The 550470-nt window shown below is 43.7% G+C and overlaps 2 long non-coding RNA genes across 5 annotated transcripts; one reads left to right on the top strand and one right to left on the bottom strand.

The window, feature by feature from the left end:
- On the top strand, nt 63877-384522 carry LOC102165006. Of its 3 annotated transcripts, none has more exons than XR_002340477.1 (7): nt 63877-68073; nt 210038-210102; nt 255533-255664; nt 311391-311487; nt 317229-317331; nt 321122-321313; nt 384320-384522. It is a non-coding gene; the product is annotated as an uncharacterized LOC102165006 (long non-coding RNA). The 3 variants fall into 3 exon arrangements; XR_002340478.1 differs by lacking the exon at nt 63877-68073 and adding an exon at nt 207102-207408; XR_002340479.1 differs by lacking the exon at nt 210038-210102.
- Nucleotides 358148-537310, bottom strand: LOC102164754. Of its 2 annotated transcripts, none has more exons than XR_002340475.1 (4): nt 536528-537310; nt 523024-523162; nt 400264-400360; nt 358148-360203 (listed from the first exon to the last, which is right to left on the bottom strand). It is a non-coding gene; the product is annotated as an uncharacterized LOC102164754 (long non-coding RNA). The 2 variants fall into 2 exon arrangements; XR_002340476.1 differs by lacking the exon at nt 536528-537310 and adding an exon at nt 534778-535073.

Here is a 550470-nt window from a genome sequence, read left to right as displayed (position 1 = left end):
GTTGGAACCGGCCCCTAAGGGGAGCAAGGAGCTTTATGTTGAGGCTGCCTTTGGGTGAATAACGTTGTTTTGATTACTTAGATTGTGTTTGGGGTGGTCTGATAGGTACCTTTCTGCTTCTCTTTGCTGAGAGCAGAGGAACCTGCTTTATCTTTCTGCCTCCTATTCTCTGTGAAGTTGTGCTTTTGTCCAGATTTCTTAGTTTTTCATACAAATGTATTACATCCGTATTGTGTTCCAGGGACAGAGCCAAGGCCAGCAAAATCCACATCTCTTGATTTCCTGTTCTGTATCTGCTAGGCTTTCGATGTCACAGTGTTGCCCTTAAGGTGGTCATTCTTTAGTAACTTATTGAAACCGTATTGTCTGAATTCCTTAAATCAGAGTTCAGATCCTCTCCCTGCACGGAGGGTCTGCACTGGTTTTGTCCCTCATGGCTTGGCTGCTAAATAATAATACTGCAGACAGCTCTGGGAGCAAGAGGAGGGAAGAAGAAGGGAAGAAAAAGAAGGCCAAAGGAAGGAGACAAAGAAGAAAAGAGGGATGGAGGACAGAGTGGGGAGAAGCAGTAAAAAGCGGCTCGAGGTAGGATGGCGGTGAAGGGCACCGATTGCTCCCCGTACCTCCCGCTGACCTGGAAGGCGAGGAAGGCGTCCTGGGAAGTGAGAGCAGCCTCTCCCTTCCGCCACGTGGGGGCAGACTAGACTTACAGGAAAGAGCTACGAGGTGGGAGGGCTGCAGGGCAAACGCCATCCTCCTGGAGCAGAGGATTCAGTGTTGACCAGATCATTCACTCTCTGCGGCCCTTCATGTCCCTCAATAGCTAGAGCCCTGTCTCTGGGCACAGTGCCTGGGTGGATTAAAGAAAAAGAAAGTCGGCTTTGTTCAAACTCAGATTTTCACGTGATGTTAAACAGATACCACTTAAAACAAAATGCTTTGACATCTCACCTTATTATTTAAAATGTAGAATCACCCAAGGTTTTATGCAGAGCTCCCTTTTCTGTTGGTCTTTCTTTAGACTGAAGGATTATTGCCTAAGCATTATAGGTGCATTACTGTGCTAGGCATTTCAAAAGGTTGGAAAATGCTGCTTATTTCTTCCAGCTCCTTTGCAGTTTTTTGCTTTTCTTACATTTTTAGTGCAAGGAAATAGAGCACATGGAAATGTCAGTTTCAAAAAAATTTTCATAAATTCTGAGCCTTTGTGTTAAAGGAATATTTTTATTTGGAGAATGGTTGGAAGCAACCAAATTACTGCAGCTGGTTCCGTGGTGCTTAAAAAGCAATTGTCGCTTGCGTCTGATTGCTTCTGAACATACTACGACTAGCATAGTGATAACAAAAGGAAGTCTGAACTGAGATATTAAAGGACTACTTCCTCCCCCTCCTCAAGTTGTTAAGTATTATTATCCCAGATAACTGCCTTCTGATGTTCACGCTCGTTTCCTTCTGGTAGAATTTGCCCTTTTTGAACCACATAGATTGAGTTAACTCCAATGAGAATGTACGTTTTCCAAAATAGACTTCCTAAGTAGCCAATTAAAAACAGAAGCGCTTAAAAATAAAAATCTTCTCTTTGAAATGGTGATTGAGCCTTTGGGATAAAAAATCCCATTTGCGAGTTTAAAAGGAATAATAAGAACTTTCCACTATCAACTGGTTGAGTAAAGACTGAGGAAAATGCCACTTTGCTCTTCCAAAAAAATTAGAAAATAAAGGGATATCAAATTGATCGAATCATTGTGGAAGTTTGGCTCCATTAATCTCATGCTTTTCAGTATGACCCAGTTAGCAGTAAAACTCAATTTATGCGAGTATGCAAGGTAGCAGTTTTATTCAAATTGTCTCTTAGATTTGGTGACACAAGAAGAAATGAAGCAAAACTACTGTTTGTGTAGCAGGGTTTTGGGTCCCACCACCTCCTCATCCCTACGTATAATGATAAACGCATTACCTCCATTTAAGATTTACGTAACTTTTTATGAAACACTATCACACTGATTTAATTGACTGCCCCTTTAACATTATAATTCATTACAGAGACTGGGAAATGATTATTTCCAGGTGTGGTTTCCATTTTCTCCCTCTATTTTGTAAGTTGTACGTCAATGTTATGAAGCTAAATGTTATGAAGAAAAAAAAGAAAGCCCTGCTAAAATGAGTTCTTGTTCTTAAAAAACTGAACTGATGATAAAGAATGATTTACTATCAGTTTTTGTCTTTGCAGTGGTGGAAAGCTGGGAGAGGACCAGCCATCCTCTCCAGTTTGGCCACCGCATTCTTGGCTTAATAGTGTGTTAAAATGAAATCTCTGACATGGTCTTTGTCAGGGCTGTTAATTTGTACCTGGCAGAAACATGATTCAAACTTTTCTGGAATACAGACTGAGGAGAAGTTCCAGTCAGGAAGAACTATTGGGACATGTAGAATTTCCTCTGGAAGCCGATGAGATCTCTTATCTGAAAATCAAAGGCTTTGCCTCAGTCTTTGAGATGCCCTCTCTCAGTTAATGGGTGTTAGGGGAGACGTTCTCTTAGGTAGAGAAGGGTTGACAGAACTTGTGAGGTCTGTTTTTTTGCAGCTAAGTGTGAGTGCTAAGGCTTTGGCTTACTTGGCTCCGTCCCCTTATAGCCTCGTTTGTTGTTCCTACCTAATTTTATTGCCCATTCTTACTAACCTTCAAGTCCTAAAGCCCTTTGAGAAAAAATGTAAACCAAAAGTGATTATTTGGAGAACGCAAAGGCTGTATCCATGTACGAGATCAAACATTTCCTCCTCTCCCTTGCTCTTTACCTCTGAACAACTACCCTTCTTTCCGCTTGTTTTCCTTTGCCCTTGTTCTCTTGACAGGGAACGTCTTCACACTCACTGTTCAGGGCCATCATGGGACCCGCAGGGTCCGGGATGAAGCAGAGCTCCATCTCTGCTTTAGGTTTAGGGGGAGCTAAACCCAAGGGAGGTGAGGCCTATGCTGCCCTCTTAGGTGACGAGGAGTTCCGGTCTGGTGGTCTTCCCTGGGTGTCCAGAGCATGGCTTCCAGCATCTTGTGGCGAGGGGTCTTCACGTGGTTGGTCCAGTGCTGTTCCAGGACCAGCCCCAACCCCCCTTCGCCTCAGCCAGAAGGTTGAGTGTGGGTGTGAAAAGATACGAACCAAGAGGAGCAGAAAAGATAACAGCAGATAACTGGAAACATAGACTTATCTTCTGTTGTGGAAAAGAAAAAAGCTCAATGTAAAAATGCGGTGGCCACATAGAGAATTGTGCGGAATCCCCAGTAGACGTGGTGTCGGGCCCACGCTGCAAACCCAGCCCCAAGCATCTTCCACGTGCTTTCTGTGCTTGGGATGATGCACACTGGCCTCTAAGAGGGAGGACTCCTTCAGCTGCAGACGCAGACACCTGATTCAGACTTCCTTTAAAGGGAACTCTGGCGTGTCTCTTGCTTTAGGGATCAGGTGATATTGTTGCCCGTCTCTGCTTTTCACTCTTGTACGTGTTCATTCTTCAGCCAGGTGAGCAGCATGGCTCACAGATGCCCAAGACTTACCATCAACCATGTTGGGGACCCCCGCACACCAGGAGGGAAAGTGAAGTTCGGTCAGAGTCACGTGCCCACCCCAGAGCCAGGGATGGATGAGGTTAGCTCTGCCCGAACCACAGGGAATGGGCTTTCTGCAGGAAAGGGTAGCTTCCATTACAGAAAGCATATGGGAAGTGATTCTGGGCACCCAGCACCAAAAACTGTCTACCACGTGGTCTCTATATTACACATCAAGGATGCCACTGCTCTAGGGATCAGTACTGTCCTACCACCGCCTTAGAGTGTGGGTTTGTTTCTTAAGGAACTTGTGATGCTGCTTTCTCTTCTTTGTTTCCTTGGGTGTCGTTTAAACCTGTACCTTTGGCCTCTACCTCTGACCTCACGTGGGGCTTCTATCACAGAACACAATGCTCATCAATATTTCTTAACACTCGTGGAGTAAATGGCGGCTCGAAATCCCCTTTGGCTTTATCACTGTAGGATCTAACTTCCGTCTTCTAGAGTGGACATAGTTCTGGGTCCTGTTTCCAGTGGTGACCCCTTGCTTGTTTGAAGCACTGTTCTTCATGTCTGGTCAGATTGGCCCAGTCCCTCTCGGCCCCACCTGGCCTGCTCTGTCTCACTAGCTGGGCCGGACCAGGTCCCGACAGGGAGAAGACTCGTTACACTGTAAAGGACCTGGCAGCTTTGCCCACGGACTGATGCCTGGCCAACATACTCATGATTAGCCTTCAGACAGGACCTGGAGAACAGGACGGGCATGAGCTGCTCGACGACGGCATCGTGCGGTTTTCCCTTTCGTGAGTGGGGGAAGTAGTAGGAAGGGAAATATTCCGCTCAGGGCATATGCTACACCAGCAGTCATGTTTTCCTGAAAATTGATGTACCGTTATCACTTCCGAAAGGATCTGACGTAAAACACCTAACAGCCAGGGGTAAGGACTCTCTTGCCTGTCTTTCAGCACCACCATGGCTAGAAAATGCCTTTCCCCACTGACTGGTGTGTGTGGTGCCACGCTGTGATCTCACCACACTTCATTCGCTCATGCCCTCCTTCATCCACTCACAGACATTTGAGTATCAGCCCTTGGAAAGGATTTGTGGTGCCAAAGTGAGTAAGACCCTGTCCCTGCCCCGAAGGTGCTGTCAGCTTAGTCAAAGTCCTGATGAATACACTCAGAATTTGAATGTGATGGAACAGATGCTCTTAGCTGCATCTAGAACATCAAACAGGGGCTCCAAGGAGATAAAATTATGGGGTGTGCTGAGGTGCAGCCCTTGTGTTGATTCTTTTAGAATGAATGAGCAACGATTCATCAGGTAGAAGCGTGGAGGAAGTGTATTCCAGGAAAAGGAATGTTCCAGGAAGTATATTCCAGGAAGAATCGTGTTGGATTATATAGGGCTTCAACTAGCACGGCAGCTTTGAGGAAGAATAAAAAATTCAGTAGACCATAGGATACAGGGCAGGGAGGAGAGGGAGGCAACAGGATGTAGGGGTGGTAGGCAGAGGCTGAATCATGGAAGGTTTTACAGTTACATAAGCAATTGACATTTTATCCAGGGGTAGGGGGAAAAGTTAAAAGATTTTAATTAGTGTATCACGACTGGATTTACACTTTAGGAAGATGGCTGTGGCAGCAGTGGTAGTATTACCTAGAGAGAGGGATAGTGAGCTTGGAAGACCAGGGAAGTATGGCAGCAGTTCGGACCTGCGATGGTGAGAGCTTGAACTAGGGCAGTAAAGGTGGGCTTGGAGGGAAGGGGGCAGATTTAAATTATAACACATTAAAAGGAATCAGAAAGTGGCAGAGACGTAGGATAAGTGCCTAGTTTTAGTGTTGGGTGATGGAGTATATGCTTAAGCCACCGGAACGGTCTGTGGAATATAGACTTATTAATAGTTTTGCAGTTGAAACTCACTTTTGACTCACTTTTAGATCTATCCATTTGGAATTGAAAGAGGGACATCCAGGTACAGATGTGCAAGAGGTGGTTGATAGATGGACCTGGAACCTGAGAGAGGAGTCCGGGCTAAAGATAAAGACTCGAGAGTTGTTTGTCATAGAAAGAGTGGCTAACCTGTGTATGTAAAGGCATTTAGGGAGGACATGGAGAGTGGCAAGAGAAGAGGGCCTAGGACAAAGCCCTGGGGAACTCCACATCTCAGTGAGAAGCAGGAGGAACTGTCCGAGGACAGAGAGGGCAAGCATAAATGGGGAGCATGGACAGTCACGGAAGTCTGCGTAGAGCACATTTTTTTTTTTCCCAAGAAAGGAAGGGTGAGCCGTGCCATGGAGAAGAAAGGTGAGATGAAGACCAAGACATCATCATTGGACTTGCCAATGAAAATGTCTCCAGTGATGCAGACTGCAAATTATCAGCAGGACGGAGGGGTAGCATCTTGATTGCCGAAGGATGAAAAGTGAATGGAGGGTAGGAAAGTGGGGATGCTGAATACAGATTATTTATATTACTTGTTTAAGTCACAGTTCTTACTCCCAGAATGTACGCTCAGGGGAAGGAGAGGCACTGCTGGTCTTGGTCAACATCATTACCTTGTTCTGAGCACAGACCCCGTCAGTTGGAAGCATTTAATGAATATTTGGTGAATGATAAGAGAGAGACAGCAGTGCATAAGGGGCATAAAGTACATGGGAGGCTTTTTATTTTCTTTACTAAATTTGAGGAAAAATGTAGGAGAGCTTAAAAATACACACGAAGCTATGTTTCGAGAAAGTATAAAGAGATAGACTTCTGTGACTATTATAATATAAATTTGGCACTTCCTCTAGCTCTTGCTAGAAATCATCCCCCACCCCGCCAAAATGTGCACAAGAACCCCCCTCTCCTCAAACTCCCAAACAGCAGTTGTGATGAAACTAGGGAACTGTAATTCCCCCCAAGCAATGGTGATAGAAAAGAAGAGAACTGATGAGAGGGTAGGGATTTCAGGTCTCAAAGAGCCAGCAAAGGAAAAGTGGGAATTCCTTGAGGTGTAAAACCTCAAACCCTCATTGCATCAGTGTGCACATCCAAAGGGCAGAGGTATTCCTGGACTCCGTTTGCTTTTAAGAAGCAGAGGAAGCAGAATGAAATAAAATGTCACACAGGAAGGCTATATGTGGGGAAATAGACTGCCTGTGTCCATGGTATCACGGGAGAAGAGAAAGTTGCTTTTGTGAGTCATAGCAGCCTCTCATTACCACTCACAAAACCATGGGTAATGAGAAAATTCCAGCAGGTGAGAACATGGCACTCACCCCTTCCCAACATACTTGCAAATAGTTGGTTCAGAAAAACTCGTCTCTTTCAACAATGAGAAATCAGTATGTGAGAGTCCATATGAAAATGGACCATAGGGGAAAGGAAAAAGGAACAGGAAAAAATGTTAGACAGTATTCATGAGAAAAATGTTGCCTTGGAGCAGATGAATATTGCAACCAAATATATTTTGTACATTACAGAGAATCACTGTAGTAATTGCTTTTATGGAACAAGAGCCTCAAATCATCAGAGAAACAAGGCAAAATTGGAAGGAAAATAGTAAGAATAGATACCACTAAAATATAGTAAAGGACATAGAGAATTAGAAAAACAAGGAGTTCCCGTTGAGGCTCAGTGGTTAATGAATCTGACTAGTATCCATGAGGACGGGGGTTTGATCCCTGGCCTTGCTCAGTGGGTTAAGGATCTGGCATTGCTGTGAGCTGTGGTGTAGGTCGCAGACGTGGCTCAGATCTCAGGTTGCTGTGGCTTTGGTGTAGGCAGGCCGCTGCAGTCTGATTCGACTCCTAGCCTGGGAACCTCCCACATGCCATCAGTGTGGCCCTAAAAGACAAAAAGCCCCCCCCCCAAATAAAAAAAAAGAAATGGAAAATGTCAAAAGGAATGAGGGAAAATGACAGACGGAAAAACTAGGCAAAAATCCAACGTACAAAAATATTTAGAAGATGGTCAGCCTTCCTCACGGTAGGAGAGATGCAAATCAAAGGTACATTAAGATGAGGACTTCTGCTTCTAGCAGTGTCACTAAACACATGTAGATCCTATTCAGGGACAGCGTGCATACTGCTTAGTGGTTTAAAGAGAAGGAAGAGCTTTTTCCGTGAGACTGGTGGGAAGGAAATCGGATTGGTTCAGATGAAAGAACCTCAACTTCCCGCCTTCACAAATGTGATTTCTCTATGTAGAAGGAGTTAAACGCATGTGCTAAGAGGAAGGAGGGTGGGGTGGAACGGAAGGAAGACGCGTCAGAAGAGGACTGGAGAAGCGGAAGAACATCCGTGTGGAATGGAAGAGGGTGTCATCTGGAAGCTGCAAGAGAAATGGGGGCAGCACATCTCTGAGTTGCCCGAGTGAACCGTGTGATCTCCTACAGCAGGGTTCAGGCCTGTTTGGGGAGCAAGGAAGACAAGACCTGAGGGTTTGAGAGTAGATCTGGTAGAGAAAGAAGGCAAGAGTACTGGCAAAGGATGGTTGAAGTGAAAATGGAAGGGTCTCCTTTGACCCTGGGTAATTTACTGGGTTTTAAGATTTCAGAAGCTGAGAATTCCAAATCAGGGGCCTGTAGGAAAGGGGAGACTCCAGATGCCTAAGCTTCTTCCTTTACCTGAAATGACATGCTGATCTCCTTGGTCAGATCCAGGACATTGATCTGACCACATATACTCATGAAGTCACCTGGAGAGATGATGTCCATTCGTGGACATGACCTGCACTCTTCTCCCTTTCACCCAAGTGTCCAGCTGACCAGGGTTTTTTCTGAGGACCACTGTCCATCTTTTCTTCCTCTATTTTCCTTGTTCATCTTGTTCCTTGTACAGATTAAAAAGGAAAGCACTGTGGGCTCACACCCATGTCTTTTTCTTCCTTGTGGCCACCTGGGTTTTGGAGCGATCCGAGATGCAGCGAGGACCTCACATACTGCTTTAGTCTGAGACCAGATCATGGGGAAAGGGTGCTTCCTGTGATCCAGCCCAACCCACTGCGTTTATTTCCCCAGGTTAGGGAGTACTTTGGGGAAGGGTAGCTAAGACCAGAGACTCTTAGCAAATATCTTCTTTTCATCATAGACAACTCTCTTTAACACAGCAGCAAGAGGAAAGAGTTTAGGGTGTGACCAGGCATGAGAATCTGCAGTGAAGAGGGGCTGAAGGCCATTAAAGTAGGAGAAAAGATAAGTTCCATGTCTTATTTTGGGCTTTTTGAAATGTCAGAAGTACTTCTGATTCAAGCTTATAGTAAAATGTTTTAGCAGGGAGTTGACAGTTTTAATTAAAACAGCCATCTCAAAACCCAGAAATGTTGTGGTTTTTATAGTTTTGAAAAGGAAAGAAGCTTAGGACTAGGTAAGAAAATAATAATAATTAATTAATAAGTTCACTAATACCTTAAAGAAGTACTAAAAGCAATTTCTGAGCTATCACTATTTTTTTATTTATAATGATGTTTATTTTTTTCCATTATAGCTGGTTTACGGTGTTTTGTCAATTCTCTACGTACAGCAAGGTGACCTGGTTACACATACATGTATACATTCTTTTTCTCACATTATCATGCTCATAGTTGAATCTTGATACAGATGTTCACATAAATATAGAGGTTTGCAGTTCAGATGGGTAAAGGTAATTTCACATGTCATTAGGGAAGTTGTCATCAGGGAAGTCCAATGACTCTTTGTCATTGGACTGTTTACATCTCCCTCTCTTTACAGGGAGATGTAGCAGAGAAATCTTCCATGTGTGGTAGAACAGCGTGTTTGTTAAATTTAATCTTAATCTTTTAAAATCTTTGATGGGATTCCTATGTCATAAATACAGCTTCCTTATTTATATCACAGTGTCTGAGAAAGAAAAATATTTAATTTTATATCCAAATGACATTCTCCTTTCTGAAAAAGGGTCTGAAAGATGGGGTTATCTTATATCTTATACCCCCTAGACCCCCTAGACTGGGATTGACAGGATGCCAGTTTAGTGGATGGGTCTTAAAGGCTCCATGTTGGCAAGTGGGATGGAATGCTTGGATATAGAGTGGGAATAAAGGTAGGTAAAAGAGGTCAGAAAATTTCTACATGTACCTGTCAATTAACATAGAGTCAGTAGATGTTTTTGTATCCATTCAGCCAGTCTTAGTCTTTCGGTTAGAACATTTAGTCCATTTACATTTAAGATTATTATTGATATGTATCTTACTGAATAGATGCTTATTAAAATGATCACTTTCATATCTTTTTTTTTTTTTTTTTGTCTTTTTGCCATTTCTTGGGCTGCACCCACGGCATATGGAGGTTCCCAGGCTAGGGATCTAATCGGAGCTGTAGCTGCCAGCCTACATCAGAGCCACAGCAGCGCGGGATCCGAGCCGCGTCTGCGACCTACACCACAGCTCACGGCAACGCTGGATCCTTAACGCACTGAGCAAGGCCAGGGATCCAACCTACAACCTCAGGGTTCCTAGTTGGATTCATTAACCACTGTGCCATGATGGGAACTCCGATTACTTTCATATCTTTTTAAAAAATTTAAATAATAGAGCCAACTTTAGTGAAGGCACCAGGAGTTGAATTGTAGAAGTAGTTTTGAACAGGTTTTTTTTCATTGATTGGATGATTTGTGAAGGTAGAAGCAGAGAAAGGCACTGTTACTTAGGAGTGGCTTAGCCATTCTCATTAGACCAATTCTGAGAGCCAGCCAGCTTTGGAAGCCAGCCTCAGTGGCTTTGCCCTGGGTTGGTCTGTCTGTCTACCAGTGTCTCTATCAATTATTTATCTATCTATCCATCTACCTATTTAATTATCTATTATTTTTGTGCTAGCTGTATTGAGATATAATTCTCATACTCTGCAGTGCACCCATTTAAATTGTCTCTGATTTTGAGTATATCACTGACTTGTGCAGCTGTTACCACAATCAATTCTAAAATATTTTCACTCCAGAAAGAAGCTTGTACCTTCAGCAGTCACCTCTAGTTTCCCCCAGTCACCTCTTCCAGCCTTAGGGAACCACTAATAATACTTTGTCTCTTAGGGTTAGCGTATTCCTGGATATTTTATATAAAAATGGTAGCATACAATATGTGGCCTTTTGTGACTTGGTTTCTTTGGCTTAACATAATGTTTTGAAGATTTGTCCACGTTGTAGCTTGTGTCTGTATCCATTCCTTTTTTATAATATTCTGCTGCATGAGTGTATATTTAGTTTATTCATTTATCGCTCGGTAGACATTTGAGTTGCTTGTACTTTGGGGTATAATGAATAATGCTGTTATAAACAGTGTACACATTTTTGTGTGGACTTATGATTACATCTCTCTTGGCTTATTTGTAGAAGTGGAACGGCTGGATCATATGGTGATTCCATGTTTAACCTTTTGAGGAACTACCAGCCAATTTCCCAATTAGCTGCACCATTTTACATTCCAACTACCAATGTGTGAATGCTCCAGTTTCTGCACATCCTTGCCAAAATATTATTTTCCATTCTAGTGGGTGTGACGTGGTATCTCTCTGTGTTTTTAATTTGCATTTCCATGATGACTAATGATATTCAACATTTTTCATATACTATTTGTATACCTTCTTTGGAGAAGTGTCTAGTCAGATCCTGTGCTCGTTTAAAAATTGGTTTATTTAATAACAACAACAACAACAAAAAAGACAAAAGACAAAAAAAAATATTTTAAAAAAAATTGGTTTATTTGTCTATTTATTATTTAGTTATAAGTGTTCTATGTACATCTTAGAGACAACTTTGTAATTGGATATATAATTTGTAAGTATTTTATCCCTCTGGGTTTATATTAGTTAACAGTTTTAGCCACTGCAGAAAGCCTCTGAAAAGAGTGAAAGAAAATTGCTAGGATACTATTTGCATTTATGACCACTTTGCAGTTCTGTTCAGGGGCTTTTCATATATGACTTTAGGTTTAGGGAGAATATAAAATATACTTGCTGTATAGAAAGGCAGTCATGAATTTCATTCTGTTTCCCATTTGGTGGTAATACAAGAAAGGGACAAAATTTGTACCATATATATGCTCCTAATATTGTCCATTAGTCTTAGTATATTTCCCCAAGTTTAGGAGCTGATGTAGAATCATTTTAATGGAATAGTTAGTTAGACTTTGTGCTTTAGATTTGAAAGTCATTTGAAAGAATTCTAGTGCAGAATGTAAGCCCTTTCCCAAGTTCACCCTTAATTTACTTCCCTTTAAAGGAATTAAAAGTCTTGTTTAGTCTATTTTTTCAATCTATTCTTTTAGAGAAAAATTATTTATTTCCAATTATTTAAAATCAAGTTCCCCCAAACAGGTCTTTATATGTTGGTCTTTTTAACAGCATCAGAACGTAAGTTTTAGCAGTGCCAATTGAAATGACTTCCCATGATTCACCTCTAATCATATGCGACCTAGCATAAATAAATTTTAATATTTTATTTAAATGTCCATGGAGATTTACAGACTAAATCTCCTGCCTAATGCATGTATTGTTCAGCTGCTTTTGAGGCTAACTCTGTGGTACCAGGAACCATGGAATGTGGAAATTCAACCCTAAAGTTGGCATACTGCAACTCCTCTTATGAGTTACAGTAATACCCCAGTGCGTGCATGTTAATATATGTAAGCTTTTTTTCCTACTTTTCTGCATTTTCCAAATGTTCTAGCATTAACATGTATTATTTTATAATTCAATAAAGAATTATTTTAGGGAGTTCCCGTCATGGCGCAGTGGTTAACGAATCCGACTAGGAACCATGAGGTTGCGGGTTCGGTCCCTGCCCTTGCTCAGTGGGCTAAGATCCGGCGTTGCCGTGAGCTGTGGTGTAGGTTGCAGACGTGGCTCGGATCCCGCGTTGCTGTGGCTCTGGCGTAGGCCGGTGGCTATAGCTCCGATTAGAGCCCTAGCCTGGGAACCTCCATATGCCGCGGGAGCGGCCCAAGAAATAGCAACAACAACAACAACAACAAAATTATTTTAAAATTTGACCTTTTATTATTATACAAGTAGGACTTATAGAAAACATAGAAACTACATATAAGCAAAAAAGAGCAAAATAAATATCGTTCATAATTCTGTCACATAGAGATGGCCATTATTAGCTAGGTGTTTTTTTTTTCCAGAAAAATTAAGATAATAAGGTAATACTGTTTTTTTACCTTTTTCTGCTAACAGTATATTGTGACTGTCTTTCTATATAGCAAACACATGACATATATACAGAAAATAACCTTCAAATCCATGTCCACATTTGACAGGTTAACTTTATGAAATAATCAAGGAAAGTATTATTTACTCTGTTTATGAGTGAAGAGAACTTAATTAACTTGTTAAAATGCTCAAACTAAAATAATAGAAATGGGACTAATATTTTCGATTTGACTCAAAATCCAGTGTTCTTTTCACTCCTGTGCTGATAATAGGCTGGTGACACTATAGACACTGAATCATCAAGGCAGGAAATGATAACAGATCTTAATGAAGGACATCCTTGAGTCTGAGTAAACAAAAAATATTGGATTGAATTATTAACTGCTGGTGAAAGGAGTTTCATGGCTTTTTGTGCCTCATTAGCTGCTCATTAATTGCTACCATGTAAATACCTTAGTTAAGCAAATACCTTCTGAATAAAGGAGAAAATAATGTATAAACAAAGGAAAGGACAGATGTAACTCTGCACATTAGATAATTAAGTGATTATCCAAAAGTACTCACCAGGTTGGAGAGGTGAGCTGAATCTATGGAGATGATACGTGCCATAGAGGAAGGCAGCGTTCTCCACTTGGAGCCTCCAAATCTGCTGCGTATCCACCACCGGGGATATCAGCTCTCTCCGTGCTAAGCGCAGTTATGGCCATGCCTGGATGCTTGTGTGGTAGGCTGGTAGCTGCTGTATCTGTGCAGGAACTGGCAGTAGGACCCATTCTGCAGTGTCTGAGCGTGCTCCTCACTGCTGCCTGTGCCAAGAGTGAGGTTGGCTAAATTCTGTTCTTGCATCCTGTTCTTCTTCGCAGTCAGAAAGGCGCTTACATCCGTGCCATATTGTTTAAGATACGGCTCAGTGGCAGGTATGACAGAGGATATGCCAGTGTGGTTGGTAAAGCCACGGGAGAAGGCCAGTGGGAGTCTTTCTTTCGTAGGAGAATATCACCTGAAACAGAGGCCAGCAAATCATGACCTGTTGGTCAAACATGGTCTGCTCTGTGTTTTTGTAAGAGAAATATTTTACTGGCCATTCTTTGACCTACTGTTTATAGGTGCACTTGTGCCAGAATTGAGTAATTGCACAGAGACTATATGGCTAGTCGAGTTGAAGATATTTACTATTCGGCCCTTTATGGAAAATGTTTGCCCATCCATGTTCTAGAACAAGGATATGGGGTAGGGAGAAGAGTCCAGCTCCAGTCTCAACTCCAAGCATTCCAATTTCTTTCTTTCTTTTTTCTTAGGGCTGCACCCTCCACATATGGAGGTTCCAGGCTAGGGGTCAAACTGGAGCTGTAGCCTCTGGCCTACACCACAGCCACAGCAACGCCAGATCTGAGCTGCATCTGCAGCCTACACCACAGCTCATGGCAATGCTGGATCCTTAACCCCGCGAGCGAGGCCAGGGTTCGAACTTGTATCCTCTTGGTTACTAGTCAGATTTGTTTCCGCTGAGCCATGGCGGGAACTCAATAGGCATTACAATTTAAAAAGAGGTAAGGGTCGACCCCAAAACTTCTGGGAAACGAGCCAGCCCCTCCATCAGCCCCTGGGGCCCCTTGGCCTCTGGACACTGTCTTCCAGCCAGAGCCCCGCCCTTCTCCAGGGACTGTCTGTAGAGTCCTGCAGCCCCCCAGTTTCCAGACCCCCTTCCCAGCTCCTAGGCAGGGACAGAATAAATGTTTGTATGGATTAAAAAAAAAAAAAAAACAAGATTTTTCATTAAAAAGGCCCTCTCTTGAGGTTATACGTTTTAGTGTACTTGAAAAAGTGGAAGTGACCGCTTCAACATTTTTGCATGGTTTTGTTTTATTTTTTCTCTCTTCCTTTCCTCATTTTACCTCCCATTTTTCGTCTAGAAATAGTTGTATGAGCTGTACTTGAAGGGTGGTCAGCACAGCCGACTGACGGTGTTAATCCTTTCTCAGCCACTTCCTTCCCTCCTGTCTGCAGCCTTGCCAAACTGCGGTCTTCTCCAGGCACGCAAGGATCCTGGTTAACATCTTTGCCTTAATGATGGGGGGTTCCCAAGATGAGCAGAGCAGTCCCAGACGAGAACTGAGTTTGGGGTCATTTTCTTAACTAAAAATGCTGATCAGATTAAACCGGTTGTTTCAGTGGCTTTTGCTTTGCTTGTTGATGTGGCAGTGGCGCCTCCTGCTGGATAATGGCCCCTGATGTGTTCATGGGGGTCCCAGGGGAGGGGTGGCTCAAACGTGCCTTCCCAGACAAGTGGCGGCCTCAGAGTTTCCTCTTTCCTTCTACTCTGATGCCCTCCCTCCTTCGGGGATTCTGCTGGGTCCCCCAAGCATCCCACTGTGCCAGCCAGTTCAGCTGGTTTCTTTGGTTACAACCCTGAGCGTCACTGTTGATGAAGGGAAGTCTGTGAGATGTCAGAGCTGCATAAAGTTCGTGGCACAGTGGGGGGCACTGACTCCTCCTTGTGCCCTCTCTATTGGAGTGGCCCCAAAGCCACGTGTGCCCAGTACTCCTCAGTGATTTTGGTAAAGCTGTTTATATTAGTTTGCTCATGTCACAGGTCCCACAACCTAGGTGGCTTAAACAGCAGAAACTTACTGTCTCAGCATTCTAGAGGCTAGCAGTCTGCAATCAAGCTGCCGGCAGACCGTTTGTTCCAGGGCCTATGAAGGACAGTCTGTCCTGTGCCTCTCTCCTCGCCTCTGGTAGTGCGCTGGCAGTCTCGGGTGTTCCTTGTGTTACAGCAGTGTCCTCCTCATGCCTGTGTTCATGTTCACGTGGCGTCCTCCGTGTGTGTGTGTTTGTGTCTGTGTTTCCCTTTTTCATAAGAACACTAGTCATACTGGATGAGGGCGCACCCCAATCATCTTAACTAATTATATCTTCTGATTACTTGTTTCCAAGTTCCGAGATACTGAGGGTTAAGTTTGAACGTCTAACTTTTAGGAGGACACAGTTCAAACCATAACACTCATCCTTCAAGGTTTCTTGAGTTCTCTCCCAGTAAGAATTGAAAGAGAGCCTTTGGTCATAGGATTGGACCAAAGGAAGAGAAATAGGCAATGCAAATGAATTGCTGTGCAAGTGGGAAAGCACTAATTACCAAGGAGTAATGCTGCTGTGTTTGCCTGTAGGCTCCCATCAAAATCTGCGTGGAGAAACACTAAAGAAAACTCCTCAAACCCCTCTCCTCGCCTCACAGTTCCGAAGACAGAGACGGCCGTTGCGTTTTCCCCTCCGAAGGAAGTTGTTGGTGTTATAGGGAAGCGGGTAACGAAGTAAAAGACACTCACCTTCCTTCCACTCAGAGAATTTCTTACCACCTTACCCCAAAGAAAATAAACTGCAGCAGCCCTGGAATCCACCCTTTTTGAAATTCTCAGTATTTGATTTCAAGTCTGGTCTCAACCTCCTTGCAGAGTGGGAGCAAAGGGTCGCAATTTTCGGAAGGAGATTCAGAGAGCCTCTGTGGGGATGAGATCTGTTGCAGCACTTTTGATGTTGTAGTTGGCATTGTTCGCTGACGAGCCCATGGGACCCAGAGGCCTGAGAGCCTAGCTAGCATTAGAGAGCGTTTCCTGTGTTTTACTCCTTTTTCCCCCATAATTCTTCACAGTGCAGTGCTTTAGAGTCAGTTGGTCTTCTCTGAATGCTATTGGCCGGCTTACTTTGCTTTGCTCTGTGTTGGTATTAGTCCGGGTGTTGTTCCTTATGTTCCAGTGATTTATTTACTTGCCCATCTATTCTGCTGACCTAGAGAACCTTCTGAGGCTGAGGCATGGGTAGCACTCACATTCATATCTAGAACACTGGTTCTCGGACTTTAGCAGGCATCAGAGTCACCTGGAGGGCTTGCTAAATCACAGATTGCTGGCTCGCACCCAGGGTTTCTCGTTCAGGAGGTGTAGGTTAAGGCTGAAAATGTGCATTTCTCACAAGCTCTCAGGAATTGCTCATGCTGCTGGCCTGAGGATCACGTTTTGCGATCCAGAGCAGTTGCTGGCAGGCGGTAAGTGCACAATAAATGTTTTTGGATGCACGAATTCATGAATGAAGGTGAGGAAGAGTATCTTTTATATGACACTGGGAGACTATGGGCAGAGAAGGGGGATTGTTTATCTGCCCCTTCTGCTTCCCTAGAGGGATGAGAATAAAATGAGATTATTTACTGAAAGCACTTTTTAAAAAATTTTATGTTTTTAATTTTTATTTTATGGCTGCACCTACGGCATATGGACGTTCCCAGGCCAGGGACTGAATCTGAGCCACAGCTGCGACCTAAGCCACAGCTGGGGCTTTCTGAAGGCCATCCATTGTCTCTCCTAAAAGCTTCTACTAAGCCCGCAATTCTTCCACCAGAAACGAGGGCAGCAGAGGCTACTCTCTGACTCCTCCCCAAATGCCAGTTAGTATCTTCTCCCAACGGTTTCAGCAGAATTTGGGGGAGAAAGGGGGAGGAGAGAGAGAAAGCTTAAGTCCCAACTTTGTTTAGCATTTGTCTAATTTCACAGGCCCCCCTTCCCACATGCCATCAAGTTTTCTTTCCTCTGACACACGAAAGTAAACTCTTTATCCTTCCTCCCAACTCTGTCAAAAAGCAGGCATAATCTCTTAGTGGTTCTGCTTGATTTTTCTTTATTTTAGAATATTCTCTTGTAGCACATTCTTATCCTGAAGTTGCGAATGGTCTTGTTTTTTTTTGAAAGTATTATAAAGAGATTGGATCCTTTAACCGACTGCACTGGGGCAGGGATCAAACCTGCATCTCTGCAGTGTCCCATCCTGCTGCAGTCAGATTCTTAACCCACTGTACCACAGTGGGAACTCTTGCTGAAAGCACTTTGAAAGCTGCTGCCCCTTTGCTGGGCCTGTCAATGCCTACTCCTTCGTCCTGAGGCTTTGTGGGGAGCAGGTTCAGGGCTTCCTTAATGAGGGAGCAGAGGAGACAAACCTTGAGTTTCTCGATGTTTTGGGGCAAAGATAGTCAAAACTCTGTACTTTCTATTCCAGAGAGAGCTGCAAACCTGGTCTGCTGTTGTCTTTCACTGACACAAATCTTAAGTTTAGTCTAGTCCTTTTAAGAGGAGGATTGACCTCTCATGTATTTTTCAAGTCTGGCAAAATCAATCATAAATTTAAAAAACCACAAGCCAAGGAAAAGAAATTAGTATTTGGTTGAAAAAAATTTAACCTATTAAATTAAGTGCAAATTAAATTAAAAATTACATTCATGCAATCATGTGTTTTATAAAGGTTTCCATGAAAGCTTCTGATTAATTTCATGGAAAAATAGAAATATGGTCTGTTTAAAACAAGTTTGTTAAGTATATATTGATTAATGTAACTACAGTGCTGCTGTCTTAACAGGTCATCTGCAACACATGGTTCTTTAAGAACAGAATGTTTTCTTGAGTCTGTGTTGAACCACCAGATCTCTCATACCTATTTTTCAAATCACTTGAAAATTGGGGTGGTTGAAAATGGATTAGCTGCAAAGAAAGGAATATGGAGTCAGTGGAAAATCTAATTGAATTGCAGAGACAGAAGCCATAGAAGTCATTGGTTAGTTCTTGACAGTGAATAAATAGGTGGTGGGCTTTTGGTAGAAAAAGGGAAGAAATTAACGGAAAAAAGGGGTTCAGGGATTTAAGGGAAAGAGCAACATCTTGATTGAGCCAAGAAGGGTGAACTCAAAATCTCAAATGGAAGAGAGACTCTTGGAATGAAGGAGGAGCTCTTCTTCTTCTGAGCCAAGAGGAAGTGAAGGTTCGCAAGGAGGATGGTGCCGGTTTCACCTTGTGAAAGTCCAGAGGCCTCATCTTAACCTCAGTTTATGGCGGAGGAAACCAAATCCTCTCTCACCTGACCAAGGTCCCCTGATGCAAGTCAGCCCCGGGTTCCAGCTCGCCTTCTCTCCGCTCCACCCCATCCCCTCTCGTTTCCACTTCCGCACAACCGCACTTTTGTTTCCGTAGCACATTAAGCAGTTGTTTGCTAGGTATTGTTGATGGCTGTGGCAAAGAAAAATGGCAAGGAAAAAATAATAAAAGCAAATCCAGTTTAGATGAGAAACAATTTAAATGCTTAATTGGGTGAAAAAATATCAAGAACAGGTGGTGCTCTAGTCGGCCAGGAGTCTTCCAGTGAGAGTCTGGATGTTATTTCATGTTCAAAATGAAAAGTGTACAATTCTTTGAGTATAAAGATATATCACAGCATGCAAGGCATGGAGATTATATGCAGAAATCCAATCTGGGCTAGCGAGAACATCGACTTTCTGAGGAGTGGAGGCAGAGTCCAGCTGCACAGCTGCTATTTACACAGACTCCTATAGATTGGATCAGTGCTAGCGGTCAGGTTTCCATGTAGTCGCGAAACGGTGACCTGGAAGAAAATAGCCACAGAGCCACTTTTTAAACTGCCACACCATTAATTGTACCACATTCTCCCAAAGGCAGAACGTTCAGCAGTCCTGCTTTTCCAGCCTTCATTTCACCTCCATCCTGCTTCCTGTCAGTGCCCTCCAGTAAAATCCCACAGGAACACACCTGTATTTGAGTAAGTGTTTTAATACTCACCCCAGAGCGGGAGGGCGCACTCCATGGGGGAAGCGTGGGTGTCTCATAGGAGGGTGTTAGGAAGGACTTACTGTAGAACTTCGGTTGAGTAGTTTGGGGCGAGGTGCAAGGACACAGGAGTTCATTCTGGATTGGGTGCTGTCTGAAATCACCGACAGCTCTACGCTGGCGTAGCCCTGTAGATCCTACCTGTAGAGAGGGTGGCGAAGCTAAAGCTGTAATCGGGAAAGAAGGAGCACTCACTCATATTAGCGGGCCTGTCTGGTATTTGTGGTTTGGCAAATGTTCATGCTTTGCCTGTATTTAGGTATGTTTACTGGATAGCTGTGTTTTTGTCTTATTCTATCCTGGTCACAGATTTCCTGTGAAATTGTTTATTTTCGACAGGAAAATGTCAAGGCTCAGCTATAGTACTAAAGCAGCTTCTTGGATGTCAGGGGCTGCTTTTCTCTTTTTCATAATGAATTTAGAGAAAAAAGGCAAAGGTTTAAGACGTGATTTCCAAAACTGAGTGTGTGCCCATGTCCACTGATCTCCTCTGTAATACATGCAGATGAATAGTGTGTATTTTGGGTGGGTTTACTAAGAGCATTGGAGCCATTGTGCTAGCCACTGTCACTTTCTCTCATAGACTGCCTGCCTTTTTGTTTCAACTACAGGCCCTACTCTGTGACGTTTGTGTTAAAGCAGCTGTGGAATTAGAACGAGCAAATTAGCACCCAAAGACTGGACTTAGCTCATTAACATGTTGTTTGAATCAACTGTGTTAACCAGCCTCAGACTGCACTATACTTAGGATTCTCAGATTTTTCTGATTTTTGAAACAGTTCAGAAGGCTTGAATGTTGGGAAGGTAAATAAATAATTCTAAAGTACTATTTAATGGTTTCATATTGCTGCGGTGGTGCCTAAGGCTTCTATTTTATTACTTTGGAGTACTTTTCAAGACACTTGCTAATAATGATTTTAGGAGTGTAAAAAGCACTAGGTATCAAGAATAAAGTCATTTTTTCTTATTCCCTGCCTCATCGACTGTCTTCCACAGTCCTGGAGTCACAGCTAAAAATTTGGATGAGAAAAATGTTGATTTTTGGTCTCTTTGTAGAATCAGTTGGATGTGGAGTTACCTATTATCACTGCCGACAAGAAGTCTTTTAAGAAATAATCAAGTAGTTTATGTTAAGTAGCAAAATTTGTTTTTTCGCCTTTTTAGGGCCACACCTGAAGCATATGGAAGTTCGCAGGCTAGGGGTTGAATCGGAGCTACAGTAGCAGGCCTACAGTACAGCCACAGCAACACCAAATCTGAGCTGCGTCTGAGACAGCTCATGGCAATGCTGGATCCTTAACCCACTGAGCAAGGCCAGGGATTGAACCCACATCCTCATGAATACTAATCGGATTTGTTACCCTTGAGCCACAAGGGGAAGTCATTAAGTAGCAAAATTTGGATTTATTCAATTTGGGACCCAGAAAAGGGGTTCTTGGACTCTGTAGAATGTTGTATTTGGTCTCATCCAGCAGAAAATGATTCAGTAGAAGGAATATGGCATCTAATCAAGATGTCTGGGTGTCCGTCCTGGTTCTGCCTGTAACTAGGAGACTGCATGATTTTTCTAGGTTTTAGTTTCCTTGTCTAAATGGCCATATGAATACTTGCTTTTCCTACCTCAGAGTTACCAGGCCAAGTGAGATCTTTTTTTTTTTTAATAAAAAAAGACACTGTTTTAAATTTCACATACTAGGAGTTCCCGTTGTGGCTCAGCGGAAACGAATCTGACTGGCATCCATAATCCCTGGCCTCGATCAGTGGGTTAAGGATCTGGCGTTGCCATGAGCTATGGTGTAGGTCATAGACGCAGCTTGGATCTGACATGGCTGTGGCTGTGGCATAGGCCGTGGCTACAGCTCTGATTCAAGCACTAGCCTGGGAACCTCCATATGCCATGGGGGGTGGCCCTGAAAAAAGCATAAATAAATAAATAAATTTCACATGTTTACAAAGACGTGTGTCCCTTAAAGAAAAGACAGCAATCTGCTAATGATTGTTTTGTCAAGGAAAGCAGGCTGACGGGCTTTGGAAATACTAAAGTGAGCTTGGCACAGTATGGGAGTAGATGCAGAGAGCCAAATTGCTCTGCATAACTGGGTATAAACAGACAGTTGGACTGTTTAGGGGGAGAGGTGGTATAGAGACAGAACTGGGAAGGACAAGGAAGAATTAGCAAGAAGGCACAAGGTCCAGAGACATACCGAAGGGAGGGTGATTGATGGAATTTTCTAGGACAGTGCTGTGGGATATGTACTCTAAATTTGTTTTCAGTGCATCAGTATGTTTCTACACTTAATGACTGTCAGTAAAAGTTTTTTAAAACACAAGAGGTTTATATAAGTGGAAAAGGTCTGCATTGGGGACAATCTAGGAGAAAAAAAAGTTTAAAAAGTACAAAACAGAACAAGAATCTGGTATAATTTGAAATAGAAATGAGCATAGAACGTAAGTTTCCCAGGAATGCAAAGAGGTCTTGGGCAGGCATTCCGGAGAGTACAGGAGCTTGAGCCAGCATCATGGACCTTGAGGGACAGGGTGACCCACGATGATAGGCGGATAAGGCGCATCAAGGACTTGGTGGACGCAACAGCGCAGCAACAGCATGAGTTCTTAGCCTGACCTTAGGGCAAATATCTAGATAATTCACACCAAAACATTAGAAAAATCGAAACCCCTATGCTTCTAACATGTAGCTCCTTTTTTAGGGCCCCACTGGCGGTGGCACAGGGAAGTTCCCAGGCTAGGGGTCAAATCGGAGCCGTAGCTGCCCGCCTACACCACAGCCACAGCAACTTGGGATCCGAGCTCCATCCACGACCAGCACGACAGACAGCTCATGGCAAAGGGCAACGTCGGATCCCCAACCTGCTGATCGAGCCCAGGGGATCAAGCCCGCATCCTTATGGATACTAGTTGGGTTTGTAGCCGCAGAACCACGCTGCTTTAGAAAAAATTTAGTTTTTAACTTTCTATCTTAAACCCTCAGTCCAGAAACGAATTTGTAGGACCTATAAGGAAAACAAGCATGTACCCTCTTTTTTGGTTTAAAAAAAGACAGTGAATTTGAAGTGATTACCTGATATTCATGACTATGAGGATAGATTCAAAACTTTCAGTTTCCAGTGTCTTCTGGTTGTCAGTGTCTCTAAACAGGACTGATGTTTTAAATATGACGCGACAGTTGCAGCTTAATTTGCCTATCCAACTTGGAGGATTTTGAGGTTCCCAAGGGTATTCTTTTTTTTTTTTTTTTTTTTGCTCTGTGGCATGTGGAGTGGAAGTTCCAGACCAGGGATCGAAGCTGCACCACAGCAGCGACAATGCCAGTTTCCCTGCTAGGTCACCAGGGAACTCCCTCCTAAGGCTATACGTAAGGCTTGATTGTCGTATAGTCTCTAGTGCTTGAGTGACAGAGAGGAAAAGATAGAGAACGTGAGACTTTTGTCTTTATTCCTTTGCACACTGCTGGAAGCAGGTAAAGCTCTCTCCATAAATCTCTCTCCTGGTTCCTCAAAGTGTTATCTGAGGACCCGCAGCATCATGTTGCCTGGGGGCTTGTTAGAAATGCAGCATCTCAAGACCCCATCTGATTCCACTGAACTGGAATCTGCATTGTAATAAGACCCCCAGCTGAGATTCAGATGCTCATTCAAGCTTGAGAAGCGCTCATCTAGGAAGCATTACACACATCCTTTTCTTAGGTGACAGTAGAGCCAGCCTATGAAAAACTGAAGGGACATCACTGCTGCTACTAGACATTTCGTTAGGGATGTGGTTGTGAGCTTAGTGTGAATTATGCAGTTAAGGACTTGGCTACACCTGGGACCCTATAACAGCTTACTGAAAGGCCCGGTTGGTTTCTCCATGTGCTCCTGGCTGAAAGAGGAGCAGGCTCTACCAGGAAACCAAGTGCAGCCAGTGATTCCATAACGCTGATATTCCCATTCCTCAGGATTTTAAAGCTGACAGATTTTGAGAAATAATCTAGCCGTTATGATCCTAGTGAAGGACTGAGAAAAACAGCATTAGCTTCTAGGTTCAAAAAAATGTGTCCTCTGTTTTCTTTGTATCACCTTAAGACTCAACTGGGAGAGTGGGACTCTCGCAAAATGAGCACTCAATAAATGTCATTAACAGTGATTTGCACCAGAGTAGTGATATTTTTAATGCAATTTATTCCAACAAACGGTCTGCTTCCCATGTTACCCTTTATATACACAGCAACCAGCAGCCTACACTGCTGAGTGTACAGAATATCAGGTTCCAGCTAAGTGTGATTAGATATTGATTTCTGAGCCCCACAAACATTTAGCAATGCAGAAACTCTTGAGCACTGGATCATTATAAACTGAGGGCTGATGTTGGCAGAATTCCAACGATCACAATTTGTGGAAAAATTCTGCAGTGGCTGTAAAGCCCAGGCTGTGGACTTGACCCATGTGTGTGGCCCTGATCTGTGTCCTGGTCCACTTACCCTGTCTTTGCCCCTGTCTTTGCAGACGTAATGCTTCTGGTTACCAAGGGGACTAGGCAAAGAGATATTTGGTGCAAACTCAATCTTGACTGCTGGAAAAAAAAACAACTCAGACTTATAGGTGATTAACTTCAAATGAAGAATAGCACAATATTATTCTTTTATGTTTGTATTTTATATGTAGGATTGCTTTTTTTTTATTTGCTATGGGAGTTGCTGTTAAAGAACTGTGAAAAATATTCCTTTACAGCTCAAATATGTGGTGTTGAGAATAAGAGCTAATCTGTTTACAAGTTGTGGAATAATAAAGATGGCTTTTGTCTTGTCAAATCAGAGCTTTAGCTGCCAGCATACACCACAGCCACAGCAGCACCAGGTCTGAGCCGCATCTGCAACCTACACCGCAGCTCACCACAAGGCAGGATCCTTAAACCATTATGCAAGACCAGGGATCAAACTGAGTCCTCATGGATACTAGTCAGGTTCATTACCACTGAGCCACAATTGGAACTCTTCCATTCTCATTCAGATTCTTTTCCCACACAGATGATCACAGAATATTGGGCAGAGTTCTCTGTGCTATACAGCAGGTCCCTAGGGGCCAATCATTGCATATACCTCAGTGAGCATATGCCAATGCCAAACCCCAGTCCACTCCACCCCACCCTGCCAGGTCTGTCCCTTTTGGTAACCATAAAAGTGTCAAAGTCTGTGAGTCTGTTTCTGTTCTGCAAACAAGCTCATTTGTATTCTTTTTAAGGATTCCACATGTAAGTGATATCAGATGATGTTTGTCTTTCACTAACTTCACTTAGTATGATGATTTCTAGGTCCGTCCATGTTGCTGCAATAGGCATTATTTCATTCTTTTTGATGGCTGAGAAACATTCCATTGTATTTATGTTGTACCACATCTTCTTTATTCACTCCTCTGTCAACGTTTAGGTTTCTTCCATGTCTTGGCTATTGTGAGTCGTGCCGCAATGAACACTGGGGGTACACATATCTTTTTGAATTATGGTTTTCTCCAGATAGATGCCCAGGAGAGGAATTGCTGGATCACATGGTAGTTTTATTTTTAGTTTTTTGAGGAACCTCCATACTGTTTTCCATAGTGGTTGCACTAATTTTCATTCTCCCCAACAGCGTAAGAGGGTTCCTTCCCTTTTCTCCGTACCCTCACCAGCATTTATTATTTGTAGACTTTTTGATGATGGCCATTCTCGCTGGTGTAAGGTGATATCTCATAGTAGTTTTGATTGGCATCCAAATCTTACTGTTTCTTTAAGGCCCAATTCAAATACTATTTTGTGTGTGTGTGTGTGTGTGTGTGTGTGTGTGTGTGTCTTTTTGCCATTCTAGGGCCACTCCCATGGCACATGGAGGTTCCCAGCCTAGGGTTCTAATCGGAACTGTAGCCACCAGCCTATGCCAGAGCCATGGCAATGTGGGATCCGAGCTGCGTCTGCAACCTACACCACAGCTCACGGCAATGCCGGATCCTTAACCCGCTGAGCAAGGCCAGGGACCGAACCGCAACCTCATGGTTCCTAGTTGGATTCGTTAAGCACTGCGCCACGACGGGAACTCCTCAGATTCTGTTTTCTGTGTGAGGCTGCAAAGTCCCACAATTGGCATAGTTTCTTCTTTTGAATTAGTGTTATTTTATTTTGGCTTGTGTTTTCTACCTATCATATGCTTTATTATCCCTTTTCCTTCTGCTTAGACTCATGATATATCTCTGGCGTATATGTATACACAGTGGAAACTCAATAACTGTTTATTAAGTGAAGACATGCGTGATTGTTGGGAAAGCCATCCTGCTTTGTCATTGCCTTCCCTCGGACACCAAGTTGGCTTTTGTGTCGATGGAGGTGAAAGTACCTGTGTATGGCCTCAGTCTACACGCCTCAGTTACAGTTGCCTTATAGCCATCTCCCCTCAGTCTCCAAGAGAGCCAAGGTGCCATTGCTTTTTTTTTGGGGGGGGGGAGCTTGTATCTGAAGTGTATGGAAGTTCCCGGGCCAGGGATTGAATGTGAGCTGCAGCTGTGACCTACACCACAGCTGTGACCTACACTGCAGCTGGGGCAACACCAGATCCTTACTTAACTCACTGTGCCAGGCTGAGGATTGAACCTGCACCTTTGCAGCCACCCAAGCCACTACAATCAGATCCTTAACCCAGTGGGAGCTCTTTCCTTTTCGCTTAAATCTGTCTCTGGTTGCTCCCTCTCCCCTTCTTTCCTCTTATTACTCTTCAGTTAAATTTTTTCTTTCTTATTTAAGTGACTCTTCTTTACAAAGATCTAAATACTTAGTTTCCAGGCATGGATGGTCATCGGAGGGAAAATGGATGTTCTGCAGGGTGCTGTGGGGTGAAACCCTTTTGAAAGTACCAAGACCGATAAGGCTGTCGGCTTATCTTCCTGCTGGCAAAGGACGAGCTATTTACGGAGCTAAAATGATAAATATTCCAAGAGCAAGCTCTGAAGTCACCATGCCCCACAGTATTCTTTGCAGTCTCTCTGGTTTCGATAACTGATAAAGCCACTAGATGTAAATCTTAGCCAGTAAAAGAGCCAGTGGATAATTGTTTTGGGTTTGAGGGCCTCTGCTGAAATGATTTTCAAGTTGCTAATGATCTTAGAACCAACTTCAAAGAGATGGATTAATGCGGTCCTTTTTCACATTTGTATGTAACATTTTTTCCCACATCCAGCTATTTATTCATTTAAATTTTTTGTTCTGAAACACAAAAGTTATCTCATTTTTTGTTTGGAATTCGCATTTTAAGAGGTTACTAGAAAAGTCCTCTGATTCACCTGTAATTGAAGAGTTCTCCTTTGAAGTTCAAATCTTTCTTAGCTCTAATTTGAAAGGGAGTTATGTTTCTGTGATGGACTCATGACATTTCTTATTGGGGATATAAAAGGTCAGATTTTAATGCCTTCTTGTGATATATGCATCTGGCTCAAGATCAGGCAGTTTTGAATGATGGAATTTAATTGTAATTTAGTGAAGGGGTAAGAGATAAGAAATTATGGCTTTGCTGCAATGCCTGAACTATACACCATTTCCTTAGCCCTCTGCATGGGGGTTTGTGGGTTGGAAGCTGCAACTTAAAGGAGCCTTTCGGGGATGCCATGATGATGCTCTGAGTTAAGAGCAAAAGCTGGTCCTGGCTCAAGTTCTAGTGATTGTCTGACATCCTGCCTTTGAAACATAAAGACAAAGGTATAAGTCCTTGTCTTCTGAACATTCTGGAACTCCCAGATGGATATTTCCCTGTTAACCTCCCGTTTTATCCAGCTGCCTCAGACTTCTTACGTTGTCACTTCCTTTTCTCCTAGTAAAAATTCTTGAGTTTACAAAGATACCTACCCCCTTCCTTCCTTTGTTGTGTAGAACAAAGGACTGCTTAAGATCAAATCAACTGAATCAGTATTCTCTCTTCTCAATCTAAGAAAATTACTTCTCTTTCTGTTTTAAATGAATCAAAGAATTGATCTAACTAGCAGGTATGAGTTAGTCATACATTTATTAGGAACAGCGATAATGTGTTAGAAAAAGTACTGGGGCTGGATAAGCTCTCAATTCTTATTAGAACTTAGACTCGGGAGTTCTCTTGTGGCGCAGCAGGTTAAGAAGCTGGCATCACTGCAGCAGCTGCTGCTGAGGTGTGGGTTCAGTCCCTGGCCCAGGAACTTCCACATGCTGCAGGTGGGGCAAAAAAAAAAAAAAGAAAATAGTTGAGATGATAAATTTATAAAAAAAAAAAGAACTTAGACTCTCTGAACTTTAGTAACCTAGTCTGTAGATTACCTGTTAGCTTCAGTTTTCTTATCTGGTAAATTGCCTTAAGGTTTAAATAAAATGAGAGTCTCTTTGGAATAGTTCTATTACTTTTGTGTTCTGAGGCATGCTAAATCCACTGCTCATAGTACCTATAATGCCCTCTTGTAGTAAATTCTTTTCTTTCGTTGTTTTAATTTGTGCCCGTGGGCTTATTCTTAGCTGGGTTTATTATCATAATGCATGAGTCATATGTGCTCTGATTTGTGGGTGGATCTGCAGAAAGATTTTGTTTGCCATGGCCGGGTGTCTCAAGGATTTCACTTGTCTGGGAAGTAGCGATCCCACAGTAATTTCTCAGTTGGAGATTCCAGCATCATGTGCACAGTATTCCTTAGGACTCCATACATGGCACAAACTAGAGCTTGTGGGCCCACCAGACCTGACGCTTCTTTGCTTCTTAGCCAGCCCCTTTGGAAAGTTCTCCCATTCCCCTTACACAAAGGAGGGAGGGTTTATATAGGATTCTGAGCTCTAGCATCGCACTTCACATGCATCCAAACCCTCATCTCTGATTTTCAATGGGATTTTATGACTCTGGTCCCTTGCTGTTAGGGCCTGCAACCAAGTCTGCTGTCTTTTAGGGTTTTGCTGCACTGCTTATGTTGTTTGAGTTCCTTCATAGTTTTTTTTGGAAACCAGAAAATGCCTCTGTCTGTCTTTTGAGTTTGACTTTAAAAAATTATTGTTATTTATCCACCATCACTGTTTTGTAAAGAGAAAGAGGATCCAATTCAACATTGCTGAAACTAAAAATCAAAGATGTGTTTTTTACACGTATTTTCGCTGGGTTAACCATTTTATTTTATTTCGTAAAGACACCACTGTTCCCTGGCAGAGTCCCTCGCTGCTTCTCGGATGCTGATGTGCACCGAATCTTCTTGGGGGTCTTGTTGAAATGCAGATTCTGATTCCTGTAGGTCTGAGGTCAGGATGAGATCCTGCTTTTCTACCAAGGTTCCTGCTGATGCTGAATCTCCTTCCCACACTCTGAGTAGTGAGAGTTGAGAGAGACCTGTAATAACTTCTTCCATATTGCTAATTTATCAGTTGCTGGAATTCATCAATTCATCTGGTGTGGTTGCCTAATAAAATCTCCACTCATCTCTCTGCTCTTGCAAACGAAAGTTTGCATTGAAAGCAGTTTGAAAGATGTAAAGAGCTATAAAATATTTTTCCTTTTGGGAAAAATCCATAAATTCAAAAAGGAATTAAATATAATTGACCTTTAATGTCCTCGAAAATACCCAGAAGCCCTCATCTGCTTTTCTGAAATCTCCTTTCTACCTACTCATTTCCCTTTATTAAACCTATTTTTCCTCAAGCTGAAATTCTAGGCAAATTAATAAAAGAATTAACTTTCTAATTCAAGTTGTTTTTTTTTAATTGCTTATATTGTTAATATTAATATTGATTTCTTTTTTGTTGTAATTGTATTATTTTGTATGCTTTAGCCTGGGAACTTATTCGTTATAGTTAATAGTGATCCTAGAAAATGGAATATTTGAATTCTAAGCAGTTGATGTATCAGGCAGATCTTCAGAATATGAGATTATTTGTATAATCAAAGATTCGCATGAAGTTATAAGATTCTTCTGCCCTTATGTCGGATGGGAAACATTTTCCAAACTTTCTCCACGTACTCCAAAATGTAAAACAGCACATACATGGTTGATTAGCATCCTGGAAGGTCTGACTTTTGCTGCTTACATCTTAATTTTATGGACTAGAACTGGGGTGACCTTTAGGATTACTCAAGGGTATAGAGTCAGCTGTGACACAGGTTGGCTTCTCCTAGGTGAACTTGTAGAATGCTGGGCATGGCCTTATAGTTGTAGGGTGTGGCAGGAGGGTAACATGGTGGGAGGTGACAGGGAAGAGAGGCAGGGCTCTGGGCCGGGTGCCTGACTCTGGGGGCCCTGCCATCGTGTTCCCTGAGGTACCTGGACAAAGCATTCCTTCTCAGGTCTCTGTTACCTCATCAAGGACAGGAAGGGTTGAGCTAGGACATTTCTGTTTGTTCCATCTGAAGTCCTACCACACGCATCCCTTCACGTATGCCCCTGGGTCCTCTGCAAGCCAGTGAGCCCCATGACAGGAAGAGGACAAGTGCATGTCTGTGACGAGCCTGATCAGAAGGAATAGCGACTGAAGAAATTTGTGGAGAAAAGCTGACCTGTGTTCTACTTCAGACAGGGAGAATAAGTTTGAGGCTTCTGTGACCTGAATTGACTTTTTTATTTGGAAGGAGGGTGTGGTGGGTTGACTGTGGCCCACGGGAAAGGTATATCCACCTGGAAATTGTGAATCCAGACCTGCCCTTATTGGCTATGACCAAATTACGGTTTGCAGGTATAACTAAGGTGAGGCTCTCGAGATGAGATCGTGTCGGATTAGGCCCTAGATCCACTGACATCTGTGCTTAGAAGAAAAGAAAAGGGCAGGAGACAGAGGAGAGGGTCACATGAAGACTCGGCAGAGATTGGAGAAGATAGCAGCTCTAAGCCAAGGACACCAAGACGTGCCAGCAGTGATCAGAGCCTAGAAGAGAGGCACAGAGCGGATTTTCCCTCAGGGCCTCTGGAAGGGACCAACCCTGCTTACCTCCTGTTTTAGACTTCTGGCCTCCAACACTGAGAGAATAAATTTCTGTTGCTTTAAGCTACCTACCTAGTCTGTGGTAATGTGTCATAGCAGCCACAAAAACCTAATCCTGACGGTAGAGCAGCACCAGTATTTACCGAATAGTCCAGATAAATTTTACATTCATTATTTATATATATATTTATTCCTCATGATCCTTTTATAAAGTGATCATTATTGATATTCTGGAAGTTGGGAAACTCAGGCCCAGAGAGATTATAGCTAGTTAAGTAGTAAAAGTGGAATTCAAACCCAGAGCCCGTTTTTCTCTAAGGGCTGCGTCCTGTCAGTAGCGTGGTGGTCAGGGAGGCTGCTTGGTGGTGTTTTCCTCACTGGCCGGAGGCACCAGTACTTGGTTTTCTCTCACAGCCGACGGCATCTACTGTTTTAAGGCTCTGGCGACAGGGCCGCTTGAAAATCCCACTGAGTAGAACGTAGAGCTTGCTGCCTTGAAGTAAATCATTTTACCTGAAAGTAAATCATTTTACCTGAAGGCTGTACTCTCCCAAGCTCTAGAGGTGTGGGCCATGGGGAAGGCATTCCCCCCTTTGAGAGCACAGTGCAGTGCCCGGTACCCAGGCACAGCCTCGCCACTCGCCTTGGCACTGTTCCGGGGAGTTAGTACTGGGAGACGAAAGTGGAAAATGCGAAAGTGAAATTCAGTTCTTGAAGGTACAGGGCATCATTTTAAAAAATAAATACTGGGGAAACACTTAAAACCCTGACTAGCTGGAAGGACAACCATTAGAAGCGTGTCAAAACCAAATCTGCTCTTACGGGGTATTCAGTTCTGGAGCAAGCAGCCCAGAGAGAGGCCTGACGCCCCTTTTAGATGCCCTTTCTTGCTGGAGGGGCCCTGTGGGAGGGAGCAGGTTTCCAGGGGCCTCTTCAGCCTGGGAAAGTTTCCAGAGAGCAAGGCTTTCTAAAATGCTGGCCGCCCCTCTGGTTTCATGGAAACATCTAGGCAGGGGAGGGGAGGTGTCAAAACACGTGCAGATTATTTTAACCACGACCCTGCCTTATTGGGAGGGGAGGGAGAGGTCAACTCTCCAGGCTTCATGTTGGCATTCACTTAGCGTAGAAACTTCTGTTAAATTTTGTGAAAGATGGAAAAGGAAACGGTGCTTTTGATTGTAAAGCTTTCTCATTGTGCCCAGGATGGTGGTGGTGGTGGTGTTCTCTTTCTTTTTTGATAAAGATTTTCAGAAGCTTTAACTCCTATTATATAGTAAAATGCTTCCTTTTAATACCAAAAATTTTTTTTTTTGTGAAAGATGAAGCTGGTTCTTCGGAGCCTTGCTTTGTGTTTGAGGGTACAGGGTTCACTGCTGGGGTTATCTACACTAGATCAGGACTTGGCTGTGGCTTGGGGACTTTTTACTTGAATGTTCTTGGAAATAATGGAACCTCCGTAATAATAAGAATAAAAAGGAATATTTATAAGTAACTTCAGAGTTTAATAATTGCACTTGTTTCTGTTATCTAATTTTCACAATGACCCTATGGTACTACTTATCTCAGTATAACAGATCTGAACATCAAAACCTTGGAAACAGAAGATAGTCTGACCAATTTGCTTACACTGGAAATATGAAATGAGATTATACATGTAAAGCCCTAAGAATGTAGCCTGGCATATATCATAAGTACCCATTAAATGAAGCCAGCTGTCATTACTCTCATCCTGCTTATTATTGTTATTGTTTGTTAATTACTACCTGATAAGAGTTGGCACTGCAACCCAGATTGCTGACCCCACACTGCCAACATTTTCTGAAACCAGAGGATGCCATTTCCTATGTGACTGTGTTTCCTTAGGGTTTTTTCCTCTCCCCCCTACCTCCCTCCCTCCCTTCCCTCCCTCTCTCCCTCCCTTTTTTTTCTTTCTTTTCTGGAAAGCCAGCTAACAAGTGGAACCAGTGGATTATGAGAGCAATCTGGATGTGACATGTCATTTCCTGGACCACCAGGTTGACTGGGGTGATCTGGCTGGCAGTACTTGTGTGCAGGTCAGAAAGGATTGTCCTTTCAGAGAGAGGGCTGAGGTCAAGTGGAGTCAACAGTGGAAGTCTTTTGGTATGGCAGTAAGTCTACCAAATGAAGCATTTGACGAATTTTCAGATGAAAGATTTTCCTGGGTTGGAGTTCCTGTTGTGGCTCAGTGATTAACGAATCCAACTAGGAACCATGGGGTGGCAGGTTTGATCCCTGGCCTCGCTCAGCGGGTTGAGGATCCGGCATTGCCGTGAGCTGTGGTGTAGGTTGCAGATGTGGCTTGGATCCCACGTTGCTGTGGCTCTGGTGTAGGCGGGCGGCTGCTGCTCCGATTAGACCCCTAGCCTGGGAACCTCCATATACTGTGGGTGCGGCCCTGAAAAAGACAAAAAAAAAAAAAAGATTTTCCTGGGTGTTCAGAGGGCACACAGGTACCTACTGAGGGGTTTTGAATTAGATCACCTATCCAAGTCAGATGGAAGGAAGGAATATTCAGTTGACATAGCTGATCGACAAAGCATATAGACTGAAATCTCACGGTTAATAGCCTACCAATGGTGTAGGACCAACTAACTGACTAAATTTCTGATCTTAATTAAATTAGCTGGTATATTTTTGAGGGGCTATGAGTGGAAAATTGAACTCTACAAATTGGTTCTATGTTGTAGAGATCTAATTTCATGGGCAGAAGCCTTACAGTGTGTCGGAGGCAGCCTGTAGTGGTGGAGAGATCTGCAGCTGAAATCAGAGACAACTTGGCTAATGCCATTGGTTTTCTGAGTCTGTACTTCCCAAATAGAATTAGAGCACGATATTAAAGGTTCTCCAATGTTTTTGATTCCAAATCCCAATTCCATTCAACAAGCACTTTATTAAATTCTTCTGCAACACTTGAACCGTAGCTGTGTGATAAAAGAGTGAGGGTCACTGTGCCCCTGAGGTTGGTGATGACTCAGAGCCTCCTGATTTGGGGAATCAATAATGGTTTCTGCAGTGTACTACAATGAAATTCATTTGCCTCTTTATAACCACAAAATAAACAACTGGTTCTATCATATGGGCTCACTAGCTTTTTTTCCCACTGGAAAAATATGTAATTGAGTTCATACCATGTGCAACGTGTTATAGTCATTTGGTTCAAGCAGTTGGAGGTGAGCCATGGATAAGCCCTGTAGGGGCCAGTGGGCTTCAGGAAGACTAAGGTTTGGTTCAGCCTCCCATCCGCATCACCCACTCAGCAAGTGTATGCTGGGTCACCAAAGACACCTTGCAAATGTACAGCTGATTCAGCTTTTCAGAAGCAAGGAGGAGAGGAAGAATGAGGTTGAGCATCAGGAGACCAAGGTGGCTTGTCCACAAGTGTATGACCTTGAAGAGGTCATTTATACTCTTCACCGCTCAGATTACCTGGTTGTAAATAAATTTTGCCGAGAAGGTCTATGGGATTCTTTCAGCTCTAAACATTTTACAGTTGTAAATCCATCGCCATGACCAGGGAAAAAAGCTCAGAACACATGTTCCAGGGACAGTGGGTCACTAGCGTTGCCCTCATACGGGAAAAACAGCGTAAGTGTTTGTGCTTGGAGCTTCTTAGAGAAAACCCAAGGCCCAGAGTCATAAGTGTAGGAGGCAACTCTCACATCTCCTAACTTGGTAGTCTGTGCCTTTCAACTCTGAGATGTGTTACCCCAGGTTACCAGAAACAGAAATGCTCTTAAGAAATGAGAGATTTTCATCTCTGTTAGGTTACTGGTCGGCAATATACACCTGTGTGTTTCAGTAATAGCTGTCTCCTAGTAACAGCCAAGGTTTCATTCAGATCTACTGTGGAAAATAATGTTAATTCCTAGTTTTCTACACAACCAAGTGGAAAGAAAAATTGCCCATTGTTTATACCAATATGCATAGGAAAAGTCACATTTTCTTCGACAGGATATTTTAAGGTACAATGGTGGTAATGGTGGTAGGGTCAGTGGAAGGGGTGGCGTTTTTTCAAAGGAACGGGAGGATGCAGTTCTTTATGTTTTTGATACTTTTCACAGATGTGGCCTATTGGTTTCGACATCAGATGTTAATATGTCAGTTTGATTTATACAGTGGCTAATTCTAAGGATGGAGAAATCCGGGCGGAAATTTTGGAATCTCAATCACGATCTTCATCTGCTTCTTTGTCTGGTATGGCTATAATTTGTGGACTCTACATGTAAATTAGACATTTTCTTCTTTAACAAGGAAACTGGAAACATTAATGTATGTGTGTGTTGGTAAACACACACATTTGCTTCAAGGAGAAATGATAAGAGTTTTGACTTTATCTCTTATAAATGGGGGCAATTTTTGTCCTTAGCTGTTCGACTCAGCTCCTGACAACTTTTGTTGAGACTAGAGGTCTGTCTCAGTGTTTGAAAGAATAATCAAATCTAGTTGACAAAATTTAGACCTGGCTTTGATGTTTTGCATTCTTTGCCTTGTGTTTGGGAGTGAGAGGAGCTGCTGGCGCCGAAAGGAAAAGAGCAGCCATTGTGCAATGACGGGACAGTACGCAGCAGAGCCTGAGCCTGGAGCTCCCCTCCTACTGTGACCAGCAAATCAAGAAATGGCTTGGGTGTGACATGACCTAGGCAGCCAAGGCTCCACAAAGAGCTGCTGCTGGGTAGAAAGGGTTGAGAGCAGATCTTGTAACTTCTGGGCCTCTGGGGCAAATTTTCCCAAGCTTTCCCTTCTGTTTTTTTATTTTTTATTTTTATTTTTGTCTTTCTCTCTTTTTAGGGCCACACCTGCAGCATATGGAGGTTCCCAGGCTAGGGGTCTAATCGGAGCTACAGCTGCCAGCCTATGCCAGGGCCACAGCACCGTGGGATCCGAGCCGCCTCTGCGACCTACACCTCAGCTCACGGTAACGCCAGGTTCTTAACCCACTGAACAAGGACAGGGATCCTCTTGGATGCAGGTCAGGTTCGTTAGCCGCTGAGGCACGACAGGAACCCTGATTTCCCTTCTATTTTTATAAATTACCTGAAATTCACCATAATGAAGAAGATCACTTAAGATTTGGGTTTTTCTGATTTTCTTTTTCAGGGTCCTCAGTTGAACAAAAAAAAGTCTATGTTTGTCCAGTGCTGTTTAACATTTGTGGCTCGCTTTTCAAACTGTCACTCTGGGAATTTCCTGTCGTGGCACAGCAGAAACTAATCTGGCTAGTACCCATGAGGATGTGGGCTCAATCCTTGCCTTGCTGAGTGGGTTAAGGATCCGGCATTGCGGTGAGCCGTGGTGTAGGTTGAAGACTCGGCTCAGATCCCATGTTGCTGTGGCTGTGATGTAGGCCAGCAGCTGTAGCTCAGATTTGACTCCTAGCCTTGAAACTTCCATATGGCTCAGGTGTGGCCCTAAGAAGCAAAAAAAACCAAAAAATACCCTGTCACTCTGTAGGTCGCTTTCGAAGATCAGAAGACAGTCTGGTTGGGAGGAAAGAGGCCTCAAGGCTGATGTAGAAGAGTTGGTATTGAGCCTTTCCTTATCGGGTGGCTTGAAAATTCACTGAGTCTTAATGACCCCTCTACTTCATTTGTGAGATGAGGATAAAATAATAGTCTACTTTGAGGATATTGTGAGTTGGGAATGTGCCACGCAAACAACAGATGCTAGAAGCATCACATCATGGTTTCCGTTTATGTTGAAAATCTGTTTTTCATTCGTTCTCCCAGTGGAGCTAGAGAGTGGCGGGGGATGAGCTGAGAAATCCAGGTGCAAGCCTTTCTGGAGGTGGCTGTAATAGGGAAGATTCCTTTCTGGTTTTGCCTTTGATTTGAATTCATGTACCATGTTTATTCTTGCTGCCCTAGTCCAGGGCCTTTTCCCCGTGATAGCTGAGAGCACTTAATGGCCTATTAGCTGGTTGGAGAATTCAGTTTGTAGAAGGTCTTATTCTCCAGTGTGGTGGGTGGGTGTCCAGTAGCACACTCACAGTTAGATCAGAATGGGACCAATTCAGGATATGTAGCCACTAGGAGTGTTCCCTCTCTAGTTTTGTAAGTTTAAGAAATACAGCTCACCCTCCATGTTTTCTTATTATCCACAAGTTACATGCATTGAGCATCAGGTAGTAGTTAGGTTCTTAAGCTTTAATTCAAGATGCCTACTTTCAAATTTTTTCTCCTTTATTTTAAGCTGAATGACCTCTCTCTCTATATATATATATATGTGTATTTTTGTCTTTTGTCTTTTTAGGGCTACACCCTCAGCACATGGAGGTTCCCAGGCTAGGGGTCGAATCGGAGCTGTCGCCACCAGCCTACACCAGAGCCACAGCAATGCCAGATCCGAGCCGCGTCTGAGACCTACACCACAGCTCATGGCAATGCTGGATCCTCAACCCACTGAGCAAGGCCAGGGATCAAACCCGCAATCTCATGATTCCTAGTCAGATTTGTTTCTGCTGCGCCATGACGGGAACTCCCCACCTATAATTAATATTACCTCTCTGAGCTTGAGTTTCCTCATCTGCAAAATGAAGATAATAACAGTATATATTGAATAGGATGAAAGTGAAATAATGTGTGTAAAGTGCCCAGCATGTCACTTTGTATCTGGAAGATCTCATCATTATTATAACTACTTAATCTAGATGAAATTAGAAACTAAGGTTTGAGCTGTGGTCTTTGATAGATGATGTGAGTTCATTCACTAGGTCAAGGGTTGGCCCAATTCCTGGTTTTGTAAATAAAGTTTTATTGCTATGCAACTATGCCCACTCATTTCTGTGTGGTCTCTGTTGGCATTATAGTATCAGACTTGAGCAGTTGTAACAGAGACTGTGTGGCCTTCTAGCCTAAACCATTGACTATTTGGCCCTTTACAGAAAAAGTTTGCCGTTATCTGCCCTAGACTATTGACTCATTGGAGTTCTAATTCCCATTCTGTGGTTGAGTTGCCGGATCTTTGATGTTTGCTTTGTTTCTCCACTTTTAAGAGGAACAGTCCAAGAACTCTGGTTGGACATTTGGCACATGTGAGCTCCTGAGGTGAAATGATACATTGTTGCTATCATTGCTAATTGAGCAGGCAGGTCAACTGTCTCCTATACAGTAGTGCCTGTGGGAATGTGACCCTGGGTGGCTGAACATGTGATAACTTTCATGTGGATCAAAGTGGGCTTCATTACGAATTTCCTGCCTATTACGGCTTTAACCCACATCGCATCTTTACCTAATACATGTACTTTGTAATTATTTTTAAAAGGAGAAAAATTATAGAAAGGGTGAATTGAGTACAGCAGCCATATCAGATTAAAGCTTGTTTTTATGCTGATATTCACAAGATCTGTAGTAAAGACTCTAAGAATTGGAGACCTAGATATCTCCTATACTTGACATTTAAAGACTACAGCTGAACATAAAAATGTAAGAATGCAGATTATCCTAAAATGACATTTTTATGATAAAAGTAATCTATTAAAAAGTACATGAATGGCTATAGCCATTTGTCCTTGTTAAGACTATAATGACGTGTTAAAATGCTAGAGAAAGGATTATGCCATGTTTGATGTTTTTATAAGTTGGTGCTGTATAAAAATGTCAAATAAGAATAATCTTATACTTGACATTTTTCACTTGGTTTTCACTCTCAAAATAGCTCTGTGAGTTCTGGTTACGTTTTTGCTCACACGTTTGATTGTCTCTTCCCTAAATAATTTTCTATGCCCATCCACGTTACAACTGTATTTCCTCCTTATTGAACTTTTTCTTTTTCTTAAAGGAGTTTTTGGTATTCTTATATATTCCCTTAAAATCCTTTCCAGTTTCTTCTTAATATAAAAGAATGAATGCCTCAATTTTTTTTAAGGTAGAATTCTAAAGCAGTATCCCCAGTGAACCCTGCTTGCCTTGCTCACACAGTCTTCTCTTTTTACATAATCAGATAAAAAGGTGCACCAGTTCTTGCATTTTGGGAAATAAACTTGTTTCTCACCTCCTTTTTTCAATGTTGTCTTTTTAGATTCTTTTTCTCTGCTTCTACAATTAATTTTATCTAAAAAGATCATTCCTGGCCCTATGCTGATGTGTCCTGCTTCGGTAGACAGACACTTCTGCTTGTGCACTTACATGTGTTCTGGACGTGTGGTGGGTGCTCAGTTCCATCCTGTTTGTGATGGGCACTAGTTTCATAGAAAGAGCCTCTGCAGGGAAAAGGAGAAATTGGGAAAAAGTCATAAGTTGCTACTGTGAACAGTGTAATAAATGATGATATCTAGTTTTGGAATGGGCTTGCATTTTTGCTCTGTGTATACATGCATGCATATGTATGGGTGTATCTATGTGTATATATATGACAGCACATGCACATGTGTTTAAATAGTTTGGGGTCTTTTATAGTCTCTGGATCCCTCATAACGTACACACAGACCCTCTGTATGCTCACAAAGAAATGTTAACATGTTTTTAAAATGAGTTTATACATCTAAGAGTTTGCTTCTTGGTTTTTGGAAGTCATTGAAGGTCTTTGGACCTCAGTTCCACCAACTTCTTTCCTTATACTCCCCGCAGATTTTCTCTTTATCAATCCCATTCATTCTTTCTGCCTAAATAAGTGCTCCACCTGCTGCCTAAGCAAATCCCTCCACCCGTGTTCTTGAGTCCACTTCCTTGATATCCCACCTGAACTTTATCCTATTAGGAATAACTTTTGTCTCCTGCATCTTTGGTTTTGCCCCTTCACTGGCTTTAAACCTTTCTGGTTCTTTTCAGTCTGACGATTGATCCATCTGTTCTCAAGCCAACAAGTCCCTCCCCTTCTTTTCGTTAAATGATCTATGTCTGTTATTTCCACACCATCACCCATCTACTCACTCTTCATGTCCTTACGGGCTGGCTTCTGCTTCCCACCAGTTCCTGGAGCTAGTTTTCTGAAGGTCACAGGGAGCTTTTGACTTCCAGACACAGTCATCTGTTCTTGATCCTCATTCTTCCTGGGTTTTATTCCCTACCTGAGACCTTTTTCCTTGCAGCTCTCCTTCGCAGCCTATGTGCTGAGCTCAGGTTCTCGAACCTCAGTGGTCTTCCCCTTTGCCATCACCTCTTCGTCATGCTGTGCCCTGCTGTTCCTGACAGTTCTGTCCTTTGTCCTATTCTTCTTCACCTCTGCAACCTTATCTCCTCTCATCTCCAGAGGTATTTACTTATTTGCCTTCAGGATTCAAATTTGCCAGGCTAACACTGCTCTCCTTTTCTTAGTGGGATATATTGATCAGCTCTTGTACAACCCTAATGTGTACAGATAAAAGTCCATCAGCTAAATGCTTTATTTGGGAAATGCTATTTCCATGACCTTACATAAATCACATGCTGTTTTTTCTTTTTTTAATTTGCTGAGATTTTTTTCCGCCTTGCTGTTTTATAAACAGGATGTTTTGAGAATTCTCCTCTCAGCAGGTTTCAGACACAAACTTGCAATACTATTCTTGCAAAATAATAAACAGCTTTGGGCTATAAAACCTTTCAAATTGTTTTTTCACAGAGAAGGGATTTGCATGCTGACTCATTCCTACTATATTTATAACCTATCGCTAAACCACTGCAAAAACAGGATTTCTAATAAAGCTATGGAAATTACATGCATTGCAGTGGGGCTGAATACATTTACATTTGTAGTATTTTAACATTTCCAAATTTATTGCAGATTACCTTGTTTGTGCATGTCTGTGCCTTAATGGTTTTTTATAGCAGAAAATAGTTGTTTATGATTGTATTCCCAGTAGAAATTTATTATGAATCTACCATATGGAGTGTTATATAAAACTAAACTTGCAATACCTGTAGTTTTATTATTGCAAAGCAAGATCTACTGTACATTATTGAAAATTAGTGATAATAGAAATGTCAAAGAAGGGAAGGTGGTTTATGAGGGGAGTCTTCATTTTGTGCTTAAATTGTCACAAAGATTTTAGATGGTGTTTTAAGATGAAAGAGCTGTCCTTTGACAGGATGTCAGATAATAAAACTGTGTAATACCTCTTCCTTCTTCTGCTCCCAGGTGCCCTCATGCTGATATACACTAAAACAGGAGAAGGGCAAAGGGACAGCATGCATAGTCACCTCATGCATAAGTCTGTCTTCCTCGAGGAATCAGTGGCACCCTTTTCTAGCCACAAGCCATTAGAACTTGCCATGAGCAGTGGTCGCGGGACAGCTATTGCCCGAGCACGTGCAATCTTCCTGTTTTCTTTTATTATTGTTTATTTGTTAATTATTTTATTTTTTATTAAAGTATAGTTGATTTACAGTATTGTGCCAATTTCTCCTGCACAACAAAATGACTCAGTTATACATATACATATACATTCTTTTTTTTTTGATGTTATTTTCCATCATGGTCTATTCCAGGAGATTGTGCTGTACAGTAGGACCTCATTGCTTATCCATTCTAAATATAATAATTTGCATTTACTAACCCCAAACTCCCAGTCCATCCTGCTCCTTCCCCACTCCCCCTTGGCAACTGCAAGTCTGTTCTCTATGTCTGTGAGCTTATCATTTTTTTTCTTTCTCACCTACCATTTATTGGGCATCCTATTTGAAGAAAATATCTACTCATGCAGCTCAGGGAAAGTGCAAGAGTGAAGCCAAGGAAGTTTCATATTTATGTTAGCCAACATTTTTCATGGACGTCTCCCAGGGACTTCATTTTTGGCAAGTATTTAAATTTTAAACCCTTGCATGATGGGTGTAGTAAAAAAATGTATCTATAGGTATTTTTTTTTTAAGTGTGTGAAGTTAAAAAGAGTCCATAACTATTTTATAATGAGAGACTCTAATAAATAAAATCAATAAAATTAAAAAGTAAAAATACTATGTATGACACTTTACTATCCTTTGCGAGTGATTACATTAGGCAGGCTTTTAATTATTTTCACTTACCTCTGTATCCCCAAGGAAGAATTGTCAGCACAGGCACAACTACCTTGAAGAATCAGGAGGGAGCTGGAGGAGAGGTTTTCTAACACCTATGATTCTGCAGAGTGTACTGTTGTGTTCTGTGGTCAAGAAGGGCAGAACTGAGTCTAAGAAGTCATACATTTGAATCATGGCCCTGAGTATCTGTCCATGCAAAACGTTTACCATACAGCTGAGTTAATGTTCTAAATATGAAAAATTTGCAACAAGCTTTGCAAATAGAAACATTTTATAAACATCTTAAAGGTCAATTAGTGATTTGTCCCCAAACTAGATTTTATTTATTTATTTGTGGTTTTTTAGGGCCACACCTGTGGCACATGGAAGCTCCCGAGCTATGGTTTGAATTGGAGCTACAGCTGCTGGCTTACACCACAGCCACAGCAATGCTAGTTCCAAGCCCTGTCTTCTACCTACACCACAGCTCACCAACCCACTGAGGAAGGCCGGGGATCGAACCTACATCCCCATGGGTACTAGTCAGATTCGTTTCTGCTGTACCACAACGAGAACTCCCCAAGCTAGATTTTAGATACAGTCTTATTCCAGTGGAGAGACATTAGTGATAAGACTGAGCTCTGAGAATGTTTGTATTTATAACTCCAATCTGATGAATTTTTCTTATCTAAAATTCCAGCAAAATTTTAGCACCTTTGCTCCAAACAGCAAATGGTTCATTTAAAAATTCAGAGTATATGTGTGAGACACATTTTATATTCCGTGTGAACTACCATTGAATTTTTGAAAAACTCTTAATGTTTTCAAAATTCATGAGCATGCAGAGGTGGTTTTGACGGCTCGAAATGTCTTTGAAGTATGACATTCTGTACTTAATGATTGTCTTTGTTATCTATTTGACTCTCTGCTTTAGAACAGGAAACTACGACTTTCACCTCCTGCAAGGTTGACAATTTAGTTGACAGTTTTTAGCTAGGGGGCAATTGAGACTTGCCAGTAACTGAAAATTGTTTTGACAAACCTTGTTAAAATAATTTTTATAGCAATAGGTAAGACAGCATACTGAAAACTCAGCATAAATTAAGAGCTTAAAGAAGTGACTAGCTAGGAGTTCACCTTGGCTAGAAATGTATTTCTTCAACCAGCTGTTTTGATATTTTATAGATAGTATCGTTTTAATTCTTAATCTAGCGGCAAAGCTGTTATTAAAATGTTGGATAATTGCTTTTCATTAGGACACCAGGTTAATAAAAGCAGAATTCTCCTCAGTGCAGTAGTCTTGCAAAATGGTTCCATTTTTCTCCTTGTAGTCTTCACTCTAATATGCTAAAGAGAAAGCACAAACTCAAAAGAGAGTACACAAGAAGGTATGCCAAAGGAAGAGCGTGTGGGAAACTGAATGGATTGACTTTGTCTCAGTCTTAGCCATGGAACCATTTGGAGCAGACCATAGGTATTCTTTAGATAAGTGAATTTTTTTAAAAAAAGGAGTAAAATTGCTTTCCGAGTTACCTGCAGGGTTCTCTTGTGGTGCAGCAGGTTAATTAAGGATCCAGTGTTGTCACTGCTGTAGCATGGGTTGGATCCCTGGCCTAAGAACTTCCACATGTCAAGAGCACGGCCAAAAAAAAAAAAAAAAAACCCAAAAGACAACCCACACAGAAAACCAAAAAAACTGTTTTCCAGTAAGATTTACACACTACTACTATCTCTTGCCAGTCTTTCTAGTTCTTAGCACCATTTATTTCTCAGGCTCTATAGTATCTTATTACATTTCATTTTATTCATTACTACAAAAATCTAACAGCTCAAAGAGAACAGCAGCAATTCCCAAACCAGGCATGTAGGCACCCAAGAAGAAATTAAGGCATAAATGAGCAGACAGCCGTGACAATGAAGTGACAGCAAGGAGGGGGCATAATATAGCAAACCAAATGGTTTACTCACAGATTGTACATCAAGACTGAAAGAAAAGGTTTATGCATGGAAATCACTGGTGGACCCTAATATGTATGTATGTATGTATATATATATATATATATAGTTGATATAGAAGAAATGCAAAACTTTCCTCTTGCTTTTGGATTTAATATCCTCTTAAAACTGTCTCTGGTGTCCTAGGGACTGAACTTGGGTCAGGGTAGGAAAATTGCAGGGCAGATGCATGTGTAATGAGAAGCATGCTATAAATTATACTTTTAACTTTCTCATGTATTTCTTCAAATGACCACCTTTTGGTCAAACAGATGCTTTGCAGATGCCTTTGGTTAAAAACATGAAATTCTTGTTTTGAGCTTTTTCTGCTGAGAGTGACAGAGTGCTCAGTTGACTAAGTCAATTATCATCATTTCAAATGCTTGTCTACAGCCTTTCCTGGAATAAGAGTCTTTTGCAATAACAGCAAATACATTGATTCTTTGGAAAAATATGAACAATAATTGCAACATATGCCATCAATTTTTAGCAGTAGGTCTCAGTGGTAGGAAGAGAGAATGTATAAAAGAATCACCTGTGTGCATGCGTGGGTTCATGTGTGTTTCACTCCCAACCTATACACTTCTTTTCCAAGAGAAAACCACATAATATCTAGATAGGTACCCAGTATCTCTGATGGGTGGGGTTTTGTGTGTGTGTGTGTGTTTGTGTGTGTGTGTACTTTGAAAAAACCTTGCATGTGATGCTGATACTTAATCTCCTATGTTAAGGATGATCAATTTTTGTGCTTAAATTTACAAACTTACTGTGTTCAATATTTATGTTTGATAATCAAGTGGCTATTTCCTTCCTTGTGCTCTCTGTAATTTAGGTCAGCTGCCGAATTATCCAAACAGGCAGGCTTAGTCATTAAGAGTTAACTTAGTTAACTAACTAGCCTTCTCCATGGTTTCATAAAAAACAAAAAACAAATCACTTACTCTTTTTTTCTTTTTTGGCTGCCCTGTGGCATATGGAGTTCCCGGGCCGGGGATCAGATCTGAGTTGTCGTCGCCACCTAGACCACTGCTGCTGCAACACTGGACCCTTAACCCACTGATGTGGGCTGAGGATTAAACCCGTGTCCCAGTGCTGCCAAGATGCTGCTGATCCCCTTGTGTCACAGTGGGAATTCCAGAACATTGATTCTTAACATATTTTATGGTATTTATGCATATGTAAATACACAAAATAGAAAAACCTTTAAGAAATACAATTAAATTATTATTGTTATTATTGCTCTTTTTGTCTTTTTAGGGCTGCTGCACCCATGGCCTATGGAAGTTCCCAGGCTAGGGGTTGAATCGGAGCTGCATCTACTGGCCTACGCCACAGCTACAGCAGCAGGGGATTTGAGCCATGTCTTCGACCTACACCACAGCTCACGGCAACACTGGATCCTTAACCCACTGAGCGAGGCCAGGGATCGAACCCTCAAGCTCATGGTTCCGAGTCAGATTTGTTTTCCGCTGCACCACGACGGGAACTTCCCAAGTTATTATTAATAGGTTCAGTTGGGTACTTTATTCCCAATCCCTCCCTCCCTTCCTTCCTTTCCTTTCTTTCTTTCCTTCCCTTCCTTCCTTCTTTTTATGGCTGTACCTGTGGCATGTGGAAATTACTGGGCCAGGGATTGAATCAAAATTGCGGCTGTGACCTATGGCAGCTGCAGCAACGCCAAATCCTTTAACCTACTGCGCAGGGCCAGGGATGGAAAACCACCCCTCTGCAGGAACCCCAGCCACTGCAGTTGTATTCTTAACCCACTGTGCCACAGTGGGAATTCCCACTTTATTCCCAATCGTTATCCATTCTTGTAACTGCTGTAGGTACCTCTAACTTTTTTAGAAGTATCAGTAGACTTAATTTAGAATTCAAACATGCCAGAGTGTGGGGGGCTCTAAAGATTCTTTGGAGTCAAAAGCTTTTGCCAAGATGCCATTGAAGTTTCAGTTTTGGTCTTTGTCACAATCACAAGGGATTATGTTTTATTTAGACTCAATTCGTAAGGACAGACTTATTTATTCCTTCTAGAATTCCTGCTTTCTGGCTGAAAGCCTAGATTCTGCATTTTTTTGGTGTGGGCGAGTGGTTGCATCTTTTCTAGTCTCATCACAGAAATAAAGAAATTTATATAACAATGTGAATATATAGTTTTATAGACTCTCATGACTATAACTTTTATTTCAATTGCTTCTATGTTCTAATATCTTATTACTTGAAGGCGTTTTACTTAACTTGCATTGTAAATATAACACACAATGTATTTTTAATATCTGTTGTGTTTCTAATTACAAATTTAGTCTATGCAGGATTTAATTTTTATTTTATGTTTTAAATGGATTGTACTAGGGTTTTAAACAGAGAAACAGTAGTTTCCAGGTGAAACTATATTTGATCATTTATTCTAGCTCTTCTCCCATTTGCAAATTAAATAACCTCATATTGCTATGTAAAGTGTCACTGAAAAGAAGTCATATCTGTTGAGCTCCTAGTGTGTACGTAGTACTATAATAGATGCTTTTCATACATTCAGGACATTCATTATGTCCCTGATAACTCTATGAAATATTTTAAATATAGTATTTAAAAACCTTGGTTTTTGTTTTGTTTTGTTTTTTGTTTTTTTAATAATGATTTTTATTTTTTCCATTATAGCTGGTTTACAGTGTTCTGTCAGTTTTCTACTGTACAGCAAGGTGATCCACTTACACATACATGGATGCATTCATCCATCATAAGAGATGAGATACAGTTCCCAGTGCTATACAGCAGGATCTCATTGCTTATCCATTCCAGAGGCAATAGTTTGCATCTATTAACCCCAAGCTCCCAATCCACCCCACTTCCCCCGCTTCCCCCTTGGCAACCACAGGTCTATTCGCCAAGCCCATGATTTTCTTTTCTGTGGAAAGGTTCATTTGTGCCGTATATTAGATTCCAGTTATAAGTGATACCATATGGTATTTGTCTTTCTCTTTCTGACTTACTTCACTCAGTATGAGAGTCTCTAGTTCCATTTATGTTTGCTGCAAATGGCATTATTTTGTTCTTTTTTGTGGCTGAGTGGTATTCCATTATGTATATATACCACATCTTCCTAATCCAGTCATCTATTGATGGACATTTGGGTTGTTTCCATGTCTTGGCTATTGTGAATAGAGCTTCAATGAACATGCAGGTGCATGTGTCTTTTTTAAGGAGAGTTTTCTCTGGATATATGCCCAAGAATGGGATTGCTGGGTCATATGGTAGTTCTATGTATAGATTTCTAAGGTACCTCCATACTGTTCTCCATAGTGGTTGTACCAGCTTACATTCCCACCAACGGTGCAGGAGGGTTCCCTTTTCTTCACACCCCCGCCAGCATTTGTTATTTTAAAAACCCTTTTTTTAAATGAATGAACTGAGTCAAAGAGGTTAAGTCACTTGCTCAAGGTTCTGTAGCTTTTAAATAGCTGAGCTAATTTCATTATTATCATCATTAATGATGATGATAATTTTTATAGCCACCATTTATTGAGTACTTTCTAGATGTCAAACATTGGATTTTTGAATACAAACGTATTTCACTCAGACATCAAAGAAGTCAGTATCTATATTTTACCAGTGGAAGATCAGGGAGGCTAAGGAAATTTTCCTAGTTGACACAGCTAGTTAGTGGCGGGGTTTGAACTTTCCAGTATTGCATTAAACACCTTCGTGTGTACTTCACGAACTAGTCCTATGTTGTGACGGACAGCATTATTAGAATAAGTGACCGTTTTCCACAGCCATCTTGAATGACAGCAGTTTTCATTCACGTGATAAACTATATCATGTCTCCCATTTTATAGTCTCATTGCTCTGTAGTCGTTACTTTCCGCATGCTCCTATCATAACCTGTATCATTGGTGATTTGGCAGCAATGGGTCATTTCCATGGTGATAAAACATGAATATATGTTAGTACAAATTAAGCATTTGCTTTATTCATCTGCTTTCCTTCCAGTCTAAACACTGAGCTGAAATCGAGACATTGGACATGATAGTTTATTGAAGGCTGACATTTCTGTGCAGGATTTGTTTGGCCAACTCTCGAAAGCCTTACTGAGTTTAAACTGTTCCAGAGGCATCAGTCAAAACACATGAGAATCATGGGGAAGGATGGTGCTTTTCCTGCACAGCTGCTCTGCAGAAAGGGGACTTGCATGGGGAGCCGTCTCAGCTTGGTGGAATGTTGTTAGGAGCAAGGGCTTTTCCTTCCTCAGGAGAAAAGCCGCCTCCTCTCTCACAGTCCTAAAGGATTCAGGAATTTCACATTGCTTGCATTCTTTTGATTCTTTTCCTGACTTTGATTTTGCTTTGGCACTTGTTAAAAAACAGAGCTGTCAGCACCTTCGTTTTTTGTTTATCCTGTTTCCCAGCCAAGGATAAGTGGTAATAAGTTCAAATTCCCACGTGCCTGCACTTGGCTGTGAAATGGCAAGTGGGATCCTGAGCATTCAGCTCCAGAGGGTCCCACCTCCCATCGCTGTAGGCTCTAATGGAAATCTTCCTGAGCCCTTCCCTCCGAGTTTCCTGGCTCCTCCTGGTTTCTGGGTGATGACCAGAGCCCCACCCAGGCTGTTCTCTGAACTGGGGAGGTGACCACTCCTTTGTTACGGTCAGCTGTCAGCTATGTAGCATGTCTAAGCCCTTCCCCTCTTGCTTTTGTAAGGATTCATTTCTTGTTTTTATCACTGAGATGCTACTGAGACGGAGTGTAATATCAGATTGCCAAAGTCCCTGGGAGAGGAAAGAAACGTTCAGAGACCTATCGTATGTATTAGAGAAAAGAGTGGCCTGAGCAAAGTTGGTGAGTAATAAGCTCATGAAACAGAGTTTCTTCTTCATAGGTCTCTGATGAGAAATACTCATAGGATCTTTATGTTTCTTAGAATATGGAACCTACTAGTGACTTGGTAAAGAAAATCTCTTAGTTGCTGAAGATTTAAGTAATGTTTTAATAGCATTTCAATTAATAGACTCAAAAAATTTATCTGATATCCCCTTATCCCCTTCATTCAGCAAAAGTTTCTTAAGCACCTGTTAGGAAAACGGTATTTTGGTTTAAAAAACACAAACACTAGAATCAGACAACCTGGTTTCAAATCCTGATTCTTCCATTGGGAGCTCTGTGGGCAAGTTACTTAACCTCTCCTGCCTTAGTTTACTCAATTTAAAAATGGAAATAATATGTGCCTCATAGGATTGTTTTGAGAATTAGATATAATACATAGGAAACTTGTGCATGTAGAAATCCCTTAACAACTGTTGTCATTAATACTTAAGGCCTGTACATGTTCCCACTGTAGTTACAACTATCTAAGGAAAGATCCTCCCCTGGAAATTGTTGATAATGTTTCTAAAAAGTCAAAATACAGACATAGGGAAACATAAATAAAACACAGTTAAGTAACAGTATGAAATCTGTCACATGGTTAAGTACCAGTGACTTCACTTTAAGGTTTGGGTAATATAGGCTGGAAGTTTTCACAGAAAGAGGTGTTTTTGTGCCTGTGTAGTCGGGAAGGCTTCAGAGAAGAGGAGAAAGATAGGATTCTCTTGATCCCAACTCACTTGACCCCTTTTCCATCACATTCTGATTGCCTCTTCCTACCATCTACCTCCAACCATCAACTTCATCTAGTTGAGTTTCTTACTGATCCCTAGCCACTTGCGCAGTTCCCTGCCTTTGCACACACATGCATTTCTTCCTTCCCTCCATTTTATTTTTTTCCCCAGTTGCCACAGAATCTCAAGGTAGATCATTGAACAGTGGATCATTTGCCCTAAAATAAGCCAGAACGCATGACCGTTGCTTCCCTGCCCTAGCCTCCCCTAGCTCATCTTGATCCTTGCCTTTATGTCAGTTTCTTACCCAGAAACTGCCCACTTTCTTATTAATTCACTCCTAAATATGACAGAAGGCCTTGGTGGTATCCAGAATCTAAGAGCTTGCATTATGAAGTTCTTAGTCTATTAGAAGTGGATCTGGAAACCATCATGTATGTCTTTATATTTATACACGTATGCATCTACCCAATTAAGCTGGAAATAGGAGTTCCCGTTGTGGTTCAGTGGTTAACAAATCCGACGAGGAACCATGAGGTGGCGGGTTTGATCCCTGGCCTTGCTCAGTGGGTTAAGGATCAGGTGTTGCTGTGAGCTGTGGTATAGGTTGCAGATGCGGCTCAGATCCCGTGTTGCGGTGGCTCTGGCATAGACTGGTGGCTACAGCTCTGATTCGACTCCTAGCCTGGGAACCTCCATATGCTGTGGGAGCAGCCCAAGAAATGGCAAAAAAAAAAAAAAGACAAAAAAAGCTGGAAATAAGTAATGATTGAATCCTGATAAATGCTGAGCATATGTCAAAGTATGAATGGTTGTAATTCCTAGGGTAAATGCCATCTACTTTTAGGTTAAATGCACATTATCTGTCAGACTGAAAACTCTTAGTTTCAAAAGGTAGAATTAAAAAATAAGTTCTTTAGGGTCTTAGAAGAGAAGTCTAGTCAAGGAATAGAACTTTTGAATGTCAGAGCTGACAGTGTCTCTCAATTAAAATGATTAATTGCATGGGTGCTGTTTCTGATTGCACAAGCCTGAGTAAGAGGCACTTTTTAAAACTGCCTTGTAGGTAGAGGCGTGGGGAGCCCTAATATGTCTGCAGAGTACCCGTGACGCAAGCGGCTGCTGCACGGGCCACACAGTATAACTAGGAGAAAAAATGAGACGCAGGTTTTCCCACTGCATCTGGCAACCCCTCCATCCTCTGAAAAAAAATCAGAGGGTCTTGAGTCATGTCATTGGTATTTGCTTCAGCCTTTCTCCCACCCCAAGGCTGTGCTTAAGCTGACTGTGAATTTCTGAGAAGGCTAGACACTGAGCTTTTCTAGAAAAGCGCTCCCAATTTGTTATGCCTGAACAGTCCCACTTAACATCCCACAGCGTCTCATGTGGTGTGAGATGTGGGGAGTCCTCTAATTAACTGTGTGACCTTGGGAAAGTCACAGTCATCGGGCTGAGTAATAACCATGACTCCTCCCAACTCTGTGCTGCCTGGATTTCCATCCTGCTCCCCAAGACTCTCTCCTCATTGGCTCCTAGTGGGAAATTCTGCAGATTGTGCCTAACAGGCTGTTAAATTATCTTAATTAAAGTGTCAGGGGATAAAAATTGAAGCTTACTCAGAGCTGCCACCCCAACCCTTCCCCAGCAAGCTTGGGAAGGCTTTTGCCAAGAAGATGCAGATGTTCAGTACTTAGTAAGCACTCTGTGAGTTAACGCTGAGCCTTTAGACACAGGATGAAATGGCAGTATGTACTCTCTTTTTGACAGACTTGCCGTAGGCCAGAAAGTGATGCCTCCATCAAATTCAAGACTTTATTTCATGAAAAAGGCTCTAACAAAGACTTAAGGGGAAAAAGTAGGAGAAAAAAATTCAACACCTTTTTCTGATTCCTCCTCTGCTAGGCCAAGGCAGCTCTGTTCAAAAGAGCTGATGTTGGGACTTCAAAGAAACAGACACAGTTGCTCCTTCTACGATGCTTCTAAGTTTGAAGAAATACATCTTGGAAGCTTTAGGCTTGGACCGTAGTTTTAATAAGAAAAGCAAATCCTTCCAAGATAATTAGGTCAGGAATTTTGTCTGGATTAGTCAGATACTCAGGTCAGTAGCAGAAATAGCATATGTTTATTAAGACAAAGCTGATACTACATGTTTTCTAAGAGGGAACAATCCACCAAAGTGGGAAATACATGACCAGTCTGACCTGACATGTAGATAGAATGGCAATTCTCTACCAGATGTGGCGCGAATAGCTTTCCAAGAGCTCCTTCCCTAAATCTTCCCAGCCCAGAAATTCCATATCTGAAAGCCCACTTGTTCTGAGGTGTTTAGCGTAACGGTTAAGAGTATACAGTTTAAAGTCAGACTGCCTTGGGCAAGGTGATGAAGTGGTATAAACTGGTACTTATTTTGTGGTGCTGTTATGTGTGTTGAATGAGTTAATATGTGTAAAAGGCTTAGAACAGGAACTGGCATGTGCTAAGAGTGCTGTGAAGGTCTCTAAGTTAAGCATCCATGTAGTGAGAACATTTACACTCCAAATACAGCAAGGAAATGGAAGAATACAAAATTATTGTTGGTCATTTAGATCTTAGAAAGAGTTCATTTCCTTGTCTGTTCTGAGGGGCTCTGGGAATCATGGGGACCTTGGGAAGCTAGAAATAAGGGATCAGAAAAACTGCTGTAGGAAGAGAAGAAGCAAAGCAAATGCTTCCCTGACTCAAGGTTTTACTTTTGAGCCAGCTTTCCCATTACTCTGTACATTTTAGTTTCCTATAAGATTCTGGTTGTAGCTTGTGAGCATTATTCTGCCAACCCTGGCTTTTATGATGGTGGTTCTTAGAGCACCTTCTCCCTTGTCTAGACAGGAATTAAGAGTACTTTTAGCATCTCTTCTTATATCCCTTGTCTTAATTGTCAGACCGTCAGTGGGCATTGTTGGTTTATTAACCTTGCTCCTCTTCTATTAGAGGTAAATGCTGGCTTTTCTTAACATGTAAGTTAGTGATAAACGTCTTTGCTCTGTTTTTTCTCCTTAAATAAGATTCCCTCTAGTAGGGTTCTCAGACTTGAGTATGCGTCAGACTCACCCGAAGGCTTGTTAAAATGCAGATTATCTGGCCCCATACCATTTCTGATGGAGTGTTTAACAAAGGGAGGCTGAGAATTTGCATTTCTAACAATTTTTCCAGGTGGTGCTGATGCTGCTGGCTCAGGAACCACAGTTTGATAACTGCTGTCCTCTAGTAGAGTTCCTACCACCATTAACTGCCCGGGGCGGGGGGGGGGCACTTTAAAATCCCTTATTGCCTGGGTCCCACCCCAGAGATTATGACCTTATCGACTTTGGGTATGGCCTGGGCTTTGGAATGTGTAACACAATACTTGTAGGCATAGAGGATTATGACCGAAACTGTTGTGGTTTGGGGCTGGGGGTGGGGGGAGTAATTTGCTTGTGTGTACCCAAGCTTTTTTCATCTCAAGGGCAGATCATAGTAGGATATAGAAACAGGCCCTTTTTATTAGCTCCCTCTTCAAACAAACAGACTCCTCCAAAAGCTGTTTTCGGGCGAGGATGACTGCATTGACCTAATTAATAAGCCAAAGCATTTTCCCTGGGATTCGCAGGAAAAGAAATCACTCGTATAGTCATGTGAATGATTGTGTGGTCAGTCCTGAGGGCAGGGTAATGAATAAATACTGCTGTCGGCGCTGTGACCCCATGGCCTTTTCTCAGCCATTTGGGCTCCCCTACGCTGTAGCTGCAGAAGCAGAGGGGCTCACGCTCACCTGCTGACCATGGTAACCATCAGGCAAGAATTGGGTGTTTTGTCCACCCAGAGCAAGTGGCTCTGAATCTGCTAGATGGAAGCTAGGCTATAAAAGCTGCTAGTGTACTATGGAAAAGGCTGATAATTGTGGCTCTTGTCAGACTGTAGGATAGAGGCCATGTGAAACAAGAAATTTAACTGGCTGTGGCCTTTACTTTATTTGATAAAGTATAGTTTACTTTCCACTTGAGCTTTTTATTGACTGTAATAATTCTAATTGAAATAAACATTTTGATTACAGCTCTGTTCAGCAACTGCTTAATAGGGAACTAAAATAACTTTCAATAATCATTTTGTCCAAATGGGATTCATTTAGCCTGACAGTTATTCCAGGCATTTATTGGCGTGAGGCAGGCTGGGAGTGTTTCCGAGCATAATTATGGGAACATTTTACACTGGGGTTAACCTTACCAAAATGACAGACTGAAAAGTGGTGTAAAGGAGCAAATAAAACCCATAATCTGCCGTAGAAACTCATAAATGGATCCCCTTTCCCTACTGTTTCTGATGCCCAGGGCTCTCGTTAAAATTAAAAGGAGTTTTCTTTTGAAGCTGACAGTCTGGCTGCAGGAGCACACTTTAATGAGGGTTCACCGCAGACCTGGCGCTTCTGGGCCAAGGGGAATTTTATAGCCACTAGGAATTCTTTGGGTTCAGCTGGGGGGATTTGGGCTGTAAGGTGGCCGGAGAAGGGCTGGGAGATATTCGTTCTGTTCAGCAAAGTTCTCCAGGCCCCGTTCCTTGGCCGAAAGGAGGAATGGGGGTCCCTGTCTTCTCTCCTGGTTAGAGGTTCAAGGAGATGGAGAGGCCAGACTTCCTGGAGCATTGATCCTTCTCCTTAATGCCCTTCCAGAGCAGAGCTGCCTGTTACAGGTTCTGTTTTCTTTCCTGGAAGCCACCTTCACGCAGCCTCCAGTCTGAACCACACGAGACCTTTGAGGTGTGAAGCTGGTTTGAAACCAGCATCTTCATGGGGAGGGTAACAGGAGAAATCATCATGGCTTCTGGGGTGGGACGTTGACTCATCCTGTTGCAGCTGAGATGAATCTGGTTATCTTATTGTCATCGGCAGGGCTGCGCTCAGTCTGCTAGGCAGTTAAGATAGAGCACAGACAAGATCTCGGGCCTTCTGAAGGGCTCAAGTTTCTTCTAGATGAATGGGGACTAGGTGAAATCCTTTGAAATCCTTTGAGGGGTCCGAGGGCAACCTTAAGTCCAAAACACTTTATGCAGGTTCATTAATGCTTCTTTATTTCAAATGCTATCCTTAAAGTTTTTTAAAAACTGGAAACCTATATTGCTGGAAATAAGTGTTCTTGAATGATGGAGTGATTGATCAGGTGCTCTGTGAGGCAACGAGAACTTGCTGCAGTTGTTCTGTGTTGGTTCGTTGGAGCTGCTCCTTTAAGGAAATCCTCTGCCGTTCCAGCTGAAAAGAGGAGAGGGCCTTTGGCAAGTGTCTAGGCAGCAGTTTCTATTTCCAGACTGTCCCCATATACTCACACGCTCCAGGGTGATGCTTCTGTTCTAGGTGCACCTTAATTTCATAGAAATACACACCTGAAGGAAACTGCTCTACCTCTCTGGACTTTCCAGTTACCCAGGCTGAGGCACCTTCTTTGTTCTTTGAGTTTGGTTGGGTTTTGAGTTAGTTAAAACCAAAAGTGGACGTTCCCTTCATGGCTCAGCAGTAGTGAACCCGACTAGGATCCCTGAGGATGTGGGTCCAATCCCTGGCCTCGCTTAATGGGTTAAGGATCCGGTGTTGCCGTGAGTTGTGGTATAGGTCAAAGATGCAGCTCAGATCCCGCGTCGCTGTGGCTGTGGTGTAGGCCAGCAGCTGTAGCTCTAATTCAACCCTTAGCCTGGGAACCTCCTTATGCTGCAGGCATGGCTCTAAAAATGCAAAAAAAAAAAACCCAAAAAAACCCAAAAACAACGCCCCCCCCAAACCAAAAGTAACCCAGCTAATAAACAGAATTAGGTGTTAATACACTAAAATAGCTACGGTGATAAGGCAAATTTCTACACCCGGATGGGAAGGACATTGTGAATCTCCTTAAAGGCAAGGCCTGATACACTAGAACTCTGCATTGAAACATTTTCTTAGTTGCTTCAACCTCTGCGTAAATAAAAATAGGATCTATTGAGTGTTGACGGAAAATAATTAAGTGCCACGCCCATATAAAAAATACATGTCCACAGAGCAGACACTACATCCTTATAGGAGTCACCAGCTAGAGTTTGCTGTGAAGTAACATAAAATGTCACCATCACAATCCGCTCTAGAACTGGCTGTACGCATTCTTGCTTCTGTGAGCCTGCATGCAAATCATCTCTGGTTTACATAATGGCCTTTGTTGTATTAGAAACTGTCATGGATCGTATACTTAAAAAAACCAAACTTTACTCTTTTTACAAGCCTCCCATAACCCCTGTGCATCCTTCCTCCCACTCCTCCCCCAAAGCCAAACACACATCACAGCTGAGAAAATGCCAAGGGCACGTTCTCTCCAGGGGAATGACTGGCTAGGATGTGATTGGAAGACATTGTTTTTCACCTGGAAAACCAAGGCTGTGTTTTGTTTATGCTGTTCTCATTAGAAATTGTGTCTGTCTTGGATAATCTCCTTGTCTACCTCCCTTTGTGAACACGAATTTGACAGAACTGGGGCAGAGAGAAAACAGATTTGTTACAACCAACAGTTATTGGCACACAGCTCTTTGACAGGAAGGATCACGTCCACATGTTTATAGAGGACCAGAGGTGTGGGGAAATCAGTTTGGGGGAAGAGAGAGTCCTATTCTAAGCCACGTAGAACACCAAATGGATGAAAACTGCAAAATGAAATTTCAGTTCTAGAATTTTGGGCTGAAGTGGCTTTTGTGATGAAAAGAATTATAGTATAACAACTCTGTGCCATCTGGGGAAATCTGGAGCATCTCTGAGTGTAACTTTGAACTTCTGTAATTGCAACTGTAGTGGATAAGGACTGCTTTGGCTTGCATTCTTCTTTGCATTTGTTCTGAAGTCAGGCACCCCCAGTGATTCGATTCCTCTTCTGAGCAGGTAGTAGGTGAGGTGACGCAGTGCCATATTTGTGTGGTTCTTTGTTCCATGTATGCTTTTTGTCCCTGGAAAGGGGACTATGCATTGACCACTGATTTAACTTCTGGGTAGTTCTGGTTGCCCATCTCTTTCTCATGGTCCGTTAATTTTAAGAAAAGAAAGATAATGTCATTCCATTTTCAGTAGAAATGCAATTACAAAAAAACCAAAATGGCTACATTGTTTGAGAAGAACAAACGTTCACTGATGTCTCAGGACTAGCTAAGATTGCCAGGTCAAATTCATCTTCAAGCAAAGCTTCTTCCTGGACAAGTTCAAGTCTTTGATTCCACTGCTTATTGTTTTCATTATCTGTATCCTTCCCAGTTTCTCCCCCAGTTTGTTTCTGTTGTAAGTTGAATTATATCCCCTTCAGATTCACAATGTTGACGTCCTAGTCCCCGTTACCTCAAGGTGTGACTTTTTTTGGAGATGTTTTTGCAGATGTCATTAGTTAGGGTGAGGTCATACCGGAGTGGAATGGGCCGCTAATTCAGTACGGCTGGTGTCCTTATCCGAAGGGGATATTTGGGCACTGAGACACAGGGAGAGCACCATGTGAGAATTGGAGGGACGCTGCCATAAGCCAAGGAACTCCCAGAAACCGAGAGACCTGGAACAGCTACTTCCCTAGAGCTTTCAGAGGGAGTATGGCCCTGCCCATGCCTAGATCTCTGACGTCCAGCTTCCAAAACTATGAGACAATAAATTTTTGTTGTTTAAGCCACCCAGTGTGTGGTATGTGGTCATGAAGCAAACTAACGCAGTCTCTCATCATCACTACTCTCCAAACACGTACGCACACGCGCGCGCACACACACACACACACACGCGCGCGCGTGCATGCATGCATGTATACTCCAAACTTGAGCTCTCCTTTGTTCCATTTTAGCAGGATCTTAATAAGTGACCACTTAGTTAAACTGCACCTCTCTAGGGTCTGCCTGGACCTCCATAACTGCAAACCCCGTGCTGTGTTCCGTGCAAACCGCGACTAAAAGATGTCGAGCAGGTGCGCGCTTACTGGAGGCCCCTGACCCACCCCAGACAGTCCTGCCTGCAGAGATGCCAGCAGCTCTACAGGCAGACTTGGAAGAGCCTGATACTGCTTTTCCCAGAGCAGGCTTGCAGTTTAGCAGCTCTGTCATGTCTCAAACCGAAGACGTCTTCGTTCATAGGCCAGTGCGGAGAGACTCGGAGAGGGACGGCGCTTTCCACTGGGGTGAGAGTCAAGGGGCTGAGGTTGGGGACAAAGGAAGCCTTTCCTCGTCTCTCTATCCCACAAGTCCCCCCCGTGCAGTTGGCAGCTCGAGGCTGCCCCTCGGCTGAAACCCCACCGTGTCCCCGTCGTTGGTTGGCCTCAAATCCCAACCTGCCCGTGGAACATTCCACAGCTAGTACAGCTTTCCACAGCCTCCTTTCCTTCCACCCCAGAAGGGTCCTCAGAATCTCTGTCTTCACTGACTAGAAAAGAGTTTCAATTCATTATTGTCCTCCAATCTTTGTTCAAACCCAAGAGAGCTCACAAGACCCTCTGGACACCCTGCTGTTGGGGATAGAAGGGAACCAGGAGGGAACGTATTTTGCTCAGAGCAGCACTTTCAGGGCCTCGTGTTCAGAGAGTGACATTTGTCCCTGGGAGTAAACTCTAAATTACATCACAAACGAACAATTTAAATGAAAGCTGGCATTTCTGACCTGACTGCTGGCAGCCACGATCATGCTGAAAAGTGACATCATTTATGACATTGGCAGTTAAGAAGCGTAGGGTTTGAAACTGTAAAACAGTTTCCAGGCCTGATTTAATATTGATTTTGCTGTCAGGCTAACGTTAATATTTAAACAAATGTTTAATGTTTAAAGAGTTTGGTTTTTCCCTTTTCATTTTTCTGCAGCTTTAACCCAGGGTTGTCTATGTCGTAAGGGTTTCCCCTTGGGCAGCTTCCATATGATGCTGCCCTAACTTGAGCAGCGCTCTGATTTAGCACCCCCGAATACATCATGGCTCTAAACCTTTTTCTTTTCCTTTGAGATGGCAGGACTGCCCTGTTACTCTGTGTCTGCAATTCCCGTGGCATGCATTCTGTGATGTTGTATGGTTATGATTTTGGTATGTTGTTGGACCCCAGGGGCCAGAGTCCTTCCTGTAGGGAGAAGATAATTTCTCACCTGAAGATTTAGATGGTCCCGGCCACCAGCTTCGGAAGAGGCACACTAGGCTTAGATAAAGGTGTGCTCAAAGTGCAGTTCCTTATTATTTCATAAATTTGTGGTAAGGGGGGGGGCAGATTTTGTTTGGTTTTAGTTGGGCTAAAACCAGTAAGGATTTTTTTGTCCATATTTGGTTCATGTAATTATAGTGGAAGCTGCTTATATCTGGGACAAGATGGTGATAACAGCAGGAATCACAACGTTTGAATTTCAAGAGGAAAGTGAGATTCATGAATACACTGTGGGGAGCCACTTTCTAGTTGTCCTTCCATCCAGTGCTAAATTTAGACCACCTAATAAATCACCTGGCAAAGCCCAGCTAGAATGGAGTAAAACAGGTAAGTTATGATATGTGCAGGGCAAAGGGGGCAGTATTTTGTTTTAATAGGGAGTCCTTTCCCCCTTGCATTCTTAACTTAGACATCCTGCCTATTTCTTCTGGGATTTTCAGAATTTCCCCATTTCTCCTGCTACAGAGATAAAAAGGGCAGCCAATTTATGAACTGTGTACCATGGGGATTATAAATCTCTCATTTGTCTGCTCTCATTCCTATCTGATGTAGTTTTCAAAACAATAGCCTGAATTCTGGTTTTTAACATGTTATCCAGCCAGAGACTGAGCTTGACATTCCAAGGACCAAATGGGCTTTCTGTTGTCTAAGATATTCCTAATTAGCCTGTCTCACTTGGTTTTCAGCTCACATGCATTATAAATACATAAGGAAATTCCATATCTTTTGAATAACCCCTTTCTCCTTACCCCCAATTACAATTATTCCTCTTTCTGAGTGTTCTATTTAGAACTACCAAATCTCAAACCACCAAATCCAGGGAATGCTTCATTTGTTAGAAAAATAGAGGAAATTTAGGAAGCCAGACTCAATCTCCAGTTCAGTTTCTTATATGACAATCTCTGGGGATCCCCTGTGCCTCATCTTTGATGTTTGGGAGTAATTCCTGCCTCTTTGTGGAAGTAAAGGTAATGTTTTTAGCCTGTTATGTCAATCTTCCAAAAAGGTTGTTGATTTCATACGGCAGCAACAGAGAGACAACCTTGACCCTTGGAGTAAAGCTTGTGTGTGTGTGTCTGTGTGTATCTGTGAGAGGGAGGGGTGAAAGAGAGAGAAGAGGAGGAGCAGAAGGAGAAGGGAACGCAGAAGAGAAGAATGAGGAAGAGGAAGAAGGGATGAAGGGGATGGGAGGTGGGAGGCCATTTAGACTAGATTATACCTCACTATCTTGATTGGGAGAGGGGTTCCTATTAAAATGCAAGTCCTTAGACCCTCTACTCAGACCTAATGAGTCAGAATTCCTGGGTATGTGGCTACATAGCTCTTATAAAACTGAGGTTCAAGATCCACTGTTATCAGTCATATCCTATCTACTCAGGATAAGTTAAAAAAAAGCAATGACTCCTGACAAAGCAATAAATACAAGGAGATGTAGAGGAAAGGCATACAGGGCAGCTTAGGACCAATATCCTCCTCAAACACGATCAAAAAGATTGATGGGAAATGGACCGACACTGAGTGGTGTTCTCTTAACTGGGATGCATGGTCAACCCTGGCCACCAAACTGTGTTATCTCTCAGTTTCACTGTGACCGGGGACCTCCACATTATTTCTGAATCAGAGGAATCTGATCCCCCTTTAACAGACCCCAGGCTTTCCCATAGTTTTTCTTATTGCGCTTCCGTCATAGGAAATGTCAGCTGTCACCTCTTCTGCCTGGAGAGTTGCTCTTGGTAAATCCCTACATCGGGAGGGCAGCAGCAGGCAATGCCAGCGTCAAGGCCTGGTGTGTTGGCATCCCACAGGGAAATCAACCGGAAGAGGTCACTGGGCAGGCAGAATGAAAAGGAGCAGTTGCGCATGGGACGAAAAGGTGGGAGAAGACACAAAGCTGAAAGAAGGTTGCTGCTTTGAGACCTATTAGCTACTAATTTGCATGTCTCCTTTCTTTGAGGATTCATCTGCTAGGGAGAGAGACGGCCTATGGATGGCAAGTGATGTGTTTGGGGTGGGGGAGCCACTAGTGGAGGAATGCATTATCTGCCCATCTGATGGGAAAATGTAACCTTACCCTCACTTCATACCTCCCCTCAAAAATAAAAATAATACTTGAGGTCGCTGCTGTCTGTCACAGATGGTCCCAGAGTCAAGCACTGATTGATGACAGACTGGCATTTACCGGTGGTAATAAGGCTCTGGGAGATCAGCAAGCAAGTGAAAATAAAGGTGTAATGATTGGATTATATATTCTCTCTCTGTGATTGAAAACAATATCAGACAACTGACTCCAGCGCCAGACAGATTACATAAGCACAAGTTAAGTGGTGGAATAAAAATGAGTGATTTTCCTCCTTGACTTAAATACAGCACTAAGTAGTGTGCCCTTGAATTCAGCAGAAAGCAATTTCCTCCTCCCCAGTAACAGCTAGGGGGCATTGCAAATGCAAATTGAGTTAGCTTTGCATTTTTAATATTCCACATATCCATAATTCACTGCTGAGATTTTAGAGATGTTATTGCTACTACTTGGGCACATTTAAATTATTTTGCACCTCTGAACTTCTGCATTAACTTTAACATTGGTGCTTAAGATAAATGTTCTAATCTATAAGGAGGTCTGTGCTCGAAGAAACGAGTCCCTGTGACTGGGAGCTCACAGGAGTGTAGGACTGTTATCCAGCTTGATGTTCTCCTTCAAAGGAGTGCTTGTTGAAATGAATCTTAACTAATAGGAAAAGATAAAAACCTCAACCATTATATTACAATGTGTGGCCATCTCTAGAAAAAACGTAGGAGCCCAGGATGTTGCTCTGAGCAGTGGCATAAGAAACATCTTATAGACCCATTGTGTGCAATGAGAATTTCATCAGGCAGTCAATAGAAACCCATTTTTTTTTTTTTTAAACCTCTTCCATATTGTGTAACAGAATTAAGTTTACTTTACGGGGAGTGTGTGAGACTGGGGAATAGCAAGAAATGGGAACCAGCGTGCATCTTGCTGTGTTTTATGAAGGAAAATATCAGCCTCATATCCCAACCATTAGGGATCGTTCTTGACCTGAGGGTAGTTAAGTAGCTAGTGGAAGCTGAGTCTGAATCTTGCTAAATTATCATTTGAGAAGTACAGCTGGTATATATTCTTCCTATCCGATTCCACTGGGTGTGTTATTCCTTTATGAAACTTCTGCTTTCAGGTGTGGCAGAGGTGGCTTCAGGGGAAACTGACAAAAGGAGGATGATATTTCAGAAGAACAAAATAAGTGATATTCCCCAAGTCCCATTTTCTTCCTTCCTTCCTTCCTAATCTGGGAAATTTATTAGGACACTTTGGGAAATAGACTAGGGTTCTGGAGAAAAATAAGTTAGCATATGTCCTTGTGACCCAGCAGGAATCCTTTACACTCTGGGGTGAGGGAACCTAATTCCTTCATTTTTTTCCCAAAGTCACGCTTATATTTTAGATCAAAGTATCAAATTAAAGATCAAATGTCACTAAGTTGTCATGAGCATTCTGAACTATAGGTCATTAAAAAGCATCACTTCCCAGCTTACTCAAGAAGTCCATGAGTGTCCAGATAAAGACTTGGATGAATATCCAGTTCTGTTTACAGTGAATTATAAATAGAATGTCAGTCAGATTAAACCCAGTACCCTTCTCCCCACCTTTCCTCCTTTTACCGCGCGCACACACACACACACACACACACATTTTGTAAGTCATGTGGGATCCAGTTCATATTGAGAAGTTTGATCAACTGAAAGCCACGAATGCTGTGGCTCACTTAAAGAGCTGGCCAATTCTTCCTCCCTCCCATACTTCTCTCTTTTGGACTGAGGGTAACCTCCTCTGGAATGGGGATGGTGAAGAAATTTACTCATCCCCCAGCTATCTCATGGCTGAGCCCCTTTTGGTCCAATGCTCAAATTGCCCTGATTTCCAGGAATCCACGGGCCGCCCAGAAATCCTTAGATATTTTCAGCTCCACTCTCACTTCCTTGCTAACCAGCCTAAAAGAGACCCAAACCAACAAACAAAACATTAAAACCAACCTGTCTATTGTGTGGAAAAGCTTTCGTTCCGTGATGGAGAGGGGATCCCTGGTTCTCCCTCCCTCCTCATTCCTCTTTCACGTCCTTGTCCTGGTTCCTGCTTTTCATTTTCTCACCAGAAGAGTTCTTCAGTCTCCTCGGAAATCTCTCTTTCCAGAGAGATCTCTGACGTCCAGTCTGGTGTTGCAAACACCAAGCAGCTGTAGCATTCTTTCATTCAAAACAAGGTACCGGAGTTCCCGTCGTGGCGCAGTGGTTAACAAATCCGACTAGGAACCATGAGGTTGCGGGTTCGGTCCCTGCCCTTGCTCAGTGGGTTAACGATCTGGCGTTGCCATGAGCTGTGGTGTAGGTTGCAGATGCAGCTCGGATCCCGCGTTGCTGTGGCTCTGGCGTAGGCCGGTGGCCACAGCTCTGATTCGATCCCTAGCCTGGGAACCTCCATATGCCGCGGGAGCGGCCCAAGAAATAGCAACAACAACAATAACAAAAAAGACAAAAAGACAAAAACAAAAAACAAAAAACAAGGTACCGAGTGAGTGTCAGCATCCCAGGCACTGTTCTAAGTGTCGGGGTACAGTAGTAAATTCTACAAAAATCTCTGCCTCTGGAGCTTACATTCTACCAGAGAGAGAGAGGGGCAGTACATTCAGTAAGGAAGTATGTGGCGTTCCTGTGGTGGTGCAGTGGTAACGAATCTGACTAGTAAAAGTGAGGACTCGGGTTTGATCCCTGGCCTTGCTCAGGGGGTTAAGGATCTGGCATTGCCGTGAGCTACAGTGTAGGTTGCAGTTGCGGCTCAGATTGGCGTGGCTGTGGCTGTGGCTGTGACTGGGGCTGTGACTGGCAGCTACAGCTCTGATTTGACCCCTAGCCTGGGAACTTCCATGTGCCATGGGTGTGGTCCTAAAAAGACCAAAAAAAAAAAAAAAATAGGAAGTATGTTATCACTTTTGTTAAAAGGTGATAAACGCTGTGGGGAAAATAGAGCAGAGTAACTGTTCTCAAAGGAGGGCTGCGCATCCAGCGAGTGTGGTCAGAGTAGCCTGCCCGAGGAGGGACTGGCCAGCAGACTCGAGGGAGGGAGCCCCACAGCAGAGCTCTCTAGGTGGAGAGATTGGGGGGTCTCATCAAGGACCAGCGAGGCAGCCATCGTGGCGGGAGCTGATAGAACAAGGAAGAAAATTGTGGGGCATGTGGCGGCAGCCTGGGGAGGTTCTGGAGGCCATTGCAGAGACATGGGCTTTTACAATATTTCTTCTCTCTGTTTTTTCAAGGACAAATTATACCAAACTCTAGGTCCTTAGGGAGCCTGCTTATCTAATATATTCAAGTGATTTATAATTAGCATATAAATTGTATATAAAAGGCACTTCCAGAAGGCTCAAAAAGTTTGTTCTCTTTAGCAATATAAGTACCTTTTTTTGTAATATTCTTTTCACTCTTGGTTCCAAACAACTCTTAGTTGTTTTGCACCCTTGAGCCTGTTTTAACCCCATAATGGATATATTCATCCTAATGACTATCTAAATTCACAAATTCCATACTGGGTGCATTTTCTTCTGCATATAGTGTTACAGATAAGACAGAATTCGCTTCTTAGCATAAGGTTAATAAGACACAGGAACCTAGGAGTTCCCATCGTGGCGCAGTGGTTAACGAATCCGACTAGGAACCATGAGGTTGCGGGTTCGATCCCTGACCTCGCTCAGAGGGTTAAGGATCTGGCGTTGCCGTGAGCTGTGGTGTAGGTTGCAGATGAGGCTTGGATCTGGCGTTGCTGTGGCTCCAGTGTAGGCCGGTGGCTACAGCTCCAATTTGACCCCTAGCCTGGGAACCTCCATATGCCACGGGAGTGGCCCAAGAAATGGCAAAAAGACAAAAGAAAAAAAGACACAGGAACCTAAAAAATTGCCTACAGTGAATTAACGGGCATTCACCCAACTCAAGTTAGCATTTAAATGTTTATTTATGGTAAGAGGAGAAAGGAAAAAAATAAATATTTTGATAAATAACAATTTTGATAAATAAACATTAGTTTAGAAGGAGATATAATTTTATTTTGAAATTTTAATTGGTGATGATGATGATTGGTAAGGAAATCACAATTTAATTGGGAGACACCTGACTTTTTTTTTGCTTTCTCTGGTTGCTCTTGGGCATGGTGGTTTAATGCTAAGATGTTTTTTCTTTCCCGTTTTTAAAGTTTCATTGAAGTCGAGCTGATTTACAATGTCGTGATCATTTCCGCTGTACCACAACGTGATTCAGTTATACACGTACACCCATCCATTCTCTTGCAGATTCTTTGGCCACATAGCTGATCACAGAACATTGGGTCGAGTTCCCTGTGCAGGTCCCCTTGGCCAGTCATCCCATGTACCTCAGTGTGCACATGCCAGTCCCAAACCCGAGTCCATCCCTTCTCCCACCCAGCCTGTCCCCTTTGGTAGCCGTCAGTTTGTTTTCAGAGTCTGTGAGTCTTAAAATAACTAACATTTAAACTATATTTTCATGTGTGCTTTACAGTCTGCTTTACTCATGGTCTCGTTGGATGCTTGTAACTGAGTGGGCAAGTGTTGTCAACGCTGTTCTTCAAAGAGAAGCTACAGGGTTTATCCCAGGTCACACAGTGATGGGCAGAGGCAGGACTTCAACCTAGATCTTCTGACCTAAAGAGCAGTTCCGCATGAGGAACCGCCGCTACCCATAGGAATATGAGCTAAAATTAGGAGTTGAGAACCATGCTTTAAAATTCAAATATTAGATTTTGGGGCCCAGATGAAGCCACGGATGGCTGAGAGCTGCACCTTGAAGTGAGTAAGGAAGAGAGCAGGTGGAACAGAGGGGAAAAGCCAACCGAGCTCACCCTGCAACAAGGTGAAGGGGTCAAAGAAGAGTGGGCAGGGAATTGTCTGCGATGTGCGAATGAGAGTTGTCATCTCCTAGAGAAGTCGAAAGCCTGTGTTCTAAGACTGCAGTGCGTTTAAAGTGGAGGCGGGAAAAATAAGGGGACCAGATTCCTTGCAAAATAGAAGAGTTTTCACCTGGTCAAGGATGAGACAGCTGTTTATGTTTCAACTTTGTACACACGCTTACAGAGAGTAACTGCTTTCAGTACCCGGAATAGTGGTACAGCTGGGGTTGACTACCCCAAAAGCCATTCATGAACCAGGGAAATAGAGACTTATTTATTTATTTATTTACTTATTTTTTATTCATTTACTTATTTAAAGAACTCTAGGAGGGGTGCAAATTATGAAGCGTCCAAACTCCTGGTTTTAGTCCTTCTAACTTTCTTCTGTTTAGTTGGTTGACCACTAAGTGCCTGTTGCCCTTGCTCCCTGCTCCCCAGTAACAGCACAGAGTCTGTACCTCCTGCAGCCAGGAGTGCAGTGGTTTCAGGTTTTTAAGAGAAACTGTATGGAGAACAAAATAATGCTTCAAAAATTTTAAAAAATTGTGTTTTTTTGTTAAAAGCTCTCCCTTTCATGAATCATGTTCCACAACCTGGAGGTTCTCTCTCTCCTCAAAAATCTTTCCCCGTGTGTTCCTGTTCATTGATGACCGCTTCCATTTCTTCAACCCATGGGCCACGAAGCTGGATCCATTGGAATCTTTTCATCCTGTTCTATAACCTAAGCTTTCAAGTTTCACCTCCATCACAATCTTTAACGTGTATCTTGCTCAGAGACTCAGGCACTGAAAATGTAGTTTTACAAGTAGAGCTACCAGGAGAGCCCCTTCCCTCTCAATACCCTGCTGTTTTTTGTTGTCCACCTCTGGCTCTTAATCCCCATGATTCAGCAGGGGGCTGCTGTGAGCACCCTAGGCCTTTTGCACGTTTCACCAGGGTAATGGGTCGTGTGGCCCAGTGGATAAGGACAGGGTCTCAGCAAACCCGAGAAACAGAGATCAAGTTAGTGGTTGCTGGGTGGAAAGTGGAAGAGGTGGGGGGAGGAGAGATGGGAGTGGCTGCTTAAAGCATGCAGGGCTTCCTTTTTCATTGATGAAAATATTCTCAATCTAGATAGTGATAATGGTTGTCCAATGCTGTGAGTGTACTAAATGGCACTGAATTGTACACTTTAAAATGGTTAAAATGGTGAATTTTATGTTATGCGGATTTTACCACCATTAAAAAAAAAAAAATAGAACCTCTGCATTCTAAGATTTTCTTCAGACCCCAGTTTTCATGGTTGGAAGAAATCAGAGTCTCACACCTGGGGTTTTTCTGTCACCTGTAACCTCACTTGATGTGCTTTTGACTTTGAAGCAGAATCGAATCACTTAACTGTTTTAATTTTTTTGCAAGCAACCTTCATTTTTTTTGCAAGCAACCAACTATACAAAGAATGTTGTGATTTTTGTAGATTTCACTGATGAATGGAAGGTGTTTACAGGAGGGGTAACATTGCGGAAAAGGAAGGATGGGCCATAATGCTCCTTTATCTCTTTTCTAATGTTTCCCTTTTCCTTTTGAAGCCTCTCCTTCTCCCTCTTACAGTCCGTACTCTATTTGCCCCTTCTAATATCTGGAGTAACGCCCCTTCGTGTTTGTAGACTCCGCTTTTATCCCAAGAACTTCTCAAGACATTCTCCTGACCGGAACTGACCTCCTGGGGGCGCTGAGAGATGGTGTTCTCTACCACCTACCAGGATTTACAGCAGCGCAGCTCTTCAGCATGTTCCATTTACACTCGACTAGCACTGAGTCTTGGGTGAGGAATTAGTGATGCCTGGTATTTCCCAGCCTGTGGGCAGCCAGAAGGGCAGAATTAAGACAGCTTTTTCTAAGCTTGTTGTATACCTAATACTCCCTAAGTAGAAGATGTCAGTAGTCTGTGTGACACCCCGTGCCCCATTCCCCTGGCAGATGCAGCCAGTGCCAGGGCATGAGGGTTGTTCTCTGGATTGAAGGCTGTAGTTCTGTCTGTAGTGGCCCCCCCCGAGCAGGCAACCGTCTCTCCAACAGTTCTTGGCAACCCTGTAAATAGGTACATGTTGTCTTTAAGGGAAAGCTTGACCCATCAGCTCCTTACCCCATATTTGATCTTTTTTAATGATTAACTGAATTATTTGTTAAAAGAACCACTAAATTAAAACAATGATTGTGATGCAGATAGCATCTCCAGAAGCAAATCTGTTTAATCTACAAACTACTCAGATCATCTAAAAATGATAACATTTTTAAGGTCTTGCTATTATTCATTACATTAAAGGTTACTGTTCAAATGAATTGCTCAGGATAGGAAAAAACAAATTTTACCTTCTGTTCTAATTGGTGAGTGATATGTGAACTAATCAGAAACCTGTGCCGTGGCCTCCATTAAGGCACCAGATGTATTTGGCTGAGGAGAGATGTGTTGAACAGCTTCCGCCTGTAAGTGCAGAGGATAAATGGATGGTGACATCATTGTACCTTGACAAATAGAAATTGTATCATGCCCCCTTTTTGCTTTTCATTACCAAGGATGATTTATTTCAGTGGCTTTCAATTCATAAGCCTATGGATTGTCTGTAAAGTTAAAAACCTTTTAAATTTGTAATTGAAATAGAAATGGTTAATAGCATTCATGAGCCACACTATGTAATGTTATTGGAGCTGTTTTTTTCAGTAAAGATGCATCATAAACAGGTGTTGGGAATTTATAGCAGGCAAATTTGTGAGCCTGGCCTTGTTTCCCAGCCAACCATAATGCGACATTATCGTAAATGACATGACATGCGACCCTGTTGCGTTTCATCTTCATCAAATATGGAGTAATACGGGAAGGTCTTGGAATGAAAAGTTAAAAGAGTTAATAGAATTTTTTGTATCACGAAAAACAAGTGGAGGCTCTCCCATAACCTTTGTTCTCCCAGTAAATCCTTTGTTTGTTGATCTACTTGATTATTTTTAGTTTCTGCTCCCTGTGATGCCTGGGGATTTCCGTGCATTTTCTGTTATTACCCAAGATTACATGTCCTTTCTTTTCACCCAGGCCTGTGAATTTGAGAGCCTGAAAGGAGGCATGTGCCTGTGCTTGGGTAATCTAGTCCCTTGTCTAGATTACAAGGACAGGTAAGTCCTGGATGCTCAAGAGAGGAGATTTGAATGGATTGCAAAATACGCAAGATTGATTTTGTTTGTCTGGGATGCGAAGCAGGAACTAAATGGTTTTTTGAAGAGGGAAAGGTGTGTGTGTGTGTGTAAAATAGGTGGGGAGTGTTGGGGGGGAGGGTGGGGAGGAGAAGTATGAAGAAGAGAGACATCTTAAGTAAAGGGTATAGACTAGAGGATGACATTCTTACCATGAAGACTTCGTATTGAGGAGAGGAGGAAATTAGACTCACGACCTTGAGCTTGGGAAGTAGATGAGGGAGGAGATACATCAGGAGCCACGGAGACACTGAGTCGGAAGGAGGACACCTTGTTTATCCTCCTGACTGTAAAGGAGAAGGGTCTTCGTGAGTCTCGGGTGCACAACGAAAGGGGAGCCTGAGAAGTAGTGAACCTCCTAGAAAGCAGCACGTAGGAGGCCGTTCAGAACTTTTGTCAAGTTGAACATACTTTAAGCCTGTGACGGTGTCTCAAGGCCAAAGGAGTTTGCAGAGGGGCAGTGTCGATGCTGCTCCGTCCACTGCCACTCGTTTCTAAATGGCTTGTTAGAAGGCCCTCCGCAAGGCGGACACATCTCCCCGCGAGTCTAGCGGCCAAATCGCTGTCACAGAGTAAATGGGATTACGTTGTCGGGAGAGACCCGTGAGCTAACTTGTCATGCTGCTGACACCCTCCTGGTAGCTGCCCAAACCTTGCTGACACAAGGCCATTGCTAACAGAGAAATTGTCAGCCGCAGCGCTGCCTGTGCCTTTACATCACATTCGGATGTTGGGGGCCGGGGCGGGGGACTGTCCTGTCCAGTTATCGCACCAGTGCTCTTTGGCGTTTATGCCACACATTTTTTTTTAAAGCATTTACAATCCTATACTATGCTTATCCCACATCCAGTCACCCCTCCCTGCCCCTGCCCACACATGTCTTAGGTTCCAACAGTGTTTTTTCATTCTTTTCAGTATCTTTCACAGAGGTTCAGCACTGACTTGATTACAGCATCTAGTTTTTTACTCTGAAATTTTAAAAGAACTCAGACAAGGTCCAGGAAAGCACAAAGTATAACACAATCAGAAGGTTATACAATAGGCCCAGGGAGAAAAGTTTAAAGGAATTGAAATAATTTAGCTTCGAAAAGAGAATAATGATGGGTAACAGTAGTATTCAACAGAGTCTGTAAGTGCTACTTTTTGGGAGGTTATTAGGAAAAATTAAAACCGCCTCTATCATATTCACTTGATCCATGGTCTCTTGGTTTTTTCAACTGAAAGTGATTTTGAATACTTTTATTTCTTCATTTATTTTGGGGGTGGGAAGGCTGGGAAATGAAGAGGATGAGGTAAAGTGAAGGCGGTTCCATTCTGTGAACTGGAACCCTGGGGAACAGACCCTAAGTAGCAGGAGGAGGAAAAGAACATCAACATGGAGTTGGGATTAGGCTTATGGAATTTCTGGGCCCTCAACATAAATTCACTAAATTTTCTTATTGCTTCTCTAAAAATGTGGCAGCTTGTTTAAAAGCAGACTCCCCAGCTCACCCTTACCCTTGTGAGAACTGAGAATGATTAGGTCAGGAAGGACAGCCATGCTGGACTCTCTTTTCAGGAGCACCCAAGTAGGAAAATCACGGAATTTGTTCTCAAATCCCGAGTACGAGGCCTGACACAGAGAAATTTATCTGCAAAGGTTGGTTGAAGTGAATTAAACCCAAACCTTCTGGAGTTCCCATTGTGGCTCAGCGGAAATGAACCTGATTAGTATCCTTGAGGATGCAGGTTCCATCCCTGGCCTCGCTCAGTGGGTTAAGGATCTGGTGTTGCCACGAGCTGTGGTGTAGGTCACAGACTCGGCTCCGATCTGGCGTTACTATGGCTGTGGCATAGGCCAGCAGCTGTAGCTCCGATTCGACCCCTAGCCTTGAATTTCCATATGCTGCAGGTGTGACTCTAAGAAAAAAAAAAACCAAAAACCCAAACAATTTTTGAATTGGATTAAGGGAGGCACTAAACTTTAAAACAGGAGTAGGTTCCAAATTCAGAGTCTTGACTCTCTTAAGTGGGTTGGAAGGTGAGGAGGTAGAGAAAACTATTGAAGATATCTCATACTAAGTCCTAGATTGGAACAGTAGGTTTTGAACTTTATAAAGAAAAGGACTGTAGCTTGCAAACATAAAGAAAAGGACTGTAGCTTGCAAACATCTGGAAAATGGGAGGGGTTGTTTTTTCTATGTCAGTAATTCCCAAGGAACAATGATACCATCAAGTTTACTTTTACATAGCCTGGTCCATCATGACAAAGTAGGAAAGTGAAGGAATTCTTTGACCCGGGTTACCTGCTGTGTGGATTGAATTGCATCCCCTCAAAAGATGTTGAAATCCTAATCCCTGGTCCCGATACATGTGATTTTATTTGGAAATTGCATTTGATTAAGTTGAGGCCAGGAGCATGGCCCCAAATCCAATATGTCTGTGTCGTTATAAAAAAGAAAAAATCTGGACACAGAGACACAGGGACAGTGTAATGTGAAGCCTGGAGTTTTGCTGACACAAGCCAAGGAACACCAAGCTTTTGGGTGAACCACCAGAAACCAGGAGAGATGCGTGGAGCAGATTCTCCCTCACAGCTTTCGGAAAGAACCAACTCTGCAGCTTCCTTGGTTTGGGACTTCTCGCCTCCAGTCCTTCAAGACAACGCATTTCGGTTGTTTAAGCCCTCGAGTATATTGCGTTTGTTATGACAGTCCCGGGGAACTAATACCCCTGGATAAAGGAATCAAACTCTTCCTCGTTTAACAAATACAACCCTGGCCGTGGGTCTAAGTAATCTGCAAGGGGGCTCCTCCCTCTTTCTTAGAGTAGCTAAGGGTTTCACGCGCTCCACATTTCAGAGGTTTACAGCATGTACCAGAGAGAATTCCTTCCCTTTCCTCTCCTCACCCTTCGTCTCACGCTGAGTCACAGTTTCAGGGCTGGATATTTATTTGCTAAAAGCCTTAGATAGCAATAGATTTTGTTTTCCAAATGTTTTCTTAAACTTCTCGTTGCCAACACTTTATTTCAAAATAGCCGTCAACCTGAGCACTGGTGCACCGTGTCAGTTCAGTGTTTTAGCCTCCAAATGTTTTTTGGGGGATGGGTTTTTATCTGTTGGAGCTGAAATAGCTGTCATCACTGCTTCTCCTTGTGGAAAATTGCCTAGGGGCAAACAAGTCATTTCCCTTGTCTCCTGATGCATTTCACACTAAGTCATCCTTTTGTTCTAGCAACAGCAAAAAATAAGCATTTGTCAAAAATTGGCGTTAGGCAAAGGGCTGATGACAAGAGAAAGATGTAAGCTAAAAATGTAGACTGGCCAGAGACAAAATGTTGAAGCAAAGTTTATCTTCATTCTCTTAAGCCGGCCCTCACCTCTTGTTCACTGTTATCTCAAGACACTCCATTCGTGCCAGATGTTGTTACCCCACTTTTTTATGCTGCTACAACTTGAATTCACTACACAAGTTTAGGGCTTTGCTAGCTGGGAGCCCGAAAACTATCTGCAGCTACCCTTCCTGCTGTTAGATGCATTGTATACATCCTCCCAGGTCTTGTGCCGCCTGAGCCCAGCAAAAATGCTCATTTCCTTAAGAAAGCCTGTGAGGAAGTGCCCTGCAGAGGCCACCTCAGGCCAAGTGTACCTCAGAGAAGTCGGCCACTGCCCACGTTAGCTAAGTCTGTGGGACGGACGGCAGGCTGGCCCCCTCTCCCTCCAGTGTGACCACACCCTTTGCCCAGTGTAGTCTGTCTGCGTGAAAAAAATGCCGACTGGTGAAGGCTTAAGGGCTCAAGGGTTAGAGCCCTTTTCTTTCTGGACAAGCCCGGACACATTGTTTTTCCTGCTCAGTGCTTGCTCATTCCTGAGAGGAACTACAGGGGCAGCTATCACCTGACTTACTGCCTTTGCCTGCCCAGAGCCCCACATCTGTGCAATGACAGATGTTCACTGCCTGGCTTTTCCATTCTGTTTTGGTAAACCTGGCCTAAATTAAAGCACAACTCACACATGATGTTGAGGGGGCAAAGATAGCTACTTATTTAGCTCATTGTGTATTCTTTCCTCCTCCTTACCTGCAGCTCCCATTTTCGTTTGGGGCAGTAATAGGTCTGCTTGACAAAAGTCCTTTGGATCTAGGAGTGGTCAAATGGTATAATTCTGACCAATGAAACGAAAGCAAAATTCTGTGGGATTAGGCCTCTGTGGAAGCTGTGGTTTTTTTGTTAAAAGGGCATAGTCTCCGTTGACACTCAGTATTTTTCTCCCATTCCCCATCTTCCTGCCAAGTTTGCAGATGTGATGTTGAGAGCATTGCTGTGTAATAAAACGTCCTCGGATGATAGAAATATGCTATATTTGCACTGGCCAGTATCGTAGCCACTCCCTTCATGTGACTATTGAGCCCTTGAAATGTGGCTAGTGTAGCTGAGGAACTGAATCTTTGATTTAACTTAAGTGGACATTTAAATTAATTGGAGTTTAATTGGAATTAAATGGAAATTAGCAACGTGTGGCTAGTTGTTGCCTAGTTGGTGGCATAGGGAAGTACAGCATCCATCTTTCAAGCAAGAGGATGAAAGCAACACTCTTAAGGGCAGCAGCCTGGGGGGAAGCAAGAGGAGCCCCTGGACAGGTCCCCAAGTCAGTGCGGCAGCTTTGCGGCCTCAGACTGCTTGTTACGTGAGAAAAATAGGCCTTGATTCAGTTAAGCCACTGTTGTTGGGTTTTTGTTAGATACAGTTTTATGTGATTATACCAGGTGTTCTGACAAAATGTTTAGATACTCAAGTATAACCTCTGGCAGAGGGAATTTATATTTATATTTACTATACTCAGGTATAACCTCTGGCAAGCTGATAACACAATAATGACACTATGTAGGACTTCCTCTTGGTGGAGCATCTCGCATTTCAGTGAAGTCTTTCTCCCCAGTCTGCTTTTTAGATTTGCATTACTACATGTATATGGATATATATGAACCTTGCATTCAGTGCATGATGGGTAAGAACTTGGGTACTGGATGGACTCAGGTTCCTTGGTTTTGCATTCCAGCTCTACACTACACTTACTGTGCAGCCTTGGGAAGGCTATGTCACCTTTATATGCTTTGTTTCTCATCTGTAAAATGGAGATAATCATATGTTCCCTTTTTAGGGTTATTGTAAGGATGAAAATGAGGCAATGCCAGATAAAGTGCTCCAGCCAGTGCCTGCCACAACATAAGAATTGCTGTTGTGATTTTCTAGCCCATGGTCATAATTACTATTTATTTATGTATTTATTTATTTGTCCTTTTGCCATTTCTTGGGCCGCTCTCGCGGCATATGGAGGTTCCCAGGCTAAGGGTCTAATCAGAGCTATAGCCGCCGGCCTACACCACAGCCACAGCAATGCGGGATCCAAGCCACATCTGCTACCTACACCACAGCTCACGGCAACGCCGGATCCTTAACCCACTGAGCAAGGGCAGGGATCGAACATGCCACCTCATGGTTCCTCGTCGGATTTGTTAACCACTGCGCCACGACGGGAACTCCCTAATTACTGTTTATTTAAAGCATGGCATTTAAAACTGTATTTCCTTGAACATTAAGATAATCAGGACCAGAACCCTGGTCTCTTGCCTCCCAGAGCAAAGCTTTTCCCCTGTCACAGCATTTCCATTGGACACTTTGAGAACATGGCACCATAAAATCTATACTCTTTCAATCCTGTGACTGCTCATCACCTGAGAAGTCCACCTTTTGCAGTATTTTTTTTCTATTATTTGGGGGCTAGTGTTTCATTTTGTCTGTATCCCTGATCTTTAGCTTGTCTGTTGCCAAAAATAAGTCCATGGAAAGAGAACAAAGCCTTGGAAAGCAAATAGCTTGAATCCCAGCTCTACCAAGATTAGCTTTTGTGACCTTGTGCCAACTAGTCAGTTTCTTGGCACCTGCTTTTCCTCCTCTTTAATATAAGAATAATAGGATGGTCGTGAGGGTTCAGTTGAGTGAAATATCATGTGTAAGGCACCTAGAAGGGTTGGCAGTTCTAAATGTTCACCCTCTTTCCTTTTGTGAAGCACTCTTCTCTATAGCTTTTCCTGAGAAGGAAAACATCTCGATAGCAGTTATTTCTGGCTGGGATAAGGAGCTGGGTTCTAGCTGTCATAACCCAAAGAAAATTTCGGGGTTGTAGCTATTATCATTAGAATCATAGACTCAGAAAGGGCTTGAGAGATCTAGTTGAGACCTTCTGTATCAATGAGAAAACCTTGACCCAAATGCAGCAGATGGTTCTGTGTGCTGGTTTGCAGATTTGCCTCTCATTACTTTCTACATCTTCAGTTACCCTTCAAGCAAAGATGTGTGGATCAGATGGGATCATGCTGCCAGAGCACTTTGTAAATTGCAGATGGCTCTAGTGGAATAGGGGTCATTACATTTTCCAGCGGGTATAAATTAAATCTCTCCAGTGGGTTTAGAGCTTTCCACAATGCTCTGTCTAGATGAGAACAAGTAAGAACACTATAGAACACTTAAAAATTCCTTCATTCTGCATGTAGATTTGGCTGCACTTCCTTGAACTCTAGAAAATTGGCAGCATGAACCTAGATGTATCTCTTTTTCTAGAAGTACAGAGTCCAAGGCTCTTACAAAATTGTACATTTCTTTTGTATTTTGAGAGTGTTAAATCACCACAGATAACTCAGATTTTAAGGGAACTCTTGGCGAATTACAATCTTTTATGAACTTGCTGGCAGCAGGCTCTCCCATTAGAAGAGTTAGTGGTTGAAAATGACTCGAGTTTCTCTGCTCTGATCTGGGAATGCTTTCTGAAAAATAACCATCACATCTCTCGTCAGTCCTGGAAACTCTGGCTGCCATGTTTTGTCTGATCCCTCTGATGTATTGTGTCCCAAACATGACATAATGACATCACCAAGGACTTCTTTCTAATTAGCTGACTGAGGATAAACGGTTAAACTCAGCTGCTCTGTATTTTGATGGGTGTGTACTTTTAACTCCGCATGATTGTATGAGGGCAAATGAGTTCTAAATGCAGCAGATCGTTCTGTGTGCTGGTTTGCAGCTTTGCCTCTCATTACTTTCTACAACTTCAGTTACCCTTCAGAGCAGAGTAAATGCTAGTTTATATTCATACATACTCAGTATAGGTAGATATATATATATATATATATTCATAGTTTATTGCTGAAATGATGCTTCTAGTAGTGTAAAAATGTCCATGTATGACAAGAACTAAACATATAATTGAATTTTCTGCTACAGCATGATTAACTTTGATTGGTTTTAGGTGAGAAATTGGGCCAAAAACTGCTTTTAGAATTAAAACTTAGAAAATTTTCTCTCAGTCAGTGAGACTTAAAAATAAGTAATTAAAGCAGTGGCGAAACAAATGACTCATGTGGTACCATTTGGGAATAGGAGTAGGATTATATTCACAGGACTAAAATTTCCAGGTGGTTCTCTCGTTTTCTGAGCAAAGGAAGGATACTTTGGTAATTTTTTCAAACTTCTCACCTAGTATTTCAGAAAATTATTGACCTGCTCATTTTTTAAAATGATATCTTAACATCCTGGTATTAACTTATGTGTTTAGTGTTACACTGCTTTATTAGTGGCACACTTGCTAAAGACACAGGGTTTTTTTTTTGTTGTTGTTATTGTTCTACTTTATTTTTTATTAACTTTAACAGTCACAGCTGATATAGGACATCTTAAATTCCCTTGAAAATTTATTGTTTTCAAGAAAACTTTCCATTATCCTATTCAGCATCCTGAATAATTTATTTATCTCGAGTCTTTTCAAATGAAATAAAAACAAATTCACATTGTGAATCAATTGACGTCCTTTGTGTCCAAAAAATGATAACTGTCTATGAGGCTAGAAAGCCTTGTCCCCACCCTTTGTAATGTAATATGCGCTGGCTGTAAGCTCCTTCTTCCTATAGGGAGTGTGTTCATTGTAAAAGGCATTACGGGGCAAAGAAACAGAAAGCTTTCCCCAAATCTGCTGTTCTCATCCTACTTTGGTGTCCCACGTGTCCAGTAGAACAAGGAGTTCCGCTGGTGGTCCCAGATGAACCCTGACTCCTGGTGTTCACCCTTTATTTTCTCCTCTCCCCTGTAGACTCCGGGCTTGGCTCCTATACATTAATTTTACCAGTTCATGAGTCTAATGCAAATAGAAGCATAATAAGCACTTGCTCATTGGAATGCTTCCTTTTGGAACCATGAGACCACCATGCTGTGGGAAAGCCTGCACTAGCCTCATGCAGAGACTCGGTGAGGGAAAATCGAGGCATCAGACTTATATCTGTGAAGTCACTTGAGCCATCCCAGCTGAAGCCCCAGATGTCATGGAAGAGAGATGAGCTATCTCTTTTCGGCTTAAATTTCTCACACACAGAATGGGCAGCAAAACCTGTTTGTATCGTTTTAGGTTTGGGGTGGTTTTTATCCAGAAGTAGATAACAGACAGGCCTAAGGACAGTGCGATAGTTCAGGGCATGTGCTCTGGAGTCTCACTGCCTAAATCTGCACCCTGGTTCTATCATAAACTCACTCTGTGGCCTTGAGCAAGTTATTTAATTTCTCTGCACCTCGGTTTCCTTAGTTGCAAAATGGGGATAGTAATAGAATCTAATTACTTTATAGGTTGCCGTGAGCATCAAATGGATTCATACATGTCGAGGCACTGAGATCGACGCTTGGTCCCTAGCAAGCACTGTGCACCTATTAGCTGCCATGTTTCTAGAGCCAGGCTTCCAGTGAGATCACCTTAGTCAGAGAGCTGGGAGCTGCTGGTAGGGGCTGAGGCAAGTGAGAACAGGTAGATGTTCCTGATACCTGGCTCATTGCATGGAATCACTGGAATTGGTGTCTAGCAGTGCTGCAATGAAAGGCTGGGGTTCCTCTCAAGTCCCTTCTAGAAGATTGTTCTAAGGCTGTTCTAATCCAAGGGGAGACTCCTGCATGGTTTAGGTAACGCTGGAAGCCAAAAGGCATTGAGCTGGGTTTAGGACTTGCCCCGAAGGACTTGGAGTTGCCCTGAACTAACTCCTCTAATGAATAACTCAGGCGGTCCCTGTGGACTCTCGTGCCACATCTGTTGAAGGAGGTCAGCCTGGCTGGCCTCAGAGTTGCGTTACCCTCTTTTCTAATGAAATGATGGTAGGTCGGATGGCAGGCCCATAGGGAAGAATTTGGGGGCGAATGCTGTCCATACTCCTCAGCCAGTGCCCCAAACTGACTCTGGAAGCCATCCCCCCACCCAGCCCTGTTTGCCAGCAGCATGCAGCCCCACCCTCTCCCGTCCCACCACTGGCTGCTCCTGCCTTGGCCATCCCCACCTCAGCTCCTCCTCCACATGTTTTTCGAATCCCTAGAAGTCTGTTGAATACCTATCATGTCCAGGCGCTGCAGTAAGGACTGTAAACAGGACATGATCCCTGTTTTTACAGAGTTTACAAGATAGGTCATCTAACTGTCAGGACAGGTAGTTATTTTACAGAAGAGGAAATTGAGGCACAAATGAACACTAGTCCACTGTATCCTTCTTTATCATCAAAGTGGCAGTTTATCCAACAAGACAGTTTTTGTTTTGAATTATTCAGTGCATATATTTCAGCAGCCTGATCTATTTCTATGTGTCAGTCTTCCATTCCCTTGCTGCCATGGAGATCCAACATTCCAAGTCATTGAGGCGGGATGGGAGGTGAGTAACACGAGTGTGCAGTCAGAGTGATGCACTTAGTGTTCCCCATTCTGCCTTTTTGTTGCTCATGTGCCCTATGAATTTGCTATCCTGGGTGGTGGAGCTGTTAGGTTTTTGCTAAGATTTGTTCCGACATTGCTGAACATAAGATTTGAAAATTGTATAAAATGAGCATATGTGAAATTATGAAAAAAAATCCTGGAAATATTTTTCAATTGAATAAAATCCAGGATCTTTTTGTTTCTTTACATTTTGTTTGAGAAAATGCATGCCATGAAACTGAGACCAAAGGCGTAAATATTCTGGGTTGTTCCTTCATCTTCTATTTGGTTAGCTAGTCAATAACCTATTTTCCAAGCCTACTACGTAAAGAGCATTATGTGTGTTTTGGGAGTGGGGGATTTAGTTTAATTCCTTCCCTATATTTGTTAAAAATGTATTACATATAAAGCAGAGTGTTGTGTGCTGTGATGGATCCTTCCCCTTTCAGGGGAATCGACAATGATCTGAGGAATACTGGCAGCTCAAGCGTGTGAACAGAGCCTTGAGAGCAAGTTCGGTCTCAGCAGGTAGAGATGTTGTTTGGAGGGACATGCATTCTGAGGGCTCGGTGTGAACAAAACAAGGGGCAGAAAAAGTACGGTTGTGTTCTGTGACGAGTATAGCAGGCCTGGAGCTTTGAGGGTGTGGGGCCGAGGAGAAGGGAGGGGGTATAAACTGGTTGCTTGGCCAAGTGGACTGCATCCTGGATGACAAGTTTAGGAAGCTTGTTCTGTAACGCAGTAGGGAGAAATCAAAAGTTATAAACAGAAGATGAAATGATTCTGTTCTTTAGAAAAAAGAAGCAGATGCAGAATAAGTTGTAGTAACAGCAGAAAGAAGGAGGAGAATAAGAAAAGGAGTGGGGAGGAGGGCGGGGAAGAAGTACAGCCCACTCTGCAGTCTCCTTGGAGCGTTTGCAATATCACATGATAATCACTTTGAGGGAAAAAGACTTGGAAATAGAAAGCAACTCAGAGTTTACAGGTCTTTCCCTTTCTGGCTTTGTCTTTGGTCTTCTGGAGTGATTCAGATGGGGTATGCATGGCCAGAAAAACCAGGAAGGTGCGGTTTACTACGTGGTTGGGCTTCCGAAGGCTGAGTCCTTCCATGTTTACCACCGAGGTTGAGCAGAAGGGAGATCACCCTGGCCAGCTTGCGGCGCCCCAGACACTCCTCTTCTGTGGTCCCATCCTACAAGGGATTTTTTGTGTGTGTGTGTGTGTGTGTGTGTGTGTTTTTTTTTTGCTATTTCTTGGGCCGCTCCCACGGGGATATGGAGGTTCCGGGCTAGGGGTCGAATCGGAGGTGTAGCCACCGGCCTAAGCTAGAGCCACAGCAATGTGGGATCCGAGCCGCATCTGCGACCTACACCACAGCTCACGGCAACGCCGGATCGTTAACCCACTGAGCAAGTACAGGAACCGAACCCGCAACCTCATGGTTCCTAGTTGGAGTCGTTAACGACTGCGCCACGACGGGAACTCCCCATCCTACAATAGATTTTTAAGCCCTGGCCTGAAACTGACTTCAGCCTCTCAGAGATCTCCCCCACTAAGGGTCCCCAAGGCCTTACAGGACAATCCGAGTCAGCAGTTGTCCACTCTTTTCTGTGTCTTTTTAGTAGCAGAACTGTTCCTTTAAACACTTGCAAGATTCTTCTTGGTGAACGTCAGTTCTGTTAAACCGACCCGTGTGGAGCTGCTGTGGTTGAAAGCAGAGGTGAGGGACTGCATGAGCCCCGAATTCCAGGTGCTCCTCAGGTGTTCTCTGGGCCTGGAGTCCACCGTGGAGTTTAACACCCTGTTCTAGGAGCAGTCTTGGCAAACTCAGGTTTGTGATTGGCGATGAGCTGGCACCAAACAAATTCCTTAGTGGGTTTGGTGTTAGGAAAGGGAGCTAGTGTCTGTATGGGGTTGAGGTTGCTAAGAGGCAGAAGGCTGGTGGTGAGGGTTTAAGAGAAAAGACGGCTGAAGAACCATTTTTCATGTTCCTCATATTTTTGCTGGGTAATACTTGAGAATACAGCTAAATGTTATTATGGAACTTTGTATTATTTCACTGCTCTATTTCTCTCATTAAACCTGATGTGTTCATGTGGGAATTCCATCCCAACATTTTCCAAGAATTTATGTTTTTCTAAGTCTCCACGAAAACCTGTTAAAAAATTGGGAAAGAGGAAAAAAAAAAGTATAATTCTCCTGTGAAAACTAAAGCTTAATGATCAACATAGAGCCATTAATGATCAGAAGGAATTCACTGACACAAACTGAAAGCATGAGCAGGAAACATTAACATGTGGGTTCCGAGGTTAAGGCTGAATCTCCAGGAACTTGGTTAGGGGCACAGAGGGAAGAAGTGTCTTAATCTGTCAGCCAGCCTTGCTTGTAGCTGAGGCCATTGTAAGGATCTATTCATGGGCCTGTCTGCTGTTATTGGTGATTCATTCTTGCACATAAAATAAATACTAATAAATTTATACACACCATGTACTTTATACAAATCCTATGAGTGGTAGTCCAAGAAATAATGAGTTTTGGAAGCAAAATAGGTAAATTGGCAATTTAGACTTTGATTCCGTATAGTGCTGTTAACTTTGCTAGGAGAGCTGAATGTTATTTAAATACTACCAAATAAAACTTGCTGGTGTGTTTCTAATGTTTCAGTATTTTCCATATGTTACAGTTCTCTGTAAATACTGATAAAGTTAATATTTCTTATTAGTTAAAAATTTTAAAAAAGTTATCCCCGTTAATGAGTAAAGACTATAAAGAGTTATTAAAACTATTTTAAGAATAGTTTATGATTTGGGGAATTCCAGAGAATTTACAGATATTCCAATTCTGTATCTGAATTCTGCTTAATATCTGTCAGGAATTTGGAATCACTGTCTTGTCCAGCCTCTGGCTTTTTGGTTTAAGTGATCATTTAAGTGAGTTCAAATCATCAGGATCCTAATTTCGTTTATGATATGACAGTGACTTAATAAATGTTCCTCTTCAATACTGACATGAAGCCTCACAAGTACTCACAGCTGACTTTAGAAATTCACATCTTTTAACCATTAAAAATGGAGGGTTCAGAGTTTTCTCTGATGGATAGATTTTTTAATACATCTTTCTAAAGATTTCATTTAAAATGAGCTCCCAGAGAAACTAAGAAGTGTATATATTTAGCTGTGGGTGGCGTGTGTGTGTGTGTGTGTGTGTGTGTGTATTTGTGTGTATGTACACAGTGTAAATAAGGGTTCGTATTGCTTTCTTTCCAACTAAAGGAAGGTGATACTTCTATCGCTCTCTCTTTCCCACTTTCATTTTTATGGGTCGATTCTTCCTCAGCTCTGAGTCTCAATATGGATTTTCAACATATAAATGTTGAATGCAAGAAGAGTGGGTTGAATTATCCTTATGATTTGATTATAACATGCACGTATGAGATAGAACATTTGTCATATGTCATTGCTTTTGACTGGCTTTAAACCACAGCTCTATTAAAGGCTTTTTATTAAATAGGTTTTAGTTTGATCATAAAGCAGTTTGGCTTCCTGAAATCTCATTGTCTGGGCGGAGCATTGCATATTTATACTTAACATTTCGAGGTCAAACAATGGAAGGAAGGTGAATGCTTGAATTATAGCGCTATTTATAATCAATGGTTGTGATAAAGCATTATCGTTAAACTTGACTGTCACTGAATGTGGTCTTCAAAAATATATTGGTTTCCCTGTCTGTTTTATAGTTGGGAGGGAAACTGTGTTGACTTTGCTTCTGCCAGAAGAGGAAGGAAGAGATTTCTATGATCTAAATTGGAGTCTGGATTAGGCGGAGAAGATGAGCTTAAAAATAAATTAACTGGAACTCTGTATTTACATGACTTTTGGCACCCACAGCCTCATGCGCCGTCAGAAGTTCCAATACTATTGGTCTACCCCAAACCTGCTGTGTCAGTGGATACTATGGTATGAGCTTTAGGTTGTATTAGTTCCTTGTATTATGCGAAGGCCAATAATTGAAATTTTGGAGGATGATTGTTCTGATTAAAGTTGGCCAAAGATGTTGTCTCCAGGTAAGGAATGATTTTCACGCAGAGTTGAAGGAGGAAAAAGTTTTCCACAACCCTCTTCGCTACTACCAAGCAACAAAATAATGATATGCCTAAGTGCCATTTCTCTGAGGATATGCTAGGTCAATTCAACCTTTAAATTAATATGAACAGATGGTTAATAAGAAGTATGCTTTAAATTATTATGTATTTATTACCTATCGTGCCACAGCTTTTAAAATATTTCCGTATTGTCTAATCTTGAAAACATCGAAAGGGGGACTTTTGCCGGGGGCTGAACTAGGAGTAGCAGCAGGAGAAAATTGTGTTCTGTGAACAACTTCCAGTTCCTTTAGACAGTGATTGGGAAATTTCTGAACATCCATGAATCAGAGTAGAAAAACCAAGAAAGAGCTAAGAATTCCTTTCTCTGTGGTTTAGGAGGCTACTCACATATTTTTGGACTTGAATGGATCTAATGGACCAAACCTGCTCTCGTCTCTTTCACATGCTGGGAGGAGGGGAATGGGGGTTACATTCATTGTAACAATTTTTTATTGAATGACAAAGACACACTGGGTTTCAGATTTGCCCAATCACTGAATTAAAAACAGGACATTACCTGATTTGAATGGTTAGACAAGGACAAAAAGATGCATTCATGGTAAAGTAGTCAGCTCCCATGGGTTCTTTGGGGAACAATGGGGGTTATAAATAGGCTGAGAAAGAGAGAGATTCAGGTAAACAGAGCAGACTGGGAAAAAAGTACTTTGTTTTCCTGTTGGAGAGGAAAAAATTCCAACTAGAAATAATGGAATTATGAAATTTTTAATCCAGAAAGGCATGGGAGAATTGAGTAGGACAGTTGAATCCATTGTCCCTGGAGATGCCCAGTGGGACAGGGGCAGCAGGGTCTTGCTTTGCAGGATGGGGGAGGAGGGGGGAGTGGGGGAGATAAACATCCTTCCTCTGTGTGTGGGTTCCAGAGAGCGTCCCATGCGGTTATCAGGTGGGTGCTGGCAGAAACACTGATAGCAATGTTTCCAGGCTCTTGAGTCCTTGGAAAGAGGTGTCCCCAGGGAATACTCTGTGCCTTAGGAGGACTGAGACACCCAAACCTAGGGGCCCTCCTCTCCCAATTCAGCTGCATCTGGGTATGAATTCAGGTAAAATGTCAAGTTGGAAGCTCGAAGATGTGGCAGACGGGAAAGGGACTTAGAATTCCCTTTCTCCTATATTTGCCAGAAGGCTCATTACAAAGCTCCCTTAATGTAAAGGGGAGATTGGGAGAGCAGTTAAAAAGATGAACATGAAGATATTTTAGTAATGTCAAATATGATTTAAATGAATGTTCTGCTATCAAGATTTCAGAAGTATAAATATTTTTTCAATGAAATGCACAGCATAGTTCTCATGTTTATTTCTCTGCCTGATCATATAATTCTTTCACCAAGAATTATGAAAACAGGAGGAGATTTTAAAAAAATATTTGTTAGGTGATAGAGATCCATAAAATATGGGTCAGACATCTATGACTTACTTTTTTAACATGAACCAGACCCAGACTTTTGATCCCCAGACACAGAGTTGGTATTTCCCCCCACCTCTCGTCAGATACTGTGCAAACTAACTTAGAATTAAACATATCTTGGCCAATATGGCAAGCTGATGACCTTAGTTTTCTTTCCTAATGCCTCCAAAGAGCAAAAAAAAAAATAAAAAAAATAAAAAAAAATTTGCTCATTGTATAACTTATAGTAACGGTAGAATTACTGTAACCAAGAGTTACAAACTACAGCAGGTAACGTGGACCAAAGCTTTCATGATCTGGGCTGACGGGCAGTTATTCTCCATGCAGTCACTCAGAGACTTCAGAGCTTGCCTTATTTTTGTTCCATCATCACGTGGGGGCATTAACTTCATCTACTAGATCAGAGCTGGTGCGTAGACATGGTCATATTCCTGCTAAAGGAAAGGAGAAAAGACAGAAAAGAAGATCCAAGGCAAGAAATTGCTTTCTAAGCAAGTAAGGCGTAAGTTGCACACTGACTTCTTTTTACGTGCCGGTGGTGGGTCCTTCGTCACATTAGTCTGTAGACATTCCTGGCCAGAAGAGAGCCTGGGAAATACGGTCTCTGCCAGGGTGACTGTTTGCCTAGAAGAGAGAACAGCAGGTCACAGTCATGGAGACGTTACTGTCATTGTCTCATGGTGGCTTGGGGAAAAAAAAAGGTCGCTCTTCTCCTATCACTGGTACAATGTCAATTAAATTAGGTTTGATTGTCATGTAATAATTATTCTCTGAAGATCAGTGTGATGTTCTATTTTCTCAGCTTCTCTAGGATATCTGAACATAGCTACCACTGATTATATATACACTCACACACATACCGAAATAAACAAAACAAAAACCTCAGAAGAAGCGGATTTGAAGATATAAAGCCATGTGTGCTTTTGATCTTCCTTAGAAAGGAGTCTCATAGAAAGGGCCCTTTGTAAGCAAGCAAGGGTACAAACGTTTAGATCCAGCCCTGTTAATAATTCAATAAGTGACCCTCAGTAAGTCATTGAACTTAACCTGTTCCTCTTCTGTAAAATGAGTGGATTGGACTGCAATAATTTTGACTTTAAAGATTTTATTTAATCTTAAAAAGATGTCACACACTCCTAGATAATAATCTTGGAATTTCATAGTTTTTTTTGAGAGCTTCTACACACTTATGGCATGTAGAAGTTCTCAGGCCAAGGATCAAACCTGTGCCACAGCAATGACCTGAGCTGCTGCAGTAACAACGCTGGATACTTAACCTGCTGAGCCACACAGGAACTCTCAATTCTTGAACTTTTAGAATCTGTCGATTGAAAAGATACAGAATGAGAAAACACTAGAAATAATTTAGTAATATTTAAAAATAAATGATAAAAACCTCCGTTATTTATTCAGTCTTCATTTAGTTTTGAGGATGCTGTGGCCACAGTTGAGGAACAACCGGAGCAAATGTTTTTCAAGATGCCTCGATGCTTTAAAAGTCTTCAGTTTTGAGGTCCACTTCTCAGTAGGCTTAGGTGCGACACTAGGGAAAGTGTGTGAGAGGGTCCTGCAGTGAATAATGAGTGACGTGGACACGAATGATGTTCAGCTCTGCTTCCCGGGCCCTGGAGCTCCAAATGTAATCTCCTGCATAGGAGCCACTGTGCTGCACAGCCTTGCTGTGAGCCAGAGATGTGGAGTGTGGTTTAGTTGCCTCATTCTGTGTACAGTGTGAAGAGGAAGAGGAAGAGATGCCTTCAAGCCAGATACATGAAACCTCTTCAGAAGAAATCACTTCTCCCTTGTTTTACAAGGAGTTCACTGATAAGATCTATTTCCTTGATCAATTTCTTATAGCACAGTTAGATGGATCTCATTTTTTTTCCATTTCCATTTTGGTTTTTCCGAAATTATTTTCATTGAGCTCAACAAAAATTTGATTCATTATTTAGTGGGTTTCTCCCTACTTTGGCTGTATCAAATCTTATAGAAAATAATTTCTGCCTGTATTCATTTTCTTTTGTGGACATTATTTTTTCCAGTTCTACCTTGATGGGTCAAATTTTGCAGGCTCTAATTCTGAGGAGGATGGCTCTGAGAAGGATAAATTTAAATCCATGCTGTTCTTGCCTTGTACATTATAACCATTTGTTAATTTTGATTTTGTTATAAGTATTTCCGTAGACTCTTTTTGTCTTCAATTTATTAGGGTTTTGTGTGTGTGTGTGTGTGTTTAACAAGATGTGGCCCTTTATTGAATATTTTTAGTGTATTTTACTGTATGGATCTGGCCATTGTCAACTTCATAGCATTCATTACGAGCTGGGTGGTTTTAGTGCCCACCGCAAAGGTTGCTGGTAAGAGTAAGGCACAAGGCATGTTGCATGGTAGGATTAACGCACTGCAGACGAGTGGTAGGGTGCAAATACCAGAAGGGAAAGGTCTTCCTTTGTGCAGTCTCGCATGGTCAAAATTTCTATCTCGAACCAACAGGCAGTATCCTGCTAAGTGACCTCCAGAAGGGGGCATCCCCATTAAAATCAAGAAACAAGAAAATGACGCACACTAACCTATTATTTTTCCTTCTTCTAAAACAAAGAACAGGAAGTGTAGGATTGGTGTGGTAAGATCATAGATTTGCAATGTCTGTGACCTAATGAAGTGGGAGAAGTCAGGGAGTCTAGGATTTAATCCTAGAAATAGAAAAGGAGGCTGATTTAAACCTTGGGAATTTCAGAGAAAGAAACGGTGAGTGAAAACCTGAGAGTAGACGAGATCATTTAGGTAAAGAGTGTGGATACAGAGGAGAAAAAGGTGTAGGGTGGAAAGCTGATGGTTCTCCTCTGATGGTTAAACAGAGGAGGGGCCCAGAAAGACCTGTGAGACAGAGCCCGACAGGGAGGAGGGAACTGGGAAACCTTGGTGTCACAGAGCAAAGGAGAGAGGATTGCAGGAAAGGGCTGTCAGCGTGTCCAGAGTTGCCAAGAGGTCAAGAAAGATGAGGATTGAGAAGCCTTTGGTGAAGTTCCCGTCATGGAGCAGCAGAAACGAACCCGACTAGGAACCATGAGGATGTGGGTTCGATTCCTGGCCTCGCTTAGTGGGTTAAGAATCTGGTGTTGCTGTGAGCTGTGGTGTAGACGCAGCTCAGATCCTGCATTGCTGTGGCTGTGGTGTAGGCCAGAAGCTATAGCTCTGATTAGGCCCCTAGCCTGGGAATCTCCATATGCCGCAGGTATGGCCCTAAAAAGCGAGAAAAAAGAAAAGTGTTTGGTGGATTTAACAAAAGAGCTCTGAAATTATTCACAGCCCTTGGCCCAGGAATTCTGCTTTGGAAATATGTACTCCTAAGAGAAACTAAAGCTGGGGATTTATGCAAAAGTCCTTATTGCTTTGTGTGTAATCAAAAAAAAAAAAAAAGAAGAAAAAAGAAAAGAAAACCTAATGTTCAACCTTGGAAATATTTAAAAGTCATTGTATATACAACTAAAATCCTGTTTTTGAAGACTGTTCAGTGGCATGTGAAATAGATATAAGTACACTAAAATATTAATAGTCTTTCTGAGCATTGAGGTTATAAGTGATTTTACATTTTCTCCTTTATGCTTTTCTGTGTTTTCCAAAATTTTCTGTAATGAGCATATCTAATTTTATAGTTGAGGGAAACATTTAGGTCATCGTATTATTTTTTAAGCAGCTAAGGGATACATTTTTGCTGACCAGGCACAACGAGCTTTAATTAGATTCTTTTAGGCAGGATAGAAAAAGAAATTGAAGCTACAGAGAGAAGGACTGAGTCCAAGAAATGACGGAAAATACACAGTGTATCATCTCTCATGCTTAGCTGCGAGGGGAGGACAACTGGATTCTTTGACGGTATTCCTGTTCGACTTGCTCTTCTCTGATCCCTGTCTTTGCCTTCTGTCTATCTAAGAGTTTTTGCTAGTTGTCTGCATGGTGACAAGGGCCTGGCTTTCATAGTTTCGTGCCCACCACGTCTCACTTCTAACTGGAATCTCCACTTATTTACTACTGCTTCAAAACACAAATAAGAGAATTCTTTTGGTAGCTAAAATGCAGCAGTATGAGTGAGCATAGTCTACCGGTCAGAGTTGGTGTTAAAAAAGTACAACTCAGAGGCTTTCAGAGCGGGGGCAGGCACGTGGGAAATGAGAAATGTTCTCCTATATTGTTACAGCATGATGATGAATTGCTTTTGCTTTTCCAAAACCAGGCCCGAGCTCCTCTGTTCACCTCTATTATCTGCTGCTGGTCTCCAAAGGCGTATTACCATATTAATTCATTGTGTTATACAATTTGGTCAACTAAATGAGCGTACCTTATGCCCTCTTAATGGCATTGGCTTTTAATGTTGGTTTCGAGGGATACATTTAACAAAACAGATGCGTCAAGGAAATGTATTTAAACTCAATTTGGTTTTAAAATGACTGGTCTCTCTAATGAGCCAGGTAGCAAAAAAAAAAAAAAAAAAAAAAGAGAGAGAGAGAAAGAATTGCAGGCAACACCCTGTGATAAATGTGGAGTCTAAATGCTGAAGTATCCCCAATGCTCAGGTGATCAGATGTATTTGGGGAAAGAAAGTCCTGCACAACAAATGTGCCATTACAGGATCCGAAGCCTAATCCATTTTTTTTTTTTTTTTGGGTGGGGGGAGAAAGGGTATAACACTGGTTACTTAGGGGATTTGGCCTGCATGTGAGCGAAACTGAGATTTAATTCCGTGTCCTAAATGCTGCGATCGCACTGCCTTAGTGAGACAGCCTGAGGAAAGAGGGCTGTGATGGTGGCAGTGGCTGGTGAGTGACCCGTGGCATTAGTCTAACAGGATAGTAGACATACGGATTTAGAGCCACATATACTTAGGTTGACATTTGTATTTCCTTACTTTCTTAGCTGAGTGATCATGAGAGAATCAAATTCACCCATACAAGACTTCAGTTTTCTTGTCTGTAAAATGGGACAGTGATACTTAAACCTAGAGTTGGGAAGTCTAGCTGTAATACAGGGACAGTGCCTGGCAGGTAGTAGCCTTCAGTGAAGTATATCTCTACCTTTGTGTGTGTGTGTGTGAAACCACAGAAATGTCTCAGGGGGCTCGGAGGAGTTTCAGTTCTTGGCACAGAAAGAATTCAGTGGGGTGCAAAGTGATAGATAAGAAGTGATTTATTAGGACACTTGTGAGGTTTACAAGTGGGCAACAAGGGAGTGCCGCCCTGAGAACTTAGCGGGTTACAGTTTTATTACCAAAGGAGAAGTAGGGAAGGGGAGGAGACCACCTTCTTCCTCATTCTTGAGTAGATGTCAAACTTCCATCATCAGCTCCTCCTCCGTGTCAGGCAGGGGAGTTTTCTTGTCCCTGCATGGTCAAACGGGGACTGTCTTGGCAGAGTCGAAATGAGCCAAAAGGCAGTTAACCTGTACTAAAATATGGTAGATCATCTCAGGTTCCAGTATAATATCACCTTTCCCTATATTTTTGCTTTTAGTGTGCACAGAGAAGCATGCACTAGGAATCATTAACTTACCGACCTCACTGGGCAGGATATGGGTCTCTGTCCGCCACTGCTTTATTGTTTGGGGACATGTCGCACACTTCTGTTGCAGAGGAATTTGTTGCTGAGCAAGCCTGCTTTCTTGAGTGATCATTACCTTACAGGGTCTCCCAGAGTTTTTCTTTACTTACAATCCCCTGGTGGGATTAACTATTTAATCACCTACTTTGGCCCTTTGCTCTGTCCCTATCGTGTGTGTGTGTATAATCATGAATTTACCTACCTTGTGCTATTTACTTGATTTTCTTGGATATTTAAACCAAAAACTGAATTCATGAATTCCATTTTCTTTATAGGCCTCAGTTGGCCGCACACATTCAAAATGGGCTGGCCACAGGAAAACTCATCTGATCATTTCTCCCAGTGGGATGATCAGGATGGATTTCTGGCCAGGGAGGCAGCACCAGCGATTGGCCTGACCTTAAGGGCAGCCAAGACCATCAGTCTGGATTAAGACACCCTTATCCACTGGCTGGGTATTGACAAACTAATGACTAGCGCTTGGAAAAATAGTGCAAGTTAATGTTCTTCTATGATGGATATTTTCCCATGGAAGGCTCTAATATCCATGGTAGATTTCACCATACGTTCTCTGTTCATCCTGACTACAGTAATGACTGGAGCACAAATTATTTCTTGGTTGAGACAAAGAAGCAGTTGCATTTTTAACTTCTTCCCCATCGTGCATAACACTCTAGGCCATTTGACCTGCTCTCTTCTCCCTCAGACAAGCCTAGGTTTGGTTTCCGCCCTGTTGCTATTCCGTTCTCTCTGTCACCTCACACCCCAGGCAGGCCTTGTGCTAGTGGCTCAAGAGCATGAGGTTGAACTGTCCTCAGGATGCTTGCAGACTAGGAGGAGCCGTCGCTCCTTAGTCGAATTCCGTCCACCCTTTTATATGTCATCCCAGCTCTTACCCGTCTCTTAAGGTGCAGATAAATTCTCGTCTCTTCAGCATATTGCTGGGAAGTAAATTAGTGAATCTCTAGAAAGAGCACTTGAGAAATATCTAATAAACTTTAAATACAATACCATTTAGCCTAAGCCTAAGAGTTTCATTCCAAAGTATTTACCCTACAGGTATATTGCCCATGGTTAAAGTACCATATTTAGAGGGTAATTCATTGCTGGAGTGTTCATACCAGGAAAACAAATGTAAATTTCTACTGCTGATGGAATACATCATGGTGTTACAGACGACATGAAATGATGGAGCCTCTAGGAAGGAATAAAGAGGAGTCTCTGTACCTCCTGATGAGGAATGGCCTCAAAGACGTGTTGTTAAATGAAAAGAAAAACAAAGGGCGGAAGACTATATAGAGTGGACAAGCTAAGGAAAAATAAACCTATGTGTATGATTGTAAGTATGCAGAAAATATCTGGGAGAGTCCAGAAGAAACTGTTACCTCTGGCTGCCTCTGGGAAGGGGAGCTGGGCAATTATGGGGCAAGTGAGGAGAGAAGAATTTTCATTTTATATGCTTGTATATTCTTTGGAGTTTATACCCTGCATGCAATTCAAAATAATACATTTAATTTAAATGTAAAAAGTTCTAACTCAAAAAAAAAAAAACCAAAAAACAGCAAAGTAAACAATTCTTTTGACCTCTTTAGGGATCTCCTCTTCTCAGAGCAGGCAGAGTGGTATTCCATAGTGGAACCTCTAATTTCCTGCCTTGAGATACCTCCTGTACGGCTGAAGCATCTAACATCCTAAGTGTGTTAATGTGAAGGAGGTCCATACAGTGTCATCTGCATGGAGATCAGCATGGATGGTGTCACTTCTGCTGGGCACTAGTGTCAGGTGGGCAGTGGCTGGTGGAAGGAGAGGGTCCTTACCAGGAAGTGGTGGGAGGGTGGCACAGTTGGTGCCTGGGGCTCCCTCCAAAGGCCCTAAGTGGTTACAGGGTGACCTAGGCTTCCACATGGAAGGTAACACGATCCTCTTTGGGAAAAAATTTATTTTCATTCCTTTCCTGAACACACTGTTTTAATCAGGAAAATACCTTGAATAACCTGTGCCCAGAATGGAAGATGGTGCACTGAGGGCATGAAGTGGAAGGAGGTCACAAAGAAAGAGCTAAGCATCTCTGCATAGAAAATAAATAGGGGAGTTCCCATTGTGGCGCAGTGGTTAACGAATCTGACTAGGAACCATGAGGTTGCGGGTTCGGTCCCTGCCCTTGCTCAGTGGGTTAACGATCCGGCGTTGCCGTGAGCTGTGGTGTAGGTTGCAGACGCGGCTCTGATCCTGCGTTGCTGTGGCTCTGGTGTAGGCCGGTGGCTACAGTTCCGATTCAACCCCTAGCCTGGGAACCTCCATATAAAAGCGGCCCAAGAAATGGCAAAAAAAAGACAAAAAATAAATAAATAAATAAATAAATAAATAGGAATTTGGAAGGTGGAAAGAGTAGAGGAGAAGGAGGCACAGGACAGGGTGGCATCCTGAACCTGGGTGGCATTGCTGGAGACAGACAGTGAAAGAAAAAATTGGCGTATGAGCCGTTCCCGATGCTGGGGTGATTGGGGGACTCTTGAAAACAGGACTCTCTCTTACTATAAATTGTTTTCGTTTCTGTGAATTAAATGCCATTTTTTTCCTCAAATGTTCAGAAACACATGCTGCTGTACACGAAAGGCTTTACCTGAGCGGGCTTCGGGGAAGTCCAGGAGAAGGCCTGGGCTCCGTGGCTGGATCGGTGAGGATGGGAGGGCCACACAGCAGCAGGAGACTGAGAGAGGGTCCCGCTGAAGCAGGAGCTCATGGTCAAAGGGGACCATGAAGACAGCACCTGGGAAATCAGAGAGCGCTCTGGAGGGTGTTAGACTTTGCAAGAGAGATGTAAGACTTAGGACGGTGTCCTCCGGATCCCAAAGAACAGGATGATCTCACTTGTCCATTTTACAAAATGTAAACTTCCAGGTGGAAGAGAAAAGAAAAATTCAGTATCTGGAAACACACTGGGGACCTACAGGCATTTAGAAACAGGCAATTGACCACCCTTGCAGTTACCTAGACAACCTCAAGCATTGGAATCCTGTCACTGCCTCTGGCTAGATCTGTACTTTACCCAACAGAGAATTCCTTGATCTTCTCCATCTTTGACATATGCCAGTTGCAGAAACCATTGTGGGGAGTAAGAGTAAATTTGTTCTAAATTAGGTCTTGCTGTTGTCCCAGTGTTTCCGTGTTCCCTTCATAGACTCCAACATCATGCTAAGATTCTCAGATGGGCTTACATTACTCTTTGTAGAACTTTGCAAAGTAGGCATTGGCTTCTGCCCACGCATTTTGCCGAATTAAGTATTGGGACTATTAAATACATGTCAATAAAATTATGTTTTAAGTTCTTCCATTGCCTTCTCCATATTTCCCCAGACTCTGTTACTAGGCCTTGCTATAACTACAATCTGAAAATGCCAGCCCTACCCCCACTTTCAACAATGCCATTCATCCAAGAATCCCAAAGCGTTTTTAATAACGGACTCATCAATCCTCATAACACTCCCTCATTTGACACATGTAACTCTCACTACATGATATGTTGGTACTTACTCTGGATTTAATTTAACAGGTTTTTTTCCCCGTTGTGGATAGTCATTTACATTGACCTCATTTTACTTGAGTTATTGCTCAGATTTGAACAAGTTTGAATGGCCTCATCCCAAAATGACATCTTCTGGCAGATAGAAGAAAGCCATCTGAAGAAGCAATGATTGTTTTTTTAAAGGAGAGATTTCAGCAGCAAATGGCCCTATAAATAAACTACAAGATTTTAATCATGGGCTAAGAAAGTGAGACATTTTGCTATTTTGTAAAAATGCGAAGTTGAATGAATTTCAGAATTCATGGGAGGGAGAGAACAAAGGTTTAGCTGAGACTGGGAGGCCCTGGGTAGTAGGATTTAACCTCTTGTCTTATGAAAGAAGTTTGTTTTTTACTTTCTTTTTTTTTTTTTGCTATTTCTTGGGCCGCTCCCGCGGCATATGGAGGTTCCCAGGCTAGGGGTCGAATCGGAGCTGTAGCTACCGGCCTACACCACAGCCACAGCAACTCAGGATCCAAGCCACATCTACAATCTACACCACAGCTCACAGCAATGCTGGATCGTTAACCCACTGAGCAAGGGCAGGGACCAAACCCGCAACCTCATGGTTCCTAGTCGGATTCATTAACCACTGCGCCACGACGGGAACTCCTGTTTTTTACATTTTTTTTAAATGCTTTCTCTCTTTGACCTCTGTCCTTTCTGTGGTCAGATATCAGGATAGCTTTCTGGAGTTAAAGTCCAGCAGAAGTAGAGCTTTGTACCATGTTGGGCTGAGGTCAGGTATCCAAGAAAGTGTGGCTAGTAGAACAGGTTTTGGAGGTGAGCTGCAGTATCTACTGATTCAAGCAAGCTGATAAGACAAGTCCAAGAAGGAAAAGTATACGCACCAGAGTTGGTGGGCAGTGGGAGATTAGAGTGAGACAGACAAAGGGGAATCTTGGACAAACTTTGATGAGCAGTGTTCTTGTGTGTTGTCATCTATCCAATGATTACTCCTCCATCACTTTTAGAGGTATGGCACTCTGAACCAGACATCTCATAAGCTGGCTTTTGCCTGTGGTTTTAGCTATCACTTGTATGTAAATAAAGCTGAAATCTCACATCAGCCTCTGCCTCCAGGAGGAGTGATTCTCAACTGTATCAGACCCAATGCCCCTTTCATACCAAATATGTTGTAATGTCCTTTTTATTATTATGAAATTCATAAATAATATCAATAGCTTATATATATAATTTAAAAAGAAAATGCCTTAATCGTATTATAGAAAAGAAAGAAAGAAAAGTAACAATATGATGCGTATTTCAGTAAGTAAATCCTTTGGCACAGCTACACCAGAAGAAGCAAAGTGTCAGTTGTTAGCACCTTACCAAAAAAATCTCAGGGATAGTACAACTACAAAGCCAGGAAATGCAAGTGTGCTATATTGGCAACTCTAATATCATGCCTAGTGTTGCCAATGGTGGTGTAACTTTGTGAAATGGTCAACAGTTCTTGGTCAAGTTTTAAACCAAGAAACACACCTTTGACTTACATGGTAATTACATTTCAGGAAGTTGGTAAACATTGGGAAATACAAAATTTCTTTGCATTTGTATACAGAATAGATTCAGAGATTTTCTAGGCTTAGAAAATTGAAGTTTTCCTGTGTCAGTGGTTCTCAAACTTTTTGGTCTCAGAACTCCTTTATATTCTTAAAATTATTGAGGACCCCGAGAGCATCTGTTCATGTGGATTATATCTATTGATATTTACTGTATTAGAAATTAAAACTGAGAAATTTTAATATTTATTATCTAAAAATAACAATCTCATTACATGTTAACATAAATGTTTTATTTAAAATACATCTTCCAAAACAAAAGATAATTTGGTGAGAAGAGTGGCATTGTTTGACAAATTTGTAAATCTCTGTAATATCTGGCTTAATCAAAGACAGCTAGAGTCTCACATATTCTTCTATAATCAGTCTGCTGTGATAGGTTATGTTGCTTGAATTGTTTGAAGAAAATCCAGTCTTACACAGATATGTAGGCAGGGATGTTATAATAGACTTTGCAAATATTTTGTGGATATTGTTCTCTGATAAAATACAAAGCTCAGCAAGAGATAGTTTCTTAGAGGCTAGTTGCAGTGTGGAATCTGATATCATATAAATGAATATCGTGCACTCTGTTACATTGAAATCCATTGGCCTCTCTTGCTCTTTGAATGGATCTTTTACCGTATCTGATTTTGTGACATAATACGTTGGTTATTTGCAAAGTACTGGGCTCACTGAGCTATAAATATCTTCCAAATGTTGACATATTTCATCATATAAAATCTTTAAATCATATTCATTAATATTACCACTGATCTCTTTAGAAAAATTCTTTTAGTATTGGGAGACTGTTAAGCTCATGGTGATAGGTGCAAAATTTCCTTCTAATTCTTGCTTGAATGCTAAATTTTATCATTGGCAACATGTACATTTTAGTTGTTTTCTTGAAACTGAAAAAAATAATGTTCATTTTTGAGAAAATGGCCTGTAGGACACACATGTGAATAATCATAGTTTGTCTGCTTGTCATTTGTTCAAGTAAATATGATGTTCTTTGAAAAGTGCGGCTAATTAACCTTACAATGCAAACAAATCTGTATTTTAATATGTGGCGTTTTGTCAGGCAGAATATTTAAAAGGTCTATACTCAAGGGCTGAGATTTAATGAAATTAATAAATGTTATTGCTTCATCAACAGCATTCTTCAGTGAAAATGGAGGGTTTGGGGTTTTTGTTTGACTGTGAGTGCATGCTAATGAGGAACGCAGTGGCCACTAGCGTGGTACAGTTTGATGCCCCCGCCTTGATTCCTGCAAGGCACCAACATTTATACCCACCGCTTCTTTTTCTCTTATTACTGCAAATGTCAACTTGGTAAAATGGTCGTATAATATGATGGTATCACTGTGAAAATGGTTTTGACCTTGACTACCCTTGCAAGGGTCTCAGGGATCCCTGGACCACACTTTGAGAACCACTGCCCTATTTGGATTTCTGGGGGGACATGTTAAAGTCACACAGGCCAATTCATTGTTATGTTTGTACTGCGTACGCTGCCCATCCCGACATCTCTGGTTCCAGTCCTCTAATGTCTGGCGTGCCTTCCAATCATTTTGACAACTAAAGATGCCTACGAATTCCCACAATACCCTCTAGGGGCTGTTAGTGACCCTTTGACAGCTGCTTCTCTGGAGGTTTTACTCTGTGCTAGCAGCTTGACTGGGAAACTTCCCACGGGAATACCAGCCTGCACTCAACATGTACCAACCAAGCTCATCACTTCCTGAGAGATACAAAATGTGTCGAGCTAGAAGGGCTTGCATGGCTCACCTAGGTCCACCCTTTCCCGATGAAGAAACTGAGTCACAAGAAGGATAGGTGACTTCAAGGTGGTAACATACTAAAGTAACCATTATTGAATAATTGTCCATTCTTTTTTTTTTTTTTTTTGTCTTTCTCTCTTTTTAGGGCCGCACCCATGGCACATGGAGGTTCCCAGGCTCAAGATCCAATCAGAGCTGTAGCCGCCAGCCTACGCCAAGGCTACAGCAACATGGGATCCGAGGTGTATCTGCAGCCTACACACAGCTCACAGCAACGCCGGATCCTGAACCCACTGAGCAAGGCCAGGGATCAAACCTCTGTCCTCATGGTGCCAGTCAGGTTCGTTAACTGCTGAACCACGACAGGAACTCCGAATAATTGTCCATTCTGTCAGGTTTCAGACATTTAGTAATTTTCTCCTTTAATTTGCGAGTATTTCTGGCCTCGTTTTAGAAAGGACAGTGTGACTCAGAGGTAAAACGGCTTCCCAGAGTTTATAAAATGAGTTGCTGACAGAGTAGGAACCTTGAAACCTGGTCTGTTGGTTCCAAATGCTTTGCTCTTCCTTTCCCGCCGTGACCGATCCTCCCTTCTCCTGTTTGCTCGTGCACATTCACTCAGATCCTGCTTTCACCTGCTTTTCCCCATTCACCCTGCATTTTCAAGGGCGTCGTCTAGCGTGGCTCCCCATTTCTTCTCATTTTGACTTACTGTCTCCTAGCTAGACACCTGATGCTGCTCTGCTTTTCCTTCCATTCATCCGGAATTTGTTCCTCATGCTGTAGTCGTGGGTCAGGGCAGGACCCCCCAGAGGGGAGAGGAGGGAGCACAGGTACATGCTGAGGAACCAGGATGATGGGAGGATGGGAGGATGGGAGGATGGGAGGATGGGAGGATGGGAGGATGGGAGGATGGGAGGATGGGAGGATAGGATAGGATAGGATAGGATGATAGGGTGATAGGAGGATGGGATGATAGGATAGGATGATGGGAGGACAGGAGGATGGGATGATAGGATAGGATGATGGGAGGACAGGAGGATGGGAGGATGGGAAGATAGGAGGATGGGAGGATAGGATGGGATGATAGGAAGATAGGATGATGGGAGGATAGGATGGGATGATAGGAAGATAGGATGATGGGAGGATAGGATGATAGGGTGACAGAAGGAGGATAGGATAATGGGAGGATAGGATGATAGGAGGATAGGGTGATAGGGTGATAGGAGGATAGGGTGATAGGATAGGATGATAGGGTGATAGGAGGATAGGATGATGGGAGGATGGGAGGATGGGAGGATGGGAGGATAGGATGAATGGTGACAGGAGGATAGGATGACAGGAGGATAGGGTGATAGGATAGGATGATGGGAGGATAGGATGATGGGATGATAGGAGGATAGGATGATGGGATGATGGGAGGATGGGAGGATAGGAGGATATGAGGACTTGCGTCCTGTGATGAAGGGGGAAGGCTGTTCTAGGTGTTTGCATTTTTTTTACATCTTGTCAGCAGTTGATGAAGTCAGCACTGTTACCTCATCTTAAGAGAAGGAAATTGAGGGATAAGTAACAGGTAAGTAGCTTGTGCAAGGTCACATGGACCCGTCAGTGACAACAGGGAACCTGGACCCTGTCCTCGTGGCTGCAAAGCCCTCCTCCACCCTCCTCTCCCTCTCGGGAGGCATTAAGATTCCTCCCTGGCCTAGAAATGGGGCAAACGCAACTTGACTTCTGCCTGGGAGATGGAGTGTGTTTGTTTAGCACCCAGTTTCCACGCAGGAGAGGGTGAGGAGAAGATTCTGTGTCTGGTTCTCCAGGATCTGTGTCAGGAAGACCAAACCAAATGTAGGTGGCAGTGAGTTAAAGTCGGCCGAGGAGATCTGGACTGAAGGCTCTCTCATGCTGTTATGTTTATGGAAAATCGGTTTTGTTTTTCATTCATTTGCTAGAGAGACTCCTTTGGGAAAAATCAAATACTGCTTTCCCAGGACTGAGAGGAAACAGGAGTGTCCTCACACTTTGGCAGGCCAGAGCGGAATCTCTGGGAACCCCTGGAGGCCTACATGGCAGAGGCAACGGATGAGGGCAGGCGAGAGTTGGGAGGGCTGTGCCGTGGCTGCCAGCGGAGCCGGCCCCACTGTCCCACACACCCTACCTACTACTTGCTATGTGCCAACTGTTTTATTCCTCTTGTTTGCCCCAGTGATGCAAACTTCCTCCCACGTCTCTGTTCCTCTCCGATTTTTATTCTTTCTGGAATTTGGATCTACGGAATGAAAACAAAATGGGATGTTAAGCTTTTCAGTTCCCTCCTTTCTACGGTGTCAGAAAAATGGACAAAAAAAGCAAGAACTACACCAGTATATTTAGGCCAGTACATTCAGAAGAAAAGATGCGGATAAAAGTCAGTCCCGCAGCAGTTCAGCGACCCGAACTGCACTAGGGACCTCCTCGTCTCCTGACCGTTCTCGCACTGCAGGCTCCTCTGGGATCACACTGCCCACAGCAAGCCCACTGGTGAACAAATGCCCTTTCCAGCTGTAGGGAAAAAAGGCACTAGGACATAAAAAGGACCACGAGAAGGCCTTCTAGTTCCATTTTCCCCAACTGCTGGAAAAGAATGTTAACTGGCCAAAAATATTTTACAGGCTTTTCTCTTTTCCTCTTCTCTTCTGCATCCTCCCTTCTTTGGGCAGTGTTAGCAGACCTTGAATGTTCACCGCGTGGCAGTGTTCCTGGAGTTTGGGAAACTCAAATTATGGGAAACTGGTACTCAGAAAAATAGAAGGACTTAGTTAAGGTCACGAGGTCTTTTGGGTCCCAACCCAGTGCTCCTGGGGCATCACTGCCATCAGGATAGCAGAAGCCCCTCCTGCAAAGTTCTGGAGAGAAACACCCTCTTTAAAACAGCTCCCAGAAGGTGAGCAAACATGGCAACATGGGGAAGAGTCTATTTGAAAAACAGTGAAGAATAAATGGAAGAATATAAGAGTGTGGACAATGACTTTTTCTCAGGAGAAACAAATACAACAAATGATAGATACATTCAATGTAACGTCGCAGATGCAGGTTCATGCTTGTGCCTGGCCCCGTGGTTAAAAACATAGATTCCCGGGCTCCAAACAGAAAGGATCAATCAGCTGGTGACATCTGCTTCCCTTTTCAGCCCTTTCCCTTGAGAGTTCTGATTCAGTGTGTCTCAGTCGGGCTAGAGAATCCGGGTCTCGACATGGCAAGTGAGTCTGAACACCTGATACCGACGGCCCTGGAGCCCACTTTGCGGAACTGTGAATCAGCTTCATTGATTTACAGACTGTTTGGTTTCCTCTTTTCAGCTGCTTCCTTACCTCTGACTATCCAAACCCTTTCCCATATGTAGATATGGATTACCAGGATCTTCTAGAAAAATCCAAAGATTGCTGCATCCAGAGGGAGATGAGGAAATTCTGGTAGAGTGGGGTAAATGCAGTCCACTCTTCGCCTCACTTTCGAAGGCTTTAGAAAAGTCTTGAACTGTCCCTCAGGAAGAATTGTTTGGAGACCTGGAGGGAAGCAAGCGTTCTCACTCCAGTTCCACTCCAGCTGCATGAGAACCCATTCTGGCCCTTAGCTCTGGTTATGGGACAGTGTGGTTTTAGAAATGTGTGGGATTTATAGCCTTACAAACGCCAGAAGATCAAGAATTTAATCCCCCCCCCCCATTCATGCCTAGCTTGCCATAGGCTCTAGGGCTTTAGAAATGCTAAGTGTTTTGAGTGACCCTCTGAAGGGGGAGCTTATTCTGCCTTCAGCTGGTGGTTGTTAACAATGATTGCCCCTAAAACTTTAGTGACTCTCAGCTGTAACTTTATACTTGGTCCATTCCTGCTTTGTGAGGGTTATATGGTCCATAATTTAAAAAATTTTAATAGAAACATTCTTGGATTTTTCTAGCCGAGACTTTTAAGACTGGTTACCTGGTAGATGGAGGGTTAAGCGTCCTTTATCTCTGCTTACATATCTGAGCCACTGTTTGTTTTTTGTTTTTTTACTTCAGGGCATATGGAGATTCCCAGGCTAGGGGTCCAATCAGAGCTGTAGCTGCTGGCCTACGCCACAGCCACAGCAATGCGGGATCCAAGCTGCCTCTGAGACCTACACTACAGCTCACCACAAAGCTGGATCCTTATCCCCCTGAGCAAGGGCAGGGATGGAGCCCACGTCCTCATTACTAGTTGGGTTCCTTAGCATCGAGCCGCTACGGGAACTCTGTGAGCCACTTTCTTTTTGAATGCTGCAAGTATGCTATGAGTCTTTACTAAAGAATAATTAATGCTTTACCCAGAAAGAGACAAATACAAGCACACCCGTTTGTTGTCTGTGTTTGTGGTTGCTTACTGTGGATCCAGGAGCATTTGGTGCTGACAACTGGACCCTCCTCCCCCACACAGTTACTGTAAATGATTTAAATCAATCCCCTTTTGTTGCAGCATTGGCTACAGGAAGTACAATATGTAGTGGCTAAATGTGCCATTTAAATTCTTCTCAGGCAAAGGTTGGGGGCTGGTGGTAGAGGGAGCTGAGATTGGCAAGGTAGCCGTATTCAAATATTTTTGATAGGTTTCTAAGATACATGTCTCTTTTTCCAAAGCAAATGCATTCCTGCCCAAGAAGGAAAACAAACAGGGAAAATGGCTCTTGTGCTGGTGAGCTCATGAGAAATACCAAAAGAGCTGTTATGCCCGGCTGCAAATATCAGGGTGTCTTTATTGTTGAGCTTTGATGCCCGGAATCAGGCAGAATGTTTCCATGACAACTAATAGCCGTTACCTTCATTTACTGAGTGGCAGGGAATGACAGTGTCAGCCACTGACATTTCAGTTTCTTTCTCCTCTTTTTCTCCCCCGCACAGATTTGTTTTAGTCAATGAAAATGGCAACAGCACCTTCCATTTTATTTGTCAGAACTTCTATGGCAAAAATAAACAGCAGTTTGATTTGATTCAGTTATTCCGTGCAGTCTCCTCTACAGGTCCGTTGCTTTATGGGCTTTGGAGAGCGCTTACAGTGGGCAGTTGCTGGTGAGATGATTTGCAAAGTGAAAAGCAAATTTCAGGTTTTATACACTTGAAAATGATCTAATAACTGCATTTCACGCTGTCTAAATTTACATAGTTCTTGTTAACGTCCCCTAAATTTCACGTGACCTTGTTTATGCTCCTACTGATATATTCATAAAAAGGGTCTATTAAGACGCGTAACAACCTCAGCAGAGACGGGAGACGGCACTGCAGGGTGGGCGGGGATGGTTCCTCACTGATTATAAATAACAGTATATTCCACTCTGTTATCTATCTGCCTGTGGCTTGTCTGCCCTCTAAATTATCTGCGGTCAATTTTTAATGCTGAACTGGCTTTCTCCTACTCTCCAGCTGGTGTGTGCTCAAGGGATATAAACCAATGTTAGCATTTGCTTAAAAAAACACAATTAGCAAGGCAAGCTGCTGTTGGGAGGGGATCTGGGCTGCAGGAGGAGGGGCTGGTTGTCCATATGAAGTGCTGAAGTGGAGAACTGCCTCTTGCCTAGATCCTGTTTTGTATTATCTGTGCTGCTGCTCTGATTAATTTCAAGAACTGAAACTTGAGACACTTTCAGCCCTTAGGACGAGATCTCCAGGTACTTTGGGAAATAGTCAACCTGTGACTCTTTGGAGGTGCCCGAAAATATTATTGCCTGAAACCACTTTTCCCGTGATTTCCTATATCTCATGTAGAAATCAGCTTCTCTCATAGTAGATTGTAACTTCATCACATTCATTTGTTTCAGGCCTGTTTCTCACACTAGAATGTAAGCAGCTTAAAGGCAGGGATTGTGTCTTACTGATCCTTGTATCCACAGCACCTAGCATGGTTTCTGGCACATCAGGCATTCAGGACCCCTTTGTGGGATAAATGAGTGATGAAGGTGTCACAACCCAGCTCCTGAGTGGAGTCCGGCACGCCGTCCTCTGACCACACTGCCTTTGCAAGTATGATCCCTTCACTGTTGTCTCTTTCTAGTTGCGTGGAATTAATGCACACATTACTCTCCAGTCAAGGATGAGAGAGCCGCAAGGGGATGGTATTCTCTTTTGGGATGCGTGCGCGCAGGCTTGTGCACAAAGAGAATAATATGATAGGAGAGTGACAAAGGAGAGGAGGAGATTCTGATGCGATCCATATCTAGCCACAAGGACATTGCAGGAGACAAGGCACCGCGATCGGGAGCTCAGGTTTTCCGTCAGGAGATAGATAACGTCTCTGAGTCTCAGTGACTTCACCTCTAAGATGAGGGGTTTGGGCCAGATCAACCTCTCTCTCAAATTGTGTTCCAGTGAACCTCAGTGTCCACATGTGTTGACAGCTCTTCTGAAACCAACAAAACAGCCAACGTGAATACTCAAAATCTTGTGAGTTAAAGTACACAATGAGTCTGAGAAGTCTTAAAAATATGTGGCTTGGGAGTTCCTGTCATGGCTCAGCAGAAACGAATCTGACTAGTATCCATGAGGATGTGGGTTCAATCCCTGGCCTCCATCAGTGGATCAGAGATCCGGTGTTGCCTTGAGCTGTGGTGTAGATTGCAGATTTGGCTCAGATCCCACGTTGCTGTGGCTGTGGTGTAGGCTGGCAGCTGTAGCTCCAATTCAACCCCTAGCCTGGGAACCTCCATATGCTGCAAATGCAGCCCTAAAAAGAAAAAAAAAAAAAAAAAAGTATGTGGCTTCCATGATTGTTCAATCAGGAATCTTATCAGAGGAAGCCTATGGACAAAAATTACTTTTTCCAGCCCTGTTTGATAATTGAACTGTTTTGCTCAGAGACACCTCTAGACACTCAGGAGACGTTGGGGTCTTGGATTGGCTTTTTTTTTTTTTTTTTTTCCCAGAGGAAAACAAGTTTGAGGTGATGGGAATTCTGAGTCATGCTCTTATTGCTATTTCATCGAAGTGTTACTTGGTCACATTGAAAGAGATCCCATTGCTATATTTCACCCACATAATTGAAAAAGAGCAGAGACTTAGAAATTTGAGGTAGTCTTGTAGATAACCAAAAATAGAAAACCTGCATTCACTTGTGGTTTGTTTTTCTACGTTTGCATTTACTGATAATGGTCAGGCCAATTCCCTTTAAGTGTAGGCTGACTCAAATAGAAGGCTTGACGCTAAATAAGTGACTTCTGCAACATCTTCTACGGTAGTCCAGTCAGGACTCCTACCTGAGAAAGCTCCCGGAGTCTTCTATTATAAAGATGTCAAGAGAATGACAAAGATTGAGAGTAGTGTATTTATCTTCTGTTGCCATAAGCCTTCTTCATTTCTACTTCAGATACACTATTATCAGAATCATTATTAACAACAAAGATTTAACAACTGTCTATAGGATAAAAGGTGCCCTGGATATAAATACAGGGAATTTGCTAGGGAAACGGGGAAGGAGAAGAAGGTCGCTTGTATTTTTTTAGTAGCTACTACATGTGAAGCATTATGCTAATACCTCGTGGGAGGTGTTGGTATCATCATCTCTGTTTTACGCATGAGAAAACTGAAGTTCATGGTGACGTAAGGACCATCAGTAGAAATGGGCAGAGCCTACGTTCACATCCTGATATGCTGTGACATCAAAGTCTGCGAGCTTTCATTTTCTTCTGGTGAGAGGAGAGGATTGACATCTAGAGAGAGTTAACACTAGCAAACCCTTAATAACTAACTAAGTTACAGAGGCAGTAAGGTAAGAAGAGAAGGCATCATGATTTTGGTGGTCAAGGGACAGAATCAAATAAAATGTGGGGTTTGAGCTGATCTTTGAGGAAATAAAGGATCGAGAGGCACACTTAGAATCATTGTTAAACAAAAGAGTCACACCGCTCCTGGTGCTTTGCAGATCTGTGATCACATGGTGATCTCAGAAGTAAGAGGGCTTGAGGGGCTAATTGCAGGGTTATCCCAGGCCCCAAAGGTGCAGGGGGACATGTCACAGCTGGTAGAAGCTCAGGGTCCTCAGGATATGGCCACTATGGATTGAATGTTTGTGATCCCCCAAATTCCTATGTTGAACCGTAATCCTTAAGGTGCTAGTATTTGAAGCTAGGGTTTTTGGGACTTGTTTAGGTCATGAGGGTAGAGCCCTCGTGAATGGGATTAGTGCCCTTATGAAAGAGACCCCAGAAAACTCCCTTGTCACTTCTGCCATGTGAGGACACAGTGAAAACACGGCGATCTGGGAAGCAGGAAGTAGGCTCTTCTGGCGCTTTGATGTTGGACTTCCCAGCCTGCGTGACTGAGAAATAAATTTCTGTGTTTTTATAAGCCATCTAGCCCATGGTATTTTTGTTACAGCATCCCAAACAGACTAAGACAATAATAAAACTACAGACATGACTGGGCTCCCTGATGTTGCTGTCATGGGCTACTTCTGCTTTAGCCCTCTGTGGCAGATTTCATGATCTGGCCTTTGCACTGGGTCCAATAAGTAAGGTTATTGTATAATGAAAAGAAAGACCTGGCATCTCAGTTGGAAAATGGGCGAAAAGACCGAATTGTCCAAAAAAGCTCTAGTGATCATGTATTTCTATTCCCTCTGCTTTCTTGCATTTGCTATATTTTAAATTACTCCAAGTGGGCCCTAACCATGGCTGGTCTTCCACTTAATATAGCTGCAAAGGTCTGGTGAATGCTATAGAATTCCTTCTTCCCCTTGAAAATCATTTTGGTTTTATGACAATATCAGCAGGTTCTGGTTAAGTCTAATTGCTGTCCCCTAAGCAGCACCTGTTCATTTTTCTTTTACAATGCTTATGGGCATTCTTCTGTGGCATTATTCCAGCTACCAGAGTATCATTTGAATAATGACACAGCAAACCTCTGTAAGCCATGTAGCATTTGAAATCTGAGTTTTAGGTCACAAATAGAATGTTTCAAAATATTACAGCAGCCTGTTATAAAGTTACTCTTTTATATTGAATATGCCTACAAATGCAAATTAGTCTTAGGGCTTGCTGAATATATATTTTTAAAAGAGCATTTGATATTATCTCTGATAATCAAGGCTTAGAAAATGGTTATGTCATATGACTTTAGAAGTAGATAGGATATTTTACCAATGGTCTCATCTGGGAGTTTTAAAACTGTGCCCCATAGAGTCTGCAGGGGTATTGGGAGCTGCCACAGGAAATACTGGGCTGCAGGCTCCATCCTGCTCTAAATAAGTAGCTCCTTCATTATCTATGTCTGTTATTGGAACTCCTTGAAAGGTTTCATTTGAAGGAGGGCCCCAAAGCTGTGGGAAAGTCTGGAAACCACATATCATATAACCTCTTTATTCCAGATGAGAACAGAAAGGTATCTAGAGGACAGCGTGTGACGTTCCTGCAGGCAGGATGCTAGTAGCAAAGCGCTGGCTGGACCTCGCTGTGCTCACTCTCCATCGTGTAGTTTTCCTACTTGGCGATAATGTGTATCAGTCGTCAGGTTTATTTGAGATTCCTGGATCAGAGATACAAAATTTTAGATCCTGAAGGGATCTTTAATTTTTTCATGATATTGAATGATTTCTTTTGTGCTCACCTTCACTGTTGACATACGAAGAAGACACAGAGCAGGCTAACGTGGGGAAAAGATAATGGTTAAAATGGCCACAACTTTTAGTAATTTCTGTGAACTTCAGTGTGCAAAATACTATCTTTGATTTTCAATATCATTGCCGTACTTGTAAGCTGCTCTCTCTGAACTGCAGAGTGGTAAAACATGGACACTACGTTACCCAGACTCTAATGTAAGAAGAGTCTGTTAGATTCTTCTCTGGAGATTTGAGAGGCAGAAGGAAAGGAGAAGCTATTATCCTTGTATAAGCATGAGCAGACTGCTGATGTCGGGTTTTGCTGGGGCGTGCTTTAGAACATCTTCCGAAGAATAATCCACTTCTGTGCTAGAGGCAGCTGAGATAATTGCACTGACCTCCAGCTGCATTGCAGGTCTTTCTGAGAATCAGCTGTGTTTGTGTTACAGAAGCTGTGACTGGTGGCGGTAGTGGCGTCCCACCATGTATTTCTGGATTTCCTGAAAGTGGCTTTTCTGAGCTATGCTCTCATGACCTTCTGATAATTGCATGTCCTCCACTTCCCTGTAACACACTTCTTCCTATTTAGAATGTCAAGAGAAGTTTCTGAATTGAAGTCTGGTAGTTCCAAACACTGATTTTGTCAAAGGAAGTGGCACAGTAGGGATATAGGTGTGTGGTGAGGAAATTGATACTTGGAGCTGGAAGGAGACAGCTTCAAATGTTGTTTAATCCTTATGAGGCCATATTCAGACAAAGCCAAGGGGAACAACAAACCAAGAGGAGCCTCGAGGGGCAGAGCCAGAGGGCCTGAAGAACAATGGGCAGAGGAGTTCCTTCCAGAGAATAGAACCTGATGTAGAACTCCATGTTGGGGGTCCTTCAGGGCATTGCTCGGTGGGACTACAGAATTCTTACAGTTCATTGACTGACATGGGACTTCTTTTCTACGTCTTCCAAATGGGAGGGTTTATTGAGGCTGTCCTTGACGTATTTCCCATTGTTGGGTTATATGTGGTGGGGTAGTGGGGCAGGCAGCCTTTCTTTTTAGTTCATAGGTTGCCAGATCAAAAGGAGTCTCACCTGGACCTGATGGAGAAATGTGCACTTCTCCCAAAGATCTGAGACTTGAGCTTTGGACTCTGTGAGTAGATAGAACTTTGAATTGTCTCTCTTGGGAGAAGTGAGTTCTGTGTATTGGAGAAAGAATGAAATGATATTTGATGACTAGAACATAAAACTGAGTCAGGGACCTGCCATATGCTTACCAACCTTACTTACTTTTTTTCTTGAGCACAGAGAAGATTCCATTTCCCAGTTTCCTTTTCAGTTTGATTGGTGCATCTAATTGTTTTCTAAACAATGGAACGTGAGCTGAAATATGTTTATCATTTCCAGGTACTGCATAAAAGTCCCGGTATGGTCACTCACTCTTTCCCCCTTTTATGGCAGCCATAAAGCCACTGTTGAAAGAGTCAGTATCCTAAGAGAAAAGTAATTGGGCTTTGTGGTCATTGCTTTAGGAAATGCCACCCAAGAGAGCCTCTTGACCCATATCAGCATATACGATAAGTGAGGAAGTTACCAAGCTTGTTGTGATAGTGGTATTACCTGGGTATTTGGATTGTTTGTTACAGCACATAGTGTCTCTTATCCTGACTGAGTCATGAAGGAATTTAATGATATAAATAAGCACATTTCTTTTAGGGATTTTTAAAGTGGAATCAGGGTGAATCAAAATACCTGTCACAGGAGTTCCTGTTGTGGCTCAGTGGTAATGAACCCAACTAGTATCCATGAGAATGTGGGTTCGATCCCTGGCCTCGCTCCGTGGGTTAAGGATCTGGTGTTGCCGTGAGCTGTAGTGTAGGTCACAGATGTGGCTCGGATCTGGCATTGCTGTGGCTGTGGAGTAGGCTGGCAGCTATAGCTCTGATTCCACCCCTAGCCTGGGAACTTCCAAATGCCATGGACGCGGCCCTAAAAAAAAAAAAAAGAAGCCTCCTCGATTCTGACAGTCGCAAATGAGAAACAAGAGGACATGTCCACAGAGCTCCCAAGGATGGAGGTTCTTCTGTGCTGTGTTAGCTTTATGTATCCCATGCTGCAGTGGGGGGACTTGAAGACACTGCAGTCAAGTCCCGACTTGGAGGACTATGTCACCAGCCCTCCCGATGGACGTTTAGCCTTGCCGCAGGGATCATTCCACTCAGCCCTCATTGTGCCTTACTAAGAGGGTACCTGTAGGAGAAACCCCTGGACGTGCGTCTGCCGAGTTAAAATTTTGGTGGCTGTTGCCAAAAAGGTGGTGCTGACCTGTTCTCCTGGCTGATGGGAGAGTTCCACTTTCCCACGCCCTCTGCCGCCAAAGAGCTTTATTATGATGATGGCTTTTATTTCTCAAATGGATTAGCCTTATTTAGTGACTCTACCCTTGATCATCAAATCTCCTTTGTTTCCCATGAATAAATGAGAGGTTGGATAAAAAGACTGTGGCTGAGGGGAAGCAAGATGAAGGGGTACAGGAGGCCAGCTGGGGTTAATGAGGCAGATCTTAGGGATACATTTAAAGATGCTGCACTTGTCACCCAAAGTCCCACTCTTAATGGCGAGTGGTCAGATTCACAAGAGAACTTTGAGTCCAGACCTAGATTTATACCTTGGCTTTTAAAGAAATTAATATTTACATTTTTCTTAATAATACATTCAATATTTGCTAACGGTTGAACATTTAGGAATATAGGAAAGCATAAAGTGGAAAAATTATAATCCTCAACCTAGGAAATAATCACTATTATTTTGCTGTGTTTCTTTCTTTTTTTTTTTTTTTAAACAACAGAAATTTATTTTCTCATAGTTCTGGAAGCTGGAAAGTCCAAGATCAAGGTTCTGACAGGGTTGAGTTTCAGACGAGAGCTCTCTTCCTAGCTGGCAGATAGCCACCTTCTGGTTGTTTCAGTGAATAGTGGAGAGAAAGAGAGCCCTTGGTGTCTTTCCCTCTTTTATAAGGACACCAGTTCTATTGGATTAGGCCTCCACCCTGTGACCTCATTTATTTATTTATTTAATTTTATTTTTATTTTTTTGTCTTTTTGCTATTTCTTGGGCCGCTCCCGCGGCATGTGGAGGTTCCCAGGCTAGGGGTCGAATCGGAGCTGTAGCCACCAGCCTACACCAGAGCCACAGCAACGCGGGATCCGAGCCGCATCTGCGACCTACACCACAGCTCACGGCAACGCAGGATCGTTAACCCGCTGAGCAAGGGCAGGGACCGAACCCGCAACCTCATGGTTCCTAGTCGGATTTGTTAACCACTGTGCCATGACGGGAACTCCCTATTTTTTATTGTTTTAATTACTCAAATGAATTTATCACATCTGTAGTTGCATAATGATCATAACAATCTGATTTCACAGGATTTCCGTCCCACAGCCCAAGCACATCCCCTCACCCCCCAAACTGTCTCCTCCGGAGACCATAAGTTTTTTAGTATCTGTGAGTCAGCATCTGTTCTGCAAAGAAGTTCCGTCTGTCCTTTTTTCAGATTCCACATGTCAGTGAAAGCATTTGATGTTGGTGTCTCATTGTATGGCTGACTTCACTTAGCATGATAGTTTCTAGATCCATCCATGTTGCTAGAATGCCGGTATTTCGTTCTTTTTAGTGGCTGAGTAATCTTCCATTGTGTATATGGACCACATCTTCTTGATCCACCCTCTGTCGATGGACATTTAGGTTGGTTCCATGTCTTGGCTATTGCAAATAGTGCTGCAATGAACATCGGAGGACATGTGTCTTTGCGAGTCGTGGTTTTCTCTGAGTAGATGCCCAGCAGTAGGATTTTGCTGTGTTTCTTTTAGAACAAAGTTAGTGCTTATCCTTTAAGGGTACTTTGTACTAATAGGCCAGGTTATGCTGCTGGAACATAAGAGCCTCACAGTCAGTGGCTTATAATATTAAAAGTTTATTTGTCATTCACGCCGTATGTCTATTCAAGATCAGATCCATCTACACACCTCATCCTCTCCATTCCCGGGACCCGGATAGAGTGAGCAGCCCCAGTTTGGAACAGTCTCCTGGCAGAGAGAAAAGAGGCAGGCTTTACACTGGCCCTTAAGCTTTTGCACGGAAGTGACGCAGAACACACATCATTTCTAGTTTCCTTTCATTTTGGAAAGCACATCATATGCCCACGTTTAGTATCAGTGGGTAAGAAAATATAATCCTCTCCCGGGAAGGGGTGGCAGATGTCTGTGAACAGCAACGCTTGTGCCACTTAACTAGTTTAATGTTCCGCATTCCTTTGCAAATCCTCGAATTGTTATAAAATTGATGCGATGTTGCTTTCTCAGTGTGACAGTTTTTGCACATCTCCTGCCTTTGATTCTTCCTACCTTTGTTTTTATTGACACAGGAAGGGAATGGCAGGGAGTGGGTTGGAGACCCTACCACCCGTGGAAATGAATCTGTTCTCAAAACTAACAACAGTATCTACAGGGACATCCTAGACGCGTATAGAAGTAAATACAGAGCATCGAAATATTGCCAGCAGATATTTTAAATTACATTCTGAATTCAAGCATTAACTTATTCAACAGAAGTCTTCAACAAATGGTGGTCCTTGCCTGGCTCCTCCCTGCTGAGAGAGGGACAGTTTCCTGGCACCATGGTGCCCTTTCTAGCAGCTGGCTCAAGGTCCATATGTAATCAGAGTTAGTGTTTTGGGTTCGGATGCCCACGTCTACCTATCTCTGTCAGCCTCCCACCTTCTGTTCTCAGAGGCTCTGCCTAGGGGGTCACGATGCAGCTCCTTAAGTCTGAACTCACCTGCTCATTTTCTCAGTACCCAGCTGTTCACTGAATTGTTTAAGAACAGAAGGAAAATGTCCGTTCTCTAACTGCTATGTGCCTCTGGCCCTTGGCTGGGTGGGCATCACCTCCTGTGCTGAGGAGGGCCTGAAGCCCAGTCACCATCCATTATGTCCTCACCAGGGCCCGCAAGTGTCTGCCCAGAGAGAGAGGAACATTCATAAAGCTACATGGCACCTTCTGATGCTGCCCCTGCCCCTGGTTTTCTAACTGGCATGCTGAACGCCCTCTTCTACATTCAGTGTAGTAGGGATCCGATTGTTGGCAGACAATAGCAAATCGTGTTCATCTTTATCTTGCAAGTGTGCTTTGACTTCCAAGCACACCCGGGCGGGCTCTACTGAGCCCCCTTGCTCGGCTGTCTGGAGGTCACCTTGGTGCAGAGCCCCAGGTTTGAACAGCCAACAGCCACCTCTCACTTTGGGCCTAGTTTTGTCTTTGGCCTGTGTCCCGGGTTCCTTGTCTCTGTTCCCTCTTCCTAGTCAGATTCAGGGGTTGTTTACTTCCATTTAATTATTCGGAAAGACTGTGCATGTTCTGCATTTAATAGGCTACTGAACACACGAGGCTCCTCCCTGAGCTGGAGTGGAATATGGTATTTGCTAGACCGACCGAGCTCCTCCGAGGGCGGTAAGTAGCCTTCTTGTCTCTCACTGTCTCTGCTGGGCTTTCCCAGCGTGAGCACGACTCTGAAACACAGCAGTATCCTTTAGCATTTCCTTTTTAGTCCTGGGATGAATCCCAATGTCTTTCTAATTTTTTAGTGTATCAAAAAATAGAGGGGCTAAATCTCATGTCTAATTTTTTAGTGTACCAAAAGTGGAAGAAAGACTTCCCAAGCTGTATGATCTCTTGATTTGAACACAGACACCAGAAGTGAAGACTTCCTGTCCACAGCATACACACCCACAAAGTTCACTTTTTTTTTTCTTTTCACATGTCTTGCCTTCAGTGAATGTAGTGGAAGAAGAGAATTCTAATAGCGCCGTCTGCAAATATGGGCCCTTGTTAGGGAAAGGGTAAATTTGGTGCCAGTGGAGGGGAGATAGTTACAGATGGTGCGAATATGGGGTATGAGGATGCAGTGGGGTTAGCCTCAATGCATTTCGTGATACTTTTCAACCCTGAGGTTCTTTTTTTTTTTTTTAATTTTTAATTAATTTTTTTTTTTTTGGACCACATCTATAGCATATGGAAGTTCCTAGGCTAGGGCTTGAATTAGAGCTGCAGCCACTGTGTCGTCAGATCCAAGCCCTGTCTGCGACCTACACCACAGCTCAAGGCGGCTCTGGACCCTTAACCCACTAAGTGAGGCCAGGGATTGAACCCATGTCCTCATGGATACTAGCTGGGTTCATTACCACTAAGCAGCCACGGGAACTCCTCAACCCTGAGATTCTTTGCATCCGTGTGCACTGAGTTGCCTGTCAGAATGAGCTAAGAAGGCAAAAGCAAATAGGAAAGCAGTCTAGACGACTTGTTCCTTCAGGCAGTACTCTATTCGGATATTTAGAGTAGTCTTCTGAATGCCTGAAGCAAACACTGGGCCTGGATCAGAAAAGGAGGGCAGGGTAACAGCAAAAGGACTCCTTGCCAGGAGAGCAGAGGAGGAGACAGGGCAGAGCTGGCCCTGCAGGGTTCTGAGGCTGACAGCTGTGGAGCCCGTCTCCTTGGGAGGGAGGGTGTGTTCTGCCCCTGGCTTCCTGGTTCCCAGCCTCCCTGCACATTCTCTCCAGCTGAGTTCATTCTTGGCTGGTCCCCCCTTGAGCGCCAGAGAGCCAGGTGCTGGGATGGAGCCAGATTAGAGACTGGAAGTTCGTCCACCTTTGTGGTCGTGAGCTGAGGAGGAGGACGTGACGTGGAAAGCTTTAAGGAGTCCTGATTCCATTCGGAGGGTGATCTGGGAAGGGACTTGCCTTTAAGGGAGCAAAAGGTAGCTTAAAGAATGGTGTTTTGAAAGTCGTGGATTTCCTGCCTCTGTAAAAGCAACCCCCCGCCCCTGGCCCACGTCTTGGTGGATGTTTGTCATTAGCTCCTCTTTGGCTGCACGTAGAAGGAACAAATGGCTTTTGTTGTCTGCGAAAGATTTCCAAGCTCCTTGGCCACCTGGTTGCATAAAGACTGTATTCTAGGATTTGTGTGGAGTAACTGCGAAAGAACAGGTTTGTTCTCTTTAACCCCGTTGGTGTGGGGTAGGTGGGGAATAGAAAAAACCGATGTGGTAGGTAGTGTAGAATGTCAGAATCTAAGGAACTTTCCTGGTGTCACTGGAGAATTGAAGATAAAGGTCTGACCCATCTGGATATCTCTCTCTGCCTCAGACCTCCCAATGTGTGCTGATACAGGCTCTTCGCTGGCTCCAGGCAGTTCAGCTCTCGTTCAAGATCTAATTCTGACCTGCTACCCACTTCCAGCAGTTAACTCTTCCCAACATAAATGAATTTATGCTCTCCAGCTACTTCAGCTGGCATCTGCATCCCAACAGAATATGTCTAATCACCCAGTAATCCAGGATTATCCTTGAAAGACTGGATGGGAAGGAAATACATTATTTTTTTACAGTTATTTTTAGGGAAACAGAGGTATTGGTTTTGTAGTGCTAGCCCAGAAAGGTTAAATTACTAATGTAGGGTTAATATTAATTCTGCTAAAAAGCTCCAAGTGGAGGAAAAAAATCCTTTGATTGGATTTTAATATATCCAATAAACATAAATAAGGCGAAACAATAGAAGTAACAGAGCTATATTTTTAATTGGACACTATTTTTAATTGGCGATAACACCAGCCCCTCCCCTAGAGTGGTCAGTGTTCTGGGACCCAAGCCCTGAGGTTGCGGCTGTCTCAAGAGGCAGATAGTGGTGGACTCGACGTCACTGACAGTCACGGAATGACTGGGGAACTGAGGCCCAAATGTTGCTGATGGTCGCAGTCGACTACTGACTGATGCACCAGGCACACCTTGTTTAAACTGAGCTTTGGAGGAAGTCAACGCTTGCTGGCAGGTCAGTTTGTAGGCTGTCAGTCTTGAATAAGTTATCCTTTTCCTCTCAAAGACTTTACCTCACACACACCATTTCTGAGGCAATTGCTGGGTGTCATGCTCCACCACATTAAGGTAGTCACCCAAGGAAGAGGAAGACATGCAATCCAGCAAAAAAGGAATATACACAGAAGAGGTGAAGATAACTGCCAAGGTGACAGTGCAGGGAGATTCCCAGGAGGGCAGCTAGGAAGACTAGAAATGTCCGTATCCTACACAGAAGTTCACAGGGGCGAAAAGGAGAAGACGACCAGGGGTCTGGAGTTGTTGGGTTTTACTACCACTTGAAAAACAAATGCATTGCCCTGTCTGGAGTCACTAGCCATAATTTTTCCTCTCCCGGATCTTAAATCACTGATGTGGAACCAAGAGGGAAAAACTGAAGTTAAATACAAACCCAGACATGCATCAGGAGACTCCTTCCTTTGTCCCCAAAGTTCTTATTGCCTGTGTTGACTCCTGGCTCCCCTGGCAACTCCACTCCTTGAGAGAAGCCAAGTATCCTTTGCAATTATCTTTCCAAGGAGGGTTGGGGAGAATGACATCAGCAAAAGACTCAGATTAGATAATGTGAAACAGCTGCCTCTCTACCCCTTCATATCAGCTTCTCTTTAAAGTGAAGTTTTGTAACCTTCTGCATGCACAAAAATAATCTTGGGCAATCAAAAAATATATGTTTATTCATGCCTGACTTCACCTGAAGAAGGTCTGCTTCAGTGGGTCTGAGTTAAAACCCAGTTGTCTGCACTCTTAACATATAGGTGGTTGGATTGCAAACCCATCTGAAAGAAAACTTGTTAGAGATAGGCTCTCAGGATCCGGGAGGTCCCCGTATGAGGGATCCCATGAGCATGCTCCCTTGGCATTAACTCCAGCAGCATGGAATCTGCTCTCAGTGAATGAGTTGGGATTTCTTTAAAGATAACATGGAATGCTCCTAGTTTGGGAATGAGCTTGTAAGGGAGACAGTCATCTCACATGTGTCCTGAGGATTGAATGGAAGCTTCAATAATACGATGCCATTACTATACAGATCATTTAGTGAATAAAAGTGATTAGGCAGAATTAGAAGTCAGATTCCCCTGAGGAATAATCTTGCTTTCTGTCTAAGTCTCTGGATAATTCTTACTTGGTTTCAACAGAGGGCGCAATTCTCTTAGTGTCAGAATTGTAATCCTTCAAAGACAAATTTTTTTTGTGAAGCCACCACCACCGTCACCACTGCCACCACCCTCCCGCAGTTCCCTGGAACTTCACTCTCCCTTGGATATAGCTGGTTCAGTGAAAGCATTTATTTTCAGCTTTGTATCATAAGGACTTTGTATATGTGTTTGTCTCTCTAACCAGATTATAGACCCCAGAGGAGTGGAAAAATATCTTTTTAATCTTTATAGCAGCTATACAAAGTACTTGATGGGTGATGTCCTGCGGACTCAGTTAAATTATATTCTTTTCCCAGCCTTCAACTTTATAAAATGTAGTGACTTTAATATAATTCATAGTATTTAAAAATGTTTTTATAGTATTTAAAAATTAATGTTCTTTTCTAGTTAATAGTCATAAATTATGGAAAATGGAAGGTTTTTTTTTTTTTTTTTTTTTTACCAAGAATATACTTTCAAATTGAAAATGAATTTTGGAATAACTGCTTCCGGAAATTTAACTGGGCAATATCTACACTTTCGTTTTGAAAACAATGATAATAATGAATCACTTCTCAATTTCTATTATGCCCCTAGAACCCACTTTCTCTTTTTATAATATAGTAATTATAATGATATTGTATACTAATGACACTATATACCCACGGTAAAACCAGGAACTGAGGAAATTAGGTAATTCATGCGTCCAAAACTTTTCTTTAATTCCAAATATCTTAGGTAAAATGTGTCCTTTATTTTGCTTTCTTAAGACTCAATGATCAACTTTTCTGCCTTGACACACCCAAAAGATCATAGTTTGCCGTATAATAGTCAGTCCTTAATATTTATGTACATCAGACTGCCTTACACGTGACTGCAGAGCTCTCAGACTCACCTGCATGGGCTTCATTCAGGCACATCTCTATCAAGGAGCAGTCATGGAACTGCTCAGTGCCTATACTTATGCAGCCTGGAAGTGCAGGGTTGTCTGACCAGTGGGGCGGGGGTGGGAGTCAAAGCATAAACTCTTTTCCTGTGTTTTCCTTGAATGGATGGTCCTGAAATACCATCTGAACTTCAATGGCTGGTTATTTGGCCCTAGAATATTGAGTTACCAGTTGCTCCTGTGGTGTGAACTTGTGCTGGTACTCCCTTCTCCCTTCCTCTGCCCCTCCTTCCTTCTCTCCCCACTGTCCTTTGCTCCAGAGGACGTCAGTCTGGTGCTTGCACGTGAGCCTTCGTCCCAGGCTCTAGTTTCTGAGGAACCTAAACAGTGATATGAAAGTTGAGAGAAGTAAGGGGGAGATAACTCAGAACTGGGGGTTTCTAAAATTTTTTAGTCTTTGGGATGCAATAGGTGATATTTTTCTTGGGCTAACAAAAATATACTGTATTACTTGGCCATACTTGTTTGGTGAAAGAAAAAAAAAAAGCCATCTTGGATGAAAATTTTGTCCCAGATCTTCCACAAAGTAGATAATCCACATTCAAATAATTTATGAATGATCATATTCACACTAATACCAGTGGAAGTGATACCTAGAAAAACAAATATACAAGATGGTATTGTAGGACCATGAACAAGGCACATAATCAAATCCCTTATAAATATTTTAGTATGACTCTCTAATCCAGCAAGTAAGTGCTTAGAAAACACCATATGACCATTAGGGCACCTAACAGAATTAACAAAAATGAATAAACAATATGATGCTTGATTGTCTTAAAAAGGTTCCTTTATAGTATGGATCTAAACAGGGTCCATACCTTTAATGTGCTTTAGGTTTCTTTTAATATGTCAGCCCCTTTCCTCTTGTAAACGCCCCTATTTGTTCAAGAAACATAGTCATTTGTCCTGAAGAATGTCCACATTCTGAATGTGTATGCTACACTGTCCTTCAAAATAAAATGGAAGTACAAGAGAAAACTTCTCTAAAATATTGTCAAAGGGCATTTTTTCCCTTGATAAAGCATCTATACACCTTATTCCTCTGCGGACTAGTCCTACTCAATGCAAGAGTAGATCAGTAATAAAATATGTATTTTACCATTACTAGGAAATGATGGGATTATTTACTCAACCTTGACAGCTATATATTTATAAATTTTTAATAATTTTTCTGCTCATATTTTAAGAGGATAACCAATATTTTTGCACCAACAATGCACTTATTTTTGTTGTCACCAGAATCCGATAAGCCTAGACTTGTGACAGATCTTAGAGGTCATCATTCCAGCACTGAGGCTTTCCAGGTGAATAAAGGTGGGCTCAGAGATGCCAGCCGACCTCCGTGTCAACATCACCATCAGGTTAATTAAGGGCACCAAGCCCAGAATTCTAGACCACTGAGTACCCAGTCCTGTGCCCATTCCGGTAGCCATTCTCCTCACTGACTGGTTGCACCCTTCCTTAGCGTAGGCTGGCAACACTTCTGAAGTGAGGATGACTACGTCTTTATTTTGCCCAAGACCATTCTGCATATAGTAAGTTCATTTGTACTGTTTTTTTAGATTCCACAAATAAGTGAAACCATGTGACACTTGTCTTTGTCTGACTTACTTCACTTAGTGTGATAATCTCTAGGTCCATCAATGTTACTGCAAATGGCATTGTTTTATTCTTTTTTATGGCTGAGAAATATATCTATATCTGTCTGTCTGTCTATATCACATCTTTATCCATTCATCTAACAGTGAACACTTAAGTAGCTTCCATGTCTAGGCTATTATAAATAGTGCTACTATGAACATTGGGGTAAATATCTCTTCTAAATAGAGTTTTCATCTTTTCTGGGTACGTGCCCAGGAATAGGACTGCTGGATCATATGATAACTCTGGTTTTAGTGTTTTAAGGAACCATCATACTGTTCTCCACAGGGGCTGCACCAATTTACCTTCCCACCAACAATGCACCAATGTACATTCCCACCAGTTTCTCCGCATCCTCTGTGTCATTTATTATTTGTAGATTTTTTGATGAGGGCCATTCTTACTAATGTGAGGTGACACCTCATTGTGGTTTTGATTTCATCCTACATAGAATAAGACATTAAGGATGACTGTGAGTTCCTGGAAGAATGACTCTTGTTGAATTCCTAGAAGACTGACTCTTGCTGTGGGCAATACAATGCTGTTTTTATCATTATTTCAAAATATAGGCTGTGAACTCAGTTATGCTACCATGCTGGCTTTCATCATTGACAGTTAATACTTCTGAAGATTCACACAGTTGAGAGAGAAAGGTAGTGAATTACCATGAAACATATGTAAATAATAATAAAGATGATTTAATTAATAAAATAACCTGGACTCAGAGTCAGGTATTTTCCATTTTTGTAGGAATTGATTATAAATTAAAGCCTTTGCCAGTAAACACTAGACATCTTACTAATTACTTGAAGTAAATTAACAAGTCTTTGGAAGGCAGCTTCAGCTAAGCCCTCGTCTGAAGGCTGTATGGAGGCTGATCTTATCAGTAGTCCTCTGTCTTGGAAGGGCTGTGTTGGGGTTCAGCCTTCCTTGGGGAGTAAATCTAAGGAGAGTCTGAGTTTCTCAGAGCATTCCAGGTCAATATCTAGCTCTTCCACTTACTAATTGTATGATTTGGAACAAAGTTTTAAAACTCTTTCAAGCCCTAGTTTACTCATCCAGAAATGCTTTTTTGGGTGGTGAATTGAGTGAAATAATAATTGCAAAGCTCTTAGCACAATACCTGGCATGCAGGAAATACTCTGTTGCAATGAGCTCTTTTTACTATCATCCTCTGCAAGGAAAGAAACTTTTCTGTCTATTTAATTACAGTATCACAGTGACCCACTCAGGGGAAGACTAAACAGCCCTTCATTTTGGCAAGGTAAAATGAGATGAGGATGCATAAAAAATAAATACCAAGTGATGTAGGTTCATTTCTTTCCCGTAGGATCATAACACCAGAAAGGGTTCTGCTGATTCAGAGAAAATATTTAAAATGATCATGAAGGTGTCTTTTTATTTTATAGAGGAACAACTCAGTATCTACTATTTCAAAAAATTTTAGTAAAGCCTATATCCCTATAATCATCAAAATTAGTGAGGCTATTGATTTATGTAGTTTGATTTATCGGTTTGGATTAATTGGTTGGTGAGAGTGTGTTGCGAGGAAATTAATCTCTTAATAAGAACAGTGCTAATGTTAACAGATAAATGATTAGAGACACACTCTTGTCCATTAAAGGAAGCTGGAGAAACCTGGGAAGAAGTATATTATTTGAGGGTTGGGAAGAAGCAGCAGCACTTACTTGAAGCAACCCAGAGAATCTAATTATAGCAGAAAGAAGAGAAAGGGAAAAGGAAAAGGGAATGAACAATGGGGATGAGTGGGGTGTGGATGGGGGGCTGGTTGTGAGCCTGACCATTTATCACATGAAATATTGGACTGAACTAAGGTTGGGTGACTTTGGACCCTGCAAAGGCCCTATCCTTACTCCCTGAACCTTGGGGTAATCTTTAGACATTACCATTAATTATTTAGACTCAGAAGGCTGCAAAAAACATCTTGATTCATTGGCAAAGTGACAAGCATATGGTGTGTTTTGCAAAGCCCTAGCTTTCTGTTGAGAGGAAGCTAACATTAATTTCTTACAAACCCTGTAGGGACTTTCCAAGACAGCCGTTGTTAACATAGTTTGACATCGAAGTTGGAGAGCTGGGAGTTTTAAAAAATAAGTTAGATACAAATTAGTACTTTTATTCAGGCGGGTGACAAGGAAGCTTCAGACGCTCCATGGATTTCCTGCAAAGAGCAACTGAGCATCGGACAGCTTTGTAGCTTGATTGATAACAGAGGTGTCAGGTCTGTTTAGTAGGTCCTGCAAGATGGCGCTTGGAATCTGGTGTTTCCTGCAGTGCTTGGCACTCCAGCAACCTTGGCTCAGGCAAGAGTCCCAAATCAGATTCACCAAGCATGTGGCATGATCATGGTCAGAGCTGCCCTCTGGTTGAGGGAGGCAAGCAGCCCATCGATACACAAGCTGTTAGAGGGCATCCCCCAGGGACTTGAGAGACGTGGGAGAGAATGAAAGGGGGTGTCGTTACATGAAGTGAAAGATACACGAAGACACCTTCATGGTCTGCAGATACTTATCATTGTTAGGAATGCCTCCTCCAGGGCCTCAGACTCAAGCTGCACAGCTCCCCTTGTTCTAGGGACAGATTTGTTCCGTCTTCCATCCTGCAATTTGCCTTAGTGACTCCCGGGCAAATACTTCATTTCTCACACTGTGTCTCCTCTGTCGTCTTTGGACTTTCTCAAACCCCAGAAAGGTGTGGTAATGTCAGAATTTCATTCATTGTGTGAGTTTATAGAATGCAGTTTGCATCAGCATTCTGTCTCTTGTGGGAATAAGGGCTAGCAATGAAAGCATAAATAAAACAGAGCTTTCCTTAGGAACTACTGGGGAAAAAGGCCTTTGATAATACAAGCAAAGACAGCAAATGAAAATATGAACTATTCAGTCGATTTGGTCTGAAATAGAGCAGGAAGGTAAAAGGGAGCAGGATCCATCGGCAGTTCCGCTTTCCCTTCAGCCAACAAAGAGGTAAGGAACAGACTGTGCGCAGGTATCGAGTAACCATTTAGGTAAAGATATTTCTCAATAATCTGAGGTTGGGGGAGGGAGAGGGATGGACTGGGAGTTTGGGGTTAACAATGCAAACTGTTACATTAAGACTGGATAGGCAATGGGGTCCTACTGTACAGCACAGGAAATTATGTCCAGTCACTTCTGATGGAACATTATGAAAGATAACATGAGAAAAACAATGTATATAAGACTGAGTCACTTTGCTGTAGAGCAGAAATTGACAGAATAATGTAAATCAACTATAAAAAAATTAAAAAATAATCTGATGTGTCTACCATGGGCTGAAATGGCCAAGTCTGTATTATTCACGGACAGTTTGACCTCTTTAGCCCAGGAATAAGAACTTGGTCTATTCAACATACTTAAGCACATCCACTCATAAATTGTGTCAGAGAGGCAAGTATTGGCTATATTTTTAAAAGACCTCTTTGTCTAGAAAACTCTTTCTTATATCTAGCCCAAACCTTTTTGATTACAAGAGTACCATTTTCCTTCTGCCCCCAGAGAAAATAAATACAAGAATCAACTGGGTTTTGTTTCACGGTAAAGCATTTTATGTGTTGTGGCTGTGCAGCTACCGTTCCAGCTTCCCTAAGCTGTTCAGTCCTGGTTTTGTTAATGCTTCTCCCCAGGTGCTATTTTCCAAGTCTCTGATCACCTGTTAAGCAATCCCACTCGTAGATTCTCTCCATATTTCACTCCCGTTCATATCGAAGGTCTCATACCTAGAACCAGGGATTCTAGGAAAGTGCTAATACCTCCACGAGCAGGATGTGTGTCTAGTCCGTGCGTTCAGTCTCTCATTTTGGCTCATTTGTGCTTCATCTCTTCTGAAGAGCTGTCGTGGGATCATTGCCATATCTTCTTGATGCTCCCCAGGTCAAACCCACCTCCTTCTCCTGTGTGGACACCACCCTTGAGGTGTCTAAATCTCTTCCTCACAAACAGGGTCTCACAGTCATGGGAATGGTACTTGATGGTTCCTTGAGACTTCCATCCAGAAGGCCTGGGGCCCACTCCCTGTTCTCTGCCTTGTGGGTGCTGGTTCTTTGTCTTGGTGTTCCACCCACAGTCTCTTCTTCTCAATAGAAACTTCTCCTCTTCCTTGCGGACTCAGCTCCAATGTCATCTCATTACACGCCTGGGACGTATGACAGACATGCTGCTCTCCGCATTGTGCTCCCGCCGGCAGATGCCCTGAATGTCCCGGCCCAAGTGGCGGTCTAGGAGAGCAAGCGGGGGCTTTAGTAAGTTTTTTATATTCCCGGAAGTTAACAGAATACTTGGCACATAGTAGATGTTTACTGAATTGTCGTTGTTTACTGAATTAATTAACTCACCAATTAATTAAATATTGAAGTTTGGGAGAAGACAGAATTGAAAGTCACTAGCATAGAGCTGTTATGCCACGAGAGTGGCTCCTAGGAAGAGAGGAGAGAGAAGGAGCAAACAGCCTAGTGTCCAGCCACAGCAAACCCTCAATTGTGTGTGTGTGTGTGTGTGTGTGTGTGTGTGTGTGTGGTGTGTTTAGCAAGATGAGCTGTTTGGGGAAGCACTATAATAGGGTTATTTTATTCATAATCATGTCAGTTTATTCAGCTATGAATAGATGGAGTTTCAAGAGGGAACATTAAAAAAATAAAATCTCTCATAACAGGGCTCTGCCTATTTGAGCCGCCGGCCCCCACCTCTCTAGCTGAATGGCTTGCCCCTCTGCCTCACTTAGGGCTTTCATTCACGTCCAGAAGCATCAGTACTCTCTCCTGCCTCACAAACTTGCCGCTCCCCGTCCCTCTGCCCGCAGTGCCCTCTTTTGCCCGTCTCCCAGGGCTCTGCTGCGTCTCCCGGGCCGCCCCACCACTCCCCCCCCACCAGCTCCCATTTTCTCCTGCTCCTCCATCGTCTCCTGCTTATTTCCTTCACAGAACTGATCAGATTTTTAAATTATTGGATGCCTGTGAACGTGTATTTTATTTTTCATCTGTGCCTAGGATGACACTTGATGAAAGAAGATAGGAAATAAGAAAATAAGGCAGCCCTACCTGAGCTGTGCCCTTCCTGGCAAGGGGGTATTTTTCTGCTCTCTGCAACAGTCTCCTCACTGTTCCCCTCTGGGCTGGGAACCAGACACCCTCTTGTCCTTTATCACTGATTTTCATGGGCCACCCTCACCGCTTCTCTGCGCCAAATCCATTTTTAACAGAGATGTAATTTCTTTCTCCAAGTAGAACTTCTGACGTGCTTTTACTTCCTCTTCCTGCCTTTCCAATAAAGCCAAGCTGTAGGGCAAAGATTTCAAGGAAGGTTCTGGCCCTGGGAGGCCCCTGCAGGGTGGAGGCATGATGGGTTGCTTCGTTGCTATTCTGGGCTTTGGAAATGGCAGAGCAGAGCTGGTCACATTGCCTCCCCTCAGCTGCTCTGCGGGGCGCATGTAAAATCTCTGCAAAGAGTCCCAGTGCGCTTATAAAACCTCAGGTCACTGACAATTGCAGTGCTCATTTGCTGTGGCCAATTTAGCGCTAATAAGCTGAAACTGGGCTTCGGGGATTTGTTTCCATGGCATGTAAACTCCCTTTAGAAACACAGTCCCCGAAAAGAGATTGCAACCTATTAGGTTTCTTTTCTCCTGCATTTTTGTAAACTGACTTGTAGTCCATTTTGGAAGCATTGCCCATTAGCTGAATCACCACTTCCATCTTTGTCAGAGCCTTGCTCCACCAGGGGGCAGCCCACTTGCTGCCAGACCCCCAGGGGTAGTGGCCGAGAAGCCCCAGAGCCCCAGGTTTCTCACCATCTGGGGAGGAGTGGGGAGCGGCAGGGCTTTGCTGGGCAGAACCCATTGCTTTCACATCTGGGTAACAGACCCGGGCGCGTGCATGATGCTTGGACGTGAGGACAGGCCCCTTGCCAGGGTGCCAGGTGGGCCTCCGCACTCTTGCCTCTGAGGCCCTCTGTGGGGCTGTCCTTGGAGAAGCCCGGCGGCGGCAGAGGCATACTCACCAGCTCACAGCTGGCCGACGGCCTCCTCCCACCCCCCCTGATGGGAAGGAGCCCTCGTGGAAGCCGTGGGTCATTCCTGTGGCCTCAAGTCAGAAGAAGTCACTCCCTTTTGGACTTGATTCCCTGTGACTTGGAGGCAGGCACCAGACCCACAGAACAGGCGGCTCACTTCTCTCTCATGGGAGGAGAGCTGACCAACCACCAGGCCTCAGAACTTCTATACATTTGGAGCAAAAGGGAAGGGGGGCGGGGAGGCCCTTTTCCTTCTGGCACAAATATGCCTCGCTCCCAACAGACAATTCACATGGATTCAGCGGACCTGCTAGTCTTACTGTGGTTGTCAGCTGAAGCTCTTCAGTAAACACTGACAACTCAATTTGCCCCAAATAAGAAGTCCTGGTGTTCCTTCTAGCCTCCTTGAGGTCTGGGGACACAGAAGGAAAAGCATCCTACTTCCAACCAAAGCAACATCTACCAGAAATCTGGCGGACAGCCTGGCCTCCCCGTCCCCAGGGGCTGCTCATGGAGTGCAGTCACCTAATTGTTTGTGATCTGCCAAATCGCGTTCGGAGTTTGCTTGTAGCTTGGAAGTTCTGCCAAAAAGTTTTTTCTCGTTCTGGGCGAGACATTCAGAGGCACCTCTGGGGCCAACTTTCTTTCATTACATTCAGCTAAGATGCAGGCTGTCCTGAGAGAGCCATCATAACTAAGGGAGCGGGGAGGGTGTGTGTGTGTGGGTGGGTGTGGGTGTGGGTGTGTGTGGGTGTGTGTCGGGGGGATAAGTTTCAGCTGAGAGCCCAGTGTGGAAAGTCACCCCTTTGCAGCTTGCGCCCCACGACCCAGGAAGGGCGGCTGAAGGACCCAGCAGGGTTCAGGCCAGTCACTCAGATGCCAGGAGCTGTGAGGAGAGTGGCCAGTCACCCAGGCACCATATGGGCAGCAGACATCTGCCCTTCTTGGGTGGTGACGTTCCTCCAGGGTGGGAGACTTCCATGAGATTGATAACCGCTCTTTTCCTCTGAGAAGGAAACTTTCATTGTGTGCGGTGTGTGTGTGTGTGTGAGAGAGAGAGAGAGTTGGGGTGTGAGTCAGTGCAATTTTTTACCCAGCCACTGCCCGGCCTCTTAGGTTTGATGTGAAATACGCAGCCTGCACTGGAATCAAATCATTGGCAGTGTACTAACCCTGCCAGGTGTTTGGCCTCTGTCTGGCCCGTGTCTGAGGCCCTCTCTCATTGCTCACAGTTCTTATCCTCACCCATTGGGCAAAACCCCATGCTTTCCAAAGCACAAGCTGCCCCCTTCTTCCCTAATGAATGATAGCACGTACGCTGTTCATTTATGCCCATCAAGGGCATAGCTCACGTCCTGGCTGCTGCTGAAAGGAATTGGCAAATAAAACAGACACCTGGTGGCCAGATACCCCTTGCTGGGGTGCTCTCTCCCTGACCCCGCTGGGAGGCAGGCGCTAAATGTTTGCTGGGTGAGCCGAGAGATCCCTGCACCCAGGGGGCGAGGGCAAGGCTCCCTAGGGGTTCAGGGCACGTACAGCTTCTCTCCCTCTGACCTTCAGTTGCTCGACTCTCTTTACAGGCAGTGTGGTCTCATTTAAGGGAAAAAATCAGTCCTCTTGGGCAAGAAGTTGGGAGGACTGTGTGTTATTAATTCCTTGGCCATTGGCTAGCAGTGTCAGCCAGGTGCATTATCTCCCACCTTTTTTCTCCAATTTCTACTCTGTTCCATCTCCACTCACCCCTGAAAAATGGTGGCAGCAAACATTTCCTTATGAGAATGTGGTGAGAATGGATTATGTGGTTGATGCATTTGGAATTTTGTAAAGGAAATGGGCTACAAATTCAAATCTCATCACAGGGAGACCGGAGAGACAGGTGAATTCTGCTGAGAGGTGACATACTTGGCGATGGTTGTGGAATGCTCATGAGGTGCGGCTTGGCTTTATCAGAGCCTGTCTTTTTGGAAGTTCTCATTGGACACCTATTTAAAGAAGGCCACTGTGAAGAGACTAGAGCAGAGGGTGAAGGTCGGCAGCAGGGTCCATGGAAACACTAAAAACCTGGCGGTGTTTATTCCGAGGGAAACTGGAGGGACCAGTTTTTAAGCATTTGAAGGGCTGCCGCTTAGAAAGATCCGAGTTGCTCTGAATAATCCTGGCTGCGCAAAAGCTGAAAGGAACCCAAATTTGAAAAACCTAAAGGAAGATATTTCTAACCGTTAGATTTATCTGATTGTCTCATTCAGTTGGGATGAATGTGAACTGAACACTGATGAATAAAACCTCAATGCTCTCTGATTCATAATTCTGTGATTTTCCTGTGTTGTCTAAATCTCCCTTATAATTTCAGTTATATTTAAATTACCGCCTGCCCAACAAGTAACCTCCATCTTTACTCCTCAGAGAAACGTGCTGGGATGCCCCGCAGGCAGCTGAATCATCCTCAAGTCCTGTCCTTACGTATCACCCGCTCTTCGCAGGAATGCCTGCACTCCCTTTGAGGGTGATTTTCAGATTCTGCTTTAAAACCTTAAAATCTCTGCTCCTCCTTCATACCCGTTCAGTTTCGGGTTGTAGGTCCCTAGCTGCCATGCCACTGGTTTTTATTGCTTGGTTCTATTTATTCTGTTGAGTGCTACGGTGGGTACGAGGTCTCTGCCCACCTTATCCCCAGCCCCCTCCTAAACAGAGAGTCACATGAGATGTGGCCTGGGGTACATTCTGCAGAAATCCTGACACCTGCTGATTCAGAATCTTCAGCCTTCTAGCCATCAATACCATTGCAAGATTTTTAGTTTTCACAAGCTTCACAGGGGAAGGTAGCAACACTAAGACCCTGGGCTGGATTTCACCAATTTTGATGAATATCTAAAACTATAGCCTCTTTGGTAGATACTGTTGCAATTTAGGATGTGGGCCAAATTTATTATGCAAATAATAGGATTGTGTGTGAAGACGTAATTGATGTTCTGGTTTTACCTGTTTAGATCATTCATTCAACAAACATTTACTGAGCGTCTCTTATGTCCAGTGACCTGGGGCAGAGTCAAGGCACCATAAGACATGGCAGCTGCCCAGAAGAAGGTTTTGTGATCTTGCACACCCTGGGATCATTTTGAAGATGAGATAACATAATAGATGTGAAAGCATTTTTAAAACTGGGAAGTACTGTGTATTTATAATGAAAAAAAATCACGCAAGTGTGGCATTTGTACCATTTCTGTGTTTCATTTTAAGTAACCTTAAGTCTCTTCACACATATTTATTTTATCTACTGCAAGCAGGTCTGACTTTTTGAGGGTTGGAGAGCCCCTTTTTCCTTTCTTAGTATCTCCAGGCCACCCAGAGCATATAAACTCACACCCGAGTCTCTGAGACAATCACATCTCTCCCACTAGCTCCCCCCAGTGCTTATGTGGGTGCAGGCCCCGGTCCGTTTCCGCCTGCTCTGATCCTCATCTTAGACTCCTGCAGTGGCACTGAAACGCGATGGCATCCTCTGCTTCTCTGGCCAGAAGGTGTTAAGCTGGCTCTCTCCACACAGACTTGAAGTGAAGAAAACACTATAAGCAGAATGTTGATCAGATTGCTACAGGGTATCTCTTAAAGGACAATGTAGAATAATGTTAAAACAAAATGTTAACCATAAAATATTATGTTATTTTAACTAAAATGAGGCAGTCCTCAACTTAGAAGTCAGACTTGGGGTTAGTAAGAATTCAGTCTGTCCTTGAGTGGCCTCTACTGGTGATTCTAGAATGAAGTTGCATTTAAACCTTTGGATTACAAAAAGAAGAAGGCTTGGAAATTCTGAAACGGTGGCCAAAGATGCATGCAGGGGGAGGAATCCTCAAACGGCCCTGTTCTCTCCGGGCTCTCAGTGTGTGTGCCAAGGCACCATGCAAATCATTTACTCGTCACAAAATCCTGGGCGGAATTAGTATGAAATCAGACAGAGGAGGAAAGGGACTGTTGGAGAAGTTAACCAGCATACCCGGGTCACACAGCTAGTGGGTAGTGGAAGCAGGATTCCAACTCAGGGCCACCTGGTCTACAGCCTAGGCTCCCCTGTGCAGGTGTCTCTCCATTTGCCTCCAGGTGCCTCCTCTACCACCCCGGAGAAATGCCAGCATGTAAATAAGGATGCACAAACACGTCCTTACATGGGGGCTGCTTGGGGAGAAGAGGGTTCTCTGTAGAAATGAGATGTTAGTGTCGCCATGAGATAAGAGCAGATCCATTCTTCTCCTCCTTTTATTGTGGCCCAGGAGCTTGGCCCTTATGTTTGCTGATTTGTGAACAGTTCTAATTTAGGTCAGGGATTTTGGTTTCATTTCTAGGATCAATTTGGGTCAAATTTTTGACAGCTCATCTTAGTGATAAAGGTGTGGGTATGGAGATGTATTTTCTCTATTTTCATGCTCTGTGGTTAATATCATCCAGGCAAACCCTCAACCGAGTTTCTGGGCACAACAATGTTTAGCACCCTGTTCCTGCCCGGCAGGGGTGTAATGGCTGCACAAAGCCAAGTGGTAAACAAAGGGAAAGGAAGAGCCTCCAACAGTGACATTTTTCCAGGTGTGGAAGGGGTGGTAGGGAAGAGAGAGGGAGGTAAACTCTCAGAAAAGGTGGAAACTGAGCCTCCATGAAGGATGGGCCTTAGCAAACAAAGAGGATGAAATGAGATACCTGGAGACAGGAGGCAGGTGGCTTGCCGGTGGTTCTGGAAGGAAGGTTTAGTGGAAGGGGTTTGGGTAGAAGGTTTAGGAGGGAGGGAGAGTGGGGCCAGAGGGTAGGAGGTGGAGAACCCTGCGAGGGAACTCTCTCACTGAGTTTCTCACAACTTTGAAGTATGGACACTTTCTTTTCAGGACAGGGCGGACGGGACAACATCTTGGTGTCCTTGCCAAGCCCACGAAGGTTCATTCGGATGTTTGAAAAGACGTTAATACCCATGCGTTTTAATACTACCTCCCATTATTGATTGCCACTGTGTTCCAGACACTGCGAAGCACCTAATAGGCATTGTCTCATTTTACCCTCCAGTTATCCCATGAAGTAGAAATGATTTTTCCCCTCACCCTGTAGGTGAGGAAGTTTAACGTCCTGAAACACATGTACATTCACTAACCATAGGTATGTCTGGGTTTCAAGTTGAAAATGTTGGAGTTGACGTTCCCTTCGGGCTGCAGCCTCTGTCATTTATGATGGGCAATTCACTTGCAGCCGTCGAGAATCATCTCCAACATGGAAAGACTCTGTATGGACAACAGTACAGGAAAAGGGTTAAGTGTGACATGAAGTATTCTTAGTACACGAGTACACTTAGGTAAACTGAACCCGGTTTTTTTTTTTTTTTTTTTTTTTTTTTTGTCTTTTGCCTTTTCCAGGTTTGCTCCCACAGCATATGGAGGCTCCCAGGCTAGGGGTCTAATCAGAGCTGTAGACGCCGGCCTATGCCAGAGCCACAGCAATGCCAGATCCGAGCCACGGCTGTGACCTACACCACAGCTCCCAGCAACCCCAGATCCGTAACCCACTAAGCAAGGCCAGGGATCGAACCCGAAACCTCATGGTTCCTAGTCGGATTCGTTAACCACTGAGCCACAATGGGAACTCCTGAACCAGTTTTTTCCCCAAAGTGCTTGTGCAGTTGCAGAGTGTTGATCTTTGAAAGGAAAAAGAATTTATGCCTGTCACTCTAAAAATGTCCAGATGGTGGCGCTACTTCCCCATTGATTCCACACCCTTTCGTAGCAGTTTTAGATGGGTTTGGATGAAATGGAAGTTCGGGAAACCTTAATATGTATGTATTTTCTAATCTATGACTTTATCAGGACCCTTAATTTTTAGAGACTAAATTTCATTAAGTGATAGAAATCAGGATGACTTGGGAACTTATAAAACTTAAACTCTTGTCTTCAACAATATTTAGCTAATTGTTCAGAACTGCTCAGAATTAATTGTTACAAATTAAAAACCTATACAGTTTGGGGTGAATTTTCTTTTGTTGGAAATGGAGTGCTATGTAGAACAAAATTATAATATTCTACCATAGGTAATAATACCAACAAATATCTTATAAATTAAAGAAGCAAGGATGTTACCCCACTCAGCCATAGTATAAAATAAATTAAATTCTGATCATTTAAAATTAGGTGAAAACTTTTCTTGAAAAAAATGAAAGCTCTCTCTTCAGATACATAGGCATGGACATCACCAAGAGATTTTTCTCTTTGACTTGAACCTTATCTTTTACCTCCAAAGCCTTTGAAGTGGCTATTTTGTGTTTGTTTTATTAGAGAAATAGCCCGATTTTGGCCCTGGTACATGTTTCCAGGCCAAATGGTTACATGTTTGATGTTTTGTATCACCCCCTTCTGAGGGCTGTCTCTCCTTTGTTTTATTAGCAGTACGAAAGCCAGCATCCTCGTGGGCCTGGAGAAACAGAATTGCATTATTTATTCTCTTGGAAGTAGCATTAAAGCATTACTTTCCTCCCCAAACAATGTTTTCTAAACATTCTCTCTGATTACACAAAATTTTTAGTCTGTCCAGCTAAACCATATATTTTAAGAGGCATTTTCAAACAAGTATGTTCAGGAACTCAAGTGCTCAGGGACAAAATACAGCCCTCTGTGCAGCGTCTAGAAGTTAAGCTGCCTCCTAATAAATATATGGCGTGTGTAACTACAGGCTTGGGAGGTCTGTTCGTATTCATGGGAGTTAACAGCATAAATTCCAAGGGAATTCAGAGAACAGACACTTAAAATAATACCAGTCAAGTCGCACGAATTGCAGCATACTCAACACAGCCTGTTTAATGTGGTGTAATTTTTATTAGGTAACCGTGTGGCACTTTAAGCCAGAAAACAAAAACAACTAAATAGGCAAAATTTGGGATAATCCCTTTCTAAATGGTTAATGAGAAATAGAGCTGAGAAAACCATTCATCTGACCTGGATACCAAGACGTTTTGTGTAGGCTTTTCCCCAGCCCTGCTCAGCTATCAGCAGTCACGTTTCCAGAACTGCTCACCTGTGCCTTTTAGCTGACATGCTGTGTCTTCACAGTCATGACCATGGCAGCTAATGCTAGCGGGACACTGGCTCTCTTTGCCGAATCCCCCAGTGGCGCCCTGGGAGCGGTTTGTGTGTCTTGGTGAAGGTTATCTTTATTTACCCATGTCGTGGGTCAGCAGACGAAAACCCAAATGCATTAAAATGTCACAGGGCCGTTGCCCTCTGTGACATGCCAGTCTGGGGTGGATCTTGTTCAAATCAGAAGTTCAACAGCTGCAAGGTTTTTGATGGAAATAGGGGTGGCCTTGGTGGGTTATTTTGTACTAACTGTCTGTATTAGGAAAAAAATCAAACAAAGGGACATGGCTTTATCAACTAAGCAGAGAAATCCAAAATGGGTCCACAAAGAATGTGTACAAATATTTCTCCTTTTTTACATTCTGTCCCCATTCCACTCCCTTCATTAAAAGTGACTACGTATCCTGAAAAATTCCTTTTATTTATCAATGAGTATGTGAAACTTTTCCACCGTTAATTTTCTGCATCAGAACCATTTAGTCCAATGTCCTTTCTGGAATAAACCCTTGCAACCTACCTCCCACAAAGAATATAAACTTAGGACATGGAAATTTGAACAAAAAATATAGTTAACTCCGCTTCATTTATTTAAAGAGATCTCTAATAATGAAGGAGACTCTAAGAAAGAGATGTATCTTTGTAAATACAGTGATAGAAGTAAAATGCAGCATTTTGTATCCATAATTTTTTTTTCTTTTTTCTTTTTGGGAAAGTACTTTTGGGAAATGGACAGAAAGGCAGTATTACTTTTCCAGCATTCAGGTTCATGTGCGTTACCGTAAGTGGAGAGAAGAGATTAGTCATGATTACGTTGTGAATGGCGGGATGGGGTCACTTTTACTCTTGATTGTGTGGAATGGAGTTCATGGTTAGTGAGGTCATTGCTTTGCCCTTTTAGAAGTAATCACGATAACCTGGAATAACTGCTTCGTGTGACTTACCTGGAGATGCAGTAACGAATTAACTACTTATTGGCAAAGATATCCATTGTCCTAAAGCATAAAATTTAAAATTGGTGGTATCTCAAGCTCCCTCTCTTTTGCCCACCCTTAAAGTTTACCTCAGATCTCTTAACTGCTGCTGTTTTTTTTCTCTTACAGCTTTCACTAAAGAACTAGGGGTGGTCATCAGACAATAAATTCTCTTTGATATCCCTTCCAATTTCCTTCGAGACGGAATGTAGCTTGCCCCTGAGAAATTTAAAACGCTTTTGTTTGTTGTGGCTTAAATTGCCTCCTGAATTTTTTTTTTTTCCTGGATAACTATAGTTGACAATAGTAAGAAAAAATGAGATGGCTCCAGAGAATACACCATTTAAAAATATATTTTCACCACCCTAATTCCCTTTTGAAATAATGTTTCTGTTAGTGATTAAATAAGGAGTTTGAGTGCCCTGTCATAGTGTCTATAAATAAACTTGAGAACATGCATTATAAAGAGCCATATTTTTACGATCTCATCTCCACTAAACAAAACAATATTTTCTGGCACCTGTACACTCAGTGTTGCATGTAGTTCTTATTATGGAATTTCCTTTCTCCTTTTGAGATTGAAGATAATTACTGAATGTGATAGAAACTTTATAGCCATTAAAAATAGAACAGAAAAATGTTACCAGACGGTAAGTTGTTCAAAATAAATATGAAACAGGACTTGAGTTCTGTTTTGAATACTGGTTGGCTCTGCTAGGTTCCAAAAGGATGTAGGTTTCATTTCTTGCCTCTTGCTTCTTTAAAAAAAAATTTTTTTAAGAGCTTAGGAAAAATGCTTACTGAAACATTTAGTAGATTTGCTGGGGTTTTTTGTTTGTTTGTTTAAAATGGCTGAATTTAAAAATTTTCAAATAGCTTAACCTATACGTGTCCTTTTCCAATCAGCTTTGGCAGTGCTGTTTTGGAGATTTGGGTTGGTTTAAGCAGAGGGAATGGCATCCAGAAATGTAACGGTAAAAACAATCGTCCACGGGCCCCCCTGAACCTTCCCATATTCAACAAGACTTACTGGCGTCTTTATTATGGGGTGAGAAGAATGAGATTGGAAATGAAATCAGACACATGGAGTATCCGTGGGTGCTTGTTCCACTTAAGTTTGTTATGACTTTCAAAAATCTCGGTCTTTTATGTGTTTGTTATCTGGGTAGCGGTGATGGTAACGCAAGGCTATACAGATTTCCAATCACCCAATATTGTTTACGTTAATTATGCAGAGCTTTCTGAATACCAATTATACCTCAACAAACTGAGGAGAAAAAACTTCTGATTCTTTAAAGTTACCAAAAATATTCAGATCTTAACAAAATAAAAAGAGTGATAGCATATGGTAAATCTGCCGAAATCATTTGCAATTTAAATCTGAATTAGATCAGCTTTGTCTCCAAATTAATCCTTGTGTAGTTCAGAAATAAGGTGTTTCTTACAGACTTTATTATAATACTGCCTTTATTGTATCTCACTGTTGTATTTTACCAGCCTAAATATAGCATGATATTCACAAACCCCTTTGTGGGATTATAGTAGTCAGTTTCAGAATTACTATATGAAAATAGGGCCCAGCTCCTGGTCCAGTTTTAGAATGTAGACTGTGTCCCTTTTCCCCAGAGTTGAGGAGCCTCATCCCATTAAGTTTCACGTTCATTGACAACACGGGCCAAGCGCTCCTTCCCCAGTGTGGCAGTGCTTCGCTGCTTTTCTTAGCTCGCTATTTTTGAGCATTTGCTTTGTGTCAAAAGTTAGCCAGGCAATTTAAATGCAATATGTTGTGAAATCCTTAAAGTCTTTGAGTTAGGAATAGTATTCTTATTTTACAAATAAGGTTGCTGAGACTCTGAGAACTTAAGTGACATGTCCATATTGCACAGCTAACGAGGAGTCAGGATTTGAACTCAGATTAGAGATAATACTTGTGCCAAGCACTGTGCTTTACATGAGTTTATCTCTTTCTTTCTTTTTCTTTTTTTATTACTCAAATGAATTTATTACATTTATAGCTGTACAATGATCATCACAGTCCAATTTTATAGGATTTCCATCCCATAACCCTAGCACATCACCTCCCCCCCCACGCCAAACTGTCTCCTTTGGAAACCATAAGTTTTTCAGAGTCTGTGAGTCAGTATCTGTTCTGCAAAGAGTTCTGTCTGTCCTTTTTTCAGATTCCACATGTCAGTGAAAGCATTTGATGTTGGTGTCTCATTGTCTGACTGACTTCACTTAGCATGATAATTTCTAGGTCCATCCATGTTGCTAGGAATGCCGGTATTTCGTCCCTTTTAATGGCTGAGTAATATTCCATTGTGTATATGGACCACATCTTCTTGATCCACCCCTCTGTCGATGGACATTTAGGTTGGTTCCATGTCTTGGCTATTGAAAATAGTGCCGCAGTGAATGTTGGAGTACATGTGTCTTTTTGAGTCGTGGTTTTCTCTGGAGAGATGCCCAGGAGTGGGATTGCTGGATCAAATGGTATTCAACATAGTTTTGGAAGTCCTAGCCACAGCAATCAGAGAAGTAAAAGAGATAAAAGGAATCTAAATTGGAAAGGAGGAAGTAAAACTAACGCTATTTGCAGATGACATGCCACTATCCCTAGCAAATCCTAAAGACTCTGCCAGAAAACCGTTAGAGCTTATGCATGAATTTGGCAAAGTTGCAGGACACAAATTTAATACACAGAAATCGATGGCATTTCCATATACTAACAATGAAAGATCAGAAAGAGAAATTAGGGAAGCAATCCCATTTACCATCGCATCCAAAAGAAAAAAATACCTAGGAGTAAACCTACCTAAAGAGACAAAAGACCTGTACTCTGAAAACTATAAGACACTGATGCAAGAAATCAAAGATGACACAAATAGATGGAAAGACGCGTTTATCTCCTTTGAGCCTCAGACACAGATCCTGAGATCTGTGTGCTCTTTTATTCCCATTTCAAAGATAAGGAAACCCAACCGTAGAATAGTGTGACATTGCAACTCTGCAGCTCTAAGGCATTATTTACCAACATATATTCTGCAATACAAAGAATTTCATAGTTATATAAATGTGGGGGTACTGTATATTCTAATTGCTTATTCTAGCTCCTTGGTCAATATTTACTATTCTCACTAGTTGCTCTGAGAAGTCCTGTAATAACAATCCTGCTTAATTTAGTCTCACCCAGTGTTTCTCAAATTTATATAGTGGAACTCCTTTTATGTGTACTTGCTCTTTTTTTCCTGGTACTATAATACTCCATTTTATTTTTATACATTGTTTATTTGGAGTTATCTTCTTTTTTTTTTTTTTTTTTTAAATAGCTGCAGGTGGGCATATGGAAGCTCCCAGGCTAGGGGCTAAGTCAGAACTGCAGCTGCTGGCCTACAGCAACACCAGATCCAAGTGGCATCCCAGCTTACCGCCATGCGTATCCTTAACCCATTGAGCAGGGCCAGGGATTGACCTGCATCCTCAAGGATACTAGTCCGGTTTGTTTCTGCTGAGTCACAGTGGAATTCCTATGCTTGCTCTTAATAGTCTGAAGAAAAACTTGGGCAAGTACTTACAAGGCCAGAAAATTTCAAGATGGTGGACCGCTGGCAAGGACCCTGATGGTAGTTGGTATCGAGTATTGGCGACCATGTCCAACTGGTCAAGTTTATGTGATCTACTAAAAGTAAATATGAACAGTAGTGCTCTTTCAAATAGGGGTATTTGCCAGTGGATGACGTTGGTGGTCCAAACTGGTCCAGGACGTAGGAACTACTTGTGTTGGGCAAGGGGCATAGCCAGCAGGGAGCCAGGAGGCAGTCCTTCCCCTGTACTCAGCAGGCATGCTCAGAGTGGAGGCACATCTCCATTTGATTTCATGGCTCCTGTGCCACAGCCTTTTCCAGAAACATGGCACCCATCATGGAATAGGGTGATACGGGAACGTGGAAGCCTTTCGAGGACAACTCTGTGGCTTCTTGCTTCAGGTCTCTGCTTCCTAAACCTGGTTGTCGACGTATATATAGCCCCTCAGCTTGGGAACAGTTTGTAAAGTTTTAATCAATGTGCAAGTGTGTTCTTAACGCTGGACTTGATTTTGCCTGAGGCTAAAGCTTGAAGGCCCCCCCCCCCCACTGATGGTGGTAGTTGCGCCGCCCGCAAGGTTGAGAAACTGAAAATGGCCCTGGGAGTTTTGCCGAATAAGGACAGTCAGAGCAGATCCTTGGAAAAAGAAAGACCTGGGAGCGAGGGTGGGATGGCGGGTTGCTCTTTGAATAATTACAGTGGCTTTCAAGAGAACGTTAGCATTTATCTTACTGAGACGTTTGCCTCATTGAAGCTGAGCTGTTTTCCCCTCTTTTCAATGAGATATTGAGGGAACTCTGAACTCTGTGGCAAATGTTAACTTTTTAATGAAAACCCTCGCACACTGTGTCCCAGAGGCAGGGCCTGTGTGGGGCTATCGAGAGAAGCAAGCTAAACAAACCGCTGCTCAAAATTCCAGGAGGTTAATAGGCAGATCACCCTAGAAATGGAGAAACCAGCTGTAGCTCTTCTTGTTCCCTGCTTTTCTTACAATTCAGGGCATCTGGGCACCATCTTAGTGCACAAATATCCCGTTTTTCAACTTCTGGGGGGTTTTTTGGCTAAAGGAGCCATTTGCTTTTTATTATTATTAATGGCATCCTCTTTTTGACAGGCTCCAGACAGCCTTGCCAGTTCAGGTCACCGAGGTGGGCTGGAGGCTGGGAGGTGGGATCCCTTGCCCGACTGAAGTGGAAAGGTCACATCACCCCTTCCTCCGGCTTCCTCTCGCCAGGCCCTTTACGGGAATAGAATAGGTGGAAAGTCCTAGGAACGCACAGCTCAAGAGCTGACTGGTACCTTCAGGTGACCCAGCTCACAGGGCCTCAGCTGCACACCAGAATCCCCTGGGAGTTTTCAAAACACTGATAACAGGCCTGTCCCCAGAGAATCTGAATTAATTGGTTTGCAGGTGAAGCGTGGGCATTGGGGATTTTAAAGAGCTTCCCAGAGGATTTTAATGTGCCGCAAAGATTGAGAACCACTGGTCTAACCCAGAGTGAATTCTTCAGTTCCACGCCTTGGTAACGGATGTCTCCCTCGCCTGAAGAGCCGTTGCCCACCCCTCCCCCAACTCCAGCCCCTGCCATCTGTCACCAACTCCTTCTCCAAAATAAAACCAAAAAGATCCAGTGGTCATTGGGACAAACCAGGTTAGACATGATTTGGTTTCATTTTATGGTGAGAATTCTCAGAGCTTTGAATACAGTAATGCACATTTTTAATCCCCTCCAGGGTTCAGGGAGGGAAACACTTCCTGCATGTATTGGACCCCAAATTTCATAGTGGCGTTGGGAACTAGGGAGCTGGTGACTATAGACCCCCTTCTTTGGAAATGCTGCTTCTAATCTAAGAAAGAAGCTCTAAACAGATGGATTCACATCCTTGGCATGTACCTAACACGTTTGACTCCCCCAGTGGATCACTTTTAACACCTCGCTCTTCTATACAAAAAAATTATTTTTAATAATAAATATGTATGATCAGTAATCATTATTATTTTGTTGGGTTTTTCTTAGTTGTAAAACAATTAAAATTTTTTTTTTCCTTTTTGGGGCCGCATGTGCAGCATATGGAGTTCCCAGGCTAGGGGTTGAATTGGAACTACAGCTGCTGGCCTACACCACAGCCACAGCCATGCCAGATCCGAGCTGCATCTGCAACTTACGCCACAGCATATGGCAGCCCAGATCCTTAACCCACTGAGCAAGGCCAGGGATCGAGCCCAAGTCCTCATGGATACTAGTTGGAATTCGTTTCCTCTGTGCCACAGGTGGGAACTCCCACAATTAAAAATTTTTAAAAGATAAATTTTTATTAAACATGTGACTCCAATTCAGTTAAATATTTCATGAATGAATGGAAATTTGCACTCACCAAACAAAAACTTTACATCTCACAGTGTGCAGTTAGTTTCCCTCTTGTAGATGAAGCGAGTAAAGCCTCCAAGTCGTCACGTAGAAAGACCGAAGTAACTCAAGTTCTGTTTTCTTGTCTTTCGGGTCACTTACTCTTATTATTTATCCCAAATCTACTATTTAGGATCGATCATGTCCCAAAGCTAAAAACACAGGCTGAGCTCAGAGCAAGCCTGAGTGATTCTTAGTCTCTACAAACTGATTTTGGGAACAAATGCATGTAACATAGTTGAGCCCATGTGTGATGGAGCCCAGCTTTGTAACTGGGAGTTTTAAAAATTAATTTCCTTGTTTATTTAAAGGTCAGTAATAAAATGTGCTAAATGGAAGCATATATGTTTGGTTTTTTGATTGACTGATTAAAATCAATCACTTAGCCCTTAGACTAGGGAAAGATTCGAGGGGAGGAGGAACGTGTTATCACTGGCATTGTTGCGCATGGATGAAGCATGTTAGTAACAAGCAGATTGATTTCAGTCAGTTCTGCTCTTTAAAATTCTCCGCAGACAATACACCCCCTGTTCCGTACCCCACGGGCAAGCCACTCCCACTACTTCATCCCTGTATAACACTCTAGGTATCCAGGGTCGCCAGCAGTGGAGGCTGGAGCTAAACCCAGGTCTCCTGATTCCCATATCAGTACCTCTTGGTGCCTAACACGTTGTGAGTGATATATTTGTCTCAGAAAAGGTTTCCAAACACTCTATAATGAACAATAATAGCAGCACAACCTGAAATGTAAGAGTCAGCCAAAATGTCTATTAGTCCATTTGGTTCTGTGTGTGTATTGCGTTTCAAATCATTTCAGCTCAGAGGTCTGGGTGACATGTGTCCTTTTAGAAAATAGAGATTGCTTTAGCTTTAATAAGAAGAAAATTATTTCATTTTGTTAACAAGAAGCTTGTATCATACTGGAAAAATTCATTGTCTGTGTTCAGCCTGAACATTGTATTCATTATGTTTCCTAATCTGTGTGATTATTACCTGTGTAATTTGATGTCTGGCATCTGCTATTGGAATTCTTTCAGTCCATTATATTTCCCATCTTTTTTTTTTTTTTTTTTTTGTAATGGAGGATAAGATTGGGACATGGAAAATTACAGCAGACTGCCTAAGGCAAATTGCAACCAGCCGGCAACTGGATAGAGCATCAAAAGATGTGATGTTACATAAGGAATCAGGGAAAGGTGGCCTCTAGTCTGTGGTCTCTGGGGCATCCCTGAGTAGGAAGTGGAGTTGGCCAGCTTTCCAGTGTAGCGACTGGCCATTTCTCAATTATCTCCAATAATGAATGGATGATGGCGTTATCCATTCAGCAAAGTTATTAGAATAAAATATGTGGGTGTAAGTCGTGGTGCACTGCTAACGGATCGCCACATAGAGCACCAAAGCAAGAAGTGGGCACTGGAACCAGACCAACAAAATTAGTTTAAAATAGATACTAAGTGCACACATACAAATCACAGAACAGCAGCAACAAGATGATAAAACCATCCTTTCTTTTTCTTTCCGTTCTGACTCTAAGCAGCCATTCCATTTAACAGATGAGTCAGGTGGTATAGCATCAGGGCAAGAGAACAAACACCGAAATCAGAGATACCTTGATGTGAATCCTTAGTCTGATCCAAACCACAAGCAAATTAGAATTCTTGTTTCCTTTATTTAAAAGGGGAACTATAATCCCTATCTCAGAGCTGTTACTAAATTATATTAAAAGATAGGTGATGATGTAACATGCCTATTCAGACCATGAATCCTAAATGGCCTTCAGTAATTGGCTAGAATTATTTAGTTTTTATATTCTAGAGGCAAATCAGCGGTTAATCGCAGAGCATTCACTTGGCATTGCATTACCTCATCAACAGTTAGGCAGAAATGTCCAAAAACTTCCTGACCAGTGTGGCAGTCTGGTCAGAGTGCAGCCTCTTGAATCACCCAGACCTCGCTTTGCCTTTTCCCGTTTATGTGACCTGGGGAAAGTTCCTTAATCTCTTTGAGCTTTAGATCCCCCCCATCCCCCAAGTCCAATGGGAGGAAAAATGGATCTATCTTGTAGGGTTGTCGCAAGGACTAAAGAAGTTAACACATGGGAATTGCTTGGCACTGTACCTGGTGCTTATTTATCTATCATTTCAGTATTATTATGTGCCTATGGATTTTTGTTGTTGTTGTTCTTGTTTGTTGATGCCTGGTTTATCCCCTAGAGGTGGCCAGATAGAGTCTCCTCCATCCTCTGTTTAATTTGGTTGTTGAAATCCCAGGAGTCCCCGGCACTGCTGGCCTCAGTAGGAATGCGTGTGTCTTCTGTTCTCCATCTCCCATTCCTGTTCTCCCTGCCCGTGTCCTCCTTTATCATCCTGTTTGCCTTCTCTCCCTGCACAACCAGGATGTGGCTTTCCATGAGACCCAGAATTCATAACAAATGCTGGGAAAAACAAGGACCGCTCACTCCTTCTTCTCTCCATCAAGATCACAACCCCTTACCGGCCACCCCATGACGTGAACCCTTACAGAGCCAGGCCTGGGAGCACAGAGGTGACCAGTTCTTCGTCTTGGCCTCGCCCATACCGAGGGCTTCAAATGGGGGTAGAGCGCTTCTTCTGCCCGCCCTCAGTGGGAGACCCCTCCCCATTAGCGCGGCAGCAGCTCTGCTCTCCTCCCTCCTTCCCGCCTGATGCGGAGGCTGGGAGGGGACAGGTGCATGCTCTCTGCTAGGAGCGGACCTCCTTTTGGTGAGATTGTGAAGGGTCAGCCCTGTTGCCCTTTCACTTGTCTGCAGCCTTTTCCCCCCCCAGGGCCACAGCCAGCCTGAGGAATGAGCCACGTTGAAGGTTTGGGAGAAGTTAAAGAGGGTCTGGCACTCGCACTTCCTAGCTGTGTGACTCTGGAGCAGCCTCTCTAAACTCTCCAGGTCTCAGTTTCCTGCGCTGTAAAGTGGAGGTGACAATGCCACATAGTTGGTAGAGCGTTTAGAGAGTTCAGTGAATAACATACATTTCGTGACACAGAGCCTAGATACGCAAAAGGAACTTCATGAATATGAGCTTCCTTCTCTTCCATTCTGTTCTGTCTACATTCTCTTTTTCACCTGTTTGTATCTCTGAGGTTGGCTTGTCTTATTATCAATATCTTATGGTGAAATACAGTAAAAACTATCACTTATCGATGGTTTACTATCATTTATTGATGGTTACTTTCCATATATTATTTAAGTATCCCAATAACACCATGATGTAGGTATTATTCTATTTTGTTGATGAAGAATATGGGATTCAGAGTCATCGCATAGCTGGTAAAAGGCAGGGCTTCAGCCGACTCCAGATGCTCTTAACCTCACCCACATCAGCTTCGCCAAAATTTGTAAAGTGAGAGAGACGTGTCTCACCTCTTTCGTCTGTCTCTCCTAGCATTTTCCCCAAGCCCATCACCCAGGGCTGAGGAGCTCCTGTCAGAAACGCCTTATACTCCCGGGAAACGCACTGTTTCCTGATGTGCACTCAGCCCCTGACCTCACACCCTGGAGGGCATCAGTGGAGCCCTCGCAAATGGTCATTACTAACTAATCTGGACAAGACGGAAAAAATATAATAGTAAGGACAAATATTTATACAGCGCTCATTATGTGTCAGGCACTGTTGCAAGCCCTCGGCATAAAACTCATTCAGCATCACAGTGGCCCAAGGAGTTGGACACTACTAACAGCCCCCTTTTACGAATGAGGAAGCCGAGGCACAGAGAGGTTAAGTGACTTGTCCAAATCACACAGCCGGCACCTGGTGGAGCCAGGATTGGACTCCCACTGTCTGGTTTCAGAACCTACACTTTGAAACCGTTACCCAGACTGCCTCTCTGTCCCCTCTGAAAAGAGGAATCATGGACAAAGAACACCTTAACCGAATCCACTACGCTTCCAAAGATGTAGGTGTAGCCATGAGACAAATTGCAGGGGCTGGGGATGCTCTCTGGAGCCATCGTCTCGCACATTAAGTGGCTTTCTGTAGTGTGACTTCACGTGGCTGCCCTTTTCTTTGGGACATCCTGTGAGACTGGGATCCTCTGAAGGGCAAGGACTACATTCAGGTTGTCCTTTTCCATCTCCAGCACCTCACCCAGGGCCCCTCTTTCTTTTTTTTTTTTTTTGTCTTTTTGTTGTTGTTGTTGTTGCTATTTCTTGGGCCGCTCCCGCGGCATATGGAGGTTCCCAGGCTAGGGGTCGAATCGGAGCTGTAGCCACCGGCCTACACCAGAGCCACAGCAACGCAGGATCCGAGCCGCGTCTGCAACCTACACCACAGCTCACGGCAACGCCGGATCATTAACCCACTGAGCAAGGGCAGGGACCGAACCCGCAACCTCATGGTTCCTAGTCGGATTCGTTAACCACTGCGCCACGACGGGAACTCCAGGGCCCCTCTTTCTATCCACGCTCTAACCACAAGGTCCCACTGCTCTCCCCCGGACCACTGCAGCCGTCTCCTAATTATCTGTCTTCCTCTCAGATCGCATCAGCCCTTGCTTTATGTTTTCACAAAAGCTATTAAATTGTGAAGCTAGTCACATCACTCTTCTCACATTTCTCCTGGCCTGTACCGGTTTCTCCAGTCGTGTTCCTCAGGGTGCCAGAGCTCTGTGAAATACTAATAGGATCTCAGTGGAGAAAAAAAATGCCATGGAGAGTTTCTGTGTAGAAATTGACCAGTCAAAAAAAATGACACCATTAGGCACAGTAATATAGTTATATTTTTACCTTTAAGAAATGTGCATGCCCAAGAGAGGCACATGAAAAACCCCATTACAGTTACATTCCGGAGGTTTGCTTGGAGCCTGGATACCTGGGCGGTACTCGCCTCCTCAGAGCTGTAGTGGACGTGGTCTGTGTGAGACCTTAGCTCCAGGTGGTGCTTGAGTATTTGCAATGTGGCTAGTGAAACTGAATGTTGCATTTTACTTGATTTTAGTTAATTTACATTTAGGGAGCTCTAGGTGCCTCGTGCCTGCCGTACTGGACGGCACAGCTGGATGTGAACCCTGTGATCTTTTCTTGCAGCAGCTGATGGAGCCGGCGACCTTTGTTTGTCGTCTCCGTCAGTCAAGGCTGGTGTCCTCTTGGCAAACCCATTTCATCTCCTTTTAGTTTCTGCTCTGCTTTGGTCATATCCACGTCTTTCTTGTTCTTCATATATATTCTACTCTTTCTTTCTTTTACTTGCTCATTTCCCTTCCTGCCTTCTTCTTCCCCTATTCATGCTTGAGATTTCTCTCAAGTCTCTAAGTTGTCTGCTCCCATAGCACTTCTGTTTTTTTCTGCTGTGTGTATCCCTAACTCAGCAGAGCACCCTTTAGTCCCATTAATAATATCATAATCTATGTATGAAAAGCATTTCTTTTTTTTTTTTTGTCTTTTTAGGACCGCACCTGTGGCATATGGAAGTCCCCAGGCTAGGGTCAAATCAGAGCTATAGCTGCCAGCCTGCACCACAGCCACAGCAATGCCAGACCCCCCACCCATGAGCGAGGCGGGGATTGAACGTGCGTCCTCATGGATGCTACTCAGTTCGTTTCCTGTGGCACTGTTCACCGGGTCGGGTCTTGTTGAGCATCTCCCTAGATGAAGGGCAGTAAAGCATTAGAAATTATGGTAGTCCGCTTCCTCTGCCGCTTCTCCTCGGTGCCTCCGAGCGGAAGAACTCTGGCGTGGGACAAATTGCCCTAAACGCTGCAGGTTACAACCACAAGTCTATGACGTCAGCGTCTGTGGATCGGGAATTGGGGAGCAACTTAGCTGAGAGGTTCTAACCCACAGTTCTCAGGAGGTGGCCTGGGGCTGCCGTCGCCTGAAGGGTTAGCTGGGAAGGATTCACTTTAAAGCTCGTTTATGCGGTTGTTGGAGAAGGGCCTCCGCTTCTCACTGACTGTTGAGTAGAGAACTCAGTTCCTTGCCATGGGGGCCTTTCAAGAGGCTGCCTGACGGTCCTTACAATCTGCAGGCTAGCTTTCCTTCGAGCACGTGAGGAGGGGCTGGGAAAGGAGAGGAAGAGAGAGAAATGGCCAAGACGGAGGCCGCAGTGTTTATGTCTCCGAAGTGACGTGCCATCCCTTTTGCCCTATTCTGTTGACCACACAGACGAGCCCTGGTACAAGGTGAGAGGGCTGCACAAGGTTATGAATACCAAGAGGTGGGGATCTTGGGGGCTGGCTGGTACCCACTCTAACGGCACTGTTGCACTTACGGGTCTCTGGACGCCAGTACTATTCTGACTCAGTGAGTGGAATGCTGCCTAGTGTTTCTTAGGCGTCAGTCCCTCGGCAACCAGCTCTGTCACAGGAGCCTCTTGAGTGTGGACACAGGTGAGAGAACTCACAGGCAGGGGCAGAGCCTGGGTTGGAACCTCCGTGTTGTCTTCAGGCCCCCATCTTTGTCACCAGGTGACCCTACCCAGGCAACATAACTCTCTCTGACTTCCCCTCAGCCAAGTTAACCCTCTGGCTTCCTCATCTATAAAATGGGTGCTCTCGTACCTCCCCAGGTGGCCAAGAGAGGTGGCGTGGACCCACGGAGAGAACTTAGTGGAAGTGCCTTACAGCCCCCTCAGCATTTGCCATGTATGGTGACACCTCAAGGGGGCACTAGTTCTGAAGACCACCCCTCAGCCCTCCTCCTTGTCACACCTGCTTTCCCACCACAGTGCTCTCTACAAGGCCACACATCGCTTCTACTTTGACAAGGCCGAAGACCAGCTGTTTTCTTTTGGTATCTTTTTATTGCAGCTAAAATTCCAAGGGCTGCAGGGGGAAAGCTGCTGAAAACACAACAGGCCCTGGGCCTCACTTCAAAGCAGCTTTCATCATTCTTCACACGCTATTTTCAGGACCCTCGTCTGTTCTCTCCCGGGAACCAGATTCTCCTGGAGATTTTCCTCAATGATATCACTATTTACAGAACGCTGGCCCTGGACATCATGTTTATATCTGATTTGTACATGTCCACATGGCCCATAAAGTTTCTAAGGGGGTTAGAGAGCTTTTCCTTGTTCATAAATCTTTCCCTGCAGACTCCCTCTAGCAGTGGGGAAGAGGAGGCAGGAACAAGAGAGCAAGGAGGCGAGGGGTCAGAAGCATGAGGCTTCCTTCCTTGAGCTTCTCCCATCTCTTGCCTCCTTCCAGGGGACCCATGCGAGGGCCTGAAAGCTGACCGCCACCGGCAGGTAAAGTAAATCTCCCTTTCGCCATGTGTGAAATGGAGATAATAAAGTGCCTATTCGTGAGGCTGTTTTGAGGATTATACAAGGTGAGGAACGTAAAGCATTTAGCATGGGCCGTAGAGAATAGCAAAGAGACAATGCATTTTAACCGGGAAGGATGAAAAGGGCCTTCTGTGCTGTTTCTCCACTGCCCTTCCGCCAGGCATCCCAAGCTGACCACTGAGCTTGACTCCTGAGTTGTTCTCACTCTGAAAACCCGGCTGCTCAGAACTTCCTCTTGCAAGGGGCCATCTGATACCCCGGAACTCTCGATACGCCATTTCGTGAAATAGTTCATACATCCTCTCCTCCGGCTGCCACCCTGCTGGGAGGAGCATGTCTGCAGGCCAGTGGTGGAGGTGCTCTGGAAGAACAGTAGATCAATAGTCATTCACCACGGGTCGCACACGCTCCCTCGGCACTTTCAACCAGTTGGGGATCAGGAGAGTTATTGCAGTGTGTGTCTACCCAGGCAAGGCAAAGGAGAAAAGATTGTGAAATTATGTTTTGAACTGCCTCCAACTGTCAAAGTAGAGTAAGGAAATTTGACTCCTGAGTTATTTACAGTTGTCTCAGAGATGTTCTTTCTCTGAAATCCAAGTCTCTCCCCCCCCCAACCCCCAAATGACCGTTGTCCTCCAGGATGCAGCAGAAGGGATCTTTTAAAAATGTAAATCTGAGTAGCCTACCCTGTTTATAAACCCTCCATGACCTCTCTTTGCTCCTAAGCTAAAAACAGAACAGCTGAACGTGGCCTTCCTGACCTGGCCTGGCGGGGCCATGCCCCGTCCCAGGCCCCTGCACTGCTCCTCTGCTTACCTCCCCGCCTCCAAGCTTCGCATGCCCATTCCTCTGTCTGCAAGGCTCTGTCCTCCCTCCCTTTGTCTAGTTACCTCCCGCTCATCCTTCAAATCTTATCTCAAAGCCCACTTATTCCGAGAAGCCTCCCGTACACTCCTCCAGCCCACCTAGACTGCAGAGGGATCTTTCAGTCACAGGCTGCGTTCAGCATGGCGACCCTCACACCACAGTCCATTGTGTGTTTACTTGGACGATGTTTGTCTTTCCTGCCAGAATGTGCATTTGCTGGGAAGAGGGGCTTTGTCTTGTCCAGCCTCTTAGCTCCTTGAACAGCGTCCAGGGCCAACTAGATGCTTAATAAGCCCTCGTTCAATGAATGTCCGAATCTCAGGCCAGTGGATGTCCACTCATTTCTCCACCTTGCAAGACCTTGATAAATAGTTTGTGGCCTCCATCAGGAGACGAGCTGATGAATCTAGAAAGTCCCTAGATTGCCTAGAGTAATTGATTCAGAGCATCTAGCAATGGAAAAGCAGTTGAATTTTATTAGTCCAACCCTTCATTTTATAGAGGAGGAAACTAATGAGCAGCAAGGTTAAGGTCACGCAACTTTCTAACTACAGAGTGGAGACTGGGAGATAGTCCTCAGAAACCTTATCATGTACATTTCTCAGTAAGCTAGATCCCCAAAATGCCAAACGAATGCGTAGTTCTGATAGAACTGTAGTGGTCAATGATCCATGCGGCCCCTCCCCCATCACCAGGCTGGTTTCTGTCCCTCCCTGAGAAGACACAGGCCTTCGCTGTATTATCGCTCTCCCCTATTCTGATGCCATGGAGGGCCCTGCCTTTGAACTCTGCGTTGCCATGGCAACGGCTCCTTCATGAATATCAGCATCACTGCCCACGATTGCCTATGCTGAGGTGGATGGCTGCCAAGCAAATCATAGGCAATTTTTTTTTTTTTTTTTTTTTTTTTGATTCAAGAGGGCCGAAAGCCTCAGATCAAGTTCAGATTATTTGGAGGATGTGTGTGTCAAGGACACTTAGCATCAGTTCTGATGGGAAGGCAGATAAAAGCTTGATTTAGGACAAGGGTAGGGGAGGCTCAGGACAGCTCAGCCTCAGAGCTTGGAGAGCTCTTCCAGAAGCTCTTTGATGTGAAGATGTTGGACGTTGCATAATTCTTGCAGGCAGTCCAGACACAAAGGCTGCTCAAAAACTGCAGAGGGGCCAAATATGCCAAAAAGAGCTTATTTCGTCCTTTCTTTTCTCCTTCACTCCATCTCCCCTTCATCTTTCCCAACAACCCTAGATCCAACATGTAGGTTTTGTCCCAAGGAGAGAGGCATTAAAGCCTCAGGAGTCCATTTACAAGGCTCTTGGACTTGGATGTAATAGGAGCTGTGGGGGGCTTTGTGCCTTAATGGTGTACAACGTGGTTGTAGGACTAGTCTAGGGGTAGCCTAAGGCGAGTTCTGATTGCTTGGGACAGAGATCTCCCACCTCACAAGAGAGAAACAAATGCCTTGCAAATTGGTCACATCCCATTTAGCTCATATTAATTTACATCACCCACCCCCAGGGCTAACAGGCAGTATTTTTCTTCCTTTGTTTCTCCTCTTCATTCCCGAGTGACTTCCTCTTTTCTTTTCTCTTTCATCCAATAGTGTTGGCTGTTTCTAGTTTGCTCACATTTTATTCTCCTATTTAACTGTTGCACTTGCCAGCCCCCAGATCTTTTGAGTTGTAAAACCCGTGCTACACATGCCCCCTCACAGCCTGCTTTCTATCAGCTTTGCCTAAATCACGTTGCTGGATCAGTCCCGTGTGTTAGCAGGATAATAACTTTCCTTAGCAGGGCAAAATGGTGTGGAGAGTGTTGCCTTTTCTGCTTCAAAGGCTTGAGATACTCCTTTAACCACAAAAATGAGAATGGAACGTAATGGATATACAAGAGTCCCACGATGGCAATCTCGCTGCTGGAAATGTTCATGAATTACCTGTAATTTACCTCAAAACGTACCATATGTTGGACTGCAAGAGGCACTTTTCCTTTTTTACTTAAATAGACTGCTTTTCAGAACACTTTTTCCCCCTTGACATGGGAGTAGATTTGGGGAATGGGTTGGGGGGAAGTGCCCCACAGAAGTTTCACAAATTAGAGTAGGCACATGTTAGCATGCGAGTGCTTCGTACAAGGGAAAGAAAATGGATTTAGGTGCATTTCTCCCAGTAATACACTGTCAGCCCCATAGGGCCAGGATGAGAAGATTAAAGATACTTTTGGAGGGGAGAAGGAATGGAGCCATCAATTCACCAGTTCCCTTCATGTGCTTCATGCAAAGGCTCAGACATGACAGACCCTTCTATGGCTTGATTTATGTTGTCCAGGAGACTTGAAGGGTGGCTCTGCCAAGGTAGAGGGAGACCCCATCGCCCAGGATGTCCCTTGCTTTCTGCACTGTCCTCGACGATCTGCTGTGCAGTCTCCTTTCCATGCTTACAGTGATGGCGTATTATTGTATATTTCCACATGTCTGCAGATCTTTCGAACACCATCAGGATCTCAGTTTCTCAATCCCCCTGAAGCTGAACAGATGCCGAGGGGGAAGAGCCAGCAATGGCGAACCCTGTTTTCCACCCAGAGCCACAGCCTTGTCACTAGCCCTGCCACATCTGCGTTTTTGAAGGGAAATGTCATAATATGGCTAATCAATAGGAAGAGTGACAGGCCCATTTGTCAAGAACAAGCCAGCACTGCAGCTGTTGTCCTCCTCTGCGTCTTCCTCTTGGGCTTCGCATAGGGAAGCCCAGGGAAGGGCCTGCTCTTCCTCTGGCACTGCCTCTCTCCCCATGCGGGGGCGCAGTAGGGAGCCCCTGGGGGAAAATGGTGCGACGTCTTGCTGATGCTCTGCATGAGGTGGTCGAGCACAATGGCAAAGGCTGGGGAAGAAAGGCGAGTTCTGACGGTGCCGTGCAAAAGCAGCCAGACATCCTGCGAGGGGAGAGGATCTTCTGTATCAGGAAGTCTCTTGACCCTTGGTCCAGGGAGTGCAGCTGTTTATGTGTTTCTTTGGCGCTGCAGATGTTTTTTGCTGGTCTGCTGATCAGAGGAACAAGCAGGTCATCTCAGAGGAGAGAAGCGGGGGAGGTGGGGTTGGGACTCAGGCTTAACGATGATTTTCATCTTTGCTCTGGAAGTTGGCAAATGGTGGCAGGGCAGGCTGCAGTCTCTGCCCCCCACACCCCAGCTCCCCTGAGCTGATAGAAACGCGGATGGGCAGAGCTCACGACAACAATCAGATCACTCATGCGTGGGGTCTGGGTGTGCGCAGAGGTGACAGGACTCAAATGCCCTTTTTCACCCCACCAAAATAATTTTTAAATTAGGAAATTAATCTTAACCGACTCTTGTATCTCCAGCTTAGGTGACCCAGATAATTGTTAGGGCTTTTCATGCTTGGGTGGGAGGGGTCCCCATGACCCCTAATTTTCTTTGATGGGTGCAAGCGTGCAAATGCTGATATTAATAAGAAAGCCCTTAAAGAAGCGTTGGTAACTTTTCTAGTCAATTTGTTCTTCCTGTGCTTTTTGCCCTTAAGAAGAGGTGGGTGCTCTACAAAATGCCTTCCCCCCCCCCCCCAGAGCACCCCCAGCTTTTGGAATTAGGAAGCAGTTAATATCCAATTTAAACAACACAGGTGGTGGTGTTAGCGTATTGTCAGGTATATATCTTTCAGAAAGATGTGAGTGTATAACTCTATCAGGAAGTGACTTCTTACCAATTGTAGTCTAACCTTGAGGTCAGGGAATGAATACCCATATGTTTGCAGGATCCCAAATGCAAATGCCACTGGAAACTCTTGCTTGATTAAAGGAAGGCAATGAGTTTAACATACAATCAAATATTATTACAGACTAAGTTGCGTCTCCCCCAAATTCATAGGTTTAAGGCTTAAACCCTCCACCCAGAGATAGGGTCTTTAGAAGGTCATTAAGATTTAGAAGGTGATTTAAGAAGGCAGTAGGGATAGAGGGCCCTAACCTGATAGGCCTTTGGCCTTGTAAGGAGAAGATGACAGAGAGATCTTTCTCTCCACCCTGGGAGGGTAGATCCACAAGGCAGCTGTCTTCAGCGTAAGAAGAGAGCTCCCACCAAAAGCCGCATCAGCCAGCACCACAGTCTGGACTTTCAGCCTCTGGAACTGCAAGAAATGAACTCCTGTTGTTTAATCCACCCAATCTCTGATGCATTATGTCAGCCTGAACTGATTAATTAACACATTTTTTTTTTTCCAGAGTAAAGCAAAATGATAATAACATTCCAGGCATGGAAAGTTTGTAATCCCCCTGGAGGCACAAGTATAGGGTAATAAAATTGACTTTTTAAAAGCGTATTAAAATAGCCATGCAAATGAATACAGTTCTTTTGATGGTAGTTTCCTTGGGAGACCAGTGTAGCCCCAGTGATAATGCCTTTGCTGGGTATCCTTCTGGAGAGTCTCTTTTCTAACGCAGATAGGCGTTCCCATTGTGGCTCAGTGTCTGTGAAGATGTGGACCAGGTCTTGCTCAGTGGGTTGAGGATCTGGTGCTGCCTTAAGCTGCAGCATAGGTGGCAGATGCGGCACAGATCCCTGGTTGCTGTGGTTGTGGTGTAGGCCAGCAGCTGCAGCTCTAATACAACCCCTAGTCTGGGAACATCCATGTGAAAGAAAAAAAAAAGGAACTTAGAGTCGATAGCATATTTGTGAAGATTTTCAATAGAGACGTGTTTTTGTTTCTAAGGGTGGTTGAGTTTACAGTTTGCATTTATAGGTCATTCAGAGCAAGTCTGGGAATCAAGCTGATGATCAGAAGTTGGTTATCATTGTCTGGGTCAGCAGCAAGGTACGGATGTACAGTGATAAGGCACATATAGGACTTACAGCTGCCTCAGAAGGTGATTTTGAAAGTGTAGCCTGGGCCATGATTGGCCAGGGGAGCAGCGTAGTGCAGGAGGCTGGCCTTCTCGGGGAAGGGACTCATGCTTGTGACTGTCTTGTTCTGGTACCTCAGCTTTTGAGTTTACTTTATTTGATTTTGGAGGTATGTATTTTCATCCATGAAAAGGCAGCCCTCATTTTGTTGGATAAATTCTGGTAGGTTTGTTCAACCAAAACAAAGCAAAATCCTTGCTGATACTGATATAAGTGAAAATACACAGGTTCTGGAGCAGACACAAGTGAATGTGACTCTCAAATCCGCCAGATCTTGGGAGAGTCACTTACGCTCTCCGTACCTCAGTTTCCTCATCTGTAAAATGGGTTGTAATGAAGTACTAAGTTAAATTCAATCAGATACACATGAAACTCATGAAACCTGAGGTGCAGTGGGCGTTCTGTTTAGTTTAGTTCCCTTTTCTATTGCTTTCATATCTGGGTACACAAGCTGATGTCCAAAGGCAAGGATAAAATAGTAAATAATCACAGCATCAGCTTGACAGTGACCTGGAAGCAGAATGGAATTGTGAGGTATCAAGGGAAGGACTTGGCAGTGTGTAAAAATGTCTCTGAATGGTTCTTGCTCCTCTTATTTACAGCTGTTACTTGGCAGCTTTTCTTTTTACCTCCTCGCCTTTATCCCTCCTTCCCTTGCTTCCTGTTAGGATGACAGCCTCACCGTGGCCTTGCCTTGGACCCTAGAACTGGGGCAGAGTATTCAGGCCAGGGGTTACTTTCCTACTGTGTCAGAGGTGAGCACGTTGTTGTTGAAAGGAATGTGTCCAAGATCGCGAGGTGAAGAGTAGCAGGAAGTGGAGACTGTTGGTCAGGGCAGGTAGATACCAAGGGACAGTCCAGTTTTCCTTTTGGCGCTTGTTTCATTCTTTGGGTTTTGGTCTTCACACGAGGAAGACATCCTAAATTTTATTTTCTTCGGGATTATTGAAAATAGCTGATGAGTCTAACGGAATTGAGGACACCTTCCGGGTCGTCCTTTTGTGCGTCCGGGCTCCTCTGGTACACAGAGCTTCTAGTGTCAACTGCTGAGGACACGATGGCACAGGGAGGTCCTCATGTGAGAGCGGACACAACTGTACTTCCTCACGATTGGTCTTTCTGAGGCCTGAGGGGACAGTCCCGGTGGTGGCCTGTGCACTTCATCCTCTCACCTGGTGGGATTCTTACCCACAAGCAAACTCTACTAGTGTGTCAGTGCACTCGCGGAGGACAGATTTAATTTCCTGTGATGTGAAATCTTTCAGATTCATACATGAACTGATGTTACCAAATTTTTCATTCACAACAGCCTCACCAAATAGCTGGCACATATATTGGCAAGCACCAGGTCATCTGATGGAGACAAGATGTGACTTAGAGAAGGGAAGGAGGGTGATCTGATCTGTCTTTCTTTCCTTCTTTCTTTCTTCTTTCTTTCTTTCTTTCTTTCTTTCTTTCTTTCTCTCCTTCCTTCCTTCCTTCCTTCCTTTCTTTGTCTCTCTCTCTCTCTCTCTCTCTCTCTTTCTTTCTTTCTTTCTTTCTTTCTTTCTCTCCTTTCTTTCCTTCCTTCCTTTCTTCCTTCCTTCCTTTCTTTCTTTCCTTCCTTCCTTCCTTCCTTCCTTCTTTCTTTCTTTTTTTATGACCACACCCATGGCATATGGAAGTTCCCAGGGTAGGGGTTGAATTGGAGCTATAGCTGCTGGCCTACAGCAACACAGATCCAAGCCACATCTGCCACTTACACCACAGCTCGTGGCAATGCCAGATCCTTAACCCGCTGAGTGAGGCCAGGGATGGAACGCACATCCTCATGAATACTGGTCAGGCTCAGTACTGCTGAGCCTCGATGGGAACTCTCTCATGTTTCTTGTGCTCTCTAACTTAACGAGGAAGAAGTCCTAGGGCTCAAAGTTATATAGAAGGCAGGGCCATGATCACTAGGCAAAATGTATGTGCATGTAAACTTTGGAGTCAGGCCAACCCGGCTTTGAAACTCAGCATGACTTGGAAGACAAGTCATGAACCTCAGCCTCAGTTTCCTATATGTGAAGTAAGGGAAATAATGCCTATGGATAAATGAGGACCCAGGCTCTCTCTTTTTGGAAGCTGGGCTGTATGCACGACTGTGTTGTAATAATCATCTGTTTCCTCTTAGGATGACCAGTGAAATTGGGAAATTGATGAGGTTGTATTAAAACCGTGGATGCCAGTTTGTAGAGTGGAAAGAGAATCTGTGGTATTTATAGAGTTTCCTCTGACAAAATTCTTTAGAAGACTAAGTTAAAAGGGAGTAGGTTTAACCCTGCAGAACTAAGAGATTATTATAGGATTTTCCAAGGTGCTACTGCTATTTGGAAACATGCAGTTTGCTTAAGGGGCCACAGAAAGGCATCTGTGCTTGTTTTGTTTTTAAGTGGAAAAATTCCCCAAACTGTTTTCAGTAGCAGGCTTGTAAAGAATTGGGTTCAACTGGAGAAAATGGGCTGGGAAGTGAAAGACATGTGGGTTTAGCCACAGAGTACACTCTGGTTCTCCTCATTAGGGAGTCTGGTGTTGGCACCATTAAATTGATTGCCGGAGCGGCCTGTTACTACATCCACATTTGTTGCACCCCTAAGGAGAGGAAAACAGTGATGCTAAGGTCAACTAGAGGGTTAGGGAGCTTGTTAAAAAACATCTGTTTTCCTTCAGCCCCTGCTTGTTCTTGGGATGAGTGACCTCCCAAGCCGTCCAGATGACCCTGTCCCCTGCCACAGGCCGACGCCCACCGCCTTGACATCCGACAGCTCAGCTGGGTACCATGCTTCCCGCTGGCTATGGAAGTCAGGAATAGTTTGGTGAAGAGGTGAAAGATAAACGCTCAGATCTGATTTCACCTAAGCCTGCTTGTGTCCTTTTTCAGCTGTCAAAGGATTGTGCCAACAGTGTCCGATCTACACACTCTTGTATCACCTGGAGATCTTTTAAAAGTCCCAATACCAGGTCACACCTTGTACCAAGTCAGTCAGATATCTGGGGTGGGTTGGAGCCAGTCATTCATATTAAAAAAAAAAAAAATTGAGTGATTCAATGTGCAGCAAAGTTTGGGAGCCATTAGCCTGGGCTTTGTAAACAAAATATTACCTCAAGGCTCGTGAATGTATTTAAAACATCTGACACATGGTAGGTGCTCAATAAATGATAGTTCCCTTTTCAATTCGTACGAAAGTTTGCTGATAATGATAGTAATAATAGTAAGCCATTCTGTTACCGACCCTTTCAAGTTGGTCCCTGGCAAGTGTCCTCTTGCCTGGTGTCGTTCTATCCAGACTGAATTTGGTTCAGAAGCAAAGGAAAGCTTTATTCTTTGATTGAAGGCTGGAGAGATGCAAGCTTGGGCTCGAGAGCACATGATGCCTGCACCCTGACAGGCTGTGGGCCAGGCTGCACACAGCTGGCTACTTACTCAGGGTCAGATCGCAGTGCGGGCTCAGTGTCTCTGCGCGTGGCCACCACCATCGTCCAGTGCAGTGTTGTGCTGGGCGCTTCTGCACAGGGTCAGTCCCTGAGCTGAGGTGTCAGCAACTCTAGTCTGAAGTGCCGGGTGTGAGGCCTCTGCACATGGCTCCATGAGCAAGTGAAACTAGACTAAACACAAGGGAAAGAGAAGGTTGGACTTCATTACCCAGATTCTATTTTTATTCCCCAGGAATTGTTATTGGGTTTTACTGTGACCGTTATCCATTTAGGGCATTTTATAGTGTACACAAGAATCTATTGTTGTCCTAAGCCTCACATTCTCCCATAAGATGAACACGAGTCTGTGGGTACTAGCTTTTCCCTCTTGCAGATGAGGAAACTGAGACTTAGAAAGGGAAAGGGAACTTCCTGAGCAGAGCCTGGCCTGACGCTCGGTCATCTGATACCTGGTCTAGTGCTCCTGCCGCCAGGCAACACTGATTCCCCCAGATGGGGAAAGACACCTCATGCACATCGGTGACCTGAGAGTGCGCAGCAGGGAGCAAGCACTCGAGTTACCCATCAGCTGAGATCTTGCGTCGAAAGCCAAACGGGCATCCACACCCACTGTCACCGTCTTCATGCTGCAGCTGGTGGGAGCGGGTGGCAGGATCTGCGCGTCCTCCCTGAATCTGGCCAGTGGACCACACGTCCTGGACCTCCCCGTTAGGGCCCAGGACGTAAAGCTGAGCAGATCAGAGACTAACCAGGTCCCCAGGCGTGACCCTGCGCCATCCGTTTGCTGAACGTGAGAGGAATCCCAAGGTGAGTCTGCCGCGCCCCAGCGTGAGAGGCTGGAGAGGTCCAAAGAGGGCGCCCGCGGGGTTGGTAACAGCTAAGCTTCTCTCCTTCCTCTGTATCAGGCAGGTCTTTCTTCCTCTTCTGGAGAAGGGAAACTGTGAGAGTTGAGGGAAGTCCTAGAAGCATTGGTGTTCATGTTATTTGCTTCCTTGTGGGATGAATAGAATCAAGTGAACACGATGATGGGCAATACGATTCTTCCTCCAACAGGCAGAATGTGAATACGTGCAGTGTAAGTAATATTGGCAGGAGGAGCTGTGAAGAGAGAGAATCATGCAGGTGGGGTGGCTCCATGAAGGTTTAAGAATTGACTTGGGTCTCAAAGAAGAAGCAGGAACTGAACAAATGAAATCTTTCACAGAATACCTTCTGATTCTCTGATCCAGGGTATATGCATTAGTTTTTAGAAGTGTAGGAATTGGTTGAATAAATCTGATATGGCTGATGGATCACTGATTAATCAGGCCTGGCTGAAAACACCTCTTTGGGGGGTTGGAATGGTGGTCTAGGATCACAAAGATATGTGACAGGTACAGGGTCTTACTCAGCCAAGCTGGCCAAATAGTTCCTCTCAGGATATGCTGCTTTTTATTTGTTTCTGTAAGGTTCACAAGAATGAATGTTGCAACTTTGAGGAAAAGGATACATTATGTCACTATGTACTGGGATGTACTGGGACAGGGTTGGGTGGTGACAGCCAATCCTGGGCTTCTAGTCTAGCCCTGACATGTATGCAGGTGACCTCAGATATGTGGCATGTCATCTCTATGACACAATTTTCTCCAGTAACACAAGGATGATAGTAGCACCTGTTTCAGAGGGTTGTTGTTCTAAGGCTCAAATGAGATAACACATGAATATGAAAAGTCTAGGTCCTGATGTACGTTGCATGCTTAACAAATGCCATCTCACTGATTATTGTTTTTGTTATTATTACCGGACCCTAAAGTTCATCTTGTTGTGGAGATGATTCTCAGTGGTTTTTCAAGACAAGAACTGCCTAATTGCAGCCAAAAATCTTACCTTGCTTTGCTCTTTGTCATCTTTGGGTTCAGACCTTTTTTTTTTTTTTTTTTGACCCCCAGGATATTTGTCCCCTTGGACGAGAACTTGAAACAGGTCTTTCCAACTTTATTAACATTCTGTCCATCTTTCAAGTTCCATTTCAAATTCCATTTGGGGGAATTAGGAAATGCTTTATGGAGGAGCGGGTATTCATCTCTCCCTCTCCGCTCCCATGAGTCTTTATAATTTTATTATGGCATTTATCATAGTCTATCCAGTACTGTAGTTAGATACCATCTGTCTCTTTCACCACAGGGTAACTTTCCTGAGGGTGAGAAGAAGAGTATCCTTTGTCTCAGAATCCCCGACAGCACACAGTAGAGTACCTGGCATGCAGTAGATGCTCAACAAATATTTGTTAAATTGGAGTGATTCAAAAGTTTTGAAAAGATTCTTTATATCATTCACTTTTCTATTTGGCCATTGATCTTTCCAATTGGGAAGGATAATTTGAGGGATTATTATAAAGCCATCTCAAGCTTCATGAACCAAAGGTAGAATGATTATCATTCTTGAGTTTTTGATATCATTCCTTGAAGAGATGGAGGTAAAATACACAGCAACAAAACACTGGAGAAAATATTGTTACCTGGCAATCTGTGGGCTCCAACCCTGCTAATGTTCTTGATCAAGCTCTGAGCCTCTCTGAGCCTGTTTCTCCATTTGTAAAGTGAATATGTTCTCTCTCTTATTTATAAATGTATATAATTCCTGGCTTCTTTCATTAGATACAAAGGAAGTTTTGCCATTGTTCTTAAAACAGTAAGTTGAATAGGTCAGAGATTTTTTTTTTTAATCACTACTGTAAAACTATCACCTAGAACAGTGTCTGGCATATAGTAGCAGCTCAAAAATACTAATTGACTGAATGAATGAACAAATAAATACATCGATACACAATTTAGTGATGTTGTATTACAGTGCTTAGAGTAGTTATAGTCCTGGCCCTCCAAAACACCTAGGGCCAGAAGCACACCACGGAGGCAAATATCAAAAATAGGACCTGGGCTCTGCTTGACCTTTTTCTGCATTGTGGCATGAGCTGCCTACAAGGTTAAGTCTATTTACACTGGAGCAATGTTTTAAGGCCACACCTGTAGCATATGGAAGTTCCCAGGCTCAGGGTTGAATTGGAGCCACAACCACAGCCATACAAAATTTGAGCCATGTCTGTGACCTACACCACAACTCACAGCAATGCTGGATCCTTTACCCACTGAGCAGGGCCAGGGATCGAACCTGCATCCTCATGGATACTAGTTGGGTTCATTACCACTGAGCTACCATGGAAACTCAACAATTTATGTTTTAGGTGGGACAATTCTTTATTGTGTGCAAATGTCCCTTAGTATGTAAGACATTTATTGTTCAGTGTCAGCACAAATCCCAGTTTTGTGTCAGTCAAAAACTCACCCCCAATGCAAACATTTCTGGACTCCTCCTAGAAGCAGGGCATCCCCCTCATGGAGAACCACTGATCTGCTCTGACTGGTTTAGCTTAGGGATGGAGATTACTTCGTGTCCTCTCATCCTGACTGCAGGAATTTGCAATTTGATATGAATTAGCCTTAGTGTTACGCTGATCCTTCGTTGTTAGTACTGTTGGCCATGTGCAAATTGCAGTCTTATGGCAAGTTCTGTTTTTTCTTGACTGTTAGGGTAGAAGCTCTTCTAGGAACTGGTTTACCCTCCCACTCCAATCTCCCAGAGAGATGATGACCAAATTCAAAGTGTTGATCTCATGGGGAAGCTACAGAAGGGGCTGGTGTAGAATCGCCGTGAATATCCACTCGATTCCTACCTAGAAACCTGAATAATTCAAGTTAAAAAAAAAAAACCCTTGTTTTATGTAGCATTACTGGCCAATTTGAAGCGCAAATCTGCCTAGTGCTGAAGATTTGTTCACCTTATACTGGTTTTTAGTTCCAAGCTCAATGCACTTCAGATCGCATCTTTTGTTTTCCCAGTGGGACCTGAAATATTAGGAGTTAATGCTTTTTCCCCGTCCTAATAGGGAGGGAGCTTGGTAGTGTGAACATTCCTGGCAAGCTTGTAGGGGAGGTCTGCGTAGACTCGTCCTCATGAATGCTGGAAATTTATATTTAATTCTGGGTTATTGTGTTTAGTTCAGTGTTAGGAAGCTCACCTACCACAGGCATGGCCACATATTCTTCAGTATCTGAATTATCAGTATTTATAGTGATATTTTAATCTCTTTGTATTTTACCCTTTTATTTTTCACTTGGCTCATAATCTGAGAGGAGCAGTGTCCTTAAACTCCTTAAATCCCAGCGTTAGATATGAACCTTGGTTCTTTCTTTTTTTCTTTCTTTCTTTCTTCCTTTTTTTTGATTTTTAGGGCCACACCCATGGCATATGTGGAAGTTCCCAGGCTAGGGGTCAAATCAGAGCTACAGCTGCCACCTATGCCACAGCCACAGCAACGCAGGATCCCAGACGTGTCTGCGACCTGCACCGCAGCTCACAGCAACGCCAGATCCTTAACCCACTGAGCAAGGCCAAGGATCGAACCCGCAACTTCATGGTTACTAGTCGGGTTGGTTAACCACTGAGCCACAGGGGGAACTCCAGATTCTCAATTTTTAAAGGTTGTATTCCATTTACAGTTATTATAAAATATTGTTATAAATTGTTACAATTAACATAAATTGTATTCCCTGTGTTGTACTATATATCCTTGTAGTTTATTCATTTTATAAATAGTAGTTTGTATTAATCCCCTACCCCCATCTTGCCCCTCCCTCCTTCCCTCTCCCCCTTGGTAACCACTGGTTTGTTTTCTATATCTGTGAGTCTTTTCTGTTATATTCACTAGTTTTATTTTTTAGATTCTACATATAAGTGATACTACACAGTATTTGTCTTTCTCTGTCTGACTTATTTCACTTAGGATTATACCCTCTAACTCCATCTAAATAGAAATGGAACTTTTCATTATTTTTTATGGCTAAGTAGTATTCCATTGTATATATACCACATCTTCTTTATCTCTTGATGGATAGTTTGGTTGCATCTGTTATAGCAGGTGTGAAGGAGGAAGAAGCAGAGAAAAGGATAGCTTGCCTCTTTCCTTTAAGGGAGCAGTGTGGAAGTTGTCCACACCACTTCCACCCACATCCTGTGGAACTGAACTTATCATGTGACCATAGTCGTTGCAGAGGAAATCTGGGACGTGTAGCTTTTATTCTGGGAGATCGTGTGCTCAGGATAAAGTACATTACTATGGAAGGAAGAGACTGATATTGAGGGCTAGCTGATTGTCTCTGGGACAGAATCCTTGTCTTAAACTTCCATATCAAGCCTTGAATTTCCATCAATCTAGAGTCCTCTCTTCTTTCCAGAATTAAGGAAATATTGTTAACTTTCCAGAGGTACTCAAAAGACTTTGTTGGAACCTCCTTTGCCTATCTTTAAGTGACGGGGTTCCTCAGGGCTCTTAAATTACCTTCTCTTTTTTTGTATCTTTTTTCTTAATGGTCTCATCCACTTTCATGCTTTTAACTTCATTCTATAAACTGATGATCCACATTTGGCCTTTCTTTTTCGATACGTCTCTCTCACTTAGGTTCCTTTTAGCTTAGAATAAGGGTTTTCTCCACAGGATGTGGCCTAGTATAAGGTAAGTGAGGAATTTAGGGAGAAGAATTAAGGCGATGCTCACCCTCAGGCTCATGCCAGTGGCTGAGGGCATGCCCGTCGCCCTAATCCCCATCCTTATTAGCACTCCCTCCAACTACTGAAATAAGCTCCTGTTTCATTCTTGTTTTCTGATTTTTCCTAGTAAAATTTATTTCAAAGCTGCTGCCAGAGTACTCTTGCTAAAGCTCAGATTTGATCATCTCTCTCCCAAACTTAAAAAAAAAAAAAAATGTCCCCTCCCCCTGCTCAACCTTTTATGGCTCTTGATGGCTTATGTTGAATCAAATTCAGAGGCCTCAGCGCTCCCACGGTAAACAGTCATACTGCTCCTTCCCATCACCAGCACTCATGAGCTTCCAGGTCATTTGCCTAGGCTCTTCTTCTTCTTCTTTGCCAGGAAGACACTGCCCTCTATCTTTATCTGGAAGATTCTTATACATCCTTTAACAACCTTCTTTGAATGCCACTTCTGCTGTGATGCCCTCCTTGCTCTTTCCAGGCGGAATTGCTGTTCCCACCGGCCTTCATGCATATCCCTTTGTAACTTTTATAATATTGTGTCCTACTTGTTTGTTTAAGTATGTTTCCTCCAGGAGACTCTGAGCCCCCAGAAGACAGAAAGCATGTCTTATTCAACTCTGTGTCCTCTGTTTTTACAGTGCCATGTAAGGGCTTGCTGATTGAATGCATAGATAACTGAATAATTCACTGCTTAAGGAATCTATGGAATGAATTCTAGGAGGACTGGTTAAATATATTTTTTGTGTCTAAAAGTTTACTTATGCCCACATCGCAGGTGCCCTGACATAAATGTGAGCTAGTAAATTAAGTTAGTAGAGAACTTTGTTTTGAATTCAGGTCTTAGGGCTTCCTCTGCTCACTGGCTTCTGTGTCTTGCTTTTATTTATGCTGGAATGATGTTCTGTTAGTATTACACAGATGCCAAAATCTTTCCTGAAACTCCATTGGTTCTTACCAAATGGGGCAAGCCATTCCACAGAGCTTACCCTAAAGAAAAAACCCCAAAACTTTAAAACCAGTTTCCTGTACAGAAAAGCAGACAATCATGGCAAAGGTTTTAAAACATGAATTGTTGACCCGCCTACACAGAGGAATCCCATATCCGGAGGTAACAGGGGAGATGATTCATGGCATGACTTCAGTGTCCAGACCAACGGTGCCTGGAACTTCCGCTTGGCCACATGCACAGGCGGTAAGACACAGGTACCATTAATCTGTCTTCACACCTCTTTCTCACCCAGAATGAAAATTGTTTTGCCTAGCAGAAGAGGTGGGCTCAGCCAAGGGGAGACACACTGGATTAGGTTTCCTGGAAGATCTATGTCGTTATGGTGAAAAGACAGCAAGAACTTGCAAGGATTCCAGGCAAGATCATAAAGCCCTCCGAGCCCCTCCGTTCTGCTCCTCTTAGTCGCGGAAGCAGTGTGACGAAATACACTGTGGGGTGGAGGGGCTCGGGTTACGTGTATGTGGTAGTAGATTTTTTTCCTCTAACTTGGAAAATCTGCCGTTTTTACACTGTCACAGAAAAGTGGATCCGTGACTAATGTACAATTTACGTAGCTGATTTCACATAATTTTCACAGTTGGTTCACATTTATGACAGTTAAAAGGTTTTTCCCCTACTCCGAGATTTATGAGGTGGGTGGAATTTGCCTATCACCGTCCTCAATGCCGTGTTTATACTTTCAAAGACCATCCCTCCTTACCTCTTTTACAGATGAGGAAATTAAGACTGTCAGCAGTTCATTGACTTGTTCAAGACCACATAGCTGCCCCCTAGCAGTGCAAGAACCAAAGCCAGGTACTGCCAGTACTGGTCACAAGCACACTGATTTGGATGGTTAGAATTCTGCACGAGGGCGTTCCCGTCGTGGCTCAGTGGTTAACGAATCCGACTGGGAACCATGAGGTTGCGGGTTTGATCCCTGGCCTCGCTCAGTGGGGTAAGGATCCGGCGTTACCGTGAGCTGTGGTGTAGGCCACAGCTCCGATTAGACCCCCAGCCCAGGAGCCTCCATATGCCGTGGGTGTGGCCCTAGAAAAGACAAAAAGAAAAAGAAAAAGAGAGAGAAAAAAAAAAGGATTCTGCATGAAAAGTGATGCTTGAGTCTCCTGTTTTTCAAAAGAAATAGAAACTCTCTCTTCCTTCCGTGTCACCGTCGCACACACCTCATGTGGCACCACAGCCGCCCGCCGCGGGAGGGGAAAGTTGAGGAAGCTCTGACGTCTGTTTCCTCAAGTATCAGCCCGTCAGACTGTGCTCAGTACGCTGGACCTCATCCTAGGGCAGAAGCTTGCAGTTTGTCATCTGAAAAATGAAAACTTTTAAAAAACCTGCAAATTGTCTCGCATTCTGGCCAGTAAGAACAGGAATGCACAACCAAGCCCGTCTCTCATCAATCACAATGAGCTCTTCCCTCTTGATTTTATAGCAAGGACCCCTCAAAACGTAAAAGCCTAAAGTGTCTGGTCACATTCTCTAAAGTAAGACCTGGGATGCAGATTCTTGAGCAGCACTTTTAGCGAGAGACTTGCTTTCAGATGAAACCTGTGAGAGAGTGGGGGAAGCAGTCTAGGGCCGGAGAGAGAGGAGGCAAGGGGGTGGGTTTAATTGTAGTCTTGCCTCAGCCTGGTCCCACGGGAGGCTCTGGAGTGTGAATAGTTGTTCCCGCTTGAGGAGGGGGCGCTGGGCCTTTCTGTGACTGTGTCCATCAATCTTCGGTTGTCAGCCCTCCCAGGAGGGGTGGTGCAGAGCCGCCCAGACCTCGTGCTGTCCAGCTGGCCATGGCAAATCTCTGGAGCGGGGAAGGGTGCAGCTGTGACCTGTTAGCAGCCAGTCTTGCAGCAGCTGGGGGATGGGTGCACCAGGATGGGATTTGGGTGGGGCACCCAGAACATACACTAAACATTGCTGTAGGTCTGTGTCCCAGGAAAGAAAAGAGATTGTAGCTGCCCTAACAACACAAAACAAGACATCGGCTTTGTTCACTGTATAGCAGAATCCAGAGTTGTGTTTTTTCAAACTAGACAGTAATACCAAAGGAAAACTAGCAACACCGTCAGTGGTGGGATCTGTTAGAGTCATGTCTGATTGAGAAAATAGTAAGTGCCTCGTAGAGCCACGACGTCTGGGTAAAAGGGAAGTTTCACTGTGGAGAGCCCTCAGTTCCAGGGTCCCCTTGGCTTCCTAGTCCCTGTGATTCTTTTCTGCATTGAGCACAATGCCCCTACTTTTGACTGAAAACCTGGGCAAGGGCGGTATTGCCTGAGCAATGAAAGCAGTTGTTTTGGAACTACTGATTAATTAGGAGCCTGGCTTGCCTCAACAAAATTATATCCGAGGTGCCTCTGGCTCCTTCTCAAAATGGAAAATAAAGGGCAAACTTCTGCCACATTGTCCCCAAAGATGAAGAGAACCTATGATATGCCAAGAGCTGTACTAGTCACCCTATAGATGGGGACTCATCTAATCTTTACCTGTCTATTTAAAGCTGAAAATTAGAGAGATAAGGAATATTCATTGACGCCAGCAGGCCAACAGTGTCAATTCTTGCCATCGTTCAGATCAAGCAACAATTTAATTTTAATTTTATTTATTTATTTATTTTTGTCTTTTAGGGCTGCACCTGCAGCATGTGGAGGTTCCCCCAGGCTAGGGGTCAAATTGGAGCTGCAGCTGCCAGCCTACACCGCAGCCATAGCAGTGCCAGATCTGAGCCGGATCCGTGACCTACACCACAGCTCCTGGCAATTCCAGATCGCTAACCCACTGAGCGAGGCCAGGGATCAAACCCATGCCATCATGGATACTATTCAGATTTGTTTCCGCTGAGCCACTATGGAAACTCCAAACAATAATTTTATAGTGTTCTCACCTCCCTTCTTTGTTGACTATATGGTGAATTAAAAAAAAAATCTATAAGGTAAGGAATAATAATGTTTATTGCACAGTGTGTCATGATGATTATAATGGGTAATATTACTAATATGGTAAACTTTTGACTGGTACATTTATTTGCTACAACTTATATATGCCAAAAATTGAGTTTATTTTTTCTCTATTACTAAGAAAATCCCCTTTCTCATGAGTCCCCATTCCCACTAAGACGGGGAGGGAATAGGATGCGGAAGACATAACCCCACCAGTGAAAGGTTACTTGGTATCCTCCGGCTCAAGGCCATGTTTTCAGTTCAGTGTTTAGCCCGCAGGAGTACCAGCTGCCTGAGGGCCCTCTACCTGATATCCTCCCATTGTCTCCCTGTGACCCTCGGGCCTGGCTGTCAGTGACTGTTGAGAACAACACAAGGGCTTCCGCAATAATGAGGCATCCTCAAAATTCCAAATAAAGTTCACGTAGGCTTTTCTTGTCTATGTAGTTAATTAAAAAAAAAAAAAAAAAAAAAAGGTCCCTAAGAGAGTGGGAAAGTGAAGAGCCTCATAATTTAGTGAGTGTGGCTTTTCAGTTCTCTTACATGTTGGATGAATTTCTTTTGCAAATTGAATAATTTTCACAAGTCAATTACAGACATCTCCTCAGCCTGTTTGAGTGAAATGAAATAGCTTAATAGAATAAAACAATAACTCTCAAGATGATGGTGTTGGCTATTACTAAGTAACAATAGAAACTAATTATGATAACAGAGGGGATAATTGATGATTTGGAAAACGGATTCTAAAGCTCTTTTCTATTGTGACTTCAGAGACCTTTCAGGAGTTATGTGACCTTCTGAATGCTTTTGAACAGGATTATTAATAACGTGGCTTTTCCCCCCTTAATTCCTTACATTTGGTTAGTCCTTTGCAAACCACTGTCATGTACAGACGCTTGTTTTTCGTTTAGCCAGCACTTAGAGCTCGCCATGTGCCAGGCCCCACTGGGAGCACGTCACACATTAACTCACTCAGTCCCCACGGATGACTCTCTTCTGTGTGATTCCGGGTGCGCTTTTACAAATGAGACAACTAAGGCTTCCAGAGAATGGGGACTTGCTCTGGGTTCCCCTGCTGGGAAGTGGCAGATTGAGAATCTGCTTCCTGAGTCCCTGCTCTTAATCTATCTGGACACTCTTGCACCTGCCTCTCAGTCTTACCACCACCCTCAAAGTGGGCATGTTTGGATCCATTTTCCTGAGGATTAAACACACCAATGCACAGAAATTAGATTATTTTCCGAAAATGTAGAGCAAGTTAGTAAGTACCAGGGCTGGAATTCAGACCTTTGCCTGTTTTTCCTACATCAGTACACTGCCTGATGTGCCTTTATGAAGCAAATTTCTTTTACTCAGAGTAGTGTATAATATGTCCAAAACTTTGGTGCAGTGAGTGAGAAAATGGTATTATGCTTCCTTTTGGGAAAAAAAAAATTGGACAGAAATTTTGAGGGCTAATGAAAAATATGCAGTTCTTTTTAATTGGAAACATTGTTAATTTAGGTACATAGACTCATAGAATGCTCAAGCTACAAGAGGTCGTATTGTCTCGTAATAATTCTTATATTTACTATATAAAAAGTTCCTAAGAATTTGTGCTTAATGTAAGTTCTCAGGCTCCAATTCAGGAATTTTCATTCAGTAGATCTGAGGTCAGGCTCAGGAATCTGAATGTTAACAAACATGCCCAGGTGATTAGGCTCATTTTTGAAACAGAGGGATGCAGGCACAGAGGAGTGAATTGACCTGCTCAGATTTACCAAGATACTAGGAAAATTAAGACTTTAACGTCAACATGCACTAAGTATACTTTGGTTTATTCATAACATTTCATTTATGAAATTCCAAGATTAATTTATTCTCATAAGAATCACAAATTTACTAATGCAGTTTATTCTTTTTGTTGTTGTCGTTGAGTTCATGTTCTTTTTTTTATGACTCAAATGAATTGATCACATCTGTAGTTGCATAATGATCATAACAATCTGATTTCACAGGATTTCCATCCCACAGCCCAAGCACATCCCCTCACCCCCCAAACTGTCTCCTCCGGAGACCATAAGTTTTTCAATGTCTGTGAGTCAGCATCTGTTCTGCAAAGAAGTTCCGTCCGTCCTTTTTTCAGATTTCACATGTCAGTGAAAGCATTTGATGTTGGTGTCTCATTGTATGGCTGACTTCACTTAGCATGATAATTTCCAGGTCCATCCATGTTGCTAAGAATGCCGGTATTTCGTTCCTTTTAATGACTGAGTAATCTTCCATTGTGTATATGGACCACATCTTCTGGATCCACCCCTCTGTCGATGGACATTTAGGTTGTTTCCATGTCTTGGCTATTGAAAATAGTGCCGCAGTGAATGTTGGAGTACATGTGTCTTTTTGAGTCGTGGTTTTCTCTGGAGAGATGCCCAGGAGTGGGATTGCTGGATCAAATGGTAGTTCTGTTTTTAGTCTTCTGAGGCATCTCTGTACTGTTTTCCACAGTGGTTGCACCAATTTACAATCCCACCAACAGTGTACTAGTGCGGGGAGCCGAGAAGATACAAGAAGCCGAGGAAGGGAGCTTGCCTGAACGATGCAGTTCCGAGGACAGGCTCCTAATCAGGAAAAGGGGCCTGTCTGAACGGTACAATTCTGAGGGAAGCTTCCTAAACAAGGGGATACCTGCCTGCACAGCTCAATTCCGAGGACAGGCCCCGGAAGACAATAAGGCTCGCCTGCTGACATAGGTGGAAAACTAAATTTCCCAGGAAATAATTTCCATTTTGTGTTGCTGAGTGGGGATTGTTCCATGGATAACTTAGTCTTTTCTGTTATTCACTTGTTATTCAGTTTTCCTCAGTCTTTCCTGATTATTTACTTATTATTCCTATTTTCCATTCTTATTTTCCTGTGGTGATTTGTGATTTAACAAAATTGCAACAATAATATAATAAAAATTTCATCCTGAAGGGCCTTTCCCTATTCATATCCAACTTAATTAATACATAGTGTTTATCTACTAACTAGTTATAGTAAACTTTAGAGTTAGGATTTTAATGAGGTCTATAGAAGTTAGGCATATATTATTCTTGATCAAAAGAAACCCAGCTGCGAGTTTTGCCCTTGACTTTAGAAACTTTTAGCAGTAGCTAGCTAAGTTGATTTGTATTTTCTCACACTGTCTCCCTGCCAAGGACACTTTGAAGATAGACACTAGTCTGAAGACAAGATTTTTTGTGTTTGTACTTCTTCAACTTGTGGGAATTGGCTGGCCAAGAGATGGTTTGTGCTGGGTCTCCTCTTTCCCACATGATATGCTGTGCCTGTCTGTCCTTGAATTGTACTCACTAAACTTAGTTAAACTGAAGCTTTTAGAACATGACGTAGTGCTACTGTACCATGTGATCAAAAAACAAAGCCTACTAGTTAACCAATGTACTTTTAACACTATGATGTAATCTGTACTGAAAAACTGCCTATATAATCAACCACTTATGCCAGTAAAATTTGAGCAGTCCAGCGCCCTGAAAGAAGGGACAAAGAGGCTGTCTCCATTATTTCGCCGATGCCGTCCATCTCCTATTGGGATGTATGCTCCCTGGCCGCCGGAGCCGGCCTCCAGCATACTAGGGTTCCTTTTTCTCCACACCCTCTCCAGCACTTATTGTTTGTAGACTTTTTGATGATGGCCATTCTGGCTGGTGTCAGGTGGTACCTCAGAGTGGTTTTGATTTGCATTTCTCTAATAATGAGTGACGTTGAACATCTCTTCATGTGTTTCTCGGCCCTCTGTATGTCTTCTTTGGAGAACTGTCTGTTTAGATCTTCTGCCCATTTTTGGATGGGGTTGTTTGTTTTTGTGGTATGGAGCTGCAGAAGGTGTTCATCAGTTTTGGAGATTAATCCCTTGTCAGTCGATTCACTTGCAAAGATTTTCTCCCATTCTGTGGGTTGTCTTTTCGTTTTGTTTAGGGTTTCCTTTGCTGTGCAGAAACGTTTGAGTTTGATTAGGTCCCATTTGTTTGTTTTTATTGTCAATATTCTAAGAGGTGGATCTGAGAAGATGTTGCTGTCGTTTATGCCAGAGAGTGTTTGGCCTATGTTTTCCTCTAGGAGTTGGATAGTGTCTGGTCTTATATCTAGGTCTTTAATCCATTTGGAGTTTATTTTTGTGTATGGTGTTAGGGAGTGTTCTAATTTCATTCTCTTCCATGTGGCTGTCCAGTTTTCCCAGCACCACTTATTGAACAAGCTGTCCTTTCTCCATTGTATATTCTTGCCTCCTTTGTCATAGATTAGTTGGCTGTAGGTGTGTGGGTTTAATTCTGGGCTTTCTCTCCTGTTCCACTGATCTAGATTTCTGTCTTTGTGCCAGTACCATGCGGTTTTGATGATTGTTGCTTTGTAGTATAGTCTGAAGCCCGGGAGCCTGATTCCTCCAGCTCCATTTTTCTTTTTCAGGATGTCTTTGGCTATTCCGGGTCTTTTGTGCTTCCAAACAAACTTTAAAATATTTTGTTTAAGTTCCGTGAAAAATGTCCTTGGTGATTTGATAGGGATTGCATTGAATCTGTAGATTGCCTTAGGTAGTATAGTCATTTTGATAATATTGACTCTTCCAATCCACGAGCATGGTATTATCTTTCCATCTATTTATGTCATCTTTGATTTCTTTCATCATTGAATTATAGTTTTCAGAGTACAGGTCTTTTGTCTCTTTAGGTAGGTTTACTCCTACGTATTTTATTCTTTTGGATGTGATGGTAAACGGGATTGCCTCCCTAATTTCCTTTTCTGCTCTTTCATTGTTAGTGTATAGAAATGCCGTCGATTTCTGTGTATTGATTTTGTATCCTGTGACTTTGCCAAATTCGTGGATGAGCTCTAACAGTTTTCTGGTAGAGTCTTCAGGATTCTCTAGGTATAGTATCATGTCATCTGCAAATAGGGATAGTTTTACTCCTTCCTTTCCAATTTGGATTCCTTTTATTTCTTTTACTTCTCTGATTGCTGTGGCTAGGACTTCCAGAACTATGTTGAAGAGTAGTGGCGAGAACGGGCATCCTTGTCTTGTTCCTGGTCTCAGCAGGAATTCTTTCAGCTTTACACCATTGAGAATGATGTTCGCTGTGGGTTTGTCATATATGGCTTTTATTATGTTGAGGTAGGTTCCCGCTATGCCCACTTTCTGAAGGGTTTTTATCGGAAATGGGTGTTGGATTTTTTCCAAGGCTTTTTCCGTGTCTATTGAGAGGATCAATTGGTTTTTGTTCTTCAGTTTGTTAAACTATAAGTCAGTTCATCAGCTGCACTAATGGATTTGCAGATATTGAAGAATCCTTGCATCCCTGGGATAAATCCCAGTTGATCATGATGTACAATCCTTTTAATGTATTGTTGGATGTGGTTTGCTGGTATTTTGTTGAGGATTTTTGCGTTGATGTTCATCAGTGAAATTGGCCTGAAGTTTTCTTTCTTTCTTTTTTTTTTGTGGTATCTTTATCTGGTTTTGGTATCAGGGTGATGGTGGCCTCATAGAATGAGTTTGGGAGTATCCCTTCCTCTGCAATTTTTTGAAATAGTTTCAGAAGGAGAGGTGTTAGCTCTTCTCTAAATGTTTGGTAGAATTTGCCTATGAAGCCATCTGGTCCTAGACTTTTGTTTGTTGGAAGTTTTTTAATCACAGTTTCAATTTCAGTTCTTGTGATGGGTCCATTCATCTTTTCTATTTCATCTTGGTTTAGTCTTGGAAGATTGTACTTTTCTAAGAATTTGTCCATTTCTTCTAGGTTTCCCTTTTGATTGGCATATAGTTGCATATAGTAGTTTCTTATGATCCTTTGTATTTCTGTGGTGTCCGTTGTTACTTCTCCTTTTTCATTTCTAATTTTACTGATTTGAGTCCTCTCTCTTTTTTGGTTGCTAAGTCTGGCTAGGGGGTTATCAATTTTGTTGATCTTTTCAAAGAATTGGCTTTTCATTTTATTGATCTTTTCTATGGTTTTCCTTGTTTCTATTTCATTGATTTCTGCTCTGATCTTTATGATTTCTTTCCTTCTACTAACTTTAGGTGTTGTCTGTTCTCTCTCGAGCTGCTTTAGATGTAAAGTTAGCTTGTTTATTTGGACTTTTTCTTGTTTCCTGAGGTGTGCTTGTATTGCTATAAACTTTCCTCTTAGAATGGCTTTTGCTGCATCCCATAGGTTTTGGAGTGTCGTATCTTCATACCTTCATTGTCATTTGCTTCTAGGTATTTTTTAATTTCCTCTTTGATTTCTTCAGTGATCCATTGGTTGTTTAGTAGCATGTTGTTGAGTCTCCACGTGTTTGTGTTTTTTGCAGATTTTTTCTTGTTGTTGATTTCCAGTTGTATAGCATTGTGGTTGGAAAAGATGCTTGATATGATTATAATTTTCTTAAAATGACTGAGGTTGGATTTGTAGCCCAGGATGTGATCAGTCTTAGAGAATGTTCCATGTGCACTTGAGAAGAATGTGTGTTCTGTTGCTTTTGGATGGAATGTCCTATAAGTATCTATTAAGTCCATCTGGTTTAATGAATCATTCAGGGCCTGTGTTTCCTTATTGATTTTCTGTCTGGTTGATCTGTCCATTGCTGTAAGTGGGTTGTTAAAGTCCCCGACTATTATTGTGTTATTGTCAATTTCTCCTTTTAAGATTGTTAGCAGTTACCTTATATATTATGGTGAACCTGTGTTGGGTGCATAGATATTTAAAATTGTTATATCTTCTTCTTGGATTGATCCTTTGATCATTATGTAATGTCCTTCTTTGTCCCTTAAGATACTCTTCATTTTAAAGTCTATTTTGTCTGATATGAGTATTGCTACTCCACTTTCTTTTGATCCCCATTTGCATGAAATATTTTCTTCCATCCTCTCACTTTCAATTTGTATGTGTCCCTAGAGTTGAAGTGGGTCTCTTGAGGACAGCATATATATGGATCTTGTTTTTGTATCCATTCAGCCAGTCTGTGTCTTTTGGTTGGGGCGTTTAGTCCATTAACATTTAAGGTAATTATTGATATGTATGTTCTTCTTGCCATTTTATTAATTGCTTTGGATTTGTTTTTGCTGCTCCTTTTTCTTTCCTTCTTCTCTTGTTCTTTTCTGCCTATAGAAGTTCCTTTAGTATTTGTTGTAAGGCTGGTTTAGTGTTGCTGAATTCTCTCAGCTTTTGCTTATCTGTGAAGGCTTTGGTTTCTCCTTCAAATCTGAATGAGAGCCTTGCTGGGTAGTGTAATCTTGGTTGGAGGTTTTTTCCTTTCCTCACGTTAAGTATATCATGCCACTCCCTTTTGGCCTGCAGAGTTTCTCCTGAAAAATCTGCCAATAACCTTATTGGGGTTCCCTTGTATGTTACTTGTTTCTTTTACCTAGATGCTTTCAAGATTTTCTCTTTGTCTTTAATTTTGGTCAGTTTGATTAATATGTGTCTTGGGGTATTCCTCCTTGGGTTTATTTTGTATGGTACTCGTTGTGCTTCCTGGATTTGAGTGAGTGATTCCTTCCCCACGTTAGGGAAGTTTTCAGTATTATCTCTTGGAATATTTTTTCTGTCTCCTTCTCTCTCTCTTCTCCTTCTGGCACCCCTATAATACGGATATTGGTGCGTTTCACGTTGTCCCAGAGTTCTCTGAGACTCTCTTCATTTCTTTTCAGTCTTTTTTCTCTTTTCTGTTCCACATCTGTAATTTCCACTAATCTGTCCTCCACCTCGCTTATTCGTTCTTCTGCGTCCTGTATTCTGCTGTTGGTTGCTTCTAGTGAGTTTTTTTGTTTCAGTTATTGTATTTTGCATCTCTTCTTGTTTCAGTTTGATATCTTGTATCTCTTTGGTCAGTGTTTCCTGTAAGTTATCCATCTTTGCCTCCAGTTTATTTCCAATGTCTTGCATCATCTTCAGCATCAACAGTCTAAAAATCTTTTTCCTGGAGGCGGAGAATCTCCTCATGGCTTAGCTGTTTTTCTGGGGTTTTTCCTTTCTCCCTCATCTGAGTTATAGTTCTCTGTCTTTTCATTTTTATAGGTTTTTGGTGTGGTGACCTTTTTACAGATAGTAGAGTTGTAGCCTCTCTTACTTCTGATGTCTGCCCCCCTGTGGCTGAAGTCGGTATGGGGGCTTGCTGTGGGCTTCCTGATGGGAGGGCTGATGCCTGCCCCCTGGTAGGAGGAGCCGATTCTAATCCCTCTGGTGGGTGGGGCTTAGTCTCTGGATGGGATTAGAGGCAGCTGTGTGCCTGAGGGGTCTTTAGGTAGCCTGTTTACTGAGGGGCAGGTCTGTTATCCCACCTGGATTGTTGTTTGCCCTGGGGCTTCTCAGCAGCTGACTGATGGGTGTGGCCAGATATTCCCAAAATGGCCCCCTCCAGAGAAAGGCACTGCTGCTGAGTATTCCCGAGAGCTTTGCTTTCAATGTCCTTCCCTCACAACAAGCCACATTCACCCCTATTTTCCTGGGATATCTTCCAAGAACTGCAGTCAGATTTGACCCAGATTCCCATGGAGACTTTGCTTTGCCCATGGACCCAGTGCACGTGAAAGTCTGTGTGCGCCTTCCAAGAATGGGGTCTCAGTTCCCCCCAGTCCTGTGGAGCTCCTGTGCACAAGCCCCACTGGCCTTCAATACCAGATGCTCCAGGGCTCTTTCTCCCTGTGCCAGATCCCCACACGAGAGAGTTTGATGTGGGGCTCAGAACTCTCACTCCTGTAGGTGAGTCTCTGTGAACCAGTTAGTTTCCAGTCTGTGGAGCTTCCCACCCAGGAGGTATGGGGTTGTTTATATCACGAAATCGCCCCTTCTACCTCTTGATGTGTCCTCCTCTTTTTCTTCTGGAGTAGGGTATCTTTTTTAAGGTTTCCAGTCCATTTGGGTGAAGAGTGCTCAGTCTTTAGTTGTGAATTTTGTTGTTTTGGGGAGAGAAGTTGAGCTCCAGTCCTTCTATTCTGCCATCTTAATCCCATCTCCCTAACGCAATTTATTCTTGACTTAAAATTTTCTTATAAATGATGGTAAGAGATACTGAATTTTAGGTAACTATATGTTCCTGAGGTTTTGTAACTCAATGTATGTACGTGATAGAAGTTACTCTCCCACAGAACTTAGTTTGATTAATTACATCAACATTAATGCATGAAATTAAATACATGCAAAATGAAAGAGATGGGATAGTTACCTAGAAATCTAGAGAGAGATAGACTATGGCAAATCAATGGCATTAGCCCAGTCAAGAAAGAATATATCAGCAGAAAGATGAAGTCTGTGTGGAATATAAAAATGGGAGTTGGAGAGCTAGAAACGCTGCAACTATCCTGAAGTGTGTGGGGCGAATTGGAAATCCTGTTAGGGCTCCATTCAAAGGTGTGCTGTTGACTTTTTGGTGTGCCTCTGAGCCCCATTCTCTGAGACTTCCCTGCCCGCAGGGGTTGGTTCTGGAAGCCATATTTGTAGTATACCACCCTACCCCCCCCCAGGCCAAAGTTCATTGGAGGGGTCGGGCTCCTGACCCAGACCTGGGGCAATCAGTTCTCCATCACTGAAAATTGTAATTGAGATGCAAAGACTCTCATTGGTTTCTTCTAGTAGCTTCATGTATAAACTCAGGAGTTTTTTGGAGCCCAGGTGAAGAAGAGGCAGCTCAAAGAGAATGTCCAAAGGATATGAGATATATCCCCTGTGATCTAGGGGGCCTCAGATGCTGGCTTCTGCATTATCCCTGAGAAATCTACAGTGCATGAGCTTGGCTGAAGAGGTGTACAGCAGCAGAATTAAGGAATGTGGCTTGGAGAGTAATAGACCTCTAAGAATTGTCTGGGGTAAAGGATGCATGAGTGTTTCCCAGCCCAGATGCAGACCATGTACAAGCAAGAACCAGCATGGGGCTGTCTTATATACAGTCCAAAAGGGCTGCTTTGAGTTGTGAAAGTAAAGAAACTGGAAAGAGATTGCTGGGTGCTGTGAGAGTCTACTGGGCTTGCCCTAATTAAGCACCATAAACTGGAAAAGCACTTAAAACCACAGAAAGCTACTCTCTAACAGTTCTGGAAGCGGGGAGCCCAAAATCAAGGTGTTGGCAGGATTATTCTCCCTCTGATGCCTCTGGGGAAGGATATGTCTTTGCCTCTTCCAACTTCTGGTAGCTCCAGGCAGCGTATCTCTAATCTGTCTCCACAGTCACATGGTCATTCTCCCTGTGTCTCCGTGTCCACGTTTCCCTCTTTTCTCAGGGATCCCAGTTAGATGAGATTAAAGGTCCCCCGAACTGCAATATGGCCTCATCTTAACTGACTTAACTACATCTGCCATGACCCTGTTTCCAAATAAGATCAAATTCTGAGATTTAGGGACTTCGGTTTAGCTTCAGTTTAGGGGAACAGGTCAACCTATAACATGCTTGGCACTGAGGAAGGACTCTCAAGCAATAGGCAGAATAGAGACACGTGTGTGTACACACACACACATCTTCTATTAAGGGAATGGAGATAAAATGCCCTTTGTCTCCCCTTTTCCGCTGCTCATGATGGTGGGGTGCTGCTACCTCGCAGTAAAAACCACAAGCAGGAGCAGACAGTGCTGCAGCACCATTCCAGCATGAGCTTGTTTGTCTCCCTCATCTCTCTTCCCTCTCCCTGCTCTGACCTTGAAGGGTCATATCTGCAACTAAGAAAAGAGCAACTCAAGGAGAGGAAACTGAGAAAAATGGACCCAGTCTGCCTTTGACTTCAGGTGTCATGGCTGCGAGTAGATCAAGAGTGAGGGAGAGAAGTCACAGAGTCTCGGTTATCATGTGGCACTGGATGTCTTAATTACTGAATGGAGACTGCTTGACATATCAGCAAAAATATGTTTTCACTTTGTTTGGTTTGTTTATTTGTGGTCTGCAAAACTAAGGAGCAGTCCTGATACATCCGGACACATCTAAGGTAGCAAGATCAAAATGTAGGTGACCTATCTTGCCTTTTTATCTTGCTGTTTACATCTTTGAGTCTCAATATGCGGTAGTAAACATCTAATCACTCAATGATTCCTTAAGCATTTATTGAGCACCTACTTTTCAAGCTTCTGATCCATAATGGAGAGCAAAACAGGCCTTGTCCTTGCCCTCATGGATGGAATATTCTAGTGGAGAGAGAAACTAACAAATAAATAAATATAGCCAGATAGTTATGTCAGGCAGTAATATAGGAGCAAAGTATTATGATTTAGGACTCAGTATCCCTTATCAAGTGAAACAGATTAGGATACTGTATGTGAAAAGAAATTGAAAACACTCAAACAAATAAAAAATTGATAAACTTGGAATCAGATGTTCTCATTTTCCTATTATTATTATTGTTATTATGGCTGCACCCATGGCATATGGAAGTTCCTGGGCCAGGGATTGAATCTGAGCTGCAGCTGCAGTCTCCACCATAGCTGGGGCAATGCTGCATCCTTTAGCTGACTGTGCCAGGCTGAGGACTGAACCTGCACCTCTGCAGTGACCTGGGCTGCTTCAGTCGGATTCTTAATCCACTGTATCACTGCAGGAACTCCAGATATTCTCATTTTCTGAGCTATCATGTTTAGAAAGAAATGCTTGATTTTTAACATCTTCCTAGATTTCTGAAATCCAGCCATAGGTTAAGAGGATGTCAGACTCTTGAATATTGATTAGTATCTTATTCTTTCTCTGGTTTCTTATTCTTATTCTGGTTTCAAAAGTAATACATGTTAGAACTTGCAAACACAGAAAAGTAAAAGAGAAAATTAAAAATCATCTTTAACCCCACGTTATTCTACTTCTTGATTTGTTATATTTCTAAATTCTTACTCTCCTTCAGGGACAATAAAAGAAAATGAAAAGATATTTGAAACGAAATTAGCAGGGGTTGTGGTTATGCATAACTTCTACTGTTCTTTGGTGAGAGGGGCACCAGAACATTCTGGATTGTTTCTGGACTTTGGATGTTTTATGTGGTGCTGGGTGTGAAAATGCCTTACCTATTATGTTCTTTTGTATTGTGAGTTGTCATATCTGGTAGAACTGGAAGGATCCTTCTGTCCCCAAACAACAGTGCAATTCATTAAAGACATAAATGACCCCACATGAACTTCAAGAACCAAAAGTGTGAGGAGGAGGGTGTCAAGCCATAATTACTACTGTTTAGGATTGAGAGGACTTGAATAAGTTAAAATTAAGACCAACAATTTGGAAACACTGGTTTTACAGGTTAGGAACATGAGGCTGAAACCTGCAAGGCTGGCTCAGTTACAGGCCAGCTACACCGGGAAGTAGACCAATTGCTGTTTAAGCTTCCTTCGGCTAATGAGTGCTTTGTACTAGCTACTAACTTCTAACTCAAGCTCTTCTTTGTTAATTTTTTTTCCCTTAGAAAAGTAACTTTCTCCAGTTTATCTTATAAGACTTTGGGTGACCAAAGTCAAGTCTGATTCAGATGCAATGACTTACAGAAAGTTTTACATACATTTGTTATTGTATGGTTCTTAGAAATAATTGTGGGGGAGTGGAGCTAATTGTCAGTATGTGATGAACATTTATCCTGAACTTAAACAAGTGATTTCTTGTCCACATTTCTTTCCTCAGTACGTACACTCACATACCCACATGCACACACATGGACACATACATATTTCTTCGTTCTCCCTTTTGTTTCCTTTTTCCTAGAAAAAAATTTAAAAATCTCTTTGTGCTTTTGGATCAATTTTCCATTTGAAATAGCTCAGCAAACAGTCAGCTACACCCGATGGGCCCTTGGAACACTCTCTTTTATGAAATTCCATATTTAAAAAGAAGGGGGCTACTACAAAGAAAGTGGCAAGGGCCTAAGTGGATAGTAGGAGCCCAAAGACAGAATTGAGAATCTGATATTAAAATAGAAGAGGCAAGAAACAAAGCAGTCAAAATGTGTTAATAAGACTAGAGACAAGAATCCACTGTACAGGAATTAGACAAAAATGATCTTAAAAGGAATTTTAGGTATTTATACACACACACACATATGTATATGTAATATATAAAGAACTCTTGATAGTCCTTATCTTCCTCAGCAGTTTAATGAAAATTGCCAAGACTACACCCATAGGTTAAGTCAGCTTTTCTCTCTTCCCTGCTTCATTCGTTCTTGGCTAGTCCAGGGCATTATTAGGGTATTTTAAAGAAAGATGTTCTTTCTTTCCAGGCAATGCATTATATACCTATCAAATGATGTTTGGTAATCAATTCTCGATCTCTCCTGGAGGTCAGTCAATGACACCATCTAAATTGTCATCTCATTTCTTTCTTTAAAAAGAATCCATCTATTTCCTTTGAACACATAGAGATTTCAGACGCAGGTAAGATACTAAACCATTCATGAACAAGATGACATTTTTTCTCATCAAGACTGTCAGACTTTGCTTCTATAGGAAGATGAACTTAGTTATTAAAGGAGTCTCTTTCATTTAAAGTTCCAGGTAATATGCTATTAACTCATCTCACCTTTTCATTGCAAGATCTCTTCATCTCTTAGTTTCTTTTATTTGGGGGGTGGAGGGTGTGAATGGAGGAGAAGGATTCAGATATGGAGAAACAGAGACTTAACAGAATTCTGAGGTTCAAATTGGGGAAAATTGTAAATGGCTGTATAGTTAAGATGCACATGAGGAGATAGAAATATGTTGGGAACACACCCAGGCAGATTAATAAACTAGAGTAATATCCTTAAAGTTAATAGGGTAAAAGTAAGACAACAGTGGCGAAACCTTGAAATTGTGGCTCAGTGTTGGAGGGATCATTGAAAAGTTAAAGGCTTGAACTACTAACATACCTACCGTTTGTGCTCATGCTTAAAGAGTCTTTTCTCATGTGCAGCGTCCATTTGCTGAGAGCACAGTCGGTTATGTAAAGTTTTATTTCTCCTGTAGATTCTGAATCTTTCAGAGACAGACTTAAATGTTTTTTTCAGAAGGTTTAGCAAAAACTCCAACAGCCGTTGCATCTTTCTGAATGCTTGTGCTTTGAATTGGCTGGGGGCCATCTTTAGCTTTTCAAATTAATAATTTGAAAAAGATGCAATGCCTATACATAATGACTTCATCTTGTCTGGAGAAATGATTCAAAACAGCAGTTGCTACACACAAGTTGCTCTCATTAAGTGAGATTTTGATGCAAGAGCACAGGTACTGGTGTCAGTGCTGCTGTTGGGTAACTACTTAACTGTGGAAATAATGGCAGAGCAGAAGGTGTGAGAAAGCATTAACACTGATCGTTATTCTGCTGGGGGTTTAGTGTCTCCACTTCATTTTCCCTTTGTTTTCCATTTGCAGCAATGTGCTGCACTTTAGCAAAATTCCTTAGGGCTTGCAAGAAATGTAATTGCTTTTTTTTCTCTTTTTCTCTACAAGTCAGGAATTTGCTTTAAAGAACATTCTAAGATTTTTATCAAGATCTTTGTAGAGACCCTTATTTTATTTCCATTTCTTTGTTTAAAATATCCTGGTGAATAGTTTTGATGTGTAAATAACACAACAAAAAAGAAAACAAACTAACAAAACAATCACAATCCCATAAAATAAGCAAAATCTTGTAAGGTATCTGGAAAGAAATTCATTTCTTCGGTGAACATTTTATGACTTGCTAAATGTAGAACAATGGCCCTTAACCAGGTCACTGTATCCCAGTTCCATGCTAGCCAATAAATAGATGTTCTGAGAAAATGTACAAGGCAAGGTATACCCACAGGGCTTATAGGAAGAAGATCTAAAAGTCTAGCTAAAACTCACATCAAACCCAGGAAGCATTCCCAGCTCTCCATGCACATTTCAAAACAGCTATAAGCTCCAGATTTCCAGCCCTGAGTTATAACTAAATCCACAGGCATAACCCTTGTCCTTCTAAGGTGGACAGTCAATTGGAAAGCCATTCTTGTTTTCATTTGGACTCCGCATGGTGTATATCCTGCCACTCTGTGTCTTTGATCTGCTATTTGAAAGGAAAATTCAAAGGTGGCAACTACAACGTTGAGTGGGACAGAAAAGTCAATATGAAAAAAGAAGGGGCTCAGGAAGTATTTCCATGACAATGGAAAATGTCTCATGAAATGCTGACCGATGCTAGAAGTGGACGTGACTCTTTTTTTTTTTTTTTTTTTTAATTGTGATAAAATATATAGAACATAGGAGTTCCCGTCGTGGCGCAGTGGTTAACGAATCCGACTAGGAACCATGAGGTTGCGGGTTCGGTCCCTGCCCTTGCTCAGTGGGTTAACGATCCGGCGTTGCCGTGAGCTGTGGTGTAGGTTGCAGACGCGGCTCGGATCCCGCGTTGCTGTGGCTCTGGCGTAGGCCGGTGGCTACAGCTCCGATTCAACCCCTAGTCTGGGAACCTCCATATGCCGCGGGAGCGGCCCAAGAAATAGCAACAACAACAACAGCAGCAAAAGACAAAAGACAAAAAAAAAGACCAAAAAAAAAAAAAAAATATATATATATATATACAGAACATAAAAGTTACCTTTTTAAGCATTTTTTAAAACTAGTTTTAAATGCCTAGTTCAGTGGCATTAAGTATATTGACACTGTTGTGCAACTACCACCACCATCCATCTCCAGAACTCTTTCATCTTCCCCACCTGAAACTCTGTCCCATTAAACAGTTGCTCCCCGCTGCCCCCAGCCCGGCCCCTGGCAACCACCCTTCTACTTTCTGTCCCTGTGATACTTGACTCATCTTGATGGTGCTGCCAACTCTCTAAGTATTCCTTGACTTTAGGAACTCCTTGTTGTTTATTTTTAAAACCCATCAGAGAAAATGCACAGCAGCTGGGGAAGGCAAAAACCTCCCGGGATCCATTTGAAAGAATGATTATGCCAATAATAAAGCTCGGGGAAGGAGCGATCATCCCGGAATGAGGCAGGATTTTGCCCAGACCATGCCAGACTCAAGGCAGTGTTTCTGCTTTAAAATTAAAATGGCTGGTGATGGCACATTTATGCTGCAGATGGGAGAGGAATTCAATCACTGGGGCCCAGAGAGCCAGGGCATGGAAATGATGTCTCTGGGATCTGCCAGTTATCACTGAGACAGGAAATGCTTGCTCTGAAGTCATTGTGATTGAAGTAGCACGGAGCCAATTGGCTCATTTGTCTCAGTTTATCTAGTTACCAGACGAAGGTGAGGATTTGGAATGGCTTAAAACATGGAAATGAAGCCTCCTTGGGCCTTGAACTGGATGTGGTCCCAGTTCCATGAGTGAAATGCTGTTGTTTTCCTCAGTTCACCCTCTCCATTCCTCCCCAACGCCCCCGCCTCCACGAGGAAAAGTCCATTCAAGTTGAAAAATAATTTACATGGAGTTCCCATCTTGGCGCAGCGGAAACGAATCTGACTAGGAACCATGAGGTTGTGGGTTTGATCCCTGGCCTCACTCAGTGGGTTAAGGATCCGGCGTTGCCATGAGCTGTGGTGTAGGTCGCAGATGTGGCTTAGGTCTGGCGTTGCTGTGGCTCTGGTGTAGGCCAGCAGCTGTAGCTCCGATTCCACCCCTAGCCTGGGAACCTCCATATGCCATGGGTGTGGTCCTGAAAAGACAAAAAAAAAAAAAAAAAAAAAAGGAAGATGAAAAGTAATTCACATGAACAAAGTAGATAGTGGAAAAATAAAATTAACACCCAATCTGAAAAATTCTAACCCTAGGAATCATGTCATCCCCTTAGTGGCAGAAAAGGGCCATTTTACCTGAATTATCTAAATAATTACTTCAACTCACCATTTCCTTTTGTCTGTGTGGACACACCTAAAATTAAATTATGCCACTGGTCCCAGAGATAGCATTCTGGAGAGTCTTGCTCATAATATATATGTATTTAAAAATTTTAACAAGTGTGCAGAATTTACATAAGGAGAAGAAATAAGCACATAGGTACATGAATTTTCTGCGACGAAAAAAAAAACCTCTAAATAATTAGTCTGTCAGTCCCACTTAAACATGCAGTAAACCATTTGTAGATGCTCTTCAAAGGAACTTTTCACTGACTCAAGGGCATGAGATCCCAAGCACATGCCAACTAAAGACAGGACATCAATTTCTGTTCCCCTGTGCAGTACTGGGAAGCTTCTACCCAGGTTCTAGGGCGATCTCTTTTAGGACATGAGAATAGCTGAAGACATGATTTCTTTTTGCATATGGATATTGGTAAGCACTCAGGGACCATAAAATGAAAAAAATACATCATAAAAATGAAAGACTTCACTAGGATGTTTGATGTCACATATTAAATCATTATCACAGCAGAATAAATTCATCAGATTAGCTGGGAATGGGACAATAGATGGATATGTTTTGGAGTGGGGAAGGAGTCACTCAGAAAGTTACAGGCATGTAGCCAAGGAAGGAGGATGTCTCTGGGGCTCTGCTGTTAGGGGCGGTGCTGAAAATAGGGAAGGGGATTTAAAAGGGATGATAGGCGGTGGTGAGGTCTGAAAGAGAAGCCATGCTCCCCCAGCCAGCTTCCAGCCCAGGGCTGTGGCTTTTGGCAGTTTTCAGCAACATGCTGATTGGACTGGTCCAGCAGGGTTAACTCCACAAGACCACCTGAATGGGTTATGCCCAGAGAATTTCCCATGGAGGAAGATGATTCCCAGAAGCAGTCCTGAGCACATGGGGTAGGCTGTCACTCTGAGAACTGGTTGCCTGGGACCCCTGAGATGGGGTTCACAGGCAGTGAGGAGAGTTACTAAGCTTCCCTAGGAAAGATGTGGGAACGGAGTACCTCTCTTTCTTGCTCTGCCATGCTGTTCCCTGAAGAGAGGGATGGTGCGTACAAGCTGTGATTCCTTAGGGTTAGTCTGATGCCAGCCAGTGGAACAGAAGCGTCTATAGAAAGAGAATCTGCCCAAGCCATGTATGGCTGCCTTCTGGCCTGCCCCATAGTATGCAGTCCTGGATAAGGAACTAAGGTCTAATCAACCTAACAACCTGTGTTGCATAAGTGATAGCAGCTAATGTGAGAAAAGGTTTGTTTAGGGCTCTGTCCTCCAAAAGTGTGTGCATAGCAGCCTTGAGACTTATTGGACACCATCTACCTATGATATGAAAGCTGAATTGTCATCGGCATATGTGTGAAGAAGAGGAAGTCCAGTATGTGGATTAAGAGCACAGACTTGAGTTTCAGATAGACTTGGGTTTGAGCCTTGCCTCTACCACTTAGTATATGACCTCAGGCAGTTTACCAGCTGCCTCTGTGTTTCAGTGTCCTTATCCATAAAATGGGAATGATGATTATGCTTGTGTCATAGGATTGGTTGTAAGAATTAAGTGAGATTACATATGTAAACAACCCGGTACAGTGCCTGGCCTAACTCCCTGTAGGGTAAGCATTCTTATTACCCTTATTTTGTAAAGAAGGAAACTGAAGCTCTGAGAAGATAAACAACTCTGTCCATGATATATCTTTTTTTTTTTTTTTTGAGCAGAAAGCCTTAGTCTTGCTCAAGATCATAACCTCTGGCCCTCAAAACTAGATGTGTTGGGAGGAAACCAATGAGGGAACATCTTAAAACACTGACCTTGACACAAAGGCCCACAAACAGGAAATGATGCATCTCTTCTGCTTTTCGGTGAGATGCCATTGTGGAACTGAGTCAAGGCCCCCATTCCCAGGAATGGGACACAGGGAAGGGAAGGGAAGAGGACATGGGGAGTTCTAGGAAATAGGCCTGGTACTCAGGAATAGCACAGAGCCTGTCTTTAACTGTGGGCTTATTTTACTCAACCAGAAATAGTCATTCTGGACAATAAATGATTCGATAGGCATCAAATACATTCAATAATAGGTAATTCCTCACCCCTGTTCGAAACTTCAAATAATTAACTAGTTGCTTCTTCTGTTCAAACAGGAGTAGTGATTTTCATAATTTTTTTGTTTATTTAACCAAGTCAACCAATTGTTTCAACATCCTAATAAAGAGTCAGTGTTGGGATCTCCTCAGGCCCTTTGTGTTGATTGTCATGGCATCCGTCCAGTTGGTGAAACAGTGGCTCAGAAGGAGCTTCCATGATGAATTAGATCCTCCCTCCCACGACCCCCCGTGAGCTGACCCCTTCCTTCACTAGACCCATGAAAGCAGCGGTTGCTTTGAGTGCAGTCATTTTCTCCCACAGTTTTCATAGCCATGAATAAGCAGCATCTTAACATCTCATGTATTCTATCAGCAAAATAGAAAAACCGAATTCCCTTATTTACTGTCTATTTCAAGATAATGTTGGGAAACTTAATGGGATATGTAATACAATTTTAAGACTATAAATTCACTTCCCTAAATGTGTTCCCGCTGTTATTTTATAGCAGACAGGTAGTAGTGTAGAGTGTAACAGTGGTACCCGATGCTTATTTGTTCTATTGATTTTTCTTCTGCCACAGATGCTGTGAAGTGCAAAGTGGTACATATACTTGCAGCTTATTTTTGTCATCTGTTGGGGAGTGAATCATAGAGCTATTTAATCTTGGATTGGAAAAGATCTAAAAGGTGATATTGATGAGATATGAGTATTTAAGTCCTTTCTGAACAAGAGACCAAATAAATGCAAAGCATTCAATTTCTAAGTAAACCTTGCTATAACGCACATTTCTCAAATACTTAGCAGAGTGTCTAGAAAAATATGTATTTATTAATTATAAATGCACAGAAGAGAATCTTTGGGTATATGGTGTTTTATAGCTATCTATAAAACATTAAAATTAGGCACATTTTTTAAATGGTTTAAGTGTCCTGGATACTGTTTAATTCTTTACTATAATATGTGTACATTTTATATTTCAGAGAGAAGATTCAGAGAAACTATTCTTTCTCTAAGTTGTATTTGCTGGTAATAACTTGCTGGGAAGTGGTCAGAAAATGTTACTATTCATCCTTCCTCTTAAAACACCTCCTTCAGATCAGTCTGTGAGCCCAGCCCTCAGGGAACTCTCTCCCACACACATGAGGTGCCTTCTCACCCACAGCCCTCACCCACACATGTCAGCGCTGCTGTGCTCACTGCTTAAAGCAGTGGACTCGCATCTCTCGAAGCAGATTATAATCTCTTTGATGCAAAACAAGCCTAAAAGAGGCTTCCAACCCGTACTTTGCTTTTATCTCTCATAGCCCAGAGCATGGAGCTAGGCACACTGGGGGTGCCCAGTAAGTATTTATTCACTGACTTCTCTGTAAAGGACAGAGAAAGATGCCTTCTTCCTCTGTGAGACATGAAAAATATTTTCTCAATAAATATATCATGATAAAGAGTAGGCCTAGGTGGCCTAAAATATCAGAGAATGGGGTCTTAGCAACCAGTTATTTATTTGAAGTTTCAAACAGGGTGAGGAATCATCTATTATTGAAATAAAATATCAGAATGGGGCCTGTAGTTTGTGGTTTAACCTTCATTCTGCAAGATGTTTAAACACTTTTCCCTAAACATTAAAGGCTTGAAAATGTGGTTTTAGGTACTCATCTAACATGTAATTCATGGGATTAAAGTCTGCCCTTCCTACCCAATATGTAATGAGGCAATTTCTTGGGTGAATTTGGTTAGTGAGAATTACTATTGCAAAATTTTATAGAAATTAAAAATACTATTAAAAATCCACATGCAGCCCAGATATATTTGCACCAAAAATCTCAAGAAAATTCCATCATCCTAAGACCTTCTGAATCCTACCGAGTTCCTTATCCAGACTGACTCTGCACCTTTATCTGCAGGGCTTCTTTGGATTTCTCCTTATATATATGCTACTTCTACTCTTTCCAGTACATTCTTACTCTTGACATCTCACTGTCTTATAAATTCTTCCCACCATTCCTTGCTACCACCATCTGGGTATCTCCGTGGGCAGATGGCATCTATAACTTTGCAGAGGATATTGAAAAGCATGACAACAAGGGAGTTCCCGTCGTGGCACAGTGGTTAACAAATCCGACTAGGAACCATGAGGTTGCGGGTTCGATCCCTGGCCTTGCTCAGTGGGTTAAAGATCCGGCGTTGCCGTGAGCTGAGCTGTGGTGTAGGTCGCAGACGCGGCTCGGATCCTGCATCGCTGTGGCTCTAGCCTAGGCTGGCAGCTACAGCTCTGATTCGACCCCTAGCCTGGGAATCTAGAAATGGCAAAAAAAAAAAAAAAAAAAAAAGCGTGACAACATAATGAACGGGTGCTTTAGTTACTGCCTGGGTGAGGTAAGGGAGGACGAGATAACACCAGGAGGATGGGGAATCTGGTCTTGGTGGTGGATTAACCATCTGACCTCTCGTTTACTTTGGGAGGCCACCCATATTTAAAGTCAGCCACAGCAGAACACTTGAGAACATTGCCTTCCAGCAGAAACCCCACTGACGGACTTAACCTCTGTCCAGAGTGGAGTTCATTATTTACATCTGTCTGTTATCTCAAGCCTTGCAGAGGCAGGTACTGTAGCACTGAGGAGGAGCCGTAGGAGCTGGCAAGGCTAATAAGGGCAGCGAGTATCTGGCAGCACTGCTTGTATCACACGTCGTTTTAATTTTGCTTTAAACCCTTCGTTTTTAAGCAAACAAGTTTAAGGAAGGAAAATAGTTTATTTGCTTTTAGTGTGTACAAATATTCATCACGTATAAATATGCTGGCCCAAGAGAAGCCTGGCGAGCACATAGGAATCCTAAAATGATGGTATTGTGGTGGGGACAGCAAGTTCCAAAGGTTTGAGATGGTCAGACAGTTGTCTGCGAGGCTCCAGCTGCCTAAAGACAGGCTCAAAATGTTAGCACTCAAGTGGCTTATGAAGAGATCCCAGATTTCATTGCTCAATATTATTCAAGCATATTTACATTTCCAGTGATGAACGCCCATGCGCGTGAGCCTTCTCTGCATGACTCCGTGGTCACCAGCTCATTGTGTAATCACATTGGACCGTTTGCCCTGATGCCAGGCAAGGTGACAAGGAAAGAACCAGCCATCCCAGGCATTTTGCACATGACAGCATAACTCTAAGAGGGTTAATTTAAGAAGCCTTCACAGAAGCGGTTAAAGCCACGCCTGCGACCTATACCACAGCTCACCGAGACGCCGGATCCTTTAACCTTTAACCGAGGCCAGGGCTTGAACCACATCCTCATGGGTACTAGTCTGGTTCCCTACCACTGAGCCACAACAGGATCTCCCAGAATATAGGTTTTTTTAAAAAAGAGAAAATAATGACTGTCACATAAATGTAACATGAGCATGGGTCAAAAGATTTTTTTTTTTTAACTCATTAGTTAATGAGGGGGCCAAGAAGGTGTTACCATCTGTTCAAAGGAGAATTGGGAGAACACACATATGTGGGTGAAGATGCTGAAATGAATTTATAAGTGAATGTTAAACTGATCAGTGTTTACAGGCAATGTCAACGGCGTCTCTGGAGGATGCAACTTGTATTTTTATGGACAAATCAGAGAGTCTGCTGGGCCTTACCTGGGTATGCCCTTCCTGTGCTTGGCCTAGAAATTCTTTTAAGTCGTAACCTACAGGTATTTGTAGGGCTAATATCATTTGTTTTTTTGTCTCTCAGAAATCACTGTCCTTCACTGCCTGATTTTCAGCGTCTTGAAAACTATCGATCTGATGTATTTTTCTGTTTTGTTGGTGGTGGTGGTGGCGGCAGCAGCGGCTTGTGTGTTGTTTCAGGCAGGAGGGTAAGGGTGGTTCCTATATTCCTTTTTTTTTTTTTTTTTTGGAAGTGAAAGGCTTCTAAATGCTGTACAGTGTTCCCTTGTGCGACTCTCCGCCAGCTGCACGCTGTCTCTCCCATCTACAGGCATCTGGGTTGGTATCCAGGTTTTACTAGAATCAGAAGATAGATGTGTGTGTACATTGCTGTGCATGCCTCCTGGTGTGTTTGTGGAAGTTTCCTCTGCATTAGAGACCTAGGAGCACTCACAGATTTGGAGCCTTGGTTTAGGGTGGGAGGTCTAGATCCAGAAACGTGGCCTGTGAATATTCTGCAGGAAATCTCTCATCTTCTTTGGAGCAGCCTCTCCAGGCAGAGCTGCAGCCACAGGGAAGGCTTTTAACCAGTCATCCTGCTGAGACACTAACTGTCCTGAGATTTCTTCTGTTGGCCAAATCTGGAGGACTGGCCCCTCCAAGGAATCTCAGGAGTCTCCTCCGGTGTCACTGGGATAGCTTTTCTTTTCCTGATACAGGCTGGGAACTGCTCATAAAGCAGCTTTATCTCACACAGAGACTTCTTGCTCAGCCTTGCCTGTCTGAGTTCTTCCTCTGTCTCTTCCAGATATGGAGGGCGGCAGTGGGCAGGGGAGCTTTGGGATCAGAAATTTACCCTCAGATTTTGTCTGGCAGCGCAGGTTGAAATCTGACACACAGGTGATAGACTAACCTTGTGTGGGTTCACTATTTCTAAATGCTTGAGAACAAATAGTAACAACAATCATTTAATTTTGGCTTTCATCTTCCTGTTCATCTCTCTTGTTTACTTAAGTATGTAGCCTGCTGACAGCTGGCAGGCTCGCAAACAGAAAATGAAGATGGACTAGCTCCGATTGCCCCAGGGTTGCCTCCTTCCTGAAGTCCTATAAGGAAGTCCTAGCTGTCCCTAGCTGGCCTTTGCTAGCAAACAGGCAGAAACCCTTCCTCCTCACTAATGCTAGTGTAGACTCACCCCTTTCCACCCGCAAAACACTTGAAGTGTGTAGAGTGATGATGACAAGCCTGAGTTTCCTACCTACCAGCTGTGTGACCTTCAACAATCCTTAAACATTTCCCCATCTGTAGAAGGAGTATATCTACTTATTATTATATCTCATAGTAATTTTTAGGACTAAATGAGATAGCTCCTTTGAGCACTTAGTAGAGTGGCGGAGTGGTTTAAGCACTCAGGGAAGATGAGCTTAGTGATTCTCAACTGGAGTTGATTTTGCTTTTAGGGGACATTTGACACTATCGTAAAACAATTTAATTGTCACGTCTTGGGGAGGGGTTGCTACTGGCATTTAGTGCGTAGAGTCCACATGTGCCACTAAACATCCTGCAATGCACAGGACAGTCCTCCCTCTAAAAAAAGAAAGAAAGAAAGAAAAAGAAAAAAAAAAGAGAAAGAAAGAATTACTGTGTCCAAATATCAATAGTGCTGAGGTCGAGAAACTCTGGTTGTGCACGTTATTTTCCTGTGGACATAATACCTCTTTAGTCTGGATTTCTTTCTGAAGACATAGCACACTAGATGTGGAAGAGATGTGAGAAATCAAACGCTGTCATCAGGTGATGTTCATGGAGGTGGGGTCAACTTCCGTATCCATTGATTTTACTTCCCTTGTTATCCCGTAGTGCACTCAGCTGACTCTCCAAGAAAAAAAGAGTCCAGGCCACCATGTCTACATTAGCGCCCTTATTTCTTTGATCTTAGAAGATAAACTACTGAGTCCTGAGGCTTCACTTTTTTTTAATGACTTGTGTTTATAATTTTTTCCCTTAAAGAGCAATGCTATACAGACTCCATATTTAAAGAATTGCAGTTTTTAAAAAATTGTAATTTACCATTCTTCTTGAGTCTGATTTCATTCAAAGACCAGAATCCATAGTCGTTTCAGCATGGTCATGCTGCCAACACCTTGAAAGCTTTGTAGTCATTTCAGTTCATTGAGCACCATCTATTTGCCCAAACCATGCAGGGTAATGAGAAATGGTAATGGATACAATGAATATATGATACCAGTCAGTGAGAAAGTTGGGGACTGTGCAGTTAATTACCAGTGTGGTACGTGTTATGAGAGGGAACAGATAACATGGAGATTTAATGGAGTCCTCGAGGTGCAAGAAGCCTTGCCGAGGAAGTGACATTTGTGCTCGTCAAATGAAGGATGACTCAGGTAAGAGCCTGTGGAGATTGGAGTTTGGGGAAGAACTGAAAGACACGTGATTAGGGAGTCTATTTGTTACAACTGCTCTCAATGTGGCTGTATAGTTTAGAGCACTGAAAAGGAAACCCACTGGTATGTATTCTGGCTCTGATCAAGTTTAGATAACATTTTAGGTCCAATGAAAAATCATTATACTGTTAGCTCTTCCCTGAAAAAAAAATTTCACAGCCTAGCAAAATATGGAATAATTATGCATTTTTCTTCTGCCTTTCAAAGTCCTCAAATGTGAAATGTCTTACATCTCCCTTCTAATGCGTTCCTTGTTTTGCTTATTTTGTTCAGCATCAATCAGAGCTAACACAATCCCGTTTTTAATAGCTCTCTTTCAAAGTCTGTTGATGTGCCAGTTGGTATGAATCGTCCTAAATGTCCTCCCTCATGGGCAAGACCCATCTGTCAAGATCTACAAAGTGATGTTTCCTGCTTATGGGAGACATCGATTGTAGAGCTGAATGCCCTGCCAAGGGGAACTCTGCTAAAGCTGCATGCTAATACACCAATGCCCTGCAATCTCATCTTTCAGAATCGCAGAAAAACACAAATCCCACAGACCCACAATTAGTAATGAAGAGCTGTTTTTCCTAGTCTGACACATAGAAATAAAGTTTACTATAAATGCATGGTTGCCAAATTTAACAAATACAAATATAAAATATCATTTTTAATATAAATGCTTCCTATACATAAGACATACTAAAAGACTCCCACATTTGTTATTTATCTGAAGTCTTCCCTTTAAAAGCATCGTGGAATGTTAGAAAAGCTTTCACTCATATATTTGCCTTTGAGACATTGCTCATGTGTCATTTTCTGTGATGCCTCCCTTGACCACTCTATTTAAAACTGGGTGAGCCTGGATGTCTCTTTCTTGCTTTTGTTCTGACCACAATAAATCAAGTTATTTCTGTATTTTGCATGTTGACTGTCTTCTCCCCTTGTATGCGAGTTCCTTGAAGACATGGATCTGGTCTGTTTTATTCACTGCAGTATCCTCAGGACCTAGAACAGACCCGGCCTGTGGTGGGTCCTCAGTAAGTAGGTAGTGAAGTCATTCATCCGTCTATTTATTCATTCATTTGTAAACAGTTATGGTTAGAATCAGAGACTGTAGAAACGCACTGAGTCGCGTTTGAATTCTGGCTCTAGCGTATATGTAACTGCGTGTGTGTGTCTGTGATGCCTGTGATGTCAGATGAGTTGTGTCTCTTTCGGAATATCGGTCTCCTCCTCCGGAAAGTGGATATTAGCATAATCCCTCTTGGACGGATGTACTAACAAAAAGATAATGCCTACAAAGTCCCTGGCACAGGACCTATAGCATTGCAAGCATTTAATAAATGGAACTATTATCCATTTAGCAAATATTTATTGAGCATCCTTTCTGTCTCGGAAGGTTCTGAGTATTGGGAAGATCACAGTGAGCAGCACAGGATCTTTGACCTCAAAGAGTGAGAAACTAGTGAGAAACTAAGGAGTAAACAATCAGGAAGTTGTCATAGATCATAATTAATGCTGCGGCAGTGGTGGCACAATGATCCCTGGATGCATTAGGAGAGCCCTGGACCCAGAGGGCGGTGGGCGGGAGGAGTCGTAAAAGGTTTCATGAAAGAATTGTTATCTGTTTTAAAATAATGTATGTAGCTAATCAGAAGCAGAGGAGATGGGAATGGGTAGGGTAGAGAAAGTATTCCAAGAAGAGGGAACAGTGGATATCAGAGCCCGGAGGAAAGGGCACTTGACTTACGCGTTGGGGAAGGGCAAGCAGGTCCGTGTGGCTGGAGACAAACGTGGGGAAGGGGAGCAACAAGGAGCCTGGAGACCAGCAGGTCAGCTCATGAAGGATCTTATAAGCTTGTCAAGGAGTTTAGACCCTAACCTGGGGACAGAAGGGCCATTGAGGCCAAGATTTACATTTTAAGAAGATGCCTTCATCTGGAGTATGGAGATGGATTTGGGGGAGTAGAGGTGAAAGGGAAGACAGTAAGGAGGTTTGGATAGTGATCCAGATATAGCAGAATGGGGACCTGAAAATTCCTGTGGATGGGAAGAAGTGATTTAGAGGATAATTAAAGATAGAACAGAGGGGGTTTGAGCCCTGGTTATCTCGTTGGGTCTTAAAATAACTTTGTAAGGATCTCTTGTTTTCTGTGAATATGTTTCCTTATGATGCCATTGTCTGATTTTGAGATCTGATTTTGGTATAGTTCTGACCTCATAGAATAAGTTGAGAAATAGTCTATCATCTTGAATTTACTGAAGGAATTTGTATAGAATTGGCATTATTTCTCCTTTAAACATTTGGTTGAATTCATCTGGGCTTAGAGTTTTCTTTGTGGGAAGGATTTTAAATACTAATTTTATTTCTTAAGTAGATCTGTGTTATTCAATTTATTTATTTTTGTGTGAACTTTGATAGTTTGTTTTTCAAAGAATTTGTCCATTTTAGCTACATCATCGTTTCTGTTTAATGATGTTCATAATATTCCCTTTTTATCATTTTAATATCTGTAGAATATTGTCACTTTACTCACTCCTGGTATTGATATTTGTCTTTTCTTTTTGTGTCATGATCTGTGCAGCTAGAAGTTTATCAGCTTTATTGATCTTCCCAAAGAACTGAGGTGGGAGAGGTTGGTTTTTTGTTTTTTGTTTTTGTATGTTTTTGGTTTTTGTTTTTTGGCCTTGCCCATGGCATGTAGAAATCCCAGGCCAGGGACTGAAACTCACACCACAGCAGTAACCAGAGCCATAGCAATGACAACGCCAGATCCTTAACCTGCTAAACCATCAGGGACTCTCCTAAAGAAGCAAATTTTTGTTTCATTGGTTGTCTCTATTATTTTTCTGTGTTTTATTCAATTAATTTCCACTTTGATAGTAATTATTTCCTTTGTTCTCATTGCTTTGATTTAATTTGTTCTTCTTTTTCTAGTTTCTTAAAGTAGAAGCTGAGGTAATTGATTTGAAACCTTTCTTCTTTTTTAATAAAGGCATGAATTGTGATGTATTTCCCTGCAAGTATTGCTTTGGTTGCTTCCCACAAATTCTGATATGGTGTGTTTTCATTTTCATGCAATTGAAAAAACTTTGTGGATTCTCTTTTAATTTATCACTTAGAAATGTGTTGATTTACCAATATTTGGAGATTTTCCTGATATATATTTCAGTTATTTATTTCTGATGTAATTTTAGTGTAGTCAGGAAAAAAACTTTGTCTAACCTCTAGTTTCTTTGTGCACTTCTCTCATCTGCATTCCTCTGTCCTGACAACAATACTCTTTGGATTCTCAGCACTATCTTCTTACCTGGGGGGTCCCTTGGACTCTTCTTGGGTTATAGTTTTCTCATGTCATCATCTAGAAGCTTTCTCAATGCAGAAAGCTGTGGCAATGATAGGACTCACTTCTTTTTTTTCCCTATCTCTCAGGGAATATTTTCCTTGTTGCTTGATGTTCACTGCCTTAAAAACCTTTGTTTCATTTTTTTTTTTTTTTCTTTTTTGGAGGAAAGGGAGTTATGCATAGGTGGCAAATTTGGCCTCCTGTTACTCCATCTTGGCTGGAAGAAGTCCCTTCTATATTATTTTAAATCTGGCAAAAAAAGAAAAAAATTAGTTTACTCATACTTTAGTATATACCTGTAAAAGATAAAAATACTTTAAAAAAATCTTCTTATCTCACCTTTTCAAAATTGATGATCTTTTAAAATGTACATCGTTCAATTATCTCATAAATGTCATTTTATTTTTACCACTTGTTTGCTTGAATCAGGATCCAATAAAGTCTAAACCTTGGGTTTGGTTGGTGTGGATCTGAAGGCCTTTATAATAAATCTGTATCTTACCATTCCATCTCCCTCTTCTCTTCCTACGCCTCACTCTCTCCTTGTTTATTTTTTTCAGGAAGCATTCTTTGCCTTATAGAGTTTTCCACAGTTGGGATTTTGCTGATTACACCAGCATATTTCTCTGACCTTTTTTCCCCTACAAATTATTAACAGATCTAGAAGCTTGATCAGGTGTAGGATCCATGTATTTATTTATTTGTTTATTTATTACGGCCACACGTGTGGCATATGGATGTTTCAGGCCAGGAATTGAATCCAACCTATACTGCGTAGCTGCAACCTACCCCACAGCTGTGGCAACGCCAGAACCTTTAATCCACTGCATGAGGCTGGGGATCAAAACTGCCTCTGCAACAGCCCAAGCTGCTGCAGTTGGATTCTTTTTTTCTTTTTTTTTAATTTATATTTTTTAAATTAAGGTTTTTTTTTAATTTATATTTTAAATTTTTTTTTTTTTTTTTTTTTTTTTTTTTTAAGGGCTGCACCCATGGCATATGGAAGTTCCCAGGCTAGGGGTGGAATCAGAGCTGTAGCTGCTGGCCTATACCACAGCCACAGCAATACCAGATCTGAGCTGCATCTGGAACCTACACCATAGCTCATAGCAACACCAGATCCTTAACCCACTGAGCAAGGCCAACGATTGAACCCACATCCTTATGGATACTAGTTGGATTCATTACCACTGAGCCACGATGGGAACTTCTGCAGTTGGATTCTTAACCCACTATACCACAGCAGGAACTCCAGGATCCATGTCATTTTACAATGTGCTTTATTAGCTCTTTGTATTTGAGCTAATATACGGTAAATTCCTGAGAAAGTCACAGAAAGAGACATGGCTTTGTGAATTTTTTTTTTTTTTTTTTTTTACCATATCTAACCATGGATTATTCAGTCATGTCTAAAAGAAACAGTTTAAATCATAAAAAAGTTAATACAGGGAAAGAGATAACCCAGAAAATTTAAAAATATAGTGAGCTAAAATTCTGAGCTGAGTGCCCTAGAAAGGACATAGCAAGGAAAACTGGAGATGGCTGAAGTGAGGCCGGTTGGTGAATTTAATTTCAGATTTTATTATCCTAATTTAAACATTCATAAAAATGAAATAGGTCATTATCAAGTGCTTAATTTTCAGTGTAAGCCATAAAAATGTGTGTACACATAAGACAGCTTGAATTATAGTTACGACTTTTGACTCCAGTCTCCAGGGATTTGGCGCCTATAGGATAAGAGTGTGGTGAAAAATTCTTATTAGCCTAATTTCTTCTTTCCTTCCTTTACTCATCCACTCATTCTTTTATGTAATTGGTCAGTAATTTAGCCATACTTCCATTCATAAATGAAGGTGGCAGACACAGGGCTTACCCTGATGTATAGCAGAAGGACCTCTTCCTTGAAGGCCTCAGTCTTGGGGAAGACAGGTGAAAAGCACAAATGATTGAGTATTATACAAGAACGTCGTTGAAAATTGCTGTGGGAAACCAAAGAATGAAGCGACTTTATTTACCATGCAAACGCAGGAAAGATGATCTTTCCTCTGTTTTCTGAATTTTACTACCAAAACATATATAATTTTGATTGTCTCCATAAAACAGTAAAAAAATTTAAATCTGTTTGCAGTAGATGCTTTCAGAGCTACTTTATAGTCCTAACATTTTCTGAGAGTCTGAGTTCTGAGACCTCTGAGATGGATTCTGTTGGTCAAGGTGACAATGTCAACACAGAGATGTAAATATTTACAGGATGGTTGTAATTCAAGGTAATTAAGAGAGGGAAAAACAAGCAAAAGGTCACAAAAGGCAGGGAAGCAGGGATGATGCAAAGAACATGAACCAGACCTCAAAACCCCATCAATGAAGCAGACTGGGCTCCAGGAAATACTACATCCAGGGGCAAAAATATGAGATTCACTGTCTGCAAGTGTCTGTGAGATCAAAGTCTATAGCTAATATTTATTGAGCACTTACTATATGCCATGTACTCTTTTACATGTTTTCATTCATTAAATCCTCACAAAAACTCTATGGGATAGGTTTTATTACTAGTCCCATTTATCAGGAAACTGAGGGACAGAGAGGGTAGATGGGTCATAGCTAATATGTGACAGAACTGAGATTTGACCCTCTGATGCAGAGGCTATTCCCTTTCATGTATACGAAGGAGGACAAGTCCTAAGAACTTAATTCAACATGCTGGAGGTTCAGGAGAGCTGATAGTATAGTCCTAGTCTTGGCCTGAAGACCTGAGGACCAAGAGAGCTGATGGTGTATGTTTCCAGTCTGAAGGCTGGTAGGCTTGAAACCCAGGAAGAGTTGATGTTTTGGTTTCAGTTTTCAGCTCACATTGTCCAGAGATGCCCCAGTTCAGGGCCATCAGGCAGGAGGAATTCCCTCTTATTCTGCCCTTTTGTTTTATTTAGGTCTTCTACTGACTGGATGAAGCCCACCCACATTAGGGAGGGTAATCTGCTCTATTGGTCGACCAATTCAGATGCTAATTTCTTCCAGAACCACCCTCACAAACACACCCAGACTAATGTTTGACCAAAGATATGGCAACCCTTGGCCCAGTCAAGTGGACACATAAATTAACCATCACAGATGGACACAGAATCTTCCACCATCACTGATAACCAACCATGTCCCTTTGCAGTCATTGAGCTAAAGTCACATCCTCTGCAGAATTCATAACTCTGGATTTATTGTGGTGACAAAGGGGGTATAATTAATCGAGGCCATAACCCTACCAGCCACTTCTTAACCCTCAATGGGCTCATGTCTTCCAGGTGAGCTGACAGTGGTCCTTACCAAGAAAGGGTTTATTATGTAAATTATAGCATCACATTATAGGTTTTATTATTAACCTTAAAATGGTTATTTCAGAAGTCTCAGGAATCATGATTTCATAATTGGTGAGATGGTAGTGGCAATACATTTCCTCTCAAATTTAGTCACATGAGAGATATTAAAGTCTTAACCTGCAGAGAGTATATGTGGATGGATATTTTGCGTATGTGAGCGTGATTAGGCTTTCAACTAGCATTTAATTTCAGAACATAATCTAGCCTAACCTGTTCCCAAATCCAAAAGGATAAGAATGAGGAGAAGGAACCTCTGTGTACTGGAAGTAAACTCTCTATGTGACATCAGGCTGAGGACCACCCTCTGAAGTGTCTAAGTCCAAGTGATGCAACTATAATGCAAATAAATTGCAAAACAAAGCTATAACTCAAGCAAAAAGGCGGAGGATTTTTAAGTGGTGACAAATAATGAAACTTTGGAAGGCCTTTGGCAAAAGGGGATCTGTTAGTTTTTCTTTTAAGTTAACAGTTGTGGAAGAGAACAGAATAGTAGCACCAAAACAGAATTGTCTGGATATCATAGGATTAAGAGAAACCTTTGGGAGAATTGACACTCCTAAATGTTTCTGCAAAAGTGGCCTTCTTAATGATCGGGCTGAGAAAGTAGAATAAAACTCAAGCACCTATATGGAAAAAATTATACCGCTCCCTCAAAAATAAATAAATAAATAAGGTCACGATTGTTTGTTCTAAGAATTAATAGTTGCATTTGTAAGATAAAATTTGATAAATATAATATACATACCCTGAATAGTATTTAGTTTTACCTTGAGTTTTTGGTTCCCATTTTAGGTAGATCTGGTTTACCTGGAATTTCTTTTCCTTCACCATCTAATCTCTGGATAACAAAATTCCCTCTATCAGCTATGCCAACTACACATGTGTTCCCACATTATAGTGATAAGTTAGTAGAAGTTAAGTGTTTGCTCACACTGACTAGGCTTAAGAGGTAGCAGTGTCTCTCTGTATCCTCCGGGATCATGTTTTCTTCTTGGTTTAATCGCATATATTCCCTGGTATATTTTAGACGTTCCTCCACAGCTTGTTTTCTTTGGTTGTCTGTGGCTGGATAAGAATAAGCCAAAGGGAAGGCTGCCAAGAGCTCTGTGTGTAGGATGACAGACCCCTTTAGGGTAAGATAGTTAGAAGAACCCTTTGTGCTAAGAGCCCCTCTCTTCTAGCCTGGAGCCCCTTGGGGCCCATCCTTAACTCCTAAAAGTACATGTCCTAGTTGTAATTCTTCAACTCTCCTGAGAAAACAAGCCTGAATCTGGAGTAAAAATGCGGAGTGGTTGTATTTGTCTTCTAATCTTGCTTTCTCATGCTATTTTCTCCTTCTTCCTGAGTTCTGCTGCTTCTAAGCATTAAAAAAGCTGACTCTAAAGCGTTTGGTCCAGGCTGTCTCTACTTGGCTGTCTCTACTTGGCCAGACAGTAATGATCTCAGGTCCCTTTTCTGTAAAGTCTCTGGACTGGCCTAGATTTCTAACAGCACTTTCAGCTTGAGAAGTCTGTGATCCTAAATGAAATTCCCGGGGCATGTATACGAGAGATTGTCCACTACCACAAGTCCCCCGCCAGCCACTCCAGAGTGGCATTCACTGGTGACCGTTCCCCAGCCTGCTTCTCCAACTCACCTTCGTGAGTTTCCCTCCTCTTGAGGATTGCACCGTCGTCTTCCTGTTTTCCTACTTAGCACTCCCCACTGGCCCACTCTCAGCTTCTTGAAAATGATTCCATCATGCCAAATAAATTACAGGGCTAAGTCCTCTCGAAAGACATTTTTATAAGCTTCTTACCAGGGAGAGGTTTTTAGCTTCTTGGAATTTCCATACAAGTTTTTGTTCATAAGCTTTCATTTGCCTGACATACTCTGAACTGCATATATGGTAATTGTGAAAAAAGCCCATCTCCACCTCTAAATTCTAAGGTCTTGGGAGTCAAGAATGTTGCTAATTCAGTTTGGTGTACCTCTCTTTTCCCCAGATCCCTAGCATAGTGTCCTGTTTGGAGTTTAATAACAATCGAGTGAAAGAATGAATGAAATGAATGTGTAAATCTGTGACAGAAATGTGAGCAAAGGCCTTTGAATATCATGTATAAAATCATGTGTAAGAAATTGGCTAAATTTTTTTAAGAAATCATTACGTACAAAGAGAATGCAGGATCACGTTTGAAAAAAGCCAGGCAGGGAAAAATAAGCTTGGTTTCCCAGAGGTTCTCTTCCTCTACTTCTCAGAGATAGAGGAAGAAAAGATTGAGACCAGGTGCCAGTTCTAGGGCAGCTCGCAGTAGGTCAGAGCGCTACTCAGTTTTGTCAGAATGTCAGCAAAACTGTGGAGCAGGTCAGGCTGAACTCTTGCTCGGTCATTAATTCCTTCTTTGCTTTCTCCCTTTCATCTTCATGGGTTTAATTGTAAATTATCCCTCATTCCTCTGGGCTCTGTTTTCTTTTTTCAAGTTTGTTCCGGTGATTGCAGCCCCAAACAAAAAGTACAAATACTAAATTTCCCCATGTGAAGTTAAAAATTAAAAAAGGCCAAGATGTCACATTCAAAATAAACAAGCATTGCTGAAAGCCACCTGGTGGTTGTTGTGGTTACAACTGGTAGGAATTTTTAGAATTGCATCTTTAGGCAATAGGTTAAAAATGCAAATAAATAAACTTCCAAGGGTTTTAACTAAGAGGAGGAAAATAAAGAGTCACACAAATACCTGGATCATTTATATAATCTGATGATCCAGCATAGATATGCCTTCTCTCTAGGATGGTGTGGTTTCCCTTGCAAATTTTGGAACACATAATCAGGGACAGGGCCACCTGAGGCTGAAGTCAAACTGACTTTTTAGTGTCTGGATGCGTATAAACAAGAGACAGCAAACAATTTCCAGAAGAGAAATCACACTGCATTTGGCTTGGCCATCAGTGGTTCCATGTAATAACAACATCACTCACACATAACTTCGTTTCAGTGGCTGATATTAAGAAAAATCGTTGCTTGCAATATGATGCACAGGGCTGTCAAAATCACACATACATGGCCTTTGGTCTGAAAATTATTTTGTTTTTACAGCATCAATTCAGCAGTGAAAAGTTCATAAATTTGTATTAGGAATATGAGGGCTACGTTACATCCCAAGAAGAAAGCAAAACCCTGTTAGTGAGAAAATGTAGGTCCATCTTCTGAAATCGATGTCTAGGTCCAGCTCATGAGTCAAAGGGAATTTTCTAGAAATCAATATTGGATATAGCTCATGTTTTAAAAAAGTGAGGTCTTCAAAGAGGAATGATTCAATATTTCTGATAAAGGTAGTTGCCCCCGCCTCTAATATGACGTCTTAATTGCATCCATGTAGAAGTTTAAAGCTCTTAGGAGAAAATCCTCTTGGACTGAATTGGATAAACGTTGAGGTCTGAGGTGAGGAGGTTTATCTCAGTGAGAGAACTGGTTATTGTTTTGTAAAAGAGAATGATAGGTGGAGTCGCCAACCTAATGCAATAAGCACCGCTTTTAGGAGAAATTTGAAAATAAGCCCATAAAGACAAAACTGAAACCAATCATTTCCTTGTAAGAGAAAAACAAGTAGAATTAAGTCTCAACACCCATATCAGAAAAGTCACTGGGGAGAAGGTTTCTATGTAGATTTAGCTTTGGGGTTCAGCAAGAAACCAGAGGCAGCCAGCAGTTGAGCAGTGACAGTTTGCTGATACTTTGCTCCTCTGTCGTGTGCTCAACAGTCTTCATTTACTAGGAGCCAGCAAGAGAATATTTATGTCGAATGCTTCCTGCTCTGCCTGTAAAAGGGTTGTGAAAGTAGAGAACGTAGAACTTTCTTCCTAGGATCCTCTTTGCTTTCTTCATTGTTCAGTTGAAACAGTCAAGGAGCAAGAGTTGTGATTTTTTTTTTTTTCCATAAAGCAGCTGCCCTTAATAAGAGCTGGATTTTTGACATTAGGTAGAAAACGGATGGAGTCTACAAAGCAACTGCCCTGGAGAAGGAAAATCTCTCCAGTGCATCAGGAATTCTGGTTCCCAAAGCAAACTGAGTCCAAACGCGGCATGACAGCTCATCCTCACGTTACAGTCAAGGGACCAAGAGGGACCCAGACATTTAGGACCTTCTGCCTTAACCGTCTCCTCATCTTTCCCTAAGAGGACATAGTCCACAGCGCCCGCTGACCTGACTGGGTGTGTGTTTTTCTGACCATCACTGCTGAGTCCTGCTGGGGCTCATTCCTCCACTGTGCCCCCATTTTCCCCCATGTGGGAAAGACGCAGGGAATACCACAGATGAACCTTTGTCACCTCGTGTTCTTATCTATTACTTGGTAGTGATCCAGCTCACTTCCTACTTAGAATCTGCCTTCAACCTGCAAGTGGCAACGTGCCTCTTAGCAGGTGGGCTCTGGAGGGAACAGCTGAAGTTGAGCATCTGCCTTCTGATAAGTGCATAGAGTGAGTCACATGAATAATAACTGCAGCAGGTAGGGGCTCTTGATTGGGGGATCCTGAGAGCAGCATAGGGATCAGGAATCCTAACGCTCACAAAATGACTTATTCATGTATCTGCAATGTGCCTTCAAGTTGTCTTTTTAGAAATCAAAGTGTTTCAAAGTTTCCCAAGCTCCTTTTGTTTCAATTTGAAAGTGATTAAAGATGTATATCTGAGTCAGATAAAATCTAAATATGGCGCTGCTTTTGTTTTAGAAACTGTGAAATCTGTTCCATAGAGACTTTAGGTGCATAAGAAAAGAATTTGAGAACCTTCCATTAACCCACTTTCCTTTTTCCTAACAAGAGACCCCCACTCATAAACAAAATAGGATGAATGGGGCAGAAAATGTATTTGAAAGAGCAAAAGACCTTACTGTAAGAAAACAGACCTCTCTGGTCTGATGACTGGGCAAGAGTTTTCAAGGCAGCCTCTTCTGGAGAACACCAGATACTTGTTTCTTGTGTCTAATAAGCAGCACCCAACATAAAAAAGGAAAGAAAAAAAAAAAAGAAAAAGTCATAAGCACAAGGGAATTCCCGTCATGGCTCAGTGGTTAATGAATCCGACTAGGAACCATGAGGTTGCGGGTTTGATCCCTGGCCTTGCTCAGTGGGTTAAGGATCCGGCATTGCCATGAGCTGTGGTGTAGGTCACAGACACGGCTCGGATCTGGTGTTGCTATGGCTCTGGTGCAGGCCAGTGGCTACAGCTCTGATTAGACCCCTAGCCTGGGAACCTCCATATGCCGTGGCTACAGCCCTAGAAAAGACAGAAAGACAAAAATAAATAAACAAAATAATAAGCAGCACCCCATTTGTGAAACCACAGGCACTTTTGTTTCTTAGCAGGTAGGAAAAAGTATGCAGCTAAAAGCATTTTCATTTATGCTCTTTTCCATTGGTGCAGCTGGCCTTTATCTTGAAAACTGGCAGCCCAAATTAAAGGGCTGTAAGGAATTCATAAACAAAGGAGCAGGAAGGTTCACATCTAGCTTTGCAAAAGTTTTATACAGAGTAAGGTTTAGGGAGAAGAGTACAGGACAGAAAGATTCTTTGGTTCCAAAGAGGGTGTTGAGTATGACAGCTGCACTCGCCACCTAATAGTTGTCAGTGAACCGGGACAGAGCTGCTCATCCTCATTTACTCTTGTAATGGCACCAGGAGAAAACTACACTTACCCCACCACTCTCGCCTGCATTGCACCTGTGCCTTCACCAACACTTACACCTGCGCTACATGCAAATCTCTCAGGCTGAAAGAATATTGGATTTACCAAACCAAAAAGATATCAAAAACAAATTCAGCTTTGGAGGAGAGAGAATGTGTATCTGGCCAGGGGAAAAACACAGCCCACACCCCCCATTTTTTATCACTGCTCTTTCTCTGTGTGTCAAACTCACTTGGACGTCTAACGTTTAAAGGATGACAAATAACTTTGAGTGTTTTCCCCAAAGAGGTGCCAGATTCACTGTGCTGCCCCCATAGTCATTCTAACTAATCTGCACTTCAGGCTCAGAAGGGAATGCTAACCGTCCTGGGGCCACCAAGGGGAAGCTGAAAAGGAAGGGGTTGGTACTGTGTCTGTGGGAGGGAACAGAAGACCAGTTGGCCTAATCCTTTGGGTTCTCTGCCTGCTTTCCTGTGCCAAGTGCAGTTATTCAAACCTTTTTTTTTTTTTTTTAAATTTAGGCCTTTGATATTTGATAAAGCCATTCACCCAGAAATAAGTTATGACCCCAAATTGCTATTTTTGGCCTTCATTTGTCAGTGGGGTATATGATCCCTCCAGGACTTGCGGCTGCAGCAGCTCTTGCTTGCCTAGCCTGTTCTTTGCAGAGACCTTCTGAGTTGCATTTTCGCTGCCATGAGAGCGTGGTGAATACTGAACAGTGAGAGTAATAAGAGAGGTGAAATTAATTGCTCAATGACTCACCAAAATGGCTGGGATCCACGGAAATAGGCATTCTCACCTCACACCTCAGTAGCCACAGTGATTCCAGAATATGCCCTAGAGATCACGGGGGCTATATTTCCTCAAAAGGCAAAGATTCTCTGGGGAGCAGGAGTTCCCGGAGAAGAACATAGTTTCTGGATTCGTGGTAGCGGAGCCCATGCTGGGAATACTAATGAGAGCGGAGGCAGCATTTGTCAGAAGCCACTGCCCATGTTCAGCCCACACTCCAGATTTAAGACATTTCCTTTTCTCTCTGAACGTGTCACCTCCTGAGCCAGGGTGAAATTGCTTTTTTTTTTTTTTTTCTTTTTTATATCCCTTTAGGGCCACACCAGTGGCATATATAGGTTCATTCCCAGGCTAGGGGTCGAACATGAGCTGTAGCTGCTGGCCTACACCACAGCTCGCAGCAACGCCTGGATCCTTAACCCACTGGGCAAGGCCAGGGATCAAACCTGCATCCTCATGGATGCTGGTCAGATTGGTTTCTTCTGAGCCATAACAGGAACTCCTGAAATATCTTATCTTGCTTTCCAGAGTACACATTCATGCGACAGCAGCAAGAAAGGCTTGGTGTGGAGCTCGTCCCTCACCCTGTCACTGAGCTAACCCTCACATTAAAGGGCACCCACCTCTCTGATGGCACCCGTTCACTGAGACAGGACTGGCGTCCAAGCCAGTCAGTCCCCAAGGGTGAAAGTTCTTTTAAGCACATACACATCGCCAGTTGTAATAACAAGCAGTAAAACCACACGGAGACATCTAACGTGCACCTTCATACCTGGAGACCCCTATTATGAGGTAAGAGCGGGTGTCAGAGGGTTGCCTGAGAACCTAACAGAAAACTTTGCTGGAGAAGAAAGGAAATCTTTCCTTGCAGGGGAAATGATGTGTACAGAATAACACGTGGGATTGCCGGTGAGGTTGGTGAATGCAGTGAATGGGAATCAGGATCTACCTGAAAGCCAGCACGGTACACAGGTTCCCCCCACTCTCCGAAAGCATGGCGTTCCCGCGGAATCTTTCCTCAGCTGAAATGGTATAACGTGAAAGCCATTACCTTTAGGACACATCTTGCTAATGAGTGCACAAAATAAATTCGGGTCAAACGCAGATGCTCCCAGACATAGGTTAAAGCTATGGTGGCCTGATGCCGAGTGGCTCCCAGAAAGGAGCTTGGTGGTGCCCCTCTGAGTGCTCAGGGTGAGTGCTGCCTGTGTGGCAGGGTGACTCGCTGCAAAACCAGTGCTGAATGCTGTCTGCACTTTTCGCCTGTTTTCGGAAAAACAAAAATCCTCTTCGGATTTCTTTCTGTTATCGGAAACACGTGCTAATGTAGGTCTCCAGTAAAAGCAAAGTGGCATAATATGAGCTTTCGGAAAGCAGGGGATAGCTTTAGTGATCCGAGGGGTTGAAAGCACCAAGGGGTTAGAGCTGTGGAATCAAAACATTCCCTGCCTGCCACTTACTGAATCGGAGTTTTGCTCTTGGGCCAGTTTACTTAACCTCACTAAGACCTATTTTCTCCATCTGTAAATCATGACTACTAGACATACCTACCTCAAGGGGTCAGAGTACATGTATATGTACATGTGGTTTTCGGTTAGAGCCTGGCACAGGGAGGTTCTAAGTGAATATTAGCTGTTAGTATCGGGACGCAGTATTGTCCAGTGTGTGCACAGCCCAAGAGTTTTCTCCAGTGAGCAGAAGCCAACTCCTAAAGCATGTGAGCACTTGGCTAGATAGAAGCAAAGTAGGACACCGCGTGAAGCTAAAGGCACACTTCTCAGAGGCTCTTCTACGGAGTGTGCAAAAAAGAGATTTGTTTTCTAAGCAAAGTTTCAGTAACAAATTTACAGGAAGCCAGTATGTTTTCAGAAATGAAGTATTCGTAAAGTTTTAAAAGTTGATTGATACCATATAACAGCTCTGTTGGAAGGAAAGAATTACATTAATAAGGAAAGAGTATTCACTGTGGTTGTTAGCCTTAGCAAAAAAAAAAAAAAAAAAAAGTGCATATTATATATTGTACTTATCATTTGAAAAGTTTTAACATATGAATGATATGAGTATCTTTACGCTGATGAAGAATTTGGCCCATAGATAGCCTCTGAATGATGGCGAAAAGTCTCATGCTATCTCTTTTCTGGATTTATGTTGATGCAGGTTATTTCATTCTGTTAAGAGTTTCTAGTTTATATAAATATATATGGGTATATAGTTGTGTATGTGTATATACATTTCTTGTATCCTGGAAGGATATGTAAGAAACCATTAACAGTTTAAATGTCTTTTTTTTTTTTTTTTGTAATGCTTATTTTATTTTTTAAATTAAAATTTTTTTTTCTTGGAGTATAGTTGATTTACAATGTGGTATTAACATCATGTTTACATCAAAATGGATCAGTTATACATATGCATATATCCATTCTTTCCCCACCATAGGTTATTACAGAATATCGAGTAAACCTCCCTACACTAAACAGTAGATCCTTGTTAGTTATCTATAAAAATATATAGTAGTGTCTGCATGTTAGTCCCATCCTCCCATTTGATCCCCCCCAACCCCAATGATTTCACCTTCGGTAATCCTAAATTTAATCTTGGAATCTTTGGGTTTGTTTCTGTTTTATAAATAAGTTCTTTTGTATCATTTTATTAGATTCCACATATAAGTGATACCATATGATATTTGTTTTTGTGGCTTACCTAATATGATAATCTCCAGATTCATCCATGTTGCTGCAAAGGGCATTATTTCATTCTTTTTTACGGCTGAGTAATATTCTGTTTGTATATATGTATCACATCTTCTTTATCCAATCCTCTGTTGATGAACATTTAGGTTGTTTTCATGTCTTGGCTATTGTAAATAGTGTTGCACCCACATCTGGGTGCATATATCTTTTTGAATCATGCTTTTTCTCTGAATATGTGCCCAGGAGTGTGATTGCGGGATCATATGGCACTTCTGTATTTAGGTTTCTAAGGAATCTCCATACTGTTCTCCACAGTGGTTGTACCAATTTATATTCCCACCAACAGTGTAGGAGAGTTCCCTCTTCTCCACACCGTCTCCAGAATTTATTGTTTGTAGACTTTTTGATGATGGCCATTCTTACTGGTATGAGGCGATATCTCATTGTAGTTTTGATTTGCATTTCTCTAATAAATAGTGATGTTAAGTATTCTTTTCATGTGCTTTTTGACCAGCCATCTTCTTTGAATAAATGTCTGTTTTAGACCTTCTGCCCATTTTTTAACAGGGGTAACTTTGGGGAAGCAGCATGGGGGAGTTTGGGTGGAAGGGAGGTATACGTTTTTCTTTGTGTACAACTTTGTACTCTTTTAATTGCTTTTGTATGAGATTCAGTTTACCAATAAAAGAGAATTCGTAAAAAGAACTACACGAGGAACCACATCACCAGAAAGCAGGGGGGACTGTTGGAACCATGAGGCTCAAATCCCACTACTCCTTGTTGTTATGGGTTATAGATGTTGAAATGGAGAGACTTCAGCCCCCTTTATTTCCAGGCTCAGGTAGACTTCAGCCCCCTTTATTTCTGGGCACGGGTAGACTTTAGGTCAGGTAGACTTTAGGTCAACTGCCTTTGGAAACATGAGCCAGCCCGTGTGTAAACATAGAGGCCATAGCAGAAAATCTCGTGGTCCAGCACACACGGTTTGTTCCTTTAGCCCTTAGGATTCTCCCTGCTTCTTCCATTTGCCAGTCAAACTGTCAGGTCAGAGGAACTTGGATGAGAGAAAAGTCACTGCCCTAATAGCTGCTAAGGAAATTCCAGGTTACACAGAGTTATGGGGAGCATGGACTTTGTTAACCTTAAGCAAGATGGCTGGTGCAGGGACCCAAGCTGAGTCTGCATCCTGAGAACACAAAGGCTTCTCTTCCTCTCGCAGACTGCAGAGGTATGGCCGAGGAAGTGGAAGCAGTTTGCAAGCCAAGAGCACCATACGGATGGAAGCTCTTGCTCTTATTATAAGGGCTTGAGGGATGCAGAAGGAGAGGATCTGGCCCCTATAAAGGATTTTCCCCATGAACATCAAAGAATTGACAAGGGGGCTGGTGGGAGGAGGACAAAGGTAGAGCTTGGAATGTTGGCTCTTCCTCAAAGGCACTGTCTATGCATTTTCTTTGCTGAGAATCAAATCCAGAGGCTCCAATGATAATGATTCTCATTTTTATTACCATTTTATTATTCAGGGTTGGCTCAGAGTTTCTTCTCTACCAAAGGCATCTGAATGAAGATGAAAAGTGCCAAATTAATATTTTGATGGAGCCAAGCCCTCTTTCTATAACCAAAGTCTTGGTGGACAGATGTGGTGCCAGCTTGTTGCTGTCACTCGGCTTCCATATGTCATTGTAGCAAGGATCCAGGCTGTCCCTAACTTGTGGAGTTGGGTGTTTCTGAGTGGATGGGACAGGGGAAAGAAGTCTTCTTTTAGTGTTTCCATCAGGTTAATTCTGGCTGTGTTCAAAATACTCAAGGAGGAAATCCCAGAACAGACACATAATAGAGGTTTTTACTAAACACATTGGAATTAACAATACTATGCTTGATAAGGTTAGTTACAGGATTTCTGGCTGAGTGTCAGTAAGAGGGACAGCTAGGATTATGACACAAAATATGTCACTACTCAGTGACTGTAAATCTAAACGTGGTTCAATGTGAGGAGAGAAAGGGAGCATGAAAAACAGAAAAATCAAATTAAACGCATGTTTAAATCAATTTAAAAAAATTATATGTGGCACTTAATGATCAAGGGCTCCCTGTTTGGTGCCTAATAATAATAATAATAATAGTAATAGTAAATAACCAATAATTATAGTTGCTACAAAAATTTTCAGAACAAAGGGGGAGAAGCTAATATTATTGAATGTATTTAGTGATAGAACAGCGGCATCAATTTGTGATGTGTTGGTCAAAATGCTGCTCAAAGCTGTCTGAATAGTTCAGTGGAAATCTCGTCTATACTTGTAAGGCCTATAAAACGTCTGAGCAGTTTGGTCTAAATGTGAAAAAAAAGTAAATGTACTTGTAAAAGATTGGTTTTTTCCTAGTATAAATGGGGGGGAAATGTTTCAGGACTCTTAGTGAAATCCAAGGAAAAGTTTGCATACTGTCCTCATTTCTTTGTTCATTAGTAGAGTGTCTGCTGTAAACTCTGCAAGCCAGGTTAAGTCCAGGTTAATATAGAGGATATAATCAAGATCACTAATTTTCTTCCATTTGGTCTTAATCATGGCCAATTTATGGGATATTTGTCGCAAGTGGAAACAGAGAGTATCACAAAAAATTTTAAACCCTCCTGGGCGGTAGATATTGGTTGAAAAGTTTTGTTTCACTGGTACTTCAGAGTGTGGGAATTTTGTTGTTGTTGTTGTTGTTGTTGTTGTTGCTATTTCTTGGGCCGCTCCCACGGCATATGGAGGTTCCCAGGCCAGGGGTTGAATTGGAGCTGTAGCCACTGGCCTATGCCAGAGCCACAGCAACGCGGGATCCGAGCCGCGTCTGCAACCTACACCACAGCTCACAGCAATGCCGAATCATTAACCCACTGAGCAAGGGCAGGGACCGAACCCGCAACCTCATGGTTCCTAGTCGGATTTGTTAACCACTGCGCCACGATGGGAACTCCGGGAATTTTAATAAATGTTTCTGAGACAATTTATTCATTTACCACCAAATTCATAAAATTATTTTTTCTTGCTGATGTGTCACAGCATCCAAATGCTTTGGACTTGAAAGTGAAGAAAACTTAGAAGAAAACTCTGAGTATCTTTCTTCCTTTCACATGTCAGTCGAGACAAGTTAACGTGTGGAAGAAGTTAACACCTGAAACCTGAATTCATTTCCCTGCATCCTCAGCTAAGAATGTTGAATGACTAGAGAGCTATTTTATTGTTGGTCTTTGTTTGCTTTTTTAAAACAGGTCACAATTTCCAAAGTGATGCACAAGTTGATCTAGGTTTGGGATTCCACCCGATTCTAGAGACCACTTCTATCTGCTAAATATTAGGTATGGCACACGTTGCAAGTTGCCCCCATTGGGAAAGAGACAGAGAAAGAGAGATGGAGAAAAGGATGGAAGGAAGAAAGGAAGGAAGGAAGGGATAGAGAGAGAGGAAGGGAGAAAGGAAGAAAAGAAAAGAGAGAAAAGGGGGAAGGAGAAAAGGAAGGCATTTGGTTTTATATTCTTGTCCCTAAATTTTTACATTTCAGTGATTTATTTATTACATTCATTTGCATTCACTTATTCAACAAATACTTATTGAGAGACTCCCAAATGAAAGTTTATATTCGGTGTGAATGGGTATAGAGGGAGCGGTACAGGAAGGTACAAAGATGAATCAGACATCTTGCCCTCAAAGTGCTTATTGTCTACAAGAGGAGTTTATCACACAATGGCAGTAAAAGGTTGTGTTCCCATCTCACTGGCCAAAGTAAGTCATGTGGCAAAGCCTGATGGGAAAGGGGCATGAATGTTCTCCTACAGGAAGGCGCTGAAAGTCACGTATCCACAGGCTGAGATGCCTGTCCTCTTGCAGGAAGTGCAACAGATAGTTGGGAACAATGCAATCTACTACAGGGAGATAAACACACACAATGCATTGTATATGGGATATATGCATTCTCTAGGTGATACATCATATAGTGGGAAGTAATTGGTATCCTGGATTTTGCTGTTTGCCACTTAGAAACTAGCTGTTTAACTTTGGAAAAGACACTTAACCTCTCTGAGCGTGTTTCCTCACTTGAAAAGTTAGGATAATTTTATAGTTTTGTGGTAAGGATTAAAATATTCAAGTTAAATGCTAAGCATAAAGCCTGGCATGTAGTTATCATTAAAAAAATTCTCTTCCTGCCCCTTCATATCCTCTTCTATCACATCATATTCTTGTAATTTCATTTCAAAATAATAGCGAATGCTTTCTGGACAGTGGCATTGACTCTGAGGCTCAAAATTTAGATAGTATTTGAATAGGCAGTAGAGGGATTAACTCTGCATTTCAGTTTGCTCATCTTTAAAGTGGAAATAATAACGGTAATTACATCTTAGAGCTGGTATGAGGGTTAAGTGAGCTAACGTAGAGAAACCGATGAGAACAGTGCTTGTCATGTTGCAAACATTATGTAAGTATTCGTTAGATATCAATGTACAAGTGAAAAATGAAAGTGGGCCTAAGGGAGAAGGAGGATTTAGACTGAGACAGTGAGAAGAGCAAAAGCAAGGACCAGGGAAAGTTCGAGGGATGCACAGGGAACAGAGAATAGATAGGCTTGGTTGTGGTGTTACCAAACTAAACTTAGGCCTGCTTGCCTGGTGTGCAGCAAAGCCAAGATACAGACACCAGGTTTAGGGAAGGAAAGTATAGCATTTATTTGCAGGGTGCCAAGCAAGGGGTACAGGCAGCTTAGTCTCCGAAGACCTGAGCTCCCCAGTAGTTTTCAGGGTAGTTTTGTTTTGTTTTTTAAATTGTTATTTCCCCAATACAGTTTTTTTTTTTTTTCCTACTGTACACTGGTGGCCCAGTGAGTTTTTATTTTTTTGCTTTTTAGGGCCACACCCGCGGCATATGGACGTTCCCATGCTAGAGACTGAATTGGAGCTGTAGCCCCTGGCCTACACCACAGCCATAGCAACACCAGGTCTGAGCCACATCTGCGATCCACACCACAGCTCATGGCAATGCCAGATCCTTAACCCAAGAGCGAGACCAGGGATCATACCTGCATCCACATGGATACAAGTCAGATTCGTTTCCACTGAGCCATGATAGGAACTTCAAGGGAAGGGTTTTTAAAGATTTGAGGTGACGGCTACAGGGTATATGACTTTCTCCCGATTGGTTGGTGTTCCAAGAAACTCCATCATCAGCCTTCTGGTTCCAGACAGTCTGAGCTTTGTGTGTTAATGCTCAGCTTCCCGCTGGATGGGGGCCTTAGTTCCTGTAGAAGAACTCAGCATTGTGTCAGATTGTGAGGTATATCTGCTGAGGGGGAACTAGGCTCTGCTTTCTCTCTGCACTATTGTTTCTTGACTGCTTTTCCTTTGTTTTGCATTCCCTTCCTTCCCTAATTAGTAGTTGTTTGAATCTTGCCTTTGGAACTTTGGGAAGCCTACAGACAAGAAACTGGGAAACAGAAAGGCTTCTGTACCCAGGAGGTCCCTGCAGGGTCCTGCTGAGTTTCAGTGGCACAGTGTGAATGAAGTCAAATGTCGTAGACAATGAGGCTGAAGTGGTACCTAGCGGCCTGAGCATTTGGACTTCATTCTCTGGGCAGCAGGGCGCAATTTGAGCTGAGTCTCAGGAAGGTCACTGTTGTCAGTACGTAAGACCGAGGGAAATAGCAAAGACGGGAGCCAGGAACGGCCGGGAGAAGGATGCTCCCAATCTTTGTGGAGTTCGTGACAGCTACACAGAGACAGAAGGCGTAGAGAGAAAAGGTCACTGCAGGAAGGAGCATATGGAATTTTAACAGGCCTGGGACCTGATCGATCGGACTGGGCGGTAGTGTGGGTGGAGCAGGCAAGGATCAGGAGGAGCCCTAATACATATTTGTTAAAGAGCAACTTGGAGATGGGTGTTAAGGTGCTACCTGTCCTGTACCATGGATGCGAATATTGTCACTCCGTTTCTCTCCAGGTCCTAAATAAGAAGAGCCATACTGAAGAAGTTTTATTCAGGAGACAGACTGAGAAGAGAGCCAGGTAGGGGGAGAGGGAAGGCAGATTGGGCAGGGGGGCTGAAAGTAGAAAACTGGGGAGGAGGAGAACAAGCCTAGGATAAACCTGGGATAAAGGCACAGAAAGGGAAGCGAGTCTATGCCTTCTTCTTTAAATATCCACCTTTTATGTTTCCAGTATATTATGAAGTGAAATACAGATTTCTGTAAAACAGTGGACAATATGACTAATTTTCGATGAAAATAAATAATACGTATTCCCAATCATAGGGAAAAATAATAGGACCTATGCCTAATTTTAGCAATGATGGCATTATAGATAATTTTAAATGTTTACCCTTTGTTCCCTATGTTTTTCTGCATGAGCATATTAGCTTTATAGTGTAAGTATTAAACACAAAAGAGAGAGAAAGGGAAAAAGGAACTATCTCTGCCACAAAGAACTTAAAAGCTTTACACGTACGCATACGCTCACACACACACACACAATTTATGCTATTGTTTTGTGACACATAGAACATATATTCTAATAAAAACAGATGTGCAAACAATCTTTTGGCAAGCAACACGCTCAAAGATTGGGGACTGCCTGTAGCTGATTACATTGCCAGCATGTCAGAACTAGGGTTTTTAAGTTCAAAATGCTTGCTAACAGAAATCATTACAATACACAGGCTAGGTTGGAGGGAAATACCAGCCTAAAATTTGGATACATTTAAAAGAAAATGTTTCAATGTGTTTATATTCAAACTCAGCCTCAAAGAGGTAACCTTTCAACTTAAGAGTCATTTTGGACAGCTCTTCTTGAAATTGTCTTGTGTATAAAACCCAATCAGTCATGACTATTGAAAAATACGTTACTTTTTTCTTCTAGCCAGAATATGGAGCAAATGAGAGCTCTCTAAGTGATTTGGCAAAAATTAATCTTCAGACTGTTGTAACATGGGAACTGCACTGTTTTTTTTCCCCCTTTCTTTGATTCCTGAGAAAGGTAGACTGAAAATATTTCCTTCAAGAAGGGTTTGAAGATTAAGCCCTCCCTGCCTTTGAAAGAAAAGCATTTGGTACTTGTTTGCTGGCGATTCAAGGGAATTGGTGTTTATAGGAAGGAGTGGAGTGCCTTGTCAGAGGAGTTGGTAGATAGGACTTCTGGATCAGAAAGATATTCCCGAGGGCCACAGGAATAAAGAGGGCGATGCGTGCGGGGCAGTGAGGAAAGGGGCCCCTCTCCCTGTCAGCATTCTGGAGGGCTGGCACTTTCCAGAGGGAGTGGCTAGATAAACAGGACCGAGGTGCTTCTCAAATACAGATTTGAAGGGAACAGACAAAAGGGGCCAGTGGTTTTCTTGGGGACAGCAGAATGACCAGGTTATAAATAACCATCCCCTACTTCACCCCTCCCCGCCAAGCCTTGGTCCTGCTTAAGGCTCTGTAGCCTAGAAATGGCCCTCATTTGGAAAGGAAGGCTCAAGAACCTCTGAAGTTACATTTCCAATATATCCTGGCAGGATGGAGACTTGGAATTGATATTAGGTAACATCAAAGATAATATTTCTTGCACATCTGAGTTTGAGGACCAAGAGTGAAAAAACTAGTACAATATTGAATAAAGGGATGATCCAGTCATTTCCTCTGAGCTGTGTACACATTCAAGAAGATTTTAAAGGACGCAAATGTGGCACACCTGTTCAGTTCCCATCTTGGTCCGAGGCACTCAGTCCCTCAGCTGGCAGGAGGGTTGGCTACTGAAGGATCACAGCTATGATTCTTTCTGGGACTGTCCCCTGCCAAAGCAGGCAGCCTTGCCCACTCCCCAGAGGTAGACTGAGTCTAAAGATGGGCTGTTAAGACCCTACTCCTTGCCTCAATTTGCGGCAAATCTGACGGCCATCCCAGCTCCAGGGCTCCAGGGCAATCGGCTGAGGTCTCTGTTGGCAGCTGCCTCACAGTTCATCTCCCTCAGCCCGGTCCTGCTGCCCTCGCTTCCTTGCCAATGTTGTTCTCAAGTTCCTTCCCCAGACTGCACACAGATCTTTGACTCAGGCTGAGAAACCTGACCCAGGACCACAAGCTATCCTCACCCTCTCCCGTTAAACAATATTTTAACTCTGCCCAGAGATATCTTACATCCAGACATCTTGTTCTTTGTATTTATTTAAAAGTACAGATTAAGAGATAAAATGGCCAGCATAGGAAGTTTCTTGTAGCTAATATTTTTTAAAAGAATCTAAATATCACGTTAAAAATTTAAAGTGTCTAGTTAACCATTAATTATTAAGATTGATAAAACACTAATAATCAATTAGGTTTTAAAGTTATATATTGATGCTCTGAAGTAGTGAACATAGGGGTGAGATCTAGAATCAATAGAAATGGATCTTAGGAGAGGTAGAAAGAGTTTGGAACTTTTTCCCTTTGGACTTAAGGACCGTAATATTTTTTTTTCTACAAAAAGCAAGATTTCAGTGCTCTGTATTTTGTCTGTCCGCATTTGTACTAAGGTAACTGAATATAGTTCTCACTTAACCTCCTTAGAACAATTGTATATGTATATTCTTGTAAGAAGAGAAGCCCAGATTTTGGATTAGGGTAACTAAACCCCAGTCTGATTTGGCCTACTCCAAGATTTATGATTTTAAATTATTTGCTAAGGCAAAACCAGCAAATTATTCAATTGTCAGTTACAATATTAGTGTTATCAGTTGAAGACAATTTCTCTCTCTCCCTCTCTCTCTCTTTTTTCTTTTTTTTTTTGCTATTTTTAGGGCCATACCTGCAGCATATGGAGGTTCCCAGGCTAGGGGTCAAATTGGAGCTGTAGCTGCTGGCCTACACCACAGCTACAGCAATGCCAGATCCAAGCTACATCTGTGACCTATACCACAGCTCATGGCAATGCTATATCCTTAACTCACTGAGCTGAGTGAGGCCAGGGATTGAACCTGTGTCCTCATGATTACTAGTCAGACTTGTTTCTGCTGAGCCATAATGGGAACTCCACAGAATTTCTCATTTTTGCCCAAAGTATCTCTGTATCTCTGTAGCTACCGAAGGCTTAAAAAGACAGGGAAGTCTAGGTTGGCCAAATGCTACTGTTCAGCCCCCAGGGTTATTGGGCCAAAGGCTTCATATTAATTCGGCAACAATTTTAATTCTAATGCTTCATGAATAACAGGAATTAGAGGGGATGAGTAAATCCATTCCGTTTGCAGACTGTTAGGGCCTGAGTTTTGCCCCCTCAAAAATTCATCTGTTGAAATCTTCATCCTCAATATAACCATACCTGGAGAAAGGGCCTTAAAGAAGGTAATTATGATTAAATGAGCTCACAAGGGCCCAAGTCGAACAGGACTGATATGCTTATAAGAAGAGGAAGAGACACCTGAGACCTCTCTCTCCATGTGCACACAAAAGAAAGGCTTGAAGAGGACCCAGGGAAAAGGTAGCTATCTATCAGCCAAGGAGCGAGGTCTCACCAGAAACCAACTCTGCTGGTTGGACTTCCAGGCTCCGAAAGTGTGAAAAAAATAAATTTCTCTTTTTTAAGCTACCCAATCTATGGTGTTTTGCTAGACAGCCCAGGGCTAATATGGAGACATTGGTTATAAGTTCCAGCAGTTTGTCAACTCACTAGAATGGCTTTGATGAATTGATACAGGAATGTCATCCTCTGCTATGACTTTTTTTCCAAATAGAAGTATAGTTGATTTGTAAATTACGTTAGTTTCAGGTATATAGCAAAGTGATTCAGATATACACATATGTATACATAAAATTATATGTATATAAAATTACTTTCCGTTATAGGTTATTATAAGATATTGAATATAGTTCCCTGTGCTATATGGTAAATCCTGTTGTTTACCTGTTTTCTGTGTCACAGTTTGTGTCTGTTAGTCCCACACTCCTAATTTATCCCTCTTTCTCCCCCGTTCCCCTTTGGTAATCATAAATATGTTTTCTATGTTCATGAATCTGTTTCTGTTCTGTATGTTCTGTATATAGACTCAGTTGTGAGATACACACACACACACACACACACACACACACAGCCTTTTAAGGCTGCAGGTGCGGCACATGGATGTTCCCAGCCTAGGGGTCAAAATCAGAGCTGCAGCGGCCAGCCTGTGCTACAGCTACAGCAGTGCCAGATCCAAGCCACCTCTGTGACCTATACCACAGCTCCTGGCAATGCCAGATCCTTAACCTCTTGAGTGAGGCCAGGGATTGAACCTGAATCCTCATGGATACTAGTTGGGTTCTTTTCCACTGAGCCACAACAGGAACTCCCTTGTGCCATATTTAGATTCTACATATAAGTGATATCATTAGGGTATCTGCCTTTTTCTGTCAGACTTCATTTAATATGATAATCTCTAGATCCATCTATGTTGTTGAAAATGGTAAGATTCCCTTCTTTTTATGGCTGAGTAATATTCCATTATATATATATATATGTGTGTGTGTTTGTGTGTGTGTGTGTAATGGATAAAGAAGATATATATATATCTCTTCACACACACACCACATCTTCTTTATCCATTCATCTGTCAATGGACATTTAAGTTGCTTCCATGTCTTCCTATTATAAATAGTACTTCTGTGAAAATTGGAGTGCATGTACCATTTTGAAATTAGAGTTATCTCCGGATATATGCCCAGGAGTGTGATTGCTGAATCATCTGGTAGTTCTGTTTTTAGTTTTTTGAGGAACCTCCATACTGTTTTCCATAGTGGCGGCACCAGTTTACATTCCCACCAACATTGTAGGAAGGTTCATTTTCCTTCACATCTTCTTAAACTGTTTTGATTACTACAGCTTTGTAGTATAATCTGAAGCCTGGGAGGGTATTACCTTGAGCTTTGTTCTTTTTCCTCAGGATTGCTTTGGTAATTCTGGGTCTTCTGTGTTCCATATAAATTTTAGGGTTGTTTGTTTTGTGAAAAATATCATAGGTATTTTAATAGGGATTGTCTTAAACCTGTATATTGCTTTGAATACTGTGTGTTTTATTTGTTGCCACTTTTTAAAACTTACAGCATGGAATGCTCATTTCCTCATTAGGTTTTTGCTCATCCTCCTTTTTCCTTTCTTCCTTCCCTCCTTCTTTCCTTCCTCTCTCTCTCTCTCCCTCTCTTCCTCCCTCCCTCCCTCCCTTCTTCCCTTCTCTGCTTTTCTCCTTCTCTTCCTTCCTTATTTTGTTTCTTCCTTTCTTCCTGCATTTTTCATGTCACTAGGATTTTTTGGTGGGAAGTATAGGGATACACTGTGGGAGGAAATTTCAGGTGCTACTTTAAGGCAGAATTCATACGGCCATCGATTTAAAGAACATATGCTAAGCAATTACTATGTGCAAGTTTTGTACTAGTTTCCTGTTGGAAACAAAAAAGTATATGTATGCCCTTTAACATTCCTTATTTTCCTCTTCAGCTTTCCAATAAAAGAATAATAAATTGTTCTTAATTATATAATCAATGATCTTACCCTTTGATTGAAGAGGATTATGTAAAGTGCAACATAGATCTTTGAAAACAATATCCTGTCATCAGGCTTTAAGTGATAAGCATAAATATTGGCATGTTTCTGAAATTATGAATAAAATCTTTGAAGTGTGAGAAATAGACCTTTGATTGAAATCTCCCAGTCTTTTTTTTTTTTTTTTTTAAAGATTCTCCCTTTCTCTTCCCATTTCCCCATTAAGAAGCAAGCAGGAAGGTCTGAGCTACTTTAAATAAGCATCTAAGTATTCATTTTTATTGTAGTCAGCCTGAGTTGGACATGTGTATTTCCAAGGGAAAATGCCAACAAAATTCATTTCATTTGCTTGAGCTAACTACCAGTTGAAAGAACGAAAGCAAGTTGGTCCCATTTTCTTTCTTTCTTTTTTTTTTTTTTTTGTCTTTTTGCCATTTCTTGGGCTGCTCTCGTGGCATATGGAGGTTCCCAGGCTAGGGGTCTAATTGGAGCCATAGCCACCAGCCTACACAGCATCGTGGGATCCGAACCATATCTTCAACCTACACCACAGCTCATGGCAACGCCGGATCCTTAATCCACTGAGCAGGGCCAGGGATTGAACCTGCAACCTCATGGTTCCTAGTCGGATTCGTTAACCACTGAGCCACAACGGGAACTCCTGGTCCCATTTTCATTGTAAGGTTTATCTTTTAAAAATATTTCCTATGTAGAGTAGCTGAATCTATAGCCTGAGACCACACCGGGTATGCTCCCTGTTCTAGTACCAGCTGTTTATACATGATTCATAAATAAGGGAAAGCCCATTTTACCATCATTAGCTGATTTACATCTAATATCCCCAATTACTCTTCACTCATTCCACACTATGTTGTTAGCATTGTTTATCCTTTGCCCATTAGGTTTCACGGTCTCCTGTTCATGGGAAAACAGTGGTCTTTGAAGGGGGTAGAATGTTCTAGAACTGAAGAATCAGGAGTCCTGGCTTCTGATGCTGCTTTGAATATATCACTTCACATCTGTAGAGCAAAAGTATTGCATTATTCTCTTTCCTATCACTAAAATTATGCAGATTTAATGTATCTTAGAAATGCATCATTCTATGGTTTATATACAGTTAAATTCTTAAGGATGAAAATGGGAAGAAAGTAACTTTTCTAGAGCTACGTCATGGTGATGATGATGCTGAGAGGTCCCAAGACCAACCTCTAGGTTTGAAGATTCACTTGGAGGAGTCACGTGACTCATCGTGTAATTGTACCCAGGGTTTTAATTTATTACGGGAAGAGAAAACCAGACTCAGTGGGCAAAGGGCAAAAGCACACAGGTAAAGTCCAGGGGACACGGGCACAGCTTCCGACGTCCTCCCCAGGGAGTCACACGGGACGCACTGCGTTTCCTGCTACAAGTGTGATGTGTGCAAAATGTCAGTCAGGGACGTGTGTTAGAGACTCAGTGCCCGGGTTTTTGCTGGAGGAATGTCACAGAGGCAGCCTCTGTCTGGCACACACTCAAATTCCAGCCTCCCAGAGGGAAAGCAGGTGTTCGGCATAAACTGCATGGTTTGTACAAATAGTTTAAACAGAGGGAGCCACTTTTAGTTAATGGGGGTGGGGACTGCTGTGGACCGAATGTTTGTGGTCCCCCCCCCCCATTCATACAATGAAACCTAACACTCAGTGTGATGGTATTTGGAGGAGAGGATTTTGGGAGGCGCTTAGGTCGTGAGGGTGGAGGCCTCATGAATGAAATCAGTGCTCTGTAAAAGTGGCCCAAGGAAGATCCCTTCTTCTAGGGAGAGATATCCGTCTAGGAAGCAGCTGGTGCCATGATCTTAGACTTCCAGCCTCCCGACTCTGAGAAATGAGTGGGTTTTTTTTGTTGTTGTTTATAAGCCACCCAGTCGCTGGCATTTTGTAGTAGCAGCCCAAACAGACTGTGACAGGAACCCTCCTGAAATCTAAATTTCCAGATCCTAGGCAAGGGGCAGCTTTGTAAGCAGGCCTTTCAAAAGGATAGCAGTCAGACTTGCTGTATTAATTATTTCCTGCACAGATACACAGTATGTTTGTTCCTTAAATCACTCTCACATATAGCCACTTGTATATTACCTGAGTTATGTAAAAACTGGAATTAAGCCAAGTAATATTTTCCCAAATAAGTTTGTTTTTTTCCATTAGTAAAGTGAATTTTTCTTTTAAGAAAACTTGAAAAAAAAACCATAAAAATATGGTAGTTTCTAAACATAATTTCTAAGCATAATTACTTTCAGATAATCACCTTCTAAATATTTTGGACATGATTATCACAAAGCCTATTTAAATTGTGTTCTAGTCTCATTTTTTATCTTACGGTGTATAAAAATTTGCTTATTATTTCAAACAACTGCAGTCATGGTTTGTAATAACAATTCCATTACATCATAGTTTACGTAATCAGGGCCTCTTTTGCCACGTTTCAATATCATAAGTGATGAACTTCATGCATGAACTCTCTCTGTATTTAGAATTACCCCTTAGGATGGATTCTCAGAATGGGGTTTACCAAGCCAAAGGTTATGAACTCTTTAAGGACTTTTGTTATCCTTTGCCAAATGACTCTCTAGGAATTGTAAAATTTGGGCATCTACTGACAAAGTATTTCTCTGAAAATGAAATGATGCTGTCATTTGTTTTTCTTGCAGTATATTTCTGTGCTACTTTTTCCCTTTCATTTTTCTCCCCATGACCTCCTATATTGTCTAATTATCCTACCAGTAGTGTCCTCCATTGGTCAAAGGCACAGCATTCGTAAATCTCCTCTTTAAAAAAGCAAGAAGGTTACCTAGGAGTCTGCATCATGCATCATCACAGACTCATTTATTTCCTGAGCAAATGGGATATGATTTCCCCAGGTTCTGACTGAGAGGCAGGGAAGAGGAAGAAAGAGAAGAAAAGGAGAGTCTGGAATCCTGAGCTGTCATCCTATAAGGGGGTTGGATGGTGCACGGGGTGCTGCAGTGGCCCCTAGGGTGAGTGTGAGAGTGGAAAATGGTTTCTGGAATACAACGTTTGGAAAAATAACAGAAGATCCAACATAACCTTTCTTATAGTCTTGCCCAAGAACAAGAAGCACCTGGAAGTAGTGCAGCTAGGAGAAACTAGGTTTGTGTTACATGGCTTATATTAGAGTTCTGCCAGTGCCCGCTACCTGGGAGCCCTTGAGCAGATCAATTCATCCCTGCCTCTCAGTTTCCTCTTTGGTGGGGGATAGGAGAACACACCTAACCTACCTTATGAGGCTGCTGGGAATCCTGTTCAAATTTAGTAATTAATGTTCAGGGAATCACTTGTGCGTGCCTGGTGCATGGGGTGCACTGACTCAGTGATATTGAAACCAATAGGAAATGACAGGAGAGCAAGTCCCTTGTGAACTTGCAAAGTGGTGGAAAAAGCATAAGACCTTAGGTTTATCCTCAGCTCAGTCTTAAACATCAGGCAATCTTAACTGGTGAAAATAGTGACGTTTCAATTACAGCAAATACTATTCTGTTGTCTGTTGCTAAGAACTAAATTAAAACTTCTTCTGCTAGCAAAAATCTAGTTACATTGGAATGAGAATGTTTTTAATTAGGAACAAGTCCTACTCTGCCTTAATATTCGCTCTGTTTTTTTCATTATTGAAAACTTACATATTCAAATGAACAAAATCAAAAAATCTTAATTTTTGGGAGTTCCCGTCATGGCACAGTGGAAACGAATCCGACTAGGAACCATGAGGTTGTGGGTTCAATTCCTGGCGTTGCTCAGTGGGTTAAGGATCTGGCATTGCCATGAACTGTGGTGTAGGTCACAGACGAGGCTCAGATCTGGTGTTGCTGAGGCTCTGGCATAGGCCGGCAGCAACAGCCCCGATTGGACCCCTAGCCTGGGAACCTCCATATGCCGCAGGTATAGCCCTAAAAAGACAAAAGACAAAAGACAAAAAAAAAAAAAAAAAATCCTAATTTTTAAGATTAATCAGATAGTTTGCTCCAAGGTAATGTGTGTTTAAATTTTGCTACAATTATAAGTTATACACATACAATTTAAAAAACAGAAAAGTATAAAAAGCCAAAACCTCCTCTCCCAAAGGCAGCCACAGTTAATAATTACTATTACTTCCTTGCAGTGTTTTTCTATTCAGTTTTTAAATAATCAGTTTGTTTTTTTGACAACATAGTGAAATAGAAATAGTGTTTTATTATGGATTGGTACAGCCCTTGTTAATTCTTATCTGTGCCACCTGCTAGCTATGCCATTTTAGGAAAGCCGCTCAGTTTCTGTGAGCCTCACCTTCCTCATCCATAAAGTGGAGATAGTGATACCCATTTTCCAAGTCAGAATACATCAATAGTAGCATGCCTGAAGAATTAAAGTGCACACAGATCCATTCACAGAAACTGTAGTACGCATGAAACTAGAGACTATATCCAGAAAACGTTACAGTTCATTTATAAGTAGTAGTATAGCAAATAATTTTTATATGTAGTAGATAACAGTGCTTATGTGATCAGCTAACACATGTGCACACAGGGATGCTTTCTAAGCAATGACAATTCTATTGTAAATATTTAACAAAACACTAAGGTCTGGCAGAGCCACCTCCATGCTGAACTGCTGGAGGTCAGAGGTCTCGCGGTCTGCACGTAAGGAAGAGGCATTGTGACTATTAAAGTCTGCACCTCGTCAGTGCTCAGGGCATATTGGAAACATAAATTTTATTTGGAGAATATTTATCCTCTGCTTCTTTCCAAGAAGATTAAAGGATATGGAAGTTCCAATACAATTTAAAATAAGACAGAGGAAAAAAGTTGAATAGAACCATTCTTCTGATTGTTTGGCATTTTTTGAGCACCTACCATGTGATGGGAGCTCTTGGTGGGTCAGGAAAGGAACTGGAAAATAATTGAGATGGCTCTCTCCCCCAGAATCTCTCAAGTTGGGAAATGGCTTTTGAAGTATGACCTGAAGACTCCCTGTGTAGATGTGTCTGAATAATGAAAGGAAGAACGCTCATCCCCTGCTTGGGGGAACCTCCAAATGCAAAATGTCTGGGAGTGTCCACTATTCAGCCCCTCTTTGGTGGATGGACATGCATGCTGGGGTTTGAGAACTTCCTGGGGGAAACAGACTTAGCTACAATTAATTCTGCAGTGATGTTCCAGCATAGCCATTGATTCAGTGCAAGCTGGGAGGTTAAGAGTGGGGACTTGGGAACCAATGGATCAGGATTCACTTGCTGACGAGTCTAATGTTCCCTACCTTGGAGCAGTGTTGCATTAAATGAGATGACCTTCCATGAGAAAATGTTCAGTGAACTGCCTCATTCATGGGAGATGTTTGAAAAGCGGTACCCATCGCTGTCACCTGCCCAGGAGGCAAATGCAGGCACACCATAATCTTGGTCTGCTTTGGCACCAGTAAGATCCCAGAGGCACAATGCAGTCATTTGGGGGCCGAGGTCATCTGAAGCTTTGACAAAAACCCTGTCCCTTGAGTCTGGGTATTAACCCACAACAACTAACGGCTGAATTAACTGAGACCCAGTTGGGAAAAAAGAGGTCTTGCTGCCTTTTCTCCCCTCCTTCCCTCCTTCCCCTCTTCCCTTCCCTGTTCTCTCTCTGTTTCCCCTCAGTGGAAATGATGTATCACCCTCAGCACTGCAGTGGCAGAAACCTGTTACCAGTTTTGTCGGATCCTGAAACGGCAGATGGATGCAGCCTACAGCCTCTCCCTGCATCCAGGATGTCTTCATCTGTCCTCCCAGGACCCCAGCAAAATGCTTTTGGCAAAAGCAGGAGGAAAGGATAAAAACTAAGTATAAGGTGCTGCATTCATGGGGCTTTTATGGCTTTGGATGTGTAATGATGGTTTCATGGCAGTCAAGAGACAGGTAATTAGGAGCAGTCCGCTCTGATCACCCTTGTACACAGCCCCAGATAGCTCCTCAACACTCCAGAAACCTTGTTTGCTTTCTCTGAGGCAGAAATCCCACAAGGTCTGCACACTGCCAGCTGTCGAGCTAACGAACTGCCAGCGTGTTCCTGAATGGGAGCCCTCAGCCTGGCAAGGCTCCCCTGAGCCGCCCCGCGCTGTCTTCGCCTGGGTGATTGCCTTTATCTGGCTGGTGCAGGAGCCGCTCCTAATCACGCTGCTGCTGGCCTCCAAGGGTCAAACAGGGGACCATCGCTACCTAAACAAACGAGGAGGATGTCACCTTTGGGGGAGACTGATAAGCAGTTGGCAGGCAGGCCATGGAGAAGAGAAGGCGCCAGCAGCCCGCAATCTGCGGAGGCCATAAATACGTTACACTCTCAGCGGGGAGACGGGCAATATAGGCACCGAGAGGCCTTTGTTTAATGAGCTGTCAGAAAGCAGGCATGAAATTATGTTTGAAAACATGTGCAAGCTGCAGAGACAGAGCGGGGGCCTGTAAATGGCCTTCTTCCTTCGTGGTGGATGTTTAGAGCATCTTATCAGTCTGAGAACTGTCATAGGATGAAAGCTATCATTAGCAAACTAATGGTGTTTGAAAGCTACAAATTTTTCTCTCTCTTCTCCAGTTTTGACTTAAATGGATTATAGGAAAAAAAATCTTAATGGTTTTTTTCCTTTCCTTGGGATTTTGGTAAAGATGCAAATTGGAAGAGAACCAAAAACAAACCACAAAAAAAGTATCTGTGGAAGAACAAACGAAACGGCTATACTCCAAATCTCTGCTCAGAAGAACCAGCTTATAAGCTTTCCAATTCTGTTGAGACTCTGTTCAGAGAACTCTAATGTACCTCCAGCCAGCATTTTATTTCAATCATGCCCATAAAAGAAAGCATAAATATAAAATAGATTGCTTTCCTATAATCTGAGTATTAGAATTAGTGGGTAGGTATAATATCACTTCTACTGCATCAGCTATCAAAGAGTAGAGAGTAATTTTCCAAAGATTTGAAATTATTCTTGTGGGTGACATGGCTGTGGAGTTTATTTCTATTAAGGGTGAAACTTAAAGACTTTAAAAAATCTGTCAAGACGGAGAGGCATCACTGACTCAGAGCATCTCTGGGCTTCAATTCTTAAATTCTCATTCTTAAATGATGCATGAGGCCTTGGCTGCCGTGTGTGGATCTTTTTCTTTCAGGGCTCAACAGACCTGCATCTCCTGCCTCTATTCAAACCATCAGCCAGAAATGATTTGCACAAAACCCCTTTCCCATTAAAAGGCTCAAGACCACGCCGAAGCTGCTTTAGGAGAGGTAGCCAAATTAGCAGAGAATATGCTCTTGGGACCATATCATTCATGGACTGAACAGTGGCAAGCTCCTCTGCTCCAGCTTTGAGGAAAAGAGAAGAGAAAGGTCGGAGGAGGACACAATAAAATTAGATTGAAAAAGTAAAGGGACAAAGGTTGGAGAAAGAAACGAAAATTAAAAGAAAGGGGAAAAAAGACTTTTTTGATTCACATCAAACAGCAGTAACTGACACTCACATGACAATTTGTTTTCCTGTTCTTTATGCTTTTTCCCTCATTTGCAGATGAGAAATACAAAGGCAAAATGCCCAAAGTCGGCCAATACAAGTAGCAAGGGACCCAGCTCCTTGGCACTCCAGGGCCCATGTTCCCTCCATCTCATAATAATCTCCCCTAACGGTAGCAAAATTGAAATCTTTATATTAAATTTATTAAGCATAAAATTTGAATGGATACTTAGTTTTATCAAATTGGATGTGTTTTTCAGCATCATTGGGGTTGAGCAATGATTTTCCTCCTGGACTCTTATTAATCAATAGATGTGCTGAAATTGAAGCCTCATTGCATTCCTGGAAAAAATGCCACTTGGTCATTGTGGCAGAGACTTTGTAGATATTCTCATTGTCTTTATTTTCAGGATATTTGAGTTTCAATTTGATTTTTCTCTTGTCCAAGTTATTTAAGTGAGAATTATTAATATCTAGAGAGTAGGAATTTTTTGTTTTAATTCATAAATTCCAGTTTTACTGCATTGTAACAAGAGAGCGTTGTTTGTACTTTTTCCAACCTTTGGAATTTATGGACATTTTCTTCTCTCATGGATACCCAGTTCACAAGTCTGTGGCTCCTCAAATCTCGAAAACCTTTTTCTCTATCTTTGCTCTTAGCCGATAAGCTTGCTTTTCACTTTACTGGGACACAAAATGGAAACACTCAGAAGATAAGTTCCACAAACTTCGACACCACCGTCTTCCGACCTACCAGGGTTTGGAGCCCCCACCACTCTTCCTACCTCACAGGCTTTGCTCCAGCAATTCTCCCTGCCTTCTCTACACTGTTTCCCTTCTGTCCTAACTCATCTCTGTCGGTATGTGAACCATACTGATACCTCTCTAATCTTAAAAACAAAACTTGTCTTGAGTTTACTTCTCTTCCAGGACCCCACTATCCTTTTTCTTTCTCTCCCCGCCTCCATGTTGTAGAAAAACCCCTTGGAAGATGATGCAGTCCTGCTGCTTCCGTCTTCTCTCCCCTTTTCACTTACATCCACTTCGGTTGGAATTTGGACCCCACCACCATCATTGCTCATTAATATCACCAATGACCTCCAAGTTCCTAAATCCCAATCTTGGTCCCCATCAACACTGACCTGTTGATTGTCACAGGTAATTGCTCCTCCTCAAGTGTCCTCTAAGACATGCACGCTTCATTTCCTTCAGCCCTACTGGCTGTTCCTTCTTGGCCTCCTTTGCCAATTCCTCTTTTGTGCCTTAAGCTCATAGCACTGAAGTGCCCCAAGGCTTGGTCCGTGGCTCTCTCAGCCTCTGCTCTCTCTCTCTCTGCTCATCCCCTTCCTGATTCTCTTCCAGTTCCATGGCTTTAAGTAGCATCTAACTGCAAATGATACTCAAATGCATGACTCCGGTCATAACCGCTCCCCAAGCATCAGCTCACATATCTGTCAACTCTATCTCCTCCACTCGGAGTCTCGGGAATGTCTCACATCTGCCCCCAAATGAAATTCTTATCTTTTCCAGAAGCTGCTCTACCAGTATAGCCTTCACCTTCCCAGCTAATGGTGTTGCTGTCCTGGTATCTAATGGTATCTTTCAGTAATTAGAAAGCATGGATTTTCGTGCCTAGATGGGTGTTTACTATAGCTATAGGACAAGATGCCTTGTCAGGAAAGGGTGGAGGCTGTGTCTCCATATTATAAGATCCTTTAAAATAGCCTTTAAAATCTCCATATTATAAGATCCTTTAAAGTATGAACTAACCTTCACATGTAGTGTCATTATATTACCTCTTTTTTAAAAAGTTCTCTACTATAATATTTTGACCTACAAAAAAAACTCTTCCTTGTACATTTGGGGACTGTTCTCTTTCCTAATTAAAGTCAGATGGTTGGTTTGTAGGTTTCGGGTTTTTGTTTTTTTTCCCCTTTTCTTCTGAGCTGCCTCTTAACAGCTGTGGTGTGTTGCCAGTGAGTTGTCAGTGGACAGAGGTGAGATTGCTTTAGGATGTTGAATGACAGATTGCATTGTTTCTTCCACAAACTGCAAAAGCTGAACATCACGGACAACACTAAATCTTGTGCAAGAGTTATCCTTTTTAAAAAATACATGTAGATTTCTAAAATGAAGTGGCACAATATTTTTTGGACATTTTCCTAACATGTGCTCTATTTCAAGAAAAATGTTTTCATAGAACTGGATGATCTTCTTGGGTCTCAAATTTTTGACAACAAACAACAACAGCAAAAAATTCTATCTGACCCTAAGTGCTGGAATGAAGGAAACGTCATTAAACAACAGCTAATTTAAAAATAATGCCTACCAATGTTATAATTGATTCAGACAAGTCATCAACAGATTCTTCAACTGCTCTATGTGCTCTGTGGTCTCAAATTATCACCATGCTAATTACCTACTAATTACAATAGAAATAATATTTGTTATGTAACCAAGTGGTCCAGATGAGCATCTTCAATAAGTCAGACTTTTATGATGTACTTCCTGATCTAATGGGGACGTATATAACATCACTTACTTAGTATACTTAACGGAAATGCTTAACTTGAGTATAATTGTGAGGAAACAAAAAGAAAATAGAGCAATCATGATTTTCTGGTTACGTAGGAAGAAGTCTTTGTTCTAAAAAGATGCATTTGGGTTAAAGTATCCTAATCAGTGCAGCTCACTTCAAAGGGCTCATTAGTGACAGAGGGAGAGCGCGAGCGAGAGGGAGAAAGAGAATGTGGTGAGACATCAACAGTTGTTGAATCAAGGCAAAGGTATATGGGTGTTCATTGCACTGGTCTTTCAAAAGTTGCTGTAAGTTTGAAATTTTTCAAAATAAAAAGTTGGAGAAAAGGTCATAAATTAGTAGTTCTGTGAAGTGAAGATATAGGTTGTTACAGTCATACATCTCTGTAACCTGCTCTCAAGGCAATATTTCATTAAGATTTATTAAAAATGACAGAAGATATATCTACTTGAAAACTCCTACAGCTCTTTTTTTTTTTCCCCCAGGGTAAAAAAAAAAATAGACTAAACCACTATTAAAACTGAAGCTGTTATTTGTGATAAAATAATAATGAGTATAGTCACCGTCTACACAGTGTCCCAAACTAGGTTCATATTCACTCTCAATTCCTCCCTTCTTCGACCCCCAGTCCCTACAGCTAGTCAGCCGGGCACCAGCTGTGATATCCCCTGAGTCTGGCTTCTCCCCCCACCCAGGTGGCAGGCACTACCTGACCACCAGGAGGACCCCATTCCTGTCATCTCCTCTGCATGGAACACCTTCCTTCCTTTTTTTTCTTTTTTCGTCTTTTTTTTTTTTTTTTTTTTTTTTGCCTTTTCTAGGGCCACTCCCGTGGCATATGGAGGTTCCCAGGCTAGGGGTGTAATAGGAGCTGTAGCCACCGGCCTACACCAGAGCCATAGCAACGCAGCATCCCAGCTGAGTCTGTGACCTACACCACAGCTCACGGCAACGCTGGATCCTTAACCCACTGAGCAAGGTCAGGGATCGAACCTGCAACCTCATGGTTCCTAGTCAGATTTGTTAACCACTAAGCCACGATGGGAACTCCCCCTTCTTCTTTTTTTTTAAGATTAAAGAATTTTTCTAATTTTATTTTATTTTTATTTTAATGATTTTTATTTTTTTCCATTATAGCTGGTATACAGCGTTCTGTCAGTTTTCTACTGTACAGCATATATCTGGAATCTAATACACAGCACAAATGAACCGTTCCACAGAAAAGAAAATCATGGACTTGGAGAACAGACTTGTGGTTGCCAAGGGGGAGAGGGAGGGAGGGGGGTGAACTGGGAATTTGGGGTTAATAGATGCAAACTGTTGCCTCTGGAATGGATAAGCAGTGAAATCCTTCCTTCCCTTCTCTCTCAAGCAACTCTCTGCCTGGTCAGGGAAGAGTTCAGGGGGCCATCCCTCTGAGAAGTCAGAGATGATCTGTCCCTTCTCCTACTGGTCCCCACCCGCCCCCTCGTTTTGTTTTCCCTAAAGCGTGTCTCCGGCGAGCGATGTGGTGCTCTGACTAGAAGTTTCTGTCCATTGGATGGTAACTCTAGCATCTCTGCACAAAGATGGTGTTTAATAAATGCTGGTATGGATTAATGAAGGGACAAGTGAAGACATGAATAGCTAAATGTAAACAAAGATAGAAACTCTCATTTTGACTACAAGACAATTCCTAAAGTTAAACTGACCCAAATGGTACATCTAATCTGTGTAATATTTTTAAAAGAGACTCAAGGCATAGCTAATTCCATGCACAGTGGGAGTGTAGGAGGCATTTTGAATCCTAGACTCTATGAAAATGACTGATACTACTGAAAATATTCTAGTGAGGAATGGTTGTGAGGGAATGGGTCTTGGGAAAAGCAGATTGTCTGCAATGTGGGAATTTGGAAGAAGAAAGGTTGGAAAATAACGCCACCTATGGTGATGGTGGGTTTTGGCGCCTTTTCCCAGCTCAGGCCTCTGAGGTCCCCACCCTCTTCCCGGTCAGGAGAGTCTGTGTCACGATGTATCTGGAGTAGTAACTAGTAATGGTTTATATCACTCCGTCCCTTTTAGAAGCCACTCAGGAGTGACAGGAAGCAGAATTTACTCTAGTTTAGTGTTTAAATGTATCTGGTGAATATTCATTGATGAAAAATAGCAATTTCCAGAGGCCTTCTGCAGCATCTTGTGTAGCAGCACATAAGGGCATCGGAAATAATTTGGTGGAGGGGGCAGGGGGATACAATTTTATAAGGAAGCAAATGGGAATCAAAACCATATCTAACATTGCATTTCATTTGCAATATGAATGGCTTTAAAAATGAAGGGAGGGAATTCCTGTTATGGTGCAGCAGAAATGAATCTGACTAGTATCCATGAGGACGCGGGTTCAATCCCTGGCCTTGCCCAGTGGGTTAAGGATCTGGCATTGCTGTGAGCTGTGGTGTAGGTCACAGACGCAGTTGGGATCCCGAGTTGCCTGGGCTGTGATGTAGGCTGGCAGCTGCAGCTCTGATTTGACCCCTAGCCTGGGAATTTCTCTACGCCACAGGTGGGGTCCTAAAAAGAAAAAAGAAAAAGAAAAAAGGAGATGGGGAGTTATTATCTAATGGTACAGAGTTCCAGTCTAAGGTGATAAAAAAGTTCTAGGGATGGATGGTGATAATTGTTGCATAGCAGTATGAATGCACTTAATGCCACTGAATTATACAGTTAAATTGTTAAAATGATAAATTTTATATTATGCATGTTTAAAATTTTAAAAACAAAAGAAGTATCTTTAGTTAAAGTGAGACATTTTTAGCTTTGCCAAACTACAGGTTTTTGAAAAGCTGTTCGAGAAACTCTGAAGGACACTGCTGCTCACCATCCGAATTCTGCTGCATTCACTTATTGTTGGATTGTAGTTCATTTTATGTCAGACTGATGCATAAAGTTCTGAGAGATGAGGAGGCGGGCTTATACTGTAAACGTTTAGCTGTGTGGAGACCTGGCTCAACAATATCAGACATACAAGAAACACCATGTCTCTTTGCCAGGGTCTTGATTCTACCCAGTTCAGGCTTCCAGGTCTTGACAGGTGGGTACCTCTTCACCATCCCTTCCTCTCATTGTTCCTGTCTTCTTGCTATAACTACCTTTGAAGCATATAACTATCTTGATATAACCCGTGTGGCAGATTTGAGGTCCAGGAGACAGGAGTGTGCTGGGTGCATGATGCGTAATTCTGTCAGTGTTGAGTAAGTGTGTGTCTGTGCACCGGGAGGGTGCTTTTTACAAGTTTTTGCATGAGGTCTCAAAATGTAAACCTGACTTCAGGTTCTCTTCCTGTGCATAAGGACATTGCTGATATGACTGATAACAGTTATTTTTACTTTTAGAACTCTTAAGAAAACGTATCTTTTTTGGATTTCCCCACCTTTTTTCTCTGGCTCTCAATTGTTTATCTGGACTCCGAACGTTCTTGGAGAGGGAAATCCTGCCCCTTAAAGTTGTGCTCTTGGGGCTATACTGAGATAAGGCACGTTAAAATGGGAGCCCTGAAGACCTCAAGTCACACGCAGACTTTGGGGCATAATTGTTCCTTTGCAATTTAACAGATGCCTGAGGATGCGTGCGAGTGTCCATTTTTGTTGGAAGAACATCTAACAGGCTCTCTGTTATAGTCTAGTCTTGTAGATATGATGCAGTGGTTTCTCTCCAGGGTTTTCCAGTATCTGCCTGACAGCAGTGTCTTTGGGTTGACAAAGATGGTGCCAAGAGTGTGCTGGTCACATGTTCCTTTCCCCTCTTCTCAGCATTTTGAGCACAGGCCATCCATCCTTTACTTCTCATGGTCTCTGAGATCACATTTCTTCTGCTGCGATGGCAACATTCCCTGACATACTGATTTTTAATATGTTACTTATTGTCATAACGCCACCACTGGTAATGATAATAGCTTCCTTCTGTGCAACAGGTATGTTGCATATATGTATTTCAATGATCCCATGATCATTGATCTCAGTCACATAATGAAATGATCGCATTTCAATCCTGAGAAGTAGGGTAGGTATCAACAGTTCAGTTTCTAGATTAAAAGACAGAGGTGGTTACATGGTTTGCACAGGTCTCTCTGGAGCTTTTGATGGTGCTGTGTCTGCTGCTTAAGACTCACTGCCGGCATGTGGTGGGCCCTGCAAATAGATACTCCTGTGGGTCAGGAGATGCCTCTTCCTCAGAATCGTTTCTTGTTTCTCACACTCTTTTAAGAAGATCCTATCATTCTGGGGTACAGACAAGCAAGTCAAGTCTCATGTTAATAACACCTAAAGTGCACTTTGCAGACTTATATCAACTGCAAAGACAAGAAGGGATATTTAATGCTGAGAACCTCTGGCATATTAAGAACACATCCTCTGCTCTGTACAAACCGGTCACACCTCACTTGGTATTTGGAGCACCTTCGCACAGTTTTCCATTTCATTCTCTCAATTCAGTGGCAACTGGAGGAATTAAAAAATTACTTGAAAATAAAAGGAAAAACTGTTTGTTAGGAATTAGCAACTACTTTTATCTGAATTCCACTTGATGAAAATTAACCAAAATAGAGTTCCCTGGTGGCCTAGCAGTTAAGAATTCACCATTGTCACTGCTGTGGCTCATGTTCAATCCCTGGCCCAGGAAATTCTGCATGCCATGAGTGCAAAGAAAATATTTTTTTAATTAAAAAAAAAACCCAAAATATATCTAATTCTCTTTTCTCTCTCTCCTTTGGCAAGAGTAAAGAGAGGAGGGACTTAACATTATCAGAAAATAGGATATTTTTTGGTGGGGTTTTTTTGTTTGTTTTTTGGTGGTGTTTGTCTTTTTTTTTTTTTTTTTTTTAAGGGCTACATCTGAGGAATATGGAGGTTCCTAGGCTAGGGGTCCATTCAGAGCTGTGGCTGCCAGCCTACACCACAGCTACAGCCATGTGGGATCCAAGCCATGTCTGCAACCTACACCACAGCTCACAGCAACACTGGATCCTTAACCCGTTGAGTGAGGCCAGGGATCAAACCTGCGTCCTCGTGGATGCTAGTCAGATTCATTTCCACCGAGCCATGACAACTCCAGAAAATAGAACATTCAGTTTTTGCTGGAGTTCAGAAACGCTACATAATGTTATACAGTATAGAAATGCGTCATGTTGCAACAGAAGAAAGGGTGGGGGAAAAAATGTAATTGTAATATATACATGTAAGGATAACCTGACCCCCTTGCTGTACAGTGGGAAAATTTTTAAAAAAATTATATAAAAAAAAAGAAATGCAGCTGTTAGGCATTGATGATACATAATGTATTAACACACATAATGTAGCAGGACTACTTTTACAATTTCAAGAGAGTTTTCTCTACACATGGATACAATTCCTATTATAAACATCCTAATAATAGATCCGAATGTTAGGACCCCAGCTCATATTAGATGAGCTTCATATTAAATGAGTTTAATTCAATAACCATTTGAAAATTTGTACTGAGAGAAATTGACTTGGGAGTTAGTACTTATATTCTAGTCTCTGCTCTGCTTCTCACTCTGTGGTCTTGGAGAAGAAGTCTAAACCTCCTTTGCCTCCTTTTCTTACCAATAAAACACGACAACCAAAAATACTAATGCAGACAGACCTCCCCGCCTTTAATTTCTTTAATATTTACATCTGCTCATGGAAGGAAATTATCATATGGAAGCAACTCCTGGGAACTCCAACTCTTTCCTTTAGTTAATCTGAAAAAGATTAAAGCTAGAAAAAGATTAAAACTAACCATCAGACTTACCAAAAGTTTCTTTTTTTAATAAAAGAAAAAATTTGAAAAACAATCCTGTTGAAGTGTAGTTGACTTGTAATGTGTTAATTTCTACTGTACAGCAAAGTGATTCTGTTACATATGTATATGTACAAACATGTATACATATATACATTCTTTTTCCTATTCTTTTCCATTAAGTTTTGTCACAGGGTATTGAATATAGTTCCCTATACTATACAGTAGGACCTTGTTGTTTATCCATTCTATGTATAAATAGTTTGATCTGTTAATCCCAAATTCTCAATCCATTCCTCCCCCACCCCTCTCCCCCTTAGCAACCACATCTGTTCTTTGTGTCTGTTAGCCTGTTTCTGTTTCGTAAATAAATTCTTTTGCATCTTTTTTTTTTTTTACATTTCACATATAAAGTGATATCATGTAATATTTTTCTTTTTTTGGCTTACTTCACTTAGTAAGATAATCTCTAGGTTCATCCATGTTGCTGCAAATGGCATTATTTCATTCTTTTTATGGCTGAGTAGTATTCTACTGTATATTTTTTATATATATGACATCTTCTTTATTCATTCCTCTGTTGAGGGACATCTAGCTTACTTTCATGACTTAAGACTGACCTAAGAAAACATTGGTATGATTTATGTCAAAAGAGTGTTATGCCTTTGTTCTCTTCTTGGGGTTTTATGACATTATGTCGTATATTTAAGCCACTACGAGTTTATTTTTCTGTATGGTGTCAGGCTGTGTTCTAACTTCACTGATTTGCAGGCAGCTGTTCATTTTTCCCCGTACCACCTTTCAAAGACTCTTTCTTTTCTCTATTGTATATTCTTACCTCCCTTGTCAAAGATTGACCTTAGGCGTGTGGGTTTACTTCTGTGCTTTCTATTTTGTTGCATTGATCCATATGTCTGCTTTTGTGCCAGTACCATACTGTTTTGATTTCTGTAGCTTCAATATTGTCTGAAGTCTGGGAAGTATGTGCCTCCTGCTCTATTCTTCCTCCTCAGGATTTCTTTGGCAGTTCTTTTTGTGGTTCCATGTACATTTTGGGACAATTTGTTATAGTTCTGTAAAAAGTGTCATGGGTGATTTGATAGGATTGTATTAAATATGTAGATTGCTTTGGGCAGTGTGGCCGTTTCGACAGTATTAACTTTTCTAATTCAAGCTCATGGACTACCTTTCCATTTCTTTGAATCATCTTCAGTTGTTTTGTTGTTGTTGTTGTTGTTGTTGTTTGTCTTTTGTCTTTTGTCTTTATAGGACTGCACCCGCGGCACATGGAGCTTCCAAGGCTAGGGGTCTAATTGGAGCTACAGCCACGGGCCTATACCACAGCCGCAGCAATGCCAGATCCGAGCCACGTCTGTGACCTATACCACAGCTCACTGCAATGCCGGATCCTTAACCCACTGAGCAAGGCCAGGGATCGAACCCGCAACCTCATGGTTCCTAGCTGGATTCTTTTCCACTGTGCCATGACAGGACCTCCTCATCTTCAGTTATTTAATATCATAATTCTCAGCTTGTAAGTCTTTTGCCTCCTTGGTTAGGATTTATTACTAAGTTTTATTTTTTCTTTTTGATGTGATTTTAAAAGGGATTGTTTTTGTATATTTCCTTTCTGCTATTTGATTGTCAGTGTAAAGAAAGGCAACTGATTTCTGTATGTTGATCTTGTATCCTGATACATTGCTGAATTCATTTATCAGTTCTAGTAGTTTTTGTGTGTTGTATTTAGGGTGTTCTGTATATAGTATGTCATTTGCATATAATGACAATTTTACCTCTTTCTTTCCAATTTGGATACTTTTTATTTCTCTTTCTTGTCTGATTTCTGTGGCTAGAATTTTCAGTACTATGTTGAATAGAAGTTGTGAGAGTGGGCATCCTTGTCTTGTTCCAGATTTTAGCAGAAAGGCTTTCAGCTTTTCACCACTGAGTATTATATTGGCTTTGAGTTTATCATAAATAGCTTTTTATTATGTTGAGGTTTAGTCCCTTTATACCCACTTTGGTAAGAATTTTTATCATGAATGGATGTTGAAACAGAGTTTCTTTTTATAAAAACTTACAGGGAAAATACAAAGAGCTTGATTTAGGATCCTTTTCCTCAGCTTTTAAAATAATAGCAGTAATTACAACACTGATTAGCATGTATCAATTTAGCTGGTACTCTAAATATTAATGCAGTAATACTTTATTCCATTGATCTTTGCAACACATTGTGAGGTAAATAATATTATCTCCTTTATGATATAATATGCATACTATGTAATATATACTGTTATTATTAGATGAAGAAACTGAGGCTTAGAAAATTAAGCGGCTTTTAGCAGTCCACACAGCTCTTTCAAATCTGAGCACATTGACTTTGGAGCACTTGCTAACAATGATTATATCATAGGATGTAGGGTCTTACTATTCAAAAAATGTGGAGAAATGTGAAAATGTTAACTATAACTTTGAAAATGTACGTAGAAATTTACCTTCAAACTAACAATTCATTGTGCATATACCTTCATCAGTCACTCCTTTCTATTTAATATTAAGTGCATTTTTACAGTAACAGGAAAGGAAACCAAAATGATTTTTTTTTTTAAGTAGATAAAGGGGTGCAATGGTCGAATCCATTTGGATTCCATGGTGCTGCAGCCAAGCCCATACGGAAATGAGGCTGTAATATAAATGAATGTACGCTTGTACTAGAGAGAAACATATATAGTCTTTAAAGTTATTCAATTTATATCGCTACTCAGTTGTTAAAGCGTTAGTGAATGGAGCATGTATATAAATATGACACCATTGACAGCTATAAAGGTAAAACTTTTACGTTGTAACTTCTCAATTTAAGCACACAAGACTACATTTGGGGGATAAATCATGATAACGGGTAGCCCCTACACTTATATGAAAATGAATAAATGTCTTATACTATCAGTTTATTAACCTATAATAAGTAGATACTTTATCATCGCTTTGTAGATTTTTTGAAATACCTTGGCACAGTTGTATTATAGGTAATGCAGACTCATCTAGTTGCTAAGAAATTAATTTTATTACCTAAGAAATTGATTTTCCAGCACTCAGTAGTAGATTGGATTGAAAAATACGTGACTGACCCAACACATTAGCCAGCCTCGTGAAAAACCCAGAGGGAGTTTGTTCAGTTATATTCTTCCTTTATCTGGAGGTGATAAGGAGGGATAAAGATTATATATAGGCAGGGAAGAGGATTAAAGGCAATAAGAGCCTCAGGGCACAAGGAGAGGAGGCTCCAGGAGCAAGTTCCCAGGATTCTTCCACTTAATAGACATTATGGGAATGCTTTCTATATTGGTGGGTGGGGGAGAAGGGAGATGCCCACTGGCAGGCCCTCAAATGGTATCTTGTGGGCAGCCATTTTTACAGCGTGAAATGAGAGCCAACACAAGATCCTTTGGCCCCATGTCATTTTCTACTATGACATACTGTGTGGCCTGATGGTCCCATTATTTTGATTTTACCCAGAGATGAAGGTTTTGATTTCAGGAAGTACTAAGGTACAAATACAGAGCTTTGGAAATAAGAAGATTGTTCTAAGAATGACCCCAGGACATTCTCTGGGTTTCATGGCAGCAAGTTAGTTGAGACAGTAAGTTCCCTGCTTTTAGCTGGAGAGGCTGCTCCCTGACTTAACTTTCAAAGAGCAGGACCCAAGAGCTCCAAGTGCCGGGCAGCTGGTACTACTCAGCACTCCTTTAGTGCCACAGCACAACTGGCAGCTGTGCCTAATGCTTCCTGTGCAAGGACTCCCATATTCACCCTGGTGAAAGGAAAACAACAGAGGGGCTGGTGCCATTCCTGGAGCACAGCCCCCTGGTGCACCCAGCCCACCTCGCTGCAAGATGCTAAGAGACTAAGGGACACCTGCATCTGTAAACTCTTCTGCCCACACATTCCAGCCAGGTTTTCTCTTTTCACTAGAAATCCAAGATGCTCAGAGCTGAATTTGTGTCCCCTCACATACCTCAATCAAATTTATAGGAATTTATGATACAAGACTTGTAATTCTCTTCCTACCCATATTTTTCCTCGTATCTTTTTCATTTTCATCATCTATAATCTTTATATCAATTTTGGAATGCAATGGAGTAAAAATTAACAAAATGCAAAATATTTCAGTTTCACAGATGGGTAAGAAAGAAGAGTCTCCTATCACATTTCTGGGGGAAGGAAAAGCCCCCACCCCTACCTCCCAGGTACTTCCAGCCACATTAGAGAAAGCCTCATGGGTGCAGGGAGTGAAGGGCCGCTGTGCTGGGTACCTGGAGAATCAGAAGAACAGTGCATTCCAGAGAAATGCCCGGTGCCTCTTGAGCAATATACTAGCAGGAACCACGCTGGGTTTTTTCCTTGCATTCCTATGCACAGCAATCCCTGGCACAGGGTAGGTGCCCAATAAAACTTTGATGAATGACATGAATGCTTTCCTTAGAGAGAGCCTACTCTATGAAATGCAAAGGAACACAGTGTAGGAGGAATCCTGGCTTTCCCTTGACCCCTTCCTGGCTTCATGTATGCTCACAAGTTCCCATGGAGATGCAGAGCCTTGTTACCTGCAAACAGCAACAGGCATGGCCTTCCGGGGAATCACTGACTAAATGAGCAAATGGGGAGAGTGTGAATCATTAACCGAGAGGTTGGTCCGTAACACCTTCAGTTGTCTGTAGAGCCATAAGGATGAATAATTGGAACCAACTGACCACGTCTGCACTGTTTCTCATGTAAAATTTGGAGGTAGCCCCCACCTCCTGCCACTGAAAACTAGAGTCAGAAGGCCTCTTCCAAAAGACATCCTGCCTGTGTTTCCCTGAGATGCTGAAGGAGGCTCAAAAAACGAGCCCCAGCTATTTGTCAGCTGACTTCAAACAATCTCCGCTCACGGGGGTCAGTAGGATTTAGCAGCTGAAGTGCCGTTAGAGGTCACCGCAAATCAGCAATCTTTGCACAGCGACTTTCCAGGCAGGCTGCTCCTGGCATCCATCCATGTCCATCAAAACAGATGTGCAGACAAAATGAATGACATCTCCCGCTGCCCTGTAAAATGCTTTGGTACCAGAGCTCTCAGCATCCCCGTCTTAAGCCACTCAGGCACTCACATGTCAGTCAGCAGTTCTAAGTAAGTGGTAGGAAAAGAAAGGAGCACAGCGTCTCGCAGATGGCTCTAGCATGAGAAGTGAATGGCCTGGATCTCACTAGTGTAGAATTTCCCCATCTCTAGATGAGGAGCCAGGCAAGCAGAAAGTACCCGTTAAAGGATGAGCTGGCCTTACGACTCCCTGCCTTCTCATCGAGACAATTTGGCCACACATCAGCTCTGGAGCCACTTTGCTTGCTGAGCTCCCAGCCTTTATTTTACCACTAGCAAACGAGGCCTGTGGCGAGCCAGTGAAATTTTCTGCAGCCCATGATCAGAATTCTGCCATTTCCCTCTGGGTCCTCCACTGTGCAAGGATTTTCTTGGGAGGCAATGGCCATGGAAAATTTGAGCAGCCATGCCAGTTAGCACTGACCTTCAGCCTCAGAAGCACAGAGGAGTTGTGCTGTGGGTAAAAGGAAAAATGGTTTATCAGAACGGAAAGCACACCTCACAGCACAAGTTGTGTCTCTTCTGGTCCATTATTACTCATACAAATAGAAACTTTATACCCTGGTATGAAAGAGTATAGAGAAAAATCCCCAAACAGTGACTCGAGCTCTCTCTCTAATTTATGCACCAGGGTCGTGACTCCCTAACCCTTTTAGGGGAAGAAAGGACAAAAAGGAAATGAATATCAGTAAGCATGTTAGCTGGCCATTCTGCATAACAAACCTTCTAAAACATCGTAGTTTAAGCAACGACCATTAATGATCTCTCCTGAGTCTAAGGACTGGGTGAGTGGTGCTGCCGTGGTCAGAGCTCGGCGTATCTCAGCTGGACTTTTTCATGCTTCTGCAGCCAACTGCCGGGCTAGCTGGGGGTGAAGGTCACTGCTTTAGCATGGCCTCAGGGGGCATGACTTTGCAACTCTCACTCATTCTCTCATCTTGTAGCCCAGGCTTGTCCTCACAGCAGAGGCAAGGTTCCACCAGGGGACTGAAGGCTAGGCTTGAAACCTGCACACCGGCACCCGCAATGATTTCTAATGGCCAAAGAGAGTCGCGTGGCCAAGCCTTATTCAAGGAGTGGGAAATATATCCAGCCTCTTCATGCCACAGCTCACATGGCAAATTGTACAGCTACAGAGATGGGTAGAGAATTGGGGCTGCCAGTGTAACTCATTTGCCAGGATGGGAGAAGGTGAAGAAAGAATTTGGGGCAAAGGAGAAATAGGTCAAGGTATTTAAAAGAATAGAATTGCACCTAACACCTGCTGTCCTTCTTTCTCTTCTGCCCATGTGCTCTCTTCAGCCTTCTCCTCGAGCATTGGAAGGTTTCATGCATATTTGCCTAGGAAAAATTTGGCCAGGTATGATGACCTGGGTTATCATCCAGCTCCTCTCTGAGAAAGGCTCTTGGCTTCCCCAGGGGAAGCCAGACACACATCTCAGCAGGCAGCTTTGAGGCCAATGAGAGTCAGAAGGGTTCCTGGCCAAGGAGGGATGTCTGAGCTGCAGAGGATACTCAGGCCACTTTGCGGGAAGAGTGGGAGAGCAAGGAGGAGACTCTTAGCATCGCCCTGTGAGATCTGGCCCCTGCCTACCTGTCCTGCACCATCATTCACATCTTCCTCTTATAGGCACCTGCCACATGACAGGCTGTACCACCTTCAGTTTCTGAAATGTGCTGGGAAAACAGCTCTGTGTCTACACACACACACTCTTGTCTATAACAGTGAACTGGAATTATGAATTGATTAGAAGAAAAATTACGGCATTTTGTAACTAGAAAGAGGTATTTTATAACTGCCTTGAGATGTACAAAGTTTGAATGAGGTACTCATGGTGTAGACGTCAATATTAAATATTAAAACCTCCCTCTGTTTATATACAGAAGTTGCAGTCCACATAATTTACAGAGACCACACTTTGGAGCTTATGTTGCGGCCGTGGTGATAAAATGGTTGAGCTAGGAAATGGTTGATTCAGTAGTTTAGGCCGATGCACGTGTCGGGGTGGTAGGCAGCCTGTCAATGTGATGGTTGAGAAAAAGAAATGGACACGTAACAACCTCACAGAGGCCAGGCAAGGCCAGGATGTTTCTCATTTCTGGCATCTAAGCAGAGAGAAGAATCTGTTCTTTTATTATATTCTCTTGACAATCATTACTGCAAACCAGCTTGCTTTCTGCTTACTGGAAACTGGAGAAAACAGGCAGATTGGTTGATGAAGGCATAGGGGGACATTTCTCCACTAGCCTGTGTGCTCATTAGTACTCGCACCAGCTCCTGTGTTTTGATCACTTACTCCTTTCAGACAGGCTTGATTACTTTCCATGCATTCCTGAGTAAATCTCTTTACCTTTTAGAGGCAGGCACTTGATAGGATTTAATAGGACAAGAAGTCTCATAAGCCTTGGGTGGTGTGCTTTAATTAAGTCCCCAGGTTTTGATGACATACTAGCTAGAATATCTGAAAGCCACGCAAGTTGTTTAGGCTCTTCAGAAGCTACACTATACATTGTAATGCCGAACTCTAATATCCCTGGAGACTAAGAAAGTCCGAGGCTGAAATTGGAGAACCTGGGATCATGCACAAAGGTAACTATTGATGACCCCTCCGAGGAAAAGAAAGGAAACTGTGGCCATGCATAAACCCACTCTCTTGATCCAGTCTTTTTCTGCATTGATTCTTTGCATTGCCTGAATATTTGGTTCCCCTTCATACATTCTTGCTCTTGTCAGAGAGGAGGGGGACGAGAAAATACCGTTGGGTTTGCTGTTAAAAAGTCACGGAGCCTTTCTTGAAGGCAAATCTCAATAGCAGGAGAGGTGGAAAGCAGACTTGGAAAAAGCTAGTCGTGGGGGTACGGAGGAGTCACCCAGAAAGTGGCAGAGCTGGGAAGGGAGAAATCACATGGAGGTTTGAAGATGCAGTGGGGTCGGGAGCTAGTCTCTTTCCAAAACAGAGGATGCCTGTCGTGATGAGCAAAAGGAGGAGTTCCAGAGAATACACAAGGGACCAACGCTGGAGTCAGGAAGGAATGGACAGGAGTTGGCCTTACGTTCAGCCTTGGGAGAAAAACAAGACACTTCTGAGACAGGTTCAGTAGAGGAGGACATGGCAGTTGTGTTGAGGAGGAAGGAACTCCTCTGTCCACACAGCCTCATTCTTCTCAGGAAAAATAGGGGTATGAGAGTGGGAGGTGGAGGCAGCTCACCTGCCAGAAATGAGGGAGGGCAGGGAGGACTACGGCTGAAGGCAAATGGAACATGCTGAGATGGCTGCTGTCGCATCACACAGGGCTCGTAGGAAAGGGCTGTACAAGAAGTAGGTTTTCAGTACAAATGTCTGGCGCTATCTTGGGTAGTGTTGAGAAATAAAGAATAAAACTCAACCCTGGCTGGATATAGAAGCCAGCAGGTTTTCTCTGCTCAGGACTCAGGTGCAAGAGGAGTGAAGGGGGAGAAAAGCACTTAACAGATTTGGGAACGATCTCAGCAGAGGTTAGCCCCCGTCAAAAGCAGCAGGAAAAGTAAGCTTCTAAACCTTCTAGCTATTCAAATATATAATGCATTTTCCTCCTAGTAATTGATTTAATTGTCCATAAGTATATCATTGCTCACTCTATTCCTTCTTTCCATTCTGCTGCATTTATTAAGTACCACTGGACCATGAACTGGTCCAGAGGCTATTTCTAATAATATTCCTACAGGTGTAGGGTATCCTTTTTCATACTCATTTTCTTATTCCATCCTCTTGAAACTCCGTTAGGGACAATAGGAAGGACAGTTGTGTCCATCTTATTTTATGGATGACGACAAAGACTGAAGATGGTCTCAGGAAAGTGACTTCTAGCCCTTCAGTTTTCCTACATGCCCCACCTCCCCCAGCCCTGACTCTCCAGTCATAATTATTTATTTGTGTGAATATTTACTTAAAGTCTGTCTTCCCTGCTGGATTGTAGCTCCATGATGGCAGACTAGCAGGGGGTCTTGTTCACTCATTTTCCTGGCAGGTCCTGTTTATCAGTGAGTCTTCAATGTCTAGGTTCATAGTAGATAATCAGTAGATGTGCTGATGGCAGTTTCTTAGTCCAGAATCTTTCTTGAACTAACCCTTTTCTTTAAGGATATTTTACAGTTAAAAGACCTTATAAAGCTACATGAATTGAGAGTCTTGACTTTTTACACACACACCCCATATTTTACTTTGGCGTCACTCAATTTTCTATCTGACATATAGAAGATGGTCAGTAGTTTTTGTTGTGGTTGAAGAGTGAGTACACATGTGAAAGAGCCAGAATCTGAGGCTCAGGGTTCTCAAGTTTAATTTGTTCTACCTTTCCCTACTTCCCCAATGTAACCAGAACAGTCCTGGACCATAGCAGACCACTAAAAGATGGCTCTTGAATGAATCAACTGACGGCTATCACTCGATACAGAATTAGTGTCTGTGCAGCTAATTGTTGGTTGGTTCATTGTGTTTGAATATCTACCAGTGACACCTTTGCTATTTAAACTCCATTGTTGTAGAGCCAAGAAAGACTTTTCTTGCAGTAGAAAAAATAGGAAATGGATGTAGGCAATAGCAGAATGGAACCAGCCCGCTGATAAGCGCTTCGCTCAGCAGGGACATCATTAACTGAAGGGGAGGACTTTAGTTATCTTTGTTTACCTCTTTGATATGAGAAAAATAAGGTAGTGAATGTCTTTTTAAAATTTACATAGCAGGAGTTCCCGTCGTGGCACAGTGGTTAACGAATCCGACTAGGAACCATGAGGTTGCGGGTTCGGTCCCTGCCCTTGCTCAGTGGGTTAACCATCCGGCGTTGCCGTGAGCTGTGGTGTAGGTTGCAGACGCGGCTCGGATCCCGCGTTGCTGTGGCTCTGGCGTAGGCCGGTGGCTACAGCTCCGATTCAACCCCTAGCCTGGGAACCTCCATATGCCGCGGGAGCGGCCCAAGAAATAGCAACAACAACAACAACAACAACAAAAAGACAAAAAAGACCAAAAAAAAAAAAATTTTACATAGCAAATAATGGATTATTGCTCAGCTGAAAACCATCACTAGACTAACCTTTTAAGGCTTTTGCCACACTTTCCCCGTTGGCCTAACTTTGCTTCTACTCACTCCTTGGCCTCATTTTCCCCACCGGCAGAATGGGGATACTAACATCTGCATTACCCTCCTCTCAGGGTCTCGTAAGATGGATTTTTAGGAGAAGCCACATTTTATCTAGCCTGGTCAATTTCATTATGGCAGAGACTCATCGAAGAGGACAACATATAGCACAGGCTTTCATCTGAATGTTTATCTCAACACAGGCCCGCACCTTTGCTGACAACCTCTACTCTGAGACATGGCCCTCTTCTTTCAGTATGGATTTGCCAGTGCGGTGGTCCCATGGTCTTTCTGGCTCGGATCCATTTCTTTAGAGAAGTGAAACTTAAAGGCCCTTGTAAAATGATATGAACTGAGATTCCTGAAAATTTAAAAATGTTTTTCACCCGTATTTTACAGTGGTCTCACCCAAACTTAACTTGACAGACAGCACTTTTTTTTTTTTGGCAGCTCGTTTTATGAACTCTTTCCAAATCATTCAACTCTATTTTTGTAGAACTAACTCTCTGCCTCTTCACATTCATAGCTCATCAGTTTTAAATTAATTAAGTTAAATTAGTATAAATACTAATACAAATTAAACCAGTACAACTGCTAAAAATAAATTGAGACATAACTGTACATGGTGGTGTACCACACAACAGGTAGGAATAGAGGCGTGAGAGCATTTTAGAGCAGAAGGTTTCAAAGTATTTCAGTGCACATCCAGAGTGAGAAAGGCATTTTCTGATGCAGCCACACACACACACACACACACACACACACTCACTCACTCACACAAATACAAACACATACATACCCCTAAAACAAAAATTTCAGAAGGCACACCTTATCTTAACCCTTATGATGTGTCATGCATGCTGATATTTTTTCTTCTCTTTGGCTTATACGCTTTTAAAAAGCAATTCTGGATGGAACCTTCTAAACTGTTTTCACGATGCGCTCGTGGATCTTAACCGGTATTTGCAAAGACCTTGTCCTAGAGAGCCAATTTTTAGTCAGGGGTATTGGGTTTGATGTGGTCCCCGGCCAGCACATTATATGGAGGGCACGGCGAGGATGAGCGTGCCCGGCAAGCAGACTGGGTTGAGAGGCTGGTTAAGAGAGTTTCTGGTGTATGTGGAAATGCATTGTGAAGCTGTATAAGGAGCTCTGCGACTGGGAGGCTTGGATTTTCTCTTCAACGAGGCTTCTTGGTAATTGTTCTTAATCCCCATGCCAGATCCCCCGGCAGCCCCAGGATAGGAGATGGGTTTTCTGTGCCCCTCTTAGGGTAGGGGAAACTGATCCATGTAGAAACTGTGTGCTCTCAGCAGTCCATAGAGAGAACCAGGATGGCGCTGGAGACAGAGCCACCAGCTTTTGATTGGCAGTGTACATCCCGGCAATTTACAGTTGAATGTCACATGCTGAGAGGACTGTCGCTAGGCCAGGGCCACTCATGGACCACTCACCTTTAAACCTTTAACTCACTCATCACCCCGATACAGTGATCATTCAGCTGTTTGTATGGGAAAGTATGAAAGATGTCTCTGGGGTCTGGGATGTAACTCGAAGACAAATGGAACTCCCACAACAGAGAAAAGACAAGGACGTGATCCCGGGCTGCAGTGGCCTACCCAAACCAGACACGAGTTGTTCAACTTCCAGGGAGTCCGAGGAGCCTTGAAGGAGTTTTATCAACTTTGGGGTGCTGTATGGACACAAGAACTTTTTATTCCTGATTTCATTCGTTGGGACTCTGAAAAGTATGCCCTGGAAAAGTTCACTCCCATCTCAGAAAAGGTTTTCAATGCCGGGCCAAATGAGAGCCCACTGTCAGCGAGGCTTCTCTGCCCTTAGTGCCAGATACACCGGGCTGGAAATGCCGTTCCACTTCCTGGTCAGCCAAGGCCTTGTTTTCACATTTCTATGACTTCTCAAAAGTTGGAAGGTGATTATTTAGGATTTGAGGGCTTTTCCTCCTAATTATTCAGTTATGTGCATCCAGACATGTGACCATGTCAACCAAGAGGTAGAACTGAGCCCTTCCCTAATGTCCACAAAGATCTGCTCGCCAGGGCACTAGTCTCAGCGAATACATCCGAAGCTGTGAGGAGGCATAAGTGGGGTTTCATTGCAGCACGTGAACCATTTTCAAGTAATTCGTAGGCAACCTATTTCTTTTCTTTTTCTTTCTTTTTTTTTTTTGTCTTTTTTAGGGCTGCACCTGTGGCATGTGGAGGTTCCTAGGGGTGGAATCGAGTCTAATTGGAACTGCAGCTCCCAGGCTACCTCACAGCCACAGAAATGCCAGATCCGAGCCTTGTCTGTGACCTACACCACAGCTCATGGCAACGCCGGATCCTTAACCCACTGAGCAAAGCCAGGGATTGAACTCACAATCTCATGGTTCCTAGTCGGATTTGTTTCCGCTGCACCACAATGGGAACTTCTGTAGGCAACCTATTTCTTATTTTCGCCCTCTTTCCCTGATGCTTGTCTTCTACCCACCCCCAGAGATTTTTTAAGGATGACTTTATCCCCTATACTTGTCTATGGCCTCGCATTATCTTGCAAGCCTCTCAGTGCCTTTCCATGCCCAGGAAAGGGACATGTGTTTCTCTCCCTCTGTTAATCAGAGCAGCTCTATTCTCTCTGACCCTTATCACCAAGCTCAGCTCCGGTCCCCACCTTCGCAAATCTAAATCACACCCACCATTCAGTGGTAGAAGAAAAACAGAGTAATTGCAATAAACATATTTCACGTGAGAAAGGAAAAAAGTGAAAAAACATACAGGGCCACTATTTAAAACTGGCGTTATCTCATGCTGGACCAGAGTGGCCTGTCCAGGCTACCCTGGCAGTGGAGTGAGCTCTGTGCCCAGCCAACCTGTCTGCCCCCAGTTCTGCTCTCTGGAAGGTTCCCTTCTGTATACTGTCCAGCATGGCATCATGTGAGAGGTTTTTAGGGAAGAGGCTCCCTTCCAGAGGTTGCAGTCATTCCTGGATTGCCCATTTCCTGTTAGTATGATTTTGGGGGTCCTCCACTTAGGTGCTGAGCAATTACAGGCTTTTGAATGCCAAGCTGAGATTTCTCTGTCAGTTCTACTGCTGCAAACTACCTGTCCATTATCTCATACATGTACATGTTTATTGAGTGTTTTCTAAGTTCAAGCACTATTCTAAGCCCTTTACAGAGACTGTCTTAAGTAAATCTTTGAAAGACCCACATGAAGTAAGTAGTATTATTGCCCCTCTTTTGTAGGGAAGGAGATGGAGGCAGAGAGAAGTTAAATAACTTGCCCAAAGTCACACAGCTAGTGACAGTGGGGTAGAATTCAGCCAACTGACCGCAAAGCCCAAGATTTTTCACACCTCTGTCATGTTGCTTAACCAAAGCTCGGCTGAGTGATGGTGTCTTGAATACAGACCCAGACCTCAAAGCTTCCGTCCCTTAGCAATGTTCTCCTGTGGTCTCATTTTGGCCTCTGCCCCTGAGGATTGCTAAGCAATAGCTACAGTGGGGAGGCACAGCCATCTACCCTCGTGTCCAGAAGTTGGTCCAGTGCAGGACTTGGCAGAGTAAAATTTAGCAGTCACACCTTTTGTCAGCTGGGAGCCTAACGAGGGATTGGGATCTTCCCAGATCCTACTCTCATCTCCCCAAGTTTCCAGTGTTTTTTCCTGCTTCTGCTGGCACTGTGACTTGGGGGAGGAGGAGCAGATTTTGCCACGCCTTCAAGCTGGTGAATGGCTGACTTGCAGTCACCTAGCCCTGCTGACCACAGGCTAACAAGGCCTCACCTAAGAAGGTTGGATTTAATTCCACCATGCTTTCAGATGGGTCAGCTTGTAGGAAAGCTTTTGTCTTTCTTGTCAGGCCATACTGAAGCCTGCAAAATATAATCCAGACATTTCCTATCAAGCCTCTTAGGGCTTGAGCTGTGAACGTAATATGGTTTAAACCACAAAATACAGTAAGCTCATTGGCCAGGGAAGACTAAATTACACTATATTAATCAATACCTCCAAAATCTCAGTGGCTGACAACTACTAAGTTCTGCTTCTTTCTCATGCTCTATGCCACTTGCTGGTCAATAGGGGGCACCCCACTGAGGAATTCTGGCTGATGGAGCAGTCCACTTCTAGAGCAGTATGTCTTGCCACGATAAGGGCAAGTTGTGCTCAGGAAAATCTTCCACTAACAATTAAGAGCTCACTTTTGCTCAAAATGTATTGGTCAGAATAGGTAGGTCACATGGCCCCACCCAGCCACAGGAACCAGAAAATTCACTTCTAACCTGTGCGTGCAAGGCAGAGAGCTGCAAATGCTAGATGAGCTGCTAATGCCTGCAACAGTAAGTTCTGTTACCACATTGCAGGTTCTGCCAACTTTCTATCCAGGAGAAATGGAAGGCTTAGCACTGCATCCCCGTCCTGACTTAACCAAGTTCATATTTTATATTCATCCCTGGCAACTCCCCACCTCCAGGTGTCAGTATCTGTAATATTCAATATTATTTTGGTTGCAAGAGACAGAAAACCTCTTTAAACTGCTTTTCAAAAGATAGAATTTTTTGGTTTACACAATTAGGAAATCCAGAGCTGAACTGAGCTTTGGGCATAGTTGGAGCCAGCAACACAAATCATATCTCTGGGAGAGTGGCTTTCTTCATTTTAATTTTGTTTGTTTGTTTGTTTTGACTTTGCTCTTCTCTTTGTTGTTTTCATTCTCAAGAAGGTTTCCTTACAGGGTAGCCAAAATAGGCACCCATTACCCTAGGTTTGCATTCTATCCATTTAACTCTATTTGTGAAGAGAGTATACTGATTTTCCAGTAGCATTAGCAGAAGTCACTGCTCCAGTTTAGAGCACATACATGTCACCTGTCACTGTAGGCAAAGAAAGCAGGTGCCTTGGTTGGCAGTTCTGAGTCATGTGTCCAACCCCAAGCCTAGAGGGAGGTGGGCACTTTATGCGCCAAGAACAGGGGAGGGACAGTTGCTAAAAAAAAGGAAATGACTTGGTCCAGAAGAAAAGAAAAGACATGATAGACAGGCAAAACCGGTAGCCTTTCACTACAATTACATGTCATTATATCCCCATTTTCTGGTTGAAGGTACTGAGACTTTTGTCAGATTAAGTAGCGAGTCCTACATCTTGCATTGCAGGCTTGAAGTTCAAACTCAGGTCTGACTGCCAATGACACTTGACTATTTGCTGAGCTCAGTTGACTGCTGTACATTCCTGTTACTAGAAGTATGACAAAAATGTAGCATGAGCTTTTGAATGTTTAAATTAAAAATGAGATTTATAGCACTTCTCAGTATTTAGAAAATGTTGATGAAAAGGATAACTATAACATGATATGAACCTCCCAGTTATCTAAATCTTTCTACAAATAGAAAAGAAACATGATTTTTTTTTAAGTTCATGATCTCCTTTAGAAAAATTAAATGGCGAAAATGAGTTAATTGATAAATACAAATTCCTTTTGAGAAAGGACACAGATTTAATATAAAATAATTGCCTCTTTATGACTGATTTATCTTAAGCCTGACTGCATTTAAATTATATCTTGCCCTTATTCAGACCTTATCGAGGGAAATAAATGAACCTTTCATTCTGGAAGGAGATAGAATGGAGAATGCCTCACCAGGAGACAAAGAAGAAATAGTCTGAGTTCTTAAAAGATGGATTGAGAACTTTTTTCCCCCCTCTTCCTGGTTGGTGAGGAAGACATATATATCCCAGGGCAATAAATCCTGAGTCACTTACAAGGCAGCCCTTTCTAATGTACATCTACTAGGAATGCCTTCCCCACCCCCTAGAGTCCACCAGCACTGTCGGGTCTGATGTGCAGCCATCTGCCCCAGGGCCCAAGGAGAGCCCATTGCTGTCTGTTGAGACAGGGTGCAGCTTGCTTGGCTCCTGAAACTCCACCCTCATGCTGTGCATTTCCTTTGAAGTAACATATGTGACATTCTAGACCTTGGGCCCTTCTCCCCAGGCAAAGGGAAAGCAAACACTGAGACCACCGCTCCCATCCTTCGAGGCCAAGTTGCTCCAACTGAGGCCAAGAGGGCAGGGGCTGGGGGAGAAGCAGTTATCTTACCGCTTTGCCTAAACAGTCCAAAGTTACTAGATACTTGCTGGTGTGCCCCTCTCTAGGTATAGATCTAGGAAAAATTGTATATTTTCAATTGAATGGGCCTAATTATCTCATAAAAACTCATGGTACAACTTTGAGGTTGGACACACAGCATTATCAGACTCGGGAAACACATAGGTAAAATCGCTTTCTTTCCGTATGTGATAGCCTGAGCATTTTACAAATAGGAAGTGTGGGCATAGGTCTCAGAGGGGCAGTGGATGGCACGCCTGAGGCTGGGTGAGTAGTTGTGTTAATAACCAACAGAGTGTTCGTTGGCGACCTTGACCAGAGCTGTTTCCACAGGGTGGTGGGGGTGAAATCCTGGTTTGGAGTGGATGCAGAAGAGAATGAGAGGAGCAGAAAGGGCCACGTGATGGTAGGGGAAACTCTTCCAAGGAGCTTTGCTGTAACTGAGAGCAGAGAAATCTGACCATCGCTCGAAGGTGATCTGAGATCAGGAGCGTGTTCTTTGCTCTGTTGTACAGTAGGGAGGTGACAGTTGTCATACGGTGGAGAGCTTGCATACTGCTGGGATCAATTCAGTATAGAGAGAAGAGCTGAGGCTTGAGTAAAGAAGAGGAGATTGATGGAGCTGTGTCCTTGAGCAAGAGAGAAGGAATAAGACCTAGTGCCTGAGTGGAGGGATTGACCTTGGGCAGTTCACCCATCCTAACCAGAGGGCACGTGGTACCCACAGTATAGGTGCGGAGAGATGGGAGGATATGGTGATAGGAGCCTGTGAAGGTTCTCTTCAGATTGCTTCCATTTGTTAGTGAAATAGAAAATGCGGTGTTCATTTGAGATGAGGATGAGGGAAGGGGCATTGGAATTTGAGGAGGGAGGAAAATGTGAAAGATAGGAAATTGTCAACTAGTTGAGTGGCAGAATGCATGACCTAAATGGACAACCCAAAGCGGCCTATTTCTGGATTGTTAGGTGACACACATGACCCTGCAGACTCAAGCTGTCACTACAAGCTTTGAATTCCGATTGGAACTGTCATGTGCTGATGAAATAATGCCTGATGCAAAGTGGGGGAAGGTCTATAGGTGGTGGATTTAACCTCACACTCTTGCAAATATCAAGTAATCTATAAAACAAAAGTATTCTCAATTAAATAAAATAAAGGTGGCCTTCCTAGACCAGGATAAACCTGAAATAGAACCCTTTGGAAGATGCATTAAGAAGCATTTCAGCCTTGAGGAAAAATCACTGCAAGTGAAGAGGCCAAAAGATAATGCAGCTTCCAAAGGAGGAAACATAATCTAAATCAGAATGTTATTTAAATGCCGAGGAAACAAAACCCATCAAGAATATTTTTACAGTATAATTTTGGAAGTGCAGAACACATTAATATTTAAAGCAACATTTATAAATAAACTTTTAAACAGAGTTTTTTGACCTGACTTGCTCCCTCCCCTAGGATAGCATTCAGGTGTCCGAATCCCCTGGATTTGCACACCAAATGCTGTGTGTTTATGAGCATGTGCACGTATCTGGAAGTGAGCACGTACCTGTCACTGAATTCTCAAAATAGACTCCAATGCCCAAAGAATTAATGATGACTTTCTAAAAAAAAAGAATTATCTACATTAGAAAACTTGTGATAAGGGCAGAACATCTTCCATCAGAAAATGTCTGAAGTGAGAAGATTTAGAAACACCTTGGTATAGTAGGAAGTACAGCAGACTGGGATTCAAGCATTTGGATTCTAATTCTGGATTTACTTCTCATAAGCTGTCTGCTAATGAACAAATCTCCTCACCAGTTAGGTAGGGCATCAGCTTCCTCCCCAGTGAAAGAATGGAGCTGGAATGCATGATTGCTGAAATCTCCTCTGGTTCTAACATGGTAACGTTCCATGAGTATAAACCACACTGCAGAATGTGTGTTACTGAAAATGAGGGCGGTCTTTATTTAAAGTAGAGACTGTGGAAGGAAGGGCCTCATGGCTCCCCTGGTCCTCCTTTTCTTCTCCCAGTAAGTCACAATGACAGACCACCTACTAAATAACAAGGAATTAAAAGGTTGATGTCTAGAGGATGCCTTGGCTGAGATGGTGGTACTAAGTGACACTTAGACCTATTACCCTCTCAGATGCTTTCCAAGAATGGATTTCTAAATATTTACATCTGGCATAGCAAAAATGACAGAGGGGGGTTATTTGTAATTCTAAGACTAAGGAACATGAAGAGGCTGTAAGAGTATTTCCACATGAAAAACATTCGAGTTCCTCCTGATTTTAAGTCCTCTCCAGAGTGCATATGTTATTGCAACTTGCACTGACAGAGCCGTGAATTTGGTGATGGTACACGGATTTCTGTAAACTGTCTGCTGGGTCACCTGTTCCTTCCATCTTAAAGCGTACACATCTCGGTTGCCATGGAAGCCAGCCTCCAAGGTGGACATCAGTGAGCCTTGTCTCCTCATATTTGTACCTTTGTATAGGCTCCTCCCACAATGCACCAAGGTTTGATTGTGTGACCGACTGAATATAGCAGAAGTGAAAACACATGACTTTATTTATAAATGTTGCTTTAAAGGCACCCGAGTTTTGCTTTGGTCTTTTGGATCACTCACACTTCAGGAAAACATCTGCCATGTCCTAAGGACACTCAAGCAGTTCTGTGGAGGATGAGAGGACTGTCAGGCTGTGGCACACCTGGTCTCAGGTAGATTCCTCAGCCTTAAGCACTGGGCGACAGATTCACCAAAGTCCTAGAGAATATCCCACTGCCAGGAGGATACATGGGTTTTCTCTGCAACTAACCAGGATGCCTCCTGGTGCGGGTGGAGGTAGGGGAAGCCCGGGAGAGAAGGAAAATAATATTCCAAAGAAGCTGTTATTATCAGAAGTGAGAAGATCAAGTATTTCCCACCAGCAGCAGGAATGGGGTCGCATAAACAAATTCTCCCACTGAAGGCAACCCCGTGTCACAGCTCTTGGCCTCATCTCTGTGAGGCTCTGAGCTTCCACTGCTTTACTCCAACCTCCCACGGCTCTCAATGCTTCAGATCTTTCCAGAAGGAACTGGAGGAGGAAAAAGATTATAGAGGGATTTTTGGAGGCCACTGGAGTGGTCCAGTGAGATATGTCACTGCCCTTGGTCATGACTTAAACTGAAGCCACAGCCAAAGAGTAACCAAACAGCAAATGTCTTTGGATTTCCATGGCAGCCACTACTTTGCACCAGGCTCCTGAGCCAAGGCCCCAGGCTGTGCTGTTCACAGGCCAGGTGAGCCTCACACTCCTGGCCTGGGCTTCCTCATTTTAAAAATACGGTGGAAGTAATAGTGGGGGAGTGGAGGCTTTTTTTTTTTTTTTTTTTTTGTCTTTTTGTCTTTTTGCCATTTCTAGGGCCGCTCCTGTGGCATATGGAGGTTCCCAGGCTAGGGGTCAAATCGGAGCTGTAGCCGCCAGCCTACACCACAACCACAGCAATGCAGGATCCAAGCCGCGTCTGCAACCTACACCACAGTTCACAGCAACGCTGGATCGTTAACCCACTGAGCGAGGCCAGGGACCGAACCCGCAACCTCATGGTTCCTAGTCAGATTCGTTAACCACTGCGCCACAATGGGAACTCCAAGGAGTGGAGGCTTTTGTTTCTGTTCATTTGGTTGTTTTACTTGCTTTGGTTTTTGATCTGGACGTGAGGAAATGGAGGAGAGAATGGGACCTGATTAGATTCTCTCAAATGATTATCCAGACAAAAGACTCTAAGGCTTTGCGTTAGAGCATTTTCTCATGGGAATGCTGTAACCTCTGGAGACCACTGCTCGGTCTACACTTCAACTGTAAATGTAGCCTGAACATGTTCAGCAGGTAGACCAGAGGCCAGAAAGCATCTCCTTAAACTCTCTCTTGCAGTTAATGGTCTTCCAGGTAGAAACGACAAGGACAGGCCTTGTTTTTAAACTTAAAACTGTTACCTATGGAAATGGGCAAAGACTACTTCCTAGTAGCTGGGCTCCAAGTAGCTGGTCTAATGTAATCTCACAGACGAGCAAGGCCAAGAAATGAGCCCTAATGAATACCCTGGTGAGTGGCCCACCCTGCTAGATCTTTCTGCACCCTGCAATCTAGCTGCTGCAGTAATAGCCAGCCAAGCCCAGCACTCAGATCACAGCCCAAAGCAAACAGACTCACAGACTGTCTAAATCTTCTAAAGAAATAAAGATGAATGAAAATCAACTGACTTGTTCAAGCTTAAAAAAAAAAAAAAAAAAAAAAAGAGGTAGGCAGGGGAAGGAGAAAGATAAAATATTTTGTCATTTGTGACCAAACACAGCCAAGGTAGGAAAAGATTTTTGCTATGTCAATGGCTAGATTTAGTAGTGTGATGTCTGTTTTAACTTTTTTTTTTTTTTTTTTTGCCAGTTCTCCCAAAGGTAGTTTTATTTTGCTGAAAAGGCAAAGAAAGGGGTTAGAGAAATTAGCATTAATTAAACTTTATTTCCCTTGGCCACGGGCCACACAGTTCAAGTAAAGTGCAGCCTCTAGCCAAGTCCCCCTACAAGCAAAATTCAGAACGCACAGCTTAATTCATGTATTTTTTTTTTTTCCAAAAAGAAAAAAAGAGAAAAAGGGGGAGGGCAGCTAAAAAAGTAAGATGGTGAACAGGAAATACTTCCATTTGGCGTCCTTTAGTTTTCTGCTTTTAGAGGAAAAAGGGGGTGGGGCAGAGCAGGATACAAAATTATTTTCAACTATATAAAAACATAGGCAGGTATGTAAATAAATATAATACCTTCCGTTGAGCAAAAGCTCCATTCAAAGCGTTATCTTCTGACCCCTGCCTCACACATCCCTCCAAACTGCTTTGGAAATGGTTCCAGATCTGACTGCTTCTCCCCCTTCACCCCCCCCCCCCAGCCCAGGCCACTGTCACCTCTTCCGCAGAATATTGAAATAGGCTCCTAAAGCGGTCTCTGTGTGCCCTTCCGAGAATTTGTTCCCTGGTGAGCCTGATCGGGCCCCTTCTCCCTCCATGTCTCCATCTACTGTTCTCCTCTTCGTCCCTCTGTGCCAGTCGTGAGCTATTCCTCCAACACACTAAGCGTCCTCTCACCCCAAGGCCTTGGCACTTGATGGTCCCTCTGCCCAGAACATTCTTTCCCTGGGCTTGCTTGCCCTACTACTCTTCCACGGCTCTTCTCAATGCCTCAAGTGGTTAGAGATCTTTCCAGACCACTCTGCATATAATGGCGAGTGTCTATCCAGTACTTTAAATCTCCCAAGCCCAGTTTTATTTGTTTTGTCCATAGCACGTGCCACCACCCAGCATACATCCATTTGCTTATTTGTTGTCAGAATATCTCTCATTAGAATTTATGCTCCTGGGAGTTCCCGTCGTGGCGCACTGGTTAACGAATCCGACTAGGAACCATGAGGTTGCGGGTTCGGTCCCTGCCCTTGCTCAGTGGGTTAAGGATCTGGTGTTGCCGTGAGCTGTGGTGTAGGTTGCAGACGCGGCTCGGATCCCACGTTGCTGTGGCTCTGGCGTAGGCCGGTGGCTGCAGCTCCGATTCGACCACTAGCTTGGGAACCTCCATATGCCGAGGGAGCGGTCCAAGAAATAGCAACAACAACAACAAAAAAGACAAAAGACAAAAAAAAAAAGAATTTATGCTCCTAAGGGTTTGTACTGCGACTCAGTAGGTTAAGGATCTGGTGTCCCTGGCCTGGGAATTTCCCATATGCCGTAAGTGTGGCAAAAAAAAAAAAAAAAAAAAAAAAAAAAAAAAAAAAATTATGCTCCTTGAGGGTCTGTTTTGCTTATGGCTGTTTCCCCGGTGCCTGGCGTCTGTTGCTGTTCAGTAAATATCAGTCGCATAAACAGATGAATGAACGAATAAATGACTAAAATGCCAACACACAAGAGAAACTGAGGAAAGGCGGGGGAGAATGAAGAGGAAAAAAGAATATACAACCTCTAAATATATCTCTCTGAGTAATAGTCTGGGCAAACATCTCATACTTTCCTCAGTTTTCCTAAAGGTATAAAATGAAAATGTGTTTCTTCTATAATAAAAAATATTTATATTTAATCTTATTCGGTCAAATTTAAGATTTAGCTAAGATTTGAGAACAGAAAATAAAAATGTTTAAGTTAAAAAAAAAAAAAAACCCACAGCGTTTCACAGTTCTAGGAGAATGGACAAGTCAAATAGTAAGCAGCGTTCTTGAGATGAAAGCCCAAATTGTCTCAAAGGCGCTGTCACCCACTGGGCTGTCCACGCCAGACACACAGGCTCCTTGCCACCACCGCTGTCTCGCCCTGGGTTCCTGCAGTCGCTGGTACTGTCCATCCCCTGAGGCCATCATTCTGTCCTTTCCAGTGCCCGCTTCCGTCATCCCCGCAGACATCCGGGAGGCATTTTTATTGCTCACTCACTCTGCACCTCTGAACGTCCGTCAGATCCTCTTTTTCTTCCTGCATCTTTCTCTCTTCCATCCCTTCTCGTCCACCCACGCTATCATTGTCTTAGGGCAGTTCTACATGATTTTTTCACCTAAATTCCTGCCTCCTCATTCAATTCCCTATGCCTGATTTCTCTTTCTCCTGGCACCATTGCCTTCATTCCAGCCCAACCCAGCTCCAGCTCACGGCTCCCCAAAATTCCTCGGCCATGAGCATGCCTGGCTGTCTTCTTGGAATGTCAATCCTTGGCCCAGGTAGTGGACACCTACCCTTTAAAACTCACCTGTCTTGTCACCTTCCCTGGAGCATTCTTTCTGACTCCCATTGATCTATATGCTATTCCTCTGGGTTTTCTAGGAAATAAGTGCTCTATTTTAATCAATGATTTATTTCTTGGACTCTTACATTGGACTATAGTTTCCTAAGGAAAGAGCCCAAGTCTCAGACTGAATTTTTCTTTTACATTTAACTCAGTGTTTCAAATCTAGTAAAAATTTAATAAATACTTGCAAGGGGAAAGGGCCAGAAGAGAAAGGGCAGTCAGCTAGGTAATTAGATCAGGGCTATAAATATGTTGAGGAAAAGTACATAAGATCTTAGCATGTGCCGCTAAATCTCCATAGATGTTTGCAAACCTTGGACCTGAGGTATTTGGAATGAGCAGCGTATGATAGCTAAGAACAGACAGGCCACATGAATTTCAATCCCAGTTGAACCACTTAGTAGCTGACTGACCCCAAGCACATCACTTAACCAATTTGAACCTCAGTTTTCTCATCTAATAAATGAGAAGAATAATATTGTCTCGCTGATAAAGCTGGTGTGAGGTTAAATAGGGTAATTCACGTCAAGGGCTCAGCACAGGGCCTGGAAGCAGTGAATGTTCAATAAATGTCATTAATGATAATGATGATGAGAATCATTAGGAAACAGGACACTGACTGTTTTTAACAGAACAGTAAGAGGAGGCCCAGTAATAAAACTACCCAATATATCAAACTGGAATTGCAATCAATGGTATTTTAAAGGCCAGCCCCTAAATTAACATCATCACATGAGGGCCTGGGGATGCCAACCAGCTGCTCTTCAGAGCATGCAAGCCAGCACCACAAGGAAAGACAGCAGGCTGTTAAAACTTCTCATGAGATTGTAGCAGTTTCAGAACTGTGTATTCAGAATAGTTCCACAGGATGGCAACATATGTTACGTGAAACAAAGTGCTCCGGAGTCAGATAAGGTCATGAGACCTTGTAAACCAAGTTCAGCGGTGACATTCTTCTGCAGGACTTCTCCGCGCATCTCTTAGAAGGAGACGGTAGGATTCGCCCATTTTTAACCGTAGCATCCTGTGTTTTTCAGATTACCTCCTGGGACTTTTCAAAAATGCCTCATCCCAAGGAACGCCCCAAGGGTCTAGAACTGCCCATCCCAGGTCAACTGGGAAGAAGGAAAGACAAGAAAAGAACGTACAACCTGCAAATAATAGTAAGGGTAAATATTTTGTGCTCTTATCCATTTTCCTAAATATATAAAAGTACATTACCTCTATAATCAGGAAAACCAGATAACATGTATCTTAAAACAATTTTTTCATATTTAAGATTCAGCTAAGCTCTGAGAACAGAAAATGAAAGTAGATGTTTTAAAACAAAATAGTGTTTTGCAATTTTAGGAGGAGAAATATTCAGTACATTGTGAACTAACAGAAACACAGAAGGCTCTAGTTAATGAACACAGAGTCCCTGACAATCTTTTTTGTTTTTTGGCTTTTTTGGCCATCCTGCAGCATATGGGATTTCCCAGGCTAGGGGTCGAATCAGAGCTGCAGCTGCTGGCCTGTGCTACAGACACAGCATTGCCAGATCTGAGCCACGTCTGAGACCTACAGGGCAGCTCATGGCAATGCTGGATCCTTAACCCACTGAGCGAGGCCAGGGATCAACCCCTCATCCTCATGGTTCCTTATCTGACACAACAGGAACTCCCCTGGACAATGCTAAAATAGCAGACTCAGAGGGACAAGAGGCACCCAAAGACTCTCAACAAGGCACCTAATCCTACGCGGCCCCACTGATCCAAGAAGCCCTCCTGGGCTTGGATCTAGGAGGGGGAAGCAGGATCTCAGCAGATACCTCACTGGGCAGATCTTCAAGAGAGAACTGAGTTGGTCCTGGGATCCCAGCACACCTTGACCTTCTCTGCTTCCACCTGCACAGCCTCTAAGAGGGCTGGTGCTGATGGCCTGGAGTCAGGCTACAATAGGGCATTGCTGAGTTCAAGCAGGGCCAGTAAAGGCCTCTCACCTCCATCAGTGCCACCCATCCTGAGCTCCTTTCTCCTGTATTTATTTGCTTTCAAGTATCTTTGGTGATTCTGTAGGTTTTTCCCTTTCATTCCAAGTTGGTTTCCTGTCATTTTTATGAGAAGGAATTTATTGGTGCTTTTAAAAAGTATAAAAATGTCTTTGTGCCTAAATCTTCCTTTAACAGGCTTCTCTACCCTGTTCGTTCTTTGTCCTGGGTTTTGGTTTTGGTTTTCCCTTTTCTGAATTCAGTGCTTCTGGGTCCAGCCAAATGGAAGTGGATCTGGTAAAGGCTGGAGTTGATGTGGAGGGGGTGGGGCAGCCAGGCCCTGGGGCTGCAGCCAAGAGCTGCTGCCTTTGCAGGCCCATTACACACTCAGCCACTCGGCAAGGCTCTGCCTCCAGGCGGCTCATCCCCCTGCCACTCTCTGAATAACACACACACCTCACAGAAAGCCATCACTTATCCAAATGGCCATGAGCACCTTTGGACTACTCTTTAGCTACTAAGTGTGCAGATGCTCTGAGGAGGCCAGATGGAAAGTGCCAGCTCCAAGTCCACGTCTGAGCTCCAGTTTGCAGGCATCTTTCTATCTGGCCTCACAGGTCTTTCCTCTGCTGGGCAAAGTGCTGGTCATCTCTGGGGCCATCCCTAGGGAAGGGGATCTGTACCCTCCCAGGGCTATGCAGGAGGCCTCCTTGGGATCATGGCAAGCGGTGGGTTCACCACTGGTGCTGGGCGAGGAGGGGGTTCTGGGAGGGGTGCATGCCAGTGGGCGGCACCTTGTCCACTCCCGGGCTCCTTCAGACAGACCTGGCAACCATCTGAAAGGGAGAGTGTGTGCATGAGATGCCACCCACTGCCCAGTCCCTGCCCACCCAGACATCACACATTCTTATTTACGAAGACTCCTGGGAAGAGACGCACAGGGAGGGTTAAAAGTATTTTGACAGATATAGGGAGAATGCCTTCCCTAGGCTGAGTGGAAAACAGCAGTTTGCAGAATTGGACAAACCACAATTCTGACTGTATACAAAAGGATACCCCTGCCATATGCGTGAGAAAAACAGGAACGGCTAAAGCTGAACAGTCTTCTCTGTGGAGTGGGATTGTCAGCAAGTATGCATTTTTCTCTTCGCAGATTTCTGCTGCTTCTAATTTTTCTACAATGAGCATTCTCACTTTTATCAGCAGAAAAGGTCACTAAGCCATTTGTTCAAAAATCTGCTAAACACCTCTTTACAGAGTGACAGTTGTGGATAAGACAGTTATGTGAGTGTGTGTGTGTGCACATAATGCTTTTATAGATACACACACCATGCACGTATATAAATAAATGTGAACAAGTGTATATACTTGTGTGTGTCTATGACCATTTAAGTTATTAGATAGATTATATATATGTTATAGATATAATTTCATAATTATCTTCATAATAATTTCATGATTATTATTATATCTATATATAATATAGATATAATTTCATGATTCTCTTCAAAGGCTCACCAGTACAGAGAATTGACCTACCAGCAAGCTCACAGAAATATGTCACACCTGGGAGGCCAACAACAGATGAGACAAAGAGGCACCCACTAGCTGTGACGGGGTCTGTCTTCATTTTCTGGGGTTAAGTGACTGTTGCAAAATAATCCATTTACTCTTTGTGAAGATGGCCATCTTGACAGAATAAAATGGAGAAGGCCCTGCCTGGAGCAGAAGCTGTGTGCCACTGCGGTGACAGTGCGCTTAACTGATATTTGTGCCCAAGGGCAGCTTCTCTCCCCTTTCTCCTCCCAAGTGAGAAACTGCACTTCACCGGGAAAGAAGGGCAGGGTAGGATGTTTCCACTGAAAGCAGAGCAGTGCCATATACAGAACAGCTTGTGTGCTCGGCTGTCCCGGCTGCAGTGCTCCCTCTGACAAGTACCCCTCATGCTGGGTGGCCCTCTGAGGGTGCCCTATGGGGCAGAGCCAGGAACGCCCTGACCAACAGTCTTGAGCACGCAGGAGAGCTCTCAGGGCTGGCAGCTCACTGCGGGCCCCACTCTTCTCCTGGAGGCTTTGTCCAAAGGAGGGCGGAGCCTATAAGGAGCTTTGGCCTTTGTTATGCCCCAGAGGAAAGGGGAAGGGCCGCTGAGCCAGGTGTCTGGGTTTCCTCTCTGGGGTTTCCGCACCCCTTTGGAGTTCTTACAGTTTGAGCCCACCTTTGGTGTTACCTATGGGGGATGGGCACTCTTCCTCAAATCACACGTTGAAACAGTCATTCCAGTAGTTTCTTCAGAAAGCTTTTGCTTTTTTTCTGATTAATCCTTGTAGCGCAGCTTTGCTTTGTGTGTGTGTGTGTGTAGAGTGTGTGCCTGTGTTCATGGTTAGGAAAAAGACTTGTTCACTCCAATAACTCATTGGCAGGATGAAGGCTTCCAGTAGGTACTGGATGATATCTGGAAGACTTTCAACACATCTGTCCAATCATTCATTCATTCTTTCCTTCCAGAGGTATGACTCGAAAGATTGTTTGTAACTAGATGCATACTGAGTTTAGCAATCCAAGTTGCATTCAAAAGATAGGTTTGCTTTCTGCTACATAAAGTACCATATAGGCCTTTGTTACCAGCAAAATAACTCATTATAAATATTTCAGTTTTGAAAATAAGTACGAGATGCTCTGTTCAAAATTTAAATCAGAGCAGGCCCAACAGAAATGCTCAGCCTTTGTTAGGACTTTGGGTAGCAACAGAGAGGGTGACCCGGTTCCATCTCGTTTAGAGCACAAAGGGAAGTTCAGTTCTCAGAACCAGGACGTCCATGGCTATGGGATTTAAAAAGTCAGGTTCTGGAGCTCCTGTTGTGGCTCATGGGTAACGAACTCAACTAGTATCCATGAGGATGCAGGTTTGATCCGCCTCGCTCAGTAGTTAAGGGTCCTGTGTTGCTGTGGCTGTGGTGTAGGTCAGCAGCTGTAGCTCCAGTTCCACCCCTAGCCTGGGAACTTCCATATGCTGCAGGTACAGCCCTAAAAAAAAAAAAAAAAAAAAAAAAAAAGTCACATTCTGCTAGATGCAGGGGCTTGGGTGACATAGAAGTTTTCTTTCTCCCCCCCGCCCCCTGCTCTTACCCTTTTTCAACAGATGGGAAGATGGTACTGGCAGCTCAAAAACCATCCTTATTCTTAGAACTATTTCTCCAAATTGATGAGACATGCACACTCTGTCAGCGTCCATATAACAAAGCTCAAGGAAGACCACTCTTTCAAAGTCAGTCACTCTGGAAGAGAGGCGGCCCATCAGGATTGCAGGCCCCCTTCTGCACTTGGGGTGACGTGGAGTGGAGTGGGGTGGAGTGCCGGTGGCTAGGATGACACTCTGGGATTTGTAGCTATATCAGGATTCTGTGGAATTGGGGAATCATGGTTCTCTCAAGAAAAAGCAAGATGGGGCGTTCCTATTGTGGCTCAGTGGAAACGAACCTGACTAGGATCCATGAGGATGCAAGTCCAGTCCCTGGCCTCGCTCAGTGGGTTAAGGATCCAGCGTTGCCGTGAGCTGCAGTGTAGGTCCCAGACTTGGCTTGGATCTGGCATTGCTGTGGTGGTGGTGTAGGCTGGCAGCCGTAGCCTCGTTTCAACCCCTAGCCTGGGAACTTCCATATGCCGCACCTGCGGCTTAAAAAGCAAGATGAACTTACCTGAAGGAGGGGAAAGGAATGCCAGATGGACAAACAATTTCTCAAAGCTTCATTGTAAAATTTACTTGAGAAGGAATTGATCCTATTGAAAATAATCTCAGGAACCTAAAAATAGGGACAGAGAAAAAACTGAGATGATTTAATAGTGTTGAATAGAATATATTACTCAATTATTATTTTCTCAAGAGAATTTGCTTCAGAAAATACCTTCACAGTAAAAATCCAGGCGTTATCTTGATCAAAATGTTTGTTTTCATGAAACAGAGTCCAAATAGCCTCCAAGTCAAAATAAGTTTTCTTGGAACTGAGGTATTTTTCCCTCAAAGAAGTCCAAATTTAATTAGGATGGGATAAACAGCATCTGGACATTCCTGATCTTATATCCTGACACAATTTAGCCTCAGAGGCAGTCATATTTTCTTAGAAGATGATCCGTTCATTCCTTCTGATGCACTTTGTCCTCGTGTGAGGAGAGAAGAGAGGCCACTGGGATTTGTCACATGCTCATCACAACTGCCCGTCTTCTCGGCTTTAGGGGACACTGCGCTGGAGGCCAGAGAGAGACCCACTACTTCACAGAAATATTCCAAGGCTCTTCAGAGTCAGAGGCTTCTGAAGGGGGATGACTGTCACCAACTGACTCCTGGCTGTCTTGCTTTACCCAGTTTTATGACTTCTCATCTCTTTCCATCAGTTATCCTGTTTTATGGCTGCGCATGATAAGATAAACTGGATTTTCTCCCTCCCTGCCCCCCACTCTCTCTGGGTCCTTCCCTCCCTCCCTCTCCTTGTCTGTGTCTTAAGTTAGACTCACTGCTGGTCTGTAAACCAAGTTAGATCATTCCACAGGCCTGCGCCCTCTCAGCTCTCTTGTCATGTCACCCAGTAACAGCTCAGGCGGGCAGACTATTGAACTGCACACCTGTCTCAGAGGAAAAGCGACTAAACCGATGCCCATTTTGAAGTGGATTTAGCAAAGCTGTCTCCCTCGGAGATCCCATCACGCTTCTTAGCTAAGGCCAATCTCCCTTCTGGTCCTGGGTGAGCAGTTTCCCCTCAAGCCCATCAGCTGTGTGACTTGAACAAGTCACTTCACCTCTCTGAGCTCATCTATAAAATGGGCAGACCGGACGAGGTAGTGTCTGTGGTCCTACTAGTTCTAACAGCCTGCGATGCTGGGACGTCCAGACGCTTATCCACTGCGCTGATGCAGGGGAGTTCTCTGCAACCGTAACTCCTTCTGGTGTCTGTCCGGTAAAGGGCAGCCCCAGCCTCACCCCCCGGGATGTGTCTGCAAGTGCAGGAACAAACGCAAGGACAGACCGGGCCAGGCACCAGCTGTATTCAGATCAGAACTGGTGAGGTTACGTCAGTAGCCTCCTCCGTCGTGTGGCCATTTCTTTCTCCTTCTCACCTCTGGGATTAAAGCTTGTGTGCTGACTGTTGAAAAATCAGTCATTAACGGCCAGGAAATGACTTCCCCATCCATCAGAACACTGCTCAGCCGTGTTTCAGCTTTTCCCCCCTCTCCCTGTGTAATTGTTCTCATCCACCACTGATTACAGTTTATAATAACCATAATTCTCTCCGAATCAATCACTACTTTACTTTACCACGGGGTTACCCGGAGAAACATGAGGGAATGCAGATACCCCCGGCTGGGTTTTATTTTTTGGAAATTTCCTGCTTTCGTCTGGATCTCATTTAATCATCTGGATGTTCAAAGAAACGCTAGGATTTTAATTCAAAGGCATTTTTTTTTCTACTTGCCTTTAACTCTTCTTCTTCTTTTTTTTTTTAAAGAGCAAGTGATGGCTGGTAAAATGAGGCTAATATTGTGCAAAATCTGCCAGGGCTGCTGTGTAGCTTGACTGGTGGGGCCACAGTGGGAATTCTTATCATGAATCCATATGCTTCTGTGGCACCCGAATGTGGTTTAGGCTACCCATCCTGTGTGGTTTCCTGGAAGGTCCAGGAATTGTTATTTCCCTCTGTGGACTGATTAAAGTAAAAATTCCTATTGTGGAAACAAAGTTTCTTTCTTACACATTCTGGAGAGGTATGACAATCAGTCACATACAACTTAGTGAGAATTCAAGGCGATTCAGTTTTATTTAGTACTCACCAGACTTACTGCATTCAATATACCCTGTCAGTGCTTTGGTGAGTTTAAAAAAAGAAGAAGGGCGTGCTCTAGTCCCTGTGTCTGAGGCTCGTATGATGGTGGGAAGTGGTGGAAGACAGTCGTCTAAATAACTCTTGCAGCATTCATTACCTGTGCTTTGGATTTGGGGGTTACAAAGTGCAGCAGAAAAAGAGAAGAGGAGGCTATTTGTATGCTAGGGATCTTAGAATTCCTAGAGAAAAAATGTGGTTTGAGGTCAACCTTGGAGGAAGAGATGGATTTGAACAAGCAGTCATTCTAGGAAGGGGCAGCAGAAATTAATCACAAAGGCCTGGGAAGTGAAGAGAGGATGAGGGAGACTGGTACTCAGAAGGAAAGGCCTGGAACAAGGGCCATGTGTGTGAAGGCCCCAGCCTGGCTGCAGCATCACGTCACCCCCAGGAAAGCTTCAGAGAACTACATCAGCTCTTCTGAGGGTGTTCTAGAAATACTTGCTGAGGCAGCATTGGCAAACATGAGTGGATAGGGCAAAACATTGCATAATTCAGGAGATGTTATTAACAATGAGGCCTCATGGGCAGCCAAGTTTGGGACCTGCTAGTTAGAGTGATCAGCGGAGTAATTTACAATATTGGACCCCCACCAAAAAAAGTGATCTTTTCAAACCCAAACAAATCCTGGTGGAAGTTGAAGCTCTAGTGAAAGATGTTTCATTTAAAAAATTTTAAAGTATTAACATAGGGTTGGGAAGTACTGGATCAGCATCAACAGCAAATGGACTCAGGCCTTTTTGCACAAAGGCAGGGTTGTATCAGGGATGGGAGTAGAGGCAGCACACTTGACCTTTTGTCCTCCTTACTAGTCCACCGTTGGTTTATTGGGGACCTATGAACTCTCGTTAAGCTCCTTTCACCCTCATTTGCCATAGTCACATGTGTAAGAGACATGAAATATTTTATGCAACAAAAGCCCAGGGGACTACAGTCTGGGGGAAAATGTTCCAGGTAGCTGCTAATCTGGAAGTTATTTGCTTTCCCCAAACACCCAGGGTGGTCCATATCAGTGTTTCCAGCTTTTTTATTTCATGAGCTGGTAAAATTATTGTTTTTTTTAAATTAAGTGGTAATGCAGGGAAACATGTGTTTGCCTACTTTTTATTTTGTCAAGTCCAGGCATGCACTTGACACACACAAAATGCACATTATTATACCCTAAGATAAGCAAACTGTAATCTCAGCATAGAGGACAATCCTTTCAATGAAAAGCTTTGTTGAAAAAAAAAAATCATACTTCATTGTCCTTACTTATTTTGCAACAGGATGCTCAAAGATGCATCCCTCCCCCACGCTTTTTAAAACTGTAGTTGATTTACAATGTTGTGCCAATCAAAGATGCATTTTTGAGGGGCATGTGCCCCCTGAGAAGTTCTGATCTGTGTGAGTTCTCTCTCTAGCTGCTAGAAGGTGGCTCAGAGAGACATAATTCTGAGGTCACTTCGCTGGACACACATTGGAAGAAATAGAAGGGACCGCTGCATTGTCCAGCATTGTCCAAATTGATCAGGGAGCGAATCAGGATTCCGGTCTCAATTCAAGCTCCCAGTGTGATGTTTGAAAACGGCAGGAGACAGAGGCTGAGAAATCTGTCTTTTCAATGAACATATTGGCCTTGGTTCTGACCCAGCCTGTTCAGCTTTTTGTGGATGGAGACCTGTGGGGCGTAGAAAACCAGCCAAGAACACAAAATTAGGACAAGAACATCTTAAAAGTTTGGAACAGAACCTGATTAGAAACATCTCCTTTTTAAGTCACTCCTGGAGAAGGTTTCCGTTAATTCTCAAAGTGGGAGCAACAGAAAGGAAAAGATTCTTGGCTAATAATAGTTGTTATGAATACTTGCTATATGCCTACTGCATAGCATATAGGTATATGCATACTGAATACCTGTTGGGTTCTATGCTAAGACCTTTACCTACCCCATCTCATTTAATCCTTAAGACAAGTTTATAAAACACATAGTCAATACAACTTCTGTTTTATTGGGGAAAACAAGAAAACTCTTGGAGAAAGTCTAAGAGAGGTTAAGTTCTTTGCCTCCAGCTACGCAGATGTGGGAGCAGAACCCACCCTTCCCTGAGCTGAAAGTCCATTCTGGCCACTGTAGCCAGAACCCTCCTGCAGGATTTGTGGCTTGTTTTGTGTCATCACCTAGCTGTACATGCGCATGGCCTACAGTTACGTATTTAGCCAACCGCTTATGGTGTCTTCCATCCTATGGCTTTTCTAAAGTCTCAGTGAACGCTTGGCCATTTTCATAAAGTTCTGGATGGAAAGACAGTCTTTAGACATTAGGGGTGAGCCTGTAGAAGTCAGACACAGCCAAGGGTCGGGCATGAAGAAGGCTGATCAGGGAAGTGACGGTCCTCATAAAAGGACCACACCTGGTCTCTCCGCAGACCCGCCTGGGCTGACGGCCTTGCCATCAGGACTGGCTGGCCAGTGATTTCCAGGGTTTGGAGACCGCCTCTATGACCCTGTAGGCCGTGTCTGCTGGGTCTGATGCAAATTCCTGGGGACATGAACCATTGCCTTTTCTCTGGGGCTCTGCTCCGTCTTTGGCCCCAAGTATTCCATAGCAGCCTCGCCAAAAAGAAGCCCTAGGAGAGAGGAAAGCTTGCATATTAATCCCAGAGGCGATCTACTGAGAATTTTATTCACTTACTCTGAACTCCCTGGTGTACCCCGCCCTCCCCTTGGTTCATTAAGTCCGTGTCCCTCGCCCGGCTGCTGAATATCAGGAGAACAAATGCACTGTCCGTTCCTCCGGCAGAGCTCCCTGGTCCTCCCTCCCTGGTCCTCCCTCCCTGCGTTCCCCTCAGGACCACACACGTCTGTCTGCTCCTGCCCCTCACGGAGGTCTCTGTCCAGGCAGGGAGTGTGCACTCCCCCTCCAGCAGAGGACAGCCCCCTCACCTCCCCACCACGACGTTGCTTCTCAGCTTCTGGAGTCCTTCTAGGCTCTGCTGGGCTCCCCTTCTCGGATACTACTCTGTGTGTGTGTGTGTGTGTGTGTGTGTCTGTGTGTGTGTGTGTGTGTGTGTGTGTGAGATATTACTCTGTGTGTGTGTGTGTCCACCCTAGTTCTCACCACCCCCCAACACAGCAGACATAGTCATTTCAGCGAGAGACCTGAGCTAACTCAGTTGTGATAGAAAAATCACAAAATGCTTCTCAGTAATCTGAGTCTACAATTCTGGATTTACAAGTATGAGAAATTATGTAGGAATGGGGAGGAGGGTGTGATTTGGGGGAAAAGCATAAACTAGAATTGAAAATCCAGCTAATGTAGGTTAGAGTCAAAAGGTGACAGTTTCATCTCAACTTGAAGCAAACATGCTTTTACACTAGGAAAAAACCTTCATTTAATCTCTGCTGACACTTCTCCCAGGGGGCATCTCTGAACTACCTGTCCAGGTGTGTGTGTGTGTGTGTGTGTATGCTTATAACCTGGTCCCATAAACTAGGACATGGGGAAGAAGGCGTGGTTCCTCCCTCTTCCTGGGGGAGAGGCTCTGCGAGGATGGCTGTAGCGCTGCATACACCCTTCAGGCTCTTAAGGGGCAGGGTCGACCTCGTGGGCATGAGCCCTGGGTGGCGCACTCAGAAGGGCGCTGTGCTTGGTTTAACCCTCTGCTGTTGCTATTTTAAAATTCTAAATAATTTATAACAAGGCCTCTGCATTTCCATTTTGCCTGGGCCCCACGGGTTATGTAGCTGGTCCTGTAGAGAATTACGTCATAGATAGAACAACGGCTGCACCTTCATATCCCCTTCAAATCACCTGAGGGACTTTCGAGAAATAGCAGTGTTCTAGAATCCATTTGGAAAGGGACAAAGCAGCAGAATTGTTTTGAAGTTTCATTTGAAGTTTCATTAGAAGTTCTGCCGGTTTCTATACATAATCATTTCTGAAAATGCAGACCTAGAGTATCTCTAAGATCTCAGATCTGTTTTGTGTGATCATGTATTCACTTTCCTCTGTGCTTGTTCACATTCCTGTGGCTGCTGTATGCCATTCCCTAATACAGTCAAGCTTGTTTTAATTTAAAACTAACGTTAAAATTTTTTTATTATCTAGTAAAATTGACAGTTAAGAAAATGTACCATGTTTAGTTTGTACATAACTTACGGCTTTATACCTTCCGATGTGGTATGCAGCCCACTTTGAGAGGTCCAGGACTTGATCAATGATCTTAAAAAGTCCTTATTTCTTCAATATTCCTTTTGCACCTAGGACCTGTCTCCCGTAAGTCTTTCTACAGATGGTCATGTTCATGTAAGAAGTGAATTCCTTAAATGTGTGTCCTACTCTGCCAATATCACCAGCCAGGGGCTTTCAAGAAGTTCAATACACGCACCAAAGGTCAAGGTCAAAACAGGGAGTGATTGCTATAAGCCAAAGGAAGGAACCTGAGTTCTCAGCTGTTCCAACAAGTTAATAAGAGTCCCACCCTTAGTCACATTGGGAACCATCAGTACTGTTGAACAGTTGATACCAAATTAAATCTCTTAATTTACCCTGGGATTACGTTAGACAAAGACATGGCAAAGGCAGGGACATGACTTCCATGTCCCTTGTTCTCTGAGGGATCTCTCAAAATGACCAAGGTGTATACTGCTAGCCTAGCCAGAGCTTCTAACTAGGGGGTTTTTACATTATATACCCAAATCCATCTTTCTTCTCTTACATAGCTGCCTTTGGGATAGGATTTGATAAACTAATTCTCACTAAAGTGTCAATGACCGACATGGTCTACCTAGTTCTTTTCAACTGTAGTACATCGCAACAGGGCTGTACTTAGTCTAAAAGGATGTGGCTTTAAGGTAGCATTTCAGGCATGAGTGGTAAGGAAGGAAGGGTATAGTCAGACCTAGAGCAGATTTCCTGGACCCGCCTGAATAACACTGCTCCTCTGGCAGCTGGCCATATGTTTGTCGTTTAAGCAACAAATAATACCATCAGCAAACAAGTCTTTGAATATATGAAAGCATGTATTAAAAAATCAACCAACAACATCATCAAAAAACCCAAGGATGTCATTTGAATTCCTAGTCAAATTGCTCAGAGATGGAAAGATGAATTAAGGGTACTTCAGTAAAACCTGGCATATAAATAAGGAGTTTAACATTAATACTGTAAAAAAGAATAAAGAAGAAAAAAAGTAAATTGCATTCGAGGAAGATCACCAATCCCTGGTGTCCCCAAAAACTCTGGGTCTGAAAAACCAGCTAAGGGAGGTGTGTGAAAGATTCAAGAGAGAAACAACCGAATTGCCCAGCAGAGAGGGAGCAGATGACAAAAGGCAGCCTACCCTCCCCTTGCCAGACCCTGGATACTGGCACGGAGACAGTGTTCACCCAGAGGGGCTCCTGTGTCTAATGTCCACCCGAAGGGCATATGCTGCTTTCTAATTAGTGTGTCAGAGGAACACTCTTAATTTTCACCAGGATTTCTCATAGGCCAGTGGCAGCCTATCCCTCTTCATCTGTGGTCTGCCTGGAGAAAATTTCAAAGTAAAAATAGCCAAAAGAAGCAGAATCTCATAGGAATTTAGACCTACAGTCGACAAAAATCATGGGTGGGGGGGGGAAGGCAGTCAAAGAATTGGAGATTGGTAAAGCAAACGCATTTAATGGGTCTCTGGAAAATTTTCGTACTATGTCACCAATTACCAGTCAACTTTTTGCCCAGAACAGACAAAAAAGACATGACCTACCTCTCTGTCCTGCAAGGACTGCCCTGTAATTTGGGAACAACGTAAAAGAAATCAGAGTCTAGGGCTAAAGGGGTATTTTTTGAAATCTATAAGCCAAAGAAGCCACCCTTTTTTATTTTGCTAATTTAATGTGAAAGTGAAATAGATTCCTTTGCAACCTTGACAGCTAGCTTTCTGGGAAGGTGTCTAATATCGGACATAAAATGGAGACATGAATCGATGAGACTCATTAATATTCATAGACAGCAGATTAAGGTTGGTGGAAAAATTATTTATGAAACGAGGGTATTGTCTTCCTCTCACCAAAGGATTTTGTTTGGAGAGGATTGAATTGGGTGACAGGGCTATGACAGATTAAGTATGAACTTGCAGATTTCTTGGTTTATCTCCCAACGAAAAGAATCTAAAGCATTTGCAAGCAAAGACTGTGCTGGGCTGAGGACAGTAAATGCTTCAGCACCCGCACGCCAGTAGGTGGAATGAGCTTCAGACACGGGGGCAGTGATGGAAAGCACTTGGAAGGAAATGAAAGGATGGACTAAGAGTGTGATTATGTAACAAAGGAACAGGCTGAAAAGCAAAACGGGGCTTAGCTGATGTGGAAAAAGGTCAGGGGGTAAAACCTGGACGGTTGCTTTTTATTTATGGACGTGGGGGAGGGGAGATGGCATACTACTCAATAATAAGTAATTTACTATTTCTTTTCTTACACTGAATGTGTATGTGTGGTTCTGCATGACACACCTTTGTGTTATTTCTGGCTGTAGTTGGTGGGTGCTATTTTATCGTCTAATAAAGATGAGAGCGAAAACCTATGAGTTGCGTTGTCTCAGATCCTCAAATGAACTCTGTTAACAGTACTCTCTCCTTACACAGTTTGAGGATTTATTGCTAGTCCCTTATCTCCACTCGCCCTTTCCTCCTTTATCTTCTGATCCAATCCGTTACAGTCTTGTGCAAGCAAGCTATTGTGATCTGCTGAAATTTTAAAGTGACAGGTGAATTTTTTTTTCAGAGTTAAGCACTGAGAGTGGCAGAGTGAGAACTTCAGACTAAGACCTTGAATTGTTCCCTAGGCATACAAAAGGCCATACTTTTTTTCTGTTGCTTGCACTTCAAAAAATTCAGTCTGTATGGGCCTGGGCCGTTGTAGTTTCGTTGGTTCCTGTAATGTCGTAAACAGAAATTGTCGTAAACAGAAATTTAATGTTGTAGACACAGAAGAGAAGGCAGCATTCCATTCAGATCGTTGACACACAGCATTTAAATTAGATAATATCTCCAAGCCAATTAAAAAAAATGTTGGTGGATTTAAACAGTTGGATGCTCAGGAATTTGGCAGGTCAGTCTTTGGGGACGGGAGACCCAGGACTGAGTCTAAGCAGAACTTGATGCAAAACAACACAGCAGGGCTAAAGGGAGATGCAGAAACAGGGTTTGAAGCTGGAGGAAACCTTGGCCATAGTCTGCCCTAATCTCTGCACTTTGAATGTGTAGACATAAAGACTGAAGAAAGACTTGGCCAAATGGATAAAGCAGCATGTGGTACATCCATACGATGGAATATCGTTCAGCTGTAGAAAAGGAACAAAGTACCAATAAATGCCACAACATGGGTGAACCTGGAAAACATGCTAAGTGAAAGCAAGGCCACAAAAGGCCTCATATTCGATGGTTTCGTTGATAAGCAATGTAGGATGGGCAAATCCACAGAGACAGAAAGCAGAGTAGCGGGTGCCAGGAGCTGGGGAAGGGAGGATGGCAGAGGCTACGAACAGGTATGGGGGGGTTTTTTGCCGGGGGGGGTGATGAAAATGTTTGGGAACTAGATAAAGATGATCTTTGCAAAACCTTGTTAATATGCTAAAGCCCACTTAACTGCACAGTGTAATATGTGAATTTTATCTCAATTTTTAAATTGAAAAAAAAAAGGCCAAAAGAAAAAAGGAGGTGGGAGGACTTGACCACAGTTGTTTACCCAGGACCAGAACCTAGGCCTCCTCCTCTGAAGGGGTTGCCCTTTCTGTTCACAGAGCTGCTTCTTGGAAGCTTTAATGTACAAAATACCAAGCATGCATTGACAAAGAAAACCAATGATGTTAAAATGCCATTATCATATTTTTTAAAAAGCCAAATGCATGACCTACTAATATATGTGCTTCCATAATAGCACATTAAACAACAAGAACTAGCAGCCGGCCTCAGAGCTACTGTAATTTCAAAGTCGTGATGCACATACGCGATTTTACAAGATGTCCAAAACAACTGTTATGTGATATGAAATCTGAGATTTCTATTAATGTCAGAATCACCAATACTAATATTGGTTTGTTGCTGACACTCATAATTGAAGAAAATGCTAAATTTCAGTTAAGAGGTAGCAAAAATATAAATACAATTTTTTAACCTCCAACATGGACTCAAATTCTGTGTATGAGCTGCTTGCGGGTTCATAGACCCCCAAATAAGAAACCCTATATTGCACCACTTTGGAGGATATCTGGGAGAAAGTGCAAAGGACTCAACATGTTTAATAAGCCATTATCATTTCATGAGGGAGGATGGTCTCAGCAATTATCACATAGCAGAAGGAACATCTAAGTAGCTTATACTATGAAGAATGCATAAAAAACTATCCACTTAATAGGCAGATAAGTCCCCCATATGGAAATGGGCTTCACGGTTTGTGTTGGCTGTCAGGTTGCAGGGAATGCTAGTCTGCTTTCTTACGAACAGTTTTGAGGTTCTGTTCCTTGCTAGAGGTGTTGGTGACTTCTGGGAGGGATCAGGGTGATTACTGATGTCTTGCTCCAGAGACTGGAAGGGGCGAAGTGGTGACCCCCCAATTCTATTAACTCCCAGCTCTTCCTAGACCTGCAGCCCCTCATGGCCAGCAGTTGCCTTGATCAGCGATTCTGGTCTGCTGAGTATATTCCACACCAAATGCGTGAAGTTAACACACAAGGTAAATTAGCCAATGCAGAATTCGGTGTGGCTTTTCCTTTTAAAAACAAATCCCAGTGTTTCTTAGCATCACAGTATATTGCTGGCGAAATGAAGTTTATTAAGAAGCTATCATTGGGAGTTCTCTTGTGGTACAGTGAGTTACGGATCCGGCCTTGTCACGACCTGGCACTGGCCCTGCAGCGGCGTGGGTCACTGCTGTGGTGCGGGTGCAGCCCCTGGCCCAGGAACTTCTACATGCCGCAGGCACAGCCAAAAACTAAATGAATAAAGTGCGAATAGCTCATTGGATACAGCCAGAAGGTGGAGAAGCAGGCGCATGGCAACTTCCCTCCTTCCTCCTTATCCTGGGCAAACTCACCAACTGAATGCAAGACTCTTCCCTGTGAACCTGGATCCAGCCTCAGAGTCCTCTGACCCCACAGCAAGCCAAAAGATGGAGGTCCGCACACAAGGGGAAGCCTACCTGCCAACCTCGCGTTAAACCCTTGTCAATGAACAGGGGAGGAGTGAGGCTGTGTCTTTGACAATTAGCTCGTGGGGCAGTGAAGGGCTGCATCCCCCAGCAAATGCTTTGAAGTCAATAGGTGTTCTTAAGCAAGCAAGCTAGGTGAGCCTGAGCGCTTCCTTTAAACCACAAAAGAAGGTCCACACTGTCCATTAACATGTGGACCGGGGGGGCTGTCTGTGGAAGAGGAGCCGGAAGAAATGTGTCAGTCTCCTGTGCAACGGGAGGTTCCCCACCGCCGTCCCCCTGGCGTGTTGGGGGGCAGCCCCCGTGTCCCTCTGGTTCAGTGCCCCGCCTCCTGGCACCTGAGGTTTCCTCCCGCCTCAGCCCAACTGTGCCAGCTCTTCCCTTCTTCCCTAGACCCTCCCTGCCTTCTAATTCTGAGCATCACTTGTCCATCTTCACGTGAACCTTGACCCCTCCCACTTCCCCACTATCTTCAGGTGCAAGCCTTCGTTTTCTCGCACTGCAGGCATTGTTTTAATCATTAGCATGTCGTGATATCCTTTCATGATCACAAAACCCCCTCCTCCCTCGGGTCTGGTTCCAGCTCTCTTTACAGTATTCCTGACCAGCACATCAGCCACTGGAAGTCTTCCTCTTGCTCAGCAGAGGTGTTCATTTAGAGTTTCCCACTCAGCGCCCTGTGTGTAGATGATTCTCCTGGAACCAGACTCCTCTCTTCACTCACTCCCAAAACATGCCACAGCACAGCCCTCCACGCTGGACCATAAACTTCTTGACGGCCAGCTATTTCAGGCAGCAAAGGGTCAGCCCCACTGCTGAAAGCAAGCCAGGGAGCAGGGTCAGCCCCATAAACTGATGGCTTATCTTAGCTGCACCGCTATCATCTGTTCAGCCTTTTCTCTCAATGGCTCAGGTTTCCAGTGCAAGGAAGAGAAGAAGGAATTCTGCTTTTTTTTTTTTTTTTTTTTTTTTTTTTTTTTGTCTTTTCTAGGGCCGCACCCACGGCACATAGAGGTTCCCAGGGTAGGGGTCTAATTGGAGCTGTAGCCGTTGGCCTACAGCACAGCCACAGCAATGCAGGATCCAAGCCGCATCTGCAACCTACACCACAGCTCATGGCAATGCTGGATCCTTAACCTACTGAGGGAGGCCAGAGATCGAACCTGCAACCCCAAGGTCCCCAGTCGGATTCGTTAACCACTGAGCCATGACGGGAACTCCCGAGAAGAAGGAACTCTTACTCCCGCCTTGAGCGCTCACTCAGGAAGAATTTGAATGGCAGGTTCTTACGCTCAGCTGCTATCTTCTGGATTAGCCTGGGGTCTCCTCAGCCTCCTCGCCGGTGAGCCTCACTTGGGAATCTGAGAATCTGTTGGTGGGAGCCACCCACCCCGCACCTGTCCCTGCCAGACCAGAGAGGTGAAGGGGCCTCAAGCCAATCAGCCAAAGGGATCGGCTGCCAGTTTCCCAGACGTAACTTCAGTAAAACCTGCAGCAAAATGTAAACCTGCCAGGTGGCGAAGAAAGAGAGGGTGATCCCAAGTGTTCACATTTCCTCAACTTCACAAAGTGTCGGCACTGCCTTTCCCACGACACTGTTCAGCAAGGGACCTGCTGGACCGCGGATATGGACGTGGCCCTGGCTTTGGAATGAGAAGACCTGGGTTGACTCCTGGCTCCTATACTTGCTGGTGGTATGACCTTGACCAAGTCCCGGGCAGAGCAAGCTCATGGAACCCAAGTGCCCCATTGGTCAACAGGGATCATTAGAGTGCCCTGCTCTCTGGGGTGGCTTTGACGTCCCAATCGCAGTGTGGACAGGAAAGCCCATCGTGAGCTACAATGGGCCTTAAAAAATCAAGGAGGACTTTTCCTTTCTCTCTCTGATTCAGCAGCCCACCATCCCCCCAGGAGAGCCCCTCTCCCTCCAGCTCTCCTGCCTTGCTGTTCCCAGCACTTTGGGGGCCACCTGAGGCCCGGTTAGTGGGGTGCTCAGTGGGGTGAGTGGGGGGCTGAGTTCATGATGTCTCTGTCTTACTTGTGCAGATGGATAAGGCAGCCGAAATTAATGACATTCTGAGCCACTGCAGTGCTCATCTGCTTAACAATCCAATTTCTAGGACGTTTTAGAAGTTGTTAGCTGACTGCCAAAAATGAGGATCATTAAAAATAGATTCACAGCTGTTCAAGAAGCCAGAGATATAATTTTACCTTCATTATGCCTTATTGCAGATGTTATTGATTTAATCTCATTGCATTTTACTGTGTAATATCAATTCACACTGTCTGACTTGGAAATCGGGAACTGTATTTATTCTTCTTATTCTCATAGCAGAAGATATGCTTAGACAGAGCCACAGTGACAGAGGCTCCAAGGTGGTGGCACCATTTAGGCGAGACCTAATTTTGGCGGCGCAGAGCTGTCAAATGTAGCTGACTGAGGGGAAAATAATCTAAAAAAAAAAAAAAAAAAAAAACCAAAAAAAAAAATGGGGCCACGATTCCTTTTAAGTGTGGGTCTACGTAAACAAATGAATGCTTTAAATAAAGGAATCAAAAAATTCCTTGGTTTTGCTCACCTGTCATCAAAAACGTTGGTTCAATGAATCTTTTCCTTTTCTGTCAATTCTTTTATCCTGAAATTTCCACACAGAGGATTGCTAAAGTAGAACTTAATCTGAACTAAAGATGCGTGAGAATATTGTTTTCTAGGAGGCATTTCTCAGAGCATTTGTCTCAAGATACTCTATGCTTCAGATATATATATATATATATTCCCCCAAAGTCCAGGAAACCCTATGTGGTATCCTCCTTGTAACTCCTTCAGGAGTCATATAGTGGCGTATTAAAAATTTCAGGCAGGAAACAGATTTGGTTGACTTTGTTTAATCCAGCATTTCCAAACTAATCTGATGCAGAAACACGAGTAGTTCTCCCCACCCATTAATATCCCTGAGGGCTGGTGTACTGAGGAACAACCTTTGGGAGTCACAGCTCTTAGATCAGGAAAAAGGAAGGCCAGCTCATTCCTAGAAGTCCACACTCTTGTGGACTGTCACCGTTGCCACCATCTCGAGCCGCAATGAGCCATTCCTGATGTACGAAGCTTTGGTTCATGAACTTCTGCTCCTAGGTAGCTGCGCTTTCATCTGTCTCCCTTTCCCTTGTTTCACTGCCTCAGCTTCCAAACTCAGGTTCTGTGGGACTCACTTCCAGTTTCCTGCATCCCCCAACCCTGCCCCAGGAGAACTGGCCACACCACCAGGCTCATCCCTCGGAAGTGCAGTGGGGCTCAGGGAGACTGATGCCTACACTGTCTTTACTGGGTTCAGCCACTTTTTCCATTAAGTAGCTCACACTCGTGAGAAAATTTGTCCATACCATGTGTTCCAAAGCCTGTATGCCATCAGGTACAAAATGATCCCGAGTTTGCATGATGTTTTTGTAACACTAAGAAGTTGCAGGGCCTTCAGCAGGTCATTTAGCCACTCTCTCGGCATCGCATCCATAGAGATGCACGACTGTTTCTGCCTACATTTCGAAGAGCTTCGAAAAGAGCCCCATTTTGCCAGTCTTCCGTTTGAGGGGATTCCGTATGAACCACTTGGTGTGATGAGCTCCCACTGGTGGTTTAACAACTCCAGGGGACCCCAGCACGATGGGTGACTTCAGATTTTTGCCCCATGTCTGCCTACTGCCTTTCAGACTTCCGGACACTCGCTTCCAGGCTGGTGAAAGTCCACGAGAACCTCATACTTATGTCACTGCCTTTTGCTTTTATCTCCTAGAAAATGTAACCCCCCCATCGTTGTATCTGCCAGTTGCTACCAGTTGGCAGAGAAAGTTAAACCATTTCGCTACCACCTCTCTCTTGCTCTGCCCTGTTCTTTTCCACCCCAGCTTCACTGATTTCTCCGCAACCCCCAGTCCTCCACGGTGACTTCAGGTCTCAGGACGACCTCAGCAGGCACAAGCATGGGCAGGGTTTAGGCCAAAGGCATAGATCTGATCTCATTTGGCGCTTATTCCCCGTTATTACTGACTCACTAATAACAGAGAGCTCGTGTCCCCCACAGATCGTGAGCTACCCGGTACCTGGCCTTTTACGTCTCAACAATCCATCACAGACCTCAGCGCCTGTTTGCTAATTAATGGATTAGCATCTCTCGGCCAGTACGGGGTGCGGCCAGAGTTGGATTCAGCCTGCTGACTGAGGTCTGTTCCGAGGGTACGATTCTGCCAGAGCAGTCAGCTTATTCTCCCGTGTTCAGACTTCACTCTCACAGGAACTCCCATCAAGGAACGTGGACTGAAAAGCCAGCCAGGGATCCTAACTGCATACATCGTGCCCAGATTTTTTTTTTAAGTCGTAGCTTATGCATGTATGTTTGGGGCAAGCAGGGGACACAACTCTGTTTATATACTCATAAAATCAGAACACCAAATTTAAAGAATTCTTTGAGGACATTTAGAGGAATTTCCTTATTTTTATAATTAGGAATTTGAACTCCAAAGAGGGGTATAGCTCCGACACACAACTAATTAACTAAATAATACTGCAGAATTCCTCTTTACACAAACCCAAATGGGAGAATCCATTTTCAGTTCCTTTAATGATATGTATTTTTCTCTCCAGTGTTTGAGTTATGTTTTTGCAGCTCCAATTCAAAATTATGTCTCTTTTAAAATTAACTAAAATGAAATCTCCAATACACTCTCAAGAACCTGAGACAATGGCAGGCCGAAAAGGAAATGTCAATTTGGACTCATATTTGAATGTCCTGAAAATTACTGAAAAGCTAAATATAATTAATTTGTTTACTCTAAGGCAAGTATACTGAGGAAAAACTAATTCTACTTTTTTAGCATACTTTTATAAAGACATAATGACAGGTCCAGACATACTAAGAAAAGGAGAGAAAAATAAAAATCCTTTTTTAAAAATGACTAAAGCCAACCAATTAACATTGCTCCCAAACAAAGGAATAAAATAAATAAATAACAGACAGGAAGAAAACTAGCAGAGCGGCGCCACCTAGTGTCTATTATCTGAAAAAGCGTGGGCTATTTCGTGCGCCCTCCTGTGGGAAAATTTAGCATTCCGCATAGGCAGGAAAATAATACGGGCTTCTTTCTCCGTTCTGGATGGGAGAAGAAAAGCTATAGACTCTCTACCTACTCTCCAAGCAAGAAGTACCTTCTCTATGTTTATACCTTCTCTATCCGTTTTCCTGTTGGTCACACGTCTTTCGGACATCATTTCAAGCGAAGCATTTGATCATTAACTTTTAAAATCTAAATAATATTTCTGCCCCCATGAGATTCTGTTCAACTTGAAATTTTATGAATATCATCCTGGTGCAACATTTTCGTAACATTTTAAAGCCAAAAACAAAGTTTCGTTTTTAGGAAGCCCATTTAGAGGTATATATGAGAGGATTTGAGCCAGAAATGAGTCACCTTCCCCTGTGCCCAGGTTTACCCACCTGCCTGTGGAACTTGTTCTGACTTTGGTCTGCCTTCTTTAAGGATATGGCAGAGCTTCCACTGACAGGATTAAATGAGATTAATGTCCATGGATGCTACTGAAGAGTAGAAAGTATATGATTTAGATGAAACTGAGATACTTTTGAATTTTTCATTGAGTTGAAAACATTGGTGTTGATGTCAGACAGCAGCCCGGCTACAAGTGGAGAAAAGAATAGTGAACCAGGAACTAGAACAACTTTGCTAGTTGCGTGACTTCTCCTGGGATAAGTCAATGAATCTGATATCTGCTCTTTTATTCTGTAACTGAGGATAGTTTGGAGTGTATCAGCCATAGGGTCTGTCTGGCTCTCCTGTCCTATAATTCGACCTACACCATACAGTTGCATTTTGTACCAGCACAGGTGTTCATTACCTCTTGTCCAGACTGTGGCAATATCTTACAAACACATCTTTCCTAGCTCTAATCCTGCAGAATAATCATGAAAGATGGGTAGTGCCAGCATCAACTTCATAAAATATAAGTCCAGTCATTCCATTCCCCTGTCTAAAGGTGTAAAAATGGCTCCCTGTGGCATTTCGCAGGGCAGCCAGTGTTTATAAGAATCGACTCTGTGCCAGAGAATATTATGAATGCCTTCTGTGCCCAGTGTCATTATATCCATGCAATGGCATTTTTAGATAGGCAGGATATGCCTTTTTTTTTTTTTTTTTATGGAGGAGGAAGCTGAAATTCTTAGACGTTTAAGGAACTGCTTCTAGTCCCAGTAAGGGAGGGAAGAGTCTGAGATGCAAATCTGGGTCTGTGGTTCCAAAATTCATGGTCTTTGTGAGTGTTTAAGGGGTATCTTTTGGAGCCAGAAATACTTGGGTTAGAGTCCAGGCTCTGCCAAACATTGTTAACCATTGTCTAACCTTGAGAAATTTCCTAGCCTCTCTATGCCTCAGTTTCTCATCCGTAAAATAGGGACAATACTAATACAATACTAGTGCTTATCTCATAGAGAATAAATGCATGTTAAGCGCTGGAATAGCACCTGCCACAAAACATTTAGGGAGTGATTTGTGTTATTATTATTACATTTTCTCACTGAACATATTATAAATAAAGTCTCTCCCTTAACTGTCAAGGTGCTTATAAACTTGGCTCCAGTTGGCCTTCCTGTCTTTTCTGCTGCTATTTTCCTAAGAGTCCAGCGCCAATTGTTCCAGTTTCCCCGCCAAATACTTGCAAATATGTAGATCTTCCTTCAGGTCTCTACTTTTGCTGCCACTAGTGTTCTCCTTAGTCGGAAGTCTGTCTCCTCTTCTCTAGCGACCCCTTGTGGTGAGAACAGTAATGGGTATTGCAAGCTTATCTAGAATAACGTTAGGTCTGTCATATTACGGTTATGGAGGGTATTACTAACAATATCCTTCAAGGTTCAGTTCCACAGCCACCTCTTTCATGAAGCTTTCCCCTATTCCCACACGTCTAAGACATCCTCCTCCTCTGAGCTACCTCAGATTGTTGCCAAGTCGGCCCCTCACATACTCTCAGGCTATGCCGTCCAGTCCAATGGCTGTTGGGCACTTGCAGTGCGGCTGGTCTGAACTGAAATCTGCTGTGCTGTGCGATACATCCGTCTTCCAGAGACTCTCTACAAATATAAAAGGACGTATTAAAAATATATCAGGAGTTCTTGTTGCGTGGCTCAGTGTTTAACCAACCTGACGAGTATCCATGAGGACATGGGTTTGATCCCTGGCCTTGCTCTGTGGGTTAAGGATCTGGCGTTGTGGTGAGTTGTGGTGTAGGTTGCAGACACGGCTCGGAACCCGCCTTGCTGTGGCTGTGGCGTAGGCCAGCAGCTACAGCTCCGATTGGACCCCTAGCCTGGAAACTTCCATAAGCTGCGGCTGCGGCCCTAAAAAAAACCCCAAAATTACATTATGTTTTAATTTTTCTAATATTTTAATATTTATTGATTACATGTTGAAATGATAATATTTGGACATATTAGGTTAATAAAATATATTTTTGAAATTAATTTCATCTAATCCTTTTTAATTAAAATTGTATGTGCAAATTTCATTATATTTCTATTGGAGAACACTATTCTTTTTTTTTTTTTTTCTGTCTTTTTGTCTTTTCTAGGGCCACTCCCACAGCATATGGAGGTTCCCAGGCTAGGGGTCTAATCAGATCTGTAGCCTCCAGCCTACACCACAGCCACAGCAACGCAGGATCTGAGCCGCGTCTGTGACCTACACCACAGCTCACGGCAACGCCAGATCCTTAACCCACTGAGTGAGGCCAGGGATCGAACCCACAACCTCATGGCTCCTAGTCGGATTCGTTAACTACTGAGCCATGACAGGAACATCGGAGAACACTGTTCTAAGGTAAAATTATTTTTAACAGTTGTTCTAATTATAAAATGTAATTGCTATTCATGATATAAAGTTGGGAAAGTGTAGAAAAATACAGGGCAAAAAAAGAAAGTCTTTTTATCCCACTTCTCAGGAAGAAACACTAATGTATATCTTCTATGATTTTTAATTTTAAACCATATTTTTGTAAATATATATTTTGACAAAATATTTTTTTGCAAAATCAGGATTATCTGAATATTTTGTTGACTGCCTTTTTCATTTAAGATAGCATAAGTTTTTTCTATTTCATTAAATATTCTTCAACTGCTTCATTTTTAATGGCTAAGTAAGTGTCCTATTTCTGAATATACCATATCTTATTCAGCCAATCCTGTTTCCTCTTCTTGGGCCTAGTGGGTGATTACCTTTCCCAGTGTTCCTTGCAGTTAGTTGTGGTCACATGACCAGGTTCTGCCCAATAGAATGTGGTCAGAACGATGTAATCCATATCCCACCCCTAATAAATCCAGGCACCTCTCTTTGCTCTCTCTCTTCATTCATCTGTTGGATGAATATAGGATCCACATAAGGACTTGGGGTCTGAAAGACAGTAGAAGACAAGAGGAGGCAGCAGGCCTAAACCACTGCATGAAAGGCTACCAAACAACCACCTCCACTGTTTCATGAGAGAAAAACTGCTTTTCTGTGATTTGATGTTGTTTGCTAGAGCAAGCTAGTAACTAGTGTGCTACTCCCTTAACACCTAGTATTGGACATTTGGACTACTTCCCATTTTTGTTATTATAATCTGTATTTTTAGAATAAATTCCCAGAAGTAGAATCTCAGGGTCAAGGATATGTATATTTTCATGACTTTTGGAAACTTGGCAAAGTTCCTTTCAGACTTCTTATATTCCTTACTGGATGGGAAGCCATTGGAGGCATTTCACTTTGGTTGCTTCTAAATATCTCGTAGGTCGTAGGTATGTGTCAAGTATTAAGCAAATTCAAATATGCTCAAATATATGCACACAGAAATATTGTTATTTTCAAAATAATGACTTTGAAGTCTAGATTTTAGTAACTGCATGAATTGTATAGGCACTTTCAGAAACAAAGTTATAGACAAATGGCGGCAAGTAACATCTTGTGCTTGGCTATGAACTGCTATTAAAAAGAAGATGCTTTTAGTTTTCTAGCTGTCATGGTAGAGTCAGCCAGTTTTGGTATACACCTCCCCAGTATGGGTTGCTGATATCCATTTGGCTACTTGCAATTTTTTTGCATCTTTTCGTTCCTCCATAGATTCTCTGTATGAATCTCACTGTATATATCTGTGCTATGCCTTTTTTCATGTATCAAAATTGGTGATTCCTTTGTAACTACTTTTAGCCCCTACAGAGACACAAACTTCAGATTGGGAGGTGAAGATAAAACTAAAAATTATTAAATTTCTTTCCAAATCTAAAATTCCATGTGATCGGTTCTGCAAGGAAACGGATACGATTATCTGGTATGAGCCTACTCTGGAAGAAATCACAGACCTGCCCAGAGGCTAAATTTCAATCTGCTGGGAGTTTAATTTCCTAGAATCCCAAGAAGTAACAATAGCTTATCTTTCAACCACAAACCAGGGCTGGTTCTTCATGTTAAAATCATTGAAATAACTTCAGCTCCTCATTATTCAACAATCCAAATTTATGTCCAGATTCTTTCAGAATATTATTTCACTTTGAGTGAAGTTGAAGTTTTTAGTCCTTAGGATGCTGAGAACAGCAAAAACCTAGATTTTAGTTCTCCTGTAACAAAGACATTTTCGTGTTATTCTCGCAAGAACCTCTATTGAGTACAATGAGAAAACATGGTACTTTTGAAGTAAGTGCAGCCACCATGGCTCTTGAACTTATTTATGGAAACTTTATTCACGGCTGAGACACAATGACCATGGAGGGCTAAGGAAAAAAAATCCTGTTATATCGTGTCTTGGCGGAAGTTAAGTTATAGACAAATAGATTCCAGAACACCTTAAGATAACAGACCAGCTAAAAGATTAAAAAAATTATCTTTCTATTTGATCAAAACAACTTGCTGGATTTGTTTTCTCTGGCCACATGGACCTGACTGCCCAACTATTTAGTGTCACAAAGACACTGTTCATTATGAAGGATGAAGAAGGGCAATGAATTTTGCAATGAAACCTCATTCCTTGGATAGGTCAGGAAGGGATGGGCTTTGGGGGAACAAGGCTGCTGGCCATAAACATTTCTTTGTTTTGTTCGAAAGTGTTGGACTCTTCTCTGGTTATATGATGAGCTTTAAACTGCAAACCCCTCATCTTCTCAGACTGGCCCAGTGTCAGGGTTCTGAGTGGGGGACGACATCTACCAGCTTCCTTTGTAAACTCTTTCCCGCCTCCCCGGTCTTCCCTTTTCCCCCTTCCCCCCTCGCCCTCTCCCCTCTCTTTCCCTCCCTCCCTCTCTCTCATTCTTGCAGGCTCCTTTAAGGCCAAGGCTAAGAAAAGCCTCTTTGGTCTTTGAGATTCCAACAGACCAAAGAGCACTACAACTGAAACATGACACATGAGAAAACGAGGCACAAAGAAGAAAAGAATTATCTTATTTCCTGAGTTGTCTATCTTCTGCTACCCTACCTCTCCTACCAGAATGGAAGGTCCGTGAACCCAGGGATCTCATTCTCCAGGGCCTAAAACATGCCTGGTATATAAAGAGTGCTCAAAAAAAAAAAAAACATATATATATATATATATATATATATATATATATATATATATATATAAATACAGATAGAAGAGGAGAGCCATGAAATTCATACTGGAGAAAATTTTTTTTTTTTTTTTTTGGTCTTTTGTCTTTTTGTTGTTGTTGCTATTTCTTGGGCCGCTCCCGCGGCATATGGAGGTTCCCAGGCTAGGGGTTGAATCGGAGCTGTAGCCACCGGCCTACGCCAGAGCCACAGCAACACAGGATCCGAGCCGCGTCTGCAACCTACACCACAGCTCACGACAACGCCCGGACCGTTAACCCACTGAGCAAGGGCAGGGACCGAACCCGCAACCTCATGGTTCCTAGTCGGATTCGTTAACCACTGCGCCACGACGGCAACTCCCATACTGGAGAAATTTTTAAAGAAAAACAAAATTGTCAGATCTTCCACCACCTGTGGTCAGTATTTATCGACCACCTATAATATGCTAGATGCAACACCCAAAATAGAAACAATAGCAGAATGAGACTTCAACCCTTATCTAGGCGGTACGCAGGTTTCTGGCTTAGAGCAGCGTCTACCTGGGGAACTGGTCTCAAAACAAGGCAGGGAAATACTAATCGGCAGTAAAGTGACGCATGTGCCTTTCATTAGGGGCCTGAGCCACTTCCCCCTCTCCATGTCACTGTGGGGTGAGAACCGCCACCCAAAGTCAGAGCAAATGACACTCCAGACTTTCTGTGCCATGTAGTATACAGTTCAAAGTAATATAGTATCCCTGAACTTTTTAAAAACAGGGTAGCATTCCATGTACCCATTTTGCACTGAGTTCATCATGAGTGAGATGGAAAGAGGGCTTGATTGGACAGCTCGGGGGACAAAGGATCGAGGCGAAGTAGAATTCTTCTTTATTGGGGAGGAATTGGATCCACAAAAATCATATTGCTTTTCTTTTTGCCCCCGTGATTGGGGATTTTTTTCCCATTCGTGGACAGGCACCCAGTGCTTGGCTCTTGGTGGGTATTGAGTAGATTTAGCATTTATTTAGGTTGATAAAATCCTCTAGCTCTGGGTTGAGCAGCTATTCCCAAAAGGCTTTTCCTACCTCTAAAGGAAGAAAGACCCATTGTTCTTCCAGTCTCTGTCTTTGTCCTGGCCACCTTCATTCTGGCCTTAGCTACAGAAGGTAGTCGGGAAAACGACTGCCCCAATCAGAATCTTTAAGATCTCTCCAGAAGGTGTCTACAACTGGAATTTCCTCATTACTTTAATGTCCTTCTAGTCATAGTTTCATGGGCCTATTATGTGTAAATTAGAAACACATTATTCCACCAGCAAAGCTTTTCTTTCAAATGCATAGAATTTTATAACCTGTCACAATCTATTAAATTCCGAATTGTTTGTACTGAACCTGACTTTGTTCTGTAAGAAGATGTCAAAGGATCTTAATTTCAGCTAATTCTGGCAACCAAAACGAGTCTCCTCTACTTAATAGCTGGCAGTGGTCTCTGCAGTAAAATGCTTCCAGGAACAATTGGAAATTACTAAGATAATGGTGTGTTTCTTTAGATTAGTATCACTTCTGATATGTGAAGCTTTTGCCAATTCAAAGCTCCCTTGCTGTCTTTTAAAAACTGAATTTCCTGAAGAGTTCTTAAATATTAAGAAGGGTTGACGTAAGTAGACAAGAAGACAGAAAACAGGAAGCTAATGGACAGACTGTGAGTGACCTGTAGAGGGTTCTAGAATTTCATATGGGCTATTTCCAAATAAGGAAAAACTTGGCAGGCATGAGTTAAAAATTCTCTGTAGCTTGTCCCTCTTTTAGAGGCTGATATTATTTTTATTACTATGGCTTTTTTGCTTCATGGCCATCAGTTGGACTATTTCTAGGGATGATAAGTTTTGGGTGGGAAAAGCATCATTTCCTTTCCAGCCAGCTCATAAAGTGTAATATAACTCAGCGCTGGAGTGACGAGTTTGGCATTCTGCATCTAATCTCTGCCTTTGGCTATTAACACATGTATCAAACACCAAGGAGATGTTGGCCAAACCAAGAAAAGCTCTATGCTTGATAATAATAATAGCTAATAATAATTAAATGCCAATAAGTGCTTTATATGTTCTATCTTATTTAATCTGTTAAAAAAAAAAAAAAAGCCTATGAGGAGTTCTCTGGTGGCATGGTGGGTTAAGGATCTGGCATTGTCACTGTTGTGGCTTAGGTCACTGCTGTGGTGTGGGTTTGATCCCTGGCCTGGGCATTTCTCTATGGCTCAGGCACAGCCAAAAAAAAAAAAAAAAGAAAGGTGCTTATGAGGCAGATTGTGTTATTATTCCCATCTTACCCTAAGGCTAAAGAGAGAGAGTTCACATTTAAACCCAAGTCACCCTTTAAAATTTGAAGGTCACGTTTTAAAATTTTATTTTAGAAAAGTCCATCACTTTCTCCAGAATGAGCTGGCCTGGGTCATAAAGAGGTTCGGCCCTGGAACTTCCTTATTGGTACTTCTAGGCCTCCTTCCGTTTAGGTTGCCACAGAACTTTCGTTCTCCGTCAGGTAGAGGTGGTGTGTGACTAAAGACCTTCCTAAAGGAGACAAGGCGGCGCATTCGAGACAGCGTTACAGACAGATCCTCCAGGTGGTCCATTCATTTGACGTGGGGAAGAACTGCTCAAATCGATGAGTTATCTTAGCACCGTGCCCAGGAAGTTTTAGACAAAGACTTAGTTTCTGTGAATCCATCAGTCCAGCGCTTTGGTCCTCTGTACACAAACCATTTATTGATTGATGTTTTTACTTTCCTCTGATTTTTTTTTTTTTTTTACGCTATATGGTTTTGCTTGCTTATATTTCCTATTTCTATTTGACAAATCCTGTCTGAACAGCTTTTACCTTGTAGTAGAGCCATCTTACCAATTACGCTCATGGGACTAGCAAACATGGCAGTGCTTAAGTATTAATAATACAAATATTATTATTAATAATACTAATTATTATTAATTATGGCGCAGTGCGTAAAAGGTACTGTATTGTCTTTGTGACAGCATGAGTTTGATCCCTGGCCGGGCGTGGTGGGTTAGGGATTCAGCATTGCTGCAGCTGTGGCTCAGATTTGATCCCTGGCCTAGGAACTTTCATATGTTCCAGGTGTGGCCAAAAAAGAAAAAAATAATCAGAGTTCCTGTCGTGGCACAGCGGAAACGAATCCGACTAGGAACCATGAGGTTGTGGGTTCGGTCCCTGGCCTCGCTCAGTGGCTCATCTTCCTGCCACCCCTTGATTCCTTCTGAGCATCTGTGTGTGTGTGCTATTGAAATGTTGCTGACAGTTTGTACAAAATATGGGAGTGGGGTGAGGAGTCGCTGTAAAATGATCACTTTCTCTTAAATCTCTGAACAATTAACTCTGGAAACCCAAATTATGGGCTTGGTTAAGTTGAGCATATATTTCTGTGGAATTGCACTCCTCATTGACTTCAGGGCATTTACATTTCAAAACTCTTAAAAACTGAGCTCAGTAGTCACTAAGACAGACAGAAATGTCTCCTTTGAATGATACCAAAAGCTCTAGCAGAAGTCTCCTAACATACATGCCTATAAGGGCTCTTTTCTGCCATCCACCTGCTTGAGCAGAGGCTCTCAGCCTGGCACACAACCACACAATCACCCAGAGAACTGTAAAAGTCAAGATTTTCAGAGTTCCTGTTGTGGCTCAGGGGTAACAAACCCAACTAGTATCCATGGGGATGCAGGTTCGATCCCCAGCCCTGCTCAGTGGGTTAAGGTTCCAGCGTTGCCATGAGCTGTGGTGTAGGTTACAGGTGTGGCTTGGATCTGGCATTGCTGTAGCTATGGTGTAGGCCAGCAGCTGCAGCTCCAATTCAACCCCTAGCTTGGGAACCTCCATATGCCACAGGTGTAACTCTAAAAAGCAAAAAAAAAAAAAAAAAAAGTTTCTGAGCTCTATCCTCGGAGTTTCTAATTCCTTAAGTCTGGGAGGGAGCCTAAGAATTTTCATTTCTAGCAGGTTCCCAGGTGCTATTGACGCTGCTGGTCCAGGGACCACATTTTGAGAACCATTGCTGTAAATAAATGTTTCTCACAAGTGCCAAGTGCAGATGTGAACAGACTAAAGCAGTCTGCAAGAAGATAAGTGCAGAAACTGAAAGGAAGTGTTGACATTTTTTAAAACTTGACATTGCCATGGCATCCAAGTGCGTATCAGTGGGCATATCTTACCAAAAAAAAGGTATGGATAAGCTCAGGGATGTCAGATTTGCATTGTGAGTCACACATGGTACAAGCTAGATGCTAGTCTGCACAGGGAGCCTGCATTTCATTCTGTGATAGATTGAAAGTATTAAATACTGGTTTTACCATAGATACTTTGAGAAGCATTGCTTTTTAAATAAATCATTATGCTATAATTCCTCATTAAAAAAAAAAAAAGAGGTTGGAGTTTCCTTTGTGGCTCAGGCTTTTTTGAGGCTGGAGGTCTATCAGAGAAATGGACCAGTCAGAATTTAAGATGCCCAGTTCTCTGCAAGGGTCACATTAGGTAAGCAGGAAGGTTGGCTACTTCTCGGTGAGGTCAACATGGATCCGTCAATTACGGCAGCTAAGGAGGCTGAGACCCAATGCAGAAGATTCTAAGCTATTACAGATTCATCTGAATCCCAGGTCTGGGAAATGGACTTCATATTTGATAGAAACTTGGGCGTGACTCGTTCGTTCTATAGGTGGAAACCAAGAGCAATCCCCTCCGTGGGTGCCCCCAGGAAAAGAGAAAGCAAAGAGAACTCATCCTCTTGATCTCAGCTATTGGGACTGGAATTTTCTTTTATCTCTTTAAACATTCTTATTAATATTTCCAATGATATGATTGCTAGTTGTCAGTTTTCAGCTGACCCTTAAATTCTACGATCCTCTTGGGCTGGCTATCGGGAAGCCCAGGTGAACAGAACCGCCTCCATGATTTCAAAGCTTGATGAATGTGCCTCAAATTGACTTTGCTAAGTCTCTTCAAATGGATCTCCTGATAGCACTAGGATTTCACTAGCAGTGATTTATTTTTTAATATTTTGCACTTTAAGCTCTGATAAATTCAGTGTTCTTTCTAAGCACTTGGACAAATTTGATTGCAGTTGGAGAAGGTTAGCATTTTTACACGTTCAATATGTCAAGGCCTGATATGCAGCCGCTGTAGCTGTCGGTTTGCTTTTCTGGTCCCACTGAAGTCTGTACTTCTCTAAAGCCTTCCCTGGCTGGAGTCATCCAAGAGGACGTTTTCATTACTACGTATGTAGAAATAGCCATCAGCTTTGTTCAGCTGGCCTCCAATCACTCTTGAAAGAGTGATCCTGAGTGCCCCCCGGTGACTTCCTGGGGCATCATCCTTCTAGCCAGAGAACGAACTTCCCCAGAAACGTCTCAAAGGGGCTGAGACGCCGGGATGCCCCAGGCTGTTGTTAAAGGTGTGATTTTCTAGACCATCAGCTAGAGAAGTAAAAGCACTGTCACATAGGGATACCCACCGGTCATGGGTCAGACAGATCTGGGTTTGATTCTTGCTCTATCATTTGCTTTTCATTGCAAGTAACAGAAAAGGTAATTCAAATGGTTTAGCATTGGAGTTCCCATTATGGCTTGGTGGTAACAAACCTGACTAGTATCCATGGGGATGTGGGTTTGATCCCTGGCCTTGGTCAGTGGGTTAAGGATCCAGGGTTGCCCTGAGCTGTGGCATAGGTCACAGATGCGGCTCTGATCCCGCATTTCTGCGGCTATGGTGTAGGCCGGCAGCTGCCCTGGCCTACACCATAGCCAGGTAACCCCTGGCCTGGGAACTTCCATATGCTGAGGGTGTAGCCCCCCCACCCCCGCCAAAAAAGGACCCAAAAAAATAGTTTAGCAGGAAAGGAAATTTTTGTTTGTTTGTTTTCTTAGCTATTTCTTGGGCCTCTCCCGTGGCATATGGGGATTCCCAGGCTAGGGGTCGAATCGGAGCTGTAGCCACCGGCCTACGCCAGAGCCACAGCAACGCGGGATCCGAGCCGCATCTGCAACCTACATCACAGCTCACGGCAACGACGGATGGTTAACCCACTGAGCAAGGGCAGGGACCGAACCCGTGACCTCATGGTTCTAGTCGGATTCGTTAACCACTGGGCCACAACGGGAACTCCAGGAAAGGAAGTTTAATGGCTCGTTTTGGACCTGAGGCAGAGCAGACTTCTAAGTTGGTTGTTCCAGGGGCTCCTGGCGGCTGCAGACTTCAATCAAGACTTCCTCATTAGGTCCAGAAGGGAAGGAAAACCGGTTTCCCTGTCCAGTGAAGGAGAATCAGTCACTTCAATATGATTGGCTGGAGGAACACTCTGCACTGATTGGCTCCAGTCAGGTTTATCTGAGCCAATCACTGTGCATAAGGTGTAGGAGTACTGTGGTTGATGTAATCCAGTTAGAGTCACTCACTGGAGTTAAGGATGGAGCTGATGTGCCAAAAGCAAAAGTATGCTACACCCGAGAGGAGGGAGGGAGGGATGTTGGGAGACGACGTTGTGTTTATGACACTGCATCTGCTACTTGCATTCCCTTGACCTGTCATTTAACCCCTCTGAACCTCAGTTTCCTCATCTACAAAGTAAAGATGACCTCGGGATCCACCCTCCCAGCCGAGGCAGAGATTAGGAATGAGGATCATAAGGAGCTTTGCCCTGTGCCTGGCACCCTGTGAGTGCTCAGTAAAGATGAGGAAGAAGATAAACTAAGGTTGGCACCCGTAGTATTTGGACGGTACATTCTCTCACAGGCTTGTTTCAATCCGTCTTCCCGCTTAGTGCCTGCCAGTGAAATAAATGGTAGACAACTAAGACTGTTCCCAAAGACCACTTACATGCTGGCTCATCTGGTTGTACAGGTGAAGATACTCAAACGAGGCGGGTCTATCTCTGCATAGTTTAATAATAACAACAACAATAAAGCAAAAAAAATGAGATAAAAATGAAGCCAGAAAAGATGGAGGAGTTACAATTTGTTGAACACTTCCGGGTGTTCTGTGAGGCGCTTTACATGAGTTGTGAGCCCTTGATGTTGGTTTTATTTTACCTGTTTGTACATGAAAAACAGAAACAGAAGTTACAGAGTTTACCAGAATCGGTAGCCATTAAATGACAAAGCCTGTGTGTGAATCCAAATTAATGTGACGCCCAAGTGCATTTTATGTTCTGTGGCCCAAAGGAGGTGCCTCACTTATTCACTCATTTCCTCGCTCACTCGCTCATTCCCTCACTCTCCGCAGTTGGCCCCTGAGCCCGGGCCAGGCTTGGTATTGAGGGAAGGAAAGGTGAATAGGATACAGCAGGGCCTCAAAGAAGCAGACAGCGTCCAAGCCCTAGGATTCCAGGTTTCTTTTAGGAGTTCCCCAGGGCGAGGGTGTGCGAGGCAGCATTTTCCGCTCTTTCTCAATCAAATGAGAGCTATGGAATCACTGGCAGCCCAGAAGCTTCAGGCACAGCAGGCTCCCAGGCCTACAAGGCACAGGGGCTGCTCTTTCTCCGCGTCCCTCTGCCATCTGCTGTCCTCAATGAGACTGTTTAATCTGGAGCTCTCGCAGGGCGAAGGAGGTCAGCACGTCAGAGGTCACCTTAACTCTCCATAACTCTGCTCCGGAGAAATCGCTGTTTCAGAGGAAGATGTCTGTGACTAGTCAGATTCCTCCTCATTCGGAATCTGGACTAGATGAGGAGAATGAGTCTGGCGGTTTATATTGCTGATTCTATTCAAGTCATCCAACTGTGTTGAGACGGCCTGTGCACTGGGGGTTATGCAGAGTGCTGGGGATATGCAAATGGGTGTCACAGTGCCTCTGGCCTCTGGGGTGCGCAAGCTGGCGGGGCAGACAGATGCACATAGAATGTGGTGTGCATTATGGTAGAACAGTCTGGTAGGCCGTGTATGGCTGAACAAGTTGTTAAAATTTGCATTAAATTTTTTAAAGTCCAAACCAGCAAACATTCACCGTCCTGACCACCCTTCCTCCTGCCCCCCACTATCCACTCCCTTACCCTTTCTGCCCTAATCTCTCCTTAAGCATTTCCTTCACCCACACCTTCCCCGTGATCCCAAAGCAAGGGCCGCCAAGACCCAGACCTAGCACTGCAGTGGCCCTGTTTTGATTAGTCTGCATCTGAGCATAGCAATTGTTAAATACTTTGAGTGTCATCTCTAAATAAAGCACATACCATGCGTTCCTAGGAGTAGAGAAATGGGAAGGAAACGTTGGGACCGACTGAAGAGAGAATACCCCCCAAAACATGCACTGATTGAACGTCTGTCTCCTTGGACCTCTGGCCATGCTTCAGTCATGCTCCCCAGAACTTTCCCAAAGTCTTCTGCCTTTAGCCCCATCCTGGGGTCATCCTGCTCTGAGTCCCAGAGAAGCTACTTATCACTGAAGTCAGCGGGAAGAAGTAAATATGAGACATAAATACAGAGCTCCAAGAATTAGAGTCTCTCTCCTGGGAATCACCTTCACTGTCCTCGGAATTGTTGGTTTGGTTACTCTAGGAATAAAAGGCTCTTAATTTGGTTTTGGTAGGAATGAAGGACTCAACAACCAGATGGCTGGATCCTTTCAGCGGATGATTGGAACTCTGTCCTTTAGGATGTTTCTGGCTACTAGTTAAAAAAAAAAAAACTGACTTGAACAAAAGAGGAAATTCAAAAGACGAACAGTACCCACGCTCCTATCTCATAGTCAGGAATGGGTCCTGTGTTCACTCCTGTTCAGTGGCCAGTGAAGAGATTGCAGCTGCCATTTCTGGCTTGTTCAGTCAACCCCTCGAGTTGGATCGGGATCCCAACTTGGCATTTGCCAGCAAATGCATGTTAGTGGGCAAGCAGACGTGTCTGCTCCTGGAAGCTCCTGGGAGGAGAAAGGCGGGATTGGAGAAGATGATGCTGGTGAGTGAGATGGGAGTGCATCATTAGATATTACAAGCTAACAGGCGAAGGACTTTGGACTAAAGAAACCATGTTTTGAATGCCAGCGTTACCTGGGTCATGGTTTCAGTTATTAACTGCTGTGTAACAGCACCCGCCCCCAACGTGGTAGCTTAAAACAACCGCCGCTTGTTATTGCTCACTGGTCAACAGATCAGTTTGGTGGTTCTGCTAATCCAGGCTAGGCTCACCTGGGTGCATCTGGACGCTCAAGTGTCTGCGGGAAACTGGATGGTCTAGGATGGGCTCAGTCGGGACAGTTTCTCTCTCTCTGCTCTGTGTGCTCCCTCATCCTCTAGCAGGCTAGTCCGGGTTGTTCACATGACAGCCCGGCAGATTTCTAAGAGAAAGAGTGCAAGTGTCAGAGGTCCAGGCTCAGAACTGATATACTGTCAGCAAAGCCTCATTTCTGTTGGCCAAAAGCAAGCCACAAGGCAAAGCCAGAATCGGCAAAGTCCTGCTCCAAAGTGAGGATACTGGGAAGAGTGGAGAACTGTGACCACTCCGGCAGCCAGTCTGTCACTGTGACCTTTGCAAGACATTTGTCTTCCCTGCAGTATGGTTTCACCCCCTCTCAAATGAAGCTGATAACAGTATCTACCTCCAAGTCTCATTGGGGGATTAAATGAGAAAATGCATGTAAAGTATTTCGCACAGTGGTGGGCACGTGCCGTAGGAAGCATTAAATAAGTAGTAGCTTTTATTATGCTTGTATTTGTGATTATAGCTGGTATTCTCATCATCATTGTTAGAGTTGTTACAATGATGACTGTAATTTTGAGGATCTGTCTGTTGGATGTGACTCCCCCTAGGATACAAGTCTAGGGAAATGGTTTGCAAAAGTCCAAAAGTCTAGGTTTATGGAAACTCTGGCTGGCTCCCCAGAAACCTGCTGATCAGGGGACAGTGATTTCAGGGAGCTCCCTCTCTGCTTCCCTATGGCTGCTTGGTGAGGGCTCGTCTCTCTGAGTTTTTGCTGCGCTGGCTGCTTGGAGCTCCCAGAGCTCCAGCCTGAACTGGATCCCTCCAAGGAACTGGGGTTAGTGCTTGTTTCAACAGAAACCTCTCGTTTTGGCCAGCATGCCTCCTGGAGGAGGGGAGCGGGCATCACTCCTGGGATGGCTGGTTTTCTGCTCCTTTTCACTGTTGGGTCTGTGCCCAGTGTCAAACCCTCTTGAGGCCGTGAGATAGCTCAGGGTGCCCAGGGCCTCATCTCACCCCTACTCCAACCCAAGACTCCGAGAACTGAAACCAGTTGGCAACGTCTTGGAAAAGGAAATTTGTCTCTGAAGTCTGCGAAAGTGAAGAAGGTTGTTGTTGTCTTTAATGGTTGTTTTGTTCACGAGGGAAAAACCTCCACACGGTGGTCCTGGCATTTCTGCGCCGCGCAGTCTCTCGAAGCGTCAAGGACCAAAGGCACAGAAGCTTTTTTCCCACGAGGCAGCCTGCTCACTTCATTTGCCACCATGGTTTTCCCATCTGCTAAGGGACGGGCCCCGACAATTTTCCTCGTATAATTCACAGTCCTTTGTAATTCGGGCTCAAAGAGAAACAACAGCTTGGCCCAGATGCCGTGGTGATGCTTTGGAGGGTGGCGCCCCCATTTCCTGTCCTTGCTCGAAACCAGTGCTGGCCCTGCTTCTGCGAGCGTCTCTTCTCTTCATCCCACACTTGCTGAGCCTGTGTCACAGCCTCTCACAATCGTCCCTTGTCCCTCCCTTTCGTCGGGTACTGTATTTCTGCCTCACAGATGTGCTGGTCTAACTGGACGCCTCCCATGGGTGATGTGGCCCCAGTGACCATGGTCAGGCCTTGACTAGCTAAGTATGGCCCACTTCAGCTGGCCAGGGCGAAGAGGGATGCTCAGTTTATGTTGTTCCTCTCTTTTCCCCGTGTTTCAGTGATGTGCTTTTGTATAGCATGTGAAATTCTGCTGACATTGAGAATTCATTTGGCCTGAGATACTCGAACAGAAGGCGGGGGTGATCTGGTTTGTATAACTTCAAAAGCTATCAGGCAGCTTTGCTTTTTTTTCCCCCCTGAGAATTGGAAGATGGATTCTCAGGGGAGTTCTCTGGATTACACTTGACAGTCAAGTGAGCTCTTTTTGCTTAAAGAGCTTTGGTTCCATTTAGGCTGTCAGTCTCCTGCCTTTAAATGGGTGGGGTAGGGCCCGAGGCCCATTTTAAAGTTCAAATGCAAGTCTGTCACTGCATCGCAGACCTAGAGCATCTGACTTCATCTCTTCATTTAGTACAGGAAGAAACTGAGGCTCAGAAACATGAAATGGCTTGTCAAGCAGCTAGTCGTATCATGTTATACCTTAAATTTCTTCCAATAAAACAACACTGTCACGCAGAGGCAGGCACTTTTCTAAGCATTTTACATGTTATCTCATGAAATCCTCATAAAGAACTCATAAACGAGGACTTGTTGCTGTCATTCTCCTTTCATATGAGGAAACTGAGGCACAGAGAGGTTAAGTAACTTGTCCAAGGTCACACAGTACCAAACAGCAGAGCTAGGATTTAAACCCAGGTAGCTTTCCTTAAGAATTCCCATTAGACCATTCTCTTCCTCTGTTCTAAGACCTCTTTAAGCTGCCCCTTTGCTTATAAAACAGGGCCCCAAACTCTTTGCTTTGCAACATAAGGCCCTCTACGATCCTGCCCTCCTGACTTTCTCAGCATCGTTTCAGCCACTCCCCAAAATATAGCCCAGTGTTGGGAAAGGCTGTCTTCTGCACAGTCCCTGCTCAGCCATGGAAGAATGGGCCCTGGGCCTGGAGCCCTCTCTGCCAAGTGATGGGAGTCCGCACAGCCTGCACTGGCTTATCGCCTTGGTGGGACTAGCTTCACCTTTCCGGACTCAGCCTACGCTCCTCGGTTCTGCTTAAGCGAGTGTCCATGACCCTCAGGCACACTCCCAGCCGCTGTAGTGCAGACGCCCCCCAGGAAGGGACCCCACTATCTCCCACGGCACCACGCGGGACAGCGCAGTCACACGCCCAGCTCTGCCGCAGGGTGGATCCGCAAGCTATAGGGGACCAGACACAAGGCAAGGCCCAGATCTTCTCCACGCCCTCATGCTCCTCTTGCCCCAAGTGGCCGCTGTGCCGTCTGAGACTGGTGTGTAGATGTCGTCTGTTCGTAGAGACCTAGAATCATGCACTAGTCTCCTCCCGGCCTGGCACTTACGCCTTTTAATCTTGGCCGCAACCACGATATAGTCCAACCTGAGGCTCAGCCCGACCGCCCAGTGATTGGCCAAACACCAGGTGTATTGAGGACTATGGTTTGGCTACTGAGAGGCATCCACCCTTCCCAGGGCACAACTGTGGTTTTCTTCTGGGGAGAGTCTCTTGGCTCCGGGAGAAGGCATGCGACCCAGGCCTGGAAAATTAGAACATCTCATTGCAGTTAAGAACTGGGCGGGTGGTATGATCAGAGCCCATGAGCTGGAAAGTGACTTCTGCTGTTACTGTCAAGAAGAAGCAAGAGTTTCTTTCCATGAGGGCTCTCGGAGGTGAGGATGCACTTTGGAGTTATTGGCAGCCAACGGGTTATTATGCCACTCAAACTTTCTTATCTTCCTGGCTGAGCTCTGTCCTATCCCATTTTCTTTTTTTTTTTTTAATTTTTAAATGATTTTTTTCCCATCATAGCTGGTTTATAGTGTTCTGTCAGTAAGGTGACAGTCTACTGTACAGTACAGTCTACAGTACAGTCTACTGTACAGCAAGGTGACCCAGTCACACATACATATATACGTTCTTTTTTTGTCCTATTCCATTTTCTGATGTTATATTCACCACCCAGGGCTCAAGTGATGGACAACAGAGCAATAGCTCCCTGATGGCCCAGCATGAATCTTCCTCTTTCATGGATCAAGCAGGAGGAAAAGATGCAAAGAAAGGGCCAGATACCACTCCCTGGGTTAGGTGGCACTCGAACTAAATGTACGGGCTCTTACATAGGGAGCCTGCTGGCAAATGACAAGAGGAGCTGAAGTGCATGTGTTCAGTCCACACAGCAGTTGCTTACGCAGGAACTCTCTGGATTCATGTGAGCCAGGTACAATAGGGTTTGCAGCTGCCTCTGTTCCTTCCTCAGTTGCGTCTGAACCTCACATCCCTGCAATACTGAAACAGCTTCAGGATATTGTGAATCAAATACTGTGAACACTGGGAGTTTCGTACTGAATAATGAGCCATGTTTTTCTTTGGTGACATATGTAAACGTTTTGTGGTATGACCGTGTGAAGAGGCAGCAGTGGTTTTAATAAGGAAACTCCTGCAAGATAGTACCTAAATATTATATATGAGATATATTTCATATGCATAATTCCAACATACTTATACATCAGATCATGGAATATATTCAGAAACTGTAAGTGATAACTGTATTCTCTAAGCCAGTTATTTCAAATGCCAGTTCGTAATGAACCTTTCATGGACCCAGGAAAATAAGGACAATGATATTGCGTGCGCGTGTGTGTGTGTGTGTGTGTGTGTGAGTGAACACCTGTGTGTGGAGAGAGAGATTGTAAATTTTTGAATGTTCTTTCTCGAAAGAAATGTCATTTATTCAACAACTATAAGCTCTTTCTCTTAATTTATATCAAGGGCAAAAAGAAAAGTCAAGAAGTATCCTTTCTTCTATGAAATAATAGTGCTTGTCATATTGAGAAAGTCTCTGATACTAGATTTCAGTGTCCTCAACTTTCTGGCATTTTACTAGATTCTTGGTTTACTTGTTTTATTTAATTAGCTCATTCAAAAGCTAAGCAACCTCTGTCTCACCTCATTGAGAAGTTCCACGCCCTCAACCCTCCGGTCCAGAACTTCTGCCTAGAGCTGGTGGGGCTGAGCCCTGTCAGATTGCAGAGACCTCTGTCTATTCAGCAGCTTCTTCTTTTTTCCTTTTTTCTTTCTTTTTCGTTTTTTTGTTTTTTTTTTTGGGCTGCACCTATGCCACTTGGAGGTTCCCAGGTTAGGGGTGGAATCGAAGCTGCAGCTGCCAGCCACAGCCACAGCCACAGCGATGCCAGATCTGAGCTGCATCTGTGACCTACACCACAGCTCACAGCAATGCTGGAACCTTAACCCACGGAGCAAGGCCAGGGATCGAACCTGAGTCCTCATGGATACCAGTTGTGTTCATTAACCACTGAGCCACAACGGGAACTCACTAGCAGCTTCTTTATCAGAACCTTGCTTTCCACACAGGGTTTTCATGTTCTACCACAGCCCACAGTGGGCCTAGTCCTGACACGGTCTCACAGGAAGTGATCGTACTCCAAGTTACCTCCACTTTTCCACCCTTCTGGCGCTGGGTCTCAGCTCATAGTGGGAGGGAAGGCAAGGGCAGCTGTGAGACGTCACTGCAGTTCATCTCTCGTTATAAAACAGGATGCTAATTACTCCGAGGGGTAATTTCCTATCATGGAATTTCAGGCAGCGAGGCCAACATGGTGAAGAATTCCAGACAGTGTGAGACAGCTAGTCTTGAGCATTTTAAGTTGGAACTATCGGTTGGCCCTCCTAAATGTCTGTCCTTGACCTGCCCAGAATGCTGGAAATACCACGGCAGTGGTCTGCTGAGGTCGCAGGAAACTCAGCCCTTCCCGTGAAGTCCGAAGTAGAACTCATTCAAGTGTCTGTGAAGGAGATGGATTTACGAATAATGGTCATCTGCTGGTTATACTTATGAATTTCTTCTGTCTCCTGTCACTTCACTGTCTTCATAATGCCATCTCCCTTTTCACTCTCAATTCTTTATCTTCCTCTTGCTACAAAACACTTTATCCACACAGCTGAAAAATGTATTTAGTTTGTATATCCACACGTCGATATAGTCTGTAGGTTCTGTGATCTCTCGTGCAATTAGGGGAATGGATTTTTATTTATTTTTTAAGCTTTTTAAAATGTCAAGGTGTATTAAGGTATAATTTACATATAATAAAGTACAATTGGATTAGTTTTGACAAATGCATATAGTTTTGGAACCATCACTGTGGTGCAGATAAAAATATTTTCATCACTCCAAAAACATGTATCAGGGCCCTTTGCAGCCAGTCTCCTTCCCTCTGCCCCAGGAATGGATTTTTAAAATGTTAAAAGGAAAAACTAGGAGATCAAGGACTCTGGGCTAAAAACATAGCAAGTCTTATTAAAATAGTAATCTTCAAATTGTCTCTTGAAAACTTAGGGAATAGCCACCAGAGATCCGAAGAGAAGGAAGAATGTGTGGAGAAAAGAACCAAGCAATATGACTTGGGGAACCCATGGAGCTAGAGTATCCAGGGAATGTTTGCTCTTCTTAAGGGGTTCAGTTGTACGAGAATAAAAATCCGTGCTTGTCTTGGGCGATGTGTGCATTTAGGACAACAGAATGTCCAACCTTCAAGCCGTTGAGGAGGTTCAAGTACATGAGCCCATATTCACCCAAGTATGTTTTATACGCCACTCCCGCAACAGCACTGCTCTTCCATGGGGCTGGGGATGGCAGTGCCACCATTCATTGTGCTGTGAAAAGTCCTTTTCCGCTTCTTCTCTTCTCAGACTCGGGCATGTATACAGACGGAAGCAGAACAGAGGATTCCTCCTCAGTGCTCACTTCCGTAGTTGGTCAGGAGGCCCAGCTTGGCAGTCTCAGCTGCCTCCTCCACCACCCCGGCCACAGTCCCCCTGTCTTTTGTCAGCAACCCCCCGACCCTGAGAGGTTCCTTATCTGATGGCATCACCAAACCTTTGGTCCGGGATGATCCGAGAGCTTGATGGGCTCGCCTTTACCGGGTCGCCTCAGTTCCCCATCATGGGGACTTACTAGGCCAGGAAGTTTGGGGGCAGACCCAGTGAATTCCTTGAGTTCTAAACAGCATCCTTCCTGGCCCATCACCCAGTTCAATCTTATCGAATGTCATTATCTCCCATCCTTTTGGTATGACGATGTTTGCTTACCCATCTTTGTAGCTTGGATAGAAAGGCAGATACAGATATAAATTTAAAAAGCCTGGAGTTCCCATCATGGCTCAGCGGTTAACCAATCTGACTAATATCCATGAGGACGCAGGTTCGATCCCTGGCCTTGATCAGTGGGTTAAAGATCTGGCCTTACCATGAGCTGTGGTGTAGGCCGCAGATGCGGCTGGGATCTTGCGTTGCTGTGGCTGTGGCGTAGACCAGCAGCTGTAGCTCTGATTTGACCCTTTGCCTGGGAACCTCCATGTGCCATGGGTATGGCCCTTAAAAGCAAAAAGTAAATAAATAAATAAATAAATAAATAAATTTTAAAATCCTAAGAAAGGTACATGAATGAAGTATTATTGGTTTAAATATAATAGGATCATCAAAAAGTTGAACTTGAATTTGATCAAGCTTCTAGGTTTAACTAATAATTTACCGTAGGAAGTTGAGAATAAGGGGCCCTGATATCCTTAATAAATTGGAAAGGAGGGGTGGAAAGAGAGAGAAGGAAACTGAGATTTAAAGACTGAAAGAGACTCAAGAGATAGAACCATGTAATTGCCATGTAAGAACATTATTTGCATTCTGATTTGAGCAAAAAGCTTATTTATCTCATTAAGAGGTAAACAGTCAGTAACCTTTACTTTCCTATTTAATAAAATAACCAAAGTTTATAATAGATAGTTATTTGTTAAACATCTACAGTAGAATTTTAGAATGTAGGGCATTAAAGGCACAATACAAAAATATTTGTTTCAAATGATATACATATTTTTGTTGCAAAGAAGTAAAATAAAATGTTCAATAACTAGACTTTTAAGCATAAAAATAATTCCATTAGGATGAGCTTACAGAGGGCAAGTAAAAAATAAATAATACATTTATCGAAATAAGTGTAAAATTGCAAGAGCTTTAATATTTTAAAAACGTGATAAGATGGGTATCAAATTGCTGTGGTACCTAGATTATGTGGATACATTTAAAAGTTTTTTTTATTGTCAGTATTTAAAACATGGCTGAAATTATGTTCTTTATAACTGTTACAATTTGTGATGAAAAAATTTAGATGCCAACTTAAAAGTGTAGCAAGTACACAGTTCTGAAATTCCTTCAGGAGAAACATGAGCAAAAGCATTTGAAAACTTCTGTAAAATTCATCATGCCTCACTGTCTTTCAAACTTGAATCCCTTTTCTCGCACAGTGCTTATCCACAGTCTTCAGTTCTGAAAACAAAAATTTAGATATGCTTGAAAATCCTAATTGCCGCACTGTGGTACCAAGAGGTATGTACTCGCAACATCATTCACTCAGTCAGTCACTTGATAAACATCAGACACCTGTGCCAGGCCTTTGAGAGATACCCACGGGAAGCATGTATGGTGATTCAGTCCTTTAATTTAATCCTGTCCTTACGGAGCCCAACAAAGATCGTATTCCTAAGCTCTGGCCTTGGCTGACACGCTGCTGGATGAAAATAGTGAGGTTCCTGCAGTAGTCTCCTGAAGATAGCACAAAGCATAGAAGAATAAAAGAGTATTTCAGAAGTCAGGTCATTGTTCCAGAACAGTGAGAATTCTGCTCTTAAGTGAAATGGCTTCTTGGTTCTCCTGCAGGAGCCCTGAAAAGAACTAAAAGCCAAGTCCTAAGGAGGTCCCTATCAGAGAACGCATCTTCATTGCTGGTGGGGGAAAAAACTCAAATAGGACAGGCTAGGGAGTGATATCAGTATTCCAGATCTGTCACTCTGTGCCCTTAGACTTTGCAGATGCTCAGGAGATTATGTGTACGTGGAGTTCCGGTCCGGGAATGATTTACCTGCAGCAGCCTGACCAGCTCTGTTGAACAGAGTCGGCTGTATTTTCGAGGGCTGGGAAGATGACGTGATATTGCCCATATTTATCACGGAGAGGAGACACAGTTGCAAGCAGCAGTTCTGAGGTCTGTGGACCCGGTCAGGAATGTGTGCTGCTTTCTGATGTCTGCGTTAAACTCGGCAAGCATTTTTTAGGGATTTTTTAACTCTCTGTTGCATGTTTCTATCTACCTGCCTTCCTTAACCTGTACACACTCGTGCACACATTCTTACACCCTGCAGAGGGATTCCTGTACGAAGGATCCCTTCTTTGACGGTTCAGGGGGAAATCCCTTCGACAGGGACAATGCGGGTGAAAACCTCACTCTTCTTATTTGAAAAACACATGAGGCCTCAACTCCTCCAGGGGTAGATTGGCAGGATGCAGTCTGCAACCTAGTTTTTGTTTGTGTTTTGTTTTATTTTTAGCAATCAGAGAGAAGTCTTCTGATTTTTCTCGGTGATTACTTAAAACCTCACGAAGAGGTCTGGTCCACTGTCCTCAGAGACTGATTCTAAGCACCATAAACCCAAGGACTTGATGCCTGTCATCTGCTCTTACTCATTTATTTTACACATTCATTTTTTTATTTACTCACTCATTCAACAAATATTTTTTGACAGCTACATTATGCAAAGCTCTGGGCCAAGCATTAGGCAGAATTATCTGTATTTCACAGATTCTGAGACATGCCTTTTTCAGCATTTTAATGTCTGAATTCAGGATATTGCCATGGTACTGCTTTTTTTCTCTTTCTTAGTGGCACCAAAAACAGTTCCACATCTTACAATCACTGGCTTTTTAGATTTTATGGAATACCACATTATCCAAGACCTCTCTGATTTCACCAAAAGAAGGAATATGCAGGAGTTCCCGTCGTGGCGCAGCAGTTAACGAATCCAACTAGGAACCATGAGGTTGCGGGTTCGGTCCCTGCCCTTGCTCAGTGGGTTAACGATCCGGTGTTGCCGTGAGCTGTGGTGTAGGTTGCAGACGCGGCTCGGATCCCGCGTTGCTGTGGCTCTGGCGTAGGCCGGTGGCTACAGCTCCGATTCGACCCCTAGCCTGGGAACCTCCATATGCTGCAGGAGTGGCCCAAGAAATGGCAAAAAGACAAAAAAAAAAAAAAAGAAGAAAGAATATGCAGAATAAAACTTACAAACCAGCAGCCTTTTCACTGTCATCAGCTTTTGAAGATGATCGGTGTGTTCATTTATTCATATTCTCCCTGGCCTTGAAAACATATCATAACTTTATATGGATTATCTATTGTTATTCTGTAGTTTTTTGAATTCACAGGTGATTTTTTTTTTTTTATTGCCATAGTGTATGTGGAGAGGGTGGTGGTGTTTTATACCAAAAAACTCATTTGGAAATTGATTCTTGATCCATTGTTAAGCCATAATTTTAGGAGACTGTTTCTTAGGATGTCTTACCTATATGCCAGTAGAAACTAGTTAGATATATTTTTAATCAAGCAAAGAAAATTCTTCTGGTGTTTTATCCATCCAAACTTTTATAGAGTCGCTGTGATACATTGCAAAGTGCTGTTGGAGGGCAGAAACCATGGGATATTATTTTTGCCTTCAAGAGATTTACAGTTTAAACGGGAGGAGAACCTGTAAACTATGAATGCTCAGATAACCACGACCCAGGGACATCTACATGAGAGCCACATCACACCACAGCATCACACTAACCTTTCAGTATAGCACAATGAAGGCTGCTTCCCCCTTCCTCAGAAATTTGGCTCTGTTAGAGAAAAAGACCGCAGGTGGGCCCCCAAAGAGTGTCCCAAAGCCGCCCTTCCATTGCTTTTAAAGACTAACTGCCATTGCCTGGGGGATGGCAGGGACCATGTATTTTGAAAGTTTTACAATCAGCCAAAATTTCCAGGCCTCATATAACTGCTATCATTGGGTTCCACCCAAATGTAGGTCCTGTCATTATTGCGTTTACCCCCATTCTCCTTCCGTGATGAGCTGCCCTTTTTCTTCCCCACTCAGCCCCTCCCAAACCTTTGAATTGCCTTCAAGATTCTTCATCTTTGGAGTTCCCGTCGTGGCTCAGTGGTTAGCAAACCAACTAGTATCCATGAGGATGCACTTTCAATCCCTAGCCTGGGAACTTCCTTACACCATGGGTGTGGCCCTAAAACGACAAAAAAAAAAAAAAAAAAAATTCTTGTAGATCCTAAAAAATAACTTTTGCTGTGGCATGGAAGAAGGAGAACGAAAGGAAAAGATAGCTTCTCTTCTTGAGTATGTAAGTGTAATAACGGAAAGAAGTTGGGGGCCCCCACAATAAGGAAATGATATCTCAGAGTGCTGAGAAAATTCAGCTCTGGGGTTTCCCTCTAGGATGTATTGTCTGAGAGAATGCATCTCCACCTGACCTTTGCCCCAGCACATGTGACAGCTGAGAGTCACGTGAATGACGGAAGGCTGGGGCTTAGTCAATTTACCTGAATTCTCAGAACCTTGACTTTCAAGCTACCTTTCTCTCCTACTTGGTGTGCAAGAGATTAAAAGGGAAGTTAGTAAAAAGATTGTATTAAATCCACTCTAACTTATGGGGCTATGTGTGAATCACTAAAATTTTCGGTTTTATTTTTAGCAAGAGATTTCTTGAGACAAACCAGTTTGTAGATGCCCCAACACCACGGGCAGCCCCTACCCAGCACACCCTCCACCAGTTTGCCTGTCACTCCCTGTCTCCACCCTCAATTCAGACCCAGAAGTCAGAGTCCAAAGTAACAGGAACTCTTCCCTCAGCAAGTACCCAAAATGGTCCCACATCTTTTAACTCATAAAATACCCCTAAGGCCTATAAACAAAAGAAAAAGTAGAAGTATTACTAATTTTAAAAAGAAAGTCACCCATTCTAAATATGTTCATCTTATTGAAAAATACCACACATAAACAAAAACCTGTATTTCTAGTATGCCCAGGTTTATGAAGACTGATTTTCAGACCCTCAAATCCTAGGGATTGAGCCTTTAATAATTTGGGGGAAATGAATTGGCCCAGCGCCCTTCTCCCAGTGAAATGGAGGTGGCTATGTTGCAACATAATTTTCTCACCTTCCCAGCCAAGAGATCCCTTACCCATATACTGCACATTGGTGGACACTAGGAAAGGTGCCTGATTTAGCAAATAAAAGTACACGATACCTGGCTGTATCTGAATTTCAGTTAGACAACAAATAATTTTGGAGTAAGTCCATGTCAGATGTAACACTTGGAACATACACGTTCTAAAATTATTTGCTTATACGAATTGTGAGTTGAATTGGGTGTTTGTATTTTATCTGGCAATCTTATCACTAAAAACTATTGCTTGGGATTCACCAAGCACTTTTATATCCACTATTTATTCTGGTCAAAGGAATTGGAAGTAATAAATACCTAGTAATGGCAGCAGTTCCAGTATTGGGCAGTCTATCAAAAGAAAAGGACTTGGGACTTCTTAGCATCTCAGAAATCATCATACAGGCACAATCCAACTTGCCAGTGAGAAAGGAGACCAGCCATAGTTATAAGGCGGGGAAGAGAGGCAGCCCTCAACAAAGTAAAAGATCCAAGGAAAGACTATTAAAGCTGTTTTCCATTACAGGTTATTACGAGATTTTAGATATTGTTCCCTGTGTTATGCACTATACCCTTGTTGCTTATCTATTTTATATACTGCATAACTGAATCACTTTGCTCCAAGCCTGAAACTCACACGATATTGTAAATCAACTCTACTTCCATTTAAAAATAAATAAAAAGAAAACAAAAGATCCAACGGGAATGGAGCCTCTTCTAGAGACCACGGCAGACACTATGTGCTGGGCTTCCCAGTGCCCCCCGAAAGCGGTGCTGTGGTTACACCCCCGGGCCTCCACGGAAAATGGACAACGAGGCCTGGTTCGGTGCTTTAGAAACTAAAACATTCTGACAGAGGAACCCAACTGATTTTTCAGCTTCCTTCCTTTGCATCTCAGCTCAGGACTTTCACACAGCTCTCATAAAGGCGAGGCAAATATTTATAGATAGAAAATGGTAACAAGTGCCTTGATAAGCTCAAAGAAACAGTTAAATCTGTGTGTGGATCATTTAATCACAGTATCTGGAGTATATAAACATGGCACATATTATCTCCCCCCTTTTTTTGTGGCCTCAAAATTCGATCCAAGTCTGGGAGTTGAAAAGTCCCATTTTGTGTAATCAGGTTCTGGTTGAACATGATTGCTGAATTATTTTAAATTGAAGACACATGTCTAGAGGCTGAGCTGTATGTATTATTTCAGGATGGTGTCCTTTAGGTCTTATCCACAGGGGCTATCTTCAACTTTTGCCACATTCAATGCATTCTTTATACATCAGTATTTGCAAAATGGTGAATCATATGCAAGGGAAAATTGGAGGGAATATGGTACTCGTTAAAGGGTGATTTTTTGAAATTATCTTGAATGCATTATTCAGACCTGTTTTCAGTCTCCCCTGCTAAGGGTCCCAGTGCTAGCTGGGAAATTTTCTGGAAAAAAAAAAAAAAGAATATTTTAAAAACAATAGCCATGCATAAATAAATAAAATCCTGTAGTTGTGCAAGATCTTTTGCCAAGTTAGGGCTTTGAAAACTTTACAACTGAAGCAACATTTACTTTAACTCCTTGTCAGCCCTAAACACTTTAAGTGTCTTAATTGCAGATCCAAATTGTTGCCACTGCCACGGGCTTTTCCCTTTGAGTGTATTTGTCCCTGAACCGAGGCTCTTGTCAGACTTCACCTCACAAGGGCAGCCAGTTGATTTTGTAAATTGTTGCATCATGTCAAGGTTTCCTGCCCTGATTTGAAGGTGGCTGGCTCTCTGTGAGTGTTGGGTTTAGGGAAATCTAATGCTAATCAGTCCGGGGGCCCAGCCACCCCAGACATCCCTCCATTCCAAAGATGTCCTCCATGCTAAGAGCTGGGGCGTCTGTTGCATGTTCGTTTTAACAGCTTTACTGATGTATGATTTTCATACAATAAAATTCACTCAGAGTATATAATTCAATGGTTTTAGTAAATTTTTGGAGTTATGCAACCACAGCGTACTTTGAAAATTATCTCATCACCACAAAAGAAACCCTGTGTCCATTTGCAGTCACTCCATATTCCCACCTCCAGCCCTCAGCAATCGCAGATCTGCTTTGGGCCTTCTATAGATTTGCCTTTTCTGGACATTTCTATAAATGGAATTATACAATAGGTGATTTTTTTTTTCTTGCCTGGCTTCTCTGACTTGGCATAAACCTGTTGTGGTTCATCCACATTTCAGCGGGTACAGTACTTTGTGTTGTTGGCGAATATTCCGTCGTCTAGATAGACCCCCTTTGTTCCTCCCAGTTGTCAGTTGACAGGCATTAGGTTGCTTTCACTTGACAGTTAAGAAAAATGCAGCTGTAAACATTCGTGTACAAACAGGCATTTTAAAATGAATTTGATGTGGAATTGTTAGTGTCATTCACAGTAAGATGTTGGATTTACTTTTTTACTTTTTTTAAGAGGTTATCCATGCTTTTGTTAAAGCTGTCTATGGGAGCATTCCAGAATTAAGTAGACTTCAGAGTGCTTTAAGAAATAGTATGTATCAGAGTGGGGACCATAGCGATTCCTAGATATGAAGTGGTTAAGAATAACTTGGAAGTGACCTTCAGAGTGGCCTCAGCACCTTGCATGCCAGTCTCACTCCCTGAGAGTTTAAAGAGCTCAGAGCCACACATGCCAGCCGCACAGCCCTTCCTCCTGGCAGCCCCAGCACAAGATGCCTGATTTCGGAAAATCCTGCTGACTTGAATAACATGGAGGCTACTCAGAGAGAAGTCAAGTTGGAAGTGGCAGGGAGGTGAACAGGTCACAACACGGGAACAAAGTTGTCAGGCTGTGTTTATTTCATGCCTTCAAAGACTCCTGCAACTGATGGAGATCCTAGCAATTCTGTCATCTGGGCATGAGCGGTGGACATGGTGGGGAAGCAGCTGTATCAAAAAGTGCCCTCTCACGTTGCCCCCAAATCACCCATCTCGAGCCATGAAAAACCCATGTCATGAGACGTCCTTTCCCCAGAATCATCACAGAGAGCAGGCATACGAGAAGCAATATGGTTTACGGATCATGATACTGATCAAAGACAAAGCCAGGGTTTTTGTCCTGGTTTGTCACTAACCCCCTCTGTGGCCTTGGCCAGGTCACTGACCTCTCTGGGCCTGTAAAATGACCGAGTTGAGATGCCACGATTCTTGCCTAAGGTTTTTTCCTACTTCCAATATTCTAGTTCTCTTATGACTTTGAAAAGTTATACTTCCGAAACTCACATTTAAAAGTTAAACCAATATCATCCTGTTAGCAATCAACTTCCTGATATCAAGAGGCAGGATCTGGAACAGCAACTGGTGAATAATTAGCACTTGGAACACGATCTTTAAAAATGCCACATAGCGTCCCAGTGGCACCCCAACCTTATTTTGCAAATAGGAATATTGTTGTTGATTTTTCTGCATATTCTCTGGCAAGTCATTTAGCTTCTTTGTGTCAGAGTTGGGAATTGAACCAACATTTTAGGGCTTCCAGACCTTTATTGTCTCAATTAATCTAGATTGCCTGGGAGCACAGAAAATAATCATTCAAGAATTTGTGTAAAATAATCCACCATTAAAAAAGAATCTCGGATTCACTGGCCAAGTGAATTTTTTCATGGTTTAGTTCTTATTGGAATGGTGGGATAGTCCTGGAGAAAGAGGTTGGGGGGTGGTTACAATTTGACAATAAGGAGTCGGGCTTTTTCTCTCAAGAATAAAGAATGCCAGCACACCTCTGCTCCCTGTTCCTTGGTTGCCTGTATTTTCTCTCTTGCCCGCGGAGCTATCTGACGTCTCTTGCCCAGCCTCTCAGACAAAAAGCCAGCTCCTGAAGCCTTATTACTGCTTCCATTAGGACTTTTTTCAATACATGCCTTAATGGAGGACAGTAGTCTCTGCCCACTTCCCCATGGCAAGAACTAGCCAAGGGGTTCACAGGAATGCCCGCTCCTTTCAACTTATGCTGAGCATTCCAGAGCCCTGGAATTCTGACTGTTCTCCAAAGCCAGTGACCAGCTTGGTAATGAAAGAAATCTGGGGACAGATGGAATGAAATTGAAATCACATCGTCCCTACCCTCTCCCAAGTGCTGGCCTGTTGTTTTGGCACATCTCCACAAAGCTCCATGGCACTCATGCTGGTCTGATGAAGGGCTGCCTCTTAAATGTGGAAGCCTGAACATCAAGGCTGATGGCACGGTGGCACATTAAAGAGGAAATTGCATTAATGTCATGTGGTCCCTTCACAACAGTCAGAACTGCACGTAAATGTGAAGACGTCCATGTGCCACCAGCCAAATGAGGAGGTCTCTTTTCACTTATAGGCCCATCTGTTGTTGAAAAATAACCATGTATTAGTGAGGAGCCATTCTGTGTCGGAAAAGGAGCTCAGTCTTTGAGATAAAAACGGCTGCAAATATTCTTCTTTCTGATGTTCATCTTTGAATTTAGCCTAGAGGCGCTCTTACAAAGGCACCTGAGACAACTGCACAGCTCGTGGGAAGATACCGACATCCTCCCTTGAGCTGCTGTAGATGTCTGATAACAACTCTTTGCTTCACCTCTTCAATTTGTAGAAGAGGGGCGATGAGTGTCCACGTTATGAACCAAAGTTTAACGGCTCAGGCTGAATTGCCATGTGCTGCTGAAGACACTGAGTGGGGCGTAGAAGGAAGTGACAGGAGGAAGAAGGGCGCCTTGGTGTACCCTAGATGGATGGCATAGATTCACAGCTCAGTCCAGGTGATGCTGGTTCCACTTCTTCCAATCGCCAACTTTCAGAAATACCGTCAACAGGGCATAGAGCACCGGTGAAGATGTTTTGGTTGGTGCGAACTCCTGGCCTGACGATGTGAGTTTATTTTCATAGTCAAAAATTTTATTTCCTCCTCAAATACTTCAAAACAGTGCAAATGTTGTATAAGTCTATAAACATAAAAGTACTTTAAATTCTTTGAACAAAGGATTTTTAAGAATATACAAAATGACAGTACATTCCTCCAAGCTCTTACAAAAAGCAAATACAATTTATTAAAATATGCATGTTGTATTCTATCCCATTGTCCTTCCAAAAGGAGGGAGGAAAGCATGGAATTTGAGTTTGATAGTTTGTCTTTAAAAACTCCTACTCCTAAAGACAAAAACAAACAAACAAAAAAATAAAAAAATTCCTACTCCACCTATTATTGAATGGTTTCAAAAAGAGTCTGAGCATTTTTACTTATAAAAATCAGTGAGAAAAAGATGTGTATATGTAGGTATAACTGGGTCACTTTTCTGTACAGTAGAAAATTGACAGAACACTGTAAACCAACTATAATGGGAAAAATAAGATCTTTTTTTAAAAAAAGGGGATGGGACTGCAAGGGGAAAACATGTCAGTATTTTAAAATATTGACCCACTTAGAATAAAATGTTTCTTTTAACCAGAAAACAATATAAAAAGCAGCATAGTAACAGGAGCAATTATTATTGTTACTATTATAGCAACTTTATTTAAAGGATTATTGTCAAAATGAAATGTTACATGCTTTTTAAATTGGAAAGCCCTTATTGAAAGTTAATTATCTATAGAGGAAAAAAAAAATAGCAAATTCACCAAAGCATCTGGAAAAGGTTTGTTTTTCACATGAGTTATTCCTCATGTAGATACAGAAAATATTGAGATAAGAAATGATCTAGTTGGAATAACTTCCTTATCTGCAGATTTCTTTTTCCAGTTATGTCTCCAAAACTTCCTCTCTTCTTGAATGTAGTTCTATATGCTTTATAAACAGGGAGAAATTGCTGTCAAGAACTCAAAATTGTGTCAGAGAAAATCCTCCTTCCATCTCGTATCTCTTCAAACGCCCTTTCCTTGGAGCTCACACACATTTTCCTGGCAAGATGCTCGTTATTTAGAAGTTACTTTGCGATTGCCTCCAACTTCTGCTTGCCTGCAGGTTTAACTCTGCTTTTATTTAAGGATATGGGAAGACCTTTGAAGAATGAAAAATTGGAATCAATTGTGGATAAACTCCCGGAGCGGCACCAGCAAACTTAAGCTTGGACAATATTGTCTTCGTCGTGGCAGATTGTAATGATTCATCACTTTCTCCTCCCATTATTGTTAGAAATACTGCAGTCCCGAGTTTCTAAATTAATAAGAGCCCATATTGACAGCACAGTATTCCTTTAATAACGTATTGCAGACATAGTCTCACTTTATGAACATATATTGATTACATTCCTAAACGGATGACAGTACTGCATTTCTACCCATAGAGTCAGAATTATCTATGTCTCTGTAAATTGGGAGTATCATGAGGATTTCTTTGGTTAATTCAGAGGGAGAAAGTAAAAAGGGCCAGGGGACAGGAGATAAGAGGTATGATAGGCAAAAGAAAGACACCCTTACACTTGGAGAAAAGAAGTCTGTTGTTTAGCTCTGTCTCCTTAAAGTCATAACACCGTCAAAACTCTGAAAATCGTAGTCTGGATTGCGTTGGGCATCACATGGACAAACCAATTAGACGTTCATTAAAATCTTCCTTTTCTGGGCATTCCCATCATGGCTCAGCAGTTAACAAACTTGACTAGTATTCATAAGGACATGGGTTTGATCCCTGGCCTCACTCAGTGGGTTAAGGATCTGGCGTTGCTGTGGCTGTGGTGTAGCCAAAAGCTACCCCTCCAATTCGAGCCCTAGCCTGGGAACCTCTATGTGCCATGGCGCAGCCCTAAAAAGGCAAAATCAAATCAAATCAAATCTTCGTTTTCACCTAGATGTTATAGCGATAAGCAGCTAGGCTTAGCAGTCCTGCCGCCAAGCATTCGGAGCCTTTTCCGGAGGGAGACGGTCAAGAAGACTTTTGAAATTCTGATAAAGCTTCCTCTTCCGGGATAAAAATAAATACCAGATTTTGTCCAGCTATTTCCAGGCATTTTATGGATTGCATGGATTCCATATGCCATATCTGAAGTATCTTCTGAATTTACCCCTTTCTTAGTTATTTTTCACATGATTAATGGATGTTAACAATAGAGAATCTCTTGACGTAGGAAACCGTGTGTTATGAACAGTATGTGATATTATTTATGTGACTAATAGCATTGATAAATAGTACGATCATATATGATAGATAGTAAATATTTGTTTCCAAACCTTTTTAGTCCCGAAAAGACAGCAGATGATAAAGACATCATCCTTTTATTAATCTTTCAATATTGTCAAGTTAAAAAAAATAAAACTGCTTTCTGGAAAAGATTCCCCAACCCCTTGCTTTCCAGAAAAGAGTCTGTATCTTTTCATCTATTTATGTAACAGTCAGTCATCACTGCAACAGATCTCTTTCTTAAATAAGAAACAACCTGAGAGAAAAATCAACCCGAGAGAAAATACCAATTAGAGGAATCCTAGATAAAGAAAGAGCCGAAAAATATAGTAACTCCTTTTTATGGAAAATGGGTCAGGACTAAAGCTCTTCCATAAGAAAGAAATTCTTCATACGATTGAAACTTTCATTTTATTTTTAAAGTACAGTATTCTATTACTTTTGAATAATGATGGAAGATTTAATATGCTACTGTTTCATCCCCATTTTACTGAGAATTGATACACCACAACTCTTTTATAAGATACGTTAAAAACACATGAAGATTTTCAAATTTTATCAAAAGCTTTTATTTCATTAAATTCACTTTTTAAAGAGATGTTATCTTAATCAGAAACAAATATTTGCATAAATTCATACTCTTCTTTGTTAACAATTCTCAAAACAGTTTCTTAATATAAAAAATCAAAAGCATCTTATAGTCAAGTTAAACTTCAAAATTAATTTCAAACAGTTGAAAATTATAAAAAGGCATATTTTGGTTTCCTCAATAACATCACCAAGTGAATTATAATATTAAAATACCTAGGTCAAGGACTTTATGCCACAAAGCCCCCTCGTGTTATGTCCTAAAGAATCAAAAAAGAAAATAATTATATACAGGCAGATTATATAGCTAAGAATATTGTATACTGTACTTTAAATCTAGTCTCCAAAGTGGCTGCTTTATATAAGAAAATAGCCCACAAAACATAAAATTTATAAGTGGACTGTTGTGCATTTGTAGAGTGAATGTTTCATTTTCAGAATTACAGATATATAAAAATCATACGTCTCTGCTGGTGAAAGACTAGTAAACGTTCACATGTTCTGTAAAAACTTAAATGCTAGAGGCCAATACTCACAAAATTTAATGATCTTTCTGCTAATAAAAGCTACTTCTTTTTAAAAAAGAATAAAGAAAAGCAAAGCATATAGATCTTAAGTGCTGTATTTGCAAGTTTTCAAAAAAAGGAGTGTGCATGAAATTACTTATTTTGTATTTTTATTTTCTCATATTTATTAAAATTCATTCTATTCACAGGAGTAAGTGGAAATATGAAATAAATACTGATGCGCCTGCCCCATCTGGTCACACAGTGCTTTGAAGAAAGGCCCTTCCTTTGGGGAAAATGACAAAGGTAAAATAAGAACAGAACTATTTTTAAAATGTTTATTTAAGTAAAGAAAGAAAAAAGGGAGGGTGGGCAAAAAAGTCTGGAACAACCCACTTTTTTTCAAGTATGTTTTTTGCCATTAAACTTGAGGCCGTTATGGTTGCTTGATCAATATCCGCAGCGTACGCCTTACGAATGAGTTACATCCTAGGTTTCTCTTCTGTTACTTGGAACTCAGCACATCTCTGAGAATCAAATGTTCCACTGGGTGGATTCCCTGGCTGGCTCACAAAATTCAAAACAATCCACAGGTCAGCTTGCTGCATATGTGAGTAGTGTTTAAGTGGCAATCGAACCTCAGGGAAAATACTTTCTATAGAAAAATGCACTCCAGACCCCATCTCGGGTTTTCAGAAGTACTTCTACTGCTGGGACCTTCTGCTTCTACTGCTTCAATCCCAGGCGTGGCTGGGGATTGAAGGAGGCGGGAAGGACAGGGAAGGGTTCATCTTAACCACTGTGAACTCCTAAACCCTCTAGTATAGTTTAAAAAGATAAATTACAACTCTCCGGCAAATCTACAATGAACTCGTGTCTAAGATTTTATTAACTCATTAATTAGCCAACAAGTCGGGTGTTACCACAGGGTCAAAGAATTCGGGAAACCACACATACATGGATTATAAGGAATGCTGAGATGAATTTACACAGAACTGCAAACGGCTCTATCCATATGGCAATGATCTGGTACATTATACCAGACCCAATTACTTTGCTTTTTTACAGGTAGGAATCATTTTCACTATTATCAGTGGTCTACAAATTCAGAATTACAAAGAAACTTAAAAGCAGTGAAAGGTGGATGACCACAATAGTGCATTACACAGGACATGCTGTTACTTGTCTCAACCGTTTAAAGCGTTTCACGGTCATTCCCGGCAATATTATAACACCAGTCCTTTCAGGTCTCTCCCGTCCCTGACACTGTAGATTGGGCAGGAAATACTGAATTCCAGACAGCAGTTCGCACACTGTCTGTTAACAAAGCCTATACCAGGGCTGTCCAGTAGAAATATAATGCAAGCCAAAATGTGGCCAGATATGACATTTTTAGTTTTCTCAAAAGCACTGCAGGGGAGCTGCCACCTTCAAATACCACTTTAAAAAAGAAATCACATACAATTAATTTTAGTGAAATGTTCAAATGAACACGGGCAAAATATTATTGCAACATTAAATCAGATGGAAGAAGTATTGATAAGGTATTTTACAGTCTTTCTCAAATTCTGTCTTCAAACCCAGTGTATGTTCTGCACTTACAGCACATCTTGACTCAGACGAGCCGCATTTCAGATGTTTTACTAGCCACATGCAGCCCGTGGCTACCGTAGCACAGGGCTACATAAATCAAATATTCATGAGCTAGCTACGTTTTGCATTTCTTGAAATATTAATTAAAATATTTAGGTCTGTCCCAGCCCTTCCATGCCCATTCCATTATTTTCAAGGTAGCTGAATTCACAGATTTTCCTCATGTGGGATTGAAGCATGACCAGCGCCCAAGGAAACTAATTTGAAATTTGTCTTGTGTGGCCCCACGAATTTTCTCATCTGCAGTCTGCACCATTGGCTTTTCCACAGGGGACCATTCTTACCCCTGTGATGTGAGAAGGAGACAGCAGTAGCACCCTGGGACATGGCAGGAACCGTAACAGTAGACATCGTGTTGCTTTGTCTGTCACCTGCGTACGACAGCGCCCATCAAAAACATTAACTTTTCCATTTTCATGTCGCCCTTGTGGGGTAAGGCGAGGGGGGACATTTCTCATAATCCCTCTTCACTGCAGAAAGACAAAAGACATTTTCCCCTGGGAGTGTAGGTAGGGTAGCTAAGGTCTAGCCGCTCGGCATCTTGTACATTGCACAGGCCTCCGCTGGGCGCAGAGAGACCCAGCTCAGCGTGCTGCCCCTAGACGGGAAAACGGGCCCTCCCACGGCAGGGCCACCGGAGCGTCGTGCCAGGGGCCACACAACATCCCCAGTGCCAGGCAGGGACTGAGGAAGAAGGAAACCAAGGGCAGCCTCTGCTCTGCTGCTGAGCCAAGGCAGGGAGGGCGCGGTGAACCCCCGTTTAAGCCAGTGTGTTCAGAATCTGTGCATTGATTTACGTGCTTCGTGGGTCCCTTTCTCCACAGGGATTTCTGAGAAAAGGCTGAAAGTCCCAGGGTCAGACAACCCACTAGGATCCCTGATTAAACAACCAACCAACCAAAAGCCACTTTCTTTCAGACAGTTTTGGGGGACACTTGGAATTCTTCTTTTCCTGGTGTAGTTCTGGTGTTTTATATAATTTGAGCTCAGGAAATAAGTCGTACTGCTGTGTGTGTGTGTGTGTGTGTGTGTGTCTGTGTGTGTGTGTGTGTCTGTGTGTGTGAGAGAGACAACAGCTAAAGACTACCCTGAGATCCAACATCTTTCCTCCTCCTCATTTTCTTAGGACCTCAGGGACTTAAATCAGTGCTCCAGAAACCAGTGGCCCCAAATACCAGGCAAATCCTTCATACCCTCTCGTGAACTTTCAGGAGCCATTATGCTCCCCACCCATTCCATCCACTGTTTTGACTCTGGTGGCCACCGTTTGCAGTTGTCACTTCCTCTGTCTGAATGGCACTCTTACCCTGGTGACAGTCACCCCATTCAACTGACAGCGTTGGTCTGTATTTCACATTAGCTGCGCAATAATAACCTATTGAAGGACTAGGCCCTATAGTGTTTGTGTAAGGAGGGGAACCATTAAGAAAAGACTACATTGCTGAATTCAAGAAGGGGGCTATTTCTTTCCTACTATAAACAGAAGTGATTATAAAACCAGAACCCAGAAAGCGTTCCTCGCCCTCCGCGTCGGCGTGAGGGGTTTCGTCTCTGCGAAGGTCTGGGCTCGGAGCGCCGACTTCTCCCGGTTTTTCCTGCATATTCCAGGGAGGGGGTAGAAACCAAAGCGAACAAAGTGCCCCCAAAGGACCCTCTCTTCCTCCAGAAAGCTTCTGTTTTTAATTCTCTGCAGCTTTTAGAACAGTGGCATGGGAAGGTTTCAGCAGTCTGTGGTGGAAGAGAATTCCTGCGTTCTCTAAGGACACCCGCTTTAGATAATCCCCGCTGGCAGCGGGACCTCGGGGCCAGGCTGGGCAAAGGGGTTTTGCTGGCAGTTTCTTTTCGGCACATTCCGTCATCTCAGAGTAACTCAGCAACTGCGTTTCCCCCTCCACGCGGGAGTCGAACGCATGTTTGGAGCGGGTGGCGAAATGTACCTACGTTTCCTTCTGAGGGTCTGTCCCGCTGGTGCTTGGCGCTTTGCGTGGGTGCTCTGCTCGATGTTGCCCCGGGGAGCCCTGAGCTCTCTAGGCGTTCTCCCAATCGCCCTACCTCCAGCCCGCAGGGTGGCGGCAAGTGGCGAGCCCAGCTTTCTTGACAAGTGGGGAAACGGAGCAGATGCATAGAACATGGCAAGTAGTTTTCCCAAAAGCACGACGGGGAATGCGAGCCGCAAAAGTAAACGTTCTTTTGTGGTTCTGTCTGGTTTGTGGCCTCGCGGCTTCTCTCACAAACACACATTGCAGGGTGTCTTCCCACAGGCATCAGATGTGCGTTTGTTGTCCAGCCGCCAAGACATTCGCTGGGCAGACAGTTCTTAAACTTGGCCGCATACGGGTACGCGCGCTCCCAGAAGCCTGCTCTGCTCCCACGTTGGTCTCCTGAGGTTGAAGCAGCCCTGGACACCCCTGAACACAGGGACCACAAGGAAGAGCAGGACTTCTGAGAATTTCCTCTGGTTCATCCCAGGCTGCCTTTGCAGAGCTGACTGTGCACCCGCAGGGCTCCCTTTCAGAAAGGCATATTTAAGGTGACTGGCCGTAGAAAGTACTAGACCCAAATAACCTCTCAGGGTTCTTAAGGACAGGACTTGAAGCTTGGGAAGCAAGCGCCAAATGAGCTGCAGGCGTGAAGGTGACGAGAAGGGCTCCAACGTAGTGGGAGCAAAGCTGCCCAGATTTCAAAGCGAGTTCTACCTCCTAATGTTACAGCCATTAAATCAAGAATTTAATTCTTTAGCCAAAATGCCCTATTTCCTAATAGAGTTCTCACTTGGCAAAAGCTGCTTATAAATATCTCCCACTCTTTCCTCTTCTCTCCAGCTTTCAGAGCGCAACCCAAGGCCATTTTATATTAAATAAAGAACGAAGCAGTAGAAACCAAAAGAACTAATGTGTCTGGGCTCATCTCTTGTCCCATCATTTTATATCAACTTTGAATCCAAGAAAGCCGAATAGTAATTCAGCCATGAACCTGCCGCATACACTGGGGGAGATGTGAAGCATGTGTTTTCAATTCATTTACACTTGACTCATCATAATAGGTTGCTTTTTTTTTTTTTTAGTGCTATTTGATGTTTAAGAAAATACTTCAGCCTTTTAAAATAAGCCTTTTAGAGTTTTCTCCATTCACGGCAGGACACTGCAGAGGGCTGAGAGAACAGGAACTTGAGAGCAGGAAAGTTCAGGGACAGTTCGAAATTCAGAGCCATGAATCTAGAGAAGGTTCAGAAGTTGGCAAAGTGAACCCTCTCGTCCCTACCCACAAATAATAAATAACAACCCCAACAAGGAAAGGGAGAAAGGGGAAAGCCACTGGAAAGCCATAACTTATCCCGTCTCCAGCCTTACAGCTCTCTCAATAAAGCAGAAGTTCTTCGCAGAACCTAGGTTGTGCTGCCTGCAGGGAGCCAAGATCGTCTTCTGTCATAAATTACCTTGCTGGGGATAAGCTTTCCTCCAGGTCCAACAGACAGGCAGCTCTGCAAGACCCATCACCCGGCTCTGTGCTCCTTAAATTATCCTTCATCTGGTTGTGACATCTGAAAAGCTAGAGGGAGAATCATCACCCCCAAATCTGACCTTCCCATACCACTCGGTCTTTTTTTTCAGTAAAGCACGACACCACGGAGATAGACACAAAAACATTCTATTTGCAAACCAAACTAGAGGGGAAAAGAGCTTTCTGTATACTTCTCCAAATAAATAGGACAATGTTTTCAAACTTGTGCACGCTAAAGACTTTTTTTTCGTTGCAAAGTGACCCTAAGTCCTTTTCCCAAACAAAAGAGCCGCAGTGATGCTGATAATCATTAGAGGTGAGGGTGGGAGGGAGCCTTGACTTTTCCCCTTTGTTCCTGCTTTGCAATCAACAGCCTTGCTGTGGCTTTCCAACCGCATTCAGACATGCACGCACACAAACAGACACGTGCACCCTAACATCTGAGGACCTAGAATATTTGAGTAAATGGCTGCAGTACCTTGAAATGTGATCAAGCTTCAAGAGCAGGTACCAGGCCAAGAGAAATAACTCTTATCCATAAAAAGTTCCACAGTAAATCAGTAACTCTTTTCTTCCACATGTCTCCTGACATGTTTCATTTGTCTGCCTTGACAGGATTGTGGCAAGTGGAGCCGACCATTGGTGAAATTAGAATGGGCCTTTGTGGGGAAGGGCTGGACGTCAGGCGTGGATGGACAGGACGGAGGGCTACACAGAGTAGGGATCTTGTAAACACCTGTAGGTCAGCTTCATGTGATGGAGGGTCCAAAAGAAGGGAACGGAGATTTCAGACGTTGCAGGTTTAAAATACATCAGGCCAATGGGCAGACACCGGAACAGTCATATCCTCCAAGAGATTTAACTTCTTCTTTTCCTCATTTGCTTCTCCCTAGAATTCGGCCTTCATCATCAATGCTGGAGAATAAGACAGACCTGTTCACTTCCCCTTCGGCATGTGACGTTTGGAACACAGATTTACGTGAGGAGCAGGAAAAGGTACTCTTTGCCACGTCTGCACTGTCTGAACAAGAGGAAGGCAGTGGACTTATTAGTGTCAGGCTGGCTAACCTTGGATCTGGTCAAACAATTTGTTGTGAAGGAAAGAGCTTTTTACCTGGAGAAGGAACACACCTCGACCCAGCCAACAAAATGGCTTTTAAATACCTACACTTGGAATTCCCCTCATGGCTCAGTGGTTAATATACCAGACTATCATCCATGAGGACACAGGTTCAATCCCTGGCCTCACGTAGTGGGTTAAGGAGCCCTGTATTGCTTCGGCTGTGGCACAGGCCGCCGGCTACAGCTCCGATTTGACCCCTAGCCTGGGAGCGTCCACATGCCGCATGTGTGCCCCCCCCCAAAAAAAGACCAAATAAATAAATACATACATACCTACACTTTATCTGTTTAGGAAGAAGAGTCGTGGTGGCTAGCTGTGAGGCCCAGCGCTCCTTCCCCTGTACCTGATGGGAGCACCCCAGTCACTGTAGTCGCTTTGGCATTGAAGGAGAGGAGATTATCTCTAAGTCTTTATCTAAAGTAGATCATTTAATCACACCCTGCAAATAAGCGTAAGCTACCCCGCTTTTGCAGATGAATAAACTGAGATAGGGGCAGAGATCAAGTGTTCATCCCAAAGTTACCCAGTAGTGAGACCTCTGCTCAAATCCAGACCACCCACCCGGCCACCTGCTCATGAGACCAATTCCCGCAGTTAGAGGTGTTTTCAACAAGATTATTTAAGGCCAATGGCTATTCAGTTTCCCATTGGTTTCATATGTATGTGCCTTAGGTCTTTATTTTTTTTGCTCTCCTTTTTTTTTCTTTTTTGATACATGTTTTACGTCAAACACATACATAACATGCATGCGTATCCAGCTCCACAAATTTTCACAAGATGCTTGGAACCAGCATCTGGATCAAGGAACAGATCCTTTCCAGCCCATACGCCTCTCTGGTGCCCTCCTTCAAGTCATTACTTTCCCACCCCCTTTATATTCCTGCCCCCTTTTCACCAGGGCAAGGGGTGTGTGTGGACTCTTTGGCTGTGAGCATGTACTTTAGAAGCAGCCTGTCTGGATTGAAATATCGCTGTACCTTGGGCAAACTGTACATCCTTGGGCAAGTCGTTTCCTCAACTTTAAAATGGGGGTATTAACAGCACCTCCCTGGCAAGGTCGTGGTGAAGGGCACTACACCTAAAGAGTTTCGATCAAGGCAAACAGAAAAGGCTCAGGGTAAGCGCCGAGAAAACAACAGCTATTATTACTGCTGGGACACCTCTCCCCCTCAGAGACTGTCTGTGGAAGACCAAGAAGGTACAAAGCTAGGGAGGCAAAGGAGATGACGTGAGAGAGAGAGGAATTCCAACGAAGTACTCGCTGGCTGTCAGGACGGGAAACAGCCCCATCTCTAGGCTGGGGAGAGGATCAGAGCTGAACAGGTGGAGGAAGAGCTAAGCTAGGCAGCTTTCTAGTCATTTCAGAATCAAGATCTCAGAGTAAAACTATTATTTGAAACCTTATGTATTTTCAGTCTTACTTATGCTTCATGCATGTGTAAATATACCTGCGAAAGACGAGTAAGCCGGAATGTTTTTTGGAAACCTTCCTTGAACTTTCCATGACTCCTGATGGTCCAGAATTGAACACATATTTAAATTTTCCTACAACAGAAAAAATGAACATGGGACTTCACACACTCATTTCTGCCCAACTCACAATTTCATTCCCAGTACGACTTTTTAGGTAGAATAGATGCAGGCATTTTTCCTTATCACCTTTCTTTATATTTTTTCACCCCCGGAACATTTTTTACCCATTGAATTTAGAACTTCTCAATTGTTCTCCTCCTCCATGTAAATCGAAAGCAAACAGTTAGTTTAAAGCATAGGTTCCAAAAAACCAGAAGCCTGAAAGAAATAAAAACCTACAACTGAGAACTTCCTGGGCAAATTTCCTTTTTTTTTTTTTCCAGCCCAAGGAATGCATTTGCTGAAACATCTACATATTTTATGAAATGCTTCACCATGTTATCAAAATTACAAAAGAAAAGAGAAGATGACTATAAACATATCTCAAGAGATATTAAAAATGACAAGCACATGGTAGCAATTTGACTGTTGAGTTGACTACCGCTAAGAACTAGCACCACTTAGGTGTCCAAGTATGAAATAGATTGAGGCCTGATATATTGATTTGTTAAGTTATAATTAGGTTTAGGAAAACTCAGAATGGACAGGCAAAGAAGCATGAGCATGATTCCATCTGTCTGTCTCTGTCTCTGTCTTTCTCTCTCTTTCTTGTCATTACCCTCCCTCTCTTGCTTCTGTAGTTTTTCTTTTCATGCTTGAGTTTGAAGTAAGCCGACCAGAGATGACTGTTAAACTCTGACACTGTACATTTTCCAACTCTAGACCTTTTTAATGCAGCAGAGATAATGTTACTTACAGAGCTTCTCAACAATGTGGCCCTGGGCTGGCCAGGGCCTCTGTCTGAAAGAACAAAATGCTTCCTTTCTGGGTGGCTGGCTGGGAGCTGGAACAGTACATGATGTTCAAGATAAGGCGGTGGAAGTTCCAAGCACTGAGCTCGTGTGGTGTAACCAAATGAGGTAAAATAAGAAGTGGAAAGGCAGTGCGGAGCTGCCTTGTCCGCAGCACCGTGTCAGAGCCCGCACCCAGGTCTGGAGTCGGACACCGTCTTTCTCAGTCATGCGGGAAGACCTTGCCCTTGCTCCTTAGCTCTGCAGAGAGATGAAGACGAGATGAAGCAGCTTTGTTACCTTTCAGGGATATCATAGATACCAAAGGGATCATTATAAAGTGATTCTTAATACCCTTGAGCTTGCTTTGAAAGAGAAATTGAATTAATAATTTCTAATCCAGTGGCTGAAGATTGTGTTCACTCATCTCTAAAACCAGGGATTATGGTTTGAGCCCTTGAATCCCTTTTAGACAATTGAGCTTACTCTGAACAGGGTGCTGGCCAACATCTCAGCCACGGCATTTGGTCTCTAGACTTGGACTCGGGCAGTCCTCCCCACGGACCACACACCCAACTTCTACCCAGGACAGCTCTGGGCGTCACAGCCTTCTTCTGAACCTCGGCTTCTCCATCTGTAAGATGGGAAGAGCAAGACTCACTTCATAGTGAGTTCAGTGGCCTAAAACCCAATAAAGTATTATTACTGACTTGGCTTCTCTCGTTTTGCCTCGAATTTTCAGTCTTGTTCCTGGGAGTCCAGCAGGAGCCAGTGATGCCCTGACTTTCTCCTTGGCTCTCCTCCATGGACACAACTTAAATTCTCCCCCTTGGAAGTTAAGGGGCTTCCACCAATGCAAGTCCCACCTGTCTGGCTGAAGCTCATACGGCTCCGATAATCCCATATCAGGGGAAGGGGTCAGGGTGCAGACTGACCCCAGGCAGGGTGCTGTATCCTGGCTCCACTTTCTGCTCAGTCTCTTGTCTCAAGAAGTCGTTCCTAAGTAATTAAAATGGGCATCTGCTCAGTTCCCAGACACTCCTCTTTGACTCATTCCTTCTGCTGTCTTCTGGGGTGGTGCCCCTCAATTGGTTTTTCAAGTACTCCCTTCAATAAGACACCGCTGCCCGCACACCCCAGTGTATGTTCATGTGCTTATAAATTACAGACTTGTAGTACTCCGAGGATACGTTTTAGCATTCTGAGAACACATACACACCACACAGAAACTGTTTAGAGAGTGAGATTAAAAAGCAAATAGAAAAAGGAACTCAAGCATTTTCTTTGTGAACCCCAACAGATCATCTCGGGCTCCTGCTGCTGCTGTCCAGCCTCCCTGGCTCTGTGCGAAGAGTGTCCTCCCAAGGCACCTGGACGTCCCACCTTTGAGAGAGATTTGCACACACCGTGACCCACGAGCAGGTCCTTGGGGCCAGAAGGAGCCTCCACTGTCAGCACAAGAGCATCACCGCCAAGTCAGACAGCTTCTTGGGTAAGTGACCTGTGCAGTTGGACAGGACCCCATACTTAGCACTATGCTTGGTTAAATCGCAGCTGTCACTGTCTTAAAACTCTCCAAAATTTTATCCTTGAACTTGAGAGATCCAGTGGGACAAGGGAGCATGTGACGTAAGAGATATGCTCAGTGAGGGGTGTCCCTGTTGCTTGCTGCCACATTCACATGGAGCTCTGGGATTGCCCCACGAGTATAGCATCCTGGTGGACCCACCACATGTGGGAGGTCAGAAGACTCAACGCAAGTACAAGGTAAGCATGTTATGGGAGGCATCTGCTTTCCAAGTGTGGTAGAATATGCACCAATTGAGTTAGTTTTGTCAAATGCTTCCAGTGTTCTGGTAAGAATTAAATTCATATGCATGTATGTGCTATGAAATCAAATTACTTAATTACAGTGATCTGCACCCAAGTTAAATGCTTTTATATTTGCATTTAAAACTGGCATTCCACAACATAAAGGTGAGTGGTATAATTCATGCTAATAATGTAAAATTTTTATGTACCCAAAAATGACATCAGACAGCAAATAAAAAATATCATGAGAGACTGGTGGAAGAAAGGAAAACATTCTATATTTTAGCACCTTTAGTCACCTTTTTTCTTGCTTTTTGAACTCGGGGCCTCATATTGGTATTGTACACGTAACAATACCCATTTCCTAATTCATCTCCAAATGATGGACACCCTGTCTCTACCAAGAATGAATCCATCCCACTCCCTTCTCTCACTGGAACAAAGAGAGAAGATTCTCCCTCCATTTTTGCCCTAAGAAAAGATCTGTCCTTCCAAGGCATGGTTAATACATTCAGTTGATTTCATGATTCAGATTTCATTTGTTCAAAAAATATTTGTGTACTTAGATAGCTAAACTTTAATTAATAAAATGGTCAATATTTGCCCAAGAGAAGAGCTACCTCTTCTACCCTGTTTCTGACATAGCAGAAAATTCCTGCTGAAATGGAGGGATCTCAGTTCAAAGAAACATCACTATTGAAACTCGAGGACAGGGCTCTGGAGCAACTACCCTTCAGCAAACCTCACCCACAGCCAGAAGCTAATGATTTCCAGAGATGGCCACAGCAAAGAATTCACAGGAACATGGGTCATTGTGTCAAGGATCATGTCAAAAAGACAAGGTCACCAGTTCCAAATATTTCAGAGGTGAAAGGTTGTTCTTATAAATACTGCATCCTCCAGCTTCAGCACGCCGTTGTATGCTCCGTCATAATTTGATGGGCCACCAGCTGTCATTAGCAGGGCCTCCATCCAAGTGAAATTCCTCAGTCTTCACTAGCCAGATGTCACTCTTACATCATGGTTGACAGCTTCTTGCAGGAGTGGACACGGTCAGGTTTTTGCCGCTAGAATCCACTGAATCAGTGGTTCACAAAGTGCAGTTCAGGGGCCCTAGGGATTCTGGAGACCCTTCCTGTGGGTTCATCCGATGAAAAGTATTTTCGTAATAATACCAAAAAGTTATTTTTGTTTTTCACTTTTATTCTCTTGAGTGACAGTGTGGTTTCCTAAAGGCTATTTTCATTGTTCTGTTGGCTAACAAATGGAATATGTATTCTTGTATTTTAAAACTTTCTCCATTTTTATGTCCAATATGGTTAATATTTGTAAGTATGATCCAGATAAACGTCAGCTCTCTCAGTCATCAATATTTTTAAGAACGTAAAGGGGCTCTAAGACCAGAAAGTGTGAGAAGGGCTAGACTAAGTGAAGTAGGTATCCACCACCTTTCAGATTTTTTCAGAGATGAGTCTGCTTTCCCCTTACCAAGAAAATTCTTTCCCACATCTTAGCAGGTACCAGCGATTCTTATGAGATTGTCATGCCAATGCCGAACAGGCAAACGCTGTGACTCAGCCTTGATCACTTTGACAAACAATGCTAAAGGTATACACCTCTGGACTTTGCAAAGTGACTCTTCATATGACACACTGCAACTATGTTTTGTGTAAGCAATAAGATTTTAAATGTCTTTGCATAAAGTTTTAGTATATATTAATTTTTAATTGCCTTGTGTCCACAAACCAAAAAAAAAAATGTAAATAAATGGCATCTGACAGAGCTGGTACCTGGAAGAGGGAATCTCCACTACTTCCTAAAGAATATCTTCAACACACAGGTAGATACACGCGTGCACACACACACACACACACACATACACAATCCTTCATGCACACATATGGTATTTAATGCATACCCGTGACCGAACAACCAATGCTTTTACCTTTTCATGAACTATGAGTCATTCCCCTGCTCCAGAGAGGGTTTTCTGAGCTTCATAAATATTGACCATACTCCCTAAATTCTAACAGGCGATTTCCTTAAATATGAAAGCTGCTTCTCAACTTTACTCTTTATGTTCTATATTCAATCACATGTTGACTACCATGGAAGGAAAAAATATTCCATATAGATGAATACTCCTGATAACCAAAGCTTAGCCACTTCAAGTCCCAAGACATACTTTCATTCATTCATTTATTCATTCAAAAACAATCCTAGACCACAAGCCAGGAATTGTGACCTCAGAATACAGTGACAAATAAAGCAAAATGTACCCTCAAAATAGTTTACATTCTACTGGATCTTGAATAGAATTTGTTCTAAAATCTATCTGAAATTCCTAAAAAGGGAGGTATGTGAAGAAAATATTAGACATCTGATTTCACTTTTATCTTACTATGTTTTATGATGTAAATGATGTACGAGTTTAGTAGCACATGTATAAATTAGAAATAAATAAAAATACACATCTGTTGAAAGTGAGCACCCTTCAAATGTTTACTAATGAGGTGTGCAGTGAAAACAGGTTAGGAATCCAGAGCACATTTTGGGAGGCCTCCTTTTTGAAAAAAAGCCCTCCGTCTGTCATCCTGCTGGACCCTTTCTTGGCCCCTCAGCAGCTGCTTGGGAGTTAATCATAAAATCAGGAGATGCTCTCAGCCGGTGATGCCCTAGACCTCTTCTTTCACAGAAGCAGCAAGACGCAGAACAATAAACAGTTCGCCTGAGCCATCGCCCAGTGTGGCGAAGGAGCTGGAGATGTTGCTGAAAGTGTGATTCTGAGTCACCATCCCCGTGGGTGGGGCCTCCTGGAAATGCAGAGTCCTGGGCTGAGGAATTTCCCAGGTCTGCCCTAACAGCAAGGTCCCCAGGACATTTCCAAGCACTCTAGGGGTGGAGAACCCAGGAGAGGGCAGGTGGGTGCGTGGCCAAGGCCTCCGTGGCGCAGGGGCCAGCCTCTCCCCTTGGCACGTGCGGTCGTCTTTGCCGTTGAAGGGAACCGTGGTGTGGGAGCAGCTGCGCCGCGCTCTTTGACCCGCCGGGCTGTGCATTGCTGATGTTGCTAATTCTGAGGCCGCCTTTCAGGGGCTTGTTTTCCTCTCTCCCTTTGCTGTCAGGCGGTTTGCCGTCATTTCTCGCCGACTTCAGCGTGATCACTACTGGTCTCTCTTCCCTCCTTCCTTGTCCCCCTCTCATTTTCTGCTTTGACTCCGCTGTGGGCTGGGAGACTACACAAATGGGCCTGTTAGGCGTGTGTGTTAATTAAGAGTCAATTAGAGTTAAAGTGCATTGCTTTGTGACTGGTGTTTCCGCTGCTTCCAGCCTGTTTTGCTTCCTTCCTGCGTCTCCACCGAGTTCCAGAGGCGGATTGAGGGGCGCCTGACCTCCGGATAAGTGGGGCACTAGGATATTTACTTTCTTGTCACATTTCACTGCTGTCAAAGCTCAGAGGGTCTGGCCAGCCCCCCGGGGGAGCCAGTGGGCTTAATAATTCAGGACACCTGGGGCTGACCCGCTCCTCCGACGTTTCTCTGGGCTCAGAGTGATTTACACCAAGAAGGGCTGGGATCAGGAGGCAGGAGGAAGGGGCGAGCTCTCCAGGGTGGACCAGGAAGAAGGATCCTCTGAGAAATACGCTAATTTCCAGTTCCAGAAGGGCCTAGGCCTGTCCCCCTCTAATAGCTGCCTGGAATCTCAGCTGTGACACCCACTAGGGTATCTGAATGGGCTCGTAGAGGTGGGAGGAACAAAGCATGATCATGGGAGGGGTGCCATCTCTAGCCTAGAAGGCATAATCAATAGATTTACCACTCGGGTTCATGCCACACAAAATAATGCTCTTTAAATAATAATAAAAAAACCCTTCAGTGTATAACAGTATCTTTGGAGCCTACGCTTTATTTATCTACGATGCCATTGTTCCATGATGTCAAGACAGTCGTGGAGATCATAAAATTTTCATTCTCATCTTGCAGTGAGAAATGAAAATTAATTGTCCTCACGATGCCGCAGGACCCTGCACCCTCCATTGATTACACATAAATACACAATCTTTTGAATGCAGACAACTCTTTTGTCTTTCCAAAGTTATAAAATGACAAAAGTAAAAACGAAGTGGGAACCCAAAGTCAATGTTATTTTACTTCATGGGGTTCTGTGTTTCTTGTGAGCTAATTTCTTGTTTTTCCCAGGAAAGGTAATAGCTTTAGCTAATAGCCCACATCGGGACATGCATGACTGAAGCTGAAGTGTGTGTTTATTTCAAAAAAAAAAAAAGGAATTTTGAAAAGAGGCACAAAGCGAAAGGTACTCATATGCAAAGATGGATCATACCGATCCATTTTCAATGCTTAATTACAAATCTGCTCCAACTAATTTCCTTATTGTGCCCACAGCTGCTGTTCTTTTGTCACCAGTTTATTTTTCTTTGAAAATCTGAAAGGCATCAAGGCTGGCCCTGAAAGTCATCAGGAGCAGAACTGGTGTCCCAGATGCCTCATTACTGGTCTCATTTGCCAGCCTGTTTGGTTGTTTATGTCTTGCATTCAAATCATTTATTTTGCTCAGACCCTCTTTTGCTTTGGAAATGGCTTTAGAACACGGGACTGCTTTTATCACTCAACCGTTTGCCTTGCTGGGTAGCGGGAACATCATGGTTTAATCAACATCACAGTTTGCCCGTAATCTCTGGGCAGGCCTTGTTTAGTAAGTATCAAAAAGGGTGGTGCTCCAAAGACTCCTTCACAGTGACCCAGGGGGTCTGAATTTCTCTTTTGGAAAGCAAAAAATGTTGTTCATAGGAAGTCACAGTGATTTTAGAAGATTTCCATCTGTAAATCTCAAGGTCACATGGAATGGTTTGAACTTGCAAAACTTGCACGTTCACATCCAAGAAGATTGGCTGCTAAAACCGGTCAAGACACTGTGGGGTCGGGCGTGGGGGCTGGCATACTGTGGCTGTTAGTTAAATGCATTGTACTACAAGCAGCATGACGGAAGGCTTAAATGCTTGTTCTGGGAGTCAGAGACACCTAAGTTCAGACTCTGACTTGGGCAAGTTATCACACTCTCGTCAATGCTCCCTAACGTAAAGGAGAAATGAGTAGCATCCAGCTCCTGGAGTTGTAGCGAGAACTACATTAGCTAATGCTTAGAAAGCCCTAGGCAAGAAGGCCAGGCAGGTGGTCACCTCAAAAAACAAGAGCTCTTATTAATACCATCGTTTGCTTCTAGGAGTAAAAAGAGATAGTTGTTTGGCCAACTATTTCCCTTGCATTTTTAATTAATACCTGTACTGTGGGAAACAAGCTAAGTGAATATCGAGGGGAATTGTTACATTAACTGCTATAGGTAGGGTCACTCAGTTACCGTCTAAACCAGGATACTTGGAGAGAGAAAATGTGCTTCATGAATACTTATGCCAGGACAATGGGCATAAATCAGGACCATCCTAGGCAAACCACAACATACTGTTTCTCGCCATAGGAACCTCAGACCCACACATTATTAGAACTGGAAACAACCTTTGATAATTTCCAGTTCAACACTCCAGTCTTACGGACGAGGACAGGAAAGTCCTGAGCAGCCGTGCAACTTCCCAGGGTCACTCAGCTGATCGTGGAAAGTGAGACTCTGGACCACTGTCCTTCAGTTTTACCTCCAGGGGCCGTTGCACAACATCGTTCTGTTGGGAATACCTTCAGCACATCTTTTTCCTTCTCTCTTCTCCTGAAAGAGTCCCAAGCCATCGTACTCTTTTTTCCTCTATTTCACACCTGAACAGATGACAGCCTGCACGAAGCAACCGTCGGAAAGGAAGGCTTGCCGCTCTTTTAACCTAAACCCCATATGTGGTTGTTGAAGGCCATTCTCTTTATTCACTCACGGGTTGAGAGAGAATAGAGCGACTCTTCCCTCCCATGTTTCAATGAAGGACTTTTTTAGCTCTCTCGTGATTATTCTTTGCTCCCTCTTCCTTTGGGATCCGTGAGTTACATCAGTGCTTAACCAGAATTCCCCCTTTGTATCATTTTCCCAAGACATCTCCCCAGGACACATCTGCTTCTAAGCCCCCTGGACATCGTACCTGTGAATGTACACCTTCAATCCCTGTTAGTTACACAGTCTGTAGAGTATTTACCAAGTATAGATTCCAGCAGTTTTTCACTTCAGGTGGTTTTGCTGCGTTATTTAGACAAGGCAAATATTCCATGTACAGGATTTGACTTTAAAGAGACAAGGGAGCCAGAGGATCAGAAATCACACGTGACAGAGCCTCCTAAGGTACATCTCCAGCCTCTCTTTAATGAAGTCCACATTTTATAACAATGCTCCCACGCAAATGCAAATTTCTGTAGATTGTTTATTTAGACTAGCGCTTTTGTACATCCGTCTTTCTCGGTGTTCACCCTCCTCTCCTTTTTTGCCTTGAAAGAGATAATGTGGTTATTCCAGTCACCCGTCTGCGGGGTTTATGGCCTGACGTGCCCATAAAGATGACAAGAGGTGCATTTCACAGGCAGCAGCCTTGCGCTGCCCTTGCCGTTGCTGTTGAACTAGACGAGGCGCAAAGCTACCCTAAAGGGATGGGTCCCACGCTCCCTTCCTGGATGTCGGGTTCAGCGATGAGCGACTGAGCGACGCGCCCACCCGGAGAGTCACGTGATCCATCCCTGGAGGCTGCAGAGCATCCTGGGGGAGTGTACATGAAACTTGCTCAGCATCCTGCCGAGTTAGCCAGCCTGCCACACTGCTGCTCCGTGCTGTTCTCACTTAGATGTACCTCCAGGGGGAAGATACGTGGGGATCTTTCCACCGCTCTGATTAAAAGCCCATTTTTGGAAGAAAGGGCTAAGGCAAGCAAACAGAAGACTGTTCACCAAGAACCTGGTTAAGGATCCGGCATTGCTGTGAACCGTGGTGTAGGTCGCAGATTCACCTTGGATCCTGCATTGCTCTGGCTGTGGCATAGACAGGAAACTGTAGCTCCAATTCAGCCCAGCCTGGGAACTTCCACATGCCGCAGGTGTGACCCTAAAAAGCAAAAAGCAAAAAAGAAAAAAAAAAAAAAAAGGAAGCAGCATGAGTCATGGTTAAGAACAGACTGATGTCAAATAGATTTGAGTCAAGCCCTGTATCTCTCACCGTATGGCCTTGGGCAAGGTATTTAACCTCTCCCTGCCTCAGTCTTCCCATCTGAAAATGGGGAATGAGATCTGCCTTGTGGGATAGCTGTGAGAGTTAAAGGCAGCGAGGCCCCTAAATAGCGTAATGATCAGCACTTTGCAAGAACAAAAAATGACTCGAGCAAGGATTCCCTTCTTCATTGGGTGCCGGGAAAGAAAGGTACCTGATACATTTTGCTTTAAGAAATAGAGCACAAGGCTCAGGCAGCAGAGAATCTCTGACTGTCTCTCTCCCGCATGGAGTCCTCAGGGGGCTGATCACACCACATCCACTTGCAGAGGGATGAAAGGGACCGTTTGTAAGCAGCTCCCCTGGTGGCTCGGAGACAGAGGCCAGCAGGGAAACTTCTCTACACAGAAAGCTCAAGCACCAACCCCTCTGCTCAGCCCGGAGACTCCCTCTCCACCCCTCGTCCGCGTTTCCAGGCTCATCATGGATTCTCCCCATTCATGCTTCCCACTAGTGCTGTATGTCTCCCCCTCGCCACCCGCGGGCGTTCTCTGCTCTTTATTCTCTTCGGCAGGCTCACTCTCCCCTCCGATCCTTGTCTAAAACTCAACCCATCAAAGTGCCTTCTCAGTGAAGATCTTTGTCAGCATCTTTTTTGTAGCATCGTGTTCTAAACTAGTAATAAAAAGCAAAATTGGGTTGTGATGATCGCTGTACAATTCTAAATATAATAAAATTCATTGAGTTATAAAATCACCTTTTTTGAACCCCTGAGCTAAAAGGAGTTCACCCCCTTCCCATCCCTCCTGGAGAGCACTGACTCTGAGGAGTGCTTGTGAGGGAGCTATTTGTGTGCTTGCCCTGTTCTCTTTGGAAGACTATGAACTCCACGAAGGCAAGGAAGTGTGCGTCAGAGGGCTGAGGACAAGGGTCTTGGGACCTGAGCAGCAGGCACAGCAGGAGACAGAGACAAATGATGCTGCAGGCCTGTCACCCCACACAGCCAGACGAAAGCAAAGGGGCAGTAAGAGGGGAGCACACGCACAAAAATGCCAGATGATAAGAATTATGTTGACGCCACTTAGAGGGCAGACTTGCCTCTAGTTTGGTACAGTGGCCCTATCTCTCTAGCCAGATCTCATAAGACATCTCGTAGCCCAGCTTATAACAGGATGCCTGAAGATTCATCAAGGACCACAGCTTCCAGAACCAAGTAGGAGAAGGGTCCCCTCCCGGGACCCCCAGGTGCCCTTCTCTGGGGACGGCAGTGAGCAGGCTGCATCTCCTGCAGCAAACCTTCACTTTGATTCTCAGCCACAGAGAAACCCCAGCCCCCTGTGTTTATGGAAACCCTGGGCCCCAGTGCATCTGGTTTTCCACCAGGGAGCTGAAAGACAGCCCCGCCACGCTCACACTGCTCTGCCCGCCATCCACAGCCAGAGGAGTCCGTGTGGGCTCAGGTTTCGTGGTCAGGCACGGAGGCCCTCCAGGTATATTCCAACCGGTCCATTCAAAGTGAAATCTTCCAGCTTGACCAAGAGTAACTGACCCCAAGAGTGGCCATTTAACCTCCGCTATTTGGTTTATATGGGTAATATTTACACTGGGAACTTGATTAAAGCTGACCTCTTGGTGAAAACGGAATCTGATACATATTTGAAACCCCCTGCCTCCTCCACCCAGTGTCAGGTGTCATCTGCTTCACTTCTCCCCTAATTGGCCGGCTGGCCTCTGGTCCGCCTGCATCCTCCTCTCTCACTGCATGTGTGCGATGCTTCCATCCCCTGCCAGCACGCCCAGAAGTTAACCAGGTTAGGAGCTGCTGCTTGGTGGAGTTTGAGCACAGAGGTAACCTGTTAGAAATAGGTCCTGGTCATCACAGGTAGAGAAGACACCGAAGTGCCCTAAGTAATGTTCTCAGTGTGCAGCCCTCACACACACTGACTGCCACGCTCCCAAGGACACTGCACTCCCAGGGGAAGGAGTTCAGCGGCCATTGGCTCAGGATACCGACTTGAGCATTTTGTCCATTGCTTTTCAGATCAATATGTCTGTGCAACTGAAGGGGAGGCTACTTGATAAAACGTTTGTTTGCTGACCTGTCCAGGAATTCCTCTTTCCCTCAACTAGCCCAGCTGAGCAAGTTTCCATTGATTACCCCTCTTCAAATGCAGGACAGCCTGCAAGCAGATGTGCCTGCAAGAAACTTTAAATCTGAAGGGTGGGGGCAGGGGTGCGAGGGGTGGAGGCCTGGGCAGGAATCGCAAATGAAAACACGGTAGTGAAACAAAACCTTAAGACTCAGGTAGGGAAACTGCTGGCCTGTGTCTGGAGACGGAGCTCATCCAGCAGGTAGCTCTCTGCGTCCATAGCAAGTCACACAACCTCCTGGGCCTCCTGGAGTTCACTTGGAAAGTGGAAGCATTGGCCCAGAAGGCAAATTAGGTCAATTTCAGTTTGACAATATTTGTGACTCCAACAATATCAAACAACAATATAAGGGTGTTGCACGACTGACAGTGATGAACCTAGAAATGCAAGGTCACGTCAGAGGAGGGGTGTATCATGGGGTGTTGGCTCTGGGAAGGAGATTACAGGACCCTGGAGCACTGATCCTATAACCTGGGGTTGATGGTTCCTGCTGTACCTGAGTGGTCTGAGGCACAGATGGTACAATATTCCTGATGGGATGGTTTTTCCTTCGGTGGAGATCAGGGGTCAACCTTTCAACTAGGGAGTGCTTTCCTACATCTCAGACATGTGATTTTATGCCATCCTTGCAACCCTGTGAAGCTGGAATTGCTGTTCCCATTTTACAGATGAAGCTGGAGGCTCAGAGGGTTAGGTTAGGTCCTCCAGTCACATAGAAGATAGAAGCAAGGAGTGAACCTAGCTTGATCCATCCACCTGAGCCGTGGTGCAAGCCCCCAGGGTTCCCCAAGGAGCAGAGCAAAATGACACCAGCGCTGACGGAAAGGAGCCAACTGTGGCCTCACTCACCGTGAATAACCATACGCCAAGGAAAACAAAAGCTATACACAGCACACTGTGATCTTGCAAGATCAAAGAGCCTGAGCTTCTCCAGAAGGCAGGGACAAAGCCGAGTGCTTAGAAGGAACTAAATATGATGAGCAGGGAGTTCCCACTGAAGCTCAGTAGTAAGGAACCCGACTAGTATCCATGAGGACACAGGTTCAATCCCTGGCCTCACTGTGGTGTAGATCACAAACACGGCTCTCATCTGGCTGTGGCTGTGGCTGTGGCCAGCAGCTGTAGGTCCGATTCGACCCCTAGCCTGGGAACTTCTATATGCCACGTCCCCCCCCAAAAAAAATAAGTTAAAGAAAAAATGATGAGCATAGCAATGAGTTAAAAGACCATTTCAAGAGGAAGAGAAGCCACCAGCTAAAAAATATTCAGGCAGCTGAAGCCTTTTCTTTGAACCCAGGAGAGAGTTGCATGCTCCTTATAGGATGTGTCGAGGCAGGGAGACTCTCCCTGTTCTGCCCTCCGGTCCACCTGCCAGCAGCAGTGGCCCATGATCTGAGCTGACCAGGCAGAGGCCCAAAGAGGAGGTAGGGACTCCTGCTCACGTCACCTGACCACGCGTTCTCTGGCAACCCCACCCCCACCCCCAGCAGGGCACTGGTGATGTTCACACAGCCCTGCTTTGCTCTCGACCCTTTGGGAGCCGCCTGTGAGTGTGGAACGAAGCCTGTGTGCACCTGACGCGGGGGTGGGCTTCAGACACTGGAAAGCCACTCCCACGCATCATAGAAGAAATATCAAATTACTGGGAATAGTGTGATAAATTAAGTTTTTTTCAAGATCATGTTCCTTTTTCTATTTCTAGCCAAAGAATCTCTTTCCCTTTATCTAAACAATCAGAGGATTTGGTTTTCTCAAATCCCAAGTTTTTTCTGTCTGTGAAGGTTATTATGGGCTTGGTTAAACAAAGTACTTGTTTATAATAGATATAATAGATGATGGAGTCATTTTGAAATTACGCAGTTGGTGTAATAAAACCAGTTAAAACCTTATTTAAAAAATGTCACAGTTGGTCAAATGTATTAATGGCATATGGTTTAGTTTTCTCTGTCTCTTTTTTTCCCCCTAGAACAATATGTGCATTCTCATTTCACAGAGTGGGTAGAGGATTAATGGAGCAAGATAAACTTTCTCCTGGCTTCTCTTTCAGACAGTCTACACTTTCATTAGCTGACTCGAGCTTTATTTATCCCTTTACCATGTCTTTCCCATCTTGTCTTTCTCTTCCCTGTAGCACCCAATTATGCAATTCCTAAAATTCTGGGTAATGTAAGAGATAAATATTATATCAGGTACAGCATGTTTTAGAAAGAAAAGTTAATGCAGAAATTACACACGACATAAACAGAATGCCTGCACTTGGCAGGCATAATTATTTTTCCTCCTATTGACGTTACCACCCATAATAATAAAGTTTAAAATGTGCCCCCAAACATCCTGTTTCAGCTGCATGTAGTCTTCCTACCAGCAAAGAATGTAATTGCATTATTTGTCTCCTCTGAAATCTCTCACTCAGAGCTACACCTTTCCCAAGATTTCTGTTTAAAGATTTAAGTGGTCATTTCCAGACGTAATGCATCAACTGAAGTTTTGACATTGGGACCTGCCTGCCAAACCAAGCTGTACTGGTCAAGTGGTCATCTCAGAATGGTGCTGGGTTTTGCCTGGAGCTTGGAGATGCCATCTCTAATCTACAGCCCTGTCATGAATTTGTTTTTTTGTCATAAATGAAACATGGGGCTGGGCTTTAATTTTCCTCACTGCCCTCTGTCAAGTAATAACCATAAATATTGTCCTGAATCATTAAGTCACAACCTGAAACGTGATCCTGCCCAGCTCCCAATCAGACGGCCATCTGGAAGATGAAAGAAGTCTATTTGGGTTTCGGAATGATCCAGACTCTAATTTGTAGTAACAGTCTTAACAGGCTGTTTCAGAGACATTAACCAGTAACTTGTCTCAGATTCTCAAGGAAGGTCCATTATCCACAGTTGGAGGTATTTGCTTCAAGCAGAACCATGAATTGTAACTGTTGGAAAACTACCAGGCTCGCTGGCTTTCAATCAAATGCCATATTCTTCCATGGACACTAGATTTTTACCCAAGGGCAAGAATATATGCACAGAGCAGATGCATACATAATATATCTCCAATATTCTCTATGTCATAAGGAAAGCAAACATTTCAAGAAAGGAAAACAAATTGCAGCTCCAACAAGCAAACAGCAAAGCAACATGATAGATATATCATTTTTCCTATCACCCTGAGGTTACTTTTGCAGAGAAAAATAAATTGTACTCTTATTTTGCTGTAGAAATAATCTTGTCAACACAAAGAGAAAGTCATTATCTAAAGTCTGGAAACATATGCTTAAACATGAGTACACCACTGATCAAAGGCATCAAGCAATTGCTTTAAATATCTGACTTTTTCCTGGTCATTAGAGAAGCAAGCACTATCCCTAGGAGATGCCTCTCCATTTCCACTTGACTTTGGACTGGAAGACCAAAGAGAGACAACAACGGAGGAAATCATGTTTCTTCTCTGAGTTATACACAGCAGCACTCTCCCCATGGGAGGGTGTTCAGTTTCATTTCCGAACATTGCAAATACGCTTAAAAACGCAACGAATGTATTTATTTATAAATGCATGAAGTAAATGAGGTTTCGACAAGGAGTGTGTCGATGGCGACTTGGAGCAGAACTAAACCAACACTGACGGACACGAGGGTGGTTATGTTTCGCACCATCAGGGAGGAAAACTCCATCCCAAATTTTAGCAACAAAAATCTGTTTCCTTTGCCTCAAAATGTGTTCAGCACCTCTCAATTTTAGTAATTAAAAATATGTATTAATTATTCATAAAAAGTAAAGGCATGGGAAAGATAAATAAAAAGAAATTTAAATGCGTCGCATGGCCTTATTTAATCCTGATTCAAACCAACAAATTGTAAGAAAAAAGGTCCGTGATTTGAGGCAACCATAGAAATCTGAACATCGGTTGATTATTAGAGAATATTAAGGAACAAGTATTAATCTTGTTAGATGTGATGCTATTATGATAATTTTAAGTCTTTTTCTTTTAGATATATACCTAAGTGTTTAGGAAGGGAATGACACATTGCCTGAGACTTGCTTTAAAATACGCCAGAGCTGGAGTTCCCGTCGTGACACAGTGGTTAACGAATCCGACTAGGAACCATGAGGTTGTGGGTTCGATCCCTGGCCTTGCTCAGTGGGTTAAGGATCTGGTGTTGCCCTGAGCTGTGGTATAGGTCGCAGACGCAGCTCCGATCTGGTGTTGCTGTGGCTCTGGTGTAGGCCGGCAGCTATAGCTCTGATTCGACCCCCCAGCCTGGGAACCTCCATATGCCGCGGGAGTGGCCCAAGAAATAGCAGAAAAAAAAAAAAAGACAAAATACGCCAGAGCTGTGGTGTAGGTCGCAGATGTGGCTTGGATCTTGTGTTGCGGTGGCTGTGGCGAAGGCCGGCAGCTGTAGCTCTGAGAACTTCCTTATGGGAAGTTCTAGCCTGGGAACTTCCTTATGCCTCAGGTGTGGCCCTAAAAAGACAAAAAAATAAATAAATAAAATAGGAGTTCCCATTGTGGTGCATCGGAAATAATCCTACTAGGAACCATGAGGTTCTGGGTTCAATCCCTGGCCTCGCTCAGCAGGTCAAGGATCCGGTGTTGCCACGAGCTGTAATGTAGGTTGCAGATGCCGCTCGGATCTGGCGTTGCTGTGGCTGTGGCGTAGGCTGGTGGTTACAGCTCTGATTAGACTTCTAGCCTCCTGCGAACTTCCATATGCCGAGGGTGCGGCCCTAAAAGGACAAAAAAAGACAATAAATAAATAAATAAAATACTCCAGAAAAATAGTATGTGGTGGTAGATGAAACAAGTTTTGCATGATATTAATAGTTCTTGAAGAGGAGTGGTGGAGGTGTGCAGTAATTACCACATGCCCTTCTTTCTTTCTATTTTTATGTATGCTTGCAATTTTGATAAACTATTTTAAAAGATAGTAAGAATCTAGAAGAGTGGTTCCCAACACAGGGATTGGGAACTCCTCCCAGATACATCTGGTGAAGTCTGGAGACATTTTTGGTTGTCAGTTGGAAGGTGGAGTGGTACTGGCATCCCATGGGTGGATAGAGGCCAGGAATGCGGCTAAACATTCTGCAATGAGCAGAAAACCTCCCAACAAAGAATTATCCAGCCCCAAAGTCCACAGCACTGAGAGACGGAGAAACCCTGGCCTAGACCGTGTCCTATTAGGATAGCGTTGATAAATAGTTGCCTTCATAGAATTTACAGTTTTCCAAAGAGAGCAGGACAAGACAAATAACCTCCTCCAGACCGGGACAGCTTCGCATAATCAGTGCTGTCCAGGATGAACTCCTTCTAGCTGGGGCTCTAGGCAGGAGCCACGGTTCTTATTTATAAGGCTAACCTCCAAAGAAGCTAAGAAAGGGCTTCACTGAGAAGACTTAATGGGTTTTAGACAAAGGTTGGAAGGGAAGGTGTTCCCGATGAAGAGGGAAAAAGAACAGAATGCCAAGGCGTGGGTAGGGACGCACACAGCACTAGTGGGAACCACAAATGGGAGAAATTCACGGTGAGCCTGAAAGCATGGTCCAGGGTCTGGCGGGAACGTCTCCAGTGCCTGTATTTTCCGTGTAGAGAAGTTGCCCTATTGGCCTCTGTCGCTGAGCCACCAGGAGCACTGATTATAAATGTTTCATCCCTCTGCCTGCACATGTGGCATGATCAGCCCTAAGGGCTCCATGCAGCAGAGAGAGCAGAGCAGCAGGAAGAGGTGGAATATGAGCATGCAGGAGTGGAGGGCAGGCCTTCATATCCCTGGAGGGCCTGTTGTGTGCCAGGCCCTGCTCTAGGAATCTTGGCATGCACCATGCCTTTAATCCACATAAGCCCTGAAAGGCGGTGGGATCAGCCCCGTTGTACAGATAAGGACACTCCAACATGCTGAGAAATGAGCTTTTCCTAAGGTCCTACAGCTCCTTAAGCAGCATATGTGAGATTCGGAGCCAGACCTGTCTGATTCTAAAGCCACCCAATGAGCCTCACCCTCTCCCTCCCATCTGCACCCAGCAGTAACACCAACATGAGATGTTCCAGGCTGGAAGTTCATTGCTAGCCTCGCTGGGCAGTCCTTGTGGAAACCAAGTGAGGCCGGGTGGACCAGGAAGGAGAGGGCAGGCACCACTGTTTTAAGTCAGGCTGCTAGAGCTGTCGCTTCACTGAATGGGGTAAACTGCACATCCCTGGTTGAGGGCTGTGTTGTCAGCCCCGGGAGTGCACTGGTCTTGGAGCTTTGAGAGGCTTAAGGTACTTGAGGATTTGGCCCAGGGGAGTTATCAGGAGGTAGAGAAGGAGCGGGAAAGCTGCCAACTCCATGTCAGAGTTCCCAAGTGCAGCCCCGGCTAAAAGGCAGTTTGGGTGGTCCAGAGTTGATGCCTTCCCAAAACAAGCAGGAGAGCCCACGTTCCCCACTGAGTCCCTCAGTGGCCCTAATCTGGCACCCGAGGCCACTGCCTGGGCTTAGAGAGCTCATTAGTGTGCACAGAAAGGAAGCTGTCCCTGTCTGGACGAGAGAAGCTGGAAGCCACCCACTCAAGGCAACTGTGGGCAGAGGGAGGAATCGTGGAGCAGGACGCAGGGGCCCCGGATGCTGATCCTCCTGACGTCTCCCTTCAGGAAGTTACGCCTGCCTTGCAGACAGGTTTCAGTGCCTTTGAACCAAGGCTTAGAGTCAGTCAGACCCAGGTTCAGATCCTGGCTCTGGCACCAACTAGCTGTGCGACCTTGAGTCAATCGCCCAACTTCTCTGAGCTTTCTTTTCCTTATCGACACAATGAAGGAAAAGGTGTTTTCTTCATAGGGTCACTGTGAATATTAAACAGTGACTAGTCAAAGACTCCTTGGCCCAGTGCCCCACAATTGCAAGCATTCAGTAGATGGGAGGTTTTATCATTGGCATCGTCTTTCTTGCGTGGGTAACGCCTCGGGCTCTGCTCTCTCTCAACGTGAGGTTGTCGTAATGAGCCAATGAGATCCTCCACGTGTGAATGTACAGCTTAGGCTGCAAAGAACCGCAGAGACAATGGCCAGTCTTTTAAGCAGGGACTTCCTGCCTCTGTTCCCTCCTCTTCTTTCCTGGGCTCAAGGAAACACCTGTCGGAACATCCGCTCAGGTGGGGCACCCACTGGGGGAACTGACTCTCGCGTGGGGAGGTAATTGGAGTGAATAACTCTGATTTCAGAGAGGTTTCCTGCCACAGGCAGCTGGCTTTCTGTACCTACCAGACATTAGGGAAGAAGCCTTACTCCCAGGAGGGGCTAGTGTTCAGGGCTGGGAGCCCTTGGGATGGGGCAAAAGCTTTGTCATTCTTATTTGCTCAATCTACCAGCCTTCCGTCCACCCCCAGCTTCCTGTCTGAAACAGAGCCTTTCTCAATATGTATTTGTTAGAGGAATGATTTTTTTTTTACCTTTTTAACAAATTGCTCGGGCATCCTGGTGAGCCAGGCTGGATGTTGTGTGTGTAACCCTCCCCTGACCCCAGCCCTGGGAGGCTCTGGGGGACACCGTGAGGAAGCCCAGGACGCCCAGCCGTTTGCCTCCTCAGACCCGTGCAGTCTGGAAACCACAGTGAGAAGCTCCGGAGAGGAGAGACCTCATGGATTGTTTACTCTTCCCTGCTTCCTGTCGGGCCCGCTCCGGCAGGCTCGCAGATGGCGCCTCTGAGTTGTATTCTAAGACAACTGGACTCTCACAGGACTGGGCAGGGAGTAGAAGTCTGGAGAGAAGGGCATGGCGATCTGAAAATGTCTTCTTTTCGGGCTGCTGAAAGTTTGGCTCAGGTTTGGGTCAAAGGTCAGGTCAGTGTTGAAGCGCCCCTTCCCGGGTCACCCCAAGCTGGGAAGGCGGCCCTTTGGGTCTGCTCTGATACGGCCACTGCCAGTCTCCTTGTCATCGCCCCATCCTGCCCCTCTGGAGGCTGTGCTATGAATGTTTTGCTTCTCCTGATGTTCGTTAAGCCCTGCGGTCACTGGCCCGTTCTGGCCTCCTGCCCACCTCATCTGTCTTTCTGTCCAGTCTGCTCAAGCCCATACCCATGTGTCCACCTTCCCACCTCCCGGCTTGGCTTTGTGCCCACAGGAGGCTTTACTATTCCGCGGTTCTGAGGACAATGCCCAGCAGGACTTTTCTGGGCTTTTCTTCTTTCTGCCCCGATAGAGGTATAATGGAGAAAGTGTCGCCTTTCTCGTCATGGCGAGCTCCCTGGCGATGCTGCAACGTGGGCAGCCTTGCCTTCGTCTGGACAAAAGACCAGTGGGATGGAATTAGAACCACAGCTTCCTCTCTCTGACCACAGAGCTCCCCGTAAACCTGATCAACGCTCCAAGGTCATTGGGAGCCTCAGGGACCTGAGAGCGGGAAGGGCACCTGCGAAGGGATTCTAGTGCCCTCATGTTGAGCCCTAAGGCCATCTGTGAAGAGTCTTCTGTCCACACATTATACATTGTGATGAGTTCCAGGGACCCAGCTACCACCCCCTTTCCTGGCTTCCTCATGGCCCCTGGATATTCCCCCAAACTCAACAGCACAACTGGCCTCGGCTGCTACCAGACTGCAGGCATAGTGGGCTGGATAAGAGCTGGATGCAGACTGTCAGGGTTTGAGCCCTGGCTCTGCTGTTAATTAGCTGTGTGGCCTCAAGTGAATTGCTCAACCACTCTGTGCTTCCATTTCCTTATCCATAAAAAGGAGGTGATAGTAAGACCCACCCTGTTGTGTTGTCGTATTAACACTGGGAAGATGCTTGTGTCAGCACCTGGCACATAGTAAGTGTTTGTAAAATATAATAAACATTCAGGGACCCAATGTCAATTTTTGCAAAGATAACAGGGCCAATTACTGGGCAGATGCTCTGAACTTTCTGGATGGTGGGGTTCAAATTCACTTGGAATATACTTGACATCCTTAGCACTAGAAAGATAGAGCTGCATGCCTTGGTTTCTTCTGCTGTTAAAACGGGAAACAAATAGAACCCTCCACATAGATTTTTTTTTTTGGAATTAATTATAATAATCCAAATAACTCTCAGCAGAGTACCTGGAAAAATATTTAGTATGTGTTTATCTGTACTTATCAGTGTTAGTATACTGTAGCTGAAGGGGTTAGGAAGGATGAGTGCTTCTCAGCGTCCAGCTCTCCAAGCAACACTGGCAACGTCTGGAGCCATTTTGTTGTCATGGTTGGAGAGATGCCACTAGTATCTAGTGAGTGAAGGCCAGGGATACTGGTAACCATCCTCCATCGTCCAACTCAGCCCCGCCCAACAGCCTTGCCCAGCCCCCAATGTCCATTGGGCCAAGTCGACTGCTACGGCCACGGGGCACTACATCCCAGGCTGCTGTGTAATCACCCTTAGGGCAGAAATACCTCCGAGCAGACTTTCTGCATCTTGCACAGAGAGAAGGAGGAGATGATAACTGGAGCCACTGGACTAGGCTTTAAAATGCCAGAGTCAGGGAAGCCCGTGAAAGCGGTATTGACTCCATACCATGCCCCTAGAACAGCTGCTTTGTGACTCCTCCCTGATGGAGTTTACCGACTTCGTAGACGTTGGTTCTGGCTCAATGGGCTCCCGCAGGCCAGACTCTCTCCCTGCCCCTTGCATAGAGGGCTCATGTTTGGTTCAGTGGTTTGAAGTTCTTAATATTTTTTTTGAAATAAGGGGCCGTACATTGTCATTTTGTACTGGGTCACCAAAATATGTAGCTAGTAATAAAGAAAAATAAGTCCTTGTTATTCCAAGCCACTGGGTTTTACATATTTTAATTTCTATTCTTAATGCACAGTATCTACACTTGTTTACTTGTTCATCACTGTCTCCTCCAAACAGAACATAAACTCCGCAGTAGCAAGCACCTTGTTTGTCTTGTGTGTCTTTGGAGGCTCGGAGTCTGGTTCATCCAAAGCTTTCAGAAGTATTTGTTGAGTAAACAGGTGAACAACTTCTATAGCTTCCAGAACCAGGCAAAGACCAGGGAAAGCTTCTGCACAAAAGCATTGGTTCTGCCCAAAGGAAGAAGCTTTACAGAAGAGGCAGTGCTTAAGCTTGTTCATTTTTCTCTCTTGCCCTTTCCTATCTACCCAGAGTACCCAGCACCTCAGTGAAATCAGGAACTTCTGTGAAATCATGTTCCTCAGAATCCATCTTCTAGAAAACTAGTTGGAAGAAAGGATAAGAAAGGCTTCTTTTCTTGGCCCACCCCAAGAATAAGTTCATTGCTCACGTGTGGTTGAAACAGAGACTGGTCCCTGTCCCCCCAATTCATTCTTCCTCTTTATTATAATAACATAACGCCCAGAGTTTTATCTAGACACCAGCCACTCAGCGTGAGCCTCCCTTAAAGCTCCTGTGCCATGTGACTCATTCCAGCCAATAAAAATATGAGCAGAAATAAGACGTACAAAAACATCCACTTCACCGAGTTGCTCTAAGAATGGAAGGCGCTGCCATTTCCCATGAAGGATTTACAGCAGTGCCTGGACCAGGTTGAGTACTCAATAAACGTCAGGCACAATCATTATTGCCATTTGAATTTCCAGTTTTGTACTCGTTGCAGAGAAAATAATTATGGATCTTCCACTGTTCTCATAACCATGTGGTATCATGAGTTCCTCATCATTGATTCAGAGACACTTTGTTTATTGATGTTGAGAAGAATTCATTATCTTTGGGGAGACATTGCAATGAACTAAGTAACCAACCAAGTGCCTCCCATCTCTTCCAACCCTCGTGGGCAAAGGTAATGATGGAGCTGGGGAAAATGCGTCCGAGCTCAAATCTGCTCTTAATGCTCTGTTCTCAGTGTGAAGCTCTTCCCAGCACAGGCAATTCCAAGGGCAGTCAGAACCTCCGTGGAAGGGGCAGAAGCAGGCACTGCTTTTTGGTGATAACTGGCTCCCTATGTGCAATATCTCCAAAACACTACACTATAAAACTAGGGCCAGTTATGAAAGGAAAAAAGCAACAGAACAAAATAAATTACTTCTCCTAGAAAGCAACTGATTCTGAGATTGTATTGTACCTTCACAATCCTTCCTGCCCCTTTCTGGCACATGATGCAGTGTGTTGAGCCCCTTGACCTTAGAGATAGACAGTCTGAATTTCAGTCCCAGCTCCACCTCTCCAGCTGGATGACTTGGGCAAGCCACAGTCTCACCACGTGTTATGTGTGGAAGGTAATGCCCACTTCATGTGCAATTGTAGCTAATGTAAGGCGTGAACGAGAGGATGGATGCAAAGTGTTTGCAGTGCCATCTGGAGCACAGGGGCCGCCGTGGTTATTAGTGTTGCCTAGTCCACAAGTAATTGGCCCCAAGTCATCTCTGCCACATAACTTCCATAGAGCTTCCCGATGACAGAGCTGTTCCCCAAGTCACCCACAGTTGACCAGTGGGTAAGCTCCATTCTCCCAGGAGCGGGAGACAGTTTCCTATTGTCTGGTCAATAAAGCAAGTCAGAGCCACCCCTTACCCTCAGTGTTGAGCATTTTAAGCTAGCTCTGTAAACAGGACATACCCCCCTCTGCTTTTAGCCCAGCCCCGCCCAGGCAGGGTCGTCTTTCCATGGAACATTCCCATTCAGTTCATTGCATTGTCCAATTTAGAGTCTGGTCCAGAGCCTTGGGAATCACATCCTCCATTGATTTCTCACCACAGGTGACTCTCGGGGAAGTGGCCTCACAGAGGAACTCTGCCCATCTCCTGGCCTGAGGTGGGCCCAAGATGTTTTAAGCAGGGAGGCAAATCCCTTTGCGCTGCATGGGCAACAGCAAAGGTTCACGAGAAAGTGCTCTAATATGCGCAGACTCAGGGGAGTCCTCAACTCAGAAGGGGCAGGAGCAGAGCGCATGGGCAATGGGATAGGCATTCAGGCCTAAGGTCCCATCACACTTACAGACGTCCACACTCTTCCCTGGGTTTTTTTCCCAGAAAGCAGCAAAATGTAGCCTGAGTCACTGAAGTGCCTCAAGCTCAGGCTGGACACACACACGCAAAGTAACAACTCTCTCACGGCCCCGTTATATGGAGCTCACCTCTTGGCCAGCATGAAAATGTCTGCAGTAATACACTTGGGGAGGAAGTCATCTCATTTTCTACCGGTCTTTGTTATTGAATCAGTAGAAGTTTCCCATTTTAAATAAACACACTGTTCTCCTGAAAACAGTGCTCAAAGGGTTTTAAAAACAAGTTAAGAATATTCCTCAATTGCACACAACCCGCCACCCCAAGAAAGTGAAAAGAACCAAGCTATCACTTGGATGTGTAGTCGTGTGTACGCAGGTCTCCGTGGGTCTCTCTGCTTCTCTGAGTGTAATAATGAAGGCATTAAATTACCAGGTCAGAGGCCCCAATTCACAAAGAAATAATATCAGTTTATTATTTCTAATCTTATTAAGTTAGAAAATAGTTTTGAGATGTAATGTCATTCCAGAATGGCTAAAGTATTGATTATGTGAAGCTGCATTCATGGATAATTCAAGGAGCCTGATTTCATTTAATTTCAGTAATTTTTAAAGCATTCCAACAAATTTCCTGTAAAGCAAATAATCCTAAATTATTCCCATAAATAATGCAGACGCATGGTCAGATTTACTTAGTATTTACCAGTTACACATTTTGCATTTTGAGGTGGAAAAAAAGGACTATTTTTTATCCTGTTTTCCTGATCCCCAGTGTCTTCCTGGAGGCAAATAGGCAATATATTGCAATATGTAAAATAAATATATTGTATAACATAATACAACAATATATAATATTAAAGAATATATTGCAATTAAAGAGGTAAATATGGACGCTGTCCATATAGGATTTGTGGCAATCCATTGATGCTGTCATTTTCTCGTAATTCTATTATGTCTAAAGCTGAAACTCAGTACTCTATGGTGTGTGATAATGACTGCAAGGAAAGGCGTATAGCCAGGTATCGCAGTGTGGACCTGCTTTAGCCAGACTTACAGGGAACACTTAACCCTGACAGAGCCTCATTGTCCCCTGCCTGCTGGCAAACTCTTACGTGGGGTGAGGCCAAAAAGTAGCCTCAGTCCCCCCATCCACAAACCGCATTCTCCCACACAGTCTAGGAATGACCCCAGGGCCCCAGCCTCTAGTGAATAGGAAAGCCCAGCTACCAGGGCCAAGAGCTTAACATTTAATGAACACCTGCTATGTGCCAAGACCCAAGCAAGGCTCTGAAGGGTGTAAGATTAACCAAATCCTGTTTCCTTCCCTCAAGAACGTCTCGATCTGACGCATGTCCGAACAGTGAGAGGCTCAGGGAAGCGATGTCTGGGGTGGCTGGGGGCCTCTGCTCCCCAAGTGGAGACCGCCGGGATAGACATCTCGCCCCCGAGATGAGCACCGCCACATCTGTGACATTGCTTTCCACCTCCCTCGTCCCTGGAGCACAGGCATTGATTTTTTTTTCATTTACCAAGCAGCTAGTCAACACCTGCCGTGTACCAGGTGCTGCTCTAGGCGTTAGGAATGCAGGGGTCACTGAGATGCAGAGCGGGCCCTTGAGAGGCTTATGGTCCAGCAGAGGATACAGGCAAATCAGCGAAAACTGTGCGGCGTGCTCCATGGCGTAGGCTAAGTGCGTGGTGCTACAGGGTCACGGCAGGCCATCAGGGGAGGCGGCGTCTGAGCTGAATCTCCAAAGCTAACATCACGTAAAAGGGGAGATGGGAAGGGGGCACGGCATTCTAGACAGAGAGGAACAGCATGTGCAAAGGCCCAGAAGTGACAGTGGGACATGGCAGAGAACTGCCCGTGGTCTGTGGGGAGTACCAGGGAGGGGAGGGGGGGAGACCTGCAGCGCTGGCTCCAGGAAGCGGGGAGTCCGTGCTGCGCTGGACGGGGCTGACTCGCCTGGCTCGGCCTGGGCTCTGCCCCCCACCAGCATACCGCCCTGGCTTGCGCCCCGAAGGGCAGAGGAGCCCGTGGACCCCTCACCTTCATCTCCCCATCTCCTCCCCCCGCCCAGGTTATTAGATTTTTCCCATCTCCCCCCAAGATTTTCTGAGCAATAGGCAAATCACCTTCACACAATTAATGAGCCTGCAGTTACCGATCTAAACCTGAGACTCAGGCCCTCAAAGACTGCTTCCTCTCAGGGTATTTATTAGCTCAGAAGACATGTGTGGGCAGAGCATGTTATTTAGTGACCTGTAATGCCTGAATAATGATCACAATAAATCAGACCTCATTATTATGTGCGGGAGAGCCGGCCGGCCCAACCGGCTAGGTAATGAGGCCTAATTTAATGCCCTGGTATTATTCTCCACATGTGGGCTGGGAAGTCAGGGTGGGGGTCGGTCTCCCAGGTCCAGATGCCCTGAATGTGCAGCAGTTACACAGGGAAGCTGGCAGCCCAAGCTCGTGTCAGAGCTTGGAAAGGAGCAGGAGGACCGCCCTGTCCCTCTGAGTGCCTTCCAGCCCCGGTCTGGTCCTCTCACACCCACCTAAGCAGGAAGAGCTAATGGCCAGAGCTAATGGTAACAAACAGCAGCACCCTGGGATCTATTCTTTGGGGTTAAAAAGCACGTTACAGATGCGAGAAATGCCAGAACAGGCAGGCAAATCGGAACCCCCATGAAAAGAAACACAGCTGTGAGAGGGCTTACTTTGTGGGCCGTGCTTCTCAGACGGCCTCTCAGAGTGTCTGCTCAGAGTGCCAGAGCCAGCGGAGGTGGCTCTGGGTCCAGCCTTCTTTGGACGTGGCCAGCCCTCGCTCACTCCTTGCTGTGAGGAGCCTTGGGTCACAGCAGGCCGTGACTGTGGTCTTTAATTCTTCGCGCTCAGCCTTTTCTCATTGATGACCTACCACCTTCCGTTGGGGCCCCTCCCACACCAAAGTCAATGGCGGGATCCATTTTAACCATATGATGCACAAAAATGGGCTCTTCAAGAATCCAGAGACTGAAATCCTTCCTGTCTTGCCCACCAAATCGTAAATCTTCTCCTGCTCTCGGTTTCTTGCTGGGTAGCAGACGTAAAGCAGCCACCAGAGAGCTTTGGGTTGGTGGCCTTCTCCAGCTCCCTGCGGAGCTCTTGGCTATGGACACCCCGACGCCCAGGGGCAGTTAGGAAGGGCCATGTCTGTGTGCCGGCGTCAGGGGCCAGCCGTGCTGTCACGTGGACTCTCTGGAAGCTGTAGCTCTCGCACTGCCCTCCTCCTCGGCTTCCACCCCTCTCATTTCTGCCGGTGGACGGGGACACTCCCAGCAGAGCAGCGGGCACCACCGCGTGTTACCGGCTCATGTAGGGCTACTTGGCTCCCATAAAAAGCAATGTTTGGTCAAGTCCTCCCTGTCCTCCATGGCAACAAAATAACAGGGTTCGCTTGCATTTTCCTGAGCAAGAGCTTGAGCATTTACTTCTCTGGGGCCCAGAGAAAATGATTTGTCCCTGTTATCTTTGCCCTTGACTAAGATTCTTAGACCTCCCTCTCTTAGACCTGGGATCTCCAGGCTCACAATCAGTCAGGGCATGTTTTAATAATACAAACTATGATGCCACGTGGTCATCCCAAGTGTAGGAGGGCAACTGCTGGGAGAAACTGAATTGTGTTTGAAGCACTCTGGGAGTTCCCATCGTGGCGCAGTGGAAACGAATCTGACTAGGAACCATGAGGTTGTGGGTTTGATCCCTGGCCTTTCTCAGTGGGTTAAGGATCCAGATTTGCTGTCAGCTGTGGTGTAGGTTGCAGATACGGCTTGGATCTGGCATTCCTGTGGTGTAGGCCAGCAGCTGTAGCTCCGATTAGACCCCTAGCTGGGAACCTCCATATGCTGTGGGTGCGGCCCTAAAAAAGACAAAATAAATAAATGAAGCACAAAAAAAAATAGAAAGAGGGTATTTGTCCCCTTCAAAAATCTGTGTTGCAGCTCGTCTAGCTGGAGTTTTAGCTGAATGTGGCAGGTTTCTGGAATAGGAAATGAATCACTGGGAAGGGACAAAGTCTGTGCTGGGCTTCCAAGGCAGCCTTTCTTGATCACAAGCCAAAACGTGGGACGGAGCATTGGGGACCAGTAAAGCAGAATCTGCTGGGGGTTTAAATTGATCACAATGAGGCAAAAATCGACCATAGTCAAAATTAGCCTTGAAATCACTCACAGTGATGCACGTTGGAGATGGATATCCTGGATCTCAGTGGCGCCAACCTAGATAGATTGTCTCCAGCATTGAAATATATGACTGTGTCTTCATTTGAGTGTTTATTTAGGAACTAGTTGGCATAAACAATGTGTGTCTGTGAGCACTAGAATGACACAGAGTCTAAAAAGAGGCTGACCCTGGGAGGGGACAGGAAGACAGAAGTCCCCTGCAAGAGGAGAGGAGTTGTGCTTCCCACTCTGTGTGCATTTTAGCATCGTGGCTCTCAAACTTCAGCCCTTACCAGAATCACCAGAGGCTGGTTGAAGGACAGACTGATGGACCCATCCCCCAGAATCTGATTCAGTAGAGCTGAGGTGGGCTTGAGAATTTGCATTCCTGGTGATGCTGCTGCCAGTCCAAGGAACACACTTTGCAAACCCTTGCTTTAGGGTGGATCTTGTTTTGTGGACTGATGGGAAGCCTCTGTTGTAACCACTTCCCTGCACAGCCATGACGCAGTGCCTTATACTTGAGCCACACCCCATTTTCTCCAGTCCTGAAGCAGTCACCTCTCTCTGGCTGTAGATTCTACCATCTTCACGCTGTTCTCTTGTTGGGCTATTTTCCTAGACTGAGGATGAATGTATGATGCCCTTCATAACGTCCAAAGAGTTCAGTCTTTAATTCCTTGCTTACAGTTCTCGTCATCATTTCATTAACACTTCCTAGATTTGCCAGAATACTTAATATTTTGATAGGTAGGGCAATACTCTTCTTTCGTTTCTTTGAGCTAAGTCAGGCATTCTCACATGCACACATTTTGTTAGCCCCCAGAAAAAGAAGCCACAGAAGAGTAAATAATACGTGTTGCAAGAATACACTTAAGACAGAGGGTTAGAGCATTTTCAATATGGTGCCCTAACTGGCTTACAACAGGATTTACAACATGCAGGAGATGTGCATATTAACGAATGCAAGTTATATATATGCTGGATCCTTAACCCACTGAGCAAGGCCAGGGATCAAACCCGCAACCTCATGGTTTCTAGTCGGATTCGTTAACCACTGAGCCATGACAGGAACTCCGGAAAATGTTAGTGTTTTTTAAATAGAAGGTTGTTTTCCTGATATTTGAAAGTGGAGATATTTTCCTTTATGTCTTTTAGTTTTCCACATCCAAGCCTGGGAGTAGTGAGGGGTTCGTGCTACCTGAACAGAGACCACCGCATATGTGGTTACTACTCCTACAAATTCTGATTCCCAGGAGCACAGTAGCCTCTGGAAAAGCATTCTTATCAATTCAACCCCATCTCAGGGTTGCAAAGTAATACACCTCTTAGAGGATCCAATTTGTTCAGGACAGGCGAGGCGTGTTCCACAATAATTATGTCAAGGTAATTCAAGTCCCCCCCTGTTTTCACACCCATGGTGTCCTCCCTTCTAAGTCAGGAACCTATTGCAAGTTTTTGTGAAAACGTAACTTTCTTCTTACTTTTCTAAGTGTATTGTAGCTGACATATTGTAACATCCTTTTTCTCTATATGTTTTTCTTCCTCTTCCTCTGTGATTAAAATGTCCGGCAAACAAATGCTTTCTCTTGTTTCCAGTTTTGCGTGGGTAATGGGATTATAAGATTACAAACTATCTTGTCCCTGCTCCATGTCCCTCTCTCCACTGGTAACCACTAGGTTTTTTTGTATATCTGTGAGTCCATTTCCATTTGGATACATACATCCATTTGTTTTATTTTTTAGATACCATGTATAAGTGATCTCATATTATATTTATCTTTGTCTGACTTACTTCACTTAGTATGATAATCTCTAGGTCCATCCACGTTGCTGCAGATGGCAATATTTCATTCTTTTTATGGCTGAGTAATATTCCATTGTATATAGGTACCACATCTTTATCCATTAATCTGTCAATGGACATTGAGATTTCTTCCATGTCTTAGCTACTGTAAAGAGTGCTGCTGTAAACTTTGGGGTACATGTTTCTTTTTGAATTAGTGTTTTCATTTTTTCCTGGGTATATACCCCAAAATGGAATTGCTGAGTCACATAGTAGTTCTATTTTTAGTTTTTCAGGAGCCTCCATAGTGCTCTGCATAGTGGCTGCCCCAGTTTACATTCCCACCATCACCGTACAAGTGTTCCCTTTTTGCCACTTTCTCCCCAACGTTTGTTTTCTGTAGCCTTTTTGATGATAGCCATTCTGACAGGTGGGAGGTAATGTCTCGTAGTTTTGGTTTTCATTTCTCTAATAATTAGTGATGTCGAGCATCTTCATGTGCCTGTTGGCCATCTGTCTGTCTTCTTTGGAAAAATGTCTATTTAGGTCTTCTGCCTATTTTTGATTAGTTTATTTGGATGTTGTTTTTTTTTTTTTTTGGATATTGTGTTGTATGAGCTGTTTGTATAGTTTGTATGTTAACTCCTTGTTGGTAATATCATTTGCGAATATTTTCTCCCATTCTGTAAATTTTCTTTTCATTTTGTTGATGGTTTCCTTTGCTGTACAAAAGCCTTTGACTAATTTCCATTTGTTTATTTTTACTTTTCTTTTGCCTTAAAAGATGAATCCAAAAAAATATATATATTGCTATGATTTATATCAAAGTGTGTTCTGCTTATGCTCTCTTCTAGGAATTTTATGATTTCAGGCCTTGTATTAGGTCTTTAATCTATTTTGAGTTTCTTTTTATATACATGTGAGGAAATGGTCTAATCTCATTGTTTCACATGTAGCTGTCCCATTTTCCCAGCAGTACTTTTGAAGAGATTGTCTTTTCTCCATTGTATATTCTTGCCTCCTTTGTCACAGGTTGATGACTATAGGTGTATGAGTTTATTTCTAGGCTCTTTGTTCTGTTCCATTGATCTGTGAATCTGTTTTTATGCCAGTACCATGCTTTTTTGATTACTGTAACTTTGTAGTATAGTCTAAAGTCTGGGATGGTGATACCTCCAGTTTTGTTGTTTTTTTTTTTTCTCAAGATTGCTTTGGCAATTTGGTGTCCTTTGTGATTCCATATGAATTTTAAGACTATTTGTTCTAGCACTGTGAAAAATGTCATGGGTGTTTTGATAAGGATTTTATTAAATTTGTAGACCGCTTTGGGTAGTATGGCCATTTTAACAATATTAATTCTTACAATGCAAGGGCACAGAATGTCTTCCATTTCTTTGTATTATTTTAAATTTCCTTTATCAATGTTTTATAGTTTTCAGAGTACATGTCTTTCACCTCTTAGTTTGTTTATTCCTAGGGTTTTTGTTTTTTGTTTATTTTTGGTGGGATTTTGGGGTGGTTTGCTTGTTTTTGGTGTGATTTTAAATGGGATTTTTTATGGGTTTTTTTTTTTTGACTTTTTTCTTTTTTAGGGCTGCACCCACAGTATCTGCAGGTTCCCAGGCTAGGGGTCTAATTGGAGCTATAGCTGCCAGCCTAAGCCAGAGCCACAATAACACCACCTCTGAGCCATGTCTGTGACCTATACCATAGCTCACGGCAATGCCAGATCCTTAACCCACTGAGCGAGGCCAGGGATTGAACCTGCAACCTTATGGTTCCTAGTAGGATTCATTTCCACTGCGCCACGATGGGAACTCCCAAATGGGATTTTTTTTTAACTTTCTCTTTCTGATGATTCATTATTAGTGTATAAAAAGCAACAGATTTCTGTATATTAAGCTTGTATCCTACAACTTTACTGAATTCATTTACTAGTTCTATTAGTTTTTTGGTGGAGACTCTAGGGTTTTGTATATACAGTATCATGTCATCTGCAAATAGTGACAGTTCTCCTTTTTCCCTTCCAACCTGATGCTTTTTATTTCTTTTTCTTCTCTGATTGATGTGGCTAAGACTTCCAATACTATGTTAAATAAAAGTGGTGAGAGTGGGCATCCTTGTTGCTGGATTTATAGGAAAGGCTTTCAGCTTTTCACAGTTGAGTAGGTGAGTTTGGCCTTTATTATGTAGAGATATGCCCTCTGTACACCTTGATGAGAGTTTTTTTAAATCATGAATAGATATCACCATGTGCCCCAAATACACTCCATCCCAGAACAAGGTCACCTTTGCATCCCCCAGTAGAGTGTTCTCCCTAGTCATGGAAGCCCTAGATACAGTGCCATGCTGTGTCATGGTGTAAGTAGGGCTGAGGCACTGGCTCAGCTGGGACCGGGGTGCACATAGAGGCAGCTGCAGGAAACCTGGCAGCCCTCTCTAGAACATGCTCTCTCAGCCCTGCCTCAGGGGCAAGCCAGAGCCCATAGACTCCTCGCAGGTGAAATCCAGGTTTCCCATCACCCTCCTATTAGTTCTACCAGCCCTCCCACCTGCCAAGGTGGCTCATCTGCCACACATAGGAACCTAGGACTAAGGGGCCCAAACTGTGGCTCTCACCACTCACTCCTTTGTGGGGAGTGGGGGGTCTCCACCCTTTAATTCTCCATTTTCTTCTGAATTCTATCCCAGGGGCCCAGGCCCTGACCCAATTAACTTTTCTTCCCTTCCTACCTAATTACAAGTGTAATTTCCTTACAGCCTTAGTTGTTCAGGAGTCCTTCTACCAGTTTCCAGTTGGTTTTCAGCAAGAATTGTCCCACATGTAGATGTATTTTTGATGTGTTTATGAAGGACAGTGAGCTCCATATCCTCTTATTCCATCATCTTGATTGATCTTCTAAAAGAGATCTTAAAAAATTATTAAGCAATGCGAATATACTTAATGGCACTGAACTATATATATATATATACACACTTAAAAATGGTTAAAATTAACATTTTGTACTATGTGTATTTTCCCATAATTGGGGGGTAGGGTCATAAATAATCAAGATTGTGGTTATTGGAAAAGCCACAAACATTACTAATCAACAGCCTTAGACGAGGGTGGAGGATTCCACCCAATTAGACCTCAAAAAAGATCTGTTGATTGATAGGAAAGGGAGAATTGCTGCAATACATCCTCAGGGGAAAGGGAGAAAGGATTTGATAAGGTGCTGAAAACCTGAAACAAAGCCAAAGTCCCGTAAACAGTCTAGAGAAGGGAGCAGACAGGCCTGTTGGGCTCATGCAGGAACAGGACCCATCCATGATCAGTTCCCATGAAAAATGGACAAGACTTTCAACAGGGACAGTCGGTAGATGTACAAGTAGCAATAAATCCTTTTACCAAAGCCCTGAGCCAGACCAGCATATAAAGATTAGACTTCAGGGATGGATTAGTCCAAACGTAGGAGCCTAACTAAGCTACTGGCCAAGATATTTATTAGGAAATAATTTACCCCCATCCCACCACCACCCCATAGGTTGGGAACCAGTAATTGTCCTGAGTTCAGTCACTGGACAAGGTCATTGGATACCAACTATCTCATGATCACATTTAAGAAAATTCTAGTTAAATCATTTAATAATCTAGGTTTTATTTATTTTTTTATTGAAGTATAATTGACTTACAATATTATATGAGTTTCACAATATTGTAATTCCATATTATTATAGATTATACTTCATTTAAAGTTATTACAGGCATTCCTGGCCTGGCTCAGTGATTAATGAACTCGACTAGCATCCATGAGGATGCAGGTTCGATCCCTGGCCTCACTCAGTGGGTTAAGGATCTGGCATTGCCGTGAGCTGTGGTGTAGGTCACAGACGCAGCTCCGATCTGGTGTTGCTGTGGCTGTGGTGTAGGCCAGCGGCTATAGCTCTGATTTGACCCCTAGCCTGGGAACCTCCATGTGCCTCAAGTGTAGCCCTAAAAAGACAAAAAATAATAATAATAAGTTATTACAAAACAGTGGCTATATTTCTGACAATGCAGGTTTTAATGGCTGCATTTCTTTATATCTAAAGAAATGAAGCTAGAGAAAAATTGAACATACTCCTAGAGAGGTTATTTTTTTTTTTTTTTTTTTTGTCTTTTTGCTATTTCTTTGGGCTGCTCCCACGGCATATGGAGGTTCCCAGGCTAGGGGTCTAATCGGAACTGTAGCTGCCAGCCTATGCCAGAGCCACAGCAACGTGGGATCCGAGCCACGTCTGCAACCTACACCACAGCTCACGGCAACGCCGGATCCTTAACCCACTGAGCAAGGCCAGGGACCGAACCCGCAACCTCATGGTTCCTAGTTGGATTCGTTAACCACTGCGCCACGACGGGAACTCCTATTTTTAATCAGTTTAAATTCAAGATAACTCAGTTGCTCCTTGTGAATCTCTGATAGGAGAATGTGAAAACAGAAACACACGAAAACAAGCCAATTCTTCCTGCCCTCCTGAAACTTACTTCTAAGTGTTCACTTTTATTTATTTCTTAACGGGAAAATGTTCTGTCTTAAGGCTTTTTTGTAGTTCCTTTTAATCACCGTGGAGGTTGAGAGTCTGGGAAAGTCAGGATTCAGGTTCCACACAGCCTGTGACACCAGCCGCTGTTCAGTCAGCGCCTGTTCCCTGAAGATCCTGGACTCTCCAGAGGTCAAGAGGGCTGTTACTCCTTCAGTTGCTCCTCTTGTTGTCATTATGGAAGTGCTTTCCCAGTGTGGGCTGTCAAAACATGTTATTAGTAATAACCTAATAGCAGTGTTTTTAAAGTTTGCCAAAGGGTTAAAAAAAAAAACAGAATCTTCACGTCAGTGTAAAAAAGTTATAAATGCATAGAAAAATACAAAAGAAAAGTTACTCTAAAATATTAACAGCAACTTTCCTCAGTCGTGGGAAATTTTACGATTTTCTTTCTGTAGCTAATCAAAAGGAAATGTCAACTACATTCACAGAGGGGGGTTTCCCCCTATTATTCTGAAAGCAAAGAATGGAAATTAAGTAGTTCATTTTATTGGGTTCAACTTTCTCTACTGAGCATCAGTTCTTTTTATAATAAAAATTTGTTTTTATGATTTGCACATTTTCAATTCGTGAAGTACTTAGTGCATGCTTGTCACCTGGCCTCAGCCGTCTGCCGGGCAGAAGCGGGGCAGAATGTCGTTGAATTGACTGTCGCCAAGGTCTCTGGTGCTCAGAGTCCAGGGAAACGCAGGCGCTGGACACCGGAGCTGGGCGTCCGCACCGCCCGTCATGGTCTCCTCGGGGAAGGAGTGGGAAGAGCCTTTCCCCCACCTTTTTCCAAGAGCCAAGTTTCTGATTGACATGAAGGAAGGGGGGTGGTTTACCACCTTACGTTTTCACGTTTTCATCTATCATAATTTAGATCTTTACATTTCTGGAGTTGGTGATTGATAGCCTCCAAACTCGTAAACACTCTCCACCTGTACAAAATGCACCGGGGACTTTGTTCTCATAGAGGCAGGATCAAGGTGGGAGTGAATCAAATTCCCAAACCCACTCCTTAGCCGAAGTCAGTCCCAGGATTGGCTGTGGCCGCAGAAAGTGACAGTTTCTGGATGCCGTTAGTTTGCAGCAAATTGAAGTTTTGTAGTCTTATCTATTACCAGAAAAGCCCTCCAAAAAAAAAAAAAAAAAGTAGCCCATGGGGGGAAAGCAGGAGCCCCACCGTCTCATTTTTAACTAGGACCAGCTGAAAAACGAAGGCAAGCACCACACAAACCATCTTATGTCTGCCAATTCATTTCCTGGCCCCAAAAGAAAAAAAAAGGAGGGGGGGACCTCGTGTTTCCTCTCATGCAGGCCAAACATGGCAAAGCACCAGGGGAATTCTGAATGGAATCAATTGCACTTGTTACTAACTGAGTTTTCTTTTATTCTTATATTACCAAGGGCTGGATACTCAGCTGCAAGCAATTATAATGAAGAGTTACTGAGTAATGGTTTCCAGATTGCTCCATGATGGGGCATTAATTGAAAGGGACAATTTAAGAGCTTAGGCCATGTAAATGCATTTCTTAGTCTGTCAGATTGAGAAATTTCTGGATGCAAAAGGCTGAAATGCTCAGAACTGATAAAGACTTAATAATGCCCATTTAAACCAACAGTTTCAAAACTAGTTTCACATTTTTGAGAGAACAAATATAAAATACTGAACCTGTAAGCTATTCATTCAATCAGGAAAATAATTGAAATAGCACATTTGCATGCCACACACAGACATATATACAGTATATAAAATGTTCCTTGATTAGTCTGTTGCATTGCAAAGCCAATTAAGCTTTCAAGTAAACTTTTACTTTGCAGGTTGTATGCCAATATGATCCACATTCATACATATATACATATATAAAAACATGTATTAATACTTGAGAATTTTAAACAACATTTAAAAACACACAAATGAGTTTCATACATGTATATTTTATTCAACATTCCAGGTAGCATTTTTGGCAGATTTGCATGTATATGAAAATGGACATCCACAGATACTATCTACCAAGCCATATCAGAAAGCTTCATTTTATCTTTTTTAAGGACTTTTATTTCCCTGGGTCCTATTAAACAGAAACATTTTCAAAGAGGTTCTCTGACATATGTTACATGAAGGGCAAGTATCAGGAGAGAGAGTTAAAGCCAAACAAGGAGAAAAACTCCACTCCTCTAAAATAAGAGTAGTGCTAGCTTTTATGTTTAATTTCAGATGCATGCATTAGTACAAGTTTTACTTCTGAAAAGGAAGTAAAGAAGGAAGAAAAAGAAGGAAGGAGGGAGGGTGAGAAAGGGAGGAATAGATTAAAAAGATAGATGATAGATAGAGATAAGTAGAGACAGACGACAGATTGATAGAAATAGTTGCAGATACGATTGAGTTGAACTCCAAGTTGAAGGTGAAGGAAGTTGTGAGATGGCTGCCACCACTCTTTCTCATTCTGTTTTCTAAATGTGAACTGCCATCTGAGAACTGAACTTTTACCTTTCCTTCTGCCTAAGCCTCCCTCTTTCCTTGTCTGGATTTGTGCAAAGACACTGCGATGCTGAGGGTAGACTTCCCCGGAACCTTAACACAAACCATGACATGGAAAGCAAAGCAGGCAGAAGAGAGAAGTTGTCAACCCAGGTAAACTGAGACCACCCAATCAAAAAAATGAGAGGGAAAAGCATTATTATTATTTTACCCATTTTCGCTTATTTATTCAACAAGCTATGATGTCTCTTTTCCCCCATCTCGCACTTCAAATGCTAGCCAGGCAAAAAACCAAGATGAAGACAGCTTATCCATTCACCAGCATATCTTGTTGGCCTATTAGGCAATTCCCAGAGTATAGCTTGGCTCAAAATCGCCTTTCTTGTTGGATGAGTCACTCTTAGAATGAAAGCCTTGAATTAATATCTGACTCTTTGGACTGTTGTTTATTTGGTGTTAGTGAAAGCAAGTATAGACAATGGTGAAAAATCTGGTCCTTTTTATTTCCTCTAAAGTCAAGTTCAAGCCCCATCAGAATGTCCCGGACAGCAGTCCTTACATTAAGATGCCCAAAGTCAAAACCACCTGAAAAGACAATGGTCAGTTGGGTCAGGGTTGAGTACTTTCATAAGTAATAAGTAATCTGAATTCATTATTCAAACAGAACTGTAAAGAATCTGAGATGAGAGAGAGGAGAGCATTCTTTGCCACAAGGTAAATAGGGGTGTCTGATGCATTTGCATGACTAGAACCAAATTATGTTGCCTAAAATAGTCCCGTTTTAGACCGAAAACATCTATACTATATGTCTGTTCTTTATTTTGCTATACTTTCTTCTTAAAGTTTTTCTGTCTTTGGGGAGTTCCCTTTGTGGTGCAGTGGAAGCGAATCTGACTAGGAACCACGAGGTTGCAGGTTCGATCTCCGGTCTTGCTCAGTGGGTTAAGGATCTGGTGTGGCCTTGATCTGTGGTGTAGGTCACAGACTCGGCTTGGATCTGATGTTGCTGTAGCTATGGTGTAGGCTGGCAGCTGTAGCTCCGATTGGACCCCTAGCCTGGGAACCTCCATATGGGTGCAGCCCTAAAAAAAAAAAAAAGTTTTTCAGTCTTTGCAAAATCTGAAATTTTAACTGTGAGGCTCAAAACCCCATTATTTGTTTCTAAGATTTAAAGGGAAAAGGTCTCTTTTTAAACATCCTGAATTTAAAAATAAATAAGCTGAACAGGAAGACGTAGACAGTCTATTTCAATTGCTCTTGCTATTTTTCATTTTGTGGATTGTACTGATAAATTATCTGAAGTCACATCATAATTTTGCCTAAGGAATGTAAGCATCATGGGATGTTTCTAAAATATAAGAGGAGCAATCTTTCATCCAGCCAGTTACTCAGCTGCTGCTATTCCTAATAGCAGTCAAACACCTGAACAAACCCAGTGAATTCCAGACCAAATGGTTCTGATAACAGCAGATCTGGGGCAGGATTGATTTGGTAAAATAATTCACTTAAAATGCAGTTTAGGAGTTCCCGTTGTGGTGCAGCAGAAACAAATCTGACTAGGAGTCATGAAGATGTAGGTTCGATCCCTGGCCTCGCTCAGTGGGTTAAGGATCCAGCATTGCCGTGAGCTGTGCTGTAGGTCACAGACATGGCTTGGATCTGGCATTGCTGTGGCTATGGAGTAGGCCGGCCGCTACAGCTCCAATTCGACCCCTAGCCTGGGAACCTCCCTATGCCACAGGTGTGCCCCTAAAATAAAAGCAAAAAGAAAAAATTATTTTTAATAAAATAAAATGCAGTTTAATAAGTGTCCTTATTTTCAGTATTCCTCTTAGCTGGGGAAAGAGAGTGAGGATACATTCTTTTTTGATAACGTAGTTTATCCTGAAAAAAAGTTTGAGCAAGTACGTACATGCATAATTGAATAATAGAGACCCCAAAGGCCTATCATTATAACCTTGGATCCTGAACATATACTTAATTTCCATAGCTAACAGAAAAGAATTAATATTGCACTTAGGTATGCAGTGAAAAGTTTGGAAGTTGATTTAGAGTGGTTGAGTTTTTTTTAAAAAAAAAAAACAGTTTTAAAGTTGCTTAAATATAGATAGTATTCGGAAGAGACCTGATTTTCTACAATGATCAAAATCCAGACTCAGCCACTTCATACTTACACGAAGCAGTGTTGCTTGAACTAGTACCTGGACAAATTCAGATAATTCCTGTGTTTACATACTCCTTTCAAGCAGCTCAGGAGCAACATTTGAAAGGGATTAGCAAAATCAAAAATTGAAAATCTACCATCACTGCACAAGCTTGCCTTTTTATTTTGAACAGATCATAAAACACATAATACGGGCCAGACCCTAGTCCACCAAACGTTCAAATGCTAATTTTTAAAAATAGCTTTTATATGCAGTTGCTCTCTTTTCAATAAAACAAAGATTTGTTTATAGCTACACTTTAATTAAGAACCTTTTCGAAGAGGAAGATCTGGAAACCAGGGATCTTTTTTTTTTTTTTTTCTTTTTTTCCACCAGGGTTGTTTGTTTATTGGTTTAATTTTCCCTGAAGTAAAAATACACTTTGAAATGTAACGTGTCATTATGTAATTTGTAGTAACAAAGTGCAGGCCCCTGCACACGACAGCAAAACAGGGCTGCTCCAGCTCACAGGCAGCCCCCACATCATCCCCCCGCCCCATCTGATTAACAGCCTGTGTCAACATTCAGCCAACCAGAACCTCGGCCAGTGCACAATTTGGTCAGCCATAAAACTGCCAGCCAGACACAGACGTGGGGGTTTTATGCAGAAATCTTAATTTGGGGGAAATGATCAAAACCAAGACAACACGGCCCCAGCGGAGATGGGGAAGGGCTGACCCATATTTTCATGAATCCCTCCCTCCGCCCCCTGAACCAGGAAGGGGTGAGATCACCCCGAAGGTGAAATGCTGAATACCATGCCCCTGAGGTTGCAGGGCTTGCGGAGGGAGTAGAGTCAGAGGCTGAACCCCTCGAAGGAACATCAGAGAGAAAAACAAGCTTCAGTGTCCAGAAGTTTTGAATTGTCTGAGTTGTTCGGCAAAGGTCCTGTTTTGACCTACCCAGGATGGTTTCGCTGCATCAGTATGCTTTCTGTTGGTACAAGGACAGCTCGTATGTGTTTTGATTGCATAGAAATGAATGGAATTTATACCAAGGTGTGTGTTGTTGAGGTTTTTTTTTTTTTTTTTTTTCCCATAATTCTCATTGCTCTTGGCAAAAGACTTTAGACCTTTACATAATGGAAAATTTTAAATGTTCATAAAAAATTAATCAGTAAGAAACTTATTTAACTTTTTAAAAGAATGCTCTTATGAGATGGCTAATTTTTTTTCTGGCTTGGGGGAGGGCATTTCATAGCTTATTTTTAAGGCCAAATGACACCCAATTTTTAATAGAATTGAGTCTTGTTAAAAAAATCCCCTTTAAAAAAAAATGCTAGGGGCAATGGGAGTAATGGAATCAACTGTAGCAAAGACGGGTTGCCTTAGTCTGGTTCCTTCTCCTTGGTTAACTCTGAGATAGCTAGTTACTAATAGAGAACTGGACCTCACAGCAATTGAGTATAATCTTTCATCTTTGTTCTTGTCTCATTTCTTAATTCTGAATCTCCATTTGTTTGAAAAACAAATATGATGAGCCATTTCTTGATGTTCTCTTGGATTATCCAGTCTTCTTTGGTATGTTACAAGTATGGTATGAAAACTCTTCTTTGGTGTATGAATACTCATGCTCACAGGTGTTCACTCTTGCCTTTCATAAGAACTTCCGTGTTTCATTCTGGGTGGTTTTACGCTAAAGAAATTAGTAACTAAATATAATATTAGCTCCAAATAGAATGAGAAAACGTATACACACATTGACTTTTTTTTTTTTTTGGCACTGAGCAAACATTTTCTACTTCCTTTAATATTCACAAAACCCTGTGAGTTGGGCTTGAGTGTTATCCCCTTTTTTAAGGATTAGGAAACAGACACAAAAAGTCTCATAAATGTGTGCTGAGTCACACGGCTGGTGAGCAGCGGAGCTGGAGTTCCAGTCTGGTAGCCTAATTCAAGACCCAGTTGACTTCCCTTCTAGATGTGACATAATGTCCTTGGTCAGGGGACAGCTTTGTCTTGGTCCTCAGAGTCCTTACCAAGAGGCAGATGGGAAGGCTTCCACAATGACTGCTCTCAGGTAGCAGGTGACGTAGCCTGGTGAACTGAAGAAGCATTAGTCTCAGAGTTTGAAAGCCACGATTCCTTCACAAGCTCACCACCGACTGTTGTACTTTGGAAATATTTACTCACACTCTAAGCCGCTGTTTGCTGATCTGTGAAAAGGAGAGACCCCTGTGAGAATTTTATAATCCTCTTTTCTCCTCCCAAGCTATCAGTTTCTATCACCTTGTGATAGGTTTTCATCATTATCACTTTACTAAACAACTTATAAAACGCCATTACCTTGATGGAAAGAGTTTCCCATCTTAAAAAAAATTTTTAAGTTTAAACAGATGTTTCGTTACATTTTTGTTAAACTCATTGGGTCACACTGAATCGCGTGTAAACTCTGAAAAGCAAGTTAGGTCTTCTACTCCAAGTACTCTTAAAAGGTAGGCACTTCTGTCTTCACTCCAAAAACCAACAAGATAATCCCTGACATTCAACATTCACGAATGTTCATTTCAAAAGCGTATGGTCACTGCATGTGGGCAACTGTTTTGTCAACAAGTTGAAGAAGAGCAGAGACGTCAAAGACACTTTCTCTGATGGAACATTTACCAACTTGCGGTTGTTGGACCTTCTCTATCACAGTCTGCCCTCAACCAGATCTTTCTTTCTTGGAGTAAGGGCAAATCAACATAACTACAACAAAAAATACATCAAATAGTTACCCAAAATACTCTTCCAACTCTGAGTTATTTAACTTTAATCTATCTTGAAACCGCAGTAGATTTCCATCTTCTTGAAAAGACAGAAGGCAAGAGGGTATTATAAATGACCTTTTCAGTCTTACACATCTCTTTCAAAACACTTCACAGTTTTCCCCACTTCATACCCCATCTACCCGCTTCCTGCCCATGAGCACTTGCATAGAGTAGGGCCTTAAATGCTTTGATGATAAATGAGTTGTCAATACACAGACAAATCCCTTTTTCCAAAGCTTCCTGGAGTGGAAGCATATTCTACTTCATCTCAAAGACCCCAGAACTACCTGCGCATTGGCACGCACAGAAGAAAATTTTTATTCACAAATTCAAGCTACGTTAATCTGTTGAAAGCAGGATAGATACTTAAATGGAGTTTCAAACAACCCTCACCTTTGAGATCATCTGTGCTCAAAGCCCAGTATTTGCACAAGCTGAAATGATTTACAGAATCAAGACTGGAAAAATTGGAGGGCAACTCCAAAAGGCAAGAACAGGCTGTCGAGTCCATCATTCATCCTGCCAGGGAAACTTTTGTAGTCTCCAAACTGTTATGAGACACCGCTCTCTATCCAGGACAGGGAAATCATCGAAAAGGCAGGAGGCGTGTTGGCTGCATAGCAGCATGGAGAGCTGGAGTTTTTGGCAGGGCACTCCCACCCCAAAAGCAGACAGAGTCCTGGAAGGACACTCACGTAAACAGTAGGGAGACAGCTTCAGCTCCACAGTGAGGTCCATCCGCTCCCTGATCAAAGCTTGCGCCAGAGCCGCCAGAGAGACAGCCCCGTGGAACAAAGTGTCCTTTCTGGAACATCCAGCTCTGGGGGAGAGACTTGAACGGAAGCCACAACCTTGCCACCTATAGCCAATGGCTTAGCATGCAAAGGCTCTCATAGGGTGGGGAGCCTGCAGCTGCTCAAACAACAGATTAACAGAGAGATAAGATGACACAGGCCAAAGAAATTTCTACCTTGAAAGCTCAGATCTGCTACATTGAGAAAAAAAAAAAAATGCATCTAGCCAACTCTAGCTCTCTATAGATTGTAGAAAGACGGTAAAAACCAGCACAGGGTCGTAGCCTAGCTGTTTGCCCGGCTCTCTCCTCTGCCACTCACTAGCTGTGTGAGCTGGGGCAGGCTACTGGATGTCTCTATGCCTTGGTTTCCTCACCTGCAAAATGGACCTACTCCATAAGCTTTAATGAATGGCCCATAAAAAAGCTCTTAAAAGGTTGCATTTATTATTTGAAGTCATACACAGTCCTGGGTTTGAACAGGTTCTGCTACATGGTAGTTTTGTGAACTTGGGGAAATAACAGTTTCAAGATGACTCCCCATCTGTAGAATGGAATTTCGTCTAGCCCTGGTTGTGTTGTCATGGAGCTTTGGCTTTATATGGCACATAGTAGGCATTCAGTAAGTGCCACCTCTGCTTATTATCGTTTTTCTGATTTCCCAAGAAGAAAGCCCTGGTTATATGGGAAGAAATACAGCCAGTAAAACTTAGAATCCTTTTAAACTCCCCAAGCTTCATCCATATGCAAAAGAGATACACCCCTGGGGATAATTGGGCCCTGGTGTTTTAAATACACAACCGATTTTATTTTAAGAGAGAAAAGGGAACCTGGAAGTGTTCCCAAATTTAACATCTGCAAGCAGAGAGGATGACGAAATACATTAATACTGAGGAATAACTTTCTCCCATCTTCTCGGAAAACATCTGGGGTATTACCCTCCCTCCACTCATTCCCCCACCTCCTACCCCAAAGCTGACTCTTGGCTGACAGTTTATCAGAGATAAGTGGAAACACCTGGGAACCAGATAAGGCCAACTGCGCATGGTCGGCTGAGGAGACCTCGGTATTTCCCTTCCGCACCAGGCAGGGGTGGAAGCACCATCCAGCCTGTGACCAATGACAAGGCTCCTTTTCACTTTCATTCTTTCCTTCATTCATTCCAAACAACCTCAAGAAGTCCGTTGGCCCAGCTTCCTTCCTGTCAACACTGAAACCACCAGGTAACTTAGATAGTTGCTGATCCTGCCTTTAACCACTTCTACCTAAAGACTTGCAGGACTGTCTATATTTTACTCAAATTTTTAATCACCTTTTCTTTTGTCAAACCAAACCCTCTCCAGTTAAAAATTCTCACCCCTAAGGATGAGAAATAGTTTTTTGTACCCTGGTCATTCAAAAAAAATATTTTTACTGCCCTCTCCACTGTAATAACCTTCCCAAACTTGAAAACTTTAAATCTCCTTTTCTTTCCATGTTCCTAAAACATCCTAGATTAAACAATCCCATCTCCTTTAACCTTCCTTCAAAGGTCTTACTTGCCTTCCCTTTAACTAGTGTGTTCCTTTTCTCTCAACTCTTTCCAGTTTCTGCACATCATTTAGAGACCAAAACTTGACACAGAGCTTTAATACTTGACAATAGATCTAGCTGTAATTATTAAAGTGAGGTTAGTCCAGTGTGTGTTTCAGCACAGCCACTACCTGGATGTATGATTCCCAAGCAAGTTGTATAACATTTCCAGGCCTCAATTTCCTCATCTGAAGAGTTGTTTTGATCATAAAGAAGAGGGACTATGAACATGGCATTAAGAAGATATACCAGCAGCCTATGGAGACATTTTAAAAGAGTTGGATTCAAAAAGACACATCAGAACTAGCTAGTTAGGAGAAGAGAAGAGGGCAGTCCTACCAGAGGCAATTGCATGTGCAAAGGTCCTGAGGTCCTATCTCCTATGAACCAGTATTACTAAATCCCAGAGAACAAAGGGAAGAGGATTGTGAAATGAGGCTGGTGAAGGAGGTACAGGACAGTAACATTATAATTCTTATAAGCCATGGTTTGGTGTCTACCCTAAAGGCACTGGGAAGATGATACAGTTATACAGATACAGAGTTGTGTGTGTGTTTAAAGAATACTGGCTGCAGAATGGATTGAATGCAGAATGGATTGAACACAAAGTAGTCTTGGGGAGACTAGATGGCTCTGGGGCGCATCCAGGTGTCGGATTGTGAGAACTTGGACCACAGTGGCAGCTGGGAAGGTGAAGAGACATGGAGAGGGTTGGAAATGAGAATCAGCAACCCTTCCTGATCCAAAGAACATGGCAGTGAGGGAGAAGGAGGTGTCAGGGAGAACTGCCAAGTGTCTGGCTCACTCATCTCTCCACGGCAGTGCTATTTATTGAGGGGATGCTGGAGGAGGAATGAGGTTGAGGGAGAAGCCATGAGTTCAGTTTTTGGACATGTAGTCTGCAGTACCGTGAGATGGCCAAGTTGAGATGCTGACGAGGAAACTGGATTTATGATTGGGAGCTCTGAGGAGCGTCTGTCCTGGAGATATAAATTTAAGAGTCATCAACGTATTGATAATAATTAAAACCATAAGGCTGGACGAGATCACAGAGGAGGGTGTAGAGTGTGAAGGAGAAGAGGGAGGTGGATCAAGCCTTGAGGTTTTCCAATCTATAGCAGCTGGGAGGAGGAAGATGGGCCAGGAAAAAGACTGAGGAGAAGTCTCAGAAGCAGAAGCAAATGCGGAGAGTGTTAGGCCTTGGAATCCAAGGGAAGAGGGTGTTTTGAGAAGAGAATGTCAACAGTACGGCTGTCACATGAGCTTATCCTAATGACCTAATCCAGGTGACATTCCTGTCCAGCTATCATGTTTGTGTGCAGTCCTGGCTTTTTCCAACTTGAAGCTGTGCCATTTTTCCTGTACGCACTATGGCTTATTGATGGGTGCGGTCACCAGACTTTCTAAGTAATGTGATAAGTGTAAGAACACAGGGTTATATCTCACTTATCCAGATGCTGCAGCTATCCAAAATGTAATCAAGAATTAGGGAGAAAAAAATTGAAAAAAATCAATGATTATTGCAAAAATCCTCTCACTGATATCTGTATATTTACTAATACACAGATTCTCTCACTCAGAATTCTCTCACTTTCATTTCTGAAAAAGTTAGCATTTGTTTCCTCAATCCACAGCAAAATGAAAAATCCTTGTGAGATAGGACTAGGGTGGAGGAAGATCACAGAGGCTACTGGGAAGTCTCGTTTGATTATTAGTAGTAGATGAAAGCCTACCCAGATCAGACAAACCCAGCCGTGAGAGAAATCGGAGTCCATTTAAAGGCATAAATAAATATACCCTATACCTCAGTAACCGTTAGGGAAAACATCACGGTATAATACCTGACAATAGCAGAGTAATCAAATAAATTTAAAATAAATGTTTGCTACATCAAAATATAACAAAAAAGCCTATAATTTGGTTTTTCATGTTCTTTTGTCCCTTGTATTTTCTATGCACTGTCAGTTAGAGCTGGGAGCTCAATGAGACCCAGTACAATTTTTTGGTAGGAATTCATCATAGGAGGTGATATAAACATCAGGTTATTCTGAGATGTTAGGACAGACCAGTGGCATCGGGTCCCATCAGCCTTTTCATTTATTGTAAAGTTTCCTGTTGGCCTTTCACCCAGTGAGTTCATAGCCACTGATTATGATTGCCTAGATTTATTACTTTATTAGGAGTTGAAAATCCAGAATGTGACAAGCTCTACAGCAAAAATAACCCTGTTTCTTCAACAAACTGCCAGGAGAAAAGGCGAGGGAGAAGCTATAGATTACAAGAGAGTCTTAAGAGACACAATAGCCAAAATCAGTGGAGAGGCTTTGTCCTGCTTATTAGTAAGCAAACATTTATGAGTCAGCTGGGGAAGTTTTAACACTGACCCCCAAATGTGATTCTGTTAAGGAATTGTTATTTTTAGGTGTGATACTGGCATTGTAATGGCATATTTTTAAAAGTCCCTTTCTTACTGAGATAGTACTGAAGTATTTCTAGATGAAATGATGTGATGTCTGGGATTTTCTTGAAAATAATCCAGGGGGTGGGGTGATGGGCTGGGGAGAAGCTGGGGAAGTGATGCTTGGGAAGAGATGCGACGACAAGATGTTACAGCTGGATGAATGATGGGCGCTTGAGGGTTCATACCACGCTCTCTGCTTTCTGTAAATGCTCGAAATGTTCCTTTCGAAAAGCTTTCCAATAGAAAAAAAGTCATTTCTTTTCACCTGTTTTGAAAGAAAATATTTCTAAATTGCTTTCTCCAGCAAAGTGAACAGAACAGGCTGTTTGGCAAGTCTGATGGTGAATACAAAGGGAAATCAGAAGGAGGTGCCCTGGGGTCCTGGAGCGGTGACTCTCGGCGCCTTGGTTACTGAAACACCAAATTGGAGCCGGGGTCAGGGAAGAAAATCACTCTGTACCAGATGGTCAGAGCTTCAGTGCCGCAACCAGAAACTAATACCTTTTTTTTTTTTTTTTTTTTTTGGCTTTTTTGCTTTTTAGGGCTACACTAAGTGGCATGTGGAAGTTCCCAGGCTAGGGGTAGAATCAGAGCAACACCAGATCCGAGCCGCATCTGCAACCTACACCACAGCTCACGGCAACGCCAGATCCTTAACCCACTGAGCGAGGCCAGGGATCGAACCCTCAACCTCATGGTTCCTAGTCGGATTCATTTCTGCTGTGCCACAACGGGATCACATAGAAACTAATTTCTAATTGAAGACACTCCCAGACTTGAGTTCACGCTGCAAAACCCTGTAGCCCTCAGACTCATCACCCTGTCTGAAGGGAGGGCTCTGGACCTCTGTGTCCTCAAGTTCAAAACAAACTCACTCTCTTAACGCATTTCCCTCCTTTACTCCATGTTCCTCTGCTCCAGGGAAATCACTCATTAATTTGCTAATTTGATGATAGCAATGAGAATGGGGGAAGCTGGTGGCTGGGGGTGGCAGGGAATCCCCAGCGTCCATTGGAGGTTTTGTACCCTCCTTACCTGTATTGTCACTTGTGCTGTTCCCTGAGTTCAAGAAGCTGATCACCCATTGAAATCTTACTCATCTTTAAAGATCCATCCTAAATACCACCAAGTACACAGGTCTTTTCCCAACCTGCTCATCAGAGCTGAGAGAGCCTTCCTCTAATTCCTCCAGTTCTTTGCTTGTAAACTTTTTATAATATGTTTAAGCATCCAGGGCCCCAACTGGGCAGTTAACACCTTGAAGGCTGGAATGTGTCTCCTTCACCTGTGTAGCCATCTCCCGAGCCACACCCTGCCCCCAACCTTCCTGTGCCCTTGGCCTTGCGACCTTCTTCTACCACTTGTCTCTCCCTTCCCAGCCCTTCTGCCTCCCTCCTGCTACCTCTCCTTTTCCATATGACCTCTTTCCTACACCGCCTCGCTCTTCCCCGAAGTGGACAAGTGAGTGTATCAGGGACGAGAAGGGTCAATTTCACGCCAGGGTCGCTTTTCCTGTGCCAGGCCATTTGGCTGGTGACCGCTGAACTGGATGGGAAATCTCAGCCCTACCCAGGCGTCCTCGAGCTCCCACTGCCTCATGTGCCCATCACAGCTTTCTGGATCAACAAACCCCTCTTTCAGTCAATGGAAGCTTTGTGAGCTGAACAACAGATGCCGTAGAGCCTAGAAGGCAAATAAATATGGTTATTCAACGTTCTCTCGCACTGTGTATAGTTCAGGAAATTCAATGACGGTTTCCCCAGCAACAGTAACTGAACGTCAGGCCTGGCGCACAAGGGGTTGACCCTCACGCCTCCACACGTCGGGGACAGTGCAGTCTGGCAGACTTACAGTTGCCGTTGGAAACCCTACTAGAGCCTTCTAAAGCCTGTGCTTCCAAGTTAAAGCTGCTTTTCAGCAACTGGTGTAAATGCTTGGAGAAAAAAGCAAAGCATTACCATAATCTCCGATGTGTGTGGGTATGGAGCGATTAAGCTACACGGGCACAAGCCCAGCATCCGGATACATCTGAGGGACAGAATGGAGAGCAGGACTTTCTTGGAATGTGAATTGTCAGGATGAGAACTGCCTACTGCCTGGAGCGGGGATTACAACCCGGCATCTGTGATGTCTGTAAAGAGAGACCAGTACCACTGTGGCTGGGAGCGTGGTTTCGGGTGCCAGACTTTGCAGGTTCAAATCCTAGCTCTTCTTCATGACCTCAGGCAAGGTGCTTAACCTTTTCTGTGCCTCGGTTTCCTCATCTGTAAAATGTGGATGATGCTGATGGTAGACTATAGGATTATTTGGCTAGTTTGCCTTTGGAGCAGAGAGTATTATTGGACCTCTTGCCAGGATTTACTAATGACAGGTCTTAGCTATTTTTCATGACCCCACTTGTAATTCTGTTCCTGAGCCAAGATTGCAATTGGGACATGTTGCATATGTACTACCTTGAGTTGATTCTTTATTTTCTTAGCAAACCATATTTCTTCTTGCACTCCTCACTCCTCTGTGAACTTGAATTAAGCCCTCTCCCATCTAGAGAGCAAGGCAGGGGTTAGGTTTTGTTTTTGAAGACTCACAAGCTTGCACGGCAGCAGGTTTTTCCACAGTTTGACAGCTCCAGTTCAGCTCAGCACCACTGATTTATAAGACACTGAGCTCACTGGCTTTCTCCCTTTCTCCCCCAGTCATTTCTCAATTGAGTCGCACTGGCTGGAAACATCTGAGAAAGAAATTTACTGAAAGATGCACAGACAGCCTATTCACATTCCAGAATTTCCAGGAGCCTTTCCCAGAGCATCCGGTGGTAGCCTGTTAACTCCTGAACAACCCCTGGCCAGTGTCCCTGCCCCTCATCACCCCATCCGCTGGTGTAGACAACACCCAGGTTCCCTCCAAACTCAGCTTCCTCCATCCTGATGCTAAGTGATAGAGCTAAGACAGCACACGCTGTTCTCAAACCTTGCCCAGCCTTGCCTGTGACAGCAGGATTAGACAGGGAATTACGGACAGAAGGTGCCCAATGGATTTAGTGACTCAATTGTCTAAGCACTTAAAAATTCAGGATGAAAGCCATGGTAAGTGCTGTTGCTTTTTTCTCATTAACAGGAATCTCTTTAAAATAATTCATTTGAATAAAGACCTGACGGAGACGCAGAAGAAAGCCTTTGCATGAGTCACGTACCTCCTCTTTCCCCTCTCCTCTGGCCAGCTTCTCTCCCCAGACCAACTTGGTTATAGCATAGAAACCTCTAATCTGAAACTGGTGTTTCCCACTACGCTCTCCACTTCTGCTTGAAGTAATTTGCAAGGGCCACTTTCTGCATCTTGTTCTCAGACGTGTCTTGGTCAATTAGTGCAATGTCACAGCCATGTGTAGTTATTGTAACTCCAGCTGTGAGCTGTTAATAATAAACTTACCCACAGGACAGTTGTGCCATATGGTTGATGGTCAATCAAGACTGAAATATGCATTAGGAGGAAAAATGCCTCTGTCAACAGGGAGGGGTGTATGTCATTGGTTAGGATGCTGGCTCATAAGAACCGAGTTTGGGTTAATAGTATATCGGAGGCATCTTTGCCTTGCTGCTACCCTACAGTGTTGGTCCTGAGACACAAAAGCATAACAAAAATGACACAGCTGGAATCAGAAGACAAGCAGACAAAACATGGTGAAATATATAATATGGGTTGGGGAATAGGGATTTGTTGGAAAGAAACATAGCTCAGATTCTTTACTAGGAGAAGGAGACAGATCTGTGTTTTGGTCACGGGAAATGATCTGTGTACTACAAGACAAATTTTACTTAATGGGAGTTTTGAGGCAAATAAAAACAAACTGATTTGTGGCGAATGAGTGAAGGAAGAGCAGTAATCCACTCGGGTAACTTCAATTAACTTCCTCTACAGTGTCAAAGGGCTTTTGAATTATTTGGGCTTTCTTTTGAATTTCGGATGGCAGGTGGAGAGTTGAGGAGGCCCTTGACAAGTTGGTAGATCTTGACTTTTGTCCCCAGCCGTAGCTACCCCGACAGAAAAGCAAAAGGCAGTGCCATCAGAACATCATCTATGTGTTTCAGTGGCAAAACAAATGCTCCAATGTCAGTTTCCCCGGAACTGACAAAGAACCAGTGCAGGATGGTGTTCCACAGGCAGAAAGCCGTATCAGGTGTCTCAGTTGGCCTGAGCTTTTTTTTTTTTTTTGTCGGTTTGCTTGTTTGTTTAAATGACAAGTTCTTCATATACCTCTGTCACAGCTGCCTCTCGATAATACGCCAGGAGCCAGACCCTGAGCAGCAGTCACTCACTCTCCACACCTTAGCAGCTCGGTCAACATTTCCTAAGCGGAAGCCCAGGTTAAATCCGTTCATGCAAACTTTCCTTCGAATTGAAACACTCCTGGCCCCCTCCTAGGAAAGTCCTTTCTTTTTTTTCTACTTTCTTTTATCTTTTTTTTTTTTTCCCTCCTGCCATTCTTGCTGGTGTTCCTTTTCCACTGAAAGGAGGAAATATTTTTCCCCACTAAAAGCAGAAGCCCTTTGTAATTGCCGTTTAAAGGGTGATCATGCAAAAAAGGCCTTATCAAAAGCCTAGAGTTGTTTTTGCTTGCTCTGGAGCCTGACTTGATTACCTGATATTGAGAAGAGCACTGCTAAGGGTGGGACCACAGGGTCATCAGTCCAGAGGTTGTGCCCCTTCAGAGGAAGCATTATTTGTTTTGTTTTGCTTTGTCTTTTTGTCTTTTTAGGGCCGCACCCGCAGTGTGTGGAGGTTCCCAGGCTAAGGGTCTAATCAGAGCTGTAGCCCCTGGCCTACGCCACAGCCACAGCAACACAGAACCAGAGCCATGTCTGCGACCTACACCACAGCTCACGGCAACACCAGATCCGTAACCCATTGAGTGAGGCCAGGGATCGAACCCGCAACCTCATGGTTCCTAATCGGATTCATTAATCACTGAGCCATGACAGGAACTCCCAGGGGGAAGCATTATTTGTGATTACACTTTTGTCCTTGAGAAGACAAATTATTATTCGCCTTCTTCCATGGAAATCTCGGGAAGACTGCCCTATCAACACACACACACACACACACACACACGCACACGCACGCACGAACGCACGCAGGCACTCTTCTCCTCTGTCTCTTTAATTGGTTGCCAAGAGTTCACTGAATTTCCTGTTATTCTGGCTGTTTCACTAATTCAGTGGTTCTCAACTGGAGTTGACTTGGCCCCCAGCAGGCACTGGCCATGTCTGAAGATGCTTTTGGTTGTCGCAACTCGGGTAGAAGAGAAGTGCCTCTGGCATCCAGTGCATGGAAGTCAGTGATGCCGCTAAACATCCTACAAGGCGCAGGGCACACCGCCACACAAAACATTGTCTGGGGGAGTTCCCGTCTTGGCACAGTGGTTAATGAATCCAACTAGGAACATAGGGTTGCAGGTTCAATCCCTGGCCTCGCTCAGTGGGTCAAGGATCCGGCGTTGCCATGACCTGTGGTGTAGGTTGCAGGCACGGCTCGGATGCCACATTGCTGTGGCTCTGGCGTAGGCTGGCGGCTACAGCTCCGATTGGACCCCTAGCCTGGGAACCTCCACATGCTGTGGGAGTGGCCCAAGAAATGGCAAAAAAGACAAAAAAAAAATTGTCTGGTCCAAATCTCAGTAGTGCTGAGGTTGAAAAATACTGTACTGGCGTGATTAACTTAATTTGAGCTTTAGGGTCATATTGAAAGCAGTGAGACAGATGGCTTCCAAATTCCTCTTTCATCATCTCCACCTCACCTTACCAAGCAACTGAGCTTGATTCATATCAAGTCTGATTAAGTCAGTTTTTTGTGATGTTACAAAGCAGGAGTCAGCAAAATACAGTCTGATAGGGCTGCCCTCTGTTTGTGTATAGCTAACTAGCTGCAACTGGTTTCTACATTTTTAAATGGTTTATTTTAAAAAAATAATAGTATTTTGTGACATGAAAACTAGAGGAAATTTTATTTCAGGGCACCCCAGCTATGCCCTTTTGTTTACAAGTTTTCCATAGCTGCTTTTGCAATATGGTAGCAGAGTAGTTGTAACAGACTCTGTGGCCTCCGAAGCCTAAAATATTTACTGTCTGGTCCTTTACAGAAAAGGTTTGCTGATCTAGAATATAAAGCTTATGACCAGTTATGTGGCCTGCACAGCAGGCTCAATGATTTCCTGGAGGTACAGTGTCCCACAAGTCACTGGAATATATACATAAATAACACTGCACTATTTCTACGCATAGTACCCTCAGATAACCATAGATTGGTAGGAATCCACTCAAGTATGTTATTTGTTGTTCTAATCTTCCTACTCGTTGTAACTTTCTTAATCTTAATGAAACTTGCATCATCATGGGTTCAAAGCTAGGCTCTCATCTCAGTCTCCTTCCCCAGATTTAGCCTGAATTGGGGATAGAAAACCAACAGGAGGGGCTGGAGGGGCTGGATTATCGTCCAATGGGATCCTTAGCATGAGCGATGGAGAGAAAAGCATAAGAGCACACTAGCCATAAACTCCCAGACATCCCCGCTGAGGCTGACATCCTCTTCCCTTTTCAGGAATATTTGGGTGCCCAGCAAGAGTACCCTGCTGCAGCCCCAGCAAAAATGGGTGTTTAGGGGTGTTGCCCATACCCATGGTCACAAATGGTTAGCTGTCACAGGATTCCACAGACACAGGAGTCATGAGGACAATGATGAGAAGGCGCAGGAGGAGGCCCTCATCATTTACTGAGGTGTCAGGCAGTATTCCCAGCACTTTATACGGAGGCTGAAATGTTAATAGTGTTCAACCCATTTTATAGACCGGATAACTGAAGTGCAGGAAGTAACTTGACTAAGGGCACAGAGCTATAACAATAGAAGAGCCAGGATCTAAACCGCATCTGCCTGACTGCCCTTTTCTCCATTTCAAGGGGATCGTTCACTGAGAGGCAGGATGCAAAGGGGACTGGAAGGGTGACCAAGATTCAGGTTATCAGACTGGAGGGAGAAGAACATCCTGAGTAGAATAAAGAGGTGGGAATAAAAAAACATGCTGGAATGGGTATGTTATAGTCAGGGTGGTTCAGAGATAGAATAGAGGGGCCTCTCAGAAGTAGAGTTTGCAAGGGGCAAGTACTCCTGGAAAGGTCTGATTGGGCTCAGACATTGCCAGATGCAATTGGTTTTAGATCTTGCAAAGTCTTGACATTTGGTGTTGAGCCATGGAAGAAATGTGCTTTAGTAAAAAGGTTACTCTCAGGACAGCTTTCTTCATAACTGCCAAAACTTGCAAGCAACCAAGATGTCCTTCAGTAAGGAAATGGATAAACAAACTGTGGAACATTCAGTCAATGGAATATTATTCAGCAATAAAAAGAAATGAACTATTAAGGCACCAAAAGACATGAAGGAGCCTTGAATGCATATTGCTAAGTGAAAGAAACCAATCTAAAAAGGTGACATACTGGATGACTCCAACTATATGAGATCCTGGAAAAGGTAAAACTATGGAGACAGAAAGAGGTCCATGTTTTCCAGGGGTTTGGAGACAGGGAAGGAGGACTGAGTAGGTAGAGCCCAAAAGAAATTTAGGGCAGTGAAACTATTCTGTGTGATACTGTAATGGTTGCTACACATTAGTTTACACTTGTCAAAACCCGTAGAATGTACCACATAAAGGGTGAACTGTAATATAAACTGTGGACATTAGTTAATAATAATATATCAATTTTGACTCATTAATTGCAACAAATGTACCACACTAATGCAAGATGGTAAAAAAAAAAAAATGGGGCAAATTGGGGTGGATAGAAGAGAATGCATATGGGACTCTGCACTTTTCACTCAATTTTTTTCCCTAAATCTAAAACTACTCCGGGAGTTCCTGTTGTGGTGCAGCGGAAATGAATCCAACTAGTATCCAGGAAGATGTGGGTTCGATCCCTGGCCTTGCTCATTGGGTTAAGGATCCGGCATTGCCGTGAGCGGTGGTGTAGGTCACAGAGGTGGCTCGGAGCTGGCGTTGCTATGGCTGTGGTGTAGGCTGGCAGCTGCAGCTCCGATTCAACCCCTAGCCTGGGAACCTCCATACACCACAGGTGTGGCCCTAAAAGGCAAAAACAAATAAAGAAATAAAAACTACTTCCAAAAAACTATTAATTTAGAAAAAAGGAGTTCCCGTTGTGGTTCAGTGGTAATGAACCTGACTACTATCCACAAGGACACAGGTACAATCCCTGGCCTCACTCAGTGGGTTCAGGATCTGGTGTTGCTGTGAGCCATGGTGAAGGTGGCAGATGTGCTCAGATTCCTTGTTGCTGTGGCTGCAGCTCCAATTCGACCCCTAGGCTGGGAACTTCCATATGTCGGGGCTGCGTGCGCCCTAAAAAAAATTACTGGACTAGACCTAGATTCTAGATCTGGCTCTGTCATTAACCAGCACCTTGAGCAAATTGCAGCTGCTCTGGATCTTACAGACCAAGATGTCAGTACACGGCCCCCACCACGGGACATCCCGTAAGTCTGAGATAACGTACACTGGCCCGACTTTCTCCCTCGACTGAAGAGTGAGAGAGAGATCCAGCATGCCTGGGCCTCGGGTCCGTGAATGTCAACCCTGAGGCTTTGGAGACTTGGAACAAAAAAATCAAGATCCATAACATCGCTTCCCTCTTGCACGTGAGGTCGTTTTGCATTTGGGGCTCCCATTACCCGTGTGTTTGTGGTTGTAATTGTTGTTTGTTTAGAACAGGAACCAAATCCTGACTCACTTCATTTTAAGTGTAGGAGTTCCTGTCATGGCTCAGTGGTTAATGAATCCGACTAGGAACCATGAGGTTTCGGGTTTGATCCCTGGCCTTGCTCAGTGGGTTAAGGATCCGGCGTTGCCGTGAGCTGTGGTGTAGGTCACAGACAAGGCTCAGATCTGGCGTTGCTGTGGTTCTGGCGTAGGTGGTGGCTATAGCTCCGATTAGACCCTAGCCTGGGAACCTCCATGTGCTGCGGGTGCGGCCCTAGAAAAAAGACCAAAAAAAACAAAGCGGGGGTGGGGGGTACTGTTCAGTGCTAATTATTTTGCAGTATGATAGAAACTGGCACCCACAAAATGTGTCAACTTTAAAGGAATAGATGTGAGAACTAAAATATCTTCCTTCTACCCCCGGGTTCTGAGCTTACGTACTGAGCTGCCTGACAGAAAGTTGGCCTCTGCCAGTACCCCCAGCCACCTTGCACATGACAGTGTGACTGGCAGGTCTCAGGAGCCTGTTCAGATGTACCTTTATAGGCACAGGCAGCCTCTGGTGTCACTGAATCACCCCTTACCTCATTTTACTGCTGCATCCCTGCTGCTTCACAGAGCTACCCCAGACAAGGGTGAGGTCTGAACTTCTGTCACAGGTCTGGCTTTATCTTAATCCCTCACAGTCAATTAGCCTTAGCAGGTTCTAGCAGGCACAGTGTAAATAATAAAACCATCCTTTCAGAGTATTGCTCCTGAAAGAGGCAAATGCAAATGGAAAGTCAGATGAATAATTTCATTTTATATAAAAATATATGTTGGAAATCTATATTGTTCTTTGGATTATGCCTAATTTTTTCTGTCCAGTTTGGGTAGAAAAAATGTCACCAACCTTTACTTGTGTGTGAACTTTGCATATACACAACTTAAACAGATGTGCATGTTTATAATTTAAAGATGCACATGTGTAAAACATTCGATGGTGTATTTATTCACGCTGATGATTTAACTGAAAGACCCTGTATTTACATCTCTTAAGTGTGTTGTGTGGGAGAGTGCCACGTACTTTGTTTACAATGTGACATTTATGATGGAAAACCAGGTGGCTTGTGGAAGTTAGTTCTTCATGGGTTTTGAAAGACTTCCAGACCTAAAAATTCAGTGCCACTGAGAAGAAGGCGAGGAAAGGGGTAGAGGCAGGTAGGCAGGTGGGAAGTGAATGTTGATCTATTCCAAAATATTTAATGAGAGTAAAAAATAAAAATTAAAAAATACACCCCTCCCCGCCGCCGCCGCCGCCGCTTCATACAGATCACAAAACTTGAGACTAGTTTTCCCACCTGGGGAAAGAAGGAAGCTCTCTTTCTGTCACCGTGGATGTGTAACGTTTGAAAGAGGGAGCAACTCGGGGTAGGGACGGAAGGTAGGCAGCCTGCTCAGGAGCCTCCATTCAGCACTTCTCAACGAGGATTCCAGAAGGCCTGGCCTATAAATGCCTATATTGTGTCCCTGCTCGGCAGCCTCAGGCAGTGAACATTTTGCTTGGTCAGTCCACAAAAGTTTTCTTCTTGCATCCAAGATTTCAGGTTTTACTACCCACTCTGTTTGGAAAAATTCTAAAATCGGGAAGGATGTGGTCTGAAGTGTTGACGTGTTTAGCCACGTGTGGACGACGCGACTCCGAGAGATGAAGTGACGCACTTACCAGCTCTCAATGGCAGCTTCTCAGGTTTAGGGTCCAGGATGCGTATACGCCGCGCTGGCGGAGGTTCCTGGTCTTCTTCATCCTCTTGATGTGCCTGAGTTGTTTTTCGTTTTCTTCTCACCCTTCGAGTGTGTAGGTGCATCTGCCCTTTGGCACAGACGTTGAAAGCCACTCACAATTCCTCTGGTTCCCTCCTCTTTATCCGTAAGCGGGGCTTGTGCATCCAGCAGAGAGCCACCGAGGCTTAGGTTCCGTGTTCACGGAGTCTCTTCTCTTTCCCTCTGCTACTTTCCCACAGCTTTGGGGCCAAGGATCCTCCCAAGTGAGACATGCTTGTGCATAGACCAGTGTCACCAGGGCAGAGCTGGTAGGTCATATCAAGTCATTCTGGAAATACAAGCTGTAGGACAAATCTTCAAATATGGAAAGTAGAGACTCTCTCAGAACTTAAAATTGCTCTCTACTTTAAATTCCAACGGACACGAAAACAAACAAGACTGAGGAATTTTCTGTCCCACAAAGCTGCACAAAGTGGCCAGATCAGTGTGATGGGCAGAGGGAAGGGAGAATGAATGACTGCCTGCACCTCTAGTGCCCCCTTGAACATACTCATGCTGTGCAATCAGGTTAAAATAATCATCAAGGCAGCTTTAAGAAGCTTTAAATAACTGGGAAAGTTTATACACACAGGAACTGGCACCCCCGGCCAGTCTTCACCTGCTCCTCAGTCACAGCCTGGTACATGCCCCTGTGCCCAGCCTGGACCATGACCGAGGCGCCCCTGAGGGGTCCAGTCTCACAAGCCATGGCTGTGCACTCCCAACATTTATAAAAGCCAGTCGGCAAGCTCTGGTCTCTCTGGTCAAGACGAGGTACATAGTGGGAACCCTCCAAGATGGAAGGGGACGAGGGGCCTTGAGTCAAAGGAGCAGGTTTCAGCAAAAGTGGAGTCTGGCGTAAGAATGGAGGGTGAAGGAGGAGGGGTGTGTGCCGCAAGGAAAAAACATTTTCATGCCCCGCTTCCGTCTTCCTCCTTCTCTGTCCTTCCCCCCATCAAAGGCCGGGTTTGCGCAGAAAAAGCCCTGCTTCTCTACTGCGGAAAGCTGGAGAAGCCCATGCAGAGAAAAGGGGACGGTCACTGCCAGTCACCCCGCTCCATCCCTACAAACATCAGCACCACTGTCCGTCACAGCTGTGACGCTCATTCTCCCCATGCCTTTTGGGGGAAAGGAAAAGCTTTACCTAAAAGCAAATTTTAAATCTAAGGGAGAGATAACCCTGTGTCTATCTGGAGGACTATATTTCAGCTTGCAAGTAGTGCTGATGATGAGTCCTTTGTCCAGAATGGCTACAGCTTGTGGAAGGATGTGGCTGATGGTCCTCTGGCATTCCTAGGAGACTGTTCCCGTGCGCTTGGCCTGTGGGTTACAGAGAGGGTGAGCCCGCGCCCGCCGATGTGAACACGTTACTGATCTTTGTTGACGTGGGAACAATTAAGTCCTCGCTCTCTGCCGTCCTGGAAGACGGATCAGTCAGAGTTCTTTCCATACCAGTTTATCTGGGAGTTTCCACTTTAACCCTCATGCTTTTGCTGCCTCATCCAGATAAATAATTTCCTTCCTCCCTTTTCAATGTGAGCCTTAGCATCTTCTGTTCTTTGCGGCACCTGTACACCAATCTGGTGTCCCTCAGCTGTCAGAAATGGCATCAAGAGGTTCAGCTGCAGAGTCCCTTGTTCTGCCTACCTCTGAGAAGTCCACGAGGTGAGGTCCCAGGACCTGGAGATGTGCTGTGGGCAGGGGAAGTGCCACGTGCCTTGTTCTCCTCTTGGAATTCCATGGTACTCATAGTCCACACTAAAGGTCTGGAGACTTCTTCCCATAAAGAAGCCTGCTTAATGTCTGCGGCTCCGCTTTGCACAAACTTATTTCAGAACCCCATCTTTTGAGTCACGCCATCTATGGTTTGCAGAACTGCTGTTCTGAGGAGCATGTGTTGGGTGATGTCGCTGATCCACATGGTGGGTCTACCCAGGGTCCAGCTGCTTGGTATGTGCCATGCCTTGGGAAGCAAGCCCTCTCTACCCTCTTCACATTCTCTTCAGCCCCCAAGTGTACAGCAGCTCATGGTAATGCGCAAGGTGCAGACCTGGAGTGCCAACCCCGAGACCTCAGCCCTAACGACTCACAGAACTTCAAGCCATTCCTCCCGTCTGCTTTAGGGTGTTGAAGATGGACATAATCCTGCAAAATGATTTCTCCCCTTTTTCTTTAAGAAAAGAACTTCTAATTTTTGGCTGGACATGTAGCTACTCTGAGTAAAACTATAGTTCTCAGCCTTCCTTGCAGATAGGTGTGTAACTACAGGTAGTGCTGTGGGTAGCACCTAGGAACTGTACTTAAAGGAAGCATGCTCTTCTTACCCTTTTTCTCTTCTCTGCTTATGGAATAAGGATGAGATGTTAGGAGCTTGAGCAGCCACCTTGGGTCATAGGATGTAAGTTACATGCTTAGAAGGAGACTGGGTCCCTGACATTGTAGACTGAGATATCAGGTCCCAGATTGACACATCTGGATTTCTTTCATATGAAATAGTAATAGAGTCTTTTTCGTCTTTTTACAGTGGCATATGGAAGTTCTCAGGCTAGGGGTGGGAGCCACAGCTGCCAGCCTACACCATAGCCGCAGCAACATGGAATCCTAGCCACATCTGCAACCTACACCACAGTTCACGGCAATGCCGGATCCTTAACCCACTGAGTAAGTCCCGGGATCAAACCTGAGTCCTCATACACACTAGTCAGGTTCATTACTGCTGAGCCACAACAGGAACTCTGTATTCCAGTCTTTAAAGCCAGTTTTATTTTGGGTTTTCTGCCACCTCATAAGAATGCAGTTTTACTTCCTTTGGTCCCTCTTTCCAGCTAACCCCTCAGATCTCTCAAGGATAAACTAAAAGCCCAGATTACCTCCTAGAAGTTTCTCAGAAAGTTATCTCGACTGGGAACAAGTCAGCATCAGTTATGACCCCAGTGAAGCGTTTCTCTGCCCCCTCTGTCTTGAGCCTCCCCCACCCAAGACCTTTTACAAGGTCCACACCACGGCGATTAGCACATCATCCAACCCAGCCTGGGTGGTCTAGTCTGAGTAGCCATATGTTTTCCCACTCTTTGCCCCAAATAACCACTCCTGGAGTTTTCCAAACTTTTGGTCCTCATGTGTTCACTTGGCTGCATTCCCATCCACCATTAGTGCCTTTTCCACACGAATCATCCTATTTATTCATTAGTATGTACACATCATTTTTCTGATGGGTTCCAGGATGACATGGTTCAGATTCAACCTCACACAACTTCTAAATTAACACAGATACTCCAATCCACCACCATGACCTTGTCCGTCTACGCCATGTTTAAATCCATAATGCCAAGGCCAGTAATTCAAGCAAATGTGAAACTTGGACTATGTCACACTCACAGACACTCCCGGAGCTGGGCAAGACCCTAGTTCAGTGATCATTAGCTAGAATTTGATTCACTGAGTGAAACTAAAGTATCGTAATGTGCATCCAACCTAATGTGTGCTCTTGAAGTTGCGATGAATCTATTTTCATCTCTGTTTATACTATATGTGAAAAATAGAGGTTAATTATTTATGTATTATGAGGGTAAAACTCTGAGTATATGCAAGGGTTTGATTATAAATCTTTTTGTTTGTGCCTTTGTAGTAGCAGTTATCCAATGCCTGGGATTAGACAGAGTTGAGGGCACATGCTTCTCCTTGGCCATTAGACTGTGATGCTTATGGCAACGTTGCATCCTCTTGATCCCTAGCATAAAGCAGCAGTTCAGAAAAAGGCAGTGCTTTGGAGTTAGATAGCCTTGGTTTTGAATCTTGAATAGTAGCTATGGAACTCTGAACTAATTTCTTAATCTTGCTGAGACTCAATTTCCTGATCCACTTAAGAGGGATATTAATATACACCTCTTAATTTGTGTTGAAAATTAGATAGTACATGAAGCTGTCAGCAAATGGACCTGTGGTTAAATTACAGTGACCCAAGTATTACATGCTGAAGAAATATCTGATCAAATGGAGTTTGGGGGAAGCAAAACCCAACTTCCCTAATCTATAAATTCTTCTATACTTTACCAGGTCACCTCTCTAAGACATTCAGAGATTTGTTATTTATTTAGTCAAAAGCTTATACTATCTACCAGGCCCTGGAAGAGAAGCTAGGGATCCTGAAATGTGGTTGACATGGCCCTTTGCCCTCAGGGTGCTTGGACTCTAGTAAGGGGCTGGGTAGGGAAACCAGTAAGTGCTGCAGAGTTCTAGATGCTATGCTAGAAGTGATGTAGAAATTCAGTGAGTGCCCAAAGGAGGGGGTGTACACTCAACTTGAGGGATCAGGATGTAAAGATAGCAGAGGCACAGAAGTCTTCAAGGAAGAGGCTATTTCTGAATTGGACCTTGAGAAATAAGTCAGGATTTATCAGGAAGACCATCCTCAACCCAAGTAGCAGAGGGAGCAAAGGCATGGGAAGAAGTGCATCAGGCCTCGGGGAACAACAAGTAATTTCCCCTGGCTGAGGGTCAGCAGCGGAGCAGAGACCAGGGTGAGCTTGGTCCTCATCCTGCAAACAGCAGGGAGCTCAGTCAACAAAGACCGGTCACCACCTAAGACAGAAGGGCAGAGATACCCAGAGAAGAGACTGTGGCCCTGGCAACACCAGGTTTCTTAGTATCCAGAGACAGTGGAGCAGCTGTGCTCACCCACCCAGGTCAGTTGTATCCTGGCCTCATGCTTCCTCACAAATCCCCATCGATATCCCACGTTCCATTCCACCCTGTCCCATATCAAACATCATCCACTTGGGTTTTCTCTTTCCTCAGGAGACAGTTCTCTGCTAGCTCAAGGTTAATGATCTAATTTTTTGAATCCCAACATGTAAGTGTGTTATTTATTCCAAGTTGTATATCTACATTTAAACAGGAACTCTTTGGGTAATACTTCAAACCAAATGGAGAAAAACCCTAGTGATAGAACGTCCAGTACTCTGGACCTTGTATGAAAGGGAAATTTTTGCACAAGAAAGTGGTGTTTTACCACTAGTTCTGGGCTGCGAAGTCAACTACTTTCATGGTGTTCACTGCTGACAAAAAAGATTTTCAGAAAAAAAAAATTTTGCGTACAAACACTGAGAAAACGTACAGTGATACTTATAAGCACAATTACATACACTTTGGACACTATCCCAGGGACTGGCATGTGGTAGCTGCTTAGTCCATGATGAAAAGGAAAGAGGCAAAGAGGAAGGAAGGGACGATTGGATCCATAATCTTTTTTTACATGGCTTCTAGCATGAATTTGGCAGCTAAAAACAGATATTTTTCCACTCCTAAGGGGACAGAACAAGCAACGTAAATATAGACTTTATTGCCACTAACACTTTCATCCTAAAACTTGAAATATCTGAGTGTACAAAAAGCTTCATGTTGGATGCTCTTTGTTGGATGCATAGATCTATGTTTATAGAAAGTTGTAATGGGTACAAAGTCATATTGCAAAAATGATTCTTTTTTTAGAGATCTTGATATATCATGCCTCATTCTAACAAAATTTTCAATGCTGGATGTAATGTACATTATAATACTACTGTTCCCCATGGGATACAGCAATCAGAACTCCTCTGGTAAAAGTCCTAGAGTTAAGGTTAATGCACCAAAGAGCTGTAACTCAGTGACATTTAATACTGGCTGATGCAATATGAAAAATTTGGTAGCAGATACAGGCTCTTGAGAAACTTTCTTCAAACTTTGGAGTCCAAGCATTTCACAGACTGTTTCCTCCCCATACTCTGAGATCAATGTGGTTCTGACACCTTCCTCACAGATATACCATGATTTTGAAAAGACAACCCCAAAAGTCACGGCGGTAATGGTATTATTGTTTAATGGGTCGTTCGAGTCATAATATTATAATGAGAAATGAAACTTGAATTCTTTGAACTGAATTTTTCAGGAAAGCACTTTCAAACCCTTGAAAGGGAAACATCAAAGTTTGAAAGGCGGATATGAAAAAGGTTCCCCCTTTTACACCAAAGTGATACAGATTCAACCAGACACACATGAATAGTGAGCTTCGTGCACCAGCAAAGATGAAAAGGGAAAAGACACGTGCTTCTCCTCAAAGACTGCATTACAATTATCTTTCAGCCAGCCGAGGCCTTTGCTTCTGAAGTATTATTCCCGTCTGTCCTCCCTATTCCAAAAAGGATGGGATGGTACATGATTATTAAATGTGCTCTTTTTGTTTGTTTTTTTGTCCGTGCCTGTGGAATGTGGAAGTTTCTGGGCCAGGGGATCAAACCTGCACCACAGCAGCAACCCAAGCCACTGCAGTGACAATGCTGGATCCTTAACCCATTGTGCCACAAGAGAACTCCTTAAGTGCTCTTTTAAGATGTTCAACCTCTTTCAGGATAACAGGGAAACACAAATTATAACTATTCTGAGAAAAGATTTTTTCACCAATCAGTTTAGAAAACACCAAGAAGTTTTAAAACAGAATGTGTTGGTAAGAGTGGCACCCTCATACATTTCTGGTATGAGTGGAAAGAGGTATGACCTTCATAAAAAGCAACTTCGGAATATTTACCTGAGTTTCAATGAATATACAAGTTGATACAGCAATGTCACTTTTCCAAACATATTACCCTTTACAAGTATTTTACTCAAATGTAAAATAATGTATGCTACATATTATTGCACCATTATTATAGCAGTGAGAGTTTAAAAGCAATCTAACTATCCATCAGCAGGGGCTACCACAATAGGCACACCCATTAATTAATAATATGATGCTATAATGACTAAGGAAGCTCTATATGAGCACATATGAAATCAGAGGCAGATAAGTTTCTAGGTGAAACATATGAGGCATAGAAACAGTATGTGGTATGTTTCCATTTATGTTTAAAGAGGTATATGTGTCATATATATATATGGGTGTATGTATCACACATCTTCTGATCCCAGATCATGTTTATCTCATAATTGACATTTTATACTCACTGAACAACTCCCCATCTTCCCCTCTCCCCAGCCCCTGGCAGCTACATTCCATTCACTGCTTCTGTCAGTTTGACCATTTTAAATACCTCATATAGAGAGTCACGCAGTATTTGTCCTTCTATGACTGACTTGTTCTATTTAGTATAATGTCTTCCAGAGTTATCCATGTTATTGCAAATTTCATCAATAGATAAGTGGAATAAAGAAAATGTGGTATATATATTCAATGGAATATAATACAGCCTTGAAAAAGAGGGAGCTCCTATAATAGCATCTATTTTTTTCTTTTTACAGACACATGAAGCATATGGAATTTCCCAGGCTAGGGGTTGAATCAGAGCTACAGCTGCTGGCCTGCACCACAACCATGGCAACACAGGATCCAAGCCACATCTGCAACCTATGCTGCAGCTTGCAGCAATGCCAGATCCTTAACCCACTGGAGCAAGGCCAGGGATTGTACCTGTATCCTCACAGACATTATTCCAGGTTGTTAACCCACTGAGCCACAACAAGAACTCCTACAGTATTTTTTAATTGCAGTTATTCACATTTGCCTCTTCAACTGGAATGTGAGCTCTGTGGAGAGAGATCTATTCATCTTTGTTTCCCCACAACAGCCATTCGATAGAGATGTTTAATAACTGACCATTGATTAAAGAGCCCCTTCAGAGCAGGTGCACCTAAGTCCACAGGACCAAACCATCAGCCTCATCTGCTTTGCAAGGCCCAAGCCTTTTCTGTGGAGAGTCTGATCCATTTACATTTAAAGCAATTAGTATAAGGAAGGACTTATGCCATTTTGTTATTTTTCTTTATAACTTTTACCTTTTTGTCTCTCATTTTCTCCATTACTCTCTTCTTTAGTGTTAAGTTGATTTTCTGGTAATGAACCATTTTGATTCTCTTCTCATTTCTCTTTGTGTATATTTAAGTGTTTTTTAATAGTTACCATGGGAATTATACTCATCTTAGGTTTATAACATTCTTGTTTGAATAGATAGATACCAGCTTAACTTCAATAGCATACGAAGTCCCTATTCCTGTAAAATTCTGTTCTCTTATGTTATTAATGTCACAAATTATATCGTTATATATTGTGTGCCCTATAACATAGATTTATAATTGTTTTGTATGCCTTTATCTTTTAAATCATGTAGAAAATAAAAAGTGAAGTCGCAGAACAAAACAAAAACTCTCTCTTCAAACTGCTGTCTCTCCCTGCCGTGTGAGGACAACAGTGGAAAAGCAGCCATCTGCAAGCCAAGAAGAAAGCTCCAACCAGAACCCAGGCATGCTGGCACCCACATCTCAGATGTTTATCTTCCAGAACTGTAAGAAAATAACATATCTGTTGTTTAAGCCACCTAGTCTATGGTATTTTGTTCTGGCAGCCAGAGCTAGCTAGGACAGGACTAAGTGGTCCTCTGAGCCAACCTTCTTATTTTACACAGATCCAAAGGGACACAGAGCAGACCAGGATCAAAACCCAGCCCATTCTCTAACCCACAGCCCACAGCTCTAGCCAATGAAACAAGCTTGCCAAATAGTGCAGAATGAAAGAACAGGCAGAAAGCAAAAGTATATTTTTCTTAAACATTTCGATACCTTTAAACTCTTTTTTAGACTAGCTTTGAAATAACATTTAACTGAAGGTCCAAGGGGACCTCCAGAAAGGTGTGAAGTTGAGAATTTGGCTTACAAGGCTTCCAAAGATGAGAAAGGGAGAGGCCTACCTTTTGGTTATAATGAAATTGTAATTACAGCGTTGTGAGTTATGCAAAGGAGAGCAGACAACAGGATTCACAACCCCATGAAATTTCTTGTATCTGTATGCAAAACTGAATGAACTAAAACATGTCAGAGCTTCTCTTTAAAATCCTCTGTTGCAAGCACTACATTACATGAGAATGGTATTTTACACCTCACAGTGCGCTTCTACATAACATAGTCTCAGGGAACCCATGCAACAGCCAGCAGAGGAATTTAGCATCCATAAGTGATCAAGCAAAGTCACACAGCTGCTGAGAGCTAGAACTGACACTTGAATACTGTGTGTGCATGTGAGAGAGAGAGAGAATGACTTGGGGTGGGGTTGATCCCACTTCACTATATGCTCTAGAGCTGCCTCCAAGAAGTGTCGTAAACATTCAGACTAAACTACCAGTAAAAGGCCCGGTTTTAGTTCTGCCATCAATTCATGGTCAGCTTGGGCCAGTCACTTAGCCTCTAGTTCTCTGTTTCTTCAACTATGAAAAAAGTGTGTTAAATAGTTTTGTCTTTGATTCTCTTTCCATTCAATCTGTGATTTTCACAATTAATCGCAATTAGATACAGAAAATCAAGCCATGTTCTGAGGGAAGGACATTGAAAGCAAAGATCTCAGGAATATTCAGCAGTGTGCCTTTCTCCAGAGGTGGCCATTTTGGGAAAATCTGGCCACACCTGTCAGTCAGCTGCTGAGAAGCCCCAGGGCAAACAACATCCAGGTGGGATCACAGACCTGCCCCTCAGTAAACAGGCTGCCTAAAGACCCTCAGGCACACAGCTGCCACTAATTCCAGCCAGAGACTAAGCCCCACCCACCAGAGGGATTAGAATCAGCTCCACCTACCAGTGGGCAGGCATCAGCCCCTCCCATCAGGAAGCCTACAGCAAGCCCCCCATACCGACTTCAGCCACAAGGGGCAGACACCAGAAGTAAGAGAGGCTACAACTCTACTATCTGTAAAAAGGTCACCACACCAAAAAACCTATAAAAATGAAAAGACAGAGAACTATAACTCAGATGAGGGAGAAAGGAAAAACCCCAGAAAAACAGCTAAGCCATTAGGAGATTCTCAGCCTCCAGGAAAAAGATTTTAGATTGTTGATGCTAAAGATGATGCAAGACATTGGAAACAAACTGGAGGCAAAGATGGATAACTTACAGGAAACACTAACTAAAGAGATACAAGATATCAAACTGAAACAAGAAGAGATGCAAAATACAATAACTGAAATAAAAAATTCACTAGAAGCAGCTAACAGCAGAATACAGGAGGCAGAAGAACGAATAAGCGAGGTGGAGGACAGATTAGTGGAAATTATGGATGCAGAACGAAAAGAGAAAAAAGATTGAAAACAAATGAAGAGTCTCAGGGAACTCTGGGACAATGTTAACCACACCAACATCCATATTATAGGGGTGCCAGAAGGAGAAGAGAGAGAGAAGGAGACAGAAAAAATATTCCAAGAGATAATACTGAAAACTTTCCTAACGTGGGAAAGGAACCACTCACTCAAATCCAGGAGGCACAACGAGTACCATACAAAATAAACCCAAGGAGGAACACCCCGAGACACATACTAATCAAACTGACCAAAATTAAAGACAAAGAGAAAATACTGAAAGCAGCTAGGGAAAGAAACAAGTAACATACAAGGGAACCCCAATAAGGTTATCGGCAGATTTTTCAGCAGAAACGCTGCAGGCCACAAGGGAGTGGCATGATATACTTAACATGATGAAAGGAAAAAAATCTCCAACCAAGATTACTTTACCCAGCAAGGCTTTCATTCAGATTTGAAGGAGAAACCAAAACCTTCACAGATAAGCAAAAGCTGAGAGAATTCAGCAATGCTAAACCAGCCTTACAACAAATACTAAAGGAACTTCTCTAGACAGAAAGAGACAGCAACAGGAAACCAAAATTCCACAAATGACAAGGCTCACCAGTAAAGGTATATATACAGTAAAGATATGAAATCATCCACGCACAATTATACCACCAAAATCAGAAATCAAGAGAAGAGGTGGGTACAAATGCGGACACTGGAGATGAACTTGCAATTAGGGAACAACTTAAAACATCTCATATACATATAGACTCTTATATCAAAATTTCAGAATAACTGCAAACCAAAAATCTACAATTGATACACAAACAAAGAAAAATCAACTCAAATACAACACTAAAGATGACCATCAAACCAGAAGAGAGAGAACAAGAGAAGAAGGGAAGAAAAAAGAGCAGCAAAAACAAATCCAAAGCAATTAATAAAATGGCAAGAGAACATACATATCAATAATTACCTTAAATGTTAATGGACTAAATGCCTCAACCCCATTCTGGCTGAATGGATACAAAAACAAGATCCATACATATGTTGTCTTCGAGAACCCACTTCACTTCTAAAGAAACATACAAATTGAAAGTGAGAGGATGGAAGAAAATATTTCACACAAACGGGGATCAAAAGAAAGCGGAGTAGCAATACTCATATCAGACAAAATATACTTTAAAATGAAGAGTATCTTAAGGGACAAAGAAGGTCATTACATAATGATCAAAGGATCAATCCAAGAAGAAGATATAACAATTTTAAATATCTATGCACCCAACACAGGTTCACCAAATATATAAGGTAACTGTAACAACTTAAAAGGAGAAAGACAATAACACAATAATAGTGGGGACTTTAACACCCAATTACAGCAATGGACAGATCAACCAGACAGAAAATCAATAAGGAAACACAGGCCCTGAATGATGCATTAAACCAGATGGACTTAATAGATACTTATAGGACATTCCATCCAAAAGCAACAGAACACACATTCTTCTCAAGTGCCATGGAACATTCTCTAAGACTGATCACATCCTGGGCTACAAATCCAACCTCAGTCACTTTAAGAAAACTGAAATCATATCAAGCATCTTTTCCAACCACAATGCTATACAACTGGAAATCAACAACAAGAAAACTGCAAAAAACGCAAACACGTGGAGACTCAACAACATGCTACTATAAACAACCAATGGATCACTGAAGAAATCAAAGAGGAAATTAAAAAATACCTAGAAGCAAATGACAATGAAGATACGACACTCCAAAACCTATGGGATGCAGCAAAATCCATTCTAAGAGGAAAGTTTATAGCAATACAAGCCCACCTCAGGAAACAAGAAAAAGCCCAAATAAACAAGCTAACTTTACATCTAAAGCAGCTCGAGAGAGAACAGACAAGACCTAAAGTTAGTAGAAGGAAAGAAATCATAAGATCAGAGCAGAAATCAATGAAATAGAAACAAAGAAAACCATAGAAAAGATCATAAATGAAAAGCCATTCTTTGAAAAGATCAACAAAATTGATAACCCCCTAGCCAGACTTAGCAACCAAAAAAGAGAGAGGACTCAAATCAGTAAAATTAGAAATGAAAAAGGAGAAGTAACAGGGACACCACAGAAATACAAAGGATCATAAGAGACTACTATACACAACTATATGCCAATCAAAAGGAAAACCTAGAAGAAATGGACAAATTCTTAGAAAAGTACAATCTTCCAAGACTAAACCAAGATGAAATAGAAAAGATGAATGGACCCATCACAAGAACTGAAATTGAAACTGTGATTAAAAAACTTCCAACAAACAAAAGTCCAGGACCAGATGGCTTCATAGGCAAATTCTACCAAACATTTAGAGAAGAGCTAACACCTCTCCTTCTGAAACTATTTCAAAAAATTGCAGAGGAAGGGATACTCCCAAACTCATTCTATGAGGCCACCATCACCCTGATACCAAAACCAGACAAAGATACCACAAAAAAAGGAAAACTTCAGGCCAATTTCACTAATGAACATCAACGCAAAAATCCTCAACAAAATACTCGCAAACCACACCCAACAATACATTAAAAGGATTGTACATCATGATCAACTGGGATTTATCCCAGGGATGCAAGAATTCTTCAATATCTGCAAATCCATTAGTGCAGCTGATGAACTGACTTACAGTTTAACAAACTGAAGAATAAAATCCATATGATCCTCTCAATAGACACGGAAAAAGCCTTTGACAAAATCCAACACCCATTTCTGATAAAAACCCTTCAGAAAGTGGGCATAGCAGGAACCTACTTCAAATAATAAAGGCCATATATGACAAACCCACAGCAAACATCATTCTCAATGGTGAAAAGCTCAAAGAATTCCTGCTGAGATCAGGAACAAGACAAGGATGCCCGTTCTCGCCACTACTCTTCAACATCGTTCTGGAAGTCCTAGCCACAGCAATCAGAGAAATAAAAGAAATAAAAGGAATCCAAATTGGAAAGGAAGAAGTAAAACTATCCCTATTTGCAGATGACATAATACTATACCTAGAGAATCCTAAAGACTCTAAAGAAAACTGTTAGAGCTCATCCATGAATTTGGCAAAGTCGCAGGATACAAAATTAATACACAGAAATCAACAGCATTTCTATGCACTAACAATGAAAGAGCAGAAAGAGAAATTAGGGAAGCATCCCGTTTACCATCGCATCCAAAAGAATAAAATACCTAGTAGTAAACCTATCTAAAGAGACAAAAGACCTGTACTCTGAAAACTATAAGTCAGTGATGAAAGAAATCAAAGATGACATAAATAGATGGAAAGATAATACCATGCTCATGAACTGGAAGAGTTAATATTATCAAAATGACTATGCTACCTAAGGCAATCTACAGATTCAATGCAATCCCTATCAAATCACCAAGGACATTTTTCACAGAACTCCAACAAAATATTTTAAAGTTTGGAAGCACAAAAGACCCAGAATAGCCAAAGACATCGTGAAAAAGAAAAATGGAGCTGGAGGCATCAGGCTCCCGGACTTCAGACTATACTACAAAGCAACAATCATCAAAACTGTATGGTACTGGAACAAAAACAGAAATCTAAATCAGTGGAACAGGAGAGAAAGCCCAGAATTAAACCCACACACCTACAGCCAACTAATCTATGACAAAGGAGGCAAGAATATACAATGGAGAAAGGACAGCTTGTTCAATAAGTGGTGCTGGGAAAACTGGACAGCCACATGGAAAAGAATGAAATTAGAGCACTCCCTAACACCATACACAAAAATAAACTCCAAATGGATTAAAGACCTAGATATAAGAGCAGACACTATCCAACTCTAGAGGAAAACATAGGCCAAACACTCTCTGGCATAAACGACAGCAACATCTTCTCAGATCCACCTCTTAGAATATGACAATAAAAACAAAAATAAACAAATGGGACCTAATCAAACTTAAAAGTTTCTGCACAGCAAAGGAAACCCTAAACAAAATGAAAAGACAACCCACAGAATGGGAGAAAACCTTTGCAAGTGAATCGACTGACATGGGATTAATCTCCAAATTTGATAAACACCTTCTGCAGCTCCATACCAAAAAAACAAACAACCCATCCAAAAATGGGCAGAAGATCTAAACAGACAGTTCTCCAAGAAGACATACAGAGGCCCGAAAAAAACATGAAAAGATGTTCAACATCACTCATTATTAGAGAGATGCAAATCAAAACCACTCTGAGGTACCACCTGACACCAGCCAGAATGGCCATCATCAAAAGTCTACAAACAGTAAGTGCTGGAGATGCTTGGAGAAAAATGAACACTAGTACACTGTTGGTGGGATTGTAAATTGGTGCAACCACTGTTGAAAACAGTATGGAGATTCCTCAGAAAACTGAAAATGGAACTACCATTTGATCCAGCAATCCCACTCCTGGGCATCCATCCAGAGAAAACCACAACTCGCAAAGACATGTACTCCATTGTTCATTGTGGCACTATTTGCAATAGCCAAGACATGAAAACAACCTAAATGTCCATCGACAGAGGAGCAGATAAAGAAGATGTGGTACATATACACAATGGAAGATTACTCAGCCATTAAAAGGAACAAAATACCAGCATTTTTAGCAACATGGATGGACCTAGAAATTATCATGCTAAGTGAAGTCAGCCATACAATGAACACCAACATCAAATGCTTTCACTGACATGTGGAATCTGAAAAAAGGACAGACGGAACTTCTTTGCAGAACAGATGCTGACTTACAGACATTGAAATCTTATGGTCTCCAGAGGAGACAGTTTGGGGTGTGGAGGGATGTGCTTGGGCTGTGGGACGGAAATCCTGTGAAATCAGATTGTTATGATCATTATACAACTACAGATGTGATAAATTCATTTGAGTAATTAAATAAATAAATAAAAATTTAAAAAAGAAAATCAAGCCAAATCTCTTCCAAAAAATTCTGATCCCTGGACCAGGTTTCCAGGAGGTTGACACTATTCATACTGCATTTCCCCCAGACTCTTCGGGGGGACATAGAGAGGAGACCTGCAACTGGTCTGAATGCTGCAGGAACTAATGTCTGGCCTCTCATTCTAGTTAGAGTCTCGGCCTGTGACCAGAGTGGTCAGCATGGAGGAGGTAAGTCGGGACCAAGTATGCAGAAGACCAAATGCTTACTCCATGGAGTCCCACAAAAGGCACATTTCCCAGACACTCTTACCTACGGAGATTAAGGTCTTCTGAGATCCTGCCTGATTTAGACCCCTAACACTAGTCATTTCAGGCTAGCAATAGTCCTAGTTCAATAAATACCCAAATCTGGAGTTCCCTGGTGGTTCACTGGGTTAAGGATCTGGCATTGTCACTGCTGTGGCCTAGGTTCAGTCCCTGGCCCAAGAACTTCCACATGCCATTGCTATAGATAAAAACAAAACCAAAAATTGTATTAAATAAATATCTAAATCATAGTCATAGGAAAGCAACATTTATAGCACTGAAGGTTGCTTTATCATGGCAACATCTATATTTATTAACGATATTTATCACTAATAAAATATGGAGAGTATGAAGGTTTAATGTGTCATTCCAATAGTGGTCTTTAACACAGACTGTTCTTAATCAAGTTCAAGAGGTTTCCTCAATGGCTCCATGTCTTTAGAGAAAGTGAGAACATCCCTAAAGAAAGACTTTTCTTTCTTTTTTTTTCTTTTTTTTTTTTTTTTTTTTTTTTTTTTTTTTTTGTCTTTTTGCCTTTTCTAGGGCCGCTCTTGAGGCATATGGATGTTCCCAGGCTAGGGGTCGAATCGGAGCTGTAGCCACCGGCCTACGCCAGAGCCACAGCAACGCGGGATCTGAGCCGCGTCTGCAACCTACACCTCAGCTCTTGGCAATGCCGGATCATTAACCCACTGAGCAAGGGCAGGGACCAAACCCGCAACCTCATGGTTCCTAGTTGGATTCGTTAACCACTGAGCCACGATGGGAACTCCGAGAAAGACTTTTAAACCATGTTTTCAACAAGTGAAAATAAAGTCATTGTCAAGAAAAGATGAGGTTTAAAAAAATAATTATTAGGATATATTAGCACTGGCTTTCAAGTCTTATGTAATTCTTATATGCTATATTAATTCATACTTGCACATATAATGGAAGTTTCAAGGACTCTCAAGCAGTAGTCTTCTTATCAGCAGACGTACAAAAGGAGATAACAGGAAAATTCACTTGTCAGAGGAAATGCAATTTGGAACTAAAATAAAGCTTTCAAAATTTCAGCCTTGAAGTACCACCATCACAGTTTTTTGCCTTTCCATTGTGTTCATTACAATATTATTTACTTAACATTTAACTTGATGTTCATACTAAACAATAAAATCTGTGAAATGACAAGTTCAATATGTAAGTCGTTTCTTCCCAAACACATTAAACCATATAATAGCTATTAAAAACATTCATTCCAGAAACCCTTAAAATTAGACATTATGCACTTACACCATGAGTTGATCTGTAACTTTCAATGTTTGTTGGCTGCCATCTGGATTTCATTAATCATTCCCTTATAATACTGAGTTAATACAGATACAAAATTAATATGTATACAAAAATGAGTATTACCCTGCCATGATAGTCATCCTAGGATAGGAAGGAAAACATTAGAATTAAAAAGTATCATAATGCAGTTAGTGGCACAATAGAGGTTTTTATGAAGCTTTAAGCAGGACAGAAGAGAAAGCACTTAATTCTGTTAGGGAAGCTTCAGGAAGAGGTAGCACTTCTTAGCTGTAGAATGTTGAGAAATCACTCAACCTCTCTGAACCATACAGATGATAAGCATGCAGTGCTACAAGGTATCTAGAAGAGTGGCTTTCAAACTTTTGGTTTCAGGGCCCCTTTATATGCTGAGAAATTATTGAGAATCCCAAAAAGTTATGTGGGTTAGATCTATCTGTATTTATTGTATTAGAACTTTAAAGTCTTTATTGTTCATAAAAATGACAATAATAAACACAGGCTAATATAAATAAAATTTTTTATTAAAATCCCTCCTGAGACAAAGTTTACCAAGTGAAATAAGCTAGTCATAAAAAATAAATACTATATAGTTCCACTTTTACATGGTACCTAAAGTAGTTAAATTCATCAAGAAAGTAGAATGGTGGGGGAGGGCCTGGGGAGGAAGAGACAAATGGGGGTTGTTGTTTAATGGGTATAGAGTTTCAGTTATGCGAGATGAAAAGAGTTCTAGAGATTGGTTGCACAAATGAGAATGTATTTAACACTACTGAGTGGTACACTTAAAAATAGTTACGAGTGTTCCTATTGTGATGCAGCAGAAATGAAACCTCCATGAGGATACAGGTTTGATCCCCAGCCTCGCTCGGTGGGTCAGGATCTGTAGGTCACAGATGTGGCTTGGATCCCGAGTTGCTGTGGCACAGGCCAGCAGCCATAGCTCCGATTCAACCCCTAGCCTGGGAACTTCCATATGCCACAGTGCTGCCCTAAAAAAGACAAAAAAGAGAAGTACATGTTGTTTTGATTGAAGTATGTAAAGAATATCCAGCTTCCTGGTTAAGTGTTAGAAACATAAGGAGTATTTTGATAACTTTATCAGATAATTGTGGGTCTTCTTTCATACTACACCAAAACCCAACAAGTAATAGTTTCTTATGGTTTGTTATGTAGTGGAATATGAAACTATGCAACTTAACTTTAGCTACTCTGTTACATTAAAATCCATTTTCTACTTGAATGACCGTTTTACCCACGCACGATTTTTTTTTAACATCAAACATAGGTTATTGGGGAAATATGGATTCACTAAGTTATACACTCTTCCAAATGTTGGCACATTTGAGTTTACAGTTTTAAAAAGTTACATGTTACTAATACCTCTGTGCCATCAGAAAAGTCTTGAGGTATTCTGAAGCTATTGAGCTGGTAGTGATGAATATAGTTTTTCCAAAATTCTAATTTCTCTTGAAAGCTCAGATTTACTATTAGCCTTAAACATTTTCAGTCATTTCCTTGGCACAGTAAGCTTAACTTATTTGTTCTTATAAAAAGATATACTAAATATGCCAACACTAAATATCCTAGTATGTCTATTATATTTTCAAGTGAAAATGTGGCTTCATGAAAGTATTAACTATTCAGCTGACAACTCAAACTATCACAAGTCTTGAGCTTTTCTTCAAGACGACCACCGTGCTCCAGTGTGCAGAAGGGCTTCCATGCATGTCCCAGTTTGTCTCAGAATATTCAAAATATGTGTGCTTAAAGGTCAAGATGTAGTAAAAGTAATAATTTTTTTGCTCATTCACTAAGGACTTCTTAAGTGAAACTGGCTTTCACCCCTGAAAGTATGTGCAGTGAAGAACACAGCGGCCACTGGTACAGTTTGATGCCAGCCCTTGATTCTTGCTAAGGAGGCTGTAGGCTTACCTGCCATTGTTTTTGCACCTTTGGTGTAAATATCAGCCAGTGAAAAAAGGCAGGTACCATCTTAATATTAACATGAAAAAATTTTAATCTTGTGGGTCCCAGAAAGCAATCCATGAAGCATGTTTTGAGGGCATCTGATCTAGAGGGTTCCCACTGAAAAAGTCCTGAAAAGATGGCTCTAGAGCAGATTCCCTGAGATGGTGTCCTGGCTTTGTCACTGGTTGTTGTGTGTGTTGGGCAATTAATTAATTCTAGTAAGCCTCTGCTTCTTCATCTCTGTGTATATGTATATGAAGTAAGTTTGTTGTTGTTACTACTGTTTTTAACTTCTGCTCCTTTGCAAAATGCTATACCTATTAAATGTCCAATAACTGCTGCTGCTGAAAGAGTAATAACCTTCCCATTTCTCAGATGATAAGTTTCTGTTTTTGAAAGCTCTGATTTCAGAGCAAATCACTAAAGATACCCTCAATAAATGCTTGTTGACTGAAAAAAAAGAGTGATGTATAGAAGGAGGTCATTGTAGGAGTTCCCCTTGCGATGCAGCAGAAACAAATCCGACTAGTATCCATGAGGATGTGGGTTCAATCCCTGGCCTCAATCAGTGGGTTAAGGATCCAGCATTGCCATGAGCTGCAGTGTAGGTTGCAGACATGGTTTGGATCCTTTGTAGCTGTGGCCGTGGCATAGGCCGGCAGCTGTAGCTCCAATTCGACCCCTAGCCTGGGAACCTCCATATGCTGCAGGTGCAGCCCCTCAAGAGCAAAAAAAACAAAAAAATAAAAAGGAAAAAAAGAAATAACTTGTTGCAGATGTCTCTTTATTTTTTAGCTATTATACCAGAAATGCTTCAGCTCTTAAAATACTCTACTTGGTCTTTATTTATTTTATAATTCTATAAATGAGGATTATAAAAATAAATAAAGACCAAGTAGAGTATTTTAAAGCTAATGCTTGAACATAATTATTCTGAAAGGGATTCTAGACCAAAGACAACCCTAGAATGGGACCTTCAATACTAAAGAAAATTAAAAGTAAGTGGCATAGAGCAATAAAACAAAAATTATCCAAGCTGGTTCTTGGGCATCTCTAAGAGAGCATTGCAATTCTTAAATGTTTCTATCAAAGAATGATATTTTTCTCCCAAGAAAAATGTAAACTAAACGGGGGAATCCCCAGTTGTTAATCATATTATGTCTTAGTTTAGGCAAGAGTCATGACTTTCACAACCATTGACCACAGAAAGTTTTATCCAAACAGCATAGAATTTTCAACTTCAAAATCTATAGGCTGGTGGATTTCAAGGAATAAAATCATTGCAAAGTTACTACGTTTATCGTATTTCAAGCTGAGTGTGTAAATAATGAAGGTTGAACTCAGAAAACAAGGCTGATAATTCCGTGGTGACCAGCCAGACTCCCGTTCCCATCATTTATTCCTATGTTGATAGACTTCCCCAGGAAGCCTGGGAAAATAACAGAAGTAACTCAACTTCCCCCAAGAGAAAAGGTTTCATTTTTTTCTTGGCAGATTCATTCCTAATCACATAGCGGGGAACCATCATTAACATCTGGATATTCAGAAAGAGCCACTGAATTATGATAAAAATGTTTTTCAAATCATCGGCCTAAAACTCAAATGATCTACAATGTGTATGATGCTTTTTTCTCCCTTTAGTCAAGAAGATAAATGGAGAAATGCTTTATATTTCAACTTCCAATACACATTTGTTTCTAATCTGGGAAAGTTCATGTCTGCCTACTGTACTTCCATATCAAAGACTGATATGTCAGCTTCTGCTTCTCTCACCATGAGTTTCTTCCAAGAGTACAATTTTTTTAGCAGTGCAATTACTGCAAAAATTAACTCATTCAAAATGATCATAAGAACTATTACTGGGCTATTTCTCTTTTAGTATAGTTATGTGCTGTTAGATTGAATAGTAATTAAGAAGATCTAATTCATGTTTAACTAGGCTCTTCCTCCTCTAAACAGTTTCTAAAACTTACTTGTCATGACTTATTTCAAACACATAATCATTATAATGCTCTTCGCCAAACTTCATCCAAGTTCTCAACATTAGGAGCTACTCCTCGTTCTATTGGGTCAAGTGCACTTGATAAATATAAGGCACTCCTCTATTTAAAACCCTCTGATGGCTTCCCATTGCTCTCGGGACATGATACACAGTCTTACATGACCCACAAGGCTTTGCTTGTAGACCCATCAAAAGCAGTGTAACTCAGGTGAAAAAAAAAAAAAATGGTTTGGGAATCCCCACCACGAATGGACAGGTTAAGATCTTTGCAAACAATGTTTAATTAGCTAACACCTATTTCAATCTTCTTGCCTTAATAATGGGTACCAACTTTGCACTGCTCTCTGCTACCTGCCTGCATGAATAGCCCCAGCCCCAACCCATCACCAGCTCCGGCCTCCTCTCCCATACACGCCCTATCCCTAGCCTTCCTGAACTAAGGCTCTGCCCAAAATGATCTTTGTTTGTGTTTTAAGCAAATCCTACTTAACCTCTGAGTTTTCAGCGTAAGAGTCAGTCTTCAAAGAAACTCCACCCAGTTTTGCCTCAAACACACTCAGACTGTCCTCCTACTCTGTCACACTGACCACACGGTACATAATTAGCCATGAGGTAGTCCATGTTTTATATCTGTCTCCCTGCTACACCTCATAAATGCAGAGATTGGGTCACTTGGCTGGCATAGCCGTCCAAGAGCCTGCAAGAGAACCTATAAATAGGCCCTCGGAAAGCACTGCCTCCTTGTGCCAGAAAGTCCTTACACTGGGGTGAAAGTTGGTGGGATGAATATCTAGGAGGTGTGTGTGCAGAGGGGGGGATTCTTGACAACCTGCTGGATGTAAGGAAGGGAAGAAGCTGAGGACTTTTAGGTTGATTGCAGACATAGGAGGGCAGGCCCTCCCCTAATGGTCATGTGGCCTCAGCAGTGCAGGGGGAGGCCCCCAAACCACTGGCCTAAACATTTACAAGATTGAAATCAAGCTAATGAACAGTCACACGAAATAGCTCCTATCCTCCTATCTTAAAAAATATGCCTTCAAAGTAAATTGGAAGTCGGATCCTCAAACAGTGAAACAGAAACTTTAATCAGTTTGGGCTTCTGCACCAAAATGAGCCACATCTTAAAATTCTTGAGTAGGAAATAACTATATTCTTCATCCTTTAAATACACACACACACACCCAGAGTTATAGTCATCCCTTAGGAAAAAATAGTTTCCAGTGTTTTAAAAAAAAAAAAAAACACCAAAATTTATATAGGAAGCTCAGAATCCAACTCTATTGAACTTGTGAAACAAACATGTACAAATGGAATTTCCTGCCTATAAGGAAATGGCTGCTCTCACTTAATTGTCTCTCCCCTTTCATATCCTCCCGAGAACAAGCCACACTCTCCTTCTTTGTACATTTTCCAACTCAATATTCCATCCTTGGTGTCCCCTAAGAGCGAAGGGTCTTCAAGCCTCCCCAGTGACTGACAGTGTCCAGTCCCGTGACTTCGGGGAACATTTTGCAGGTTACCATGGGTTTGGGGTCCAGAACAGAGAAGAGCATTTATAACATGTCACACTGGTGGACCTTGCTTTACAGTGTGTATAATCCAGAAGCATCGAGTGGCACAGGAAGCAGAGAAGCTGGGCCCACTCTGATCTACCAGGAGGGCTCTGCCCTGGGAACCCCCAGACTCAGGTGCACTGAACTGCTGCCCGCCCTTCCTGGGCAGCTCTGTACAGCATCCACACCTATTCTAGTTCTTCTTAACACCCCATGCTCGCACCCTCTGTTGAGCAAATAAAAGAGCCTCATGGGAAGGGAGGGGCCCAAGAGCTCCCATTTCCCTGGTCTTACCTTGCCCGCAGAGGCCACTCATCTTCATTTCTGGCAGTGATTTTAACAAGGTCTTTAATTTTATCCTCTCTCATCCCCTCTGTAATTACCATAAACTTCATTCAAATACTCTGTAAGGACCTTTAATATATAATGTATAATTAAATATGAAAGGATCCCTGAATCCCTTTGAAAAATGTCACAACCTGCTGTCATGTGAATAAAATGATTGCCTGGTACTTGTTTTATACTGATTTTCCTGGACGTGACACAACACAGCCCAGGAAAAGGACTGCTAGGCATCTTTTCATTTACCTAATACTGCCCTTACTCCTTTTTTTTTTTTTTTTTTTTTTTTTGTCTTTTTCTTGCCATTTCTTGGGCCGCTCCCTCGGCATATGGAGGTTCCCAGGCTAGGGGTCGAATCAGCTGTAGCCACCGGCCTAGGCCAGAGCCACAGCAACGCGGGATCTGAGCCACGTCTGCAACCTACACCACAGCTCACGGCAGCGCTGGATCCTTAACCCACTGAGCTAGGCCAGGGATCGAACTCCCAACCTCATGGTTCCTAGTTGGATTCGTTAACCACTGAGCCACGACGGGAACTCCTGCCCTTACTCCTTTTTATGAAGACAACAACACACCAAAAATGAACTTGGAAGAGTGGGATACTCCAGTAGTTCGATAGTAATGATCAAGGCATGCCTAGTCATGGCTTTCAAGGACAATTTACCTCGGATGTGTTCTTTTCCCAATAGGATACCTGTTATTTCTTCTTCCTCTAAAATTTCCCTCCTATTTGTAAAGCGGCTGCCCAGGCTGAAACTTGCTGCATCACAGCAGTAAAGGGAAAGAGAATACAATTCCAAGGAGAAATATATTAAGCACAGACTTATTTTTCAGCATCTCCTCTGGGTTCCCTCTCCTGCAGGACTAACGCCTAATGATTCCAGGAAGTGAAAGCAATTAAATTTCACTTGGTGTAAAGTTGAAGAAATTGTCCCATGTGAAAAGAATGTTTCTTTGCCACATTCCATAGGTGGCAATAAACAGGCAAATTTCACTGGTTTTGACATAGTAGTACTAGAGCTTTCACAGGGCTCAGGTTGATTTCATTTTAAAAAGTTGAATTTATGGGACAGAGGCCTGAAAGGTTTGTACTGACATGTTTAAAACCCTCTTTTAAAAAGTGGCATATTGCATCGTTCCATTTAAGTGTTCACACCGCAGACTGAAACATAATCTGTTTACTGAAAAAACAACTTTTTATGGCGCTGTGAATAATTTCCCATTGAAAAAGAAAACAATGTACAATATTTTAGTGCTTTGTGAAACATCTGGAAATTTTTCGTCAGTTGCTAAGGCTATTAAGAATTTGCATCCACATTCAAACTACTGATTTTTTAATTTAAGGCAGAACAACTTGAAACATACTGCGGAACGAATCTCAAAGCAACAGCTTCCAAAGGCCCACTGCAGGCACTCAGAGACAAAGCAGTGACGCCACCGAAAAGCAGGTCTGCTTTCAGAGAGAGCCCATTAGGGATGTTTGGCTTCTTCGTCCTCACTTTTCTACGCACAGTGTAAAGTGGATTGTATTTGTAGGGTTCTGCCAGCTACCCTAACAAATAAACCCCACATCGTAGTGGCTTAACATAGGGAAAGTTTGTTGTCTGCTCACCTAATCGTCCAACGTGGGTGTGCCGAGTGGGCAGGCAGCTTCCACATCCAGACCCAAACTGCTTCCATTGCTGACTCTACCTCTTCCACAGGGAGCTCTGCAGCAAGGAGAAAAAGGATGGAGATGAAGTGATGCCCAGTAGGCCCACTTATGTCCCGTGAGCAAACCAGCCACAGGGTAGGGCGAACTGCAGGCTGGTCCCAGGGAGGCCAAGGAAAGGGTTTGGCCAACAGCGAGCCAGTCCATAGATCCCAGTCCATACGTTACAAGATTAAAACTTCTTTCCAAATTCCAGCATGCTCCGAGTTCATTATTCACTCATCCAGTCCCCCTTGTGGGCTCTGTGTAAAGCACTTTCCTGAAGGGCCTGGGGATTCGGGACTAACAGGGAAGGAAAGCCACTGCCCTGAGACAGTCTTTCCTGATCTCAGCTCCAAAGGCTTTATTTGTGAAAATGTGAAACAGGATCAATGATAGAGACAGGAGGTGCACATTAACTGATTCCAGCTCTGGAAAAGTATACAAGCTTTAGGGTCAAAAGTCCTTTTTGCATTTCATTCGTGTGTGTGTGTGTGTGTGTGTGTGTGTGTGTGTCTTTTTAGGGCCACACCCCAGCATATGGAGGTTCCCAGGCTAGGGGTTGAATCGGCCTATACCACAGCCACAGTAATGCCAGAGCCAAGCTGTGTCTGTGACTTACACCACAGCTCATGGCAACGCTGGATCCTTAACCCACTGAGTGAGACCAGGGATCCAACCCACAACCTCATGGATGCCAGTCAGATTTGTTTCCACCGAGCCACGACAGGAACTCCTCATTCTATTCTCCTTTTCTTCTAAAACCATCATTTCCCCACAAGAGCCCTTCATGCAAACTTAGGACTCAGGTACTCTTTGCAAAAAAGCCCTTCTCTTTATTTAAGTGCTGATGTGCAGGTGCGATACTCAGACCTACGGTGATGTAGGGATGGGAGCCAGTTTCCCTAAAGAGCAGGTCCACCTTGAAAAGGTGAATTAAAATAGAAATAACCGAGGGTCCCTGAGAGTTCTTTCTTTCCCACCTTGTGCCTTCTTCTTCTGCCCAACTTATGTGGGCAGCTCTTCTCTGCGCCACCATCAACTACGATCCCACTTCATCATCTTAGGATAATTGCATGTTTGCCTGTAGGCCCCTCCCTTGGATGATACACTCAATATCTCGTTTATCCCTAACACCCAGCACAGACTTTGGCTCCTAACAGGTGCTTGCTAAGCATTTGCAGAGTGGAACTGAATTGAGTGCAAGTTAGAAAAAGATAAATTTCCTAAGACAGTAAAAGAATCAAAGAGCTACTAGCGTTCAAAGGAGAGAACCAGGCATCTGGCTCACAGGGGGAGGGAAGGGGGGGAAGATTTCCTGAAGCATTTGAAGTGGACTTTAAAGGAAGGATAGAATTTCAACCAAGCAGAATTTCAGGGATGGCCCTGCAGGCAGAGGAACAGCATATGTAAAGGAGCAAACAGCATCCTCAGAGGAGAAAAAGCAAAGATGTATTTGAGGACTAGCTAGCATTCTTGCTTCTCTGGTGCTTAAGGTATACGAAGGGAGGGATGAGAGACGGGGATGGAAAGGGAGGTTAGGACAATTCTAGAAAGGGCTGTGATTCTCAGGCTGGCACGTTTCCGTTTAATTCTGTGGCCACCGGGGAACTGGGGGAGGTCTGGTACCAGGAGGATCCGTCTGCCAGGGGGACGGGGATGTGGTGTGTGTGGGAGAGACTGGAAGAGAAGAGGCCCCCGCAAGCCCTGATGACAGTGCAGGTGCCGGGGCCCTGCCTGAGGCAGTGGACAGTGAGGAGGAACAGGGCAGGAGGAGTGTGGGCATAAGGCGAAAAGCCCACAGCTTTTGATCACTGATCAGCTATTAAGGAATGATGACCCGGGAGGAGGGCTCGGGGTGAGGGCCAGGAACGGGGACTCTGGAAGGGAGAGGACTTATTCGGTGAATGAGGGAAAGGTAAAGAAATTCGGTTTTAGACATTTTGAGCTTGGAGTGCTTAGGAGAGGAAGAGGAGGGACTGGGAAGCAGGACATTGAATGGCACATGCACAGGGAACTGGCCGTGCAGAGCTGTTGCGGGACTGGGGGGGAGGGGGCAGGGGGACAGACGACCGCATGACCCAGGCCTTGTATTTGTGCACTTTCTCACACTGAGACTTTTAGCATTGCCTCTGAGTTTATGAATGCAGCCCTTGACTGCGTGGGTGTTGGAAATTTAATAAATATAAACTTTAAAAGGACACCACAATTTTGCATCCTACTGAACTACTTACTCACTGTCCTAACATACAGGGAGACTTAAAAATCAGTGTCTTTTAATATCTCTGGCTAGAGGTCCCCTCATAACCTGCATTAACCTCCAACTGCAGCAATCTTTCCACTGAACCATAATTGCTGCAACCTTACCCTGTCCCCCCTGCCTGCGGGATGGCATGGCATGAGAATCCCGGTAGCCAGCCTGACCTCTGGTAGAGAAAAGGCAACTGAAGAAATAAACATTTGGGGAGGACTGGTGAGAAGGAGGGAAGTCGTCTTTGTTGAAGCGATCGCTCCAGACAACAAAGTAGAAAAGGACTGCATAGAAGAAAGGCGTCTTCCTTTCAAAAACTGCCACAAAACAATCTCATAGCCTTAGCAATCTTACCTAACACACAGCGGCTCTCAAATGCAAACCATCTCAAAGGCACCGCCTTTGTGTGCCCTTTCCTGACATTATCACGCAAGTCCTGTCCAACTCTGCGTTGGGATGCAGGGGACGAGATGGGAAGAGGAGGTGCCGCCCCAGTTCTTTCTAACAACTCCAGCCTCGTTTTTTGAACACTGTACGAATCGCTCCAAGAAGCTCTCTAACCGCCTTTGCTATTCCTCACTCCCTTTGGCTCCTGAGTGAGGATGGAAGGAGAGAGATGAGGTCAAGAGGGGGGAGGTTTAAGCAGATTTGAAGACGAGGGGCAAATATTCTGGCCCGTTTCCTTCCCATTTAAATGCTAGGCAGACGGTTTCAGGAAGAAAGAAAACACACTGGCCAATTATGATAAGAATATACTTCTGATACACCTGTTTTACTTTGCACAGCCGACTTTGATGACCTGAATTGTACCTACGCCATGGTATAAATTTTCGCTGAGATCTTTATCTCATCCTGACACCAATTAGCACATGAGTTTCAGCAGAAGAATCTACAGCAATTTAATACACACCTTGGAAGAAAAGGAAACACTAATCGAAATGAAGACTGTCTCAAAACCAACCGAACAGGTGTGCATTTCCATAATGGCTACACAGTTCAGCCCCATAGTAGTGTCTGCGCCTTTTGCTTGTGAACTGAATTAGTAATCTTCACGTGGCCTGTCCCAGTGATTGAAATAAATTACTTTGTTAAATTGCGAAGCAGGTTGACCCATCTGTTGGCCCACGAATGTTCAGATTCTCAGAGGGTTTATTATTCCAAATAATGACTGCCATATGCAGCGGTAAACAGTTCTTTTAAAACCGACTGAAGGATTTGGTGCGACTGTTGAAGGCAATTTATAAAGCTTTTCGTGTTCTCCTAAAGGATCTGCCCTTCAACTAACTTCCACGAAAGTTGTCTTGAGTGGTTAATCCTCATGAGAAACCTTGTTCTCTTTGGAGAGGAAAGAGGGCAGGGAGAGCAGAAACGTCAGTTCTGGGAGCACCCACTGTGTGCTGGGGGCGAGCAGGTACACGAGCCCTGCTCCGCGGAGGCTGTGCCACTGATGTTAATAACGCAGAGGAAACGGGACATCCGAGAGGACAAGCCGCGCCTCCAAAGACAAATGCTAAGGTGCAAACAGGGACTCAAATCCAGTCCACTGACTCTAAGACGCACTGTGCAATTTCCTCCCAGCCCGAGCGTTTACACTGAGCGGCACACTGAGCGTGCTGTGCCCTCGCAATCCCAAACTGTGAGCGAACAGGGGTGTCACTCTACTGGTTCTGCAGACAACACCGTTCTGAGGATGCTTCTTTCATTTGCTCCATCTCCCTAAGAAAGATGGATCTCCTTTAAGGGGGAGAGGGCAGGGCTTTGAACTCCCATTGGCAAGAATCTACTAGGAATGTCTTCAAGACAAAAATCTGGGGGTCGTCTTTGCATATGTGGCTTTCCTCCCTTTAGATCGTCCTCCTGTTCTAACCTCCGGGGAAGATGCGTGCTCTGCTCACACCGGGTCCACGGGCCAGCCATGATTTGTTCATGATGTTCAGTGACTCGCTGTGGCCAGATTACAGATGCTAAATTGCTGATGGATGGCCCGAAGCCAGCACATGGTCGGCTCTTCTGGCCTTCAACAGCAGTATTAATCATGTGTGGAAAGGCATTTTCCCCCCTCTGTGAAAAATGAAATGGCTAATATACAGGATGGAATGAGTGCCCTGGAACAATTCCTTTCTAAACGGGAAAAGAATAAAGCTATTAAAAGAATCAGCTCTTGTATGTGACATGATGACAGTGGGATTTTTCTGACGAGCTAAATGAATAAGCTCCCTCGCCTTTGATTTATGCCCGTACAGAGGCTTTCAAAGCTTCAAAAGGCACAGAGCACCTTTGGACATGCCGACAGTCTGCTTCTCCCTTTACTTAAAGGAAGTGAGAGGGGAAGACCAGGCCAAAGGCAAGCCTTTGACAGGCAGAGACCTGAAGAGGTCAGCCCCTAAGTGCCGGCAACGGAAGGGAGAAGGGGTGCCTTGGGTGGGAGTGCCAGAACCTTCTGTTGAGGAGGTTGCCCTCATTTCAACAGCTCCCAAGGCACCTCTGCAGGGGTCAAATCCAGGCCCTGCCTCTCGGTTGGTCTCCTCCCAAACCTGAGGGAAGCCAACCTATTCCTTGACTGTCACCTGGAGTCCTATAGAAGGGACGAGAAATTAGCATGGGTCTTCACCTCCACCAAAAATGGAACCAGGAAAAACAAAGCCCACATTCAGAGCCTTGCAAAGGACTTAAGATATAAAAACCTATTCCTGGAATTCCCATCGTGGCGCAGTGGTAGCAAACCCGACTAGTATCCATAAAGACATAGGTTCGATCCCTGGCCTTGCTCAGTGGGTTAAGGATACAGCATTGCCATGAGCTGTGGTGTAGGTCACAGATGTGGCTCAGATCTGGCATGGCTGTGGCTGCGGTGTAGGCAGGCAGCTGCAGCTCTAATTCGACCCCTGGGCTAGGAATGTCCATATGCTGCAGGTGTGGCCCTAAAAAGCAAAACAAACAAACAAAATCAATTCCTGCAGAGGAGTGTGTTTATCTTCGGAAAAGATTGCAAGCATAATGTCCCCTGAGAAAACGGTTTTTTTTTGAATTACGCATTTTTAAATTTTAAATCAAGAGCAATGTGTACACAGTCAGAAAAGCATAAAACATCAGACAAACCCAAATTCAGAGAAACTCACATCCAGAAATATTCTACAAAATAACCTGCTAGTACTTTTCCAAAGTGATGAAAGACAAAGAAAGACTGAGGAAGAATTACAAACTAGAGAAGAGTAAGCAGAGATGGTAACAAATGCCCTGTGATCGCAAATGGGCGCCTGGACCAGATGAAGGGCAGGAGGGAAACAAAAAGGACGTTTGTAGATGAATTAATAGTAGTTAACAGTTTATCTGCAACTTGGTTAGTAATGGTCTATTAATGTCAATTTTCTAGTTTTCAATCATTTTACCGTGGTTATGAAGAGTTCCTATCGTGGCTCAGTGGTTAATAACAAATCTGACTGGCATCCACGAGGATGCAGGTTTGATCCCTGGCCTTGCTCAGTGGGTTAAGAATCCTGTGTTGCCGTGAGCTGTGGTGTAGGTCGCAGACACAGCTCAGATCCTGCATGGCCGTGGCTCTGGCACAGGCTGGCAGCTACAGCTCCGTTTAGATCCCTAGCCTGGGAACTTCCATATGCTGTGGGTGCAGCCCTGAAAAGCAAAAAAATAAATAAATTTTTTTAAATGGTTATGTAAGATGTTAACATTCAGAGAAATCTTTGTACAGTTTTTGCAAGGGTTTTTTTGGTAAGTTTTTTTTAATAAGGCACCGATGCAGAAAGGGCTGCAATGAAGAATAGCAGCAGCCCACAGGTCCACTGCTCCTCCATCCCAGTCCTGGGCCCCAGAAGCAACCACTTTTCACTCTTTCAGCCTTTTCTTCAAGTAGTTATTCATGTATCACTAGATATAATGCTTAAAACGCTAGGCCTTAATTTATTAATTTTAGACAATAACTACTAACTTCCTGTCCTAATGGATTAGAGTTCAGCTCACTCTCAGCCCCCACTGTTCTTTATTCTGTTGTTGTGGTTCTTTTTAAATTCTTTATTCTTTTTTTTAACTTTTCTATTTCAAAATAATTTTGGACTTTGGGAAAAGTAGAAAAGACAGTGGCGTTCCCGTATGCTCTTCACCCAGCTTCCCCTAATGTCAGTGTCTTGCACAATCACGGTACGATGATCAAAACCAAGATATCAGCCTTGGCGAGGTGCTACGAAGTATAGTACTGACTTAATAAAGTCAGTAAGGATTCCTCCGCTCTTTGCTACTGTCCCCTTTCTGTTCCAGGATCCCATCCAGGGCATCACATTGCCTTTGGTGGTCTTCTCTGGTCTAGCATGGGCCCCTCAGTCTTTCCTTGACATACTTGAGCAGAACTGGTCAGATATTTTGTAGAATGTCCATCAGTTTGTCCGATGTTTTCTCAGGATTAGGCAGAGTTACAGGTTTGTGGAGGGAGAACCACAGAGGTGATGTCCTCTTTGCAGCGTTTTGTGGATAAGACATCATCATGCTCCGCTGGTGGGGGTGTTAACCTGGATCACCTGTTTAAGGAAGTGCTGGTCAGGTGTCTTCACTTGTTTAAGGAAGTGCTGGTCAGGTGTCTTCACCTGTTTAAGGAAGTGTTGGTCAGGTGTCTTCACTTGTTTAAGGAAGTGCTGGTCAGGTGTCTTCACCTGTTTAAGGAAGTGCTGGTCAGGTGTCTTCACTTGTTTAAGGAAGTGTTGGTCAGTGTCTTCAGGGAAGCACTACTAATTTTCCCTTTACATTAGAAGCAACTTATTAAGTCCAAAGTGCATTCAAGGAGAGGAAAATTTCCAATTCCTGGAGGGAAAAGTATCAAAGAATTTGCAGAAATTCCCATCGTGGTGCAACAGAAACAAATCCAACTAGGAACCATGAGGTTGCAGGTTCAATCCCTGGTCTCAGTGGGTTAAGGCTCCAGCATTGCCATGAGCTGTAGTGTAGACCACAGATGTGGCTCGAATATAGTGTGGCTGTGGCTGCGGCGTAGGCCAGCAGGTATAGCTCCAATTCGACCCCTAGCCTGGGAATCTCCATATACCGTGGGTGCAGCCTTAAAAAAAAAAAAAGAAGGGAGTTCCCGTCGTGGCGCAGTGGTTAACAAATCCGACTAGGAACCATGAGGTTGCGGGTTCGGTCCCTGCCCTTGCTCAGTGGGTTAACGATCCGGCGTTGCCGCGAGCTGTGGTGTAGGTTACAGACGCGGCTCGGATCCCGCATTGCTGTGGCTCTGGCGTAGGCCGGTGGCTACAGCTCCGATTCAACCCCTAGCCTGGGAACCTCCATATGCCGCAGGAGCGGCCCAAGAAATAGCAACAACAACAACAAAAAAGACAAAAGACAAAAAGACAAAAAAAAAAAAAGAAGAAGAATTTGCAGACACATGTTAAAAACACCACAGTAATAAACAAACATTTTGAGGAAACTACTTTGAGACTATGTAAATTTCTCGTTAAACTTTCATCCACTATTTTTAGTGGATCTTGTCTGCAACATTTATTACTATAGTGTTCTAACTATGATTTTTTTCTCATTTCTTCTACCTTTATTGATTGGAAGTCTTCACTGGGGAAGATTGTTTTCCCTTTTCCATCGTGTTTTGTATTGATTTAGTCATGAATTTATATCAGTGTAAATTCATGAATATTTATTTTATCATTTGGGTTATAATCCAATGCTGCCATTATTCATTTTGCTGCTCAAATTTTCCAGCTGCAGACATTGGGAATTCTTTCGAGTTGGCTCTTGTATCATTTAGCTATGCCTCCTCTCCTTCTCTTTCTTTTCAGGCACAGGTTTGATCCCCAGCCCGGCGCAATGGGTTAAAAGATTTGGTGTTGCTGCAGCTGTGGTGTAGGTCGTAGCTGTGGCTCGGATAAAGCCCCTGACCCAGGAACATCCATATGCTGCAGGTGCGGCCATAGAAAATTAATTAATCAGTTAATGGATTAGTCAATTAATTAAATAAATAAATGTGAGTCTGTATCTCTGTCTCCAGTTCAGCATCACCAGATTCACTCTGAGTCCCTTTCTTTCATGGTGAGAAACCAGATTCTCATGAACTGCAGTTGCTCATTGCTAGTGTATAGGAATAGAATCGGCTTTATATATTGATCTCGTGTCCTGAAACCTTGCTAAACTCACTTTCTTCTTCTAGGAGCAAGTTTACAGATTCTTCAGGATTGTCTACATAGGCAATCATGTTGTCTCCAAACAGAGAGATTTATTTCTTCTTTTCCAATATATATGTCTTTTCTTTCTTTTGCTTCTCAATTTTACTAAGACTCAAGAGAGCAGATCCTTGTTTGCTCCCAGTCTCTAGGGAAACGTTTTCAGTCTCTCACTATCAAGTATAATGTTACCTATAGATTTTTTCATGATGCCCCATGGTTGAGGCATTCCTCAGGTTGAGGAATTTTCTTTCTATTCCTAATTTGCTAGGACTTCTTATCTTGAATGATTATTCAATTCGCCAAATGTTTTTTATGCATCCATCGAGAAGAACCACACGGCTGTTAATATGGTGAATTATATCCATTGATTTGAATGATCCACCAGGCTTGCATTCTTGAGATAAACCTCACTTGGTCCTGATGAATTATTACCTTTTTTTGTATTTTGTTGGATGCAATTTGCTTATATCTTGTTGAGGATTTTTGCATCTATATTAATGAGAGATATCAAGCTGTTATTTTATGTTTTTGTGATATCTCTGGGTTTGGAACTAATAAGGGTAAGATATAGAGATGGAAGAGGAGCTGATGGAGAAAAACCTCTCAAGATTGCCTATCACTTTAGAGTCTGAGTAAGATGCAAATCAGAGCATCGAATGAAGCAAAGTGAAGCTTAATGACATAAATCTATAGATGCAATTTTTTAAAACATGATTTTTACAAACTGAAATATATGCATAGATTTTGTATGTACATATTTATACATATATATATACACAAAATTAGTGTTCAGAACGAATTCTGTTTTTTTCCTGAAGGATTTTGGAACAGTTGACGCTGGCAAAGCCTAAGCCTTCTTCTCTCTATTCTGCAATTAGAACAAATTTGGCCAAGGTCCTCCTGGATCTCCTATTGTCTTATGTTGACAATAATATCAACTGCACTCTCCTGAGACTTACTAATTAAATTTCAAAGTTTAATCCAAAAAAGTGCCCACATCTTCTATTCATACGCTGACCTTTTTGGTAGTTGGAGGAATTTTAGCTACACTTTCGGAATAGTAGGGATGAGTACGCAAGATACACAATGACGTGGAGGTCTAGGATCCTAGAATAGAAAGTCAGAAAATATTGGCCTGAAAATACTGGGTGTTAATAAGTATTTGTTGGCTAAATATGTATATGTAAAGCATATTATATACTCTTGGGATGATTTTTGAAGCGTAATGCTACTCAAATTTTCAACATTCTCTGTTCAACAAACCAAAATGTGATTTTTTCTTAAATAGCCTCTTTCTCTTTGACTTTCTACCCATTTGTGTCCTAGAGAAAAACTCATCCTGTGAGTTTTTGGGTCGTCATACTTATCCAACATGTTGTTTTTTCAGTGCCTCTAAAGAGATACTTGATTTGCATTTATTTCAGGAGACAGCACACTGCCATTGGCCAAGAGTGAATGAGATTATAGACTGCACTGCCTGCCAGCGGGGTTAAGGATCCAGCTTTGCTGTGAGCAGTGGTGTAGGTCGCAGACATGGCTTGGATCCTGCCGTGTTTCTGTGGCTGTGTCCTAGGCTGGCAGCTGTATCTCTGGTTTGACCCCTATCCTGGGAACTTCCATATGCCACAGGTGTGTCCCTAAAAAGAAAAAAAAAAAATCTGTAGCCTCAACAAAAATTTTTATCATTGATCCCCATTGTGAGCCAGACTTATTACTGAGATTTGCTATTTTGAGCACATATGTGTGTTTGGAAGAGGGGGAGATGCCAGTAGGGAAGGAGAGGGTTAGAAAATGGCATTCGTTGCATGCCAACATCAGGTACTCTGCTAGAAACTTTATATTCCCTCTATTTGCACAAAAATGCAGGTAGATATTACCCCACTTTGCAGAGGAGAAAACTAAGGTTTAGGAGCAGCCTTCACACTCAGGTATCTCTGACTCCAGCACACAGGCTCCTTCCATATATACAATGTGCTTCCTCTGGATTTCTTCTAGGTTGAGAAAATGAGCCAATGGCTTCTGGCCATTCCAATTTCCTATACAATCCACCTGTTGAAAATAGGATTCCAAATTTAAAGTGGAAAAAACTTTAGTGCCCAAGTAGAATCTTTCTTCCAAACACCCGCTGTTCTTTGTACCAGAGAAAGGTTACAAAAGAACTTCTTATGTCTTTTCAGGATTATTTGTGGAAATCTCTATCAAGCCAGTCATTGATAACTCTGCCAAGAAACTGTAAAATCCATGAGCTCCAGGACTTTGTTTATTCCCTCTCTGCCTCTGGTACCTAAAGTAGTGCTTAACATAGGACAGGAAGGCAATAGTCTTTATTGGGAATATAAATGTTTTGAAGTACAATAACCCAGCATTTAGTCACAAGTACCATCTGTGATGTGGCAATGAAGAGCTCTCCCTTGTGTATATATCTCCTATCAATCCTAAGGTCACAGCCTAAAGGGGGCAATCTTTCCCCAAACGTTAAAACGAGGTGACAGCAGCAGAAGACACCCAGCAGCATAATTCCTAGAAATAGTAGATGCTCCAAAAAAAATGGTTAAACTAATTACTACTTTTTCCCTCCATGTGCCTAAGTTAAACATATGCTGTTAACTCGAGTAAGCACTGCTCACGCTTCTAGGCTACAATTTTGCAAGTCCTTGCTTTATGCCCCCCCACCCCCCATTTACTTGAACTTCATTTTCACATACACTGTCCCTTCTAGAATCTTGGTTTTTTGCAGACAGGCTAATTAATATAGTCTCACTTTACAGTAAGCCTACCCAGGATCAAAACAAATATTTAATTAAAGTTTGTCACTATTTCTGGTTTTATTGAGGCTTAATTGACATATATTAGTACAGGATATACAACATAATGATTTTGATATATGATTATGAAATCATCACCACAGTAAGTTTAACATCTACCACATCACATAGCTATACAGTTTTTTCTTGTGACAAGAACTTTTAAGATCTACTCTGAGCAACCTTCATATAGTAATACGGGATTGTTAACAAGAGTCCCCGTGCTGTGCATTACCGCTCCAGGACTTAGTTAATTTATAAGGGCAAGTTTTTACCTTTTTACCACCTTCACCCACTTCCCATCCCACCTCAACCCCACCTCAGACAAATCAGTCTGTTTTTTGTTTCTCTGAGTTCCATTTTTTTCAATTCCACATCCTCTAAATGAAATCCTACGGTATTTGTCTTTCTCTGTCTGACTTATTTCACTCAGTATAATGCCTGCAGGGTCCGTCCATGTTGTCACAAATGGCTAGATTTCCTTCCTTTTTATGGCTGGATAACATTCCATTACATATGTGTTCTTGATCCATTCATGCATTGATGAGCATCCAGGCTGCTTCCAGGCTTGGCTCATGTAAGTAATGCTGTAAGAGACACTGAGGTGCAGATTGTCTTTTCAAGATAGCGGGTTCTTTTCCTTTGGATCTGTATCCAGATATAGAATCGATGAATCCTATGGTAGTTCTGTTTTTAATTTTTTGAGGAGCCTCCATAGTGGTTTCCATAGCAGCTGCACCAGTAGTAGCTGCTCAATAAAAACTCTGTTGAATAATTAAAGATCGACATTTACTTAAGCTCACTCTTAGGCATTCTACTAGCTTTATCTCATAAAAGCATTCCCATTTTATAGAGAAAAAAAATAAGTTTAGAGAGGTTCAGTAACGTTCGCAAAGTCATGGAGCATGTGGTTGAGCTGGCTCAAAGCGAGACAGGCTGACTTCAGAACCCTCAGAAACCTGCAGCGCCTGAGTCAGCCCACAGCACTTGGTGAGCCTGCTAATCCCATTCCTTCCACAACCCCTTGCTCTTCCCTCCCCCTGAATCTTTGCATGGCTGCCTCTTCGCATTCAAGTCTACCCGTTGTCGCTCCTCAGAGGCACCTTCCCCGACCCTTCCCCACAGGGTAAATCTCTGTTCCACGGCCCTGTCAGAGGTCCTTCATGGCATGACACCACCGTCTTACATTCTCCCGCTTGGTCTGGCTCTTGTCAAACCCTCCAACCAGAACTGGAGCTTTGTGAGAGCAGAGACCTGTTTCTGTCTTGTTGGTCACTGGCCCGTGGTCTGGGGCTGAGCCTCCGAAACACTTGCTGGATTCCCGAATGAGGCCAGATAACTGGGAGCGCGTTAAAGAGGACAGGACCTGGGACGGCCAGTCTTTAGAAGACCACGAGGGACGTGGCTGGGGTGTGTCTCCAAACCTATTACGTTCAATTCGCACGTCAGGGCTTCTTTGCCATCTCAGGCGAGAAAGCCGATTTACACAGGGGCCCATTGAGCACATTTTTCCATACAAAGAGGAGGACGCGATGTCTTAATGTTGGAAGGGTGCTTTATAATCTTCCCAACAAAGGTACGCCGCTGAATAAAAATAACTTCCTTTCGCCTCAGATTGGAGCCACACACACTCCGCTTCTGCAAGACGAAAATGTCAGTTGCTTATGGTTTAAAGAATGCGGCTCAACAGTCAGCCCGAAGCGTTATACATCCTACGGGATAAAATCCAAGGGGGAAAATGTGTGATAGAAGACGCTCTCTGGCCTGGGTCCCCCATTTGATGGAGAATATTAACGCTATTGTAGAATTTAAGTCTCCGTTTCCCCCAACATGCGTGTGAATGAGCTTGAAGCGTGTGACACGCACCGTGTTTCGGCCCCTTCTAAGTGCGTTTGTTGTCAGGATGGTTGTCGTGCAAATCTCCCACCAGACTGAGGCCCCACGTGTCGCTGCCATGGTTGTTTCTTCAGAAAGTTTGGCCATCGCCTCCGTCTCCATCCTCCCCAGCTTCGCATTTCCCGGCCCAGGCCTTGGAGCTGATTTCTTTCACTTTGAGGTGCTCTTCTTTCTGTTTAGAAGCCCTCTCCCTCTGCCTGGGTCTTAACTCTCAACTCTTCTTAAAGTCTTGGACCTCGCATCCCACCTCCCTCTGCCCTCGGGTTCACTCACCCGCTCCTACTTCCCCGGTTCAGCCAGGTACCCCACCTCTGAATCCTGAAAGCACTTTTTGCAGACCTGGGGTTAATTACGTATAAGGAAGACCTGTGGGCTCCCGGTGTCTCTACGGTATTCGTTTGTGTCCCCAGCACATCACTGTGTCCTGCACGGACGGTACCTCGCAAAGGATTAGGAGCGGAACTCATGCGGAATGGACACCGGTTCCTGCACTCTGCCTCCGTTTTGTGTTGAGTTGCCTCCGAGAGGAAAAATCATTTTCTCCTACCTACACTTTAGCAAGCTGATTTCACTCCTAAGAAGGACAGCTTTTCAGTTCCTGGCGTCACTCTCCCGAATCTGTCTCATGATCTCCGTCACCCAGACGAAAGGTGGGTGGAGGGGTGGTCTTAGAAGCAGAGGATGTTGGCATCTAGAGCATGAGGGCATCCCTCAGACAGCAGCAGACTTACACACAGACCCAGCTTCCTCATCCTTGCCCAGCCTTCTTTGGATCAAAAACATATATCCCTCCGTGTACAAGTGTTCCCTTTAAATTACCATAACCAGGAGCTCCTGTTGTGGCCCAATGGTAATGAACCCAACTAGGATCCATGAGGATGAGGGTTTGATCCCTGGCCTCACTCAGTGGGTTGGGGATCTGGCATTGCCATGAGCCATGGTGTAGGTCAGACACGTTCTGGATCTTATGTTGCTGTGGCTGGGGTATAGGCTGGCAGCTGTAGCTCCAATTCAACCCCTAGCCTGGGAACGTCCATATGCCGCAGGTGTGGCCCTAAAAAAACAAAAAACCCACTCAAAAAAAAACATTCACCTTAACCACTTCCAAGATATGCAGGAAATAACATCTATGACTACGTAGTCACAAGACCAGTTTTCATTTGTGGCTCATGGAATGCTGTGCTCACTTGGCCACCTGTCAAACATAGTCTGTCACCTTGTGATATCACAGCGACAGAGCAAACTCATGTGCCTTCTCCTTGATGTGCTTCTGCTATTCTAGGAAACCATCTGGGCCCATCAAGACATTCCACAGTTAGCTAGGTTAGCCAGAGTTTATATCTGGGACCCTCGAAAAGCTCTGCAAGGTCAAGAAGACCGACTATGGCTCTGCATGTTGGCACAGCCCTCCTCACTCCCGCGGCACTTCAGACCTCAGGGCCATGTGCTTGTAGCCCCTGCAGTGAGTCTCCAGGATGGGCCGTCTATCCCAGGACACCCATTCTCCACTCCAGTGTCTCCACACATATTACAGGCTGAGAGCCCGTGTTAGACTTAGAACCCCTGAATTTCTACCCTAATTTACCTACTGATCCTTAAGATCCTTCAAGGGCTCAGTGGTGAGGTCCCCAAACCACTTGCGTCTGGTGTCAATTTCGGTACCAACCTGCCAGCCTTCCTTCCTGAGAATCTCAAAGTGAAGAGTGATGTGGGATTGAAGAAAAAGTGACTTCTTTCCCTGCCCCTTGTTTCTGACACTTAACTGGGCCACTATATTTTATCACAGTTGGTCTCAATGATGTGATCTCCCCATCAGACTGCAAAACAGTCCCCAAAACACAATGTTCCAGAGCCATTGGCAGAGTTTCCTTAGCCTGAAAAGAATGACACCAATGGTTCAAGGAGGAAGTTTACACAGACTTTGAAAAACTTACGGTTTCCCCTGGACAGCTGCATGCAAAGCAATGAAACTAGAACACATCGTCACACCATGCACAAAAATAAACTCAAAATGGCTGAAAGACTTAAATATAAGACAGGACACCATCAAACTCCTAGAAGAAAACATAGGCAAAACACTCTCTGACATCAACATCATGAATATTTTCTCAGATCAGTCTTCCAAAGCAATAGAAATTAGAGCAAAAATAAACCCATGGGACCTCATCAAACTGAAAAGCTTTTGCACAGCAAAGGAAACCAAAAAGAAAACAAAAAGACAACTTTCAGAATGGGAAAAAAATAGTTTCAAATGATGCAACGGACAAGGGCTTAATCTCTAGAGTATATAAGCAACTTATACAACCCAACAGCAAAAAAGCCAATCAGTCAATGGAAAAATGGGCAAAAGACCTGAATACAGGTACAGCCACTATGGAGAACAGTTTGGAGATACCTTAGAAATCTACACATGGAACTTCCATATGACCCTGCAATCCCACTCTTGGGCATCTATCCAGACAAAACTCTACTTAAAAGAGACACGTGCACCTGCATGTTCATTGCAGCACTATTCACAATAGCCAGGACATGGAAACAACCCAAATGTCCATCGACAGAGGATTGGATTCGGAAGAGGTGGTATATATACACAATGGAATACTACTCAGCCATAAAAAAGAATGATATAATGCCATTTGCAGCAACATGGACGGAGCTAGAGAATCTCATACTGAGTGAAATGAGCCAGAAAGACAAAGACAAATACCATATGATATCACTTATAACTGGAATCTAATATCCAGCACAAATGAACATCTCCTTAGAAAAGAAAATCATGGACTTGGAGAAGAGACTTGTGGCTGCCTGATGGGAGGGGGAGGGAGTGGGAGGGATCAGGAGCTTGGGCTTATCAGACACAACTTAGAATAGATTTACAAGGAGATCCTGCTGAATAGCATTGAGAACTTTGTCTAGATACTCATGTTGCAACAGAAGAAAGGGTGGGGGAAAAATGTAATTGTAATGTATACATGTAAGGATAACCTGACCCCCTTGCTGTACAGTGGGAAAAAATTAAAAAAAGAAAAACTTATGGTTTCCAAAAGAGACAGTTCAGAAGGTGGGGGGATGCGCTGGGGTTGTGGGATGGAAATCCTATAAAATTGGGTTGGGTTGTGATGATCATTGTATAACTACAAATGCAATAAATTCATTGAGTAATAATAATTTTTAAAAAAAGGAAGTTTAGTGAGAGAGACATATGATAGCTCATGGTAAAACTTGAAACTGAGAGACTTGCTTACCCCACCTCCCTTGCTGCTAGGATGCTGGTGCATGACCTGCACTCAGCCAGTCAGATGAACAAGCCCCAGTCTGTAAACAGGGAGTGATGCAAAGAAGCACGAATCCTGGGGAATCCACCTGGAGTTCAGGTGATGCTGGCATTTTATCAGAATAGGTTCTCAGGGGCAATAAAGGCCACAGTTTCCGGGCAGAGTCCAGCGTCTCATGGGAGGGAGGCTGGGGAAGTGGTCATGCACACGGTGGCCTGGAATGTCCCACCAAGTGTCCCCACCACGTGGCTGCTGGTGAGCTGTTGGCTGTGGTCCTGGCTCCACCTGGCCTTCCTTGATCCTGACTGCTTTCTGAGCCTGCTCCTGCAACCTCTCTATGGTTTCCATGCTTCCCAACCCCATATCCTCCAGTGACTTTCTTTGATGCTTAAATCATCCAGAGTTCACGTCTTTGGCTTGCAGCCAAGAAATCTGACCAACACACATGGTAAGAATTTTGAAGTTTGGAGTTCCCACTGTGGCAAGGTGGGTTAAGGATCTGGCTTTGTTGCAGCTGTGGTGTAGGCCACAGCTGTGGCTCGGATTCAGTCCCTGGCCCAGGAATTTCCATGTGCCACAGGGGGGCCCAGGGGGGGAAAAAAATTTTGAATTTATAGTAAAGAGAGTAGGAAGCCACTGGAGGGTTTTAAGCAGGAAAACCACACGGTTGAAATAAGAATGCTTGGGAAGAATTCTTAATCTCAGAACTACATTGTACTTGTCCTAAACAAATGGCTCGTTGGGGGTTTGGACATCCGTGTTTGGGTAATTGACAAGGTTTCTCTCTGTTCCTCTGTTGGAAAACAGGGAGCCCAAGTCAAGGCCAGTCCATTACGGAGGTAGGTTTCTCTGATGTATATTTCGAACTTGTATTCTTGGCTCCACATTACCTTACTCTTGCTTTTCTTTATCCTTTTTTTCCTCTCTTAAAGTTTTACAATTTTATCCTACTTTGCTTCAGATTCTTTCTGGAAAAAGCTTTAATATGTATACTAGGTTACCTGATACAGTAGCCACTAGCTGCTCCTGGCTATTTCAATTTAAATTGTAATTCATTAAGATTAAATGAGATTACCATACAATCTAGCAATCTTGCTTCTTAGTTTTGGCCCAAAGGATTTGAAAGTTTACATCTATGCAAAAACCTGCACATAGATGTTGATGGAAGCTTTATTCGTAATTAGCTAAATTTGGAAGCTACCAAATTCCTTTAGAAGGTAAGTGGATGAACTATGGTATATCCAGACAGTGGAATATGATTCAGCAGTAAAAAGAACTAAGCTCTCAAGCCATGAAAAGACATGGAGGAAACTTAAATGATTCTTACTAAGTAGAAGAACCCGATCTGAAAAGGCTACAAACTGTATGGTTCCAACTCTATGAGATTCTAGAAAAGGCAAGAGTGTGGAGGCAATAAAGAGACAAGGGGCTGCCAGAGGTTGTGGCGAGTGGGTGGTAGGCAGGGGAAGCGAGATGAGAAGGCAGCGCACAGAGGAATCTTAGAGCAGTGAAAATACTCTGCAGGATACTAGCATGATGGATACTGATGATACACTTGTCCACACCTGCAGAATGTACAGCACCAGGCGGGAACCCTAATGTCAGCTATGGTCAGTGGAGGTTCACCAGCTGTAACAAGTGTGCTGCTCTGGAAGGGATGTGATGACGGGGAGGCCGTGCTCGAGTCGGGGCAGCAGGTGTACGGGAAATCTCTGTAACTTCCTCTCAATTTTGCTGTAAAGCGTAAGCTTTTCTAGAAACAAGTTCTAAAAAATTAAATTAAAATTCATTTTCTCCGTGATACTAGCCACATTTCAAGGGCTCAGTCACCACAGGTAGCACAGATAGTAAATGCTCCCATCATTGCGGAAAGGTCTGCTGGATAGCATGGATACATGCTACAGTACAGCGTACTATAATGCCGTTTAGGATAATAAATATCTTTTTCATGCTGTTGCCTTTCATAATTTGTCAACTGAAGGCTGAGGCCCCCTTAGAGACCAGTAATGGCAAGGGTTCTAGAAGGCTGTATTTAGCACACATCACACGTGGGAGCTGAAACAGAAGGCTTATCATAGCAGGTGTTATCAAAAACTCCTCCTACATCATAGGACGGAGGATGCTTGCATGGTGATGTGCACTGCAAAGAAATCTTCAAGTCACCATCCCGAGAGAACAAGCACGAAGGTCAGTGAGACCCGGGTCCCAGGCATGTCAGGACATCGTACGGGCACCCAGAAAATATGGGGGCAAAAAGAGAGGAGGTCAGAAACTGCCCCTTTGGTCTGCGCGGTGGTGCGCTTTCTGGGGCAAAGCAAACATTCTGGTGACGTCTAACAGAAACAAGAGGTTGCGGTCTGATAACTTCGTAGCAGGACGTGCTCGTTGCCTTTACAGCCTCACCTCTCAGAAAGCGAGCGGAGGTCTCTATACCGACAGGAAAAACAACTCCCTTCTCTCCCAGTGGTTAACAATAAAAGTCTTCTTGATTAAGCAAAATGCACACACATCAGTATTTTCTCCATTGCTTCAAGGTCAGCCAGGCTGTGAACTGATTAGCAAGAGCAAACAGTGTCTCGCAGACACAGGAGGACGGGCCAGGCGGGAGTGAAGATTTTCTAGAACAGCAGATTTTCTTCCAAGGGTGAGCTTTGGGCAAGAGGAGGGAGCTCCTGGGACGACTGTCAACACAGTAGCAGCCTGGTGGTTTTCTTCCCCTTCTCTGGGGAGCTATTTTCTTTGCAAAACTACTGTAATTTTAATGGGCCGCCATTTGTTCATTAAAGTCATCTGGGAATTTAGTCAGCATATGGACAACAAAATAGGACCCTGTATAATGTTTAGGATTTTGCCGTTTAATAAAACCTTTTATAAGCTCAGTGCATACCTATTAACCAATAAGTGCCCTTCTCGGGGCCCAGCAGCCTACGCTATGGTCTGCGGGGCACTGGCTGCTATAGGGAAGTTCTAGAGAGGTCTTCTCCCAAGTTCTTGTTCATCTGTATCGTAACATTCAAATAACAGATGATGGGTAATCAGTCACTGTTAAGTTTCATCCCTGGGAATTTGACTAGACTTGCCTTCTTATTCCAGATCTTCTCGGGAGTTCCTATGGTGGCTCAGAGGTAACGAACTCGACTATGTATCCATAAGGACGCGAGTTCGATCCCTGCCCTCACTCAGTGGGTTAAGGATGCGGCATTGCCATGAGCTGTGGTGTAGGTTGCAGATGTGCCTCAGATCCCATGTTGCTGTGGCTGTGGTGTAGGCTGGGAGCTATAGCTCTGATTCAACCTCTAGCCTGGGAACTCCCATATGCAGCAGGTGCAGCCCTAAAACAGAAAAAAAATCTTCTTGAGAGCTGTCTCCTGTGGAAAAGGAAGGCCCTGAGCTTCTGATCCCATGGAGGGACTTATTATCGGCTGGAAATCAGGAGTGTGGGCTTGTGTGTGTGTGTATCACTGACAGAGCAGTTCTCAAACACAGGTCTGTGATCTGACTCCATCAGAATCTCCCAGGATGGGATAAAAATGGGCCTAGCCCAGACCCATCCAATTATCCTCAAGGGCAAATCCTTGAATTGACACCCTTTGCCTCCAGCTTTTTCTGATGACACAGCCAGTTTGGGGAGGTATTCAGAAAACAGAACACTCACCAGATTAAAAACCTGCACTGAGTCCTCATAGGGGAATCAATAGTTCAGAATAGAGAAGACAAAAATTACAGAGTTCCCATCATGGCTTAGCGGTTAACAAATCCGACTAGGAACCATGAGGTTGAGGGTTCGATCGCTGGCCTCGCTCAGTGGGTCAAGGATCCGGCATTGCCGTGAGCTGTGGTGTAGGTCGCAGACGTAGCTCGGATCTGGCATTGCTGTGGCTCTGGCGTAGGCCGGCGGCTGCAGCTCCGATTCGACCCCTAGCCTGGGAACCTCCATATGCTGCAGGAGCGGCCCTAGAAAAGGCAAAGAAAAAAAGGCCAAAAAAAAAAAAAAATTAAACATACTAAATGGAAACTTTATTGCATAGCTGCAGAATACACTCAGAGCCTAACCTCCTGTTTAACAGGTGCTGTGAGGCCTACCCCGTGGGAAGGTGAGGGGAAGAACAGGTGAGAATGGGGAGATACGGCACAATCTATCACCATGCTTAGAAACCTAGAAAAAGGCACCCCTTATGGACAGGCTTTGTTTCCTTGACTTTCATTAGAACGCTAAGCACCTTTGCCTCATTTTATCCCCAGTTCCTACGGCCATGGGAGGAGGGCTTACATAGCCCTAGGTTCCAAATAAAGCATGACCCAACCTTAGGAAGAGCCTGGGGAGGAAAGGGCAGCCTGAGAGCCCAGTGCCCGGAGGCAGAGGGCCAGGCCTGTTCCAGAACAGCGGGAGCCTGCGGGGCAGGGGGCAAGGCCCACAACACGGGTAGGTGAGGGATAAACACCAAGGAAAGCACCCACCCCCAACTGCCTTGATTGTGCTCTTTGACGTAGGTCCCACGGCTTTGTCCTGTATCTTTTCCTCATAAGTATAACCAATCTCGTCAGCTTAAAATGTGCTGGAAAAGCACCACTTTTGGAAGATCGGGCTGACAGGGAACAAGGCTTCCTTTTATCACCACCCTTGGTTTTGCTTCTGATTGGGGCAGGGGGCTGTGGGACCCCCACGTTCCTAAAGGCAGAAAACTGTGACAGAAGCAGAGGCACTGGTGCTGTGCCAAGCTCAGAAATCAACAACCCAAGCCGTGAGAGGTCAAGCTGCTTTTTACTTGTCTGGCGACCATCACGCTCTCAAGCGACATTTTTGGGGGCCGACTCGACTCAGACATGTTGCTCAGTTTGCTGCAAGCATCATTGCATTTGTTCTTCGCAAACGCCTTGGAAGCTAGCTGTTATTTTTATCATCCCCACTGGAAAGATGGGGGAAACGAAGCTCAGGGAAGTTATTCTTTGGACATACTTTTCCAAGGCTACAGCCCCAAGATTCCAGTCAACTTCTGCCTCTACATTCAAACAATACCACCTGGAGCCCTGCAGGCTGCCGAGAGCTCTCCCCTCGTGATGGGAATAGCCAAGGAAGAAAAGGATGGTATCAACAGCGAAAGCAGTCTTCTTCCAAGCACCAAAAACTCTCCAACAAAACCCAAGCCAGTTCAGATAGACAGTAATAATAATAATAATACTTGTTTAGAGCAGGAGACATGAAAAGTGCTTGAGTCCAGTAGGTTTGCAGAGGAGTTTTGCAGTCCTTCTGAGACCCGTCCCACCTGCCCCATCCCATCCCTGCCCCTCGACAAACACAAAATCAGAGTAAAAAGAAAGAAAGGTATCTTTACTTTTTTCCTCAAGCGATAAAGATTTTTCTAGAACTTGTCTTCTCTGAAAACTCAGCTCTCTTGGGGAGCACCCAAGATCTTGGACCCCTTCACAAAAGGCCATTGATGGCCCAGGTCCCAGCCCCCTGCCCCCCTGCATTCCTTAGGCAGCTTTTCTAAGGGGAGTCCCACCCACACTCGAGCTTTCTCTCCGCTTCACCCTCTTGGAAGCTGTGCCTCCGAGACCGCCGACATTCAGCAGGAGGCAAATTCGAGTCCGTAGGGGTTTCTAAGAAGTTAGCTACGACCCAGCAGCACATCAAAGAGGCTGACATCTGCCCTCCACGGACCCCTCATGCCCTTTCCAAAGGACATCCAGCCACTTTCTCTGATGATTAGTATTGATACTTAGTGAGCAACGACAATGCAGCCCAAACAATGAGAAACAAAGGCTTCTTTACCGTCCACCCAGCGCCCAGTGTCTTGGAGGTAAAAATGACAAAGGCTACCATTCACTGCGTCCTCACCAGGGTCCAGATCCTGTGCTAACCAACTGGCATGTAATCTTCGGAACAACTTTCCTAGGTGGGAAGACATAGGCATCCCCATTGTGCAGATGGGAAAACTGACACTCAGAGGAGTACATGGATGTGCTCAGAGCAGCAGGCACCAAAGCCCAAGCTCTCAGCTAGGATACCAGAATTCCTGCTACACTTAGTTCTTGGCCGGGCTTTGAGTGGCACACATTTCCTACTTGAGTTATCTCCCATCTTGTTTTGATTGGATTGATAAATATTTTTTAAGGAGAGTCAACAAGATGGGAAAAAACATCTGTGGCTCTCAAGAGTCTCTAAAGATCATGTTGATAGTATGTCCCTTGCAATCACTTGGCCTTGAGGCGCGCTTTGCAGACCTTCTTAAAAGGGAGGTAAAGAAGGCAGAGGCAGGAAATACCAATGAAAATGCAGGTCTTTCCACAGACGTCACCATAACTATTGCAATAAAGTGTAGTGAAATCATTAAGCAGCATGCAAGGTGGAATTTAAGGAACCTTGAGTTTCCTTTCTATACTTCTTATCTATGAGCGCCACTAACACACCGTATTTCTAGGTCTGGGTCAAAATGAGAAAGACTTTGCGGTGATCATTATAAGGCTAAATGTCTTCGCTTTACGTGGTTATTCTTTATTCTGTCAGTGCTTCCTTCTTTTTCAGTACCCGATGGTATCCTTTCTTCTAAGAAGTAATAATGATGGAAAATGTTCGTTTTCTTGCCTTTTAAAAAATTGTCCAATTTTTATTCAATAAAGAGTTAGTCACTATTCATTTTTCAAAAAAAAACTCTTAAAAATTTTACTCATTCAACAAAGTCTTGGGATAGCTTTTTCTGATTTTTCTAATTTTTCTTCTTAGCATGAATTGTTTTGTAAAAGCTGTTATAAAACCCATAAATTTTTAGGAGAACCACAGATACAAACCTATCCTCCTTAAACTATAATTTTTATTTTTTAATTTTGTTTTTATCTATCCATTTCTGATTTTTTGTATCACTTACCATCACTGATAGAAGAGCATAGAAAAGCAAGATGGTTTCTTGGCAGTGTTGAAAGATTTTAGTGACAAAGGAATAATTAGATACATCAGTAGGTCAGGTGAAATTTAGCAGAATAACATCTTTAACTTATTTTTATGAAGTCAGTGGGCAACAAAAGATATATTTTCTCTTGTTGCAGAAGTGAAACTTTAAAATACATATATATAACACTACCAAAGTTTAGGCTGTGGCAAATGAAGCTATATTTCTGACAATAAAAATAGTTTCAAGCAAATTATCTGGCCTCATGGAAGATAGCCTGACACTCAAGAAACAAAAGCTCTATTGTGAAGAGACTCTATTTCAAGAGCAGACCAAGGGGGGATTTGGCAAAATGTAGTTTAGGCTCAGACTAATTTCACATGCTAATGAGAATCTCCACATAAAAGCTGCTTTATAATGGCTACTAACCAGTTGGCAGATTAACAAGATTCAGACCATACAGGGCAGGAATTAGTCATGTTTGTCATAAGACCATATGGCCAGAAAGAAACTGGGAGAGTTCGGTTCAGCCTGTCCTGGAGGTTTTGGGGGGACAGCATAGTCAAGAACCCCGGACAAATCAGAGGGTCACACCAGCTAGCAGTCTTCATCCAGGAAAACCATGCAAGGTTCATGTGAAACCTCTTGCAATTCCTTTCCGTGTAGGAAAAGTTTTGTAGCCATCAAAATCAGATCCTAGAGTTTGCGTTCATACTCTTTCCTTCAGTCTTCAGAATTCCTGCACCAAACAGAAAACACAGCAAAGGGAAACGCAGAACAGGTTTCTTGCTGCCTAACAGGGGAGCCCCAGCCACTTAAAATTCAGTTGCATCAGCCCCATTTCAAGTACTCAACAGCCACATGCGGCGAGTGGCAACCACCCTGGCACAGAAAGAGAACGTTTCCATGCGGGCAGAAGGGCGACCAGACAGCTCTGCTCTAGAGTCAACGATCCTGCCACCATGAGCTTGAGGCGCCCTCAGTTCCCTGACCTGCCAGATGAGGAAACTGACATCATCTGTCTGACAGGAACGTCAGGAGAATGCAGTGTACACAAGAGTGCTCTGTAAGCTAAAAACCGAGATGCGATCGTGATAATGACGCCAGCGATGACGAGGATGCTGGTGGTGGTGACGGGGGTGCCCGGCTTCCCTGCAGGAAGCCGTCACACAGTTAGAAATGATGCAGTCTTCACCTTCGCCCGGAGGGCGCCCAATCCCCGTCCTGCCCTCCAAACACACGCTTTCGCTGTCTTCACCGTTCCTCTGTCACGCCGCGACTGGGGACAAAGAATTAAACAATGTATACAGGAAAAGATCCCAGAATCCTATCTGAGCACTACTTACGCCTAACTACGAAGCTGTAAAAAAAGTCACATCAGAAAGAATTCATGTTTTACATCTAATATAGCGTTTTCCAAGCTGACGTCCCCAAGTCCAAGGAACATAAGGAAGTCGGAGGGTTGGGCAGAGCAGGGCAGGTGGGGTGAGGGGGTACACGGAGGGAAGATGATATTAGAGTTATTGCCGTTATTATAAAAGTCTTCCCCAAAGTTGTATGTTTTCCAGGATAAATCTTCTAGGCCAACTGACATATAAAGCATTCATTCTGCCTGAAATTATATGAATTAGGTCTAATAATAGCATTTGGAACTATAGCGATTGTCATTTTTGTCAATGAAAAGTAGTCAAACACTAGAAATTATACATGGTTCAGCCTAACGATTAGCTCAATTTGACCTGCAGCACAGGCGCCAAAAGTTCCGGTTTTAGTTGACAGACAGACCTGGGTTCAAATCTCCCTCTGACACTTTATAACTATGTCTCTGAGAAATTAATAGAATAATGGAAAAAAATAAATGCAATTTGCAGATCAAAATCTTTCAAAACTCTGCCTCTGTGAGAAAAGAAAATAATGAAGTGCTTTGGGTAGCAAAAAAGGTTGAGAACCACTGATCTCATCCTCAAAAGAGATTTTGACAACATACCATCCCCTTCAGGCAACATTAATCATGTGGGATGGAGAATAACAGAGGCAGGTAAGGTAAGCCCAGGAGAGCTCCTGAAAAACAGAGATTTCTCCAAAAGCCTGTGCCCCTCATACCTTAGGTAGGACAAAACACCTTCAGTTTGGCTAAGACATTTGTGCATAAAGAAAAAAAAAAGCTTCACTGATCGCAGAAAGCAACAGTATTAACAGCTGCAAAGGGCAGAAACAGATAAACAAAGCCAAACAGCACAACTGTCAAGAGACTTTGGGTCTTGACCTTCTCAAAGGCCTGACAGCTTCACCATGTCACGATAATGCTGAGAACCACTAGTGGAGAGAGCAACAGCATGTATCGCATCATCAGGATTCTTCATTTAAAAAAGCAGTCTTTGCCCTAGAGCTCTGGTGCCCAATGTCACCCACTGACCAGGGAGACCACTGCCTTGGGGTTCCCTTGCCCATCGTAGCCACAAAGGAGACCTGGGAGCAGATGCCAGGAACTGGGTCAGCACCAGATGAGGAAGGGCCCACCAGGTTGTTGGAACCAGGGCAGAGGGAGAATAGTAGCTAAGACCCAGAATCCAAACACCCAGAAGGAGAAATTGGAGAACCAGGAAATGGGAGAGCACAGAGAGCAGAGCAGAGGGGCTGCATGAATTCCGAAGATAAAATCCACATACCTGCGTGGCTTTTACTCAAGTGAGGGTGGGTGTCTGCAGACAAGCAAGATCCACTTAAAGGGACCGGAAAGGGGTGAACTTCTTTGTCTAGAAAATGCTCCCATATAGCATGCCTCACCTCAAATCACAAGTGAGTTCTGGCTTATTACAGGAAATGAAGAAAACAGTCTCAACTTTGAGCAGCCTAAAATTCTCCGGAACCAGCTGTTGCTGTGATAGTATAAGGGAAAGAACATAGGATTCGGATTCAACAATCTGAGTCATTTGGCTCAACTGCTTATTAGCTTTGTGCCCAAGGACACGTATCTGAATCTGTGAACTGCCGTTTCCTCATCTTAAAAGAGGAGCCGCAAGAGCATCTTCGCAACGTGTGTCGAGGCCGAAAAGTGCTGGTACTTAGTAGGTACTGAAGAAATGTTAGGTCGCTTGTCTCTGGTCATAATGCCATTAACAGCAAAACCAGTGGTTTCTAGATTTGTTTTCCCTGTGGTCGGTTTTCTCTGAATCCCTTATCACCCTTTCATACCTGCCTGCCCAAAGTTCCTTCCCAAGAAGGCTGCTTGGTTTATTCTCCCAAAGCAAAGGGAATCGGTCTCCACGTGGAGACTCACTTAGAATGAATATCCAAGCTGTATTTTCTTTAGTGCGGATAATATGTCAACACTTGAAAGATGTCATTGTCAGCTGACCATAGCAGGAGAAAAGGGATCTTTAAAAAGCAAGAGTAACCTCCCCCACACCTGCCAAGAAAACAAAAGGCTAAAGCCCGAAGCCCTGTCTCCCAGCGTGAGCAGCTGCTCTGGGCCTCAGCCCTCGGCCGGGCAGCTACTTAACCCTCCAGCGGAGCCGGTGATAGGGCTCTTCCCACCCCTGGTCTCTGGACTTATCAGGGGCAGACATCTGCGTCCTGGTCTTCGGGGACCACCCAGAGGGCAGCCAGAGGACCCCGGGGCTCCCCGCGAATTTGCAGAAAGGTCAAGAGTCACTTGCTCCAACCAGTTCACTGAAAGCATCTCAGGGAACCCCAGTGAAAGGTCATCTTAGGCTAGTGGCAGGGCAGAGCTTGAGGGGGAAACGGAGGAAAAGACAGAAGAATTCCTCTTTTAAGTAGCAAAAAGTCCATCTGTTTCTCGCTCAGCTCAGACTTTCGAGTCTGATTTTTATTTTGATGGCATTTCCTTGGCTTTTCCAACTCGTGTCTAAATCACAAAATATGTCCATTGTGCACTTCTGGGCTTGTGTACATGTGCCACGGAGCACAACGCTGCAAATGCGTTTTCTCACTTCATTAAACGTTGCTTTAAGACGGCATCCAAATGTCCGCTCTCCCCATCACGTCTACAGGGGATGCTGTTACTCTCCCCCCCACCCACCCAGTGGGAACAGGAGGAATGCCTAAGTCACAAGCTGTGATGTTTAATATTTTTCAATTTTGCATGTTAGACTTTGCAAGCTGATCATGGGGCCTGCATGGAAGCACCCACATCGGCCTGGGGGGAGGCCCTCCGCCTTGCAAAGCTCCGCTCTCCACCACGGCAGCTGAAACTAGCCTAGCCCCTGGGAGCCCTCTCCACTTCGCTTGGTGAGGTGCTGACTCCACCTCCCACAGGCAGGCCCGGACGCATTCTGCTGACTTAAGAAGATGCCACGTAAATTAGAACTCATGTAACCATATGGTTCAAACCTGCGGGTCATATTTTATACACAAATGGCTATGACAGGCGGTATTTTTGTGCTGACAAGTTGTATTTCATCCATGTTTACTTAGAATTCCATGCTATCATTAAAAGCTAAGCAATAGAACTTTATCATATTTGTATCAAAAGTCTGATTGCGTTTCCTTCTTACTAAAAAAGAAGAAGAAGAAAAAAAAAATCTCCCAGGCAGGTTTGCTCCTCCTTAACTCTTCTTATCCAAGTGTTTGGTGCTACGGTGGTTTGGGATCTTCTGACAGCAGGAGTTTAAAAGGAGTTCTGGAAGCCCTGGCTTTCAGACTGACCGGGCTGGAATGTGCTAAACAGCCATTTTAATTGGGTCCCCAAACTAGATAGTCCATTAGTTGACCAACCACCCAACACTGGGAACCTCTGGATATTTGCACACAGAACCAATTGATTCAACCTTCTTGACTCTACCGCCTATAAATCGGTGACTAAGAGAATCTCCCATATGCAGTGATCAGCAACCTCCAGCCCCTCTCGGTTGAGAAAGAAAATAGCCAACTGGGTCATTCTATAGCTTCTGGTTCTTAGAAGACAAGCCTTAGAAAAATACCTCTCAAGTTTACTAGAATTCTGATTAATTTTCTTTTCTTTTCTTTTTTTTTTTTTTCTCTTTTTAGGGCTGCACCTGCAGCACATGAAGTTCCCGAACTGGAGCTACAGCAATGCTGCTGTGGAGCTGGGTCCTTAACCCACTGAGCAAGGCCAGGGATCGAACCTGCATCCTCACAGGCACTATGTCAGGTTCTTAACCCACTGAGCCACAATGGGAACTCCTAATTAATTTTCATTTAATGAACATATACCCTTCCATTTGAAGGGTAATATACGAGTACTACCAAAAATATATGATTTGTACAGAAAATACAAAGCAAGAGAATTACCTGTCATTCTACTGCCCAAAGACAAGCACCGTTAACATTTTGTTGTATTTTCTTTAAATCTTTTCTGCGTGCCTACATGTTTATTGTATCCTTTGTGTGTGTTTGTTAAATGGATGATTACATTGCTGTTTTCGGTTTTGATTTGGGACATATGCACATACAACTGTGTATCCTTCTTTTCAATTTATCATTATAACCCAGGAGGCATTTTTCACATGATTATAAACTTCTCACATAATGTTAATGGCTGCAAAATAAGGGATACATTTTTAAAGGTAAAATTTCCCACTCTGTTACGTGCAGTGGGACGTAAAGGTATGAAACCAAAACTAAACGTAGGTTCCCTGAGGGTGGTGATTTTTGTCTCTTTTTATTCTCTGCAGTAACTCTGGTACTTAGACTGATGCCTGGCCTGTGAGAGGGCCCTTTACTAAATAAGAATAAGAATGGATAGGACGTACAGCAGAAATTGACAGAACAATGAAAACTGACTATAATTTTTAAAAAATTTTTAAAGAAATAGGAATGGATAAATATGTGGGGTCCTAGAAGCCTCTGGGACCAGCACGGTCCCCTGGTTTGCTGTGAACTCAGGCTCTGTGATGACTGACAAGCAGCTCACTCTCCGTGCTTTGGTTTCTTCCATGATCTGTTGCTAAGACACAAGTAAGAGTAAATACATGATTCGTAAAAATAGCCGTAGGTTTTTTTAAAGCACCTGTTTCCCATTTAACTCCCTCACAAGCATGTTTTGAAAACTGCAAGGAAATCTGAGACTCCTTCAAACTGTTTCTCAAATTCTTTTAGAAATTAGGAAAAAGCACAAGTTAACAATAAAGCCAGCTCTGTGATCCTCTGATTCCCCAATATCTAAATATGTTTGACACTCTGTGCAAACAGATAAGGATCTAGTTTGATGCAAAAATAAATTATAAAAAGTACATTACTTTGTTTAGCTACTGGCTTTAATGTCCAGGAAAGCAAGTGAAGATGTAGCCCTGCCCTGGATGTATTTGTGTAACATTCTGATAAAGGCAGGATCTAATTAGGTACTAGGGTCTCCTCTCCAAGAATGAAGGCAAGATCAGTGCTTCAGCCCCAGGGCCAGAAATTGATTCATGGCAAGTTTCAAATAACAGCTGGGCAGAGCTGCAAGGATATTTTCTGAAATGCCTATACCTAGTCAGGGCCCATGAGCCGAAATCGATTTTTGCTTGTCCAGGAGGCGCTATGGAACTTACCCTTGTGTTAAACCAAGTAATTCTTAGTCTATTGTATGAATGTACTGTCATACTTCTATTTTTGCTCCTCCCAAACCTAAGGAACTATACCCTTAATCATATCCACCGACTTATTGTATGAGCACAATCTGACTTTGAAAAGAAATATAATGCAGGCAAGAAGAATGCTCAAATTTTAAGGCACTGCATCAGCTCTGTCCCAGAAAAGGACATGCCACAGTCTCTCTTCTCTCCCAGCCCAGAGCTAGACTTCAGACAACAGAGGGAGTGTCTGCGGCCACGGCAAAGGTGAACAAGGGGTCGAGAGACGCAACTCCTCGGGGAACGCGAAAGGAAGTGGGGAGCTCCAGTGTGACACAGAAAAGGAGATGCGTTTTGGAGTTTAAAAATGAATCTTTAATTATGTGAGAGGATGTTTATGCAAGGGAGTGACCTCCTCTTCCCATCTCTTCTGGGGCAGGTCAAAAGAAAATGGACATAAGCTGTAGCAGAGTGGGTTTAGGTAAAGACAGGAGAAGGAATTTCCTGAATGTGGAGGTCGTTAAAACCTGGAATGAGTTACTAAGGGAGTCTGTGGACACTCTTCCTCTGGGGAACATTTAAAAATAAGATAAATTTTCTTCTGTCAGGGAGGGTTTAGAAGTAATCCAACCAGAAGGCCTCTCAAAGCATTTTCCAGCCCTATAACCTGAAGGCCAAATTCCCTCCAATTTTATTTCTACAGTAAACTAGAGAGGGGTGCCTGAGTCGAACTCGGGATTGCAGGTACAGGAACTAGAGGCTATTGCTTTGTGTTCTATAATAAGACACCACTTTGCAGAAAAGACTATAACGTCGTGATCCTTGCTGGAAACCACATCAAGGAAAACATTCACAACTCACAGTTAGTCAGCCAATTAACTCGTGCTCCGACGCTTGCGCGCCCATCCTTGGAAGCGCAGAACGCCAGGCCCGGCTCTGGGCCTTCTGGTGTCCTGAGCACACCTCGCCTGCTTTCGAGTTTCTCCGTCCCAGACAGTCACTCCAAACATTCTGGTTTACAACGAGTCCGTTTCTCCAAACAGTCTTTCGAAACCTAACCAAATATTTTCCCAGCAAGCATTTGGCTAAGTTTCGATCTGAGATATACCACGCTAAAAAAACAAGCCTGCGTCGTGACAAATTTACCCAGGCACATTCCTTTCTTTTCATTTTTATCCTGAGTTTGAATCCAGCCAGTGGGTGGATTTCCACAAGCGCTCCAAGGATGGAGTGTCCTGACCCTGTGGGCGCTCATGTAAGGCTCTCTTGTCATCTCCCAGCTTGTTTTGAGCTCCCTGGTATGCCTTTCTTGGAAATGCTTCAAGCCGCCTTTGTTTCAGGGCAAAGCAGGAATTTGAAAGGGAATTGACAACCAAGCCCACCTCCGCGATCACTGGTGCCCTCTCCTCTTCATTCGTGGTCTAACTTTGTTTTTTGTGTGTTTTTTGCCTCCCGTTTCTCCCACCTCCTTCTCACCCCCTCTTGCGGAGGCACTTTGTCAAAAGTTCCCTCTGAGTTCTTCAATTCCTTTGTCCAGCGTGAACTCTCTGAATTCAAGTGTGAAGAAAAGGAATTTGGTTTAGGTAAGAAAAGGGGAGACTGGACAGTGGAAAAGGAAAGGGGGGGGGGGCTTCAGCCACTCTGAACACAGCACCCGATGCTTTCTAAGAGTTATCTCTTAAGCAGAGAGAGAAAAGTCCTCAAAAAACACATTCAGTACATGTCCTGGCAGGACTGGGGCGAAGAGAGGTATATGTATGACCTTCTAAAGAGACACCATGAATTTATTCAGAGGTTGTGAGTTAAAGGAGATCATAGGAGTTCCCATTGTGGCACAGCGGAAACGAATCCAACTAGTATCCATAAGGATGTGGGTTCAATTCCTGGCCTCGCTCAGTGGGTCTGGGATCCTGCATTGCTATGAGCTGTGGTGTAGGTCACAGACGAAGCTCAGATCCCACATTGCTGTGGCTGTGGCCTAGACCAGCAGCTGCAGCTCCAGTTCGACTCCTAGCCTGGGAACCACAGGTGTGGCCCTAAAAAGCAAAAAATAAAAATACAGTAGATGAAATAACTTACAACATCCACGACACTATCAAGTGTCTACAACTTCGCCTCTGGTTCTAAATTAAAGTGACCACATTACGATGATCAAAATAAAAGATAATCCTCAGTATTTTCACTTGTGGAAGCTTCGCGGAGGAGATGAGGCGAGGAGGGGCAGACCTCCGTCTTTACACACCATGAGGAAAGTGCAAGAGGTATGTTCTCTTCTTGTGCCTGTGGGGGGACCAGGAACAGCGTGATAATGTGATTCACCAAGGGTGGCCAGAGTCATCGCAAAGTTCTAAGCATCCGTATGGAATATATTCTTCACCAGGACGCCTTGTTAGGGTAAAATTTCGTTGTATAGGTAAACAGATGATAAGGTTTTAAAAGTTGGGTTCATAAAAAGATATTAAATTGAGCTTATGTATATCATCCTTCAAATAATAAAATGCATCATTAAACATTTAACGCTCTGAGAGAAGCCTGATCCATAGCAGTCAGGCTTCTTGGCAATAGTTGGTTTCATCGGCTTCTCCAGGTCTGTTAAGTCCAGGCTCTATCCGGGTTTACCTGAAGACCTAGCCACAGCCCCAGTCCTCGTGAGAGAACAACCTTCCTTTCTCAGAAAGAGAGAGAAAGATGGAGATGGGATAAGGATGGAATTAGGGATGGGGATGGGACAGGGATGAGAAAATCATGAAGGATTCTTTGAATTCATTCCACCCACACCCTCCTGCACACTCTCTTTACCAGAGACAAAAAAAGAACCATACTAGGGTATTGCCTGTTGAATGGTTAACCCAGGTCTGTTCAGTAGTAGTCCAGTCCTTCATGGAACAATCCCTGAGCTACCCATATCATTGTCTCTGGACTCACTGAGAGATTAACACAAGCATAATTCCTCCATTCAGCTCACCACTTCCTTATACCCATTCATGCAACCACCACACTCACCAGCAGAATCTCTTTTCACACATGGTCTGAGCCTTTACCTTAAACCCTTTGCCTCACAGCAGTTCTATCTTGGTCCCACTACTCCCCTGGACAGGAAGAACCCATCATCTCTGCTCACAGAAGCATGTGGCTTAGTTAAGGAGATGCTCCCGAAGTTTGGGTACCACAGAGCGTCAGATTCTCTGGTGAAATTTCCAGAGACTCAGCTGGTTGTGATACAGCAAAACAAACTGTCCCTTTGAACAAAAAGCTCCAAAACTTAGAGGGCAGAGATAAATGAAAGCTGCAGGTCTCTGTAAATTATATATTATCTGCCCCTGGAGTGCCCAGAGGGGGTCATGAATTTAGAGACCCCAACAGCCACAACAAGAAGCCAATATCTGACACCTTATGTTCCTAACTCATTACAGCTCTGGGAGTGAAAGGAGAGAAAACAAACAAACAAACAGCAAATAAATTATTCAAAAGAGGAAAAGCTTTCATTATTTTCTTGAGTCTTTCTTGAGCTTTTCCCAATAGTTTCAAAACGGGCGCAAAGAGAAGTCCTGTCTCCTAAATTATCTCTTGAATTCAAATTACCTCTGGCCCAGAATTGAAAGGATTCTTTGTGCCTTTAAGAACTGGACTGAAAAATACAGACTCCCTCTGTCTCAACCTTTCCTTTCTTTCTGAAAAGTTATAAGGAAAAGCCATAAGAAGATTTAGATTGCATATCATCTAAGAAAGAGATACCTGGGTTTTTTTTAAATCAGCCTTTCAAATGAATGAAAACTATTCCTTGGGTTGAGTTGGGAAAATGTTTCCTTGTTCTGCATTGAACTGAGCTGGTGCTGGACCAGTTCTAGGTTCGCAATCGACATGTGGCTCTAACTCGTTAGCCACAAACTCCTCAAGATGCCGTGCTCGTCCCCGTACCCCCCAGTTTCTCATTCTCTGTGAGCACCCACGAAAGCCTGGCGGACTCAGTGAACAAGTGACTGTTCGCGTCCTGTTCCCCGCGGTTTCCTCCCTCCAGAGCCCTCCCCCTCCCTGCCAGTCTCCCCTGACCATCACCCCTCGTCCGTTTTCTTCCCCAAAGACATTTCAGCCATCAAGGGAATGCACCCTATTCTGAGAGTCAGACACATTCTGTTTCTTATTTCATCTGAGAAAGAATTTACTGAAGAGTCCTCCCCACCGCATGTGGATTGAATTTCCATTCTCTTCTCCTCATTTCCACCTTTCTTTTATTTCTGTCTCCATCAGAGCACAGCACTCAATATGCTGCAGAAATAATTTTCTGCTGAATGGGGTTCGGCCATAAGTCAAGGGCAGATTTATTAAGGCCCCTGCACAGCCTGTTCCCCGGCTCACTGTCGACATGACAGTTTAAATCTTTGATCACTCGTACACGTAACCCCTTCACTGCTGAACACTCCAGACTCACAAAACCAGCAGCCCCTCCTGGCATGTGAGTAGTGTTGAAAATGGTTCTGAGCCCCTGCAGACAGGGCGTCGTCCCCGGGGCCCAGAATCTTTCCTTTCACCTGTGCCCTGACCCTTCAGCTTCAACCCCTTGCCTCACGACAGCCAGCTGGTTCTGCCTTGGTCCTGCGACCCCCGAGACAGAAGAACCTACCCCCCGGGCTCCAGTGCCTGGCGCCTTCATGGATGGTCAAGGTATCCCCCTGCCACCACTGCTCTCTACGACCTGTCTCTGCCTCCCAGGGGTCGCTTTATGGTCACCATGGCCAAGCCCTGTCATCCACCGCTTCCTAGGGAGCCAGGAACACTCTGCGGTGTGCGTCACCTGCACAGCTGTGTCACTTAGCCCCTAAATGACAGTTTTCAACTGCTGTACTGCTTTCTACACAGCAGTAGAAAACCATTTCCAAATTGCTGTTGTTTCTGTTTGTTCCTGGTTTCTGTCTTTTAATCATTTTACCTTTCTGTGGGTTTATCAGACATCTGGGACCACACCAGTCAGTCCTTAAAAACCCTTGGATCCGTCAGGTGGTGGGTGCTCTGCTGCTGATTTGTGCGTGTAGTTGGATGTGGCTGCATGCTACATTTTGAGAACATTGTGTAACACCACACACACAGACACACACACTTCCCGAAACAGCCTTGGAAGCAGCCACTAAGAACATGAAGCTACTTGCACAAGTTCAAAGTCTCCTGGGAAGGGCTCCTCCATTCAAGCCAACCTACGCATCTGGTCACCAGGCACACACACCCACATTTCAGATCCTGGGTCACATTTGCCCCATGGATTCTTCTCTAACAAGGGATACCCCCAGGGGCAGCACCTCACACGTATCAGCATTTTCTCCATCTGATGTCTCGGGAGAGTCTCACCTCAGTTTCTACTAGTGGACGTTACTCTCTTCATCTTACACGTGAGAAAATCTGAGTTATTCAAATGACGTGTGATGTAGGTGGCAGACTAAGCCTTACACACAGATCCTTTTTGGAGCCACAATCTCCTCGTCACAAATAACCCCTTAAGAAATCACCACTAAATAGCTAACTAGCTTTAGGGGAGGGTTATTGGTAAAAAAAAAAAAAAAATTAGTATAAGAACAAATTCACACTATGCAGAAAGGTATGAAAAAGACTGAAAAAAAATAAAAAAATAAAAGCCCAATTCCCCAAAGCTAACCATTCTATCATGTGGATATGTATCCTTCCAGGCTTTTTTCTATAAGAAGATGTTGTTTTAAGATCCAATACTGACCATCTTACTTAAATCGTCTCATACCTGCTCCCTGAGCATATACGAACAGGAAGGAGGGACTCAACACTGAAAAAAGTGTGATTGTTTTGGAAATGAGAAAACTCAACGATTAAGTGTCCTTTAAAAAGTAGTTTTACTTATGTTTAGTCTATAACATTAGAGATTTCTCTTCTCTCTTTTAAATGTTTAAACAGAGGGCAGAGTCTGACGAATGAGGCAAGAAAAGTTCGGAGGCAAAATATAAAATGTCTAGACTAAGTACCCAAAATGTACATTAGAGATGATGGAGCGATTCGATCAGGAGAGAGGGGTCCCTCAGTGTAACCCCGGGAGGGGGGGTACCTGCTAAATGGCCCAAAAAGGAAAATGAGAAGCGGCAGGAATTGGGGTGGGGGACCAGCAGAGAGAACAGACACTAACTAGAGGGTGTTTCCAGGAATGGGGAGATTCCCCCCTTTCATGAAAAGAAGCAGAAAACCATGTCCAATGGAGAGCAGACTTGTGGATGCCAGGGGTGGGGTCAGTAGATGCAAACTATTATTTTTAGAATGGATAAGCAATGAGGTCCTGCTGTCAGCACAGGGGACTATATCCATTCTCTTGGGATAGACCATGATGGACGATAACATGTGGCAAAGCGTGTGTGTGTGTGTACACACATACATATGATTGGGTCACTTTGCTGTACAGCAGAAATTGGCACAACACTGTAAATCAACTATACCTTAATTTAAAATTTTTTTTGTCTTTTTTTTTTCAGGACCACACCTGAGGCACATGGAAGTGCCCAGGCTAGGGGTCAAATCCGAGCTGCAGCTGCCGGCCTACACCACAGCTGCAGCAACGTGGGATCCAAGCCACATCTGTGACCTACACCACAGTTTACGGTGATGCTGGATCCTTAACCCACTGAGCGGGGCCAGGGATCAAACCCACATCCTTAAGGATACTAGCGGGGTTCATCACTGCTGAGCCACAATGGGAACGCCAAAAATTTTTTTAATAAAATAAAATAAAATTAGTTTAGCTAATTGAAAAGAGAAAGGACAAGAAAACCATGTCCAATAGAGCCAGCACACAATCATCACGCCCTCGTGAACCACCACATCAAGCACAGGGTGTGCTTCTCTAACGTCTCAATGACGTCTTGAAAAATAAAGCTGCTCAGAAACCTGCCGTGGAGTGGTATCAGCGGAGAAGGGGTGGCCTGAAGAGCTTGGCTGGGTCATACAGCTTCTGCTTTTGTTTAGATAAACACCAGTTCCTGGCCACGCCCAGTTGTTGCCAGAGACACTTGAAGAGAAATGGGAATCAATTTTTAGGGAGTTCCCGTCCTGGTGCAGTGGAAACAAATCCAACTAGGAACCATGAGGTTGCGGGTTCGATCCCTGGCCTCACTCCGTGGGTTAAGGATCCGGCGTTGCCGTGAGCTGTGGTGTAGGCCGGCAGCTGTAACACCATTCAACCCCTAGCCTGGGAACCTCCATATGCCTCGGGTGCAGCCTTAAAGACACAAAAGACCAAAAAAAAAAAGAATCCATTTTTCTTTCAGCAGAAGAGTAACTGTGCATCCCCTGACTTGAGTGTGGCTGTGGTCCCTGGGGCCTCACAAACGCTGCTCTGAAGAAGAAAAAAGAAAACAACACAGAAGGTAGACAAAGAGCTGAGCGGAGCGAAATCTGCAGGAACCGGCTGGGAGAAATAACAAAACATTCGTCACGTCCCCCAGAAAGCTGGGTGTTTGCAAGAGATCCTAAGTGTGTCCTCCTCCGGGGACCCACAGGAGACCTAGTGCTCCCTCTGGGATCTCCTCTCAGCCCTGCCGAAGCACCCTGGGGCCCTGCACGCTCTCCTCAGACTCACACTTAGGTGTGTCAAAGGGCTGCCTTTTGCTCCTGCGTGTCCTCAGTTGTCATTAGCAACTGCCAATCAGACAAGGCCACCTGGGATATTTTCATGATCCGCTAGGCGAGCTGGGGAACGTCTTAGTTGCAGAGAAATCTGTGTGCCCCTCACGGAGCACACCTGCTGATCTCCTTGGATCGTTTTATGTGGGTGTGGCAGTGATTTCAGGCAGACACTTCTCTTGGGGTTTATGGGATATTTGGCCATATCTACTAATACCGAAAATGGTTTTTTTTTTCAATCTACGTGATTTAATGTGCAATCATAATAGTATACATCTACTGTCCCTTAACGTTTTCTTTCTTCTTTTTTTTATTACTCAATGAATTTGTTACATTTATCGTTGTACAATGATCATCGCAATCCAGTTTTATAGGACTTCCATCCCACTCCTTAAAGTTTTCATGGTTAAGCATTTCAAAATAATTTCTTGTGACTGAATTTGGTCCCATAAATTCTTACTTATGAAAAGAAGTTGGCTATCAATGATACGCTTGCAAAGCCACTTTCTCAGCGTTTCCCCTGAAACACCTTAAGTGCCAGAGTCAGAGATGACAGCCACACTGAAACAATGGGGATAACTGACAGGTTTTGTGCGTGTGTATTTTTCCCTCCAGGCCCGAAACTTTCTGAGCCTTTGGGAGCCTCCGGGGACAATGACTCTGGTTTAATAACTGTGAAATGCTATTGAACTAGCAATAAAAAATCTTCTCCACCCCAGAACAATATGACACTTACAAGAGCCAGCATTCCTGCCAATCACAGGACATTCATGAAAAAGTGACTTGAGTTCCTTTAGCAACAGGACTGCCCCCTTGCAAGATGTGCGTCCACAAGCATGAGGGTTTGGTGAGACCGGAGGGCTCTGCAGCCGCATATCACAGTTTGGACTGCATTGGACTGTAGTATTTATGCATGCCTGCAAGGAAAACATCTCTCCTGTTTGCAGAAGATGGGTTAAAACCTCAGGGTTGCGTGCTGGTGACCATAACCTCCACCACATGCATTTCTACTAAGTCCATCAGACACAAATTAAAGCCCTTATTCTATAGGTCCATTAAGGTATTCCCAAGGTTTCTTATGTCAATGGGCAGGTTTGGCAAAATAGTTATTCTATAACAAGGTGATTTTTTTTTTTTAAGTAAAAGGAAGACGCAGGACAAGAAGATGCTTCACCTTAAATAAACAAGGAAAGAAAGTAAATACAGTTTGCTTAACGCTGCGAGGTGCTGCTCCCTTCCGGGGAGAGGTCATTAGGCGGCAGTGAGTCAGCAAAGGCAGGTAAACCGAGGCAGCCCAAAGAAGGTTAAGAACCACGGTCTCCACGGGGCATTCTTTCTCTCCGTGAGATCAGCAGCCAGCTTGATTTCAGCAAACTGCCAGGCTCTGGCTCTGTGGTTAAGGACACGTTATGCAGAGGAGCATGGGTGGGAAAGCACCTTGAAATTAAGATATTCAGAAAATATCACCCCACCCAGATTGCTGTACCCCGTTTAGAAATCTAAATCAAGAAATACGGACCTGGAGTTCCCGTTGTGGCTCAGCGGTAATGAACCCAACTAGTATTTGTGAGAATGCGGTTTCAGTCCCTGGCCCCGCTCAGTGGGTTAAGGATCCAGCGTTGCCATGAGCTGTGGTGTAGGTCACAGACATGGCTCAGATCCCATGTGGCTGGGGCTGTGGTGGGCCTGCATCTGTAGCTGCCATTCAACCCCTAGCCTGGGAACCTCCATATGCTACGGGAGGAACCCTAAAAAGACAAAAAAGAAAAAGAAAGAAAAGAAATCTGGACAGAAGCAGCATCAAAGTTCACCTCCAGCACCACTGCGTGGGGAGCCCAGTTAGACATAGGCTGAAGTCGCAGCAAAATTGTTCTTTGGCTTCGTCCCATTACTTACACCTCAGCCTCTGCTTGATGTGGGTTGGGGATTTGATGCCACAGCACAGATAAGATTTTAAGTTGGTTCTTTTCCAGACGAAGGTGACGAAAGGAGAACATTCTCACGGGGACAGGGTGAATCAGCACAGAAATAATTGAAAAGGCATGACATGTTCAATATTCTCCTTGATTCCTGATAATTTGGGCTGAAGTGTTCAAGGAGAGAGGTCGCCAAAGGAGGGATTCTAGCATCCAGAGTGATAGAATTCGTCTCTGAATGTGACACCCCCTACCCTAGGTCCTTCTTCGATTGTACATGGCACATTTCATCCATAAAGACGAAATCTTACCCCACCCCCGAAAAAACCCCCACTAACCTTCTCATTAGTTTGCAGAGCGAGGCCAGCACTCTAGCAATGGTTTCTTAGTCAGTCATCGCTGGGCTCCGGGCTTCCCGAGGGGACCTTGTATTTCCCACCCGAGTCTCCTCAGCATCCTGCACGAGGTTGCACAGGGCAGGGTCTCAATAAATACTAACAGACAGTGCGGCTCTACTTGCTCAGGAGCTAAAAATGCCATCAGTCTAACCACGTTGAAACCACTTGGTGTTTCAACATGATGAAGGCTTGGCAATGCCATAGAGTTAAAGCCAGTACCTACTAATTGTCCCTATGCCAATAGCTACTTTATTCCACACGCATCTCCTAAGAGGCACCGTGTGCCCACCATGTGGCCAGATTTGACTCTACTTACGAGTCAGGGGAGAGCTGTGTGTGTTAGTTAAGAGATCGCCAAAGCCAAGTAATTAGCTGAAGAATGGCTAAACCTAGTAGGTTAATCAGGCACTTTTGCTTGTAAGTGAAAGAAACTCAATGTAAACAACCATAAGCAGAAAAGTGGATTTAGTGGCTCATCAACTGGGAAGTTAAAGAGCAGATTTTTTTTTTTTTCCAGGAACAGGGACTCAAGTGGTGGCAATATTCTGTCTTCTCTCTCTCCTTCTTTCTTTCTCTGTTTCTTCCTCCTCTTCCTTCCTTTCTCTCTTCTTTTTCTTCCTCTCCCCGCCCCCCACCCCTCCACCATCTCTCTACGTTGGCCTCATCCTTCCTTATCATGGGCTCTCTCCATATACAAAAGCAAGAGACCCCACACCTGTCCTGTAGCCTCAGGCTGGTTCTCATGGAAGGGCATGATTGACCTTACTTAGGGCACCTGACCAAGCCTTGGCCCAATCCCTGTGGCGAGGACAATTGGATTCGGCCAGGTCCTGGTCATGGACCTACGCTCCAGGAGGTGGGGGGTGGGGGGTCCCCTCAAAATTCATATGTTTGAAACCCTATCTTCAATGTGACAATAGTGGCAGGTGAGGCCTTTGGGAGGTAATTAGGATGAGAAGAGGGCATGGCAGGGATTCGTGCCCTTTTATAAGAGTCCCGAGATTGGACTTCGTGCCCTTATAAGAGTCACACGAGAGCTTCCTCTCTGTTCTCTACAGAGTCAGAAGACGAGAGGTCAGCAGTCTGCACCCTGGAAGAGGGCCCCACCAGAACGTGACTGTGCTGGCAGCCTGGTCTCAGGCATCCAGCCTCTGGAACTGTGAGCAAGAAATTTCTGCTGTTGATAAGCCACCCAGTTCCATGGTATTTTATTCTAGCAGCCTGAACAGACTAAGACAGCCAGGGGTGAGGCTCTATGAGTAATAATCCACCAGGACCATCAGGATAGAGAAGAAGCGGTTTCCTAATGGAAAGAGAGGGAGGCAGACAAAACCACAGACAAACAGTATCAGCTTTTCAGTCCCTCCCCCTGTGCCCTCCCTTCTGCCTGCGGGCTCTAAAATAATTCATTTGCTGAGTTACAAACTGTGTCCTCATTACAAAGTTGATATGCAGGAGCCTGAGAGACCAAACCACTGCTTCCTCTAAAAATTTGGACAACCCCACCCTCCCCGACCCCAACAGCAGGTTGTACGGCAGCCTGCCTCCTATCAGGGGCGAGGGGCTACAGGAGCCAGCACAGCCTTTTGCTGCGCTGAATGGACTTGGTCTCCACGGGAGCCAGTTAGTTCTGACTTGCATCATGCCTGTGGACTACACGGTGGCCAGGTCAGACACGGTCAAGGTTCAAGGTCAGGTGCTCCTTCTTTACCATAAACCAAACGAAGGTGTGTGGGTATGTGTGCAAACCCACCACACTCTGGTGAGCCTGCAAGAGCTGAGAGCCAGAGAGCACACTAGGCTGATGTCTAAAATGAGACCACAATGACTGCCACTTCATAATTAACTTGGGGAGGACCAAGGTAATCAGAAAATGAAGTGAAAATAGTTTGATTCTGCAGATTTTCTTGTTTTATGATAATATGTACAGAAGGGGTTCTTTATAGGAAGTAAGATCAAAGGAATGATTAAAGTCATATAAAGATATTTAGTGAATATTGATTGAATTAAACTGGATTAAATTAAGGGTTATCTGGCCTCTCAATTAGTAGGCCAGCATGCCTGGCTGGCGGGTGTAGCTGTCTTCCTGAAAGGAAAGCAGCAAAGCTGGTAGCAATTAGGACGCAGTGGGCACAGCATCCTGGCAGAATCAGGCTGTGCTTGGTGCCCAAAGGGTGTGAGTGCATCCGCTGTGTGAGACGGCCTGAGAACACCCCAGGCTGGGCCCAGGGAGGGGTCTGCGTTTTCGAGAATGCCCTCTCTGAGCGATCACGCTCTCTGTGTGCCCTGCACAGAGGTCTTCTCCAGTTTCAAGACTATTTTCTTAACAGAGGAGGCCACTTTAATATCCTGCCATGGCACTTAACGGAGAAGATCAAGAGCAGCCTGGGGGAACCAAGACAGGTTTAATGAGACGGGGGTCAAACATCTTGAAAGAATATGGTCCTAGGGGCCAGGCCCAGTGCTCGGAGATGGCCGGGCAAGAAGGATGCTCGGGAATCCTGAGACCAGTACCACCCTGGGGCCTCAGGAATGCCTCCCCTTGCAGGGGAGCCGCTCGCCAGAGAGCTTTCCCTGGAAGGTTTTAAAAACCCACTCGCTCAGGAGAAATTCACTCCTGCCAGCCTAGGGCCACTTTATACGCCAACAGGACAACGAGTTGGAGGCGGGAATTTAGGTAGGGTGCTTATTACTCCTCATAAAGAATGCTCTTCCTGGGCGTTCCCGCTGTGGCTCAGCAGGTGACACACCTGACTCGCATCCATGAGGATGCGGGATCATCCCTGGCTTCACTCAGTGGGTTAAGGATCCAGCATTGCTGTGAGCTGTGGTGCAGGTTGCAGATGCGTCTTGGATCTGGCATTGCCATGGCTGTGGTGTAGGCCAGCAGCTGCAGCTCTGATTCAGTCCCTGGCTGGGAACGTCCATATGCCACAGGGGCAGCCCTGAAAAGCAAAACACAAAACGCCACTCCTCCTAACTGGTTGAAACCATCCCTTGAATTATTAACGTAGGCTGCACGCACTGGAAGGAAACAATAATAAGTAATAGCAGTTACACAGCACTGATGATGTGCCAGACGCAGCTCTGAGAGCTTTCTGTACGTGAACTCATTTGGTTACACAGCCACCCCGTGAAGTGCATACACTATCATCACCCCGAGTTTATAGCTGAGGATCACACCTAGTAAGTGGCAGGACCAGCACTGAAAAAAAAACAGGCAGTTTCTCACCGGAGGCCATACTCTTAACTGCTATGCGCACTGCCCCAAATGGGCATTTTTGTCTTTTAAACAAGCTGATGTATGTATACAGAAAGCACACGAAGTGCACCTCACCCCTACCATTATTTTTACACCGATAATTTCCAATCAGCATGTATATTATAATTATCATTACTAGGATTAGCGTTTCAAATAACTAAGGGTAAAAATTGCACAAGAACAAACGACAAAGGAACTGGACTGGCTGGTGGCCAAGGCTGTACGTCTGTTCTAACCTTGAGCCATTGATGGACTGATTTACAAACTCAGGTCTATTCGCCCAGCTCCTCAGGCTTTTCGGTAAAATCTGGTTTTGAGATCTTCCGATGAAACTCCAAGATTGCATTATTGCAAGACTGGCACAAACGTGGGCTGAATGTTAAAACAGTAAGACTTTTTCAAAGGAATTCCAAACCTAAGTCAGTTCAAAAAAATAGAATGAATTTAACATTATTAAACAGGCTTTCAAAGGTGGCTTTGAGCTGCTTCCATATACAACTCTAGGAAGGCAACTGTGCCCCTTAGAGCATCCATCCATCCACGACAAAAGATTCAGCAGCCGCCCGAATGGAAACCCAGCCGGATGTGTGTTTAACAAGAATCGGTTATGTATAAAGGCTGAGAAACATATTAACATCCATACGTGAATGTTGAGTCCACTCACTATCAAACCACGGGACCGACTGTATCTGGAACAGGAGGTTTTGGTTAGGTGTGGGCATCAGCAAACCAACTGTGAGATGTCAGCACAGGGTGACAGGGGTGTGACTTATCCACAAGCTTCTATCTGCCTCTCCCCATCCACAGATGTAGGAAATGGTGCAGGAAGGATGAAAAAACTGTTTGCTCCTGTGTTTTAACCAACTGAATTTGGAGGCTGCCAGAGTAACAAGGAGGATGGGGGGGCAGTTTAAGCTTTTTATTTTTTTATTTTTATTTTTTGTCTTTTTGGGGGCCGCTCCTACAGCATATGGAGCTTCCCAGGTTAGGGGTCTAATTGGAGCTGTTGCTGCCAACCTATGCCAGAGCCACAGCAACGCCAGATCTGAGCTGCGTCTGCGACCTACACCACAGCTCACAGCTGTGCCGGATCCTTAACCCACTGAATGAGGCCAGGGATGGAACCCGCAACTTCATGGTTCCTAGCCAGATTCGTTTCCACTGCGCCACGAAGGAACTCCGGGTTAATTTTCCGTTTGGAGTTTGTGTGTGTGTGTGTTTGCTTTTTAAGCGGAGCGACTTTCTGAGTGCCGCCTACAGAGAATTTGGAGGAATGAAGGCTTTTTCTAAAAATGTTTGTCCCCACTAGAGGACACATTGCCGTTTTCAAAAGCGGTGAGCCTTTGCTTGCAAGTTTTCCTGTAGCCATTAATTTTAAAAACAGAAGCCACGGCATCTATTTTCAGTTTCAGACATAAAGAAAAAGCTGTTTCCCTTGTGCAGAAGGCCCCGTGTTCCCAGCGGTGCCCCAGACGCGATGTTTGTTTTAGGCTGAGGGAAGGGAAGGCAGAAAGTGAGCTGAGAAGTGGCTTTTTTTCGAAGTGTGGCAGATCATTAATAATCAGTGAAGGATGGACTGGGGAAGCCTCCCAGCACACACTTCTAGGACTGAAGTTAAAGACTTCATTAATATTCTAGAAGAATATTGTTCCCAGGAAGTTTTCTATGGGCCTAAAAAGCTCACCCAGAGCCCCTGGAAACAACGGAGCATCAGAAGGCGCTAAAGCAGATCAAGGAAGCTGATCCCCAATGCTTGGCGATTAGAGAAGTGTGGTCTCCGCCTCGGGGTAGAGATGCGCTGTTTGGCTTTGTTGCTGGGAAGCGGTTCCGGTTTAGCCGCTTTGGACTCTGCTCTGCTATATTGTGGCAAAATGCTGAAAATCCATTTCTTTGGGAAATGTTTAGCTTTGCCAACGTAGAATGGGCCAATTTATTTTGCCCATGCTGAGGGCTACTTCAGCTTGACAGATGATCAGCCCAAGCCAGGGGCCTTCCCAGTCTCAGTTTAGTCTAAAACTGGCTTATCCCTAGGTCCCAACATGTGGATAGAAGAAAACACAGCGTGTACATTTTGGCTTAAAGAGGGAAGGACGGAGAGGCCAGGAGCTGATTTCTCACTGCCTAACGCGCCAATGCAGGTACACCGGTGTCCTGAGCTGTGTCAGGAGCCGTTGGGTGACTGACACCCCAGGACTTAGATCTGGGCTTGGGATGAAAACTGAAAAGAAAAAAAAAAAAAGGAGGCAGAATCAGCGCTAACTCTTCCCATCTTGGAAATAGCATATTGGGAGGTGGAAGGTGGCCCATCAAAGAAAGAAAAAAAAAAAAAAAGAACTGGGGAGGAGGCAAACTTCCTTTTGTTTTATGCAAAATCTCCTAAGGAGAGGGAGGCAAGCAAGCAACATGCCTGGTTTAGCTGGAGCCGCAACACCCCTCAGAGCTTGCCACGCTCCTCTCCTGCCAGCCCCCCGGCCACCAGCAGGCCACTTCTCCAGGTCCAGGTCAGTGGGTGCCTTTCCCACCTGAACACCTAGACCTTCAGCCCCCAGGTGAAAAATATCTGTGTGTGTGAGGTTTGGGAGTGCGCTGAAAAAACCAAGCCCTGTCTGTTTAAATATCCACAGCCTCATGCCCTCTGCCTCATTTCATCCCGCTCTCATTCTGCTCTATTTTTTTTGAACCCTCTTAAAGGAAATGTCACTGAAACATAAGGAATAGATCGTTCGTCTGTCTCGTGGTGGACGTTTTTAATGTAAAGCTCTGAATCCATAGCGAACAAAAGCAACTGTTCAGAACGCTCCAAAAAAAAAAAAAAAAAAAGAAGAAAAAAATTGCCCAGCAATTTTAAGTTAATGGGCAAGATTAATGGATTGTCATATAATGGGAAAGGAAAGTATTAGGAAAAAAACAACACAAGTGGCTCTACAAAATTGGTTTGGAATTGGCGTCTACCTGAAGGCCTTTCAGCCAGAGGATTACTGTCTGCGGGGCGCGCAGCTCAGCGGTGTATTAATTTGAAAGCCATGCTTTGCAGGGATACCCAGCACTTAGTGGTTGGTTTTATGTTAAAAATGCTTAGTGTGAAACCTGTGCTGAAAGTTTGCCCAAACATCTCATAGTTGATTGCAAACTCGAGTGCTTGGGGGCTCTGAGCCCACACCTCAAGAATGCTGGTGATTGGGTGACATTTGGCTCCACACCTGGATTTGTCAGGGCCTCTTAGCGGCTGCTGGGAATTCGCCCTGCCTGGGGCCCACCGCTCGGCCCGTCACCCCTCTGACAGATGAAAACACAACGGGGTCTGTTGCCTGACGGACACATTCCTCTCCTGTCTGCCTCTGAAAGGACTTTGTTTAACAGTCCTGGAGTCGGGCTTTTGAGTGACAGATTGTGAAGGGTAAAAGTCATTCAGTTCCATTAAGCTCTGTAACTGCTCTGGAACAAAACACCTCGGGGGGAAAAAAAAAGTGTCGGGGCGGGGGAGGGGAAAATAGAGCCGTGGAGAGCGGGGGGCAGAGCTTTAGGGAGAAAAAAGGGGGATTCTTTTCAGGTTCAAAAACAATCCTTCTCTTTGCTTCTGTCTATCAATTAGGGCTGCGTTCCCAGAGGGAATACGGGCCCGGCCTCATTGGTGTCATTCAGCTGCCAGTCTCCTGACAGGGACACCAAAGGGCCTCATGTAGGGCTGCGGAAACTGTCTGTCAGGCCATCAGCAGCTGCTATGACGACATCACCCCTGTTTTTCTAGGACGATTATAGAGAAAGGGGGCGGGGGCGGGGGTCCCCCAACAGCGTCTGGGCGTCTCGCCTCCAAACCTCTGCTGGTAGTTTCCTTTTCCAACCCCCACATTCCCTCAGTCCCAGTGGGAGTTTCTGCACAAAAACAACCCCAGAGTGTCCCTGCCTGGCTGGGCCGCAGGGTACATAACTCGCCAGCCAAGGACACGCTCTTGGGTGTGAGAAGGGGGCTCTGCTTCTGGGAAAACTGAAGTTCTGACTCAATACATTCAGGGACTCTGGTTCAAACGAGTCTAAAGAAATGGGATGGGTGGTGAAAGGTGGCCCAGGCCCCTGAAAGGCCTGCCCGGGCCAAGCTGTGTGAAAAGCTCTGTGGCCTCCTTGGCGGTTTCCTGCCCAGCCTTAACCTTGGGGGGGCAGGGGGGGCTCCTGCGGGTTTCACTCCCTCTGAGATCTGCTTGGAGCCTGGAGGCTCCAGTGACGCTCTAAAAGCTCTAAGCCAAACTCAGCACCAAGCAACCACTTCCCCCTTTATTTTTCGGCCCCGTTCTCTGCTTTCCCCGAGGCCAGACCTGCAAGGTAACAAGGCTGGGCCCCAAAGACTGCTCGCCACGGCTGCTCACACCAAAGACCCAAGTCTGCAAAGGAGGGGTCCCCGGGCCTCCCGGCCTGACTGGGAGAACTCCCCCTGCTCCCCCCGAGCTCCCCCCACCCTCGGAGTCTGCATGCGAGCAGGAGGGGACTCGGGGACTCAGAGCCTCGGCCGCAAGCTGCGAAGATGCGCGGCTGTCCTCGTGTGTGTGCGGGGTCGGCCGCTTTGCCCTGGTAGCCCGTCCACACGGCAGGGAGCCGCTTCTAAACTGTAGCAATAGCGCTTCGGACCAAACTGCGCGGCGCTGGCGAGCAGGGCTGCCAAGCCCCACGGCCGGGCCCTCGTGTTGCAACACGTCTGCTTCCCGTCAGGGAGGGGATGACAGCTCCCCCCGCACTCGCTCCCACGAACCGTACAAAATGTTTAGCCAAATCCTCTAAGAACATGTACATAAAGCTGTCTCCAGGCTCCCGGGGCCGTGATGTCTTTCTCTTTCCGATCGCTTCTTTCTCCCTACACGTCCGGAGCAGAACCGCCATCCGGGGTGGCTGAAACCTGCTCACACGGCCATGCCCCTGGCTCGGGCACCCAGATGCCCGACCTCCCATGTGTGCCTCCTACAGGACCCCGATGCCTGGGGACGTTCAGAATCAGCCAGCTTTTTGGCACGGAGAGTGTCTGCAGAGGAGCAGATGGACAGGATGCTGAGAGAGAGAGAGACCGATTTGATCATTGTCTTCCTGCGCTCCAGCCTCAGGGAGACACCTCAGGAGCCAGCCTGTGGCCATCGGCACCGACAGAACTGCAGCAGTCACGGGAAGCAGTAAAGTGAGCATTTCCAAATGGGTTTGCAGGTCCTTGGTTGTGACTGCGGCACATGTGCATGGCTGAAGCAGAGAGGAAAGCAACTGAAGAGATAGGACAGGCAGGCAGAGACACACAGAGCTCAAACATCCTGAGGGCATCTCAAAGGGCCCTCAGGTCCTGGATCAGGAGATGCGGGGAGCCTTTTGCTCAGGATGGATTGCCTTGAAAAGGCCTGTTGGAGTAGCTCCCAGGGAGCAGAGGCCTGGAGCTCCCGGATGCTGGATGGTAAAAAAGGGATCCCATCCTGGGGCCCCACGTCACCATCCGATGGCCTGAACGCCCGTCCCTTCCTTCATGACTTTTCACGAGGCCTTCACCTCCAGTGTTGTGAGATGCTCACATTTCTGGCCCTACCACAAACACCGGTTCCCAAACACTTCTCAATCAAAGGCCCGATGCTCCAGGCTCTGAACGTGGGCTCGTCTGTGCTGGAAAGACCAGTGTCTTTGTTCACCACCTTCTCGAGGAAGGCCTGGCCGTGTGCACCCACCCTGCATTCCACCAAGTTCTCGCTCACGTTCCAACATCTATTACATCAGGCACCTGTGTCCTTCCTGATTTGCCCTTCACCGTGCGAGCAAGAATTAAACGGTCCTTTGGGCTGTCAGCAGTGGTGCTTCCTTCCTCCTGTGTGATGGCCATTGAATAGAACCTTATTTGAATTGTTTACTGTCATAATATTTCCCCATGACAGGTTACCTTGGGGCTAACCTTAAACCAGCCTGGTATGGTTCAATTTCAATGGGATAAAGAGTTGGAATAAAAAGACTTTTTTTTTTTTTTTTAGGGCCGTACCCACAGTGTATAGAGGTTCCCAGGCTAGGGGTCAAATCAGAGCTGTAGCCGCGGGCCTAGGCCACAGCCACACACCGCAGCCACAGCAAAGCCAGACCCAAGCTGTGATCTACACCAGAGCTCACAGCAACGCTGGATCCTTAACCCACTGAGCGAGGCCATGGATCGAACCCACAATCTCATGGTTCCTAGTCAGATTAGTTTCCACTGAGGCGTGACGGGAACTCCTGGAATAAAAAGACTATTTAGTCTTTATACATAAGTGCAGATAATTCACTCTCACTATGTGAGTGGATGGCCCCAGCCGTGAATTAGCTTAGTCCTTTCATGTTGCCTTTTATAGACATAAAAGAACAGAAAAATCCATCACAAACACCACTCTTCCATCTTCCTTTTTTTTTTACTTCTATGCAAACTATGAGGCCCAGTAAGAGGTATCTGACATAAAGATACCATAACGCCTTCCCCACGCTGCAACGCAGAAAATTCTGAGCCATAAATATAAATGCCTGTCATGTCACTTCACAGGGATGGTTACTTCTTTCAGTCTCTCTCCAGAAGGGGATAGGAAGTATGGACTTGAATGACCGCTATAACCTTCCCGGAGACAAAACCTGTGGGCGTGGCTCCAACATGTGCCTTGGGATGTCGCAACGTCCTAAAAGACCCTACACACCCATGTTCGAAGGTACAAAAAACTACATTGCTGTTAAAAATTATCCACCATTTTCTTAGCACTCATTCAGCTTTCCTGGTGAAACAGAAAACTTTGAAGGAATTGAGATTCAGAAAGTATCAGAATAACCAAAAATAATTGACTGGAAAAAAATCCAATATATCAGCCTTAAATAACAAACTTGCATATGAGAAGGATATTCTTGGCACTTCAGGGAAGCATTTTGGGAAAGCTCATTTGGAAAGATGAATAGAACTGACCTATTAAAAGGAGAGACAGCTGTCAGATCCCAAAAGAGTAATGAGGCTAAATTTTTCCAAGTTAAGACCATGCTGCCTAGCAATGATCTTAGACTAGAGATTCAGGCAGGGGTTTCCTTGTGGCTCATCAGGTTAAGGATCTGGCACTGTTACTGCTGTTCAGGGCTCGGGTTGCTGATGAGGGCTGAGAATTTTTATATGCCATGGGCAAAGCCAAAAAAAAAAAAAAGATACACTGCACATTAATCTCTTTCTTATTTTCCTAGACCTCCTGGATTATAATATCATAACTTTACCAGAAAAACCATTATTTAGGAGAACACTGGCTTCTTAAAAATAACTTAGCTAAGAAAAGTCAATTTAAAGGTAAAATTAACCTGGGTTGGGGGTATTGAGTATCGAGTGGATTATAAATTTAATCCAGATATTTAGGATTTTTCTTTCATATGATTGAGCAGTTTAAAAAATATTATGCCCTTTAATTTTCAACACTTGTTTTGTTCTGAAATATAGAAGGAGAAGGAATGGAAGGAAATAAGGAAGAACAAAGGAAAAGGTGAGAAAGAAAGATGCTAAGCTTGTTATCAACCTGAATAATGATTCACCCCTGAAATGTCCATTTATCAGCTGGGTTAAGAAAGCCACAGAGCCCAAAAGATGAATGGGAGCCTTAGGAAAACAAGCCAGTCACAGATGACTTTTCTCAATATGTTGGCCTTTGATTCATGCTTTCTAAGTAAGGAGAAAATGTTGATCTTTTCCCAAGAGGAACCGAGGCATCCCAGTGCCCCATCCATCCATGGCCTGAAGGAGCTAATCACCAAATAACTTCTGCCCCATAATCTTTTTTCTAACTTTTAGCCTTTCTTGCCTTTTATGCTGAAGCAGTCTGTATTAAAATGCTGTTTAATCGTTTGTTAAAAAAAAAAAAAAAGCAGCAGCAAATTCTCACAAGGCACAATGCCTTCTGCTGCTCTGGGAAAGCATGCCTGTAATTGGAACCAAAAGCCTAGCATTGTTTTTATGTTGAAAATGAATGTGTTTCATGGAATTTCATGCTCTTTTTATTATAATTTTAAAGGAAGTGGTTGTTCAAGAATCTTTGGCAGAAGATCTTTGTTTTAAAATGTTGTTCCAAGGTCCAAAACTCTTGCCTTTTACCATTTGTTTCTCTGTCTAGTGGTGCTGACAAGTTCACACCACAAAACAGCCCATCCGTATTCCTTTCTGGAACCTCCTTATCTTTCTGGGGAAGAGGGAGCCTTTCTCTACCCTTCTTCTAAGACCATGGAGAGGAAAGAATCTGACTCAACTGTTTTCATTTGTTCGATACACTCATTCAGAATATTTGAAATGCCCACTTTTCCAGGAGCATGACTGACGCCTGATCTATGTCCTCGTTCTTTTACATGTGACTATGTGAGCACGGAACTCAACCAAAAGGTTGACAGGTGAGGCTGGTGTAAGCTGTAGACAAATTCCTGATGCTCAGATGTCATTCCTTTCTTTTGACAGCCTCTCTCACCAAGGACTCTGTGGCTAAGCCACCGTCTCTCTCTAATTCCCAACTACGAAGCATGAGTAGTATTTCATATCAGTCTGGCCATGATAGAATATACCTGTGGCCTTTGCATAAGATCCTAGGAAAGATCTCCCATCTCTGGTCTTGGTTTTTCTCCTGCTTTCTTCCACTTCCCAGGCCACAGGGAAAATCAGTATCCAAGCTGGGAGACAAGAACCTGAAACCAGTGTCTCCAATCTGACATGTTCGGGAATGTCAAGCAAGTCAAATCTTTTCTTCAGTTCTTTCAGATGTGCATTTTATTAAAACGGAGTTTCTTCTCTTTTGGATAGTTGAAATGTTTATGTAGTTGGCCACTCGTGCAGTTTTAAATAGGTGCCAGAAAACACTCTTGTGCTCTCAATACTGGTTCGACATTTACAGTTCAAGCTTTGAATGTGTGGAAGTGGCTTTCCTGCTCGATGGACGTATTGCCTTTTCTAGAAGAATGTACATTGGGGTATTCTGACAATGGTAGTGCGATGAAGCAACTGCATTCTCAGTACGAGTGTCTTAAGGGTGCTTTAAAAATACTTGAAAGAGAGTAGGATCCCCAATATAACAGAATGATTAATTTAACTTTTATTGGGGGGTGGGGGGAGTTCCATGGTGCCACAGTGGGTTAAGGATCCAGTATTGTCAGGACAGCATCTCAGGCCACCGCTGTGGCAGGGATTTGATCCCTGGCCCAAGAACTTCCACAGGTAGCCCCCCCCCTCCAAAAAAAGGATACCTTTTGATATAAAACAGGGCAATTCAAGCTCCCCCACCCTAAATGTCAATCACCACACAGGGGAAAGGCCAAAAACAAATAACATTTTCCTTTGGGGTTTAGATTGGAATTTATCCCATCAGCAGATTTTTTTTTCAGTAGTAAATTCCTCTTTATTATTTGCATATAATTTCAAGTCTTACCAAAAAAAACCCACACTCATTTAAGCAAACGCAAAACAGTGGCAAGAAGTCACTTAGAAACCAATATGACACCAGAGTACAAAATGCCCACTTACAAATTAAACTTACCTTCATATTTATTACATGCCACTGAGAAAATCTGAAACGTTTTATTTATAACTATGTTAACCCTCCTGTCAACACTTTATTATCTTCACTGGAACTTTATTTCCATTTCTATGAATTAAAAAGCAAATGAATTTGGCCCATAACGCAAATTATTTCAAGAACTGGCATCAACTGCTTAATGACACATACCCACGTCACCAGGACCGCCGGAAACAGCATCATGGCAAGAGTCAGGTCAAGTTCAATTACGCAGCTGTTTTAGGTTTGGTTACCACTGAACGCAAACCTCAAATGACTGAGACAATTGTCCCCATTATTCTCTGTGCTTTGTGTGCAGATCCAGACGAAGACTGAGATTGGGAGCAGAGCGTTGGGAAGACTCAGAAGAAAGGAAACTCAGATTCTCTGTTAAGTGGGTCAGTGACAAAGCCTCTGACGTTGGCCAAGTTGCATTCACTGTGTGTCTCAGTTTATCCATCTTACAAATAAAGGAAGGAAGAGAAACTCCATTTTATTAGAGCCAGTTAAGATGACTGAACTTAAAAGTTACCTTTTCAGCAGCTTCGAGAGAAAACGTCACATAAAAGCGACGTGATGGAGCAGACCAGCTTTTCTGGAAAACAGAGCCTGAAGCAGGAATGACGTCCTGGGCTTTCTTTGGGAGGTGCAGTCCCAGGGTGATGACCGGGGAAGGAAAGAGACGTGAGGCAGGATGAGAAGCAAGGCAAAGTGAGGCTCCACTCCGTTGGCCATGGCTTCACAGCAGGTCTCGGAGAGTACAAGGAGGGAGGAAGGGGAGCAAAGGTATCTACCTAGTTCCCATCCTCCTGCTGCTTGCTGCTCAACGAGCATGCCACAGGGAGTACCCCTCGCACTTACAAGTTGCATCATCTGGCCCCAGGGACACAGCCCATGCGCTGCGGGAGCTGGGATGCGGTGGGAGAACCCAGGACAGTACTGCCCTGGGAGACATGAACGCCACAGCAGGGCCTGAGTACAGTGAGCAGGAAGCCGAGAGATTGCACCGGGAGAATCTGAGGACGCTCATGGGATGCAGCCGACACACAGGCACAAAGGCATTTAGCCATGTTGGATCCCGACCCAACCACATGTCAGGTATATCAGGGAGTTACCAGGAGTTACCCAAGTGCCCATCAATTTGCCAAAGCACACTGGCCAGGCTTTTCAAAGACCATTGACATTTCTGACTTCAAACAGCCAAGTTGGAATGCTTTCCCTAAATAAATTGTTTAAACGGAAAGAACAACATGCTAAAAGCAGAAATCACTGTAATCCTGGAGTTCCCGTCATGGCGCAGTGGTTAACGAATCTGACTAGGAACCATGAGGTTGCAGGTTCAATCCCTGGCCTTGCTCAGTGGGTTAAGGGTCTGGCTTTGCCATGAGCTATGGTGTAGTTTGCAGACGCAGCTCGGATCCCACATTGCTGTGGCTCTGGTGTAGGCCGGCGGCTGCAGCTCCAATTCGACTCCTAGCTTGGGAACCTCCATATGCTGCGGGAGCGGCCCAAGAGATGGCAAAAAGACAAAAAAAAAAAAAAAGAAAGAAAGAAAGAAATCACTGTAATCCTTTCCAGAAGCCACCATGTCACCAATGGGAGAGAGCACAGGGGTGAGAGCACCTATCTAGGCATTGGACCCAGCTCTTCCAAGAACTAGCAGTTCACTCCATTGTGCATGGATGAGTCTCTGCTTTGCCAGTCATGGTATCAGGAAGCAGGGAAGGCAAAATTCATGAGTACCATCTTTCTACTGAAGAGTTCAAATTCTAATGGGAAACGCGGTGGCTGCTAATTTTTGGAGGCCTCGCTTCTATTCTTCCTCCTTCTAAAGCGGTGCCCCCAACTTCATTTGCACACCCTCCCTCCCCTACTCTCAGTCCCTGTGGTTTAGGGAAGGCTGACCCCACCCGCAGCTCGACAGGCATGTGCCCAGATCCTGCTGATCAAAGCCAGGATCAAAGCCAGGGTTGTTCGGGAAGGGTCCAGAGCCAACATGAGACAATTTAGCAGGAGAAGGGCCTTCTGTTTTCCTCTGGAGTTGGATGGGTGGCACTTGATTTCTAGGACTGCTGGCTGCCATGTGTCCTCACCAGGCAAAGCTGGCGTGAATGACGGAGCCAGCACCAAGGAAGGCAGGACTGAGAAACAGAGAGACTGAATCCCAAAAGCACTGTTGGAGCCTCCGGATCCAGCTGAACCTCTTTGTTACTGAGCTGCTAAAATGTCTTTTTGCTTGACGTCGTTGAGTTTCCTGTCTGAAGCAATATAGGGAGATGGAGAGATACGTAAGCCAACACAATGCCAGGTCATAAATCTTAAGGTGAAGAGAAAAACGAGGTGCTTGGGAAGCTCTGGGCAAAAAGAATTGCTTCCTCGGGTCTCTGTTGGTAAAAGGACACCGGGTCTGCAGGGATGGCCTTTAAAGTCGCCCCCCGTCCTGGCCCCCCCCACACACACTCTATGACCCAGGGGATGCCTGGGCTCCTGAGGCCTCTCTCCTGGTGTCCACAGTGGCTCCGTGGGGCATAAGTGTGCTCACGGCCATCGGTTTACTAGCAAACCCGAGTCCCTTCCTCTGCCTCCTTGAGGCCTCCATCAGATTATCCACATGGAGGGTCGGAGTTCGGAAAAGCAAACCCAGAGCCAATTAGTGGCAGAGGAGGGGAGCCTGCCAACAGATAATCACCCCAGCAGAGACACTTCCCAAACTTGCTTCACGACATTCCTGGGTCCTTAGATCAATCCTTAGATTTCAGGCTTCAGAAAATGAATCACATATGTGTCTTCCTCTCCGAAGGGAGGCACCGGTCAGAGTGAAGCATCAGAGCTGTTCTATGTGAATAGGAAAAGCATTTGGGTACATGCTATGAATGAGTATCATAGGAAGGGGACAAGAATCAGAGAAAGTTCCAGACATTGTCCTCGTTCTAGCAGTGGACCGTGGTCTGAGGTTCCTTTCCTATAGTACCTACGGGTAGGTCCTTATACACAGACACAGAGTGAGTGCAGACGATGGCTTAGTATCATTCCCTCAACACGCAGATCCTTCAGCCAGGGAAGGGGGGGCCCTCCACATACTGGGTGTCATCTGGGCAAAAGGGGCTGCTGCTTCCCCTTTCTCTCCAGGCTAACCACACATTTCAGACGCAGTGGATATAACAACCTGTCATCTATGACCACGGCTTCTGCCGTCACTGCTGTCTCAGCAGAGATGACTGGTGGCCAGCCTGCCACGATTCCATCATTTCATCACTCTGGTTATTAGACAGTGAAAGCATGAGCCAGGCAACTATAATCCTAACTGAGAGAGCGCATTTCCTAACGCATTCCCAATAGTGACCCACCCAACACGGCTGGCCACCCTGAAGAACAACCAGGCACATATGTAGAGCAGCTTCTGTGTCTGTGTTGGGAGACGGCATGTTGGGAGGGAAGGTTGTACCTATTAGAAGCCAAGTACTAGGTTAGTTGATCTGCATGCTTTGTTTGTTTGTTTGTTTGTTTGCGTTTAGGGCCACACCTGCAGCATATGGACGTTCCCAGGCTAGGAGTTGAATTAGAGCTGCAGCTGCCAGCCTACACCACAACCACAGCAACACAGGATCCGAGCCATGTCTGTGACCTACACCGCAGCTCAAGGCAATGCCGGATCCTTAACCCACTGAGCAGGGCCAGGGATCGAACCTGCATCCTCATAGATACTAGTCAGGTTCGTTACTGCAGAGCCATGATGGGAATTCCTGCATTCCCATTGTTTTGTCTTCATCGTCATCCTACCATGCCAAAATTCTATTATCTCTATTTTACAAGGAAACTGAGGCTCAGAGACATTTGGTAACTCACTCAAGCTCACACAGCTAACAGGCAAGAGGACCCGCAGTGGAGGCTGCATGCTTACCTCTTATGCTCACAACCTCCTCGGTTTTTGCTCTTTTCCCAGAGATAGTACAATTCAGTCATACAGCCCACCCAGTTTTTTTTGCTTCACCAGTTGCCCTCCCCGACTCCATTCCCAACTCACCCCACGCCCCAATCCAAAGATAGAAAAGTCATCAAGTAATACACAGCGTGTATGTAACTAACAGTACTGTTGCCAGAATGTTGCCAGGAATATACGGAAGTCCTGTGTGTATATTAGGCAGCAGGTATCACATACATGAACTCAAGCTCTGAGAGTGTAGGTAGATCCAATGCATTGAATCCTCTCAAAAAAGACCTCGAGAGAACATTTATCCATCCAACAAATGCTTGCTGTATATCTCCTATGGGATATGGAAGAGTGGGAAATGGTTGGGTTAGTCTTTGCGTTTCTTGGGCAGACACATAAGCAAGGAACTCCAAATAGAGGGCGGAATAAACAAACTCTATCCTCTGACTGCCAGGTGGAAGAACTGACGCACAGGAAAGAGTTTTGAAGGAAGCAGCATTTTAATTAGGCCTTAAAGACTGAGAAGCTTTGACAAGTGTAGGGGAAGAAGAAAAAAATTCCAGGGGACAGTGAATATAAAGGAAATGAGGTGTTACAGTAAAGGCAGGTTTTCATCAAAGGGAAGAGTCCAATGTGGTTGGTGGGTAGGGGTCTACAGGAAAATCTCAGGAGGAGCTGGACAGGTAGAAGGGGCCAAGCCATAGAAAACCTCAGACATCTGGTGTTTTTTTTTCTGTCCACCACCCATAGTGTCTTTAGACAGCTGCTTCTCCTCCATGCATGTGGTCCCATTGGGGCTGCCCCACTGTGTCCAGGCACCTATAGTCATGGGGTTGGGCACAGCGCTCAGGAAGAGCTAATAGGGCCAGCAGTAATGACTGGTCAAGGGCTGAACACAAGATCCAAGCAGGGTCATTCAAGGCTCCCCTGGCTTCATGGAACAACATCAGAAGAAAGCAAGGCTTCTCTCTTCTGATTCTGTATGTGGGCAGCCACTGTCCCCATTACTGGAATGAGTTTGTCTGTAAAATTAAGCTGTGATAATGAGAGACCTGGGGCAAGAAGGTGATGAGAGAGAGAGAGAGAGAGAGAGAGAGAGAGCGAGAGAGAGAGCGAGAGTGCGCCTGCAAGCATTGATTGACCCCCTGGATCCACCTATGCCTGAAGCTCTAGGTCTATCTCTGGATTTCTCAGGTGCATGAGTCATTAACTTCGCTTCTTGCTTGAGCTAGTTTGAGCTAAGAGTCCTGACTAGCACAGCTGTGAGTGTCATGCTAAGAAGTTTGGGCTTATTGAGAGAGGGAAGCCACTGGAAGACCGCTACTCTTAAATGCTTAGAGAACAGAGACCTACCCAGCAGACAGAAAGACTATGGAGAGATTAAACAACCTTTCAGAGGTTGGGGGAAATAATCCAGGTAAACTTCTAGTTCACTATGTGAATAGAGGACGTTAAACAAATGTTACAGCCATAGCAGAATGAACTTTGCTACCCAAAGATCCACACTAAACGACGACATAAACTTGGGCCACACATTACTCCCAATACTATTAGCAAACTTGGATAATAGATGTCTCACCCCACAGGGTAACAATATCTCAAGGAGCAGGTGACTTGTAAGGTCAAGGAACGGGGCTTGAAAGAGCATTAGTGTAGCAAATGCGAGGCGTCTGGTTACCTCCCTGTCTGAAACCCAAGACGTTTGAAGGAAAAGAGGTGTTGAAATCTCTGCAGTTGGCAGTGACATCTGAGAACGTGGTGACCCCCCCACCCGACCAGCATGGGCAGGGATCATGCCTTTTGCTGTAAATAGCTTTGAACCCTCTGCTCACCTCCAGCCCTGACGTCTATCCTGAAGACAACCACTTTGCTCCTGGGCCTTGGCCTAGTGCATTGAGTTACTTGTCACCGATAAGTGACACTTTGGCAGGTCCGTTATCACAAGATGAACCCTTCCCAAATAGCTCCTAAGGGCTGGGAAAAAACTTGATCTTCCAATGCTTCTGCGTAAGAGGCCATATAAGCCCAGTGACAGGCCCTTTCTGAACATGAAGGGTCTGCCTCTAGGGCATCTTCTTACGGTGCTGACCTAATGCAGCAATAGGGGAACCAAGCTGGTGGTGTTGCCAAGTCAAAACAAGAAGCGTCCCAGGCTCCTGGGCTTGGTGCTCTGTGCCCACCTCTCCTCAGCCTCTGCCACCGCCTCCTCCCACTCCCTAGGGAGGCAGCCAGAGGCCAGCCGGGTGGCGACTCAGCATAGGGATGCTTGGTGGCAGAGGTGTGTGCAAGGGAGGCTGGGGCAGGAGGAAGGAGTGGGCCAGCCTCAGGACCCACCCTGGCTGGGGCTCAGAAGACTCAAAGCAGCCTTTTGCTGCAATGGCCTCATCGCATTTGACTAATTTTCTGATGCTCATTTTCACAGCACTGAAGCAGGGATGCAGCTTAGCCTCAATGATGTGTCACACTTTAAAATTAGTAGCACTTTTTCTTTGTTGGTGATTTTTGAAATAATAGTGTATCTTACAGTTGATGTGTTTTAGCTTCCACAAAAGTCTATATGGGAGTTTCCTTCCTGGCTCAGTGGTTATTGAACCCAATTAGGATCCATGAGGATTCGGGTTCAATTCCTGGCCTTGCTCAGTGCGTTCAGGATCTGGCGTTGCTGTGGCTGTGGTGTACACCAGCAGCTGTAGCTCCTATTCGACCCCCTAGCCTGGGAACTTCCATACGCTGCAGGTGTGGCCCTAAAAAGAAAAAAAAAAAAAAGCCTTTATGTCAGGGTCACCTGCTCGCCATGCTACACTGAGACTTCCTGTCCATTCCCCAAAGTCATTTTACAGTCCAGAAGGCCCCTGCAGCGGTGGGAGCAGGAGACACAAAACCAGAAGAGATCCCAGGACAGCAAGAGTAACGGATCTGCCCCACTCAGTTTCTTGTCTCCCTCTTTATAGATGACAACGCTGAAGCACACACAGTTGGGTGCTTAGCCCAGGTTGCACAGTCAAGGGTTCAGAAGCGACAAAATTCCTCAGAGGCGTCTTTTCTTATGACATAACCAGTCCATGGGCAGCAAGGGAAGATTTAGCCCCAGGAAGACCTTTCTTCAATCCTTCCAAGCTCAGAAAGTAGAATAATGGTCATGATAAATCTACCTTTGCCCAACATTCAAAAAAAAAAAATGTTAGTGAAGACAGTTGAAAAGGCACATGCACGTTTTAAATCACCAGGTTGAAAATGATGTTTACAGAAATACTGATCATTGGCAGTTTAGTGTGACAAATGATTGGTGCCTCAGAGGTACACTTTTCTGACTATTAGTGTGATATAAATTTAGAAAAGAACAAGAAGTTCAAAACGTTGAAAGTATTTGCACAATCAGCCCAGTGTTTCTGAGTGCCTTCGGTCAGCAGTGGACACACACACACACAGAGTCTGTGATGGAATTGCTCTACCTCGTGGGAAAAGACAGTACAATTACAGTGGAACTGGGGGACAAGGTAAACATTTAAGACGACATCCACACAAAATCATAAGTGATTCGCTCATTAGGGAAAAAGAACCACAGCCTGGGATTGTCAAGGCAGCTACGTGGAGCCAGAAAGCTGTGGGATGAACCTGGTGGGATGATGAAGATTGAGTTCAGTTGGCAGGAGCGTTCCCGTGTCCAATAAGCAGGTGACGAAATGAAATGAAATCTTATCTAGAGCTCGGTACATAGCAGGCTGTTCGGCGAGGGTCATTGAGGGGAAATGGAAACGAATGGTAGTTTTTCCCAAGTCAGTTAGTACAAGCCTGGCAGGAACTGAGGGCTTATAAATAGAGCAGTAAGAGAGAGGTCTAAGGGCAGGTTGTAAAGTTCCTTGGAAAAAAACAAAACAAAACTAAGGCATTCGAATGTAACCTATAAATAACGAGGAGCCACTGAAAGCTGTTGAGCAGGAGCTGGTGGTCAGAGGAGGTTTAGAGAGACCATCCGAAACATGGCAGGGAGAAGATGCCTGAGACAGAGGAGACCTCATCCGAAGTGGGGGATCCTGAGATGGAGACAGCAGACCTCAGTGATGGACCAGCTGCTCAACCCTCAAAGACAAATGGCAGAGTTTAGGCTGCGAGTGGACATACAAGGAGAAATGTCCAACGGCAGTTCAACCATGGTCTCGAACCTGGGAGAAAGGTGAAAACTAGATAGATGATAGAGAGAGAGAGAGATAATAGATGATGCAGGATGGATGGATGGATGGGCAGATAGATAGACAGATTATAAAGTTTTCCACCCCGATTGATAAATTCCAACAGTTTTATGTGTGTATAGATAGATAGACAGGCAGATGGGCAGACAGACAGACAGACAGAGGTGTTGGCACCTCTGTTTCTTGTCCTCTCCTCTCTTGCTCTAGGCATCCATCCCCCCCGCTTGTGTCTAGCACCTTATCGCATTCACATACGTTCTGACACTGATTTTTTTTTCAAACAGTAGCAGTGTGCCATTCCAGCAACCAAAAAGACACCAGTGTCACCTTGCCTCTGCCATGTGGGAGAGGCGGACCGAGGACAGAGGTGCTAGCCCAATCCTCGGTCTGCACCACTCATTCATTCACCCGGCTGGTATTTAGTGAGTCCTTCACACGTGCTGGCATGGTGCTCAGAGCTGGAGGTACAGTGAGTGGGACAGCCTTCATCTCACGTAACAAACGCTTGGCCCAGCACATTCTACACACACAGCTCTGTGCAAAGAGCTGTGTACGTCGTGGTTCCTGACTTCAAAGGATCACTGCCTCACAAGAAAGAAAATAACCCCCTACCGGCAATATCAATATACATGAAGTCATCACCTTGCAGGGAGTCCGCTCACGACTCCAGCCTCAAATAAAGTACTCCGCTCCACACCCCCGGGGGGCAGCAAGGTCTGGGGAGGAAATGAAACCTTTATAACTGTCCTGAGCATGTGGGATTAACAAGTGCTCTTGGAAAAGTAAATGCCAACTGCGGAGCGGCCGATTGGCCAGCGGCCTCCTCAAAGGCCCGCATGTTTATTTATTTATTTGTTTATTTATTTGCTAGATTTATCACATTTGCAGGCTGTGCCATTTGGCCTCAGGGTCAAATAAATCTCTTTTAAAACCTTACCATCATTCTTCAGCATCGCGTGCCCCTGTGTGCCCTGACAGACTTTCTAAAGGTTTTACAAGTGGAGAATTAAATCATTTTACAAATAAATACACTGGGAACATGGGAGTTTAAATGCACCACAGAAGGAAAAGATAAATTCCAGGCAAAACCTGGAGATAGAAGTTAAGTATTCTGTAGTCCCATTTAGAATCTTCAAAATGCCTTTAAAAGAAAAGAAAAGAAAAGAAAAAAGGTAGGGGTGGAATTTTGCCTCTCTTTTCCTCTCTTCTTGGCCCCTCGCCCTGTGTAGAAGGTATTTGCTCCATGAGGATTTGTCATAAGGTGCAGGGAGAGAGCCAGGGCTCATAACAAAGTGCGTAATGGAATGGATTAGAAGCACATTTTTAAGAAAGCTGGCCACATCCCTTGGAAAGTCAGCCCAAGCAGATCCTTTATTCTTCAAGGCCAAGGCTGTCTCTGGGAGACAGTGAAACATGTCAAAAGGAGAGCTAACTCTTTGGGTCTCAGATTTAGGATATTATTCTACTAACATAACTACGTTTGTGTTTCAAATATCCTTTCATGCATTTCTCAAACTTTTATCCAGCACCATGTCCTCAGCACAGGATTAGCTGCCAGGGAAATCCAGAAAATGTTTTGTAGGGTCCCCAGTCTTAGGAGTATTCAGGCAAATTAAAACTTACAGGATAATAAATCCTACAAAAGTTGCTATCGCAGCCTGGGGAAGGTGCTCATTTTAGCAGATGATTGCTTCATTGTCGTATAACCTCAGTCTAGCATTTCCTCATTTTTTTTTTTCCCTGTGCCTTCTGGAAGGGGTAAGATATATTTATCTTGCAACAAAACAATTTGCTTTTTCTACTATCTCTTCCAAAGTCCTTGACTTATTTTGGCCTCGTTGGTTTACTTAGAAAGAAAGACATTGTGATATTCGCTGTTTAAAACCTGCATGTTTTTTGTTCTTATTATTGCCTTAAACCATGATTTTGGATTATCCAACAGACTCCCGGCCCAACTGCATTTGCTAAGGGGCCTTCTGCTCTGCAATATCTACCACAACTAATGAAGATCAGAAGCCATGCCTTAAACACCTACCATCCCCCCCAAAAAAAGGTATAATTAGTAAGAGTTCAAAAAATATTTAATAGTTTAAAAAGTGGCTGTAAGATCTTATCACTTAGAACACTCATCCCTTCCCAAAACCCTATAGAAATGTTGCAAGATATCAAAGCGATTGACAATGCGAAGGTAACTACTTCACCACTCATCCATATTATACCTTTTGTTTGTTTGTTTTTGACAAGCACCGTGTGCTCTTGGACAAGCCAGTTTGCCTCTCTGAACTGCAATTTCCACATCTGCTAACCTCACAGGATGGTTTTGAGGCTCCAATTAGAGAATTTATCCCAAGGTGCCTCATAAACGCTCAAGGATGTGAGAGACCAGGAATCCAGCAAAGCTGATACAGTTTTGAACAAATAGACTAGAATTTTAAACTTTGTTTTCCTATTTATTCAAAACCAATTACTAGTATTATAACTGCATTATTTTCTAATAAATATTAGCTACCATTCGGCTCCAATCTGTGTTCACTGAGTCTTAGAGGTTGGAGGACTTGCCTAGAGACTCAACAACCCATTCAATTTTTATTTCTGTGGAATTACATGATCTGCAATCCAAACAACTGACTTAAAAAAGAGTTTTTAGAACATGACCCATTTACAAGTAGGGGTTGTACAGCAAATAGAATTGTGAAGCTGACAAATGAAAACGCTTATGTACATAATTTCAATGCCAAAATGGCACATTCTGCCAACGTGGAAAACCACGTACCCCACAGACATACAAAATTACAACAGTGATTTTAGCCATTTAGCAAGTTTAGGAATAAAATATTGCAAATATTTTCTTTCTAATCGTCACACAGAATCCTGTTAAACACAGCAGTAAATTCTCCACTGGAGGTGGGGGCAGGGGGTTGGGTCACCAGCACAGCCACCAAGGAAGGATCTGATGTCAATCCCGAAACGAGACTCTTGAGCTATAGAATGAGCTTCCTCCAAAAGTACTTGAAGTCCTCTCTCCAAGGAAAAGCCCAGACAAGAATTGTTCAGTTCCATGCAACTCCCAGAAGTCCTACTTTAATGGAACCAGCTTTTCTCCCTAAAATGAACAATCCTATTCACTGCCTGCCCGCAGGGACCTTCCAGCCTCATACCTCACCTGTCCCGTCCCCTCCTCCCAAACCCTTGGCCCCACCCCCTGGTAAGTGCCCACCAATCCCCAGACACACTCTAGTCTTGCAAGACCTGTTTTGGGACCTGCTATTCCTGAGTCTGGCACATACCCTCCATTCCCCTGCCCATGAAGCCTCCTATTTATCTTTCAAAAAAGCCAGGTTCACTTCCTCTGTAAAGCCTTCCCCCATATCTTCCAGAAACAACTGCTTCTTGCTCAGGTCATTCATTGGCCATGTCAGAGCCCTGACCGCTTGTGTGACAGTTCTCATCTGCGTGCAAGTCTACAGATTCTAAGACTTGAGGAGTAGAAATCTTACCCTAATCACCCCTATAGCTCCAGCTCCCTGCAGGGTGCCTCACAACATTGCAATAGTAACAGCAATAACAAGAAGAGCAAACGGTTCAACAGAGTGACCCAGGCACATTCTAAATGCTTGACTGTGTATTAACTGACACTCGTAAGCATCCTCTGGCTATGAGAGCTGCTTTCATTATCCCCACTCTACAGGTGAGAAAACTGAGGCGTGGATTGGTGAAGTAACTCGCTCAAGGTTGCACACCTGTAAAAAGGGCAGAGCCGAGATGTGAACGCCAGAGAGCAGATTCCAAGGTCTGCGTTCTGATTCCTGATGCTATTCTCAATCCCAATAATGTGACAGGAGAGAAGAGGCCTCAGAAGCTGGCCTGCCAGTCGACAAGGACTGTCTTTCTTCAGGAGGAAGACCAGAGCCACAGGCAGCCCAGGCATTTCCTCAGATGCAAGTCTATCTTCAGAACTGCTTCAAACAGAAGGGGTAGGAAAATTCTCGTTCTGTGGCTAATTGAATGAGTGCCTCCATCTCAAATGTAATGACATTCAAACCCATTTTATGAGTCCTCTTGGGACTCTTTTTACAATTTTTTTTCTCTGCTCTATCAGATTAGCCCCACCAAGATGGCCCGTATAAAATAAGGCCATGCTCTTTCAGGGTGTTTCTTTGTCGTTCCCACCTACGCCAGGGCACACAAAGGTCACAGTTCAGTCTTCAGTTTTCCTACTGAACACACCAGGAAACAATCAGAGGATCTTCTAAACGCCAGGTTCAAACTGCCCCTCCATCCACCACAAGCTCTCAGGGGCTAGCACTGTGTATTTTTGGACGTGTCATGAAACCACCACTTAACACATCTCAGGGTGACAGCGGTGAGGTGTTTCAGGGGAAACTGGCTTGGGGCCTGACCAATGCTACCCCAGACAATGACACAGCCTTTGAAAAACGGGCTGTGCTCTAAAAGAGCTTCTGAGGACAATGTGGTGCCTCCTCTTTTAACCACGTGACTGGGAATAAAGTCAAAGCCTCCTTCCCTTCCTCGGACTTGCGACAAACCCTCAGACTGCGGAGAACAAGGAGGGGCTTCTCCTGATTGCCAGTCGGTCCTTCCAGGATAGCACTCCTGATGAGTGCGGGGAGCGCTTCTCTGTGCGCCCTGCACACAGGAAATACGTGATGAATTATTGCCCTGAAGTCACTCTTTGTCCCGTTTAGAAGTTACGGGAGAGGGGAAGGAAAGGCTGCAGCACCTAGTGGCACGCTTTCTATAAACGCCACCCGGCGTGGCTCTGTCTCAGGTGTGTGCTGTGTGCTGACATTTCTTGGTCCCCATCAGACAGACAAAAAGGTAAGAGCAAGATGCATGGGATCACTTTTAAAAAAGATAAAACATTGACAGTTGTTGACATAGTGACCAAACCAGCTAAATCTGGCCCCTGTGAGTTTTTAAGTCTGATCTAATCCTCATTCTTAAAGCCAAATTCACATCTACCTTGGACTATGTCCTGGCTCTGAGTTCATATTAAATCCCAGGACCAATGGCTTTGCCAGCTTTTTGCACATTCCCTGGGTAACTCTGGGCGCACCACTGCGTTCAAGAAGCAAAGGGCTCTGACCATGGCATTCCCCACTTACAGCGCTCCAGGGGCCTCGGTGCCTACTGGATTCGGCATAAAATCTCGGAAGGCATTTGAGGTGCTCCACAATGCGACCCACATTTGCAGCCTTGGCTTATCTGTTCCCTCCACCCTTGGCCAATTGACCTAGTCACAGTCACCCCGACATGCCCCACACCGTCCTGATCCCTAGTCCCTGTCCTGGTCACATCCTTGCAGCCACATGTGCTGTCCAGCAGGCTCAGCTCCTCAGGTGTTACTCTCTTCCATTCCAAACCCTCAGAGCCTGTTGCTTCCACCTATAATAGCAGCTATTATAACATCGTGGGGATTGGCTTCTATCAACCTGTCAAGATGTAATAGTCATTATTATGTTGCTAACGTTGACTGAAGTTTCCACATGGAGGGCATTGCGTTAAAAGCCTTCTATCCATTAACTCACTTAATCCTCACTATAGCCTATGAAGGAAGTAAAAATGGAAATAATAGCAATCCACCTTATTGGGTTATTGTGAGGACTGGGTAAGGAACCCAGGAAAAGTTCTTACAAAGGAACTCGCTGGGAGCCCGGCACATGCCTGTTATCACCACGTCATCACCATTTTCATCATCTTCATCGCCACCATCAAACCCATTTTACAGATAAGAGAACAGAGGCTTAAAGGAATTGACACATAGTAAACGAGTATAGCGGGGAACCTGTGTACTTCATTAATCACCGCCCTGTAAAGCACTTTAATATAAGTCCCTTTAAGGGGCGACATTAGATGAACACACCTTTCTACCTGCTCAGAGGTGAGCACAGAGCCTTAGCCAGAGGCCGCCTCTAAGGACATGAAGAAATGAATGGATTGCATCTGCAACCATCAAGAAGGTCGAGAGCTTGCAGGTGGCCTCCACTGCAAGCCCTTTCACATTGCTGCTGTTGTTGAGGGCCCAGAGGCCAAGTCGTCCTTCCCCCGGGGGTGGGGTGGGGGTGGGGGTAGCCGCATTATCCACGCCCACGCTTCTCTCCCATCAGCCCCCTCTTTGTAGTTTCAGTCCCGGCTGCTCAGGTTTGTTTGTGCTGCCGTAAATTAGAGGACATGCTTTTTACATGTCCTGAATCTGTTTCACTCGGGATGATGGAGTGGGGGAAAAGCGGTTTCCCATAACCCTCTCAGATGTCCGGGGATGAAGTTGCACCGAGGGGCGTGCTTCCCAGCCTGAGCGGCCGCAGGGCCACCAGAAAGCACCGGCCCCATCAGCAGCGAGCTGCCCCCTGGTTGGAGCTGGGGGGGATCATTTTCGCCCAGACATGAAATGAAGCCTCTCACTCCAGGCGATGATGGGCCTCGCGGCTGAGCATGAAAATCGCTCACATATGTCTCCCGGTCTCTTCCGTGGGCTCGATTTGACCACAGTATTTCAATTTGTTTCACCAGAACTTGCAAAGTGACCTCTGACTTCATCCAAAGTCCCGGATCGTCCCCCTATGCAGAGCCCCCCCGCTCAGAGACCCCAAGTCAACGACAGTTGCTGAATCTTGAATATCCAGGGCTGACTTGCCCCCCAGTCCACCCCGCCCCCTCAGGGTGCAGAAGCCAGACCAGATACAGGGCTCGCAGCCACTGGGGGGGCAACCTGCAGAGACTGAGCTGTGCTGTCAGGAAGGAGAGGTGGAAGCTTAGAGCCTGATGGGGGAAGAAGCCCCACGGTGCTTAGAGAGCCGCGGTTTGGTTCCGCATGGTGATGACAAAAGCAACACGTGTGCCATGAACACATTCACTCCCACCTAAGGAAAAGGAAGGTAAGATACCAATGCTCATCGCATTTCCCTTGCTTTCTCATTGTCTTGGGACAATCTGATGGTCCTGTTGTCATTTTCTTTACTTTGTAGATGAGAATACTGAGCCTCAGAAAGTTCCAGTTATGCACCTAAGGTTAGTCAGCCAATTAATGGCAGAGTCAGGACTCCAAGAACAGTGACATGATTGGACCAGGACCTATTTTATCTGCAAGGAGAAAAGGGTGGCTCTGGCGGTAGTGTTCAGTAGTGGTCACCTGAGAATCACCTGGGGATCTTTAAAAAATGACACACACACACCCGGCGCACAGCAGGCCAGTTGCATCAGGATGACTGGGAGAAGGGGCTCAGAGGTAGGAATTATAGTAGTCAGGGTTCTCCAGAGAAACTGAAGCAATAGGATGTGTGGATGGATAGAGAGAGAGAGAGAGAAAGAGATTAATTTTAAAAATCTGGTTTATGTGATAATGGAGGCTGGCAAGAGTAGTATCTACAATATGGACCATTAGGCTGAAGACCCAGGAAGAGCTGGGTTGCATTTGACGTTCAAAGGGCATGTACTGGCAGCATGGCTTCTTGCTTGGGGGGACATCAACCCTTTGCTCCATTCAGACCTTCACCTGATTTGACAAGTCTCACCCACATTATGGAAGGCAATCTGCTTTACTCAAAGTCTACCAATTTTAACCTCAGATTCATTCAGAAAAACTTTACACAAACATCCAGAATAATATTCGACCAATTATGTGGGTTATCATGATCCAGAGGAGCTGACACATAAAGTTAACCATCACAGATCATTTTAAAGTCCGTGAGTACTTCTACTGTGCAGCTAGGATGGAGAACAAAGCTGCCGCTCCAGTACTCACAACTGCCTACGACTTCTTCACATCCAAAGACTGCCTAGCTATCCACAAATTGCCCAGGATAGAGGCTGATCAGGTACTTATCTCAACCAGGTACTGCTACTTTCAGGATAAGAAAGTTTCTGTAGGAACAGATGTAGGTGGAGCCAAAGCGTGTATTTATGGATTTTTCTAGAAAGTAGGTAAAGCAATCGCATTGTGCATTAACCATTTTGACTGCAGGTTCCAAATGGTTTCCGGTAAATGGCCTATGTTTTTTCTATTTATGCTCTTCCCAAACCCTCTCAGAGCAGACTTCCCTTTCTTAGAAGGAAGGTTTAATTTTTAAAACTTGAGAAAATCCAAAATGAAATGGTTCATTTGCACATGACCTATGGCTTGACATGAGATACTGGAGGCTCGTGTTAAAAGACAGTAAATCTCACCAAGATGGCAGGAAAATTTGTAGCCAGAGCTGGGCAATGCATTTTCCATAGCAGGTAATGCAGGAAAGCTGAAGCTACTGGCTGATAATATATTTGAAAACTTTAGAAGGCCTTCCCTTCCACTTGTTGGCTGAGAAAGTTTGAAAATACGAAGCATTATGCAACTGAGGCACCAAGTGGCAGTAGGCCCCTCTTGTTTGGTTTAAAGTATCACAGCTTTGGTATTTTTGTAATATATTGATGTGAAAACAGTTAGATGCATTTTATACATGTTTGATTAGCAAACTCAGATAGATGCATGTCCACCTCCCTAGTTCAGAGCAGCAAAACCATCTGCTAGGGGATGAGCCCTCAGGGCCAGGACTCCTGGGGAGTACAGGCGTGCCTCCTGGCAGCCTGTGCCCTTGGCTCTTGGTGCCACACCCCTCCCAGCTCACCCCCAGGAATGCCAGCGCTGCCACTAGTCCAGGCTCAGGGTCACGCTGAGTGGGCGGAGGTGGTCTTTAATCCTCCCTCTTTGTAAATTTCCTTCATTTCCTCTCCTTTCTTTCGGCTCTGTCCTCTTTCTTTGCTCACTTCAGCTTTTAACAAAGATATTAGCTCATAATACTTTATATCCTGGCCCCAACATCCCAAGGGGATATTTTTGCAGGGATTCTTTCTGGGATGAAATGATCGGCCACAGGAATAATACTAGTGGGTTAGGAGAAAGGATTTGGGAAGGAGATGTATTAAGAGGCTGCCATTAAGTCACACCGTATAAATGGCTCTCATGCCTTTCAGTGGTAACTTTAGGTAATTTTACCATTTGTTGTTACCGAAATGAGTCCCTCTCCCCAAAAAAAGAGATGTGGAAGCCCTAATCCTGAGTACCTTAGGATGTGACTTTATTGGGAAACAAGGTCTTTAAGGATGTAATAAAGTTAAAATGAGGTCTTTTTTTTTTTTTTGTCTTTTTGCTATTTCTTGGGCTGCTCCCACGGAACATGGAGGTTCCCAGGCTAGGGGTCCAATCGGAGCTGTAGCCACCGGCCTATGCCAGAGCCACAGCAACGTGGGATCCGAGCCGCGTCTGCAACCTACACCACAGCTCACGGCAACGCCGGATCGTTAACCCACTGAGCAAGGGCAGGGACCAAACCCGCAACCTCATGGTTCCTAGTCGGATTTGTTAACCACTGCGCCATGACAGGAACTCCTAAAATGAGGTCTTTAGCATGGGCCCTAATCCAGTACAACTGGAGTCCTTATAAAAGGGGCAAATTTGGACATAGGTGCAGACACACACGGAAGGAAGATGATGGGAAGACACAGGAAGAGCACGACGTGAGGAAGGAGGGGGCGGTGTTTCTACAGGCTAAGGGATCCTCCAGGCCACCAGAAGCCAGGAAGGCAGCATGGAACAGGTCCTTCCCCAGCACTTTCAGAGGGAGCATGGCCTTGCCATCACCTGGATTGCAGACTTATAGAACTGGAAGAAAATAAATTTCTGTTGTTCTGAGCCACCAGTTTATGGTACTTTGTTACAATAGCCCTTGGACACTATTCTATCACCCTTTTTACCTATCGGCCTGAAAGCTCTTTTATCAATTATCTATTGCCCAATAAAGCTGCCTAACAAACCACCACGATACATCAGTTGGGCACAACAAATTATCTTAACTTGCTGAACCACAACAGGAGCTATTTTACCCAAGAGCCTAGGCGTCATAGTTGGAGGAGAAAGAGGACACTTCCAACTCTGTCACTCGATAGAGAAGGAATCATCTGAGATGGGCCTTAAAGAACGGGCTGGATTCCAACAGGAAAATAACTGTGAAGTGGGCGGAGCCTAGAGAAGGTGAGGAGGAAGACTAGGGCATTCTGCCCATACCCTGGAGTAGGGTTTATCTGGGCACCACTGAGCAGCCCGAAGTTGCTGGAGGACAGGGCCCCTGAGAAGCAACAAGCATCAACGTGAAGCCCACCTTCCCATCCTTCAGCAGACCTGGTTTTGGTCTGATTTCAACTGGTTCCTGTGGTCTTATTTCCCAGCCACACATTTTGAAGCGTTCTCACCCTTGCTTGAAGATTCTGTGACAACTTTCCTCTACTCCTCTTCCATCTTCCAGGCACCCAGGCACCACGCCTAACCTACCACAAGGCCTTGTTGGGTCTGGTCCTCTCTCAGCAACATCTGGTCCCCTAGAGTAATCAGAACTCTCCGGGCTGCCCTGGGCCGCCAATTCTACTGTAGGGTCTCGATTCTTCTCCAGGGCTCTCTCTAGAAGAAAGATCCTGCTGGTCTCAGGTCATCCTAACCACATCGGGATTTTCTGCTGTCCCCAAAAGAGCAAGGGGGGGGACAGTAAACCCCACCTGTGTTAGGAAGAGGACAACACTGTAGGTTGGAAACTCTGAAGGAGGTGGGACTGGAGCTATAGATGAAGATGGGGAAGGATTTAGAGGGGAACAAGCAAGAGGAAAGGCATTTCACAACACACAGACAAAGGGTAATAGTGAACGAGGTATGTAGCAGCTTGGGGAGTAGGAGACAGACGTGCCTCAAGGCAAGGGCGAGAGGAGTTGGGACCAAACCTTTGGCAGTGGAGAAACAAAGACCTACATCCTTCATTTGATAGACCCATGCTTTTCAGCTGGGAGCAGTGTTACCCCCTCGGAAACAACCTTTGGCAAAGTCTGGGCACATTTTTTATTGTCATAAGTAAGTATGGCAGCTAGTGGGTAGAGGCCAGGGATATGGTAAAACATCCCATGATGCCCAGAATATCTACAATATCAGGTCCCATGTTGAGAAAGCTGAGGTTGAGAACACTTGCACTAGAGAGCAGGGAGACACCGGAGGGTTTTGAGCAGGGAGGTGATAAAATAATGTTGATGCTGATACCATCATAAACTTGAGAGAGAGTCAGCCAGAGCAAAATATCTTACTTTGCACACCAGGGAGATTCCTAAAAGATTTTGCGACAGTCAATGTTTTAGAAATTAAACCCTATTTTAAACATACTAGGACAGCTTACTAGATTAAATCTGGAAGTGAATACTCTTCTAAAGTGAAAAATTCCTTTCCCATCATTCCTACCCAGCACCAATTCCGATACATGCAAGTAGTTATGCTTTCAAGTTTCTTAATGTGGGGTACACCTGATTTTCTCTCCCAGACTCGGGAGGGCAGTATGGGTTCCCTACCCCAGAACTAGAAGACAAGAAGCAGGGTCCCTGACCCCGCCCACTGTCTGACCCCAGATCAACTCCCTCTTACTTCACTGATTGGTTCCAGCACCATAGTTTCTTTTTCTCCATTGATTCCTCAACTCTTAAATGCAACTATTTCTTCAGCCTGTCATCGTAGGACACTTAATCCCAAATTTTACTGAAATGGAGTTTTTTTTTCCTTGCTGTGATGTTGGCAGCAGAATATGATTCCTTTGAAAACTTCAACAGTTCATTTCTGTTTCTTGGTGACTACTTTCAAGTCTTTAAACAATAAAATAAAGGGATTTCATTTTCCTCTGGATAAATACTTGTTTTTACCCCGTCTTGGTTTTCTTTCCTTTCCTTTAAAACTCCTTAACACAACGAAGTACACTAAATATTTATGAATGTAATTTATGAGCCTCAGCTGTTTACTTCTTGCCAAAACTAAAAAGCATGTCTGTGTGTGGCCTGAAAAATCCCAACTATGACAAGACCAAAATAGAGAAATGACCAACTATTTCATATTTTAAAAGGAGAGGAGAAAAAAATGGTCAAATTTCCAAAACTCCAGAAGTTCCCCATTTAACATATTCAGACTGCACGAAGGAACATAAGCAGATAAATAAAATATCTGCCCCAAGGACCCCTGTCCTTTTGTTCTGCCCCAGATGGTTACTGGGAAGCATAAACTGAGAGCATCAAGAGGGAAATAGGCCAGGTACCTGAGAGTTGGGTGATAGTTTCTTGCTCAACAGACAGGGCTAAAGGCCCGGCCCACCTCGACCTGCCCCCCAAATCCCCTCTCAGCTGCCTGCCTTGAACTATTAAGGGTCCAGGGAAAGAAATCAGCAAATCTCTAATGAATTCCTGATCCCACTGCAAGCCCCCCCCCCCCGCCCCACTTCCTCGCACACACTGCTTTGGAGAATCAAAACCCCACATCTGGAATTGGACTTTTCACTGTCGCAGGATGTCTCCAATACTGGCTGTTGTTTCTAGAGTTACATAATTCCTCCAAAGGAGCTTTTTTCTCACTTCAAAAAGAGTGAGAGAGATTGCAGAGGAAATGCCTATGATATTAAAAAGTCGTGACTACTCATCGGCGATCACGAAAAAGCAGCGGCACTGGACAGACATAGATCCTGAGAGTTAACTATGAACTTGAGGGGATGTGTCCTGGTTAACTACCATAAACAAAGAGAAATAAAGAAGGTGAGGGAAGGAGGTAAATGCCTCGTAATACACAATCACAGGAGCGATGATTTGAACATCTCCAGGGAGGGTTAAACAACTGGTGTTTTAAGGTGCATCCAGCTTGCTCAGAACATTTCACCCCGATAATCTAACCAGGCTTCAATCAATGGTTGGCTTAAGGTCTTTAAGCTTCGCCACGGGATGCTTCCTTCTGACTGTAGAAGGGCTGCCTTGAAGGGCATACCATCTCCTCGAGGAAGAAACCGAGGGAACCCCAGGCTGGCCCACGGCAACTCACCGGGCAGACTCTGCTCTTCACCCAAGCTTCCGCTGGCCCTGCTGAGTAGAAGTGAGCTTTGGAAACCCCTGCTTGGCCTCTTGAAAGAGGCAGTTGACCTAATGGTTGATTACTTTCTTGAAATGGCCTGTTGGACTGGATTTCCACTGTCCCCATTAATGGAAATTATAAGCAAGAGTTTCACTCTCCCCCCTGCTAAAATCTTTACCACAGCTCTTAAGAATCTGAGTACAGAAGATTCCAGGAAAACTAGATCCACTCTTAAATTCTCAAATAGTTTAATCTCAGAAGATATGTAGGTCCCCTGCCAAACCCAGGAATCAGAGCCAAAAACCAGTGTGTGTGTGCGCGTGTGCATGTGTGCGTGTGTGCGTGTGTGTGTGTGTGTGTGTGTGTGTGTGTGTGTGTGTGTGTGGTGTGAGTGGATGTAGGGGTTTTCAATACAGTCTTAGCATTAGGGTGGATGAACACAGAAGATTTCATCCTCTTTAAGGGGACTAGAACTGGGAAGCAGATTGGGTTGGATTTCTCTGGAATAGCCAGACCTCTGTCCATTTGGGGTTCTTAAAAATAAGAAAGGTGTCTAAATTTGTCATAAAATTATCAGACTTAAAACTTAATATTATGTGATTGGTGCTAGGAATTCAGTAATTAACAGATGTCGTCTCTACCCTTAAGTCTATGCTCTAATAATGAACAGACTTGAGGTTGCCAAGGAGGGTGGGGGGGGAAGGATCAGGAGCTTTGGACCAGCAGATGCAAACGAGCATCCGTAGGATGGATAAACAACAAGATCCTCAGGCAGAGCACAGGGAGCTCTATTCGATATCCTGTGATAAACCATAATGGAACAGAATATGAAGAAGAATATATAACTGAATCCCTTTGCTGTACGGCAGAAATTAACACAACACAGTAAGTCAAGTATACTTCAATAAAATTAAAAAGAAAAGAGGAGTTCTCATCATGGCTCAGTGGTAACAAAGCCAACTAGTATCCATGAGAACATGGTTCAATCTGTGGCTTTGCTCAGTGAGTCAAGGATACAGCGTTCACAGCTCTGATTGGACCCCTAGCCTTCGCACCTCCATCCCTCCATCCTCCATTAGCTGCACGGTGTGTCCCTAAAAAGCCAAAAAAAAAAGAAAAGAGAGAGAGAGAGACGTCTATGATCTAATGGGAGATCCAGATGATGAAATAAGCAATTTCGGTTCAGGTTAATTACTATCCCGATGGGAAGTTCAAGACTCTCTAGGTGCTATGAGTCACCTTGCTCAGGTTGGGAAGGTCAAGAAAGGCATCATGGAAGAAATAACATCTCAGCTGAGATCCAATGGCAAGATAAGAAGTAACAAAGAGAAGGGATAGGACATCAAAGGAGAACTAAAATCACTTGCAAAGCCCTAGAGTCTGTGGCATTTGGCTAAAATGTGAGTGATGAGAAACAAAAACAGACTCCATAAACCAGGGATCTCCAGACTTTTCTGTAAAGGGCAGGTAGTAAATATTTCAGGCTTTGTGGTCCCTACAGTCTTAGTCAAAACTATTCAACTCTTCAGAAAAATGCCTGCAGACAATATATAAATGAAGATGTTCTAATAAAACTTTACAAGAAGGGGTGACAGGCCAGATATGGCTCATGGCCTCATTTCGTTGGCACTTGAACCCTCGCCATTCTAAGTTTGGTCTCCAGACCCGTAGGCTCAGCATCACCTGGGAGGTTGTTGGAAATGCAGAATCTTGGAGTTCCCATTGCGGTTCAGTAGTTACAAACCCAACTAGCATCCATGAGGATGCAGGTTCAGTCCCTTGCCTCACTCAATGGGTTAAGGAGCCAGCATTACCATGAGCAGCAGTGTGGGTCGCAGAATCTGGAATTGCTGTGGTTGTGGTGTAGGCCAGCAGCTGCAGCTCTGATATGACCCCTAGCCTGGGAATCTCCATAGTTCACAGGTGCAGCCATAAAAAAAAGAAAAGAAAAGAAAGAAATGCAGAATCTCAAGACCCACCTGTGACCTTCTAACCCAGACTGTGCATCTGATGAGCAAGAGCTCCCCAAGAGGTTGGCAGGCACATGAAAGTGGGGGAAGCGCTGCTCTAAGCCTGATGAAGGCCTTTGGACTCATCTTTGGAGCACTCATATGTGCTTATTTGGAACATTCCTCTGGTTATAGTACTGCAAGTACCAGAGAGTGAGTATCCCCTTAAATCTTGTGCACTAAGTACCTAGCCTATTTCCCCATAGTCCTGGCCCTGGTGAGGAAAATGGACAACAGGGGCAAGACATAGGGCGGTGGGCACACCTACCACTACCTCACCTTCCCCACAACAAAGACTGACCTTCAAAAGCTATTGGGGGTTTACCTTTATGAAGCCTCCTAAGGCTGACCCCTTAGATGTATTTCCAAGGCTCAGTTGCAGCCATTTTTCTAGGGACCATATCGTCAGACCAGAGCTGGATGGACATAGTGTTTCTCTGCTGTCCAACATGTTATCATTTGTTTCCATAGAGATTCCATAACACTCTGGGCAGCCAGTCTTCTGGGCCTGATCCACCTCTAAAGGCATTTCTGGCCATGTGGGTCTGATGTCAGCTTCCTGACTGGTGCACAGGCAGCAGCTCTGAGGGTGAGTGGAATAAGGTCCCTTCATTAGTAAAGAGAGAGACCCTGGACCAGTTGTACCTGCTGTGAAGGAAGACAAGGCCCAAAGAATGCATCTCCCTTCCCTACTTTTTATTTATGTTTTAGAAAACCCTATTAAAGCAGAGCCTGGCACTCTCCTAATTTTTCAGCCATTTAATACATTCAACAGAATTTCTGACCTTGAATTTAAACATACTTGAAATAAACACACACACACATATCCAGCTTCTTGGTTGTCAGCTTCAAGGACTTAGGGACTTGGGGTGCACCTGTGGACACTATAGCCAAAAGGATGCTGGAAAGCTGATCAGAAGATGTCTTTCAGCAAAGCTCCGTTGATTTCGCAAGTCCCTTCCCCTGCCTCTGATTGTATTTCACCCACATGCTTCTCCTGCTCACTTTGACTTGCCTTTGGGGATGGGTCACTCAGATTATGCTGATGTGAGCAAACCCAGTGAATAATTGTGCCTTGCTCTTTCGCTGGTTTAAAGTTAGACTGATATAGTCTAACCTTTACCATCATAGCAGAGCCTTGATAATGTATGGCCCCAGGAAAGACACCTGTGGAAATTTCTGTAATGATCTGGCTTGGACAAAATGAAGCCTAGGTATTTCCCAGTGTCATGCTGGCTGAGCTACTCATATGTGTAAATGCCCTCCACCAGGTCACCCGCAAAGCCACTTGCATGAAGGTGGCGGAACTCAGAACATCCACTTGTGCACTCAAGGGTTCCTCCCTCCATGTAGAATCCAGAAAGGCTTCACCAGCCCTACCAGTGTTTTGGAGATATGATAAGGTTCAACACTTTTAGATGGATTTTTCTTTTTCTTTCTTTCTTTTTTTTTTTTTTTTTTTTTTTTTTGTCTTTTTGCCTTTTCTAGGGCTGCTCCCGCAGCACATGGAGGTTCCCAGGCTAGGGGTCCAATTGGAGCTGTAGCTGCCAGTCTATGCCACAGCCACAGCAACACAGGATCTGGGCTGTGCCTGCAACCTACACCACAGCTCACAGCAATGCCGGATCCTTAACCCACTGAGCAAAGCCAGGGGTCAAACACGAAACCTCATGGTTCCTAGTCAGATCGTTAACCACTGAGCCACGACAGGAACTCCAAGATGGGATTTTTCTTAATGGGATATATCTAAGCACGTAGTGGTTGGGAATTTAGGTTCTGGAGTCAGCCAACTTCAGCACGAATCCCTCTTTTATTTAGTAGCTGTGTGAACTTGAATACAGTTCCTAACCTTCTCTATGACTCAGTTTCCTCATATTTTAAAATGAGGACAGTGGTAATACCTACCCCACAGGGCTATCATGTATGAAGACTACATGAGAGGTCACATAACAGGTTTTACAGATCACCTGGTACATGGCAACGCACAATGCCAGCTGTCGTACCCACTGTTTATCATTATTAAAGGCTTCCCTTGAGTTTGCTCATCCTTTATAGCTCAATTTAAAACTCACCTTCTCACAAAGCTTCCTAGCTAAGCGCAGCCAGCCCCAGACATGATTCCTGTCCCTGTTCCCCAGCACATATGAATAAGGCTCCTGGGTGGCTTTGGTTTTATTGTTTGTTTGTTTTGCATGATTTACCTCCTCAGACAGAATTATGAGGTTCTTAAATGAGAGGACCAAGTCTCCCTGTTTGACATATGATCCACCCAACCCCTAGAACACCTACTATAGCGCTAACTACACAGAAGTAGCTTAATCATTGAGGAATTAACTTTATTTCAGAATAAACAGTATCATGTGTGTTACAAGTAACATGGATCTCACTCGGTTGTCATCTATGGCACCAGGACACACCCTGAGATTGCGTCATTAGATATTTTTGTCATTAGATACTCAGAGTACAAGCTTTGCAGCCAGACATTCCAGGTTTGATCTGAGCCCTTCTAATTACTAGTTGCAAGGTTGGGAAAAGTTGCTTAACTTGCCCAGCCTCAGTTTACTCATCTATGAAATGGAGATAGTCAGAGTTCCTATCTCATGTGGTTTGGGGAAGATTAAATGGGTTTAAGGTATGTTTTGTGCTTAGAACTAGTGCTTGAAGCATAAGAACGTTTTCACTCTGTAAATAAATTATTTGGTATGAAGTTAATAGCACAAACACATTTGCAGGGAAGACCGTTCACTTTAATTGAAAGAAAAAACTTTGATAAAAGTTAGAGTATATTGATTGAGCTAGCATGATCAATAGCCATTTGCCATCGTAAAAAATACAACTGTTTTTCCCTGAACAGTTTCCGTTTAAGGAATCAACTCATGCCTTTGCCTCTAGAGAATCACCCCTTTCCTTCCACATGGTAACAGTAAAACTGCCTCTCTCACTAACCACCCCATCCCTGTGCTGTGCTCTCACCATACATACAGATCCTGGGAGAGAAAAGTTCCTCTTCCCTGGGGATTGAGAGCTGCAAACACAGCACAAGCTAGAGATGCTAGGTAGCTACTTTGAACACCTTTGAAAATTGGGAGACGCTTCACATTGAAACCAATGCACAGAGCTGAGAGATGGCCAGAGAAAGAGACAAACCAGCGTTTTATACAGCCACGGATCATGACTGAAGTGGAGACAATGCAAACCCTAGGCTTCCCACACCTGTGTTCCAGTAAAACTCCTTTTTTTTTTTTTTTTTTCAGTCTTTTGTCTTTTCAGGGCCGCACTCACGGCCTATGGAGGTTCCCAGGCTAGGGGTCGAATCAGAGCTGGAGCCGCCGGCCTGCACCACAGCCACAGCAATGCCAGATCCGAGCTGCCTCTTCGACCTACACCACAGCTCATGGCAGTGCCGGATCCTTAACCAACTGAGCGTGGCCAGGGATCAAACCTGCAACCTCATGGTTCCTAGTTGGATTCATTAACCACTGAGCCATGGCTCTAAAACTCCTCTTTTCTTAAGCTAATTCATGTTCTCTTTCTGTCCCTTGTAACCAGAGGAGCCCTGATTGAAGACTTTTAACTGTGTGAGTCACGTGTCTGTCAAAGTAAGTTCAATCTAGAGAGAGGAATTTACTTTTCATCAGTTAACATTACATGAAACTAAAATTTATAAATATTTACAAATAATTTATAAATATTCATAAATGATAAATATCAAGTTATTTTATTTTTTAGAAAATTCTATAATTTGGATTTTTAATTTGAATTAAAGAAGTCTTGCTGAAAGAAATTGACCAGATTTTACATTTTTATTTTAGGCAGTTATAAGTAGAGGTTTAAATAGAAAGGCTAGATAACTTTTTAAATAAATGCAATAATAAATATGCAAGATAAAAGTGAGTTAATTCATTGTTCATTTATCTATAAAAAGTAAAATATTATATTTGGACAATGTATATGCACAGTCTATATATATATACATATACACACACACACACACACACACACACACATATATATACAACAGAGAGAGAGAGTGCACATGAATTTACCGTGTCCCTATGTACCAGGTATTCTAATGTGTTATGTGTATTATTGCACTGAGTCCTTAAAACAACTTCCCTTAGAGGTAAGCATTGTTACCCCTAAACTTTATGAAAACAGAGACTCAAAGAGGTTATATAATTTTTCCAAGGTCACTTAGCTGCCAGTGACAGAGCCTGGATTTAAACCTGAGCTCTATTAGTTCCAGCAACTGGGATGTCTTTCCATTACACCACGCTGGCGACCTCAGAAACAACTGGCACTGTCACCCTGGCTTTCCCAGGGTCTGGAAGCAATGTGAGAGCTATTACATAGATGCGCGGTGTGCTCCACGTACACTTGTGGGGAGCAAGTGTCTCCAACACTGAGCTCACACCCACCAAGTGAAAGCACAGAGCCCCATGTGCTCAGAAGGCCAGTGTCTGCTGGGAAGGCCATAGGAGGGACCCCAGCTGGGAGATCATCAGCTCTCACCAGAGGCTCCCTTCTGCCCCTCAGTGATTTGCAGACTTGCTCTGAGATAGATGAGGATGGGGGGTTCCTGCTGTGGCTCAGCGGTAACAAATCCAACTAGCATCCATGAGGACAAGGGTTCGAGCCCTGGCCTCGCTCAATGGGTTAAGGCTCCGGCATTGCTGTGAACTGTGGTGTAGGTCACAGACACAGCTCAGATCCGGCGTTGCTGTGGTTGTGGCGCAGACCGGCAGCCACAGCTCTGATGGGGCCCCTAGCCTGGGAACTTCTGTATGCTGCAGGTGCAGCCTTAAAAAGAAAAAAAAAAATTTTTAAAAAGGTGAGCAATAACTGGGAATAGAGCAAATGTACTAATGGATTTGAAAATAAATGACTCAAATCTAAGCATATTACTTAGAAATACTGAGGCAAAATATTTTAAAAATGCTAAAACCATCTGGTAATTTGGAACATTGGATATTTGATGATATTGAGATCATGGTATGCTGTGATGTTAAAAATAAGATTCCTTATCTTTGTAGAGAGTCATAGTAAATTATTTACAGGTGAAATAATTCAGGGACTTGGATTTGCTTTGAAATAATCTGAGAGTGGAGAGAGAGAAATGAAACACAGTTGGCCATGTGATGGTGGTGGTTGAAGCCAGTGATGGAATATGGGGTTTCCCATACTATTCTCCCAAGTTTTGTATAGATTTGAAGTTGTCCTTAATAAAAGAAAAAAAAACTTTGAACATAAAAATCCATAACCTTTAAAAATTGAAAGATTTAGCCTTTAATGTAGGCAAAGAAGGGAGATTGAGGGCTGCTATTTTCCCTGCCTTTTCCCAGTATGTAATTTACTCCTTTGAGAAAAATTAAAATTAAACTTTAAAAGAAATCAGAAAAGAAGGAGCCAATGGGTCGACCAGCCTCTCCTGGCTCCGTGGCAGAATTCACTAATCAGCCTCGGCCTGATTGCCCACCAAGCGGGGAGGAGCTTCTGGACCCTCAGTGCAGCCTGCCCGAGATGAAGCCCATCCTGGAGAAGACCTGTAAGTTGTTCTCACAGTTTAGACAGGCTCTGCCCAGAGGTCTGTGCTCCATCACCGCAAGTCAACCTGAATACCGGCTCAGAACCTCCCACACAGGCCCTGGAAGTTAGGTCATCACTCCCGACCAGCCTGAGCTGAGGCTTCCCTTTTGGTTGGAATTCCTGCTGAGCCCAAACGACCAGCCCTCCTTCAGCCGCTGGCAATAACATTTTCCTATGATGGGCTTTACTGCACGTCTTGGAAAGCGATGAGTGCTAAAAGATCCCAGTCCTATGCAAAAGGAAAACGTTAGCATTCTATTTGGGTCAACGTGTGAAAGGCTTTTCCACACTTGGACAGAAACTGAAGTGCCTGTGATGTCTTTCTTGGCTGGCTTACAATTCTCCTGGGATACGTAACCACATCGGCATAAGTGGAGGGTATTGGGTGGGGTCGAATGGAGCTATGAACTGGTTCTCGTTCTTTTTTTTTTTTTTTTTTTTTTTAGGGTCGCACTCATGGCACATGGAGGTTCCCAGGCTAGGGGTCTAATTGCAGCTACAGCTGCCAGCCTATGCCACAGCCACAGCCATACCAGATCCCCGACCCACCAAGTGAAGCCAGAGCTTGAACCCACATCCTCTTGGATACTAGTTGTATTCGTTCCCATTGCACCACAACAGGAACTCCTTGGTCCTCATTCCTTGAGCAAGGAGACTTTGCTGTTGTTAGTAAACCCTGGACATGCAGACCCCAGCCCTCCCGATTCCCAGCCGTAGCCCAGTGCCTGGCTCCTCAGCAAACCCCGCACTCAGTCTCTGACACTAAGCCCAAATGTTAGGCTCAATTCTTTCACTGGAGAGACTGGGAAATGAGGTGGAAGAACCAGCAGGTTGATTAGCTCTAGAGCCAGGCACAGTGCTAGGGGCTTCCGACTCATTCCATCTTAATCATAAATCCTATGAATCAGACCTTATAGATGAAAGCATTGAGGCTCAAAGAGGTTGTGATTTTGCCCTTGCCGCATCACTAGAAAGTGCAAGCAATACTAGGTCTTTCTCAATTCACAAACCTTTGCTCTTCTCCAACCCAGTGCTCCTAAGAAGTCGAAGCTCATCTGTAAACCCCTCGTCAATGCCAAGCCCAGATCCCTAGACCGTTTGAAGATAGCACGTATGCCTATCTGGAAAAAGTCTGCCACTTAGAAACTAGGTTTACAGGGGGGTGTTTGAACCCATATGTCAGGCAGTGTCAGGTCTCGCTTCCAAAATCAGAAGATGCTGAGGAAGCAAATCTCCCAGGTAAAAGGTACTTATCATGTACCTCCCAGCATCTGCATTGTACGCTTCGGTTTCCCATTCCTCAGAGTCTTCCCTAGACCTTGGCCAAGACTGTAGAGTCTGCTCTATAGCCTGGAAAAGGGGAGCATTTTTTTTTTTGTCTTTTTGCTATTTCTTGGGCCGCTCTGGGGGCATATGGAGGTTCCCAGGCTAGGGGTCGAATCGGAGCTGCAGCCACCAGCCTACGCCAGAGCCACAGCAACGCGGGATCCGAGCCGCATCTGCAACCTACACCACAGCTCGCGGCAACGCTGGATCGTTAACCCACTGAGCAAGGGCAGGGACCGAACCCGCAACCTCATGGTTCCTAGTCGGATTCGTTAACCACTGCGCCACGGCGGGAACTCCAGGAGAGCATTTTTATGGCCTGACTTAAAGAAGAAATAACAGACCAAAGAAATTAAAAATCCAACCAGGGGCGTTCCATGGTGGTCTAGTGGTTAGGATTTGGCGATTTCACCACTGCAGCTCAGGTTCAATCCCTGGTGTGGGAATTGATTTCCCACATCAAGCTCCTGCATGCTGTGGCCAAAAATATAAAGTAAAATTAAAAGAAAAATCCAACCAGAAGCCAATTATGTAATTGACAAAGTTCTATTTTCTTCATTCAAATAGGGCGCTAAATTTTCAATATAAGCCTGTGGTTCGCCTTGAGGTTGCCTAGTCTACTTCAGCCCAAGTTCTCAGGTTGACACTCATTGTCAGCAAAAGTTCCGACCCATGACTCCAGGAAGGGCGACTCACACATTCTGTAAAGGCAGGACCAGCCTCCACCGCTGTACGGGGAGCCCTGCCCACGTTCCCCAGAGGCAGACTAGAAGCAGCTATGACAAACCTCTCTCAGTAACTAATGGAACAGGCAGATAAAAGATTAATTTTAAAAAAAGAAACAATTTGAAACAACATGGTTAACCAACATGTGATCTAATTGGCATATTTAGAATACTTTACCCAGTATCTGGAGAATATACACTCTTTCTAAGTGATTGTGAAATATTTACCAAAATAGATCATCAACTGGGCCATACAATAAGTTTCAACAACTTTTAAAAGGTTGAACGCAGAATATTTTCTTTGATGAGGGTAGCATTAAATGAGAAATCAATACCAGAAAAATAAATAGAAAATCGCCAAACTTTAGAAATTAAGCAGCACACATTTAAATGATACATAGGTCATAGAAGAAATCAAAATAGAAACTAGAGAATATTTTGAACCGAGTGAGAAAACAATGTATCGAAACTTGTGGAATGCAGCTAAAGCAGTGCTTAAAGGGACGTTTATGGAACTACATGCATATAATAAAGTATAAGAAAATATAGTACTTATGGCATATATTTTAAGGGAAGAAAGGTTGAAAATTAATGACATGTTTCCATCTCAAGAAGCTTGGGAGAAAAAACCCAGCAAATTAAGCACAAGAAAAATAGAAGGAAAGCTATAAAATAAATGCAGAAAACAATGACATATAAAATATACATACAATGGAGATAAATCAAAGTTGGCAGTTTGAAAAGATTAATAAAATTCATAAACACCTAACAAGATTGATTTTTTATTTTTTAATTTAATTTTTTGGAATATAGTTGATTTACAATGTTGTGTTTCAGGTGTAGAGCAAAATGCTTCTCTTATACATATACCCATTCTTTTTCAGATTCTTTCCCCAGATAGGCCATTACAAAATATTGAGTAATGTTCCTTGTGATATATACAATTTTTATATACAATAATGTGTATATGTTAATCCCAAACTCCTAATTTATTCCCTTTTGGTAACCATAAGTTTGTTTTCAAAGTCTGTGAGTCTGTTTCTGTTTTGTAAATAAGTTCTTTTGTATCCATTTTTTAGATTCCACATATAAGTAATAACATATGATGTTGGTGTCTCACTGTCTGACTAATTTCACTTAGCAAGATAATTTCCTAAGTCCATCCGTGTTGCTGCAAATACCATTATTTCATTCTTTTTATGGCTGAGTAATAGTCTATTGTTTATATGTACCACATCTTTATCTAATCCTGTTGATGTATATTTAGGTCGCTTCCATGTCTTGGCTATTGTAAACAGTGCTGCTATGAACACTGGGGTGCATGTTCCTTTCAAATTGTACTTTTCTCTGGATATATGCCTAGGAGTGGGATTGCTGAGTCATATGATTGTTCTATATTTAGTTTCTCAAGGAATCTCCATACTGTTCTCCACTGTGGTTGCACCATATACACCAACAATGTAGGAGGGTTCCCTTTTTCTCCACACACCCTCCAGCTCTTCTTGTTTGTAGACTTTTTGATGATGGCCATTCTGCCCAGCGTGAGGTAATATCTCATTGTAGTTTTGATTTGCATTTCTCTTAATAGTGAGTGATGTTGAGCATCTTTTCATGTGCTTTATGGCCATCTATGTCTTCTTTGGAGAAATGCCTGTTTAGATCTTCTGCCAATTGTATTTTAATTTTGTTTATAGTTTCCTTTGCTGTGCAAAAGCTTTTAAGTTTAATTAGGTCCCATTTGTTTATTTTTGTTTTTATTTTCATTCCTCTAGGATGGGGATCCAAAAAGATATTGCTGCAATTTATGTCAAAGAGTGTTAGGTTATTTTTTAGAAACAGAGGAAACACAAATAACCAATTTCAAGGACGAAAAAGAAGACATCATTACAAATCCTACAGATATTTTTAAAAAAAGGGTATTATGAAGACTTTATGACAAGAAACTTGAAAATTTAATGAAATAAACAAACTGCAGGAAAAAGTTTACCAAAACTGACCTAAGAAGACTAGAAAAATCTCAGTATTCATATCTACTATAGAAATTAAATCTTTAAAGACTTCTCACATGGAAAATCACATGCTCACATGGCTTCAATCATGAATACTTACACAAACTTTTCAGAAAAGAGAAAAAGAAGAAACACTTTCCCAACTTTTTTATGAAGGCCTTAACATTGATATCAGAACCTGGTATAAAAAATTATAGATGCAAAAATCCTAAGCAAATATTAATGAATCAAATCTAATAATAGACTGAAAAGATAATATATCATGACCAAATCAGATTTACTCCAGGAATGTAAAGTTGTCTTAACATTCTAAAGTAAAGTAATTCATCACATTAACAGAATAAAGGAGAAATAAAAATGTACATCTCAAATATATTCATATCTCAAATATGCTCATAGACAAAGCATTTGACAAATTCACTTGCTCATGATGTTAAAAAAAAAAATACTCAGCAAACTAGGAAGAGCAAAGACCTTAATCTGATAAAGGATATAAATAAAACTCTACCCTTAACACTCTCATATCTTTTCTATTGAATATTATACCAGAAAATATAAAAGCACAATAAGGCAAGAGAAAGAAATTAAAGGTAAAATATTAGGAAAGAAAAGGTAAAACATCCTTGTTCACATAGGACATGATTAAATGTACAGAGAATCAAATGAAACCGCAAATTATTCAAATTATTAACAAGGTTGTTTGATATTTAAAACTGTATATTTATGTAATACTGAAAACAATTTGAAAATTAAATTTTAAAAATACCAAATACAGAAGTTCCCTTGTGGCACAGCATGTTAAGGATCCAGTGTTGCTGCAGCTGTGGCAGAGGCCTTAACTGTGTGCAAGGTTCGGACCCTGGCCTGGGACCTTCCACACACCATGGGTGTGGCAAAAAAAAAAAAAAGGCAAATACAATGACACTAAAAATCATAAAATATCTAGGAATCAATGTAACAAAAAATTTGCAAGATCTAGGCACCAAAAACTACAAAGCCTTGTTGAGAGAAATTTTGCAAGACTCAAATAGATTTAGAGATAAACTGGAAACAGAAATAGAAGCAAAAATAAACCAATGGGACCTAATCAAACTGACCAACTATTGCACAGCAAAGGAAACCATTAAGGAAAAAAAAAAAAGGACAACCTAGGGAATGGGAGAAAATAGTTACAAATGATGCAACTGACAAAGGCTTAATCTCTAAAATATGCAAACAACTTATACAACTCAACAGCAAAAAAACCAAGAACCCCATTAAAAAATGGGCAAAAGACCTGAAAAGATATTTCTCCAAAGATATGCAGATGGCCAACAAGCACATGAAAAAATGCTCAACATCACTAATTATTAGAGAAATACAAATCAAAACTACTATGAGGTAACACCTCATATGTGTCAGAAAGGCCATCATTAACAAGTCAACAAATAAAAAATGCTGGAAAGGGTGTGGAGAAAAGGGAACCCTCCTACACTGTTGGTGGGAATGTAAGTTGGTACAACCACTATGGAAAAACAGTACAGAGGTATCTCAGAAAACTAAATATAGACTTACCATATGACCCAGCAATCCCACTCTTGGGCATATATCCAGACAAAACTTTCCTTGAAAAAGATACAGGTACCTGTATGTTCACTGCAGCACTATTCACAATAGCCAAGACATGGAAACAACCTAAATGTCCGTCAACGGATGAATGAAGATGTGGTACATATACACAATGGAATACTACTCAGCCATAAAAAGAACAAAATAATGCCATTTGCAGCAACATGGATGGAACCAGAGACTCTTATACTAAGTGAAGTCAGAAAGAGAAAGACAAATACCATATGACATCACTTATATCTGGAATCTAATATATGGCGCAAATTACCCTTTCCACATAAAAGAACGTCATGGACATGGAGAATAGACTTATGGTTACCCAGGGGGAGGGAGTGGGCTGGACTGGGGGTCTGGGGTTAACAGATGCAAACTCTTGCATTTGGAGTGGACCGGAAATGAGGTCCTGCTGTATAGCACAGGGAACTATATCTAGTCACTTGTGATGGAGCATGAAGGAGGATAATGTGAGAAAAAAATGTATACATATGTGTGACTGGGTCACTTTGCTGTACAGTAGAAACTGACAGAATACGGTAAACCACCTATAATGGAAAAAATAAAAATCATTTAAAAAAGCAATGGATGGAGTTCCCACCGTGGCACAGCAGAAATGTATCCCAGTAGAAACCATGAGGTTGCGGGTTCGATCCCTGGCCTCGCTCAGTGGGTCAAGGATCCAGCATTGCCATGTGGTGTAGGTCACAGATGTGGTTCGGATCCCTCATTGCTGTGGCTCTAGTATAGGCTGGCAGCAACAGCTCTGATTAGCCCCCTAGCCTGGGAACCTCCACATGCCATGGGTATGGCCCTAGAAAAAACAAAAAGACAAAAAAAAAAAAAAAAGAAAGAAAGAAAGAAAGAAATGGAGGGGAAAAAAAAAGACATAAACCATTTTCATGGATTAGAAGACTCAGTATAGTTAGAATGTTGATTCTCCCTACTTAACTTGTAGAATCAATGCGATCCCAATTAAAATCTCAGGAGGCTCCCTGTAGCACCTAAGTTAATGGAGTCAAAGTTCAAGGAATTCCCTGAAACACTCTCTGAAAATTCTGTACGTCCTTTCTTTGAAAGACATGGAAAGGTATCTTTCACTTTGGAATATTCCTTATATGTAAGGAATAGAAGAGGAATATCGCAGCATCAGTTTGGTTAAAAAGAAACAGATTTTCCAGGAAAATGTAGATTGTGTATACAACCTGACATTTGAAGACAGATGCTCTTACCAATAAGATTGTTTAAAAAAAAAGTCAGGACTGTTTGATTGTGGATGTCAAACAATCAACGAAAAATAATCCACGCAAAATAAAGCGGGGCCTTAATCAGGAGGTACCCAGGTCGTTCACAGATCCAGTCTGGGCACCCAGAGGGAAGATGGGCACCAGAGTTCCCCTGGTCACCTCCTCTCTGTGCGTCTCTGTGTTGTTGGTGTCCTTCTCTCTACTGCCAAGGGGCTTTCTGTGCTGCAGGAAGCCTGGCCATCGCCAGCCAGGGCCTGTGCCTCTCCCGTTAGTGGCTGGTGCCATGGGAGCATCCTTCCCCAGGCATCAGGGCTCTGGAGCAGGCACAAGGCAGACAGAGCAGTAACTCTGCAGCACAGGAGCCAAAACCTGACAGCAGCTTCACAGCCTCATGAGACCTTAACCCCCATTTAGTCACTTCTCCAGACACCCCGACCGACCGACCGACCATGCCACCCCCTTCCGTTTCTTCAAGGGGCAGCTTTTCTGTTTTTCATCCTCTGCCTTGGAAACCCTTCCCCACAGTCTGTCCGCCCTCTCAGCCGGCCCCTCGCCCTGACCTCCACCCGCACGCGCACAGGAAGGCTTGGAACCATTGCAAAGACTGACAGGAGAAAAGACCACGTAGCACATGGTACATTTTGTAGACGAGACACTTCAGATTCCTTATATTTTCCTTCACCTTCACATCCCTAAATAGCATTAATCGCATCTCTGTGCACAAGTGCTTACACAAGTACCTGCCGCTCCCGCAAGACAGAGCAATGACTAGCTGTCCGGGTTTACACAACTTCAAGAATGAAGATCTCCAGGGACTAACGAAGTGAAACTGTCTAGTTGGGGAAAGGTGGCCTCCCATAACCAGTTGGATGGTTTGTTGCTTTGTTGGGTTTTTTTTTTAATTGCAGCTTTTATTTATTTATTTATGTCTTTATGTATTTTTTGGCCACGTCTGAAGCATGCAGAAGTTCCCCAGCCAGGCAGGGAACCCACGCCACAGCAGTGACCCTGGGCTGCTGCAGTGACAATGCCAGATCCTTAACCCTCTGCGCCATAGGAGAACTCTGGCTGGATGGTTTTGAATGACGTGCCTTGTTGATGAAAAGTTAATCAGTCGATCTAAGACAGAAATGGAAATTTTTAATCAAACCAAATTGGAGGGTTATAAATTATAAATCTATGATATATAAATTGGGCCGAGCATCTCAGAAAGCGCCAAGAACTCTTCTGCCCATTAGAAGTCAAGGCGCAGTTATACAAGTTTTTTGAGACAGAGGGCTGAACATTAAATGACGAATTATTGACAGTTTACACACTCTAGATCTAAGCATCATGTCCCCTAATAATAGATCAGGAAAAAACTTTGCATTCTTTTTTTTTGGCCACCCTGCAGCATATGGAGTTCCTGAGTGGCAGTTGTGACCTACGCCACAGCTGCTGCAACACCGGATCCTTTAACCCACTGTGATCCTGGGCCAAGGATCCTGTGCTGCCGAGGCGTTGCAGATTTCATTGCAGCACAGCGGCAACTCCTGGAATGTCATCTTTTGAGGAGCTGTCTTGGTGGTGGTAGCAGAATGCTTAGGGTCAAGCAGGTATTTCTGTCAAAGGGAGGTTAGATTGATGCAGAATACAGATACACAATGCAGAGGAGAGAGGGAGAAGAGGGCTGAAGACTGAGAAATTTTTTTAAGTTTAAATTTTGTCTTGCCATAAAACGTGAATTTTATTTCACAGCTTCATGCCACTGGGTCCATTTGCTCATCAGTAAAACAAGGAAGTAGGACTAGCTCAGCAAACTCTGGCCCATGGGCCAAATCCAGTCCACTGCCTGTTTTTGTAAATAAAGTTTTATTGGCACACAGCCATACCGACCCCTTTAAGCATTTTCTCTGTCTGCTTCTATGCTTCAAAGCATAGCTGAGGGGTTGCCACAGAGTCTGTGTGGTCTTCAAATTTTAAAATATTGATTGCCTGGCCCTTTACAAAAAGTTTACCAGACCCTGATCTAAAGAAGTTCCCGGGAGTTCCCTTAGTGGCTCAGCAGTTAATGAACCTAACTAGGATTCATGAGGATGCGGGTTTGATCCCTGGCTTCACTCAGTGGGTTAAGGATCCAGTGTTGCTGTGGCTGTGGTGTAGGTCACAGCTGTAGCTCTGATTCGACCCCTAGCCTAGGAACTTCCATATGCTGGGGGTGCGGCCCTAAAAATTAAAATAAGATAAAACAAAATAGTTCCCACAAAACCATTTTTCCCTTGAAACACTCTCAAGTAAGTAGTTTTTTGCCACATCTCTCATGTTCTTGGCCAGTACTATTGCTGTTCACTCAAGCCCCATAGACCTACGTCTGCACAGGCAGAGACGAGCAGGGAATTTATCAGTCAGTCACCTTCAGTCAAAATAAGCAGCCAACCCCATGACTCACAGTTCCCCCCCAGCAACTGCAACTACACTATGAAATATTCAAACCTTCACCTCATGTCTCTTCATCTACGTCTCTCTGGTCAGTAGAGAGGTTTAAGAAGATTTCAAGTCAAACCGAAGAGAAATAAGGAAGGCCGCAGAATTCCAGGAGGGCGGCCACATCTGGCAAAACAACAAGGGAATCTAGTGGAGGGACGGAATTTCCTATTTTGCCTGTCACAAGAACCGAGTCATGGCTGAAATGCCATCTGATTTTATATTGGGTAGTAGAGCAATAGAAAGCAAAAAAAAAAAAAAAAAATGGCACTAATAAACAATTTTCTTTGTTAGTGCATAAAAATTTGGAACACACCACGCATCCTGGGAAGGCTGTACCTCTCAAGAATTTTCTGTGTAACATCACACTAACAATATTGGGAAAAATCAGAAGGGAGTGAGCAAGAGATCCCTTAAACACACACACACACACACACACACACACACACACACACATCCCTCTGACAAAAAAAAAAGAATCCAAAAGCAATAACCAACCCAAAATGCCAGGAAGCAGGGTTATAAATTTAACACAAACAGCTCCCTCTTTAAATTCCCAGTCCGTTTATCAAATTTTAAAAACGAAATGACAAGTTAAGATTATTAGTCAAAATATAGAAATAAATCACCTCACATACATTATTTCCCAGGTCTGTGAGTGATTTCACAGTGGTTATTTGTAGTCTAAGTGAATACCCAGGCAACCTGGGCTCCAGAGTGGAGCTGGGCCAGGTAAAGCTGGACACTCGCCAATCCCCAGGCAGCGCAATTAGCTCGCAGGGCAGACGCGGTGCGGGGCTGCACACAGGGGCCTTCGCGCAGCCACGCGTGAGCTTTCAGGAGCCGCACTGACATCGTGCCCATTGCTTGGTCTATGATCCCTTACACACAATCCCATTGTTTATAGAAAGGACCTTTTTTCCCCCCAACATCTCCGAAAAGCAAGGATTAAGTCAACTCATCATAAATTCCTCCTGCTAGAAAATCCACTCTCGGAAAACTTTTCTAAAATATAGTTTGTCAAATGCGTTGGGTTTTCACGAAATGCCAAGCTCTGGGAGTCGTAAATTATCTGGTGGGACGGGAGGCCTCACAGAAAACGAGGCGTGCTGGAGTTCTGTGTTCAAGATGAATTGCTGGAAAATTCTCTATCTTCAAAATCCATCCTGTCCTTTACCTGTTTAGATTTACACGGCCTCCAATGTTAACAGCCCGTGTGTGGTTGCCAAATGCCAACTATAAGCAGAAAAACAAGAAAGAAAAAAATTCTTTGAGCCTCTTGCCCCTCGGCTGGCCCAGAGCCAGGTCTGCCATGCACAGTCCCCCTGCCCTCATGGCATCATCCTGTCGCTGCCGTTAATATTATTGGTGTTGGAACCGAGCCAGCTGTCTTCCTCTTCAAGCCAGTTTGTCTGAGAGCATGGCTTGTTGTGTTAGGTAATCTGTCACGTCTCGAAAACACCAAACTTTCAGGTCCTTCCCATACAATCCTGCTCTCTCTGAACATTTGAAAGCATTTTGGTGATACCATGCCAGGCCTGGCTTATTCATCTCCAAAGAAGCCACCCTCTTTTGGCAGCTTTTCAGCGAAACAACCAAAGCCTTTTTAAATACAGAGCTCCACACAACTAACTATCTTTGCATTGCTTCAGCCACACGTGTAAACACTAAAAGCAAATCTGCATCAGCCAAGGAACATGATCCCCTAACTTAAAAATCATTTGCGCCTCAATTATATGAATAGCTCCTGCAAAAGATTCAGGAAATCAGGCAATTTCCTCAGTTCTCCACCTCACTCTGGGAGCATAGACGGGAATCTTTTTTTTTGGGGGGGGGGAATGTTTTCACTGTGCCCTCCAAAGAAAATATAGGCTGTTTTCAAGAAGGACAGACATTCACTCAGAGGCCTGAGTCCTGGTCTCATGTTTCTCTGAGAAATTTCCCAAAATCAAGAGCGGCTACTTAAGAGTGGGAGCAGAAAGAGCCTTACACACTGTGCCTGTGCCTGTTCGAAACTGCATGTCTGTGTAGGCAACAGACACCTGCCTCTGGCAACTTAATCAAATGGGATTTATTTCTCAGACATAACAAGGAGTCCTGAAGTGGCTGGTCCAGGCCAGGTAGGGGGTTCCAACACGAGCCGGGTCCCAGCTCCACTGGGCTCAGCTCCATGCTTCTTCCCTCGGGGTCACCAGAGGATGGCTCACCTCCGGCCCCCGGCCCCGCAGAAAGAAGAGGGGAGAAGGTGACACCCACACACACCAGAAAGGCATACTCTTTCCCCATGTCCCCAGCCAACTTCTACTAGTATCTCACTGAGGAAACCGGGCCCCTTAGTGGCTGGGTCCGTGGCCCCCCCAAACGGGGTCAGTGTTCCCTCAGGAAGGGAAAGAAGGGCTACTGGGAAGGGTTCTAGAAGAGTCCATGGCAGCATGTTCATAGTCATAGACATGCCCAGACTTCAGTGAAACAAGCTGTCCTCTCTGAGACCCGGGAGCACAGAAGCCCTCACCTCCTCAGAGAGAGAATATTGACAACCATTCCCCAGCAGGTGAAATCCTGAGTGGCATCGTGCCCTCTGCAAAGTGGGCAATGACGGGATCAAGATACGGTCACTACCAATTCTGGACGCAAGTGGCTTCAGGATTTTCTCATACAAAACGACCGTAAAACACAAATCAAAGGCATCGTTATTAAAACAAAATAAACAACCAAAAAAAAAAAAAAAAAAACCCACCTTCATAACACGCTTTGCTTTCTCATTGAAATTATCCGATCATAGTCCTATGGAAAAGGGCAACTTCCTGGTCCGACATATTGCAAAAAGTACTCCTTACTGAATCAAAAAGGAACGGAGAGAAGAAAGGAAGGCGGGAGGGAAGACAGCAATATTTATTCTATTGATAAAACAGAATAACAAGGAAGTTCCCTTGCAGCACAGCGGGTTAAGGATCCACCGTTGCCGCAGAGCAGGTTCGATCCCTGACCTGGGAACTTCCACATGTTGAGGTTACGGCCAACAAACCAACCAACCAAGAAGAATAAGAGGGTGGTTATTCATTCTAACAAATGGATTTCCTTATGTGATTTTTAATAGAAGATCCCACAGCATCTTTACCAACTCAATGTATATACCTCCTTACATGAACACGGGTACTTTATAAAGCCTGGGGACAAGATTGGCTCACATTAGTAATTATTAAAGCATTAGTAATTGTTAAAGCTGAATAATGGATACCCAGAGATTTATAATGGTCTGTCCTCTCCTTTTGGTTTTGGTTGGAAATTTTACATAATACCTTTCTAAAAATATTTGCCTCTAGCAAGAGAAAATAAAAGTTCTGATTTTCCTCTTTAAAAAACAAAAAACGTTCAATCCCCCCTCTCCTGACTGAAGGAGAGCGTGCTGTGTAAAGACCACATCCAGGTTAGCAGGGAAATGCAGAATGGAAGACTTGAATTCATAAAACTTATTTTCAAATGCAGCAAAATGGTTTCTGTCATGTAAAATGAATACTCTTTCAAGAATATTTAAAAGGGTAAGAACCCGTTACTGTAGTTAGAGATGTGATTTGACGTAGGAAAAGAATCTCTTCGGAAATTAGGTCCCCAGAGAGCCTCCGTCCACTTTTCAGCTGGACCATAGCACTTGATGCTGGAAGCACATGGCAAATGCTATGCTCTTCTCTCCAGCATCCCTTCTCAATAATAAGTCGCAGAAATATTTCCTCTTGCTTTTCTAGAGCAAACTTCTTACAGGAAGGCTGTGACTTGTAAGCAGCTGACTTTGTAAACAAACCATACTTTGTATCTATTACTGTGCATTTCTTATTCTTTATTAATAGATCCAACCATGACTTTTAAAGCATTCATCTGTACACAGATTTATTTCCTTTTATTCTCCCATCTTCACCAGCACTCCTCAGTTAAACCTGTCATTGTTTGAATTCCTGAGATGAAATCATTTCTGTACTGTTTGCCTTGAGATTCCCTTTCCTTTGGGAAGAGCTCATTTAACCCACCTCCCTAACCTCCCAAACCCTCAAGACAAGTGTCTCCTCAAGTTCAATTATTCCTTCAGAGACACAAGAAACACTTTTGTATCCATTCACTTATCCAGTTGCAATGCAAACCAACTTGCCATTTTTCAGATCACTCATAGAAAATTCTCCTTCTAGGAAGTTCCTGTTGTGGCTCAGCGGTAACAATCCCAACTGATATCCTTGAGGACAGTGGGTTCGATTCCTGGCCCCGCTCAGTGAGTTAGGGATCCAGCATTGCCATGGGTTGTGGTGTGGGTCGCAAATGTGGCTCAGGTCTGGCATCGCCATTGCTGTGGTGTAGGTTGGCATCTACAGCTCCGATTTGACCCCTGGCCTGGGAACTTCCATGTGGTGTGGGTGTGGCCCTTAAAAAAAAAAGAAAGAAAATTCTCCTTCCAAAAGATAGCATAGCCTAAGCACAAACCAAATCTATTTTCTATTTCCAAAAAAATTAATGTATGGCTAACCAACCAAAGCAAAGGTTTCCAAGATGAAAAACACGTTAATAACATTAATTAATGTATTTACTATCTTGGAATTGAAGGCCCAAGATTTTTTTTTTTTTTTTTTTTTTGGTCTTTTTAGGGCCTCACCCACAGTGTATAGAGGTTCCCAGGCTAGGAGTCTAATTGAAGCTGCCACTGCTGGCCTACACCACAGCCACAGCAACGCCAGATACAAGCCACATCTGCAACCTACACCACAGCTCATGGCAATGCCAGATCCTTAACCCGCTGAGCGGGGCCAGGGATTGAAGCTGAGTCCTCATAGATACTAGTTAGATTCATTTCCTCTGAGCCACGACAGGAACTCCCCAAGATAATTTTTAATAGCCGTATCTTTTCTTTGATATTTCTATTTGGAACACTATAAAAACACTTCAGTTTTATAAGGATTGTTACAGGGCCAAAATTGGATTGACAAGTGAAAATAAAGTGTGAGCTTAAAAATAGAACTTTGTCCATCAAAAGAGCTTGCAAAGCAAAACAGACCTATGGGCAGCTACAAGCTTTGTATATATTACCAACTGTGTGGTGGGAAAATGTTATATGCCTTAGTTCTGGTTAATAATTCTTGTCCACATATGTAGGCAATGTAAATAAAATACACATGGTTAGCGCTAGTTCTGCCCTTTTGAAGATAAAAGCACCAAGAAAGAAAATGTTGGCAGTTCCCTGTACATGAGCAGGGCAGCTTAATCCGTAGCATACCTTTGCCATGTCAGCGGAAATGGGGCCCCTGGACATACTGTGACTGCTAATGAAGGTGATAATTCGGGGGGAGGGGATGAAGCAAAGTCTCACCGAATAGCATAAGGTCCTGGTCACCAGGCTGACGCAGGACTGTGAATCCATAAAAAAAAGTGTTTCAAAAACAAATTTTCACAACCATAAAGTGGAATAGCTCTTACAGCCGCAAAAGCTTCCTCTCTTAAGAGTCCTGCCACTTGAAATACAAAGCCTCGTAGGCCCCTGGCGACTGGTCACCCTGTTTAAGGAATGTCTCCAGTATTAACAGCCTATTTTTATGCTTAAAACAAAATCATTAAATGGCCACCAAAGAGGATTTTGAAGCAAATACTCTTTGCTTAAGAATGTCATACTTTATTAAACGTTTTATGAGGGAAAAAAAGGAGCGATCCACAGCTGGGTACATGTAGTAGATAAGAAAGGCAAAAATAATACTCTTCCCCCCAGAAAGACCCGCCTGTTGCAACATTCTTAGAAAGAGGGACTTGTCTTCAAGAGATGCTAACTAGGGTGATCCTAGGACCTCAGATTTAGTCTCATCGGGGCACTCTGGAAGGAGAGTAAGTGCCCGGTCTTGCCGTACACCCCAATGAAAGCTCAGCGTTGTTATGTTTACAAACCGGAAGCACGAGATCTGGGCAGAGCAGTGCCAAATTTGTGCCACCAGGGCATCGACACCAATTTGATGGATGGCAATGCTGAGCACAACTTGGGCTCATGGGGATGATGTGCTGGAAAACTAGCAGAATGTACTCCAAAGAATTTCTTTAGGAAGCTCTACAGCGGGTGGAATGGAAAGGCTAAGATGGAAAGATCTTATGGAAACATTTCGGGGAAGCCATACCCTTGGCAGGACTACAGACAGAAGGGCCAAGTCGTTGGTCCAACGAACATAAGCATCCCACAAAATCCAGCAGACTCAGGAGCCTGGAAGGGGCTGGAAGAACTCATGCCTTCTCGAGCAAGATGTCAGGAGAGAGGGTACCATTTATTTTTTAACATCGTCTATTACTCACTGCAGGACTGTGAGTAGGTTAGTTGCTTTGTTTGGGTTTGGTTCTTTTTCTCCTTCACGTTTGCCTCCAGATTTCTTGCTTAAAATTTGAAAGAGGCACTGTAAGTAGAGTTCCACCAAACTATTTCAGGAAGGAACCCTAAGAAGATTTCAGAGCATGGTCTGAAAATACTTACTGAAATCTTGACATTCATATGATGTTCTTGTGAGGCAACAGAGCATTGCAGAAAAGACCTGGAATTTAGAGTTTAAAAGATTGCTTCAAGGTTATGATGAACTGTGTTTCATGTTCTCTTCCTAACAACATAGTAAGAAATATTTTTGTCCAAAAGGAAAAGCTCCAAAGATAGTTTGGTCTCTTTATAAATGTATTTGATATTAAGAAAATATAGCATTCCTATAGTGGCTCAGCAGTAACAAAACCAACTAGTATCCATGAGGATGCAGACTCTGCTCAGTCCCTGGCCCTGCTCAGTGGATTAAGGAGCTGACATTGCCATGGGCTGCATTGTAGGTTGCAGACCCAGCTTGGATTTGGCATTGCTGTGGCTGTGGAGTAGGCTGGCAGTTGCAGCTCCAATTTGACGCCTAGCCTGGGAACTTCCATATGCTGCAGGTGCAGCCCTGGGGGAAAAAAAAAGAGAGAGAGAGAGAAAGAAAGAAAATATATTTCGTTCTTAACCAAAATTTCATCATTTTACAAGGTAATCTTTTGGTTTATATCGGTCATTTTCTCCTATTCTTTTATGTAATTTTCTGTCTTGTTCCAAGTTCAAATCAAGAATCTACCACTTGGGGTTCCCTGGAGGCCCAGCAGTTAAGGATTCAGCTTTGTCACTGCTATGGCTTGGGTTTGATCCCAGGCCCAGGAATTTTCGCGTGCCGTGGGCTCAGCCAAAAAAAAAAAAGAATCTGCCATTTAGGTGATTAGGAGGTACAAACTACTTCGTATAAAATAAATAAGTTGCAAGGATATATTATATGACACAGGGAACATAGCCAATATTTTATAATAACTGTAAGTGGAGTATAACCTTTAAAAATTGTGACTCACTTTGTTGTACATCTGAAACATATATATATACACACACACACACACATTTATGGCCACACCTGCAGCATATGGAAGTTCCCAGGGCAAGGCGTCAAATCAGGGCTTCAGCTGGTCCCTAGGCCATAGGCACCGCAACACTGGATCTGAGGTGCATCTGCCAACTACGCTGCAGCTTGCAGCAATGCCGGATCCTTAACCCACTGATAGAGGCCAGGGATCTAATCCGAATCCTCACAGAGACAACTTTATGTCCTTAACCTGCTGAGCCACAACGGAAACTCCCCGAAACTTATATATTTTCTATAATTTCCTTTTTATTAAAGTATAGTTGATTTATAATATTGTGCCCATTTCTGCTGCACAGCAAAGTAATCCAGTAGTGCATATTGTATATGAACTCTATCTCAATAAAAATAAAAAATGAAATTTTTGTTTTAAAGAATCTGCCATGTAGTCCCTGGATGGCCCTGGCCAATTTGCTTCATCTCTCTGTGCTTTATTTTCACAATTGGGAGATGGAAAAAAAACAGGCTCTACTTCACAGAGTTTGCAGAAGATTAACCCAGTATATTAATATATGGAAAGAGCTTAGAACAGCAATTGGTATTTAGTGAGGCCCAAATGAATGTAAACTTTTAGAGCTTTTTAAAAAATATTTTATGAAAGCACGATTTTCAACAGCTGGGTCACTTTTAATGAGTTCTGAAAACGCCAACTTTGTTTCACTCGGTGACACCCCCCGCCCCCCTCCCCCGTACTGTAATAGCACCTGGAACAGGCCCCTGCAAAAGCAGGTGTTTCTATCCAAGTCCCACTAGACTGTGAGCAGAGCCCACCGTCCATCCATCACCGTGCTTGGTGCTTGGTGAGCTTCCCATAAGCCTTTGCCAAATGAACAGGGAAATGCTATGAATGGACCTAGCGCATCTTAGGATGGGTCACACGACCAGTGTCTGGGTTTCTCTCTTTTGCGTTGGCTCTTACTGGCTTCTGGTTCAAAAGGCAGCATTTTTGTGTGCTCCTGCCCTCATTCTGGAATACACCTAGCTGCAATCAGTTCCCTTCTCCCCTAATATCAGCCCTCTGCCCTCGGACCCAAGGACCAGCATTACATTACTAGATGTTCTCATTCTCAGAGGTGCCTTCCTGGGATGAGGTGTAAATTAATGCCAGCCTGACCACTCGGGGTCATTAAAGACCAGATGGTCATTTTTGCAAGAGGGAGCAGCCGAACCCTACTAGCCTGGCCCACATCCAACCTGGATAATTGCCTCCTGCCTACACAATATCCCCCCTCTTGTTTCAGACACAGAAATGATTTTCACTTCATCCTCTGAAGGCTAGCCAGGCAGGGCTGTGCTGCCTTTTCACCCGATTACCGTTGCACAGGCACCATGCAGCAAAGCAGCCTTCCTCTGGGGAACTGCAAAGTGCTCTGGGGCAAGGGAGGTGCTTTAATCAAATATTTGGAAACAGAAATCTAAGCGCTTTGCTAATATATTTGGAAAAATAAGATTTAGTCATCTTAAGTGAAAACACTTCATCTCCCATGGCATATTTTTTAAGCTACAGGAGTGATCAGAACATTGTACCTTAAACAAAAACAAAAAAAAGGTTTTAATTTGGATAGGAATTATCTTTTATTAGAATCATAGACATGTGGTTTACCCCCAGTCTAGGCAGCCCCTAGAGAGGGTCCACCACTTTTGACATTAAACCTCCATAAAGCAGCCATGCATGGGTTTTTGCCGGAGGAAATCCCACTTCTTTCTTACTACCGTGAGGGAAAGCAGAGGGGGACAGCCAGAACCTCGGATGCTTGCTCAGCATGAAACTGCCTACACAGCTGAAGACCTGATTGGCAGGATGGATGGAACAGATCAGTCTGACCATGAAACATCCAGGGGCGAGTGCCAAGGTCAAGAGCGCCCAGGTTTGACTGATTGGCACAAAGATGAACAGGCCAAGCAGGAGGCATAAGCGAGCAAGAACTGGTTAGAGACACCCTCCCAGAAGGCCTGCAGGTCCTACCCCATTGCATGAGTTTATCCAGAACACGTTGGATTCCCTTCAAGGGGGAGAAACGTGCCTGCAGTGGTTTACGGTTCTGTGTTGGCTTTTGCCGCTCTTGGAAAAACCTGAGGATCAGAATTCTCCACGCCCTCCTTTTGTGTCCTTGGCCAGACGTTTGGTTTGTATGAAATGGGCTGAAGCATATTTTCTCCACTCAGAAAAATGTCATGAGGCCTCAGAAGACCACGGCCCAGCTTACTGCAGGATCGTAGGGGAGCCTGGCCTGCCCACAAACACACTCTCTTCGCCCATGGCCTTGGCTCAAAGCTGGCGTGGAGAAGCTATGTCTTGACTCAAGCTAATACTTAGTAATAAAGCTTCCTGGGAAAGCAAGACTGCCAAAGTTTAAGTGGTGGGTTTTTATGACCAGGATTACGGTCCCTTAAGGGAGGAGGATGAAAACACCAGCTCGTTTCATTTTGATCTCTGGTCTGGGCTGAACCACCATTCTATTTCCAATTAAAGTTCCGCAAGAAAAATGCTGAGGTTTCTCCTCCAGAAACAACCTTCCTGGCACGCTCCCAAAAAAACCCGCCATGGTCTGAGGCCACAGGCTCGTAGCATTGAGATTCTGGGGCTTTGTTTTCTCCAAAAACATAGACGGCCTGTAAATAAAGTGAGTTTCCAACCGAGAATTTTTTGGCCTTCGAAAAAAGAACCGGTGAAACATTCCAACCAAGTGGAACCTGCGAGCAGGATGCCGTCGAAGACCAGGGAGTGAGGGTTCGTCCCTTGAGGATCTTCCTGGCTTTGTGCCGCACGAAGAGGGACACGGATGGCTTGTCATCACAGGGAAGCCACCGTGATCACGAAATTCAATTCTGCTTCTAGCCTTTCCCTTGCCCCGTGGTTCAGGGAGTGGGCATCCAGAGCCTGGTTCCTCTCGCCTTTCTTACTAGTAAATTCCAACAGTGACTGTCCTACATGACAGAGCGACGTCCCTTCCATTCGAGACATGGTGTGGTCACTTTTTAGAACAAGTGCACAGAGGATCTTAAGGGCATTCTGGACAAATCCTCACGGGTGCGAACACTGACAAGGAGAAAATTAGGACTTCCTGTTCAAGGGCTGAGGGAGGCTTGGATCTGCCCCAATGGACCCACGCCCTTCAGAAACGGGTCACTGCGGTAAGCTCCTCTTTGGGGGTCTTCCAATGATGAGTAAAAAGTACTTTTGTGGTGTCTACTAAATTAAATTTCAATCTAAGAGCTCTCCTGTCTACCTAAGGAATTTCTGGAAGGCTGTTTGAAGTGAATGAAATAAAAGAGCAAATAAACTACTTTTACCAGAACTATTGAAGAACCAAACCAATAAAGATATCTAATAGGTTGTCAGATAAAGTTATCGTCAGGTTGACGTGAGAAAGCATAACTTTTCCCAAGAGAGTTAAGGAATTTCTTTTTGAGAATATTTTTATCAAGCTATGAGATTTCAAATGAATGTGAATTGAAACAAGAGTTCCAAGATTGTCTAGCTTTACATGTATCCTGCACATCAGTGTGTATTAGAAAACACATGCACCTGTTTCTAAACATATCGAGAAAAAAACTATTCTTCATGGCTGACCAGGACCAAATGGTTTTAATAAATAGTTAAGAGCAAATACAAATTCCTGCAACGAGGATGATTTGAGTCAAATTGTTTTTCTGTCTCTCCCCGTCTCTTCCCATGGCCCACTCCAGAATACCCATGTCCCAAATGACCGCTTGGTTTATCTCTAAACAAGAGGGTGTGTGAGAAACAATATCTCCATGGGGAAGATTTTCTGTATTTACTTAAGCTTTAAAATTCTGAGGATGGAGGGAAAGGAAAGATAACTGTGGGTTTTGGGTTTAGGTCATGACTTGGCTGGGAATTTTTTTTTTTTTTTTTGGCTTTTTAGGACCTCACCCACAGCATATGGAAGTTCCCAGGCTAGGGGTTGAATCAGAGCTACAGCTGTTGGCCTACACCACAGCCACAGCAACACAGGATCTGAGCTGCATCTGCAACCTACACCACAACTCATGGCAATGCCAGATCCTTAACCCACTGAGCATGGCCAGAGATTGAACCCCTGTCCTCAGGGATACTAGTGGGGTTCGTTACCACTGAGCCGTGATGGGAACATCTTGGCTGGGAATTTAATGAGAAAATCCTCCTGAGTAGGGCAATCTTCTCCCAGAGGGGGTTCAGAAGAGGCCGAGGTGGGACCCTGAACCCAGTGAACCTAGAAGGTTGATACTTTAGAAATTTGAACTGGGAATCTGCTTCCATGCAATCGCATATGGACATAGAAAACGTGACTGGGGAGTTCCCATCGTGGCGCAGTGGTTAACGAATCCTACTAGGAGCCATGAGGTTGCGGGGTTCGATCCCTGCCCTTGCTCACTGGGTTAACGTTCCGGCGTTGCCATGAGCTGTGGTGTAGGTTGCAAACGCGGCTCGGATCCCGTGTTGCTGTGGCTCTGGCGTAGGCTGGTGGCTACAGCTCTGATTGGACCCCTAGCCTGGGAACCTCCATATGCTGAGGAAGTGGCCCAAGAAACGGCAAAAACAAAACAAAACAAAAAAACCATTAAATAAAAAAAAAAGAAAGAAAAGAAAATGTGACTGGTCACCGAAACCCAAAAATCTTCTTTCAAGCTATTGTCTCCTCAAGATAACTAAATGAATTGCTGGAATTTTCAGGGAGAGTCAATATTTATTAGGAGAGTGCTGGAGTCTGCTCAGGTTGCCATAACAAAATACCACAGACTGGGTGCCTTAAATAACAGAAATTTATTTCTCACCATTCTGGAGGCTGGAAGTCCAAGATCAAGGTGCCAGCAATGTCCGTGTCTGGGGAGGGCTCTTTCCTTGGGTTGCAGGCAGCTGCCTGCTGAGTCCTCACATGATGGGGAGCAAAAGAGACAAAAGAAGGAAGCGAAATCTCCAGTGTCTCTTCTTAAAATGAGATTACTCTCATTGGATCAGGACCCCACACTCACAATCTCATTTAACCTGAATTACTTCTGTAAAGACCCTATGTCTAAATAGAGCCACACTTGGTGTGGGGAGGGAAGGGGGAGGTGCAGACACAATTCAGTCCATAATAGAGGTAATAGCATTCAAAGTATTCAACTATTGGACACAGGCACCACCCAATCAGAACAGGTGCTTGCCACATCTGATCAGATGCCAGCTGGATGGGTGCGTGCCAGCAGAATAGCAGCTCTATTCTTTAGACCGGGATGAAACTAAAGAAGCAAAACCCCCCCTCTTGGCCTCCTGGAAGAATCTCCACTGTGCCTGTCAGAGGTGGCTTCTGTTACACAGGGCGTGGCACAAAAATGTAAAAATAGGCCTTGTCCATTCATAAGTGGGAGTAAACAGGTTGCTTTATCAATAGAAATATATTTTAACTCATCAAACTAGTAATAGTGTTTACCTGGAAGGGAGAAAATTGTAGGAAACTCACTTTATAGATTGTATGGTTGTACCGTGTGCACATGATTTGGTAGTCAGAAAAATAAACAAGGATTGTCCATCAATTTTACATTTGTAACTATGCCTGCTTTTTAGTTCTTAAAATTCTAAAGGAATGAGCTATTCCGGCTACAGAGCTTTGTCTGAAATTTTCCTATTAGAATTGGTCTATTTTGGGAGTTCCCACTGTGACATAGTGGAAATGAATCAGACTAGGGTTCATGAGGATGCGGGTTCAATCCCTGGCCTCGCTCAGTCGGTTAGGGATCCAGTGTTGCCATGAGCTGTGGTGTAGATCTCGGCTCAGACCCCGCATTGCCGTGGCTGTGGTGTAGGCTGGCAGCTGTTGCTCCAATTCGACCCCAGCCTGGGCACTTCCACATGCCACAGGTGCAGCTCTAAAAATTAAAAAACTTTGAAAAAAGAATTAGTCTATTGTGTGAAGAGTTTGAGCTGTTGGAAACATAAAAATAAATTTTCATTCCGGTGGAGAGTGTATTCTTCATTCCTAGGTTGTTGCTGTGGTTGGGGCTTTTATTATGACAAGAATGACAGCTTTCTGGACAGGAGATTGAAAGGTTTAAGACGACAATTCTAATGATATTCAAAAGAGTGACTGCCAGGAGGGCTCCAGTCACTCTTCAAGCCTGGTTACAGTTTCCTGCCCCTAAGAGAGGACATTCCCCCTCTCTTTTCAGAACTTAAAGGAAGCCTTCTTGCCCCAGAAGGAGATGTTATATAGACAAGAAGACAACACAGATTTTGTTTCCATATGGATTTCCTGCTCACAACAACTGGACAGTGAGTATCCCACCCATTACATACTAGAATCACCCCCTGGGGCATTGTGACATTTCCAAATTCTCCCTGTGGGAATCCTCCTGAGAGCTGCTCTATTTAACCACGCCTCTAAAACACTCCATAGAGCACTGCCAGTTGATGGCCGCATATTCTATTCCTTATCGCTGAAACGTTCCTCTGATCTTTCTTCTTTGCTGGTTGAATTCCTGCTCACCCTTCCTAACTCTGAAAAGGCTTCTTCCCTCCTCCCCAGTGCCATGTTTTCCATGCTCCACTTCGAGTACTGCATATAGCAGCAATGGGTTCCTACACGAATAACTGAAAACGTGTCTAACAGGAGTATGGAACCAAAAAACAAATACGCAGCCTAAGCATGATTGTGTTCAACACTGTTTCTGCAACACAATTTTATGGTGGAAAATTCATGGTACTCTTTCCTTCCGCTCAACTAACCTCAGGAGTTTGGACTTCATCCTTTTGCTAATCACCTCATGGTTGCATCATGGCAGCTAGTGCTCTGGCATCATGCCCTCACATAACTGTTGCAATTAACAAAGAAGGGGATGGTCAGAAGGCTTTCTCCCAAACATGTTCTATTTTTTTTTCTGGGAAGCAAATCTATCCCTACAGACATCCTTCGTGTCTCAGTAGCCAGAACTGTTTCACGTCACCATGTTGCAAAAGAAGCTGAGCGAGCAGATGAGTCTCTATCAAAGGATAATATGTGCAGTGTATTAACTCAGTCATGCTTCAACAATGCTGTTACAATTTCCACAACTAAGGTACCTTAACTGCCATTAGTAACAGAGTTTACAGTAGAGCAAGATGCTATTGTTTAAAAAATAAAAGTGCTCCTTAGCATAGAGAGAGCCCTTAATTAATATATTTGGAATGAAGAGTACCTTGGGGAGGGGGTGGCAAAATGTGCTGAACCCATCAAATTCCTATCTTTCAAAGTTCTGCCCCTATTATGTGTCCCTTAGGGATGCTGGATTACTTTATAACTGGATGATGATAATACAATAACTATATTTTACAGACCATTTTGTAGAGTCTTTCATTTAATCTTAACATTTACCTTGGGAGTTCCCTGGTGGCACAGCGGGTTAAGGATCCAACACTGTCACTGCTGTAGCGTCAGTTCTACCCCTGGCCTGGGAACTTTCGTATGCCAAGGGTGCAGTCAAACATAAACAAAAATAAAATCAAGCAAAAAAAAAGCATTTGCCTTGGAGGGGAATAGTATTGCCTCTAATTTACAAGGGAGAATAGACACTCATAGAGGGTAAGTCACGTGCCCTAGTCCACACAGCTTCCATAGCTCAAGTGACACTGCATCTCAGACTATCTGACTCCACCTGCTCCCACTAGGTCCTGCTCCCCATTCACTGTGCCACTCCCATGAGCTAGAAATACCCCAAATCTTGGGTGAGACTCCATGAGATCCCCTACCCCGACCACCCCAAAAAAGATAAGTAAGCTCCCCCACATCCCTCTAAGCAGTTAGAGAACCCATCCAACATCTAGACTGTACAGATGAGCCAGGAAATAATCTTTCTAACCTCACTATAAAGTTAACTGACTCACACGTTACAAGGAAACATTTCAGGATTTCCTATGGACCAACTGCTCTTAAAAGCAGAGAGACCGTGAGTACTTGGTCAGTATAATGAAACCCAGTGGGTCTTAAATAAAAGCGTTTATTGAGGGTCCAAAGTGGGTTGGCTCCTAAACAAAACACAAAATCGGACCTCGATGTTGACAGAACCCCAGTTTCTGTATGTTTCACCGGCTCGGTTATGAAATAAATATAAAAATAGGCTCCTACGTTATTCCGAGCACAGATAACGAGGCAGGCCCTTTTCAGACTTAAACTCATGTGCCCCGTTAGGAAGAGCATTCCTAGAAGTGATCCCTGAATGTCTGTAAGGTGTTTACTCAACTTCCATGCTGAAAATCAGGACAGCTTGGTCCTGAAAATATTTCATGCCCAACAGCTACACAAAACCACTATTTCTTTGGTTTATAGCCTCTTTTAATCTCTGTATGGAAATCTCCAGACCTCAACTACATTCCTTGCAATTTTACAGGGCACAAGAGGAACAGAAATCAGCTCACAATGAATATGTGTGTTCAGAAATGCATTGAGATTTTTTCAGCTTTCCGGGTACCTCATACCAACTAAGCTTCCAAAGGGCCTTGCTGATCTGTGAATCACTGCTTCACTCCCCACCCCCCCAACCTGGTAGCACCCCCACTGTATTCTCTTGACAGGAATAACTGCCAGATCATTTGGGAGGAAAAAGTTTATTGAGTCAAATCTGGGAGGGCCCGCCCAAGGTCAGGGGCAGGCACCAGCAGTTTTACATAATTTTTGCATCTGCCTCAATTTGATTTAAGGTTATATATGGAGTTTATTGGCGAGCATTGCATTATGAAAAGTGGTTTATACCAGATTGTCTCATATTTATTATGATTCAGCCAAAAGTGAATTGTACACATACCATCTGCAATGAGCTGATACAATGGAGAGAAAAAAAAAAATGACTCTTGAAAAGCACATTTCTTTTCCTTTCCATTGTCCTTAATGGTTTACTTGAGTGGAAGAAAAATTGCTTTAATGCCATAACTCTATCTTTTCTTGGGGCAAGGATTACCAAATGGAAATTATTCAGGGGGGGAAAAAAAAAGCAAAAGGAAGTTGAACCTGATGTATGAGGACAGTGGTAAATAGAGAAAAATAGCATTGTTTGAGCAACATGTATCCAATAAAAGGAATTATTTTCTATCTCCAAGAAGAAAACACAGGCAGAAATGCAGGATAGAACATTCTGGAATTTCAAGTTCCTAACAAAAACAACTATTATTCACTCAGCTTCTCTGACTGAGATCGCCTCTCTATCAAGAATTGGCAGCCTTTCCAAAATGATCCAGGTGGCTGGTCCCCAGGAAACTGGCCAGCTCAGGGAGGGAGGAAACAGATACATCCAAGACTCTCTTAAGCAGGATGACAATTGAGGGCCACTTAGAGGCCCCTGAAAACTCCTCCAGGTTTTTAGAAGGCAAACCAGCATTATTATTTTCTCAGTACCAGTCTTGCCATTTTTCACCAGAAATTTTCAAAATCCCTGGTTGACTTATCTGAACAACTGATGCTACCATTCCAAGAGTCAATAATATGCTCTCTAGACTAATAGCACCCTCAGAATCCCCTCTCAGACCTCAACCAGCTTCCCAGGTTCTAGCTTTTTCTCCATGAACACATTATTTTGTCACGGTTATAATTTTACAAAAATGCAATGGAACTCTGAGGACAGAAAATTTGCTTCTTGGAGTTCCTATCATGGCTCAGTTGTTAACGAACTCCCCCCGGCCCCCACCAGTGTCCGTGAGGACGCAGGTTCAATCCCTGGCCTTGCTCAGTGAGTTAAGGATCCAGCATTGCCATGAGCTGTGGTGCAGGTTGTAGATGCGGCTCAGATCCCACATTGCTGTGGCTGTGGCAAAGGCCAGCAGCTATAGCTCCAATTAGACCCCTAGCCTGGGAAATTCCATATGCTGCAGGTGCAACCCTAAAAGAAAAAGAAAAAGAAAAAAGAAAAGAAAAAAAATGCTTCTTTATTGATTGGTGCTATGAAAGAGTGGAAGACCCCTGACCAGCTCTGTCCCTCAAAGTTGGGACAGTGAGTAGAAATTGGCTGTTTCCATCATCCAGCTTTTTTATGGAGGCCCCTCATGAGCTCACAGGCACACTGCATGCTTTCAGTTAGGTTGCATTCTATTTTCTCTGCCTCTTACCATTCATCCTGTGGTTCAATATTCTAAATGGTCTTTTTTAATATGTATGAATAAAATCATCCACTGTCTGAGATTTGCCTCAAAATATTCCAGGGAATAGAGGAAATCAGGGAGCTATAAATGAAACAAGATTGGCCACAAGGTGGTCATTTTTGAATGTGGGTGATGGGTACAAAGGGAGTTTATTATACGTTCCTCTCTGTTTTGTATTACGTTTAAATTTTCCCGTAATAAACAGTATTTAAATATTGTTGTTCAAAAGTGGTATTGTTTGGGGTTTCATGTCGGTTTGATTCGGTTGTTGAGAGTTTACACAGCGCTCTCATGAGCAGCCAAGCTAATGATCTGGTCCACTCTGGACGGCTGTAGCCGGGTGGCCCTTGGCAGACAGAGTCAGGGTACAGACGCTCCACTTTATTATGAACAGATGCTGCTACTGATCCACGAGCCAGAGCCAATGCTGAGTCCTATAAAACCCACATTGTGGGATTCCCTTCAAGGCAGAATTTTATCCATTGGGCATAGAAGCCTGCTCGGAGGAAGCCCTCAGCTCCTCCACCCCCATCTGCAAGTGACTCATGGGGGATTAACTGGTGCAGAAAAGGCTGCTCCCGTCCCTGGAGCCAAGGGGAAGAGGGGGAGAGTGGAAAAAGTGGTACCGGGAATGTCTAGCTCCCAAGAGAATGCTGCTTCTCAGCTGTAAAGGGGAAAGCTGGGTCCACACTGGGAGTCTGTCACTGGCCTGGCAAACAATGTGTTAACCAGGGCTGTTTGAGCTTGAAGCACTGAGATGCAAGATGCAAGAAAATGAAACTCTCTGGCAATTAAAATGAATCTTCTTTGATTTCCTTTCTCTTCCCCCAATACGTCAAAAGAAGTTCCTTAGTTGAAGCGTCTCCAAGGTCTTCTGGAATTTCAAAATTAATCTCTCCTCAGGATCTGTTCCTAGAATGTGGAAGGTGCAATGATTCCAGAATAACCTATTTTTCCAGGGCTCTTAAGACAGAACAGCTCAGAGTTCCCATTATGGTTCAGCGGTAACGAACCTGACTAGGAACCATGGGGAGGCAGGTTCGATCCCTGGCCTTGATCAGTGGGTTAAGGATCCAGCGTTGCTGTGAGCTGTGGTGTAGGTCGCTGGCCTTGATCAGTGGGTTAAGGATCCAGCGTTGCTGTGAGCTGTGGTGTAGGTCGAAGACATGGCTCAGATCTAGTGTTGCCCATGGCTGTGGTGTAGGCCGGCAGCTCCAGCTCCAGATCCACCCCTAGCTTGGAAACTTCTATATGCCACAGGTTTGGTCCTAAAAAGCAAAACAAACAAACAAACAAAAAAGACCAGTACATCTCTGTGTGCTCAATGCTGCTCTGCTCTCTGCAGACTAGCCTCAGAAAATGTCTTTGATGGGAAGGGCACCAGGAGCCCTCGCAGGCTTTAATCTTTCCATGTCGAGCATTTTCTCTCTTATTGTTATGAAAAACAACAAAAATACAGCCATCCGCAAACCACGCCCTTACAAAAGTTCATGTCAAGGCCGTAGCTGTTAGATCAAAAACAATTCGTTACCATAGAGAGTGATCTCAAAGGTTTTTAATCATCCACCCCATCAGTGAACAGATGTAGGGCACACACCCAGTAACATTTCATATTTATTTACTTATAAATTGTGAACTCATTGTTGCAAAACTGGTGACAAACAAGTGTATGCCCGTGTGACGTGCTCCCTTCCAAGCACGTTACCAATGTTTTTCACCTTCACTGCAACCCTCCCAGGGTGGGTAGTAGTTTTGTACTTTGCCAATGAGGAAACTAAGGGACAGAGAGGGTAAGGAATTTACTCAAAAGAATACATCTGGGAAGTGGCAGAGCCAGAATTCAAACCCTGGCCATCTGGTTCCAAAGTCGCTCTCTCTTAAATATTAAGTTAGTACCTGATAGAGGCTGGTGGGGTGAGGGTAGGGGTGGGAGTGGGGAATCAAAGGGTCAGATCTTAAAAAGAAAATGAACAGAGTTCCCGTCGTGGCTCAGCAGAAACAAATCCGACTAGGAACCATGAGGTTGCAGGTTCGATTCCTGGCCTCGCTCAGTGGGTTAAGGATTTAGCATTGCTGTGAGCTGTGGTGTAGGCCGGCGGCTACAGCTCCGATTCAACCCCTAGCCTGGGAACCTCCATATGCCACGGATGTGGCCCTAAAAGGCAAAAATTAAATAAAAATAAAATGAACATTTCTACCACCTTCTTCCAGCTCCCGCAATGTGCCACTTGACACACACTCAGGGGCTTCTCCAGTTAAAGTGGAGAAGCGGCTCAACACTCTCCCGAGCAGCAAAACCATGTCAGCCACATAAGACCTCAAGTCACATAAACTAAATCCAGGGTATTTCACGACCATAAGGGAACCATGTTATTTCTTGAAAATGCCTCTGATAGTCATAGAAGAAACTTAAGTCATCTTTCTGAAAAGGTGTAAGATAATCACTTTTCACCCGCTGCCGTCTGGAAACTCCATTTAAAGAAAAAAATCCCTGTCCAGGTTAAGCACTGTGCGCATTTTCACTTTATAAGCCGTCCTCTAATTTGCTGCACCTCTAAGCTTCAGTATCGGTTTTGGATTTGAAGAGTCCTAAGTCTCCGACTGTCTTTTCATGCACAATAAACTCTTACTAAATACTATTTTGTTGATCTGGCTTTCACTTTATTATTTCTAGATTTTCAACATTATCTTCCTGTCAACATTATCAACCCATTCGGAGACCGTTGACCTACATGTTCCTCCTTGGAACCTGGCTGGCAGCCCCCTGGGGGAAAATTATGCCCCGTATTCAGTGAAGTCAAGTGACTCGGGATCTTTGACAAAGTAAATAAGTTTATACATCTGCGCCTGGTTGTCTGGCTGCATCACTGTCTTCCAGCTACGTCTCTGGGCACTATTATTCTCTGCCTGCCCCCATATTATCATGTGGTCTCTGAAGAGCTTTGTCTAACATTGTCAGAAGGAAAGAAAAAAAGGTGGCGAAGAGTGTAATGATCATTCAGAATATTGTCTTGGAGTCACGGAAGGGAGCTGAAGAGATTGTCTGGCATCCAGGTGCCATCTCTGGACCTCAGATACAAGAAGGAGCTGTAACTGCAGTCCCTGCTGGCCATCCAGGGAAAGTATGCTCCTGGCAAGTCTTCCACTCCCTTTTGCCACTGCAGAGTCAACACCCAGGGGATGGAGGGATATTGAAATGTAAATGCCCAAGGCGAGACAAAATTAAAGTGTGATGATCCTGGTAAACGAAGCCAGCCACATAAATAATATGCGCATCAAAGACGTTCCTGTTGACTGTACCCCTCATGCCTAGAATGGTGCTGCTGCACACGGAGCCCTCTGGAAGTATCTACTGGATGTATTCAATAAGCAATGAACTTCCCCAAGACACATCTTCTGATGATAAAAGCCCTCCCAGATTCCACCCTCCTGGGAACCATCCATGTAACTTATTCTCAGGCCTGCTGCTTGAGAAAGCCAGCCCTAACCCCTCTCGCTGGTCCGTCCAGTATGCACGTGCAGCAGAGATCTGAGAACACTCTGAGGCTTCAGGGTGAGGCTGAGATCTGCTGCCCACTTGCCTACCACTGTGTGGGAAGCCCAGGAGTTCCCTCTGGGGAGCCCCCCCCTCCTGTTTGCCTTGGCTCTGGGGCATCACTTCTTTTCTGATTCTGTCACATGGAACATTAGCTTAGCAAACACCCAGGAGAAATGCAGGGAATATCTTTGACACGGTGAAGGCAGAGGTACCAAGCCATCAAGAATGTCACAGACCCATCGTTAATAAGTCCACAAATAACAAGTGCTGGAGGGGGTGTGGACCAAAGGGAACCCTCCTGCACTGTTGGTGGGAATGTAAGCTGGTACAGCCACTATGGAGAATAGTATGGAGGTACCTTAAAAATCTATACATAGAACTACCATATGATCCAGCAATCCCACTCTCGGGCGTATATCCGGACAAAACTTTCCTTAAAAAAGACATGCAACCACATGTTCGTTGAAGCTCTATTCACAATAGCCAAGACATGGAAACAATCCAAATGTCCGTTAACAGATGACCGAATTAGGAAGATGTGGTATATATATACAATGGAATACTACACAGCCATAAAAAAGAACGAAATAATGTCATTTGCAGCAACATGGTGGAGCTAGAGACTCTCATCCTGAGTGAAATAAGTCAGAAAGAGAAAGACAAATACCATATGATATCACTCATATCTGGTATCTAATATACAGCACAAACGAACCTTTCCTCAGAAAAGAAAATCATGGACTTAGAGAATAAACTTGCAGTTGCCCAGGGGGAGGGGGAGTGAGTGGGAAGGACTGGGATGCAAACTATTGCTCTTGGAATGGATTTACAATGAGATCCTGCTGTGTAGCACTGAGAGCTATGTCTAAATACTTACAACGCAGCACAACAATGGGAGAAAAAATATGTATACATGTATGTACAACCGGGTCCCCATGCTGTACAGTGGGATAAATAAATAAATAAATAAATAATAAACAATGTCACAGACAAGGCCAAGAACATGAAAAACTGCACTGCTTCCATAACCCAGAAAATTCCAGAAATCAGTTAAGCCAAAGGTGGCTTTTCAGTGAACACTCCATCAAATCCTCTATTAAGTGCTGGAAGGTCCTTGGTGGGCAAGAGTACACCCACTGACTTCTAGCTGGAGATGGGTACACATACCACTTATGTTGCATGAAAGGAGATATTAAAAATTAACAGAGCATTGACTCTAAAGGAGGCTCAAATTGCAGCTGAGTGGTTTGTCTTTGTGATATTGGTGCCTAAGGAACCTTAAAACAGCAAGTGTAAAGAACCAGGGGATGATATTCAGGGGTGTAACTTCCTTCTGCAGAAGGGCTTCCCCCCAACCCAGAAATCACTGCAGGGGGTGAAGGTCTTCTTGCCAGGTGTTTCTGGACTCTTTGAGCTGGTCCAAGGCAGACAGGATTTTCCAGTGTTTTTCTTGGCTCTTGACAACTGCATCAGTACATTCACTGCTTCTGTAGTTATCCTTGTTTCCCAGTAGTAGCTATTTGCCAAGTGAAAGAAGGACAGGGGCTCTGTGGCCCTCGTTTCCATCAGAACAAGCTCTATGCTGTAAATGCATGGAACATTGAAGGTGTTGAAGGTGAAACGCATACAGAAATGGATCGACAAGACATGGTATACCCCATGCAGGGGAATATTATTCAGTCATGAAAAGAAATGAAGCACTGATACATGCTATGACATAGATGAATCTTGTAAGCATCATGCTGAGTGAAAGAAGCCAGTCACCAAAGGTCATACAACCTAGACTCCCATTTATCTGAAATATCCAGAATAGGCAAATCTAGAGAGACAGAAATTAGATTAGATGGGAACCCAGACGAGAGAAGGGATAGTGGGTGACAGCCAAAGGATGAGGGGTTTCTTTTTGAAGTGATGAAAATATTCTCAAATTGACTGTCAGGATGGGCTCACACACCTGGGATGATACTAAAAAACCACTGAATTGTACAATTTAAATATGTGTGCTATGTAAACTATATCTCAATAAAGCTACTTTTAATTGAAGTATCACTAATTTACTATGTTGTGTTAGTTTCAAGTTTACTCAGTAAAGCTATTTTTAATCAAAACAAAAACGAAATACCAAAGTGACACATGCCATAATCAAGCCACCCTAAAACATAACCTTGAGTATTGCTTTCCAATTTTGATGTGATCATAAAATCAACTTCGTGCCTTGTATTGAGCACTTTCATATAATAAAACCAAAATAGAATATAATAGAAAACACCAGAGTACACTGCACCGAGTAAAGGTAAGTATCATCTCGTAAAGCTTTAATTTCCACTTGGTCACATTGAGCTACTTCAAAAATTTGTGGCATGTATTTTACGGAGTCCTCGCGTGACCTCCTCTCATCATGTGTCTGATCCGTCTAGGTGACTCTGTGGCACTTTACTCATCACCACCATCATTCCATTCTCCTCGGATGGGCTCCCAAACTGTCACACTTGATGAGTGGGTCTGTGACACAGCAATCCAGATTTTGCCATCCATATTCATGACAGATGGAAATGTTTTATTCTCCCAAACAATCATTCTGTGCATCCCTCTTCCAAGGAGCTTGAGCCTCTGCCCTCCTCTGTGTGAAATTCTTGCTTGCTGATGGCACGGGGTTTCAGGTCCCAAGAATCAGACAGCCATGCCCTCAAAAATGAATTGCTCCTGTGTTTCCCTTTATCCTTTCATGCGTGTTGATGGAGCAGATATCTTGTGACCATCCACCATGTGCCACATGGCTCACCAATGGTCCACAGCCCCATCAGCAGAGCAGTTCACACTCAAGATCTTTTTAGGATTGATAGGAAGTTCCCATCGCGGTTCAGCGGAAACAAATCTGACTGATATCCATGAGAACACAAATTCGATCCCTGGCCTCACTCAGTGGGTTAAGGATCCGTCTGTACGTCACAGCTGCCACTCAGATCTGGCATTGCTATGGCTGTGGCTGTGGCCGGCAGCTACAGCTTGGATTTGACCCCTAACCTGGGAGTCTCCATATGCCACAGACGCAGCCCTTAAAAAAAAAAAAAAAAAAAAAATGGAGAGACAGAGAGGAAGAACTGACAATCAGTTGCTAGGAGACGTTTGGCAAACTCTCCCACTCTGCCACTCGGGGTTTGTTTGCTCAGAAGCTAGCATTTCTGGTCCACTGAGAATCATAGGGTTTTAGAGCTAGAAAGGCCTTTTCAGAACAGCTCCATTTTACCGATGAGTCAACACAGCCCAAAAAGTGACATCCTTTGCCCACTGGTACATGACCAGCCAGAATCGCCCCTCCCAGCATCCCAACCCACACTCCCACCCTATAATGAAGCTGAACATGGGCTATTCTTTGTTTAAATGTTTCGATTTGTGTTTTATTGAGGTGCAGTTGACTTACAATGTTGTGTCAATTTCTGCTGTACAGCAAAGTGACTCAGTTATACTCATATACATTCTTTTTAATATTCTTTTCCACTACGGTTTATCACAGGATGTTGAACACAGTTCCCCGCGCTTTACAGTAGGACCTTGTTATTTATCTGATGTGTGTGTAATAGTTTGCCTCTACTAACCCCAAACTCCCAATCCACCCCTGCCCAAATCCCCTCCGGCCAACAACCCCAAGTCTGTTCCCTAGAACGTGGCTTATTCTTTATGAAGAATTGAGAGGTCTTCAAAAGAAGCACCTTACATCCTGAACTTTCCACAGGTGATTCAAAATGTTCCATCTGCAGCGAATGCGAAAAGAACCAAAGCCATGTTTGGGTCTTACAGAAGGGTTTTCGACAACACAAAGGCCCAGGAATGAGAACAGCAGGAGCCCCAGTTACCAAGAGCATTCCCCTTCAAGCCTCCTAATAAATCTCCTGTTTCCATTTTGAAGTTTAAGTGCTCCCTTCGTGAGCGGCCCTCTGAGAGCCAGGACCCCCTTGGGCAGCCATGGCCAAGTTCTGTTCCCAGGCCTGGGCCACAGCGTTTGTTTGTCTGGGTGATTGATGGTGGTTTGTTTGGTTGATCTGTTGACTGGCTGGATGGGTGGATGGAAGGATGGATGGGTAGTTTTTCCCTTTCCCCTATCCTCTTAAAAATCTGGCCAGCATGCTAGGAGCTCTTGGTTTAGCTTTGCCAAATCCCAGCAGTTTCCTTAAAAGTCTGTCCCATTAAACATAAAATCTAGAGAACACACACCAAGCTACTTTTCCTCTCCCCTAATAAATCAGGTAAATTACCTCCTTTGTTTTTAAGACCATTTCAAGTTCACTTTTAACATTCTCAGTTAAGGTATTATTTATGTTGTGATTTAATCGAGATTTAATCCACTTTTCAGCACACAATCGTATCACAATATCCCTGAATTTTTCACCCGTGTTATTAAAGTCGAGGCGAAAGGTACTTTTCCTCAGACAAACACTGATCACTTCCAGATTGTGTGTGTTTCTCCGGCACTTTAACCCACCTGAGTTTATAAGGCCCCCTAAAATAAATAACAGTTTGGTCTGCAAAGGCTTGGGCTGCATTAACATATGCATAGAAAAATCTATGTTTATCTCCACTTTCTAGAAACATAAGAGTCCTCTACAAATATGTGTACACATAGCAGAAACCATGTGAATCTCCTGGTAAATGTTTGCCTTTACACTCCTGGGGCATATGCTGTACTCCAGATGGTTCGGTCAAAACAAAATCTCTCTCTCAAACACACACACACACACACACACACACACACACACACACACACACACTCTTGAGTACCACGCCTCCCCATTTTGGGGAATTTTTTTGAAATTTTTTTCCTCCTTTCATGCATGAGAAAGAACATAGAAACCCTTAGAATAATGACCGGTATGTTCTGTGTTTACTGCTGCTTTCCCCTCACTAGAGATTAACTCATAAAACTTTACTCCAAATTAAACAAACTCGGCCTCTCCTCATAGCCAGTCAAAAGCCCCCACTTACATTGAAGGAAATCTTGCCGTCCATCACCGAGAGGCCAAACGGTCACCCTGATGGAAAGAGAAATGGGTCCCTCTCTTTCTCCCCATGTTTGGCCAATCTTTGGAGATGCTAAATTCTCGGCTGGATTCCTGGCACCCATGGCCCTTCACCTGGAATTAGAATGGAAGCTACAAGAACCACAGGTGGACACTGTTTTAAAACATTAAGGTTTCTCTTGCTGTTTTTAAAAATTATCTGATTGCTCCGGTGATGCTTATTTATAGGATTTGGACAGTCAAGGATGTTACCCACAGGAGGGCGAAAAGGCATCTTTGACTGTGGCAGAGAACTTCCACGTCTAGAATAGACGAAGGAACTCTCTCATTAGCCAGCCTTTTCAGCCAGGACTTCTCCGGGGGTAATTAGATAGTGCCTTTGAAGAAGCCAAACGAAAGCAAGTGTGTAAAACCATCTAGTTCTGTGCCTAGAATGCAGTGTATTCTCAGAGGATACGAATTCCGTTGGAATCCCAGACTTGCGACTGTAATCTAATGATGCCTATAAAAGACCTTGAGAAAGAAAACAAAAAGTCTCAAGGTCATGTCATTGGGGCCCTGACCTCCGCAAGGCTGTTTGTCTTTCCCTTCCCAGCACTTGGGTTTCACAGCCTCCAGCCCCCCAGACAACATTTTTACCTGGAAGAAGCTTAGAGAGGATTTTCATGTTAAAAGGGCATTTATAAAGCTCATTGGATGCAAGCCCCCTGCTTCCTACTCCTAAGGTCTGCTTATTTTCAAACATGCCCGCCTGGAGCCATGGGGGTGTGTTTGTGTGGTCCAGTTCCCGTTTTATGGATGGTTCCTGTGCTCTGGAATCCCTGGAATACTTCAATTACAAAAATTACCTTGTGCTGGGCCCTTTCGAGCTGACAAGACTGCCTTCCTTTCTCTCTAAGCTGGATTGTGTTTGTTGACATAGGAAAGGTTCTCTTTCTGAACGTTCGGACTGTTTCAACAACCACTTCGATAGCCCCCTGAAAACTACGAGGTTAAAAAAATTAAGAAGGGAGGCAAGAGGACAAAGAAAGCATATCTGCAGATTCGAAGCCAGAATTTGATTCCGAACCAACTTGGAAAGTCAGAGGGTGTTTTTCCTGCCTTCGTGGACACAATGCCTTGCTTGTTCTCCCCCACGTTGCATCGCTGGTCACGTTGTGCAGAGGCATTTTCCTGTTTAAACTCTGGGCTTTCTTAAATGTTATCTTTTCAAAGAAAAATTAGATAACCCCATGTCCCCAGACTATATCCTATTTGTTTGAATAGGAAAGGCTAATATTTTTCTACATGTTTTGTATCGGTGTCCGTGGTGACTCAGGGTGATGGTTGTAAGACCAACCCCCTTTGAGCTCTGGGAATCTCACTGGCTGTCTTCCAGGAGCCCAAAGGTTCATGCTGATTTCAACTAATGATCTCCAGAGCTACGTGAACTCTCCGTATTATTTAGCAAGCAGGAAAAAAAGTTAGATTTGCCTTTTGTGTGTTTAAGTAGGTATCTTTACATGCGTCATTGCAGGAAGGTTTTTCGTCTTAATTTCTCTTCTTTACCCCGACGCCCATGCGACTTTTGCCTTCCACCCAGCCCTCTGGCAAACCAGCTTTCCGCCCACCTCCACCTGAAGACCCAGGCTTCTTTCATCATCACCCTCCTCCTCCAGCCCGGTCTCTGCCCGGTCATCTGTTACTCTGCTCTCATTGGTCGAAGGCAATGTCTGTCACATCAGAGCCCCGCCCCTTCACAAGTCCCAGGTTGTGTTCAGGCCCCTGGGTCTGAAGGGAAGGGCAGGGAAGCAGCAATAGCAGCGGAAGCACATTTTTTAAATGACAGCTTTTTCATGTGAACAAGCTCTCTGTTAGGACACAACAGCCATGTCCTCCATAGCCAGCACTGGCCCATCCAGATTTTTAAGAGTAAAGCATACCATTAGCACCCAAATTTTATTTTTCAGTATTCAAACACACATCTTGAGGAAACCCATGCCATCCTGCTACCCCCGTGATAACCTACTCCTAGAAAATCTAGCATCAGGCATTTCTAATTTCATGTAGATTGATTGGTGAGTTTCCTCTTCCGGGGGAAAGTAGATTCTGAGCCCTATATCTAACTACGGAATAAAGACCTATCCCCTCCAAATCATGTTACAGCCACCAGGGCTCAGGTGGCAGAAGTGATATTTTAGACAATAAGACTTAATCCTCGCCTCCAAAACACACCACATCAGTGCTTTGCTGCTCCGCCTGAGCAAGTTAGGCTTCTCCTAAAAGCCTTTTGTGTCTATTTAAACCTAAAGCTTCAGACCTGTGTTAAATGATAACACCCCTTACCTGCCTCTCTTTACTCAAACCAATATCCGAAGTTCCCCCTGTAGCACAGGGGGTCAAGGACCTGGCATTACTGCCGCTATGGCATGGGTTACAGCTGCCCCTGGAATTTTGACTCCTAGCCTGGGAACCTCCATATGATGGGTGCACAGCCAAACAAAAACAAAAAACTAACAACAGTATCCTTAACTGAGTCTCTGTCAAATACAAATAAGTAGCATTTATTCCCACTATTAACTGAAGTTCAGAACAACAATTGAGCAGAGGCGGCCCACTGTGCCGTCAAGGAAACCTAAGCCCCAGGACTCTTCCAAGACCCATGAAGAGGGCCTGGTAATTTTATATTTGTGATGTTATATTTTCTTTAAAGAATGCCCACAAATTACATAAGCCTCAGGCCCCACAAACCCTCGATTCACCCTGTCATGAACTGAATTGCATTCCTCCAAAATGTATATCTTGAAGCCGTGGCCTCCAAGGTGACTGTATTTGGACATGCAGCCTTGAAAGGGATCATTGAGTTAAAAGAGATCCTAAAAGCAGGGCCCTAATTCAATATGACTGCTGCCCTTAGAAGAAAATAGAGACACCAGAGAGGCACACACAGAGAAGAGGCCACGTGAGGACACAGTGAGAAGACGGCCATCTGCAAGTTCGAAGAGAGGCTTCGGGAAAAACCGAACCTGCCAACACCTTGATCCTGGACTTCTAGCTGCTAGCACTGTGGGAAATCCAATGTTGTCGTTTAAGCCACCCACATTGTGGAGCTCTGGTATAGGAGCCCTAGAGGACTAATAAGCACGCCTAAAAATAAGGAAACATTTTCTAAGTGTTCACTAGCAAATTTTGTTAATAACATTCCGTGGAAACTGAAGTGCAGTAAAACAGGTAATCTCGTACATCATCAACAACACATTGCTGACAGCCTGTGATTCCCCGCAACTTTTTGGAAAGCGAGTTTGAAATCAGTATTGAGAGTTTGAAATAAAAATGCTCATTCTCCTTGCCCCAGTAATTCCTCTTCTGGGAATCTATCTTAACCAAATAACTCAAAACATTTTTTTTAAACATAGACACAAAAAAAGCCCATTAAAGTATTATTTACAATGCTTGCCCATGACTACAAGTTATTCCCCCACCCACCATGAGTCACAAGTTGTGTGGCTGGGGTTTCTGAGAGACTCTCCCAGAGATATTTGCAGATTCCCAAATTTGACCATACATCTATATATGAAATTGTGACCGTTTATGTGCAAAGAAGAATTGCTTCCATTCCGGGATGCATGCCCCTTGGCCATGTGATACTGCTTCTCCACCCTTCAAGAGGTAAAATCTATTTATCCATCCTTTGATCTGAGCTTGGCCATGCAGCTTGCTTTGGCCAACCTAACACTGGCAAATAGGACGATGGAAACACACTGCAAAACGATTGAGAAATACTTGCATGTAAACTAGGCTTTCTCTTTCGGCAGGTGAAACCATGAGACCAGCCTGAGCCCAATCTAGCCTGCTGGAAAGGTCCTATGCTGGAAAACCGAGGCACTCTGGCCAATAGCCTGCCAATGCCAGATATGGGACTGAGCCCCTCCAGGGCGGTCCAGCCCCAGCCAAGTCATCCCAGGCCACAATGCCCCCAGCCATCTCAGCTAAGCATAGAATCATGAGCTAAACAATGACTGTTTGTTGTTTTAACCTTCTAAGCTGTTGGTCATTTGTTATGCAGCGAAAACTCACTGATGCAATCATTTTCCCCATAAAATGCAAATGGGACAAATACACAGTAGACAGACTGTGTTAAAATCCTAATATTGGGCAATCAGTCCATGGACTGACTGGCCAGTGCTGGGACTCCAACTTTATGATTCAAACCCACTCCCACCAACCTTCACTAAAATGACTATTTATCCCATGCCCCAGGAATTACTTAAGTGAAATTTTAAATGACAAATCTGCAAATGCTCAAGGCCTAGAGGACTGTAAAACTGGAAGTGAGGTGACTACTCTCCTTCCAGTAGGCCACTTAAAATCACAGCTATGAGTTCCGGTTGTGGCTCAGCAGAAACAAATCCAACTAGGAACCATGAGGTTGCGGGTTCAATCCCCAGCCTCACTCAGTGGGTTAAGGATCCGGCGTTGTCATGAGCTGTGGTATAGGTTGCAAATGCAGCTCAGATCCTGCGTTACTGTGGCTGTGGTGTAGGCCAGTGGCTGTAGCTCTGATTCGACCCCTAGCCTGGGAACCTCCATATGCCGTGGGTGTGGCCCTAAAAAGCAAAAAAAAAAAAAAAAAAAAAAAATTCACAGCTATGAAAAAATATGGAAACATGAGAAATGTCTTGATGCAACATTGAACAAAAGAATAAGAATCAAGTTTGTTCTTAAATTACAATGACAAACATAAACAGAAAAATTAAATAAATAGTTACATGGAGAGAAAAGACGATAAGCAATTGTTCCAAAGTATATGAGTACTTTAGGGTGCTGGAATGTGAGTAATTTTTTTTTCTTTTCTGTATTTTCTGTAAGATAATCATATTACCTTCATAATTCAAAAAAATATACAATCATTTTTTTTTGTCTTTTTGCCATTTTTTGGGCTGCTCCCGCAGCATATGGAGGTTCCCAGGCTAGGGGTCTAATTGGAGTTGCAGCCACTGGCCTACACCAGAGCCACAGCAACGCGGGACCCGAGCCGCGTCTGCAACCTACACCACAGCTCACGGCAACGCCGGATCGTTAACCCACTGAGCAAGGGTAGGGATCGAACCCGCAACCTCATGGTTCCTAGTCGGATTCGTTAACCACTGCACCACGACGGGAACTCCTACAATCATTTTTTAAAGTTATAACCAGGTTAGGGTTAGAGCCCACCTGTTTGCTTCGTAATTTTTAACCTTGCTAGAGACTACAAAGTCTCTCCACTGGTTTGAAGCCATAATATCCCAGAAGATGAGAAGGACTATAGTTTTCTAATTTATTTGGATCTTTCTAATACTGCACTGGAGGTTTGCAAAATCAGTTTAAACCCCATTTAAATCACCTTTTGAGACCAAGGCAAGTCTAACCTCACTGAATTACAAATTGTCGAAGCCTCCTGGTTGAGGCCCAGTTTGATTCAAAGCTAAACCGCATGCAGAGGCAAAAATCATGCGGCCACATTCTTAGGCCCCTGGCTGCCCTGAAAGATGGGTCCAGACCAGTTATGTAGCTTGCAATGAGGAGATTGTAGCTATTTTCCAGAGGAAATACAGGCCTGAAGCGTCTGCTAAAACCAGCATACAATTAAACCCACAGCCAGGAAAGCAGTGCAAAAGAAAACGATATTAAAATCAGACTCTCTAAGTGCCTTTCTGGGCTCCTTACCCTCAGACAATCTCTTTACAGAGCAATCCCTTTGACTTTGGCCTCTGCCCGTTTCCTCTTTTTGAGCCAGTCTTCCCTCCTCTCATACCCAACCCCTGAACGATGTGTCCAAATGAATGAAAACATGGATTTCATCTCCAAGAAACTTTCTCGTGACACTTAAAACAGCAAAGACTCCCTCAGACAATCGCCATGGGTTTCCCACAGGACTCAGCCAGTTTTGCAGAATTTCTTAACTAGAACTGTGTCCGTCTCCACTAATAAACACGGCTCCAACAAACACATTCAATCACATTATGAAATCGAATATGTCAAATGGCAGAACCATAACATAGAAAGTTTATGTAATTAGAGAATGAAGCAAGTGTCACTCACTTGTAATACTTTCAGGTCCCCAGCAGCAAAGGGCCCCACGGCATGGGAAGGAGCAGGATGCAGTCAGCTTTATTGCTTTGTCCATCAGCCACCCATGGGGGGTTCTAAGAGCTGAACTGATTCCAGGAAGAGGTCTGCCCTGAAGGAAAAAAAAAAAAAAAGGTGAGAGGGAAACCAAGTTTATAAAAGTTCCAGCCAGAATTTTAACCATTTGCATTCTGCCAGTTGGACTTTTCTATTTGCCATGCACTGTACCTCCACCCAACTCAGTGTCAGAACTATTTCAAGACCGCACAACTGGACTGAAATTTTCCAGGAAAGAGTAAGCTTCCACATCCATATTCAAAGCAGCATTAGTCCCAGTAGCCAAAATGTGGAAACCACCCTAGTGTCCATTGACAGATGAATGAGAAACAAAACAGGGTGTATATGTACAAGGAAATGTTATTCTGCCATAGAAATAGCTGAAATTCTGGGAACTCCTGCCTTGGCTCAGGATAACGAACCTGACTGGTATCCATGAGGACCCGGGTTCGATCCCTGGCCTCTCTCAGTGGGTTAAGGATCCGGCATTGCTGTAGGTCACTGACGCAACTTGGATCCCGAGTTGCTGGGGCTGTGGTGTAGGCTGGCAGCTACAGCTCCAATTCAACCCCTAGCCTGGGAATTTCCATATGCTGAGGGTGAGGCCCTAAAAAGACAGACAGACAGAAAGAGAGAGAGAGAGAAAGGAAAGAAGGAAGTGAAATTCTACTGCATACAACAACATGGATGGAACTTGAAGATGTTTTGTAAGGAGAAATAAGCAGACACCATAAGACAAATACTGTAGGATTCCACTCAAATCAGGCACCTAGAATAGGCAAATTCATGGAGACAGAATGTTGACATGAGGTTAGCAGAGGCTGAGGGTAGGAGGGAAGTCCAAGTTTTTGTTTAATGGGTAGAGCTTCCGTTTGGGATGATGAAAGAGTTCTGGAAGCGGATAGTGGTGACAGTTGACATACTTAATGCCACTGAATTATACATGTAGAAGTTATCAAAATGAGAAATTTTGTTATGCATATTTTATCACAATAAAAACATTAGAAAACAAAGCCTGGAAAGGTCACGGATTTGCATAAAAAGAAAATGAAGACAACATAAGTGATTCTGTGTAGGCGTTCCTAAGGTCACTCAGCAATAACAAGCCCAACTAGTATCCATGTGGACACGGGTTCAATCCTGGACCCTGCTCAGTGGGTTAAGGATCCAGGGTTGCCATGACCTGCAGTGCAGGTTGCAGATGCGGCTCAGATCCTGTGTGGCTGTGGCTGTGGTGTAGGCTGGCAGCTATAGCTCTGATTCGACCCCTCGCCTGGGAACCTCCATATGCCATGGGTGTGGAGTTAAAACAAAAACAAAAAGAAAACTGTCTAGCACGTTTCCATCCCTCTACAACACTTTGCTCATCTTTTCAGTCTCCATGAGCAGCATTTTTTCAAGACCCCATGTAGGATCGCTCAGTTTGAAGGTGAGAAGTTTAATGAATAATAAATTGCCCAAATTAACCCCAAGTGGGAGAGTCAAATGAGGACATGCTCGTTTCCAGCCTATCTTTTAACCCAACGACCTGTATCTCGTTACTTCAAGGTTATGAGACATTTACCTCAAGCTAAAAGAAAGAATGTGTGCCCCTGATTTTTGTGTCTCTGCTTTCCATAAAGCCAAAGCCCACTGAATGATGCTAGCCAGCCCCGTACACATCACACACTCAATAAGCAATTTTTCGCCATTAAAAGCAACTTATTGTTCACATATCTGATACCAAGCTAGGTGCTAGTTAGCTAAATTGTTCAGTTCTGACGGACACTGGAATCTGAGAAAAACAAGGCTCATACAGAAGGAGACATAAAACAACCAGCTGGAAATGCTTGATTTTATTATTTGAAGAAATACAAATGATAATTCCCTAGCAACGGATTATTTGAGGAGGGGAAAAAAAGGATGGCTGGGGGAGGGGTGGTTTCTAAAGAGATTACTGCAGATCCATAAGGATCAGAAAGCATGAGAACTTAAGGATTATTTTCCAAGTCTGTTTTTTACAGCACTTCAGGGCTGAAGACGTGTTAGCTAATAAAGAAGCACTGGACTTGCTGACATGGGAAGGTTTCAATGTCTGGTTCTCACTCATTGAAACATGAGTTTCAGAATGCCGTAATCTCCATTCACACAGACTTTCAAAGGAATGTTTTTTCTAAGGTCAGTTCTAACACCTCGAGATGAATCAGAGCAGCATTGCCCCAAGTGTCCTCCAGGGAATCTGAGAAGTACCTCAAGGAAAGAGTTCTATGGTCAATTAATTTGGGAAATTCTGCTTTTAAAAAAATTTCCCACTTTAAGATTTACTGTGCACTTGAGCATTTAAACATCTTCCTGGGAGTTCTCATTGTAGCTCAGATGTAGCTTAGCTCCCAGCTAGCATCCATGAGGATGCAGGTTCGAACCCTGGCCTTGCTCAATGAGTTAAGGATCTGCCATTACCATGAGCTGTGTTGTAGGTTGCAGCTGTGGCTAGGATCCCGAGTTGCTGTGGCTATGACATGGGCTAGCATTACAGCTCGGATTCGACCCCTAGCCTGGGAACTTTCATATGCATAGGTGCAATGCTAAAAAGCAAAATAAAATAAAATAAAATAAAATGAAAATAAATATCTCCTCCCTTGTCAACGTATAATCCATTCCTCACCTTTGCTCTGCTTGCCTGTGGGCAGAATATACTTCCTGGCCCCACTGGGAGGCTTGGCCACGTGACTTGCCTTTGCCGATGGAAGATGAGCAAATATTACGTAAACCATATCCAAGTGGAAGCTTTGAATGTGCTTGAATAATTTGAGTCAACCTCTTTGCTCCTGCTGTCTGCCATGAGAAGAGAGTATCCCAAATAAGGACTGTTCCTTCAACCAAAGTCCTAGATCGAAAAGAAATGTGGAACACAGCAGGGCCAAATCAAGCCAGCGCTGACCTACAGATCCGGAAGCAAGAAGTAAGGTCAAGAGGAGATTTCAGATCTTGAAGACAAAAGAGAAACTTCTAGAAAGACTAATTCCACCACTAACTACCAACATATTAAACATCAGTCAGGGACTTGATAGCTCAGAGAACCTGCTCCCTGGGAAGGGATTTGAAAGTGAGCAAGACAGAGGTGGCAGTCTTGAGGAATCATTGTTTCTGGGGAAGAATCAGAAAAATAGAGGAGTTTTTTAGAGATGTAGCGATGGAGGACAGGAAGGATAGAAAAAAGTAAAAAGTAAGAAACCTATAGAAACAAAAAGAAATATGACATCTCGGCCCCTTTCCATCTACCTCGTCTCCATCATCACCCACATCACCCATCAGGGATACTGCACTTTACTGCAGTGATGGAAGATGGTGCCAGACGGTTTTGTGGGCTGAAAACTTGTCCACAAAATGCCGAGGAATAGAAACAAAGCCAACCAACTGTATGCAATGCCCCTGTAAGAAGAAAACAAAACTGCAAATATACTTAGTTGGCAAAAACTCTCCCCTAAAAATCCAACCATGAGGCAGAGATATGTATTACACAGTACTTCAGATTGAATTATTTTCAAATACACATATAAATATATATATATTCAAAAGCTAAGTCTAAATAATGGACAAGAAAGAGGAAGAAATATAATGAGAGGTTCATTTTAGTAAGGAAAGAAAGAAACAGAAAAGACCAAGCCATCTCAGTAACCACACGATGTCCGAGGGAGAATAGATTCCAATGGAAATTAAACATTATAGAATTAATCAAATGAGTAGTGGGTTGATGAAGTTGAGGGTCAGGGTTCTAATTGTAAAGAAAAGACATACGAAAATGGAATAGGGGACAAGGAACCATATCCAATATCTTGGGACAGACCGAAATGGAAGACAGTATGAGAAAAAGAATGTGTATATATGTATGACTGGGTCACTACATTGTACAGCAGAAATTAGTACAACGCTGTAAATCAACTATTCTTCAATAAATAAATAAACAAATACCAGTCACCATCCAAGAAAAAAAAAAATGGAATAGGGAATGCAAGGAAAGAAACTTGGGTTGGATTGGAGTTGGCACTACCAAAAGCAATTCAGGGTATCATGAATAACTCCCTAATTTTTTTAAATTCTAAAATCAACTGCCCGCCAATTAGCTGTGAGCACATCTAGCACCAAAGTCTTGGTCTCTAAGTATCATTCCCAGGTGAAAGGAACAGGGCCTCGCTGGAGAAAAGGCTGATTCCCAGGCCCGGGCAGGGAACACAAAGGTGATTCTGGAATATGCGGTTGTTCCAGAAAGGAAGAACATACTCACAAAAATGGGAGAGAAATGTCAAAAGGTCACAGGAGCCAGCTTGAAAGAGTTGCCACAGGCCAGATCAAGGGGGAGTTGAGCTTCACAATGAATGGATTATAATCCACTTAGTAAAACAGGAATCTGTAAGTAATGGAGAAAAGGGAGAGAAGGGAAGGCCCGTCCATCGAGGGGAAATGGGAAGGGGGCGGGCTAGATTTAAGGCTGTAGATTTAAGGCTCCACTCACTCCCTTTGTCCAGGCAGCCTCGTCCAGGTCACAATCTACGCAGCAGCATGCTGTGGCCACGGGGAGCAGAAAGAAGCACCTTACTGACCAGAGTACCTAAAAGACAGGTCTCCCCAGAGAAGGCATCACAGTCAGAGGAGCCAAGAAAACTAAATCTCGAAAGGAGGGGAAGAAGGAGAAGTGAAATCACAGACTAAGAGGTGTCGATAAGACCCAGTGACAGGAGCATGGCGTCTCAGCCCTGCTGACAACGGAGAGCTGCTAATAGAGAAACAAGAGACAACTCTGCAACTCTGAAGCCCTTGAAGCTGCAGAGCAAGGATGAGAATTATGGAGCCGGAGCTGCATAACTTGCCCTCTCGAATTATCACAGACAGCAATCAGCCATCATGGACCTTTCTCCTACTGCTCCTGGATACGTCCTCCGCATCTTTCTCAACACAGCAAGCTTGGATCCTTTTCCTCCAAAGCAAAGGACGTCTTTTCTACGTGTGTGAGAACGTTACATGGTTGGTGGCAGAAAGTGGAAGAAAACAGGAAGGGGAACCTCCAGTGCTGGGTCTCAATTCAGTGCCCATGTTGGTGACAGAGCTGAACCAGGGGGACAATTTATAGAGTTTAAAATCCAAACAACTACTAAAATAGCATTATAGCGATCTGGAGCTTTATGTATTTATTTATTTTTGTCTTTTGCCCCCCCCTTTTTTTAGGGCCGCACCCACGGCATATAGAGGTTCCCAGGCTAGGGGTTGAATCAGAGCTGTAGCCACTGACCTACGCCAGAGCCACATCAACACCAGATCCAAGCTGCGTCTGCTACTTACACCACAGCTCATGGCAATGCTGGATCCTTAACCCACTGAGCAAGGCCAGGGATCGAACCCACAACCTCATGGTTCCTAGTTGGATTTGTTTCTGCTGTGCCACAATGGGAACTCCAATCTGGCATTTTAAAGGATAATTCCTTTCTAGCTATGAAGAAGAATTCTTTCTCTAAGAAGCCCAGAAATTTTGGGATTTAACTGCAGAAGAGCAGAACGAGCATGCTTAACTTTTACTAACTCTACCTGTGGTGTTTTAAATGTTCATAGTCATCTAAACCAAATGTCAATCAAAAGCTTGTGTTGAGGAGTTCCCCGTGTGGCACAGCAATAACAACCCCCCCCCCCCAGTATCCATGAGGATGCGGCCTCACTCAGTGGGTTAAGGATCCGGCATTGCCATGAGCTGTGGTATAGGTCAAAGATGTGGCTCAGGTCCCATGTTGCTGTGGCGTAGGCTGTAGCTCTGATTGGACCCCTAGCCTGAGAACTTCCATATGCCTCGAGTGCAGCCATAAAAAGCAAACAAACAAACAAACAAACAAAAACTTGTGTTGAATTTCTACACCTCTATTAAAGAGTCAGTTGTTTAGGAGTTCCCTTGTGGCTCATCAAGTTAAAGATCTGACATTGTCACTGCTATGGCTCTGATTACAGCTATGGCCTGGGTTTGATCTCTGCCTGGAAATTCTCCCAAAAAAGAAATCAGCAGTTTAGACCATGGGGGCTCCAAGGGGCATGAGATTGTTGTCCCATGTTCCCTAAAGCCATGGGAGGCTGACCCTATCAGCTACAAGCCCTGGTATCTTAGGGTAATAGAATCAGAATTACGCAGAAGTGTTTTAAAGTTTTCACGATAAGACCAGATGTAGCCCCATTTCTCTCAAGCCCAGCTTTCCAGTCCTCAAAGCCCATAATCGCATGGCTTCTCTGTGACTAAAGAGCCTCCTTCTGAAAGCTCCGTTCAGTGACTTAATATGAAAACTGTCATCGGGCCTCACGCATGAGAGCAGGAGTCCTCAAATTTTTCCTGTAAAGGGCTAGGTAGGAAATGCTTTCAGCTTTGCAGGTCTTACGGTCTCTGTGGCAACTACTCAACTCTGCCCCTTAAGAGCAAAAGCAGCCCTAAACAAGATGTAAACAAATGGGCATGGCTGTGTTCCAATAAAACTTTATTGACAACAGGCACTGGGCTGGATTTGGCCCCAGGCCAGTTTGCTGAGCCCTCGTGACAGTGGGCTGAGTGTGAGTCCAGATGAATGGCTGCCACCTTCCACCCAGACCCGTGGAATGAGACCCTTCCTTCTGGGTGGTTCCCAACACACCTTTGTTTCATCTAGAAGGAGATGTTCCCACGTGCTATTGGATCCATCACCGGCCCCGAGCTCTCATTTACAGACAGTCGCCTGACTCCTGAGCGTCAGCACAAGCGGGAGGACCTGCAGGCTCCGCTGAAAACACTCCTAATACAGTTAAAATGTCATCACTGGAGACGCATTTTCGCACTCAACCTTCCAGCTTGACTTTGCTGGAAAAGTTCACTTTTGCCTTTTCATCCCTCGCCCTGCGTGTGTGATGATGGCTTCGGGCCCTTAGAATGGGCCGTATTTAAATTGTCAGGAGATGTCAGCAAGTTGTGAGGGACAGCCTCACACTGGCAGCAATTACTAGAGGGCAGTGATCAATGGGGGTCTTTTGTTAGCGTTGCGGGATCACCATTGACTCAGGAAGTAAGTGTCCCGGCGGTTTAGGCAAAAGCTGAAATGGACAAGCAATTTCACCCTGGCTGCTCACAAGCCACAAACTTACACTTATGCCATTAATTATTCCTGCCCCAAAGACGGGGTTGTTACCCTCCACCGTTTGCAGTCCACTGAGAAGAGGGGGTGGCCAGGCTCACAGAGGTTCTATTAAGGGTGCCAGGAAAGGCATCCTTCTTGCTTTCCGGGAAAGGGTGATTGCCTTACTCTGCTGAGATTTCTTCTGTAAACAGGTAACGACCACATGACAGCCATATGGAAATGGAGCACTTTGAAAGCTCGGTCATGTTTTTCCACTCCAGAGACTATATTTAACTGGCACGATGACCTGACAAATTACTCCAGCGTGAAGAGACGCCCTTGATGGTCCATAAAGCCCATGATGCCTTGCTCTTTTTTCTTGGATTTTTTTTTTTTTCTTACACTTTCTCGCTTTTAGATCCCATGGCTTGTGCAAAAGAATCTAAAGTTGGAAGTTGAACGAACGGTCCATTCTGATCATATCATTCAACCCTAATTTCCGTAAGATTATACGTAGCTAGAATTATGTTTTCAGTGAACAGAAAGTCAAAATCTCCTCCTGACTTTATTTCGTCTTTTCTGGATCTGCCCACAGTATTCACCTAGTTCAATGCTGCCTCCTCCAAGAAGTCTTGCCCCATCTGAAAGCTAGAAACAATCTCTCTTGCCTCTGAGCTGGCATGGGAATCCTTCTGCCCCTCCCCAGTACACCTTGTCTTTGATAGGCATGTGCCCCATTCCCTCCACCTCGTCTGCATCCTCCAGAGCAAGATCCAAGCCCCCTCCGTCCTTATGGTCCCCACAACACTCAGACCATTGTCTCAAAGGAAGTGGCGCTGGACAAATGTGACATGAACAAAGCGGTTCCTGCCTCTGTCTCTGGAACTCAAGGGACCAGCATCACACAGATACTTGGCATTCTCCGTCTTCATGTTACTGCAGGAGACTTCCCTTCCAATTGAGATTAGAACACAAGGAGTTCCTATCGTGGCTCAGCAATAACAAACACGACTAGTAACCATGAGGACACAGGTTCGATCCCTGGCACCGCTCAGTGGATCTGGTGTTGCCGGGAGCTGTGGTGCAGGTCGCAGATGTGAGTCGGATCTCACCTTGCTGTGGCTGAACAAATGTAGGTCAGCAGTTTCAACTCTGATTTGACCCCCTAGCCTGGGAACTTACATGTGCCGCAGATGTGGCCCTATACAGACAAAATCAATAAATAAAGATTAGAACACAAGACTTTCGCTTCCTTGGTAACAAGAAAATTTCTGATAAAATCAAAGTCAGACTTTTCTATGGGGCTAATGAAGAGCTGTGGGAACAAGGAAGCCTTGATGAAACGAATTCCAGAAACAATGTCATTGCCCACAAAGAAGTGGAATGTCATTTGCAAAATGATCCTGAATTAGCATCTTGCTGGCACACAACAGGATCCTTCATTCAGAAGAACACTGGGCTCTAGAGTCACCTGGAAGAGACGGGGGAGGCCAAGGGAGTTGTCTAGACAGGGGTCCCTCTGGTCTCCCCCTCGGGAGCTCCAGCAGGGGCCCCTCTGCACACAGGGTCCGTCTCTCATGCCCCAGAACAGCCTTCTCCAGCAGTTCCCGCCCAGTTCCATAGGACGGAAAGCTGGCTCACTGCCTCCAGATGAGAAGCGCTAAGGACGAATGAGGCCATTTCCAGGGGGGCTTTCACCGAGGAAGTGTGCTCTGACGCCGACTCCCCGGTCCCTGAAGAGTGCTATTCCACAGGAGCCCCAAGAAGTGGAAAGGACAGCCAGCCAGAGGAATGGTTCCCATTTAGAAATTGGCTTTGTGGAGAGGTAATTATGTCCCAAGGTCCATTTTAAATATAAGATGGGACAGCCAATTCCACACATGAAATTGTGCCGTTTAACTTTATAACCATATCTTTCCTCAAGCAGTTAATTTTTAGGTGAAGGACTTGACGGTCTATTTTTACTACGCATAATTTGGTGTTCCGTAACCTTCGCAGCTCTTGGTCTTCATCGCTCTGTGACCAGTCCTGGCAATTATCAGGAGCACAGTTTCGCCCATTCAGCCGCGTCTGCACGGTCTGCAGACAATGGGAGGGAGACACGTCCGCCCCCTAAGAGTTTGTGGGTCAGCAGATTCCTGGGACCCCTGGACTACAGGAAGGCCCCTTTGTGCTGTTTTACCTGGCACATGGGTTTGGCATCACCTCAATTGAGAGGAGCTATTTCTGACTTTTTCCATGGAGAGAAAACATGGCCTCCTCTGGCTCAGTTTGCAAATCTGTAAAGTCGAAATAACAAGCTTTACTTCTATCGCAGGAAAAGCTGCTGGTTAGAGTTGAAATTTGTATTTTGTAATTATGAAATGAGCCTAAGTGATAAAAATGTGTTCTTCTTATTACTATTATTATTATCATTATTAGCAAGACACCAAAAGAGACCAAGATATGGGAAAACAGGCTTTGTTTACATACAAAACAGATGTCTATGCCCCATGGATTTTATTCAGAGAAAAAAGGTGGGGAGATGAAGAAAAAAAATTTTTTTTAACTAGTAGAACGTGGAAGAAAAACAGCAGTGACATAAAATTTTAGCACAGTCTTCCTGCTTTGGGGGAACCGTAGGAATTTCCCCAGATTGGTTAGCCTCACAAGTCACGTCTTCGCCTTGCACTTCTGACAAAGCGAGTTTGACTCTGTCAAAGATTTATTCTCAGAAGCTCTAGCGAGAATAGGGATGCTTAACCTGTTTGTTTCAAAGCTCCCTCTGAAAATCTAATAAAAATCTATGGCACTTATATCCAATTAAAATTCACATGTGTGTTACCAAACTCAGGTCCAGCTCCTCGCCACTCAAAAGCCAATACCTGAGAGGCAAGTTTGGTAGAAAAGGAGTTTGCTGTATTGCAGAGGCCAGCCATTGGGGGAGTGGGTGGACTCATGTCCAAAGGCTGACTCCCCCCTGACAGTCTATGGAAAAAAGCTTTTAAAGAAGAATTTCAGGGGTGTGTAGGCAGAGGGAGGGGGCTACATGCAGAAACAGCACAGTCAGCCCTGACAGTCATCCTGAAGTGACTCTTGCAGTGGCCTGATCAAGTGTCATCTGATTGTGTTAAATACAAGTAATTTTCAACGCCAGAGGTGGGTTGTTCCCATTTCTTGGAGGCCAGTTCTCAGAATTGCAGCAGCTTTTATCACGACTACAGTCCAGTCATCAGGCAGTTAACGTCTCCTACCTGGAGGGGGTTTCAGTATCTACAAAAGCAGTCGGAGGGTATGGCTCTGAATATTATCTGCAGCCCTTGAGGAGGAACTAAAGGTCCTTGACTTTATTTAATGACTAAACTATTGTTATTTGGTCTTATTTGACTGTTTTCCTTGGCTTTTGCATTTTCACACTGCTCGGATTCCGTTTATTCTTTGGCTAAGTTTTTTTACAGAAAAGAGGCAGACAGAGGGCTTGGTGGGCTGGTGGGGGGGCTCCTGTCCTAGGAAGGCCATGTAGGGTCTTGCTCCTTTTCATAGGCACATCATAATAACCACAATAAGTGTAACAATAACACCGAATATTTAGAGAACACTTTGGAGCCAGGCATTGTATTCATTTCTTTACATGCATTGTCTCATTCAGTCATCGCACACTAGCCCAATGAGTCATCTTACGGATGACTGAAAAAGCTTGGAGAGGCTGAGTAACTTAGCTCCCAATGCAAAACTTTGATTAAGATTGCGGGAATTCCCAGCCCTCGCTAAGGCCCAGCCGTGGACCACTGAGCCTGGCCCCAGGTTAGGAATCTCCTCCCACAGACAGAACACAAGTCCTATTTAAGATGTGACAGAAGCTGCCCTGGATTCCGAGCTCATCCTAAAACATCAAAAAACAACAGCATAGACATGCATGTATATACAAATACACATATGTGTCTATCTCTCTGTATGTAGGTATGAATTACCATGTCTCGGACTCAACTGTTTTGAGCTTTGATGCAGCTCTCTAACTAAAGCTGATGAAGACTGATGACCTGTTTCACCTCGAACCAGCTCTGCTAGATGATAAGATACTAATATCAGTTGTTAACACCCCCCCACACATACACACACTCATCAAACAAAAAGAACATTCCAGCAGCCAGGAGCTTCTGCATGGACCCTGGAGAGGTGTCAGATAAAGGGCTTCCAACCAACAGACAGACTCACAGTTCTTCCACCGACACTGCTAATGAATAAGATGTTACCCTGGGCCTTGAAGCCCCTCTCAGACCCATGACTGATGACCCTCTCTGTCCCCGGGCTGTTCTGGGAGCTGGCGTTTAATCACAGGCATGCAATGACATTGGGGTCTGGTGCGGGGCTTTTCAGGAGGTTCTGGGGGAGGGGTGGTTAACATTAAGCGCCACTGAGGAATCACCTATGAGCCATCGTCCCCAAGAGACCCAACAGCCCACATCTTTCAGCAGGCGGCATCTGGGTGAGCTGCATCTATCAGAGAGACTGGCCCTGAACCGCATGTCCACACAGGGTTTGCCTCGGCCACCCATCCATCTTCCAAAAAGAGGTTCGACCTGAAAGCCAGCATTACCTGCAGGCTGCCAAGACATCTGCTCCATGGCAAAGCGGCTTTAGCAAAAGAGTGCCACCGATCAGGGTGTATTTTTCCTTCTTCCTTTTCCCCCCAGGAGACATTGAAGTCCAGAAGGAAAGCTTAGAATCCCCTCTGATTATCAGAAGTTGTCAGAAGAAGTGAGCCAGTCCTCCTTTTGGGGGGTCAGTAACCAACTGGCTGCCACCCTAAAAGGTGAGCTTTTTACACAGAGCTGAGGGCTGTGTCATACCCTCGAGCTGATCCCCTACCCAGCTTTAGTGGTCTGACCCCTGGCCAAGGGAAAGAAGTGAATGTTTAAAAAAAAAAAAAAAAAAAAAAAAGAACAAACAAGCAACCAATTAGGAAACCTCAGAGAAATGGAGCACCGCGCTGTTTCTTTAAACCACAGTGAGTGAAAAGTGTTTTCGTGCCTTTTCATCCAGCATGAAAAAGAAAATATCGACGTAAAGCCAAGACACTTTTGCGAAACACCACCCTGGAGTTATTTACAACCCTCCAACTTGCCAAACAAATCAGTTGTTGATTTGTTTGTTCATCCCAGAACCAGACACATCTGGCTGCTGAAAGCCATCCGAAGGTAGTGGGGTGAACAGAGAATTCAAAAGTAAATCGAGCTCAAGAGCAAAACATACGGCGAAAAAGCTCGGGACTCAGGCACACCTTCCAAGCGGTGTTATTCTATGCTATTCATACCCCTTTCCCTATTTATGTAAAACAATTTTTGTTTTCTTTTCCAGAAAGAATGCTGCCAATCGCCAGAAGCAGACATGTTTATCAAGCTGTGCATCTTGAAGTCTGACATAAAATCTGTGGCCTTTGGTACAGCTGAGAAACACTCTGTCAACACCATGGAGAGAGCAAGCCCATGGCCCTGGCCTCGACCCAAGGAGTGCAGGGGAAACGGACAAAATTTTGACTCGCAGCCAACAATTACAAGATGAGGGAAAGGCGAACTTGAGGCGAACAAACCTTTTCCATTGAGTCTGTTTAATATCTCGTGTAAGCATCCAAACCACAAATCGGTCAATGCTTAGGTGAAAAGACAAGTTTTTCTCCCCTTTGGAAAGCTATTTTGCTTAAGCGTCTATGAATACATCACTTATATTAGCCCTGAAAGTGTCTGTCAGTGCGATGTTAAAAGGTCCACTATTTTACAGACTGCCCACTCCAGAAACAAAATACCCTTCAAACTCCTTGCCCTGAATTGCTTGGGCCCAAAGGAGCTCCAGAGGGAGGAAAAAAAAAAAAAAAAAAAGTATAAACTCAGCCAGATTGAGAGCGACGAGAGCCACCAGTTTTAAGTAAACTTGTATTAATATTTGCCAATTTAATGAAATCCCCCCCCCCAGCCCTTTGTGCGCCCTCAGATTCTTCAACATGTCAGGAAAAAAGCCTTTTTTGTGACAGAAGGTGCGAGGCCAAAGAGAAAGTTGTCAGACACCCCCCCGCCCCCAGCTCCAGCCCAACTGGGCTTTGGAAGCTTGGGGAGCCAGGCTTCGGGAGAGAATAGACTGGCCCCAGAAATACAGGCCTGAGATTTCCTTCAAGACAAGGGTCTGAATTCCCCGATAAGACATCTACCACGTCCCGACACTGCCCTGAACCAGGATTGTGTCAAGAGAAGCAAATTATGGCTGGAGAGAGTCCACGAGCTTCTGCATGGAGATAGCAAAAACCCATCATGACAGCTCCTCAAGGTGCAGCTTCCAGTGGACTTTATTATTACCTGGCGATCATCAGCCAATTGCAATCACCCTTGGCTAAACTTGCAGAGGTGGAGCAGCCTCAAAGCTGTCGTTTTCATACATCCTGTGTTCTTTCCAGGCTTCCTCTACCCCTGCCTCTTCCAGACATATCTCCCCGATCTCCACCAACCTCCGCTGCTTTCGTTGGCCAATCTGCCTGAAATGGGAGCGTTTGAATCCTTCACGCTCTGTGCATAGCCAACATTCCACAAGATGTATGTCATGAAAGCCTGCGAAAATGACAAATGGTGGGAAAGAGGGCCAAAGGGGGAAGCAAAAATAAACCCAACTGCAACTAATCCGAAGGTGGCCCGGTACCTAGACCTAGTGGGTCCTGGGCTCTCTTTGAGGACATGGATGGATTCCACAAGCAAGAAAGAAAAGGGTTCGTGAGTCTCTTCAGAATAGTCCTGTTTTCCATTCAGAATCTCTTTGGAAACCTTTACTTTTCACCCTCAAGTCCTCATCCAATGGTGTCAAAGGAGTCACCACACACTTAGATTGACTGGGTGCATGACCGGGCCCGAGGAAGGACAATCCTTTTCTAAGATACCCACATCGAGTCTCTGAAAATAAAGCAAAGCTGGCCTGGGCCGCTACAGTCATGGAAGACAAGCTCCTGCAGGACGGATGAAGCTGGCCCCGCGGCAGAGCTGCCTTCCCCTAAAGTCCTCTAGCTGGCCTGGTCCCCATTTAATAAGCCTACTGCAACCTTCACCTTATCAAAAGTCACCAACTTTAGTAACCTACGGCCACCCAATGACGGACCCCAGCACTAAAAATTGCTCTTACAAAGAGCTTTTAACACCATAGAAATGCTCTGAAATAACATCGAAAGAATAAAAGCTGGGAGTTCCCTCGTGGCCTAGCAGTTAAAGATTCAGTGCTGTCACTGCTGTGCTGGGACTCAATCCCTGGCCCAGAAATGTCTGAAGCCAGAGAGACAAGTGTGTTTGAAATATAATCACAATTATGGGGACAATCAGCATATAAGGACAGCAATACCTCAAACTTTGAACAGTGGTCATACAGGTCCTGAGATCTAGATGATTTTTATTATTTTCTATATTTTTTATGGTCTAGGTATTTCATAACAAGCAGGAATTCATTTTATAATTAAAAAGAAATGTTTTGAAATAGTATAAACTCCCTAAAAGGCAACACCTACTTCTTTCCAATACCAGATGTTTCTTAATTCGTGGCTTGGGACCTAGGATTCTCCTCTTCAACGCATTGTAAAATGACATTGTTGGAGCTTCCACTGGCACAAGGTGACTGGCAGCCTCTTGGGTGCCCTGGGATACAGGTTTGATTCCTGGCCCCAGATAGCGGGCTAAGGATCTGGCATTGCCATAGCTGTGGCTCAGATCTGATCCCTGGCCCAGGAGCTCCATATGCTGCTGTGTGGCCAAAAAAGAAAAAAATAAAATAAAATGACACTGTTAAAAATATATTTCTGGGAGTTCCTGTCGTGGCTCAGTGGTTAATGAATCCAACTGGGAACCATGAGGACGTAGATTTGATCCCTGGCCTCACTCAGTGGGCTAAGGATCCGGCGTTGCCATGAGCTGTGGTGTAGGTCGCAGATGTGGCTCAGATCCCGCGTTGCTGTGGCTGTGGTGTAGGCCGGCAGCTACAGCTCCCATTAGACCCCTAGCCTGGGAACCTCCACATGCTGCCGGTGCAGCCCTAGAAAAGACAACAACAACAAAATCCAAAAAATATATATTTCTGCTTTAGAGTCTATTTTCTTCCATCTTTTCTCTGATGTTTAAAAGTTGTTGACCTTAACAGAAATGTGGGAGCAAATCTTCTATTGACTCTGTACAGGCGTCCAGACTTTCTAGAGCTGGAATTCTCTAGAACTGCACTGTCCAATACAGTAACCACCAGCTACATGTAGCTCCAGACCTCCTGAAATGTGAATTGAGATGTGCTATGAATATAAATACCCACCAGATATTGAAGATGTGGGGGGAAAAGAGAGAATGCAAAATATCTCATCAATAACTTTATTTTGATTATACATTGAAAAAATATTTTGGAGATATTTAGTTAAATAAAAAATAGCATAGGAGTTCCCACTGCAGCTCAGTGGGTTAAGAACCTGACATCGTGTCCATGAGGATGCAGGTTTGATCCCTGGCCTCAGTCAGTGGGTTAAGGATCTGGCTGGGCTGGGATCCTGTGTCGCCGTGGCTGTGGCATAGGTGTGCAGCTGCAGCTCCAATATAATCTCACCTGTTTCCTTTAACTTTTTAAAATGTGGCCTCTAGGCAATGAAAAATTTACCTACAGAGCTCACATGATATTTCTATTAGACTAAAATGACCTAAAGAAAAAAAAATTCTGCAGAAGGGGTTCAATTCTCCATCTCCCACCTTTTAGAAAGACTGGGGATACACATATGCAGAGACTGCTTGTCCAAGCTATATCTACAGCCCCATAAAATGTTTTCTCCTGCCCCTGGTCTAAGTTGTATTACACTTTCAGGGGTCAGATAACTACAGCACTTCCAGGCTTGGATGAGCTGAGGCCAAGTCAAGGACCATGGCACTCACCACCTGTACCTAAAGGAAGTCTTGCCTTTCTTCAGACGGACACATAGCTCAGATTTCTCTTGACTCCCCAACATCTGCAACAGACAGCCTCTGTTCCCATCAGGTCGCTCACACATCTGTGTAACGCTTCATTCATTCAAAGGCTGCTGTCCCCGTCTGTGACAGCCTCAAATATTGCCAGGTCCCCAAAAGCAGAGCCTGAGGAACCTCAGGCGAACTTCAGGTGGTTCGTGGCCGTCTCTCAAAGCACCCCCGGCGTGAGGAGACTGAAAATGACTGCCCTTCACAAGGGCAGGGAACATACGAAAGGAAGGATTATATCTGTCGGAACTGCCAAACCAAACGCTGAAAAGCGGGTCCTCTAGAGGGTGACTCAGCCCCACATGATGTTTTCCAGGGACATGTTTTCACGGCAAGGGGAGGTGGCCCGCCTTCATGGCAAGCCCTTCTGGCCAGAGGCTACTCCAGCGTTAAGGGCCAGCCCACCCCGACCAGCAAACATGGACTAGGAGGCCTTGCCTCTCTGCTCAGAGCTGCATGCTCTCTCTGCAGCAGTCGTCGGTATAAATAAAATCCTGACCGTTAACGTGAGGAGCAGAGGACCTGCTGTATTTGCAGTGGGGCGGGGGAGCGGGGGGCGGTGGAGACAAGGGGGTGCAGAAGAGGAAAAAGAATCCAGCAGCAAAGACCATCCGTGCGCAGTCACCCAGAAGCAGAGTTCTGTTCTTCCACAAGGGGGCGCTCTCAGAAAAGGCAAATCTGTGATCCCAGTTCCCCCTCCGCCCCAGGACAGAAGGGAAAAACACACTCAGGTGCACACACACTCAGAGCTCTGTTCTTCCACTAGTGATAGCCTTCTCCCTTTAGCTTCTATTGTTTAAAAGAAAAAAAGAAGGGAGAGGAAGAAAGGAGAGAATGGTTCTTGGCTGGGCGTGGACCTCAGCTACGGCTCCCACCCGGCCCCCGAAGCGGGAAAACCTGGGAATCCACAGACTGCATCACCTTCTCCAGGTTCATGAGTTAATCACCCCTGATTCTTCCCTCAAAGATGACTCAAACGCAGGCCTTGTTCACAGTTTTCATATTTCAAAATAACTTTCCATGGAGTTCTCTTTCATCAACTTCGGCTGACCCAATGTCTTATAAAGTCCCTTTCCTTACAGAGAAAGAGCTTCAATTCAAATTTTCCTCCAGGAATGAGAATCCCTAACTCCGTCTCTGCCATGCTACTGTGCCATCTTCATTTGCCCCTCTCTGGAATTTGGCACAGCTTCCAAATTAAAACGTTAAAGGAAAGAAAACAACACACAAGAAAAGAACCATAAAGATCACGATTTGTTTGTTTGTTTTACATTCTTATTAAGGCAGAATTTAGGAAGCAAAGACAACGCTCTAAAATATACCTCCAGGAAATTCTCGGGTCAGGTTAAGGATCCGGCAGTTGTCCAGCTGTGGCGCAGGACAAAGCTGCGGCTCGGGTTCCATCCCCGGCCCAGAACTTTAAGGAAAAAACAAACAAACAAACAAACAAAAAACCCAAGAAACAGAAACAAAGCATGGCCAAGAAGATCAGACTTGGGGTTCCTGGGGGAGGGGGAAGAGGCGGGAGTGGGAAGGATGGGCGTTTGGGGGGTTTTTTGGATGCAAACTGTTATACTTGGAATGGATGGGCCATGGGATCCTACTGTAGGGCACAGGGAACTGTGTGTGATGGGGTCCCTTTGTTATACAACGGAATGTGAAACATTGTAAATCAACTATACTTTAATAATATAAAAAAATAAATTTCAAGACTAAAAAAAGAGGGACATTGTGAGAAAGGTTCCTTGACATGATTGGAGGGAAGGGGACGGGCAGGACCCAAGGAAGAACAAATCTGAGAGAGAATTGGTTCGTTTTAGAATATCATCTAATTACTGTCACTATTACCTCCCCACGTGCAGCAAGGGAATGGAAATACCAAGCTCTCCCGCAAACTTTCCGATACATACACAGACGCTGCTGAAACATAAACGCGTGCACACAAACACATGCAGTGAAACCAGATTTTGGACTTGGGCTCTTGCTTGCCAACGTTTACCCTAGAGCAAATATTTACTGCGGAGTTACAAAGTTTCCCTAAAGGAGGACCAAAATGGAAGCGTTTACATACACCGCAAGTACGTTATAGGCACAGGGGCCACAAGAAAGAAATAGTTTAATAAAAACATTTATGGACTTTGAAAGCAAAACACAATCCAAGAGGCTTCCACATGGGAAAAGAGGATAGTTCAGCCTAACACGTCTTAAAGATCCTTTGGCTGTGTGCAGCTAACACGTCCCAGTTTCCTCTGAGACCCGGGTAATCCGCATTGTAAAACCTTCGCAGGAAACAAATGAAAGAACTATCCACGCTGCCTTTGGAGGCGAGAGCAGGGGTGTGGGTGGCTCTTCTCTTTCATACGCAGATAGAAACTTTCCAGAACTTAGGAAGGTCGTTGCACTGGGACTCTCTAACCTAAACCATCTCCGCCTCCTCTCCCAACCTGAGAATGTCTCTCTCAACTACTTTCTTCTGTATTCTCCCACCCCATCAGCCTCCCCCCACCCCATTCACTATCCCAACATGAACCTGATGTGTGTGTCCTCGCTGTTTCAATGCCTTTTGGCCTTTGCCTCCATTGCTTGCTCGGAGCCTGCGAGCCCACTAAAGTATGCATGGCCTCAGAACCCGAGTTTTGCGTTCAAAGTTAGCGTTAGCGCTTTGCACAGTCACTGCATTTTGCGGGGCCGCTGGGTCTTGAGGGTGTGCCAGCCTGTTCCTCATTAATGCTTTTGTACTTGATTCCCCATGAACCTCGTACAGCATCCAGCGTTGATGACCAAATGGAACCTTAAGAGAAATAGCTCTGCGCCATTTACAAGTCACACAAACAGAAAAAAGAATCAACTCCAAGTTTGACAAACTTTTGGAAAGAGCTCCTAGGGCCTTGAGGCTCTATCCTTGGGCTCTATCGCCCCCTGGTGGCGTCTCCGAAACGAACACGGCTAAGGGCTCAGTCTCTCAAAGGTTCAAGGGTCCCTCCCTTGGCGGCTGGAGCCCCTCTCCGGGACGCCCCGGTGCCAACTCCGGTGTGGGAGAGGGGAAGGAGGAACTATATACTTGGAGGGAAAGGGAACTTCCTCAAACCCATCCAGCCAAAACGGTTCGGGCTTCTCCACTCCAATCAAAACTACATAGGGGGAAAAAATGCAGATCTTAAAACATCCCTTTGATTTTACAGACGAGAAGATGAATCCCAGAGAGATAATGCGACTGGCTTGGGTCCTTGTCTTCTACGGCCTAACCTCTCTACCCCCGGTCGCGCCGCTCTTTGGGGGATGACAGAGTTTGGGGGTTCAAGCCGCGGGAAAGATTGAAGAGTGGGCTTTATTCTGCTAGAGGATTGGTGGGAATGAGCTAACGAGGGGACGAGGGTCGCGACAATGTTGTCGTCGGCCTGAATTGCCTCCGTTGCCGGGGGTGGGGGGGGGGAAACGGTGTGGGGCGGCTTTCAGGCCACCTTGGCCCCTGGTGGGAACGGGCGGCGCCCCCGGACCCCGCAGCGGCCCAGACCGGCCTCCCAGACCCCAGGCAGGCTGGTGGGCGAGACACTAAGCAGGCCCAGCGGGCAGTGCTCGGGGGTTCGGGGAGGGCGGCGTGGGCTGATTGATTGATTCACTGCCTTTAACCCCCGCCGCCGCGCCCGAGGCGGCCGATCCAGCTGCGGCCGCGGGCCTCGGGTGGCCGCGAGCCGGGCCCGGCGCCCCCGGCGTCCTGGAGCCCCCGCCCCGGCTCCGGAGGGCGGCCAGGGGGGTGGGGATTGATTTACAACCGCGCCGGGCCGACTCGAGCGAAATCACTTCGACCGGGGAAACCGACTCCCTAGGCTCAGCCCGGAAGAGGCCCTGAAAGGGGAGAGGAGCGCGGGCAGGGGCGGCGCAGGGGGAAGGGGCCAGGGGCCAGGGAGGACCGCCGGCCTCAACTTCCCGAGCCGGCTGGGCTGCGGGGACAGGCGGCCAAACTGCTTCCTGCCTCCGCCCCCCCCCACCACCTTTTCGCCAGGAACTGAGCTCCAAGGAGAGCTGGGCATCCCTCTCCCCTGGGACCGGTGCCCCGCGCGCCCGCCACGCAGTCCCCGGGCCTTTTCCACGCGGGCCAGCCCAGCACCCGAAAGCTGCGGTCCCGTCGCACGTGGGCGCCAAATTCGCAACTTTGGCCCGGCTTAGACACAGAATTTAGGGAATGGAGCTGCTAGCTCCGGGAGAGCCCCTAGGCCCCACCTCTGCTTAAACACAACTTGCTCCCTTTGCAGCACAGAAAGCAAAAGAGATCAGTGAGACTGTCCTTAGAAACTTAAGGTTCTCTTCCAAATGACCTGAGTTGACATTGCTGTCAACTACCTCTGCCTTTCCCTACCTCTCTCTTAACTACCTAAGAAAAATAAGCGCGCCCTCAATATATTTTTAAAAATTTTTCTTTAGCCTCTGTATGATGCTCTCTGATCGTACTTCGCTTGGGGGACGGGGCGATGTGCAAGTAATGACATAAAATAAACCTATGGTCCAACTTGAACCAACAAATCCGAACTGGTAGTTCTAAAGTAAAATATAATTTTATTCAATTCTCGTACGTTTATGCGGCTGGATGTGATGCGTTTTCCTACCTACAGCTTGTGAAGCTGATCCCTAGAAACGCGAAAGGGTGAAAACGTACAGATTCTCCTCCTGCCGACACTAAGGATGGCGTTAGCTAGGCAATGACCCACAATTAGAATGCCAGGGAAGACGTGAGTTCACGTGGGCACCCTAACCATTACTTTCTGGCCAAACAAAAGTCAGCAAAGCACAAGCAACAAACCAAATGAATCCGCCTTTTTGTAAGGTGATGGCGTAATGGCTATTTTCAGAAATATTTTTTAAAATAAAAATGCCAGCTTAAGACCTATTTTTAACTGTTGACTGTAATTCTAAAATGCAAGATTATAGGGTAGAATGATGGAAAGGAAACTACAATTGTCCCGCTTGTATAAATAAGTGGAGAAAACATGATGTTTCCCATGAAAAGGGCGCCAACTTCTAAATGGGCTTGTTACTTTACTTGGGTATTTTCTCCTTTCTTCCCTTCTCCCCTGTGCAAATACCATGAGCTCTAAGTCTGGCCTTCAAGTATGGGCGACATGAACCCCTCTCTTCCTGTTAAACCCAAACAGAAAAACAGATAAACTCCTAAAGAAGGCATGAGGTGCCGAGGTCTATACTTTATAGGGTCTTATCCCCAAAGCCACCGCCCCGGGTTGGCTAAACAAAGGCGACGCCTCCGACTACAGCGATTTGTGAATGGAAAGTCTTCCCTATCTGTAATCAGTACCCCAAAAAGAATCTTTTTAAAAAGCCACGCTGCTCTAACTGCAGCTCGATCCGACCTCGGCCCCACTGGTCCAACCGAGCTCCGCTCCCGGGAAGACCACTTGCTGAGTTTAGATTCACCTTCGATCTCATTTTAATCCCAAGAAATCCTGCACACAACACTTCTTACCCTTCTTAATAACCTTTTTGCTCCTATACTTTTAACTCGCGTGAAGCTGTGCTTACGGTGCACACTTTGCCTGAAGGAAATGTTTTTGCAAACACTTTCACTGGATGCGTATTTTACTTGCAAACTTTCTTGGGCAAAATCTCAGGAGGTAGTTTCACATTAAAGCAACCAGCAAAGCTTATTTTCGTAATATGTAGCTCCTTAAGAGTGCTAGTACATTCTCACTTCATTTAGCTATAAAATATAAAAGTGTTTGGTGTTCAATTTTTCTAAATTTCTTACGAGGTGGGGGGGGGAGGGTAAACTGAGATTGTAAGGCGATCCTTATGCCATCTGGCGGTTCCATGCGGAATCTCGCTGAAGAAACTAAATTTACCGACCATCTGTGTCTGGAAAAGCTTTGTAAATCTCGTCCTTTTGAAATCAAGGAAGGAAAGAGCCCCTTTCTCCAAAGATTAATTTAAAATCAGAGTTCGCTGTGTTGGTAAGAATGGAGAAGGAAATGCTGTGCGTTGAAAGTTACATTACATAGATTTCTAAGCTAAACCATCATATATGTGCACGACATAACTCTTGTTCTTTTTTTAATGGATAATTTATATTGTAGTGACATAGAGGTTTGGAAAAGGTCAAGGTGAGTTGTGTGAGTTGAACATTTTTGCTGCATTTATGCACTGTGCAGGCGTCTGTGCAATATCCACCACTGAACACGTGAGGGCGCGCTCAAATCTCTCCCGCAACTAGTAATTCGATTCCTTCCTTTATTTGCATGAATTGCTTTCATTGGATGTTAGGTTTTTAAAACGTCAGTTTTACGTGAAATCGTTGTCAACCAATCAGCAACCTACTCCAGCGTGATTGGTCTCTACTCTAGGTGTCAATCATCTTAAATTTGCATACTAGTCCTCTGGTTGCTTGGAGCCTGTCAGTCGATTGTGGCAGCTGTACAGGAAAGAATCGGACGGAGAAGAATGAAAAATCAGTTTGTTCCAGCAAGGCGAAAGAAAAGAATTATTTCGCTCGTTATTTAAAAATAAATTTAAGTGTATATTTATCTAATAAGACAAAGACATTCGATTAAACCAAAATAAGCATCTACCCAAGGCTTATAATTTTCCTTAATGTTTGCTGCTTTAAAATATCCATAAATAGTAAAAAGCATATTGAAACGCAAAAAGAATATCGATGCTAATAATTTCGTGTCGTAAATTATAGTTTTAAAATTAAAGGTGAACAAAGGATTTCTAAATAAAATTACTATGATGGTGTAAAAACACGGCTTTCAATACTTAGGCAGGCTGAAAGCGCTGCTTTAGAAGAAAAAAAATGTACCAAGGGGGACATTTAAAAGAAAATTGTTTTGCTTTTAACAGGACATATTTCCAACACTCTGCTCATTTTATGTATTTACCGAGCGCTCGCAGACAGAATAGTATTTGAATGGAGATTTTGTAATACTTTTATTTGCATATTTCTTCTCTCTCACGCCACACCTCCCAAACTAAAAAACAAAAGGAAAAAAAAAAAAAAAACTCAGGGCCTGCTAAGAGGTAATTACCAGTTTTAAATTTCAGAATTCGTAAAATCGAAGCTTTGATTTGCCAGCTACAAAATTCTTCTAGGGCTAATGTAATTTAAAATGTGTGGAGAGCTATAAGACGTTATTATCTCCCTAAAATACGTGCAAACACGAACAAATGACCTAACACTTTATAATAGGAAAACACTCTCCAGCCTCCTTCTGCTCAGCAGAACACGCAGAAGAAACTTGCCCGAAAGCGAGAATTTGGATGCAACAGGGCAACGCAGAAACATTTCTCTTCTCCACGAAGCCAGCCCTCGCCTCTGAAGAATTTTGTACTAGGCGTTAACAAGTATCAAAAGAAACTGGAGTTGTTCCTAAAACTTTGACCGGATTGGGAAATTAATTTCAAGCTACATTCAATAGCAAATGGATTTTTCCTTCGGTATCTTGTCTTTAACACTGTTGTTTTAGTGGTTGCTACATATTTCAAATTTTCTCTTTTTTTTTCTTTTTTCTTTACTCCTCCTCCCGCCCTTCTTTTTTTCTTTCTTTCTTCCAGTTAAGGATTACCACCTTGTTCTGGGTTTTGAAAGTTCGCTCAGATTTGCTGGTTTGCATAACTACAGGAGGCTAAGAGGCGTGTGTAACTGCTTGCAGGGGGACCGAACCGGGCCGTGTCAATCCGAGAGGAAGTGGCGTGTGCGGTGCATACGATGCCTTGGATTTGATACGAAGCATGATATAACGTGTGCTTTACAAGAAACACACAAATCAACAAAGTAATAAAATTAAATCGCTTCCTGAGGGTTTTTGACTCTCTTCTTCTGACCCAGTAAAACATGCATGCCTTCTACTTCTCTTTACTCCCTCCCCAATTAGCCTTCTGCTGGAGACCCCAAATCGCTTCCAGATTTGTCTCCGGAGCCCTTGAGCGAACGGTCTGTAACTTCAGCCTTTCTGACTCAGCAAAAAATGCCCGCAAAGAGGACTAAGGTACCTGAAGAAACAGCTTCAATTCGAGCACTCATCGCCACCAATATCACCCCCACCACCACACATTCACAGGTACACGCACACACACGCACGCACATACCCACACGCGCGCACGCGCGCGCACTCCCTTACTGTCAATCACACGCTCACGCCATAATGCGCATGCGCATTGGCGGACTGCGGCCCCTGTCGACCCCACGCCCTTTCCGTGCGTCACCCCGTCCGAAGGACCAATAAGAGGGTGGATTTGGGGGCTGGGCTACAAGGAAGCCGCCAATGAGAGCGCGGTGGGAAGTCCAGGATGGAGGGGAGTAAATCCTTCCTTGGTCCACGTTCAGCCGCCCGCGCGATGATTTATGCGTCCCTTTTATTATTTGTAACACTTTGGGAAGTTATTAAAAGGAAGATCTACTGCTTCCCCTTTTTCGGGTGGAACTGGATGGCAATATTTGTCAGTGGCGCTTATTAAGGAACAGTGAGGCGCAGTGGAAGGCGGTTGGATGCCGGGTTTGTTTGTGTGGATCCTGTATTTTATTACAAGACAGATTATCCTTTTCATTACAAGCTGTAGACAGGGCCAACTTCGAAGGACCTCGTAGCCAAATGATCTTCGATCACTCAGGGAGCTGAAACCTGACACCTTCAACTTTCGCATCTGTATTCTTGACGTTGGGAAGAGCTTCTTGAGGTGTTACAGCCTTTGGCTGCGAGAGAAAGAAGCGAATTACACACACACAACCACCCCCCGCCTTAACACGGAGTAAACCCCGGCTTTTTACGCTTGGATGCTCATTAAGAGTTAGTTGACTTTGTAGCGGATGCAATAAAACTTGGATGGTTTCAGGCCCCAAACAATCCTGGTTTCTGTTTTTCTCTCGCCCCAACCACACCCCCAAGGAAATTGCCTTTTCAGCAGGCGCCTGCGGGAAAGAACCGCAGGAGACAGATTCCCCTTGGAGACCTGCAGTTGCGGAGGAGGGGACTCTGAGTGTATGGAAATAAAGGGGGCCAAGGTACGAGTGCAGGCGGTGAGGGAGGGCTTTCATGTTTGGATTTGAATGTTCAGGACGACTAAGGGAGGAATCTACAAAGCCACAGTACCTGGAGAACAAGCTGAGAAGTTAGTGGTCACCCACAGAGCCGCTGACCACCCTGCCTATGGTTGCGCTTCTGCTCTGTGGAGGAATACTAGTCCGCAAAGGTGAAATAAACTGAAAAGAGCAAAAAAAAAAAAAAAAAAAAAGTACAAATTTGCTACTCCCGACCTCCAAATATAAATACCAGTTTCAAATGTAACGTAAAACAAGATTCCAAGAATTCAGGGATGTGACGATATATTGTCTTCAATGGCTAGGTCATCGGCACTTCAGTCGCCGGTCTGGCGATATTTGTATTTGAAATTACGAAAATCCGTGCAGGAAGGCTGCTGAGGGATAGGGGTGGGGGATGTGAGACCCAAAGAGGAGGCGGAGGAGGCGGTTAGAAGGAACCAAGAACAATTTGATCGCAGGGCTGAGTCGAAGGAAAACAAAACCGTGAACTTCAAAGCTCAAGCCTAATCCCCCTCAGGTTAATTTCTGCTTCCTAAAAAGTTGATCAGGGTCATAAATCACCCGCCACACCCCCGCCAGTCCTGCTTGGTTCCCCGGAGGTTCTCTCCCGACCGCCCGCCGCCTGAGCGCCGGGTGATCCCCCAGCACGAGGTCGTCAGCGGCCCGGAGCAGGAGGGCTCCTGGGGCTAGAGGGGGTGGGAGGAAGGCGGCGGATGGATGCGCGGGAATCAGTTTACTGGTGGAGGTGAGGACTGGGGAAGACGCGGGAAGCGGGGCGGGCACGACCCCAGAGGGGGCCCCTGCGGTGGCCACTTCCATTTTGCCGGGCCCTAAAATAAAACCCAACCTTCAGGTGTGTCTAGAGCACTGTTTGAAGAAGGTTACAGCGTGTTTAGAGATTTGCAAAGCTCTGCCGAGCAGTAAAGATTGGAAAGGCCTGCCTGAGATTTGTCAAATGACTTCCGGTAGTAGAGCCCCTTGAAACCCGGACGAGTCCCTGCAGCCTCTGATTTTGGCTGGTTAGGGGACTGTAGCCAGGTGCTGGACAGTGCGCTAGTGGCACCGCTGAGCCCGGCGCGCCTGGGGAGCAGTGAAGGATCCGCCCCCAGTCTGGAGAGGGCCCTCCTTTAGGGCCAAGCGGTGTGATGGTAAAAGTCGAGTCGAGGATTTTCCCCGGCATTTTCCATGCAGGAAACCCCAGGTGTGGACCAAGCGCCTTGCAGTTGACTCAGGTTGAGGGAAATGTCACCTGAATCCAGGGCTGGCCCTCCGGAAATGAAAGCCATCGCGGTGGAGGCTAGGGAGCGGACCTGCCCAGCCCAGGAAGGCCAAGAAAGTCCTCATCACAAGGGCCTAACGTTCCCCGCAGCAGCAATAAGTCAACAAAATTTTAAGAGAAAGCCAACGGCATTTTGTCAAAAACGCTACAGACAATGATCCTTGCCGTCCTGGACCCTTAGCTGGCTACAGCTCTTAGGAATCCATGGTTCTCCCGGATTCTTCCCAGACGGGCACCGATTTCTTTTCTCTAAGAATGACAGCTTGCACTTCCGCACGCCCCAGAGGGACGCCACTGTCTCAGAACCAACCACACCGCTGTGGTTTACCTGACTTTACAGCCTGGGCTAAGCCGGCTAAAAATAAACAACTGAAGGAGACTGTTGACCAAGGGGAGAGTGGGGAGGAAAGAAAGAAAACAGGGTGTCTGTTGTTGGACGAAAGTCAAGTCCCTCCACTACATCAGTTTTGGGGTGTTTTTTAATGTTGTGATTGTTCCTGCGTATTTAGATATCAAGACGTATATTCGAAATGAAAAATCAGGGCTGGTAGTATTCATTATCATAAATGAATAATTACTTAGATCCACACACGCAAATGTTCTTTTTTTCCGTGGAAGGGAGATTGACACGGTCTATAATAAGATACACACACATACACCAGGATTATATTTCCATTTTTAAAAACATAAAATAACTCTAAAGTTGTTCAGTGATGGATACATTTTTAACGGTTTAAGTATTTTATGATCCATGAGTAAAAGAAGGATTAAGTTCCAGGAAATAACAGATTGGAGATTTGATCGTTTTCCCCTTTGGAGGGGTGGGGAGAGCGGACTAATAGTTTCCCCAAATAAAGTTATACCATCGATAATAAGAATGGGCATAGAGAACTGATGAGAGAGATAAACAAACCAAAAGGAAGACTGAAGCAGTGAGGCATGTTTAAGGATCAGGCG

This window comes from Sus scrofa, chromosome 18 (genome assembly GCF_000003025.6).
Source record: "Sus scrofa isolate TJ Tabasco breed Duroc chromosome 18, Sscrofa11.1, whole genome shotgun sequence".
Taxonomy (NCBI): domain Eukaryota; kingdom Metazoa; phylum Chordata; class Mammalia; order Artiodactyla; family Suidae; genus Sus; species Sus scrofa.
The sequence above is the reverse complement of the archived record's forward strand: the minus strand, read 5'-3'. Positions and strand labels throughout refer to the sequence as shown.